General features: G+C 48.1%; 1 protein-coding gene across 2 annotated transcripts; it reads left to right on the top strand.

Annotated features, from left to right (window-relative positions):
* Positions 1-157,915: 157,915 nt before the first annotated feature.
* Positions 157,916-383,647, top strand: LOC146839286 (uncharacterized). 2 transcript variants are annotated; one of them, XM_085651316.1, is made up of 5 exons: positions 157,916-158,080; positions 216,011-217,854; positions 223,224-223,273; positions 230,275-230,326; positions 383,008-383,647. In XM_085651316.1, the coding sequence occupies exons 2-5, from the start codon at positions 216,042-216,044 to the stop codon at positions 383,052-383,054; spliced, it is 1,962 nt and encodes a 653-aa protein (XP_085507442.1). In that variant the 5' UTR covers positions 157,916-158,080; positions 216,011-216,041; the 3' UTR covers positions 383,055-383,647. The 2 variants fall into 2 exon arrangements, with proteins under 2 accessions (XP_085507442.1, XP_085507441.1); XM_085651315.1 differs by lacking the exon at positions 383,008-383,647 and adding an exon at positions 278,362-284,436 and having other exon boundaries at positions 157,918-158,080.
* The last annotated feature ends 193,069 nt before the right edge of the window (positions 383,648-576,716 follow it).

Raw genomic sequence — 576,716 nt, 5'->3', positions numbered from 1 at the left:
AGAAAGGCCGTGCTGTGGAACCGAACGACACTGAGGAGCTCTTCCCGGACCCAGCGATTCCTGGAGGAAGAATATATCATCTCAGACCAAGGAGGTGATTTCTTTCTGTATCAGGACACGTTGTCAGGACGGCCCTTAGGTTAGTGAAACGGAGAGCCAATGAGGCAAGGGGGGGGATCAGCCCTGCATTAGTGTAGTGACACCCGTCTTGGCCCGCTGGTGAAGAAATCAACGGCTGCCTAAGGGGAAGAGTTCTGACAACCTTTTAGTTTCAGGAAGATATTGACTTTTACTATAAAATGGAGAAGAAGAAGATTTTTTGTGCGACAAGCTTTATTATCATTGTAGCTATTGTTGGTATAACCACATGGTTTGTTGAGGATGTGACTCCTGCCCGTGAGTTGCTTGTTTTGACTACTCCAGTGCCTGAGGAGCACTACTTTTATACCCTTCCGTATCAAGAATTGAAGCATCGTCAGTCTTATTTGAATAACACTTTTATCCAGATGTTGCATCATACCCATGTTGCTACAAATGCTACGAACTGTTGGATATGTGGTATGATGCCAGCTCATCAGAAGAAAGGAGGAACGCCGTTCATACCTCTTCCTTTCTCTCATAATGGCTCTTATAGAGCATGGTACACTTTGCTTTTTGCCACACGGAAACCTACAGTGGGACGATTACTTTTTAGACTTAATAGGGAATGTCATCAAGAGAAAGAAGGCTATCCACAAGCGAATGGGACAATATGGGAGTGGGAAGAATATCGACCAGATAATGAATCGATCCCCTACATCTTCACGAACACCAGAGACACTGCTGGGAATGAACAATTTGTGATTCAAGTGGCACAAGCTCAAGCGGACCTGTGTGTTCAGAGTGTGGGTCATATTCCTGTTGGTGTTAGTGACTGTATTATTGTTTTGAATATAGATGGATTAAATAATAGCACTTTCTTAGCTTCCCATAATACGTATTTCGTATGTGGGAATAAGGGTTATTATCGCTTACCAGCCGGCTGGTCCGGAGTATGTTATGTAGCGTTCTTATTACCCCCTGTATTCTTAGCGCCTGCATCCTATCATAAAGATTTGAAATTATTGAACAATGTAACTGTAAATAGGTATAAACGTACTCTATCTATTGATGATGTTGACCAAACCAACACTAGCTTACAGCAGTATGTTGATTTTAACTTAGGATTGTTTTTCTTTGTTGGAGCTGCTCTAAATAGTAGGAAGGTTCGACGATTAACAAGAGTTGTAGAGACTGTAACGAATCAAGCTGCTGCTGCTCTTGGGAATCTTACGGAAGAATTACAAATCACTAGAATTGTTGCGTTACAGAATCGTATGGTATTAGATGTTATGTTAGCAGACAGAGGTGGAGCATGTAGGATTATCGGAAGTAGTTGTTGTGTATTCATTCCTGACCACACGCCATCAGTCTATAACGCTATTAATAAATTGCATAAAATCGCAGCTGAGATCCATACAGAAAATGGCACTTGGACCTTTTCTGGATGGTTTTGGGCATTGATTACTACATGGGGATGGAAAGTTTTAACTGGTCTCTGTATTATTGTAGCAGTTCTGTTTTCCTGTTGCATCTGTGTTCAGTGTGGTCCTTTACTCTGTTCTTTATGTGTGTCATTTTGTATTCCTGATAAGAAAGCTATTGCCAATGTCATCTATCAGAAAAATGTAAACAAAGTGGTGGAAGAGATGATGAAAATTGACATATATGATGATTATCTTCACAAGCCGAATGTCTTCAGTAAATGCTGAAAGGGTCGTCTGTTGAAAACTAAAACAGCGATATGATTAAGCATTCACTAAAGACATGAATTCTCTCTAGTTAAAACATGTTTCTTGTCTTATGTTGACTAATGTCCGGACTCCATTTTGTATTGTCTTGTCTCCACGTGCTTTGCACGAGAAGAGTCCTACCTTTTCGCTAGTTGCTCTTGTAATCTGCCTAGTAACAGTCTATAAATAGCTCCTTTGTCCGTCTGGCGCATGCCCAGACTTGACCACATCTGTTATCAGTTAGTCCTTGTTTGACCATGTTTTCGCGGGCTCAGGAAATTGTTAACTCCGCCCACATATTGATCCTGTATCGGAAATGTCCATAAATGGTAATGAATTTTGCTCTATGTTGTATCCACCCACTTATGAGCCCCTCTGTTGTGTATAAAAGGGGACCGTGTACGCAAGTTCTTTGTGCTACTCTATGCAATACTGAAGAGTGTTGTGTAGGTTGTAGGACCACCCTTAAGGGTTAATAAACTCTGTCTTTGTATTTGCAGTTTCCGTGCCAACTTCCTTTTAGCTTTTGTTACAGGAGAGCGAACCCTTGTATTCTGCGGGCCTAGCTGGGGCCTGAACTCATCACCATGCTCTTGTACTAAGGCCTGAAGTGCCTTAAACACTTTAGGTTTCCTACCGCTATAATTACGATCAGCTGCCAAATTAAAATTACTGGGTAAATTAATATTCAAATCCCCATAGATGAAAAGTGGATAGGGCCAGGTAGCTAATTCTACATTTAGATATTTAAGTACTTCAGGGTCGTCAATATTGGAACCATAGATTGTGCAGATAGTTAGCAACCTTTGGCCAACTAAGATCTCAGCTATAATCCATCTGCCCATTCTATCCTCTCGAACCTTTTTGCAGACCCCTGCTCCTCGCTTCAAAAGAATGGCCACTCCTCTGATCACAGAGGTCTGTTTGGAGCACACTATTAAATCATAGCCTGGCAACTTCAAGCAATCACGCCTCCACCATGGTATGTGTGTCTCCTGAATGCATAATACTTCAACATGCATAGTATGTACAATTTTGGAGAATAATGCTCGCTTTTTGGGATCGTTAAGACCACATATATTCCAAAAGCTAAAAATGAGTCTATCCTGCCACATGGGATCTAGAAAAACATTCCCGCCTAGGCTGCCCGTCTTCCAAACTTGCAAACAAGAAAACCAATATGCAACAACATAAATCAAGAACTGAAGCCATCACTGCAACATCTTTCCAGTACCAATATTCCCATAAACCCTCTTGAACCACCCCCACCCACTCCCATCCCACCCCCAAGACACCCCTCCCCCTTATCCCACCCAACCCTTACAACACCCTTATGTGGCAACAGGACCTAGATCCTTGTGATGGGGAGAGCTGGTTGGACATTCTCCCCTGGCTTCCCTCACCCCTCAATCATAAGAGGTCGGGACTGGAGACATTTACCCTCACATATATTCATAAGCCATGAGAAAAGAAAGATATTATTATTTCTTTCCCCCTTTTTAAAGAAAACCAAAAGTATATACCCAGACCAGTCACATTTGCCTACCACCGCTCCAGCCCCCAAGCCCTCATAGAACTATTAAATTAAGACACCTCTGAAAAAAGCACAGGTGAACCTTAGCTATATGGTGCCCAGATATTCCTTAGCCTGAATTTCAGACAAGAAAAATCTTGTCTGTCCCTGATGAATAATTTTCAATTTGGACGGGAAGAGCAAAAAAGCTTGTGCTCTAGTAGCAATATCGGTACAAGTTTTGGCAACTCTGCGAATAGAGTTCTGAACTCTACGGCAGGCCCCCTGAGTGCAGACATTTTCCTGCCTTGCCTCCTCCCGATGCACCATCATCGTCTGATAAATAAGCGCAGGTGTAATTTCTCCCAGTGGCAGATCAGACTGATTAAATGACATTGAAGAGCCGGCCACTATTCCGCCTGCTGGACCATGCTGAGCAGAAAAAGAGTTGTTGCAAAGTAAAAGTCCCGAAGCTTCAAGACCCTCTCTCACAGGATCCCGAAAGTTTGGCCCATTTATTTTGCGTACTGTACAGGGGCGACGGGAAGTTAGCTCCTCGCTGAGAAGCTCATTCAGCCGCCAATCTCCAACATCACTGCCATCATCAGTCCATTCAGGATCATGCTCATCCTCTTCATCCAGAGAAGAGCCGATATGTTCCGACAAAGAAAAAAATGTATCCCCATCAGGTTCCTTGGAGCATTCATTGTCGTCAACAACATCGCGAGTTGGAGGCTTAACCCCTTGCATGCCCCGCCCTTTCCCCGCCCTGTGCCGCGCTTTGTATTAGCGGGCGGAGTTCATGACGAGATGGTCTCGTCATGGGCACAGCGCAACCGCGGCCCATGACGAGACCATCTCGTCATGGGCACTGAAGGGGTTAATTGCCTTTGAGACCGAAATATTGACTGTAGGGAGAGAAAGGCCAGGACTTGCAAAATTCTCATTACCCTGAACTACATCACCCATAATTCCGTTCATTGGGATGCTCGAACCAGGTAGCGGATGCCCATTTCCTGATATATCTGTATATGCAACATTCACGTTAAGCCCCTGTTGCTCAGCCACAGGTTGCTCCACAGAGTCTTCCTGACCTAAAAGTGTATTATCAGCCGATAGGGAGCCAGATACAACTGAAGGTGAAAGCCCCACTGCTTGTAGTACTGCAACAGCAGAACAAGTCGATGCTTGTTCAGCTGCCCCAGCTGCCTCGACTGTCCCAGCTGCTCCACGTTTGGGAGAAGTCTTGATTTTTGCTGTCAGATTTTTGTATGTTTGCCCTTGCCAGCTCCTTTGGAATTAGGGCCATTACGAGTAACACCTCCTTCTGTAGCAGCATTTTCGCTGCCCCGTACTGCGTGTGGCGGGCCTTCCGCGCCGACCTGAACCTCAGGATTATTGACAGACGCTGCGACAGCAGCCACCGCCACAGACCGTGCCCTTGCAGCAGCCGCCGTGGCTGTCTTCGACATCACTTTCGGGGCCGTACTTCCACGCCAATGCCTCCTGAGAATGCACACACCGGGAACGGAGCACCGATACGCTGCCGCCAAATACAGAGCAGCAGAATGCCGACACCAGTAGATGCTGCGTGGTTCGGATTCCGGGATCGAGCGAAGGATCACCCTTAACATGCCACTGCTTTCCCCGATTGCTGGAGAGGTAAGTGGTGTCTTACTCATTCAAAACACATTTAGAGGGGTGATTGAGCCAGAGGAGAAACGCCAGCTCACATGGCCAAACCCTCAGCCGCCATCTTGCCAAACGCAGGGACATTAAACTAACCATGACCAGTTGAGTCTTCATGTTCTAAGTGGAAATACCTAGAGAGTTCATCTGCATTGGCATGGTTACTCCCAGGTCTATGTTCCACTGTAAAGTCCATCCCCTGCAGAGAAATGGACCACCTAAGCAGTTTGGGATTTTCACCCTTCATCTGTTTTAGCCATAAGAGGGGCTTATGGTCTGTCTGAACAAGGAAGTGAGTACCAAACAAGTATGGCCTCAACTTCTTCAGAGCCCAAACCACAGCAAAGGCCTCCCTCTCAATGGCTGACCAACGTTTCTCTCTAGGGTCAGCCTTCTGCTTATGAAAGCTACTGGCTGATCCTGACCTTCTTCATTCAATTGTGACAGTACAGCCCCTACCCACAATTCAGATGCATCAGTTTGAGAAATGAACTTTTTGAAGTAGTCAGGACTCTGCAGAATGGGAGCAGTACACATGGCCTGCTTCAGGTCATCAAATGCCTTTTGACAGCTAGCTGTCCACTGAACCTTTTGGGGCATGTTCTTAGAAGTTAAGTCATTCAAGGGTGCACTATTGATCCATACCCTTTGACAAATCTCCTATAGTACCCAGTCAGGCCTAAGAAGGCTCTCACCTGAGTCTGGGTAGTTGGAGCAATCCATTCCATTATGGTCTGGATTTTGCTCTGCAATGGTTGAACCTGGCCTCCACCTACAAGGTGGCCCAGGTACACAACCTGACTCTACCCTATCTGGCACTTAGTAGCCTTGACAGTTAGGCCTGCTTTTTGCAGGGCCTCCAAAACATTTCTTAGGTGGACCAGGTGATCCTCCCAGGTAGAGCTAAAGACAGCAATATCATCTAGATATGCTGAATTAAAGCCTTCCAGGCCCGTGAGAACTGTATTCACCAACCTTTGGAAAGTGGCAGGTGCATTCTTCAAACCAAAGGGCATTACCACAAATTGATAATGCCCACTAGGGGTAGAAAATGCTGTCTTTGGCTTTGCATCATCAGCTCGTCTGTTCTGCCAGTAGCAAGCTGTCAAGTCAAATGTGCTAAGGTACTTGGCTGAGGCCAAAGTATCTATACGCTCATCTGCCCTTGGTATTGGATGGGCATCAGTCCTAGTGACTGCATTGAGGCCTCTGTAGTCCACACAAAACCTCATCTCTCTTTTTCCATCACTGGTGTGAGGTTTTGGTAGAAGGACCACTGGACTAGCCCAAGGGATATCTGAGGGCTCAATCACACTCAGATCCAACATTTTCTGGACTTCTGTCCTGATACAGTCCCTGACATGGTCAGTGTTGGACTTGGCCCTTTTTCCCTGATTTTTTTCATTTTTGTAGTGTTAAGGTGCAGGTGCTTACTTCTCCCAAGATGGCTGCCACAGACCCCTGCTACTGCAGGGTGGTCGTTTTTCATAGTAGCACCCTAGCTGCCAGGAGCTGGCTGGGACCCACAACAATGTTGCGATACCAGCCCGCCTTTTTGTCCCATAGTTAGAGTGGGGAAGCTCCTGGAAGAAGCTGGAACCTTCTAGAAGGGAGGTGGGGTTTTACTTTTGCCGCCTTGGCTAGAGGTCACTGTAGGAGAGTAGGGTCTGCTTTCTATGTTCACCCCCACTTTTTGCTTTTGCTTTACTGGTTTTCGACTTAGATGTGGCTGTGGGCCTGCTAATCAGACCCACAGCCCTGCTGTTCTCTCTCTAAATTAATACTATGTACTTTAGGTGCATAACCCATTTGGATAGGATCACCTTATTGGCCCCTGTACAGTGTACCCTAGGTACCCAGGGCATAGGTGTACCCTAGGCCTACCAGGGGCTGCAGCATGTATTGTGCCACCCCTGGCCTGGCCTTCCATTTTGACACAACTGGCTGATCACTCAGCTGGGGCAAGGTCGTGTAATCACCCCTTGCTTAGGTGTAGTATTCCTATGCCTAACTTACATATAGACACATGTGTACCTATCAGTCACTCCTATGGCAGGCCTTGACAATCCTGGAGGCAGAGTGCTTGGTAACATGTGAGATGGTGCTCTAGCATGAGCTGAGCCTGTCTGCAGCTTTCGGAACCATGTCCTTATAGCTGTTCTATGATATAGCCTACCATATACTCTTAAAGTACCTTATAATCTTAGACGGTTATGGTAACTATGGTTTGGCTTTATCAAAACATGTCGTGTAAGGTGTCTAACACTCGGGAATAATACCCCCATGCCATTTCTGGACATGAGAATATTATTCCCCCCTTCTAGAGGGAAAGACATGTTAAAATCATACTTCAACTGTTAGCCTCTGACCAAAGCCTCAGCATCACAAAATGGATGCTGCTGCCACGACACAAGTCTGACCTCCTGCAGCTGGGAGTGATCCCAGCCAGGGAGGCCTGGACAATAGGTTTCCTGCTTGGGGAGGTGCTAGCACCTCCCCAGACAGCCTTTAGTGTATTGGGGCAGGGTGGGCTGAAAGGAATGAGACATGCCTGGGGCACACAAGGTGTTCCTTGCATAGTCCAGTTCAAACCGGCGCTGGGGCACTCCAGCCCCAGCTCTGGCGCGAAACTGGACAAAGGGAAGTGGGTGTAACCACCCCCTCCCAGGTCCCACCCATAAGGCGTGACCTAGCAGGTATCCCAGCCCCCCAGATTAGTATAAGAGTGGGAGTTGGGCCTCAAGACTTTAGATTATCCTGAACCTGCAAAACTGAACAGAAACTCTGGACCTTCGACATTCGACGAAAGAAGAAGACTGAAGAATCTCCCTTGTAGCCAAGGAGTGGCTACCCTGTGCAAACAGGCACCATCAAGTGACTACCCTTTGCTTTGTGAAACGTTCGACGAGGAACCGACTGCAGAGCCCGACCAGAGCCTTGATTTCCAGACTTCTCCGACCCTCATCCACATCTGCAGCAGAGCTGAGATCCGTGGAGGCGACGAGCGACGTGGGACCGGCTACCTGGGAAAAGTGGCTAGTAACTTACAGCGCAGCTTCTGAGGTACCCTCGAAGTTGTGCACCGGGGATTGAGAAGCCCCAACCCCAAGCACCATCTGCACCGAAGACCAGCCCCCCACACTCCACGAGTCCTGCGTGGGGCCCTTCAGCATTTTCCTGCTTGCCGCGTCTGTCCGGTTGCTTGCCCGCTGGCTAGTGGCCTCTGTGACGACGCTCCCTGAAATCTTCTGCGCTGGTTTGGCTCCTCCAGACTGGCTCCCGCTTCTCTGCAAAGGAGAAGCACCCCAGACCTTCCTGGTCTGCACCAGAAGCAAGTCCCTTGTTCTTCGTGGGTTCCGCTTGCCAAGGCTTGGTGAGTCCTAGTCCAACTTCGACGCCGCCGACAGCAAGAGCCTTCGTGGGACAGCTTGCCTCCTGGTCCTGGTCGTCCTCGACGCTTCCTGGTCCTCCTGGCTGCAGCGACAAGCTTCACCTTCACCTGCAACTCTTCACGACATCGCCTGGTTCCTTCCTGGTTCCACGTGGTCACTGGCTAGTGACCTTGACTCTGTCCCCTCTGCTTGCAGGTTTCTTCTCTTCTTGATCCCAGGCTTGGGATCCACCGGACACTCTCTCCTGACTGCCTGTCAGCATCTTTCTTCAGGCATCCATAGGAGTCGACGACGAAAACGACGCATCTTCACCCCTATGCACCCGCAGCCTGTGGGCTAGGTAACTTGGGTACTCCGGTGCTCATCAGGATAGTGACTATCCTAGTGTCTAGTTTTCAAGTCTCAACTTCCTAGCTACTCCGGAAGTGTCCTAAATCTATCTATTTCTAAACTGTAACATTGCTATTGACTTTTACGCATTACGCGTGAGTGTTTCCACTCTGCACACGAATCCCGTGGGCCTCCCACTTCCTAACTAACGCTAGTGTAGTGTAGCCCCAGCGATTCCCTAGGCCTAGGCCTATTCTATTTCCGTGACAGTGGTTCTTATACCACTTACTTAGTATATGGTTTGCGTGGCCCCTAGGGCCTAACTGTATTACTTACCTGTGTGACTTACTGTATGCATTAATAAGACTGTGTTGTACTTACCTCTAAACTCATAAAGAGTGCTGAGGGTTTGCTTAGAATAAATACACTTTATTTTATATATATATCTGTTGTGGTGTCCTTTCATTTGGTATTCAAGGGATTATATATGGTATCACAGCTGGCTTCACATGCCATTCAGAGTTTAGCCTAAGACTGCTCTTGTCCATGCTACCACTAGGATAGCTGGTCTATAAGGTTGACTTTACAACCAATCACCATAAGGGTATTTGGACTGATATAAGGTGTACACTATAACTAGTGACATCATACATCAGGCCAACTTCTCACAGTCACCTGACCTAGGGCTACTTAAGAGTGGGAGGGAAGCTTTTGTGGTGAGTTGGCCATTGGGGTGAAGCAGAGCTGGAAGAATCCACCAGGAGTGTAGGCGGTAGGGCCTAGCCAGGGACTTATGCCTCTGAGAGTGACAGGATTTAGGTACTGCCTCTTAAGTGAGTGAGGTGCCCTGTGAATCCCACTGATCTTGCCCAGTAGTAGGAGGACCCAGAGACTCTCTGCCAGCCTGACTAGGAAGGACCTAGTCGCCCTCTCCATCCCTACCCCTGTAACAGAACCCCTTAAGGGCGCCAGATACATCTGCGCCAAAAGACTTCATCTGTCAACTGAGAACTGAAACCTAACTTTAAGAACTGAGACTGCATGACAAGAGCGAGCTGTAAGCCTTGAATGCCAGAGCTGAGACTGCGTGTCCAAGCTACCCTAGTGAACAAAATACTAAGCCGATTGCCAAGCCACCGGGGATCGACCAGGTACTAGCGCTGTGACCCCCGCGCTCCCTGCCTTGGTCTGGGACCCCCGGCAGCGAGCTCCGCTGAGCACCATATCCCCATCCTTAATTTGAGCCCCCCCTGCGACGACGAAGCCAGTGCGCTCACCGCCGCGGCCTGGAGGCCTGGGAGAGTGCCCTGCTGTGTCGCGAGGCCCAGGCGAAGTCCGGGGCCCCGTCGCTGCCGTCGCAGCCGTGTGAGGAGAAGCGCAAGGTCGGGGCCGAGTTCCCCCAACGTCGTGAGGACGGACGCCTGCTGACGCCGAGACGGAGGTAAGCCCGGAGGCCGAGATCCCCCCTGGTGCGCCCCCTGCTGGTCTGGAAACCACACCGCACTTGGCCCGGCTTGTCCCCTCCGTGGGAATCCCCTCCCCTGCCTGCGCGACGGAGAGACCCCGCCGAGGGATCCTGTCCGTGTCCCCCCTCCTGTGTTACTGGGCGCGGTGCTCTGTGAACTGCACCGGAGCATAGGGACTCGCTCCTCAAGTCCAGTAATCTTCCCCGCGGGAAGCCGTTCAAAGTACTGACAGACATTACTCTCGTGTGGCGCTTCACGCCACCGACTCTGCTTCCTCAGCCGGAGGGACCGGGACGGCGAGTAACCCCATGTGGTATATGCACTGCTCGAAAGTAACTATATGCCAAGGAATGCGAGTAGCGCATTGTGTGATATGCTCTGCTCGAAAGTAATTACATGCCAAGGAATGCGAGTAGCGCACTGTGTTATATGCTCTGCTCGAAAGTAATTACATGCCAAGGAATGCGAGTAGCGCATTGTGTTATATGCTCTGCTCGAAAGTAATTACATGCTAAGGAATGCGAGTAGCGCACTGTGTTACATGTTCTGCTCGTAAGTAATTACATGCCAAGGAATGCGAGTAGCGCACTGTGTTATATGCTCTGCTCGAAAGTAGTTACCTGCCCAGGAATGCGAGTAGCGCACTGTGTTATATGCTCTGCTCAAAGGTAATGACATGCGACTGATTACGAGTCACGCGATGTATTAAATGTTCTACGCAAACGTATCCACATGCAACTGATTGCGCGTAGCGCTATGTTTATATGCCTTGCTTCACAGTACTAGGGGCCCTTGATCACGAGGAGCGCTCAGTTCTACAGGCGCCATGTTAAGTGAACCCAATGTGTCCCCTTTCAAGTATTACGCTTAGTTAGACGGCCGGTTCAGGGAAAGACTTTACGTAAGCGCGCACGGCGCTAGAGCAAGGTTAGGCACTGCATAGATATCACCCAGAGTGTCGAATGTAATGTCACAATGGTATTATGATTCATGTATTACCTTGTTATTTCCTGAACTGCATCTGACCAGCTATACTTGGATAAACTTGAAGTATTTGCATAATTTAAACGGTGTGGCGTCCCTTATTGTGTGTGACTCTAGTCCATGAGAAGCGTGTGGTGTATGGTTGCTTAACACATAGCCCTCTGGTTGCCCGACCGGCTCACGCCATGCTACCGCCTATAGGGCCTGGTGACCCCAGGTTCCTACATTGGTGGCAGCGGTGGGATCCTTGGGACTTGTGACCATACAGCACCCTTCCGTGAGGCGAAGGGCGCCACAATTAAATACCTATCCTACATTTTTTTTTGTTCCACAGCTCAGAAACCATTGTTGCTGGATCATTAGTTCCACTGTCCAGGTAGAGAGTGCAAGAAGCCTGGTTAGCTATTGACTGTTGCCTACACCCTAGGAATTTTCTCCTTAGTGTCTAGGTCCCCACCTGCCAGAATGGAATCCCGGTTAGCTGACCTCGAGGGGTACACAGCGAAGCAACTAAGGGAGTTCGCGCAGGAGTTGGGGGTGCCTGGGATGCGGAGGGCCAAAGGGCCGGAACTCCGTACCGCCATTAGGGCATGGGTAGAGGCCCACCCAGACGGGAGAGGGGATGAGGGACAGGAAGCGCCAGAGGCACCTCAGGGGGAGAGCGCCCAGGAAGTCCTAGACATCTTGAATGTAGACATGTCTGAGAATGTGCCCCCAGGAAGACGTTCTGGGGCCAGTAGTAGGACAGGGTCCAGGAGGAGCGCGTCTCCACAAGAGTACGAGGACAGGAGGGAAGAGAGGCAATTAAAATGGGAGCTGGCCAAATTAGAGCAGGAAAAAGAAAGGGAAAGGGCCAGATTGGAACAAGAAAGAGAGAATAAGAAATGGGCAATGGAGGAGAGGAGGATGGCGCACGAGCTTCGGATGAAGGAGTTGGAGCTGCGTGCCCTCCAGATGAGTGTGTCCAGTGAGGACACTGGTGGCAGCATACCGGAAGCTCCACAGGAGCTAGAAGTTTATTTACCCCAGGATGACATCACCAGGGTGTCTGAGGAGGCATTGGGGTGTGAACCTGAAGGGGGTGGTGCAGGGATCTCCCAATCCAGCAAGGTGGGAGAAGTGGCAGATAGCCCAGCTAGGTCCCAGGGAGAGAGGGTTGTAGGGCCTCACGACCTATCTGTAGGAAGGCGTGAGACGGGGAGGTGTCCCGAGGTGCCCCAACCGAAGTCTCAGGGCCTGGAGAATTCCGCAAGGGAGCCCCAGGTTGGGAGCCTAGGCTGTCCCGATGTGCCATCCAGTGCAGGGGAGCCCCTAGTGTCAGGAGGACCCAGGGCGACTGTAACCAGCGCGCCTGAGGTTCTGGGGTTGGCCCAGTTTCAGGGTTTAGATCCTGTGCTGGGATGCCAGGCTCAGGGGTTGCCTGACCTGGCGGGTGGGGCCTCTGCTAACAGGGTCCCCCCGAAATTGACTTCCAGGGGTACCTTTCCCGGTGGGAGGGTGTGGAACTCTGGGAGGGGGTGCAGAGGGAGGAAGGTCTCGCCTCGGGCACCGACTCAGCCTAAGGGTTTAGACCCTAGGTTAAGGAATCAGTTGAAGGGTCAAGGCCCTAGACTGAGGAGGAAGTGGTGGTCTGAGGGTGCCTCACAGGGTAGGGTGAGGAACCCCAGAAGGAGAGTTAGGGGGAGGAGAGCCTCGCCCCTGAAGGCTGGTCAGCCTAAGGGTGTGAACCCCAGGAGGAAGGACCAGAGGCAGTTTAGGACTGCAAGGAGGAGGACCGGAGTGGTCAACAGGCACTACAGGCCTGGGGCTACTGCCCCCCACTCCGCGAGATCACCCGGGCCAGAGACATCTGGACGGCCCAGGGGCCGGTCCTGGCCACAACTAGCTAGGGAGCCCCAGTGGGGTGGTTTCGTTGGTCCAGGGAGGTTTGTTAGGGAACCATCGGGTTCCAGAGCGGAGGAGAACCTGCGGGTGCTCCTACCGTTGCGGGCCTGCGTCCACCTTTTCTCGCCCCAAGCAGGGAAGACCATCAAGGCATTGATCGGTCTACCCTGGCTTTCGGCTGGAAGGGGGTTATGTTGGACTTGGCCCTTTTTCCCTGATTTTTTTCGTTTTTGTAGTGTTAAGGTGCAGGTGCTTACTTCTCCCAAGATGGCTGCCACAGACCCCTGCTACTGCAGGGTGGTCGTTTTTCATAGTAGCACCCTAGCTGCCAGGAGCTGGCTGGGACCCACAACAATGTTGCGATACCAGCCCGCCTTTTTGTCCCATAGTTAGAGTGGGGAAGCTCCTGGAAGAAGCTGGAACCTTCTAGAAGGGAGGTGGGGTTTTACTTTTGCCGCCTTGGATAGAGGTCACCTGACCTAGGGCTACTTAAGAGTGGGAGGGAAGCTTTTGTGGTGAGTTGGCCATTGGGGTGAAGCAGAGCTGGAAGAATCCACCAGGAGTGTAGGCGGTAGGGCCTAGCCAGGGACTTATGCCTCTGAGAGTGACAGGATTTAGGTACTGCCTCTTAAGTGAGTGAGGTGCCCTGTGAATCCCACTGCTCTTGCCCAGTAGTAGGAGGACCCAGAGACTCTCTGCCAGCCTGACTAGGAAGGACCTAGTCGCCCTCTCCATCCCTACCCCTGTAACAGAACCCCTTAAGGGCGCCAGATACATCTGCGCCAAAAGACTTCATCTGTCAACTGAGAACTGAAACCTAACTTTAAGAACTGAGACTGCATGACAAGAGCGAGCTGTAAGCCTTGAATGCCAGAGCTGAGACTGCGTGTCCAAGCTACCCTAGTGAACAAAATACTAAGCCGATTGCCAAGCCACCGGGGATCGACCAGGTACTAGCGCTGTGACCCCCGCGCTCCCTGCCCTGGTCTGGGACCCCCGGCAGCGAGCTCCGCTGAGCACCATATCCCCATCCTTAATTTGAGCCCCCCCCTGCGACGACGAAGCCAGTGCGCTCACCGCCGCGGCCTGGAGGCCTGGGAGAGTGCCCTGCTGTGTCGCGAGGCCCAGGCGAAGTCCGGGGCCCCGTCGCTGCCGTCGCAGCCGTGTGAGGAGAAGCGCAAGGTCGGGGCCGAGTTCCCCCAACGTCGTGAGGACGGACGCCTGCTGACGCCGAGACGGAGGTAAGCCCGGAGGCCGAGATCCCCCCTGGTGCGCCCCCTGCTGGTCTGGAAACCACACCGCACTTGGCCCGGCTTGTCCCCTCCGTGGGAATCCCCTCCCCTGCCTGCGCGACGGAGAGACTCCGCCGAGGGATCCGGTCCGTGTCCCCCCTCCTGTGTTACTGAGCGCGGTGCTCTGTGAACTGCACCGGAGCATAGGGACTCGCTCCTCAAGTCCAGTAATCTTCCCCGCGGGAAGCCGTTCAAAGTACTGACAGACATTACTCTCGTGTGGCGCTTCACGCCACCGACTCTACTTCCTCAGCCGGAGGGACCGGGACGGCGAGTAACCCCATGTGGTATATGCACTGCTCGAAAGTAACTATATGCCAAGGAATGCGAGTAGCGCATTGTGTGATATGCTCTGCTCGAAAGTAATTACATGCCAAGGAATGCGAGTAGCGCACTGTGTTATATGCTCTGCTCGAAAGTAATTACATGCCAAGGAATGCGAGTAGCGCATTGTGTTATATGCTCTGCTCGAAAGTAATTACATGCTAAGGAATGCGAGTAGCGCACTGTGTTACATGTTCTGCTCATAAGTAATTACATGCCAAGGAATGCGAGTAGCGCACTGTGTTATATGCTCTGCTCGAAAGTAGTTACCTGCCCAGGAATGCGAGTAGCGCACTGTGTTATATGCTCTGCTCAAAGGTAATAACATGCGACTGATTACGAGTCACGCGATGTATTAAATGTTCTACGCAAACGTACCCACATGCAACTGATTGCGCGTAGCGCTATGTTTATATGCCTTGCTTCACAGTACTAGGGGCCCTTGATCACGAGGAGCGCTCAGTTCTACAGGCGCCATGTTAAGTGAACCCAATGTGTCCCCTTTCAAGTATTACGCTTAGTTAGACGGCCGGTTCAGGGAAAGACTTTATGTAAGCGCGCACGGCGCTAGAGCAAGGTTAGGCACTGCATAGATATCACCCAGAGTGTCGAATGTAATGTCACAATGGTATTATGATTCATGTATTACCTTGTTATTTCCTGAACTGCATCTGACCAGCTATACTTGGATAAACTTGAAGTATTTGCATAATTTAAACGGTGTGGCGTCCCTTATTGTGTGTGACTCTAGTCCATGAGAAGCGTGTGGTGTATGGTTGCTTAACACATAGCCCTCTGGTTGCCCGACCGGCTCGCGCCACGCTACCGCCTATAGGGCCTGGTGACCCCAGGTTCCTACAGTCAGGTTGCCTATAAATCTTATTTTTAATAGGCAGACTGTCCCCAGTATCCACTTCATGAGTGCACCAGGTAGTCTGACTTGGAGTCAGTGAAAACATATGTCTGTACTGATTGAGAACATGTCTGCAATCAGTTTGCTGCTGGGCAGTGAGGTTGCCTGCCAAAGCTACACCATCTACTGACCCATCATCAGGGTTCTGTGAGAGGAGGTCAGGGAGTGGGTCACTCTCTTCCTCCTGTCCCTCATCAGTTGCCATGAGCAAGCCCATGTCAGCCCTTTCCACATATGGCTTCATCCTGTTGACATGGAGAACTCTATGGGGTCTCCTAGGGGTTGCAAGGTCTACCACGTAGGTAACCTCCCCTTTCTGTTCAACTATAGTGTGGGGTCCACTCCACTTATCCTGGAGAGCTGCTGGGGCCACAGGCTCCAACACCCACACTTTCTGTCCTTGTTGGTAAACAGTCAGTACAGCCTTTTGGTCATGCCAGGCTTTTTGCAGTTCCTGGCTAGTCTCAAGGTTTTTGTTTGCCTTTTTCATATACTCAGCCATCCGGGAGCGGAGACCAAGTACATAGTCCATTATGTCTTGCTTTGGGGCTTGAGAGGTAACTCCCATCCTTCCTTCACCAAACACAATGGACCCCTGACAGGGTGACCAAACAGAAGTTCAAAAGGGCTGTAGCCAACCCCCTTCTGAGGCACCCCACTGTATGCAAATAAAAGGCAGGGCAAGAGAAGGTCCCATTTTTGCCTAAGCTTCTCTGGGAGTCCTTTGATCATGCCCTTTAAGGTTTTGTTGAACCTTTCAACTTAACCATTGCATTGTGGGTGATAGGGTGTGGTAAATTTGTAATTCACTCCACACTCCTTCCACGTAGCAGTTAAGTAACTTGACGTAAAGTTTGCACCTCTGTCAGATACAACCTCCTTTGGAAAACCTACTCTTGAGAACACACTCAAGAGAGCTCTTGCCACTACAGGTGCTGTAGTGGTCCTTAGGGGTACAGTTTCTGGATACCTGGTGGCATGATCCACTACCACCAGTATAAATATGTGCTCAGATGCTGTTTGAGGATCCATGGGACCAACTATGTCAATCCCAACCCTCTCAAAGGGAAACCCCACCACAGGTAGTGGTATCAGGGGGGCCTTTGTAGTGCCACCTGCTTTGTCACTGGCTTGGCAGGTTACACAGGAGCGACAAAACTCCTTTATGTCTTCAGACATGTGTGGCCAGTGAAAGTGAGGAACAATTCTGTCCCAAGTCTTGTTCTGGACTAAGTGTCCTGCTAGGGGAATATCATGGGCTAGTGTCAATAGGAAACCCCTAAACTTCAGAGGTATAACCAACCTCCTGGATGCACCAGGCTTGGGGTCTCTACTGTCTGAGAAAAGGAGTCCATCATCCCAATAAACTTTATGGGTGCCACTAGCATTCCCAGCAGCCTCATCAGCAGCTTGCTGTCTGAGGGTTTCAAGAGAGGGGCAGGTTTTCTGTACCTGGCTCAGATTAGACCTGGAAGGGCCCCCTGTCCCCAAGAACTCAACCTGGTCAGGTTCAAGCTCCTCTGGGACAGTTCCTTCTGCAGGCTCAAGATCATCTCCCTGAGGAGACTGATCAGTATCCTGAGACAGTTGGGAAGGCTCTGCCTTAACCCTACTGCTCCTCCTCTTCTGAGGCACCTGGTCCATTATTCCAGAATCCAGGGCCTGTCCAGCTTTTGACATTTTAGCCTGTGACTTAGTCACAGCAAAGACATGTGCAGGGATCCCTAACATTTCTGCATGAGTCCTGAGTTCCACTTCAGCCCAAGCTGAAGTTTCCAGATCATTTCCAAGCAAGCATTGTACTGGTAGGTCTGCACTTACCACAACCTTCTTAAGGCCAGTTACCCCTCCCCAGGAGAAGTTACCAACTGCCAGAGAATGGTCTGTTCTGACATTGCTAGCATTGGTCACTTGGTACATTTCACTAAGTATAATCTGCCCAGGATCCACAAGATCTTTTGTCACCATGGTGACACTTGCACCTGTGTCCCTGAATGCCCAAGCTTCTACTCCATTAATTAAAGGCTGCTGTCTGCATTTGCCCAGGTTACTGGAGCTCACAAAGGGGGGCATATCCATGCCCCCATCACTGACAAGCACAGACTGAGTTGGTACTCTGACTAGGCCAGAGTCCATCTCAGAAACCAGAGTCAACCCTACTACACCCTTATTCTGTGTATTCCCACCACCAATTGTAACTGTACTAGGGGGAACAGGTGCCTTATGGGCATTGGTGGTGGCTGGAGTATTTTCTTTAGCCTTGGTGCAGTCACTAGTCCAGTGAGTTTTCTACTTACAGATTTTGCACCAGGGCTTCTTTTGACCTTTTCCCTTTCCTGACTGGGAATCACCCCCTGAAGGAGATTTTTGGGGCCCTTGTGAAGACTTCTGATCTGTACCCTTGTCCCCACCCTTATCAGAGTTTTTAGAATCTTGCTTCTTAGGGTCACCACCTTGGTTCTGTACTTTCTGCCTCACCCTGGTTCTGACCCATTTGTCGGCCTTCTTTCCCAATTCTTGGGGAGAGGTCAGATCAGAGTCTACCAGGTGCTGGTGCAACAGCTGATTTTGACAGTTATTAAGAATCTGCTCCCTCATTTTCAGATTGTACAATCCTATGAGGTCACACACTTTACTGCTCAATAACCAACCTTCCAGAGCCTTAGCAGCGCAGTCAAAAAAGTCAACCCAGTCCTGATTCTGTGCCTTTTGGATATCTCTGAAATTTAACCTGTATTGTTCAGTGGTTAGGCCAAACCCATCTACCAGAGCACTTTTCAAGGCTTTGTAATCACCAACATCCTCTTCTTTTACAGTGCGGAGCTTGTCTCTACCTTTGTCTGCAAAGGAGAGCCATAAGATTGCTGCCCACTGAACTTGAGGGACCTTCTGTACTTTACAAGCCCTCTCCAAGGCAGTTAGCCATTTGTGGATGTCATCCCCACTCTGGTAGGGAGGGACAATCTTACTTAGGTTTCTATGGTCGTAAGACCTCTCCCTATCTCTAGGGAAATTGCTGCCACCAAAGGACTCTAGTCCCTCCTTTTTACTAGCTCTGTAGAACTCCAGGGCTTCCATATCTAAGGCCATCTGCTGCTTTCTGAGGTTGAACTTGTCTTGCTCATACTTCAGCAGTCTCTCTTTCCTCTCCTGGGTGGTTTCCCTCCCTCTATGAGAAGAAATAGATGTTCCAATAGAGGAGTTAGACTGAATAGATCCCCTTGACAGAGATCTATCCCTTCTAGCCCTGTGTTCAGGCCTACCAGGAGGAATGAAGGAAGGAGCATTATTGTCATCATCCTCATCCTCATCCTGATGGTCTGTGTCCACCAGAGTCTGGTTATTGTCACCAGTCTGGTCAGCATCAGAGTTAGGGTCAGGGGAGTTTCCACCCCTGGACCCAGTCTCAAGTGCTGCCCCACCCACACTGTTTCCATCTACAGGCCCACTAGGACTTGTAATGTCATCCAGTTTAAGTATCTCTATAAGATGCTGTGTGGATGGACTTTTGCCTGTCTTCAGCTTCCTAATGGTGCATAAGGCCCTAAGTCTAGCAAAGGAGAGATCCTCATACTTGTAGGGAAGGAAGTCACTGGTAGGGGATCAGTGGTTCCTGGCTGGTTAGACATTACTAATGTGGTGTGGTGTATTGCACTACCTACACTAGTGTGGCCTACTAAACTCTCTTGAGTTGTAGAAAGGGTGTGCTATCCCTTGACACACAACTCTAAGTTCAGTAGAACTTACTTTAGCTAAACTTGATATTATATGTACCTCAGGTACCTTTAGTGATTTTCAGTTGATCAATTCAATTGAGATTATCTGGTAAAACAATAGCAAGCTGGAATCGCAAACGCTGCACACCAATGTGAGAAGGTGGCCTGATATATGCTGTCCACTAGTTCTAGTGGGCACCTTGTATCAGTCCAAACAACCCCTTATGGTGATAGGTTAAAGACAACCTTATGTGAAAGCTATCCTAGTGGAAGCTATGGAGAGCAGCCTTCAGGCTAAGTCTTGAAGGAATGTAAAGCAGCTTGTTTTACCAGTCTAATCTCTTGAATGATCAAATGAAAAGACAACCACACCAGGTACATATTCAAAATATATGTATTTAAGATAAATCACACCCCTCTAGTCTCTTTATGAGACTGGAGTTCGAAGTACTTCAGTTACAAATGTTTAAGCATCAGTAAAAGCACAAATACACGTTTGGGCCCTAGGGGCGTACCAAACCATATACTAAAATAGTGGTATAAGAACCACAACTGAGATAGGAAAGGTGCCTATCACCTCTAGAATCGCTGGGACCCCAAGGAACCACCCAAGGTAGGGTCGTCGGGGACCCACAGGAGCCGTGTGCAGTGTGGAAACACAACCGCGGGTTCCTATGACTTTCTATGGGGAATGTTGAGGTTGGAATTTTAAAGATTAGGGACACTTCAAATCGACCTAGGACCAAACCCTTTTGGACTTAGACAGTTCTAGGGCTAGCACACTCGAGAGTACCGTAGTACTGGAGTTACCTCACCCAGGGAAGCCGGGTGCATAGGTGCCTTTTGGTGTCGGGTCGCGTTGTCGATTCCAATGGAAGCCTGCAAAGAACTGCTGCTGCCGAGAAGAGGAGAAGTGTCCGGAGAGATCCAAGCCTGAAACCTGAAAGCAGTGGGGACAGAGTCTGGGTCACTTGCCAGTGACCTAGGGCAGGATGGACCAATGCCCACAGATGTCAGGTGCTTCAGGTGAGTTGTTGACTGTCTTGACTCTTCAGCCACGAGGTCCAGGAGCTGTTGACGAAGTCCAGAAGCCAGATTCGAGCTGTCCCACAAAGTCTGTCAAGTGCTGCGGTGTCGGCGACCAAGAAGGACCCAACAAGCCTTGGCAACAGCAAGTCTCAGGAAATCAGAGAAAGGACTGCGGTGCAGACCAGCAAGGTTTGATGGACTCACCCAGCAAGGGTAAGTAAGCACAAGTCTAGAGCAACCAGAAAAGCACAGTTAGAAGTGGAGTTGCCTTCGTGGGGACCTGCTAGCCAACGGGCTAGTGATCGCGAAGGAGCCTCAAGCAGTCACACTTGGAGCTGGCCCACGGGTCACTCGTGGAGTGGAGGCCAACAATCTTTGGTGCTGGAGGTGCTCAAGGCTGGGGCTACTCGGAGCCCGAAGCACAACTTCGAGGATGACCAGGAAGGTGTTGTTGCTGCGAAAGTTCACGGTGTCCAGGGGTCACGGTTTCACGTTACCCACGATAGCCACGGGCCTCAGCTTTGCTGTGGACTCAGGGTAGCCTCGGGGAAATCTGGAAATCCACCTCTGGTGATGCAAAGACTTCGGTGTCTGGCAGGAGCTTCAGCAATGCAGACTGGTCAGTTGCTTCTTTGGTGCCTTCCAAGCAGGGGAGTCACTCCTTGACCCCAAGGGAGATTTCTTCCGTCTTCTAGTCGAGATAGAAAGTCGAAGGTCCAGGATATATGGTTCGGAGGTTCTTCCAGGGTAATCTAAAGTCCTAGGGACTGAATTCATATACTTATACTAAGTGTAGGGGATGGACTAACTCTAAGGCCCCACCTATGGGTGGGCCTGGGGTGGGGGTGGTTACTCCCCTTCCCCTTTGTCCAGTTTCGCACCAGAGCAGGGGCTGAGTGCCCTTGCAACCAGTTTGAACCGGGTTATGCACAGGGACACCTTGTGTGCCCCAGGCAGTGTCTCAAAAGCATTCTGTGAATGCACCCACCCTGCCCCAATACACATCTGCCTGTCTGGGGAGGTGGTCACACCTCCCCATGACAGAAAACCTATTGTCCAGGCCTCCCCTGCGGGAGTTTCGGTCAGCAGCAGGAGGCCAGACCCGTGTCTGTGGCAGTGGCATCCATTTTGTGATGCCAGGGCTTTGAAAGGATTTAACCGGGTTAAGCCAGTGTGAACATGTCGCTCCCTCTAGAAGGGTGGAATGCAGCCCCCGCCGCCAGAACTGGCGGGGGGTAGTATTCCAAAGCGTTTGACACCAAACACAACATGTTTTGATGCAGCCATTCCAAAGTTGGCATTTACCGCGAGGTTATAATGCACTTATGAGTATATGGTATGGCTGTATCACAGAACAGGCATAAGGAAGTATTTCAGAATGCTGCAGAGGGGCTCAGCTCATGCTTGGGCACCCTCTCACATAAAACCAAGCACTCTGCCTTCAGGATTGTCAAGGCCTGCCATAGGAGTGGCTTATAGGTTTATATGTGTCTGTATAAGGTAGTGATATAGGTAGCCTATACCACAGTAAGGGGTGAAAGCACACCCTTACCCAGGTTGCAGTAGCAGACCTGTGGTGTCATTTTGAAGTGCTTCCCAGGGGTGGCATAATACATTCTGCAGCCCCTGTTAGGCCTCTGAGGTACCTATGCTCTAGGTACATAGTATACCATATACTAGGGGCTTATAAGGCACTCCAGAATCCAATTAGATATGTACCTAATGTACATGGAAACAATTTTAGAGAGGAATCAGCTAGGCTGTGGTCCTGATTAGCAGGGCCACAGCCAGACTAAAGTCGAAAAACAGTGAAACACCAGCAAAAAGTGGGGGTACCCATATGAAGCAGATCCTACTCTCCTACAAAATGTGCCACACAACAAACCAAATGTTGTCCCCCCAAAACACACAGGTAATGCAGCCTTACATGCCATGGGACACAGTGTGGCACATGCTGTAGTGTGGTTGGTGTGCACCTGAGTCCCTGGCAAGTAATTGTGTGTGGAAGCTGTCAAAACTTCACACCAATGTCAACCGACGCGGGTGACTTCTACAGGGACGCATTGCACAGTTCAGGACCGAGCCGTGCGTACGCTTAGCCATTGACTGCAATGAGAACCGACGCGGGTGACTATCATGCGTACGCATTGCACAGTTCAGGACCGAGCCGTGCGTACGCTTCGCCATTGACTGCAATGCGAACCGACGCGGGTGACTATTATGCGTACGCATCGCGCAGTTCAGGACCGAGCCGTGCGTACGCTTAGCTATTGCCTGCAATGAGAACCAATGCAGGTGACTATCATGCATACGCGTCGTGCAGGCATGGACTGAGCCCTGCACACGCCTTGGCCATTGAATCATATGGAGACGGGTGCGTATGTATTTTCCATCTACTCGATGTACAGTCAGTTGACCGAGCCGTGCGCACCCATTGGCTCTGGACTGTCATGGAGACGGATGCGGATTCAAAACTTGTACGAGTTGTGCGCTGGAAAGTCAGTTGGATGCCTGCAACAATGTTGCAATTACTAGGGTTTTATGAAGGTGAAGATTTGAACGATGCGGAAGACGTGTATGAGTCGTACAATTCCATGGATTGGCCAGATTCATAGAATGCAACCGTGTTGGACCTATCACTGGGGACACATGGCACAGAGTCTGCCTCTGCAGCACAGATATAAGGCTGGCTGGCCCCCAGGGAGCTCACTTGCCTGCACTGCATGCTACTGGACCACATCTCTGCTACCACTGCTGCTGTTTCTGCATCCTCTGGCTCCTGCAATGGCACGTAGTATGGTTGGGAAACCAGGGGAGCAGGTGAGTGTGCTGTCCACTGCCTTCCTAATTGTGCATGTTGTCTGACTAGCAGTACTAGCAGTGTGTATACCAGTGGCAAGTGTACTCACTGAGTACTTTCAACCCCAACGTGTGTAGGTACACGAAGTGAACAGATGTTCTGCAGCTAAAGTGCATTTGTGCAAGCCTAAACTTCCCAGGCAATGTTAACATGTCAGACATGCAGGTCATTTGTCCTTTTCCATGGGTGCACTACCTGTGTAACTCATTTTCCTTTGTGATGACGACATGTATATCCAACTGTGTGCAGCGCAAATATGGGGCATGTGTGTTAAAGGACTTTTAACTTTGTCATCTTCACAGGTTGATGCCCACCAGAAGCAGGAGATATGGCTGACCATCGCCCGGGCAGTTCGTTCGGTGGGGGTCTACAAGCGCTGGATCCGCAACTGCTAGAAGAGGTGGCAGGACCTTCAGGGCTGGACCCGGAGGATCGCAAGGGTCCAGCTGAAGCTGTCGCCTCCTCGCAGGAGGGGCGGACACCGGACCCTGACCTCCCACATGCTCAGGATTCTGGCGGTGGTCTTCCTGGACCTGGATGGGCAGCTGAAGGCCAGACAGCAGCAAGGAGGGGGTAAGTCCATGCCTAATCTGTGTACTATGTCTGACATGCTAATTGCAGTCTTTTGGCCTGGTCACACTTCCACATTACATAGGTCTTGTAGTCCAGGACTCATGTCCCTCAATTGTGTGATGCACCCTCCTCATCTGATCCTCATCTGATCCACAGGTGTGGACCCTACAGTCTGTGACTTGTGTCACTAGGGCACTGTGTCCCTGCAGTCAGCTATGCTTCAGGTTCCGGACAGCATCTGTTATCGTGACTCTGTAGTGTGTTTCATGGGTGGGTCAATTGTTTACACAATGCCTGAGATCTGACATGTGATCTGTGTGTGCCCTTGATATGTGTTCCAATTGGTAATCTGACTCGCCACATGTGCCTGGGGTATTTCAAACACACCCATGCAGCAGGGGAGTCCAAATTGTGGGCCTCAGGAGTGGTAAACACCCAAAATATCGTTTCCAAAATATCGACTGATCAGAATATCGAAGTTAAAATATAGAGTGGACAGAATATCGACTCTACAAAATATAGATAGGTCAGAATATCGAAATTGGGGTACAAAATATCGATTACCAAAATATAGACCTTAAAAATATAGATTACCAAAATATAGACCTTAAAAATATCGAATACCATAATATCGAATTTTAAAATATAGATTACCATAATATCGAAGTTTTTTTTGTGTTATGTATGGTAGTATATGTGTTAAAATGATGTATTATTGTTGTAATGTATGTTTATTTTATTTAAACAAATGAATGTAATGTAATTTAATTATTGCGTAATTTAATTCCGTAGCGGGTTGTGGGTTTATAGGGGAATAGGGTGGGAAGTAATTTAATTATGGTTAATTAAATGTTAATTATATTTATATGTTTTGATAATTAATTAATTGATAATTAATTATTAATTGGTAATTTATTTTTATTAATTGGTAATTAATTTATATTAATTGATTAATTGATAATTATGTTAATTGTATTTGTTATTAATAGGAGCGGGTTGTGGGTTTGTAGGGGAATTGGGTGGGAAGTAAATTAATAGTAATAAAGTAAATAATTAATTTTTTATTTATGTGTATTGATAATTGATAATTAATTTGTAATTGGTAATTAATTATTATTAATTGGTATTAAATGTTTATCAATTGATAATTAATATTTTTAAATGGTAATTAATTGTTATTAATTGGTAATTATTTTTAATTAACTTTTTATCAGTATTGATAATTAATGTCATCTTATATTTAATTTAAATCATTACTTTCCCTACTTTTGCACTCTCTGGAGTGGGAATAGTAATTTTTACCTCTACGCTATCCAACGCTTTCCTACTGTTGCACTCTCTGGAGTGGGAATAGTAATTTTTACCCCTACGCTATCCAACGTTTTCCCTACTGTTGCACTCACTGGAGTGGGAATAGTAATTTTTACCCCTACGCTATCCAACGCTTTCCCTACTGTTGCACTCACTGGAGTGGGAATAGTAATTTTTACGCTCTCAGTATCCAACAAAATCTCAACTTTTTTAAATTACTTATATTATGTTTACATTTTAAGCTATTTTATATTATATTATGTATGTTTTATTTAATTGTTTTTAATATTTAATTAATTTTATATTATTTTTAATACATTTAAAAAAAATTATATTTTGGCTAACTATATTTTGACAGTCTATATTTTGGAATCGATATTTTAGTACTTACCTGTTTGTAGATAGGGAGTCGATATTCTGTCCCTCGATATTTTAGTGTCGATTTTTTGTATAGTCGATATTTTGTCCCTCGATATTTAGTCACTGAACCCTCAGGAGTATGTATATCAAGTGTGTCACACTTGCTTAGCCACCTGACTACTGTCCAGAGCTATACACTGTTTCACGTAGACCTGGGCAGTCATGCCTACTCAAGGGCATTTAGAAACACTCTGTAATCCCACTCCTGTGTATCAACGTACAGGTTGTGCTTAGTGACATGTGCCTTCAGGTGTCTGCCTCTGTGTCATTGTGGTGTGGCTTCCTTTTCTGGACAACTGGGGTGTTCATGAGTTTGAGGGTCAGCAGGACATCTGAGATGTGACTATAAGAGACAAGACCTGTGTGACATGTAGGTGTGTGTTCACTTGACAGTGCACAATGGTGTATGCAACTGTGAACTTCAGGCAGCTGTGTTTCATGCACAACAAACAAGCTGATGGACAGAATGTTGCACATTGGCATAACATTCACCCCCAGTCACAGATCTGGGTTTAATCCATCATTATTTTGCTCACCACGCCACCCCAGTTCAGACATGGCCATATGCAAATCAGTCTTGACCCTGTGCCTCATGAGAACAGTCCAGCCCGAACTGCCAAGCCATGTCTTCCCTGGACCGGAATCAAGCATCCTAGGACCGGTTTCGGGGTTTCACTTCTCTTCAGCCAGGATAGCTTGACTCCAGTGGCATAGTGAGCACGAGACCCACGTCTGGGCATACCCTTCCCACATAGGGCGAACAGCAAAACAAACAAGATGATGGACGGAATGGTGCACATTGTCAAAACATTCACCCCCAGTCACAGATCTGGGTTTAATCCATCGTTATTTTGCTCACCACGCCACCCCAGTTCAGACATGGCCATATGCAAATCAGTCTTGACCCTGTGCCTCTATGTTTTTGCATTTGTACCCCCTAGTAGGACGGGTATGCTCAGACGTGAGTCCCGTACTCTCCATACCACTGGAATCAAGCTATCCTGGCTGAAGAGGGGTGAAACCACGAAACCGGTCCTAGGATGCTTGGTTCCAGTCCAGGGAGGACCTGGCTTGGCAGTTCGGGCTGGACTGTTCCCATGAGGCACAGGGTCAAGCCTGATTTGCATATGGCTGGGTTCAAACTGGAATGGCATAGTGAGCAAAAAAACGATGGATTTAGGTCCAGATCTCTGTACTGGGGTGAATGTATGACATTGTTCTGCATTTTGTCCATCAACTGTTGTTTTTGCATTTGTCACCCCGAGTGAGACGGGTTTGCTCAGACGTGAGTCCCGTGCTCTCCATGCCACTGGAATCTGGAATCAAGCTTTCCTGGCTGCAGAGGGGTGAAACCCCGAAACCGGTCCTAGAATGCTTGGTTCCAGTCCAGGGAGGACCTGGCTTGGCAGTTTGGGCTGGACTGTTCCCATGAGGCACAGGGTCAAGACTGATTTGCATATAGCTGGGTTCAAACTGGAATGGCATGGTGAGCAAAAAAACGATGGATTTAGGCCCAGATCTCTGTACTGGGGTGAATGTATGACATTGTTCTGCATTCTGTCCATCAACTGTTGTTTTTGCATTTGTCTCCCTGAGAGGGACGGGTATGCTCAGACGTGAGTCCCGTGCTCACCATGCCACTGGAATCAAGCTATCCTGGCTGAAGAGGGGTGAAACCCCGAAACCAGTCCTAGGATGCCTGGTTCCAGTCCAGGGCGGACCTGGCTTGGCAGTTCGGGCTGGACTGTTCCCATGAGGCACAGGGTCAAGACTGATTTGCATATGGCTGGGTTCAAACTGGAATGGCATGGTGAGCAAAAAAACAATGGATTTAGGCCCAGATCTCTGTACTGGGGTGAATGTATGACATTGTTCTGCATTCTGTCCATCAACTGTTGTTTTTGCATTTGTCACCCCGAGTGGGACGGGTATGCTCAGACGTGAGTCCCGTGCTCTCCATGCCACTGGAATCAAGCTATCCTGGCTGAAGAGGGGTGAAACCCCAAAACCGGGCCTAGGATGCTTGGTTCCAGTCCAGGGAGGACCTGGCTTGGCAGTTCAGGCTGGACTGTTCCCATGAGGCACAGGGTCAAGCCTGATTTGCATATGGCTGGGTTCAAACTGGAATGGTATAGTGAGCAAAAAAACGATGGATTTAGGTCCAGATCTCTGTACTGGGGTGAATGTATGACATTGTTCTGCATTTTGTCCATCAACTGTTGTTTTTGCATTTGTCACCCCGAGTGAGACGGGTATGCTCAGACGTGAGTCCCGTGCTCTCCATGCCACTGGAATCTGGAATCAAGCTTTCCTGGCTGCAGAGGGGTGAAACCCCGAAACCAGTCCTAGAATGCTCGGTTCCAGTCCAGGGAGGACCTGGCTTGGCAGTTTGGGCTGGTCTGTTCCCATGAGGCACAGGGTCAAGACTGATTTGCATATAGCTGGGTTCAAACTGGAATGGCATGGTGAGCAAAAAAACAATGGATTTAGGCCCAGATCTCTGTACTGGGGTGAATGTATGACATTGTTCTGCATTCTGTCCATCAACTGTTGATTTTGCATTTGTCTCCCGTAGAGGGACGGGTATGCTCAGACGTGAGTCCCATGCTCACCATGCCACTGGAATCAAGCTATCCTGGCTGAAGAGGGGTGAAACCCCGAAACCAGTCCTAGGATGCCTGGTTCCAGTCCAGGGCGGACCTGGCTTGGCAGTTCGGGCTGGACTGTTCCCATGAGGCACACGGTCAAGACTGATTTGCATATGGCTGGGTTCAAACTGGAATGGCATGGTGAGCAAAAAAACAATGGATTTAGGCCCAGATCTCTGTACTGGGGTGATTGTATGACATTGTTCTGCATTCTGTCCATCAACTGTTGTTTTTGCATTTGTCACCCCGAGTGGGACGGGTATGCTCAGACGTGAGTCCCGTGCTCTCCATGACACTGGAACCAAGCTATCCTGGCTGAAGAGGGGTGAAACCCCGAAACCGGTCCTAGGATGCTTGGTTCCAGTCCAGGGAGGACCTGGCTTGGCAGTTCGGGCTGAACTGTTCACATGAGGCACAGGGTCAAGACTGATTTGCAAATAGCTGGGTTCAAACTGGAATGGCATGGTGAGCAAAAAAACGATGGATTTAGGCCCAGATCTCTGTACTGGGATGAATGTATGACATTGTTCTGCATTCTGTCCATCAACCGTTGTTTTTGCATTTGTCTCCCCGAGTGGGACGGGTATGCTCAGACGTGAGTCCTGTGCTCTCCATGCCACTGGAATCAAGCTATCCTGGCTGAAGAGGGGTGAAACCCCGAAACCGGGCCTAGGATGCTTGGTTCCACTCCAGGGAGGACCTGGCTTGGCAGTTCGGGCTGTACTGTTCCCATGAGGCACAGGGTCAAGCCTGATTTGCATATGGCTGGGTTCAAACTGGAATGGCATAGTGAGCAAAAAAACGATGGATTTAGGTCCAGATCTCTGTTCTGGGGTGAATGTATGACATTGTTCTGCATTTTGTCCATCAACTGTTGTTTTTTTATTTGTCACCCCGAGTGAGACGGGTATGCTCAGACGTGAGTCCCGTGCTCTCGATGCCACTGGAATCTGGAATCAAGCTTTCCTGGCTGCATAGGGGTGAAACCCCGAAACCGGTCCTAGAATGCTTGGTTCCAGTCCAGGGAGGACCTGGCTTGGCAGTTCGGGCTGAACTGTTCCCATGAGGCACAGGGTCAAGACTGATTTGCATATGGCTGGGTTCAAACTGGAATGGCATGGTGAGCAAAAAAACAATGGATTTAGGCCCAGATCTCTGTACTGGGATGAATGTATGACATTGTTCTGCATTCTGTCCATCAACCGTTGTTTTTGCATTTGTCTCCCCGAGTGGGACGGGTATGCTCAGACGTGAGTCCCGTGCTCTCCATGCCACTGGAATCAAGCTATCCTGGCTGAAGAGGGGTGAAACCCCAAAACCGGGCCTAGAATGCTTGGTTCCAGTCCAGGGAGGACCTGGCTTGGCAGTTTGGGCTGGACTGTTCCATGAGGCACAGGGTCAAGGCTGATTTGCATATAGCTGGGTTCAAACTGGAATGGCATGGTGAGCAAAAAAACGATGGATTTAGGCCCAGATCTCTGTACTAGGGTGAATGTATGACATTGTTCTGCATTCTGTCCATCAACTGTTTTTTTTGCATTTGTCTCCCTGAGTGGGACGGGTATGCTCAGACGTGAGTCCCGTACTCTCCATACCACTGGAATCAAGCTATCCTGGCTGAAGAGGGGTGAAACCACGAAACCGGTCCTAGGATGCTTGGTTCCAGTCCAGGGAGGACCTGGCTTGGCAGTTCGGGCTGGACTGTTCCCATGAGGCACAGGGTCAAGCCTGATTTGCATATGGCTGGGTTCAAACTGGAATGGCATAGTGAGCAAAAAAACGATGGATTTAGGTCCAGATCTCTGTACTGGGGTGAATGTATGACATTGTTCTGCATTTTGTCCATCAACTGTTGTTTTTGCATTTGTCACCCCGAGTGAGACGGGTTTGCTCAGACGTGAGTCCCGTGCTCTCCATGCCACTGGAATCTGGAATCAAGCTTTCCTGGCTGCAGAGGGGTGAAACCCCGAAACCGGTCCTAGAATGCTTGGTTCCAGTCCAGGGAGGACCTGGCTTGGCAGTTTGGGCTGGACTGTTCCCATGAGGCACAGGGTCAAGACTGATTTGCATATAGCTGGGTTCAAACTGGAATGGCATGGTGAGCAAAAAAACGATGGATTTAGGCCCAGATCTCTGTACTGGGGTGAATGTATGACATTGTTCTGCATTCTGTCCATCAACTGTTGTTTTTGCATTTGTCTCCCTGAGAGGGACGGGTATGCTCAGACGTGAGTCCCGTGCTCACCATGCCACTGGAATCAAGCTATCCTGGCTGAAGAGGGGTGAAACCCCGAAACCAGTCCTAGGATGCCTGGTTCCAGTCCAGGGCGGACCTGGCTTGGCAGTTCGGGCTGGACTGTTCCCATGAGTCACAGGGTCAAGACTGATTTGCATATGGCTGGGTTCAAACTGGAATGGCATGGTGAGCAAAAAAACAATGGATTTAGGCCCAGATCTCTATACTGGGGTGAATGTATGACATTGTTCTGCATTCTGTCCATCAACTGTTGTTTTTGCATTTGTCACCCCGAGTGGGACGGGTATGCTCAGACGTGAGTCCCGTGCTCTCCATGCCACTGGAATCAAGCTATCCTGGCTGAAGAGGGGTGAAACCCCAAAACCGGGCCTAGGATGCTTGGTTCCAGTCCAGGGAGGACCTGGCTTGGCAGTTCAGGCTGGACTGTTCCCATGAGGCACAGGGTCAAGCCTGATTTGCATATGGCTGGGTTCAAACTGGAATGGTATAGTGAGCAAAAAAACGATGGATTTAGGTCCAGATCTCTGTACTGGGGTGAATGTATGACATTGTTCTGCATTTTGTCCATCAACTGTTGTTTTTGCATTTGTCACCCCGAGTGAGACGGGTATGCTCAGACGTGAGTCCCGTGCTCTCCATGCCACTGGAATCTGGAATCAAGCTTTCCTGGCTGCAGAGGGGTGAAACCCCGAAACCGGTCCTAGAATGCTCGGTTCCAGTCCAGGGAGGACCTGGCTTGGCAGTTTGGGCTGGTCTGTTCCCATGAGGCACAGGGTCAAGACTGATTTGCATATAGCTGGGTTCAAACTGGAATGGCATGGTGAGCAAAAAAACAATGGATTTAGGCCCAGATCTCTGTACTGGGGTGAATGTATGACATTGTTCTGCATTCTGTCCATCAACTGTTGATTTTGCATTTGTCTCCCGTAGAGGGACGGGTATGCTCAGACGTGAGTCCCGTGCTCACCATGCCACTGGAATCAAGCTATCCTGGCTGAAGAGGGGTGAAACCCCGAAACCAGTCCTAGGATGCCTGGTTCCAGTCCAGGGCGGACCTGGCTTGGCAGTTCGGGCTGGACTGTTCCCATGAGGCACAGGGTCAAGACTGATTTGCATATGGCTGGGTTCAAACTGGAATGGCATGGTGAGCAAAAAAACAATGGATTTAGGCCCAGATCTCTGTACTGGGGTGATTGTATGACATTGTTCTGCATTCTGTCCATCAACTGTTGTTTTTGCATTTGTCACCCCGAGTGGGACGGGTATGCTCAGACGTGAGTCCCGTGCTCTCCATGCCACTGGAACCAAGCTATCCTGGCTGAAGAGGGGTGAAACCCCGAAACCGGTCCTAGGATGCTTGGTTCCAGTCCAGGGAGGACCTGGCTTGGCAGTTCGGGCTGAACTGTTCCCATGAGGCACAGGGTCAAGACTGATTTGCAAATAGCTGGGTTCAAACTGGAATGGCATGGTGAGCAAAAAAACGATGGATTTAGGCCCAGATCTCTGTACTGGGATGAATGTATGACATTGTTCTGCATTCTGTCCATCAACCGTTGTTTTTGCATTTGTCTCCCCGAGTGGGACGGGTATGCTCAGACGTGAGTCCTGTGCTCTCCATGCCACTGGAATCAAGCTATCCTGGCTGCAGAGGGGTGAAACCCCGAAACCGGTCCTAGAATGCTCGGTTCCAGTCCAGGGAGGACCTGGCTTGGCAGTTTGGGCTGGTCTGTTCCCATGAGGCACAGGGTCAAGACTGATTTGCATATAGCTGGGTTCAAACTGGAATGGCATGGTGAGCAAAAAAACAATGGATTTAGGCCCAGATCTCTGTACTGGGGTGAATGTATGACATTGTTCTGCATTCTGTCCATCAACTGTTGATTTTGCATTTGTCTCCCGTAGAGGGACGGGTATGCTCAGACGTGAGTCCCGTGCTCACCATGCCACTGGAATCAAGCTATCCTGGCTGAAGAGGGGTGAAACCCCGAAACCAGTCCTAGGATGCCTGGTTCCAGTCCAGGGCGGACCTGGCTTGGCAGTTCGGGCTGGACTGTTCCCATGAGGCACAGGGTCAAGACTGATTTGCATATGGCTGGGTTCAAACTGGAATGGCATGGTGAGCAAAAAAACAATGGATTTAGGCCCAGATCTCTGTACTGGGGTGATTGTATGACATTGTTCTGCATTCTGTCCATCAACTGTTGTTTTTGCATTTGTCACCCCGAGTGGGACGGGTATGCTCAGACGTGAGTCCCGTGCTCTCCATGCCACTGGAACCAAGCTATCCTGGCTGAAGAGGGGTGAAACCCCGAAACCGGTCCTAGGATGCTTGGTTCCAGTCCAGGGAGGACCTGGCTTGGCAGTTCGGGCTGAACTGTTCCCATGAGGCACAGGGTCAAGACTGATTTGCAAATAGCTGGGTTCAAACTGGAATGGCATGGTGAGCAAAAAAACGATGGATTTAGGCCCAGATCTCTGTACTGGGATGAATGTATGACATTGTTCTGAATTCTGTCCATCAACCGTTGTTTTTGCATTTGTCTCCCCGAGTGGGACGGGTATGCTCAGACGTGAGTCCTGTGCTCTCCATGCCACTGGAATCAAGCTATCCTGGCTGAAGAGGGGTGAAACCCCGAAACCGGGCCTAGGATGCTTGGTTCCACTCCAGGGAGGACCTGGCTTGGCAGTTCGGGCTGGACTGTTCCCATGAGGCACAGGGTCAAGCCTGATTTGCATATGGCTGGGTTCAAACTGGAATGGCATAGTGAGCAAAAAAACGATGGATTTAGGTCCAGATCTCTGTTCTGGGGTGAATGTATGACATTGTTCTGCATTTTGTCCATCAACTGTTGTTTTTTTATTTGTCACCCCGAGTGAGACGGGTATGCTCAGACGTGAGTCCCGTGCTCTCCATGCCACTGGAATCTGGAATCAAGCTTTCCTGGCTGCATAGGGGTGAAACCCCGAAACCGGTCCTAGAATGCTTGGTTCCAGTCCAGGGAGGACCTGGCTTGGCAGTTCGGGCTGAACTGTTCCCATGAGGCACAGGGTCAAGACTGATTTGCATATGGCTGGGTTCAAACTGGAATGGCATGGTGAGCAAAAAAACAATGGATTTAGGCCCAGATCTCTGTACTGGGATGAATGTATGACATTGTTCTGCATTCTGTCCATCAACCGTTGTTTTTGCATTTGTCTCCCCGAGTGGGACGGGTATGCTCAGACGTGAGTCCCGTGCTCTCCATGCCACTGGAATCAAGCCATCCTGGCTCGAGAGGGGTGAAACCCCGAAACCACTCCTAGGATGCTTGGTTCCAGTCCAGGGAGGACCTGGCTTGGCAGTTCGGGCTGGACTGTTCCCATGAGGCACAGGGTCAAGACTGATTTGCATACGGCTGGGTTCAAACTGGAATGGCATGGTGAGCAAAAAAACGATGGATTTAGGCCCAGATCTCTGTACTGGGGTGAATGTATGACATTGTTCTGCATTCTGTCCATCAACTGTTGCTTTTGCATTTGTCACCCCGAGTGGGACAGGTATGCTCAGACGTGAGTCCCGTGCTCTCCATGCCACTGGAATCAAGCTATCCTGGCTGAAGAGGGGTGAAACCCCAAAACCGGGCCTAGGATGCTTGGTTCCAGTCCAGGGAGGACCTGGCTTGGCAGTTCGGGCTGGACTGTTCCCATGAGGCACAGGGTCAAGCCTGATTTGCATATGGCTGGGTTCAAACTGGAATGGTATAGTGAGCAAAAAAACGATGGATTTAGGTCCAGATCTCTGTACTGGGGTGAATGTATGACATTGTTCTGCATTTTGTCCATCAACTGTTGTTTTTGCATTTGTCACCCCGAGTGAGACGGGTATGCTCAGACGTGAGTCCCGTGCTCTCCATGCCACTGGAATCTGGAATCAAGCTTTCCTGGCTGCAGAGGGGTGAAACCCCGAAACCGGTCCTAGAATGCTTGGTTCCAGTCCAGGGAGGACCTGGCTTGGCAGTTTGGGCTGGACTGTTCCCATGAGGCACAGGGTCAAGACTGATTTGCATATAGCTGGGTTCAAACTGGAATGGCATGGTGAGCAAAAAAACTATGGATTTAGGCCCAGATCTCTGTACTGGGGTGAATGTATGACATTGTTCTGCATTCTGTCCATCAACTGTTGTTTTTGCATTTGTCTCCCTGAGAGGGACGGGTATGCTCAGACGTGAGTCCCGTGCTCACCATGCCACTGGAATCAAGCTATCCTGGCTGAAGAGGGGTGAAACCCCGAAACCAGTCCTAGGATGCCTGGTTCCAGTCCAGGGCGGACCTGGCTTGGCAGTTCGGGCTGGACTGTTCCCATGAGGCACAGGGTCAAGGCTGATTTGCATATGGCTGGGTTCAAACTGGAATGGCATGGTGAGCAAAAAAACAATGGATTTAGGCCCAGATCTCTGTACTGGGGTGAATGTATGACATTGTTCTGCATTCTGTCCATCAACTGTTGTTTTTGCATTTGTCACACCGAGTGGGACGGGTATGCTCAGACGTGAGTCCCGTGCTCTCCATGCCACTGGAATCAAGCTATCCTGGCTGAAGAGGGGTGAAACCCCGAAACCGGTCCTAGGATGCTTGGTTCCAGTCCAGGGAGGACCTGGCTTGGCAGTTCGGGCTGAACTGTTCCCATGAGGCACAGGGTCAAGACTGATTTGCAAATAGCTGGGTTCAAACTGGAATGGCATGGTGAGCAAAAAAACGATGGATTTAGGCCCAGATCTCTGTACTGGGATGAATGTATGACATTGTTCTGCATTCTGTCCATCAACCGTTGTTTTTGCATTTGTCTCCCCGAGTGGGACGGGTATGCTCAGACGTGAGTCCCGTGCTCTCCATGGCACTGGAATCAAGCTATCCTGGCTGAAGAGGGGTGAAACTCCGAAACCGGTCCTAGGATGCTTGGTTCCACTCCAGGGAGGAACTGGCTTGGCAGTTCGGGCTGGACTGTTCCCATGAGGCACAGGGTCTAGACTGATTTGCATATGGCTTGGTTCAAACTGGAATGGCATGGTGAGCAAAAAAACGATGGATTTCGGCCCAGATATCTGTACTGGGGTGAATGTATGACATTGTTTTGCATTCTGTCCATCAAGTGCTGTTTTTGCATTTGTTACCCCGAGTGGGACGGGTATGCTCAGACGTGAGTCCCGTGCTCTGCATGCCACTGGAATCAAGCTATCCTGGTTGAAGAGGGGTGAAACCCCGAATCCGGTCCTAGGATGCTTGGTTCCAGTCCAGGTAGGACCTGGCTTGGCAGTTCGGGCTGGACTGTTCCCATGAGGCACAGGGTCAAGACTGATTTGCATATGGCTTGGTTCAAACTGGAATGGCATGGTGAGCAAAAAAACGATGGATTTCGGCCCAGATCTCTGTACTGGGGTGAATGTATGAGATTGTTCTGCATTCTGTCCATCAACTGTTGTTTTTGCATTTGTCACCCGAGTGGGACGGGTATGCTCAGACGTGAGTCCCGTGCTCTCCATGCCACTGGAATCAAGCTATCCTGGCTGAAGAGGGGTGAAACCCCGAAACCGGTCCTAGGATGCTTGGTTACAGTCCAGGGAGGACCTGGCTTGGCAATTCGGGCTGGACTGTTCCCATGAGGCACAGGGCCAAGACTGATTTGCATATGGCTGGGTTCAAACTGGAATGGCATGGTGAGCAAAAAAACTATGGATCTAGGCCCAGATCTCTGTACTGGGGTGAATGTATGACATTGTTCTGCATTCTGTCCATCAATTGTTGATTTTGCATTTGTCACCCCGAGTGAGAAGGGTATGCCCAGACGTGGGTCCCTTGCTCTCCATGCCACTGGAATCAAGCTATCCTGGCTGTAGAGGGGTGAAACCCCGAAACCGGTCCTAGGATGCTTGTTTCCAGTCCAGGGAGGACCTGGTTTGGCAGTTCGGGCTGGACTGTTCCCATGAGGCACAGGGTCAAGACTGATTTGCATATGGCTGGGTTCAAACTGGAACAGCATGGTGAGCAAAATAACGATGGATTTAGGCCCAGATCTCTGTACTGGGGTGAATGTATGACATTGTTCTGCATTCTGTCCATCAATTGTTGATTTTGTCCCAGTGAGTCATATCACATCATTCTGCACATTCATCCTGGTTGTTAGGTCCCATTGCTGCCATGGAATGGGAGTTTGTGACCTGACACCTACAGTCTACACAGGTTGTTTTGATTAGTGTGTCTATTTTTGAGATGTGTGTATGCTTTGTGATGGTCACTTCAGCTTTTGTGTCATTGTACACTGTATGCAATGTCAGCCCCCATGGGTGGTGCTTGTCTGCAAATGGCCGAGAGTGTGTTAGATTTTCACAGCACTGTTAGCCTCACCACGTCTCTGTGAGTATGGGACACAACCACTATTTTGCCACGAAAGTGTTTCATGTGTTGGGACCAGGGATCATACATGCTGTTTGGCATTTGCAGCTTTGACCATGATGACACTTACCTTTTGGTCACTGTGATGAGGGGGGGTTTAAACCCCATCACCACAATGCTCAACATTTGCTGCAGTTTGGAACCGCACACTTAATTTTTGTTCTACACAGTGAGGGGGTGTTATTTTTACATTGCCACAGTGCTAGTGATGCTTGCCTTGTGTAGGCCACACTCAGTTTTTGGTCACACATGTGAGGGTAGTTACATTGTATGTTCGAAGTCATGATCACTGTTATGGGCATTTGTCACAGACTACACACTGTTGTCATGATGTTAGGGGGGATGTATTTTGCTGACATACCTAATGTTGGTGTATGATGGAAGTGTGGCGCATCACCCATCCTACGGGTGGGGGTGGCAGGAGTGCTGGGCAACATAGTCCCTATGGGTGGGGGTGGCAGGAGTGATGGGCAACATAAGCCCGATGGGTGGGGGTGGCAGGAGTAATGGGCAACATAGTCCCTATGGGTGGGGGTGGCAGTAGTGATGGGCACCATAAGCCCTATGAGTGAAGGTGGCAGGAGTGATGGGCAACAGGTCCCCTATGAGTGGGGGTGGCAGTGGTGATGGGGAACATAAGCCCTATGGGTGGGGGTGGCAGGAGTGATGGGCAACAGGTTCCCTATGAGTGGGGTGGCAGGAGTGATGGGCAACATAGTCCCTATGGGTGGGGGTGGCAGTAGTGATGGGCAACATAAGCCCTATGGGTGGGGGTGGCAGTAGTGATGAGCAACAGGTCCCCTATGGCTGGGGGTGGCAGTAGTGATCGGCAACATAAGCCCTATGAGTGGGGGTGGCAGGAGTGATGGGCAACAGGTCCCCTATGAGTGGGGGTGGCAGGAGTGCTGGGCAACATAGTCCCTATGGGTGGGGGTGGCAGGAGTGATGGGCAACATAAGCCCCATGGGTGGGGGTGGCAGAAGTGATGGGCAACCGGTCCCCTATGGGTGGGGGTGGCAGGAGTGATGGGCAACATAGTCCCTATGGGTGGGGGTGGCAGGAGTGCTGGGCAACATAGTCCCTATGGGTGGGGGTGGCAGGAGTGATGGGCAACATAAGCCCTATGAGTGGGGGTGGCAGTAGTGATGGACAACATACCCCCTATGAGTGGTGGTGGTAGTGGTGATGGCCATGCAACCCCTATGGTGGCCTGTTGCTAGTGGCCAGGATATGGGTCCCCTGGGTGTGTGTGACATTTTGTGGGTACGTATCGTTAGTTTGTGTGGTGGGTGTCTGACTTACCGTTTGCGCCGTCCGCGTCTGTTCCTGATCCGGTCATAGATGTATAGTACTGGTATGACCTGCACGATGGGATTCATGATGTGTTCGTCTCGTACACGCTGCTTGTTGCTCTGTCTCGTACCCGTTGCTAGCTGGTCCGTCTCGTAGCCGTGGATTGTGTTCTGGCGCGAATCGTACCTGATATGCTTCTTTTCCAGATGCTGTGACGTGCTGTACGTAGCAACCCATCCGGCACGTATGATTTGCGCATTGTACTTGTCTGGCCGGAAACTGCTGTGCGTACTGCTTCCGGGCAACTCGGTTCGGCGTTCGGAGGTACGGCTCAGATGGAAAATGAAGCTCGAATCACAGCCTACGTGTTGGTCGGATTTGTGTCAGTTATGCGCATCATACTTCATCGCCCGGACGGACCGGCTCCGGGTACGAGTCGGTCGCAAGGTAAGGCTACGGACAGCTCTCGGAGAACTGTCCGACCCGGATCGGAATCGACCCCTAAATTGAAATAGGTGCTAGACACTAAACTTAATTAATTTACTATTCCCACTCCAGTCAGGATAAAATTGGGGAATATGCTGGACACTAAACTTAATTAATTTACTATTCCCACTCCAGTCAGTATTAAATTGAAATAGGTGCTGGACTCAAAACTTAGTTAATTTACTATTCCCACTCCAGTCAGAATTAAATTGGGGTAGATGCTGGACACTAAACTTAATTAATTTATTATTTCCACTCCAGTCATAATTAATTAAGTAGGTGCTAAACACTAAACTTAATTATATAATATTTCTAAATTATAAATGTAAATTTAAAAAATAAATTTCTAAATTTTAAAATATTAATATATATTTGCACATATTTTTTTTTAAACTCCCCACCCTAATCCCTTATAAACTCAAAGTCCCACTCCTAAAAAATATTTCTAAATTCTAAATTTTTATTTTACAAAGACATTTCTAAATTTTAAATTACTAATATATATCAACTTATGTTTTTTTAAACACTCCCCACCCTGAACATCTATAAACCTAACATCCCGCTCCTAAAAAAATACTTGTAAATTTGAAATTTAAATTTACAAATTAAGTTTCTTATTTTTAATTTATTAATGTATATTAAGACATATTTTTAAAACATTCCCCACCATTATCCCCTATAAACCCAACATCCCGCTCCTAAAAAAATAAATCTAGATTCAAAATTTATATTTAAAAATTAAGGGGCCGATTAGGATGGCGGGCGGACTTTAGTCCGCCCGCCACCCTAGCTGTGCTGGGACCGGCCCCCAGTGGTGCGGCTGTCCCGCACCGGCAATTAGGATGCCACCGTGGCAGTGGCATCCTCAATTCCCAGCATTGTGGCGGGCGGTGCTCACAGCACCGCCCGCCACAATGCTGGGAATGCACGTTGTGCATTCTCATGCACAAGGTAACAGGCACCGCGCGGTGCCTGCCTCCTTGTCCATGACAATGTATATGGTACCCCCGCATGTGCACCCCCCACCCACCAAATACCCTGGGGGCCCGCAACGGGCCCCTGACAGCAAACTCGGCCTGGCTTTCCATGGCGGGGTCTCCGCCATGGAATGTGCTGCACCGCTGCCCATGCTAATATGGATGGCGGTGTCTAGCAGACACCGCCATCATATCCAGCCCCTTTTCTGCCTGGTCGACTGGTCAACCGGGGGAAAACCGGCGGACGGTCTTTCCATCCGCCGCGGTCCCCCCCCCCCGTCATACTAATATGGCTGGGGAAATGGGTGGCGGGCGGGGTATGATGTAGGGCGGTTCGCCACCGCCATGCGGGTGGTGGCGATCCTCCCTACATCATAATAGACCCCTAAATTTCTAAATTTGTATTTATCAATGTATATTAAAACATATTTTTAATACACTCCCCACCCGTATCCCCTTTAAATCCAACTTCCCACTCCTAAAAAAATATTTATTTCAAAATTTAAATGTAATAAATACATTTCTAATTTTAAAATTAATAATATATATTTTGCCATATTTTTAAAAGACTTCCCACCCTTATCCCCTATAAACCCACAATCCCGCTCCTAAAAAATATTCTACACATTATTATTTTTTAACATTATTTAAATATTATACTTTTACAAACACATAAAAAACATAACCATATTGATATTTTTTTTTTAGCAGAGTTATATATAGCGCGAACTTGACCCGAATCCAATCAGGTATCAGAGCGCTTTACATAGCACCAGTCACGTAACATGAGGACACACATTCATTTTTAGGTCTCGCCTGAGCTAGCGCTTGCGTTGCTCTGCTGCGAGACATTTTGTAAGTGGGAATTTCAAAGTGCTACCCACAGTCTTTTGGCTGGCCTAAAGCTTGAGTGCACAATCACATGCACGTGCACAGCTGGCATCTAATGGCTCCTCGGCTCCCACTCCCCCTCCCTTCTCCCTTCTCTATAGCTTTGGATCCTTTGTTTGTATTACACCCTCCCTTCTCTCCCCACTCTTTTCGCACTCCCCCCTCCCCTTCTATTCAGCTTCCTTGAGGCTCCTGCACAGCTGGCATCTAATGGCTCCTCGGCTCCCCCCTCCCTTCTCCCTTCTCTGTAGCTTTGGCTCCTTTGTTTGTATTACACCCTCCCTTCTCTCCCCGCTCTTTTCGCACCCCCCCTACCTTCTAGTCAGCTTCCTTGAGGCTCCTCGGATTGCACTTCCCCCTCCCTTCTCTCCCCGCCTCATCGCAGAGACGGGGGAAGCCGTGGAGTCTGTTTTGAAGAATGTTTTGTTGATAATTAGTTTGCCTTTGCAGCAGGGAAAGACAGATTCTATTTCTTATTACAAACCAAATCTGCATAGGCGCCTCTGCTAGCAGACGGACTGTTTTACAGCGCTTCTGTTTTATTTTTGTTTTGTTTTAGAAATGGGTTGTTTTAAATCTGTTTGCTATCGCTAAAGCGTCAGATATTGCATTAGATGTCCCTAAATCAGCAATAAAGTAATTTCAAACTTTCAATAAATTGTTATTATAGCTTACATATTCTGCGATTGTGACACTGTGTTAATTAACTGCATAAAAGTAACTTTGACAGCATAACTTAAAATTTACATTGACGGCTGACCTCCCTTGCTGCATTCATTAATTTATATGTAGTGCGTTATACCGCACTTCTGAATCTACTATACACAGAAAATATTTGAGAAATCCATCACCCACACTGCCATGTTTACATATATTTTCTTTTAAATACAAATGATGCAGCTTAGGCGCCGTGGAAGGTCACATCGCTTATAGCAGGAGCATACCGACAGTGGAGTTTCTTTTTTTTTTCTTTTTTTTACAGGTATGACTGTCTTCGAAGCTCACTTCCTTTTGAACTGTGTTGTCCTTACATTTTCAATTATTTGTTGATGGGGAAAGCCGGCCAGGCTGCTTACCAGACACAGCCTTTGATTAGTGATACCCCTCACAAGAATTCCGACTCCAGCCTGTAGCGCCCACTACTCATGCACAAAGAGGAGTGAGCGCTTTGCAATTAAGTGTGCTCAGGGTAGCCAGAAGGCTTTGTGTCACACAGGGCTCCACTTCTGCCTGCAACTCCACTCCTCCTCTCCCATTGCATCTACAAAATGCCAGTTTTCCAGGAAGTGTAATCAGCAGCTGCATTAAAACACACGTGTTGATTGTATTTTCAAAGGGGGCACTTTCACACTCCCGACAGACATACCAGTGGTTTCATCTCCCGCCCTCCAGCCATTTAAATACATGCAATTCAGTTTCACTGTCTGCAGATTTGTTCTAACTTCAATTTGGGTGCCGATTCTGATCCTGGAAAAACGGGGTACGAACCGTCGGTCGGAGCGTTTTCTCCGCCCTACTCGTACCCGGGAAAAAAAACTTTACAAACATGGAAGTACGATTCGCACGGAAACACCATTTCCGTACGAGTCGTACAAAACACCGACCGACAAAAATATACATACAAATGTGATCCGGGGAAAGCGCCGACGTGACGTCGGGACGCATTCAGGCAGCGTTTCACGAACCAGGAAGTACGAACCGCACCGACGTCACCCCGCACGGATAAAATTCTCCGCCTGCCAAAAACTGCCGGGAAATCAGGACGACGCGCGCAAGGAGCACCTGTACGCGACAGACAGCCATGGACCCGAACCTACGTGTCATCCCAGCCCTCATAGCAGTCCACCTGCTCTACAGGAACCGACGCAGACGCCGCAGAAGGTCAGAACAACACCCAGGGGCAAAGGGGGGGGGGACAGGGGCAGGGGCAGGACACAAAACCCCCACCCAAGTCACAAATCATAGATGCCCTGGACATACCTGACCTTCAGGGCCTGGTCACTTCGAGAGGGTGGGGGCATGTCCAGCAACGGAAGTGGATGTACACGCGAACCGGCAACACAACAAGTCCGGTACGTACCGTACCCACGCCTTAAGAGCGTGGGTACGAGTCGTACCACGCCCACCCCTACGTCACCCCAATAATGGCGGTACGGCCCGTACCCATGTTCCATAGGCCTGGGTACGGGCCGCACCCCCACCCGTGTATGTACGGCACGTACCAACACCCCAACAGTGCGTGTACGGACCGTACCCCCACCCGTGTATGCATGGAGCGTACACAGACCCGCATATGTTCGGAGCGTACCCCCACCCGTGTATGTACGGACCGTACCCACACCCGCGTACGTATGGAGCGTACCCCCACCCCAACAGCGTATGTATGGAGCGTACCCCCACCCTAATAGTGTATGTATGGAGCGTACCCCCACCCCAACAGTGTATGTATGGAGCATACCCCCACCCCAACAGTGTATGTACGGACCGTACCCCCACCCGTGTATGCATGGAGCATACCCAGACCCGCGTATGTTCGGAGCGTACCCCCACCCGTGTATGTACGGACCGTACCCACACCAGCGTACGTATGGAGCGTACCCCCACCCCAACAGCGTATGTATGGACCGTACCCCCACCCCAACAGTGTATGTATGCAGCGTACCCCCACCCCAACAGTGTATGTATGGAGCGTACCCCCATCCCAACAGTGTATGTACGGACCGTACCCCCACCCGTGTATGCATGGAGCGTACCCAGACCCGCGTATGTTCGGAGCGTACCCCCACCCGTGTATGTATGGACCGTACCCACACCCACGTACGTATGGAGCGTACCCCCACCCCAACAGCGTATGTATGGACCGTACCCCCACCCCAACAGTGTATGTATGGAGCGTACCCCCACCCCAACAGTGTATGTATGGAGCGTACCCCCACCCCAACAGTGTATGTACGGACCGTACCCCCACCCGTGTATGCAAGGAGCATACCCAGACCCGCGTATGTTCGGAGCGTACCCCCACCCGTGTATGTAGGGACCGTACCCACACCCGCGTATGTTCGGAGCGTACCCCCACCCGTGTATGTACGGACCGTACCCACACCCGCGTACGTATGGAGCGTACCCCCCACCCCAACAGTGTATGTATGGACCGTACCCCCACCCCAACAGTGTATGTATGGAGCGTACCCCCACCCCAACAGTGTATGTATGGAGCGTACCCCCACCCCAACAGTGTATGTACGGACCGTACCCCCACCGGTGTATGTATGGAGCGTACATGGCCAGTGTTGGACCCGGCCTCGTGGCGTGGTCCCGAACCCTCCTACCAGACCAAACGGTGGCAACCCCAACCCTTCGAAGCCCCCCGAGATTGTACCCCGCTACCCGCATCAGCCTTCGCGACGCAGCCCGCCCGGGCCTCAGTCCCCGCGAAGCCCCGACCTCGCGGCGCCAAGACCCGACCCAAGGGGGTCGAGTGGCCACTCCACAGATCCCGGAGGAGGGGAGTTTCGATGGGGCCCCCCGCCGGCCCCCGACGCCTGGGTCCGATCGCCCTCCGGCCTCCCTGGGCGATGGCCCCACCCCCCCGCTGGGTGTCTGGACTCTCTCATCCCGGCCCCTCCGGCCCCCCCGGCGCGAGGGTCCGGACATCAAAGGGCTCCAGCCATATATCTGGGGCAACCCACAACCCGGACAGTAGTTGTATCCTGGAGTCGAGAGCCCTGCTGATCGGATCGCGGCTGACCCTACGGAGAGAGACTCATTGCCTGGAACTTGGAACTCGAGCCCTGCTGACCTCGTCGCGGCTCGACCTCGAAGAAGTAACCATCGGTGCCCTGCTGACTCCGTCGCGGCTCGACCTCGAAGAAGTAACCATCGGAGCCCTGCTGACCACGTCGCGGCTCGACCTCGCAAAAGTAACCATCGGAGCCCTGCTGACCTCGTCGCGGCTCGACCTCATCGAGGCAACCCTCCGAGCCCTGCGGACGACGTCCCGGCTCCCGGAACCCCCCAGCTCGAGGATTGAGAGCTGAGCCCAGGGTGGTCCCGTACCAGGCTGGTACTGAGACTGTCCCGCTACCCCGTCCCTGAACGACCCCGAGACTCTTTGGGATCCCTCGATCCACCTGTAAATATTGCCACAGAAACCTGCCTTTTACAACCGATAAAGACTTGTGAGATTTGATACCCTTGTTGTGTCCCTTTGTGGTGGGGGGATTACTTGGCTGTACGATCCTAGGAGAAGGACCTCGCCCAGGAGGCTTCTCAGCGGCGCTCGGCTACTTCCTTACGGAACGGTGCCTCTCGGGGTGGTCAGTCCGACACAATCTGACTCCCCGGAGGTCGCCCTTCTAACATTGGTGGCCAGCGGTGGGATACGAGCCCGACGCAAATCATACAGCGAGTAATTCACCCACTACCTACCCAGACACAGAGTAACTATGAGCAACCAAGAGACAACCCCAACCGCGGAGTTCCAACAAGAACGGTTGGAGGAATATACCCACAAGGAACTAAAACAGTTTTGTAAAGACAAAGGCATCGCGACCACCGGATTAAACACAAAAGAAGACCTGCAAAAAGCCCTAAGGGCCAGGGTAGAGCCCTAAGCGGCTTCCCCCCAAACCGAAGAAAACCCGGTGCCAAGCGTGCACCAGCAACCAGCCACAGCCCCAGCAGATGGGAGAAGAACCAGCATGGAGACCGGCCTCTCCCCGGGAGAGATGCGAGAACGGGAAAGGGTCCGGACCCACGAGTTAGAGCTCGCCCGACTCCGCCTGGACGGCGAACTCCTACTAGCAGAAAAGAAATTGGCCCTAGAGCAACTGCGGTTGCAAGAAGAAATAGAGGAGAAAAAGCGGCACCGAGAACTGGAAGAGAGGAGGCTAACCCTCGAGCATGAGCGGGGCCTCAAAGAACTTGAAATTAAGTCCAAAAATAGAGAGACCGGCGCCCCCGGAAACAGGGATAACCCTCCGACGGCCGAGGCGAAAGTACATATCCCCAAGGATGTCGTCAAAGAGTACTACAAGAACGACGACATCCAACAATGGTTCAAGGCCTACGAGGTAGCCATGACCGCCCATCGGGTACCCCGGAAAGATTGGGGTGCCGGCCTATGGGGACGGTTCCTCAGCGAAGGCAGAGACACCCTGCTACAGCTACCAGATGCAGTGATGACCTCTTATGACCATATGAAGGAGGCCCTGCTCACCCGCTATGGTCTCACCTCAGAGATGTACCGCCAGCGCTTCCGGGACTGCAGGAAGCTCCCCGGTACCACCTGGGTGGAATACGTAGACTTTTTCAGCAGAGCCCTGGAAGGGTGGATCAAGGGCAGCAAAGTCACCTCCTACGAACAGCTGTTCGACCTCATTGTATGGGAGCACCTCTCCAACAACTGCTTTATCGAGCTGAGACAGCACCTCCTTGACAGCAAGCTGACCAAGCCGCGGAAGCTCGCCGCCGAGGCCGATCGATGGTTGAACACCCGGGTCCCTCGGAACTCGATGGGGGAGTACCAACGGAACAACCCGGGGCCCCCCCGCCAGCGCGGCGGAGGAGGGGGATCGAACCGGAACAGAGACTTTCCAGCAGGGCCGCCCCGGAGTCCTCCCCGGGGACCGCCCCCGAACCGCACGTCCCCGTCCCTCGCCCGAAGAGGGGCCCCCCTAGCCCGACCAGGGCCTCGACCGACGGTAACGTGCTACAACTGCCAACAGCCAGGGCACTATGCCAGTGACCCGACCTGCCCCGTGAACCGACGAGCCGGGACCACCGGGCCACCCCCCTGCCAGTTGGCGGCCGCGGCCCTGGGAGAAGGGGGAGAAGATGAAGAGAATGACGACGCAGAGCCATCCGAATGGGAACCTGCCGCCATGACCTTGGTATGCCTGGGCAGCCGGAAAATGGTGCCCCGGGCTCCCATCCCGAGCAACACCCAGAAGTATCAACAGTGGGTCACCATTAATGGACTCCGGGCCGAAGCCCTCCGCCACACCGGAGCCAGCGTGACAGCCGTCCGCTGCCACATGGTGACCCCCGAACAGATCATGCCTAATGTACTGTGCCCCGTCCGGTCGGCAGACAACACCGAGAGCTTGTGCCAGATGGCCCGGATTCCCTTCGAGTGGGGGGGAGTGTCTGGCATGCTGAAGGTGACCGTCCGCGATGACGCCCCCGTAGACTGCCTCCTGGGGAACGACCTGGAAAGTTCCCCCTGGGCCCACATCGAGCGCCGAGAGCATCTGGGAATGCTGGGACTGCCCGAGTGGGTTTGCGCAACCACCCGGTCCACGACCGCCCGGGCCATCCAGCCGAGCACACCTGCTCCCCCCGAAGAGCCGGAGTGGCCCGAACCGCCACCCCCCTCTGTCGAAGAAGAACTCGCCCAATGGCGCCAAGAAGGTGGCCCCACCAGGGAGCAGTTCCGCCAAGAACAGAAAACCTGCCCCTCCCTTGAAGGGACCCGGCAGCAAGCAGCCGCCCAGGCCACCGGAGAACAAACGGGGACCCACTGGGTCTATTGGGACAATGACCTCCTCTACAGCGAGCAGAAGACCGCAGAACTGGGGGCCAGCCGAGTGCTGGTGGTCCCCCTCCGATTCCGAGACTTCCTCCTCAATCTGGCGCATGATGTGCCCCTCGCCGGGCACCTAGGGCAAGACAAAACCTACAGCCGCCTGGTGACCCACTTCTACTGGCCCCGAATGCGGAAGGACGTGGACAACCATTGCCGCACCTGCCCAACCTGCCAAGCCAGCGGGAAGAGTGGGAGAAAAATCAAAGCCCCGCTCCAGCCCTTTCCAATAGTAAACACACCGTTCGAGCGGGTGGGGATCGACATCGTGGGGCCCCTGGACCCCCGAACCTCCCAAGGACATCGCTTCATCCTCGTAGATCATGCCACCCGATACCCTGAGGCCATCCCTCTCCGAACAGTGACGGCCCCCGTAGTGGGCCGGGCCTTAATGGGAATCTTCTCCAGAGTGGGTTTCCCCCGGGAGGTCGTGAGCGACCGAGGCACGAACTTCATCTCAAAGTATATGCGGTCCCAGTGGCAACAATGCGGGGTCACCTACAAGTTCACCATACCGTACCACCCCCAGGGGAACGGACTAGTTGAACGATTTAACCGGACATTGAAAGGAATGATCAAGGGCCTGGAGGAGCCCCTCAGACGCAAATGGGACGTCCTGCTGCCCTGCCTCCTGTTTGCCTATCGGGAGGTCCCGCAGAAGTCTCTGGGGTTCAGCCCCTTCGAACTCTTGTACGGACACCCTGTCCGGGGCCCCCTCAGCCTGGTCAAAGAAGGCTGGGAGACTACCGTCCAGGATGCTCCGCCCGACGTCTACCGGTACCTCCTGACCCTGCGAAATCAAACCCGGAAATTCAGGGAACTGGCCGAAGCCAACCTCGAGGCCAGCCAGGAGGAAATGAAACGCTGGTATGACCAGAACGCCTCCTCCATCGAGTTCGAGCCAGGCCAGCAGGTCTGGGTCATGTCACCCGTTGACCCTTGTGCTCTCCAGGACAAATGGACCGGGCCCTTCAAGGTGGTAGAGAAAAAGAGCCCCGTCACCTACCTGGTCGACATGGAGTCCCCGAGGAACCCCCTCCGGGTTCTCCACGCCAACAGGCTCAAACCCCACTTTGCCCGAACGGAACTTAGCCTGCTGATGGCTACGGACGATGGGGCCGAGGACGACTCCGAGCCCCTACCCGACCTCCTGAGAACCTCCGAAAAGGACGGCTCCGTAGAGGGAGTCATCCTCTCCGCCACCCTGACTGCAGAGCAGCGCCAGGAGTGTCAAGGACTGCTGCATCACTTCGCTGCTCTCTTCTCCCTCACTCCCGGAGTCACCCGATGGTGCGTCCACGACGTCGACACCGGGGACAGTCCCCCCGTGCGACACCGAGCCTACCGAGTCCCCGACCGGGTGCGGGCCTGCATCCACGCCGAGGTCTCCAAGATGTTGGCCCTGGGGGTCATCGAGCCCTCCGACAGTCCCTGGGCCAGCCCTGTGGTCCTGGTGCCGAAAGCTGCCGCCCCGGGCACCACCCCGGAGCTCCGGTTTTGCGTGGACTATCGGGGATTGTGAGACCGGCCTCACGGCGTTGCCCTCTCCATCATCCAGCCACCTGCAACCATCCTCAAGACACGACATCTCCGACTCCGGCTGCCCCAGCCACCCCCGATCCGCGGGCCGGCCAGAGGCCTGACAGACTCAACACCCTACCACGCATGTCCAACCGAGGGAGCGGGAACCCTCGAGCCAGACCTAGAGACGCCAGCCCAGTCACACCTCGGGTCGCCTTCCCCGGGAGGACTCAATCGGCCACCAGGCCCCTGGGGAGCAGGCGCCTCCCCTGCAGAGCGTCTGGGGTCCCTCCCAGACCCACCTGAAAAGACCAAAGAAGTGAGCGGCAGGAAATCCCACCGGACCCCCTCCGTCACCCCAGTCCCCCCTCTGCGAGCACTCCGGACTTCAAAGAACCAGCGGAGTATAACAAGGGGTGCCGGAGAAACGAGGGCAGAGAAGACCTGGAACCATCCGAGCCTGCAGACGCTGTCGCGGCTCCTGAATGCTGAAGTCACCTGGGCCTGCTGAGTGACTCGCGGCCTCCTGCTATTGAACCATCTGAGCCCTGCGGACGAGGTCGCGGCTCCCGAACACTGAACAACCTAGGCCTGCTGAGTGACTCGCGGCCCCCAGCTATTGAACCATCTGAGCCCTGCTGACGGAATCGCGGCTCCCGAACTCCGACCACCTGTGCCTTCTGAGAGACTCGCGGCGCTCCCCTTGAGGACGACTCGGTAAGAGGTCGCCCAGAGACACGACACCCTCCAGCTCGAGGATCGTGAGCTTTCCGCAGGGTATTTCGCAGAGACACTATCTTGAAAGACTGTCCCGCTACCCCCATTCCCAACGACTGATTTGTGGTACGTTGTATCACTGCTGTACTACTTGCATCTTGGATCATAAAGATCCCTTGAAATTATCGATAAAAGAACCTATCGTCCTACAAAGAATACGTGTGGAGTCACTCTGTTCGTAGTGTATCTCAGGGTGTGCGCGCCTGGTTCGGCCTACTTGGGAGAGGTGGGTCAAAGGGGTGGGCAAGACGTGTATCGAACCCCCCTCCGGCGAACGCCTTTCCAACATTTGGTGGCAGACGACGGGAACCGAGCCGACACCGAAAGAGAGCGTGCAGTAAACGACTGACGCACTACCAAACAGAGATGGAAGGAGAAACCTCCCTGGGTGCCGCAGGTACCGAAATAAGCTCACCGTTCCGAGAGGATCAATTGGACTATTACACGCATAGAGAATTGAAACAGTTTTGCAAAGACCTTGGCATCGCTACCACCGGACTAAGCACAAAGGAAGACTTCCAGAAAGTACTGAAAGCCTGGGTCGAGACGGGGGCGCCCCCGACCCAAACGGAAGGAGACTCTACCCATGAACCACCAAGCATCCCGGCGAGAAACAACGGGCCAGAGGGGAACCTGTCCCCCGAGGAACTAGCGGACCGAGAGAGAAGCCGCAACCACGAACTTGAACTGGCAAAACTAAAAATCGAGGGAGAAATAAAACTGGCAGAGAAGAAGTTGGCCGTCGAGCAGTTACGGCTACAAGGGGAACTCGAAGAGAAGAGACTCCAAAGGGAGCACAACGAAAAGAAACTCCAGCTAGAACATGAACGCGGCCTGAAAGAGATTGAGTGGCGGGCTAGAAACGAAAAGTCACAGCCACCCGGGAATCCACCGTCCGCTCCCCCCGGGGAAACCAAAGTTCACATCCCCAAGGATGTGGTAAAGGAATATTACAAGAACGATGATATCCAGCAGTGGTTTAAGGCCTACGAAGTCGTCATGACCTCTCACCGAGTCCCGCAGAAGGATTGGGGGGCTGGCCTATGGGGCCGGTTCTTAAGCGAAGGAAGAGACACTCTGCTAGATCTGCCCTCCACGGTCATGAACTCCTACAGCCACATGAAGGAAGCCCTCGTGGGCCGGTACGGACTCACCCCCGAAATGTACCGACAACGGTTCCGAGATTGCAAGAAGATACCGGGCACCACGTGGGTAGAATACGTGAACTTTTACAGCCGAGCCTTGGATGGGTGGATCAAGGGCAGCAAGGTCTCCACCTTCGAAGAACTGTTCGATCTGATTGCCTGGGAACAATTAGCAGCCAATTGCTTTATAGAACTGCGCCAGCATCTCCTGGACAGTAAACTCACCGACCCTCGGAAGCTGGCCGCGGAGGCTGATCGTTGGGTGAACACCCGGGCCACCCGGGTCCCCGTGGGGGACTACGGCCGCCACAGTCAAGGCCCCCCCCGCCAGAGGGGCGGAGGGAACCACGGCCGACCAAGAGACTTCCCCGGGGGGTCCTCAACCAGCCCCCCCAGCAGCCCACCAGTGGCGGGTTCGGGACAGTCCCCAGCAAGCACCGGAGCCCCAGGACGACCAGGTCCACGAGCAAGGATCACCTGCTTCCGCTGCCAACAACCCGGACACTACGCCAATGACCCACAGTGTCCCCAGTATCAGCGAACCACAACGACCAGCCCCACGGCCCGGCAGATGGCCTCCGTGGCTCTGGGGGAAGAGATGGAAGACCCCGAGGAATGGGAACCGGCGGCCATGGCCCTGGTCTCCCTTGGTGATCGAGAAATGGTCCCCGGGACACCCTTGCCCGCCAACACAGAAAAATACCGACAGCAGGTGACCATCAACGGCCACCGAGTCGAGGGCCTTCGCGACACCGGGGCGAGTGTAACCGCGGTCCACCGCAGCCTAATTTCAGTAGACCAGATCCTAACCGGGGCCCTCTGCCCGGTCGTATCCTCCGACAATTCGGAGAGCCTCTGCCAGATGGCGCTGGTGCCCTTCGAGTGGGGAGGGGTCTCCGGAGAATTGAAGGTAGCGGTCCGGACCTCGCAGCCCGTAGACTGCCTCCTGGGCAACGACCTGGAGAGTTCCCCGTGGGGGCAAGTAGAACGAAGAGCCCACCTGGAGATGATGGGCCTACCAGAATGGGTCTGCGCCACCACGCGCTCCATGACCGCACGATTGCCTCTCTCCAAGGGCAGTGAAGCCCTCTTACCGAACACTATCCCCGAGAGCCGGGACCCCCTACCCGAAGCAGACAACCCTCCTTCCGAGGGAGAAGAAGACACTAACCCGGGGGAAGGACCGGAACCTTCCGCCCCAGAGGCCCTGACGGAGCTCGAAGAACTGCCCGAGATGGCCCAGTGGCGCTGTGAAGGGGGGCCCTCCCGCGAAGAGTTCTGCCAGGAACAGGCCACCTGCCCCTCCCTCGAGGGACTTAGACAACAAGCCGAAGCCCAGGCCGCCGGTGGCCGAACCGGAACCCATTGGATCTATTGGGACAATGGCCTCCTATACAGCGAGCAAAAGTCCGCCGAGCTAGGCGCAGCACGGGTACTGGTGGTACCCCTGCGGTTCCGGAGCCTCCTCCTGGGCCTGGTCCACGACGTACCCTTGGCAGGACACTTAGGCCAAGACAAGACATATCAGCAATTGGTTACCCACTTCTATTGGCCCAAGATGCGAGCGAATGTAGAAGTACACTGCAAATCCTGCCTCACGTGCCAGGGCAGTGGGAAGAGTGGCGGAAAACGCAAAGCTCCCTTACAACCGTTCCCCGTTGTGAGTACCCCGTTCGAGCGGGTCGGCATCGACATCGTGGGACCCCTGGATCCGAAGACCGCCCAGGGCCACAGATTCATCCTTGTCCTGGTGGACCATGCCACCCGCTACCCCGAGGCCATCCCCCTCTGCACCGTGACGGCTCCCGTGGTGGGCCGGGCTCTCATGGGGATCTTCTCCCGTGTCGGATTTCCCCGCGAGGTTGTGAGTGATCGCGGCACTAACTTTATATCCCGCTACATGAAGTCCCTGTGGCAGCAGTGCGGAGTCACGTATAAGTTTACGACCCCCTACCACCCCCAGGGCAACGGCCTAGTGGAACGCTTCAACCGAACCCTGAAGGGAATGATCCTGGGCCTCGAAGAGCCCCTGCACCGGAAATGGGACGTCCTCCTCCCTTGCCTCCTGTTCGCATACCGAGAAGTCCCCCAAAAGTCTCTGGGGTTCAGCCCCTTCGAACTGCTGTACGGACATCCCGTCCGAGGGCCCCTGAGCCTGGTCAAAGAGGGCTGGGAGACAAACCCCCGGGGGACACCCCCTGATGTGTTCTGCTACATCCTGGCGCTCCGCAACCAGACGAGAAAGTTCAGAGAACTAGCAGAGGCTAACCTCGAGGCCAGCCAAGAAGAAATGAAGCGCTGGTATGACCAGAACACAACCCTGGTCGAGTTCCAGCCAGGCCAGCAGGTTTGGGTCATGGCTCCGGTGAAACCCTGCGCCCTACAAGACAAATGGACTGGTCCCTTCAAGGTGGTCGAGCGGAAGAGCCAGGTCACATATCTGGTCGACGTACAGTCCCCACGGAAACCCCTCCGGGTCCTCCACGTGAACCGTCTCAAGCCCCACTTTGTGAGGACAGAATTAAGTTTGCTGCTGGCCACCGATGATGGGGCGGAAGAAGACACCGAACCCCTGCCCGATCTCCTGTGCGCTAAGGAACTGGATGGTTCCGTGGAGGGAGTGAAACTGTCGACCACCCTCACTCCCCAGCAGGCCGACGACTGCCGCCAGCTGCTCAGACAATTCGCAGACCTCTTCTCCCTCATTCCAAGGGTTACCGACTGGTGTGTCCACGACGTGGACACCGGCGACAGCCCGCCTGTGAGACACCGAGCCTACCGGGTGCCTGACCGGGTCCGCACCTGCATCAAGACCGAGGTACAAAAGATGCTCACCCTGGGGGTCATCGAACCCTCCGACAGCCCCTGGGCCAGCCCGGTGGTTCTGGTCCCGAAGGCGGCTTCCCCAGGGGTCGCCCCCGAACTACGATTCTGTGTGGACTATCGGGGGCTCAATGCGGTCACCCGCGCGGACGCTCACCCTATCCCCCGAGCCGACGAGCTCATCGACCGCCTGGGGGCCGCCCGGTTCCTCAGTACTTTCGACCTGACCTGCGGATACTGGCAGATTGCTCTCACGGAGGGAGCGAAAGAGCGCTCTGCCTTCTCCACGCCCGATGCCAAACTACCGCTTCAGGGTCATGCCGTTCGGGATGAAGAACGCCCCAGCCACGTTCCAGCGGTTGGTGAACAAGGTCCTGGCCGGACTCGAGGAGTTCAGCGCAGCGTACCTTGACGACATCGCCGTATTCAGCTCTCAATGGCACGAGCATCTCCAGCACCTCCGACAAGTACTAATGGCCCTGCGCCAAGCAGGCCTAACAGTGAAAGCCAGCAAATGCCAGCTCGGGCAAGGCTCCGTGGTCTACCTGGGGCATCAGGTGGGCAGCGGCCAGGTCGCCCCTCTCCAACCGAAGATCGACGCCATCAAGTCCTGGGAGCCCCCCACCACGCAGACAGAGGTTCGGGCCTTCCTGGGCCTTACGGGGTACTACCGGAGGTTCATCAAAAATTATGGTAGTATCGCGGGGCCCCTCACAGAGTTGACCTCCAAAAAGCTCCCGAAGAAGGTGCAGTGGACCACCCCGTGCCAGCAGGCGTTCGACGCCTTGAAAACCGCCATGTGCACCGCCCCCGTACTCAAGGCCCCCGACTACTCCCAAGAGTTTGTGGTCCAGACCGACGCATCCGAACACGGCATCGGAGCTGTGCTCTCGCAGTTCGACGACATGGGCATCGATCAGCCCATCGCCTTCATCAGCCGAAGGCTGCTGCCGCGAGAGCAGCGTTGGAGTACGATAGAACGAGAGACCTTTGCCGTAGTCTGGGCCCTCAAGAAACTACGGCCCTACTTGTTCGGAACCCATTTTCGAGTACAGACGGACCACCGGCCCTTGCGGTGGCTAATGCAGATGAGGGGGGAGAACCCCAAGCTACTACGATGGTCCATCTCTCTCCAAGGGATGGATTTCACTGTCGAACATAGCCCCGGGACGGATCATGCCAACGCCGACGGCCTGTCCCGGTTCTTCCGCTTCGGCGAGGAGAACCCCCCAGTGGATGGGTAGTTCTCCACGCCTTTCAGCTGGGGGGGACGCGTGTGAGACCGGCCTCACGGCGTTGCCCTCTCCATCATCCAGCCACCTGCAACCATCCTCAAGACACGACATCTCCGACTCCGGCCGCCCCAGCCACCCCCGATCCGCGGGCCGGCCAGAGGCCTGACAGACTCAACACCCTACCACGCATGTCCAACCGAGGGAGCGGGAACCCTCGAGCCAGACCTAGAGGCGCCAGCCCAGTCACACCTCGGGTCGCCTTCCCCGGGAGGACTCAATCGGCCACCAGGCCCCTGGGGAGCAGGCGCCTCCCCTGCAGAGTGTCTGGGGTCCCTCCCAGACCCACCTGAAAAGACCAAAGAAGTGAGCGGCAGGAAATCCCACCGGACCCCCTCCGTCACCCCAGTCCCCCCTCTGCGAGCACTCCGGACTTCAAAGAACCAGCGGAGTATAACAAGGGGTGCCGGAGAAACGAGGGCAGAGAAGACCTGGAACCATCCGAGCCTGCAGACGCTGTCGCGGCTCCTGAATGCTGAAGTCACCTGGGCCTGCTGAGTGACTCGCGGCCTCCTGCTATTGAACCATCTGAGCCCTGCGGACGAGGTCGCGGCTCCCGAACACTGAACAACCTAGGCCTGCTGAGTGACTCGCGGCCCCCAGCTATTGAACCATCTGAGCCCTGCTGACGGAATCGCGGCTCCCGAACTCCGACCACCTGTGCCTTCTGAGAGACTCGTGGCGCTCCCCTTGAGGACGACTCGGTAAGAGGTCGCCCAGAGACACGACACCCTCCAGCTCGAGGATCGTGAGCTTTCCGCAGGGTATTTCGCAGAGACACTATCTTGAAAGACTGTCCCGCTACCCCCATTCCCAACGACTGATTTGTGGTACGTTGTATCACTGCTGTGCTACTTGCATCTTGGATCATAAAGATCCCTTGAAATTATCGATAAAAGAACCTATCATCCTACAAAGAATACGTGTGGAGTCACTCTGTTCGTAGTGTATCTCAGGGTGTGCGCGCCTGGTTCGGCCTACTTGGGAGAGGTGGGTCAAAGGGGTGGGCAAGACGTGTATCGAACCCCCCTCCGGCGAACGGCTTTCCAACAGGGATTAAATGCCGTCACCAAAACCGATGCCCATCCCATTCCTCGGGCAGATGAACTGATCGACCGCCTAGGAGCAGCCCGCTACCTTAGCACCTTTGACCTCACCGCCGGATACTGGCAGATCAGGCTCACCCCGAGCGCCCAAGAGCGTTCTGCTTTCTCCACCCCCGATGCCCACTACCACTTCCGAGTGATGCCCTTCGGCATGAAGAATGCCCCGGAGACCTTCCAAAGACTAGTGAACAAGGTACTGGCCGGCCTAGAAGCGTTCAGCGCCACCTACCTGGACGATATTGCGGTGTTCAGCAGCCACTGGGCCGAACACCTGAGGCACCTCTGGGCGGTTCTGACCGCCCTCCAAAGGGCCGGGCTCACAATAAAAGCCAGCAAATGTCAGATAGGCCAAGGATCCGTAACCTATCTGGGACATCAAGTGGGGAGCGGCCATGTGGCTCCCCTCCAGCCAAAGATCGACGCCATCGTGGCCTGGGAGCCCCCAGCCACCCAAACAGCTGTGAGGGCCTTCCTGGGACTCACGGGCTATTACCGGCGGTTCATTAAGAACTACGGAAGCATTGTGGGCCCCCTCACGGAGCTCACCTCAAAGAAACAACCAAAGAAGGTGCACTGGACGCCCCTCTGTCAGGCGGCCTTCGAGACCCTCAAGACAGCAATGTGTACCGCCCCCGTGCTACAAGCTCCCGACTACAGCAAAGAGTTCGTGGTACAGACTGATGCCTCGGAATACGGAGTCGGGGCTGTCTTGTCCCAAGTGAACTCTGAGGGGATTGACCAGCCGGTGGCCTTCATCAGCCGGCGCCTGCTGCCCCGGGAGCAAAGATGGAGCACCATTGAACGGGAGGCCTTCGCCGTGGTGTGGACCCTCAAGAAGCTCCGGCCCAACCTCTTCGGCACCCACTTCCGGGTCCAAACCGACCACTGGCCCTTGCTGTGGTTAATGCAGATGAGATGCGAGAACCCGAAGTTGTTGCGATGGTCCATCTCTCTGCAGGGGATGGACTTCACTGTAGACCATCGGCCCGGCAACGACCACGCCAACGCCGACGGCCTATCACGCTTCTTCCGCCACGGCGAGGAGAACACCCAAGAAGATGGGTGCCTCTCCCTGCCTTCTGCTGGGGGGGACGCCTGTTGGACCCAGCCTCGTGGCGTGGTCCCGAACCCTCCTACCAGACCAGACGGGGGCAACCCCAACCCTTCGAAGCCCCCGAGATTGTACCCCGCTACCCGCATCTGCCTTCGCGAAGCCCTGACCTCGCGGCGCCAAGACCCGACCCAAGGGGGTCGAGTGGCCACTCCACAGATCCCGGAGGAGGGGAGTTTCGATAGGGCCTCCCGCCGGCCCCCGACGCCTGGGTCCAATCGCCCTCCGGCCTCCAAGGGCGATGGCTCCACCCCCCCCCGCTGGGTGTCTGGACTCTCTCATCCCGGCCCCTCCAGTCCCCCCGGCGTGAGGGTCCGGACATCAAAGGGCTCCAGCCATATATCTGGGGCAACCCACAACCCGGACAGTAGTTGTATCCTGGAGTCGAGAGCCCTGCTGATCGGATCGCGGATGACCCTACGGAGAGAGACTCATTGCCTGGAACTTGGAACTCGAGCCCTGCTGACCTCGTCACGGCTCGACCTCGAAGAAGTAACCATCGGAGCCCTGCTGACTCCGTCGCGGCTCGACCTCGAAGAAGTAACCATCGGAGCCCTGCTGACCACGTCGCGGCTCGACCTCGCAGAAGTAACCATCGGAGCCCTGCTGACCTCGTCGCAGCTCGACCTCATCGAGGCAACCCTCCGAGCCCTGCGGACGACGTCCCGGCTCCCGGAACCCCCCAGCTCGAGGATTGAGAGCTGAGCGCAGGGTGTTCCCGTACCAGGCTGATACTGAGACTGTCCTGCTACCCCGTCCCTGAACGACCCCGAGACTCTTTGGGATCCCTCGATCCACCTGTAAATATTGCCACAGAAACCTGCCTTTTACAACCGATAAAGACTTGTGAGATTTGATACCCTTGTTGTGTCCCTTTGTAGTGGGGGGGATTACTTGGCTGTACGATCCTAGGAGAAGGACCTCGCCCAGGAGGCTTCTCAGCGGCGCTCGGCTACTTCCTTACGGAACGGTGCCTCTCGGGGTGGTCAGTCCGACACGATCTGACTCCCCGGAGGTCGCCCTTCTAACAGCCAGACACAGGAGGGGTGTGTGCAGAGTCCTCCCAGCAGTGCCCAGACACAGGAGGGGTGTGTGCAGAGTCCTCCCAGCAGTGCCCAGATGCAGGAGGGGTGGGTGCAGAGTCCCCCCAGCAGTGCCCAGACACAGGAGGGGTGTGTGCAGAGTCCTCCCAGCAGTGCCCAGACACAGGAGGGGTGTGTGCCTATCACTCCCAGCAGTGCCCAGACACAAGAGGGGTGTGTGCAGACTCCTCCCAGCAGTGCCCAGACACAGGAGGGGTGTGTGCCTATCATTCCCAGCAGTGCCCAGACGCAGGAGGGGTGGGTGCAGAGTCCTCCCAGCAGTGCCCAGACACAGGAGGGGTGTGTGCAGAGTCCTTCCAGCAGTGCCCAGATGCAGGAGGGGTGGGTGCAGAGTCCCCCCAGCAGTGCCCAGACACAGGAGGGGTGTGTGCAGAGTCCCCCCAGCAGTGCCCATGGAAAGAAAAAGGGTGGAGTACCCACAGATCCAATTGCCACAATTGTCAGTCAGGTGCACAAAGACCCTGCAGTACATGTAACACATGTGTGCGAGGCTGGGAGTACACATATGCATACTGCCTATAAGGGAACATGTCCACATGAAGTCATGTCAACAGACTACATACACAAGTACAGTGATCACCCAGGATGCCACGAATGATGCAGGTGGAGACATCGCTCTGCATGCATGGCCAAAGTTGAAGGGGTCCGTCACACACCCAGCTAATGTAGACACAGCTCAGCGCAACATATTGTAAACACCCTGCAGGGAAGATGTCAGGGTACACAGAGGAAGGAACACACCTTGGGACAATTTCACCATGCAGTAACTGCCTACATGAACAAAGAAACTTAGCTAACACCTTGTGATGGCACACAGATACCAGGGTCCCCCCTATGACCAGCACACTACTACATTTCCCACACACCCAACACATGATCACCACCCAAAATCATGGAGCAGCCCCACCAACAGCAATACCACAAAAGCAGTAGTGTTCTAAGAAAAAAAAAGGCTTTATTCAGCATTAGCAAAAAATGTTTGTGTGGATAAAGTTCAATATTTACAAAGCCCATAGGGCAGTCCATTAGTCACAGCTGGATGAGGGACACAGTGGGACGCGTGTCCCCTAGCTTGCCTGCACAGTTCAGACCACCCTGTCTTCCACAGGGGGGGGGCATCATGTGGGGGGGAAAGGACCAGGCACCGCAGGGACAGGAGGGGCAAGGGCAGGCATTGTGGGTGCAGGGACGGAGGACTCCACCACAGGGGTTGGGGCAGCGCCAAAGGAGGTGGTGAGGATGGCGCTGCACACGTCAGCAAGGTCCCCCAGCGTATCCCCTGCACCCGAAGAAACCACAGGCCCCAAGGAGGGGGGGGGGCGGAGGAATGGGTTGCAGCGCCACTGGGGGAGGGTGTGGACGGGGGGGGCACTCAACTACCCTGACCGGGGATTCCTTTGCCCGCTTGCTGGGTGGTGTCACTGTTGGGCTCAGGGACAGAGCGGCCATGAAGGAATCTTTGCTGGATTCGTGGCCAGGAGAGCTGAGGGGAGTGGATTTGGAGGGAGTGGATTTTGCGGAATGTGGACTCCCACTCTGGCTGCGTGACTTACGTTTGCCCCCCGACCCAGTGGGTGTGCCTACCTCACCCTGTGTGTGCGTGCCAGGAGGTGTGCGCTTGCCCTGGCCTGCTGGTGTGGTGCCTGTGTCTGGTGTAGTGCGTGCATGCTGACGTCTGGGTGTACGTGGGACAGGCATGGGAGTGGGAAGTGTGGATGGGGCAGGGGTAGGGGGGGACGTAGCGCTGCAGGAGACCCACTGCTGCAGTCAGTGTCGAGTCTATGGACCTCAGCAAGTTGCGTTGGTCAGAGTGCGCGGCTGAAATGCCCTCCAAGTATGCCTCCATCTGGTTGAGCACTTGGCTGTGGCCATGGAGGACATTAAGCGTCGCAGTCTGACCAACCCGCAACTGGCGCAGGATGTCCACAGACTCGGCATTGGTGGCAGCAGTGGAGACAGGGGCAGGGGGTGCGGTGCCTGGCAAGAAGGAGACACGTGGTGACCGAGCACGGCGGGAAGGGACACGAGCAAGTGGGAGGCCGGTGAGCGGAATGGAGGGGGCGGGTAGTGATGGAGTGCTGGTGTCAGCTGTGGGACCAGCCTCCGCCCCCTCGGAGTGCTCAGCCTCGGACCCGTCTGCGTCATAGTCGGTGGTGGTTTGACTGGACAGGTCCTCCGCTGCACTCCCGTCGGCCTCTGTGTCACTCGATGTGCCAGACAACTCTGCACTGCTGGCACTGGTGCTCGCTCCCTCCTCCCGGTCCGTGCCAGTGTCTCCCTCGGAGTCCCCCGACGATGCTGTGGGCAAGGTGAAGAGACAGGAAATAATCAGACACCTGGATACATATGTCACACGAGTCAAATCCACATAGGTCACAGTGCATAGCCTGAAAAGCAACATGAGTAACATGTACAATACAAGGTACATATGTAGGCCATGCAACACACAGTCGGTTGACCCACCATGCCACTGACCAACTATGGAGAGCATGACACAAAAGCAAATAACATGATATGGATTAGGACAGAGGTGCCAGGCACTGGGGGCAATCCAGCACAGCATCTGCAGCACACAGCGTTGGCGTAAAAAGGGATGAGCAGGAACCATGTCTATTAACTGTAGGCACATGCTGCAAAGGCAATACTTAAAAACATGCCCAACATTAATGGGTCACTGCACCTTGAGTGTATGTCCAGACAAACATCACACACTGGCCAGACCTAGCAAGGAGGCTTCAGGTCTAGACATGTAGGCCTTGCCCGCACCAACCACCCCCTACATGAGACAATTTATTGAAACACAGGAAGCACTTACATCTCTTAGTCTAGAATAAAAACACATGGCCTGCAAGAAATCCTGATTGGACACAAAAAAACCCTGGTGCGCCGGTACAAATACATCACCTACAAATGGCCATCATCAGATCATTTTACCAAGACACACAGGCACTGGCCCCCGTGAGTATGAACAAGGGACATTTGGTCAGCCTGTACAGTGGACACATGTGGCAGAGTTTACGTAGACACAAATGGTGCCAGGGTACAATGGCACAGAGCACAACCTATGCTGTAGACACAGAGATTGTCGACATTTTTGGATTACACACATGATACCTAGGAAAAGATGCCCCAGGGGACAGTAGTAGCCACACTACTCCATGGTCCTGAATGGTAATGACTGCAACACAAGCCACCATCCCTGCACTCTGCATATCTCACACTCATGCACATCATGTCACAGGCCACAAAATAGGACATGCATGCTGTAAAGCAATACACTTTAGAGACACACTCCTATGTCTGGACTCAGCATCAGTGACAGCTGACATGGACCCCACAAGTACTGAACTGGACAGGGCACAGGCAAGGTCCCAAAACCTGTTACACACCACCCCCACACATGAAGCTGCAAGCATTGGGCACATCGATAAACTGGCAGCCTAGATAACCTTGTGCAAGTGTGACTACACACAGACCAGGGTACACATGGCAGGGAGGGGAAGGGAGGAAGGACAGCACCGCTAATCTTTGGGGACCAGGAACTGCACTGCACATGTAAACCCTGGCAGTGTATCCATGCAACTGTGCACTTACAAATGCTGGTGACACACAACAAACACACATGTACCTACCCCCTTCCTGCTGCTGCTTTTCCCGTAAGTGCCTGTCCATGTCAGGGAAGACGACCGCCAGCACACGCTTGTGGATGTGGGTCAGACGGCGGCGCCCATGGTTCTTTTGGCTCACAGGTGAGTCCCCAAGCAGGACCCGTGCGATCCTCCGCGTCCAGCACCGGATATCCTGCCAGCGTTTCCTCACCTGGGCTAGGTGCCGCTTCCGACCATCCGTCTGTCTCACGGCACTGACGGCGTCCTTCCAGATCTGCTCCTTGGCACAGGCGCCTACCTGTGAGGATGAAAAAGTGAGACAACATCAATACACCTGCGACATGTCACAGAGACACACATTAGAACAATTTGGCTGGTTTTAACAGGGCATAGAATGCATCAAACTCATTACACCTGTGTCATAGGGACACTTTCCTCTGTGGAAGGCAAGAAGCACTAGGTGGCATTGTCGAGTACACAGGTGGCATGAGGGGTACGACACAATCAGTCATCCAGGCTCACACTGTGCATCACAAGCAACACCAGGATTATGTGCAGCACCTCAAAGCAGTCACATGCCACAGGCCACTGAGGCGCCCTCAGCAGAGTACACAGACACACACAGACACAGGACAATCACCTGCCATTGACAACTGCAGCTACACACCTCACTATCAACATGTGCCACTAGACTGGGGGTGTCACAGGTGTGGGGCTGGCCCATCACCGCAGACAAACAGCACTGCTCCCTGCTCACATCAGATGGGCAGGGTATATCCATCCCTCATGCAGCTGGGGTGCTACACTCCACATATGCACTCACCCACATGACAGGGGACTTACACACACACACCAATGTCCAGGGGACAAACACATCATTTGGACACTCTCAGCACATGTACACTAAACAAACACACATCTGTGGGTACTGCCACCTGTCACACTGGGGGGACCACAGATTCACATAAGGACTGTAGTAACAACATTCCCAGGAGGATTAGACAGGCAGAATGTGTAATGCCACATGCAGTGATTGTCACAGTACACACAATGCAAGTGAGGAGAGCAGACATGCACCACAGCATGCTCTGGCTGGGAGATATTAGGCATTCCCCCACCCGGGACCCACCCTACAGTACATTGCATGTGTGTTACACCTGGACACAATGGCTGTTGGACCCGGCCTCGTAACATGGCTCTACTGGTCCCCACACCACCTAACCTGGTGCCGGCAGCCCCAATCCCCCCGGCCTAACCGATCCTTTCCACCAGAACACACGCACCCGACCCGAACATCCTCGTCCATGGCCTCTCTCCCTTCGGCCACCCCGGGTCCGCGTGCCCACTTCATGCACCAAGATGGCCGCCCGGCCCCAGCGCGACCCGGGCCTAGAGGCGCCACTCCGGCTGGAGGACATCACGCTTCCAGGGGATGAGAGAGGGAGGAGCAGTTTCTATCGCACCTCTGAACTCCCCTGGAACGATGGGTTTCGATCGGCCCACCGGCCTCCCTGAGGGCTGGCTCCACGCCTGCTGGGTGTCTGGGCCTCCTCCCCGACCCGGCCCTGAAAAGATCACAAGACAATGGCAGGAAACCCCGACAAGCGACCCCCAGGTGACAAGACCCCTGCCTGCACAGACTCCGGACATCAAAGAGGGGTCGACCTATAACAAGGGTTGCTCTGGGGCTGTCCGGCAGATTCGACGCTGGAACAACGAGAGCCTGCTGACGCGGTCGCGGCTCCTGGAACTTAGACCACCTGAGCCCTGCTGAGTGACTCGCGGCTCCCTGAAGATCGTAAGACCTCCGAACTGTACCTGAGCCCTGCTGAGTGACTCGCGGCTCCCTGAAGATCGTAAGACCTCCGAACTGTACCTGAGCCCTGCTGAGTGACTCGCGACTCCCTGAAGATCGTAAGACCTCCGAACTTGTACCTGAGCCCTGCTGAGTGACTCGCGGCTCCCTGAAGATCGTAAGACCTCCGAACTGTACCTGAGCCGCTGAGTGACTCGCGGCTTCCACAGACTCCACCGGTCCCGCCGGACCCCACGACAACCAGCCTACCCCCCAGCTCGAGGATTGTGAGCTGTGCGCCGGGTACGTCCTTGCCTTGAACCTTTTGCCAGAGACTGTCCCGCTACCCCCTATCCTTTCCGAGACTCATTGAGCCCGTGCTCTCCTTGTACATATTTGCAGTGCTAACCTGTTTGATAAAGATTGGTTCCTAAGAACGCACGGTGTGGTGTTTCTGTGTCGTGTGGTGCCAGAAGTACGATCCTCGATACGAGACTTCTCCTCCTGAAGAGTCTCCCGCCAGTGCCCGGCTACGATACTTTGAGGGTGGGTCTCAGGGTAGTCAGGACCCCCTTTCCGGGCTCCTCTGAGGTCGCCGTCTAACATTGGTGGCAAGCGACGGGATTCGGGCCCATCACCGAGAGATCGTACCGTGAACGACGGACGCACTACCGACAAAGATGGCAGAAGGAAACGCCATGATCCCCGCAGAAACCAACGCCAACAGGGTGTTCCAGGTGGAACAACTAGAAGAATACACACACAAAGAACTAAAGCAATTCTGCAAAGAACTTAGAATCGCTACCACCGGTCTCAACACCAAGGAAGATTTGCAGAAAGCACTGAAAGCCTGGGTGGATACAGGGGCCTCCCGCCCGGAAGACACGGGGGAGCGCCCCGACGAGGCCGAACCCCCCCAAGGCGAAAGCAGCAGCAATCAGGTGCGAGGCATCGTACCAGACGGGGGCCTATCCCCGGAAGAACTCGCGGACAGAGAGAGAAGCCGCAATCACGAACTCGAGTTAGCTAAACTCAAAATCGAAGGCGAATTAAAGTTAGCGGAGAAAAAGCTAGCAGTAGAGCAAATGGGCGTGCAAGGCGAGCTAGAAGAGAAGAAGCTCCAACGGGAACACGAAGGAAGGAAGCTCCAACTAGAGCACGAACGCAGCTTGAAAGAAATCGAGCTCAAGGCCAGAAGTGAGGAAGGGAGGCCCCCGGGAAACCGAGAGGCGACCTCCCCAGCGGAGCAGAAGGTCCACATCCCCAAGGACGTGGTCAAGGAATATTATAAAAACAATGACATTCAACAATGGTTCAGGGCCTACGAGGTCGCCATGACCTCCCATCGGGTCCCGCAGAAGGACTGGGGGGCAGGGTTGTGGGGACGGTTTCTGAGTGAAGGAAGAGACACCCTGCTCGACCTACCCCTCTCTCTGCAGACCTCCTACAGCCACATGAAAGAGGCTCTACTCACAAGGTACGGTCTCACCCCCGAGATGTACCGTCAGCGATTCCGGGACTGCAGGAAAATCCCGGGCACCACCTGGGTGGAATATGTAAACTTTTTTAGTCGGGCCTTCGATGGGTGGGTCAAGGGCAGCAAGGTCACCACCCTTGAGGAACTCACCGACCTCCTGTTGTGGGAACACCTGGCTGCCAACTGCTTTGTGGAACTACGCCAGCATCTGCTTGACAGCAAACTCACCGATCCCAGGAAGCTGGCGGTGGAAGCAGACCGCTGGACCAACACCCGGGTCACCCGGGGCATGGTAGGAGAATACCCCCGAGCCAGTCAGGGACCACCCCGCCAGAGAGGAGGGGGGAACCAGGGAGGCCAGAGAGAGTCCCAGCCTAGTCCCCCAAAGACCCAACCTCCACCTTTCCCAGCGCCCCCCCCCACCAGTAACCGGACCCCCCGGGAGACGGGGACACAGGGCAACCGTCACTTGTTTCCGTTGCCAAAAGCCCGGGCACTACGCCAATGACCCAGAATGCCCCATGGCCACCCAAACCACCCCTGCAAGACAGATAGCCAACATAGCTCTGGGGGAGGAGGTTGAGGAAACCGGGGAGTGGGAACCTGTAGCCATGGCCCTAGTATCCCTGGGAGATAGGGAGATGGTCCCTGGTAGCCTCCTGCCCTCCAACACGAAGAAATACGGGCAGCTCGTCAAGATCAATGGCCACCAAATAGAGGCCCTGCGGGACACCGGGGCCAGCATCACCGGTGTCCTCAGGCACCTAGTCCCCGAGGAGCAGATCCTCCCCAACGTCTTTTGCCCAGTAATTTCCGCAGATAATAGAGAGAGTATGTGTCAGGTAGCTCTGGTGCCGTTTGAGTGGGGTGGAGTGATAGGTAAACTGAGGGTTGCCATAAGAACCTCCCAGCCGGTCGACTGCCTCTTAGGGAACGACCTAGAGAGTTCTCCCTGGAAGCACGTCGAGCGCAAGGCCCACCTAGAGATGATGGGGCTCCCCGAGTGGGTGTGCGCCACCACCCGATCCATGTCAGCTCGACTTCCCCCCCTGGGAGAAGTCGAAGACGCCCTGACCGAAGAAGTCAGAGCAGTAACCCCCGAGGGTCCTCCCGTCCCCCCATCGGAAGGGCCCGTCGCCAGCGACGAGCCCTCACTGTCCGACACCGCCACAGTCCCTGAGTTAGGCGATCTACCCGAGTTGGCCCAATGGCGCCACGAGGGCGGGCCCACCCGGGAGGAGTTTTGCCGGGAGCAAGCCACTTGTCCTTCCCTGGTCGGACTACGGCGCCAGGCCGAGGGCCAAGCCGCAGGCGACCAAACTGGAACGCACCGAATTTATTGGGAGAATAGCATTTTGTACAGTGAGCAGAAGTCGGTGGAGCTGGGATCCAGACGGGTGCTGGTGGTACCCCTCCGCTTCCGAGACTTCCTCCTGGGCTTAGCCCACGACATCCCCCTTGCCGGCCACCTGGGTCAAGACAAGACCTACAGCCGTCTCGTGACCCATTTTTACTGGCCTAGAATGAGAGCAGCTGTAGAAGCCCACTGCAAGTCCTGTCCCACGTGCCAAGCTAGCGGGAAGAGTGGGGGGAAGCGCAAGGCTCCCCTCCAACCCTTCCCGGTCGTCAGTACCCCCTTTGAACGAGTCGGGATCGACACCGTGGGGCCCCTGGACCCCCCCACCTCCCAAGGTCACCGTTTCATCCTGGTCCTGGTGGATCACGCCACCCGATACCCTGAGGCGATCCCCTTATGCACCGTCACGGCCCCCGTAGTGGGCCGGGCCCTGATGGGGATCTTTTCCCGGGTAGGTTTTCCCCGCGAGGTCGTGAGCGATCGCGGCACTAATTTTATCTCGAAGTACATGACGTCCCTGTGGCAACAATGTGGAGTGTCCTACAAATTCACCACCCCGTACCATCCCCAAGGGAACGGCCTAGTAGAGAGGTTTAACAGGACTCTGAAAGGGATGATCACCGGCCTAGAAGAGCCCCTCCGGCGTAAGTGGGACGTCCTGCTCCCCTGCCTCTTGTTCGCTTACCGAGAGGTCCCCCAGAAGTCCCTAGGGTTCAGCCCGTTTGAGTTGCTCTATGGACACCCCGTCCGAGGTCCCCTCAGCTTGGTTAAGGAAGGGTGGGAGGCGGCACCCCAGACCACCCCACGAGATGTGTTCCACTATGTTCTGACCCTCCGGAACCAGACCAGGAAGTTCCGAGCACTGGCCGAGGCCAACCTAGAGACAAGCCAAGAAGAGATGAAGCGCTGGTACGACCAGAATGCCACTCTGGTCGAGTTCCAGCCGGGCCAACAAGTATGGGTCATGGCCCCCGTGAAGCCAAGCGCCCTCCAGGACAGGTGGACCGGGCCCTACAAAGTGATTGAGCGGAAGAGTCAAGTCACATACTTGGTGGACGTCCAGTCGCCTCGGGATCCCCTCCGGGTCCTTCACGTGAACCGCCTCAAGCCTCACTTCGTGCGGACAGAACTGAGCCTCCTGCTAGCCACCGATGACGGGGCCGAAGATGAGTCCGATCCCCTCCCGGACCTCCTGTGTGTCAAGGAGCAGGATGGCTCCGTGGAGGGAGTGAACCTCTCCCCAGCTCTCACTGCCCAGCAACAAGAGGACTGCCGCCAGCTACTAGGACAATTTGCCGACCTCTTCTCCCTGATCCCCCGAGTCACCGACTGGTGTGTCCATGACGTGGACACCGGGGACAGCCCGCCGGTGAGACACCGAGCATACCGGGTCCCAGACCGGGTCCGGTTCTGCATTCAAGCTGAAGTCTCAAAGATGTTGACCATGGGGGTGATCGAGCCATCTGACAGTCCCTGGGCCAGCCCAGTGGTCCTGGTCCCGAAGGCAGCGGCCCCCGGTGTCGCCCCCGAGCTCCGGTTCTGTGTGGACTACCGGGGGCTCAATGACGTCACCCGAGCCGATGCCCACCCCATTCCACGAGCCGACGAGCTCATTGACCGACTCGGGGCAGCCCGGTTCCTCAGCACCTTCGACCTCACCTGCGGATACTGGCACATTGCGCTCACCGAGGGGGCCAAGGAGCGGTCCGCCTTTTCCACCCGTATGGGCATTACCGCTTCCGCGTAATGCCCTTCGGAATGAAAAATGCCCCGGCCACCTTCCAGCGCCTGGTGAATAGAGTCCTGGCCGGGCTGGAACAGTTCAGCGCGGCCTATCTAGACGACATCGCCGTTTTCAGTTCCGAATGGAGTGAGCACCTCCGGAGGGTGCTAACCGCCCTGCGCCAGGCAGGCCTCACAGTAAAAGCCAGCAAGTGCCAAATTGGGCAAGGATCAGTAGTCTACCTGGGGCACCAGGTCGGGAGTGGCCAGGTCGCCCCTCTACAGCCAAAGATCGACGCCATCGTGGCCTGGGAACCCCCCACCACCCAAACGGAGGTCCGAGCCTTCCTGGGCCTCACTGGCTACTACCGAAGATTCATCAAGGGGTATGGCAGCCTTGTCGGGCCCTCACAGAACTCACATCCAAAAAACAGCCAAAGAAGGTTCAGTGGACGACCGCCTGCCAGGAGGCGTTCGATGCCCTAAAGAAGGCCATGTGCACGGCCCCCGTCCTCCAGGCTCCCGACTACTCCAAGGAGTTTGTAGTCCAAACCGATGCCTCCGAGCATGGCATTGGGGCCGTCCTGTCCCAGATGAATGACCAAGGCCTAGACCAGCCCGTCGCCTTCCTAAGCCGGCGGCTGTTGCCCAGAGAACAGCGATGGAGCACCATTGAGCGCGAAGCCTTTGCCGTGGTCTGGGCACTCAAGAGACTACGCCCTTACCTGTTCGGCACCCATTTCAAAGTCCAAACCGACCATCGGCCCTTGCGATGGCTCATGCAGATGCGGGGAGAAAACCCCAAGCTACTGCGGTGGTCAATCTCCCTCCAGGGGATGGATTTCACCGTGGAACACCGCCCTGGGACTGACCACGCCAACGCCGATGGCCTCTCCCGGTTCTTCCGCCTCAGCAAAGAGAACCCCCCAAGATGATGGGCAGTTCTCTCCGGCTTTCAGCTGGGGGGGACGCGTGTTGGACCCTGCCTCGTAACATGGCTCTACTGGTCCCCACACCACCTAACCTGGTGCCGGCAGCCCCAATCCCCCCGGCCTAACCGATCCTTTCCACCAGAACACACGCACCCGACCCGAACATCCTCGTCCATGGCCTCTCTCCCTTCGGCCACCCCGGGTCCGCGTGCCCACTTCATGCACCAAGATGGCCGCCCGGCCCCAGCGCGACCCGGGCCTAGAGGCGCCACTCCGGCTGGAGGACATCACGCTTCCAGGGGATGAGAGAGGGAGGAGCAGTTTCTATCGCACCTCTGAACTCCCCTGGAACGATGGGTTTCGATCGGCCCTCCGGCCTCCCTGAGGGCTGGCTCCACGCCTGCTGGGTGTCTGGGCCTCCTCCCCGACCCGGCCCTGAAAAGATCACAAGACAATGGCAGGAAACCCCGACAAGCGACCCCCAGGTGACAAGACCCCTGCCTGCACAGACTCCGGACATCAAAGAGGGGTCGACCTATAACAAGGGGTGCTCTGGGGCTGTCCGGCAGATTCGACGCTGGAACAACGAGAGCCTGCTGACGCGGTCGCGGCTCCTGGAACTTAGACCACCTGAGCCCTGCTGAGTGACTCGCGGCTCCCTGAAGATCGTAAGACCTCCGAACTGTACCTGAGCCCTGCTGAGTGACTCGCGGCTCCCTGAAGATCGTAAGACCTCCGAACTGTACCTGAGCCCTGCTGAGTGACTCGCGGCTCCCTGAAGATCGTAAGACCTCCGAACTTGTACCTGAGCCCTGCTGAGTGACTCGCGGCTCCCTGAAGATCGTAAGACCTCCGAACTGTACCTGAGCCGCTGAGTGACTCGCGGCTTCCACAGACTCCACCGGTCCCGCCGGACCCCACGACAACCAGCCTACCCCCCAGCTCGAGGATTGTGAGCTGTGCGCCGGGTACGTCCTTGCCTTGAACCTTTTGCCAGAGACTGTCCCGCTACCCCCTATCCTTTCCGAGACTCATTGAGCCCGTGCTCTCCTTGTACATATTTGCAGTGCTAACCTGTTTGATAAAGATTGGTTCCTAAGAACGCACGGTGTGGTGTTTCTGTGTCGTGTGGTGCCAGAAGTACGATCCTCGATACGAGACTTCTCCTCCTGAGGAGTCTCCCGCCAGTGCCCGGCTACGATACTTTGAGGGTGGGTCTCAGGGTAGTCAGGACCCCCTTTCCGGGCTCCTCTGAGGTCGCCGTCTAACAATGGCAGAAGTCACAGTCACAAAAAAGGGGCACAGTCTTTGCCAGTGGACTCAGCACTCACCTGAACCCCTGGTCGACCATACAGCATGGGGTACTGTGGGAGGATCACATCCAGCAGGGCTTGGTTCTCCTCCTGGGTGAAAGGCTGGGCCCTCTCCACAGACCTGGACATGGTACCAGAGGATTCACGAGCAGCAGCACTGTGGTTGAATCAAAGGATGTGCAGGCAAGTGCTCTCTCATGGGACCTGGCTGCCTTATATCTACCTTGCTGCCCTGTTTCATTCACAGGAGTACAGAGTGATTGGTCACTCACATTTGCATCCTATGTTTCCTCCAATCCCTTTCACCTACCACAGTCAGTGGCTTTGCTCTTTTTTTTATTGAGCATGATGTCAACTCAACAACCACTTTGCAACAATGTAGATTCTTTCAAACCGACTTTAGTTGGGCACCTGATGAAAAAAATTCAAACTTTAAACTCAGTCTCCATGACAACCAGCATGCATGTAGGGCTTTATACTTGTCCCTCATGTGTCCCCTATGTAATTTGGACATTCACACACAGGTACAGTGAGTTCCAGTGCCCTAGGGCACCCCAAATGCATAGAAACGGCCTGTACACGCGCATGTACGGGGCGTATCACTATGGGTACGCATACGCGAGCAAAGCCATAGTGAAACGGCCCGTACACGCGCGTGTATGGGGCGTATCACTACGGGTACGCATACGCGAGCAAAGCCATAGTGAAACGGCCCGTACACGCGCGTGTACGGGGCGTATCACTATGGGTACGCATACGCGTGTGCTTCTGAGAGAAAAGGAGACAGATAGTCTCTCAAAGTAAAGGGACCAAAGGAAGAGCAGAAAGAAATCTAAAACTGTCTAGGGGTTGACCCTCACACTTTTATTCTTGTCAACCTCTGGCAGGGTAAAAATAAAGGAAATGGGGTATCCAGGGCAGGTAACGACCCTACAATCCCCCTGCTAAAACCAACATGTTTCTGCCAGCTATCTACGTGCCCAGCCTGGTCACTCTGGCATTCATCAGGGTGTTGGTCCCTTGAATATGGTCTACACCCCTTGTCGGGTACTTATTACCTTATCCACTCGGGGCAGTATCCCCGCTTCACTCTTTTGGAATTTCCAGGAGAAAGGACATATCTATAACAAAAGAAGAGGAAAGCAGTGGATGATCATTCCCACTCAACCTCTTCTTCCAATTATGCAAAATCATCATTGAGTATCCCACGCATCCTTCTAACGTGAACCATATTCTCCAATGCAGCCTATCTTCCAGCATACCCCGTGCCCCAACATTTGGGGGAACCACTAGCATCCGACACCCTTACAACAAGTGAACAAGTTTCTGAGTTTCCTCTGTGTGTATATACAGACAGTGATCCGAATAAAAGAACCAACCTATCGCTAAAAACGTGTCTTTTTCAGTGTGATTTATGTGTCACACCACGTGTTAATAGTCTCTATCACCTCTACATGTGCCCATCTTTACGCTAAACAAAATAATACTCACAAGAGTTTACGAGAAAATGCTCTAAACCCGGGACAGCGGGGGAGGGTGCTCTTGTCGTCACACTCTGTATGCGGAAGGGTCAATGATATAAAAAGACTCATTTGTATGATACCTAAACACTCGCGCTAGAATTTGTCCTCTAGCCAATTCACATTCATTGATTCGGTTTCTTGCCCACCACCCTACTGTGGCAATCAGCGCAATAACAAAATGCTCCAAGCGGATGGGCGGTGGTTGCAAAGCCACAAGTTTGCTCACATTCACACAGTCTCTGCACTCAAGGCATCGTTGCAAACAACTACGTGGCTACAAAGCATTCACGCTACGAGTGAATTTATTCACACTCTCGCGTATATCTCATGTGCTTCCTACTCCAAAGAGGCACTGTATCCTCTCTCCCCTCGTCTGTCCTCCGCCGATACGGATCACTCCCCTCGAGTCCCTTCTTAAAGAGGAGATGTTCTCGTGTACGCGGGGTCCTCCACACCCATTCTGTGTATTACCCAGCATTCCCACTGTTTCAATCGAAATAGAAAGAGGCCTTCTGGATGCTATCAGGCCAAATTGTATTCGTGGCGGCCATCTTAGCGTTCCTAACGGTTAACGATGGTTTCATTCTAGTAAACCAGAGGTATTCTTCTCTGTTGCGGATAAAAGGGCGGTCTAAATACACTCGTATTTTATCATTCTACCGAGTGTTGAATTAATGTCTAGTCTATCTTACATGTACAAGAGAGTCATGCGCTTTAATAGATCGAATCTTTATCTTATCCTCTCTTCAGATACATATAAGTCATGTGCCATTTCCTATTGTGTGATCCCATATAACTGGAACCATGGGATTCCATCATTTAATCCCATGGTATGGCTTTTCACACGCTCTACCCACCTCTGTTCTCTCAAAAGCAAGAAACTCGAGGTGTCATTCACATTCTGTGGAATAAAGGGTTTATCCCCCACTAGCCACCTCAAGTCTTTCTCATTATGTTCTTTCTCCAAAAAGTGAGCAGTAAGTTTCGTGTTGGATTTGCGTATTGTGCTCATGTGTTCTAAAATCCGGACTTTTACTTTTCGTGTAGTCATGCCCACATATAATAAATTACACGGGCACCTCAGAATGTAAATAACGTTTTCGGTATTACATGTGGTGTGTCGTCTAAGTTCCCACGGGCTCCTCAGACCAATGTCAATGTTTTTCCCATTAATTGACAGGATCCACAGGCATAATGTCCAACCACTGGGGGTAAAAAATGTGGGCCAGAACCCAAGTGACCCACATCTCTAGTTAGTCTCGGGCGAGTGTTCACAATGATGTTCTTAATACTTGCACTCTTCTTAAATGCAAATAAGGGGACAGGTTGATTCAGCCCATTTGAATTAAGAATCTGCCACTTCTTCTGAATGATTTTCCTAAGGTTGTTCGAGGCTGTATTATATGTGGTCACACAGATACTCCTGTCCGTTGTCTCTCTCTGATTGGTTTCAAGGAGGACATCCCTATTGCAATTCCTTGCTCTTTTCTGGGCACTTTTAATTACACCCTCAGGATAGTCTCTACTCCTTAATTTCTCACTTAGGATCATAGCTTCCTTTCTGTAGTCTTCCACATGTGAGCAGTTCCTGCGGAGACGCAGAAACTGTCCATAGGGAAGATTCTCCCTCAGAGTCCGTGGGTGGAAGCTCAGAAAAGATAGTAAATTGTTCCTATCCGTTTCTTTGTGGAACACACTGCTAGTCAGACCTCCTCCCTCGGCTTTGATATTCAGGTCGAGGAATGGGAGGGTATTGTTCGTGATTGATCCAGTGAAGAACAGGAAAGGATTTCTCAAGTTAAGCCAGGTTAGGAAGGTCTCAGCCGAGGCCCTATCCCCCCGCCAAATAATAAGCACATCGTCTATATACCGATGCCAGTCCCTTATGTTGTTCAAAAAGGGGTTAGACGATTGAAAGATTACCTCTTCCTCAAACTTTGAGACATACAGACATGCCAAACTGGGGGCACACGAACTCCCCATGGATGTTCCGTGGGTCTGTAAGTAGAACTTCTCTTCAAACTTAAAGAAGTTCTTAGTGAGCGCCATTTCCAACAGGCAGAGAATAAAAGCCCTTGGTGTCTGGAAAATCCAATTCTCAGAGAACAGTATGTTTTCAATCACCCTCAGAGTCTCTTGTTGGGGGATGTTGGTATATAGAGATTCTATATCCAACCCAATCAGAAGGTCTTTGTCTACATCAAACTCCAGATCTTTAATGAGGTTCAGTACTTCTCTGGTGTCTTTTAGATAAGCCGGCATCTTTTGTACAATTGGACGTAAGTAGAAATCACAAAACTTGGACAGGGGTTCCAGAATTGAATTCACGCCAGACACAATCGGCCGACCCGGTGGTGGTCGTGTAGGTTTATGTACCTTAGGCAAGGTGTAAAAATAAGGTACCGTTGGCTGATCATTACACAGAAAAGAAGCCTCATTCTGGCTGATCTAATCATTCGACAGGGCTTCCTCCAACAGAGAGGCAATTTGAGTCCTCAGATTTTCTGTGGGATCCCTATCAAGTATAGTGTAGTTCCTCCTGTCATTTAGGAGGAGGAGACATGTGCTAAGGGGGGTGCCAGTGTTGGTCCCACATCTTCATCCACATGACCTGTGTATGTGTAGACAGAGTTGCATTAGCATTCCAACACACATGACTAATAAAGGTGTCCCTCTGCCTCCAAGGTGCATCATCTCTGTCAATGGTGGTCTGTTGCCACTGTGCATGCGGCATGTCTGGCATTGTTCTCAGAGATGGTGCATATGAGTCTATGTGTAGAGTAGCAAGATGCAAGCTGTTTGTCAGGGATTAGATTCTGTATTGTGCATGCTGTCCATGGCTGTGTAGGTTTTGTGGCCTGTCAGTCTCCACGACGGCCACTGTGCCGCATGTGAATCCATTGTGTGTGTGTGTGCCATGTTGAACCAGACATTCCTTCCTTGACATGCACCTTTTGCATGGTTCCTTCCTGAGATCCTTGTCTTTGTGTGCTACTTGTGGCATTGTTTCGGTAAATAGACATAATATCGGAAAAAAAATATCGAGTGGACAGAATATCGAGTTTTAAATATAGAATGGACAGAATATCGAATTACCAAAATATAGTGGTGAAGAATATCGAAAAACAGGTAAGAAATATCGATTGCAATAATATAGATGTAAATAATATCGACAGTCATAATATAGTTGTTAAAAATATCGAATTTTTTATAGTGTTTTAAGTGTTAGTATATGTGTTAAAAGTATGTATTAATATTGTAATGTATGTTAGAATATTTTTAAAGTAATGAATTATATGTTATTTTATTTTTGTGTAATTTAATTCCGTAGCGGGTTGTGGGTTTATAGGGGAGTAGGGTGGGAAGTAATTTAATTATAATACATTAAATAATAATTTATTGGAATTATTAATAATTTTTAATTTAATTTTGCGTTTTACTTCTGTAGCGGGTTGTGGGTTTATAGGGGAATAGGGTGGGAAGTAATTTTATTGTTATTAGTTAATTATTAATTGGTATTGAAAATTAATTGGTTGTTGATTAATTATTAATTGGTAAATAATTAGTATTAATTGGTAATTAATTTGTATTAATTGTTTAATTGATAATTATGTTAATTGTATTTATTTAATATTTGTAGTGGGTAGTGTGTTTATAGGGGAATATGGTGGGAAGTAATATAATTGTAAATAATTAATTATTTAATTTATGTGTGTATATTGTTAATTAATATATCTTTAATTTAATTTAGCGTTTAACTTCTGTAGCGGGTTGTGGGTTTATAGGGGAATAGGGTGGGAAGTAATTTAATTGTTATTAGTTAATTATTAATTGGTATTGAAAATTAATTGGTGGTTGATTAATTATTAATTGGTAAATAATTTGTATTAATTGGTAGTTAATTTGTATTAATTGTTTAATTGATAATTATATTAATTGTATTTATTTAATATTTGTAGTGGGTAGTGTGTTTATAGGGGAATATGGTGGGAAGTAATATAATTGTAAAAAATTAATTATTTAAATAATTTGTGTATATCGTTAATCAATATATTATTAATTGATGATTAATTGGTATTATTAGCATTTATTAATGTTTGTTATTGAAAAACAATTGGTTGTTAATTAATTATTAATAGGTAATTAATTAAACAAAAATATATTGGTATTTATAAATAATCAATTATTAAATCTTGTGTGATTGGTAATTAATTGTAATACTTGTTTTGGTATTAATAATTAATTAATTGTTAACAAAATATTAATTTATTATTTTCCCTACTTTTGCACTTACTTGAGTGGTTATAGTAATTTTTACCCTACTGCTTTGCAACGCTTCCCCTACTGTTGCACTCTCTGGAGTGGGAATAGTAATTTGCATCCCTACGCTATCCAATGCTTTCCCTACTGTTGCACTCTCTGGAGTGGGAATAGTAATTTTTACCCCTACGCTATCCAACGCTTTCCCTACTGTTGCACTCGCTGGAGTGGGAATAGTAAATTTTACCCTCCCGCTACCCAACGCTTTCCCTACTGTTGCACTCTCTGGAGTGGGAATAGTAATTTTTATCCCTACGCTATCCAACGCTTTCCCTACTGTTGCACTCTCTGGAGTGGGAATAGTAATTTTTACCCCTACGCTATCCAATGCTTTCCCTACTGTTGCACTCACTGGAGTGGGAATAGTAATTTTTACCCCTATGCTATCCAACGCTTTCCCTACTGTTGCACTCACTGGAGTGGGAATAGTAAATGTTACCCTCCCGCTATCCAACGCTTTCCCTACTGTTGCACTCTCTGGAGTGGGAATAGTAATTTTTATCCCTACGCTATCCAATGCTTTCCCTACTGTTGCACTCTCTGGAGTGGGAATAGTAATTTTTACCCCTACGCTATCCAACGCTTTCCCTACTGTTGCACTCGCTGGAGTGGGAATAGTAAATTGTACCCTCCCGCTATCCAACGCTTTCCCTACTGTTGCACTCTCTGGAGTGGGAATAGTAATTTTTATCCCTACGCTATCCAACGCTTTCCCTACTGTTGCACTCTCTGGAGTGGGAATAGTAATTTTTACCCCTACGCTATCCAATGCTTTCCCTACTGTTGCACTCACTGGAGTGGGAATAGTAATTTTTACCCCTACGCTATCCAACGCTTTCCCTACTGTTGCACTCACTGGAGTGGGAATAGTAAATTTTACCCTCCCGCTATCCAACGCTTTCCCTACTGTTGCACTCTCTGGAGTGGGAATAGTAATTTTTATCCCTACGCAATTTAATGCTTTCCCTACTGTTGCACTCTCTGGAGTGGGAATAGTAATTTTTACCCTCCCGCTACCCAACGCTTTCCCTACTGTTGCACTCTCTGGAGTGGGAATAGTAATTTTTATCCCTACGCTATCCAACGCTTTCCCTACTGTTGCACTCTCTGGAGTGGGAATAGTAATTTTTACCCCTACGCTATCCAATGCTTTCCCTACTGTTGCACTCACTGGAGTGGGAATAGTAATTTTTACCCCTATGCTATCCAACGCTTTCCCTACTGTTGCACTCACTGGAGTGGGAATAGTAAATGTTACCCTCCCGCTATCCAACGCTTTCCCTACTGTTGCACTCTCTGGAGTGGGAATAGTAATTTTTATCCCTACGCTATCCAATGCTTTCCCTACTGTTGCACTCTCTGGAGTGGGAATAGTAATTTTTACCCCTACGCTATCCAACGCTTTCCCTACTGTTGCACTCGCTGGAGTGGGAATAGTAAATTGTACCCTCCCGCTATCCAACGCTTTCCCTACTGTTGCACTCTCTGGAGTGGGAATAGTAATTTTTATCCCTACGCTATCCAACGCTTTCCCTACTGTTGCACTCTCTGGAGTGGGAATAGTAATTTTTACCCCTACGCTATCCAATGCTTTCCCTACTGTTGCACTCACTGGAGTGGGAATAGTAATTTTTACCCCTACGCTATCCAACGCTTTCCCTACTGTTGCACTCACTGGAGTGGGAATAGTAAATTTTACCCTCCCGCTATCCAACGCTTTCCCTACTGTTGCACTCTCTGGAGTGGGAATAGTAATTTTTATCCCTACGCAATTTAATGCTTTCCCTACTGTTGCACTCTCTGGAGTGGGAATAGTAATTTTTACCCTCCCGCTATCCAACGCTTTCCCTACTGTTGCACTCTCTGGAGTGGGAATAGTAATTTTTATCCCTACGCTATCCAACGCTTTCCATACTGTTGCACTCTCTGGAGTGGGAATAGTAATTTTTACCCCTACGCTATCCAATGCTTTCCCTACTGTTGCACTCACTGGAGTGGGAATAGTAATTTTTACCCCTACGCTATCCAACGCATTCCCTACTATTGCACTCGCTGGAGTGGGAATAGTAAATTTTACCCTCCCGCTATCCAACGCTTTCCCTACTGTTGCACTCTCTGGAGTGGGAATAGTAATTTTTATCCCTACGCTATCCAATGCTTTCCCTACTGTTGCACTCTCTGGAGTGGGAATAGTAATTTTTACCCCTACGCTATCCAACGCTTTCCCTACTGTTGCACTCACTGGAGTGGGAATAGTAAATTTTACTCTCCCGCTATCCAACGCTTTCCCTACTGTTGTAGTCTCTGGAGTGGGAATAGTAATTTTTACCCTCCCGCTATCCAACGCTTTCCCTACTATTGCACTTACTGGAGTGGTAATAGTAAATTTTACCCGCCCGCTATCCTACGCAGAAAATATTGAATATTTTTAATAAATATTACGTTAATATATATGTAGAATTTAGTTTTTTTACTTACATTAATTATTTATTAATTTTAATGTTATTTAATTATTTTTAAGTATGTGTCAGTTAATTAGATGTATTATTTCATTATTTTACATTACTTTTAAAACATTTAAAAAATTCGATATTTTGACTAACTATATTATTTACAACGATATTTTGGATTCTATATTTTTGCAGTTTCCTGTTTGGAGATAGGGAGTCGATATTTTGGTATTCTATATTTTGGCATCGATATTTTTGTAAGACTATATTTTTGTAGTCGATATTATGTCAGTGATCCATTGTTTCCTTGACATGGCGCATACTGCTGCAGGCCCTGCTGCAAGGGCACCCAGTGTCCACGCAAACGAGCTGGTGTCCATCATGGATTGCTTGCTGACATGTGCTATGCTGATCAGCAGCATCTGTGCCTCATGCGGCAGCACACTCTGCATTATGCACAAGATCCCCAGTTCCATCTACCTCAAGGCAAGAGGGAGACCATCCCCCAGGTCAACTATGACATCCGTGTCTACTCCTACCCTGCACTCTACGGACATGTGCGTTAGAAATCCCATGATACTTGTCCACATCCAGGGTGCATCTGCACAGCTCTGCTACTACATCCGGCGACCAGGCCACATCAACGTCCAACAGAGATGGGGGGAGTGGATCACTGCCAGCTGCAGGATGACCTTCTCAATCCACGCACACCCTCAGGATGCAGCCCACACCCACAACACAACCTTGTGGCACTATGATCCAACACTCAATTGTGCCATCTCCATGCATCCAACCTTGGCTGGCCCACCATTCGCCACATCCACCTGACTCAAGCTTGCAGGACATGGTTCTGCCACGTGTCTACACATACCTGTGACTCCCACCCCAGGACACTCCACATGATCCCTGACCTCTGCGCATGACTGTTGCTCTTCTAAATAGGTCTGTGGGCACAGTTGTGCGGGCACCCTCTCAGCTGGTTGGGCCCATCACGGGTGAGTATGGTGCTCCATGTCCGTCTTGGATGGTACGTTGTGATCCATGTGTGTCCTGTGCCAGACTCAGACCCCAGGGTATGGTGGTTCGGAGTTAATTCAGAAATCAGGCATGGTTTGACTTTCCAACACACACATGTAGTGGAATAATGCAAAATGACGGCATCATTTTGTGATTGTGATGAATTTTATTAGTGCTGGGGTACGTGTTTGGGGGGGTGACAAGAGGTGCTTGGCGGGAGTGTAGAATCCAAAGTTCACAGGGGGAGTTGGTGTCCTTGCCATTGACAGTCATCAGAGTCTGTGCCACAGTCTTTGTCAACATTGGTCAGACAGTGACCAGCAAGGCCATGTGGAAGAGAATGTCCTTTGCTGCTGTGCTGCTGTTGGGCCATAGGGCCAGGTGCCAGGCCAGGTGACCTGGGAGATGGTGATGTTCCGCTGACTCTCACGGTCTTTTGCGTGGAAGACCCACCTTCCTGCGGGGACCCTCAGACACCTGGCTTGACGGTGCAAGGGACGCTCCGTCAGATGATTCCTCCTCCTCCTCCCTCCCTGGGGCTGGTGCTGCTCTACGCCTGGTGGCACAGGGAGGGTTTTCCAGGCTTTGGGCGATCTGACGGAGGGATTGGCTCATGTCCCTGTGCACCGCCAAGTGCTCTGCATGTCTTGCCTCCATCCTGGCATGATGCTCAACCTGCTGAGCCTTCATCTCATTGAGGGTCTCCACTACCTGGGCGATGCCTCTGGAGTCACGCCGGTATGCGTCCAGGATGGTTCTAACGTGTGCCATAGCCGCGTCCTGAGCCAACTGGGCAGGTTCGGGCCTCCGCCGTCCTCCACTCCCACCACCCCTGCCCACTTGCGCCTGGCCTGCCGTTGTGGGCACATCGAGTCTCCGGGACCCCTGAGGGATGGCAATTGCGGTGTCGCCTGCCTCCTCCTGGGTGCCCGAAGAACCTTGTCCCTCCTGGACAGACTGGCTGCGTTGTTGTGTGCGGGCAGGGCTCCTGGGTGTCTCCTGGGATGTGGCAGGAATGGGGGTGGTGGTTGGCACAGTTGTACCTGACTCAGGTGCTGCAGGTGGTTGGACACCAGAGGGGCCAGGTTGGTCTGGGTCATCCACTGTACGTGGCCAAATGGTGTTTTTTCCATGCTATTATAATGCAGGTAGGTAACTTAACAATTTGTGACAGGGTTCTGATGAACACAGTGGGTAGGTATACTGGGTGTAAGGTTCTGTTTGTGCCTGCAGCACGGATGTACTCGTGCACAGATTGACACATGGCCTAGTGTTTATCAAAGGTTGAAGGGGGGGTTAAGGCACTGCCAAACCTTGTCTACATGCACACAGTCCACCTGCTGACGAGCGGACATGGCCACACCACCCAAGGGTGATTTGGTCTCCCTCTGTCTCCCTTTCTCCCTCCCTCTGTCTCCCTTTCTCCCTCCCTCTGTCAGCCTCCTCCCTCTGTCCCTCTCCCTTTCTCCCTCCCTCTGTCAGCCTCCTCCCTCTGTCCGTCTCCCTTTCTCCCTCCCTCTATCAGCCTCCTCCCTTTGTCCGTCTCCCTTTACTCCCTCCCTCTGTCAGCCTCCTCCCTCTCTCTGTCTGTCTCCCTGTGTCCACCTCTGTCTCTGTTCCTCTCTCTGCCCCTCTCCCTCCCTCTGTGTGTCACCCTCTGTCACCTCAGCCCAGCTTCCTGGGCACACATAGTTTGCAGGTCTTGCAAAGGCCATTGGCTTGTTCATGTGGGTTTGTTTCTTCTCTGCGGGCACCCATTGGGCGGAGTGTGTGAGTCTGCGCTGCTGCTGTGGCGGTGTGTGCTGACACTCTTTCAGTGTGCTGCGTCTTCATTGGCTGCTGTTATGTGCAAATTGTGCCTTCATACCCATGTCGTCCTGCAACGCGGCCACCATTAGCAGGCAAAACAGTATTGTGTGGGGACACACTGTTGGTATGGCTGTGCCCTAAGCCATATGGGCTGAGGGCATTGTTGTGTGCTTCAGAGTTGCTCTATGTTAGTTTTGAGGCCCACCCTCCCGGCATCGGGGACATCCTGTCTTGTGTTTGTGTTTTGTGTGGCCTGTGACTTGGCCTGGCCTTGCTTGGGGCATGGGGCATGGAGGCGCTAGTGGCATGTGTGTGTTTTTGGAGTGTGGTTGTGTCCGGTGCTGGCTTTGTGGGGGTTGCGTGCATGATTGGTATTTGGGTTGTATATGGCGTTCCCCCCATGTGAGGTGAGTTGTTTGTGTACTCATCAGGCTTTCGGACTCCTTCTAGTCCGTCACATGCCAACGGCTCCAGCGTGGTCATCACCTTCTCCTCCCAGGGATGGTAGTGTACCGGTCTGCGGGATGGCCCTCCTCCAGTGATGTTGGCCTGGTTGTGCTCGTCCGTCATTTTGCGGCGGACCGTCCTCCGCAGATCGTACCACCTGGCTTGGCACTCATGCCTGGTCCTTCTGGTGGCCCCAACAGCATTCACAGAATCGACAATCCTCTGCCACATGGCAGATTTTTCTGATATGCTGGTCCGTCTGACCAATGTTCCAAAGAGCTGTGGCTCGACTCTGATGATTTCGTCGACAAGGGACTCTAGCTCGTCCTTTGTGAACTTTGGATTCTTGTTGGTGGGCATGGTGTGGGGTGTGGGTGTGGATGGTTGTGGGGGTGTGGGTGTGGATGGTTGTGGGGGTGGGGGTGTGGATGGGTGTGGGTGTGGATGGTTGTGGGAGTGCAGGTTTGTGTGTGTGAATGTGATGAGGGTGTGTTTGTGATGGTGGTTGTGTGAAGGAGTGCAAGTGTAAGGTGTATTGATGGTTGAAGTATGGTGCAGTGCGTTGTCTCTAGGGTCTGGCAGCAGTGGATCTGTTGCAAAGGATCATGGTTTGTGTGTGTTGGGCCTTTTTATTGGTCCATTTGTGGGTGTGGCTGTGTTTGAACTTTGGGTGGGTGTGTTATAAGGAGTGGTAGTGGTTTGGGCCTCTGTTTATCTGTTCGTCAGTTGCAGGTCAGTGTATAGGATGTATTTGGCCTTGTTGGATATGTTTTGTGGTGTTGTGGGCCTCGGATTGACTGTCCTTGTGTTTTTTTGGTAAGTCATGGTTCAATAGGAGTGTTTTTAGCGTCTGTACGGTGCGTACATGGGCCATGTTGTTGTACAGTGCTGTCCTTTGCTATGGCTTAGTATGACTCGTACATGCCCGATGTTGGGTGAGGGTGCTGGTGTGTGGGCCTGGGGTATGGTCCGTACATACACTGGTGGGGTGGGGGTACGGTCCGTACATACACGGGTGGGGTGTTGGTACGCTCCATTCTTTCACGGGTGGGGGTACGGTCTGTACATACACTGGTGGGGTGGGGGTACGGTCTGTACATACACGGGTGGGGTGGGGGTACGGTCCGTACATACACTGGTGGGGTGGGTGTACGGTCCATACATACATGGGTGGGGTGTTGGTAGGCTCCATTCATACACGGGTGGGGGTACGGTCCGTACATACACGGGTGGGGTGGGGGTACGGTCCGTACATACACGGGCGGGGTGTTGGTACGCTCCATTCATACACGGGTGGGGGTACGGTCCGTACATACATGGGTGGGGTGTTGGTACGCTCCATTCCTACACGGGTGGGGGTACGGTCCGTAGATACACGGGTGGGGTGGGGGTTCGGTCCGTACATACACGGGTGGGGTGTTGGTACGCTCCATTCATACACGGGTGGGGTGTTGGTACGCTCCATTCATACACGGGTGGGGGTACGGTCCGTACATACACTGGTGGGGTGGGGGTTCGGTCCGTACATACACGGGTGGGGTGGGGGTATGGTCCGTACATACACTGGTGGGGTGGGGGTACGGTCCGTACATACACGGGTGGGGTGGGGGTATGGTCCGTACATACACTGGTGGGGTGGGGGTACGGTCCGTACATACACTGGTAGGGTGGGGGTACGGTCCGTACATACACTGGTGGGGTGTTGGTACGCTCCATTCATACACGGGTGGGGGTACGGTCCGTATATACAGTGGTGGGGTGGGGGTACGGTCCGTACATACACGGGTGGGGTGGGGGTACGGTCCGTACATACACGGGTGGGGTGTTGGTACGCTCCATTCATACACGGGTGGGGTGTTGGTATGCTCCATTCATACACGGGTGGGGTGTTGGTAGGCTCCATTCATACACGAGTGGGGGTACGGTCCGTACATACACTGGTGGGGTGGGGGTTCGGTCTGTACATACACGGGTGGGGTGGGGGTACAGTCCGTACATACACTGGTGGGGTGGGGGTACGGTCCGTACATACACTGGTGGGGTGGGGGTACGGTCCGTACATACACTGGTGGGGTGTTGGTACGCTCCATTCATTCACGGGTGGGGGTACGGTCCGTACATACACGGGTGGGGTGTTGGTATGCTCCATTCATACACGGGTGGGGGTACTATCCGTACATACACAGTTGGGGTGTTGGTACGCTCCATTCATACACGGGTGGGGGTACGGTCCGTAGATACACGGGTGGGGTGGGGGTTCGGTCCGTACATACACTGCTGGGATGGGGGTACGGTCCGTACATACACGGGTGGGGTGTTGGTATGCTCCATTCATACACGGGTGGGGGTACGGTCCGTACATACACTGGTGGGGTGGGGGTACGGTCCGTACATACACGGGTGGGGTGGGGGTACGGTCCGTACATACACTGGTGGGGTGGGGGTACGGTCCGTACATACACTGGTGGGGTGGGGGTACGGTCCGTACATACACGGGTGGGGTGGGGGTTCGGCGTGTACATCCGCGGCCGGGGGTCATTTTGCGCATACATGCGGGGTCTGTGGTGGGATGTTCAGCGCGTATTCGGACACGTGTCTCCATGCTTGCTGTGGGAGTTCGGTCCGTACAGTGTTTTTTGCATACAGTTGTGAAATCGAGGGGACGGGAGTGATCGTACTAGCGCGGTCGGACTTCATTTTTCCGATTCGTACGGTAAATCGTCCGGGGATGTGTCGGACTCAATTTCCGACCCGAGGACGTGTGGGGAAATGTTCCGGATGTGATTCGTATGGAGTTTTTCCCATGCGAATCGTACTTGGCAGTTTGTACGCTACTTGTACGATTCGTACGGTAAAAATTCCAGATTCAATTCGGCCGGGGGAAATTTTTCCAGGATCCGAATCGCCACTTGGTGTTCATTCAAACAAGACGCATTTCATTGGATCCGAGACTGCTTTGTAGTTGGACTTCCGTTCCCGGTATATGCCTGGTCGATTTGTGCACAGCTTGTTGGCGATTTTGAATACGGATGTTAATAATGGCTCAACTGGTTCAGGTCTGAAAATGTAGAAGCTATTTGCCAGACACTTCATACTAAGCCACCCTGTGTGATCCTGGGAGCATCTCTGTTTTCCCCAGTGTCCCGTCCATTTTGCAACTGTTAAAAAACAGATACAATTTATGTAGGCTTCTCAGACTAACAACAACATATAATGCAATATACAGGTCCCATCACTCAGTCACCCATATTATACATAAAAATATCTTTCAGTAATCTGCAATTGGCATAGCCAATAGGTCCCGCTTTTGGGACCTTATAAGTGTTTAGTTATCCAGCACAATATCCTTGGTGCAACAACATCAACTGTTGCGTGGCTAAACACTTATAAGGTCCCAAAGGCGAGCCCTATTGGCTATGCCAATGCTTGTGATTCAATCCCTTTGCTGTCTTTGCATGTGATCCCTCACATATGGTTGTGGACTCATCTCTGCTGCTGCATAGGTTTTCCGGGGTCTGGTCTACAAGCGTTTCTCCCAGCGCGATTTTCCCGCTGCTGAATTCTTTCACATCGCACATTTTATTTTGGTGGCCTACAGGTGCCTGGAGTCACTCTTTACGCTCGGGCAGCCTGTCTCTAATGTTGTTTACTCGCGGCGCCCAATTAACAATGGGGCCTCCAAACATCTGTTGACTTTCAGGTGGTGGCAGGAGTTACTCTACGCTCCGGCTCTATTTCTACACGCTTTTTTCTCTGTAAGATGAGCGCAGAATGTATTATCTTTATTATCTAATGTATTACCTCCCGCTTCTCTCCCGACTCCTCTATGCATACAAGCGCCCCAGGTACCCTATCAACACTCACCCATCTCTGCCGGGGTCCTTTCCTTTCCCCGGTCGGTTCCCTACGTCCTGCGGACAATATGTCGGAAAGAGACTGCAACCCAGAGGAACCATACGAAGCCAATGTGCGAACTTCTCCGAAGTAAGCCGAACGTTTCCGATATATTTGGCATCTCATTCAGTTCGGGATATCCTTTAATCTATTTCCTTCACCCGCGACTCCCCGCTCTCTTTTCTTTTCTTCTCGTCCCCTCTTCCCCACCTTGACGCCCCCCTTAATCTGCCTTCCTTTCTATGGTTCTACATAAAGGTAACCATTTCCTTCTTCTAAGGCTATATTCCGATTTCACTCACTCTCCTTTTCCCTTTCGTGCTCCCGGTTTGTCACACTCCATCGCTTTTCTTCTCTTTTCTTTCTATCTTCTTTTCCTTACTTTCCCTCTACTCATTTATGCACCCATTCTGTGTTCTTATCTATCGCTCCATCTCTGTCCCTTCATCTGTCTTCTTTCGATGCGCTCTTTTTCTCTCCCCTCTCCTGCAATTCACCCTTTGCATCTCTCAGGTTTTTTTCACTCGTTCTATTTTCCATTTTCTCACACTCTTCTCTCGAACTTTCTCTATTTTCCTAGATATATCTTGTATCAATCTCTTGCTTTCTGTAGCCCCCTCTCAGCCTTCATGTCTCTATTTGTTCATTTTGGGATGTGAATTGGCGTGGCCCAAGTGTGCATCAAAGTGCTAAGCCATATCAGTAATAAACAGCTGTGAAAGAAAACTTAAAGAAACGTTGCTACTAAGAGGTATTTTAGGTTAATATAAGATAGAAAAGTTACGTTTTTCAGGATTCAGGATGAAATTACAACCGCTTTCAGCTTCCTTCCTCTGAGTGTGGCCCGGGCTGCAGTGGCAGCGGATACCGCCTCCCTGTTTATCTTCCCAATCTCTCTTTCTCCGGACGTCCAAGTGCTGTTCTAGGTAGCAGTGTGTGCTAGACTTATAACCTCATGCAGGGCGCAATTAACGACAAACAAGCATTGGCATAGCCAATAGGTCACGCCTTTGGGACCTTATACGTATTTAGCCATGCAACAGTTGTTATTGCACCAAGGATATTGTGCTGCATAACTAAATACTTAGAAGGTCCCAAAAGCTAGACCTATTGGCTATGCCAATGCTTGTTTTGTTAGGCACAGGGAGATTAAGTGATTTGCCCAGAATAACAGGATGTTCAACGTCGTTACCGAGACTCGAACCCAGTTCCCCAGGTCCGAGGTCGAGCGCCCTAGCCGTTAGGCCAACTCCTCTCCACTCTCTCCTCTCCCCTCTCCCCTCTCGATATTTTCACATGACGATATTTTGACAATCGATATTAAATACTTCGATAATTTTCATAACACTTAAAAAACGAAATTTTTAACATCGATAATCAAAACATTCATATTTTATACCATCGATATTTAAAACTCGATATTTTTGTTAGTCGATATATAAATATCGATATTTTGATTGCTCACCGTTTGGGAGAGCCATGAAAGCCAAATTTCCCAAATGGATCATTGAAAGAAAAGTTAATGACACTGAAATTCGCCAAGCTGATTTCTGCCACAAACATAAAATGAAAGCTTATATGGACAGACGCCCAAGTGCTTGGGACATTACTTTAAAAAAAGGAGATCGAGTAATTGTAAGGCAAAGACATAAACACAAGCCTGATACTCCATTTGAGGCTGACCCAATGCAAGTTATGACTACCAAAAGAAACATGGTGACCGCTCACCATCTTAGAAAATCTATTACGCAAAATTCCTCGCATTTCAAGCCATCGCTTCGGCGTTCACCATCTCCTAATGTCAGAAGTGAGACTACTCCACCTAGGAAGTATGGGGCATATCAGCAAGGCAAGGCGATAGAATTATCGCAACTTTTGCGGCCGTTTTCGGCCGAAAAGCGGCGATAATTTTATCGCCTAATTAGCAAGCTCATGCTAACGCGTGAAAACTTGCGTTAGCGTAGGAATTCCTAACGCCCAGCTTTGCATCTCTAATGAGATGCAAAGTGGGCGTTCCTGACCTGACATGACAGGAGAAATGTCGCTAAGCCCCACGCTATGAAGCATAGCGGCAAGAAGATTAGCGATAACCCCTGTTATCGCTACTTTCCTTACGCCTGCTTCAGGACTGACTTAGCCATGATATCCTATGGAAGGTATCATGGCTAAGTTTGTGAGTCCCTATCATCAAGCTAACGCCACATTGCGTGAGATTATCGCTGGGTTTCCAGCGATAATCTCACGTTAGGCAGTCAGTGTGAGGATTTTTATCGCTTTTGAGATAAGCGTTGCTAATAGCACGCTATCTCAGCGATAAAAACATCCACCCTAGCCGGCGATAATTATTCTAGCGCTAAGTGCGCTTAGCGATAATTATCGCCGGTTGTTGCTGATATGCCCCTATGAGAGTCCACAGGCTATATCTGTGCCTGTGTAACCAGTGCCAGCCAAGGACACTTCTCTAATGTCTCCACAGACTCATATGACAAAATATGGATATTTACTTTGAGCCCCACAACGACTTATTGAAGAGTTATGATATAAACATGTATGTATTTGTGTGTATATATATTTATATATATATATGAAACAATGAATCCTCAATTTAAGACGCACTCCAAACCACATCCTTTATAAGGCAAAGCAACATTTCTTCACTCAGAGTTAATTTTCCACCTTACGCTTTTCGGAACATCAAGCCACTTGGTCACAGGCATTGCATGTAACGGCACAGTATAATTTAAAAAGGCACTCTCCTCAGCATGTGACTAATTAAGCCCTCCAATGCTCAACTTATGTTGCATGCTGGGATATGAAGTCCGTAGTTGTTTTCCTTTAGTGGATTTACACAGTGCCTTTTCACAATTGTTCCCTTTAGTAGATTCTGTCCTCTTACATGTGATTTGTTTGATATATGTTACTCCGGACAGTTACTGCACTCAGCCGATTCGCTTCGTTACGATGCCGGTGCCTGCAACGGCGGCAGCAGCTGTCATAAATTTGAAATGCAAGGAATTCTGGGGAATCCAGAAAAGAAACAGCTGCACACCGGAGGACTGCACAATAGACTTTATTGTGCACACAAAAGTTTCTGAGCACAATAAAGTCTATTGTGCTCTCCTCCTGTGTGCCGCTGGTTCGTTTCTGGATTCCCCAGAATTCCTTTCATTTCAAATATATATATATATATTGCTGGAGGGTTCGTGCATATATTTAGAGCGTCAGCCAGAGACGCTTCAAGAGGCCCCGTCTGTCAAGTGGCTGTGGCATCATTGGCGTCTGCGTGAGCAGTTTGTTGTTGCACCTGAGGTATCGGATTACTCTAGCCCACCTCCTCAGTACGGGTCAAGAAGGGTTAGCTGCCAGCCGGCAGCTCATGACTTCACGAAGAGGTTTGGTTATTAAACCGGCCTACGACTCTGCGGACTTGTGCTGTGGCGGGTATGACGTATGCGGGGACCCAGGGAAGCCCGAGGACTTGATATGCACTAGCAACAGTGCGCCCCAGTCTGCAGTGCACCAGTGCCACAAGGATTCCATCCATCTATTCCCCTCGCAGCACCTACCCAGAGATGATGTATTCTGGGAGCTGTAGGACTGATTACAGTAGAGCAGGTGAGCGATCAAATGGTAGGGGAGGTGCTTCCTTTCAAATGTGGGAGGTCTGCAGATGGACTTAAAAGTGGAGGCATGGGACTGTTTTCTTGTGCAGCAGTGGCATCTCAGGAAGACTGAATTGTCGAAATGCATTATGCCTTACCTGCGTGTCCAATAAAGGCTTTTTCCTGAGTTCCTCGTGTGGCCTCTTCCTACAGTTTTGCTGGAGGGTTTGTGCATATTTAGAGCGTCAGCCAGAGACACTTCAAGAGGCCCCGTCTGTCAAGTGGCTGTGGCATCACTGGCGTCTGCATGAGCAGTTCCTTGTTGCACCCGAGGTATCGGATTGCTCTAGCCCACCTCCCAAGTACGGGTCAAGAAGGGTTAGCTGCCAGCTGGCAGCTCGTGCCTTCACGAAGATGCTTGGTTATTAAACCAGCCTACGACTCTGCGGACTTGTGCTGTGGTGGGTATGACGTATGCGGGGACCCAGGGAAGCTCGAGGACTTGATATGCACTAGCAACAGTGCGCCCCAGTCTGCAGTGCACCAGTGCCACAAGGATTCCATCCATCTATTCCCCTCGCAGCACCTACCCAGAGATGATGTATTCTGGGAGCTGTAGTACTGATTACACTACAGCAGGTGAGCAATCACATGGTAGGGGAGGTGCTTCCTTTTAAATGTGGGAGGTCTGCAGATGGACTTAAAAGTGGAGGCGTGGGGCTGTTTTTTAGTGCAGCAGTGGCATCTGAGGAAGACTCAAATGTCGAAATGCATTATGCCTTACCTGCGTGTCCAATAAAGGCTTTTTTCTGAGTTCCTCGTGTGGCCTCTTCCTACAATTTTGCTGGAGGGTTCGTGTATATTTAGAGTGTCAGCCAGATACGCTTCAAGAGGCCCCGTCTGTCAAGTGGCTGTGGCATCACTCGCGTCTGCGTGAGCAGTTTCTTGTTGCACCCGAGGTATCATATTGCTCCAGCCCACCTCACCGGTACGGGTCAAGAAGGGTTAGCTGCCAACTGGCAGCTCGTGACTTCATGAAGAGGTTTGGTTATTAAACCAGCCTACGACTCTGCGGACTTGTGCTGTGGCATTTATGACGTATGCGGGGACCCAGGGAAGCCCGAGGACTTGATATGCACAAGCAACAGTGCGCCCCACTCTGCAGTGCACCAGTGCCACAAGGATTCCATCCATCTATTCCCCTCGCAGCATCTACCCAGAGATGATGTATTCTGGGAGCTGTAGTACTGATTACACTACAGCAGGTGAGCGATCACATGGTAGGGGAGGTGCTTCCTTTTAAATGTGGGAGGTCTGCAGATGGACTTAAAAGTGGAGGCGTGGGGCTGTTTTCTAGTGCAGCAGTGGCATCTGAGGAAGACTGAAATGTCGAAATGCATTATGCCTTACCTGCGTGTCCAATAAAGGCTTTTTCCTGAGTTCCTCGTGTGGCCTCTGCCTAGAGTTTTGCTGGAGGGTTCGTGGATATTTAGAGCGTCAGCCAGAGACACTTCAAGAGGCCCCGTCTGTCAAGTGGCTGTGGCATCACTGGCGTCTGCATGAGCAGTTTCTTGTTGCACCCGAGGTATCGGATTGCTCCAGCCCACCTCCCCAGTACAGGTCAAGAAGGGTTAGCTGCCAGCCGGCAGCTCGTGACTTCATGAAGAGGTTTGGTTATTAAATCGGCCTAGGACTCTGCGGACTTGTGCTCTGGCGGTTATGATGTATGCGGGGACCCAGGGAAGCCCGAGGACTTGATATGCACAAGCAACAGTGCGCCCCACTCTGCAGTGCACCAGTGCCACAAGGATTCCATCCATCTATTCCTCTCGCAGCACCCACCCAGAGATGATGTATTCTAGGAGCTGTAGGACTGATTACACTACACCAGGTGAGCAATCACATGGTAGGGGAGGTGCTTCCTTTTAAATGTGGGAGGTCTGCAGATGGACTTAAAAGTGGAGGCGAGGGACTGTTTTCTAGTGCAGCAGTGGCATCTGAGGAAGACTGAAATGTCGAAATGCATTATGCCTTACCTGCGTGTCCAATAAAGGCTTTTTCTTGAGTTCCTCGTGTGGCCTCTGCCTAGAGTTTTGCTGGAGGGTTCGTGGATATTTAGAGCGTCAGCCAGAGACGCTTCAAGAGGCCCAGTCTGTCAAGTGGCTGTGGCATCATTGGCGTCTGCGTGAGCAGTTTCTTGTTGCACCCGAGGTATCGGATTGCTCCAGCCCACCTCCCCAGTACGGGTCAAGAAGGGTTAGCTGCCAGCCGGCAGCTCGTGACTTCATGAAGAGGTTTGGTTATTAAATCGGCCTACGACTCTGCGGACTTGTGCTCTGGCGGTTATGATGTATGCGGGGACCCAGGGAAGCCCGAGGACTTGATATGCACAAGCAACAGTGCGCCCCAGTCTGCAGTGCACCAGTGCCACAAGGATTCCATCCATCTATTCCCCTTGCAGCACCTACCCAGAGATGATGTATTCTGGGAGCTATAGGACTGATTACACTACAGCAGGTGAGCGATCACATGGTAGAGGAGGTGCTTCCTTTCAAATGTGGGAGGTCTGCAGATGGACTTAAAAGTGGAGGCATGGGGCTGGTTTCTAGTGCAGCAGTGGCATCTGAGGAAGACTGAAATGTCGAAATGCATTATGCCTTACCTGCGTGTCCAATAAAGGCTAATTCCTGAGTTCCTCGTGTGGCCTCTTCCTACAGTTTTGCCAGAGGGTTCGTGGATATTCAGAGCGTCAGCCAGAGACGCTTCAAGAGGCCCCGTCTGTCAAGTGGCTGTGCCATTATTGGCGTCTGCGTGAGCAGTTTGTTGTTGCACCTGAGGTATCGGATTACTCTAGCCCACCTCCTCAGTACGGGTCAAGAAGGGTTAGCTGCCAGCCGGCAGCTCATGACTTCACGAAGAGGTTTGGTTATTAAACCGGCCTACGACTCTGCGGACTTGTGCTCTGGCGGTTATGACGTATGCGGGGACCCAGGGAAGCCCGAGGACTTGATATGCACTAGCAACAGTGCGCCCCAGTCTGCAGTGCACCAGTGCCACAAGGATTCCATCCATCTATTCCCCTCGCAGCACCTACCCAGAGATGATGTATTCTGGGAGCTGTAGGACTGATTACAGTAGAGCAGGTGAGCGATCAAATGGTAGGGGAGGTGCTTCCTTTTAAATGTGGGAGGTCTGCAGATGGACTTAAAAGTGGAGGCATGGGACTGTTTTCTTGTGCAGCAGTGGCATCTCAGGAAGACTGAATTGTCGAAATGCATTATGCCTTACCTGCGTGTCCAATAAAGGCTTTTTCCTGAGTTCCTCGTGTGGCCTCTTCCTACAGTTTTGCTGGAGGGTTTGTGCATATTTAGAGCGTCAGCCAGAGACACTTCAAGAGGCCCCGTCTGTCAAGTGGCTGTGGCATCACTGGCGTCTGCATGAGCAGTTCCTTGTTGCACCCGAGGTATCGGATTGCTCTAGCCCACCTCCCAAGTACGGGTCAAGAAGGGTTAGCTGCCAGCTGGCAGCTCGTGCCTTCACGAAGATGCTTGGTTATTAAACCAGCCTACGACTCTGCGGACTTGTGCTGTGGTGGGTATGACGTATGCGGGGACCCAGGGAAGCTCGAGGACTTGATATGCACTAGCAACAGTGCGCCCCAGTCTGCAGTGCACCAGTGCCACAAGGATTCCATCCATCTATTCCCCTCGCAGCACCTACCCAGAGATGATGTATTCTGGGAGCTGTAGTACTGATTACACTACAGCAGGTGAGTGATCACATGGTAGGGGAGGCGCTTCCTTTCAAATGTGGTAGGTCTGCCGATGGACTTAAAAGTGGAGGCGTGGGGCATCTGAGGAAGACTGAAATGTCGAAATGCATTATGCCTTACCTGCGTGTCCAATAAATACTTTTTCCTGTGTTCCTCGTGTGGCCTCTTCCTACAGTTTTGCTAGAGGGTTCATGGATATATATATATATATATATATATGTATGTATATATATATATATATATATATATTACCTACTGGCAGTCGCCAGTAGGTAGTTATAGTTAGGACCTATTTTCCATAGGAAATCCGCAATATTCTATTTGGAATAACGTTGGCGCCGATTGACGAATCTTCGGGAAATTTTGCAAACTTGTGGCCAGCTCCGGTCCGCTCCTATCCTGAAAGTTTCACGGTGATTCGTCAAGCAGGGGCCGAGAAAAAAGGGGGGTCCCAAAACACGTTTTCCCCATGCATTTTCCCATAGGACCTGTTGACGCAGCTACAGCCCGAACTGCTGAACGGAATTACACCAAATTTGGCACAGAGGTAGTCCTCAGTTCAGACTCGTGCCATTCGCTTAAATGGTGTAAATCCGTTCAGTAGTTCCTGAGAAAATTAGAGTTAAAAAGATAGATATATCTGGGCGGAGCCTAACCACACATCTCATCGTGAGATCTGATTGGCTGTCAGCACTTCATCTAAGAAGTGTTGGCAGCCATCTTGGGAGCAATATACATGATAGCACCTCATTAAAAAGCATTGCAGTTAATAGAAGGTTTTAAGACTTTAGGTACATTATAAATCATTTGTTGATGGTACCATACTCATTTTAGGAACTGTGGTGTGTTCTAAGGTGATTTTCCCATGTGAAAAAGCCTTCTGCTATCATGAATCATGTTTGAGAGAAAACTATTTTCTCATGCTTTTCCCACAGAGGTTTGGAAGGTGATCTATAAGCTAAACTGAGAGCATATTTTCTGTAAATTCACATTATCTTTCTCAGTCATGTGAGAATGAAGTCTGACATTCTCAGTAAAACATGTACATCCAACAAGGGCAGAGACTGTCAGATGATTCCTTTTGTTCTACTGCAGCTTCCCAGAGTGTTCTAAAGAACAACTAGAGCGCTAACAGTCCTACTTATGACAAACGTATTGCACACCTGAAGCCATCTTGATTGGAATAAAGTGGTAACTCTGAAAACATTTAATTTAAAAAGGAGCAAAATGAGGGGGTTCATTTTGCCATAGAAAGTATGATTAGTGCTGCAGAAAGAAAAATTAGGGCACATTTTGAGTGACTTCTCAAATCCTCTTCTATTTCATAAAAAAATTCTGACATGCAGACTGAAACATGCACTTTGAATACCAGCAGCAGACTTCCCTGGTGAGCAGTAGCTTTACTACAGTGATCTAATGAGCAACTAGAGTGCTAACATTCAGAATTTATGGCAAATGTGTGACACATCTGAATGCCTTCTTGATGGAACCAAAGTAAAAAACTGAAAGTATTTCCTACTGAGGAGACTGCAGTAAATGAGGAAATTAGGAAACTTCATAACAAATAAATCTCCCAAGATGGCCACCAGAGACAAAAGAGCCCAAATGTAGCCCAAATATCACCCAGATGTAGCCCAAGTATAGCCCAATGACAGAATGTCCCAGAGTGTTCTAACGAACAACTAGAGCGCTAACAGTCTTACTTATGACAAAAGTATGGCACACCTGAAGCCATCTTGATTGGAATAAAGTGGTAACACTTAAAACATTTAATTAAGAAAGGAACAAAATGAGGGGGTCATTTTGCCATAGGAATTATGATTAGTGCTGCAGAAAGAAAAATTAGGGCACATTTTGACTTCTCAAATCCTCTTCTATTTCATAAAATAATTCTGACATGCAGACTGAAACATGCACTTTGAATACCAGCAGCAAGCTTCCCTGGTGAGCAGTAGCTTTACTACAGTGATCTAATGAGCAACTAGAGTGCTAACATTCAGAATTGATGGCAAATGTGTGACATATCTGAATACCTTCTTGATGGAATCAAAGTAAAAAACTGAAAGCATTTCCTACTGAGGAGACTGCAGTAAATGAGGGAATTAGGAAACTTTATAACAAATAAATCCCCCAAGATGGCCACCAGAGACAAAAGAGCCCAAATGTAGCCCAAATATCACCCAGATGTAGCCCACATGTAGCCCAATGACAGAAGTGTGCTTATTGCTCTGCTGCACGTTGATGCCAAGGCTTCCTGTGCTCATGCTTGAGGCCTGCTTTGATGCCTCATGATAATGTCTCATGCTAAGGTCATGTTTTCGTTCTATGCCCAATGCCCTTATGGCCACAGGGCGATGCATATGATGATATCTTATGTTCATGCCTACTGTTATGCCGGATTTATGCTAACAGAACTCAGGCTGACTGCCGAGGGTTGTACTCAATATTGATGCTGATCTTTTTCCCAGGGCCGGACGGCGTCTTTATGCCTAAGGTGAGGCCTCCTGGCCGGGAAGCTTGTTTTTCCTTTCAGGTCTGAAACCGATGTATCCTAATGCTCATGGGTCGAAACCTTTATTCTCACGTGCTACTATATACTGTGATGCCATGATGTTTTTATTGCAGGATTGAGGCTGATGGGCTTACCTTTATCCCTTGTGCTTCGCAATGGTTCCGGCAGGGGCCCGATTGGCCCTGCCATGTGTATAATTCCCCCCTGTAAATTTTGACCGGGCGCCAGTTGGCGCAGTATAGAGATTACTAAAAATACGTTGTGTTTCTATAATACAACAGTTATTCTTACACAAACCTGTGTAGCGTCTCTTTTTGTAGTGTGCCTGGTGTGTCGCCTGTGTGTACTGCGTGGATGCTTTACACATTTCCTCCAGAGTTTGGCCCACCCGCTCTGCACCACGCTACCCATTTCCAACAAACACCACATCCTCTCCCCTAAGTGCAACATTTAATCTAGTGGTCAACTGGATAAAAAAACATAAAGATTACAATTCTTTGCCGCTATTTGAAAACTCAGAAAATATGTCCTCATTTTAGTTTTTTAGACGACTAACCATAACGACTAACCATAATTTTGATGCAAATAAGACCCTCTCATATAGGAAATGCTCTAGGTATTACAGTTTTGATTACATCAAGATGGCGTATAGAATGTTAGCAATGTAGTTGTTCATTGGGATACTGTTGAGAGGCAGAGGCCAGGGGCACGGACTCTGAAAATTGAAGGCAGGTAGGAGAGTGCAGATGCAACAATTTGACCACACTGGGCAGGCAGGAAGGGCAGTGGCAGCACAACAGACTATGGAGGGCAGTGGAAAGGGGGGCAGGGGCAACAAAACAACAATACAGGACTGGCAAGAGAGGCTGTGGCAATATAATAGACCATTGTGGGCAGAAGGAAGAGGTAGTGATAGTACAACCACACATGCCAACAGACCCGTTTCAGCCAGGAAAAGTCCAATGTTTTTAAGCTCAAATGGGCTTTATTTGATCTGTCTCCTGTCTACAATATCCTCTTTTTCAATGTAACTCAAAGGGGAAAATCAATACCCCAGTTTTTTTTCAAAATCTCCCTCTTACCAAGTTCAAAATGTTCGCAAGTATTGTACATTGGATCATGGTAGGCAGGAGGAATTGGGGTAGGGACATGGACTCGGATAACAGAGGACAGGAGGGACATGGAGAGGTGCACCAAACTGACCCTACAGGGCAGGCATCAGGGTTTGCAGCAGCACAATACACCACACAGGGCATGCGGGACGGGAGTGCAGCACAACAATCCATAGAAAGCAATAGGGAGGGGACAGGACCATGCACATGGACAACAGAGAACAGAGGGGAAAGAGGCAATGGTAGCTAGCTGACCATAATGGCCAGACAGGAGAGAAAGCTTCAGCATAACAGACCATAAAGGGCAGGAGGGACGGATCAGGGGCATTACAATGGAAAAGACAAGCCAGGAGGGAGGGAATAGGGGTCTGCACATGGAAACAGAGGGCTGGGGGTAAGGGGGCAGGGCAGGAGCAGCAAGATGACCATGGAGGTCAGGCAGGATGGGCACTAGAAACAAGACACACCATGGAGAGCAACAGTGAGACTATGATGGCATACACACAGACCATGGAGGGAAGGTGGGAGGGGGTCAGGGTCAGCTAGCTGACCACACAGGGAAGGTGGGAGGGGCCATGGCAGCACAGAAGACCATGCATGGCAAGCGGGAGGGTTAGTGGCAGCACAATGGCTATGATGGGCAAGAAGGAGGGTGCAGGGGCATACACAAAGGACCATGGAGGATAGAAGGGAGGGTCAGGACCTGGGCACAGACAAGAGAGTTCAGAGAAAGGGGCCTCACAACAGACCGCGCGGGGCAGGCAGGAGGAGCAGTTGCAGTACAACAGACCAGGTAGGGCAGAAGGGTGTGGCAGTAAAATGGACCATGGAGGACAGGAGGAAGGGGATAGGGGCATGGCATGTGGACAAGCAGGGTGGAGGTGGCAGGGACAGGTTACAGTCATCTGACAATGCTAGGCAGGTGGGAGGGGAGTGGCAGCTCAACAGAACACTCAGAGTAGATAGGAGTGGCAGGTCCATGGAACATGGTGGGCAAAAAGGATGGAGCAGGGGCATGCACAAAGACATCGGAGAGAAGGGGGAAGGAGAATAGGGGCAGCAAGCTAAGCACAGAGGTTAAGCAGGAGGTCAATGATGGGCCATAGAATTGGGCAATGGAGGGCAGGAGGAGTGGACTGGTACATCATGCTAATCGAAGGGAGGGCAGTGGCAGCACATCAGACCATGCATAGCAGGAGGGAGGAGGCTAGTCCATGGATTCAGACAACAGAGGATAGGGAGGAGGTGGATGGGGCAGCAAGCTAACTGTTCAGAGAAGGTGGGTATTAGGAACTTTATTGTTTTTAAAATGTGTGTCTGTGCGAACTTCTTAAAATATGAACAAGTATGCAGCATAATCTCACTTTTATTCAGGAAGAAGAGGACGTTTGTGACTGTGACTCCGGGCTCACTTGGCAGAAACACCCCCTGACCCTCCACCCCCCATCGCAAAATGTAATGCCCGTGAAAAGGTTAGGTGGACGCAGTGTTATATAGAACATAGTCCTGAGAGCACGATAGATATAGTATATGGTATAAACTATGCACCAAAAATTGTGATATAAGATGAACCGGGCGTGAAATATAATATGCAATACATTGTGCGCAATGACAGATTCATTGGAGAGCGCGAGATTGCACAGGCACTAGCGCGTGCTATGCGATATGCGCCTTGGAGTGTAATATGCACAGGGCAGTGTTGTGTAACCTAACTAGTCTCTAAAGTTGTAATATAAAATATGTGCTGGGGAGTGTAACGTTGCATATGCATTGTGACAAAGATCTGGATCCCAGATTGTAATATGTATGGCATAGCTCTGTGTGTTATAGACATCGAGGAAGGCACGTTAGATGGGGCAATATAACCCGTGCGAAGGCAAGTGTGGCATGACATATTCACGGTGTGGTGTTACAGTGCACATGGGCTAGAGAGTGTCATAGCATACGCACTAGCTGGTGGAATACAACACAGAGGTGTGTGGCACTTGGCGGTCACTGGTGGGTGTAACACAGCATTGGGCTCAGCCAGGAGCACTCTGTGACTCTCAAGTGAGGTTTGTCTCCTTTCCAGAGAGTAAAATAAAAAGTATTACACATCCGGCGGTGGATGTGTGATTTATTAACCGTGAGGGGGGTTTCTTGCATAGTTTGGTCGAATTTTCATCGAATTCCCTTTGAATGGCTTGGTGTGCGTGTGTATTAAATGTGCCCGTCAATAGCTACCCATGTTTGTATAAATAAATGACAAGGGTGTCTACTTGGAGAGTACCCACCGGCGGCGGCGCCGGGATTAGGCACGGTAGGGCGTCAGACACGTCAGAGCTTCACTAGCGGTGTAAATACATTCCACGTGGATTCATTGTATGCATAGTTGCCTTTTAATGAATATCACGCAAATCGTCATGGTACCATACGGTTTGTCCAGCATGTCCTAGGTGTTTCTATAAATATATTTTTTTTTTAAATAATAAAAAACAAAGGCCGGCCCCGGGGGATGGGGTCCCCGGGGCCATAAGTGGCCTGAGGAGGGGGGCATCGCAGCCCCCCTCCTAAAGAATAAAAAAAAAAAGGCCATGACCCGGGGGTTGGGGTCTCCGGGGCCGATTAAGGCCTTGGGAGGGGGGCCACGCGGCCCCCTTCCAAATTAATTTTTTTCAACAAAAAAAATTAGGGTGCAGGCCCTGGGGGATGGGGTCCCCAGGCCCAATAAATTAGAAAAAGAAGGGGGGCAACACCCTCTTGCTTAAAAAAATAAAATAAATAAAAGATCGGCATCGCGCCAGAGGCCACGCCCCCTCCATGCAGCACTCTGCAAATGCGCCCCCTGGCCAGTTGTAAGTTGGGGAATTAATTCCCCTTCAATACTGAGGGTCCCTGAGGGCCAACTAGCCCAACAGGTATCTCCAGTATGCGCCAGGGAGCTGCGTTGCAGACAGGTGTTCTGAGGCCACGCCCCTTTTTACACCTCTTTGCAACGCAGCTCTGTGGCGCTTTCTGGAGGTACCTAGTGGGCTAGTTTGACCCTAGGGACCTTTAGGATTCAAGGGGACTTAATCTCTCAACTTATAACAGCCACAGGGTGCGTTTACACAGTGGTGAAGGGAGGGGACGGGGCCTGAGGTGACGTGTGCAAACACGCCCTGTGGCGCGTTTTAAGTTGGGAAATAATTCCCTTTCAATCCTGAGGGACCCTGAGGGCCAACTAGCCCACCAGGTGCTTCCAGTAAGTGCCACTGCGCTGCATTGCAGAGAGGTGGTGCAGGCCGTGCCCCTTTTTACACCTCTCTGCAATGGCGCTTACTGGACGTACCTAGTGAGCTTTTTTGCCCCTAGGGACCCTCAGGATTCAAGGGGACTTAATCTCCCAACTAAAAACGGCCACAGGGCGTGTTTACACAGTGGTGAAGGGAGGGGACGGGGCCTGAGTTAACGTGTGCAAACACGCCCTGTGGCGCGTTTTAAGTTGGGGAAATAATTCCCCTTCAATCCTGAGGGACCCTGGGGGCCAACTAGCCCACCAGGTGCTTCCAGTAAGCGCCACTGCGCTGCATTGCAGAGAGGTGGTCTAGGCCATGCCCCTTTTTACATCTCTCTGCAACATAGCTCTGTGGCGCTTACTGGTGGTACCTAGTGGTCTAGTTGGACCCTAGGGACCCTCAGGATTCAAGGGGACATAATCTCCCAACTTAAAACGGCCATAGGGCGTGTTTACACAGTGGGGAAGGGAGGGGACGGGGCCTGAGGTGACGTGAGCAAACATGCCCTGTGACGCGTTTTAAGAGGTAGTTTTAATCCCCTGCCCTATTATATACTAGGTGCTTACAAAGGAGGTCATGCTAATCACAGGGGGACCCCAACGCATAGTGTTCCCTAGTGTATGTAGGTGTTTTCACTGTATTGTGAGTGTCTTTTAACATAGCACTAGCTCTAGGACTGGTTAGTCAGACTCAGTTACCACCAGTATCCGTCTGAAAAAGTTGAGGGTACAGGATGATTTTGCAACAAGGCTTCTTTCTGCTCTTCTGTTTGTTCTTTCTGCACGTTATCCTTCTTCCTGCACTTTTCTTCGTCTTTGAGGACTTCTGTTGCTTCTTTCTGCATTTCTTTTTTTTCGTTCTGTGCGTTTTTTCTTCTTTCTTCACATGTCCTATCTCTGTAGGTATAGTTAGAAATTAGCATTTAAAAAAACCTTTGAAATTCACTGCAAAAAACATAGGTTTCAGGCACGTTATAGTTAGGAATTAGCATTTAAAAAACCTTAAAAATTCACTGAAAAAACTATAGGTTTCAGGGGCGTTATAGTTAGCTGGACTTTTCACTCGTACAAAACCATTGAAATTCCCCCGTTATAGTTAGTTCAGCTAACTATAACTCGCGCGCCCGCAATGCACTGCTGATGACGTCACATATTACATCACTCATGACATGGTCAGTGACATCACTCATGACATCACTCATGACATCACTGATGACATCTCAAATGACATCACTGATGACATCACTGATGACATCATCCTTGTGATAGAGTGGCAGACCTCCTCTCCCCCAATATAACCTTTGATACACACATTTAAAAATAGAAACTAAAATTTTCAAAACAATGGACATACCAATACCAGTTACAACAACCTGTTCAGTAATTCTAAGATCCACATACACATCCACTCATTCACCAAAAGTCCTATACAGTCACTCATACATGTACTCACTCATCATATGTACTCATACACCTATACATCCTGTTACCCAACGCCACTCATCCATAGAGTTACTCACACATATAGTCACTCATGCTAATCAAGATTCAAACATCCATTTACTTGCATATACAGTTATTCACACACCACCGCACGTACTTCTACAGAAACTTACACATACTGAGTCTTTTAAACAATCACTTATAGAAACACATACTTATTCATACAGGAACTCTTCCAATCTCTCACTCTCACCTATTCTCACTTATATACACCAATAGTCACATATACTAGTTTAAAACATATGTAGTTACTCATAAAGACACTATTAAGACAGTCATTCACTCACTAACACACCCATGCACACACTCATCCACCCATACAGTCCTGCACACATGCTGTCTTCAACACATACAGACAGTGAGTCACCCATTCATGCACCTATGCACTACGTAATACCCCCCACCGAACCATACAGACACTAAGACACTCATACTCATACTCAAAAAAACAACTAATAACCTATATAGACACACATGTAGCTACTCACCAACCCATGCAGCCACTTATACACAAAGTGAGAGACTGATACAGATATTTACATATTTAAACATTACTCACTAAGCCATGTATTCACTAAGATACATTTAATCAGTCAGTTATACAATCAATTTTTCAAAAACAAATTATCCATTTAGACACTTATATACCCATTTATTCTTCCATCGACCTAGAGATATACATATGTAATTTTCAGAAAAACACACATTCACTGGATGATGTCATCAGTGATGTCATCAGTGATGTCATTTGAGATGTCATCAGTGATGTCATGAGTGATGTCACTGACCATGTCATGAGTGATGTAATATGTGACGTCATCAGCAGTGCATTGCTTGCGCGCGAGTTATAGTTAGCTCAACTAACTATAACGGGGGAATTTCAATGGTTTTGTACGAGTGAAAAAACCCAGCTAACTATAACGCCCCTGAAACCTATGTTTTTTTCAGTGAATATATATATATATATATATATATATATATATTCACTGAAAAAAAACATAGGTGTTAGGGGTGTTATAGTTAGCTGGACATTTCACTTGTAAAAACCCTTGAAATTCCTCCATTATAGTTAGTTCTACTAACTATAACTCGCGCGCCCACAATCCACTGCTGATGACGTCACATATTACATCTACTAGATGATGTCATCAGTGATGTCATTTGAGATGTCATCATTGATGTCATCAGTGATGTCACTTACCATGTCATGAATGATTTAATATTTGACATCATCAGCAGTAGATTGTGGGCGCGCGAGTTATAGTTAGTAGAACTAACTATAATGGAGGAATTTCAATGGTTTTGTATGACTGAAATGTCCAGCTAACTATAACACCCCTGAAACCTATGGTTTTTTCAGCAAATTTTTAAGGTTTTTTAAATGCTAATTCCTAACTATATCATGTCTGAAACCTATGGTTTCTTCAGTGAATTTCTAAGGTTTTTTAAATGCTAATTCCTAAATAAAACATGTCTGAAACCTATGGTTTTTTCAGTGAATTTCAAAGGTTTTTTAAATGCTAATTCCTAACTATAACATGTCTGAAACCTATGTTTTTTTCAGTGAATTTCAAAGGTTTTTTAAATGCTAATTGCTAACTATAACATGTCTGAAACCTATGATTTTTTCAGTGAATTTCATAGATTTCTTAAATGACAATTTTTAAATGTAATAATAGTTATATTTATTTTTTTATACTGATTTTCTACATTTTTTTTAACTATTTCCTTTTACATATTTTATTTCTTAAATTACATTATATATTTTTAATATAAATGGGAAAAAAATTCAAATATTGAAACTCGAATATTTTTTATTTTTTTAATTTTTTTATAGTATATTTAGATTATTTTCTTTATTGTTTTTAAAAAAAAAATTGGGGGGGGAGTCGCGCACCCAAAGCGTACCTTTCTCGATCGCTGCGTGGAACCTAGCCGCCATTTTAGGATTGTTGTGTAGGATCCGCGTAGGATGTGCGATGGGTGTGTATTGTCCTGCGCAATTGCTATGCGACCGGTACGTGACTCCAGGCGCATACGCGACACATACGTATTACTTTATGCGACGCTAGCGTTTGCGCGTGACGTAATATACGTGTTTGACGCGTTAGGATTCGCGCACCCAGCGCGTGCACACCAGGGAGCGGCGCTGAGCGCCGCGCTGGGTGAGCAACTCCTAATTTGCCCGTTAAAAAAAAATTAGCACCTATCACTAATTTCTATTCTTGCCGGGGACCCCATCCCCCGGGGCCTATATACAACGTTGGGGACCATTTTGCACACTTCTGTCATTGGGCTACATGTGGGGTACATCTGGGTGATATTTGTTCTACATTTGGGCTCTTTTGTCTCTGGTGGCCATCTTGGGAGATTTATTTGTTATGAAGTTTCCTAATTTCCTCATTTACTGCAGTCTCCTCAGTAGGAAATGCTTTCAGTTTTTTACTTTGATTCCATCAAGAAGGTATTCAGATATGTCACACATTTGCCATAAATTCTGAATGTTAGCACTCTAGTTGCTCATTAGATCACTGTAGTAAAGCTACTGCTCACCATGGAAGTCTGCTGCTGGTATTAAAAGTGCATGTTTCAGTCTGCATGTCAGAATCTTTTAATGAAATCGAAGAGGATTTGAGAATTCAAAATGTGCCCTAATTTTTCTTTCTGCAGCACTAATCATACTTTCTATGGCAAAATGAACCCCCTCATTTTGTTCCTTTTTAAATTAAATGTTTTAAGAGTTACCACTTTATTCCAATCAAGATGGCTTCAGGTGTGCCATACGTTTGTCATAAGTAGGACTATTAGCGCTCTAGTTGTTCTTTAGAACACTCTGGGAAGCTGCAGTAGAACACAAAGGATTCAACTGACAGTCTCTGCCCTTGTTGGATGTACATGTTTTATTAAGAATGTCAGACTTCATTCTCACATGACTGAGAAAGATAATGTGAATTTACAGAAAATATGCTCTCAGTTTAGCTTATAGATCACCTTCCAAACCTCTGTGGGAAAAGCATGAGAAAATAGTTTTCTCTCAAACATGATTCATGATATCCCAGACGAAGGCCTTTTCACATGGTAAAATCACCTTAGAACACACCACAATTCCTAAAATGAGTCAGGTACCATCAACAAATGATTTATAATGTAACTAAAGTCTTAAAACCTTCTATTAACTGCAATGCTTTTTAATGAGGTGCTATCCTGTATATTGGTCCCAAGATGGCTGCCAACACTTCTTGGATGAAGTGCTGACAGCCAATCAGATCTCACAATGAAATGTGTGGTCAGGCTCCGCCCAGATATATATGTGATTTTACTTTTGATTTTCTCAGGAACTACTGAACGGATTTACACCATTTAACCAAAAGGCATGAGTGTGAACCAAGGGCTACCTCTTTGCCAAATTTGGTGTAATTCCGTTCAGCAGTTCGGGTTGTAGCTGCGACTAAAGGTTCCTATGGAAAATTGCAAGGGGAAAACATGTTTTGGGACCCCCCTGTTTTCTCGGCCCCCGCTTGACGAATCACCCTGAGACTTTCAAGATAGGAGCGGACTGGAGCGCCCCACCAGTTTTGAAAATTTTGCGAAGATTCATCAACCGGCGCCAAAGTTATTCCAAATAGAATGTTGCGGATTTCCTATGGATAATAGGTCCTAACTATAACTACCTACTGGCGACCGTCAGTAGGTAAAATATATATATATATATATATATATATATATATATATATATATATATATATATATATATATATATATATATATATATATATATATATATATAATGGCTCCAACTGCACCTTAGACCAGCGCACTCACGGACGGGTGCTTCGTAGCGCGGAGGTGCATCCGCGTTAAAATACTCGCTCACTCCTCTTCTCCCATCTGGTATAAGGAAAGCACTCACAGGGGTTATTTTTCTTTTTCTTTATTCTATCCGCTTTAAAACATGACGCGTTTCGATGACGCCTTAATCAAATGTTTTCAAGTTTCGCGCCAAGAAACAGACGACATTTTAACAATACGTCAATGGTCATGTGATACATTTTCGTGTGGAAAACAAAGAAAGGACCACCATTCCCCTATATACAAGCGCCATATTGGAGTGTATGAATCTCCTTTGGGACAATGTATAACAACTAACCTCGCTGAATTATTTGCAGCATGCAGTATATACGTTTTACGTAATCTGAACAATGTTATTTATAAATAAAAGTTATTGTAAACAGAAATTATTCCGTAATAATACCAACTGCAGGTTGTTATAGTCAATGCAATCTCGCCGTGCATCGGCTAAGGATCCTAGGTGGTATTCTTATTACGCCGTGTATCGGCTTTCACCAAAATATTTCCACACCACCATTCTAGACCATACAATATATAAAATTATCTCGAAGAGTACATAAATCTGACTTCACCATCATTACAGTAACTAAGGAACATTAGTATATTCTAAATCTGAAAAAGAGAAATTAATCACCTAGATGCACTACCAGTTCTTCCCCTACGTTCATCCCTTGGGGTATTTTCGTGCCTAGGTCTATGATATATCTCGATTCCAGTCTACGTAACTGTTTAATTCTGTCCCCTCCCCTGATGTTCATAGGGATCTGATCTAGCCCATAGAAACGCAACAGCTCCCTATTGCTTTCATGCCCCTCAGCAAAGTGTCTTGCCACAGAGTTTTTCACACGAAAATGTATCACATGACCATTGAAGTATTGTTAAAATGTCGTCTGTTTCTTGGCGCGAAACTTGAAAACATTTGATTAAGGCGTCAGCCGAAACGCGTCATGTTTTAAAGCGGATAGAATAAAGAAAAAGAAAAATAACCCCTGTGAGTGCTTTCCTTATACCAGATGGGAGAAGAGGAGTGAGCGAATATATATATATATATATATATATATATATATATATATATATATATTCACTGAAAAAACCATAGGTTTCAGGGGCGTTATAGTTAGCTGGACATTTCCCTCATACAAAACCCTAGAAATTCCCCTGTTATAGTTAGTTCAGCTAACTATAACTCGCGCCCCCGCAATGCACTGCTGATGACATCACATATTACATCACTCATGACATGGGTTTCCGTGCACTTACACATTTAAAAGCATTTATATTTCCTATAGGCAGAGAAATTGACACGAGATGCTGAAGGGAGTCACGGAGAGAAAACCGGATAGTTGGCTGGTCACTGTGTGCCCTCCCGAAGCTTTCAGGGCATTTGGTGATATATATATATATATATATATATATGTATATATAAAAAACATATATGAAAAAACCATAGGTTTCAGGGGCGTTATAGTTAGCTGGACTTTTTACTCGTACAAAACCATTGAAATTCCCCCGTTATAGTTAGTTCAGCTAACTATAACTCGCGCGCCCTCAATGCACTGCTGATGACGTCACATATTACATCACTCATGACATGGTCAGTGACATCACTCATGACATCACTGACGACATCTCAAATGACATCACTGATGACATCATCCAGTGAATGTGTGTTTTTCTGAAAATTACATGTTTTATATATGTATATCTCAAGGTCGATGGAAGAATAAATGGGTATATAAGTGTCTAAATGGATGATTTGTTTTTGAAAAATTGATTGTATAACTGACTGATTAAGTGTATCATAGTGAATAAATGGCTTAGTGAGTAATGTTTAAATATGTAAATATCTGTATCAGTCTCTCACTTTGTGTATAAGTGGCTGCATGGGTTGGTGAGTAGCTACATGTGTGTCTATATAGGTTATTAGTTGGTTTTTTGAGTATCAGTATGAGTGTCTGAGTGTCTGTATGGTTCTGTGGGGGGTATTACTTAGTGCATAGGTGCATGAAAGAGTGACTCACTGTTTGTATGTGTTGAAGACAGCATGTGTGCAGGACTGTATGGGTGGATGAGTGTGTGCATGGGTGTGTTAGTGAGTGAATGGCTGTCTCAATAGTGTCTTTATGAGTAACTACATATGTTTTAAACTAGTATATGTGACTATTGGTGTATATAAATGAGTGTATGTGAGAGTGAGAGATTGAAAGAGTTCCTGTATGAATAAGTATGTGTTTCTATAAGTGATTGTTTAAAAGACTAAGGATGTGTAAGTTTCTGTAGAAGTAAGTGTGGTGGTGTGTGTATAACTGTATATGCAAGTAAATGGATGTTTGATTCTTTATTAGCATGAGTGACTATGTGTGTGAGTAACTCTATGGATGAATGGCATTGTGTAACAGGATGTATAGGTGTATGAGTACATATGATGAGTGAGTACATGTATGAGTGACTGTATAGGACTGTTGGTGAATGAGTGGATGTGTATGTGGATCTTAGAATTACTGAATAGGTTGTTGTAACTGATATTGGTATGTCCATTGTTTTGAAAATGTTAGTTTCTATATTTGAATGTGTGTATCAAAGGTTATATTAGGGGGAGATGAGGTCTGCCACTCTATCACGAGGATGATGTCATCAGTGATGTCATTTGAGATGTCATCAGTGATGTCATGAGTGATGTCACTGACCATGTCATGAGTGATGTAATATGTGACGTCATCAGCAGTGGATTGCGGGCGCGCAAGTTATAGTTAGCTGAACTAACTATAACGGGGGAATTTCAATGGTTTTGTATGAGTGAAAAGTCCAGCTAACTATAACGCCCCTGAAACCTATGGTTTTTTCAGTGAATTTCTAAGGTTTTTTAAGTGCTAATTCCTAACTATAACGTGCCTGAAACCTATGGTTTTTTCAGTGTATTTCAAAGGTTTTTTAAATGCTAATTTCTAACTATGCCTACAGAGATAGGACATGTGAAGAAAGAAGAAAAAACGCACTGAAAGAAAAAAAAGAAGTGCAGAAAGAAGAAACAGAAGTCCTCAAAGACGAAGAAAAGTGCAGGATGAAGGATAACGTGCAGAAAGAACAAACAGAAGAGCAGAAAGAAGCCTTGTTGCACAATCATCCTGTACCCTCAACATTTTCAGACGGATACTGGTGGTAACTGAGTCTGACTAACCAGTCCTAGAGCCAGTGCTATGTTAAAAGACACTCAGAATACAGTGAAAACACCTACATACACTAGGGAACACTATGCGTTGGGGTCCCCCTGTGATCAGCATGACCTCCTTTGTAAGCCCCTAGTATATGATAGGGCAGGGGATTAAAACTACCTCTTAAAACGCACCACAGGGCTTGTTTGCACACATTAACTCAGGCCCCGTCCCCTCCCTTCACCACTGGGTAAACACACCCTGTGGCCGTTTGTAGTTGGGAGATTAAGTCCCCTTGAATCCTGAGGGTCCCTAGGGTCCAACTAGACCACTATCTACCTCCAGTAAGCGCCACAGAGCTGTGTTGCAGAGAGATGTAAAAAGGGGCACGGCCTAGACCACCTCTCTGCAACGCAGCGCAGTGGCGCTTACTGGAAGCACCTGGTGGGCTAGTTGGCCCCCAGGGTCCCTCAGGATTGAAGGGGAATTATTTCCCCAACTTAAAACGCGCCACAGGGCTTGTTTGCACACGTTAACTCAGGCCCGTCCCCTCCCTTCACCACTGGGTAAACACACCCTGTGGCCATTTTTAGTTGGGAGATTAAGTTCATTTGAATCCTGAGGGTCCCTAGGGTCCAACTAACCCACTAGGCACCTCCAGTAAGTGCCACAGAGCTGCGTTGCAGAGAGGTGTAAAAAGTGGCAAGGCCTGGACCACCTCTCTGCAACGCAGCTCAGTGGCGCTTACTGGAAGCACCTGGTGGGCTAGTTAGCCCCCAGGGGCCCTCAGGATTGAAGAGGAATTATTTCCCCAACTTAAAATGCGCCATAGGGCGTGTTTGCACACGTCACCTCAGGCCCCGTCCCCTCCCTTCCCCACTGTGTAAACACGCCCTGTGGCCGTTTTTTAAGTTGGGAGATTAAGTCCCCTTGAATCCTGAGGATCCCTAGGGGCAAAATAGCCCACTAGGTACGTCCAGTAAGCGCCATTGCAGAGAGGTGTAAAAAGGGGCACGGCCTGCACCACCTCTCTGCAACGCAGAGCAGTGGCGCTTACTGGAAGCACCTGGTGGGCTAGTTGGCCCCCAGGGTCCCTCAGGATTGAAAGGGAATTATTTCCCCATTTTAAAACGCGCCACAGGGCGTGTTTGCACACGTCACCTCAGGCCCCGTCACCTCCCTTCACCACTGTCTAAACGCACCCTGTGGCCGTTGAGAGATTAAGTCCCCTTGAATCCTAAGGGTCCCTGGGGTCAAACTAGCCCACTAGGTACCTCCAGTAAGCGCCACAGAGCTGCGTTGCATAGAGGTGTAAAAAGGGACGTGGCCTCAGAACACCTGCCTGCAACGCAGCTCCCTGGCGCATACTGGAGATACCTGTTGGGCTAGTTGGCCCTCAGGGACCCTCAGTATTGAATGGGAATTAATTCCCCAACTTACAACTGGCCAGGGGGCGCGTTTGCAGAGTGCTGCAAGGAGGGGGCGTGGCCTCCAGCGCGATGCCGGTCTTTTATTTATTTTATTTTTATAAGAAGGAGGGCTGTGTGGCCCCCCTTCTTTTTCTACTTTACTGGCCCTGGGGACCCCATCCCCCAGGGCCTGCACCCTAATTTGGTTTGTTGAAAAAAATAAATTTGGCCCTCCCAAGGCCTTAATCGGCCCCGGGGACCCCAACACCCGGGGCATGGCCTTTGTTTTTTTTTTATTTTTTAGGAGGGGGCTGCGTTGCCCCCCTTCTCAGGCCACTTATGGCCCCGGGGGCCCCATCCCCCGGGGTCGGCCTTTGTTTTTTATTTTTTTTAAAAATATATATTTATAGAAAAACCTAGGACATGCTGGACAAAGCGTATGTACCTATCACCATGACGATTTGCGTGACATTCATTAAAAGGCGACTATGCATAGAATAAATCCACATGGAATGTATTTACACCGCTAGTGAAGCTCCGACGTGTCTGACGCCCTACCGTGCCTAATCCCGGCGCCCCCGCCGGTGGGTACTCTCCAAGTAGACACCCTTGTCGTTTATTTATACAAACATGGGTAGCTATTGACGGGCACATTTAATATACACGCACACCAAGCCATTCAAAGGGGATTCGACAAAAATTCGACCAAACTATGCAAGAAACCCCCCTCACGCTTAATAAAACACACATCCACCGCCGGATGTGTAATACTTTTTATTTTACTCTCTGGAAAGGAGACGAACCTCACTTGAGAGTCAGAGCGCGCTCCTGGCTGAGCCCAATGCTGTGTTACACCCACCAGTGCCCGCCGAGTGCCTCACACCTCTGTGTTGTATTCCACCAGCTAGTGCGTATGCTATGACACTCTCTAGCCCATGTACACTGTAACACCACCCCGTGAATATGTCATGCCACACTTGCCTTCACACGGGTTATATTGCCCCATCTAACGTGCCTTCCTCGATGCCTAAGTTATAACGCACAGCGCTATGCCATACATATTACAATCTGGGATCCATATCTTTGTCACAGTGCATATGCAACGTTTCACTCCCCAGCACATATTTTATATTACAACTTTAGAGACTAGTTACACAACACTGCCCTGTGCATATAACACTCCAAGGCGCATATCGCATAGCACGCACTAGTGCCTGTGCTATTTCGCGCTCTCCAATGAATCTGTCATTGCACACAATGTATTGCATATTATATTTCACGCCCCGGTTCATCTTATATCACACTTTTTGGTGCATAGTTTATACCATATACTATATCTAGTTTTCATTTTCAATCGTGCTCTCAGGACTATGTTCTATATAACACTGCGTCCACCTACCTTTTTCACGGGCATTACATTTTGCGATGGGGGGTGGAGGGTCAGGGGGTGTTTCTGCCAAGTGAGCCTGGAGTCACAGTCACAAACGTCCTCTTCTTCCTGAATAAAAGTGAGATTATGCTGCATACTTGTTCATATTTTAAGTAGTTCGCACAGACACACATTTTAAAAACAATAAAGTTCCTAATACCCACCTTCTCTGAACAGTTAGCTTGCTGCCCCATCCACCTCCTCCCTATCCTCTGTTGTCTGAATCCATGGACTAGCCTCCTCCCTCCTGCTATGTATGGTCTGATGTGCTGCCACTGCCCTCCATTTAGCATGATGTACCAGTCCACTCCTCCTGCCCTCCATTGCCCAATTCTATGGCCCATCATTGACCTCCTGCTTAGCCTCTGTGCTTAGCTTGCTGCCCCTATTCTCCTTTTCCCTGCTCTCCGATGTCTTTGTGCATGCCACTGCTCCATCCTTTTTGCCCACCATGTTCCATGGACCTGCCACTCCTATCTACTTTGAGTGTTCTGTTGAGCTGCCACTCCCCTCCCACCTGCCTAGCATTGTCAGATGACTGTAACCTGTCCCTGCCACCTCCACACTGCCTGTCAACATGCCATGCCCCTATCCCCTTCCTCCTGTCCTCCATGGTCCATTTTACTGCCACACCCTTCTGCCCTCCCTGGTCTGTTGTACTGCAACTGCTCCTCCTGCCTGCCCCGCGCAGTCTGTTGTGAGGCCCCTTCCCCTGAACTCTCTTGTCTGTGCCCAGGTCCTGACCCTCCCTTCTATCCTCCATGGTCCTTTGTGCATGCCCCTGCACCCTCCTTCTTGCCCATCATAGCCATTGTGCTGCCACTAACCCTCCTGCTTGCCATGCATGGTCTTCTGTGCTGCCATGGCCCCTCCCACCTTCCCTGTGTGGTCAGCTAGCTGCCCCTGACCCCCTCCCTCCTTCCCTCCATGGTCTGGGTGTATGCCATCATAGTCTCATTGTTGCCCTCCATGGTGTGTCTTGTTTCTAGTGCCCATCCTGCCTGACCTCCATGGTCATCTTGCTGCTCCTGCCCTGCCCCCTTGCCCCCAGCCCTCTGTTTCCATGTGCAGACCCCTATTTCCTCACTCCTGGCTTGTCTGTTCCATTGTAATGCCCCTGATCCATCCCTCCTGCCCTTTATGGTCTATTATGCTGCAGCTTTCTCTCCTGTCTGTCCATTATGGTCAGCTAGTTACCATTGCCTCTTTCCCCTCTGTTCTCTGTTGTCCATGTGCATGGTCCTGTCCCCTCCCTATTGCTTTCTATGGATTGTTGTGCTGCACGCGCTGTGTGGAGTATTGTGCTGCTGCAAACCCTGATGCCTGCCCTGTGGGGTCAGTTTGGTGCACCTCTCCATGTCCCTTCTGTCCTCTGTTATCCGAGTCCATGTCCCTACCCCAATTCCTCCTGTGCCTACCATGATCCAATGTACCGTACTTGCGAACATTTTGAACTTGGTAAGAGGGAGATTTTGAAAAAACTGGGGTATTGATTTTCCCCTTTGAATTACATTGAAAAAGAGGAGATTGTAGATAGGAGACAGATCAAATAAAGCCCATTTGAGCTTAAAAACATTGGACGTTTCCTGGCTGAAACTGGTCTGTTGGCATGTATGGTTGTACTACCACTGCCTCTTCCTTCTGCCCACAATGGTCTATTATATTGCCACAGCCTCTCTTGCCAGTCCTGTATTGTTGGTTTGTTGCCCCTGCCCCCCTTTCCACTGCCCTCCATAGTCTGTTGTGCTGCCACTGCCCTTCCTGCCTGCCCAGTGTGGTCAAATTGTTGCATCTGCACTCTCCTACCTGCCTTCAATTTTCAGAGTCCGTGCCCCTGGCCTCTGCCTCTCAACAGTATCCCAATGAACAACTAGATTGCTAACATTCTATATTTATTACAAAAGTGTGGAACGCCTGACGTCATCTTGATGTAATCAAAACTGTAATACCTAGAGTATTTCCTTTAGCAATTACATATATGAGAGGGTCTTATTTGCATCAAAATTATGGTTAGTGCTCTAAAAAAATAAGATGAGGACATATTTTCTGGGTTTTCAAATAGCGACAAAGAACTTTTAAATTATTTGTAATCTTTATGTTATTTTATCCAGTTGACCACTTGATTAAATGTTGCACCTAGGGGAGAGGATGCGGTGTTACTTCCAGAGCTGCAGACTTTGCAACTGGGGAACCAGGTTGGAGTTTCTGCTTCAGCTCAACATTCTGTGATTCTGGTCAAATCACTTAATCTCCCCATGTCTACAACCAAAATGAATTTGATCTTGTGTGATGTAACCAATGCTCATGTAAAGCACTCCAATACCTGACAAGTCTGCACTATATAAAACTGCAAATACACAAAAAATAAGTGTTTTGCACACTTCTGTCATTGGGCTATACTTGGGCTACATCTGGGTGATATTTGGGCTACATTTGGGCTATTTTGTCTCTGGTGGCCATCTTGGGAGATTTATTTGTTATGAAGTTTCCTAATTTCCTCATTTACTGCAGTCTCCTCAGTGGGAAATACTTTCAGTTTTTTATTTTGGTTTCATCAAGAAGGCATTCAGATGTGTCACACATTTGCCATAAATTCTGAATGTTAGCACTCTAGTTGCTCATTAGATCACTGTAGTAAAACTACTGCTCACCAGGGAAGTCTGCTGCTGGTATTCAAAGTGCATGTTTCAGTCTGCATGTCAGAATTTTTTTATGAAATAGAAGAGGATTTGAGAAGTCAAAATGTGCCCTAATTTTTCTTTCTGCAGAACTAATCATAATTTCTATGGAAAAATGAACCCCCTCATTTTGTTCCTTTGTAAATTAAATTTTTTAAGTGTTACCACTTTATTCCAATCAAGATGGCTTCAGGTGTGCCATACGTTTGTCATAAGTAAGACTGTTAGCGCTCTAGTTGTTCGTTAGAACACTCTGGGACATTCTGTCATTGGGCTATACTTGGGCTACATCTGGGTCATATTTGGGCTACATTTGGGCTCTTTTGTCTCTGGTGGCCATTTTGGGAGACTTATTTGTTATGATGTTTCCTAATTTCCTCATTTACTGCAGTCTCCTCAGTAGGAAATACTTTCAGTTTTTTACTTTGATTCCATCAAGAAGGCATTCAGATGTGTCACACATTTGCCATAAATTCAGAATGTTAGCACTCTAGTTGCTTATTAGATCACTGTAGTAAAGCTACTGCTCACCAGGGAAGTCTGCTGCTGGTATTGAAAGTGCATGTTTCAGTCTGCATGTCAGAATTTTTTAATGAAATAGAAGAGGATTTGAGAAGTCACTCAAAATGTGCCCTAATTTTTCTTTCTGCAGCACTAAACATACTTTCTATGGCAAAATGAACCCCCTCATTTTGTTCCTTTTTAAATTAAATGTTTTAAGAGTTACCACTTTATTCCAACCAAGATGGCTTCAGGTGTGCCATACGTTTGTCATAAGTAGGACTGTTAGCGCTCTAGTTGTTCGTTAGAACACTCTGGGAAGCTGCAGTAGAACACAAAGGAATCAACTGACAGTCTCTGCCCTTGTTGGATGTACATGTTTTACTGAGAATGAAAAATTGTCTAGCAAGCGCGACAAAGAATTTTCAATTCTATTAAGGACACGGAGGCGAGGATTATGCTTCTCTATCTTTACTGAAATCAACAGCAGCCAATAAACAAACTTTAAACTGGCATGACCCAGGAAGGTAAACCCCTTCCTGTCTGTGTACCAATCACTGTACAGTCCGCCACATAAGTACATATGACGCCGTCATAACGTCCTCTTTCTTTGCAATCATCTCCAACAGTCCAACCAAACTGGTAACTCCACGTGACGTAGATCCTTGTCACAACCGAAACTGTCGTCAAAGTTCATAGAACCACGTCCTGCAGATGCCGAAACTCCAGGAACTCAGGTTTGCTTGTTCTGGTCACCTGCAATGGAAACTGACATCGTAACTTCCATTCCAAAATAATGGAACCACAATAAACATAACAGAAGTCCAGGGCGGGTAAAATGCCTTATAAAATTATACAATATTGTCACTGACATTGTAGCCTGGGTGGGATAATCCTCACCTCCGTGTCCTTAATAGAATTGAAAATTCTTTGTCGCGCTTGCTAGACAATTTTTCATTCTATGTCAGTCCACGGAGGCTCTGATTATGCTAGTTTAAAGTTGTTCCACCACCGCAGACGCCACATCCACAATAGGTTTATGATAAAACGTCTTAAATGTGGAATCAGCAGACCAGTCCGCCACGGTCATGATATCTTGCAACCGGGAACCTGCCCCAAATGACTTGGAGGCCATAGCTCCCCTAACCGAATGAGCTCCAAAAATGGAAGTATCCACCCCCGCCAGACCCAGTAACCAAGTGACCCACCTGGCCAGGGTTGCAGGAGTGACCGGGCGAAAAGGTCTCTGAAGTGAAATTAATAATTGGCCTAACACATCAGGTCTAAATTCCCTAGTACAGTCTTCATAAACCTTTAAACATTTGACCACACATAATTTGCTGTGATGAGGAAAAGCAGGATAAGAAATACAATGTGAATGCGTTTTTGTGCGCCTTGAAATCGTAAAGCAAACTCCCGAAGGAGTAAATACTCTACCTGCCAAATCCAAGGCCCGTACATCCGACACTCGTCTACACGAGATCAGACACAGCAAGAGTGTCAATTTTGCTGATAACTGCTTTCTAGACAAAGCTTCATTATTCGGCCAGCCTATCAAAAAGCGCAATACCACAGAAACATCTCAAAGTACATTGTACCTAGGCTGAGGAGGATTCACCAAACAAATACCTCGCACCACCTTGCAAACCAGAAGATGTTCCCCCACCGGTTTGCCCTCTACGTGTGGATGTCCCGCCGAAATCGCTGATCTGAAGTTATTCACCGCTAACCCAGATTTGGCTAGCTCCGACAAGAAATTTACAATCATATGAATGTCGGATCCCATGGGATCACCCTGTCGTTCACCACACCAACTAACCCATCGTTTCCAAGCGGATTCATATCGCTTGTGTGTGGAGGGTGCCCAAGCTTGCGATAAGAAAAAGAGAGTGTCCTGTTAAACTCCCGGCACCTGCCAACGACGCCTGAAAGTCTTCAAGCCATGAGGGCCAACTGGTCTTGTAAGACCAACGGGTGCCGAAGCCCCTGCAGATCCGTGAGGATGTCTGGAAACGACCGAAGTCGAACCGGTGGGTCACACGCCAGTGTCAAGGCGATCGGAAACCACGCTTGTGCTTTCCAACATGGTGAAATTAGAATAATTTCCGCCTTCTGTCTGCGGACCTGTGCCAACACCCTTGGGATCATGGCAAACGGTGGAAAGGCATAAAGAATGCCCGTCGTCCATGACTGAAGGAAGGCATCCGAGCCGACCGCTAACGGGTCTGGCCGCCAACTGTAGAACAGTGGAAGTTGTCTGTTGAGTCTGGACGCAAACAGGTCCAACACACAAGGACCCCGTTTGAGGTCCAAAGTCCTGAAAATCCTGGGATGCAGCTTCCAATCGCTGCCGTCCCGTAAGTGTCGTGAATTCCAATCCGCAATCACGTTGGATGACCTGGGAATAATTCCGCTGTCACCGCTATGCGATGGTCCAGGCAATAATGCCAGAAGTCCTTGGCGATTTCCGCCAGGAGACGAGATCTGGTTCCTCCGAGGCGATTTATGTAACGAACTGCGGACACATTGTCCATGCGGAGGAGAATGCAACAAGAAACCCGCTGAGGGGCCAGAGTGCGAATCGCAAATGAGCCCGCTAGAAGCTCCAAGCAATTGATGTGCATTTTCAATTCCTCCCGGGACCACCGACCCCCTGTTTCCAGAGTTCCACAACGGGCTCCCCAGCCCCAGCGACTGGCATCCGACTCTGTCACTACATCCGGACTGGATGAAAAAATTGCTCTGCCATTCCAGGCATCCATATGCTCTAACCACCAATTCATCTCCGTACGAGCCTCTGTGGAAAGGACAATCTGTTGCGCGTACGAAAGGCCCTTGCGCAGATGTAAGATTTTTAATCTCTGTAGGGCCCTGTAATGTAAGGGCCCCGGAAAAATCGCCTGAATGGAGGCTGCCAGAAGGCCTACCAGGCGAGCTAGCGTCCTCAATGATATTGTCAGAGAGGCAAGCGCTCTCCTCAACTCTTTCCTGATCGCCACTCTCTTCTTGAGAGGAAGAAGTAATTGTGTCGTGAGAGAATTGATTTGAAAACCCAAAAAATCCACTATTTGTGATGGGCTCAATACCGATTTCTCCAGATTCAGCAGAAATCCTAATTCCTGCAGAAGTTGAATTGTCCATGAAAGGTGTACTAACAACAGATCTTTCGACTGCGCCATGATCAAAATATCGTCTAGATAAATGATCAGACGCACCCCCCTTTCTCTCAACCACTGCACGACCGGTCTCATGAGTTTGGTGAAACACCAAGGGGCGGATGAAAGGCCAAAGGGCATGGCAGAAAATGTGAACCATTGGTCGTGCTACCGAAACTGAAGAAAATGCCTGTGTGGTGGGAATATGGGTACCGCCAGGTAGGCGTCCTTCAGGACCAAGCGAACCAGTCAATCGTTTTCTAGAAGGATGTCTCACAGAAGGTGTATGCCCTCCATTTTGAAGTGACGATACACCACCCATGCGTTGAACTCCCTGAGATTTAGCACCAAACGGAACCCCTGATCCTTCTTGGGAACCAAGAAAATCGTGCTTACAAAGCCCTGATTGTGTGGAGCCGACCCCACGATTGCTCCCTTGTGGATCAAAGCCTCCACTTCTTTGTCGATGAAACTCTGCTCTAGTAGGGTAAAATTTAGGGGTCCGGGCACGTGTGTCTGTTTCGGAGAGGCATAGAACTCTATGCGAAAACCCTGCACTGTTTGTAAAATCCAGGGATCGGACGTGAGCTCTTGCCACCTGTGAAGAAACAATGCAATACGACCTCCCACCATACATTCCGTGGTACTTAAGATCTTTACCTGAATAGGAGCCATCTCCTGCTGAATTCTGCTGCCCTCTGTAGACTCCTCTCTCTCCTCTACCTCTACCTCCCCGATTGCGGGAGGGATAGAACTGTGGCTTCTGGCCACCTCTGCCTCGTTGCTCTGCTCCGCGTGAGGTCTGAGTAAAACCTCGGCCGACTCCTCGACCTCGTGAGCGGCAGGCCCTGTCAAAAACACCTGTGTGGAATACTTTTTTAATGTTCGCCTGAGCCTTATCCAAGGCCGAAAACGTGGCCACGTATTTCCCCATTTCTTTTACTAATTTGTCCCCGAACAGCATGCCGTTGGCAAGGGAACCCGGTTCCGTTGTGGCCATCTCCGCCAACTGGGAATCAATGCGCATCAAAAAGGAGCACCTCCTCTCCGTCGATAGAGCCACATTGGCATTGCCAAGAAAACACAAGGCCCTTTGAGCCCATTCCATAACGTCCGACGTGTCCAACGGAACATTTTGATTCTTTGCGTTGACCGCCGCGTCCAGAATTTTCGTAAGGGGTCCAGAGACATCTAATAGTTTGTCCTGACACCCCCGCCAAGCCCTATCTAAACCCTTTTTAGGGTCCTTCGCAAATTTTCTCATAAAAGTCGCCATATTCGGGTCTAATTCTGGTGTGTCCGCCACCTTACCAGTCAAGGAGGGTCTCGGGCATTCTGATCATAAGGTGGCTCGCACCTCCTTCTCAAATCCCTGTCGCAAATTGTGAGCCACATAATGCGCCACCTCTGGACAAGGTACCCACTCAGTGGACCTAGGATGGATCAAGCTCTGGGGGTCAAACAATAGGTTCTTGGGCGCTTGACTGTCATCCGCTTTGTATGCTGTGTGCTTGGACTTTTTTGCCTTGGGTATCCAGGGCTTCAACAAGATTCTCCTCCAATTGTTCATCTTCTGGCTCCTCATATTCCTCATATTGGTTACATTCAACCCACTGACCTTCCTCTTCGGCGTAGTACGCCATTGCTTTAAGCTGAGAGGGTTGGAGGAGCTTCTCAAGGGGGGAAGCAACCCAGGGGTGTCTCAGAACGTTTACAAAAATCTTTAACACTGACAGAAACAAACCCTAATGTCCTGAAACGTTATTATCAAGGTGGAAGGAGAAACCCCTGTTTAAACTTTCCTAGAGGCAATCTCTAATCCGGAAAATGCTCCGGTCAGCGTTCAAATGAGGCCAGAGATGGGTGCAGACTTGCCGAGCACTACACGCGAAGAGCCGTTCACTCGTAATGCGAGAGAAACGGCTCTTCGCGGTCACGCGCAGCGTCTGGGGCAACAACGAGACTGCTCTCTGCGCACAATGGTCTCGCGTCTGCCTCCTCCTGCTCCACCGCACCCTAGCGCTACACGCGCACCGCCAGTGAAGTGTAACACGCACCGCAACTACGCGCGCTCCAGGGAAGGAACGAGTCACAAAAACATTATGAAAATCACCATAACAAGTGAAGGAACGAGTCACTTAAAATCACCATTACACAAACGCTAATTCGACCTCCCCAATAATCTTTACCACAACGATAAAAAATAAATGGAAAGGCACTTATCTGCTGCTGCAGCAGCAAAGAAAGAGAACGTTATGACGGCGTCATATGTACTTATGTGGGGACTGTACAGTGATTGGTGCACAGACAGGAAGGGGTTTACCTTCCGGGGTCATGCCAGTTTAAAGTTTGTTTATTGGCTGCTGTTGATTTCAGTAAAGATAGAGAAGCATAATCAGAGCCTCCGTGGACTGAAATAGAATGTCAGACTTCATTCTCACATGACTGAGAAAGATAATGTGAATTTACAGAAAATATGCTCTCATTTTAGCTTATAGATCACCTTCCAAACCTCTGTGGGAAAAGCATGAGAAAATAGTTTTCTCTCAAACATGATTCATGATATCACAGCAGAAGCCTTTTTCACATGGTAAAATCACCTTAGAACACACCACAGTTCCTCAAATGAGTATGGTACCATCAACAAATGATTTATAATGTAACTAAAGTCTTAAAACCTTCTATTAACTGCAATGCTTTGTAATGAGGTGCTATCATGTATATTGGTCCCAAGATTTTCTCAGGAATTACTGAACAGATTGACACCATATATGCAAAAGGCACATGCCTGACCTGAGGACTACCTCTCTGCCAAATTTCAAGTAATTCTGTTCAGCCGTTCGGGCTGTACCTTCGACTAAAGGTCCTATGGGAAAATGCATGGGGAAAAGGCGTTTTAGGACCCCCCTTTTTTCTCAGCCCCCGCTTGACGAATCACCCCGAGACTTTCAGGGTAGGAGCTGAGCGGAGCGCCCCATTGGTTTTGAAAATTTTACGAAGATAAGTCAACCGGCGCCAAAGTTATTCAAAATAGAATTTTCAGATTTCCTATGGGAACTCGGTCCTAACTATAACTATCTACTGGCGACCGCCAGTAGATAATATATATATATATATATATATCCACCACCACACCCGCCTCTTTGCCAAGAAACGGGTCCGACACATGCTTTTGGACGGATCGGGTAGGTTTAATTGCCACCAAACAGAGAAATTATATATATATATATATTATCTACTGGCGGTCGCCAGTAGATAGTTATAGTTAGGACCGTGTTTCCATAGCTATCCTAGTGGTAGCTGTGGAGAGCAGCCTTCAGGCTAAGTCTCTGAGGAATGTAAAGCTTGTTTTACCTTATAATCTCTTGAATTACCAAATGAAAAGACACCACACAGGTATATATTATCTACTGGCGGTCGCCAGTAGATAGTTATAGTTAGGACCGTGTTTCCATAGGAAATACGCAACATTCTATTTGGAATAACTTTGGCGCCGGTTGACGAATCCTCGCGAAATTTTCAAAATAGGCGGGGCGCTCCTCTCCACTCCTACCCTGAAAGTCTCGGGGGGATTCGTCAATCGGGGGCTGAGAAAAAAAGGGGGTCCCAAAACGCGTTTTCCCCATGCAATTTTCCATAGGGACCTTTAGTCCAAGGTACAGCCCGAACGGCTGAACAGAATTACTTGAAATTTGGCAGAGAGGTAGTCCTCAGGTCAGGGATGTGCCTTTTGCAGGTCTGGTGTCAATCTGTTCAGTAGTTCCTGAGAAAATCAAAAGTAAAATCATATATATGTGGGCGGAGCCTAACCACACATCTCATCCTGAGATCTGATTGGCTGTCAGCACTTCATCCAAGAAGTGTTGGCAGCCATCTTGGGACCAATATACATGATAGCACCTCATTAAAAAGCATTGCTGTTAATAGAAGGTTTTAAGACTTTAGGAAGATTATAAATCATTTGTTGATGGTACCATACTAATTTTAGGAATTGTGGTGTGTTCTAAGGTGATTTCACCACGTGAAAAAGCCTTCTGCTGGGATATCATGATTGAGAGAAAAATATTTTCTCATGCTTTTCCCACAGAGGTTTGGAAGGTGATCTATAAGCTAAACTGAGAGCTTATTTTCTGTAAATTCACATTATCTTTCTCAGTCATGTGAGAATGAAGTCTGACATTCTCAGTAAAACATGTACATCCAACAAGGGCAGAGACTGTCAGTTGATTCCTTTGTGTTCTACTGCAGCTTCCCAGAGTGTTCTAACGAACAACTAGAGCGCTAACAGTCCTACTTATGACAAACGTATGGCACACCTGAAGCCATCTTGGTTGGAATAAAGTGGTAACTCTTAAAACATTTAATTTAAAAAGGAACAAAATGAGGGGGTTCATTTTGCCATAGAAAGTATGTTTAGTGCTGCAGAAAGAAAAATTAGGGCACATTTTGAGTGACTTCTCAAATCCTCTTCTATTTCATTAAAAAATTCTGACATGCAGACTGAAACATGCACTTTTAATACCAGGAGCACACTTCCATGGTGAACAGTAGTTTTACTACAGTGATCTAATGAGCAACTAGAGTGCTAACATTCAGAATTTATGGCAAATGTGTGACATATTTGAATACCTTCATGATGGAATCAAAGTAAAAAACTGAAAGCATTTCCTACTGAGGAGACTGCAGTACATGAGGAAATTAGGAAACTTCATAACAAATAAATCTCCCAAGATGGCCACCAGAGACAAAAGAGCCCAAATGTAGCCCAAAATCACCCAGATGTAGCCCAAATATAGCCCAATGACAGAAGTGTGCAAAACACTTATTATTTTGTGGTTTTGCAGTGTTATATAGTGCAGACTTGTCAGGTATTGGAGTGCTTTACATGAGCATTGGTTACATCACACAAGAACAAATTAATTTTGGTTGTAGACATGGGGAGACTAAGTGATTTGACCAGAATCACAGAATGTCGAGCTGAAGCAGAAACTCCAACCTGGTTCCCCAGTTGCAAAGTCTGCAGTTCTGGAACTAACACCACATCCTCTCCCCTAAGTGCAACATTTAATCAAGTGGTCAACTGGTTAAAAAAACATAAAGGTAACAAATAACTTAAAAGTGCTTTCTCGCTATTTGAAAACTCAGACAATATGTCCTTATTTTAGTCTTTTAGAGCACTAACCATAATTTTGATGCCAATAAGACCCTCTCATATATGTAATTTCTAAAGGAAATGCTCTAGGTTTTACAGTTTTGATTACATCAAGATGACGTCAGGCGTTCCACACTTTTGTAATAAATATAGAATGTTAGCAATCTAGTTGTTCATTAGGATACTGTTGAGAGGCAGAGGCCAGGGGCACGGACTCTGAAAATTGAAGGCAGGTAGGAGGGTGCAAAGGCAACAATTTAACCACACTGAGCAGGCAGGAAGGGCCGTGGCAGCATAACAGACTATGGAGGGCAGTGGAAAGGGGGGCAGGGGCAACAAACCAACAATACAGGACTTGCAAGAGAGGCTGTGGCAATGTAATAGACCATTGTGGGCAGAAGGAAGAGGCAATGGTAGTACAACCATACATGCCAACAGACCCGATTCAGCCAGGAAACGTCCAATGTTTTTAAGCTCAAATGGGCTTTATTTTATCTGTCTCCTGTCTACAATCTCCTCTTTTTCAATGTAACTCAAAGGGGAAAATCAATACCCCAGTTTCTTTTCAAAATCTCCCTCTTACCAAGTTCAAAATGTTCGCAAGTATGGTACATTGGATCATGGAAGGAAATGGGGTAGGCCAATAAACGAAGGGGGACCCCCGGTGACTTAATGAAGAACCGGTAAAAAGGGGTTAAAGGTACAAAACTTCAAAGAAAAAACAAAACCGGTTCAATGATTCTGAGGCTATGGCCTAATAAATAGGTCCTTGATAGAGCACAAAAACACAACTGGGACAAGGGTGGACACAACAAGAATAGAAAGTATTCACAAGATAGTAGGTATTAAAATAAACCTGGCATATTTATTTTGCTTTTTTTTTATAGAAAATTTCATTTTTCAATTTATATACATAAATCTCTTCATAGGACAAATGCATAGACATATAATATCAAAAATTACAATACAATAAATATACAAAAAATCAAACACAACTACAGAGGGAGTGCCCCGCTAGAGAACTAAGCCATGCATACATTCAATCAGTACCACATTCATAACAACTAAACAAATAATTAGTGAACATAAGTTATCCTTGGGAATTCGAATGGATGAATCAGTTGTATCGCATCCAGAGGAAGCCAGATGGTACTTCAAAAAGAAGGGAGGTCATCGAATCAAGCGCCAACGCGCGTTTCGGTATAGGGCCCACGGGGGAGCCCCACCTTCATCAGGGCGAAGACCAAGGATAATGGGGGGCACACACTCGATCTAAAAATTCAAATGAATATGTATCATAAAGTGACAAACACTGGTACATTCATCTCTTAACCACTTTGGTGTTCAAACAAGATTTCTGGATTCTTTAATGTCCAAATCACTAGTCCAGTTGCGTCACTAGTGTTCCTAAATAAATCGCTTTATATATATAAGCCCAATGGGTCCGACAGTAGCATAGAAAACAGATCACCACTAAATAAGAAAATGAAAATCCGTTCACCAAGGTGATAAAGATAAAGCTTCAGTTAGATCAAAGCAAGGAAAAGGTAATAATAAGAAAAAGAAAGAGAAAGCTTGATACAGAAAGACGGAAGCCATCCACGAAGGTGATAAAAATATAAACAAACATGAGTGCTGTTACCAGACAAGCCCAACATAACGGGAAATACATACTAAAATGGATGTTCAAGGAGGAACATGGATAATTCGCCTCCAGGCCACAGCAGTAAAATCAAAGTCCTATGGAACCGTAAGATGAGGCTCACTATAGGTAAATATTTCGTTTCCAAATGCTCAACATAGGCGATAAAGGTGCCTAATTCTTGTACACCAATGATCTATGAAAGGAATAAATGAACAAAAATGAACCTCCAGCTGATTCAATATCTATAATGACAAGCCATTCTGAAGGGAGGACTTGTATAAAAGGGAAAGAAGGGAAGGATGGGGCTGGATGAAGTAACCACAATACTTACGCTGCAAGAAAATTCAATCGGAGCGCAAGCTCAAGAATTGAAGAGCAAGTAGTGCAAAAAGGGAACGGCAGGTGACTAGCGGTCCGTAATCATCGTAAAGTGGATATATATCGATACAGATTCTGTGGAGAAAAATGAAACATGGAGGGGTCTAACACTGGTTCCCATGAAGTAATATCAGATTTTTGTAGTCGCGTAAACGGACATGGGGGGGGGGGGGGAAAATAAGACTGATGTGGAAGCGACTCCATTCCCTCACCGCCAGCATATACGAGACCTCACGGATAGCACAGGTATCGTGCTAAGAGGAACTGAAAAAGACTAAGGTAAAAGGATGGGAATTCCCATCAAGTGGATAACGTTACAGGAGGGGGAGGGGGGTGAAGGGAGGGGAAACACGAACGGATCAGAGGGGAGCCGGGAGCCTGAATAGGGCGGCAGTATACGATAAGTGCAAAAGCCTACAGGTTCGAGACTTACTTCTTCAAGGATCGCGGAATTCCCCAGGGGTTCCGAATAGCAGGATCGGCGTCTATGTCTCCCTGCCGGTGAGCAAGGGGCAAGGTCCGCCCTACTCAAATACTTCTGTTCCGGGGTCCACCCGCCAATGGGGACAGAGGAGGGCGGGAACAGATTAAATATCGTCAGAGGACTATAGGTGGAAGGTAGTCGGGACGGCTGTGAAAACGAGGGCGCCATGTTAGAGATGTAGAAAGGTCCCGCGGTGTCGTGAGTCTAGGGAAAATAGTCCGCCAAGGTAATGAAGATGGTCAAAACTCTGGTTGGTAACATACGAACACTTGGAAATTCATTATTGGGCCGCTAGGTACGTTAAGACCCCAAGATGCTTATGTGTGTAAGAGAATACCAAAAAACCATCAAGTGGACACCCGTATGAACAGGAAATATATTCGCCTAGTCTACTGTGGTGTGACTCAAATCCCACAAGGATCCAGAGGGAAGGGAGGGGGAATGATAATATGAAGATATAAATAGGAAATAAAGAATAAAAAGGAGGTCAAAAAAAAAAAAAAAAAAAAAAAAAACAGGTAAAAACCAAGGCTGTATGGAAGGTGGAAAAAAGAGAAGGCTAATACAGAGTGGAAGGGTATGAAGCCAGGATGGGCATTCTGCTGAGTGGGGAACCGCGGCAAAACATCCAAGAGGAGAGTAGTACCCTTCCTAATGAACGTTATAATATGGCATTCTCCCATGAGATAATTTCGTTAAGGCCATGTCGCACCGAGTCCAGATAAAATTATTCTCTGCCCCTGTGATCTTCCCTATATCGGTGAAACGAGTCGGGAAATTAGATTGCGAATCTGTGAACACAGATCCAATATTCGCACCAAAAAAACATCTGCCCCTCTAGTTACTCACTGGTTAGATATGAATCACAAAGACTCGGATCTGAAATGGACGATTTTGGAAAAAATATACTCCCCCCCTGGAAAGAACCCTACTTCCATTCGGAAGAAAAGGGAAACATTCTGGATTTTTTATCTGGACTCGGTGCGACATGGCCTTAACGAAATTATCTCATGGGAGAATGCCATATTATAACGTTCATTAGGAAGGGTACTACTCTCCTCTTGGATGTTTTGCCGCGGTTCCCCACTCAGCAGAATGCCCATCCTGGCTTCATACCCTTCCACTCTGTATTAGCCTTCTCTTTTTTCCACCTTCCATACAGCCTTGGTTTTTACCTCTGTTTTTTTTTTTTTTTTTTTTTTTGACCTCCTTTTTATTCTTTATTTCCTATTTATATCTTCATATTATCATTCCCCCTCCCTTCCCTCTGGATCCTTGTGGGATTTGAGTCACACCACAGTAGACTAGGCGAATATATTTCCTGTTCATACGGGTGTCCACTTGATGGTTTTTTGGTATTCTCTTACACACATAAGCATCTTGGGGTCTTAACGTACCTAGCGGCCCAATAATGAATTTCCAAGTGTTCGTATGTTACCAACCAGAGTTTTGACCATCTTCATTACCTTGGCGGACTATTTTCCCTAGACTCACGACACCGCGGGACCTTTCTACATCTCTAACATGGCGCCCTCGTTTTCACAGCCGTCCCGACTACCTTCCACCTATAGTCCTCTGACGATATTTAATCTGTTCCCGCCCTCCTCTGTCCCCATTGGCGGGTGGACCCCGGAACAGAAGTATTTGAGTAGGGCGGACCTTGCCCCTTGCTCACCGGCAGGGAGACATAGACGCCGATCCTGCTATTCGGAACCCCTGGGGAATTCCGCGATCCTTGAAGAAGTAAGTCTCGAACCTGTAGGCTTTTGCACTTATCGTATACTGCCGCCCTATTCAGGCTCCCGGCTCCCCTCTGATCCGTTCGTGTTTCCCCTCCCTTCACCCCCCTCCCCCTCCTGTAACGTTATCCACTTGATGGGAATTCCCATCCTTTTACCTTAGTCTTTTTCAGTTCCTCTTAGCACGATACCTGTGCTATCCGTGAGGTCTCGTATATGCTGGCGGTGAGGGAATGGAGTCGCTTCCACATCAGTCTTATTTCCCCCCCCCCCCCCCATGTCCGTTTACGCGACTACAAAAATCTGATATTACTTCATGGGAACCAATGTTAGACCCCTCCATGTTTCATTTTTCTCCACAGAATCTGTATCGATATATATCCACTTTACGATGATTACGGACCGCTAGTCACCTGCCGTTCCCTTTTTGCACTACTTGCTCTTCAATTCTTGAGCTTGCGCTCCGATTGAATTTTCTTGCAGCGTAAGTATTGTGGTTACTTCATCCAGCCCCATCCTTCCCTTCTTTCCCTTTTATACAAGTCCTCCCTTCAGAATGGCTTGTCATTATAGATATTGAATCAGCTGGAGGTTCATTTTTGTTCATTTATTCCTTTCATAGATCATTGGTGTACAAGAATTAGGCACCTTTATCGCCTATGTTGAGCATTTGGAAACGAAATATTTACCTATAGTGAGCCTCATCTTACGGTTCCATAGGACTTTGATTTTACTGCTGTGGCCTGGAGGCGAATTATCCATGTTCCTCCTTGAACATCCATTTTAGTATGTATTTCCCGTTATGTTGGGCTTGTCTGGTAACAGCACTCATGTTTGTTTATATTTTTATCACCTTCGTGGATGGCTTCCGTCTTTCTGTATCAAGCTTTCTCTTTCTTTTTCTTATTATTACCTTTTCCTTGCTTTGATCTAACTGAAGCTTTATCTTTATCACCTTGGTGAACGGATTTTCATTTTCTTATTTAGTGGTGATCTGTTTTCTATGCTACTGTCGGACCCATTGGGCTTATATATATAAAGCGATTTATTTAGGAACACTAGTGACGCAACTGGACTAGTGATTTGGACATTAAAGAATCCAGAAATCTTGTTTGAACACCAAAGTGGTTAAGAGATGAATGTACCAGTGTTTGTCACTTTATGATACATATTCATTTGAATTTTTAGATCGAGTGTGTGCCCCCCATTATCCTTGGTCTTCGCCCTGATGAAGGTGGGGCTCCCCCGTGGGCCCTATACCGAAACGCGCGTTGGCGCTTGATTCGATGACCTCCCTTCTTTTTGAAGTACCATCTGGCTTCCTCTGGATGCGATACAACTGATTCATCCATTCGAATTCCCAAGGATAACTTATGTTCACTAATTATTTGTTTAGTTGTTATGAATGTGGTACTGATTGAATGTATGCATGGCTTAGTTCTCTAGCGGGGCACTCCCTCTGTAGTTGTGTTTGATTTTTTGTATATTTATTGTATTGTAATTTTTGATATTATATGTCTATGCATTTGTCCTATGAAGAGATTTATGTATATAAATTGAAAAATGAAATTTTCTATCAAAAAAAAGCAAAATAAATATGCCAGGTTTATTTTAATACCTACTATCTTGTGAATACTTTCTATTCTTGTTGTGTCCACCCTTGTCCCAGTTGTGTTTTTGTGCTCTATCAAGGACCTATTTATTAGGCCATAGCCTCAGAATCATTGAACCGGTTTTGTTTTTTCTTTGAGGAAATGGGGTAGGGACATGGACTTGGATAACAGAGGACAGGAGGGACATGGAGAGGTCCACCAAACTGACCCTGCAGGGCAGGCATCGGGGTTTGCAGCAGCACAATACACCACACAGGGCATGCGGGACGGGAGTGCAGCACAACAATCCATAGAAAGCAAGAGGGAGGGGACAGGACCATGCACATGGACAACAGAGAACAGAGGGGCAAGAGGCAGGACCATAATGGACAGACAGGAGAGAAAGCTGCAGCATAACAGACCATAAAGGGCAGGAGGGATGGATCAGGGGCATTACAATGGAACAGACAAGCCAGGAGGGAGGGAGTAGGGGTCTGCACATGTAAACAGAGGGCTGGGGGCAAGGGGGCAGGGCAGGAGCAGCAAGATAGCCATGGAGATCAGGCAGGATGGGCACTAGAAGCAAGACACACCATGAAGAGCAACAGTGAGACTTTGATGGCATACACACAGACCATGGAGGGAAGGTGGGAGGGCTTCAGGGGCAGCTAACTGACCACACAGGGAAGGTGGGAGGGGCCATGGCAGCACAGAAGACCATGCATGGAAAGTGGGAGGGTTAGTGGTAGCACAATGGCTATGATGGGCAAGAAGGAGGGTGCAGGGGCATGCACAAAGGACGCTGGAGATTAGAAGGGAGGGTCAGGACCTGTGCACAGACAAGAAAGTTCAGGGGAAGGGGCCTCACTACAGACCGCACGGGGCAGGCAGGAGGAGCAGTTGCAGCACAACAGACCAGGGAGGGCAGAAGGGTGTGGCAGTACAATGGACCACGTAGGACAGGAGGAAGAGGATAGGGGCATGGCATGTGGACAGGCACGGTGGAGGTGGCAGGGACAGGTTACAGTCATCTGACAATGCTAGGCAGGTGGGAGGGGAGTGGCAGCTCAACAGAACACTCAGAGTAGATAGGAGTGGCAGGTCCATGGAACATGGTGGGCAAAAAGGATGGAGCAGGGGCATACACAAAGACATCGGAGGGCAGGGGGAAGGAGAATAGGGGCAGCAAGCTAAGCACAGAGTTTAAGCAGGAGGTCAATGATGGGGCATAGAATTGGGCAATGGAGGGCAGGAGGAGTGGACTGGTACATCATACTAAATTGAGGGCAGTGGCAGCACATCAGACCATGCATGGCAGGAGGGAGGAGGCTAGTCCATGGATTCACACAACAGAGGATAGGGAGGAGGGGGATGGGGCAGCAAGCTAACTGTTCAGAGAAGGCGGGTATTAGGAACTTTATTGTTTTTAAAACGTGTGTCTGTGCGAACTACTTAAAATATGAACAAGTATGCAGCATAATCTCACTTTTATTCAGGAAGAAGAGGACGTTTGTGACTGTGACTCCGGGCTCACTTGGCAGAAACACCCCCTGACCCTCCACCCCCTATCGCAAAATGTAATGCCCGTGAAAAGGGTAGGTGTACACAGTGTTATATAGAACATAGTCCTGAGAGCACGATTGAAAATGAAAACTAGATATAGTGTATGTTTTAAACTATGCACCAAAAAGTGTGATATAAGATGAACCGGGCGTGAAATATAATATGCAATACATTGTGCGCAATGACAGATTCATTGGAGAGCGCGAGATAGGACAGGCACTAGCGCGTGCTATGCGATATGCGCCTTGGAGTGTAATATGCACAGGGCAGGTTTGTGTAACCTAACTAGTCTCTAAAGTTGTAATATAAAATATGTGCTGGGAAGTGTAACGTTGCATATGCACTGTGACAAAGATATGGATCCCAGATTGTAATATGTATGGCATAGCACTGTGCGTTATAACATAGGCATCGAGGAAGGCACGTTAGATGGGGCAATATAACCCGTGCGAAGACAAGTGTGGCATGACATATTCACGGGGTGGTGTTACAGTGCACATGGGCTAGAGAGTGTCATAGCATATGCACTAGCTAGTGGAATACAACACAGAGGTGTGTGGCACTCAGCAGGCAATGGTGGGTGTAACACAGCATTGGGCTCTGCCAGGAGTGCGCTGTGACTCTCAAGTGATGTTCGTCCCCTTCCCAGAGAGTAAAATAAAAAGTATTACACATCCGGCAGTGGATGTGTGTTTTATTAACCGTGAGGGGGGTTTCTTGCATAGTTTTGGCCGAATTTTTGTCGAATCCCCTTTGAATGGCTTGGTGTGCATGTGTATTAAATGTGCCCGTCAATAGCTACCCATGTTTGTATAAATAAACGACAAGGGTGTCTACCGGGATTAGGCACGGTAGGGCATCAGACATGTCAGAGCTTCACTAGTGGTGTAAATACATTCCACTTAGATTCATTGTATGCATAGTCGCTTTTTAATGAATATCAAGCAAATCGTCATGGTGATAGGTACGTACGGTTTGTCCAGCATGTCCTAGGTTTGTCTGTAAATATATATTTTTTAAAAATAATAAAAAACAGTGGCCGGCCCTAGGGATTGGGGTCAAAGAAATATAATTAGGAGACAGGCCCTGGGGGATGGGGTCATCAGGGCCAATAAATTAGAATAAGAAGGGGAACCACACATCCCCCCTTCTTAAAAGATTAAAATAAATAAAAGACTGGCATCGTGCCGGAGGCCACGCCCCCTCCTTGCAGCACTCTGCAAACACGCCCCCTGGCGAGTTGTAAGTTGGGGAATTAATTCCTCTTCAATACTGAGGGTCCTTGAGGGCTAACTAGCCCAACAGGCATCTCCAGTATGCACCAGGGAGGTGCGCTGCAGACAGGTGTTCTGAGGCCAAGCCCCTTTTTACACCTCTCTGCAACGCAGCTCTGTGGTGCTTACTGGAGGTACCTAATGGTCTAGTTTGACCCTAGGGACCCTTAGGATTCAAGGGGACTTAATCTCTCAACTTAGAACAGCCACAGGGCGCGTTTACACAGTGGTGAAGGGAGGGGACGGGGCCTGAGGTGACGTGTGCACTATGGCACGTTTTAAATTGGGGATATAATTTTCCTTCAATACTGAGGGCCCCTGGGGGCTAACTAGCCCACCAAGTGCTTCCAGTAAGCGCCACTGAGCTGCATTGCAGAGAGGTGGTCCAGGCCGTGCCACTTTTTACACCTCTCTGCAACGCAGCTCTGTGGCACTTACTGGAGGTACCTAGTGGGCTAGTTGGACCCTAGGGACCCTCAGGATTCAAATGAACTTAATCTCCCAACTAAAAACGGACACAGGGCGTGTTTACACAGTGGTGAAGGGAGGGGACGGGGCCTGAGTTAACGTGTGCAAAAACGCCCTGTGGCCTGTTTTAAGAGGTAGTTTTAATCCCCCTGCCCTATTATATACTAGGGGCTTACAGAGGAGGTCATGCTAATCACAGGGGGACCCCAACGCATAATGTTCCCTAGTGTATGTAGGTGTTTTCACTGTATTCTAAGTGTCTTTTAACATAGCACTGGCTCTAGGACTGGTTAGTCAGACTCAGTTACCACCAGTATCCGTCTGAAAAAGTTGAGGGTACAGGATGATTTTGCAACAAGGCTTCTTTCTGCTCTTCTTTTTGTTCTTTCTGCACGTTATCCTTCTTCCTGCACTTTTCTTCGTCTTTGAGGACTTCTGTTGCTTCTTTCTGCACTTCTTTTTTTTCTTTCTGTGCATTTTTTCTTCTTTCTTCACATGTCCTATCTCTGTAGGCATAGTTAGAAATTAGCATTTAAAAAACCTTTGAAATTCACAGAAAAAACCATAGGTTTCAGGCACGTTATAGTTAGGAATTAGCATTTAAAAAACCTCAGAAATTCACTGAAAAAACCAGAGGTTTCAGGGGTGTTATAGTGAGCTTGACTTTTCACTTGTACAAAACCATTGAAATTCCCCCGTTATAGTTAGTTCAGCTAACTATAACTCGCGCGCCCGCAATGCACTGCTGATGACGTCACATATTACATCACTCATGGCATGGTCAGTGACATCACTCATGACATCACTGATGACATCTCAAATGACATCACTGATGACATCATCCTTGTGATAGAGTGGCAGACCTCCTCTCACGCTAATATAACCTTTGATACACACATTCAAAAATAGAGACTAAACTTTTCAAAACAATGGACATACCAATACCAGTTACAACAACCTCTTCAGTAATTCTAAGTCCTATACAGTCACTCATACATGTATTCACTCATCATATGTACTCATACACCTATACATCCTGTTACACAATGCCACTCATCCATAGAGTTACTCACACACATAGTCACTCATGCTAATAAAGAATCAAACATACATTTATTTGCATATACAGTTATACACACACCACCACACTTACTTCTACGGAAACTTACACATACTTAGTCTTTTAAACAATCACTTATAGAAACACATACTTATTCATACAGGAACTCTTTCAATCTCTCACTCTCACATATACTCACTTATATACACCAATAGTCACATATACTAGTTTAAAACATATGTAGTTACTCATAAAGACACTATTGAGACAGTCATTCACTCACTAACACACCCACACACACTCATCCACCCATACAGTCCTGCACACATGCTGTCTTCAACACATACAAAGAGTGAGCCACTCATTCATGCACCTATGCACTACGTAATACCCCCACCGAACCATGCAGACACTCAGACTGATACTCAAAAAACCAACTCATAACCTATATAGACACCCATGTAGCTACTCACCAACCCATGCAGCCACTTATACACAAAGTGAGAGACTGATACAGATATTTACATATTTAAACATTACTCACTAAGCCATGTATTCACTAAGATACACTTAATCAGTCAGTTACACAATCGATTTTTCAAAAACAAATCATCCATTTAGACACTTATATACCCATTTATTCTTCCATCGACCTTGAGATATACATATATAAAACATATTTAATTTTCAGAAAAACACACATTCACTGGATGATGTCATCAGTGATGTCATTTGAGATGTCATCAGTGATGTCATGAGTGATGTCACTGACCATGTCATGAGTGATGTAATATGTGACGCGCGAGTTATAGTTAGCTGAACTAACTATAACGGGGGAATTTCAATGGTTTTGTACAAGTGAAAAGTCCAGCTAACTATAACACCCCTGAAACCTATGTTTTTTTCAGTGAATATATATATATATATATATATATATATATATATATATATATATATATATATATATATATAGTATTGTTTGTACTTTTTATTTAGAAAAGGGGGATATAGTGTCTTCTCAGCTAGCGATGATGGGACTCCTATGGTCTCTGACAGACTCCAGGAACAGTACAACAGTAACGTAAGTGATTGGGTGTGGTTACTAAAGATTCTTGACGTAGAACGTTCAGTTAAGAGTTTACACAGTGCAGAATAACTGAGTTCCGTGTGTAGCGTGATGGTTTATATGTACCCAGGCTGGGGAGGATGCTACAGCTCTCATCTAGTTTAAATACAGAAAGGCAGACCCTCTGATCCCCAGAAGGTAAGTGGAAGAAGCCATCAGCACCTACTCACTAGAACGTAAAACAGGCCAGAAAAGAAGAAACAACAATAACATTAAATTCAGAAGCTGTTTCTTTCAAGTCCAAATAAAAGCATTAGAAAATTAATGAATTCGGCAAACTCCTCCCTTTACTTCAAAACGTCCCAAAAGACCAACCTTATACTATTTCTGTTACTTACCAGTAATCACATTGCTCCTAGTCCTACTCTCACTTATCTCCATTATGTAACGAGGCCCCTGTACCTCGTAGATACACCCCCTACCACAATAAAAAAGGTACACCCCCTCCACAACACCTGTGCGTACCAAGCCGCCGTAGAAACAGTTGGCCGGGCCACCGGGAGGGAGGGCGGGCCGTAATGGAGATAAGCGAGAGTAGGACTAGGAGTAATGTGATTACCGGTAAGTAATAGAAACATTACCTCCCCATCCCTCTCGCTTATCTCCATTACGCAATGAGACATACCAAGCCAAAGAAAAAACAGGCCAACTGTACACTCATTAGCCCAGAACATCATAACAAGAAGCACCAAGAAAGGACAAAAAAACAGGAAAGACTGGCCAGGCCCAACACAGCGGACCGAATCCTAGAGGCAAGCTTGGCTCCAAACATGGGGAAAAAAAAAGACCCACAAGATAATGAGCCAAGGACCCCCCAGCTTGCAAGCCAACACAACTGTCAACCCGAAAACAAAGGAAGAAAACCAGCAGAGCCAGAAGGTGCAAACCCCACAATGAAATAAACAAGGGAGAACACCGGAGAGCCTGCAAAACCTGAGGGAAAGCCCCAAGAGGAACACATCCTCTGAGGGATTGACCACCCCATTAAGAACCGGGAGACCAGACCGACCACAGCAAGGGGACCGCAAAGCTCCTAAAGACCAGCCTGGAGTGCCAGAGGCAGAGAAAAAGGAAAAGGAACCATGCGCGCAAGAGCATACCGAGTCCCAACGAACAGTTAATGCAGAGCACAAGAAGACCAGGTAGACCCCCAAAGGGCGCTCTCACAGAAGCGGCAACCGAAGCTGAGAGACCAAGACACCGGCAGCCACCGTTTCTCATCTGCAAGACGCCAACCTGGGCAATGCCCGAGAGGGCACCAGGAGAAAATGAAACCACAGGGCCACAGTCACCAATGCACCCAGAGACTCCAGACCCACCATCAACTCCAACAGAGGACCCAAAGGAATAGGACAGGCCAGAGGCACCAGAACAACCAGACGCCCATCCCACTGACCCTGGAACAAGGCCATCAGAGGGGAGCCACCAAGAGGCCTACAAACAGCAGAAGATTTCATTACAAGACCGGAGGCTGCCATTATGCATTATCTTTTTAATGCAACTTCAAGTACAGCCATTTTAAAGTTACATCATAAGTAAAACTTCTAGAACAAACAAGTGTATCCAGGCAACGGCAGCACAGAGATCAGCCTCTTTTAAATGCGGCTTCAAGACAGATAAGTTATACTTTTCATTGCTCTTGTCTTTGTTTTACAATTTGACTCTTGTGTCTTTCACACTTTAATGTTGTATATTCTTCACCTTGCCTAATGATATTCAATGACTTCTACTGCCGTTTGGCACGTTAATTCTAACCTTTTAGTCCATTTCTTATTGTTTTTTCCCTTGTGTCATCCCGCACAACAAGGATGCCTCCTAAACTTTGATCAGTGTTTGCGGTCCTGATTGCGCCCCCAACCCAAACGATTTACGGGTCGCTTCCCCCCCTTCATACCTGGGAACACCTCGGCGCGCTCGGTGTCTAGCGCAACGCCGTGTCTTTGCCCCGACTCACCATCATCTACGCCTCGCTCTCCTGTGCACTCGGTCGCTTCAGGTTCGGCACTTCGCCCTCCTCGTATATCGTAGCTCCGGCGCTTCTCTCGCCGACGCCCATACGGTCACAATCATTTAGCCACATTATTTTTTGCCACAAGCGTGTTCTCACCCCTCGGTGCGGCCGATGCTGGCCGCGCAGTTGCCCTTCACCTTAGGTTACCACGGAATAGTTATATAAATTAATAAAAATTTAAAAAAGGGAGAAGAACCAGGAAGTAAAGGTTCAGGCTCTAATTAGAGGAGAGTCCCTTAAGAACCACACTATCAACGCTCTTTTAAACTCGTCTCTCCCTGTTCCTTAGCAACAACAGTCAACTGCTGTTGTACTTTGTGGATCGAACAAGGCCATCAGAGGGGAGCCACCAAGAGGCCACAAACAGCAGAAGATGCTGACAGTCTCCTCCCCGTGCAGACATTTCCAGTCTTCTCGCTCGCATACTACTGCTGGGATGCCTCCGGGTCGCCATGCGCTCTACAAATCCTGTAGCATACATGACAATACACCCGATTCGGGCAGAAGACTCCAGATTTTTTTAGCCAAAAGTGCCTTTTTATTTTAGCTGCTTCACACCTGAAATTGCCTCTGCTTCAATAGATGTCAATGGGGGAAATAAATTCTCCTGATTTCTTTTTAAAATCTGGCACGTAAATTCCTGTTCTGAAATGTTGGCATGTATGCTCCCCTCCTGGGGCCTGAAAGGGGGGAGGAGTATCTGAGGTCTGTGAGGGTCTGAAAATAAAGATAAGTGTCGCTGCTTGTGCTGTCGCTGTCGCCGCTGACACGGACACTATTACACTTACAGGAGGAGAAGGTAAATGAAAGATTTCCCAGTTAACATGAAGGAAAGTTTCAATTCTATTCAGGACGCGGAGGTAATGATTATGCATATCTTTCTTCACCTTTATTAACATAGCAGGTTCAACAGTAAAATAAAACAACACCTTCACAAACTACATCTCCAATGAACTCCAGGGAGTAACCATGGTAACCAATAGTCCAATCCATTTACAGTCCAACAGTCTATAAATCCCACAATAAAACGTAGTCCTTCCTCTTCCTCACTGACGGAATTGAAGCACGTTATTCTTCATTTCGTCTTTGAATCTGAGAGGAAATGAGGAGAAACGTTAGAAATTCTCGAACATAACTCCAAATTAGGTACAAGGAACATGTTATAATGCCGCCACACCTGCAAAATCCTATTTACACAATAGTCATTATAGTAACTAATCAACTTCTATTATTGAAGTACAACAGCCAAAGCAGTCCTATATAGTGGAAAACATTGCATTCAGAATCATGAGACGAATTAGTGCATTTGCAATTAATTAACATCCACAATACTTCTCTGACTGACAGGTCTCCAGTTTCTTAGAGTGCAGCATAGCGTACATTTAAGAAAACCCCTTATTTATATCCCATAGAGACGCATGCCAGGGGGGAATAATCCTCGCCTCCGTGTCCTTAATGGAATTGAAACTTTCCTTCATGTTAACTAGGACATTTTTCATTCTATGTCAGGACCGGATGCGAGGATTGTGCATGTTTAAAGCTTACTTACCACCTGTGTTGCTGCCTCCTGCATTGCTTTAAAATAAAATCTCTTAAAGGTCGAACCCGAGGACCAATCCGCTGCATTCATGATATCCTCCAGTCTGCCCCTACCTGAACAGCCTTGGAGGCCAAAGCTCCCCTGGTGGAATGAGCTCTGAGGTCGCTGATATCAGTACCAGCTGCTGCCATAACCTATCTCACCCATCTGGAAATGGTCAGAGATGACAAGGGTCTTGTAAGGCTTTTTGATGGCAATCACGAGATGCCGTTCTTCCGGAGGGCGAACCTCCAATGTCATGTCTTCATATGTCTTAAGGCATTCAACCACACAGAGTTTAGGGTTATCAGGAAAAGCTGGATAAGATACAGACCTGGTACTCATCTTGGTTCTCCTGGAGATATTGGAGGTGACCCCTTCCGGTGTAAAAATCCTAGCTGAGAGGTCCAGAGCTCTTACGTTCGAAGCTCTCTTGCAAGAGATGAGACAGAGCAACATAGCCAGCTGCGCTGAGATCTCATTCCTGGAAAGGTATTGATTGTCCTGCCAGGAGATCAGTAAACGTGGCACCAGATTAACGTCCCACAAACTGACGTTCCAGGGCTACAGGGGACAGGACATCCTGACGCCCTAGAGGAGCTTACTTACCCATGGGTGTTAACCCACTGGAAAATTATTCACTGGAGAATGGCCCGCTGAGATAGCCAACCTGGAGAAATTGATGGTACAATATCAGGACTCGAAAAATCCACTCTCCCACTCGCATTTGCGAGACAGACTTAATTAGGGAGAGCTATTTTGAGGTTCTACTCGCCCTTTCTGGCGAGTAGGAAGACAGACTGACTTTTGACCTCTGTCTCTGAAAGCAGAGCAAATGTGACAATATAGCAAGATTTCATTACAAGACCGGAGGCTACATTATGCATTAATTCTTTTAATGCGTCACAGACAGCCGCACTACATCACAAAGAAAGGAAACAGTTCTAGAATGTAGTGCCCAGGATACAAATGGCATGAGACACAAACAGACTGCCTCTTTTAAATGCGGCTCACAGGCAGATAAGTAGCATTTACTCTTCTCGCGTACTATTGCTTGTTATTTATTTAATATTTATAATGGGGGATTTACTGTTAACATTTTCATTGATTTACTGTTTCCTTGTGCTTAAACCTGCTTTGACTGGTGTCTTTTCAAAGAGATACATTAACTTATAACTATCGTCTTTCCTTCAGCGTTTCCCTCGCTCCTCTAACGATTCTGGGCTCACCCCCCCCCTTCCCCATTTACCCAGATCGACTTCCTATTAAGGTTGTCGATCCCCTTAATATTCACGTGTTTAATTATTTCCCATTTACCATACTTTTCTGGGTTCTAACGGGCCTTAACACCATTTACCATACTATTTTCTTTAACGCGCTTACCTATTTTATTCAAAACACGTTCTCTCAGTGTCTTTGGGCCCCCCTTCGCGCTCGCGCTGATCTAGTCTAATTTCCTCCTCGTATTTTGGGCTTACTGACGCGCTCGCATCAATCGAGCGAGCGCGTCATATTTTCGAGGAATGCACCTTGGCAACGGTGCACGTTTGCGGTCCCTTTCCCCTTGTCCTTTCCTTTAACCATGACACTTCCCTGGCAACAGCTGATCTCGCCTGAGAGCTTCGATCAGCTGTTGCTTCCACGGATCGTGTCTCAACGGATTTGTTGCCTTTTCAAACAAACGATAACCCTTCAAGCCCATCTTTCTAAGGATCTAGCAAAGATCTATGGAAATTATCTAATTTTTTGCCATAAATCGTTTTTCCCAGACAAAAAAAAAAAAAAAAAAAAAGGGTGAGAGAACTAATACTTACCTTTGCCACTCAAAAAAAAAAAAAAAAAGGGGGAATAAAAGGGAGAGTGCCTAACAATAAACTGCTCTATTTTAACATATAATTCAAGTATGTCAGATCTTGACTCGGATGATGCTACTGCTAGCTCACCCCTCCATGACAATGACTCATCCAAACATTTCTTACAAAAGGAAATGCGCTCCTGCATGTTATCAACCTTCAAAGAAGTTCTCTCTTCTAAAAGGCCTCTACCCTCTGGTCATGATGACCCTACCCTCGACCTTACAAGTCATGGGAAAAAGAATAAAAAACTCAAACACTGTGACATCCTTATGACTCTACTATAAGAGGTCGCAGTACCTCAGCTGACCCTCCTGGTCCTAACTCCTCTTGTCTGCTGGGAGGCCCAAGCGCCTCAAATGAGAACATCGCCGCTCACGGCTTAAATCTGATTGGTGCCCTTAGCGGTACAACATTGACTGGTACCCCTCGCGGTACATCCCGTTATGACGGGAAGGATGTTGCAAACTCTGATTCAGAGGAAGAAGACTTCAATAACCCCTACGACGAATTCGTCTTAGACCTTGACGTCCCTAACCAAGACCTAGATCTCAACCCTGGCGAAGGAGAATCACCTTCCTCTTCTGATAACATCATCTTAAATCCCTTAGGAGAGGAAATGTTGTCCCTCCTAACCATTTCTCACCCTAACAGCTCTAAGTGGTTTCCCCAAGAACATGTCTCTAAGTTCATTAGGAGATGGCTGAGGAACTCTCTGGAAAGGGAAACCAGGAATACCCTCAAATCTGAGTGCCCGAGACCCACCATCCATGATAAGGTGTCCCAAACCCCCAACCTCGACCCCGACCTAATCAAATTTTTTATTTAAATTAGGGAAAGACCCTAGAAAGGGTCTGGAGAGAGCTCTCAAGAGCTGCCAAGACCACCTCCTTGACGTGCTCGGGCCCCTTACCCGGATCTTGGATCTTGCTGAGGAATCTCATATTTCTAATACCCCTCTTGATACCAATCTTATTCGGGGTTGGATCCAGAGAGCTATCGTCCTCCTTGGCAACGCTAACTCGAGCCTGAACATCGAAAGGAGGAGAACCATTCTGTCCAAGATTAATCCTAAACTCAGCGATCTGGCAGAAAAAGAACCTTCAGAAAACCCTAAAGGTCTTCTCTTTGGGGAGGACATGATCAAGTCCATCGGCAAATACGTTGCCACCTTTACCGCCCTCGACAGGGCTCAATCTAATATGAAACGTGTATTCAACACAAGCCTTTTTGGTCAGGCCGGAAGAAGGGGCCGTTCTTTCGGCCGCAGTTCACAGCGGCCCTTTTCCTCATTCAGAGGTTCTGGTAGAGGCTTCTACCCTTCAAACCAACAATTCTACACCGAGCCAGGGGAGGACCTCGTAATAGAGGCTACAGATCCCGCGGAAATCAAAACATCTCAAATACTGCAAGTAAGTCTTCCTCCTCTTTTTCCTTCTTCCCAAGTAGGGGGCAGGCTAAAACTCTTTTATCACATTTGGGAGTCCCTAACTCAAGACCCTTGGGTTCTAGAGACCGTCCAGGGTTTCAAAATAGATTTCTTAGAAATTCCCTTTCAACGTCATTCCCCGAATCCTCTAATCCTTTCTGTCGATCACCAGAAGATCGTCGAAGAGGAAATCTCTTCAATGCTAAAAAAGGGAGCTATCATAGAGGTACCTTGGTCATTAAAAACTTTTATCAGTACCCTTTTCTTAGTTCAGAAAAAAGACAAGGATTGGAGACCAGTTATAAATCTTCGAGAGGTGAACAAATATTTAGTTTACAGACATTTCAAGATGGAGGGTATTCACCTTCTAAGGGACCTTCTCTTGAAAGGAGACTGGTTGGTCAAATTAGACCTCAAGGACGCCTACTTTACGATTCCGATGGCAGTAGAACACCAGCCCTTCCTTCAGTTTACTTGGAAGGAGCGTCTATACCAGTTCAAAGCTCTTCCTTTCGGTCTCTCTTCCGCACCCTGGTGCTTTACCAAAATAATGAGGACTATTGTCTCTATTCTAAGAGAGAGGGGTATCCGGCTCATTATTTACCTAGACGACATTCTTATTATGTCTCAAGTCTTCTCCCAAATTCAGAAAGATCTCGTTACCTCCATCCACCTTATCGAAAGCCTCGGCTTCATTATAAACAGAGAGAAATCCATCCTTACACCTTCAAAATCCCTCGAATTTCTTGGATTCACCGTAGATACCTCGAACTGTCTCCTCCTTCTCCCTCCCAAGAAGATCGCCAAGATCCGCAAAGAAATCAGGTATGTCCTAAAAAAAGATTCTTTAACTCTTCGAGAGTTAGCCCGTCTTCGTGGTCTCCTCTCTTCCAGCATCCAAGCTATCTTTCCAGGCCCTCTGAATTACCGCGCCCTTCAGAGAATAAAGAGGAAAGCTCTGAATTCTGGTCTCTGGTACGAGGATTCTGTGACTCTCGACCAAGAAGGGAGATTAGAACTCTCTTGGTGGCTAGAGAACCTGGACGCGTGGAATGGCAAAGCAATTTTCGGTTCTGTCCCAGAATTTGTCTTGGAATCGGATGCGAGCCTCCATGGTTGGGGCGCTCGTTTCCTCGATCAGAACACCGGTGGCGCATGGTCCTCTTCGGAATCCTCCCACCACATAAATTTCTTGGAACTGTCAGCTGGATTATATGCCCTAATGAGCTTCAAACACTCTCTTCAAGGCAGATCTGTCCTCCTCAAGATGGACAACGTCTCTGCAGTATCCTATATCAACCGCCTTGGCGGAACCAAATCTGCAGATTTATCCACCTTAGCGAAGAAACTTTGGATGTTCTGTCTAGAACACAAGATTTCACTGAAGGCGGAATATCTTCCAGGGAAGTCGAATCTTGCTGCAGATTGGAACTCAAGATTCCTCTCAGATCGTACAGATTGGAAGCTCAATGTGAACGTTTTCAACACCCTTTATCTCTTTTGGGGTCCACTAGATGTGGATTTATTTGCAAGCAGATTAACTTTCCAACTCCCGAAATATTTCAGTTGGATGCCAGACCCGGGAGCCCTAGCGGTGAATGCCTTTCTTCAATCCCGGTCAAGCCTCCGAGCTTACGCATACCCTCCCTTTGCAATGATTCAAAGAGTCCTACAGAAGGTCAGAATAGACCAATGTCGCTTGATCCTGATAACCCCATTCTGGCCCTCTCAGCCCTGGTTCCCCACCACACTCGAACTTTCTTGCGACATCCCCTTCCTCATTCCAGCGGAGAGGGGTCTGGTCACCAACGCAGACGGAGAAGATCACCACCTAATCTCTTCAGGGAATTTGAACCTTCTTGCTTGGAAAGTGTCAGGCAATCCAACGAACTGTCTGGCCTTTCGTCATCAGCTCTGTCCCTCCTCGGAGAATCTTGGGCACCCGGAACTCATTATAGATACAATAACATTTGGAAAAAATGGTTTTGTTGGTGCGTGGAGAGGGACTTGGATCCCTTGGAGGCTCCTATCGTCAATATAGTTAACTTCCTAGTAGAACAATTCGACAGGGGTTTATCCTATAGATCTATTAATTGTTATAGATCCGCAATTTCCGCAGGACACTCTCTGGTCAATGGTAAAACGGTAGGTAAGAACAATATTATTTGTAGGGTAATGAAAAGCATAATACTTAAAGGACCTCCCAGACCTAAATACAATTCCATGTGGGATGTTAAAGCTATCCTAGACCTTTTCTGTTCCTGGCCAGATAACGCATACCTTAACAGGAAATACCTTTCTTTTAAACTCGCTACTCTCTTATGTTTAATCTCTTGTCGTAGAGTTTCAGATGTTAAATCTCTGGATATTTCCCATAGATCTTACGATATGTTTGGTGTTAAATTTGACATATTTAGAAGAACTAAGACCATGTCAGATTCCATTTTCTATCCTCGTTTTGACCTTTGCAAGAAATTGTGCGTCTTAGACTGTATGAGAGAATATGACTTGAGAACGAAAGACCCTTCGTCCTCCAGATGCCAATCAACTCCTTATCTCTTTTGTTAAACCCTTTAAACCAGTTGCCTCCTCCTCCATCTCTAGATGGGTCAAATGTGTAATGAATCTAGCTGGAATTGATCTTTCTAAGTTCCAAGCTCATTCTCTCAGAGGTGCTATGGCAAGCAAATCCTTCTGGTCCGGAGGCAAGTTGGATGATATTCTTAAAGCAGCAGACTGGTCTAATGCTTCAACCTTCGCTCACCACTACTGTAAACCTATCGAACACATGTCGGATGTAGTGCTTCATGGCTACCAACATGCATAATGTAGCCTCCGGTCTTGTAATGAAATTGCAATTCTCCTATTAACATGACTAGAGAATCTGGATTTCATTAAAGACACGGAGGCTATCATTATCCCTCCCTTCTGCTCCACTCCCTTTGTTGGTATTTTGTTGAAATATGTATTTTAAGCTATGTTCTTTCATGATGTTCTGAAACCATGTTCTCTTGTTGATGTTTATCTTTGCTTATCAATTGTGTCTTTCGTACTATTTTACCCCTTCTACATCCGATCTCTCTTTTCTTTCAGATATTTCTTCATAATCATCTATCCTCCAGCCTCCATTCGGACTCGTTGTTACCTTCAATTTCAAGACCAAGTTGGACCACTCTTCTGAACTTATTTTCTGTTATTTGCATTTAAAAGAGGCAGTCTGTTTGTGTCTCATGCCATTTGTATCCTGGGCACTACATTCTAGAACTGTTTCCTTTCTTTGTGATGTAGTGCGGCTGTCTGTGACGCATTAAAAGAATTAATGCATAATGATAGCCTCCGTGTCTTTAATGAAATCCAGATTCTCTAGTCATGTTAATAGGAGAATCGCAATTTAAAGGCATCTTTATTGCTCACAAAGTGAAAGAGCAATAAAAATGCCTTTAAATCTTGTTAACTTGTCACATTTGCTCACAGAGGTCAAGTGCATTACAGTTAGGTCGAGTAGATTTCTGAAGTTACTAGACCTGCAGGTCTAGTAAGAATTTTAGGATTTTTCGAGCCCTGCAATATGCCAGGCCTTCCTGAAATAGTTCTGCCAGGAAGTTCCCAACATTTGTAACACTGGTGCCCATGGGATCCAGGTGTTTCTCCATGCACCAACTAACCCATCGTCTCCAAGCCGAGTTGTATCTCTTGGTAGTTCCTGGAGCCCACGCCTGTTGTATGAGAATTTCAGCTCCTTGCAAAAGTGTGAGGTCCTGCCAACGTCGCCTGAAATCCGCCATGTCATGAGGTGAAGATGGCCCTGGAGGGACCAGGGGATGGGTCTGGCCCAGGGGATCTGTCAAAATCTTGGTAAAGGTTGGGAGCTGAAACGGAGGGGTCCAAGCAAGTTCCTGAAGGGAAGAGAACCACGCTTGTGAGGGCCAGATCGGAGTGATCAGTACCAGGGAGGCCCGTTGACGCCTAGCTTGGGCCACCACCCACTGGATAAATAGGAACAGTAGGAATGCAGCCATAGGCTTGAGTTTTTGAACAGTCCTGCAAGAAGGCGTCCACCGCTTCCGCCCCAGTGACCGGTCTCCAGCTGACATAGCGTGAGAGCTGCGAGTTCCATTTGGATGCAAAGAGGTCCACCTGGCACGGACCCCACAGTGACATGAGAGCTTGAAATACTGCCAGGCAGAGCCTCCAGTCGCTGGTCTCCCTGGGGAATCTGGAGTTCCAGTCTGCCACCGACTGTTAATTGATCCCGGGAGGTATTCTGCTGTCACCGATATTTGTCACTAGAGGCAGTAGTGCCAGAAATCCTTGGCAAGCTCCGCCAGTGCTAGAGAGCGGGTACCGCCCAACCGATTGACATACTGCACCACTGTGGTGTTGTCCATCCTCAACAGAATGCAACAGGAGTGTCAGGATTCCGCCTCTGGATGTCCTCGGGGTTGCGCTGATGCTCAATGGGGTCCACCTCTTGACTGCCCCAAGTCCGGAATAAATATAAACACGGACTGGTGAAGTAGTCAAGCGAGGGAAGGAAAGGATGGGGACTGCAGGGAGGGAGACCTAAAAGAAGAAGAAGAAAACGGAGTGAAGACTGCCAGGAGAGAAAAGGGGGTGCGAGCACTGAGTGTCCCATAGAAACCGATGCATCAAGCCGTAGGGAACCGCAATGCTCTGTGAAACACCCTTCTGCACCTTACTCTCTCCTGCAATCAAATAAACAGTTAACGCACAGGTGCACGTGTTGAACAGCTCATGGCAAAGTAAATCGTCACAGATAAGATTGTGTCATGCGGACCCTTGCAACACCTGTTTTCGGGTTCATAGGACACGTAGAGTTTTGTGCGTGGCAATAGTTATTTCCACTTGACTTGCAACCTAGCCACTACACTCCGGTGTGGTAGGCTGTATACATTCCTCTGCAATGGGGCTCGGACATGGGTCCCGTCCAACAGAGGAATGGGCGAGTAACTGATAGACCAGCGTTGCCCCGGGAGGGGGACTAAACAAAGGGACTTGCCCCAAGAAGACAAGCGCAGCGTTCCTCTGGCCTATGGGAACCTGCGCTGGGGTTATGAACACAAGGACCCCCAAAGAGGAGCACCACCGTTTCTAGGTGTCAAGAGAAACGGGCTCTCTTCCCCTTGAGGCAAGAAACGGGGAGTAAGCAAGCAGGAAGGCGCTCCTCTGCATGAGACGCGGAGCGCGATCTCGCCAACTGAGGAGCGCGTGTACTTACAAACACACTTTCTGTAATGTACTCACGGTACCGAGCGACGAAGGCTCCAAAGATCAGGTCAGGATACAGCACGAAGAAACCAGGACTGCCACTCCGGAAGGAATATCCGACAATTCCTTGTTCTTCCTTCCGCCTCAAGTAGCGAAGCGTTGTACCGCTTCCTGGTCACGTGGGGCGTGACTCGCGCTATGGCTGGTGGGAAATGTAGTCTTGTACGCGGATTACGGGAAACGGACTCGGCAGCGTGAAGGCAGTGTTTACCGGACGCGCTGCCTGACAGTACATTCCCCTCACCGAGGACACTGCCGTACACCCGGTTTACCAGGATAACGAGCATGGAACAACTGCACCAGGCGATCAGCATGTACAGCCTCAGCCGGTTCCCAGGAGTTTTCCTCCGGGCCATACCCCTTCCACGCAATCAGGTACCAGAGCTTGCGCCGAACAACCTTGGAATCCAATATTCCCTGGACTTCGTATTCGGGTTCCTGCTGAACCCACACAGGTATGGGTCGTTTTTTCATTGGGCAATGAGAAGGTTTCAGCAGGGACACGTGGAATACCGGGTGCAAGCGAAGCTGCGGAGGCAGTGCCAGCTTGACAGCAACAGGGTTGACATGCTTGAGCGCTCGGTACGGGCCAATGAACTTAGGGTGAAACACACTATGCTTCTTGAACTTAATATGTTTCGTTGACAACCAGACCCTTTCCCCTGACTTATAGTAGGGGGCCGGTCGTCGATGTTTATCGGCTTGGGCCTTGTACCTGGACTTGGCTTGGAGTAGATTCTTCTGGGTGCTTAATAGGGTGGTACGGATGTGGTCAAGTCTAGCCTGTACATCAGGGAGTTTGGTATTTAGACTAGGAAGGATTAATGGCGTAAAGCGGGGGTGAAACCCATATGTGCTAAAGAAAGGTGTGTGTTGTGTGGAGGCATGTTTGGCGTTATTATATGCTATCTCTGGTACCCATAGCCAGTCTACCCAAGCTTCGGTGTTGTTGTTGACATAGCATCTGAGGTATTGTTTCAGGGTTTGATTGAGTCGTTCGGTCTGCCCGTCTGTTTGGGGGTGAAAACTGGTTGACAGAGAAGACTCTATTTTGAGTTCGGAACACCAGGTCTTCCAAAAATGGGCAGTGAACTGGGCCCCTCGATCAGAAACTATGACTTTCGGAAGGCCATGAAGACGTATCACATGGGTGAGCAATAGCTTGGCTACCAGTCCAGCGGTCGGGACCTGTTTACAGGCTATGAAATGCCCCATTTTAGACAAGTAGTCCACAACGACCATGATGGCTGTGCACCCTTGGTCTCTAGGTAGTCTAACGATAAAATCTACCGAGAATCTTTCCCATGGGGTGTCAGGTGTGGGTAACGGCTGTAGCAACCCTTGAGTGGGGCGATGATCGGTTTTCATTTGAGCGCAGGTGGAGCACCGTTTTACCCACAACAGTACATCAGGACGGACTGTGGGCCACCAGAATTGCCGTAGGACTCGCTCCAGAGTTTTCTGTCCTCCGGTATGTCCTGCGCAGGGAAGGTCATGACACCAGGCGAACACTGTCCTCCTCAGTTCTTGTGTTGGTACCAAGAGTTGGTCCCCTTTCATGGGGAGACCCTGCCGACTCCGCCATTCCGGGTGGTGCTTCAGCCAGTCTTTCCATGCGAAGGTTTGAATTCCTTTTTGAACTTTTTGTAGGAATATGTCGGTGTGCGTGGTACCGATCACTCGGCTAGGCTCAATTATGGCTCTTTTCTCCGACACTTGTGGTTGGATTGGATTCTCTTGCCTCGTGAGTGCATCGGCTTTCTTGTTGTCACGGCCTGGGCGAAACGTAACGATGAAGTGGAATTCGGCAAAAAACAACATCCATCTAAGTTGGCGAGGGGTGAGATGGCGTGCTGCTCTCATAAACTGAAGGTTTCTGTGATCAGTGTAGACCGTCACTGGGTGGATCGCCCCTAACAGCCAATGTCTCCACTCCAGAAACGCTTCCCGGATGGCTAAAAGCTCCTTCTCGGCGATGGTATAATTCTGTTCCGCTGCGTTGAGCTTTCGGGACATGAAAGCGATGGGATGGAGATGTCCAGTATCTTCCCGTCGCTGGGACAGGACGGCTCCCACCGCCACGTCAGAGGCATCGGCTTCTACCAGGAAAGGTGTTTCGGGACGAGCATGGGCCAGAACGGGAGCCGAAGTAAAGGCCTTTTTTAGAAGTTTGAATGCCTTTTGTGCCTCACCGGACCAGTGGAAAGGCGTTTTCTTACGCGTCAAATTGGTGAGGGGAGTTACCTTGTCCGAAAAGCCGTGGATGAACCGCTGATAGAAGTTGGCAAATCCGAGAAAACTCTGGACGTCCTTCGTGTTCTTTGGTTGGGGCCAGTCGAGAATCGCCTTTACTTTCCTCTCCGCCATAATTTGGCCTGATGGTGTGACCATGACCCCTAAGAATTCCACGGAAGTCACGTGGAACTCGCACTTGGTTATTTTGCAGAACAGGTTGCGATTCTGCAATGCCTCTAGCACACGTCGGACATGGACCACGTGTTCTTCCTCAGTAGCTGAATACACCAGGATATCATCTATATAGACGACTACGAAGCGATCCAAGAAATCAGTCAGGACGTCATTGAGGAAGAACTGGAACGCGGCAGGGGCGTTGCAAAGCCCGAAGGGCATAACCAAGTACTCGAACAGCCCATACCGCGCCTTGAAGGCCGTCTTCCATTCGTCGCCTTCGCGCATTCGGACCAGGTGATACGCCCCTCTAAGATCCAGCTTGGTGTATATTGTTGCTGTTCGTACCTGCTCCAAAAGAACGGGGATCAGAGGCAATGGATACTGGTTTCTGACGGTGATGGCATTCAACGCCCTGTAATCGATACAGCACCTCAATTCTCCATTGGCTTTTGGGACGAAAAAGAGGGGAGAAGCTGCCGGTGATCTGGAAGGGCGGATGAACCCCAAGGCCAGGTATTTGTCGAGGTATTCCCGGAGATGTAGAGTTTCAGGGGCTGTCAGCGCATAAATCCTACCGCAAGGTATAGCTGCTCCCGGGATCAATTCTATCCGGCAATCGTAGGTCCGATGTTGCGGCAATTCCTCAGCCTTGGTGTCGCTGAATAGCCCAGAAAAGGTTTCGTAGCACTTGGGTAAGGACACGTCCTTCTCTGCCGCTGTAGCTAGATGGAAACAGGTGGCCAGGGTCTCCGATGGCCGTGGGGGAGCTTGGTTACATACAGCCTGACAATAGGTGGACTGGAGGGATAAGGTGGCATTGGTCCAGTGTATGGTTGTTTCGTGCCTCCGTAGCCATGGAAGACCCAGGATCACTCCGTAGTGAGGGGCTTGGATGACTTGAAAGGAAATCCATTCATGGTGATACCCCTCTTAGACGAGTTCATGTTCTTCGGTAACAAACCCTATGGGGCCCGCCTTCAACTCCTTGCCATCCACCGCATAGACGCGCTCGGGAAAGGGCTTGGGAACGAGTTGTATTTTCAACCGGTGCGCTTCCTGACGGTCCATAAAACATCCGGTGGCTCCTGAATCCACCATGGCTCTGATGTTCTTGGGTTCTTGGTTAACCCAGATTTCTAACGAGATAAAGAAGTGGCTTGCATTTCGGACGGCAGGAGAGGTCAAGGAAGGGATTATAAACGAGCTTGATGGTTCCCCTTCGTATTCCTTCAAGCTTTGGAGTTTTCCGAGTCCTTATCAGTAGAGATCGAGGCCATTTGCCCCGACCGAGGACGTACGGCTTTTGGCCTAACGGGGCAGTCACGGAGGAAGTGTCCCTTCTTTCCACAATAAAGACATAGGCCTTGTTTCTGTCTGTGGTCCTTTTCGCTGAGTGTCAACGAAGCTCTCACTGCCCCTATGTCCATAGGTTCTGGTCTAGTTCCATTAGGATCCACGGAAGGAGTCCGATCAAGTTGTGGGGAGATCCGGTCTTTCTTTTTGTGGTCTCCCTTACGTTCTTTCAGACGGTGGTCTAGTCGTAGAGTTAATTCAATAAGGGCATTACATGTTTGTGGTTGTGGATCGATCTGAGCGAGGACGTCCTTCAGCTCATCTTTCAGCCCCTGATAGAATATGGCGGCTTGCTTGGACTCCGGCCACTCGGTTTCGGCCACCAGGCGACGGAAATTGTTTAAATAAGTAATCAGGTCCATGTTCCCTTGCCGGAGTTCGAGCAAGTCCCTGTCTGCAGCGAAGGACTCTGTTCGTCGGTCAAACGTCTTCTCGAACTCAATCCGGAACGCGTCCCAGTCATAGAGTAACGGGTCGTCTCGTCTTACTAAAGGGACTGCCCACTGCGCTGCTTCCCCTGCTAAATAAGAGATCACAAAGGCTACCCTAGCCTGGTTCGTTGAAAACAGTTTAGGTTTACAGTTAAAATGAAGCAGTGCTTGGGTCATAAAGACTTGTACCTTTCTGCTGTCCCCATGGAAACGTTCAGGAGGGGCTAACGGGATCTGTGAGGGCATTTCCACAACAACCGGTAAAGGGGCAGGGTGTGAGGGCATGCCGGCATCGAACGGGTTCCTTTGTAACCTCTCTACCCTGGCCTGTAAGGCGGCTGTTTCGCTCCTAGAGGCTGTGAGCTCAGCCTGAACAAGGGCCAATGCAGCCATAACATCCTCAAGAGTGGCCATTCTGACAACAGCGCAACCAGGAGGAATAGAATTCGTGGGTCGGATATTCTGTCAGGATTCCGCCTCTGGATGTCCTCGGGGTTGCGCTGATGCTCAATGGGGTCCACCTCTTGACTGCCCCAAGTCCGGAATAAATATAAACACGGACTGGTGAAGTAGTCAAGCGAGGGAAGGAAAGGATGGGGACTGCAGAGAGGGAGACCTAAAAGAAGAAGAAAACGGAGTGAAGACTGCCAGGAGAGAAAAGGGGGTGCGAGCACTGAGTGTCCCATAGAAACCAATGCATCAAGCCGTAGGGAACCGCAATGCTCTGTGAAACACCCTTCTGCACCTTACTCTCTCCTGCAATCAAATAAACAGTTAACGCACAGGTGCACGTGTTGAACAGCTCATGGCAAAGTAAATCGTCACAGATAAGATTGTGTCATGCGGACCCTTGCAACACCTGTTTTCGGGTTCATAGGACACGTAGAGTTTTGTGCGTGGCAATAGTTATTTCCACTTGACTTGCAACCTAGCCACTACACTCCGGTGTGGTAGGCTGTATACATTCCTCTGCAATGGGGCTCGGACATGGGTCCCGTCCAACAGAGGAATGGGCGAGTAACTGATAGACCAGCGTTGCCCCGGGAGGGGGACTAAACAAAGGGACTTGCCCCAAGAAGACAAGCGCAGCGTTCCTCTGGCCTATGGGAACCTGCGCTGGGGTTATGAACACAAGGACCCCCAAAGAGGAGCACCACCGTTTCTAGGTGTCAAGAGAAACGGGCTCTCTCCCCCTTGAGGCAAGAAATGGGGAGTAAGCAAGCAGGAAGGCGCTCCTCTGCATGAGACGCGGAGCGCGATCTCGCCAACTGAGGAGCGCGTGTGCTTACAAACACACTTTCTGTAATGTACTCACGGTACCGAGCGACGAAGGCTCCAAAGATCAGGTCAGGATACAGCACGAAGAAACCAGGACTGCCACTCCGGAAGGAATATCCGACAATTCCTTGTTCTTCCTTCCGCCTCAAGTAGCGAAGCGTTGTACCGCTTCCTGGTCACGTGGGGCGTGACTCGCGCTATGGCTGGTGGGAAATGTAGTCTTGTACGCGGATTACGGGAAACGGACTCGGCAGCGTGAAGGCAGTGTTTACCGGACGCGCTGCCTGACAAGGAGATCCTGTCCTTCGTAAGCGCTCGATCAGCAAATGAGCCTGCCAGTAGTTCGAGGCAGTTGATGTGTAGAGAGAGTTCCTATTCCATCCACCTGCCTCCCATGGAGATCCAGCCACACCTGGCTCCCCAGCCCAGACGGCTGGCTTCCGATTCTATCACCAGATCTGGACAGGATCCAAATATTGCTCTCCTGTTCCAGGCTTCCATGTGGTATATCCACCATTGCATCTCTGTCCTGACTTTCGGTGTCAGAGTGACTTACTCCGAATAGGTAAGACCTCTCCGAAGGTGGGCTGCCTTCAGCCTCTGGAGAGCACAGTAGTGCAAAGGGCCTGGGAAGATGGCTTGTATCGAGGACGATAATATGTTAACAATCCTGGCCAGCTGGCGCAGGGAGATTGTGTCCCTCCGAAGTACTTTTCTCAGTTCTTTCTTGATCTTGTTGATCTTCTGGCTCACTAAGCTCAAGGTCGCTGCCCTGGAGTCTATACTGAAGCCGGGAAAGGTCATAGTCTGTTGGGGCGTCAAATCCAACTTCTGTTGGTTTATGACAAAACCAAGCCTTGAAAGAGGTGTATGGTGGTGTTCAGATGGGACAAAAGTCGATTCCGAGACTGATCCATCAACAGGATATCGTCCAAGTAGATGATCAATCTGATGCCCAGGGTCTGAAGATATTTCGCTACAGGCTTGAGTAGTTTTGTGAAGCGCCACGGTGCTGAGGATAGCCGAACGGGAGAGTCCGGAACTCGAATATTTGTCCTCTCCACTTGAAATGGAGGTACCTGCAATGAGGTGGAAAGATGGGAACTGTCAGATAGGCGTCCTTGAGGTCCAGGCGCGCCAGCCAATCGTCCCGAAGTAGCATGTCCCTGAGGAGGTGGATACCCTCCATCTTGAAGTGGCGATACACTAGCCACTCTTTGAAAGACCTGAGGATTATCACTGGGCGGAAGCCCCCATCCCTTATCTCTACCAGAAACAAGTTGCTGAGGAAACTCTCAGAATGAAGATGGGAAAGGCATATCGCATTCTTGGAGAGAAGTCCCTGTACCTCTTGGTCTATTAGGGACATCTCTTGGGCAGAGAAGGTTAGAGGACGGGGCCTCATGTCTTGCAACAGGGTTCCGTAGAATTCGATGTGATACCCCTGGATGGTCTCCAGTACCCATTGGTGTGCCGTTATCTCTGCCCACTTGTGAGTGCAAACGCGTAATCTACCCCCTTCAAACGGAGAGGTGTTTCCAGAACCAGTGTTACCGTTGTATCCATTGTTGTTGGGTCGTCCTCGAGGTCGGTTATGTTTTCCTCGGCCACTGCCGCGGGAGGGATAGAAGGAGCCTTGACGACCATCGTGCCAGCCGTATTCCTTCTCGCCTGGGCTCTGTTGGGGCCTTGGTAGGACTGGCGGCCGGAAGAGCTACCACTACTGCTTCTGGCCCCTCCAAAAACCTTCCAGGGAAAGATCTTCTTCATCGAAGATTGGGCTTTGTAAAGGGCCGAGAACGTGGCGACAAACTTCCCAAGTTCTTTAATGAAAAGGTTTCCGAATAGGGAGCCTTGCGCTAGTGGGCCCACCTCCGAGGAGGAGAGTTACCCCAGTCTGGGATCAATTTTGATCAACGGGAAACAGCAACATTCCACCGAGAGTGCACAGTTGGCATTGCCAAGGAGGTAGATCACCCTCTGCGCCCAGCCTGCGAGGTCGTCCGTGGGGAGGGAGTTCCCTGACTGTCTGACCGGCTCGTCTAGCTCGATGATCTTAGTCAGGGCTCCTACCATGTCAAGGAGCTTGTCCAGACACGCTCGCCATGACCTGTCTATTCCTTTTTTGGATCTTTCATGTACTTTGAGAAGAAAGTGCATAATTTTGGGTCGATCTCTGAGGTCGCTGTCACCCTATTGCCAAGGGACGGTCTAGGATATTCCACCCATAGGCGCACACTAACGTCTTTACTGAGGGGTTGGTGGCTTTTTCTCACCACATAGTTTGCGACTTTCTTCTCTAGGATCTACTCTGCGGAGCGTGGATGGTAAATTCCCTCAAGGTCAAGCATGTCGCTATGGGTAGAGTCCCCCTCTAGTGAGTCTAAACTGGTGGAATGTGGGTGCCAGAATCTTCCCTAGTCTTGGGCCTCATCAGAGGAGGCTTCGTCATCCTCAATATCACCCTCCCCCAACTCGCGGGACCCCTCCTCGGGGTCAAGATCTGCTGCGACGTCATCGCTCATTATCCCAGTTGTTTCCTCCTTCTGGTAGGGTGTGTCCTTTAACGTGCGTGCACTCTTATGGAAGACTTGAGTCAAACGGCTAAAGCCTTCACGTTTGCCGGCCTTGCATGTGGGGACTTAGGTTACCCGACTGGGCCCAGCCCCCTGTCTCCCAGTGCCCTTGTGCACGTGGGCCGACAGCTTTGCAACACTTTCCTGCGAAGGGGCAAGTACCTGGGATATTGCCTGGGAAAGGAACTTGTCCACCTCTGCAAAAATGCGTCGCTGGGGGGCCAAACCTCCTCAGAAGTGCAAGAGGGTGCATAGTCATGTTCTCTTTGTGACTGCATATTTATTTAAAAGGGTGAGAGTACCACTTTAGGTAGTCGTTTACTGATGCTCAGCGGCACATGCGGTCTGCCACACGTCAGGGAATGTCAATGGGCTAAGCCCTATAAGCTTACCGCTTCCACAGTGTCAGGCGAGGGTTGGGGAGAGGAGGCCACAGTGGGGGATTGCTAACTCTCTCTTCAGCACAATGCGCGTACGCAAGCGAAGAGTGCGTTGGGAGGTGTGAAAGAGTGGCACCTAGCGCACCCACGCAGGATAAAAAAGACGCGCTCGGGCGGTTTGCCTGCCACGCGGTAAGCCTGAGGTAATTAGGCAAGGGAAAAAGCAATCGCTATAATAGAGCAATCAAGGCATTGAAGCAAGCCACAATATAAAAACAAAGCGTCAAAGTCCCACTCTCCTACTAACGGTGTCAGGAAGGAAAAGTAAGGCGGCTTAACTGACGGCGTAGCAGTGAAGAAAGAGGTAGGACTACCTTTCATTTAGGGTTTTATAGACTGTTGGACTGTGATTAGATTGGACTATTGGTTACTATGGTTACTCCCTAAGGTTCATGGGAGATGTAGTTTGTGAAGTTGTTGTTTTATTTTACCTTTGAACCTGCTATGTTAATAAAGATGAAGAAAGATATGCATAATCCTCGTCTCTGGTCCTGACATAGAATTGGGGTTGTTTTGATCCGGCAAAGACACACTGAGCGGGTGTTTTGCAAGGTATGGGAGACTTTGCGTGTTTGTGCTTGCTGTGGGCAATGTTTGTGGCCAGGCGAGCAGTCCCCATTAGGGTAATAGAACTTCAAACTCCCCATGGAGGCTGTTTTGGCCAGGGCTGCCGCAGCCAAAGTCAATGGCTCTGGCCCTAATGCCACATCCTCTCCCATCAGTTAAGAGAGTGACAACTCAACTTAATGTACTGACTGGCCTTCTTATCACTGAAGGATGGGCCTGCAGCTAAACAGCCCATGAGGAAATCCCCTGCCTAAGGCAACAACAGAACAATCTTGATTCCTCCCACGACTCCAATTCATCCATAACGGGTAACACTGGGTCTTGACAAACAGCAATGGGCAGGGGATGGAAACTAGCTCCTGTAAAAGCTTTGATGGACATGAGCTCCTGTAAAAGCTTTAATTGGGGGATTGGAGAGCAACCCATGACTGAGGGAGGTCCACTCGATCGCAATTCTGTCTTCAAATTGGAGGGGTGAACAATCATTAAGGTATGCAGGGGATGCTGAAACAATCCAATGGATACAGGTAATGTGTCGGGGATCAGACTTTTGGTTGCTATACAAATTACAGTCTATGTGATAATAAATATCATAAAAATCTACAGCAAAAAAAGTCCCACCAGTCCATGAAACAGCCCCAAAGACAGCCAACACATTGGCCCTCATACTGACCTGTGGGACCAGTCCTGGAACAGCCACACTGTCCTATAGGCTGGTCCATCCCTGGACTGGAGGTGTGAACAGGGTCAGAGACACTTTGATTACTGTTTCCGGACGTGTGCGCCAGAAACAATGCACAATATTGTAATAAGTTGGGCCCAGAAGACGTTTCCATGACAAGTCAGTCACCTCTCTTGGTGCAGCCAAGACTGCAATAAGAATAAACAAATACGCGCTGGCTGCACTCAAGCCTCAATGAAAGCAAAATGCCTCAAGAAAAACTAAGAAGGCGTGACAAATGTACTTTAGTGCAGGAATGTGGTGAGATGCACTGCAATGTGTTACACTAACGGCTGATACTTGAAAATGCCTCTTTCCTGGTGGAACGTCATGAAAACTCTTGCACCTAAATTCAAAACGAAAGTGAAAAACTGAATCAACAAAAAACATCTTTCACCTAGTTTAAATACAGAAAGGCAGACCCCCTGATCCCCATATGGTAAGTGGAAGAAGCCATCAGCACCTACTCCCTATAACGTACAACAGCTTAGGAAAAAAGAAATACCAGTAACATTAAATACAGAAGCTGTTTCCCTCAAGACCAAATAAAAGCACCTAAAAGTGATTGAATTTGGCAAATTCCTCCTTTTACTCAAGCATGCCCCAAATTCCAGATTTGTAAAGCGCGATTTATCACCCCTAAGGGTATCCAGGCGCTGGGGGATTAAGTGAGCTGTTGCCCAGAGTCACATGATACTGAGCTGAGCTGCCGGCAAAGCTGGGGATCGAGCAGTGAGCCATGTGCGCCGGAGTCAGTTGCTCTGGCCACTGCGCCACACCTGTCCCTAAAGAAGAAAACTATCAACCTAATACTGCAATACTAAGGCTGACTTGGGAAACTGACAGATTTATTAAATAACTTTCTAAAAACTTTGGCTCTCACTCCTAATATCTGGGTTTATATATGGAAATGTCACTTTTAAAGTTCTAATTTTTCCTGTTGTATACTCTCAATTCTATGAACATTTAAAACAAAAATCAATTTAAAACTCTTATGTTGTTGAGTCAGTCATGTGAAAGAGAAGCAAGCTATGGAGAGTGGGGTTAAAGACATGAGGTCAGAGGTCAACACTCATAGGTTCCCGGCAGAGATTTGCTCCAGGATTAATCGTCTTTTCTATAAATTCAGCAGTTGGGGATGACAGTCTCCTCCCTGAGCAGACATTTACAGACTCTTTCCTCCTCCTGGGGTCTGAATGGGGCAGAGGGGGAGGTCTGATGTCTGTGAGGGTCTTAAAATGAAGATAAGTGAGTAGCACGGACCCTCAGGGGCCCCTCTCCCCTGCAGGAGGCTGGACAGAGAGGAAGGGGCTGGGACTGGACAGGACCCGCTGTTGCTGCTGACTCTGCTTCCGCTGACCCGGACACTATTCGACCCACAGGCCTGAGGAGAGCTCATTGGAATCTATTGCTGGTGCTGACTCTGCCCCCGCTGACCCGGACACTATTCTACCCACAAGCCTGAGGAGAGCTCATTGGAATCCATTGCTGGTGCTGACTGCTCCCGCTGACCCGGACACTATTCTACCCACAAGTCTAAGGAGAGCTCGTTGGCATCCATTGTTGGTGCTGACTCTGCCACCCCCCCCCCCCCACCCCGGACACTATTCTACTTACAGGCCTGAGGAGAGCTCATTGGAATCCATTGCTGGTGCTGACTCTGCCCCCTCTGACCCAGACACTATTCTACCCACAGGTCTGAGGAGAGCCCATTGGCATCCATTGTTGGTGCTGACTGCCCCCGCTGACCCGGACACTATTCTACCCACAAGTCGAAGGAGAGCTCGTTGGCATCCATTGTTGGTGCTGACTCTGCCACCCCCCCACCCCGGACACTATTCTACTTACAGGCCTGAGGAGAGCTCATTGGCATCCGTTGCTGGTGCTGGCTCTGCCCCCGCTGACCCGGCCACTATTCTACTTACAGGCCTGAGGAGAGCTCATTGGCATCCGTTGCTGGTGCTGACTCAGCCGCCGCTGACCCGTATATTATTACTCTCACTGGCCAGGGAGGAACCCAGCTTCCGCTGTTGGTGCTGTCGCTGCTGACCCGGAAGGGAAAGTGTTCGTCAGCTTCCTGCTGTGTGTGAGACAGGAGCTTCGAGGGAGGACAGAGGGTGAGTCTCAGGATGTTATGCTTAGTAATGCAGAAGAAATCTGTCCTGAATAGGAGTCTTTGGTTCTCTTGGACCTGCACTGAGATTCAGTTTTACGCCCACTAGTGAACGACGAGAAAGGCCTCTTTCCCCTGGGTTATAGCCACATGTAGCGCCCGCCTCCAATATGTTGCTTGGTGAGAACGCAGCATCTTTTTTTTCCAATTTCTAACTTCTTTCAGTTGGTGCGCGGGCCATTCGTGGGAGACTGCACTGTTTATTGGAAATCTCACGGTTCTTCATTCTGTGTTTGAAGGGGAAACTCGCACAGCTTATAAACAAGCCTTGGCAGAGGCTGCTGGTTTGTTGAAGAATGGGTGCATGGTTCTTGTGCAACAAGCATAAAAAATATTTCAGAGCACCAGTCCCTTGGTTTAAAGAAGTACAGCCACACCTGGTGCAGGGCACAGAGTCACATGAAGATTGGGTGCAGACAGTTCAAAGCATGGTGTGGGTGCTCTTTTGATTTCCTTGTGTGCTTATCTTTCTGTTCCCCTGGGTGCTTCTCTTTCGGTTCCCCGGGTGCTTCTCTTTCGGTTCCCCGGGTGCTTCTCTTTCGGTTCTCCCGGGTGCTTCTCTTTCGGTTCCACCTGGTGCTTCTCTTTCGGTTCCCCCGGGTGCTTCTCTTTCGGTTCCCCCGGGTGCTTCTCTTTCAGTTCTCCCGGGGGCATCTCTTTCGGTTCCCCAGGGTGCTTCTCTTTCTGTTCCAAAGGGTGTTTCTCTTTCTGTTCCAAAGAGTGCTTCTTTTTCGGTTCCCCGTGGTGCTTCTCTTTCGATTCCCCTGGGTGCTTATCTTTCGGTTCACCTGGGTGCTTCTCTTTTGGTTACCCTGGGTGGAGAAGTGTGGCTCAATGATTAGAGCGGCAGACCCTGATGCAGAGGTCTAGCCCGGGACCAGGGTTCAATTCCCTGCCTTGGCGGGTCTTGGGCTCAAAATTCCATGGACCTGATAATTCTCGCCTCGGTGCCATTCCAATCATGGAGTCCCACTCTGCAACTCTGGGCAATAGCTTGTTTAATCTCCACAACGGCCCCCACAACGCTAAGGATGTCTGGCCTCCACCTTGGGGGTGCCCAGGAGTGTACGCCTCACAGGGAAAGCCAGGATGGGTTCCACAGCGGTATTCGTACAAGCGCCTTGAGACCCTTGCGGGTGAGTAGTGCGCTATACAAGTATCAATTTACATTTACATGTACATTTCTCTTTTGGTTACCCTGGGTGCTTCTTTTTCGGTTCCCCGTGGTGCTTCTCTTTCGGTTCCCCTGGGTGCTTCTCTTTCGGTTCACCTGGGTGCTTCTCTCTCGGTTCCCCTTGTCGTGTAGTTCCTTTAAAACCTATATAGGATCTGGGCGTTTAGACAACATACACTGCAGAATTGGCGTCAGACTGATTCTAAACACCCCCACCATGTATGTTAACCTGTGTATTAGCTAGCTCACAGTGCCACTAGAAACTCCTCTTACCAAGGAGAGAATAGTTCTTGGTAAACTAACGAACATGACAACCCTGATCCCTCAGAACCGTAGAAACAGTGTACTATCAAATCAAATCAAATACAAAATAACTTTATTCGGTTAAAAAAATGGACCATAAAAGTATTTTACAGACAAATAACTTTCAATTCTGTGTCCAATTTATACAATAATACAGATCATGCCTCGATAACTCTAAGTCTAAAAGATAAAAGAGACCGATTTAAAAGGAATTTGTTTTAAAACCAATAAAACACTGTTTACATTTACAATCCATACCGTTTCCTTATTGCCAATGCAGATCTAATAAAGTTTAATACAGCAGTGCAAATCGTGACAGTAGACAGAGAGCGTAGGGTGTTAAAACCCTCCTGATAGTTAACGGGCGCATTTCTCTTAAGATTGGGACGAGAAACCTTGCCCGTGGCTCTTTGTAGAGTGTGCAAAATAGCATAAAGTGCAAAGTGCTTTGCTGGGCCAAATTATTACAAGGGCAGCGGGTGAGATTCTCACACCAGCCAGCCGGGTTGGGGAAGACCACAAGAAAGTGCAACGTGCAAAGGCGAAACCTAGTCAAAAGAAATCGGTACTGTGTATTCATGGCACAAAACAGATAACATTGTTGGTGTAAAGGGTACTGACCAAGCAAACCCGATTGTTGGCAATATTTAGTTGACTCATCAAAATATGCATCTTTTGTAATCAATTTCGAGTTTCCATGAATACTCGCAGGGTTGTCATAATAAAACCCTAGCCCTATTTCTTTAACTTTAAATTTAACAAATTAGAGCCATGGAATGGCCAAGACGTTATCCATAGCCATACAGTCCCTGATAATATCTCTTGAGAACTGTAGATCTTCTGACAACTAAATCTTAGCCCAAAGGATCAATGGAGCAATGTTAATTCGGTCCTCAATAAAACCCAACCCTACTTCTGAGTGGCAAAAGGCCGTGGGAGCACTTTTTGGGGCCATCAGTAATCTTTTTATGAACTTATTTTCTAAGATTTTAAGCTGGGTACTTTTTTGATGCCCCCACACACCTGCACCGTAGGTTGCAACAAACAAGCATTTTGCCGTATATAGGGTAACTAGTTCCTCAACCAGCTTATGATCCAACTTACAGGCAAAGCGGAATAGGCCTTCAGCTGCCCAGCTAGTGTGCTGGACCCTGGTCGTGATGAGGTTGTTCCAGTTCAATTTATTATTAAAAATGATCCCCAAATATGTAAAATTGGACACTTTGTCAATGGTCTTGCCCTTGACTATGAATTTTCTAGTTTGACTCGGGCCACACACCATTACATAAGATTTGGTTAAATGTACTTTTAGGTCAAGTGCGTTTATAAAATCATTAAAAACATTTAAAGACTTCTGCAGGCTGTTGGCTGTTAAGGTCATTAAGACCGTATCGTCGGTATACAATAACAAGGGAACCGGCTTGCCTCCAATCCTGGGAAAATCTAGGGCCTGCTCTATCAGAGATGACTCTAACCTATTTGTGTATAAAAGAAAAAGAAAAGGGGCCAGTATGCATCCCTGGCGAACTCCTTCAGTAGAAGCAATAGCCTCGGTCCTCTCTCCCCCAGGGCCAAATCGTATAGCGACCGTAGTGGACGCGCAATAGGGTAATAAGGAACTCTTCAAAGCCCATTTCCCCCATCTGGGCCCATAATTTCTCCCTATTGACCATATAAAAAGCGCTGGACAATTCCATGAAGGCAAGGTGGAGTGACCCCTTCCTTGCCCTCATGCACTTGCCCATGATCAATGACAAATTTAAACACTGTTCATGGAGGGCGCTAGGTGGCGCACAGCGGAATGGCTGCCTTTGGGTGAAGCTCCCGCAGCCCGGCGACGAAATCCTCCATAATCCTGCCTGAAAGTCGTCTTTTGCTGCCTGCACGGACCTGCGTGGACGGCCCGACATCCCTGCTGCTGCCTGAGCGCTATTTCATCCTTTGTGGCCCGGTAATATCGGACTGGGGAGCCGCTGCGGGCCGCGCCGGCTGTGGCGGACGTCCCACTGGAGCCGAGACCGGGAGGCTGCCGCAGCGTGAGGCCGGTGCTTCCCACGTGGACGATAGGCCTCGCCTCTGGATCCGGGGCCGCGGGCGGCGGCCCTACGGCGCGACTGCGGGGGTCGTTGTGTGCCATACTGGATACCCCTGACCGGGGACGAGAGGACGGCCTAGGAGGTAGCAGGGTGCCCGGCGGGCACTGGCGCTGGTGAAGGGTGCGTCCGGCGGATGTCGCGGCCGCGGCGGCCGCCTTCCCTGCCCTCATCTGATCCTTGCTGCGGCGCAGTGCTGCCTCGCTCGCCTCGACTTGTGAGGATCTCTCGCCCCCCCCCGCTGGTGCCTGGCTGCCTGCCCACTGGGTGCGATTGACGGACCGACGGATCGGCGGATCGGCTGAGGTACGGGGCCCGGAGGGACTGCCTGCCTGGTGTGCTGATCGCTGGCCCTCCTGAGCCGGTGCCTGCATTGTGGAGCCCGCGCTGGGGAGTGGCGGGACTGCGAAGGGAGCCATTGGCCTGGAGGCGCTGGACAGCGGTGTATGCCTTCTCCCCCTGACTGGCGAGTCGCGGTTGCGGTGCCTACCTGTGGGGCTCGCCTTGGGTCCTTCCTTCCCCCACCTGCCTGGCTCTTGTTTACTGGCGATCCGCGCAGGGGTCGCCCCGGACGCACAAGTGAGGAGCTGCCTGCTGCGGAGGTGAGGAGTATGCTTGGGTGATCGCGATCGGTCTCCGGTGCGGAGGTTGGTCCCCAGCGGGGTCCCTCATAGCAGGTGGAGGGGGTCGACTTGTGTGATTGTGGATGATCCTGTGACCCGCTGCACGGTCTGGAGGTTTCCCCCCTCCCCTGCATTGCCGCACTCCCCCTTTGCTTCTTGCCCTCGTGGCCTGACCTGCGGCCCGGCTCACCCGGACGCGCCCTCGATCCGGCTGTGGGCAGCTTGGCAGCGCCGCCATGGGGAAGCCGGACAGTCGTCAGCCTCGCCTCACTTTCGAGCCCAAGAAGCCGACCAGGTCGCAGCCGGAGGCCGCTGCAGGGGGGTCGACGTCGGTGGAGGCCCCACCGGGGGAGGATGTCAAGTCCATACTGCTGGATATGCGGCAAAGTCTAGCGACCATAGTGGACAAAATGGACTCCATGCAATCCCGCATGGACTCGATTGTGCATAAGGTTGACAGCCATGGCGAACGCCTCACAGAGACAGAGAGGCGTATCTTAGACACCGAAGATCGCACATCGGAACTGTCTGCCACTGTGGCGCGCATGGACAAAGTCCTACACGTGATAGCAGCCAAAAATGAGGAATTGGAGGCGCGCAGTCGGAGGAACAATATTCGTTTAATTGGCATTCCAGAATCGACCCACACGGGCAAGATGGAGGACTATGTGGAGGGTCTCCTGCGAGAGGTGGTGGGCACGGACTCCCTATCTCCTCAGTTCATCGTCGAAAGGGCGCACAGATCTCTGGCCCTGAGACCGCCGCCGGGGGCTCCCCCCCGCCCTATTATCGCACGCTTGCTGAACTTCCGTGACCGGGATGTCGCGCTTCGGACGGCGAGGGAGAAGAAGACCCTATCCTACGGCGGCACAGCTTTCACTATATTCCCAGACTTTACCCCGGTGGTTCAGGAGGAGCGGAAGAAATTCGTCCAGGTCAAGCACAAACTGCGAGCTGCACAAATTGACTATGCGCTTCTTTACCCGGCCCGCCTGCGCATCACTCATCAAGGGAAACAAATCTTTTGCACTAAACCCCAACAGGCGGAGGAGTTCTTGAAGTGACTCAAGAAACGTGACCTGGACTGCCCCTCTTCGCCGGCATCAGGATGATGGTGCTGGATCGTGGTCCTGTCGACTCTGAGACTGTTGCTTGTCAGCTGGTAAGGTGTTGCACATGTCTGCCATTGTGGGACTTGGTATGGGGACCCATGGACCTAGCTGTGTTAACTGTGAGGGGATGTTATCGGAGTTCAGCACTTCCTTAGCTTGCACCAGACTCTCAGGACTCTTTCGTTTCGCTGGGCGCCCTTTGTCCATGGAGAGGGCTCGGCCCCTGGCTGGGCGCACTCTTCTGGGTCGAGGGGTTACTGTGTCTTCACCTAGACTGTCCTCCCAAGGGTATTACCCACTTGACTTTAAGTTTACATGTTGCTCCCATATGGCACTTGCTATAGAGGGGGTTTGCTTCGGGGTGGGGGGAGGGGGACTGTCCAGATAGCATGTTTGGGATGCTGCTGTGGGTGGGGGGTGGGGGGGGGGAGTTGGGGATTTGTTGTGTATGCTAGTTTTGAATGGTATGTGGCGATGTTGGCATTGTCTTCTTCACATTGTTCAGGGGGAGGTGATTGCATTGTGTTGCTGTATTTGAGTCTTCTTTTTTTCCATGAGTGATCCGCAGACACGTAGGGACTTTACTGGGCAGCTTAACTTTTTGACCTGGAATGTGAGGGGCTTGGGAGACCATAGAAAGCGTAGACACGTCCTGGCATATCTGGATAGGCATCACATAGGGGTAGCCTTCCTTCAGGAGACGCACCTGGACCCCTCCCGGCCTGTGTTGTTTGCGTCACGTTGGGCTGTGCACCGTACCTTCTCCTCTTACTCCACCTATTCGCGTGGGGTGGCCATCCTCATTAGGAGACATGCCCCCTTTGTGCACATGGGCGAACGGATAGATCGAGAGGGCAGGTATTGTGTTGTCTGGGGACGCATGGGCGTGGACACGCTCACTTTGGCGTGCTATTATGGTCCCAACACAGATGATCCGTCTTGCCTCCAGACGCTATGGGGGGAGATTTTACGCATCGGTTCCACTTACCTGGTGTGGGGAGGTGACTTTAACATAGCTGTTGACCCCGAGAGGGATAGGGCGAATCCTGGCCCACACCACTACTCCCGCTCGCAGGCATATGTGCATGACCTCCTTACTGAGCGTCATTTGCTGGATACGTGGCGCTCTCGGCACCCGGCGACAAGGGAGGGCACGCACTGGACTGCCGCGCACTCCACGTGGGCGAGACTGGACTATATCCTAGTTTCCCCGGGACTTGCTCCCACGATAGGCTGGGTAAAACACCTTGCTCGCACATACTCCGATCATGCCCCGGTCCTGCTGAGCGTCGAATTGACTGACCTCGCTGGCTCTCCGATGTCGTGGAGACTGCAGCCAACTGCCCTGCTAGACGACGTCTTCCGGTCCGAAATTGCACAGGAAATTGAGAGCTTCTTCCAGCGCAATGGTGGCACGGTGGATAGTGTTGCTGTAGTGTGGGAGGCTTTTAAAGTCACAATTAGAGGACTGTGCATCTCGAAAGGGGTGGGAGTCCTCAGGGTTCTGCGTAGCACCCTTCGTAAACTTGAGACTGACCTTAAGGACTTGGAGACCGCCCCCACGTTTCACACTGATGCTGGGGCGCAGGCCCGGTTCCGCGAACTATTGTCCGACTATAAAGAAACTGCGGACAGAGAGGTTCGGTTCAGGGGGAAATACTTTCAGGCTCGCAGGTACGGGGAGGGGGAGCGGCCGGGTAAATTCCTGGCTTGGGCAATCCGGCCGCCCCGTTTTAACAACCAAGTCCTCGAGATCCAGGGTAGCTCGGGGGAGCTCCACAGGGACACCCGGTCTATAATGCAAGCATTCGTTGCTCATTATACTGAACTATACTCCTCCGTTCACACTAAACCGCCGGAGCTGGGTCACTATTTGGGAGAGATCACACTGGGATGGCTCTCTGACGCACAAAGAAAGTTCCTCATGGCACCGCTTGGGATCGACGAAATTCGTGAGGCCATCATGCAAATGGCCTCGGGGAAGGCCCCGGGTCTCGATGGGCTCCCGATCGAGTTTTATAAATCATACATAGATATCCTTGCCCCGATTTTGAAGGTGGTGTTTGAGGAAGCCCACACGCTGGGAAAGCTTCCCCCTACCATGAGAGAGGCCTTAATTACCTCCCTCTTGAAGCCGGGCAAACCGGCGACCTCCCCTGACTCCTACCGGCCTCTGTCCCTCCTTAATTGTGACGCAAAGATCCTTTCTAAAACTCTGGCTAACCGGTTGACGCTCCTCATGGAGGGACTGGTACTCCCGGATCAGTCGGGCTTTATACCAGGTAGGGCAACGTCGCACAACTTGCGCACGCTATTTGCAACTTTACAGAATGTGGCCCCAGCCTCCAGATGGTGGCAGTCTTTTTGGACGCGACAAAAGCGTTCGACTCCCTAGAGTGGGATTACCTGGTAGCGGTGCTGACAAGTATGGGCTTTCCCCTGGTTTTCCTGGGCTGGATAGCTATCCTCTACGGCGGCCCTTGTGCCAGGGTCTTAATCAATGGTAGAACATCGGAGCCCTTCGGAATCGCCCGTGGGACCAGGCAGGGGTGCCCTTTATCCCCTCTCTTATTTGCACTGGCGCTGGAGCCCCTCGCCTCGCGGTTGCGACAACGTCATCAACACAGGGCACTGTTCTGCGAGCAGCGACAGCTACTGCTGTCGCTTTATGCAGATGACATTACTTTATATGTGCGTGATCCCCAAAATAACCTGAACCCGCTACTCCGGGAATTCATAACGTACGGAGAGATGTCGGGCGTACGAATCAATTGGTCAAAGTCTCAGATCCTCCATCTGACGGATGGATGTCGGACGTTCCCACTTGACTATCCCATAGAATGGTGTGAGTCTGACGTAAAATATCTCGGCATTAAGATTTCTCGTGACAGGGAGGAACTAATGCGATCAAATTACGGCACGGCGTTGACGCACGTCCCCTCCTGTGTGGACCGTTGGATTACGCTCCCCCTCTCGATGGCAGGACGTGCCGCCTTGATTAAGATGGTAGTGCTCCCCCGACTTTTATATTTGTTTATGAACATTCCCTTCCCCCTGGGCCGGCATTTTTTCACTCGTTTGCGTTCGGAATTGACTCGGCTGGTGTGGGGTGGGAAGAGACCTAGGCTGAAGTGGGCTGTGATGACCTGTCCATACTCGCGGAGTGGTTTGGATGTACCGGACCTGGAGTTATATTATTATTGCGCTCAAGCGCACTATGCGTTTTACTGGTTCCACCCCGTTGCATTTATGCCCCAACTCGCTGCGGAGGACTGGCTGGCGGCTCCTCTGCCCCTGCGTGGCCTACTGCATAGTACACTCCCTCATAATACTACAAATTATAACGCCTTGCAAGGTACAGTGAGGGCGTGGCTGGAGATATCTAAGCGAGTTGCGAGCTCGTTCCTGTACTCTCCCCTTCTCCCCATTGCCTACCACCCGCAGCTGCCCCTTCTACAAGACAGATTGTTCCAAGATTTGATTCGCAAATTGGGGATTCAGAGATGGGGAGATCTATTCTCTGCTGGACGCTTTCGCGACCGGTAACATTTCTTCGACGGGTACACGCCTACCCCTCTGGAGCTTTTCATCTACATTAGACTGAGGCATGGAATGCGGTCCATATTGCGGACATTTCCGGCTGAGCCCGAAATCACTGGTCCATTGCATAGAGTCCTACAGGCATCCTCGCCCTCCCATTTGGTCTCCATACTGTATCATACAGTTCGCTCTGACACTGCACTCGACACTTCACGGGCCCGTGGGGAGTGGGAGCGGGAGTTGGGGCTGGAGCTGGGGGATGACAGGTGGTCGTATTGTTGCATACAGACAGAGCAGATTTCTGCGAGCAGTAGACACCGTGTCATTCACTTTAAGTTCCTGAACCGCCTGTACTGCACACCGGTCACCAAGTACAAATTTCAGCTGCAGAATTCGGATAACTGCGAGCGGTGTCATGCCCCTCATGCAGACTTCCTACACTTATCCTGGGACTGCCCTGCTATTCAGACCTATTGGACCCAAGTGTACTCCGCCGTTTCGCGGATGGTAGACCTGCCCCTTGTGCCCGAGCCGGTGCAGGCGCTATTGGGATATACCAAACATATTCCGCGAGCGAGTCGCAAATTTGTCACAACGGCGTTGCTGTTGGCGAAACGGCGTATAGCATGCCGGTGGGGTCGGGGGAGGGCCCCGAAATTTAAGGAATGGCTTAAAGACCTTGTCTACTGCCAAGAGCAGATACTGACATACTCCGACCTGCTCCCTGTTCGATCCCGTCCTGCTGATGTTTGGGGACCATTACAATGTTACCTACTGCAATACCCGGGAGCCCTGACGGAGGATGCTCCCCCTCTGGCCAATGACGACTCTACTTCTAGTGCTCTTGACGCACATCCTGTGCAGGGTGACGGATGAACTGTTGCAGAACTATGGGGGTGGGGGTTGTGATCCCATGTCCCCTGGCTTCCCCTTCTCCCTGGGCAGCCACTCTGATCCCTCTTCCACGATCCCCACGCCATGTAGATTGGTTTGCATGCCTGTTACACGTGATATATGGGTAGCGGTCACGCCTTGGGTGAGGTATAATGCATGGGGGAATTCCACCTGCGGGCCCCCACGTTTACATTGAACGCTTACCTTGTGTATTGCCCTACTGCCAGCTGTTCCTGCCCCCTGTCCCTGCGCTAAGACTCATGCTATTTTATGTGTTGCTGTTCACATGCCCCCTGGAAATGCAATGGATGTGCTGCTGTGATGATTTATGACTTGACATGCCACTGAACATCGCTTACGGTTATTGTATGACTGTAATGTTTTGGTTCAAAATTCAATAAACAAAGTTTAAAAAAATAAATAAATAAATAAAAAATAAAAAAAATTTAAACACTGTTCATTCATCCCCCTGTCCCTCTGAAACCCATATTGTGTTTGGGACATAAGCCCATTGGAATCCACCCAAGCCTCAAGACACGCCAAGATAACCCTCCCCAAAACCTTAACAGTCGCATCGATTAGAGAAATAGGCCTGTAGCAGGCCGGTTCATACTTATTTCCCTTTTTAAACACCGGCACCACTACTGCTTCTTTCCAAGATTATGGAATGGGTCCAATTATTGCTGCTCTGAAAATATTTGTCAGGAAGGGTGCCCAGAGGGGAGGATTAGCCTCAAACAAATCAAGGGGAACACCATCCGGACCTGGGGCTTTCAAACGTGTCCCCTTCTCCAGAGCTTCCTCTTCCTCAGATACTGTCAGGGAATAACTCCATCGATGTGCCGTACTTAAATCAAATGGGATATCTAGACTTACCTCCTGGTGGGTAATTCCCTTTGGGTTAAATATATTTGAAAAGTGAGATACCCGTGCATCCCCAGGTATCACTGAATCCATACCCCTTACATCCTTCGAAAACAAGGGGCGGTTTATTACCTCCCAGAAACTCTTAGAATCTTTCAGATCACTAGCTCTCTCTAGATCTTCCCATGCTGTGGCTCACTGGTTAGAGGAAGCAGACCCAGAAGCAGAGGACGGTCTGGGACCAGGGTTCAATCCCCGACACGGCAGGGTCGTGGACCAGCGCCAGCGGACTCGATAATTCTCGCTTCGGTGCCTACTCTAACCAGGGATCACACTCGGCGACTCTGGGCATTAGCTTGCCTCATCTCCACAACGGCCCCCCACATTCGCCGGGGATGCCTGGTTTCACCCTGGAGGGACCATCTCACAGGGATAGCCAGGACGGGTTCCCCAGCGGTCTACAGCGCCAGGACGCCTCAGGGCAGCAGTGCGCTTTACAAGACACATACATTTACATTTACATTTACTCTTCTTAGATCTTCCTTCCTCTGATTGATAGTGTTTTTAAATGCCTGCCTCGCGTTTTTAATTAGGGTTTTGTCTCACGGTAGTATATGCAGCGCCTTCCTGAGATCTCTCTGGGCTCTAGTACATTCAACATCAAACCATTTGACCTCCCGGGGTTCCCTTTTTCCTATTGAGGTGGTCAATTTTTCAGACACATCCCTACAAATTAATTGGAAACCCTGTATAATCCTATCTGGGGGAGAATCTTGCTCCAAACATTTTAAAGTGGAACCCTTATTATCTTTTACAATTTTCTCCTCAAATTGGGAGGGAAATATTTTGCTCCATTTTAGTCTCACCCCTTAATTTGGATTGTATTGGAGGGGCCGACCATCACCGGCCCCCTTCTGAGCGATCACCTGTAGGGAGGCAGTGAGGGGGTTATGATCGCTAGCGTTATTGGGCTCTACTTTAAAGCTAATAATCAAAGGAGCGAAGGTTCTGGACAATAACATAAAATCAATAACACTTTCACTGCCTTTACCTAAATAAGTTGGGCACTGTATTAAGGGGTGACTAACCAAGGCCCACACACCCGATCTGAACTGTACCGGCATAAAGTACTGTTAAAATCCCCCACCCAATAAACACATAAGGGCTGCCACATCCCAGTGATCTTATCAATTTCCTCCCTGAGGGCGACAATGACATCACACATATAATGGTCAAAGATGTTATAGTACCAGTTAATCAATAGGATCTTGGCCTGAAACAACTTTGGGATGAGGATAAGTTGATACCAAGGCGAATCGATAATGGCCTCTGCCTCAATGGACCCATAGCTAACAGAGATCAATGTCCCCAGCCCCCCCTTTGCCCTCCCTGCTGGAGAGGCCATTGCATCTAACTCAATTTTTTCCCTATACCATGTTTCTTGCACACAGACGATGTCAAAGGTCTTGACATACATTAACCACCTCTCGTTCTTGAATTTCGGACGGATGCCTGCGATATTCCAGGATAGAATTCTAAGAGGGCGTGGTTTATGAATTCTTGTAACTGGAGCCTCCCGGTTACCATTGAAAGGGAGCTCACCAGGCGCAGAATTTAAATCATGCCGCTCTACTACTGAATTAAGTATAGGAGAAAGATGAAACCATATGGGGGGCTGGGGAAGGGGATGTCTATCAAAGGTCATGGGCGAGTATGTGGGCCCAAAAGGGGCCCTTGGTAATGCGGATAGAAAAAACACAGTCTTATTCTAGTGTAAAATAGGTGTGCTGAAACAACCACTAGACAGTAACAGATATAAATGATTAGAAGCACTAGGAAAGTAAAAGGATGGTAGATTTCTACCATTTTGCTATAACCATTAATACAGGCAAGTATATAAAATACATGACAATAAAATGCGTGCTCCTACGATCCTACCCTAACTAGTTGTACCTAAATGTACCTAGCACGTATGTAGGTGTTAAGCCAAGAATCCCTCTAGGATAAAGTCAACCCCATTACCTCAAGTGAGAGACTGTGGGACCCCGTCTTGATCTCGAGCTGCACACCCCACAAGGGATGTTAGACCACTGCGAGCTGGAGTATCTGTATGCAGGAACCTCAGCGTCTTATGTCAGTGTGTCGGCTGGGAAATCCTGATTTCCTCTCCTTGTCTTAGCAAGATGTGATGTTTATTTACCCAAAGCTCTCCCTGGGGTTTCTACCTTGATGTACCACTTGTCGGACTTAGCATGACATCAGGAATGAACTTTATACATAGTTATTATACAGGAGATGGTAGTCCTTCGGAGTTTCCGAGAATCCTCATACATACTGTATGAGGCTTTTACCAGGGAAATTCCCTTGTTCTGTGTGCAGTGTCGTGCCAAGGTAAAAGGTCAGTCCCTAAAAAACGTTATGTGTGTAATGTAGAGAAGGGTTAGGATGTTACCTGATCCTATATTGGGGTACCCATATGGAATATAACACCCACTTCTCATCCGACTGGTTGACATAATTAAATTCTAATGTACTACTAGGCTGTCTAGACACTGGTACGCAAACCACTACAGTAAGAGAATAGTTTTGCTAACATTTTTTTTAAAACAATTCTAAAATATGTTAAAAGGAAAAAATTGTCACTCAATCAATAGCTCTAATATATAGTTCGAACTACTACAAGCATCGGAAAGCCATGCAGGTCATAAAGTTGTCAATTTGTTTTGGAGTTCCAATTTGAGTTTGTTTTAAGAAAAGCCTAATTTTTCCCAGCACACGACGAGCCAAATGTTTGTGTCCTGGCTGGTAGACGCAACATTGCTGTTGCCTGCCTTTACGTATGACGATCCCTGTAACACCTCGCAAATTACGTCAATTGAGCACATGTGATCTTCCATGTTGCCAGCAGTCCATGCGGGGGCAGCTTGTGCACCATCCAAGGCCTGGGTGTCAGTGGAGGAGCCGGTATCCATTCCAACAGGAGCAGAGACTTCCTGTGGAGAATCTAAGAATGCCACCATCAAAATAGGAATACGCTGGGGACACTGCAGAACATGGGCCGTTATCGGGTCCAGTAAAGCATCAACGTCCGGTTGCGCTACTGATGGAAGTGTCAGACAGAGATCCAACATGCATTCTTCTCCGCAGAACAGGCATTGGAGAACAGGTAGGATGCAGTCCATCAAGACTGGTCTAAATGACAGGAACCAAGAGGCGCTTAGTTCCCCTAGGCGAGGTGTGCCCAGATGTTGTACCATGCGATCATGGTATTTACTCTCCAAGAGTACTGTTTCTATCTCCTTGGTGACTGGGACTTCCATTGCGTAGCAGAAAAATGACAATCAGGATACCTGCTATTAGAAACAGGATCAGGGGAAGTCCTCTAAAAAGGCTTTAGAATACAAAGTGTATAGAGTTTGGTATAACTCCGAGGACCGTCTGAAAGGTGCTTAATAGTCCCGAACCTATGGTCTTAAATAGGTGGTCTATACCCATCGTATCAGATATGTTAAAAGATACCATTTACCATTTCTGTGAAATGGAAGGGACAGTTTGTACATATGAGGGCCTGTATCTCAGCCGAGGACCTTGCGATCGGGAGATCAAACGTCTCCCGGGCGGAGGTAAAGGGCACGGGTCTTCTGTAGAAGCATGCCTTTCATTCTGCTCAGAGTATCAAACCGTATAAGGGAAACATTCAATGAAGGCCATAGCGGCGCCGCCCTGATTGTGTGTGTCAGTGGAAACAATACTTGCATACAGCACGTAACCCTGGAACTCACGGTGATGAGATATGCGATGCCCAGAAGCATCCCACAACAACCTTGATCCTTCAGCATCAAGTAACTCCCATTTGAAAGTTGCCTGAATACTGGAGTAATCATGGCTGCCGGGGCACCCCTCAAGTGACAGGACAGGTTCGCAACTGAACCATTGCAGGCCCTGTGCAGCATAATATCCTGGCATATGAGAGATCCACTTAAAGCGTTCTCACAGTGTGTACCGCTTAGAAGCACTTCCAGATCCCCACTCATGCATCAACATCTGTATGGTAAGTCCCAAGATTCCTTGATGAATTCCAGACCCATTTCTTCATATCTGCTTGTCTGTTGTTGTTCTAGGCAGCACTGAAATTGTAAAGTTGTGACCGGTAATGTTATATGGCCATGGATCAACCGCTCTGTGGACAGTGATTCTGCCACTGTAAAAGGTAATCTGTCCAGTTTTTCAATACGCAGCATTGTATATTTTTTCTCCCCTTTGTGCCATTTTCATCTGTTTTTCTGTTAGATTGTTTGCAGACAACAGGGACGTACTGTTGATAAATCGGCAAGGCACATAACCAGCGCGCAATGATTGCAGCGTCCAGCTTAATAACATAATAGAACGGAATTGTGATTGGCCGTGCTGTAGTATGGACAAGTCCTGTTCTAGTACATCAATAACAGAAGATGCAATGTTGCCCAGTGAATAAATCCTAGAAGTTAACGTAGTCATGCCATTGTCAACTACGGCTAACGCCTTTTCTATGTCAATCCTATCTATTTCTCTTAGTCTCTCCGCTGCTTCCTGTTGGGAGATTTTCCAAATTTCATTATTTACTGCATAATAGAAACATATTTGACGTGGCTTTTGGGACCTAATAAAACATCATCCTGCAGGTCCACATCTTCTGTGAATAAGGATAAGTGTTGTTTCACCTGTGTTAGTGTTGAGGTCTTTAGCCAGTCGAGGCATAACTTCCCACCTCTGTATGATGTCACCACCACTGGATGTTCTCTTTGTACATAGCGTGGGTCGGGCCTATGTATACTGACCCCTTCGATGGTACTCCTGAATCTTTCCTGATATCTATTACTGTCTGTGGGCCAAACCAACCATCCCTTCCAATTGGGGTCTGATCTAATGTATTGTAAAATGGCAGCTAATGTAGCCCCTTTTAGTGATATAAAATTACCCTCAGCCTGTGATGGTGTTGGAATCTGAGGTGTGTTCAAATCCTTATTCTTGGCTATTCCAAGACAGGAAGTCTGTTGCACAGTGTCGTTTAGAAATATCATCTGCTGAGGAATGAGGCATGATCTAAATAGTGCTTATGTTCCCTCGACTTGCCAGTCTCTGGAACCCCAGACTGATTTTAAGTCTATAGAGTCTTTCCTTAAGTCGAAACCCTGTTCAGACAGTTGGGTAATGAAAGAAGCATAGTAAATCTGTTTGGTGTTAGTCAGCATATTTTTCTGTGCGATGTCGGTGCAACCTTAAAGTAATATGAGGTCGGTCTGAAACATGAAACCCTGAAAAATATGAACATTTTTATGCAAAAGTTTTCAAACTACTTTTGTCACCAACCCGGTGACAGAGCAGCCAGCTTAACTTTTGCTCATGTCAACCCTTTTAAATTGCTTTTTTGCACAATCTTACGCTGCTTTACTGCCACTAATGCTTTTAGAATTTTTTTATTGAATGAACTCTTTGTTATTGCGTTACTAAATTGAATTTGAAATGTATGGGGGGCAGGATTCGATACCTGGTGGGGAGGAAATCGACAATCCACGACGGACACTCCATGGCCACCATTTTTGGCGCAGGGGGCGGTCTAGTTGTTAACCGGGGTATATAAAAAGGAACGCTGGCGTGAGCGCGCCCGACCCGGTGACAGAGCAGCCAGCTTCACTTTTGCTCATGTCAACCCTTTTAAAATTGCTTTTTTGCACAATCTTATGTTGCTATACTGCCACTAATGTTTTTGGAATTTTTTATTGAATGAACTCTTTGTTATTGCGTTCCTAAATTGAATTTGAACTGTGTGGGGGGCAGGATTTGATACCTGGTCGGGAGGAAATCGACAATCCAGTACGGACGCTCCGTGGCCGCCATTTTCGGCACGGGGGCGGTCTAGTTGTTAACCGGGGTAGATAAAAAGGAACGCTGACGCGAGCGCGCAGCAGGCATGCTGCTGGCGCGCCGCAGGCATGCCCGTCTGAGCTCTGCTGGTTGCATGCCAGGAAACTTGCATCATAAAGATGATCGTATAAGATATAGCAGGGAAAGTCTTTTAGCCATAGGAAAGTGCGTGAGCTGCCGCTCCCACTCTCCTCTTTCAGTAGACCTGAACGATCTCTCATGTAAATACTGTACCTGGGCGGCCAGCCCTTTCTTTGTCGCCGGGGATACAGTAAAAAGAGGGAACTTTGATGTGCAGATAAGCCTTGTTCCGATTCCTAGAACAAGCAATAATTTGAAGGCAGCCCTCCTTAAAACAAGATCCATGAGAAAACATGAATTGCAGCTCTTTGATCTCCTTGATGATTTGAAGCTCGATATTATGTTCATAACTGAAACCTGGCTTAATGCCAGTTCTAACCCTACTATCGCTAATGCGATCCCGCCCGGCTACTTGTTAGTAAGGGTTGATAGGCCAGTCGGCAGGGGGAGGGGGTTAGCTATCATTTTCAGGGATACTTTTCTATGTGTACCACTTCCCGTTGCTGAAGTATCGGAGGCCGAGTCTATCGGCTTCCTTATAACAGTGTCAGCTCATCAGTCCATTGCGAGCGTATTAATCTTCCGACCACCAGGGCCGGCAGGCTAATTTCTGGAGTCATTAGGACACGCCATCGCCCCGGTCGTGGCCAAATACAGTGACTGTATGGTACATGGCAATTTTAACACCCACATGGACCAACTTACGGATCCCGAACCCATGAGGCTGTATTCTAAATTTGAATCCCTATGTCTCACTCCCCACCCATGAAAAAGGTCACATTCTAGACCAGATCTTTACGGTCCCCATTATTTGTTCTGATCACTTTTTACATACTTTTAAAATCCACAAGGAATTAGGAAGGTCTCAATCATGTGGTAAGCCGCGGGTGAGCTGTTTCAGGTCTTTTGGTCAGCTCACCTCGGAGGCACTAGCTAATTCACTTAAACAACATCCTATCTATGTCAGTGGAAACCTAGAAAACGACGTACGCTCTCTTGAAAACTGACTCCTGGATCGCTCCATGAAACTAGCCCCACCTAAAACAAGAGCAGCTAAATCTAGTAGAGCCTCAGCCCCGTGGTTTACGGAGGCTCCTAGAAAAAGTAAAAGTGCATGCAAGCAGCTAGAAAGGGTATGGAGGAATAATTTTAACACAAAAACAACAGTTGATGGACAGAATGCAGAACAATGTCATACATTCACCCCAGTACAGAGATCTGGGCCTAAATCCATCGTTTTTTTGCTCACCATGCCATTCCAGTTTGAACCCAGCCATATGCAAATCAGTCTTGACCCTGTGCCTCATGGGAACAGTCCAGCCCGAACTGCCAAGCCAGGTCCTCCCTGGACTGGAAACAAGCATCCTAGGACCGGTTTCGGGGTTTCACCCCTCTTCAGACAGGATAGCTTGATTCCAGTGGCATGGAGAGCACGGGACTCACGTCTGAGCATACCCGTCCCACTCGGGGTGACAAATGCAAAAACAACAGTTGATGGACAGAATGCAGAACAATGTCATACATTCACCCCAGTACAAAGATCTGGGCCTAAATCCATCGTTTTTTTGCTCACCATGCCATTCCAGTTTGAACCCAGCCATATGCAAATCAGTCTTGACCCTGTGCCTCATGGGAACAGTCCAGCCCGAACTGCCAAGCCAGGTCCTCCCTGGACTGGAAACAAGCATCCTAGGACCGGTTTCGGGGTTTCACCCCTCTTCAGCCAGGATAGCTTGATTCCAGTGGCATGGAGAGCACGGGACTCATGTCTGAGCAAACCCGTCCCATTCGGGGTGACAAATGCAAAAACAACAGTTGATGGACAGAATGCAGAACAATGCCATACATTCACCACGGTACAGAGATCTGGGCCTAAATCCATCGTTTTTTTGCTCACCATGCCATTCCAGTTTGAACCCAGCCATATGCAAATCAGTCTTGACCCTGTGCCTCATGGCAACAGTCCAGCCTGAACTGCCAAGCCAGGTCCTCCCTGGACTGGAAACAAGCATCCTAGGACCAGTTTCGGGGTTTCACCCCTCTAAAGACAGGATAGCTTGATTCCAGTGGCATGGAGAGCACGGGACTCATGTCTGAGCAAACCCGTCCCATTCGGGGTGACAAATGCAAAAACAACAGTTGATGGACAGAATGCAGAACAATGCCATACATTCACCCCAGTACAGAGATCTGGGCCTAAATCCATCGTTTTTTTGCTCACCATGCCATTCCAGTTTGAACTCAGCCATATACAAATCCGTCTTGACCCTGTGCCTCATGGGAACAGTCCAGCCCGAACTGCCAAGCCAGGTCCTCCCTGGACTGGAAACAAGCATCCCAGGACCGGTTTCAGGGTTTCACCCCTCTTCATCCAGGATAGCTTGATTCCAGTGGCATGGAGAGCATGGGACTCACGTCTGAGCATACCCGTCCCACTCGGGGTGACAAATGCAAAAACAACAGTTGATGGACAGAATGCAGAACAATGTCATACATTCACCCCAGTACAGAGATCTGGGCCTAAATCCATCGTTTTTTTGCTCACCATGCCATTCAAGTTTGAACCCAGCCATATGCAAATCAGTCTTGACCCTGTGCCTCATGGCAACAGTCCAGCCCGAACTGCCAAGCCAGGTCCTCCCTGGACTTGAAACAAGCATCCTAGGACCGGTTCAGGGGTTCACCCCTCGTCAGCCAGGATAGCTTGATTCCAGTGGCATGGAGAGCATGGGACTCACGTCTGAGCATACCCGTCCCACTCGGGGTGACAAATGCAAAAACAACAGTTGATGGACAGAATGCTGAACAATGTCATACATTCACCCCAGTACAGAGATCTGGGCCTAAATCCATCGTTTTTTTGCTCACCATGCCATTCCAGTTTGAACCCAGCCATATGCAAATCAGTCTTGACCCTGTGCCTCATGGGAACAGTCCCGCCCGAACTGCCAAGCCAGGTCCTCCTTGGACTGGAAACAAGCATCCTAGGACCGGTTTCGGGGTTTCACCCCTCTTCAGCCAGGATAGCTTGATTCCAGTGGCATGGAGAGCACGGGACTCACGTCTGAGCATACTCGTCCCACTCGGGGTGACAAATGCAAAAACAACAGTTGATGGACAGAATGCAGAACAATGTCATACATTCACCCCAGTACAGAGATCTGGGCCTAAATCCATAGTTTTTTTGCTCACCATGCCATGACCAGACGTGGGTCCCTTGCTCACTTTGCCACTGGATTCAAGATAGCCTGGCTGATGAGGGTTATGAACCCGAAACCGGTCCCAGGATGCTTGTTTCCGGTCCAGGGAAGACATGGCTTGGCAGTTCGGGCTGGACTGTTCCCATGAGGCACAGGGTCAGACTGATTTGCATATGGCCATGTCTGAGCTGGGGTGGTGGAGTGAGCTTAAGAATGATGATGGATTAAACCCAGATCAGTTGACTGGGGGTGAGTGTTTGATTTGCTCAAACGCACCGTCCATCATCCCCTTTGATATCGGAAACATTTTAACCCCACGAATAAAATTACTTATAAATTAGCGTTAAAAGCACATTACGCCAAAGTCCTTGAGCAAAAAAAAATCTTCCTGTCTACAAAAATCGAACAGGCTGGAAACAGTAGCAAAGAAATCTTTCAAATTGTAAAAGATTTTTCCAGCCCGAACGCTATCAACAGCCATTTCACCCCCACTCAGTAATGGACCATATAGATTGCGAAATATTTTCACAATAAAATTACAACTATTCAAGAAACATTTGCCGGAGTTGGAAATCACGGCAAATGTTTGGTCTACAGTAAATAAATTAAATTTCAGCACGGTCAGAGGGGCTAATTGGCGAAGGATGCTATTCTTTAGTAAGTGGCTACTGTATAGAACTCCGAGCTTTATAGCTAAGGCCTATCCAAATCAATCGAGGCAGTGTTTTCGGTGCCACAATCACCCTTCTGCCAATTGGACGCATATAATATTACAGTGCCCCCTAATCCAGAAATTTTGGATCAACATTTTTGATTATTTAACATCAGAAGGTATATTAACAAGTGGGCCCAATGCTCTGTTGATAGTGCTTGGTTACGATCCAGACCTCAGCCTACCTGACAAAACGATTAAACTCCTCTATATCGGAATGGGTGTTGCTAGATCACTTCTTTTTTAAAGATGGCGATCGGATCTAATACCATCAAAATATGAATGGGTCCGGAAAATGGCAGAGGTTAAAAGAAGTGAACGAGCGTTTGCCTTTCGAACGGGTGGGGGGAAGAAGTTCAGTAAGATCTGGGCTGAGCTTTTTAATGGTGATGCTTAATCGGTAGAATTGGTATGGGAATCTTTCATCGGTGGTATCCTGACTTTTATGATCTTTAGGAAAAAGGTAGTAGCACTATATTCCGTTTAGAATAGTTTTTGCGATCTTAGTAAACTATATAGGATCAAGTTACACTTTTGATATATGTTTTTACTAGGTTCATATTTTAGGAATGTAAGATCCGAGTATATATTTAAAATTGATGGGAACATGAGGCAATGGACGTTGTATTAAAATAATATGTGCTTTATCTCGTTGGATTTAAAATGCAGTGTCTTGATTTGTCAGCTTGTTGAATTTTTGATTAAGTGTTCTATGTTACATTATAAGTCCTGCTAATCTGATGATATTGATGAATTTTGATGTATGAATATTAAGATGCTAATTTATGTAATATATGGATTTCAATAAAAAAGAATGGGGAAAAAAAAGATTATCCTGGGGCGCTACCTCATGCAACGAATGATAACTCAGGTCTGCCCCCCAGATGCTGCTATTTTAGAAGGGGTTCTCTTACAGTTTCCCCCCATCTTGTTGGCCAAATCACTTAAAATCATGAAAGCACTTAAATCCGGCTCCCCTGCAGACCCCTGCCCTGCAAATGTTTTGGCATCTATTGCCGAGGTGATCAACCCTGTGGTCAACTCGATTATGAACCTTTCGCTGTCCGAGGGTACTATGCCCATTAGTTGGAAAGATGGGAACATTCTACCACTTCTAAAGAAACCCTCGGCAGACCCTACTGTAGTAAGCAATTACAGGCCGATATTGCTGCTACCTTTTTTGTCAAAGGTTTTGGAGGAATATGTAGATACTGTTATCACCGATTTTATAGAGGCCAATCATGTTCTACACCCAAGTCAATCAGGGTTTAGAGCCAACTTCAGTACGGAGACAGAGCTACTTGAAATTTCGGAAACAATAAAAAGTACGCCAGATAGAGGAGGTAAAGCCGTACTGATACTATTAGACCTCTCCGCGGCTTTTGATACCGTGCCCCATGATCTACTTCTGCACAGACTTCGGGGCTGTGGCATTGGAGGCACGGTACTTTGGTGGCTTACTTCATATTTGGAAGACCGCAGGCAAACAGTATCGGCCATTTTCGGCCCTCATCCCCTCCATGAAAGTAGGAGTTCCACAGGGATCTATTCTGAACCCGTCCCTGTTTAATGTGTACATGGCACTTCTGGTAGAGGAATGCAGCGCCAAAATAATATCCTACACCAACGACACTCAGCTGCTGTCTACGTGTGAGAAAGACAGTATGCTGAGAGGAAGCAAGATAAATGCTTGCCTGTCAAAGGTGTTTGCCTGGTTCAGACAGAACCAGTTGATGTGCAATTCTGAAAAATCTGAAATCATTTTTTTCAGGCATAAACCAGACAAGGAATGGCGACAGTGGTGGCCTCAGCATAAGTCCCCTCCAGTCAGCGCAGTCACCACTGAATCTTGGAGTAAAACTAGACGCGGACATGTCCATAGAGTCTTGGGTCCAAACTGTGGCCGGAACATGCTTCAGACTACTCAAAATGTTGAGGAATTTTCTTCCTCTCCTATCAGTTCCTCACAGGAAATCTTTAGTCCAGGCCTTAATTACATCTAGACTGGATTATGTCAATGTTTTGTACCTAGGCCTCCCAGACTGTCTATTAGGCAGCCTACAGGTGGTACAAAACGCTGCGGCACGTGCTATCCTTATGGTAGGCCCCAGGATACATATGACCCCTTACCTGATATCCTTGCACTGTCTCCCGGTGCGAAAGAGGATAGATTTTAAAGCCCTAGTTCTGGCCTTTAAGGCTCTTCACAAAATAGAGGTCCCCTACATCAGGAACATAATTCAACATTATGCTCCCCTTAGAACCCTGAAATCTTCTACCCAGCGGCTGTCAACGGTGCCAAAATTTGCTCGCTCTCGCATAAGGGTCCGCTCCTGTCAGGTGGTGGCCTCACAGCTGTGGAACAGACTGGCGCCCTCCTTAAGACAGGTTCAGGATCTCCTCAGTTTTAGGAGAAATCTGAAAACCTGTTTTTTTTCTAACTTGAGTACCACGTTAGTCTGTGTTTACTGTTTCTGTCTCTCGGTCCTTCTTAACGCCGGGACACTCTTTAGAGTAGCCGTGCACTTTACAAGTGCCAAGTAACATAACATAACATTTCGATGGTGTAGGGCAATGTTCCCATTGGTGATATGTGAAAACATTCTTAGGGGAACTGGATTTGTGTAGAAAATGATGACCCTAATGTTGATAACAATACATTGTGTTAAAGTCTGATGTGTCTTCTAACACTTCATTGCTAGAAAATGCGGCAAATTGTTCTAAATCAGACAACATATTGTTTACAGTTTCAAAATCCCAATCATCGGAAAATGTGCTATAGGTAATGATATAATTTAAGGAAATTTTAAACAAATGTGGTATTTTTAAAAGTTCTGTCGGACCAAATATGTCATAATCAACCTTGTCCCATACTATACCATCATGTATAGAAACTGCTGTAATGTTCACTGATGACAAGTCTCTTTGTTCACGATGTGCTGAAACATGAGGTTTCTGGATCAAGTTCACCTTTGATGCTGCAGAGCTTTGGCAAAGGTAAGTTCCATTAATAGGTAAGCAAAAGACAGTTACTAAGCCTATCCAGAAAAGAAAGAAAAGTATCCTAGTGATTATCCAAAGTTCTAGCCAAGGTGACACCAGGTAAGTCTTTTTAAGAAAAATGAAGAAGTCTTTGATTTGTTGTTGACGAGATATTGGGGCTGGAGTTGTTTCAGGTTCACTTGGATCCAACGAAAAAGTATAGAAGTCGATGAAATAGCTAGATGCAGTTTGATCTATCTTAGGTAGTTCACAGGTTTTGTTGAACTTGTAGATGGCTCTTGTTGAGGCATGTTTATGTAGACATCAGTGTTAGGTCGAATTGAAATTTGTCTCTCATTTTGGTTTTGAATTGCTGTTTCGAGAGGAACGAGTACCATCGCATTGTTGCATAGTCCATCATTCTGTATAGGGGACTCTTCAAACGTGATGAGCCTTTCCGTCTGAACTTCCTGTATGGTAGCGAGAGGAGGGCGTCGGCTACCCAGGAGCCCACGAGGCCTACCATTCAGTATTGACCACATAGTGTGGTTTTATCAGATCAATGGAGACTAATCTCTTCTCCTTTTTTTCGGCAATAGGTGGCAGAAGTACAGTTCTTGGTCCTTCAATGGCCAGGACAGGTACAGGCTTTCTGTATGATGGCCCAAATTATCTTTTATCCACTATATTTTCTCTGACCAGATCCCCAATTTTAGGAATCCAGACAGGTCTTGCCTTGACTGAGTTGACTTCCCCAGTGGCGGTCCGCTTTACCTGCACATTGCTCTGTAGTGCTCTGGATTTATTCAGATCCTGTAAAACAGCCAAATGTTTACATTCCCGTCCCAAATAGGACCTCATAAGGAGTGATGCCCTCTAGAGAACTTCTTGGCATATTATTTAAGGCCCGCTGTACCCCATAGAAATGATTGACCCAACTGCCACTCGCGCCTAATACTCTAGCTGTTAATGATTGCTTTAAGTCTCAGTTTTTCCTCTACAACTGAATTTCCCTCTGTATGGTACAAAGAGGAGTACTGCAGTGCAACACCCAAACCTCCCATGGCTTCCTTGTAAGCCCTAGAGCTAAACGCGGGGCCACGGTCAGAATGTAATATGCCAACTGCGTATGTCCCTATAAAGACCAGCAAATCTTTGATAACATTCGCACGTCAGCTGAGCGCTGAGGCCATACCCATAGGAATCTCGAGCACAAATCCACTGCAACCATGATATATTTGCAAGCCCCATCAGATTGTAGGGGGTCCCAGTGGTCCAAATATACACAAGTGAGCGGTCTGTCTGATATAAGCAATGGTGGCTGCGCTGGACGTGTTATGTTGGAGCCCTTCACCTGTTGACAGATGTTGCACTTTAAGACATTATCTTTGGTCTGCTTTGTTAACCCTGGCCACCAATAGCATTGTTTTAGTAAAGAAACTGTCACAGACACTCCTACATGTGCAGAACAAAGTCCCTCATGTGCAGCTAAAATTAAGCCTACTCTGCGATCCATGTTTGGTATTACTCTATTCCCCACTCCGGGAAGCTGAGCAAATGGAACGGTATTTGCATCTAACTTGTAGGAGTCTTTTAGTGGAATACCTTTCGGCAATGCCTTATTGACTTTGCGTGATGCAATGACAGCTATTCTCGTTTTTGAATGAGTGAGTGCAGCTATGGACCCAGTTCGTACTGCCCCCTTCGCGGCCTCATCAGCCAATGAATTCCCTTCAACGTGAACGCCATCACGTTGATGACTCAGCGCGTGCATCATGTGAGCTCTTGGTAGTTAGTTTTTCCACTCAACCACCTGTTCCCATAGCATTTTATGCTTAATTGTGCCACCTTTTGAGACTTTAAACCCATTTTGTCCCCTATGGTGAAGATATTCATTGTGTGACTGGACACACTAAAAAGAATCGCACACAATTAGTGTAGGGAATTCTCGATCCGTATTTATCAGTGCCAGTAATAAAGCTTTTCATTCTGCCAGCTGAGCTGTGCAGTCTCCTAGAGACTGTTTTCGTACAGCTTGGATGGAACTTTCCATCCTGCATTCGACATTTTACAATCGCACATACGGCTCTGTATTGTCGTTTACTTCCAATGGCCGGTTGAGCAGATCTGTCAGTGTAAATTATGTATTCAGACTGATCTAGAGGCATAATTTCTTTTGGGAGAGGATATTCCTGTTCATATTGCAAAAATGCTTGTGTTTTTAGACTTGTGTTGTATCTGTATTCTACATCTGATGCAGTGAGAGAATTAGCCCATTGTATCCATCTCGGATGTAAGGCTTTAGCATTTGGAACGCTTGCCTTTGTAGCAGCCTCTAAGGCCGGTTCTGGAGTCACGACAATTATTAGTTTCCCCTGAGCCAGTGCTCTTTCTCTCACTACAGCTGTCTGTACAGCTGTCAGAATTTTTTCTGTAGATGCAAAGCGCATCTCAGCGTTTGTGTACAAGTGTGATTTGTATGCTATGGGTACTGTTTTGCCTTCATTGTATGTTAGGTAGGTGTACCCGGATGGACCCGCAACTATACGGATTACTCGATTGCAAACATTTACACGTGTCTGTAAGTGTTTGGACGCTATCATGTTAGCTTGTAGGGAACAAAGGATATCTGTATGTTCCTGTCTCCATTGCCTAAGTGAAGAATCAGGTCTTATGAGGTCATAGAAAGGTTTAACCCTTTCTGCGTAATTCAAAATGTATATTTTACCAAAATTCAGGACTCCCAGTATAGATTGTCATTTTTTTAATGATTTTGGAGGTTGGAGCAGCACAAACTTTTCTAAAGTTAGCTGCCAAGCTCCTGTCTGCAATGGAAAGTTAATTTCCTAAAAATAGGACATTGAGGTGGGCTATTTTTGATTTTTTTAAGTTGAACTTGTAGTTCTCTCAGGCAAATCCCAAAATTATGGTGCTCCCCCTGGTCAAGTGTTCCCCTAGGTCATCATCTGTTAGATAAATATCATCTACATAGGACAATGCCTCCTCCTCCAGACTCCGAAGTAACTCAGTTACGCTGGCGGAAAATAACCCCGGTTGTTCCTATACCCCTGGGGGAGTCAACAGAATTGCCGCTGTGACCCCCTGCGCTGAGAGTGCTTTCAAATATCTGCTCTCAGGCGCTATATTTTGGCAGAAAAATCAATACGGGAAATCTAGTGTTGTTTTATATTTTTTCCGCACAATGTTATTCATTAATGGGGCACTGTGTGCGTTTTGTACTGTAAAAGGTTTTGTGCATGAGTTTAGGTGTCTGTAGTCTAAAACTAGACAATATGAATTATCGTGTTTCATTACGGGAAACAAAGTATTATTCATTGACCAGGTGCAAGTTTCAATCACACCCTGATATTCAAGTTGATCTAAGATCTCCCTGACCTGTTTTTTCGCTTCCTGTTTTATTGGGTACTGTCTCTGTGGAGTTGGAGTAGATTTCAATGGTATCATTTGGTGGCTTGAATCTTCATCCCACCCAACATGGTGATATAGTGCAGGGGCAAGGGCTACCGCCCACTCCTGGGCGTATGTGTGTTTTAAGTGTGTGGGAACTAAGTTGGAAAAGGCTGGAAAAATGACCATTTCTCCCTTTGGGCAAACCATAACAATAGCAGGCGGCCAATCTCTTTCTGCTAAAAGAATGTCATAGCCAAAAGTCAAGTTCTCCCTAAACAGACCTTTAATTTATCTGGGCTTGTCCCCTTCCATTTGTAGTGTTATTACCTGATGTAACCTATGTGGGACACTTACCATAGTATCAGGCGTTTTCAACGTGAATGTTCACTCCACTCTGCTGTTACCAGAAATTCCTTCTGGTTCTGGCGAGCTATTGTTACTTCTGCTGCACTGTCTAGCATCGTCAGAGCCCATTCCCCGTTCAGTAGTTGAGTCCTCAGAATTTTGGGCATGTCTAACTTTGAGATCAGCTACTTCTTTTTGAATTGAGGTTTTGCTTTAGGCTTTTCTTCTTTTTTGGAAGCGTAGTCTGAAGTGCGTCTCTGGACTTTGTACGCTATTCTTGTCAGTGTTCTGCCCGTCCTTCCCTCTCTGAGTTTTTCGATAAACCCTGAAAGGAACGAGAGGAACTTGTATCAGTGTCCTGATACCTGTCAGGTTTTCTAATGTTGACCCTATTCCTAAGGTTATACCTCCTTTCGGAGGGCTCCTGTTGAGGAGACCTACCTCTGGATTGATATCTGTTCTCTTTATTCTATTGTTGTTTGTTATTATCCCATTTCTTCTTTGAAAAAGCAGGTGTTTGCTTAAAGGTATCCTTTTCTTCCCTATCCATCAGTTGAGGTTTTATTGCTTTACCACCCAAACTGTCTCTGCATAAGCAGTTTCAATTATTTTAGGTAATTCATGTTCCTGTTGATGAGCAGTGAACTCCCTTAGACGTTGGCGTATTGCCACCAATGCTGCCTCCCCTTTAATATTTGCTAATATATTATGGCTGATACCTGGGCAAAATTACCTAGTAACTTCATCCCTAAGTTCAGAGCAGGTTCTGCTCCATACTCGTTTAAAATTTTTCTTACTACATCTGGTGTAGCTGCTAATGACGGGATACCATGAGTTCTGGTATATATGGCAGTGAAAACAGTACCCCAAGAGGTACAATCCTCTATTTGGGGTGTTATCCCCATGGGCAAACAAATTGTTAACATTCTGTGTTTTTCTTTTGGGCTGGTGTTTGGCAATACCGCCTCTAGTTGTGTTATTTTTTTAGCCACCCATAATGGCATCTGTTCACATTTAGTGGGCTTTTTACCCATCACTGCGTGTAACGTTTGTGGTGTAATTTTAGTTGTTGATGTTTGAATCGGACCTGTTGGTGTATCCGTTGCTGGCTGAACTGTGACTGTTCTCATCACGAACTGTGTCATGTTTCTGTAAAGTCTTATTAGTTCTTTATGAAGTATAAGTAAGTCTCCCGCTGGCATTGTTTCAATGTCAGGATGTGTTGTGCAGGCTGCTAATACTGGCCATGTTGCTTCGTCTCTTCCGAGCGGACCGAGTCTTACTTTATTTCTTGTATGGGGTAGGGCGCCTTTAAAGCAGTATAAATGCTTCTGGTAAGTGAGCGGAACTTCAATGTCCTCGTACGGATAATATTTGTTAGGTGTTTCATCTGCGTAGTAATGAAATGACTTTGTTCGTGCATTTGCCTCTGGGAATGTAACGCATGAATAGAATACCTCTTTTCTAAATGATTTGTGTGCCTCAATCATGAAGGTTACTGGCCCACCCCAAGCTGTTAACCCATATGAAGCTAGTTTTAGGGTGATGGCATTTCTAACAATTTCTGTAATTTGTATTGCATCTGCATCTTCTTCTTCGGCTGAGAGATTTAGGTTGTGCACAGCGTTATCCTGTTGCTCAGTCATTGTGTTTAGTAAGAAGAGTTCTTTTCAAGGGATCTAAGATAAGGTGTTCTACACAATATGAACAATGTGTCCTTCAAGCTTGATTAACCAACAGCCAATACATAGAATTTTGCCTACTCAGCCGTGGAGTATTTTGTACCCTCTCACTCCAGACGTCTCTGGGGAAATGTGAGCAGGGGTCTCTGAGAATAGCACAACTGAACTACTCAGATTTGACCGTAAAATAAGTACCCAACCAACGTTGGCGGCGCCTTGTCGTGTAATTCCTATAAACGTATGTAGGATCTGCACGTTTAGACAACATTCACGGTAGGATTGGTGTCCTACTGATTCTAAACACCCCCACCGGGTATGTTGGCCTGTGTACCGGCTAGCTCAAAGTGCCACTAAAAATTCCTCTTAATAAGGACAGAATAGTTCTTTGCAACTATCGAACATGACAACCCTGATCCCTCAGGACCGTAGAAACAGTGTACTACTTTTCGCTCAGTCACTCGTGCTCACTTAGGGGCCTATTAGGATGGCGGGCGGACGAACGTCCGTCTGTCACCCTAGCGGTGCTGGGACCGGCCGCCAGTGGTGCGGCGGTCCCGCACCAGCAATTAGGATGCCACGGTGGCATCCCCCATCCATAACATTGTGGCGGGCGGTGCTCACAGCACCGCCCGCCACAATGCTGTGGATGCACCTTGTGCCTTGCACCGTTGTGCCTGCAAATGCAGGGGGTACCATAGGTACCCCCATGTGCACCCCCCAACACCCTGGGGGTCCGCAACAGGCCCCCAGTCAGGAACCGCATGCCTTTCCATGGCGGCGTTGCCACCATGGAAAGGTACTTTCCCGCCTGCATTGTAATATGGATGGCGGTGTCTTGCAGACACCGCCACCATATACAGCCCCTTTTCCGCCCGGTCGTCTCGTCGACCGGCGGAAAACCAGTAGGTGGTCTTTCCGTCCGCCGGGGTCCCCCTGCCATCGTGATATGGCGTGGGTAAATAGGATGCGGGCAACATGCGGTCGGTGGCGATCCGCCCAACATAACTAATAGACCCCTTAGTCTCAGAGAGATACACAGTATAAACGGTATGGACGTTTTCCGATAAGCATTTGTTGAACAGTTGTTCTGGTGTAAAAAAGGTGTGCTGAAACAACCACTAGATAGTAACTGATATAAATGATTAGAAGCACTAGAAAAGTAAAAGGATGGTAGATTTCTACCATTTTGCTATAACCCTTAATACAGGCATGTAGTAAAATACAAAACAATAAAATGCGTACTCCTACGATGCCTCCCTAACTAGATGTACCTAAATGTACCTAGCATGTATGTAGGTGTTAAGCCAAGAATCCCCCTAGGATAAAGTCAACCGCCATTACCTGAAGTGAGAGACTGTGGGACCCCGTCTTGGTCTCGAGCTGCACACCCCGCACAGGCTGTTGGACCACTGCGAGCTGGAGTATCTCCATGCAGGAACCTCAGCGTCTCGTGTCAGTGTGTCAGCAGGGAAATCCTGATCTCCTCTGTTTGTCTCAGCAAGATGTGATGTTTATATACCCAATGGTCTCCCTAGGGGTTCTACCTTGCTGTGCCACTTGTCGGACTTAGGATGATGTCGGAAATGAACTTTATACATAGTTATTATACAGGAGATGGTAGTCCTGCTGAGTTTCCGAAAACCCTCATGCATACTGTATGAAGCTTTTACCAGGGAAAATCCTGCGTTCTGTGTGCAGTGTCGTATCTAGATTCCCTAAGAAACGTTATGTGTGTAATGTAGGGAAGAATATAGGTTAAGGGTTAGGATGTTGCCTGAGCCTATATTGGGGTACCTATATGGAATATAACACCCTGGGTGCTTCTATTTCGGTTCCCCAGGGGGCTTCTCTTTCTATTCCCAGGGGTGCTTCTCTTTCGGTTCCCCGGGTGCTTCTCTTTCGGTTCCCCGGGTGCTTCTTTTTTTGGGGCCCCTGGGTGTTTCTCTTTCTATTCCCCAGGGTGCTTCTCTTTTAGTTCCCCTGGGTGCTTCTCTTTCGGTTCTCCCGGTGCTTCTCTTTTGGCTCCCCTGGGTGCTTCTCTTTCGGGTCCCCTGGGTGTTTCTCTTTCTATTCCCCAGGGTGCTTCTCTTTTGTTTCCCCTGGGTGCTTCTCTTTCGGTTCCCCCGGTGATTCTCTTTTGGCTCCCCTGGGTGCTTCTCTTTCGGGTCCCCTGGGTGTTTCTCTTTCTATTCCCCAGGGTGCTTCTCTCTCGGTTCCCCCAGGGTGCTTCTCTTTCGGTTCCCCCCGGTGCTTCTCTTTTGGCTCCCCTGGGGGCTTCTCTTTCGGTTTCCTGGGTGCTTCTCTTTCAGTTCCCCAGGGTGATTCTCTTTCTATTCCCATGGGTGCTTCTCTATTGGTTCCCCTGGGTGCTTCTCTTTCGGGTTCCCCGGTGCTTCTCTTTTGGTTCCCCCGGGTGCTTCTCTTTCGGTTCCTCCCGGTGCTTCTCTTTCAGTTTCCCCGGGTGCTTCTCTTTCGGTTTCCCTGGGTGCTTCTTTCGGTTCCCTGGGGTGCTTCTCTTTCTGTTCCCCTGGGTGCTTCTCTTTCGGTTCCCTGGGGTGCTTCTCTTTCTGTTCCCCTGGGTGCTTCTCTTTGGGTTCCCCTGGGTGCTTCTTTTTGGGTTCCCCCGGGTGCTTCTCTTCCGGTTCACCCGGGTGCTCCAGTCCACACACAGCAGTTAGTCTTTTAAAACGTCTCTGTTGCCGCTGTGCTAGGGGTCAGCAAGAGGCAGGATCATAGATGACTGCTGGGGGCGAGACTGAGCCATGCCACTGTCTGCAGATGTCTAATACCATGGGTCAACTATCCTGCAGTCTTAGTGGGACAGACCCCCAGCCCCACACCATGCTTTAGATCCCTGGGCTTTGTTCAGTACCGTAGACGTGGCCCCAAGGATGTGGGCCCTAGGCTGCCCACCACTGCTTAGTGTTTGGGGGTTCTGGGGTGCTTACACCTTCTCCCTCGTTAATGTTGGTCCAGATTTTACTAGATTTCGCTGCACTTTCTGGTTTTGCTAATTCAAATATTCTCAGTAAATCATCACCGTTTCATCTGCTCTCTCATGCAGGATCGTTCACTCTTTAACCGTGTGCCGACGCACCTTTTGCATCTGCTTTGTTTGGGGCGAAAATGAAATGGGCAATTTGCACCATTTTGGTCTTGATTAAATTAATTGCTGTCCTTACTCAGAGTCCAAGGGAGCGGCAGTCAGAGCCCAATTGTGAGTGGAAGACTCTTGTCGTTTTGTGCCCAACTCACTTGGATGTGTGATGCTTAATAATTGTGAGTCTACATGGCCCAATGTTATATATGACCCCCTTCAGTTAGCCATAGCTCATTAACAGCACATTGCATTATGATATTTTTGCACCCATACTAACAGTGCTTCAACCCAAACTACATGTCCAGAATGCTATGTATCCTTGCTGAAATGTAGGACTTTACGGTGTTCTGTGCAATGGGGTCACTTTGTGACCTTATTATAGTTCATCAAAGATTCAATCTGGTCTCAGTGTGTGGTTTTAAACTCCTTTATATTGGGAAAGGGTCCAGAATGGGTCAATTTGGGGTTCTTACACATTTTCACAAATACATGCTCAGACCTTGTACTTCGATTTGTTTTTTTATTTTTTATATGGGGGAGATTATCACTCTAATGGATTAACAGTTGTGCTGGAAGGAAACATAAGCGTATTTTTACAGAAAAATATTAGTTTTATCTTTTTGAATACATTCCTAAGCACTTTTGCCCACAGTTCTATACATTGAACTCTTTGATATCCAAACTTTGTTCCCTAAAGTATTTTGAGTGTTTTATTACAGCAGATTTAGAAAGCCCAGCTAATTACCCACTAGGGTATCCAGGCCCTGGTAGCCATGCTGCTCGGGTGAATCAGTTGAACAACCAGGTCTTGAGTCCCTTCCTGAAAGGAGGTTGAGGCCGGAGGTGGAGGCTGTTCCAGGACTTCGCTGCGAGGTAGGAGAAGGAGCGTCCTCTACTGTTACTTCGGAGGATGCGGAGCGGTGTGAGACAGGGAAGTGGAGCAAAGATGTCAGAAGGGTTGGTGGAACCTAAGGTGGTGGTTGACGTACCCACAATACCCCACACCTCAAGAAACTCCACTGGCTTGGACGATGAGCCAGTGGAGTTTCTTGAGGTGTAAATGTAAATGTAAAAAATGTAAATTGATACTTGTATAGCGCACTACTCACCTGCAAGGGTCTAAAGGCGCTTGTACGAATACCGCTGTGGAACCCATCCTGGCTTTCCCTGTGAGGCGTCCACTCCTGGGCACCCCCAAGGTGGAGGCCAGGCATCCTTAGCGTTGTGGGGGCCGTTGTGGAGATTAAGCAAGCTATTGCCCAGAGTTGCAGAGTGGGACTCCATGATTGGAATAGGCACCGAGGCGAGAATTATCAGGTCCGTGGAATTTTTGAGCCCAAGACCCGCCGAGGCGGGGAATTGAACCCTGGTCCCGGGCTAGACCTCTGCATCAGGGTCTGCCGCTCTAATCATTGAGCCACACTTCTCCATATAGGGGAGGTCGAGGATGAGCTGGGCCGCTGAGTTCTGTATGGTCTACAGTCTCTTCAGGGTGTGTGTGGTAGTTCCTGCATAGGGTGTTGCCGTAGTCCAGGCGGCTAGTAACAAGGGCTTGAGTGATAGTGCGTCTGGTGCTGATTAGGAGACATTTGAAGATCTTTCAGAGCATTCAAAGAGTGAAGTAGCCGGCGGAGGAGACTGCGTTGATGTGGTTTTTTTGGTGAGTTTTCTTTCCAGGATGATGTAGAGGTTCCGGGCATGGTCTGTAGGAGTGGGTGAGGGTCCTAGTTCAGCAAACCACCAAGAGTCGTTCCACGAGTAGGTGCTGTTCCCAAAGATCAGTTCTTCTGTTTTTTCTGTGTTGAGTTTTAGGCAGTTGTTGTGCATTTAGTTGGGGACGCTTGTTCAAACTATGTCTATGCCTATGTACCGTTTCTTATTGAGCGCATATATCACCCAAGGGTCTCATAGCGCTTTGCCAAGACTCAGGAACAGACAGAAGAAGATGTTTTGGAGTTAGACAGATTAAAATAGACAGGTTTTAAGGGACTTACAAAACTTTTTATGGTCTGTCTCGGTTCGTAGGGGCAATGGCAGGGAATTCCAGAGTGTAGAGACTAATCTCGAAAAAGATTTGCTGCTGTACTTGACTGTTCGAACCTTCGGGATTATTAGTAGGTATTTATTTGCAGAATGAAGTGTTCTTGATGGCTGATATTTCTTCAATTTATTTGCCAAGTACTTGGGGCCCTGTCCATTTAGGGTTTTATGTACAAGACAGCAAATTTTAAAATCTATTCGCTTCTTGATTGGCAGCCAATGGAGATTCCTCAAGCTAGGAGCAGAAGGAGAGTGGGTAGGGAGGTTGAGGACCAGTCTGGGTGCTGTATTCTGCAAAACCTGGAGCTTATCAAGCAGTTCTACATTTATGGAAGCCAATAGAGAATTCCCATGGTCCAGGCGACTGACGATCAGACCCTGGATCAATGGCAGACGAGAAGGCAGTGGGACCCATTTGAAAATTGTATGAAGGGTGTGTGTTATAATCTAGTAAGTGATTAATGCATCCTCTCTGTTGCTGCCCTTTACCTTGCTGCTCAGTCTATGTGAGGTCATCAGAATGCTGAGCGCGTTTGAGTGGAAGAAGGAATCCGTTGGTGTGGAAGGGCTGAGCGGCAGGGAGGCTGCTCCTGGTGGGGCATTGTATGAGGCCCAGCATGAGACTCAACCTGGATCCTATCTGAAGAGTAAAGCTGCGATCCTGATACACACCACCGGACTACGGATCTTTCTTTAATTGTAACACTGGCGACGATTTTAAAGAACCTGCGTGCTACTTCAATGGAGATTGGACTTTTAAAACTGAAGAAACATCTAACCGGTAGATTTGAACAAACCTGGCACCCCTAATGCCCCACCAGGGACCATTTCATTGGTCACTTGAAGCCTGCCTGTCTTTGCTGAACTGTTCCTGTCCTGTAACATGTTGACAGAGAACATCATCTTTGGCCTGGACATTATTTGCCTGTACTAGAGTGTACTGTGCATTTGGATTAGTGTTTGTTCCTACGGCCGTTTTACCACTGAACAAAGGTGCCATTTCCTACCTGCCTGTCTTTGGAGAGCTGTTCCTTATCTACCTGTCTGCACTGCTCCCTGTTGGACTTTATCTCTTCCAGCTCTGTTGTTTAGGGAGAGTCTGTTACCCTTGGCTGAGGAGGAGTTTCCCTGGTGTGAACTCTGTACCACTCTGCTGTGTTACTGACTACCACTCTCTTGCCTGGTGAGAGTTTTGCGACATTTTGTACTTTTCTATGCTGCAGCTGGAAAGAGAACACCCTGGCTTTGAGTGACCAGTGCCTGACTTTGAGAGCAGTGTTTGCGTTGAGCTACTTCATTCTACACCTTTTGCGACAATTTGGTCAAAACGGATGGATTTCCTTTAGTCCCTGGATGAAGGAGTGGTTAAGGCGGCGCTTTGGGTGAGCCTAGGACTGCACCGCACGGCACTTTTTAGGTCTCGCTGAGCCAGCGCATGCGCTGCTCTGCGAGACATTTAGTGTACGGGTTTCCAAAGTGCTGCCACAGGCTTTTGGTGGCCTAGCGCTTGTGTGCACGCGAGCAGCCACCATCTGCCTCCCTTCCAGCGCGATCACTTTCACGTGCTGCTGCGCGCATCACCAGCGTGTTTTTTTTTTTAACATTACTACAAGCGTCGCGCGACCAATGCTTGTTGAGTAAGGTTCCTCTTTGCTCGGATTCATACCTGTGCACATTCCCCATGGCTTCATGTTGAGCCTTTTCTCTGCTTCCATGCGGTGCTTTCACCCCTGACCCTCGTGTACAGGGATATTACGTTCAGTACATGTATTCCGTTCGTGTCAGTTGTGGAACGAGTGTGTAACCAGGAGACTGAACCGTAGACAACATCCGGCCTCTTGTGGGATGCGATTGCATTGGACACTTTCGTTTTCGCTAAATACCTGTTCTGCGTGTAACTTCTTCACGAACAGTTGGTGCCTGGAGTGTCACCCAAATGTGCTTGTTTTCAGCATGGGCAGAGAATCCTGCTGTGGTGCCGTACTTACTAGACCTTTCTAACTTCTGATTCATTTGTGGTAGGCGTTATTTTAAGAATATGTTCTGTGCACATTTGTGTGTGTGTCTCCGACAGTCAACACAAATTGTGGTAACTGAAAAATGCCGATTTCAGTTCAGTAAACTTCTCGAAGTAGTGCATTGTACTACTCAGTGTACAGTGTGCGACGGCATCAGGAAAGATGACTTTTAGGCCGCTGTCAAGGTAACTATCGCCGTGTTTGAGTGGTGCATGCTCGAAAGCAAGAGTTTTTATTCTTATCGCTCACTGTTATAGATTGTATTCTGTTTTACCGTCTCCCTCAGTACAATAATCTGTTGTTGTACACGTCACATCGCAAACAGTTAATGGTTCTCGTGTCGGCTCCTCTTGCTGCATGTTTTCATTCGTGAGTATATTTGTAATTAGTTCGAAAGTATTTTGAATGAATGCCATCATTATCTTCAACACCTCTAGCTGTGATTTGGTGCATGTGGTCACCAATTTCTCAGTAATAGTAAATACCTCATATGTAGTGCACAGCACAAACATAATTGCTTTTAAGCGCTTAAATAAGAGATATTCTAATTTCCAACTCGTGTAGACATTTACAAGAGTGACAGAGTGAGAAGATCCTGTTGAATTCATGTGATCAGTTGGTCTGGGCTGGCGGTCAGCTCTCTGAGGCTCGGTTGAAATGTTTTTATCTAAGCGTCTCCGAACCCCCATCCTACCTGTGTTAGGCTTTGGGAAAGGCAGCGGTGAGAACCGCGTGTTGTTTACTTCATAAGTCTGAGGAATTGCGCGACGCTGACCTTTGCCCAACGCGTGCCTGGGTTACTTGCATCAAGGCGCTGGCCTCCTATGGAAAATTGGAGTAACTTGGAATTTGAAGTTATCTTGTTTTATAAAATGTGCTCGTGGTGTCAGTAAAGTGAGGACGAGGGTCTATTTTTTCACAGTCTGCTTTGTATTTCTCTCAAGGAAGTGATATTTCTTGGCGAAACCACGCTGCGTCCAGGCCGCCATTCCCCATTTAGCTTCAGTCAAAGAATGTAGCTTTACATTTTTTGATTGTTGTTTTTCATTTAATTGCGGGATAATTAAACTCAAGTAAAATATTCATTCCAGAATGCATGGCATTTGAGTTTGAGTATCCTTATCAGCCAGAATACTCAACCGGGGGCACAGGAACGTGAACTTGACTGTTCTGGTGCATACTGTAATGCTTCCTGTTTTTGGTTAAATAATGCAGAGAGGAGTGTGGCGTTATAGCCAGAGATGCCAACTAGGGAACTAGGTTATAGTCGCAGCATTAGCTCAACCTCCTGTGATTCTGGGCACATTACATGACCTTGCCTAAACAATGAACATGAACTTGTGTAGTGTAAACAGTGCAAATGTAAAGCGCTACAATACAATTGGGTTGCCTTTGCGCAGTATAAAACTGGAAAAAAGCGCTGTACCTCGGGCGCTTTTGTCCACTTGCGCAAAATAGTGCATTTGCATGTCAAAGTAATATTCCCCTCAAGCTCGTTTATTCTGTTGTTCCTTCCAAATAACATCAGATATGTCATTTGTAAAGTTCTTCGTATAAGCTGTATTTTGGAACTTTGCTTGCCAAAACAAGACCCTGGTTCGGTTTACCCACTTGTGGGGACAATAGGGCACCGTACTGCGGAGTTGGGGTGCATTTCTCATAGCGATTCTGTGATTGCCTGCACGTGGAGACAGACTGGTGTGCATTTATGAAAGGGACGCTATGATTGCTGACATGCGGAGACGCTCTAAAGAGGTTTGATTTATTCCTGAGCGCTTCAGTGGCAGCGTTTCACAGCACTTGCAGATTGTCGCAGACTGTGTAACACATGGCACAGGCGGATCAAGGGCTCCTTTCCCTCCCATAAAGGAAGAAAGCTTCCAAATAATTCATGGAGAGTGATGCGCACCGGAGGCCAAATCATTGCAAACTGAAGGCCTGGGTGATGATAACAATCTTATCCGTCTTCTATAGACAGAAGAATGTGTCCCATGGGCAGCCATGCATCACCACCGCCAGAGATGTCCCCTCTCCAATCCCACAGACTATCTGAGACTGGTGTCCAACAATGGTTCAGAGAGACTGGATCCATGACACCTTTTGAGGATAATGGCGATTTATGTTGAAACAGTTCGGTTTATCGTATATGAATGGATCTTATGTGAATATTCTCAATCGCTGGCCCTCTTGGGCTTACGTTGGACACTCCTCGTCTAATGCTAACCACTACCCCACTCAGTGAAAACAAGCATTAGCCAAGCCTACCGGCCTTGTCTAAGCAAGAGCTGTTGGCTTTTGTCACTGTGTTGCTTATCCATGTTGTACAGCAGCAGAGCTGCTGTGCAGCATTGCTGAAAGTAAAAAAAAAAGAAAACAAGCATTGGCATAGCCAATAGGTCTCGCCTTTGGGACCTTATAAGTATTTAGTTATGCAGCACAATATCCTTGGTGCAATAACATCAACTGTTGCATGGCTAAACAGTTATAAGGTCCCAAAGGCGAGACCTATTGGCTATGCCAATGCTTGTTATTCTTGTTGGGTTGCCGAAGGCTCTCGACTTCACATGTGTACCGAAGTCGTGATATTACGGACATATGGAAGTAAGCCCAATTTTGGGATTTAATTTTGGGCCCCAGCCGTCCTCTCTACATATGCACGAAGTAAGAGACAAGGAAACCCTAGGAGTTGGACGGGACCAAGGGTAGACACATATTTATAAGGCACAACGGTCCCATTCACAAAAAATAATAAATATAATACCGCAATTAATACAATGAGAAATCGGGTTTATGTATAAAGTCAATGCAAGGAATATTGGTCGATGTGAAATAATTATTAAACAGCAAAAATAACAAAACAGTGAGTGAGTTTAACTGTGGCAGAGTAAAAGGGAAATCAGCCGATTTCCAAAACCCAGGCAAGTGACTTTAAAAGGTGACTTTTTTAGTGCAGATAAATAGGCAGTAACAAAAAGTCAAGTAAGCATCTCATACTCCAACAGTTGGATAACAGTTATAAAAGAGTTTAGAGATGGTTGTCGACGACGTTTCGATCCCCTTGGCAATAGTGGGATCTCTTCAGGACAGGTAGATGACAGAAATGCCTGGGAAGTTAGCCTGGGTTGGTGAGGGAAAGAAGGTGAGAGGGGATGGGGGGAGAGATAGGCGAGAGGGGGGAGAAGGGAAAAAAATTGAATAAATTGGCATGAGGATAAAAACGATAGGAGGACAAAAGGGGGTCAAGACGATTGAAGTAACGTGCTAAGAGAAATATGCGAGAGGGGGGAGAGGTCTGCGGAGAGTCGACTGTTGAGATAGGCTGGGCCGGTCATGTGGAGTGCCTTGTGTGCGTGGATCAGGAGCTTGAAGGAGATTCTTTTGTCGACAGGGAGCCAGTGCAGGTTCCTCAGGTGGGGGGCGATGTGGTCGCGGCACGGGACGTCGAGGATCAAGCATGCAGAGGCATTCTGGATTCTTTGCAGTCTGTTGATGAGCTTGGTCAGGGCTCCGGCGTAGAGGGCGTTTCCGTAGTCGAGCCTGCTGCTGACTAGGGTGGAGGAGACAGCGTTGACTTGTATGGTCATGGTGAGTTTCGAGTCGAGGATGACTCCCAGGTTGAGTGTGTGGTTGGTAGGTGCGGCGGGTGTCCCCAGCGACGCGGGCCACCAGGAGTCGTCCCATGCGGAGGGGTTGGGCCCGAGGATGATGATCTCCGTCTTGTCTGTGTTCAGCTTAAGGCGGCTATCCTCCATCCAGTCGGCGACGGCCTTCATTCCCTGGTGGAGGTTGGATTTGGCGGTGAGGGGGTCCTTGGTGAGAGAGAGGGTCAGTTGCGTGTCGTCGGTGTATGAAATTATGTTGAGGTCGGGCGATGCGTGCGAGAGGCGCCATGTAGACGTTGAACAGCGTCGGGCTGAGGAAGGATCCCTGCCGAGAGGAAGGAGGAGGTCCAGTCCAGGGCCTTGTCTCGGATCCCTGCGTCGCGGAGTCGTGTGCATAGTGTGCGGTGGCAGACGGTGTCGAAGGCGGCGTAGAGGTTCAGAAGGATGTGGGCCGCTGTCTCGCCGTTGTCCAGTAGTATCCTGATGTCGTCTGTGGCGGCGATGAGGGCAGTGTCCGTGCTGTGGTTGCTGCGGAATCCTGACTGGGAGTGGTCCAGGATGCTGTTGTCTTCGAGGTAGCGGGTGAGCTGGATGTTGAATATCTTCTTGATGACCTTAGCACAAGAGAATATGAGGATGGAGGCTGGGCAGACCACGCATGCACAAGAGAATGTGAGGGTTAAGGAAGCCAGACCAAGCATGCACAAGAGAATGTGAGGTTTGAGGCTGGGCGGACCACGAATGCACAAGAGAATGTGAGGGTTGAGGCTGGGCAGACCAAGGATGCACATGAGAATGTGAGGGTTAAGGCTGGATAGACCAAGCATGCACAAGAGAATGTGAGGGTTAAAGCTGGGCAGACCAAGCATGCACAAGATAATGTGAGGGTTGAGGATAGGCAGACCAAGCATGCATGAGAGAATGTGAGGGTTAAGGCTGGGTAGACCAAGCATGCACAAGAGAAAGTGAGGGTTGCCGCTGTGCAGACTACACATGCACAACAGAATGTGAGGATTGAGGATGGGCAGACCAAGGATGCACAGGAGAATGTGAGGGTGAAGTCTGGGCAGACCACGCATGCACAAGAGAATGTGAGGGTTAAAGCTGGGCAGACCAAGCATGCACAAGATAATGTGAGGGTTGAAGATAGGCAGACCAAGCATGCACAAGAGAATGTGAGGGTTAAGGCTGGGCAGTCCAAACATGCACAAGAGAATGTGAGGGTTGAGGAGGGGCAGACCACGCATGCACAAGAGAATGTGAGGGTTAAGGCTGGGCAGACCAAGCATGCCCAAGAGAACGTGAGGGTTGAGGATAGGCAGACCAATCATGCACTAGAGAATGTGAGGGTTGAGGCTGGGCGGATCAAGCATGCACAAGAGAATGTGAGGGTTGAGGATGGGCAGAACACACATGCACAAGAGAATTAGAGGGTTGAGGATGGGCACACCAAGCATGCACAAAAGAATGTGAGGGTTGAGGCTGGGCAGACAAAGCATGCACAAAAGAATGTGAGGGTTAAGGCTGGGCAGACCAGCCATCCACAAGAGAACGTGAGGGTTGAGGATAGGCAGACCAAGCATGCACAAGAGAATGTGAGGGTTGAGGCTGGGCGGACCAAGCATGCACAAGAGAATGTGAGGGTTGAGGATGGGCAGAACATGCATGCACAAGAGAATTAGAGGGTTGAGGATGGGCACACCAAGCATGCACAAGAGAATGTGAGGGTTGAGGCTGGGCAGACCAAGCATGCACAAGGGAATGTGAGGGTTAAGTCTTGGCAGACCAAGCATTCACAAGGGAATGTGAGGTTTGAGGATAGGCAGACCAAGCATGCACAAGAGAATGTGAGGGTTAAGGCTGGGCAGTCCAAACATGCACAAGAGAATGAGAGTGTTGAGGATAGGCAGACCAAGCATGCACAAGAGAATGTGAGGGTTAAGGCTGGGCATTCCAAACATGCACAAGAGAATTTGAGGGTTGAGGAGGGACAGACCACACATGCACAAGAGAATGTGAGGGTTAAGTCTGGGCAGACCAAGCATGCACAAGAGAACATGAAGGTTGAGGCTAGGCAGACCAAGCATGCACAAGAGAATGTGAGGGTTGAGGCTGGGCGGACCAAGCATGCACAAGAGAATGTGAGGGTTGAGGATAGGTAGAACACGCATGCACAAGAGAATTAGAGGGTTGAGGATGGGCACACCAAGCATGCACAAAAGAATGTGAGGGTTGAGGCTGGGCAGACCAACCATCCACAAGAGAACGTGAGGGTTGAGCATAGGCAGACTAAGCATGCACAAGAGAATGTGAGGGTTGAGGCTGGGTAGACCAAGCATGCACAAGAGAAAGTGAGGGTTGCGGCTGTGCAGACTACACATGCACAACAGAATGTGAGGATTGAGGATGGGCAGACCAAGGATGCACAGGAGAATGTGAGGGTGAAGTCTGGGCAGACCACGCATGCACAAGAGAATGTGAGGGTTAAAGCTGGGCAGACCAAGCATGCACAAGATAATGTGAGGGTTGAAGATAGGCAGACCAAGCATGCACAAGAGAATGTGAGGGTTAAGGCTGGGCAGTCCAAACATGCACAAGAGAATGTGAGGGTTGAGGAGGGGCAGACCACGCATGCACAAGAGAATGTGAGGGTTAAGGCTGGGCAGACCAAGCATGCCCAAGAGAACGTGAGGGTTGAGGATGGACGGAACATGCATGCACAAGAGAATTAGAGGGTTGAGGATGGGCAGACCAAGCATGCACAAAAGAATGTGAGGGTTGAGGCTGGGCAGACCAAGCATGCACAATAGAATGTGAGGGTTAAGGCTGGGCAGACCAACCATCCACAAGAGAATGTGAGGGTTGAGGATGGGCGGACCACACATGCACAAGAGAATGTGAGGTTTGAGGATGGTCAGACCAAGCATGCACAAGAGAATGTGAGGTTTGAGGCCAGGCAGATAAAGCATGCACAAGAGAATGAGAGGGTTAAGGCTGGGCAGACCACGCATGCACAAGAGAATGTGAGGGTTACGGCTGGGCAGACCAAGCATGCACAAGAGAATATGAGGTTTAAGGCTGGGCAGACCAAGCATGCACAGGAGAATGTGAGGGTTAAGGCTGGACATACAAAGTACCAAGCATGCACAATAGAATGTGATGGTTAAGTCTGGGCAGACCAAGCATGCACAAGAGAATGTGAGGGTTGAGGATGGGCAGACCAAGGATGCACAGGAGAATGTGAGGGTTCAGTCTGGGCAGACCACGCATGCACAAGAGAATGTGAGGGTTAAGGCTGGGCAGACCAAGCATGCACAAGAGAATGTGAGGGTTGAGGATGGGCGGAACATGCATGCACAAGAGAAATAGAGGGTTGAGGATGGGCACACCAAGCATGCACAAAATAATGTGAGGGTTGAGGCTGGGCAGACCAAGCATGCACAAGAGAATGTGAGGTTTGAGGCCAGGCAGATCAAGCATGCACAAGAGAATGTGAGGTTTAAGGCTGGGCAGACCAAGCATGCACAGGAGAATGTGAGGGTTAAGGCTGGACATACAAAGTACCAAGCATGCACAATAGAATGTGATGGTTAAGTCTGGGCAGACCAAGCATGCACAAGAGAATGTGAGGGTTGAGGATGGGCAGACCAAGGATGCACAGGAGAATGTGAGGGTTCAGTCTGGGCAGACCACGCATGCACAAGAGAATGTGAGGGTTAAGGCTGGGCAGACCAAGCATGCACAAGAGAATGTGAGGGTTGCGGATGGGCGGAACATGCATGCACAAGAGAATTAGAGGGTTGAGGATGGGCACACCAAGCATGCACAAAATAATGTGAGGGTTGAGGCTGGGCAGACCAAGCATGCACAAGAGAATGTGAGGGTTAAGGCTGGGCAGACCAACCATCCACAAGAGAATGTGAGGGTTGAGGATGGGCGGACCACACATGCACAAGAGAATGTGAGGGTTAAGTCTGGGCAGACCAAGCATGCACAAGGGAATGTGAGGTTTGAGGATAGGCAGACCAAGCATGCACAAGAGAATGTGAGGTTTGAGGCTAGGCAGACCAGGCATGCACAAGAGAATGAGAGTGTTGAGGATAGGCAGACCAAGCATGCACAAGAGAATGTGAGGGTTAAGGCTGGGCAGTCCAAACATGCACAAGAGAATGAGAGTGTTGAGGATAGGCAGACCAAGCATGCACAAGAGAATGTGAGGGTTAAGGCTGGGCAGTCCAAACATGCACAAGAGAATGTGAGGGTTGAGGAGGGGCAGACCACGCATGCACAAGAGAATGTGAAGGTTAAGGCTGGGCAGACCAACCATCCACAAGAGAACATGAGGGTTGAGCATAGGCAGACCAAGCATGCACAAGAGAATGTGAGGGTTGAGGCTGGGCGGACCAAGCATGCACAAGAGAATGTGAGGGTTGAGGATGGGCGGAACATGCATGCACAAGAGAATTAGAGGATTCAGGATGGGCACACTAAGCATGCACAAAAGAATGTGAGGGTTGATGCTGGGCAGACCAAGCATGCACAAGGGAATGTGAGGTTTGAGGATAGGCAGACCAAGCATGCACAAGAGAATGTGAGGGTTGAGGCTGGGTGGACCAAGCATGCACAAGAGAATTTGAGGCTTGAGGATGGGCGGACCACACATGCACAAGAGAATGTGAGGGTTAAGTCTGGGCAGACCAAGCATGCACAATAGAATATGAGGTTTAAGGATAGGCAGACCAAGCATTCACAAGAGAATCTGAGGGTTGAGGCTGGGCGGACCAAGCACGCACAAGAGAATGTGAGGGTTGAGGTTGGGCAGATCACGCATGCACAAGAGAATGTGAGGGTTGAGGATGGGCAGACCAAGCATGCACAAGAGAATGTGAGGGTTGAGGCTGGGTAGACCAAGCATGCACAAGAGAATGTGAGGGTTAAGGCTGGGCAGACCAAGCATGCACAAGAGAATGTGAGGGTTGCGGCTGGACACACCAAGCATGCACAAGAGAATGTGAGGGTTGAGGCTGGGTGGACCACGCATGCACAAGAGAATGTGAGGGTTGAGGATGGGCACACTGTAGGAGAGTAGGGTCTGCTTCATATGGGTACCCCCACTTTTTGCTGGTGTTTCACTGTTTTTCGACCTTTGTCTGGCTGTGGCCCTGCTAATCAGGACCACAGCCTAGCTGCTTCCTTTCTAAAATGGTTTCCATGTACATTAGGTACATATCTAATTGGATTCTGGAGTGCCTTATAATCCACTAGTATGTGGTATACTATGTACCTAGGGCATAGGTACCTCAGAGGCATACCAGGGGCTGCAGCATGTATTATGCCATCCCTGGGAAGCACTCCAAAATGACACCACAGGTCTGCTACTGCAACCTGGGTAAGGGTGTGCTTGCACCCCTTACTGTGATATAGGCTACCTATCTATCTACCTTATACAGACAAATATAAACCTATAAGCCACTCCTATGGCAGGCATTGACAATCCTGAAGGCAGAGTGCTTGGTTTTATGTGAGAGGGTGCGCAAGCATGAGCTGAGCCCCTCTGCAGCATTCAGAAATACTTCCTTATGGCTGCTCTGTGATACAGCCATACCATATACTCTTAAGTGCATTATAACCTTGCGGTAAATGCTAACTTTGGGATGGCTGCATCAAAACATGTCGTGTTTGGTGTCAAACGCTTTGGAATACTACCCCCCCCCCCCTTCTAGAGGGAGAGACGTGTTCACACTGGCTTAACCCGGTTAAATCTTTTCAAAGCCCTGGCATCACAAAATGGATGCCACTGCCACAGACACGGGTCTGGCCTCCTGCTGCTGGGGGAAACTCCGGCAGGGGAGGCCTGGACAATAGGTTTCCTGTCACAGGGAGGTGTAACCACCTCCCCAGACAGGTGGATGTGTTTTGGGGCAGGGTGGATGCATTCAGAGAATGCTTCTGAGACACTGCCTGGGGCACACAAAGTGTCCCTGTGCATAGCCCAGTTCAAACCGGTTGCAGGGGCACTCAGCCCCTGCTCTGGTCCGAAACTGGACAAAGGGGAAGGGGTGTAACCACCCCCACCCCAGGCCCACCCATAGGTAGGGCCTTAGAGTTAGTCCATCCCCTAAACTTAGTATAGGTATAGGAATCCAGTCACTAGGACTTTAGATTACCCTGGACGAACCTCTGAAACATGTATCCTTGACCTTCGACTTTCTATCACGACTAGAAGACGGAAGACATCTCCCTTGGGGTCAAGGAGTGACTCCCCTGCTTGGCAGGCACCAAAGACGCAACTGACCGGTCTGCATTACTGAAGCTCCCGCCGGACACCGAAGTCTCTGCATCACCAGAGGTGGATTTCCAGACTTCCCCGAGGCTACCCTGAGTCCACAGCAAAGCTGAGGCCCGTGGCTATCGTGTGTAACGTGGAACCGTGACCCCTGGACACCGTGAACGTTTGCAGCAACAACACCCTCCTGGTCATCCTCGAAGTTGTGCTTTGGGCTCCGAGTAGCCCCAGCCTTGAACACCTCCTGCACCGAAGATTGTTGGCCTCCACTCCACGAGTGACCTGTGGGCAGCTCCAAGTGCGACCGCTCAAGGCTCCTTCGCGATCACTAGCCCGTTGGCTAGCAGGTCCCCATGAAGGCAACTCCACTTCTGTTTGGGCTTTTCTGGTTGCTTCAGTCTTGCTCTTACTTACCTTCGCTGGGTGAGTCCATCAGACCTTGCTGGTCTGCACCGCAGTCCTTTCCCTGATTTCCTGAGACTTGCCGTTTGTGAGAAGTTGGCCTGGTATATGATGTTCACTAATTAAAGTGACCACCTTGTACCATGCCAAGCAACCCTTATGGTGTGGTTGTAAGTCAACCTTTTCGGACCAGCTGCCCTAGTGGTAGCGTAGGCTAAGCAGTCTTTGAGGCTAAACTCGTTTAGGCATGTTAAGCAGGCTGTTTTACCATATGTAACCCCCCTTTATACCAATGAAAGGACACCACACAGATATATATTCAAAATATATATGTATTTATTACTCAAAGTATCCCCTAGACTCTTTATGAACACAGGAGCACAAATCGTTAAACAAGAAAGTATTACAATATACAGAAGTTGCACTTTATATAGATAGGCCCTGGTGGCCGCTCAAACCATATACTAAAATAGTGGTATAAGTACCACGAACAGGAAAGGGAAAAGGCCTAGGGCCTCTAGAATCGCTGGGCCTACAAGGAGCTAACTTCAGTTAGTGACCAGGAGGTCCACGGGTCGCGTGTGCAGTGAGGAAAGTTACACGCGGGCTCCCATAGGTTTTCAATGGGTGCTTAAAAGTTCAAAAGTTACTGCTAGAAGGGTCTTCTGGTTGGACTACGAATTCAAGACTTCAAACCTAGACACTAGAGATGTTACTCTACACTTGTGCACCGGAGTGCCAGCTTTACCTCACCCACAGGAAGCGGGTGCATAGGTCTCGAAGTGCGTCGGGTTTCGTCTATCTGTTCAATGGAGCCTGGTGACAAAGATGCTGCAGGCGGTCGGTCCAGAAGAGATGTGGTGGATCCAAGGATGGATCGGAGTTGTAGAAGACCTGTAAGCAGAGGGGACAGTGTTCACAGTCACTAGCCAGTGACCGGCGTGGCACCAGGTAGGTACCAGGCGATGTCGGGTGCAAACAGGTGAAGAGGTGTAGCTTGTCTCTGCAGCCACGTGGTCCCTGAAGGTCGACGACGTCCAGGAGTCGGTTCACGAGCTGTCCCACGCAGGCTCTCGCTGTCGGCGGTGTCGGCGACTCAAAAGGAGCAAACAAGCCTTGGCAAAAGCAGGAGTCATAGGAATTGAAGAAAGCTGTTTACTCTGACCAGCAAGGTCAGAGGGGCTGCTCCTTTGGAGGGAAGCAGGGGCCAGTCTGGAGCAACCAGACCAGCATCGTAGTTTTCAAAGATGGTCGCCAAGATGGCCACTAGCCAATGGGCCAGGGTCCGGTTAGGCGCGTCGAGTTGCAAAGTGCAGAGGGGCCCCACGCAGATCGTGGAGATGCTGGAGGGCTCACCTTTGGTGCAGATGCTGCTCGGATGTTGGGCTTCTCAGGACCCAAAGCACAACTTGGAGGGAGCCTCTGTTGTCGCGCTTGCAGCTTGTTGAGTGTCTTCCAAGATGGCTGGCTCCACGTGTCTCGGTGCCTCCACGGGTTCATTTTTTGCAGGGACTGTGGATCGGGCTGTGAGAGGTCTGGAGGTCTAGATCTTGTCGGTCTCTGGGCTCGGGCTCCGGTGGGAGGCGGCGGCAAAGCAGACGTTGATTCGCTGGTTGGTGCTTGCGTTAGCAAGATGGTCACTCCCTGACCATAGGGGAGAATTACTTCAGTCTTCTGTGCAGCAGAACGTCGAAGTTCCCGTCTTCTTCTTAGTGTTAAGTTGATTCCAGGATGTCTGTAGTCTTAGGACACAGCTCCTACCTTTAAGCGGATTCTAGGGACCGGACTACCAGCTAGGTCCCTCCCTAAGGGTGGGACCGGGAAGGGGGGTGGTTACACCCCCAAACCTTTGTCCAGCTCGCCCCAGGTCCGGGGCTGGTGTGCCCCAGGACCGGTTTGAACTGGCATATGCACCGAGGCTCCTTGTGAGCCTCAGGCATGTCTGATTCTATTCAAGCCCTACCTGACCAATACACAAAATCCTGTCTGGGGTGGTGCTCGCACCGCCCCTGGCAGGAAACCCTTTGTCCACGTCTCCCAAGCTGGAAGGACTCCCAGCAGCAGGAGGGCAGACTTGTGTCGGTGGTGGCAGCGTCCATTTTGTGGAGCTGAGGCTATGTCTGATTTTATCCGGGTTCCAGGTTCTGTACATGTCGTGTCCCTCTAGAAGGGTGGAATGCTAACCCCGTCGCCAGAATTGGCGAGGGGTTAGTATTCCAATTCGTATGACACCTTACTCGACATGTTTTGATAAAGCCAAACCAAAGATAGCATTTAACCGCGAGGTTCATAATGCACTTAAGAGTATATGGTATGGCGATATCTGGAAACGGTAGAAGGAAGTTGTTCCGACCACTGCAGACAGGCTCAGCTCATGCCAGAGCACCATCTCACATGGAACCAAGCACTCTGCCTTCAGGATTGTTAAGGCCTGCCATAGGAGTGACTTATAGGTTAACATGTGTCCCACTTAAGGTTAGGTATAGGTATACTACACCTAAGTAAGAGGTGGATACACCAACTTACCCCAGCTGAGTGATCAGCCAGTTGTGTCAAATTGTTAGGCCAGGCCAGGGGTGGCACAATACATGCTTCAGCCCCTGGTAGGCCTTAGATACACCAATGCCCTGGGTACCTAGTGTACACTGGTGCAGGGGCTCACAGGGTGATCCAATTCCAATTGGTTATGCACCTAAAGTGCATAGTGTCAATTTAGTAGAGAGAACAGCAGGCTGGGGGTCTGATTAGCAGGCCCACAGCCTCAATATGTCAAAAACCAGTGAAGCAAAAATGTGGGGTGACCATAGGATAGCAGACCCTACTCTCCTACACAACCCCCCCCCCAAACGCAGGGACATTAAACTAGCCTTGACCAGTCTCGTCTTCATGTCCTAAGTGGAAGTACCTGGAGAGACCATCTGCATTCCCATGGTCTGTACCTGGCCGGTGCTCCACTGTAAAGTCCATCCCCTGTAGGGAAATGGACCACCTAAGCAGTTTGGGGTTTTCACCCTTCATCTGATTTAGCCACAAGAGGGGCTTATGGTCGGTCTGAATCTTGAAGTGAGTGCCAAACAAGTATGGCCTCAGCTTCTTCAGGGCCCACACCACAGCAAAGGCCTCCCTCTCAATAGCTGACCAATTCTTCTCTCTGGGGGTCAACCTTCTGCTAATAAAAGCAATGGGTTCGTCTTGACCATCTACATTAAGTTGTGACAGCTTACTGTCCACTGAATCTTTTTGGAAATCTTTTTGGATGTCAGATCATTAAGAGGAGTCACAATGGACCCATAGTTCTTAACAAACTTCCTGTAGTACCCAGTCAAGCCCAAGAAAGCTCGGACTTGAGTCTGGGTGGTTGGAGGAGACCAGTCCTTGATGGATTGTATCTTGCTCTCCAGTGGTTGAACTTGGCCTCCACCTACAAGGTGGCCCAAATACACAACCTTACTCTGCCCTATCTGGCACTTATTAGCCTTGATAGTGAGGCCTGCCTTTTGCAGAGCCTCAAGTACCTTCTTCAGTTGGATCAGGTGATCCTCCCAGGTGGAGCTAAAGACAGTAATGTCATCAGGATATGCTGCACAAAAGTCATCCAACCCAGTAAGGACTTGATTCACCAACCTTTGGAAGGTGGCAGGTGCATTCTTCAGACCAAAGGGCATCACCAAAAATTGGTAGTGTCCTCCTGGGGTTGAAAATGCTGTTTTGGCCTTAGACTCCTCAGCTAACCTGATTTGCCAATAGCCAGCTGTCAAATCAAATGTGCTCAAAAACCTAGCAGAAGCCAGTTTATCTATGAGCTCATCTGCCCTTGGAATAGGATGTGCATCTGTCCTAGTGACAGCATTGAGTCCTCTGTAATCCACACAGAACCTCATCTCTCTCTTGCCATCTTTGGTGTGAGGTTTGGGGACCAGAACCACTGTGCTAGCCCAGGGGCTCTCTGAGGGTTCAATGACACTCAGTTCCAGCATTTTGTGTACCTCAGCCTTTATACAGTCCCTGACATGGTCAGGTTGCCTGTAAAGTTTGTTCTTCACAGGAAGACTGTCACCAGTGTCCACCAAATGGGTACACCAGTCAGTTTGACTAGGTATCAGTGAGAACATATGCTGAAATGATTGTAGAACCTGTCTACATTCAGTCTGCTGATGCTCAGTGAGGTTGCCTCCAAGGGTCACTCCTTCATGAACCATCTTCAGGGTTCTGAGACAACAGGTCTGGGAGAGGGTCACTCTCTTCCTCCTGTCGCTCATCTGTAGCCATGAGCAAGCCCATGTCTGCCCTGTCAACATATGCTTTTAACCTGTTAACATGGAGTACCCTGTGGGGACTCCTGGGAGTGCCTAGGTCCACCAAGTAGGTAACCTCTCCCTTCTTTTCCAGGATTGTATGGGGTCCAGACCATTTGTCTTGGAGTGCTGCTGGGGCCACTGGCTCCAACACCCATACCTTCTGTCCTTGCTGAAACTCAACCAAGACAGCCTTTTGGTCATGCCAAGCTTTCTGTAAGGCCTGGCTTGCCTCAAGGATTTTGGATGCCTTCTCCATATACTCAGCCATCCTGGAGCGGAGACCAAGTACATAGTCCACTATGTCTTGTTTAGGCTTTTTGAGAGGTAACTCCCATCCTTCCCTCACCAGACATAGGGGGCCTCTTACAGGGTGCCCAAACAACAATTCAAAGGGGCTGTAGCCAACTCCTTTTTGTGGGACCTCTCTGGAAGCAAACAGAAGGCAGGGTAGAAGGATGTCCCATCTTCGCCTGAGCTTTTCAGGTAATCCTTTGATCATACCCTTTAGGGTCTTGTTGAATCTCTCAACAAGCCCATTGCATTGTGGGTGATAAGGAGTGGTGAACTTGTAGTTGACACCACATTCCTTCCACATAGCTGTCAAGTATCCTGACATGAAGTTGGTACCTCTGTCAAAAACCACCTCCTTAGGAAACCCCACTCTGGAGAATACTCCCAGTAAGGCCCTGGCCACAACAGGAGCTGTTGTGGTCCTAAGGGGAATTGCCTCTGGATACCTGGTGGCATGATCCACTACCACCAGTATAAATCTGTGCCCAGATGCAGTGGGGGGATCCATGGGACCCACTATATCTATTCCCACTCTTTCAAAGGGGACCCCCACCACAGGTAGTGGTATTAGGGGGGCCTTTGTTGTGCCACCTGATTTGCCACTGGCTTGGCAGGTCACACAGGAGCGACAAAACTCCTTGGTATCTTCATTCATGTGAGGCCAGTGAAAGTGAGGGACAAGCCTGTCCCAAGTCTTGTTCTGGCCTAAGTGTCCTGCTAGAGGAATATCATGGGCCAAGGTAAGAAGGAAGCCCCTAAATTGCAGAGGTATAACCAACCGGGGTTCAACAGATGGACAGGATAACTGAGCCTGCCCCAAGTCAGCCCTGGAAGGTCCCCCTGTCCCCAGAAATTCAACCTGGTCAGGTTCAAGCTCTTCAGGGACAGTTCCTTCAGGGTTCTCTAGATCATCCTCCTGGGAAGACTGATCATCACTTGGAGGCAGGGGGGAAGGCACAGCCTTAACCCTTCTGTTCTTCTTCTTGGTAGGTGCTTGGTCCATTGTTCCAGGATCCAAGACCTGAGGTTCAGTAAGGCACTTTTTGGCCTGTGACCTGGTCACAGCAAGGACATGTGGTGATATACCTAACATCTCTCCATGTGTCCTGTACTCCACTTCTGACCATAGAGAACTCTCTAGGTCATTGCCCAACAAACATTCTACTGGGAGGTCTGCACTAACCACAACCCTTTTGAGGCCAGTTACCCCTCCCCATGAGAAGTTAACAATAGCCACACTATGGGAAGTAGTGGCATTGCTGGCATTGGTCACCAGGTAGTTCTCACCTGGTATGTACTGTCCAGGGTCCACAAAGCCTGGTGTCACCATAGTGACACTGGCACATGTGTCCCTGTAGGCTTGAGCCACTTTTTCGTTTATTAAAGGAGTCTGTCTGTACTTGCCCAGGTTACTGGGGTTTACAGTCAGGGACAAATCAATGTCCCCATCACAGATCAAGACTGCCTGTGTCAGGGTTCTGTCTAAGTCAGAATCTCCTTCAGTTCCCATAGTGATTCCCACTACACCCTTTGTCTGGGGACCAACACTGCTAACAGTACTACTGGGAGCAGGTGCCTTAGGGGCAACAGTGTTAGGGGGCTCCACCCTTCTTACAATCACTAGTCCAGTGAGTTGTATTCTTGCAAGATTTGCACCAGGGTTTCTTTGGACCTTCTTTCTTCTTTCCTTTAGATTGTTGGGACCCACCCTCATTAGTACTAGTTTGGGGCCCTGTTGAAGACTTCTGGTCTTTGGATTTCTCATCACCCTGTTGGTCTGTTTTCTTCTGATCACCCCCTTGACCCTGGTTCTGGTTCTTTTGCTTAACCCTGGTTCTGACCCATTTGTCTGCCTTCTTTCCCAATTCTTGGGGAGAGGTCAGATCTGAGTCAACCAAGTGTTGATGCAGTTGCTGGTTTTGACAGTTATTTAATATCTGTTCTCTCATCATCAAATTGTACAATCCTGTATAATCAGACACCTTACTTCCCAGCAACCAACCCTCCAAAGCCTTAGTGGCACATTCAATGTATTCAGACCAGTCCTGAGTCTGTGTCTTCTGGGTATCTCTGAACATTAACCTGTACTGTTCAGTGGTTAAGCCTAACCCATCAACCAGGACACTCTTCAGGGCTCTGTAGTTTCTGACATCCTCCTCTCTAACAGTGAGGAGTCTATCTCTGCCTCTACCTTCAAAGGAGAGCCATAAGATTGCTGCCCACTGGTCTTCAGGAACCTGCTGCACTTTGCAGGCTCTCTCAAGAGCAGTCATCCACTTGTGGATATCATCCCCACTTTTGTAGGGGGGCACAACCTTGGACAGGTTCCTATTATCAAAGACCCTATCTTTGTCCCTAGGGACAATGATGCCACCAGTGGGTATAGACCCACCCTCTCTAGGTTGCCTAGCCTTGTTCAGTTTCTCTTCCATCAGGGCTACTTCTAGCTCCTGTTTCCTGATCCTCAGCTGAGCTTCCTGCATTCTGGCCTCATGTTCCCTCCTCTGAGGGCTGGTCATCCTTCTTCTGGAGTGATCTTGAGAGCCTCTAGAGGCATGAGAAGCATTAGAGTCACCTGAGTGATTCCTCTGTCTCCCAAACCCCTGGTTAAGTCCACTGGGGAGATCCAATGGGGTGAACCCATTGTCAGTCCCAAGTTGTCTTACGTTAGCTGAGCCAGGTATAGCACCTGGCACTGGGCTATTTCTCCCATCAGAACTACTACTACCATCAGACTCACCCCCTTTGTCATCCCTGTCCCTATGCTGATCCTCATCATCTGTAGTCTGATTCTCAACTAAGGGGCGACTGTTGGAAAGGGGTGCTTCAGTGGCATCTTCAGAAGCGGGGCCTCCTGTTCCAGTCCCTAAGGGGTCTAACTGGGAGGCTTTCTTGAGAGCTCTCTGATCTTCATTAGCCTGTAAGAGTTCTCTGAGTTCAGCAGAGGTAGGGTTCCTGGGCTGTTTAAGGCCCCTGATATTTGCCAACTGCCTGAGCTCATTCTGGTTTAGGGTAGCAAAGATGGTTGGTGCCCTCTGGGGGTCACTCTCGACAGAGATGGGTACGTTGGACCCCTCTGCCCCAGCCATTGCTCTTAAGTGTGGGTGGATGTGTTGCAACTACCTACACTTGGGTTTTCCTACTAAACCTATCTAGTAGTTGTAGTCAGGGTGTGCTACTCCCTTTGCTCTACAACAACTAAGTTCAGTAGAACTTAAGTATATAACTATCTTATTTTATATGTACCTAAAGGTACCTGTATGATCTTTCAATTGGTAACAAAGAGATTACAGAGGTAAAACACAGCAAGCTCAAATCCAACCGCTGCTCACCAATGTGAGAAGTTGGCCTGGTATATGATGTTCACTAATTAAAGTGACCACCTTGTACCATGCCAAGCAACCCTTATGGTGTGGTTGTAAGTCAACCTTTTCGGACCAGCTGCCCTAGTGGTAGCGTAGGCTAAGCAGTCTTTGAGGCTAAACTCGTTTAAGCGTATTAAGCAAGCTGTTTTACCATATGTAACCCCCCTTTATACCAATGAAAGGACACCACACAGATATATATTCAAAATATATATGTATTTATTACTCAAAGTATCCCCTAGACTCTTTATGAGTACAGGAGCATAAATCGTTAAACAAGAAAGTATTACAATATACAGAAGTTGCACTTTATATGGATAGGCCCTGGTGGCCGCTCAAACCATATACTAAAATAGTGGTATAAGTACCACGAACAGGAAAGGGAAAAGGCCTAGGGCCTCTAGAATCGCTGGGCCTACAAGGAGCTAACTTCAGTCAGTGACCAGGAGGTCCACGGGTCGCGTGTGCAGTGAGGAAAGTTACACGCGGGCTCCCATAGGTTTTCAATGGGTGCGTAAAAGTTCAAAAGTTACTGCTAGAAGGGTCTTCTGGTTGGACTACGAATTCAAGACTTCAAACCTAGACACTAGAGATGTTACTCTACACTTGTGCACCGGAGTGCCAGCTTTACCTCACCCACAGGAAGCGGGTGCATAGGTCTCGAAGTGCGTCGGGTTTCATCTATCTGTTCAATGGAGCCTGGTGACAAAGATGCTGCAGGCGGTCGGTCCAGAAGAGATGTGGTGGATCCAAGGATGGATCGGAGTTGTAGAAGACCTGTAAGCAGAGGGGACAGTGTTCACAGTCACTAGCCAGTGACCGGCGTGGCACCAGGTAGGTACCAGGCGATGTCGGGTGCAAACAGGTGAAGAGGTGTAGCTTGTCTCTGCAGCCACGTGGTCCCTGAAGGTCGAGGACCTCCAGGAGTCGGTTCACGAGCTGTCCCACGCAGGCTCTCGCTGTCGGCGGTGTCGGCAACTCAAAAGGAGCAAACAAGCCTTGGCAAAAGCAGGAGTCGTAGGAATTGAAGAAAGCTGTTTACTCTGACCAGCAAGGTCAGAGGGGCTGCTCCTTTGGAGGGAAGCAGGGGCCAGTCTGGAGCAACCAGACCAGCATCGTAGTTTTCAAAGATGGTTGCCAAGATGGCCACTAGCCAACGGGCCAGGGTCCGGTTAGGCGCGTCGAGTTGCAAAGTGCAGAGGGGTCCCACGCAGATCGTGGAGATGCTGGAGGGCTCACCTTTGGTGCAGATGCTGCTCGGATGTTGGGCTTCTCAGGACCCAAAGCACAACTTGGAGGGAGCCTCTGTTGTCGCGCTTGCAGCTTGTCGAGTGTCTTCCAAGATGGCTGGCTCCACGTGTCTCGGTGTCTCCACGGGTTCCTTCTTTGCAGGGACTGTGGATCGGGCTGTGAGAGGTCTGGAGGTCCAGTTCTTGTCGGTCTCTGGGCTCGGGCTCCGGCAGGAGGCGGCGGCAAAGCAGACGTCGATTCGCTGGTTGGTGCTTGCGTTAGCAAGATGGTCACTCCCTGACCATAGGGGAGAATTACTTCAGTCTTCTGTGCAGCAGAACGTCGAAGTTCCCGTCTTCTTCTTAGTGTTAAGTTGATTCCAGGATGTCTGAAGTCTTAGGACACAGCTCCTACCTTTAAGCGGATTCTAGGGGCCGGACTACCTGCTAGGTCCCTCCCTAAGGGTGGGACCAGGAAGGGGGGTGGTTACACCCCCAATCCTTTGTCCAGCTCGCCCCAGGTCCGGGGCTGGTGTGCCCCAGGACCGGTTTGAACTGGCATATGCACCGAGGCTCCTTGTGAGCCTCAGGCATGACTGATTCTATTCAAGCCCTACCTGACCAATACACAAAATCCTGTCTGGGGTGGTGCTCGCACCTCCCCTGGCAGGAAACCCTTTGTCCACGTCTCCCAAGCTGGAAGGACTCCCAGCAGCAGGAGGGCAGACTTGTGTCTGTGGTGGCAGCATCCATTTTGTGGAGCTGAGGCTATGTCTGATTTTACCCGGGTTTCAGGTACTGTACATGTCGTGTCCCTCTAGAAGGGTGGAATGCTAACCCCGTCGCCAGAATTGGCGAGGGGTTAGTATTCCAATTCGTATGACACCTTACTCGACATGTTTTGATAAAGCCAAACCAAAGATAGCATTTAACCGCGAGGTTCATAATGCACTTAAGAGTATATGGTATGGCGATATCTGGAAACGGTAGAAGGAAGTTGTTCCGACCACTGCAGACAGGCTCAGCTCATGCCAGAGCACCATCTCACATGGAACCAAGCACTCTGCCTTCAGGATTGTTATGGCCTACCTTAGGAGTGACTTATAGGTTAACATATGTCCCACTTAAGGTTAGGTATAGGTATACTACACCTAAGTAAGAGGTGGATACACCAACTTACCCCAGCTGAGTGATCAGCCAGTTGTGTCAAATTGTTAGGCCAGGCCAGGGGTGGCACAATACATGCTTCAGCCCCTGGTAGGCCTTAGATACACCAATGCCCTGGGTACCTAGTGTACACTGGTACAGGGGCTCACAGGGTGATCCAATTCCAATTGGTTATGCACCTAAAGTGCATAGTGTCAATTTAGTAGAGAGAACAGCAGGCTGGGGGTCCGATTAGCAGGCCCACATCCTCAATATGTCAAAAAACCAGTGAAGCAAAAAAAGCAAAAATTTGGGGTGACCATAGGATAGCAGACCCTACTCTCCTACACCGTTGCCAAGGCTTGTTGGGTCCTTTCTGGTCGCCGACACCGCAGCACTCGACAGACTTCATGGGACAGCTCGAATCCGGCTCGTGGACTTCGTCGACGCCTTCTGTACCTCGTGGCTGAAGAGTCAAGACACCCGTCAACTCACCTGAAGCACCCGACATCCGTGGGCATTGATCCATCCTGCTCTAGGTCACTGGCAAGTGACCCAGACTCTGTCCCCTCTGCTTTCAGGTTCCTTACATCCTAAATCCAGACTTGGATCTCTCCGGACACTTCTCCTCTTCACAGCAGCAGCCGTTCTTTGCAGACTTCCATTGGAATCGATGACGCGACCCGACACCAAAAGACATCTAGGCACCCGGCTTCCCTGGGTGAGGTAACTCGAGTACTCTGGTGCTCTTGTGGGTGCTAACCCTAGAACTGTCTAAGTCCAAAAAGGTTTGGTCCTAGTTAAATTAGAAGTGTCCCTAATCTTTAAACTTCCAACCGCGACATTCCCCATAAAAATTAATAGGAACCCGCGGTTGTGTTTCCACACTGCATACGGCTCCCGTGGGTCCCCGACGTCCCTACCTTGGGTGGTTCCTTGGGGTCCCAGCGATTCTAGAGGCAATAGGCATACTGCCTATTTCATTCGTGGTTCTTATACCACTAATATGTGAACTATGTTGCGGATATTGTGACATTTCAATTATTCCATTTTTTTCTGGTTTTAGAAATGAGCGATGTTCTCTGATCACTCTGGGCTTGGTGAGACAGAAAGGAGTATTTTGACCCAGCTGTTCTGTGATAACGTGTTGTCTTTTCTCTTTTCCTCCCCTCTGCAGACACTTGAGACTTGAAAATCAAAGTACCAGAATGGGGAGAAGACGGGCTCCAGGAAAGAAAGTGACAGCGCAGTGTTCACGTGAATCCGTAAGAGCCACAGTCCCATCTTTACCTCTCCATGACGTCTCAGCTTCAAGATCCCGAAATGATGCTCTGAGGGACCAGGACCTGGAACCGCTTTCGGAGAACCTGCCGCACATTATCCTTTTATCCATGCTGGAGGAGTTGGAAGCCAAACTGGATAACTTGCTGAACACCGTGGAGGACGTCCCTTCTAGAGTCGCTGGGCTGATTAAGAAAATCTGGATAGAAAAGGATCGAGGTTACCTAGATAATGGTGCAGTGTCTTTGGAGGTGGTCTGTCCAGCGAGCATTAGAGATTGTGCTGTTAGCCGGTCTCCGGCGACACTTCAACATGATAGGCCAGGTGGACCGAGCTTGTGTCTTCAGCCTGTATTTTCTGATGGGCATGCACCAAAGCAGGACTGTACACTCTCTTCTCCTACCTATGTTTATGTTTGCCCTGATGAGCAAAGCCTTTGTCCACAGCCAGTGTTGCCAGATCGACATGAACCACAGCAGGCCCAGTGGATGCAACCTGGGTTTCCAGATGTACATGAGTCACAGCAAGACCAGTGCGTGCAGCCTGGGTTTCTCGATGTACATGAGTCGCAGCAGGACCAGTGCATGCAACCTGTACACGAGTCGCAGCAGGACCAGTTCATGCAACCTGGGTTTCCAGATGTACACGAGTTGCAGCAGGAACAGTGCATGCAGCCTGGGTTTCCAGATGTACACGAGTCGCAGCGAGACCAGTGCATGCAGCCTGGGTTTCCAGATGGAAATGGACTACAGCAGGATTGTACTTTATCCAAGTTCACTCAGACAGATCCTCCAGGCAGATCACTGGAGGCAAACCTGTGTCTTCCCTCAGAATTTGTTGACGGGCAGGCATCAGAGCAAGACCAGAGCGTACAGTCAACCTTCCCAGAAAAGAGGGAACCAGATGAGCTCCTAAAGCAAGAACCATCCCCATTGTCTACTTATAGCTGGGACCAACCACAGAACCTCTGCCCACACCTGCTATTTCCTGATGGACGCGAACCACGGCAAAACCAATGTGTAGAACCCGTGTTATCAAATGGGAAGGGACCTGATGATCCCTTGGAGGAAGAATTGATGTGTTTTGATTGCCAAGATCCCCAGGAGAACCAGTGCTTCCAACCAGTGTCACCTGATGAGATGTCATCAGACGAACACTTAGAGTCTGGGCTGTTGTCTTTTGGTGGCTTGGGGTCACAACAAACCCAGTGCCTCCAGCAACACCTATGCTTGAAGCAGGGACTTTCTTATGCACAGGATCAAAACGTGAACTACGAGCTAGAATCAATGTGCCCTGAAGCACAGGAACCAGATCAGAAACAGACCTGTGCTGATGCACCGGGTTCAGATCAGAACAACACGGTGGAACCACTGCACACTGCGGCACAGGATCGAGGGAGAGAATTGGTGCTTTCTGAAGCACAGGAACCAGATCAGAACAACACGGTGGAACCACTACACCCAGAGGAGCAGGATTCAAATCAGAACTACAAGCTAGAACCAGCTTGTACTGATGCACAGGGTTCAGATCAGAGCTGCATACTCGAGCTACTGCACCCTGAATCACAGCATCAACATCAGAACTGCAAGGCAGAACTGCGCTGTCCTGAAGAGCGGGGTCCGCCTGTGCCCCCATCATGCGTAGAACTGGAGACCATTACTGCAGATGAAGAGGCCCCCGCAGACTCAATGGAGACAGGAACAACACTGTCACATTTATTGCCGTCCAAAGCCACCCCAGGTATGTGTTTCGCTATACATAGACACTCCGAGTGCATACTATCACATGTAACCTCTCCAAAATGCATATGTGTAGATTTTAGTAAGTCTTCGAGGGGATTAATATGGTTTGGGGGGAACCCCCTGAGCGATACTGACCCCCAGAGTACGCTGGGTGCAGATGTGTCCCTGCACTCTTTTCTGGTTCCACACAGGACTGCATCCTTCCTGTGCAGAAACAGGCCTGGTTATGGGACTCTGCATGAGACAAGCAGGCCAGTAGCTCTCGTCCTTCCTTGTCCGTCCCCATTCCAGCCTGAGGAACTGGAAATAGCGCTATTCATAGGAGGAATTACTGGCTGGAATCACACGTACTAGTCGGATGCAGGTGAGGTGGTGTTCATTGAGAATAGCAGACATGCGCAGTCTAGAGAGGGAACTGTTTCCTGTTGCAGAGTTACATCGGGTAAGACGCACTCGTCTCCTCTCCAGTTCCTGATGTAAAAATCCTAGTCTGTATTCGGCCTCAACAGCAGGGACGACCAGGGATGTTCTTGCCACTGCAGGGTTCTCCAAGAGTGCACACGGCCTCATGATAGACAGAGACACTAAGTGATTGGTTTTGTCTCATTTGTGAGTTCACCCTCCCGACTTCTAGCTCAGTCCCAAGTGTGCTATGAATGGTTTTAAGGGAAGATAAAAGTAGCCATGATCTCCCTACAGCAGCATCCTGCCTTTAGCAAACTCTGTAACTATGAAAATGTCATCGCATCATCTCATGTAACATGCTGAGTTAGGGTTTGCACACCCGTAGTGCGAGTTATGGATTGTGGTTCTAACCATTAAGGTGTTATAACAAAGCAACTATAACTTCACATTAACTCTCTTCAGTGAAAATATACTAGGGTTAATGTACCCCTGCCATAAATTGTAAGGATATTGCAAGTCGAGTTATAGAGGAACGAGGCCAAAGACAGAGTTCCTTTTAAAGGTTATAGTACTCCGAGGTGACTGGCAATAATCTTATATTGTGCACCATGGGGTACTTTATCCCAAATAATACATATAATACATGTTTACACCATCACTTTTCCCACAAACCACTTAAAACCTTGGTGTGTAGCTCTTTCATATGAAAGAGCAAACATGTTTGCAAACATGGAGATTATTATTAAAACCTCCAGTGAAAAATTCAACACATCATAAACTGTTAAATATTTGTTGCGCACAAATATTAGAAACAGTTCAAAACAAGTCTTTAAGAAAAGCTGCAGTAGCTCAGAATGTGTAGAAAAATGCAGTAAGATTCTAGCTTTTCTCTAAAGAGTTAAATTAATAAACATATATTCTCTGCTTGTCACAGTAAGCTAGTAAAATAGAGCAGAAGAAAGAAAAGCAACGTTCCGTTTGCTGCTTTAAACAGCTGCTTCAATTATGCTCCGTGACCTGACCTGCCAATCACATTAGCTGCTGGCTCTGGCAGAGGGTATTGTGACCTCAGAACTCGACTTTAATAACTCAAAATAGTCGAGTTCTGTCGTCTTTTCTTTATAATCGGTGACTTGGTGCATCACAAGTCTCCGATTATAAAGAAATTAGAGACTGGCCTTTATGCAGGGATTACAGACTCCCATGTATTATAGATATTTATATAGACATATAATAACTTTGGCACAGTTCATTGAATCTGTAAAAAGCTATCTGGGTGTGGCTTGGCTGGTTTCATGCATGTCTTTCAAGTGAGTGGACAAAAAAGTGCAGTTCTCTATTTAATTCCTATTGAAAGCTATTAACAGAGCTACAGAAAAAAGGTTGAAAGAAATTACAACTGTTACTCATGGAAGGGCCTTTGATTCATTTACTATAAATCCATTCAGTTGTTTTTGTGAAATTTTGCATTTGAAGAGTGTTTTTTGTGGTCCTCAAATTAAGCCACTAGTCATTTACGATGGAGCTAGCTGGACGTTGAGCCCATGAATGGTCCGTGCACCTGGACTCAGGATCCAAATGTAGAAATATATTGGATCCGACTAGACTTTTTCTTTTGTCGTCCATTTCGGATACGTAAACCCAAAGTTGGGTCTGCGGACCTGAAGCTCCCTGATTGGCTGGCTACATCTCAAACCATTAGATGATGAAGGGACTTGTTCCCTGCATCCTGAAAAACAAAATAAGCCTCAAGGAGCTTAGGTACCTCCCTGGCACTAGGGCAGCCCGATGGTAAATTGCTGATTTTGAGACGGTGCTGGGTTCCACATCGCGGCCCCTGAGGTCTGCAAACCTCGGGCTAGTGACTGAAAACTACAGCAATTGGTCTTGTCCTCTGGTGGACATTTCTGATGTTCGGAGTCATGTTCCTCGGTGTGAAACCCTATCAATGTCCAATAAGGATGCACATGCTTGAAAGGGTCCACGAACCCCAAGAGAGTGTCCACAAACCCTTAAATTTTTTTTAAAAAGTCAAAATAAGCCAGACCCTGTAGTGAATAACATGCTGTGCCCAAGCCCAGTTGAACACATGTTCTTGGTTGGAGTTAGCTGAGGGGATTGTATATGGTGGGGGAAAAATCACTAAAAACAAGCATTGGCTAAGCCAATTGGTCTCTCCAATCACAGCACTATTTGCTTGGGCAATGAATGTTAGCCATTATGTACAACAGTGTCTGCTACTTGGCATGGCTAAAAGTTAGTTGAGTTGGGTAGGCTAGATTGGGGAAGAGTGGAGTGGAATTGAGGTACATTGGAGTGGAGTGGGGTAGACTGAAGTGGAGTAGATTGGAGTGGGGTATATTGGGGTAAGGTATTTTGGAATAGATTGGAGTGGAGTGGGGTAGACTGGGGTATATTAGAGTAGAGTTGGGTAGATTAAAGTGGAGTGCGGTAGACTGGGGTGGAATGGGCTAGATTTAGTGGGGTGGGATTGATTGGGTTAGATTGAGTGGAGTGGGGTAGAGTGGAGTAGATTGGAGTGAGGTGGGTTGTAGAGCAGTGGGGTAGATTGGAGTGGGGTGGGGTAGATTGGGGCAACGTAGAGTAGAGGGGATAGAGTGGAGTGGGGTAAGTGATGTGGAGTGTAAGGGCGTGGAGTGTTGTGTCGTTGAGTGAGTCTCATAGATTGGAGTGGTGTGGAGTCGAGTGGCATGTCGTAGAGTGTCTTAAAGGGGATGGTGTAGGGTGGAGTGGCGTAGTGTTGAGTATACATGGTGTGTTAGCGCACCGCCACTATAGCCAACACATTTTCAATTGAAATGACCATTACATTTGCACTGAAATACAGTTTTACTACACATGAACGATAATGTGTGTAAATGTCATCACCTAGTGTATTGATGTGTTTTTATGCTGTTCAAATATTTTTCTCCATACTTCGAAATTACAAAACAATCTGCTTCATTTGTAGTTACTCTGATATATTCTAAAACATCACCACAGTTCATTTTTAAGGTCTCGTCGAGACAGCGCTATCTCTTCGTGACATGTTGTATATACTTTGTGGGAGCACAGCCCACCCATTGCTTTTCATTTGTTTCTTCGACTGTCCTTTAAAAAGCCTTGCTTCCTATTCGTCCCTCCTTTTCGTGGGTTGTTCCCTTCCACAGAGTGCCGCCCCATTATGTGTACTCTTAAACTTGTCCCATATTAGCAACTGTTTTAGGAACTTCTTTTACTTTGTCTAGGAGCAATTCACACGAGCGCTTGTGTTTTTACTCGCTCCAAGCTTGTCTGTAAACAGTGTATTTCTTGTTTTTGTCTCATCACATTTGCTGTTCATTCAAAGACCGAGATCAAATGTAAGACACGGTTTTCCTGAAGGCTCCTGTTCTTTCTCTGATTTCAAAGTGAGAGAACCTGTTCCCCTACCCCCTCCCTCATTGCTGCTTGCCATTTATAGAAGCAAATAGCTTCATTTTCTTGCCTTTCACCATGTCCCCATTGCATAATGGTAGCAGCCATTTAAACTAAAGTGCTCGTGTGTGCGGCTGCCGACCAGAAGCTTCACTGTTGGATACAAAGTGAGGCATTTGCACTTCAGGACTTGGAAGGATATCTTGGGGTGGAGGGGACATTGGCATGTACAGAGGGCCGTATCATTGAAGCCTTTTCCAGCAATGCTCACTAGCAGCATCATGATCCGACCCTGCTGCCTTAGTACAACTTTACCAGTTCTTCCCAGCGCTAAGGCCCGGGAGCAATGTAAGATAATAACGTGCCTGAGTGAGAGTGCTGGGAGAGCCCCCGCACCTGGTGCCTGCTGTGAAGGAGTCGTTTGAGGACTTTAAAGGTACCTTCACTCCCTACAAGACCAACGCACTCCATGCTGCCTGCGCGGCAGCCATATTGAAGCTCAAAACTATGAGGACATCACAGGCATTGATACCCAATAACAGGGAAGGTGGCAAGTCTAGAGGCTGATTTGAAAATCATTTCTAATAGGATGCAGGATATTTTCTTTTCAACTGATGCTGTGGAGCTCTGCTAAAAATCATTGGCAAAACCAGTAGGATCCTAAGTTGAGACCTATTGGCTTTGCCAATGCTTGTTTTTTTTGTTATATGATTGGGGGAAAGAATCTTACACCCTGTCCTCTTACATGGTTCCTCATCAGGATTGTCACATAAATCCTCGCACTTTGAAATCATAGAAAGAAAAATAAACACCAAGAGCTTGTCATTTGACCTCTGTCTTTGAATGCACAGCATATGGGACAAGATAAGAACAAGATTTAAAGGCCTGTTTACAGAAAACGAGTTTGTGGAAGAATACAGTGAATAAGGTTTGGGTAGTGGGAGGGACGAATGTGAGTTACAAACCACAAAGCCAATTGTAAGCAATGGGTGGACTGCATTCCCAGGGAAGTGTTCTGAACATCCCCAAGATGTCTTTAGCGCTGTCTGGTAGTCTTCGATCTAAAAAACAAAGGTTACAGTAAAGTTATGATTAGGATTGCTTTTAACATCTTAATTTATGTTAAAAAAAAAATTGAAACTCACTTAATAAACCAAAGTGTCTCTCTCCCTCCCACTCCCACTCTCTCTCTCTCCCCCCCTCTCCTCTTTCTGTCTCTCTCTCCCGCTTTTCCTCCTTCCTTCCCATGCAGTTTTGGTGATGGTTGGGTCAGTTTCTATTGAAAAGCAAATATTTATTTTCCTAATAACTTTGGAATCTTTGACTAATCTGCACAAACTTTTCAAAAAGATGTTTGTCTGGTTTCTCTTTAGTATATCTGTAGGAGGGATGGGCAGCTCTATGGACGCGGAGGCTGGTTTGATTTACTAATTGTGAGAGTTAGGGTTATCCGCATGAAAGTAATATATGACTGCTGTGTCACGTTGTTCTTCCTGTGTGGTCAATGGGTATCGTCCTTCCTGATGCACTTTTTCTCCTTTTTAGGTTCTTCCAGGAGGTGGTTGCCTCCAGTACCCTCGAAGAAAGAAAGTGTGGTAAGTATCCACTCAGCTGTACTAAGTTTGTTCACTCTTCACCAACACCCATGAGAAAGAATCTTACGAGGCGAAGTACTTTCCTTAGTAATTAAGGTACACATGGGCTCTCCTCATTTGTAGCCAAATGACTCCCCTTCTTGGGGTATATGGCCCAAGGGTGGTCTTTCCTTTGTGGAAAACATTCTCTATATATGGGCTTTTGCTTTGGAAGATAGGAGAATCACTACCAGGAAACGCAGGGAAAGGTGGCACTGCCATTGTCCACCCATGTGTCATGTAGTTCCTATAAACCAATATAGGATCTGTGCATTTAGACAACATAGACTGTGGGATTGGTGTCCAGACTGATCCCAGACACCCCCACCGGGTATGTTCGCCTGAATACCAGCTAGCTCACAGAACCACTGCATACTCCTCTTACCAAGGAGAATATTGTTCTTGGCAACTATCGAACATGACAACTCTGTCCCATCAGGGATCGTGGAAACAGTGCATTACTTTTCGCTCAGTCACTCGTGCTCACTTTGTCTCGGAGAGATACACAGAATAAATGGTGGGGACGTTTTTCAATAAGCCTTTATTGAACTAGCGTCATTCTAGTGTAAAATAGGTGTGCTGAAACAACCATAATACAGAAACAGATCTAAATGATTGTAAGCACCAACAGAGTAAAAGGATTGTAGATTCCTACCATCGTGCTAAAACAATAAATACTGGCAGGTATATAAACACATGTCAGTTATAATGCATACTCCTACGATGCAACCCTAACTAGCGGTACCTAAGTGTACCTGGCATGTATGTAGATGCAGAGCCACTGTCCACCTATGTGACTTAAACAAAAAAGAAAGGTGCACACACCAGGTCATTAAATGCAAACGCAGTGATGCTGGACGAAAGCAAATGTATTTCAGGCGCAAACACAGTCACCCTCACTGCCTGTTAATAATAATAAAATAAACAAGAATATAGTGCTGTAAACATTAAAAGGCCTCCTCGTTAAATGCCTGCATTGTCCATCCTCCCATCTTTGCCCAGTCTCACCTTCCCCCCCCTCCTGAATCACTCACTGCAATGCCAAAACCCTCCCGAGTTGTGGCCGTCAAATCTGGTGTCTCCAGCGGCGTCCACCACTCCTTGCTTCACATCTCTGGAGTCTCTGCAGGGCTGTCGGCATGGCTCGTCCTGGCTCCCAAGTCGCCCTCTTTGGTCTGTTGTGATTCATGTCTGCTCCACTCTCCTCTGGTCCTCCTGGTTCTCCTCTCCTCGCGCTGTCCTTGCTTCACATCTCTGGAGTCTCTGCAGGGCTGTCGGCATGGCTCGTCCTGGCTCCCAAGTCGCCCTCTCTGGTCTGTTGTGATTCATGTCTGCTCCACTCTCCTCTGGTCCTCCTGGCTCTCCTCTCCTCGCGCTGTCCTTGCTTTACATCTCTGGAGTCTCTGCAGGGCTGTCGGCATGGCTCCTCCTGGCTCCCAATTCGCCCTCTCTGGTCTCTTGTGATTCCTGTCTGCTCCACTCTCCTCTGGTCCTCCTGGCTCTCCTCTCCTCGCGCTGTCCTTGCTTCACATCTCTGGAGTCTCTGCAGGGCTGTCGGCATGGCTCGTCCTGGCTCCCAGGTCGCCCTCTCTGGTCTGTTGTGATTCATGTCTGCTCCACTCTCTTCTGGTCCTCCTGGCTCTCCTCTCCTTGCGCTGTCCTTGCTTCACATCTCTGGAGTCTCTTCAGGGCTGTCGGCATGGCTCGTCCTGGCTCGTCCTGGCTCCCAATTCGCCCTCTTTGGTCTATTGTGATTCATGTCTGCTCCACTCTCCTCTGGTCCTCCTGGCTCTCCTCTCCTCGCGCTGTCCTTGCTTCACATCTCTGGAGTCTCTGCAGGGCTGTCGGCATGGCTCGTCCTGGCTCCCAGGTCGCCCTCTCTGGTCTGTTGTGATTCATGTCTGCTCCACTCTCCTCTGGTCCTCCTGGCTCTCCTCTCCTCGCGCTATCCTTGCTTCACATCTCTGGAGTCTCTGCAGGGCTGTCGGCATGGCTCGTCCTGGCTCCCAAGTCGCCCTCTCTGGTCTGTTGTGATTCATGTCTGCTCCACTCTCCTCTGGTCCTCCTGGCTCTCCTCTCCTCGCGCTGTCCTTGCTTCACATCTCTGGAGTCTCTGCAGGGCTGTCGGCATGGCTCGTCCTGGCTCCCAAGTCGCCCTCTCTGGTCTATTGTGATTCATGTCTGCTCCACTCTCCTCTGGTCCTCCTGGCTCTCCTCTCCTCGCGCTGTCCTTGCTTCACATCTCTGGAGTCTCTGCAGGGCTGTCGGCATGGCTCGTCCTGGCTCCCAAGTCGCCCTCTCTGGTCTATTGTGATTCATGTAAATGTAAATGTAAAGTCCACTTCTATAGCGCTACTATCACTCCAGGGAGTATCTTGGCGCTCACCCAACTCAGATGTACGGGATGGGGGGGGAGTAGACACAGTTCGCGCAAGACACTACATCTTTAAACCATTGCTGTGCAGGCTGAATCGGTCATAGAAAATACCCAAGTTTTTAATGCTTTCCTGTATTGGGTTTCATCCGACAAGGAACGTAAAGAGAGGGGGAGCTTATTCCAGGCCTTGGCACCCAGCACGAAAAGGGATTTACCACCTTTAGTTGTCAGCCTGAATTTAGGGACAACCAACAGATTCTGACCCACAGACCTTAGACAGCGTACCGGATTGTATCGTCTAAAGCCCTGACTTAGATATTTAGGGCCTTGATGGTGAAAAGCCCTAAAGGTGATCAAAAGGACCTTAAAAAGAATCCTCTTTGCAATTGGGAGCCAGTGTAGTACATCCATTGCTGCAGAGGCTGATGATCTACGGGGCCAGCCTAATACTAGGCGGGCCGCTGCATGTTGGACCATTTGTAGTCTGTGGAGTACCGATCTGCTGGCTCTAGCATATAAACTATTACAGTAGTCCAGCCTGGAGGTGATCAAGGCCACTGCAACAGTTTTCCTGGCTGACAACGGCAGGAAATCAAAGAACTTTCTCAAGGCTTTAATTATGTGAAACCATGTGCCAGCTATGGCGACAGCTTGCTGTTTGAAAGACAGCTGATTATCAAACTTAATGCCTAAGTTCCGGACTGATGTAATGGTATTGGGAGGAGTTACTTCATCATCAGGCCAACAACCTTTCGGGGAAAACAAATTTTCTTTTCCAAATGGCAGAATTTCCGTCTTACCAGCATTACATTTAAGGTGATTGTCAGTCATCCATTTAAATGTTGCGGCTAGACACTCTTTAAGATTTTCTTCGGCGCCAGCCCGATCCCTGTCTAATACTAGAATAAGCTGGGTATCATCAGCATACGAAATGGTACTGATCTGAAAGGAAGCAATCAATTTTATCAGGGGAGCCAAGTACAGATTAAAGAGTATAGGACTTAAACTCGAACCCTGGGGAACTCCAGAGCTGAGGGCCTTGGCTTCAGATTGATACTGGCCCAGTACTGTAATTTGGTGTCTGTCCCTAAGAAAATTTCTCAGCCAGGTCAGAGCTATCCCATCTACCCCCGCGGCAGCTAGACGGTCCACTAAGATGTTATGTGAGACCGTATCAAAAGCTGCCGACAGGTCAAGTAGAATTAGGACAGCCTTCTTTCCCTGGTCAATGGCCATACGGAGGGTCTCAGTTGTAAACAGTAGGGCAGACTCGGTAGAGTGTTTTGACCGAAACCCTGACTGATTAGGATGTAAAATATCATTGGCTTCCAAAAAGCTCGTGAGTTGGTTATTCACAAATTTTTCAGTCAGCTTGGACATCACCGGAAGCAGGGAGATCGGGCGTAGATTGGAAAGGGTGGTTGGGTCGGCAAGAGTCTATTTCTGGAGCGGCTTGACAGCAGCAAGCTTCCAGTCACTAGGGACATCTGCCGTCGCTAGAGATGAGTTAATGATGCTGTTTATGATGGGATTAATAGCTTCTGCTAAAGATTGTAGAGCCAAAGGAGGGCAAGGATCAAAGGGGGATCCAGATTTGCTCGCAAGAATGGCTTTAAAGGAGTCTTCAAGGGAGACAGGGGCGAATATATCCAAACAAGTTGGAGGTTTCACCCTCTCCACTCTTTCAACGTCTTCTAGAATAGAAGAAGCTGGGGGAAAGGTTCTCACAATTTTAAGAATTTTATTCTCAAAATAGTCTGAGATATCATTGCAGAGACTTTGAGATGGCGTAATCTCCTGCAACAAGACAGAAGGATTCATAAAGTCCTTGACTATTTTGAAGATTTCTCTTTGCTCTTGAGCTGCCATGTCAATGGCCTGAAGATAGTAAGCTTTTTTAGCTGATTTTATATCTGCATGATACTGTCTTCTGGCCTGTTTATAAGTGTCACGGGCAGTGGTCTCATAATGCCTGCGCCACCGTCGTTCCAGTATTCTTAGTTTTCCCATTTCTACTCTCAAGGCTAATGTAAACCAGGGAGCCTTCCTTTTCGTTTTAGTAGGATTTTTAGTGCTGGTAGGACCTAATTGATGGCCTATCATGGTTATCCAATCCTGCAACTTTTGGTTATCTACGGAGGTATTGCCTGTTGGCACCGGGGTACAAATTCCAAGAACATCCAACACATCAAGACTGCTGGATAATTGTTTCCAGTTAGGTTTGCAGGTCAAATTAGAGGTAGTGATATTATTTGTAGTTATACCCGACATTTTATGAGTTAATGAAATGTGGAACGGAATAAAGAAATGGTCAGACCAGATCTGAGGACAGGGAGGTTTAACTGTCAGCCTGGTGGAATTAGAGCAAATACAATCTAATAAGTGGCCTCCCAGATGTGTATGTTGATGGGTCAAAAGAGTGAGTCCTAGAATGTTAATAGTATCCATAAAGCAGTCGAAACCAGGAGCTTTTGGAGAGTCAAGATGCAAATTTAGGTCACCCAGTATGGTAAAGTTCGAGAATCTGAGTACCAAGTTGCTGAGTGCTTCTCCCACAGTTTCCAAGAATTCCTTAGGGGGGCCTGGAGGGCGATAAATAAGTGCACCTGAGAATGTAAATGAATCATGTATTCCCAAAGAGAATGCTAACGCTTCTGCTCCCTTAATATCAACAAGTTCATGGGAGGAGCATTTTAATGAGCTACGATACATGATAGCGAGGCCTCCTCCCCGTTGTTCCTTTCTGTCCAAACGCTGGATAGAGAAATTTTCCGGGAGAGCTATAGCCAGATCAGGATTGCACCAAGGCTTAAGCCATGTCTCAGTGATCAGAAGCCAGTCGAGCTCATTGTCAGAGATAAGCTCATGTATATTCTGAGCATTTTTACATAGCGAACGGGCATTGATAAGACCGCCTCGCAATACCGAAGAAATAGGCGATGTCTCAGTGGTAAACTCGGATAATGGCACGACATTATCTTGTTTACACAAGGCAGAGACAGAGTGTACAGCCTTATGACAGTCTAGAAGGGAAACAGTACATTGTGGCACAATAGTGGATGCCATACCTGCAGTAGACTGAAATAGATAAGACCCAATGGAGAGTCTCCCGCCTCCACGCCTCCGTAGCGCTGACGGGCGCAGACGGGCAAGACTCTGGCCCGACTCAGGCACGAGTCAGGCACTACCGCTGCGCGTCACCGCTGCGCGGTCCAATGTGAGCTTTAAGTAGTGACTCCCCTCACCTCCGCCTGAGCACTAGAGCGCTCAGCGCGATGGCGCCATGAGGGTACTCCAAGATGGCGTCGAGCACAAAATAAATCTACCGATTCTGCCCGCTAAAGAAGCGGTGAGTTTACAATTTAAATGCGGGTGTGTGGGCAATAGGTACGAGTTGTCTGCTCCACTCTCCTCTGGTCCTCCCGGCTCTCCTCTCCTCGCGCTGTCCTTGCTTCACATCTCTGGAGTCTCTGCAGGGCTGTCGGCATGGCTCGTCCTGGCTCCCAAGTCGCCCTCTCTGGTCTGTTGTGATTCATGTCTGCTCCACTCTCCTCTGGTCCTCCTGGCTCTCCTCGCGCTGTCCTTGCTTCACATCTCTGGAGTCTCTGCAGGGCTGTCGGCATGGCTCGTCCTGGCTCCCAAGTCGCCCTCTCTGGTCTGTTGTGATTCATGTCTGCTCCACTCTCTTCTGGTCCTCCTGGCTCTCCTCTCCCTGCGCTGTCTTTGCTTCACATCTCTGGAGTCTCTGCAGGGCTGTCGGCATGGCTCGTCCTGGCTCCCAATTCGCCCTCTCTGTTCTATTGTGATTCATGTCTGCTCCACTCTCCTCTGGTCCTCCTGGCTCTCCTCTCCTCGCGCTGTCCTTGCTTCACATCTCTGGAGTCTCTGCAGGGCTGTCGGCATGGCTCGTCCTGGCTCCCAAGTCGCCCTCTCAGATCTGTTGTGATTCATGTCTGCTCCACTCTCCTCTGGTCCTCCTGGCTCTCCTCTCCTCGCGCTATCCTTGCTTCACATCTCTGGAGTCTCTTCAGGGCTGTCGGCATGGCTCGTCCTGGCTCCCAAGTCGCCCTCTCTGGTCTGTTGTGATTCATGTCTGCTCCACTCTCCTCTGGTCCTCCTGGCTCTCCTCTCCTCGCGCTGTCCTTGCTTCACATCTCTGGAGTCTCTGCAGGGCTGTCGGCATGGCTCGTCCTGGCTCCCAAGTCGCCCTCTCTGGTCTGTTGTGATTCATGTCTGCTCCACTCTCCTCTGGTCCTCCTGGCTCTCCTCTCCTCGCGCTGTCCTTGCTTCACATCTCTGGAGTCTCTGCAGGGCTGTCGGCATGGCTCGTCCTGGCTCCCAACTCGCCCTCTCAGGTCTATTATGAGTCATGTCTGCTCCACCCTCCTCTGGTCCTCCTGGCTCTCCTCTGCTCGCGCTGTCCTTGCTTCAATGTTCTCCTGCAGCTCCTTAGTCTCGTCCTTTCCTCTGCCTTTTACCTTGGTGACCCCACCCTCCTGAGAAGGAGAGAAGTCCTTCTTCAATTTCAGTGGTTTGTGGTGGCGCCTCCACCTTTCCTGATAGTCTGTCTTGTTTTTCCTTACAGGTCTGTCGGCTGCATGGGAAACTGAAGGATCGGCCTCCAAGACGCTCCAACGGTAGGTCGAGGGGGCAGGGGGAGGGTGGTGGGAGGAAGGTGATTCTCCACATCTACCAAATGTGTTCATTTATTTTGGTGGATTTATATAGTACAGTCTTGGCCCAAGAGCATTGAAGCACTTTTCAAAAGAGGAAAGATAAAAATGCTGATTATAGGTATTATAAAATAACAGAAAAGCAACAAAGAAAATACACTAATTCTATGAATCACATCAGGGGAGAAAGTTCAAACAGTTCATATCTGGATAAATTGGAAAAGTGGATGCAGAAAAGTGATCATAGCTTTATCCATAGTGTCCCTCAAATTGGAGGATTGGGAGTTCCTTCTTAATTGTGGCACGACTTGTGGTTTGTGGGAGCGAGTTCCAGATCCTTGTAGCGCTGGCAGAGAAGGCGAGTTTCATAAAGCGTTCTTGCCTGAATGTCGCTTGTTCCAGCAGGAGGACTTTAGGATTTCTCAATCCTTGTTCAGATACAAAGATTTTTCGTTTTTGAACCAAGTAGGAGGGTGTGGAGTTGTGGAGGGCTTTGTGGGTGATGCATTCAGTGTCACATTGGTCTGTTGCTTCATTGGGAAGCCATTGTAGGATGCGAAGTATAGAAGAAATGTGATTTAAAATGTTGTGACCTGTCACAGCGTGGACAACTGTATGAAGCATTTCTCTCAGTGATGCTAATTTGCTCCGGGAGACCAGACAGGAGAGAGTTCCTATAGTACAGCCTGGAAAGTACCAGCACATGGACTACTAAGTTGACGGCAGGCGCTCTTGTGTGTTGATGAGACTTTCTTTTGAAGATAAATGTGGATAAAACCCAGTGATTTAGCATTCTCTACAATGGCCAATTTGCAGTTCAGGCAAGATACGGAATCAAGCCACCCCTGGGCATGGAGGTTGGATTTTGTTTTGGTGAGATTAGAAAAAATACCAGTTTTCTGGATTCGTTCATGTGGTACTTGGAGATTTGCTCTCGAATCCTCTCAGAGCTGTTGGAGAGTAGGGGGATGTCACTCGGGCAAGTTATGTGCTAGTAGAGCTGGGTATCATCTGGATAGTTATGATAAAGAGTTCCAGAGTTACTCAGAATCTCTCCACATGGTTTGAGGTGTATATTGAATTTGATTGAGGGTAGGATTGAAGCCTGTGGACACCTTTGTTTTAGGTCTGTTTTTTGCTAGAATCCGCGCTCCCCATTTGAACTATTTGCTGTTGGTTAGACAAATATAAATCGAATCAGTTTATGACTGTTCCAGCGTTTCCCATCCCTTCTTTCAGGATGTTCTTCAGAGCACGGTGGTTGACTGTCTCGAAGGCTGCCGGCTGGTCCAGAAGCACAAGTAGGCTGCAAATACTCGAGTCTAAGAAGCCGAGAGTGTCATCCTCAATCCTCAGCATGGCTGTGTCTGTGCTGTAGCCTTGTCTGAAGCCAGATTTAAACGAATCAAGAAGGCTGTTCGGCTGCATATGGTGAAATGGTTGTAAAGCTACACTTCATACTAATATCTTCCCTAAGAAGAAGTGTTGAGATTGGGTGGCAGATGTTGGAATCATTGGTCATCAGTGAGCTTCCTTAGGACGGGGAAGACCTTGCTAATTTTCAAAAAGTTGGGAAAAATAACTTGCTCCAGTGAGTGATTCTCCAGGGAGGTCCAGTGCAGTAGCAGCCGCTTGGGCATTTCTTTGTCCAAGGTCTCAGCAGATGCATGAGAGGTGGTTGGAAGAATTGATCTTAGTTAGGCTTTCAAGTAGCTCCGCCTCGGAGACTGTGGCCAAAGGCAGATAGCTCCATTGGGGTTTGTGGTTCACTACTCTGTAATCAGGGTTGTCAACCCTTGGAGGAAGGGAAAGGTCAATAGACTCCACTTTCTCCCCGTAGAAGTGTGGACAATCTTCTCATGGGCGTGTTATGGCTGTGCTATTGAGGATTGTTTGATGATTGAAAAGATGTTTAGTACCATTTTTGAAGCGTTGGGCAGAGATCTGGTGTAGTTAGATTTTGCTTTGAAGATGTTCGATTTGTAGTTTCTAGAAGTCCTGAGACTAACTAGATGTGAAAGAGAGTGTGCTTCTAGTTTGTCTCAAGATGTCTCATGCGCTTTCTTTAGGCACATAGATCCTTTTGTTCCTCAGTGGAGCATATACATTAATCAGACTTTCCACGCACTTCTTGTGTTTGTTGGTTGTGGCATTATTGTCGCCAGGGAGTGAGGCGCTATAAGGTTACTATTAGCTTTGTTTTAGCAGGGGAGCTGTAAGAAATTGGGTTACTGGTTGAGGGGAGTGGACCCCTAGTCAAGCGGAAACTACAGTCCTTGTCAGGGTTGAGTCACAAGCAAACCCCAAATTAAACTGTGCTCACCCTCTGGTAGGTTTGCACAAGCAGTCAGGCTGAAATGAGAGGCACTGTGTAAAGTATTTATGCAGCACTTCCAACGGTAATAAAGTGAAACACAGCACAAGACAAATCCCACACCAACTTAGAAAAATACAATACAATTACATAAATAATGTAAGACCAAAGTCAGAAAAATCTAATCAGTAGAACTGGAGATATTAAATGTTAAAGATTTATGTGAAAATAGTGCCACAAAGTGCCAACTGTAGTTCTGGATACGCTGGTCCGGGACAAAGTTACAAATGCAGGCTAACCGTGATGGAGCGCGGGTCAAATACAGGGACCTGTCTGCTAAGCATTGCGAGAGCCCTCATTGAAGATGCTTCAAGCAGCCGAGGTGATGCGAGGTCCTGGTGGGGAGATGTGTCTCGCTCTCGTGGTTCTGGGAGGCTGTGAGACTGCAATGGAGGTCCAGTGTCGTGACAGGATGCCGTCAACGTGGCGCCTGCAATGCAAAGTCCTGCTTCGAGGGTGCATCACATACTGCCTGGGCCTGAAGAAGTTGCGGTCTGATGTCAAATATTTATACGTGCTGCCCACTTTGTAGGAGAGGTTTCTAGAGGCTTCCAACCACCCTGAGGTGTCAGGCATCCCTGTCCTAAACCCAGCTTATCTGGGTTCACAAAGGACCCGTGATAACTCCTTTTTGACAGTTCTCAGGCAGAGATTTTGTGATGTGCAACTATGGTAAGTGACAGCTCCTCCCCCTCAATAAGTCAGAGTGGCCCTCCCTGCCAGCACCTAGCTTCCCTTTGTCTCAGTGTCTGGGAGCAATACACAAAGACCAACTGACAGCTACACTTAGTCATGGGACCCAGGATCAGACTGCAAACAAATGATTAGGACAAGAAAATTACCACTTTCTAAAAGTGATATTTTCAGAATTGTGACTAAAACTCAAACTTTACCATTAAAGAGGGCTTTTAATTACAATTCTTTAGAGAACAAAGTCGACCTGTTCACCCACTCCCAACTGAAAATGATCACTTATTAAATGTACTAGGGCAGTTTCAATGTCTGACTGCTACCATGTCTGGGGTATGTCTCTACTTGAACATGTAGCCTGACACGTGTGCTGCAGCTGATGACCCTAGTGGCATGATGGGAGTCAGCCTTTTATTTTGGCTAAGTCCTGGCATTGCAAGCTCTGCCTCTCTAATAAAACTGGTAGAGAAAAGTGAGGTTTATAACATGTAGCCAAATGTATTAACCTCTATCCGATTCCAAACAAGTCTCTGCAAAGGTACACTGAAAGAAGGCCGTAGATAGTGAGGGGTGTGCTTTAAACTGAAAGTGTGCTATTACGTTTGAATGTCTGACTGCTACTATATCTCGGGTATTTTTTAGCTTGTATATGTCGCCTGAAACATGTGCTGCAGCTGATGACCCTAACTCGAAAACAATGCATTCCATCATACCCCTACGCAAATCTTGTCAGAGCTACTTCAGCCTTCACTCCCTGAATCACAGATCTCTTGGAAGCACTTAAACACACCGCTTCATACCCGGCTGCCCTGTATATTGAGCAGAAAGTGACCCATGCAGTTTCTTCTACACACATTTACAGAGCAAGTGGTGTGAATCAAAGGTAGTCTAGTACCTGTACCCTACTTTACATGTCATCTTACCTGCGAGAAGTTGGCCTGGCATATGCTGGTCACTAGTTAAAGTGGCCACCTTGCACCAGTCCAATTCAACTCTTATGGCAGATAGGTTTAAGACAACCTTTTAAAGAAAGCTATCCTAGTGGTAGCTGTGGAGAGCAGCCTTCAGGCTAAGTCTCTGGAGGAATGTAAAGCAGCTTGTTTTACCTTATTATCTCTTGAATTACCAAATGAAATGACACCACACAGGTATATATATATATAAAATATATATGTATTTATTTCTAACACACTCTACTAATCTCTTTATAAGATTAGAAGTTAAGAACATATGCAAAAAATCAACAGTTCACAACAAGTTAAGCACTTATATGGCTGGTGCCCTAGGGGCGTACCAGACCATATACTAAAAAAGAGGTATATGAAGATCGACTTGAGAAGGGACACGGCCTAGGGCCTGTAGAAGCGCTGGGGCCTCACTAATCCACCCAAGGCAGGTAAGTAAAGGACCCACGGGAGACGCATGCAGTGTGAGAACACAGCCGCGGATCCCAATAGACTTCAATGGAGCAAGTCGCGGTTGGAATTTTAAAGTTTTAGGATACTTCGGGAGAGTCTACAAGCAAGTCACTTACAGGGTAAGTAGTTCTAGAGCCAACACACACAGGAGCACCGTAATGTTGGAGTTACCTCACCCAGGGAAGCTGTTTCGGTCAGCAGCAGGAGGCCAGACCTGTGTCTGTGGTTGCAGCATCCATTTTGTGATGCCAAGGCTCTGTTAAGTTTCTACCAGGAATACCAGTACTGCCATGTCTCTCCCTCTAGAAGGGTGGGACCCACAAGCCAGCTGGCATAGGATCGCGAAGACGCCTCGGGAGGATTCACTTCACAGGAGCCCACGGTCACTCGGGACGAGGTAGGCCTCTGATCTTCTGCTGGAGACTTGGACCACACGTGGTCCAGTGCACAAGTTCGTAGAACGTTGTGAAGGGATTGCACTCGAAAATAGTGCACGGTACCCGGGTATTGCTGTTCCTCGTCACTCGTGGGGTCCACTTGCCTCAGCTTCGCTGGGGACTCACGATGGCCTTGGAGAAGTCAGGAAATCCACTTCCAGGGCTGCAGGGACTTCGGACTCCGGCGGGAGCGGGAAAGTTTGCGACCGTTGATGCAAAGTTTTGGTGCCTGCCAAGCAGGGGAGTCACTCCTTGACTCCAAGGGAGATTCTTCAGTCTTCCAGAGGTAGTGGAACGTCGAAGGTCCAGGATTCTTCTTCAGAGCGTCGTCCAGGGATATCTAGTTTGCAATGGCAAGAGTTCCCTAACTTATACCAAAAGGAAGGGAGGGACTAGCTCTGTGACACCTCCTATGGGAGGGTCAGGGGAGTGGGTGGCTACAACCCACTTCCCTTTGTCCAGTTTCACGCTAGAGCTGGGGCAGGTAGCCCCTGAACCGGTTTGAGCTGGCATATGCACAGAGAAGCCTACTGCATCCCCAGTGCAGGACTTCAAAGCACTCTAGGAGTGCACCCACCCAGCCCCAATACACTACATCCTGTCTGGAAGGTGGTGATACCTCCCTGTGACAGGATGCCTATTGTTGGGCCTCCTCCACTGCAAATTTCGGTCAGCAGCAGGAGGGCAGCCTAGTGTCTGTGCTGGTGGCATCCATTTTGTGATGTCAGGGCTCTTCAGGTTTCTACCGTGTTTCCACAGTAGGTACATGTCTATCCCTCTAGAAGGGTGGGATCATACTTCCACACCAGTTACTGGTGTGGGGGTATGGTTCCAAAGCGTTTGACACCAAACACGACATGTTTTGATGCAGCCATCCCAGAGTTAGCATTTACCGCGAGGTTATAATGCACTTAAGAGTATATGGTTTAAACGCATCCACAAACAGCCACAGAGAATGGACTATGAGAGCTGCAGAGGGGCCCTGCTCAGGCAGAGGCACCCCCTCACATGGAAACCAAGCACCCTGCCCTCAGGTTTGATAGGCCTGCCTTAGGGGTGACTGATAGGTTTATATGTGTGTGTAAGGTGAGATATAAGGAACCTATATCTCAGTGAGGAGTGCTAACACTACCTCACCCAGGCTGCAGTAGCAGGCCTGTGGTGTCAGATTTAGTCTGCTTCCCAGGGGTGGCATAATAGATGCTGCAGCCCCTGGCTAGGCCTTTGAAGTACCTATGCCCTTGGTACCTAAGGTACCATATACTAGGGGCTCATAAGGTACCACAGTATCCAATCACTAGTGCATCTAATATGCACTCCAAGTTGTTTTGAGAGAACAGAGAGGCTGGGGCCCTGATTAGCAGGGTCCCAGCCAGACTATAGCCAGAAACCAGTGTTAACATCAGAAAAAAAAGTCGGGGCAACATAAGTGCAGATCCTACTCTCCTACATTACCAATCAAACAAACACGAGGAGATGATGATCGGAGCTCCAAAACTTTTCAGACACTCACCCCCAGTCACAGATCTGGGTTGAATCCACCATCGCTCTTTAGCTCACTTCGCCACTCCAGTTCAGACACAGTCATATGCAAATCATTCTTGACCCTGTGCCTCATGGGAACAGTCCAGCCCAAACTACCAAGCCAGGTCTTCACTGGATCGGAAACAAGCATCCTGGGACAGGTTTCGGGGTAACACCACTTATCAGCCAGGCTAGCTTGAATCCAGTGGCAAAGTGAGCAAGGGACCCCCGTCTGGGCATACCCTGCCAACTTAGGGCAAATAAAGCGATACCAAAGGGGATGATGGACGGAGCGTTAGAGCAAATCAAACACTCACCCCCAGTCAACTGATCTGGGTTTAATCCATCATCATTCTTTAGCTCACTCCACCACCCCAGTTCAGACATGGCCATATGCAAATCAGTCTGACCCTGTGCCTCATGGGAACAGTCCAGCCCGAACTGCCAAGCTCTGTCTTCCCTGGACTGGAACCAAGCATCCTAGGACCGGTTCCCAGGGAAGAATACCATCCTGCACATGAACAATCCCTGATGGCAATTTGCTGTTTCTTTGTAGCTTGCAAAGCGCAGCACACATAGAAACCACAAAACCAAGAAGAAACGAATAATTTCTCCTTATTGAACCTATTTAACACTAAAGGTCTCATTCATGAGATTGTGACATAGGGCAGCGCTGCAAGGAATCTTGCTGGCCTGCCCTGCGTCAAAACAAAAGAGCAAGAATACACTATATCTATGAGATACGGTGCATTCCTGGTTGACATAGGGCTGCGCTGTGAGAAGGTGGCCTGATATATGCTGTCCACTAGTTCTAGTGGGCACCTTGTATCAGTCCAAACAACCCCTTATTGATGATAGGTTAAAGACAACCTTTATTGGAAGCTAGCCTAGTGGTAGCTCTGGAGAGCAGCCTTCAGGCTAAGTCTTGAAGGAATGTAAAGCAGCTTGTTTTACCAGTCTATAATCTCCTGAATGGTCAAATGAAAAGACAACCACACCAGGTATATATTCAAAATATATGTATTTATTTCTAAACATACCCTCCTAGTCTCTTTATGAGGCTGGAGGTCAAAATACATAAGTTACACTTCAAATAGTACAGTAAAAATAGCACAAATACACGTCAGGCCCTAGGAGCGAGCCACACCATGTACTAAAATAGTGGTATAAGAACCACGACTTAACTAGACACGAGGCCTAGAGCCTGTAGAATCGCTGGGACCCCAAGGAACCACCCAAGGTAGTGACACAGGGGACCCACGGGGGCCGTGTGCAGTGTGTGAACACAGCCGCGAGCTCCCGTTAGCTTCTATGGGGAAAGTCGCAGTTAGATTTTTAAAGATTAGGAACACTTAGAAATGAGTCAGGACCAAACCCTTTTGGACTTAGGAAGTTCTAGGGTCAACACCCACGGGAGCACCGTACCACTCGTGTTACCTCACCCAGGGAAGCCGGTGCATAGGTGTCAAATGGTGTTGGGTCGCGTCATCGATTTCAGTGGAAGCTGGCAAAGAAGTGCTGCTGCCGGGAAGATGCAAAGTGTCCGAAGAGATCCAAGCCTGGATCGAAGATGAGAAGAACCTGAAAGCAGAGGGGACAGAGTCTGGGTCACTTGCCAATGCCCAGGAGGACGATAGGTGGATGCCCACCGATGTCGGGTGTTTCAGGTGAGGAAGGTGAAGCTTGACTCTTCAGCCACAAGGACCAGGAGGCTTCGAGGACGAGCAGGAGCTGGATTCGAGCTGTCCCACGAAGGATGTCGGTGCCCGGATTGGACACAACAAGTCTCGGCAACAGCAACCCACGCAGAAAGGAGAAAGATGATTCGGTGCAGACCAGTAAGGTCTGAGGGACTCACCACTTGGTAGGGAATCAGGGCACATCTGGAGCAACCAGGGAAGCCCAAGGAAAATCAAATTTGCCTTCTAAGGGACCCACCAGTCGACGGACCAGGGATCGCGAAGGAGCCTCAAGAGGAAACACAAAATGGCGGCTCACGGGTCACTCGGGGTGACTAGGTCGACAATCTTCAGTGGATTCTCTGCTCGAGGTGGGAGCTACAAGTAACCCCAAGCACAACTTCAAGAGACATCGAGAAGTCAATGCACTTGCAAAAATGCACGGTGACCAGGAGTTCCTGTGAGATGTCTGGAAATCCTCTTCCTGGGCTGCAATTACTTCAGAGTCTGGCAGGAGCTTCGGAGATGCAGACCGGCAAAATGCTTCATTGGTGCCTGCCAAGTAGGGGAGTCACTCCTTGACCCCAAGAGAGATTGCTTCAGTCCTCTAGTCTTGAGTAGAGCATCGAAGTTCCAGGATTCAGCTTCAGAGTTTCGTCCAGGGATATCTAAAGTCCTGTTGCCAGGGGTTCCTTACTTATACCTAAGGAAGGGGTTGGACTAGCTCTAGGGACCCACCTATGGGAGGCTTTGGAAAGATGGGTGGCTACACCCATTTCCTTTGTCCAGTTTCGCGCCAGAGCAGGGGCTGGAAGCCCCTGAACCTGTTTGAGCTGGACTATGCACAGGACACCAAATGTGCCCCCAGTGGTGGACTTCAAAGCACTCTGAGAGTGCTCCCACCCAGCCCCTGAATAGCAGGGTCCCAGCCAGACTAAAGTCGAAAAACAGTGAAACACCAGCAAAAAGTGGGGGTAACCATAAGAGGCAGATCCTACTCTCCTACATGCACCGCTAGGAATCGTGCTGCGCTGCCCTGCATCAAAACAAAAGAGCAGAAATACACTTTATCTATGAGATACGGTGCATTCATGGTTGACATAGGGCTGCGCCGCAGGGAATCTTGAGGGCTGCCCTGAGTCAAAACAATTGAGCAGGAATTCACTATATCTGTGAGATACGGTGCATTCCTGGTGGATATAGGGCTGCACCGCCTGGAATCTTGCTGGGCTGCGTCGAAACAAGAGAGCAGGAATACACTATATATATATATATGAGATATGGTGCGTTCCTGCTTGACATAGGGCTGTGCCCCAGGTAATCTTGCTGGGCTGCGTCAAGACAAAAGAGCTGGAATATATCTATTAAATACAGTGCATTCTTGGTCGACATAGGGCTGGGCAGCAGGGAATCTTGCTGGGCTGCCCTGCGTCGTCGACATAGGGCTGCACCGCAGAGAATCTTGCTGGGCTGCCCTACGTCAAAACAAAAGGGCAGGAATACAGTTTATCTATTAGATACAGTGCATTCCTGGTCGACATAGAGCTGCACCGCAGGGAATCTTGCTGGGCTGCCCTGCGTCAAAATATAAGAGCAGGAATACACTATATCTATGGGATACGGTGCATTCCTAGTTGACATAGGGCAGCGCTACAAGGAATCTTGAGGGCTGGCCTGGAACAAAACAAGAGAGCAGGAATACACTATATATATATATATATGAGATATGGTGCATTCCTGCTTGACATAGGGCTGCACCCCAGGGAATCATGCTGGGCTGCGTCAAGACAAAAGAGCAGGAATTCACTATATCCATGAGATATGGTGCATTCTTGGTCGACATAGGGCTGCGCCGCAGGGAATCTTGCTGGGCTGCCCTGCGTCGTCAACATAGGGCTGCACCACAGGGAATCTTTCTGGGCTGACCTGCGTCCAAACAAAAGAGCAGGAATACACTATATCTATGAGATACGGTGCATTCCTGGTCGGCAAAGGGCTGCACTGCAAGGCATCTTGCTGTACCGCCCTGTGTCAAAACAAAAGAGCAGGAATACACTATATCTTTGAGATACGGTGCACCACCGAAACCAGTCCTCCCCTCTCCTCTCGTTAGCTTTCTTTTGGTTGCCCCTTCAACTCCACCTTCACAGGACTTTTATCTTTCCACAGCCCTTTCGCCACTCACTGCTTCCTATCAGCCATCTTCTCACATCACTCCCTCTCCCTGTTGTTGCATGTATGCCACCCAGTCCGCTCACCTGAGTCTTCCACGGGTTTTCAGTTTTCCACCTCCTTCTTCCTGCTATATCCTGACTCTTTTCTCACCATTCTGTCTTCTGAGCTGTCCCTGCCACCCTCAGACCCCGGCCTTTCTTATTTCATTTGCCACTTCCCTACCATACATCTGGCTTTAAATTCTCACTCCTGTTTTTTAAGTATATGTCCAGCTGTTGTTGAGTTGTAAACACAATGATATTTTTTGAGAGGGCATTGCTTAAGTAGTGTCTTTTCAGAGATCCCAGATATTTTAGCAAGAGAATAAACGCTGGGGCATTAAATGGGGCATTGGAGAAGGTTATCACTGCTGGAGCTTCTTGCAGCATATTTAATGTGAGACACGATTTGCAGATGCACATTTTTGTGCAAAACCTCCAAAGAAGTTTACCTGTACTTAGTGCATTCTCTTGAAACACTGCAGCAAAATGTTAATGTAGAAGACCCTATTAAATATTTTGAAAGCAGTCAGATTGTATTATTGTTTTTCATTTGGTTTAGCCACCCCATCATTGTGTACTTTTGTACACCTATCCATTGAGCCATCCACTCAGTCACACATTTCTGCATCCATCTGTATTTACGCCTGTGTGCATATTGTCTGTGTGTTTGTATGTGTGAGATCTATTTCTGGGCTTAGCATATATCTTTGCCAGAAATCTATAATAATGGGCGACACCCTGCCTTGACCTTCCGGACTCTACCTTTTTATTGATAGATAATTTGTTTCTAAACATAGATGTTAAATTGAAGATAGTGAGGGGACAGACATATGGGTGAGGTGATATATTTGTTTCTGTAAGAACAGTAAAGGCTGGAGTCCAATAATGGGTCTTTTTAGAGAAAAAAGGGCGCAGGAAAGATAGTGTACTGAGTACAAGTTAATATTGCAAACATGCAAGTTAGCTGTAAGGATCATTTTGGGATGAAAGTTGATTGCCAGCAGGACTTATTTTGTGAAACACCATCAATGATTTAGCACAGGGTCTAATGCAGTGTGTCTTCAGTGTGGCATTCAGTTCTCTGGTGGATACTGAATGAGCAGCTACCTACTTCATTATCATATGAAATCACTTTATTGATGTCATAACTACAATTGCTTTATTAACCTTGCTTTCTTGAAAATGCACTATTTGCTCATTCTTTTCAAACTTTTTCCGGGCAGAGAATCCCCTCTCTCCCCCCTCCCTCCCATAGGATGGTTGGACTTCCTTGCTACGCTTGCTTGCCACAGGGCACTCATCCTCAACTTTTATGCCCACCACTTTCAAATGCCACCAGTCACCAGTGCCTATTGCCTCTTTCTGCACCTCTGTTCCTTTTTTCTGCTCTTTTTTTGTTTCTTTCTGCACCTCTCTTGCTTATTTCTGCACCCCTCTTGCCACTTTCTCCACCCCTGTTACCCCTTTTTGCATCTCTGTTTCTTCCTTCTGCACTTCTCTTGCTTCTTTCTGTATCCCTCTTGCCTCTTTCTCTACCCCACTTCCCCCTTTCTGCATCTCTGTTGCTTCTTTCTGCACCCGTCTTGCCTCTTTCTCCACCCCTCTTCCCCCTTTTTTCACCTCTGTTTCTTCTTTCTGCACTGCGCTTGCCTCTTTCTCCGCCCCTCTACTGTCTTTCTGCACCCCTTGTGCCTCTTTCTGAACCCCTCTTCCAGCACCCCTCTTGCCTCTTTCTGCACCTCTGTTCCTTCTTTCTGCCCTGCTTTTTTCTTTTTATAGCTCTCTTGTCTCTTTCTGTAGCCCCTTGCCTCTTTTTCCACCCCTCTTCCCTCTTTCTGCACCACTGTTGCCTCTTTCTACACCTCTGTTCCTTCTTTATGCACTTCTTTTGTTTCTTATTACACATTTCTTGCTTCTTTCTGTACTTCTCTCGCCTCTTTTTGTACTCAAATGGGAAGTCCAAGCTGTCAATTTTAAAGGTCTACGTGCTCTTGCGACTGAGGTGTATGTTTACTCGTATATGTATTCTCACATGTGTTATGCATCTGAAGATGGTAGCTCAAAAAGTGGGTAGCTTCTTCTATAGGTGGTTAAATGTTCTCAGTTCTGGTCTGTCATTCAGTTGCACAGGCAGAAATGTCTTATGTATATAGGTGTTATAGAGCCCCTCAAATATACTATTGAATAGCCATGTGCCCTGTATTATGAGGCAGAAAGAAATAGATACACCTTTTAGTACACATATTTACAGAGTATGCTTGTGAGAAGTTGGCGTGATATATGCTGTCCACTAGTTATAGTGGGCACATTGTATCAGTCCAAATAACCCCTTATGGTGATAGGTTAAAGACAACCTTTATTGAAAGCTATCCTAGTGGTAGCTATGGAGCGCAGCCTTCAGGCTAAGTCTTGAAGGAATGTAAAGCAGCTTGTTTTACCAGTCTATATTCTCTTGAATGACCAAACGAAAGGACAACCACACCAGATATATATTTAAAATATATGTATTTAAGATCAAACACACCCCTCTAGTCTCTTTATGAGGCTAGAGTTCGAAGTACTTAAGTTACAAGTCAGTATTTAACAGTAAAAGCACAAATACACGTTTGGACCATAGGGGCGTACCAAACCATATACCAATAAAGTGGTATAAGAACCACGACTGAACTAGATACAAGGCCTAGAGCCTGTAGAAGTGCTTGGACCACAAGGAATCACCCAAGGTAGTGACTCAGGGGACCCACGGGGGACGCGTGCAGTGTGAGAACACAGCAGCGAATCCCCGTTAACTTCTATGGGGAAAGTCGCGGTTGGAAAGTCAACATTCGAATCGGTCAAATCAGGAAGTGTCGGCCGCCATTTTGTCTCTCGCACTGAAAAGGAAAGGGGGAAAAAAGGTGGAAAACGTGAAAAGGGGGCAGGGAAGAGAGTTCCTGACCCCCTAGCCTTTGTCAGGGGGTCACAGAAGGACCCCCCAGGGGGAAAAAAACATTTAATTTTTTGAATCGCGGGGTGCGCGCACGGTAAAAAAAAATTTACAAAATATATATATTAAGAAATACATAACTTAGCATTTAAAAAACCGTACAAATTCACTTAAAAAAACCATAGGTTTCACACACGTTATAGTTAGGACTTAGCATTTAAAAAACCTTGCAAATTCACTTAAAAAAACATAGGTTTCACACAGGTTATAGTTAGGTGGATATTTCTCTCGTAAAAAACCAATGAAATTCCCCCGTTATAGTTAGTTCAGATAACTATAACTCGCGCGACCGCCACTCTATCACAAGGATGATGTCATCAGTGATGTCATGAGTGATGCCACTGACCATGTCTTGAGTGATGTAATATGTGACGTCATCTGCAGTGGATTGCGGGCGCGCGAGTTATAGTTATCTGAACTAACTATAACGGGGGAATTTCATTGGTTTTTTACGACCTAACTATAACCTGTGTGAAACCTATGGTTTTTTAAGTGAATATATATATATATATTCACTGAAAAAACCATAGGTTTCACACATGTTATAGTTAGCGGAAATTTTAATGATAAAAAACCAGTGAAATTGCCCCGTTATAGTTAGTGCTGGCAACTATAACTCACGCGACCGCAATCCTCTGCTGATGCTAATACTGTATTTAGACACTTATTTGCCCATGTCTTCTTCCATACATTTTTAGCTATACATATATTACAAATATTTTTTTTTCATAAAGACACATATGTCATCAGCAAAAGATTGCGGTCGCGTGAGTTATAGTTGCCAGCACTAACTATAACGGGGCAATTTCACTGGTTTTTTATCATTAAAATTTCCGCTAACTATAACATGTGTGAAACCTATGGTTTTTTCAGTGAATTTGCAAGGTTTTTTAAATGCTAATTCCTAACTATAACGTGTGTGAAACCTATGGTTTTTTCAGTGAATTTGTACGGTTTTTTAAATGCTAAGTTACTTTACGCCATTCGAGGCGTGCGCGCCCACTTAACGCAGTTCGTTCCGTGCATGGTTTTTATCAACTTTAATAAGCCCTGTACATTTGGTGGCCTTCGGCCACCAAAAGCACAGGGGGTGGGGTCAATGTGGATAGTGTTTTTTTTATTTCGATTTTATAATTTCATGTTGCCAAAATTTTTTTTTTTTTACCTATTAATAAGCCCTGTACATTTGGTGGCCTCCGGCCACCAAAAGCACAGGGGGTGGGGTAAGTGTGGATAGTGTTTTTTTTTTTTTTTTTTTTTTTACCGTACGCTTACGGTAAGCGTACGGTAAGCGTACTCGGCGAAATTGCCGAAAAAAAAATAAAACCGTTTTTGCTCTTGGGGGATGTTTGGGGACTCCCTCAACATGACTGTGTGGGAGGGAGTTGTCAAAAATGCCCCGTAACATGTTTTTGGGCATCAAGTTTGAGAAATAACTCTCAATGCGAGAGACAAAATGGCGGACGCCGCTTCCTGGTTTCGGCCGATTCGAATGTTTACTAAGATCTAAGAGCCAATCAGAATCGCGCTCGCGCACGCCACCGTACGCTTACGGTAAGCGTACGGTAAGCGTACCGTAAGCGGGCTCAGATATATATATTGATTTAAAGGCTATTTTCTCAGAATCTACTGAACAGATTTACACCAAACCTACAAAAGGCACTTCCTTGACCTAGGGACTACCTCTCTGTCAAATTTCTAGTAATTCTGTTCAGCCGTTCGGGCTGTAGCTCGTTCTAAAGGTCCTATGGAAAAATGCATGGGAAAAACGCGTTTTGGGACCCCCCTTTTATCTCAGCCCCCGCTTGACGAATCCCCCCGAGACTTTCAGGGTAGGAGCGGAGCGGAGCGCCCCACCTATTTTGAGAAATTCGCGAGGATTCATCGACCGGCGCCAAAGTTATTCAAAATAGAATGTTGAGGTTTTCCTATGGAAAAGGGGTCCTAACTATAACTACCTACTGGCGACCGCCAGTAGGTAATATATATATATATATATATATATATATATATATATATATATATATATATATATATATATATTCCATCATCTTCCTGGTTTTCCTCGAAGTTGTGCTTTGGGCTCCAAGTAGCCCCAGCCTTGAGCACCTCCTGCACCGAAGATTGCTGGCCTCCACTCCACGAGTGACCCATGGGCCAGCTTCAAGTGTGACCGCTCGAGGCTCCTTCGTGATCACTATCCCGTTGGCTAGCAGGTCCCCACGAAGGCAACTCCTTTTCTAATTGGGCTTTCCTGGTTGCTCCAGACGTGCCCTGACTTACCCTCGCTGGGTAAGTCCCTCAGACCTTGCTGGTCTGCACCGCAGTCCTTTCTCTGAATTCCAGTGACTAGCCGTTGCCAAGGCTTGTTGGGTCCATTCTGGTCGCTGACACCGCAGCACTCGACAGACTTTGTGGGACAGCTTGAATCCGGCTCGTGGACTTCGTCGACGCCTCCTGGACCTCGTGGCTGAAGAGTCAAGACACCCGTCAACTCACCTGAAGCACCCGACATCTGTGGGCATTGGTCCATCCTGCCCTCGGCCACTGGCTAGTGACCCAGACTCTGTCCCCTCTGCTTTCAGGATCCTTCCATCCTAGATCCAGGCTTGGATCTCTTCGGACACTTCTCCTCTTCACGGCAGCAGCAGTTTTTTGCAGGCTTCCATTGAAATCGACGACTCGACCCGACACCAAAAGACAGCTATGCACCCACCTTCCCTGGGTGAGGTAACTCGAGTACTCCGGTGCTCCCGTGGGTGCAAGCCCTAGATCTTCTTAAGTCCAAAAGGGTTTGGTCCTGACTCGATTCTAAGTGTCACTAATCTTTAAATTTCCAACCGCGACATTGCCCATAGAAGATAACGGGAACCCGCGGTTGTGTTTACACACTGCATACAGTCCCCGTGGGTCCCCTGTATCACTACCTTGGGTGGTTCCTCGGGGTCCCAGTGATTCTACAGGCTCTAGGCCTTGTGTTTAGTTCAGTCGTGGTTCTTATACCAATTTTTTGGTATATGGTTTGGTACTCCCCTAGGGCCCAAACGTGTATTTGTGCTATTACTGATGATTGCTCACTTGTAACTTAAGTACTTCGAACTCCAGTCTCATAAAGAGACTAGAGAGGTGTGTGTTAACCTAAATACATATATTTTAAATATATACCTGGTGTGGTTGTCTTTTCATTTGATCATTCAAGAGATTATAGACTGGTAAAACAAGCTGCTTTACATTCCTTCAAGACTTAGCCTGAAGGCTGCTCTCCATAGCTACCAGTAGGATAGCTTTCAATAAAGGTTGTCTTTAACCTATCACCATAAGGGGTTGTTTGGACTGATACAAGGTGCCCACTAGAACTAGTGGACAGAATATATCAGGCCACCTTCTCACATTGGTGTGCAGCGTGTGGGATTCCAGCTTGCTATTGTTTTGCCAGATAACCTCAATTGAATTGATCAACTGAAAACCACTAAAGGTACCTGAGGTACATATAATATCAAGTTTAGCTACAGTAAGTTTTACTGAACTTAGAGTTGTGTGTTAAGGGATAGCACACCCTTTCTACAACTCAAGAGAGTTTAGTAGGCCACACTAGTGTAGGTAGTGCAATACACAACACCACATTAGTAATGTCTAACCAGCCAAGAACCAGTGGGTCCCTACCAGGAACCAGTGAGCTCCTTCCCTATAAATATGAGGATCTCTCCTTTGCTCAGCTAAGGGCCTTGTGTTCCATTAGGAAGCTGAAGGCAGGCAAAAGTCCATCCACCCAGCATCTCATAAAGATACTTAAGCTGGATGATATCACAGGGCCTGGTGGGCCTGATGATATAGACCGTGTGGGCGGGGCAGTAGGTGGGGGTGGGCCTAGGGGTAACAATTTCCCTGACCCTACCTCTAATGCTGACCAGACTGGTGACAATGACCATAGTCTGGTGAACACAGATCTCCTGGATGAGGATGAGGAGGATCACAATAATGCTCCTTCCTTTATCCCTCCAGATAGGCCTGACAACAGGGCTAGAAGGGATAGATCTCTGTCAAGGGGATCTTTTCAGTCTAACTCCTCTATTGGAACCTCTGTTTCTTCTCACAGAGGGAGGGAAACCTCCCAGGAGAGGAGAGAGAGACTGCTGAAGTATGAGCCAGACAAGTTCAACCTCAGAAAGCAGCAGATGGCCTTAGATAGGGAAGCCCTGGAGCTCTACAGAGCTAGTTAAAAGGAGGGACTAGAGTCCCTTGGTGGCAGGAATTTCCCTAGAGATAGGGAGAGGTCTTATGACCATAGAAACCTAAGTAAGATTGTCCCTCCCAACCAGAGTGGGGATGACATCCACAAATGGATAACTGCCTTGGAGAGGGCCTGTAAAGTACAGAAGGTCCTTCAAGGTCACTGGGCAGCAATCTTATGGCACTCTTTTGCAGGGAAAGGTAGAGACAAGCTCCTCACTGTAAGAGAAAAGGATGTTGGTGATTACAAGGTCTTTAAGAGTACTCTGATTGATGGGTTTGGCCTAACCACTGAACAGTATAGGTTGAAGTTCAGAGACACCCAAAGAGCTCAGACTCAAGACTAGGTAGACTTTGTTGATTGTGCTACTAAGGCTCTGGAAGGTTGGATACATGACAGCAAAGTGCATGACTTTTCAGGATTGTACAATTTTGATTATGAGGGAGCAGATCCGTAGTAATTGTCAAAACCAGCTTTTACACCGGTACCTGGTGGACTCTGATCTGACCTCTCCCCAAGAATTGGGAAAGAAGGCAGACAAATGGGTCAGAACCAGGGTAAGGCCTAAGAATCAGGGGGTGACCAGAAGAAAGATTCTACCAAGCCCCAAGAGAAAGGTGGGGACAAATCTAAAGATAGGTCCACTACAGTGCCCCAAAAATCCTCTTCTGGGGGTGGGTCCCAAACTCCTTCCTCTCCCGAAAAGAAACCATATTGCCATGTCTGTAAAAAGCCTGGGCACAAGAAAACTGATCCCAGTTGCCCCAGGATTGGCAATAAAGAAAATGTACCACCAACTAACACTACCAACCCTCCTGGTACTACCAGTAGTAATCCCCCAGTTGGGATTAGTGCACCCAAAAAGTTAGGTGCTTTTGCAAGTGGGACAGAGGTAGGCCCCAATTTAGGAAGGGCCTCCTCACCTGACTCCTCTGACTCTGATGGTGGCATGGGATTTGCCACTTTTACCATAGGCCCCAATGCATTGGGCAGGTACAGATTGGAGCCACTGATTAATGGTCAGAAAGCTGTGGCCTTCAGGGACACAGGGGCTAGTGTCACCATGGTGACAGGGAAACTAGTCCCCCCTCAGCAGCTTTTACCTGAGTCTAAATACCAGGTGACCAACATTGATGGTGTCAGAACAGATCACCCATGGCCATAGTCAATCTCAGCTGGGGAGGGGTCACAGGCCCAAAAAGAGTGGCAGTGTCCCCAAACTTGCCTGTAGATTGCCTGATGGGCAATGATCTGGAAATTTCAGCCTGGGCTGAAGTTGAACACCAAACTCATCTAAGAATGATGGGCATCCCTGAAAGAGTTAGTGGGGCTGTGATGGCCACAGCCCAAACTCAGAAAAGGCTTGGAGTGATTGAGCCTGACATAATGGCCCACTCTCCTCCACAAGATCGCAAAAAGGGTGAAGATACGTCTTCTTCCCCCCAGACAATAGGTAAGGGTCAGCCTCCTCAGGGAACTGAGCCTACCCCTTGTGAAGAAACTGCCCCAGAGGTAGTCAGGCCTGGCCTGGCAACCCCCCTGAGGGCAGTGGAACCTTCCAAGGTGGTACCCAGTCTGGAGCAGGTAACCTGCCCCTCTCTACCCTGCCTCAGTCAGCCCAGGGCTGTAGAGGTTAGGGAGGCCAGTGGACCCCCAAAGGGCCCCTGTCCAGAGGAACACCCCATCAGCAGATTAGGGGCTCCCAGGCTAGTAGCCCTAGCCAGGTGAAAATTCCTCAACCCACTGAGGGATCCCCATTACCATTGTGTAGGGACCTCCCCAGCAGGACTCTTTTGGGCAAGGGCGAACCTGGGACCCAAAGGTTCCAAACCTGCCCAGCCCCTCCAGTGTTCCAACCAAAGGGACCCAACCCCAAGCTGTAGGCAGCCAGAGGTTGACCCTCAGAGCAAAGTACAACTCAGTCATGGAAAGTAAGGCATCCATGGTGACAAGTGATCTGAGGAAGCTGAGGCCAACTTTACTAGGGCCTCACTTCTCTACTCAGACACCCCACCAGCCTTCTACTTTGCCAAAACACACCACAGGTAGTAATTCCCCATGGTGGAGATCCTCTAATGCCCTTAGGGTGAGGAATAGCTCAGTGGACCATAAAACAGGGGGCAACCATGCCAGTGCAGGTGCTTCCTTATATGGCCACTTAGTCAATAAAGGCTCAACTGGCCAAGGTTAGCCTCATCTCCTTTCGTTTGAGAGGGGTTATGTAGGAAGGTGGAATCTGACTGTATGGTTGCCCCCACTTTTTGCCTGGTGTTTTGCTGGTTTATGACTTAGTTGGACTGGGATCCTGCTATCCAGTACCCCAGTCTATCTGCTTTCTCTGTAAAATGGTTTCCATGTACATTAGGTACATATCTAATTGGATTCTGGAGTGCCTTATAAGCCCCTAGTATATGGTATACTATGTACCTAGGAGATAGGTACCTCAGAGGCCTACCAGGGGCTGAAGCATGTATAATGCCACCCCTGGGAAGCACCCCAAAATGGCACCACAGGTCTGCTACTGCAGCCTGGGTAAGGGTGTGCTTGCACCCCTTACAGTGGTGTAGGCTACCTATATCCACATATATATACAGACACATATAAACCTATACGCCACTCCTATGGCAGGCCTTGACAATCCTGAAGGCAGAGTGCTTGGTTTTATGTGAGAGGGTGGCCAAGCATGAGCTGAGCCGCTCTGCAGCTTTCGGAAATCCTTCCTTATGGTTGTTGTGTGATACAGCCATACCATATAGTCTTAAGTGCATTATAACCTCGCAGTAAATGCTAACTTTGGAATGGCCCAAGCAGCAGCATGCACGCAGTTCAGAGCAGGGCCATGCACTCATTCCTGAGCAGCAGTGCGCACGCTGTCCGAAGCAGCTGTGGGCACGTAGTCCCACGCATGGGCATGCACTCAGACCCGAGCAGCAGCACGCACGCAGTCTCGAGCAGCTGTGCGCACAGAGTTCTGAGCAGGGGCATGCACTCATTCCTGAGCAGCAGTGCGCATGCTGTCAAAGCAGCTGTGGGCACGTAGTCCTGAGCAGCTGTGCGCACAGAATCCCAAGCAGGGGCACGCACACAGTCCTGAGCAGCAGCACACACTCAGGCCCGAGTAGCTGTGGGCATGCAGTCCAGAGCAGGGGCATGCACTCAGGCCCAAGCAGCAGCACACACTCAGGCCCGAGCAGCTGGGGGCACGTAGTCCTGAGCAGGGGCATGCACTCAGGCCCGAGCAGCAGCACACACTCAGGCCTGAGTAGCTGTGGGCACTTAGTCCCGAGCAGGGCATGCACTTAGGCCCAAGCAGCAGCACGCACTCAGGCCCAAGCAGCTGTGGGCACGTAGTCCCGAGCAGGGGCATGCACTCATTCCTGAGCAGCAGCACGCACGCTGTCCGAAGCAGCTGTGGGCACGTAGTCCCGAGCAGGGGGCATGCACTCAGGCCTGAGCAGCAGCACGCACGCAGTCCCAAGCAGCTGTGCTCACAGAGTCCCGGGCGGGGGCATGCACTCATTCCTGAGCAGCACTGCGCACGGTGTTGAAGCAGCTGTGGGCACGTAGTCCAGAGCAGGGGCATGCACTCAGGCCCGAGCAGCAGCACGCACTCATGCCCAAGCAGCAGTGGGCACGTAGTCCCGAGTGGGGGCATGCACTCAGGCCCGAGCAGCAGCACGCACGCAGTCCCGAGCAGCTGTGTGCACAGAGTCCCGCGCAGTGGCATGCGCTCATTCCTGAGCAGCAGCGTGCTCGCTGTCTGGAGCAGCTGTGAGTACGTAGTCCCAAGCAGGGGCATGCACTCTGGCCCGAGCAGCAGCTCGCACGCAGTCCAGAGTAGCTGTGCGCACAGAGTCCCGAGCAGGGGCACGCACACTGTCCCGAGCAGGGGCATGCACACTGTCCCGAGCAGGGGCACGCACACAGTCCTGAGCAGCAGCGAGCACATAGTGTCGAGCAGGGGCACGCACACAGTCCCGAGCATGGGCACGCACACAGTCCTGGGCAGGGGCACGCACAGAGTCCTGAGCAGCAGCGCTCATGCAGCCCCGAGTAGCTGTGCGCACAGAGTCCCGAGCAGGGGCACGCACACTGTCCCGAGCAGGGGCACGCACACTGTCCCGAGCAGGGGCACGCACACAGTCCTGAGCAGCAGCGAGCACGTAGTGTCGAGCAGGGGCACGCACACAGTCCCGAGCATGGGCGCGCACACAGTCCTGAGCAGCGGCGCGCACACAGTCCTGAGCAGCGGCGCGCACACAGGCCCTACCTGGATTGCAGCTGATGAGGGCTTGTTAGGCTTTGTTTTGGCTGCCTCTTGCTAGAAATTGCTGGGAAATCCACCAGAAAAGATATTCCATGGCTTGAGAAGAGAACAGCCGCAATGCTGAACCCGAAGAGACTTCGAGCTGGACCAGCAGCACAAGAGCCGGCTGCCTGCACTGAAAGTACGGCTGTCTGTGATAAAAACTGGTGCGCGGTCAAAAAACACACGGGTCCGCTGGGGCTCCGGCGCGAGCAGCGCAGCAGGATAGGCACTGCCTGGTTTAATTTGTTCTTTTACAAAGCAGAGCAGAAATATTTTATTGGGGGGTCAGTGGAGGGGCAAATCGAGCTCGTGTCTCAATGTTTCTTTATTTAAAGAAACCGTAACAGGTAAAGTAATCATTCTATTTGCAAAACGGATAGTAAAAACTGTTATAGTATATTTTCAGAAATGTAATGTTGAAAATATACATAGAACAATTACATTTGACCGTGATTGGAGTAACTTGCACTTTAGAGAGAGGGGGAGTAAATTGATGGGAGGAATCAGAGCACGTTTAGAGTGCAGCAGCGGCCAGAGCTGCCCTCTTTGGAGTTGGGGAGCCCGGTTTGAGTCTCGGCGTTGGCTCAGCTTCCTGTGATTTGGGGCAAATCATTTACTCTCCCAGTGCCTAAAACAATTAAAAATGAATGTATAATGGAGCTGGTGCCTGCGCATTCTAGGAGAGTTCACGCTATATAAATCTCCAAAAATTCAACAACAAAAAAAGCAGGGCTAGTTCCCCGCGCCCATCCTGTCTGACCATGCTCATAGCCAGGTCTCCGACGGAGGCCTGTACCCTACTCATTCCCTCTCAAGCTTCGTAGACAGAATAGCACAGTGGGTCACGCCTGCCTCTCGTACGGGCACCATGGTGAACTCTCAAATACATTTTACAGTCAGAGCGTGCTGTCTGCATCTGGTTGCCTTAAAATAATTGAAACAGCTGGTGTATTATGGGCAACACACACCATAAAACTGCCCATTCACACGCAGTCTTCTCTGAGATGTCCCACGCGTGTTGATTGACAAAGGCGGAATTCCGTCAGTTCTCTTCCTGTCACATGCGTGTTGATTTGTGTACATGTGAAGGCCTAGGACACAGTTGATGGTGAGAAAGAAAGACACATTATAAACCGCTACTTTCATACAATGTATCCCATTCCTGAGAACTGAAGCTTTCTGTCCAGCCTTGTTAGCTGTATAAACAGAGAGGAGGCAGTGACATCTGTTCCCTATGGCATGACCTTTAACCTTCCACGAAGCACCATTTCTCAGACAGGACTGAATTGTACATGAGATGGCACAGGAACCCGAAAACAACAGCTTAGTACGTTTTCAGATGACAAAAGACTCCCAACTCTCAACTTTAATAATCATTCAACTGGCAGAAAGCGAGCGCGCACCCTGCATGTGGGCGCGCGCACATCAGCCCTCAGCAGTGACAGGCCTCCATTGACCCAGCAGTGACAGGCAGCAGCCAGCAGCCATCCAAGCACGGGAGAGGGACAATAAGAGTTTTATTTCCCAACACACAGTCATCCACTTTTCCTTCATTCACTCTCTGGAATCTCCACAATGGTGATTTAGACATAAGTGGGAAAGTCTTCCTGTGCATTGTGTGAATGGAATGGACCAGTAGTTGATTGGTGGTATTACAGCAAAAGCAATATTGCGTTTAGAGAAAGGAAATGAAACGCCATTTGGGACAGAAGACTGTGGCACAGTGATGTCATATGAAACACTTTAAAAATATTTTTTTATTTAAAAAGGATACTCCTGACAGCACAAGTTAAAGAAAAGATTTCCACTTTACATCAGTCTAGAACCTGTATGTATTGTGGAGCTGCACTTTTAAGAATAAGTTATAATTGACTTATAGTTTGCAGTCAATTATAACTCATTCTTTTAAACCATGTGAAGAGGGATGAGAGGAAAGTCATTTTTAGGTCTCACCTGCGATCGCGAATGTGCTGTTGCTTGCAAGACATTTGTTTAGCTTACAGTAGGCTTAGAGCCCGCCCATTGCTTACCATTGGTTGGCTCTATTGCCACTGTTTGCTTCTGATTTGTTAAGAGTTCGTGCTCCTCTTGTATTTGACCCTGAACCTGGAGCATGGCCAAACTACTTGAATCTTTCAACTGCTAGCATTGTGGGAGGTCCTATTTAGGTCTCGCACCTAGCGTTGCAGTGCGCAGCACTGCTCGCGGTGCGAGAGACCTCACGCAGAGGGTTCTGAAAGCTGACCAGACGCTCGTGAGTGTGCTTTTGTTTTCGTCAGCTGCTATTGGCTTATGCGTGCGTCTTTGAAAAAAAGGCAGCACGCCATTGGTGAAAGGCGTGTGCATGTCCCAGCTTCTTTACAAATGTAATCCTCCATTTCCCAGTGGTGTCTGTTACGTGCAGCATCGGCATCTGAGACCTAATACTAAACATGTGTTTCTAATTAGCGCTCGTTCGCTTTGCTGCCGCGCTCCCTCCCCCCCCGCTCCTCTGTGGTGCGTGCGCACTACTGGTTTTAACCAGTGCCCGTGTACTCGTCCTCAACCAGCAGTACTCCTGCCTCCGAGCCTGTCACTCACGCTCACGCTCCCCTCCCGGCAGGTCCCTCCAGAGGCCCAGCCTCTCTTACCCCGCCCACGCTCCGCCTTCTCCATGTCTTCTCTCCGGCCGGCCCTGCAGCGCTGGTCTCCTTAAATTGATGCCTGAGATGCGTGTGCTGTGGCTCCTCTGAGCCCTATGGGAAGCCGGCTGAGCCGGCATGTACACGCGGAAAGACCCGCTGGTCATCTTGGGCTCCGACTCGGCCCGCTCTCACCAGCTCAACACCAGCAGCGCCTGGTTCGCCGAGTTCTACGCGTCCTGGTGCGGACACTACCAGAAATTCACCCCATCTCGAAGAAGCTTGCCTTGGATGTGCAGGGTAAGAGAACCCCCAAGATAGAACGCGAGACACACAGCCACCCCCTGAATGCTACCCTGTGTGACCACTCACCTCTCCTAACAGAACTCCCCAAACCTTTCAACCCAGAAGAGACAGACCAATTCTCACTAAACCGCCCCAGGCGAGAGACCCCCTGCAAGAGACTTATCACACTGACAGCGAGACCAAAGGCTGTGCACAGCAAGCCACCCACCCCCAGACAAACGGGATCGCCTCTAAACAACTCACCAGTCATGTTTCGGCCCATTGTCAGACCACTTTCCACAAAACTATCAAAGGCGACAGAGACCCTTAGAGAGAGACTGCGCGAGTCAGAACCCTGCAGAAAAGCCCACCCGACACTCTGTCTAAACCGACACACCAATCATGTTTCAGACCAGCACTGAACACCACTTTCCAATATGTCATTCACACCAAGAGGCAGTCAGAGGCCCCACTCTTTGAGGGTAAGGCTCATAAGGCCCACACGAACCTGAACATTTTTTAAACAGATTCCCCAACTTGCTTCAACTCAGACACCCCTACTCGGTGACCATCCATAGCGAGACACCCCTCCTCCCAATCTCTTCCAAAGGAGAACCAGCCTCTTCTCCCCCAGAAAGAACACTACAAAGTTAGATTTTAAAAACTGACATCAAAACAAATGTGTATCTTCTTGGGAAAGTATTTAATGTAATATTGGTTCTAGTTCCATTTTATAGCAATAATCTTCCTTCTGGACCCTGACAGTCCAGCCACTTGTTCCTCTGCTCCGGTAGACCTTTCAAGTTTCCCATGTCTGTGCGTGAATAGATCAACTAGTCCAGGTTTCTGCCTTTCATTCTGGGACTTCTAGATCCTATTTTATAATGGGAAACAGATCTACAAGTTCCACAATGCAATTGGGGGGGGGGGGGTCTGTGTGGGTGAGTTACCCGTGCATGGCCTGGGAAACTTTGGAGCTTGTTAGACCTGGCACCTTGGCGTGAGTTTCCCTTCCACTTTTTGCTGATGTGCCTCATGTGTTTTGTTGGTGTTAGCTGCTCAGGGCACTGTGCCACTGCCAATCAGTGCCACAGTGCAAGTGCTCCCTATGAAAAGTGTATACATTGATTGGTTTCCATGTTTGGCTTATTTGGTTTACTATCAGCCCCTAGTAAAGTGCACCAGGAGTGCCAGGGCTTGTAAATACAAATGCTGCTGGTGGGCTTGCAGCACTGGTTGTGCCACCCACAGAAGCGTCCTGGTAAAATGTGTCTAGGGTCTGCCATTGCAGAACCTGCGTGAAGTCTGGTACTGTCATGCTGACTGCGCAAGTGCACCTACTTGCCAGTCCCTAAACCTTCCCTTAACTGCATATTAGTCACCCCTATGGTAGGCCCCAGGGCAGGGTGCATTGTAGGCATAAGGTAGGACATGCCCTGATGTGTGTGGCATGTCCTAATAGTGAATTACAGCCATTTTCGTTTTTCACTATTGAAAGGTTACCTGCTCTCCATAGGCCAGAATGGGCTGCTGGAATTATTACACTCTATAATCCCAGTGGACTCAGAGAGCATGGTAGAAAGTCAAGTTTAGTATGCCTGAACTCAGAATAATAAAATACTTCTTTTAGTAAAGTTTATTTTAATATCCTGTGTTTGTAAATACTACTTTTGGAAAGTTAGTATTTACTTGCTTAGCCATTTCAGTCCGCCTCTGCTGTGTGTGTGAGTTCTGCCTAGTTTCAGTGAGGGGCAGGGCTGGGGAATTCCAGGAGACAGGCTGGCTGCCAGGTGGTGGGTAGAGAGATTACACCAGGATGGGTGGGAGGAGTACACCTTGACTCTGAATAGACCTGTGCTCTGCCACCACAATGCTGGCTCCGCCCCCTGTGGAGCGGCTGATGTCTCTGCCCTGCTGCTGAAAGGAAAGAGCAGAGTCACCACAACAAAGTGCCCCAAAACCGGACTGAGCCAGGCCCAGGCCCCCTGGCGACAAAGAACAAAAGAAACTGTGTATAAAAGAAGGAGCCCTGCGCCTAAGAAATCAGATCCTGTTTATGCCAAGAAGAACCTCTGCCCGCAGAGAAGGACCTGGGAAAGCTGCATGGAGGACTACTGTCACTAAGCCTGAGAGACTGGTCTGTGGTGGGTGCCTTGCTGCAAGATGGAGAGGAAAAGACTGAGAAAGACTTTGCAACCAACTTGTGCTTTGTGAACAATTTCCAAGGGCTTGCTGGTGAACTTGCCCCCTGAACTGCGCCCCAGGAACAGTGGGCGCTACCCCTTCCAAGAGGAAAAGGAAGCTTCTGCGGGTGAATTGCCTCCTGACTCCAAAGAACTTGTGCGCCCCATCCTGCCGAGCACCGCGACCCCTGCTTGACTGTGCTGCTGTGAGCACCGTGACGGCCTGCCCTGACTGGCCTGATCAAAGTAAACTGCTGCCCCCTCGAGCCGGAGCTCGCATCGTAAGACAGGCTTGTCTCCCTCTGAGCACCGAGGCTCTGCGACCCCTGAGCCGTAGAGCCCATCGCAAGGACTGACACCGCTAAGGTTCGCCATCGCTGGACGAAGTTGCAGCGCCTTGCGCTGAATTCACCCCCGAGCCGCCCCGCCTTCCTCGACCCTCGAAGTGAGCTGTGGAAGTCCTGAGGCGCCCCACCGAGCATCGCCGTCCACTGACCAAGCGGAACTGCAACGCGATTCGGGACGCCCCTCTGATGTCTGCCGAGGCCGCCTCGAACTCCCGATAAAGAATCAAGGTACTGTGCGCCCCTGTATGACGCGTACTCCCGACTGTACAGCCCGTACTGCTGAAGTCCCCGTAAGCCTGCACACGCAGTAAGCGTGAGGCGAAGTAGGACTCGTACTAAGTTCGTACGGAGCGTACCTGCGACTGTACGGCCCGTACCGTTGAAATCTCCGTACGCCTGCTCACGCGGGAAGCGTGGGGCATAGGAGGGATCGCACCAACACCGTACGACGCGTACCGAAGCCGGTACAATGCGTACCAACGCCGGTACGGCACGCACAGAAGGCGCTACGGTGCGTACTGGCCCCCAAGAAGTGAACTTTGCATCTAAACTCGGCCTTCTAAGAACTGTGGCCTCCTGGAACTTTACAGCCAAGTAACTGGAACCCCATTTTGAGAGTGAAAGACTGTATTTGAAGCCTGCTTAAAGAGTCTTATATAAAGAGCTTTATTTTCACAATCACAGTCTGGAGTCTCTGTAAGGTGGGTTGGTGGTTGTTGTGGGATACCATAAATGCCTAACCTCATGCCCTCTGGAATCTAGCCTGACTGCTCGCGCCGCGTTACCTAGAGGGTGAGCAGGGGTTATTTTTCACGAGTAATCCTTTGCCCTGACTTAGAGGAAAGTGTCCCTGCTTGTCGCAAGTGCATACCTGCGCCAACCAGAGACCCCGGATTCTAACAGAGCTCTTACTTTGGCCGCAGGAATTGGGCACTGCTCCCTCTGACCCCACCTCCCTCAGTCTCTGGGAATGACGCCTGCGAGTGAGGAGGGCAGTGGAACAGGGGCTCAACATTTCCCCCAGATAAAGTCCTTTTTCAAATCGGCATTCCACCCATCTTTGCCTGCTGAAAGTTGTACTGCCGCTACTCGGTTACCCTCAGAAAGTCACAATAATTCTAGCTGTGGCTATGTGAAGTGTGGATTTATACCCAGGTCTCCACTGTATATCTCTGTCACAGCTAGAGAGACTGTAAAACCATGCAGCTCGCATTTTGTTTGGTCTGAAATGATACAGTAGCATCACACCAGACCTGAAATTCCTATGCTGGTTCACAGTTAAAGCACAAGCATTTGCAATGCAACAGGTCTCACATTTGCAAGAGTTTAACCTATTGGCATTGTAAATGACAATGCCTTTTATTTATGTTTTAAAAACCAACACATAAATAAAAGGCATTGCCATTTACAATGCCAATAGCCCAAACTCTAACAACTGCGAGACCTATTGCATTGCAAATGCTTGTTTCATTTTGTCCGTGTTGCCCCTCCAAACGCTCTTCCTCCATCTTGCCCCGTCGCTGCCCTCCCTTCCTGCCTGCAATATAAAATAAAAAGAAAGTATGATGCGGCTTGTCCAAGCCACGTCACAGCACTTTTTGAAAAACATTTTGTCCCTGTTGCCCCCTCTCCCCAACAGGCCCTCACTCCACCTTACCTCAGGACCTGCACTCACTCCCAGCCAGCAAATAAAGAAAAGCATTATGTCACGCCCAACACTGTCCGAGTCATAGTACTTTTATTTGTTTTTCCCTTCAGGCATTCTGCACTGCAGCTGTGTTCCTGTACAACTTGACTAAACAAGTGTAGGAAGGTGGAATCTGACTGCATGGTTGCCCCCACTTTGTTCCTAGTGTTTTGATGGTTTTTGACTAGTCTGGCTGGGATCCTGCTATCCAGGACCCCAGCCTATCTGCTTTCTCCCTTAAATGACATGGAGTGCATATTAGATGCACTAGTGATTGGATACTGTGGTACCTTATGAGCCCCTAGTATATGGTACCTTAGGTACCAAGGGCATAGGTACTTCACAGGCCTACCAGGGGCTGAATCATGTATTATGCCACCCCTGGGAAGCAGACTAAATCTGACACCACAGGCCTGCTACTGCAGCCTGGGTGAGGTAGTGTTAGCACTCCTCACTGAGATATAGGTTCCCTATATCTCACCTTACACACACATATAAACCTATCAGTCACCCCTAAGGCAGGTCCTATCAATCCTGAGGGCAGGGTGCTTGGTTTCCATGTGAGGGGGTTCCCCTGCCTGAGCAGGGCCCCTCTGCAGCTGGCAGAGTCTATTCTCTGTGGCTGTTTGTGGATGTGGTTAAACCATATACTCTTAAGTGCATTATAACCTAGCGGTAAATGCTAACTTTGGGACAGCTGCATCAAAACATGTTGTGTTTGGTGTCAAACGCCTTGGAATCATACCCCCACACCAGTAACTGGTGTGGGAGTATGATCGCACCCTTCTAGAGGGATAGACATGTACCTACTGTGGACACACAGTAGAATCCTGAAAGAGCCCTGGCATCACAAAATGGTTGCTACCAGCACAGACACTGGGCTGCCCTCCTGCTGCTGACCGAAACTTGCATTGGAGGAGGCCCAACAATAGGCATCCTGTCACAGGGAGGTGTAACCACCTTCCAGACAGGATTTAGTGTATTGGGGCTGGGTGGGTGCACTCCTAGAGTGCTTTGAAGTCCTGCACCGGGGGAGCAGTAGGCTCCTCTGTGCATATGCCAGCTCAAACCGGTTCTGGGGCTACCTGTCCCTGCTCTGGCGCGAAACAGGACAAAAGGAAGTGGGTGTAACCACCCACTCCCCTGACCCTCCCTTTCTTTTAGTATAAGATAGGGAACCCTTGCCATTGCAAACTAGATAATCCTGGACGACGCTCTACAAGAAGAATCTTGGACCTTCGACGTTCCACTACCTTTGGAAGACTGAAGAATCTCCCTTGGAGTCAAGGAGTGACTCCCCTGCTTGGCAGGCACCAAAACTTTGAATCAACGGTCGCAAACAGTCCCGCTCCCTCCGGAGTCCGAAGTCCCTGCAACCCCGGAAGTGGATTTCCTGACCTCTCGACAGCCATTGTGCGTCCCCAGCAAAGCTGAGGCGAGTGGACCCCACGAGTGACGAGGAACAGCAATACCCGGTGTAAGTTGTTTGGCCACCCTGACCTATGATCGACCCTCTTAGGACAAGAGCTAACGACACGGAAGTTATTAGGCTGGTTGTTTATTGCAGGTAAAGAGTATAGTTGTTCAGGGGTAAAGTCTCTCAAAAGAAAGGGGAAACAGAAGTTCGTAAACATATAAAGACAAAGCAACAGGTCCGGTAGCCGATTCTGCAGGTCCCTCTGGTGTGAGTAACTTCAGGTCAGTTTCCTTGAGAGGTCCTCAGGTTTGTTTTGGCGTCCCCGGGAGATAAAGGAAACACAGAAAGAACCACCCGTCAGTAACAAAGTCTTGACTCTCGTGACTGTGTGATTCACCCACCACCTATGCGTCTATTCACCAGGGTTTGTGAGGAGGGGAAATGTGAGGAACAGGGCAGACTTGACTAGTGCCCGCTTTTACTTGCTCTCCCCGCTTTCGCCCTCCCAGTCCAGCGTTTTAAAGAATTCAAGAAAGACACTGACCTGGAGCTACAGTCCTCCAGGACCGTAGCATTGGGTGTCTCGGCGTCCTGACTCTCCGAGGGACGACTGGACACGGTAGCGGTACCAGCTGGGGCCTCGCCGCCCGTCGCGTCTTCTTCTCTGCTACTCCGACTCTGCTGTTCGGTCCTTTGTTCTCTCCCTCGTACCAGTTCTGGCTCCGTCACTCCTTCACTCTCCGCCGTCTTCTCCAACTTCCTCTTCGCTTCCTCTTCCTCCCTTTTTGTCTCCGCCTCCCTCGCGTCTCTCGTCTTCGTGCGGGACGTCACATCCGCCCCTTCCTGGAAGACTAGACCGCCACCGTCCTCCGCTTGACATTGGGACGTCGCCATCTTGAAGGGCACGGGAAAGGTGTTTCTGGCGTTTCCGGCACTGTCCGTATCACACTGCCTTTCTCCACGGGATGGCCGATCGGACCATTCAGTCACAGGAAATCGGGAGAGGTAGTCCGCATTGCCTTGCAAACGCCCGGGAATATGTATAGTCTGAAACGAAAAAGGTTGTAATGCTAAGAACCATCTCAGTATTTTGGCATTGGTGTCCTTATTGGTGGCTAGCCAGGTCAGGGGTGCATGGTCCGTTAGGAGAAAGAAATGTCTTCCCGACAGGTAATATTGTAGTGATTCTATGGCCCACTTAATGGCCAAGCATTCTTTCTCCATGGTGGCATATCGGGTTTCCCTGGGGAATAATTTCCGACTCAAAAATAATATGGGTTGTAAGAACCCTTGAGTATTTGGTTGAGAAAGTACAGCCCCTACCCCTCTATCCGAGGCGTCGGTTTGTAGTACAAAGGACTTATTGAAGTCCGGACAGGACAAAACAGGGGCACTACACAGGGCAGTCTTTAGTGCGCTGAAACTGTCTTCCTGCCTCCTCCCCCATTCTATTTTGGTTTTGCTGTTTTTGTTCTGCAGGAGGTCCGTGAGGGGGCTCGCCAGCTCGGAGAATTGTGGGACGAACCTGCGATAGTAACCCGCCAGTCCCAAAAAAGCTCTAACTTCTTTTTTTGTAGAAGGGCGGGGAATCTTCTGTATAGCTTCTAATTTGTTGTGTTGTGGTAGGATCGAGCCGTCTCTGATAGTGTAGCCCAAGTATTCGATTTGGTGTGTTCCTAGAGTGGTCTTCTTTGGATTTAGGGTAAGACCTGCTTGCCTCAAGGTTTTAAAAACGTTATTGAGATGAGCTAAATGTGTGTCCCAGTCGGGGCTATACACCACTATGTCGTCTAAATAGGCGACAGCGTAGTCCCGGTGTGTTTTCAATAGAACGTCCATAAGCCTCTGAAACGTTGCAGGTGCTCCGTGGAGACCAAACGGCATCACCTTAAATTGATAGAGTCCGGACGGGGTTGAAAATGCAGTCTTTTCCTTGGCTGATTCTGTTAACAGAATCTGCCAGTAACCTTTTGTCAGGTCAATGGTGGACATGACTCGTGCCCCACCCAACCTCTCGATTAATTCATCCACCCGGGGCATTGGGTAATTGTCGAATTTGGAGTGAGCGTTCACCTGGCGGAAGTCTATGCAAAAGCGAAGACTTCCGTCCGGTTTGGGCACTAATACAATGGATGACCGCCATGGACTGTGAGACGGTTCGATTATGTCCGCCTGAAGCATGGACTCTACTTCTACTTCTACGGCTTCTCTCCTAGCCTGTGGTATCCTGTATGGTTTGAGGTTCACCACTATTCCTTCCTGTGTGACAATGTCATGTGATACTATTGAGGTACGTCCTGGGCTTCCCGAACTTAACCCTGGGTGTTGACTCAACAGATCACATACTTGTGCTTTTTGTTTGGGAGTTATTTTAGATCCCATCTGTGGCATGTCTTCTCTGGACATCCCCTCCCTTTCCATGCATATTCCCAATGGTTTATTGAGGGTCACTTGGCAGACCGGTTGTATCCCTTTATCCTCTCCGGTACAGGCCTGTTTCTCCTCCCACTTCTTTAAAAGGTTTATATGGTATGTTTGCCCTTGGTTGTTAGTGTGGGGTATCGCTATTCTGTAAGAAACCGGAGTGACCCTCTGGGTCACGCTATAGGGGCCTTGCCATGTTGCCAACAGTTTCTTATCTGAAGAGGGCAACAGAATCAACACCTTATCTCCCACTTTCAACTCCCTCATTCGGCTGGCACGATCATACTGTTCTTTTTGGTTAGCCTGTGCTTTCTCCATATTTTGATGGACAGTGTCCCATAGAGTCGCTAAGGTTTCCTTCAGGGTGTGTACATAACTTAACACTGGTTTCCCTTCGTCCTCCTCTTCCGTCCACTGTTCCGCGGCCATGTCTAATAGAGTGCGAGGTGTACGTCCAAACAGGAGTTCGAAAGGACTGAATCCTGTGGATTTTTGTACGTGTGTTCTGATGGCAAATAGTACCAAAGGTAACTTCCGGTCCCAGTCCCTTCCGGTGTCCCCAATTAGTTTCTTTAGGATAGTCTTGATGGTTCGGTTGTACCGTTCGACCAGACCATCCGTTTGTGGGTGGTACACTGAGGTTCGGATTTGGCGTACCCCTAGTATTTTACAGATGTCTTTCATCAATCTGGCCATAAAAGGGGTTCCCTGGTCTGTTAATAGTTCTAACGGGAAGCCTACTCGAGAAAAGAATGATACCATGGCCTGGGCTACGGCTGTGGTGGTCATGCTGGTGAGGGGTATAGCCTCGGGATAGCGAGTTGCATAGTCCACCAAGACTAATATATACTGGTGTCCCCTTGCTGATCTAACAAGGGGACCCACTAAATCCATGCCTACCCGCTGGAAGGGAATGTCAATGATTGGTAACGGACACAGAGGTACCCTTTTGTCTTTGGAAGGGTTGATCATTTGGCATTTGGGACAAGCTGCACAAAATCGAGCGGTTTCTTGATATACCCCTGGCCAATAAAACCGTTCTAACAGGTATTTCAGGGTGTGTTCTTGGCCATAATGACCCCCTCCCGTCTGGCTGTGTGCTAACTGTAGGGCCTGTTCTCTAAATGCTATCGGTATCAACAATTGATCACACCTCCGTCCAGGACCACCAACGGCTCTATAAAGCAGACCTTTTTTTATAAAAAAATATGGGCCTACCTTGTTGGGGTCAACTTCCTGAACGTGCTTCCAGGCTTGTACCAAGGTGCTGTCATCTTTCTGTGCCGCTCGAAAGCTGCGGGCAGGAGTATTGATGTCATCTGGGAAAGAAAGCATACATGAAAACATACCAGGATTGGTCAGAGCGTAGTGTTCTCTGTCCCTTCTTTTCTCACTACGGGACTTTTTCTCTCTGTCTTGGGGCTGGGATATAGGTTCGGTACGGAACGGGGCTTCGTGTAGCCAGTCCGGTTCGTCTCCCGATTGCATGAGCCCGGCTAAATATTCATGGAAAAGGGGAAGGTCGGTACCTAACAATACTTTTTCGGGTAACCCAGGTACTATTCCCACTTTTCTCACTTGGGGGTATCCGTCTATTTCTAGTAAGACTTCAGCTAAGGGATAGGACCGTACATCGCCATGAACACAGGATACTAGTACCGTTTCTCCCTCACACTCTTTTGCACCCGGAAGGATTTCTTTGGCCACGACTGTATGGTGACAACCCGTATCTAGTAAAGCGTCTATAGGTCTCCCATTTATCCTAACACCTTTCTTGTATCTCTGTCTAATGCCTCCTGTTAGTAACACCCTTCCTCGGGACCACCCGACCTCCATGGGCTCTGGGTGATCGGTGTTCAAGGGACATTTCCGAGCTATGTGCCCCCACTCAGCACACCGAAAACACTGAGGGCCTAGATGTGCTGATGTTGGTTTTGGGGTGGATTTGGGAACTGGTTTTGTAATGGACAAGGGTCGTCTGTCTCCTTCACTGGTGGATTTGGTAGGGGTTTTGAGGGAGGTCATCGGGACTCTGGGGCTTTGAGCTTTAAAGTCCGGTGACCTGTGGTATGCACAAGCAAGTTCAATGGCTGTTTGTTGAGTTAAGGCCGGATGCTGTTTCAGCCAGGCTCTCGTATTATAGGGTAGAGCTTCCAAGTATTGTTCTAAGAACACTTTCTCTACCACCTCCTCTACTGAGGCCGTGCTGGGTTGAAGCCATCGTGTCCCTAAATCTTTAATGCGGTAGAATAAGGCTCGGGGATTGTCACCAGTCACCCATTTTTCTTTGCGAAACCGGGCTCTATAATATTCGTGATCACATCCCAGTCGTTCCAAAATGGCCCTTTTTATGTCTTGGTAGGGTGTCACACCAGCGGGGTTGGCCGCTTGGTAGACTGCCTGCAATTCGCCTGACAACAGTGGGGCAATGTACTGACCCCACCGCTTTGGGGGCCAAGCAGCAGTAGTAGCTACTCTTTCAAAGTTCGTAAAAAAATAGTCAGGGTCCTCCCCTTCCTGGAATTTCTGTAGTACGCTCCCAGGGACGTGCGGATGCACCCTGGTGTTGGCTATCACATCCGTAAGTCTTAGTATGGCTGTGTCTTGCACCTGTTGGTTGTTTGTTAATAGCGATGCCTGGTCGATCATGGCCTTCTGAAATGACTCCCTTTCCTTCTGGGCATTTAGATTTTGTTGTTCCAGGACTAATTGCAAGTGTCGTTGACCCTCAGCTAGCTGTGTGATGATGTCCTGTAGGGTCACGGGTTGTGTCATCTTCAAGCCTCAGATGAGATCCCACTTCTGACACCACTGTAAGTTGTTTGGCCACCCTGACCTATGATCGACCCTCTTAGGACAAGAGCTAACGACACGGAAGTTATTAGGCTGGTTGTTTATTGCAGGTAAAGAGTATAGTTGTTCAGGGGTAAAGTCTCTCAAAAGAAAGGGGAAACAGAAGTTCGTAAACATATAAAGACAAAGCAACAGGTCCGGTAGCCGATTCTGCAGGTCCCTCTGGTGTGAGTAACTTCAGGTCAGTTTCCTTGAGAGGTCCTCAGGTTTGTTTTGGCGTCCCCGGGAGATAAAGGAAACACAGAAAGAACCACCCGTCAGTAACAAAGTCTTGACTCTCGTGACTGTGTGATTCACCCACCACCTATGCGTCTATTCACCAGGGTTTGTGAGGAGGGGAAATGTGAGGAACAGGGCAGACTTGACTAGTGCCCGCTTTTACTTGCTCTCCCCGCTTTCGCCCTCCCAGTCCAGCGTTTTAAAGAATTCAAGAAAGACACTGACCTGGAGCTACAGTCCTCCAGGACCGTAGCATTGGGTGTCTCGGCGTCCTGACTCTCCGAGGGACGACTGGACACGGTAGCGGTACCAGCTGGGGCCTCGCCGCCCGTCGCGTCTTCTTCTCTGCTACTCCGACTCTGCTGTTCGGTCCTTTGTTCTCTCCCTCGTACCAGTTCTGGCTCCGTCACTCCTTCACTCTCCGCCGTCTTCTCCAACTTCCTCTTCGCTTCCTCTTCCTCCCTTTTTGTCTCCGCCTCCCTCGCGTCTCTCGTCTTCGTGCGGGACGTCACATCCGCCCCTTCCTGGAAGACTAGACCGCTACCGTCCTCCGCTTGACATTGGGACGTCGCCATCTTGAAGGGCACGGGAAAGGTGTTTCTGGCGTTTCCGGCACTGTCCGTATCACACCCGGGTACCGTGCACTATTGTCGAGTGCAACCCCTTCACGATGTTCTACGAACTTGTGCATTGGACCACGTGTGGTCCAAGCCTCCAGCAGGATTTCCACCGAAAATCAGAGGCCTACCTCGTCCCGAGTGACCGTGGGCTCCTGTGAAGTGAAACCTCCCGAGGCGTCTTCGCGGTCCCTTGCCGGTTGGCTTGTGGGTCCCCTGAACACTTTTTCATCGAACCAAAGGGCTCCCCTGGTTGCTCCAGGCCTGCCCTGACTTACCCTCGCTGGGTGAGTCCCTCAGATCTTGCTGGTCTGCACCGCTGACTTTCTTCACATTCCACTAGACTTGCTGTTGCCAAGGCTTGTTGGCTCCAATCCGGTTGCCGACACCTCAGTAAGCTGCAGACATCGTGGGACACTCCGAATCCAGCTCCTGGTTGTCGTCAACGTCTCCTGGACCTCGTGGATGAAGAGTCAAGACACCCGTGATCACCTGAAATCACCCAACGACTGTGGGCATCCATCTTCCTGAGCCCGGGTCACTGGCAAGTGACTTTGAACACTGTCTCCTCTGCTTTCAGGTCTTCTTTCTTCAGAATCCAGCCTTGGATTCCACCGGACAGTTCTCCTGTCTTCACAAGCAGCAAGTCTTCTTTGGCTCCCGTTGAAAACGACGCTGCGACCCGACACCAAAAGACACCTATGCACCCGGCTTCCCTGGATGAGGTAACTCCAGCACTACGGTGCTCCTGTGGGTGTTTGCTCTCGAACTACTTACCCTGTAAGTGACTTGCTTGTAGACTCTCCCAAAGTACCCTAAAACTTTAAAATTCCATCCGCGACTTGCTCCATTGAAGTCTATTGGGATCCGTGGCTGTGTTCTCACACTGTCTGCGTCTCCCGTGCGTCTTTTACTTACCTGCCTTGAGTGGATTAGTGAGGCTCCAGTGCTTCTGATGACCTTAGGCCTTCTCCCTTCTGAAGTCGTTCTTCCTATACCTCTTTTTTAGTATATGGTCTGGTACGCCCCTAGTGCCTCAGCCATATAAGTGCCTAATTTGTTGTGAAACATTGATTTGTGCATATGTTCCTGACTTCTAATTTCATAAAGAGATTAGTAGAGTGTGTCTAGAAATAAATACATATATATTTTATATTCACTGAAAAAACCATAGGTTTGAGGGGTGTTATAGTTAGCTGGACTTTTCACTTGTACAAAACCATTGAAATTCCCCCGTTATAGTTAGTTCAGCTAACTATAACTCGCGCGCCCGCAATGCACTGCTGATGACGTCACATATTACATCACTCATGACATGGTCAGTGACATCACTCATGACATCACTGATGACATCTCAAATGACATCACTGATGACATCACTGATGACATCATCCAGTGAATGTATGTTTTTCTGAAAATTAAATATGTTTTATATATGTATATCTCAAGGTCGATGGAAGAATAAATGGGTATATAAGTGTCTAAATGGATGATTTGTTTTTGAAAAATTGATTGTGTAACTGACTGATTAAGTAAATGTATGTTTGATTCTTTATTAGCATGAGTGACTATGTGTGTGAGTAACTATAAAGATGAGTGGCATTGTGTAACAGGATGTATAGGTGTATGAGTACATATGATGAGTGAGTACATGTATGAGTGACTGTATAGGACTGTTGGTGAATGAGTGGATGTGTATGTGGATCTTAGAATTACTGAAGAGGTTGTTGTTACTGGTATTGGTATGTCCATTGTTTTGAAAATGTTTGTCTCTATTTTTGAATGTGTGTATCAAAGGTTATATTAGGGTGAGAGGAGGTCTGTCACTCTATCACAAGGATGATGTCATCAGTGATGTCATCAGTGATGTCATTTGAGATGTCATCAGTGATGTCATGAGTGATGTCACTGACCATGTCATGAGTGATGTAATATGTGACGTCATCAGCAGTGCATTGCGGGCGCGCGAGTTATAGTTAGCTGAACTAACTATAACGGGGGAATTTCAATGGTTTTGTACAAGTGAAAAGTCCAGCTAACTATAACACCCCTGAAACCTATGGTTTTTTCTGTGAATTTCAAAGGTTTTTTAAATGCTAATTTCTAACTATGCCTACAGAGATAGGACATGTGAAGAAAGAAGAAACAATGCACAGAAAGAAAAAAAAGAAGTGCAGAAAGAAGCAACAGAAGTCCTCAAAGACGAAGAAAAGTGCAGGAAGAAGGATAACGTGCAGAAAGAACAAAAAGAAGAGCAGAAAGAAGCCTTGTTGCAAAATCATCCTGTACCCTCAACTTTTTCAGACGGATACTGGTGGTAACTGAGTCTGACTAACCAGTCCTAGAGCCAGTGCTATGTTAAAAGACACTTAGAATAAAGTGAAAACACCTACATACACTAGGGAACATTATGCGTTGGGGTCCCCCTGTGATTAGCATGACCTCCTCTGTAAGCCCCTAGTATATGATAGGGCAGGGGGATTAAAACTACCTCTTAAAACAGGCCACAGGGCGTTTTTGCACACGTTAACTCAGGCCCCGTCCCCTCCCTTCACCACTGTGTAGACACGGCCTGTGTCCGTTTTTAGTTGGGAGATTAAGTTCATTTGAATCCTGAGGGTCCCTAGGGTCCAACTAGCCCACTAGGTACCTCCAGTAAGTGCCACAGAGCTGCGTTGCAGAGAGGTGTAAAAAGTGGCACGGCCTGGACCACCTCTCTGCAATGCAGCTCAGTGGCGCTTACTGGAAGCACTTGGTGGGCTAGTTAGCCCCCAGGTGCCCTCAGAATTGAAGGGAAATTATATCCCCAATTTAAAACGTGCCATAGTGCGTGTTTGCACACGTCACCTCAGGCCCCGTCCCCTCCCTTCACCACTGTGTAAACGCGCCCTGTGGCTGTTCTAAGTTGAGAGATTAAGTCCCCTTGAATCCTAAGGGTCCCTAGGGTCAAACTAGACCACTAGGTACCTCCAGTAAGCGCCACAGAGCTGCATTGCAGAGAGGTGTAAAAAGGGGCTTGGCCTCAGAACACCTGTCTGCAGCGCAGCTCCCTGGCACATACTGGAGATGCCTGTTGGGCTAGTTGGCCCTCAGGGACCCTCAGTATTGAAGAGGAATTAATTTCCCAACTTACAACTCGCCAGGGGGCGCGTTTGCAGAGTGCTGCAAGAAGGGGGCGTGGCCTCCGGCACGATGCCAGTCTTTTATTTATTTTAATTTTTTAAGAAGGAGGGCTGTGTGGATCCCCTTCTTATTCTAATTTATTGGCCCTGATGACCCCATCCCCCAGGGCCTGTCTCCTAATTATATTTTTTTGACCCCAATCCCCAGGGCCGGCCACTGTTTTTTCTTATTTTTAAAAAATATATAACTATAGACACACCTACGACATGCTGGACAAACCGTACGTACCTATCACCATGACGATTTGCGTGATATTCATTAAAAGACGACTATGCATACAATGAATCCACGTGGAATGTATTTACACCACTAGTGAAGCTCTGACATGTCTGATGCCCTACCGTGCCTAATCCCGGTAGACACCCTTGTTGTTTATTTATACAAACATGGGTAGCTATTGACGGGCACATTTAATACACATGCACACCAAGCCATTCAAAGGGGATTCGACAAAAATTCGACCAAAACTATGCAAGAAACCCCCCTCACGGTTAATAAAACACACATCCACTGCCAGATGTGTAATACTTTTTATTTTACTCTCTGGAAAGGGGACGAACATCACTTGAGAGTCACAGCGTGCTCCTGGCAGAGCCCAATGCTGTGTTACACCCACCATTGCCTGCTGAGTGCCACTCACCTCTGTGTTGTATTCCACTAGCTAGTGCATATGCTATGACACTCTCTAGCCCATGTGCACTGTAACACCACCACGTGAATATGTCATGCCACACTTGTCTTCGCACGGGTTATATTGCCCCATCTAACGTGCCTTCCTCGATGCCTATGTTATAACGCATAGTGCTATGCCATACATATTACAATCTGGGATCCATATCTTTGTCACAGTGCATATGCAACGTTACACTCCCCAGCACATATTTTATATTACAACTTTAGAGACTAGTTAGGTTACACAACACTGCCCTGTGCATATTACACTCCAAGGCGCATATCGCATAGCACGCGCTAGAACCTGTGCTATCTCGCGCTCTCTAATGAATCTGTCATTGCGCACAATGTATTGCATATTATATTTCACGCCCGGTTCATCTTATATCACACTTTTTGGTGCATAGTTTATACCATACACTATATCTAGTTTTCATTTTCAATCGTGCTCTCAGGACTATGTTCTATATAACACTGTGTTCACCTACCCTTTTCACGGGCATTACATTTTGCGATAGGGGGTGGAGGGTCAGGGGGTGTTTCTGCCAAGTGAGCCCGGAGTCACAGTCACAAACGTCCTCTTCTTCCTGAATAAAAGTGAGATTATGCTGCATACTTGTTCATATTTTAAGTAGTTTGCACAGACACACGTTTTAAAAACAATAAAGTTCCTAATACCCGCCTTCTCTGAACAGTTAGCTTGCTGCCCCATCCCCCTCCTCCCTATCCTCTGTTGTGTGAATCCATGGACTAGCCTCCTCCCTCCTGCCATGCATGGTCTGATGTGCTGCCACTGCCCTCAATTTAGTATGATGTACCAGTCCACTCCTCCTGCCCTCCATTGCCCAATTCTATGCCCCATCATTGACCTCCTGCTTAAACTCTGTGCTTAGCTTGCAGCCCCTATTCTCCTTCCCCCTGCCCTCCGATGACTTTGTGCATGCCCCTGTTCCATCCTTTTTGCCCACCATGTTCCATGGACCTGCCACTCCTATCTACTCTGAGTGTTCTGTTGAGCTGCCACTCCCCTCCCACCTGCCTAGCATTGTCAGATGACTGTAACCTGTCCCTGCCACCTCCACCCTGCCTGTCCACATGCCATGCCCCTATCCTCTTCCTCCTGTCCTACATGGTCCATTGTACTGCCACACCCTTCTGCCCTCCCTGGTCTGTTGTGCTGCAACTGCTCCTCCTGCCTGCCCCGTGCGGTCCGTTGTGAGGCCGCTTCCCCTGAACTTTCTTGTCTGTGCACAGGTCCTGACCCTCCCTTCTATCCTCCTTCGTCCTTTGTGCATGCCCCTGCCCCCTCCTTCTTGCCCATCATAGCCATTGTGCTGCCACTAACCCTCCCACTTGCCATGCATGGTCTTCTGTGCTGCCATGGCCCCTCCCACCTTCCCTGTGTGGTCAGTTAGCTGCCCCTGACCCCCTCCCACCTTCCCTCTGGTCTTGTGTGTATGCCATCACAGTCTCACTGTTGCTCTTCATGGTGTGTCTTGCTTCTAGTGCCCATCCTGCCTGACCTCCATGGCTATCTTGCTGCTCCTGCCCTGCCCCCTTGCCCCCAGCCCTCTGTTTACATGTGCAGACCCCTACTCCCTTCCTCCTGGCTTGTCTGTTCCATTGTAATGCCCCTGATCCGTCCCTCCTGCCCTTTATGGTCTGTTATGCTGCAGCTTTCTCTCCTGGCTGTCCATTATGGTCAGCTAGCTACCATTGCCTTTTGCCCCTCTGTTCTCTGTTGTCCATGTGCATGGTCCTGTCCCCTCCCTCTTGCTTTCTATGGATTGTTGTGCTGCACTCCTGTCCCGCATGCCCTGTGTGGTGTATTGTGCTGCTGCAAACCCTGATGCCTGCCCTGCAGGGTCAGTTTGGTGCACCTCTCCATGTCCCTCCTGTCCTCTGTTATCCAAGTCCATGACCCTACCCCATTTCCTTTCATGATCCAATGTACCATACTTGCGAACATTTTGAACTTGGTAAGAGGGAGATTTTGAAAAAAAACTGGGGTATTGATTTTCCCCTTTGAGTTACATTGAAAAAGAGGAGATTGTAGACAGGAGACAGATCAAATAAAGCCCATTTGAGCTTAAAAACATTGGACGTTTCCTGGCTGAATCGGGTCTGTTGGCATGTATGGTTGTACTACCATTGCCTCTTCCTTCTGCCCACAATGGTCTATTACATTGCCACAGCCTCTCTTGCAAGTCCTGTATTGTTGGTTTGTTGCCCCTGCCCCCCTTTCCACTGCCCTCCATAGTCTGTTGTGCTGCCACTGCCCTTCCTGTCTGCCCAGTGTGGTAAAATTGTTGCCTTTGCACCCTCCTACCTGCCTTCAATTTTCAGAGTCCGTGCCCCTGGCCTCTGCCTCTCAACAGTATCCTAATGAACAACTAGATTGCTAACATTCTATATTTATTACAAAAGTATGGAATGCCTGACGTCATCTTGATGTAATGAAAACTGTAATACCTAGAGCATTTCCTTTAGAAATTACATACATGAGAGGGTCTTATTGGCATCAAAATTATGGTTAGTGCTCTAAAAGACTAAAATAAGGACATATTTTCTGAGTTTTCAAATAGCGACAAAGCACTTTTAAATTATTTGTTATCTTTATGTTTTTTTATCCAGTTGACCACTTGATTAAATGTTGCACTTAGGGGAGAGGATGTGGTGTTACTTCCAGAACTGCAGACTTTGCAACTGGGGAACCAGGTTGGAGTTTCTGCTTCAGCTCGCCATTCTGTGATTCTGGTCAAATCACTTAATCTCCCCATGTCTACAACCAAAATGAATTTGTTCTTGTGTGATGTAACCAATGCTCATGTAAAGCACTCCAATACCTGACAAGTCTGCACCCTATAACACTGCAAAAACACAAAATAATAAGTGTTTTGCACACTTCTGTCATTGGGCTATATTTGGGCTACATCTGGGGGATTTTGGGCTACATTTGGGCTCTTTTGTCTCCGGTGGCCATCTTGGGAGATTTATTTGTTATGAAGTTTCCTAATTTCCTCATTTACTGCAGTCTCCTCAGTAGGAAATGCTTTCAGTTTTTTACTTTGATTCCATCATGAAGGTATTCAGATATGTCACACATTTGCCATAAATTCTGAATGTTAGCCCTCTAGTTGCTCATTAGATCACTGTAGTAAAACTACTGTTCACCATGGAAGTCTGCTCCTGGTATTGAAAGTGCATGTTTCAGTCTGCATGTCAGAATTTTTTTATGAAATAGAAGAGGATTTGAGAAGTCACTCAAAATGTGCCCTAATTTTTCTTTCTGCAGCACTAATCATACTTTTTATGGAAAAATGAACCCCCTCATTTTGTTCCTTTTTAAATTAAATGTTTTAAGAGTTACCACTTTAATCCAAGCAAGATGGCTTCAGGTGTGCCATACGTTTATCATAAGTAGGACTGTAAGCGTTCTAGTTGTTCTTTGGAACACTCTGGGAAGCTGCAGTAGAACACAAAGGAATCAACTGACAGTCTCTGCCCTTGTTGGATGTACATGTTTGACTGAGAATGTCAGACTTCATTCTCACATGACTGAGAAAGAAAATGTGAATTTACTGAAAATAAGCTCTCAGTTTAGCTTATAGATCACCTTCCAAACCTCTGTGGGAAAAGCATGAGAAAATATTTTTCTCTCAATCATGATATCCCAGCAGAAGGCTTTTTCAGATGGTGAAATCACCTTAGAACATACCACAATTCCTAAAATGAGTATGGTACCATCAACAAATGATTTATAATGTAACTAAAGTCTTAAAACCTTCTATTAACTGCAATGCTTTTTAATGAGGTGCTATCATGTATATTGGTCCCAAGATGGCTGCCAACACTTTTTGGATGAAGTGCTGACAGCCAATCAGATCTCAGGATGAGATGTGTGGTTAGGCTCCGCCCACATATATATATGATTTTACTTTTGATTTTCTCAGGAACTACTGAACAGATTGACACCAGACCTGCAAAAGGCACTTCCCTGAGCTGAGGACTACCTCTCTGCCAAATTTCAAGTAATTCTGTTCAGCCGTTCGGGCTGTACCTTGGACTAAAGGTCCCTATGGAAAATTGCATGGGGAAAACGCGTTTTGGGACCCCCCTTGTTTCTCAGCCCCCGCTTGACGAATCCCCCTGAGACTTTCAGGGTAGGAGCGGAGCGGAGCGCCCCACCTATTTTGAAAATTTCGCGAGGATTCGTCAACCGGCGCCAAAGTTATTCCAAATAGAATGTTGCGGATTTCCTATGGAAACACGGTCCTAACTATAACTATCTACTGGCGACCGCCAGCAGATAATATATACCTGTGTGGTGTCTTTTCATTTGGTAATTCAAGAGATTATAAGGTAAAACAAGCTTTACATTCCTCAGAGACTTAGCCTGAAGGCTGCTCTCCACAGCTACCACTAGGATAGCTTTCTTTAAAAGGTTGTCTTAAACCTATCTACCATAAAAGGTCTAATTGTAGTGGTGCAAGGTGGCCACTTTAACTAGTGACCAGCATATACCAGGCCAACTTCTCACAACAAGCATTTGCAATGCAATAGGTCTCACATTTACGTGAGTTTGAGCTATTGACATTGCAAATGACAATGCCTTTTATTTTTGTTTTTCGTTTTTTTTTTTTTTTGCGAAAACCTTTATTGTGCATAAAACTCAATACAAACATGGGCCTACAACCACCAGGGCCGGCCGCTAATATATACATGGTCATCAACATCAAGGCAGCAACAGGCCCCCTGGGGCTCAGCCGAATTAACAAATTACTGAGTGCATCTCAGAGGCTATCAGGATACATCATTTTTAAAAGTACAAACAAAGGAAGAAAAAATAAAATAACACCAAAAAAGCAAGGCGGAAACCATCGAAAAAGGGCGTCTAACCACAGCCGGGGGACCACACAATAATTGTTTTTCGTTTTTGAATAAATATAAGGCATTGTTATTTACAATGCCTGTAGCTTAAACTCGCGTAAATGCGAGACCTATTGCATTGCAAATGCTTGTCTTCTTTCCCTTCTTACCCAGAGACTGTGGGGGGATCCTCAAGCCCCCACGGTCCCAGCCGACTCCAGACTCCCGACTCCTCTGGGAGCCGGCATTGCTACCGCAAGCAGGGAGCTGCTTGAATTAGCAGCTCTCTGTATGGGGGAGCGATATTTTCATCTGTTTCTCTGCACGCTTTCTGCAAGCCAGACCTGTTTGACAAAAATGGAGAAGGGGGCTGGATAGGCATTATTAGGAACTATTAGTTGGAGGATGAAGTCCCCTTGAATGCTGAGGGTCCTTGGAGGCCAACAAGCCCTCCTGTTACCTCCATTAAGTCCCACTGAGCGAGATGGAGGCTGTGCCCCCTTTTCCACCATTCTGCAAATGCACCTTCTTGCATACTGCTAGTTGGGAGATTAAGTCCCCTTGAATGCTGGGGGTTCTTGGGGGCCAACAAGCCCTCCTGTTACTTCCTGTAAGTCCCAATCAGCTGGATTGCTGAGAGGATTTTCGAGGCCATACCCCCTTTCTCTAAACCCACGTCCTGGTGCCTTGCTGGATGGAGGATGAAGTACTTTGGCTGCTGAGGGTCCTTGGGGGCCACCTACCCCTCCTGTTACCTCCAGAGAGTCCCATAGAGCGGGATTGCTGAGAGGTTGTCAGAGGCCACACCCCCTTTCTCCATAACTCTGCAAACGCGCCTCCTGGTGCACTGCTGGTTGGGATATGAATTCCTCTTGGATGCTGAGGGTCCTTCGAAGCCAGGAGCCCTATCTGTTACCTCCATTAAGTCCCAGACAGCGGGATTAATGAGAACTGGTTGAAGGTCCCGCCCCCTTTCCCCAACATTACTGCTAGTTAAAAAACATAGAAATTCACTGAAAAAAACAAACGTTACAGGCACCTTATAGTTGGGAATTAGCATTTAAAATACCTAAAATATTCACTGAAAAAATACAAAGGTTACAGGGACGTTATAGTTAGGAAATTGAATTTTAAAAAACGTAAAAATTCACTGAGAAAAACAAAAGTTACAGGAAAGTTATAGTAAGGCTCAGGTTTCACTCGTACAAAACCAGTGAAATTAAGCAGATATAGTCATAGCTGAGATAACTATAACTTCTCAAATTACATCACTGATGACATCACTGAATATCATCCACAGAGCCACTGACACACCCACTCGCACCCCTATCTAACCTTTCATACACTCACTCCCACACAGCCATTCAAAGACCTATACCACTACTTACACACATAGACACACACACACACACACACACACACACACACACACACACACACACACACACACATCTACAGACACATCCACTCACTGACCCATACAGCCACTCATACACCCACCCTCTCACTCACGAATACAGCCATTAACAGCCACTCATACACCCTTACAACCACTCTCACACTGAGTCAGTCATCCATAGATCTACTCACACACCTAGTCACTCACGCATGTGGTCAGTCACACAGTCGCCTACTCACCCATACAGATACACACACTTACTCATACAGATACTAACACGCACTCATTCACTTGTAAGCTCCTTGATATTAATTGTTATAACATAGGGGGGTAATTAAAAGGTCTTTACATAAGGCCAAGAGAATAACATGGTTTCTCTCTGCAGATATTAAGTGTGACAGTGCATCTTGGTGAGCTTAAGATGCAAACACAGTTTATATGAACCTCTGTCCAGCCCGCAATGTACAACTTTGTTTAGAGGATCAATTTTTCAAGAGTGACATCCAAGTTATATCATCGATAAGGGCATGGATGACCGTGTGAAGCTTGTTCTCGCAGCAGTAGCAGTGCTTCTTTATGAGTGACATCCAAGGTGTATCATCGGTAAGGCCATGAATGTCAGTGTGAGCTTGAAAACCCAATGTTGTTCTCGCAGTAGTATGTAGTGTATTGTGGATCCATCCTGTAATTTCTATAAACACTCCACTTAATGTCATCTGTAGTATGCTGTTTAGAAATGTGATGACTGGTAAGTTTTGTTGCTACTCGTTGGTATCTAATTGTGCTGTGATGTTCATTAATCCTTATCTTTACCGATCTTGTGGTCACATTTACATAGAACCTTTTACACATACATTGAATAAAGTATACGCACTTGTTTGTATTAAATTTCATATGACCTCGTAATTTCCAGAGTCATTCTGGAAAAATCTGGTCATTTCTGTCAGGTGGCAAACGTTACTATCATCACAGGGGTAATGTCCCCTTATTTTGGGAAAGCTCAATAATAGTGTACATGACTGAGTCGGAGTAGTCGGAGTAGACTTCCGCCTGTTTTTAGAATGTTCCATTTCTTACTGATGATGTTTTTATGTCATTGGATCTTAGGTTGAAGTTAACCAATAAGTACAATCTCTAAGGTGAGTGGTTCTTGTAAATCACTTGATTTTACAGACCCTCCTGCAGGACTAAATCACCGTACTCTGTGAGGGAGGATTAGGCACCATTTGTGTCTCAAAGGAAAATGTGACACTTCTTCTTAGAATGTAAAAAACTGCCCACCTTTCTATATTTTAACAATGCGGTTTTTTCAAGAAATATTTTCCATGTGTAATTTTCTGTTTTCTTTCTATTCTGCAGCAAAACAATCACATCTAGAAAGTCTGATTGGGAAAGAGAGCCATAGAGGGGCCGGGGGCAAGATTAATTTTACTGAAAAGATCTACTTAGGAAAATGCTGCAGAATGCAAATGAGGAAAAGACACTTTGCTTGCAATGTGTGTGAAAAAGAATTTATCAATAAAGCACTTCTTGTGAGTCACAAAAAAGTACATGAATTACATGCCAGCCCCAGGCCATATCCCTGCAAAAAGTGTAAAACGTATTTTACTCAAAAGGCACATTTTGTACAGCATCTAAGAACACACATTAGAGAGAGGCCTTATCAGTGCACTGTGTGTGAAAAGAGCTTCAATCAAAAGAGATTTCTTCATCAGCATCAACGCATACACACAGGAGAAAAGCCTTATAGCTGCAGTGTGTGTTCCAAGCGCTTTACTCATAAGGGAACCCTTGTACGGCATCAAATCGTACACACAGGTGAGAGGCCTTATCACTGCACTGTGTGTGAGAAGAGCTTCAATCAAAAGTCAAGTCTTCTACAGCACCAAAAAATACACACCGGAGAGAAGCCTTATAGCTGCGCTGTGTGTTCCAAGTGCTTTTCACATAAGGGATCCCTTGCACGGCATCAGAGCGTACACACAAGAGAGAGACCTCATCACTGCACTGTGTGTGAGAAGCGCTTTTCTGAAAAGGGAAGCCTTGTACGACATCAAAGTGTACACTCAGGAGAGAGGCCTTATTGCTGCACTGAGTGTGAAAAGAGCTTTTCTCGAAAGTCAGCTCTTCTACAGCATCAAAGAACACACACATAAGAGCGGCTTTACCATTGGGCGAACTGTAAGTAGAGATTTACTCAAAGGCTCTTTTTTTATCACCAAAGATTACACACAGGAGAGAGGCCGTATCACTGCACTGGCTGTGAGAAGAGCTTTACTCGAAAGGCACATCTTCAATGGTAGCAAAAAATACACACTAAAGAATGCCTTTTCACCGCACAGTCTATGCCAAGAACTTCACTCAAAAGGAAATTTTCTACAACATCAAGTAATACAAACAAGATAGATCCCTTTTCACTATAACATTCTTTTTTCCTGTTCAACTCAATCACTGCAACTCTGTATTTTTTCCTGTTGACCTGATAATTCACTGTATTCTATATTTTGACCTGATCACCCCCATAAACCAAAATAACTCTACATTTTATACTGTAGATCCTGTAATGCACAGTTTTGCTGGAATGTTGTAACTTACTGGGGGCTCATAGTGAAAAATGCATAATGGCTTGTTCAGTTGTTGGATAAATATTTAAAGTCACACATTTTTTTCTGTGTACCACAGCAGGTTAGCGGGCTCCAATCGTCCTCCTCCTTTCCACAAGCAGGCAGTAGGAAGCTTACATTTATTAGAAGCAGTTCCTGAAATATCAGAACTGGCTGTACAGTCCGGAAAAATCTTTCACAATCTCAGGAGATTCCTTTCTTTTCCTGCAGAACTCCCTCCCTGCTGTTCCTTTCCTAAACCCCTCTCCTGGCCCTGCCGCTACTCTACCGCTGCAGTCGGAGGTGCCTGGAGGTGGGCTCTGTTGAGCATCTCCCACTCCTGAGGACAGCGACTACTCCTTATAAATAACAAGCCTGCGCATTGAGCCCTCTTGAGTGGTGCAAACTCTTGAGAGGATGTGGTGAAGGTCTTAGCATATTTTAACAAGACTTCGCTGTGGCTTGGTTAGAGGCAGCAGGTTTTGCTAAGAGGGTCACTCCAATGCAACACAGGAACCCAGTCCAATCACAAATCTCTCACTTCCCAGGTACAGAGATGCAGGTTACTCCAAGTCCCCCTGTACAGCCGCCCGTCTTGGCTCCTGGTATATCTGTTTTAGTGCCTCATGTAGTCCAGCTGTCTGCTCTGAAGAGATTTATTGGAGACACAAAAGCCCAAACCTACTTAACCCAGGTGCAGTTGAAATGTGGGAGTTTCCCAGTCCAGGGCAGCAGGTTTAATCTCTTGTTTGGGAGGAGACACTGCTTTATGGACAGTGCTGTTAGTGAGAGAGGATAATCTCCTCTTGTGAACTGGAATAACTCTAGATCTGAATTTGAGGACATTTTGGATCGGTGATCAACCATGTTGTTAGCTTACAGAGTACTGCTGGACCTACAACAAGGTAATCAAGACCTTGCAGCATATCTCACCATATTCAGTTGGCTGAAGGCAGAGACCGTGTGACTGGAAGAATAGAGGGCAGCTGTTTTATTTTATCAGGGTCTTGAGGAAGAACTGAAAGATGTCTTCCAGAGTGTGCCCTAGCTAACCAAATTCACAAATCTTACAAATCTCACTTTATGGTTAGGCCATAGGCCTCATAAGGGAAAAGGAGACTGAAGAAAGTTTTAGAGGAATTCAGGGTATAGAGAAAGAAATCTCGCTTGTAAGAGAGAGTAGCTCTGAACCCATCGAAATCTGAAGCTCTCAAGTTACTTTTTCTAAAGAAGAAAAAGATGCAAATAGTTGAAACTGCTGTTGATGGTATGGAATAACCTTCAGGATCTGTGGCTGGGCATACTGTCAGAGACCCTTTAGTGCATGGCTGAATATGAAAAACACAATCCGTGCACCCGCTTCAGTGTCACTGCTTCCCCTCAGTATGGATTTATTTTAGGAATTCTCCTGGTAATCCCCCACAACCCTAGTATAGATTGACAGTCCAGAAAAACAACCCCTAGCATAGATTGGCAGTCTAGAGCAACAACCCTAGTATAGATTGACAGTCCAGAACACCAACCCATTGTAGAGTGGCAGTCCAGAACACCAACCCATTGTAAATTGGCAATCTAGAGCAACCATCCTAGCATAGATTGGCAGTCTAGAACAGCAACCCTAGTATAGATTGGCAGTATAGAACAACAAGCCTAGTATAGATTGGCATTCTAGAACAGCTTCTTTTCATCTAGACTTTTCTGTAAACCCTTGTTTTCATAAAGAGAGTCCGCCTCTGTTGCATGCTTTGGTGCAGTCATGCTGTGCCCAATGATAGACACTTACCTTGTATCTATGCACAGCTTTCAGATATATTTGATGAAGAAATGGAGGAGCTGTTTCCGGTCCACCAACAGCCTGACCGTCCGGTAGACTCCGTTGTTAGAAGTGGTTTAGTTGATGGGTGTTACCAGGGTTCACACACAATAGGTCATGACCAGATTATGGGTTGCGGCAAAAACCAAAACGGTGGTTTCACCCAGCTACCACCTGGATCCAAGTAATGTGTTGTGTGATTGGTTTTATGCTCTTCCAAAAATAGAACTCAGAGGTAATAAAATCCCCTGAATTCTATATTTGGAAGAGCATAAAACCAATCACACAACACATTATCCGTTCTTGGAAGTGATATTCCAAACGATCGGGTCTATGCATTGACTGACACTGGCCACGAACACCTCCAGCCTACTTAAATCAATACTTGGTCAGTGGGTTTATTAGACCCACTGGATCTCCTGTACCTTTCCCTCTTTTCTTTGTGCTCTGGACTTTGTTTACAAGTAGTTTCCAGGACTCAAGTGTCCTGCAAGGGACAACAGCTGCCCGTGTTGATTAAGAGAGAGCCCCTGAACAAGACAGGAAGGCCCCGAATATCTGAGAAGCGAACCTTCCTCTCTGTGTGTTTTCCTTCCCGTCTTTCTTTTAACACTCGCATACATTTCAAGTCACTACAGGGCGAGGATATTGTGTTCTAAGCAGAACTGATCCGTGGTCCTTGCGACCCCTTTTCTGTCCAATGTTTTTCCTTGACCAGCCTGCTGTGCTACCAATTACGCATGTAAGCAGCGGACCTTCTTTGGTATGAGGGTCTCTTGGTTCCTCGTAACAAGAGCTCCTCCTGGGATCATATGTGTTGTAATTAAAACTCTTCCCTACTTGGAGATTCTAATTGTGAGACAGGGCTTTCCATCCATTCATAGAATAATGTGCATTCAACTCCTGTCTTTGATTCCTTGAATGCAAGATCAGGTTAACAACACTAGTATTTGTACTAAACTTGATATAAGTGGGGCATATTCACTGGATAGGAGAAATGGGAGAGAAATGTACTGCAGAGTTGAAATGTGTTACGTTTGTTTGAATTCCGCGTAATGCTGTTTACATTATGTAATGCCATGGAGGTTTTCGATTATTGTTTTATTATGTTATTACTTGACTTCTGTGGCCACATTAACATTGTCTAAATTGATTATATTATAATTTATTCATCTGATGCACGTAATTGCATTAACACCTATCAGCAGTTTTGTCTCCCTTACAAAAAACATGTGTTTTACAAGCCCATAAAGTGTGGTTTCCATGTGACCGAAGTAGAGTTCCTTGAGGGAATTCTGACACCATCTGGCATTAAAATGATGCTGGAAATGTGCACATTGGCCAAACCTAATAGCTTTTTTTTGGGATTCGCTGACATCTAAAGATGATTTATTGACCATGTCTCATGTCCACCGATTACAAGCATTCTCAGAGAAAAGCACCTTTATTTTGGTCTGCAGAAAGGGCATTTCAGCATTTCAAGCCTACCTTGACTTGATTTTGTTTTCACCCATCCCAACCCAGCTCACACTTTCATAGCTGAAGCAGACACTTCAGATATAGCTGTAGAAGTGATAATAAGACACATGGTCAGTTGCACCCTTTTGCTTATATATCTCGAAAACTAAATTCTGTTGAAATAAGTTACACCATGGCTGACAAAGGATCATTGGCCATCAGACAGGCTTTTTGTGGAAGGCGACATTATCTTCTTAGCACAAACACACATGACCGTCTTCACTGGTCATAGTTTGCAGTTCACTCACTCTGCCCGAATTGTGACAGTAATTATTGCCAATTTCCATTGTATTGTCATGACACAAAGAACAGGATGTGGGACTCCTTGATAGACTAGGAACATACATCTCTCTTGCCTTTCCTGAGCCCGCCACCTCTTCAGCACCATCAGCCATGAAAGATAGGGTTCTGTACAATCAACACAGATGCAAGAAAACATGTACCGAACTCCAAAGAAAAATACAAGTTACAAGCAGACAAGAAACAACAAGTTGGGCTGTTGTACAAATCCAGGTTTCATCGTCGATGTAAAGGAGCGTATTTAGTGGAGAAACGTGTGGACCCCGTAACTTACAAATGAGGCTCCCACTTCAAAGAGCATATGTCCGGTGTTTGACACGTCACTCCTAAAAAACACTCAGTTTAGTCATCGGAATCGACGAGTGCCCAGAATAATTCAAGGACAACCAGAGTGTGGGGTAAAAAAAGATTTTGGACTGTCAGAAAGGATAGGAACCAAAGAATGATGAAGGGGAAACAGCATCAGCTTTGTTTGCTTCAAGTCTGGGAAAAAAGTTTCAAATTCAACACCCGAGCAATCCTAGTACAAGAAAGATGAAGAGGCGGGAGTAGCGTCATGATGTCCTATCAGAGGACTCCTGACTTATGCACCAAAGGACAAACTCACACAGTAACTCATCAACTGTCTGGGATCTCCACCGTCAGCTGCAATCTACTGGAAAATATCAGGAAAGCAGTTTCACATTGCAATGTGCTATTAGGACTTCAAGTCCCAGAATCCTTAGTAGATTGACCATTGTGGGCAGCTCTCTGAGTAAAAGACACACCCGGTTTTTCATGCTTGTTATTGTGAATCTGCAAAGAGAAGGCAGGGTCTTCAGTGCGACCTCTGCTCCCAACAAGAAATGAAGAGACTGAGTACTGATGACTTTCAGTGCGGCAGGCGGGTTTGAGGGTTTGAGTACACTTTGGGTTTTGATCCTGCTGTTGGTGGCCGCATCACCAGAGAGTCAATTGTTGCCAAGTTGTTTTCTATGTTTCTATGTTAACATTAAGTTGCAGCTGGGCTGCGGTCTGAAAATTGTTTTGGGAAAAATATATGAAAAGACAAGAAATGTTCATTAATGTTGTGCGTATTGACGAATTAGATGTTGATCCATATGTGATATGACCTGCCTCAGGAAAGTCTTTATTAATTCATCTGACTTTCAGCGAGAAGCTGTGAAACTTTCACCAAATAAAAACTGAGGCAGAATGTTTCATGGTATTGAGATGTGTTACAGTCTCTGCAGGATGATGTCAACATCTGCCTAATTTTGTGCCTTTCCCGGAGTTTGTGGAACCCAGTTCAACACAGTTTTCCTGGTACGTTGTGAGTCAGTGGGGTCACTCGGTGAACCCTACTTAATAACTTGTCCAATTGTTACAATTGTTGTGCAATATTTCTGTTCCGTAACACAAGCGTTCCTGCAAAGGAGTTGTGCACATGTCCATCATGCATCAAACTGATTATGATCAGTTTATCATAAACAGCACTCTACATCAGCGTGGCAGTGACATATACGTCTCCTGTCAATGAGCCGCATCTTTCATCTGAGTCCACCTCGAGCTGTCTGGCCTCGGGTTCCAGAACACATGTTCCTTTGCTGAAACGCCACCTCCCTGAGCGCATCTTCCAGGTCTGCTGACCAGGCCCCTCTGCGCCCTCTTTTCCCAGCACCATTGGTCCAGGGTCTTTCAGAATCCCTGTCCTGGGGCTGGTCACAGCTCCCACGTCACTCTTCATGCCTCAGCTAGGTTCCTGCGTGTGCACAGGCTGCTCTCCCGCCTCACTGCAAACCGTATCATTCATCCCTGCAGATTGCGCTATCATGTCCAGCATTTGTGTAGCAAAATTTCCTAAGAGAAAGAATACAAAAGCAATGGAGAATTGAAAACCATTATAAATTTTACTTGCACAACTCTATTAATGATGACACGTGTTTATCCCTTAGCAGATTGAACCCATAAACGACTGTCACTCTGTCGGTTGTCCTGTTAATCTCATAAATCAGTGTAACTCGGATCTTTAGGTCTTTTGACTCCATGTGTCACTGTAACAATCTGTTTAAGGCATGCAGGATGTAGATACGCATACTTTGCATACTCCTGCCATCTAGTGTTGGGTCCGTATGTTTGCAATTTGTTTTTCTTCAAAGAAGTCTTTTCCAGTCATGAGGTAAGGTGACTCCTCCTTTCGGTGATAGCTCTTGGGCATCAACTCCATTGTTAGTTTGTTTCCTTTCCGCCATCGGGTTTGGGCGCGGTTTTCAGGGTTCCGGTTCGAAACTGTTCTGCGGGATCTCCACGTTGCGCAACACTATGTATCCTCGTCGGTATTGTTTAGTACGCGTTTCACCATTCTCCGTGTGTCAAAAAAATAGGAAACTCTGTCTTCGGTTGGTAACAATTTCAAAGGCAGAGGTAAAGGCACCTTCACGTACCGCTCCATTTCCCAATGAACAGTGACTTGCCTACAATTCGCCCAGATCATTTTACACCTGTCGGGGGAAGAACAACAACAATTCTTTCCCATTTGGCAATCAATTACATCAGACAATGGGCATTCAACATTATCCAACATGATTATTGCCTGGAGCTTACCAGCAATCCTCCCAGCAATCCTCCCAATATTCCACCTCACACTCACAAACGTTCGTTACAATACCAACAACTTCTCAATCAAGAAGTGCAAGCTCTTATACCAAAAGGAGCTATAGAACCAATTCCATTACAACACCACGGGTCAGGAGTTAACTCACTGTACTTCCTAATACTCAAAAAAGATGGGTCCCTACGACCAATATTAGATTTCAGAACGTTAAACCTTTACATACTATCGGAAAACTTCCATATGGTTACGCTTCAGCAAGTGCTTCCACTTCTACAACAAGGCGACTTTATGTCCACACTAGACTTAAAGGACGCATACTTCCACATTCCTGTTCCCCCAGCACATCACAAATATCTCAGATTTGTGATAACAGGAAATCACTATCAGTTCAAAGTTCTCCCATTGCAGTTTACAGCACAGAGTGTTCACAAACTGTCTAGCAGTAGTAGCAGATCATCTAAGAAGACAACACATTAATGTCTTCCCATATCTAGATGATTAGCCCATCAAAGCCACCGCACAGCACACGAGCTCACAACACACCCGGACGACAATAGATCTTCTCCATCCATTGGGATTCACAGGCGATGTGCAAAGGTCCCATCTTCTACCCTCACAACTGCAGTCCTTTCCTGGAGCGACACTAAACACTCACACAGCTCTTGCCTCTCCCAATGCAGCCGGGATTTAAAAAATTCAAACTCTGTTACTACAATTTCGAAACAACTAATACCTAACTGTCAGGACTTTCATGCAACTGCTAGGAATGATAGAATCATGCATCGCAATAGTGCCTCACGCAAGATTACACATGTTTCCTCTACAGGAATGTTTAGTATGTTAGTGGAATCAAGCACAGGATCAATTGACACATCGAGTGTTGGTGGCCAAAAGGGTGGCCTTTCATCGACCCTATCCCACAAATCATGCTAACAGCGGATGCATCTCTCACAGACTGGGGTGCATATCTACAAAATCTAAATATTCAGGGTCTATGGAACAACAAACGCAGACGTCTCCTCATCAATTATCTGGAACTTCTAGCTGTATATCTAGCACTAAAAGCTTTTCAACCTCACCTCATAGGGTAAGTTGTCCTAGTCTGCACGGACAATATGACAGCTATGTATTATGTGCAAAAACTGGGGAGGGGGCACTCTCTACAACTGTCATGCCTCTCTCAGACCATTTGGTGTTGGGCAGTACATCACAACATACATCTTCTGCCAGAACATCTTTCAGGCATGAACAACCAAATTGCCGACCTCCTCAGCAGGATAGGCCAACAAGTACACAAATGGGAGCTTCATCCCCAAGTTCTACTTCCATACTTCCAAAAATGGGGATTCCCGCAGAGAGAACTCAAAATGCCAAAATTTCCCCGCCAGGTTCTCACACCCTCTATCCAAAGGCAATGTCCTATGGATAAACTGGTCAGGAATATTTGATGACGCTTTTCGCCTCTCCCTCTCCTTCCATTTCTGGTTCGTAGACTCAGACAGACATAAATCACAATGATTCTAGTGGCTCCCACATGGGCTCGTCAACCATGGTTCACCACACTGTTGGAACGATCAGTGGTTCCATACCAGAAGCTGCACCTCACTTCCAGCCTTCTCACACAGAACCATGGAGAAATCAGACATCCAAACCCCAAGGAGCTCAACCCAGCGACCTGGCTTCTGAAGTCCTAGAGTTTGGATACCCAAACGTACCACCAGATTGGATGACGATTCTTAAAGAAGCAAGAAAACCTACCACTAGAGCATGTTATGCAGCAACGTGGAAAAGATGTGTTATATATTATAACAACAACACAATTGATCTACTAGATGCATCTATACAAAAACAATATTATTTGTTACCTTTTGCATCTTTTTTCGTCCATTCGGCTACACCTAGCGACAGTAGCTGCATACCTTCAAAATAGACAACACTTATCCTTGTTGAAAGTCCCAGCAATTAAAGCTTTTATAGATGACCTAAAAGGGTAATACCACCTAGGGTACCACCTGCACCAGTTTGGAACCTTAACATTGTTCTCACAAGACTCATGGGTCCACCTTTTGAGCCACTACACAATTGTTCATGACAATTTCTTCATGGAAGGTTGCCTTTCAAATTGCTATCACTTCATTAAGGCGTGTTGGTGAGCTACAGGCATTAACTTTAGCAGAACCCTTCTTTCAACTTCATAAAGATAGAGTGGTTCTTCGCAAAACCCCAAAATTCCTTCCAAAAGGGGTTTCTGCTTTTTATATGAATCAATCAGTTGAGTTACCTGTGTTCTTCCCTTAACCTGATTCAGTAGCAGAAAGGGCTCTTCACTCACTTGATGTCAGAAGAGCACCATTATACTATATTGAAAGGACAAAAATGTTCGCAAAACAAGACAACTGTTTGTTGCTTTTACTCCATTTCATAAAAGAAATCCTATCTCTAAATCTGGGATTTCTAGATGGATTCAAACTTGTTATATTAAAGCCAAAAGAACTTTACTATACCTCCTAGAGCACATTCTACTCGCAATATTGGTGCTTCCATGGCCTTTTTAAGTAACATTCCCATAGCTGACATATGTAAGGCAGCTACATGGTCTACACCTCACACATTTACTAAACATTATTGTGTAGATGTCTTAGCACGTCAACAAGCTAATGTAGACCAAGCAGTACTAAAAACACTTTTTCAAACAACTGCAACACCCACTGGTTAGCCACCACTTTGGGAGTATACTGCCGTACAATCTATGCAAGACATATGTATCTACAGCACACATGCCTACAACGGATTAGGTTACTTACCCTTACCCTGTAAGCCTCTGTTCTTGGCATGTAGAGCTCTAGATTCACATGCACCCTCCCTCCTCCCCGGACACCTGTGGTTGTTGCAGTTCTCACTATTTGCATTACATACGCATGGACATCTCTATACTTCACTTACTTACTCTATTCTCACCCTCTTGCGGGAGAACAATCTAACAATGGAGTCCATGCCCATGCACACTATCACAGAAAGAAGGAGTCACCTTACCTTGTGACTGGAAAATACTTCTTTGAAGAAAAACAACTTGCAACATCTGGACCCAACACTAGATGGCAGGAGTATGCAAAGCATGTTAATCTACAGCTCTACATGCCAAGAACAGATGCTTACAGGGTAAGTAACATAATCTTTTGGCTTGTTGGCCCGACTCCAGTTTTCACTCCTTTTCCAAACTTTCTTTTGTTCTTCCAAAATGCCCATTACTTCACTGTAAACCTCACTCTGCTTCCTAACATTCCAGGTGATTTATCCATCATTTGACTCCTATATTTATGCACTGAAAGTGACGCAGCTCGATACATTCGACCCTGTTGACCCTGTATACTAATGATGTTTCAACTAATTATCCCCTTTTATTTTTTTTGAATCCTTGGTTCTGAACACTTTGCACCCATGTTTATGTTTACCTTTTCTAAATAGCGCATCAATACCAATACATGCTTCTGGGAACTGACATAACCTCAGCTAGTGGAATAGGAGCTTCTTTGAAAGCCTACGATGCAGCTCCCAAGATACCCATGATTGAGTATCTTTCACCTTTCTCAAAGATTTTAAAGATAAAACTGCATAAGTTAAGTACTAGATGTTGTGGCTGCCGTTAAGTGAGCACTTGAACAAATGGGGTGCAATATTTACCAAGTCCTCCGTGGTTGCTAAGGGCTTGTGGTGTAGTTCCTGGGAACTCCCAGGACCTGCGCGTTTTGGATGACCTAAACTGAGGGCTTGGTGTCCCAACCGCTTCCGGACACCCCCACAGGATATGTCATCTGTTAGTCCAGCTAGCTCTACAGTGCCACTCCCACCCCGCCTGCATTCAACAGTGGTGTAGGTAGACTCTGGCAACTACTGAACATGACAACCCTGATTTCTCAGGGATCGTGGAAAACAGTACAGCACGTTTCGCTTGCTTACTCTCAGAAAATACACGGGATGGCAATTAGGAAGTTTCAATAAGTATTTATTGGTCCAGCGACAGCCTTTTGTAAAACATATGTGCTGCGATAATTAAGAGACAGAAGCATACAAAAGAGATTGCTAGTACCAATATAGTAAATAGTAGATACATTTCTACCGTAGTGCTAATAAGATGAACATAAGCAGCTCTGATAAAAACAGCAGCACTTGCATATTCCTAGAATGCACGCCCTAAGTAATTTGCCTAAATGTACCTGGTCAGGAAATGTAGCATGTATATGTATAAATGTGTATCTGTAGCCAAGAACCCCCCAGGGAAGAAGCAGCCCCCTCACCTCATGGTTTAGAACGAAGGACCTCTTCTCTGCATCATGGATGACCCCCCGCAAGAGATGTCAGACCGCTGCGTGTCGAAGATTCAGTATGCAGGACCCCGTGTCAGCTTGGAAGGAATTCTCCTCTGATTTGTAGGGGGAGTGAGGGTCTTTTATACTAAGGTGGTCATCCAGGGTTTTTTCTAGAATCAATATGTTTTTAAAACACTCATGGGTGTTTTGAAAACAACCATAAATGTTTTGAAAACAATCCCCAATGCTTTTCCAAACAAGTGTCATCATGCACAGCTGGCTGTTGGCCAAGGATGAAAAAATGTGGTGACGCTTATATAGAATAATTCTGCAGTGCCTGGGGATATGTTTATGTACGTCAGGTGCAGGGATTATGATAGAGTATTTTTGGGTGAGATTGTCGAGCAGACTAATTTGTATGTTGAACAGTTTTTGAGGGACAACAGTGCCAGCCTTAGGCCCTACTCTAGAGCTACCCGCTGGACTCCCATAAATCTGGAAGAGATGAAGAAGTTTTTATGTTTGACTTTATTGATGGGCTTGATAAGGAAGCCGTCCATGGCTTCATATTGGTCTAGCAGTCCCTTGATGGCAATGGCCATATTTCCTGCAATTATGACTCGTGATCGGTATTTACTTTTGCTACGGATGCTGCATTTTGTTGCTAATGGTTTGGCGTTGCCATGAGATCACCCTGACTGTGACCGTCTTTTTACGATTCGACCTGTTCTTGATCACTTTGTAGATCGATTTTCAGAGCTCTGTACTCCAGGTACAGAAATATCTATTGATGAGTCTTTGGTCCTGTTCAAGGGCCGTTTGGTTTTTAGGCAGTACATTCCTAGCAAGAGGGCACGTTATGGAATTAAGATATATATGTTGTCTGAGAGTAGGACAGGATATGTTTTTAATTTCCGTGTGTACACTGGTAGGGATTCCACGATTGACCCCCCTGGTTGTCCGGCCACTTTTGGAGTCTCAGAGAAAATTGTGTGGGATCTTGCTAGAGGACTGTTTAACAGAGGCCTTGATAACTTGTTACACCGTTGTGCAATTGTTTAAGGAATTGTTAAAAGTGGACATTTTTGCTTGTGGCACAATCCGCTCTAACCGTTAAGGTTATCCAAAAGAGCTTGTATGCAAAAAACTTCAGAGGGGACTGTGCAGTTCCTTGCGTAGTGATGAACTACTAGCTGTGAAATTTGTGGACAGGAGGGATGTGTACATGCTGACTACCATCCATGATGAGAGTACTTCACCTGTGGCTGTTTGGGGTCAGATTTCTGAAGTGCGCAAACATGTGTGCATTTTAGACTACAATAAGCACATGGGTGGTGTTGATAGAGTAGATCAGAGGTTGGAACCTTACACTGCTATTCGTAAGGCTTACATTTGGTATGAGAAGTTGGCCATCCATCTCTTCAATTTTGCAACCTTCAATGCTTTTGTTGTGTTCAATGAGTGTTCTCCTGCGTCAAAGTTGACTTTTGTTCAGTTTCAGGAGTCTGTGATAGGCAGCCTTGTTGTTGTGGAACAGGCAAGTGTTCCTAGAGGTGGAGTGGTGGAGAATGTGGTTCGATTGAAAGATCTCCACTTTCCTGATTTAATTCCTCCCACGCCCCAAAAAAACAATCCCTGTAAGAGATGTAGAGTCTGCTTGTGAAGAGGTGTACGGAAGGAGAGTCGTATGCACTGTGCTGATTGTCCTTCTATCCTGGGCTGTGTGTGCCCACGTTTCAGATTGTATCACACTCGAAAGAGTTTTTGGGAGCAACCATGAGCCTGATAGTGTACTGCCTGGTCTGTATGGTTTTATATAGTTGTTCAGTTTAACGTTTGGCAATAGAATGATGTCTTTAATTACTGCTGTTGTTTTTGTAGTTATAGTTTTGTATTTAGTTGCAATTGGTTTGTGTTTTCTTTCTTGTTTAAATTTTTTTTATGGCGGTGTGCGTGGACTGGCGCTTGGCTGGCGGTTTGCGTGGACTAGCGCTTGGCTGGCGGTGTGCGTGGATTGGCACTTGGCTGGTGGTGTGCGTGGATTGGCGCTTGGCTGGCATTGTGCATGGACTGGTGCTTGGCTGGCGGTGAGTGGACTGGCGCTTGGCTGGCGGTGTGCGTGGACTGGTGCTTGGCTGGCAGTGAGTGGACTGGCGCTTGGCTGGCGGTGTGCGTGGACTGGCGCTTGGCTGGCGGTGTGTGTGGATTGGCACTTAGCTGGCGGTGTGCACGGATTGGTGCTTGGCTGGCGGTGAGTGGACTGGCGCTTGGCTGGCAGTTTGTGTGGATTGTTGCTTGGCTGGCGGTGTACGTGGATTGGTGCTTGGCTGGCGGTGTGTGAGTAGTGACTTGCTGCTGGTCACTACACACACTGCTAGCTAAACGCCACTCCGCGCAATCCGTGAGCTGGTGTGGTTGCTGTGTCAGGAATGTGGGCGTGTGAAAGTGATGGGCCCTTGAATGGCGCGGTCTGCTGGTTTGACTGTTGTAATGTGTTGGGCCCGCGGCTGGCGGTGTGAATGGTTTTGTACGTGTCACATGTATGAAAGGTGTATGAATGGCCTGTAAAGCGGTTGGTGCCTTGTCGTGGCTTTACAGCTCACAAGCTCCGAGTCAATGGTTCAGTTTCTCGTCCTTTCAATTATTAACAGTGCATTTCATTTTTGTGAAATCTCTGGTTAATACAACTGTATATACTGAACCATCACTCACCCTTGTGCCAAATCCAACCAGTATGTCTGTATGCTTGAAAAATAGGTGGTTGTGCAGAAATATTTGTCTTTTCTGTCTTTCTCAAGCAGGGTGTACCTTGTCCCCTTTGTGAATGTTGTAATGTATTGGTTTCATGCCTGGTGGTGTGAATGGTCTTGTGTGTATCACGTATGAAAGGTGTGTGAATGGCCTGTAAAGCGGTTGGGGCCTTGACGCGGCTTTATTTATTTATTTGGGAGCTTATAAAGCGCACTACTACCCGAGGGTGTCCTGGCGCTGAGATGCTGATTACCCTGAAGACCGAGAAGCTATTCCATAAATAGCCAGGTCTTCAGCCCCTTCCTAAAAGGCAAAAGTTCATCCTCCCTCCTAAGATGTTGTGGGAGACAATTCCAAATGGTGGCGGCGCCAAAGGAGAACATCTTTCCACCCCAGCTAGCCTTTTTTATTCTGGGAACCACAACCAGGTTGTTTTCAGCGGAGCGAAGTGCCCTCCCTGGTACATACCGCTTAAAGCGATCTCTCATAAACTCTCGGCCAGAACCTTTCAGAGCCTTAAAAACCGTACATACGGCCTTAAATTGAGAGCGTCTGTGAATCGGGAGCCAATGTAATTTCCTCATTCCTTCCCTAATTGAGACGAACTTAGGGGCACCGGTCAACAGTCTCGCAGCCGCGTTTTGAACCAACTGTAGTCTATACAGATGTTTTTTTCCTCAGATTAAGGTATAAACTATTACAGTAGTCAAGGCGAGACAAGACTAAAGCAGAGACAGCTACCCGGAAACCATCCTTGGGAAGGAAGGATTTTATCTTTCTAAGAATTCTGATAATATGAAAGCAAGAGGAGACCACTGCACTGACCTGACCACCAAAGTCCAATTTCTGATCCATCAAGACGCCTAGGTTCCTAGCTTTTGAGGTAGGTACTGGTGGCTTCCCTAGGGCCTCAGGCCACATAGCTGGCGACCAGGTATTAGGATTGTTTCCGAATACCATGACCTCTGTTTTGCCGGCGTTCAGTTTTAGGCAATTCGCGGCCATCCAACCAGCGATATCATTAAGACAGTCATGACACCTTGTTGTCATCTCCACTTTAGATTCTCTATGGATTGATAACACGATTTGCGTGTCATCAGCGTATGAAGTAAGTTGGAGGCCTTAGGATCTAATCAAATCTCCCAGGGGGCTAACGTAAACGTTAAAGAGCGTAGGGCTGAGGGAAGACCCTTGCGGGACCCCACACGGGAGGACAAACGGCTTAGATACCTCCTCCCCCAGCTCCACGGTTTGGGTCCTATCGGTCAAAAAAGACTTCAGGAGACTCAAGGCCGTACCAACCACTCCTGTCTTAGCCAACCGGTCCATCATAACACCATGATGGACCGTGTCAAATGCAGCGGACAGGTCGAGCAGAATCAGGACTGCCTCACCCCCCTGATCCACCGCCTCTCTCACTTCCTCTGTCGCCTTAATCAAGGCCAGTTATGTGCTGTGTCCAGCACGAAACCCGAACTGAGTAGAATCCAGGGCCTTCGTTCTCTCCAAGAAAAGGCTAAGTTGCTTATTTATGGCCTTCTCAAATAGTTTTGCAGGCAGAGGGAGCCGCGAGATAGGTCTATAGCTGGTAGGGTCGCTTTTGTCTAGAGTTGGTTTTTTAATTAGGGGTAGGATGGAGGCCACTTTCCATCTCCTAGGGTAAGTGCCTGCCTTAATAATAGCGTTGAATAACGGAGTTAACGTGGAGGCAATCACCACTGAACACTTTTTAAGGACTGCTACCGGACACGGATCACTAGGGGCCCCTGAGCGTGCAGTCAACAAGAGACCAGTGACCTCTTCAGATAACAGTGGGGTAAATTCCCTTAATTTATCCTGTGGCCATCCTAACCCAGCATCACCCCTTTGTGCTGTCATACCACCCTCTTCATAGATTTCTGCAAAGGATGAAAAAATCCCTGCCACTTTAGTCTGAAAGAAGGTGGCTAAGGTCTCACACATGTCAGCACTGGTAGCTGAAATAGGCACTGCTGGAGTTGTAAGTTTGGTTATAGTCCTAAACAACTCTTTAGAGGAAGAACTGGCCCTCTCAATTTGCTCCGTGAAGTGTGTTTTTTTAGCCTCGTTTATTAGATTTTTATAAATCGAGAGGCTCCTTTTATAGCTTTCTTTGTTAGCTGGACTATAGCCATTCCGCCATTTCCTCTCCAGTTTCTTGCAAGCTGTTTTGGCCAACTGCAAAGATTCTGAGAACCATGGCGCTGAAGGCGTCGCCCTTTTAGGCGTAAAAGTTTTTTCAGGTGCAAAAATATCGCAAGCCCTCTCAATCCACTTGGAGTATACATTAACAGCATTATTCACATCCACTGGGATACTAGGGGCATTGCGACTAAGGTGATTCCCCATTTCAACCCTGTCAATATTTTTCCACGCCCGGCACAGAATCTTTGCCCTTGACTTAGAACTGGACAGAATCTGAGAGTCAGGGGCAAGTGTGAAGATTATGGCAGCATGATCTGACCAGGGAAGAGGTAGGATATCGGTGATGGCAAGATCCGGTCTGTTTGAAAAAATGCCGTCTAGGGTGTGCCCTCCTGTATGCGAAGGTCCAACCACCCTTTGTTCCAGCCCACCTGCACCCATAAGTTCCGTAAATTGCAAATTATCTGGGTCTAAAGGATCCTCCAGATAGAAATTAAAATCCCCCATAACGGTAAACGAACGGGCACTAAGACCATCCTCTACCAGAGTACCAAGGGCTTCCAAGAACGCACTTCTGGGTCCCGGGGGACGGTAAATCAGAAGTGCTTTAAACGTATTCTGGGGAGACAGGCGCACATTGATAGATAAGGCTTCACAAGCGTTGTTGGAGGCTATGGAGAATACAGGCTCAAGGCTATTGTGATAGATCACCGCTAGCCCACCACCCCTTCCTGCCGGTCGGTCTAGCGAAAAACAGAGGAAATTTGCTGGGAGAGCATTAACAATATCGGGGCCTGACGACTTGTTAGTCCAAGCCTCCGTAATAAAGGCAAGTTTGATCTGGTGTTGTTCCATAAACAGCCTGCATTCCAGGCTGTGCTTAACCAAAGACCTAGCATTCACTAACATGCATTTCCATGTTGGGTCTTTCATCTCTCTAACCTGCGGGCCCTTGCTCTGTCTAATCTGCACACTGACATTGCCAATGGTAGTGAAGATCTTTTGTAAAGGACATTGACAGCACCTATATTTTCCCCATGACTTATTTAAAATTATCTCCGGACAAAGCCTAAGGCAGACAGCCTTCCCACCATCAGGATTTAGAGATTTAAGGTGATCTGATGAATATCTCCGCACCTCAGCTCCTCCTGATCCAGAGTAACGCGCCCTGAGCCCTGGCCGAGCACGGACGGGCGCAGACGGGCTTGCCTTCGGCGCGCCGGCGGCGCGCCCGCTGCGCGCGTCCGCTGCGCGTTCGCGTCATGCAGTCAATTTCACTCTCCCGCCCGCTCCAGCGCCCAATCCGAGCCCCGTCCCCACCTCCCTGAGTAGCCAATGAGCAGCCTCTCCTCTACGTTTCCGGAGGGAGCAGGAGGAGGAGCCCCAGCAACCGAGGGGATTACGTGCAAACCCGAGGCAAGTACAATCACTGCTTAAAAAACGATAAAACAGATAGGTTTTAGCAGCACGTTTAAAACATAATTACAAGCACAGTAAAAAATGTTTAAAAGCTAAATTCACATTAATCACGAGCTGCGAGTCACTGGTTCAGTTTTTTGTCCTTTTAATTATTGACAGTGCATTTCATTTTTGTGAAGTCTCTTGTTAATAAGATGTTATATACTGAACCATCACTCGCCCTCGCGCCAAATCCAACCAGTATGTGTGTGTGCTTGAGGAATAGATGGCTGTGCAGTAATCTTTGTCTTTTTAGTCTCTCTGCCAAGGTGTTTATTCCATCTAAGAATAACCCTACAACTGTAGATATTGTCGTAAACTAAACACCCATGGGAGTTCATGGTGATGTCTCTCTTGTGGATACCAACACGTTATCTTACCCACAATGTCCTGCAAACCTCAAAATGTCTGTTACATTTGTCTTGCATTATTGTGCATAAATTATTATTATTATTATAGAGGCTTTTGTAACGCGCTCTGCTACTAAATAGTATATTATCCTGGCGCGGAGAGAAAAGGAAGGGGGCAGATCACAGTAAATGCAAAAGAGGGACAGCCATTAGGCGTTGGTGTTAAAGAGGTAGGTTTTTTAGGCCTTTCCTAAATGCCATGATGGAAGGGGCTGTTCTCAGTTGCAGGGGGAGGGCATTCCAAGCTCTCGCTGCTCTAACAGAAATGGATTGTCCACCAAGCCTACTATATTTGAACTTTGGTACAGTCATTTGATGAAGATTGCTTGAGAAACAACAAAATTCCTACCGCGGCCTTTCTCCAAGTATCCCAATAGAAATGGTACCTCACTGGCGTGGGAGGCCCAAGTACCCGCGACAGGCAAGGGCCCAAAACGTAGTGAGACGACCTCAAAATTGCCTATAACAAAACAACCTGGTTTTGCAAGGGGAGTCACCTGGGTTTTTGGCCCCGTGCTTGGCGGCCAGCTAGAGAAACCTACCAAACCCACACATTTCTGAAAACTAGACACCCGGGGGATTCCAGGGAGATTTGTCTCCATTGATCTGATCAAACCCCACTATGTGGCCGATTCTCAACAGCAGGCCACGAGGAATCCTGAGTAGCCACAGATCTCCTCTCGCTACTATACAGGAAGTTCGGATGGAAAGACTAATAACGTTTCAAGACTCCTCGGCGCAAGATGCCAGAGTAGCCAATAACGGAGTGCAAATCACACCTGTTGAATCAGAACAACATCCAAAGAAAACTGAGAAGCAAATTGCATTTCGGCCCAACAATGAACTTTACATCAATGTGCCTTCACAAGAAGCAACTGCCAGTTCTACAAACACTGCTGAGCTTCCAAAGATAGATCGAACTGCGTCTGGCTACTTCATCAACCTTGATGACTTTTCTTCAGATCCAAGTGAAGCTAAGCAAACGCCACCCATCTCTAGAAAAGAAGAACTTCGACAATTCTATCTCTGGCTGAAAAAGACTTGCTTAGTATCACCTTGGCTGCATCTTTGGTTTGCATTAGGTATCCTGTTCTTGTTAATTTGGATTGGTATAGGAACTGTCTTTTTCCTATTACTGAATGGACATTACCTCCCACAACGCTCTGCAGTACAACCTGTGAACTTGGTCCCGAAGCCACATACGTCATCACACCATGAACAGGGAGACTTGTCCCTTGGGAACATTTCAGCAGTTCCAGTACCAGATGGTATAGTATGGGATAGAGTTTCATACGATGTATTTGGTACTTCTGCACATTTGAAAATTCCACACGTGTCTAAAATTTCAATTAATGATTTCATTACCCCAAGTACACTCTCTGATGATTGGGACATTGAGACTGTAAATACTTTGCTCTCAGATTTAGAACAATCTCCTGCATTTTCTTACAGGGAATTATATGAAGATACACCTGACTAAACTGATAGCATGTATTGTTACGAGCATAATGGTCGTCACTTTTTGCATAGAGCAAGTGTTCCACACACTGTAAACACCATCAATGGGAACATTGCCCAACACCACTGAAAGGTAGTTCTGCCACATTCGCACAGAAATTTGCATATTTCTCAGGGTTCAACACATCAGACCCAATGTCATACTACTATAGGTTAGTACAAACTAATGCAACTGTGAAGAACATGATGCTGACAAATACCAATCTTATATATTCAGCACCTTTTATCAGCTGTCTATACAAGGTTTCAACTATTGGAGGGACACGATAGACACAAAATCCATTTGGGGACGAAAGATTGGCAGGTTCAGGCAACAGAGGCTTTATTTAGAGCTTGCCTCATACCATTACAGATAATATACCTATTAGACCTGGCATCATTGGCATGAGTCTCTCCTCCATTTTGTTTCTGTTGGCCTCCTCTGTTTACGATGTTTTGCTGGAATATTGCTTTGGGCACTGTGCCACTGCTGATCAGTGCCACAGTGCAAGTGCTCCCTATGTTAAATTGATACATTGATTGGTGTTACCATGATTGGCTTGGTTGACTTACTGTTCAGACCCTAGTCGAGTGCACTGCGTGTGCCAAGGGCATGTAAGTTAACTGCTGCTGGTGGGCTTGCAGCACTGGTTGTGCCACCCACAGAAGCGGCTTGTAAAATGTGTCCCAGGCCTGCCATCGCAGAGCCTGTGTGCAGTCCCTGACTGCCATGTCGACTTGGCAAGGAAACCTACTTGCCAGTCTCTAAAACCTTCCCTTTGCCACATTTCAGACACCTCTATGGTAGGCCCTAGGGCTGGGTGCATTGTTGGTAAAAGGTAGGTCATGCCCTGATGTGTGGGGCATGACCTAATAGTGAATTACAGCCATTTTCGTTTTTCACCATTGAAGGGCTACCTGCCTTCCATAGGCCAGAACGGGCAGACTGATTATTAACTCCATTATAATCTTATCTGACTCAGGGAGCATGGTAGCGGTTCGAGTTTAGTATCCCTGAACGCAGAATTTAATAACACATCCTTTAGCATGGATGGTTTTTAAATACTGTGTTTGAAAATAGCCCTTTTAGAAAGTGGCTATTTTCTTGTCCAACTATCCACCGGTCTCTGCTGGTTTGGTGTGTGTGTCAGGGGCTGGGTGGCTCCAGATGTCTGAATGAGTCAGTGTGGGGTGAATGAGGCATTTACATTTAGAGTGGGGGAAGAGTAGTCCCTGGTAGCCGGCCCTGCTTGACACAATGCTGGCTCCACCTCCTGCCGGGCGACTGATGGCCCTGCCCCTGCCAGTGACAATACTGGCTCCGCCTCCTGCTGGGCGGCTGATGACCCTGCCCTGCTCAGTGAATAGGCCAGGTGCCTCGGCCTGGCAACACCCACAACAAACCTGGGATGGGGGGAATCTCCCTGCTTGGACAAAGGGAACAAAGCAGAAAAGGGGTATAAAAGAAGGACCCCTGAACCAAAGAACTTAGATCACTTCTGACAAGGAAACCTCTACCAAGGACAAGAAGCCTGCTGATCCAAGGACTTGCCTCCCCCTTCTGCCAGTGTGCTGTTTGCTGGGGGGAACCTGAAGCTGCTTCTTTATTTTTGCCAAGGGACAAGGAGAGAGGAACTTCGTGTGTACTCTCAAGCTTGCAAGAAAATCTCCAAGGGCTGGAAGAGTGCCAGCCTCCTGTTGAAGTCACAGGGCTAAAGGACTTCACCCTCTGCTGAATTGCTTGTTGCTGGAAGGTGGTGTTTCCAGTGCACAGGGAAAATCTGCAATATCGGCGTTGGCGGACGCCGCAGAATCCAGCTCGACATCGTGAGTACGGCTCCAGTGTTCCGAGCCTTCGACGCCAGCCGCCGGGTCCGATCGACGCCACTTGCGACGCCAGTGAGTAGTGAGTTCGGCTCCAGCTCTAAGTGACCCCGTCTCGACGCCGCTGCTGATCGCATCGACGCTGCGCCCTTCTCGACGCCGTGAGCGCTGCTCCGGCCCGACACCTCTCGACACCGCTGCGGATCGCCCCGACTCCGAGGCACGATCGACGCCGACCTCTCGACGCCGACCTCTCGACGCCGTGGATCATCGTGTTGCTTCATTCTAAAGGTACTGTGTTTGTGGGGTCTGTTGCGACTCCAGGCTCGACGTAGCGCTCCTCGCGGTCGACGCCGAACCTTGGGAATATCGTAACCTCGACGTCGTGTGACTCCTGTGGGGGTCACATTGTTGCCAAGAACTGTGTTTTTAGAAGAATACTTACTTCTGTTGCTAAAGAACTATTTCCTAAGAAGAAACTTTACCTGAACTATTGTTTTCCTTCCAAAGAGTATTTATTAAGATTGTGGTATATTTTCATCGTTATTTGGTCTTGTGCTAAGCCTTATATAAAAATACTTATTTTTATAATAACTCCTGTGTTGTGTCCGTTTGTAGTGTATTCACTTTATTACTGTATGTGGTCATAAATGCTTAACACACTGCCTCTGAGATAAGCCTGTCTGCTCTGCCAAGCTACCAAGGGGGTGAGCAGGGGTTACCTGAGTGTGTAATCCCCTTGACCTGACTAGAGGAGGTGGGTCCCTATTTGTCAGAAGTGTATACCTCTGCCAACTAGAGACCGCCGGTTCTAACATTGGTGGGCAGCGATGAGGATTTGAACTTTGCATTTATGACTCATGTGCAGTGATTAGTGTACGCTACGTAGTGAAAGCAGACCATAGCGCAGCCACAATCTGTTTTGGTAGAATCTTCTATTTTTGTTCTCCGCTTTCCTGGAGCTTATTTTTTAAACACTGCCAATTTTTACCATGAGTGATGCCGGAGCTGCTACCCCTGCTGTTATTGTTGTGGAGGAATTTGATAAAGAATTGATAAATACCTACAAGAAAAAGGAGCTAGAGCAATTTTGCAAGCAGTTTAAAGTTCCTACCACAGGTCTTAGAGTGAAAGAGGACTTCCTTAAAGCGCTGAAGGCCTGGTTAGAGGCCAGAAATCCCTCTGATCCGGTGGTGGTACCGGAAGAGGAAGAGGAAGAGCCCATGAATGGGCCAGTGGCATCTCCCGGCAGCAGTGTTTCCTCTAAGGGCCTTTCTCCTGAAGAGTTGGAAGACAGGGAGAAGGAGAGGGGGTACAAATTAGAGATGGCAAAACTTAAATTAGGAGGGCAGTTGGAGTTAGAGAATGCAAGAAGTAGGAGAGAAGCTGAAATGGAGAGCAAAAGAATAGATTTTGAAAGAGAAATTAGCGTTTGAACGTGAGAAGATGTTGAGGGAGATGGAGCTTAAAACTAAGAGTTTAGAGTTGAATCCCTCTGGCGGCAGCACTCCATCTGTGCCTGCAGAAAGTAGGTTTTATTTTCCAAAAGATGTGATAAAAGTTTACAGTAGAAATGAGGATATTGGTCAATGGTTCAAAGCATATGAGTTAGCATTGTTGGCCCACCGGGTCCCTGAGAAAGATTGGGGAGCGGGGTTGTGGGGTCGCTTTGTCAATGAAGGGAGAGATACCTTGTTGGACATGCCTGCTGAGGAAAGGATGTCTTATACTCATATGAAAGATGCTTTAATGTTGAGGTATGGCTTAACTTCAGAAAAGTACCGACAAGCCTTTAGAGAATGTAAGAAGTTGCCTGGTACTACGTGGGTTGAATGTGTCTTTTTTTGCAGAGCCAGGGATGGTTGGGTAAAGGGTAGCAAGGTGGATAGTTATGATGCTCGTTATGATTTGTTTGCATCGGAGCACTTGTCTAATAACTGTTTTCCAGAGCTACGCCAGCACCTTATTGATTGCAAGATATCTAATCCTAGAAAACTTGCTGAGGAGGCGGACCGCTGGGTCAGTACCAGGGTCCACAAGGGTCCAGTGGGAGACTCAGCCAAAGGTGGGCAGGGTCCCCAGCAGAAGAGTGGGGGGGACAGGGGTAAACAGAGGGAGTTTCAGAAAGGGCCCCAAAGTAATCCCCAAGGGAAGGGTTCCCAGCCTCCCCCCGTAAAGAAGCCAGAAGTCCCGACAGGTAAACCTGTTCCCAGGGGCCCCATGACCTGCTACATTTGTAAGCAGGTGGGACACCGTTATTATGATCCCCAGTGTCCCATGAGGGATTCGAATGCACCACCACGTGCACCCCCCCGTCAGGTGACGAATGTAGCCCTGGGAGGGAACGAGATGGGTGCCCCCGGTGGGTGGGGTCCCGCAGAAATGTCCCTGGTCTCTTTAGGAGACGTGGAAATGGTCCCTTCAACCCCTCTGCCTAATAACACTAAGAAATATAGGCAGTGGGTGACCATTAATGGCCATAGGGTGGAAGCTCTCAGAGACACCGGAGCAAGTGTGACAGCTGTCAAGTGTCACTTGGTGTCCAGAGAGCAGGTGGTCCCTCATGCATTCTACCCCGTTGTAGCTGCTGACAACTCACAGAGTAAGTGTGAGGTAGCTCAAGTTCCTTTTGAGTGGGGGGGGTCTCCGGTACTCTTCAGGTTGCTGTGAGACCCGCCATGCCTGTTGATTGTCTCCTGGGCAATGATTTGAAGGACTCCCCTTGGACTAAGGTGGAGCGAGAAGCGCATCTGGGTCTGCCGGAGTGGGCGTGTGCGACCAATCGGTCCATGTCAGCTAGTAAGGGTGTTGATGGGGTCCTGGAGCCTGAAAGTATGGCCCAGGGCCCAACCGTGAAGAGGAGAGGCAGGGGGCATGGGAAACCGTCCCCCATCGTTCCCACGGTCCAGGAGGAAGCAGACCTTGAGGGGGATGCCCTGGAACCTACAGGGGAACAAGTTGCTGAACTGGGAGACCTGCCCGAGCTGACCCATTGGCAGCAGGATGGTGGTCCCTCCAGGGAGGAATTTTGTGCTGAACAGAAAGTGTGCCCTTCTTTTGTGGGTATGAGGCAGCAGGCCTCAGCCCAAACAACAGGTGATCAGTCAGGATCACATTGGATTTACTGGGAGAACGACCTCCTGTATAGCGAGCCTAAGGCTGCTGAGCCTGGGTCAGCCCGTGTGCTGGTGGTACCCCAGCGCTTCAGAGCCTTCCTACTGAGGTTGGCTCATGACGTTTCATTAGCTGGACATCTGGGGCAGGACAAGACCTATGACAGGCTTGTCACCCATTTTTATTGGCCCCAGATGAGAAGGGATTCAGACATCCATTGTAGGACCTGCCAAACTTGCCAGGCAAGTGGGAAAAGTGGGCGGAAACAGAAGGCTCCCCTCGAACCTTTTCCCGTCGTCAGTACCCCCTTTGAGCGAGTGGGGATTGACATTGTGGGGCCACTGGACCCCAAGACAGCCATGGGCAACAGGTTTATCCTGGTCTTGGTGGACCATGCCACCCGGTACCCGGAAGCCATCCCTCTCCGCATAGTGACGTCCCCCGTGGTGGGACGGGCACTGATGGGTGTTTTCTCCCGCCTGGGGTTCCCCAGAGAGGTGGTGTCAGACCGGGGCACCAACTTCATTTCTAATTATATGAAGTCTTTGTGGAAGGAGTGTGGGGTAACCTACAAGTTTACCACTCCTTACCACCCTCAAGGTAATGGGCTGGTTGAAAGATTCAACCGGACCCTAAAAGGCATGATTATGGGTCTTGAAGAACCAATGAGGCGTAAATGGGACGTCCTCTTACCATGCCTGCTGTTTGCTTACCGTGAGGTGCCACAAAAGTCTCTAGGGTTCAGCCCCTTTGAGCTTTTGTATGGACACCCGGTAAGAGAGCCTTTGAGTCTGGTCAAAGAAGGCTGGGAGCAATCTCCCAGGAAACCTCCCCAGGATGTATACAGTTACATGCTGGCCTTTAGGAACCAGACTCGGCGCTTCAGAGATCTTGCTCAGGCAAATCTGGAGGCCAGCCAGGAAGAGATGAAGCGGTGGTACGACCAGAATGCCACTCTGGTTGAGCTTCAACCTGGTCAGAAAGTTTGGGTCATGGCCCCTGTAGAACCTTGTGCGCTCAAGGACAGGTGGACTGGACCATTTGAGGTTGTGGAGAAAAAGAGCGATGTCACCTACTTGGTGGACTTGAAGTCTCCCAGGAACCCCTTGAGGGTCCTGCATGTCAACCGGTTAAACCCCACTTAGAAAGGTCCGAAGTGGGCATGCTCCTAGCCACAGATGCTGGAATGGAGGAGGAGAGTGAGCCTGTTCCTGACCTCCTGTGTGCAAAAGAGCAAGATGGGTCAGTGGATGGTGTTGTCCTCTCTGACACACTGACCCCTGAGCAGCAGCAAGATTGTCGCCATCTGTTGGGACAATTCCCTGATCTGTTCTCCTTAATCCCTGGTGTCACTCAGTGGTGTGTCCACGATGTGGACACCGAGGACAGCACTCCTGTGAGGCACAAGGCCTACAGGGTGACTGACAAGGTCAGAGCATACATCAAGGAGGAGGTCTCCAAGATGTTTGGCTTAGGGGTGGTTGAGTCCTCTAGCAGTCCTTGGGCCAGCCCAGTGGTCTTGGTCCCAAAGGCTGCAGCGCCTGGTGTCTCACCAGAACTTCGGTTCTGTGTGGATTACCGAGGACTTAATTCGGTCACCAAGACTGACGCGCACCCCATCCCCAGAGCTGATGAGCTTATAGATCGGTTGGGGGCTGCCCGGTACCTTAGTACGTTTGATCTAACGTCTGGGTACTGGCAGATCGCCTTGACTGATGGGGCAAAAGAGAGGTCTGCATTCTCCACACCAGATGGGCACTACCAGTTCCGGGTTATGCCCTGTGGGATGAAGAATGCCCCTGCCACATTCCAAAGGTTGGTCAACCAGGTATTGGCTGGACTGGAGGATTTCGGCGCCGCCTACCTGGACGACATAGCAGTGTTCAGCGCCAGCTGGGAGGAACACTTGCGCCACCTCCAGGAAGTGTTGTTGGCCCTGCGCAGAGCAGGCCTCACAATCAAGGCCAGTAAGTGCCAGATTGGGCAGGGTTCAGTGGTGTACTTGGGGCACCAAGTAGGGAGCGGCAAGGTGGCCCCCCTGCAACCCAAGATAGATACCATCCTGGCTTGGGAATCGCCCAAAACCCAGACTCAGGTGAGAGCCTTCTTGGGTCTCACAGGTTACTACAGGAGGTTTGTCAAGGGGTATGGCCTCGCTGACTTCCAGGAAGCAGCCAAGACTTGTGATCTGGACTGACGCCTGTCAGAAGGCCTTTGACACCCTGAAAACTGCAATGTGTACAGCACCGGTCCTCCAGGCACCCAACTTTTCCAAGGAGTTCATTGTCCAGACGGATGCTTCAGAGCATGGTGTGGGGGCTGTTCTAGCACAGATGAATGAGGAGGGCCGAGACTTACCTGTAGCCTTCATCAGCCGGAGGTTACTTCCCATGGAACAGAGGTGGAGTGCAATAGAGCGTGAGGCATTTGCTGTGGTCTGGGCGCTCTAGAAGCTAAGACCCTACCTGTTTGGGACTCACTTCCGGGTTCAGACAGACCACAGGCCCCTCAGATGGTTAATGCAGATGAGGGGTGAAAACCCAAAGCTGTTGAGGTGGTCCATATCCCTACAGGGGATGGACTTTACGGTGGAACAACGCCCTGGTACAGATCACGCCAATGCTGATGGTCGGTCCAGATTTTTCCGCCTTAGTGATGAGGACTCCCTAGGTGAAGGGTAGTTCTCCCCACATTTCAGCTGGAGGGGACACGTGTTAGACCTGGCATCATTGGCATGAGTCTCTCCCCCATTTTGTTTCTGTTGGCCTCCTCTGTTTACGATGTTTTGCTGGAATATTGCTTTGGGCACTGTGCCACTGCTGATCAGTGCCACAGTGCAAGTGCTCCCTATATTAAATTGATACATTGATTGGTGTTACCATGATTGACTTGGTTGACTTACTGTTCAGACCCTAGTCTAGTGCACTGCGTGTGCCAAGGGCATGTAAGTTAACTGCTGCTGGTGGGCTTGCAGCACTGGTTGTGCCACCCACAGAAGCAGCTTGTAAAATGTGTCCCAGGCCTGCAATCGCAGAGCCTGTGTGCAGTCCCTGACTGCCATGTCGACTTGGCAAGGAAACCTACTTGCCAGTCTCTAAAACCTTCCTTTTGCCACATTTCAGACACCTCTATGGTAGGCCCTCGGGCTGGGTGCATTGTTGGTAAAAGGTAGGTCATGCCCTGATGTGTGGGGCATGACCTAATAGTGAATTACAGCCATTTTCGTTTTTCACTATTGAAGGGCTACCTGCCTTCCATAGGCCAGAATGGGCAGACTGATTATTAACTCCATTATAATCTTATCTGACTCAGGGAGCATGGTAGCGGTTCGAGTTTAGTATCCCTGAACGCAGAATTTAATAACACATCCTTTAGCATGGATGGTTTTTAAATTCTGTGTTTGAAAATAGCCCTTATAGAAAGTGGCTATTTTCTTGTCCAACTATCCACCGGTCTCTGCTGGTTTGGTGTGTGTGTGTCAGGGGCTGGGTGGCTCCAGAGGTCTGAATGAGTCAGTGTGGGGTGAATGAGGCATTTACATTTAGAGTGGGGGAAGAGTAGTCCCTGGTAGCCGGCCCTGCCTGACACAATGCTGGCTCCACCTCCTGCCGGGCGACTGATGACCCTGCCCTGCTCAGTGAATAGGCCAGGTGCCTCGGCCTGGCAACACCCACAACAAACCTGGGATGGGGGGAATTTCCCTGCTTGGACAAAGGGAACAAAGCAGAAAAGGGGTATAAAAGAAGGACCCCTGAACCAAAGAACTTAGATCACTTCTGACAAGGAAACCTCTACCAAGGACAAGAAGCCTGCTGATCCAAGGACTTGCCTCCCTCTTCTGCCAGTGTGCTGTTTGCTGGGGGGAACCTGAAGCTGCTTTTTTATTTTTGCCAAGGGACAAGGAGAGAGGAACTTAGTGTGTACTCTCAAGCTTGCAAGAAAATCTCCAAGGGCTGGAAGAGTGCCAGCCTCCTGTTAAAGTCACAGGGCTAAAGGACTTCACCCTCTGCTGAATTGCTTGTTGCTGGAACGTGGGGTTTCCAGTGCACAGGGGAAATCTGCAATCTCGACGTCGCCGGACGCCGCCGAATCCAGCTCGACATTGTGAGTACGGCTCCAGTGTTCCGAGCCTTCGACGCCGGTCGCCGGGCCCGATCGACGCCAGTAGCGACGCCAGTGAGTAGTGTGTTCGGCTCCACCTCTAAGTGACCCCGTCTCGACGCCGCTGCTGATCACATCGACGCTGCGCCCTTCTCGACTTCGTGAGCGCTGCTCCGGCCCGACACCTCTCGACACCGCTGCAGATCGCCCCGACTCCGAGGCACGATCGACGCCGACCTCTCGACGCCGACCTCTTGACGCCGTGGATCATCGTGTTGCTTCATTCTAAAGGTACTGTTTTTGTGGGGTCTGTTGCGACTCCAGGCTCGACGTAGCGCTCCTCGCGGTCGACGCCGAACCTTTGGAATATCGTAACCTCGACGTCGTGTGACTCCTGTGGGGGTCACATTGTTGCCAAGAACTGTGTTTTTAGAAGAATACTTACTTCTGTTGCTAAATAACTATATCCTAAGAAGAAACTTTACCTGAACTATTATTTTTCCTTCCAAAGAGTATTTATTAAGATTGTGGTATATTTTTATCGTTATTTGGTCTTGTGCTAAGCCTTATATAAAAATACTTATTTTTATAATAACTCCTGTGTTTTGTCCGTTTGTAGTGTATTCACTTTATTACTGTATGTGGCCATAAATGCTTAACACACTGCCTCTGAGATAAGCCTGCCTGCTCTGCCAAGCTACCAAGGGGGTGAGCAGGGGTTATCTGAGTGTGTAATCCCCTTAACCTGACTAGAGGAGGTGGGTCCCTATTTGTCAGAAGTGTATACCTCTGCCAACTAGAGACCGCCGGTTCTAACAATTCCTGAACAGAACAATGCAACAGACTATCTGCTATAGGTTTGCAAAAGTAAAAGACCTGAAAACACCACGCATCCCCTCGCCACACCTATTGAATGTATATCGAATGGTACACTGATTAGTGAGGAGATGAAGAGTGCAATAATACAGAATGGTACATACAATTCCTCAACTCCCAGTTGGAAGGGATGGTTGGTTTGGCCAATCAGCACAAATAGGTGTCAGTCAAGATTCAAGGGTACCACCGGAGGGTTTAGTATCTATAGGCCCGACCGAAGCTTTGCACACATAGACGACCCAGGGGTAGTAACAACATGGATCTTAGGGATTTCTTGCTAGGTCCCAAGAAGCCGCGTAAAAAACGCTTCTTATAAGCCATCTACAATGAATGTGGAAAGTCTCCCAACAGGATGCTGCTGAGAGATTACATGAAATTGATAAGTTTAACTTAGAAAATGCGCTGGCTGTGGTAGACAATGGTATGACTACACTGTCTTCACGTATTTATTCACTGGGCAACATCGTGTCCTCTGCAATTGACATAATGGAACAAGATCTGTTTATTCTACGACATGGGCACTCTCAATTGCGCTCCATTGTACTTTTAAGCTGGATGCTACAGTCATTGCATTCTAGCCACGTGCCATGGCGGTACAATAACGGCACAAGTTTGTTCTCGGTTTACAATCTGACTGACAGAGAGTTGACTATGTCACACAGAGATGCAAAATACACAATGCTGCTCATTGAAAAATTAGAGAAATTACCTTTCACTGTAGCAGAGTCACCGTCTACAGAATGGTTAATTCATGGCTATATCACACTGCCAATCACGACATTTCAGTTCCAATACTGCCTTAGATACATCCAAGCTGGCAGGTATGAAGCGTTGGGTGAAGGGTACATACAGGAAACCTCGAAGTTACAGTATAGATATAGGTGCAGGAATAAGGAAACTGAAGTTTTCTTAAGTGGTACAGACTGTGAGAAGGCTTTAATTAGGTCGTTGGTGTGCATAGAGGTGTTGCTTCCTGGAGCGTGTAATGCGTCAAAAGTGAACTTATCTTGCTACTTGAAAGGCTCCCCAGCTGCTGTGATTCATCTGTTTTTTTAGTTACTTTCGAATGGAAGTTTTAGGTGTGTGGAATTTAATAAAATACTTACTTGTCCATGGGGCAGGTTGCTTCATAAATCTACTTGTCCTGTAACAAAATCCACTTGTCCCTCTTGTGCCATATAATAAAGCGACAAATTACGGCAGCAATCTTATTACAAAAGAGTTCTGATAAAGCTAGGGCTTGTACCATAGTAGGGTTTAAATACTAGCAGTTCCCTTATGTTGCTACGTTTCTGCAGATGTACATACTGGGGCTGAAGGTAGTGGTATGCAATAGGTGAAGGGTTAGAATGCCCTTTTGAGTCTGTGCAAACCTACTAACTTGCATGTGTTAGACCTGGCACCTTGGCGTGAGTTTCCCTTCCACTTTTTGCTGATGTGCCTCATTGTGTTTTGTTGGTGTTAGCTGCTCAGGGCACTGTGCCACTGCTAATCAGTGCCACAGTGCAAGTGCTCCCTTTTGAAAAGTGTATACATTGATTGGTGTCCATGTTTGGCTTATTTGGTTTACTATCAGCCCCTAGTAAAGTGCACCAGGAGTGCCAGGGCTTGTAAATACAAATGCTGCTGGTGGGCTTGCAGCACTGGTTGTGCCACTCACAGAAGCGGCCTAGTAAAATGTGTCTAGGGTCTGCCACTGCAGAACCTGCGCGTGGTCTGGTACTGTTGCGCTGATTGCGCAAGTGCACCTACTTGCCAGTCCCCAAACCTTCACTTAACTACATATTAGTCACCCCTCTGGTAGGCCCAAGGGCAGGGTGCATTGTAGGTATAAGGTAGGACATGCCCTGATGTGTGTGGCATGTCCTAATAGTGAATTACAACCATTTTCGTTTTTCACTATTGAAGGCTACCTGCTCTCCATAGGCCAGAATGGGCTGATGGAATTATTACACACTATAATCCCAGCGGACTCCGAGAGCATTGTAGAAAGTCAAGTTTAGTATGCCTGAACTCAGAATAATAAAATACTTCTTTTAGTAAAGTTTATTTTAATATCCTGTGTTTGTAAATACTACTTTTAGAAAGTTAGTATTTACTGACCTGGCCATTTCAGTCCGCCTCTGCTGTGTGTGTGTGTTCTGCCTAGTTACAGTGGGGAGCAGGGCTGGGGAATTCCAGGAGGCAGGCTGGCTGCCAGGTGGTGGGTAGAGAGATTACACCAGGATGGGTGGGAGGAGTACACCTTGACTCTGAATAGACCTGTGCTCTGCCACCACAATGCCGGCTCCGCCCCCTGTGGAGCGGCTGATGTCTCTGCCCTGCTGCTGAAAGGAAAGAGCAGAGTCACCATAACAAAGTGCTCCAAAACCGGACTGAGCCAGGCCCAGGCCCCCTGGCGACAAAGAACAAAAGAAACTGTGTATAAAAGAAGGAGCCCTGCTCCTAAGAAATCAGATCCTGTTTGCGTCAAGAAGAAACTCTGCCTGAAGAGAAGGACCTGGGAAAGCTGCATGGAGGAATACTGTCTCTAAGCCTGAGAGACTGGCCTGTGGTGGGTGCCTTGCTGCTGAAGGAGAGGAGGAACAGACTGAAAGACTTTGAATTCACTTTGTGCTTATCAAACAATCTCCAAGGGCTTGCTTGTGAACTTGCCCCCTGAACTGCGCCCCAGGAACAGTGGGCGCTACCTTTCCCCAAGAAGAAGAGAAGCTGCTGGAGGTGATTCTGCAAGCCGCTGACCTCAGCGAACCTGTGTGCCCCTCATCTGAGCACTGCAACTTCTGCCACCGGGACTATTGTGAGCACAGTGAAGGCCTGCCTGGCCCGAGCACCGTAAGCAACTGCCCCCCGAGCCGTAGCTCGCACAGCAAAGAAGAAACCGATCAGGCTCCAAGCGCCGAGCCTCTGCGACCCCCCCTGGCCGTGGAAGCCCCTGTAAGGACCTGCGACGCACCGTTCATCCCCTGAGCGAAGCCGACAGCGCTGCAACGCGCTAGAAATCACCCCCGGCCGGCCCCTCCTTCTGCCGACCTCGTTGTGCGCCTGGGAGCGTTCCGAAGTGCCCCACAAAGCATCGCCGCCCACTGACCAGGAGGGACGACAACGCGACGTGGGACACCCCCTTGAGGCTGTGACAACGATTTCCCCCAAAGAACAAAGGTACTGTGAGCTGCGTGCGCTAGTACGACCCGTCCGTTGCCTTGTTCGGGCCGTACTGGCGCTGCCGTACCGCTACGCTGTTCACGCGTGAAGCGTGAGTTTCGGCACCCTTCGTATCAGCTGTGCGAGGCCCCCGTGAAGGTACGGTCCGTACTCCATTGAATATATAGGACGTTGCTCACGCGGGAAGCGTGAGAAACGGCAAGACATGTTCAAAACTTCGTACCAAGCGTACCAAAGGCGCTACGAAGCGCACAGACACCAAAGAAGTCTATTTTAAGTTAAAAAGCGCCATTTTAAGAACTGTGGACTGCCTAAAAGCATTGAAAGTAACTGGAACCTTATTTACGTGAAGACCTGTATTTTTGAAAGCCTGCTTAAAGAAATCCTTTATATAAAGAACTTTATTTTTACATAAATACAGCCTTGTGTCTCTGTGTGGTGGGTTGGTGGTTATTGTGTGGTACATCTTGAATGCTTAACCTAATACCCTCTGGAATCTAGCCTGACTGCTCGCGCCACGTTACCTAGAGGGTGAGCAGGGGTTATTTTATAAGAGTAATCCTTCGCCCATGACTTAGAGGAAAGGGTCCCTGCTTGTCGCAAGTGCATACCTGCGCCAACCAGAGACCCCGGATTCTAACATTGGTGGCAGCGGTGAGGATTTACGGATTTGCATTCTTGATGTCTGCGCAGTGATTACTAGCCATTGCACAGTGAGGACAGTCCAGTAGCTTGAGCCACAGAACTTTTAATTTTAATTTTGCTTGCCAAGAAAGAAGATCCCTTGTGTTTGGAGTCATGCCTGGCCCAAACAGCATTGAGAAGTCCATCTCTGAAACCTCTGAGATAGCAGGATTGGAATGGGATGAAGCAAAACTGGACGACTACACAAGAGATGAACTCAAGTGCTTCTGCAGGAAGCTAAAGGTTCCACACAAAGGATGCAAGAACAAACCAGACCTCTACAAGGCGCTGAAAGCCTGGATGGAATCAAGGGGTGCAGCTGAGGATGTTGCACCTGAGGGGGTTGACCTAGTGGAACCAGCAGAGAGTGTTCACAGTTTTGGCAGAGGCCTGTCGCCAGAGGAGCTGGCAGACAGACAGGCCGCAAGAGAGCAAGAGGTCACTTTGGCAAGGCTGAAATTAAATGGTCAATTGGAGCTAGAAAGCAAAAAGCTGGCTCTAGAAGAAAAGAGAATGGCTCTTGAAGAAAGAAAGATTCAGATGGAGCACGACGCGAGAATGAGGGAGTTGGCGATAAAAGAAAGAAGTTTGGAAAACCCTCCCTCTGGTGGCAGCACAACGCCGGTGCAGGTAGAGTCAAGGGTGTACATGCCAAAAGATGTAGTTAAGGAATACTTTAAGAATGACGACATAGGGCAATGGTTCAAGGCCTAGGAGGTAGCCATGTCTTCCCACCGGGTCCCTGAGAGAGATTGGGGAGCGGGGTTGTGGGGGCGGTTCCTCAGTGAGGGGCGGGACACACTTTTAGATTTGCCCTCTGATGTCTACAATTCTTACCCCCACATGAAGGAAGCTTTAATGAATAGATATGGGCTCACTCCTGAATTATATAGACAGAGGTTCAGGGGGTGTACCAAGATTGCGGGGAGTACGTATGTGGAGTATGTGACCTTTTTCTGCAGAGCACTGGATGGCTGGGTGAAGGGTAGCAAAGTTGTTGATTACCAAGGCCTCTTTGATTTAATTGCATGGGAGCACTTGTCGCTTAATTGTTTTCCTGAGCTACACCAACACCTGATAGATAGCAAGCTGACTAACCCTAGGAAGCTTGCTGAAGAGGCGGACCGCTGGGTCAGCACCAGGGTCCACAAGGGTCAAGTGGGAGACTCCGCCAAGGGTGGGCAGGGTCCCCAGCAGAAGAGTGGGGGGGACAGGGGAAAACAGAAAGGGTTTCCAAAAGGCCCCAAAATTAATCCCCAAGGGAACCAGCAGAAAGGTTCTCAGCCTCCCCCACCCCCGAAGCCAACAGGGGCCCAGACAGGTAAACATGTTCCCAAGGGGCCCCCTCAATGTTATAAAAGTGGTGAACTAGGTCACTTTGCCAGTGATACCAAGTGTCGCAAGTATGTGTAACCAGCACCCACTGGTGCTCTACCGAAGCAAGTGGCTACAGTAGCCTTTGGGGAGGAGGTAGAAGTCCCAGGTGGGTGGGACCCCGTCCAGCTGACCTTAGTCTCACTAGGAGACAGTGAGATGGTCCCTAACGCCGACTTGCCCTCTAACACTAAGAAATATGGGCAAGTGGTGACCGTCAATGGGAAGAAGGTAGAGGCTCTTCGAGACACAAGCGCCAGCGTGACTGCAGTGCGGCAGCACCTGGTATCTCAAGAGCAGGTTGTACCCCATGCCTATTGTCGGGTTGTCAATGCTGACAACACAGAGAGTCATTGTCCAATGGCTCAAGTTTCCTTTGAGTGGGGGGAAACTCTGGTACTCTGCAAGTCGCTGTGAGAACTGCCATGCCTGTAGACTGTCTCCTAGGGAATGATTTGGAGAGCTCCCCTTGGGAAAAGGTGGAGAAGACAGCTCACCTGCGGATGGTGGGCTTACCTGATTGGGCGTGCGTGACCACCCGGTCGATGGCAGCCAGTAGGGGTGTTGAAGGGACCCTGGAGCCTGAGAGAGAGGCCCAGGAACCGGCTTTAGGGAGAGGGCGCAGGAGGCACGGGAAACCGGCTCCTAAAGTTCAACGGCCCAGGAGGAAGCAGACATTGAGGGGGATGCCCTGGAGCCTACCGGGGAACAGATAGCTGAACTGGGGGACCTGCCTGAGCTGACCCATTGGGAGCAAGAAGGAGGCCCCACCAGGGAGGAATTCTGCAGGGAGCAGAACGAGTGCCCCTCTCTAGTGGGCATGCGGCAGCAGGCTGCAGCCCAGGCCAATGGTGATCAGTCCGGTACTCACTTAATCTACTGGGAGAACGACCTCCTGTACTCAGAGCCTAAGGTTGCTGAACTTGGGTCAGCCCGTGCGCTGGTGGTACCCCAGAAGTTCAGAGCCTTCCTACTGGGTCTGGCTCACGACGTTCCGTTAGCAGGGCATTTGGGGCAGGACAAGACCTTCGAAAGGCTTGTCACCCACTTTTATTGGCCTCAAATGCGCAGGAGTTCTGACACTTACTGCAGGACATGCCAGACTTGCCAGGCAAGTGGCAAGAGTGGAAGGAAGCTGAAGGCTCCACTCCAACCTTTCCCTGTGGTCAGTACCCCATTCCAGCGAGTGGGGATTGACATTGTGGGGCCACTGGACCCCAAGACAGCCATGGGCAACAGGTTTATCCTGGTCTTGGTGGACCATGCCACCCGGTACCCTGAAGCCATCCCTCTGAGGACAGTGACGGCCCCCGTGGTGGGACGGGCACTGATGGGAATTTTCTCACGAGTAGGATTCCCTCTAGAGGTGGTGTCTGACAGGGGGACCAATTTCATATCGAAATATATAAAATCCCTTTGGCAAGAGTGTGATGTGACATACAATTTCACCACCACTTACCATCCCCAAGGAAACGGGTTGGTTGAGAGATTCAACCGAACCCTAAAAGGCATGATTATGGGTCTTGAGGAACCCATGAGGCGTAAATGGGACGTCCTCTTACCATGCCTTCTCTTTGCGTACCGTGAGGTGCCACAGAAGTCTCTGGGGTTCAGTCCCTTTGAGCTTCTGTATGGCCACCCAGTACGAGGACCTCTTAGTCTGGTCAAGGATGGCTGGGAGCAATCTCCCAGGAAACCTCCCCAGAATGTATATAGTTACATGCTGGCCTTTCGGAACCAGACTAGGCGTTTCAGGCAACTTGCTGAGGCAAACCTGGAAGCCAGCCAGGAGGAAATGAAGCGGTGGTACCACCAGAATGCTACTCTGGTTGAGCTTCAACCTGGACAAAATGTGTGGGTCCTGGCCCCTGTGGAGCCTTGTGCACTCCAAGACAAGTGGACCGGACCCTTTGAGATTGTGGAGAGCAAGAGTCCTGTCACCTATTTAGTGGACTTGCAGTCTCCCAGGAACCCCTTAAGGGTCCTACATGTCAATCGACTAAAGCCCCACTTGGAGAGGTCCGAAGTGGGCATGCTCTTGGCCACAGATGATAGGATGGAGGAGGAGTCTGAGCCTCTTCCTGCCCTCCTGGTAGCCTCAGAGCGAGACGGGTCAGTGGATGGAGTTAACCTCTCACTCACTCTGACCCCTGAGCAACAGGATGACTGCCGCCAGCTGCTGGGGCAGTTTCCTGACCTGTTCTCCCTGGTTTCTGGTATCACAGATTGGTGCGTCCATGATGTGGATACAGGAGACAGCTTACCTGTGAAGCACAAGGCTTACAGGGTAACTGACAGGGTCAGAGCCTGCATCAAAGAGGAGGTCTCAAAGATGCTTGCTCTTGGGGTGGTTGAGTCCTCCAGCAGTCCTTGGGCCAGCCCAGTGGTCTTGGTCCCAAAGACTGCAGCGCCGGGTGCCACACCCGAACTCCGGTTCTGTGTGGACTACAGTTGAGCTAATGAGCTCATCGATCGGTTAGGGGCTGCACGGTACCTCACCACGTTTGATTTAACGTCTGGGTACTGGCAGATCGCCTTGACTGATGGGGCCAAAGAGAGGTCCGCATTCTCCACACCAGATGGGCATTTCCAGTTCCGGGTTATGCCATTTGGAATGAAGAATGCCCCTGCCACCTTCCAGAGGTTGGTCAACCAGGTGTTGGCTGGGCTGACCGAGTTCAGCGCCGCCTACCTGGATGACATCGCAGTGTTCAGTGGCACAGGGAAAGAACACCTGCAACATCTCTGGGAAGTGTTGATGGCACTGCGCAAGGCAGGCCTCACGATCAAGGCAAGCAGATGTCAGATCGGGCAGGGATCAGTGGTGTACTTGGGACACCAAGTAGGGAACGGCCAGGCGGTGCCCCTACAACCCAAGATCGAAACCATCCTGGCTTGGGAGCCCCCAAAGACCCAGACGGAGGTGAGGGCCTTCTTAGGACTCACAGGGTACTACAGGAGGTTTGTCAAGGGGTATGGCAGCATCGTTGCCCCCTTGACAGAGCTGACTTCGAAGAAGCAGCCCAGAAAAGTGATATGGATTGACACCTGTCCGAAGGCCTTTGACACCCTGAAGACTGCCATGTGCACGGCGCCCGTGCTCTTGGCTCCTGACTTCTCCAAAGAATTCCTAGTGCAGACAGACGCATCAGAGCATTGTGTAGGGGCTGTTCTCTCACAGATGACCGAGGAGGGCTGGAACCAACCTGTAGCCTTCATAAGTAGGAGGTTACTTCCACGGGAACAAAGGTGGAGTGCAATCGAGCGAGAAGAATTTGCTGTGGTCTGGGCGCTGAAGAAGCTAAGACCCTACTTGTTTGGGTCTCACTTCCGGGTTCAGACCGACCACAGGCCCCTCAGATGGTTGATGCAAATGAGGGGTGAGAACCCAAAACTGTTGAGGTGGTCCATCTCCCTACAGGGTATGGACTTTACGGTGGAGCATCGCCCTGGCACAGATCACGCCAATGCTGATGGTCTGTCCAGGTTTTTCCGCCTTAGGGAAGAGGAACTCCCTGGGGTAGGGTAGTTCCCCCCACATTTCAGCTGGAGGGGACACATGTTAGACCTGGCACCTTGGCGTGAGTTTCCCTTCCACTTTTTGCTGATGTGCCTCATTTTGTTTTGTTGGTGTTAGCTGCTCAGGGCACTGTGCCACTGCTAATCAGTGCCACAGTGCAAGTGCTCCCTTTTGAAAAGTGTATACATTGATTGGTGTCCATGTTTGGCTTATTTGGTTTACTATCCGTCCCTAGTAAAGTGCACCAGGAGTGCCAGGGATTGTAAATACAAATGCTGCTGGTGGGCTTGGAGCACTGGTTGTGCCACCCACAGAAGCGGCCTAGTAAAATGTGTCTAGGGTCTGCCACTGCAGAACCTGCGCGCGGTCTGGTACAGTTGCGCTGATTGCGCAAGTGCACCTACTTGCCAGTCCCCAAACCTTCACTTAACTACATATTAGTCACCCCTCTGGTAGGCCCAAGGGCAGGGTGCATTGTAGGTATAAGGTAGGACATGCCCTGATGTGTGTGGCATGTCCTAATAGTGGATTACAGCCATTTTCGTTTTTCACTATTGAAGGCTACCTGCTCTCCATAGGCCAGAATGGGCTGCTGGAATTACTACACGCTGTAATCCCAGCGGACTCATAGAGCATGGTAGAAAGTCAAGTTTAGTATGCCTGAACTCAGAATAATAAAATACTTCTTTTAGTAAAGTTTATTTTAATATCCTGTGTTTGTAAATACTACTTTTAGAAAGTTAGTATTTACTGACCTGGCCATTTCAGTCCGCTTCTGCTGTGTGTGTGTGTTCTGCCTAGTTACAGTGAGGGGCAGGGCTGGGGAATTCCAGGAGACAGGCTGGCTGCCAGGTGGTGGGTAGAGAGATTACACCAGGATGGGTGGGAGGAGTACACCTTGACTCTGAATAGACCTGTGCTCTGCCACCACAATGCCGGCTCCGCCCCCTGTGGAGCGGCTGATGTCTCTGCCCTGCTGCTGAAAGGAAAGAGCAGAGTCACCATAACAAAGTGCTCCAGAACTGGACTGAGCCAGGCCCAGGCCCCCTGGCGACAAAGAACAAAAGAAACTGTGTATAAAAGAAGGAGCCCTGCTCCTAAGAAATCAGATCCTGTTTGCGTCAAGAAGAAACTCTGCCTGAAGAGAAGGACCTGGGAAAGCTGCATGGAGGAGTACTGTCTCTAAGCCTGAGAGACTGGCCTGTGGTGGGTGCCTTGCTGCTGGAAGGAGAGGAAAAGACTGAAGAAAAGACTTTTATTTCAACTTGTGCTTTAAAAACAATCTCCAAGGGCTTGCTTGTGAACTTGCCCCCTGAACTGCGCCCCAGGAACAGTGGGCGCTACCTTTCCCCAAGAAGAAGAGAAGCTGCTGGAGGTGATTCTGCAAGCCGCTGACCTCAGTGAACCTGTGTGCCCCTCATCTGAGCACCGCAACTTCTGCCAGCGGGACTATTGTGAGCAGAGTGAAGGCCTGCCTGGCCCGAGCACCGTAAGCAACTGCCCCCCGAGCCGTAGCTCGCACCGCAAAGAAGAAACCGATCAGGCTCCAAGCGCTGAGCCTCTGCGACCCCCCTGGCCGTGGAAGCCCCTGTAAGGACCTGCGACGCATCCCCTGAGCGAAGCCGACAGCGCTGCAACGCGCTACAAATCACCCCCGGCCGGTCCCTCCTTCTGCCGACCTCGTTGTGTGCCTGGGAGCGTTCCGAAGTGCCCCACGAAGCATCGCCGCCCACTGACCAGGAGGGACGACAACGTGACGTGGGACACCCCTCTGTGGACCCCTCTGTGGACCCCTGAGACTGTGACGACGATTTCCCCCAAAGGACAAAGGTACTGTGAGCTGCGCGCGCTAGTACGATCCGTCCGTTGCCTTGTTCGGGCCGTACTTGCGCTGCCGTACCGCTACGCTGTTCACACGTGAAGCGTGAGCTTCGGCACCCTTCGTATCAGCTGTGCGAGGCCCCCGTGAAGGTACGGTCCGTACTCCATTGAATATATAGGACGTTGCTCACGCGGGAAGCGTGAGAAACGGCAAGACGCGTTCAAAACTTCGTACGAAGCGTACCAAAGGCGCTACGAAGCGCACAGACACCAAAGAAGTCTATTTTAAGTTAAAAAGCGCCATTTTAAGAACTGTGGACTGCCTAAAAGCATTGAAAGTAACTGGAACCTTATTTAAGTGAAGACCTGTATTTTTGAAAGCCTGCTTAAAGAAATCTTTTATATAAAGAACTTTATTTTTGCATAAATACAGCCTTGTGTCTCTGTGTGGTGGGTTGGTGGTTATTGTGTGGTACATCTTGAATGCTTAACCTAATGCCCTCTGGAATCTAGCCTGACTGCTCGCGCCACGTTACCTAGAGGGTGAGCAGGGGTTATTTTCTAAGAGTAATCCTTCGCCCTGACTTAGAGGAAAGGGTCCCTGCTTGTCGCAAGTGCATACCTGTGCCAACCAGAGACCCCGGATTCTAACAGCATGTTTTAAGGGTTTTCACCAACTCTTTTCTAATCTTTTTCCATACTGAAAAAGGTTGGACATTTACTCGCAACAGTGGCAGACATAAAAAGTTTTCCAGGGTTGGGCAAAAAGTGGTTGGAGGAAAAGTGAACTTGAAACATTCAGATTTTCACATGAGCAAATCTACGTATGCACATTTGCTCATGCTAAAATGCAGTTCACAAATATTTTCTAGGAGTACTATTTCTAGGTCTACTTCTGTAAATTCTTGTGAATTCACGGAAACTGTATATATGTACTTAATGCAAGGATATATACCATGGATGCACTTTGGAGACTTTCTTTAATAATTGGGCCTCTAATTAGCCCTGTCGTTACCATGACCTTTTGTGTTTAATAAAATTCTCTCTCTCTCTCTTTCTCTCATTCTATCAGCTGGCTTCACTGTGAGTGACAGTATTCTGCTCTTTTACAAGGAGCATATTGGCACACAAAGTAGTTTTGTTCAGTGCCTGGAATTGCTGTGGCAATGTGTGCTTTTTGAGACCAAAAACTATTTTTACTTTTGCCAATGCTTGTTATAATGGTGAGAGCCCAGTAGCTCCCACACCGATAAGGTTTTACAAAAACCATGCCTAAAAACATTCACGCATTGACCAAACCAAAAGGCTGACCACCAATTTCAGACCTTCTGGCTTTGCCAATGCTTTTTTATTTTTATTTCCTATAATCGTATTTAAACTGGTTACACAGATTTTCCATTATGAATATTTTGAGGAAATACAAGCATACATCAACATGTTACTAAATGATGCTGCAAAGATATGGTACCTAAAATCTTACAGTAGTTTAGCAAAATTATTTTTTTCCTACTTGCATGTTTTTTGTGAACATTTTATTTTGAAAGCAAAGAATTATCACTCTTGCTTTCAAGCTTCTGCAAATATTTGCATATAAACAGAGACCATTCTGGGAGCATTATACATAGCCTCATATTACTAAACATTGAAAACGTGTGCACACATTTATACTGGAAACACTGTCAGTAGTGCAGGCCGAGCTTACAACATTTACTTTTAGTGCACACCATAATATTAAAGGCTTTGCATTAATGAACCATAAATACAAGTTTGAACAGCATGAACACATGGACACACATATTACCTTAATTGTAGACAATGCCTCTCCCTGATCCATACTGTAAACCGGCAGCCAACGGGTTTGTGCTGCAGGGGGTTGGGCCTACTTGTCCCAAGGACAAAATACACATGTAAACTTGTTGCCCTTGACTTCAAACAGTATGTCCCGGGCGTCGGGCTATAGGAATTCCACATCCCTGGAAGTTATTTAGTGCTGAATGATCAAGGCTGTTGTGGAATGGCGCCAAACATTGCCTATCTAGTCACAGTAAACTTCAGGGTTGTTTGCTGTGAACAAGTATTGTTTACCCTGCCTCGCACAGTTAGGGAGGCACCACTGAGGTCTTCGTTAATGTTTCCAGTTTCCAGTTTGATTCGCTGAGCAGACTGAAAGCCAGCGCAAGAGACTTTTGATCTCCAGGTTGCAAGGTCCTCAGCAGAGATACAGCCTCCGGTCCGTACAAACTTCCCACTCCATTACGGAGAAATGGTTCATCGTCTCTTCAACATGTCCAATACGATTGCGATCGTACACTTATTTAAGCGACTTGGATCAGGTCTCTTAACCACCTTCGAGACCATCTTTTGAGTAATTCCAGCTTGCGTACACTCTGTACTTGGAAGTGTTTTTGGAGGACTTCCTTTGGTCCTGCTATCGGTAGCGGGCATCCTGATTTTAAAACTCTTGCTTCACAATGGACGTAACAATCCCTCAAGAAATTGAAACACACAGAGCTTTGGCAAAGTGCCAGGCTGTAGTTTTTGAACCCTAGCTCTGCAGGCACCTACAGAAACCTAGCAAACCTATACATTTTTGAAAACGAGACACCCAGGGGAATCTAGGATGGGGTGACTTGACTGCCTCCCACCAGGTTCTGTTACCCAGAATCCCTTGCAAACCTCAAAAAATTGTCAAACAAAATACATTTTCCTCACATTTCTGTGGTGGAAAGTTCTGGAATCTGCGTGGATCCACAAATTTCCATCCACCCCTCGTTCCCCAAAGTCTTCTGAGAAAAATGGTACCTCACCTGTGTGGGTAGGCCTACTGCCCGCAACAGGAAACGGCGCAAAACGCAACGTGGATACACCTCAATTTCACAGTGAAAAATGACTCTTTTTTGGCAAAGTGCCTAGCTGTAGTTTTTGAACCCTAACTCTGCAGGCAACTAGAGAATCCTAGCAAACCTATACATTTCTGAAAACTAGACATCCAGGGGAATCCAGGATGGGGTGACTTGACTGCCTCTCACCAGGTCCTGTTACCCAGAATCCCTTGCAAACCTAAACAATTGTCCAAAAAAACATATTTTCCTCACATTTCTGTGGTGGAAAGTTCTGGAATCTGTGTGGATCCACAAATTTTCACCCACCCCACGTTCCCCAAAGTCTCCCGATAAAAATGGTACTTCACATGTGTGGGTAGGCCTAGTGCCTGCGACAGGAAACAGTGCAAAACGCAACGTGGACACAACACAATTTCACTGTGGAAAATGACCCTTTTTTGGCAAAGTGCCTAGCTGTAGTTTTTTAACCCTAGCTCTGCCGGAACCTAAGGAAACGTAGCAAACCTATACATTTTTGAACACTAGACACCCAGGTGAATCCGGGATGGGGTGACTTGACTGCCTCTCACCAGGTTCTGTTACCCAGAATCCCTTGCAAACCTAAACAATTGTCCAAAAAAACATATTTTCCTCACATTTCTGTGGTGGAAAGTTCTGGAATCTGTGTGGATCCACAAATTTCCACCCACACCACGTTCCCCAAAGTCTCCCGATAAAAATGGTGCCTCACTCGTGTGGGAGGCCCAAGACCCCGCGACAGGCAAGGGCCCAAAGCCCAAAAAGTAGTGAGACAACATCAAAATTCCCTATCTCAAAACGACCTGGCTTTGCAAGGGGGGTCAGCTGGGTTTTTGGCCCCGTGCTCGGCGGCCATCTAGGGAAACCTACCAAACCCATGAATTTTTGAAAACTAGACACCCGGGGATTCCAGGGAGGTATGGTTTGTGTGGATCCCCCAATGTTTCCTTACCCAGAATCCCCTGCAAATCTCAAATTTAGCTGAAAAAATCACTTTTTTGACACATTTTTGTGTGGGAAAGTTGTGGCATCACCGGGCTGACACATATTTCCTGCCACCCAGCGTTCCCCTGGTCTTCCGATAAAAATGGTGCCTCACTCGTGTGGGAGGCCCAAGTACCCGCGACAGGCAAGGGCCCAAAATGTTTTGAGGCAACATCAAAATTGCCTATCTCAAAACGACCTGGTTTTGTAAGAGGAGTCACCTGGGTTTTTGCACGCAGTGATGCGTCACTTCTCATAAATGAGGCCTTTAATTTGTAGTCCAAATTGGCGAATCCAACAATTATGTTATTTACCCTGCACAAGTTTTCAAGTAATTCATTGTCTGTCAGATAGATGTCATCTACATAGGAAACAGCCTCCTCATTGCATGTTTGTATTATTTTTGACACTCTTGCAGAGAATAGCCCCGGGCTGTTCTAATACCCTTGGGATAAAGAACAAAAAGTTCACTGAGTGCTGGGCACAGAAAATGCCGTCAAAGATCTGCTTCCTGGGGCTATATTCTGGCAGAAGAATCCACTTGAGATGTCTGTTGTTGTTTTGTATTTCTTCCGCACCATGTTATTCATTAATGCGGCACTGTGTGCATTTTGAATTGGAAATGTTTGTGTGCATGTGTTTAAATGTTGGTAATCTAAAACTAGACAATATGAGTTGTCGGATTTCATCACTGGAAACAGAGGATTATTCATCAGGGAGGTGCAAGTTTCAATTACACCTTGGTATTCAAGTTGGTCTAGGATTTCGTTGCCCTGTTTCTGTGCTTCATTTTTAATAGGGTATTGTCTTTGTGGATTTGGAGTAGATTTTAATGGGTCTTGGTGGTGGGTATACTTCACGTCCCACCTTACATGGTTGCGGTATAATACCGGAGATAGTGCTAGCATCCACTCCTGTGCGTATGAGTGTTTTAAAGATTCTGAAACGAGGTCGGAGAAAGCAGGCAAAATTAGGCTTTCCCCCTTTGGGCAATCCATCACAAACTTAAACGGCCAATCTTTTTCTGCTATCAGTATGTCATATCCAAATGTTAAATTCTCCCAAAAGAGACCTTTAATTTTCCTTGAGATGTCCCTCTCTAGCTGTAGTGTAATTTCATATAGTCTATGCGGGACACTCACTCTGGTATCAGGTGCTTCCACGTTGATATGTTTATTCAATACTGCCGTCACAAGAAAATCCTTCAGGTTCTGGCGTGTTATTGTTACTTCTGCTGCGCTGTCTAGCATCGCCAGAGCCCATTCCATGTTCAGAAGCTGAGTCCTCAGTAACATCGGCATTTCTAATTTTTAACCCAGCTACTTTCTTATTTTTGAATTGAGGTTTTGTTTTAAGTTGCTCTCCCTGCGTGGTGATATAATCTGAAGTGCGATGTGTTTCCCTTTTTGTCTTTGGTCGATCTTCAGTCTTTTGTTCTGATCGCCCATCACTCTCCGAGTTTTTGGATGAACCCTGGAAGGAATGAAAGGAACGTGTTTCAGTGTCCTGATACCTATCAGGTTTCTTAATGTTATCATTATTCCCAAGGTTGTACCTCTTTTCCTTTTAGAAGAAGTGGGTTCTTGCTTCAAGTTGTCCTTGTCATGACTATCCGCCATTTGTGGCTTCCCAGCTTTGGTTTCCAAATTATCTCTACCTAATGCTGCATAGATTTCTTAGATAATGTTTAGTAATTCTCACTCCCTATTGATAGGAGCTGTTTCCCTTAGGCGGCTGTGTATAGCCACTACTGCTGCTTCCCCCTTTATTTTGCTGAGCATTATTACAGAGACTTGGGCAAAATTACCCATTAGTTTCATCCCCAAGTCCAGGGCAGGTCCTGCCTCGTACTCGTTCTGTATTTGTTTCAATTCTTCTGAACAACTACTAAGGAAGGGGTACCATGTACTCTGACGTAAGCGGCTGAAAAAATTGTTCCCCAAGTGGTACAATCTGCAATCGAGGGAACCATCCCCATTGGCAAGCAAATGGTTGGCATTCTGTGTTTTTCCTGCGGACCTGTATGATGAAACACTGCTTCCAGATGGGTAATTTTGTGTGCCATCCACAATGGAATTTGCTCCAGTTTGGAAGGTATTTTCCCTATCACTGATTTTAGTGTCTGTGGGTTAATTGTAGATATTGCGTGATGTGGACTGGCTGGAGCATGTCGCAGGTTGGACTGTTAATGTTCGCATGTCGAACTGGACAATTTGTCTGTATAGACTGACTATGCCTTTGTATGTTGTACGGACTTCATCCACTGGTAGTCTTTCTATCTCGGGTGTTGAGTGTATGCCGCTAAGACCGGCCAGGTCGCTCCTTCTATGCTGAGCGGACTGACTCTCACGACAGATGTTGTATGTGGGAGGGCGACTTTAAACCAGTTTTTATGCTGCTGGTGAGTTAACGAGACTTCAATGTCTTCACATGGAATGTATTCTTCGGGTGGTTCAACTATAATGTATGTGTGAAACAATTTGGTCACTGAATCTGCATGTGGGAACTCAACCCAAGAATAGAATACCTCTGATCCGAACACCTCGTGTGCCTCAATCACGAAGGTAACACAGCCACCTGTTGCTGGTATGCCGTGTTCTAACATCTTTATAGTTACTTCATGTCTGCAAATTCATCTTCCCCATTCCCTGAACCGCTGCTCGAGGACTCAGTCAATCATGGAAGAGAAGATTTCCAAAAGTAGTTAGGGTTTTGCACAATGTGGGGAACCTTTTATCCTTACAAGCTTGCTAAACCTTCAGTCAATACACAGAGTATATCTGCTCAGCTGAGGCGGATTCCCCTTCTCACTTCAGACATCTCTGCACAGTGCGAGCTGTAGTTTTCTGCCGCTCGAGTAGATTTTTACTCGAGCGACAGCTTTCTCAACGCGGACTGGTTGTTTCTCATCGCGACCACTCGCAATGAGAAACCTGACCTCCTCGCGTTGAGAATCTCGCCGGAAGGTTTATTTTCCACGCTCGCGATCGCCAACTTGATGTTGCTGATCGCGAACGAGGAAAAAGTCTCGCCGGGATGTCATTTTGCTTGCTCGCGGTCGCCAACTTGACGTTGAGGACCACGAGCAAGCTGCACTACGCAACACTACGCTACGCGTGTTTGCACTGTGCTACGTGCAATTCGCGTAGTGCGAAGTAGCGCAAACTACGCGAGCGTAGCGTAGTGCTTTGCCTAGGCTTATTAGTAATGCGCTGCAGCGGAGCCCAGTCTGACCAGCCTCGTGAGTTAGCTGACGAGGGACTGGCTTTCACAAGCTTAAAGGTAATAATTATAGGTTTCAGCATGAGTTCAAGACACACCCATCCAGTAACTTTCCACAAACAGCAACAAGGAACAAAGGGCCAGAGTAAGATGAGCTAACAGTCTGAGACCGGGCACTCACTATCTCTCTGGCAAGGTCATTCATCTGTGCCTGCAGCTGGAGTTGTGGGAGTGAACCTCTATCTAAAGGGAAAGGTATGCGTTAACGAGCGACTTTCTCATACTTCAGTGAGGCCTAACCTTGGAGATGCAAATGCATCCCAGCAGCTTTCTGCTGAAGCAAGCAACATGAGACAGAAGCTTAGTTTCAATCAGAGAGCGAAATGGCGGCTACTAATACAATGACATCATGAATTCTAACTTAACACAGTATAGAGCATGAGAAAGGGGGCAATAACATTTTCAATTCCAACAGACTCTCTTTTTAGCATTCAGTGCTAATTTTTATTAGGTAAGGGCCTTACAATTTTAGGGGGAAAGGAAAGGAAAACAATGCTCAAGCTTGGGCAGCATTTGCAAACTCATTTGGTTGTCAGCGAAGGCTGGAACTCTGTGTAGAGTGTGATACATACATTACAAGACTATGCATACCTCATTAACATTCGAAAAAGCCCTCACCAATGCACAGCATATCCAGGTGTCCTGCATCACCATGGCTTTGTGCTTAGAGTCATGTTCCGAGTGGTTTGGGCGGGGTGTCAACATGTGTACAGAGCAGGTACAACGGGCAGGAGGGCAGTGTATGCACAGACAACATGTCAAAATGAGACCGGCCATTGTAACCAGGAAATGATAATATTCCTACCCCAAGATGCGAACAGACCTCAAAACAACGCTGATAATGTCCATGCAACGGTCTCTTGGCGCATTTCAGCTGATAAAAAAAGCATTTTATTATAGGATAGTCTATGAGTGTCCTTATGCAGGGCCAAAGTCACAAAAACATGTTCAGGCAGTGAGAGTGTCATAGCAACCAAATAATGAACAGGATATTTCTCATTCAGAAAACATTTCATCCCCAGTACTGCTTGTTAGGAAAATCAGTACTATTGACTATTTTCTCTTTGTGGACGAGCCCCGCTCTAAACGTGGTGCTGCAAAAGGCTGTTCTTCCTCAACCATTAGGCAGCCAAAAGGATACATGGTGATTGGGGTAAAAATGCAATACCAAGGAACAAGAGGATGGGCTCCCTAGCAGACTCCTACTGTTCATCTATGGGGTGCTACAGAGCACAACGGCGGGGCTGCGCGTCTAGCTCGGATCCAAAGCCCACATTGCAGGGCAATGTACTTTCTTACTTTAAAATCGCAGTCCTCTTGCCCTGTTCACTCACTGTCTGAACAATGCACCAATCTACCTTTCCCTAAACGTATCGTTGGCACCACAGGCAGGGTACATACCCCCTACTCTTCATCCATGCAGTCATTGGCGGCTCCCCCACTAGGGCGAGAAGCAGAAACGGAAACGGTAAAAACTACCATTTATGTTTCTGTTTCTCGCACTGTGAGAAAGCAGAAGGGCCTCTGTGCCTGGTTGGGGGCGGGCGGTCTTGCTCGAGGGCAGGGGGAGTGGCTTACCCACTGTTGTGGGCCCTGGCTCCCCCTTTCCCTCTATGTACGCTGCATGGCCCGGCTGGGGCGCTCTCTGCTGCGCCTCACCAATCACAACGCTGCCATTGCAGCGTTGTGATTGGCTTGGGTAGGGGAGGGAAGCTGCCTGCAGCAGGAACGCGCGGACCCATCTGCCGCTGCACCATTACAGCGCGACCGGCCAGGAGCGGAGGTGGTGTGGTGCCCGGCACTCCCGTCAGTAAGGTACGTTTAATAAAGCACTCATGGGCCCTGTTGCACCTTTTAAACTTTTTATAGAAAAGCAGTAATACCACTTTACGATACCACACGGACACCCCGTCCCGTCTTGCTGCAAACTAAATCGACTGCAGGTGGGCGGTCTTTCTTCGAGCTAGCGCTTGGCAGATTAAAACAAACCCTCAAGCGCTCGTTTGATCAGATCTACTTACTCGGCAGAGTGATAAATATATATCAAGCTGCATGGTGTAAGCCAAGCCTTCGACTGAGTATGCATTACACGCTTATAACCGCATTCCTCAAGAGGCCCTGCTGGATCAAGTACTGGAAACATAAGAACATGGACGTCATTTAGTGGCCGCACCTGCGACCCCTGGAGTGCCCCTGGCGACCCATGGCACTGCCTTTGCGATACCTGGCCTCGCAGGTAGGAAAGGCTGTGCAAGGAACAGCAGTTAAACAGGCCTGGCGGAGCTTTGGTGACTTTCTGCCGAATGCAGGGAACGTACTTATGTAAAGCCCACTCAGCGAGACAAATGCAGCCATATCAAGCCGTTTGCGACCTGTGGCTCCTTTGTGAGCAGCCCCTAAGATTACATTTCATCGCGCATGAAGGCAGGAAAAGAACATTGGAAAAACAGTAAGACATTTGGAAAAGACATCCCTGTTTTTTCTTGCTGCCCCTGGTGGGAAAGGGAAATATAGAAGAGGCGCGAGAAAGAGGGCACCGGGAAAAGCTGAAAGAACGGAAGAGAAAAAGAGTTCAACACAAAGAAATGTGAGAAGGCGCGTGTGCGCATGCGTGTGAGAGAAAGGGAATACCCAGCTGGGAGACATAGAAGACAGCTGCGACAGAGATATGCATACCAGAGGTGAGAGGGGCAGCAAAAGAGACATGCAGGAAGGAGACAGGAAAAAACAAGTAAGATGGTGAGAACTAAAGGCGGCCAGTGAGATAGGCTGGTGAGAGACAGCTCAAAGTGAGCGAGGGCGACAGGAGAGAGAAAGAGACCTATAGACTAGAAAGAGGCAACTGAGAGACTTTGGAAGGATAGACACATGGACAATATAGACTGGTGAGAGAGAGGTAGACACATTTTAGAGAGGCAATAAAGAGGTAGAGAGGCATGAGACAGTTGAAAGAGACAAAGAGAGATAGGTGAGAGACATAGGGTATAAAGAGAAGCAGACTGATTATAAACAGACAGCTGAGAAAGGGAAGTGGGGAGGAAGGACCGATAAAAGAAAGAGATAAAGAAAGAGGAGAGAGTAAAAAGAAAGATATAGGTGAGAACCTTCGTAGAGAGCAGAGAATACATGTCATAGATGATAAAGAAGGAGGATTACTAACCAACGAGGTAGTATGCGCTGCGCGCTGGATTTCTAGAAAACCCTTTGATAATTTAACATTTCGATCAAACAAAGAGTACGATAAAACCAATATTTGAAGCAAACATTTGCAGGTGAATTTATAACTTCTTATATTTGATTATACATCATCATCATGTCAGAAAATTCTAGTAATTTTCACATTAGACATTGCATGACTTTGAAAATCATAATGTGTGATCATTACATCATGAAAAAGAAGCCCGGTGCATTCCGGGACAGGGGCGTCCCTTCGTCAGGGGAAACCTAGCTGAGCGCGCAGTTTAAGACTAAGGGAGCAGGCTCTCCCTGCCAAGCAGCACCGACGGATAGGGCGGCGCTCCCTTCCTGAGCGGATGCCAGGTAGAGGTGAGGGTTTGTACCCAGCAATAGCGGCACTGCCGTGGAATTCCCCTTAGTCTACTGCATGTGGATTAACCCTTCAAGTATCGTGAATACTTAGAGGGCATTGAGCATTAAGTTGAGGGGATGCATGTCAGTGGAAGAGTCTGGTAATTACGTTGGTTTCAGTGTTCACAACATCTGGTACATAAATACAACCGTCACTTAATATGTTACTTGGTCAAGGAAAGCTAAAATCGTCAGAGGTACTCAGCAATGCATTGTATCTCAAAGTCTGTTATGAAGCTCTGTGGTTATACTGAATAAGCAGCTACCTATGTTATATGACATCTCTTAATATAATAACTGCACTTTCACAATTGCTTTATTGTTATGTTATGTTATGTTAATTGGCTTGTATAGCGCATGAATCACCCCCGGGGGGGTCTCTCGGAGCTTGCGGAGTTGCAAAGGAGGTGCAGTAACACGTTATTCCAAAAAGAGAGCAGTTTTCAGTGTCTTTCTGAATTTCAGGTAATCCGGGCATTGTCTTAAGGGCAGGGGGAGATGCTCCATATTAGGGGCCCCTGATAGGAGAAGGCTTTACCTCCTGTACGTGTTCTTTTTACCCTGGGGAATTGAAACAGAGATTTAGATCGAGATCTCAGGTCTCTTATAGGGATATATTGGTGGAGCCCCTCTGCCAGGTAAGGGGGACTATTGCCCCACAGTGCCTTGTGCGTCAGGCAGCAAAGCTTGAACTTCACTCGTTTCCGCACAGGTAGCCAGTGGAGTTGTTGTAACAGTGGGAGCGAGGCTGACCTTTAATGTGCGGTAGCAACTAAGCGAGCTGCGGTATTTTGTACCACTTGCAAGCGGTTTAGGGCGGCCTCATTGGCAGCAACCAGAAGGACGTTGCAATAGTCCAGTTTGCTCAATACCAGGGCCTGTACGAGAGTCTTGCAGAAGGAGTCCGGGAGATAGGGGAGGGCTCTTCTCAGGAGGCCCAGCGCCTGGAAACATGCACTGACTGTGTGGGAAACATGATCTTTCATTGTCAGAGCCTGGTCGAGACGTACCCCTAAGTTTTTTGCTGTGGTTTTTTGCTGTGGTTTTTGGGGCGGGAGCAGTACCCAATTCATTGGGCCACCAAGTGGGCGTCCACAGAAGGGGAGCTTCTCCGAAGAGGATAATTTCCGTTTTGCTCGCATTCAGCTGCAGAAAGTTACTGCTCATCCACTGAGAGATGGCCAGCATGCCAGAGGAAAAGGAGGCTTGGGCTGTCTGAGATGACTTATCGAAGGAAAAGATGAGTTGGGTGTGATCTGCGTAAGATATTGGGACGAACCCGTGGTGTCTCAGTAGTGGCTAAGGGGGCCACGTAGATGTTGAACAACGTAGGGCTCAAACATGAGCCCTGTGGCACACCCTTGGTCAGTTTTTCAATGGTGGACCGAAATGGACCCAGATTAATGGTTTGCGTGCGATTAGAGAGGAAGCTGGTTATCCATTTCAGTGCCGTTCCCCTCAACCCTGCTTCCCTCATTCTGCCGAGCGAGGTCTGGTGATCGACCGTATCGAATGCGTCGGAAAGCTCTAAAAGCACCAGGAGGGTGGGTTGGCCTCGATCTAGCGCGAGCCTGATGTAATCTGTGATGGCCACCAGAGCAGTTTCCGTACTATAATTAGCGCGGAAGCCAGATTGAGACGGATCCAGGTAGCCAGCCGATTCGATATGGTCAGAGAGGTGTTTTATTAACATGTTTTTCAATGACCTTGCTCAGGTACGGTAGGAGGGAGATGGGGCGTAGATTGGGGAGATCTTCCATGGGGGGCTTTGGTGTTTTTCCGCAGCGGGATGACCTGGGCCGCTTTCCAGGTAGGAGGTACGAGGCCTTCCTTCAAGGATGAGTTTAGTAGGAAGCCGACAGAGTCCGATAACAAGGTGGCAAGGGAGGCCGAGATTTTAGCAGGTGGGACATCTAGGGGTGAGCCTGATTCAACCTTGTGCATGAGTGCTATAGTCTCCTCTCGCAAAAAGGGAGGAAAGGCCAGCAGTGTTTTAGGCCCAGCACTGAGGGTTTCAGAAGTATCGTCTGGCGTCAAGGTGCAGCCTGTCTTGGTGAATTTATTGTAGATGGCATTGATTTTTGTGTATGAAGAAGGTGCTGATTTTATCGCAGAGGGACTGGGAAAGATTTTCTTCTAGTTCACATGCTTTGGGGCAGGTGAAGTTTTTCAGAATCTGATATAGGATTTTGGGAGTGTTGCCAGCCTGGCTTAGCTGCTAGCTATATGGGATCTGCGGGCCTGCTTGATTCTTTTATGATCGAGGGATAGGGCAGTTCTATAGTTCTCTTTGTCTACTTCAAGGTGGGTTCATCGCCACCTCCTTTCCAGGTTTTTACAATGGCTTTTATTCTTGCGGAGTTCGGGAGTGAACCATATGGCCTGAGAGCGTCTAGGGGTTTTCGTGCAGGTTTTTAGGGGGGCGATCGCGTCAATGGCAGCTAGGGCCGTTTTACTGAAGAGGGTAAGATTTTCTTCAAGGTTGCTAGACGGGGAGTACCTGGGGGGTACAAAGGCTAATGGAAAGGACTCGGGGTTAATTTTGTACCACAGTCTGAATGAGAATTGGGTGCGGGGGGCCAATATATGGGGTTCATGGAGTCCCTGCACTTGAAAGTTAATGAGTGCATGGTCCGACGAGCGCACAGGACGTGGGGCTTCGCAAGTGAGCCGGGGTGAATTAGTGAAGACGATATCAATGGTATGGCCTGCTGAGCGGGTGGGGCCATCATTGATTTTGGTGAGATTCAGTGTGGCTAGATCAGTGAGAAAGGATGATGTTTCTGATAAGTCAGGGCATTCACTATGTATGTTGAAGTCTCCTAACAGTAAGAAGTTACTGGAGGAGATCACGTGGGGGTTATCAGTTCCATGAGCTGCATGGAGAAGTCCGCAATGGGGCCCGGTGGGCGATATACCAGTGCCCTTCTCCATGAGTTATGAGATGTCATTTCCATCTTAAAGATCATAATTTCGATCTGCGCATTGCTGCGTTGTTCTAGGTTAGTGATTTGTACTCGCTCGTTGTGGATTATAGCGACTCCTCCCCCAGTTTTTGTCTGCCTATCGAGTCTCTGAATCCTGTACCCTTCTGGGATAGCGATAGGGATTGCGGGGCCACTAGATGGTTTCAGCCATGTTTCTGTCAGAAAACCCACGTCGGGTGAGTCGGTGTTTATGTATGTCTCATATCTCTGTGGCATGTTTAGGGAGTGACATCACGTTTCCCAGAAAGCCTTTCCAGGTTTGCCTGTGAGGGGAGGGAGCAACCTTAGGGATCAGGTTATGACCAATTATATTGGGTGCAGAGGGAGCATTGGTGTCTGTGTCGTGCCGCCTTGGCATTAGGGGGGCATTTGGCCGAACTTCTGCTGGGCCGAGGGTTCCACTGTGATGCCTGCAGTATATGCAGGAGAAGGGCCCTTCCAGATGTTGTAACCCCACATTATGACATGCCAAGCCAGGAAAGTGGCTATTATCCCGGTTTCGCAGGAGTTCTGCCCCTCTGTATCTCACATTGTTCTTGCCGTGATTTAAGGCTGAGCTCGCATATTCCCTGGCTCCTGGCGGTGTCCTGGTGCAGACGGGCTTGCCTTTGGTGCGCCACCGGCGCGCCCGCTGCGCTCGTCCGCTGTGCGCTCCGAGGACCATCTGCTTTTAAGCAATGCGGCAAAGACTAGAGCGCTAACCTCCTCCCGGCCGGAAGTACCTCCCTCCACTCAATTGGGACAACCTGTGTGTTATAATGTTGCTTACTAAACTGTCTCATGTATTCCTATGGTATCTCTCACTATTCATGCTCATGTATTTTTATGACATCTATGGATTCTAGACAGCTCTGACTTCATGTAGAATTGTGGTGAGGTTGAGAGGAGCCAGAGACAGTTGGGTGGATGAGCTGTATTGAAACTGTACTGAAAATAAATATTAAGAAGAACCAACTCCTTTTTCAACATCATTTGTTATGAAATTGTACTATTTAACACCGTGGTGGACCGGGGAGAACGGCTCGGTGGAGGAAACGTGTGACGAAGTATGCCCAGGTAAGATTAAGCATGCAGTGGCAATTTCAGTTTAGCGATTTCAACATTCCTACTTTCTCAAATTGCTTGAAAATGCACCATTTGTCCTCTCTTTTTTCAAACTTTTCTCGGGGGAGAACCCCGCCAAGCCCCCAGTAGTTTGTTCACACTCGCTCGCTACCCTCGCTCAGCGTGGTGCAGTACAACAATAGTTTTACGCCTTACCACATTCAAATGTCACCAGACGCCACTGCATGCAGTCCATCCCTACTAACCTGACTTTCCCTTTGGTGCACTCCTCCTGTGTCCGGGACGTAAATTGTACTTTGTCACTCCAAGCACAGAGTGATCGATGCGCCGTTACTCCTGGATAGCTCCTCTCTCTTTTGCTTTTCGGTAGTGCGGCCGCGTCCCACACATCCTTAGTTTTCAAATCCTTCTTAGTCTCATTTACTTTGAATTGCCCATGAGAAGTAGCCAGGCTGGGCATCACTCCCAGGCCCCCCTGATGTCACTGCAGGGTATCCCGGACCTATGAGTGTATAGAGTACAAACTTTCAGTTAACTGGCAAAGATAAAACTTTGTTTACCGACAATGAGCAGGGGTGTAAGCCTCGATCCATTTACTAAGCTCTTAAAGGACAATCAGGACATATTTCGAATCATTGCATCTGTCTATTCCTATATTATTCATCTGAAGAACCTCAAAAGGAAAAGTGTGTGGTGTGAAATTATCGGGGGCCATGCGGGTACCCTTTCCAGGATTGTGCATCATGCGCACCATACAGTGCACGGGCTGGGCAATGGGTCATCATAACCACGGGAGATACATCTGCATCTGGCAACATTCTTCTTTCTTCCCTGGCCTATCGATTCACCATCCCTCGTCCTTTCAATTGTGCTGTACTTTCTACTCAAACATCGTGACTTCTGGTACACACTCAGCAGGACCTGCTACAAACATTCTTTTAATTTCTGTTGATAATTTTTCTTAGCTGTCTGATCTGCAAACACATTATCCCTTCCCACATCATCAATTACTGTCTGGTGGGCAGTACACTTACAATTCATAAGCTCTAATAAAAGCAGCTGGTTCAGTTACTCAAAGTAACTGATAAGGGACTTGTGATGTCTCTGTGACTTTATGTAGTGTTGCTGTAACATAAGCAATAGTGGTGGTGCCACCTGGGAATTTAAACAAGAGCCATCGACATGTAGTTCTCCTTCAGGGTCAGATAAAGGAACATCAGTCTAGTCTACCTGTCCTTTCATCTCCTTTTCCTTTTCTATTCCATCATTTGGCAGAGGGGAGGGGCAGCAACATGGCTGAGTTCAAAGTGGCACATCTTTTAATCACAATATATATATATTTTTTTAACATTGCTGATTTGTAGCCAGTTAGACGTGCAATGGTAAGGTGCTGTGTCTCTTTTTATTCAAGGGCGTGGTCACAGCATGGAGTACCATATCTGTGAAATCAGTGGCTAAAACTAGTCCAATCGATTGTCTTATGGAGACGGCCACCGTCATGATCACCCCTAGACAGCTTGGGAGGGCTCTTGCGATAGTGTCAAAGACAGAAAGTGTACAACAAGCCGTCTCGTGTACTTACAACACAAACCAGCACGCAACAATTAGTGTACCAAGCACAGGAGCCGCAGAAAGCGCAGTTTGTTAGTTGCCCAAAAGACTGCTTCAGGCATTCAGGATAAAGGCTCATGCACCTCAAGCAGTTCTTTAATATGTTGATTCGCCAAGGAGCTAATCTCCTACCCTCTTTCGACAGTAGGTGACCTAAGTTAGTGACCTCCCGTCGACAGTACTTACCTCTTGAAAAGCATTCTTCATGGCCAGCTGAAGCTAAATGCAATAACTATTTAACTGTACTGTCCCTACAGCTTTGCCCTGTGTCTGAAACAATGAGCAAGTAACTAATCCTTCAATTTTTGTTTTTTTGTTTTTTTGTTTTTTATTTTATCTGTAGATGCTCTGTCTTTCTGCATAGTGCTAAGAAGCGCAACACAGCCTATGACTCCTACCAGTCAATGTGAATCCGGACAAAGACCTATTATTGAAATAAATAGTACCGCCAAAGAATGTATTTTAGATCAGTGATAGAAAAATATTGAGCAGCAAGGAGAACCATGAGCAGAAGCATAGCAATGGCTAGAACAGCAGGAAGTTGGAGAACCACATTTTCGTTAACTTCACACCAATCGGTCACAAAATTGTAAACACAATCAAAATAATGGGGTTATTACCATGTAACAGTCGTCTCCTCACCCACTCCTTTCTCAACCAAATCCTGCATCATGCACAACTAGGGTTGCCGCCCCGCCCAATGTATCCGACAGTAAGGGAGGCGAGGCAAGATAGCATTGTCTATAGCTTAGATGAAAACTGGCGATATCTGTAACAATCCCACCTCTGCCTCGCCTGTTACCCATAAAGTGAATGGCGCATCTGCAAAACTCAAAGGAGGGGACAAACACTACTCACTGCTTACATTAAGACCCATTATCATACAATCACCTGCCGGAGAGCAGTAGTAGTATGATACCAAACCCATCACATTCCCACCATAATTAGACATTAACACAAACTGAGAATTCACGGTAAAAGGACCAATAGTCAAAGCAAGAGGGCGCAAAATGTGTGTTACAGCTAATATGTCCGAAAAACCCTCATAATATTGTGCTATGTTAAATATGTAACAGAAAGAGGTAATGTAGACCAAATACTCTCAAATGTCTACAACCAAGCTGCTATTCCAGAAAACACATTTCGAAACGAATCTGTGAACAAACAATCAAATCCCCTTTCAAGACACAAATCCTGCCCACTATAATCTAGAAACACCTTCATTCTCTCATCTTTCCCCCGGCGACAAGCCGTTAACTTACATTACCCAAATACATGATAATGTGGCCCAGCAAAATAAGTATCCCTGTTAATATCACACTAAATCTGCGGCGCTGCATCGTTGAAAACACTGCTCCTAGAAACCGAGCAATATAGCAGTCATATTCCTAAGGACAACCTGTTGAACAAAAGGCTCATTATGTCTATCACTATACACACACCTACCACACAAACCCTCTGAGCACCTTTATTAGCAATTACCCTCTTTCCTTCATTTGCCACTTCAGAGCACACGTACGGACCCACACGTTCCTCCAATTTTGTCCAGTCTCTATCCTCAAATCCCCATACCCGTGTCCCAGTACTCACTAATATCGTGGGATGAAAAACTACAGTGGGAGTAGCAACAGAAATAACAGACAATATCATCACTGTTGGCTGTGCCGCAAGTATAAGCGTTAGCGAAAAAAGACGCTGAGGTAATATATGTGTCAGGGGTACTAACATAACACTTAGACTTTCAGCATCCCAATCTGCCCTCATACCGCACTTTTTATCTCGGTCAGCCTCACTGTGTCTTCTCACAGAAGCTGCCCAATCCCCCCTCCTTTTCCTTCTGCAGCACTCAAGGAAAAAGGCTGTGTATTTCTGCATGCATCCTGTCCATGAAGAGACAGAGCAGAGGCTGCAAAAGAAATTCCATTCTTATCCCAAGGCTGAACAGTGAGCCTTCCAAAACAAACTTAATCACGAGCTGTGTATTTCATCTCCCCTGCTAGGCTTTAAGAATTCCTTTTTTTTTTAATTCAGCACAAATACACACTGCCTTGAATGTTCAAGACACATTTTCCAAATTAAATGCACATTCTATAGTAAGGTCAGATCTAAAATTAAACACACTCAAATCAATCATGTATTAATTAATTGAGCATTCCTTACACTACTCATCAGCTTGAAAGCATCCGCATCTGAGCAGGCCTCATTCATCATCATTTTTTTTTCTTTTCATGCACCGAACTTCTGCATGCCACTTTTAAAATGCAGTTTATGTCTGAAGCTCAAAACAGCTTTTGTCATTTAGCAATGCCTAAAGCTAGAGGGGAAATCTGGGTACCATTAACCCACCCCCTTTTATTCTTACATCAGATGCTATAACTTTCTTATTTTACATTCTTCCCCCTTTTTTACATTCCTTTCTATCCTTGATCGCCTCTATTAGCCTCCTTCCGCCATGTTCAAAGGGAATCAAACACAGACTGCCTCCTCTTCCTATGTGAAAACAGCCATATATATTATTACTATTATTTCTGTTCAAAAGTGCCCATCAACGGCCATTTCAACTCTGCATTGTCCCTCATAAATTTGTGCCATAGTGTACTAAACATAATAGGGCCAAGACCATTCTTCACGCGCATCAATATTAAGAATGCCTTCTGGAGGCGCCTGCTGACCTTCTTCCAATCAAGCTTCTGCAGAGCAACAATGACAACAAGAAACTCATTCATGGCATTTTCAACAAGCATTGGCAATACAATAGGACTCGCATTTACGCGAGACCTACTGCATTGCAAATAGCAATGTGTGCGGGCAACGAGGTACGAGGGGTGCGGTGGCGAGAATGCATCAGACTACGGGAGGGGGGCACAGGACGAAAGTAGTCTGTGCTGTGAAGGGGCCAGTGGCCATGGAAGGACACAAATGACTGACATGGCTGTTATGGGGAGGGACTAACAAGCTTAAAACCAATCGGAAGGCAGCATCTAGAACCTAAGCCAATGAAGAAGATGGGCCGGAGAGTGGGCGGAGCTTCCACACTATAGTGTATACTGCATGCCTCACAAAGCGATGGCAGCGCATTCGCACTGCAACGCTAGGTGACACCTAAGACGAAGAAAGTAGTCTGTGCTGTGAAGGGGCCAGTAGCCTTGGAAGGACACAAATGACTGACATGGCTGTTATGGGGAGGGACTAACAAGCTTAAACCCAATTGGAAGGCAGCATTTAGAACCTAAGCCAATGGCCGGAGAGTGGGCGTAGCTTCTGCAAAGCTTCCACACTATAGTGTATACTGCATGCCTCGCAAAGCGATGTCAGTGCATTCGTTCTGCAACACTAGGCAAGACCTAAAAAGGAGCCAAATTCACTATTTTTCCTGGCAAAGCAGCTGCAAGTGCTTTTTTTTCAAGATGTCCTCAGACTAAACCAAATGAGACCCAAAGTGGTACCATGCTCACAATGAGCCCAAACAAATTCAAGTGCTTGTTCCAAAACCAGTCCTCACTGCACCAAAACCAAGAGTCAGTCCTCAGACTGCACCAAATAGGCAGGTTCAGGCCCCAGGCATTTTCAAGAGTAAGCCAAATTCAGTATATTGCCTGGCAGAGCATCCGCAGACACCATGTATCTAAACGGTCCACAGACCTACCACGTTCAAGCAAGCCAAGAAATGGTCTTCAGACCATACCCAAGATTATTCAAGAATGGCGCCTTATTTACCAAGACAAACTCACCTTGTGCACACAGCTCCACTGCTAACTCTTCGGACCAAACGGTCAGATCCAAGGGTTTCGCCTTTCAGGACCCCAGCCGGGATGACTGCTGGGCGAGGTATTGCCCGATCAGACAGGCAGAGCAGCAGCGAGAACTAAGCTCTATCGTGCGCGGATCTCCGATCCGCCCATCCGACCTGACGCGGCCCGTCCTCCACACCCGGTTGCTGGCGAGATGGGTCAGCCCGATGGAGTCCCTGTTTGGGCACCAACTGGAGGAAGTGACCCGAATTGGGCCACCTGGGTCACTCGCGACCACCTCTCTGCCTTCCAAGAAATGAAGAGTCGGGAAGGCAGTAGAGAATACAAACCAAATAATTGTATTAGTAATGCGCTGTAGTGGAGCCCAGTCTGACCAGCCTCGTGAGTTAGCTGACCAAGGACTGGCTTTCACAAGCATAAAGGTAACAATTATAGGTTTCAGCATGAGTTCAAGACACACCCATCCAGTAACTTTCCACAAACAGCAACAAGGAACAAAGGGGCAAAGTAAGATGAGCTAAGAGTCTGAGACCGGGCACGCACTATCTCTCTGGCAAGGTCATTCAGTCTGTGCCTGCAGCTGGAGTTGTGGGAGTGAACCTCTATCTAAAGGGAAAGGTATGCGTTAACAAGCAAATTTCTCATACTTCATTGAGGCCTAACCTTAGAGATGCAAATGCATCCCAGCAGCTTTCTGCTGAAGCAAGCAACATGAGACAGAAGCTTAGTTTCAATCATAGAGCAAAATGGTGGCTACTAATACAATGACATCATGAATGCTAACGTAACACAGTATAGAGCATGAGCAAGGGGGCAATAACATTTTCAATTCCAACAAGGTAGATTCTGGCAACCACTGAACATGACAACCCTGATTCCTCAGGGATCGTGGAAAACCGTACAGTACGTTTCGCTCAGACACTTGTGCTTGCTTACTCTAAAAAAAATACACGGAATGGCGTTTAGGACGTTTCAATAGGTATTTATTGGTCCAGCAACAGCGTTGAGTAAAACGTATGTGTTGTGACAATTAGGAGACAGAAGCATACGAAAGAGATTGCTAGTACTGATACAGTAAATAGTAGATACATTTCTGCCATAGTGCTAATAAAATGAACATAAGCAGCTCAGATAAAAACACTAGCACTTGCATATTCCTAAAATGCGCGCCCTAAGTAATTTGCCTAAAATGTACATAGCCTAACCTGGATGTGTAGGTGTATGTGTGTATAGCTATGTGTATCTGTAGCCAAGAAACCCCTAGGGATGAACCAGCCCCTCACCTGATGGTTTGGAATGAAGGACCCCATCTCTGCGTTCAGGATGACACCCCACAAGGGATGTCAGACCGCTGCTTGTCAAAGATTAAGCATGCAGGACCCCGTCTCAGCTTGGAAGTAATTGTCCTCTTATTTGTTGGGGGAGTGAGGGCCTATTATACTAAAATGGTCACTCCACGGTGTTTTCTAGAATCAATATGTTTTTAAAACAATTATGGGTGTTTTGAAAACAATCACCAATGCTTTTCCAAACAAGTGTGATCTTGCACAGCTGGCTGTTGGCCAATGATGAAAAAATGTGGTGACCCTTATACAGAATAAGTCTGCCGTGCTTGGGGACATATTTAGTCGGGTGCAGGGATTATGATGGAGTATCGAGAGCCTGGTGTCAAAGAGACAGGACCAAGCTACTAGGTAAATGGTCCCCTGTTAGGAATCTTATTGTCGTGAGGATGGGACAAATGTATATAATAGGGGTATACATGACAGGACTAGCCTAAAAGACATGCCAGACTGAGGTTTAATTGGTGGTAGGAAGGCAGAGATGTTATATGGCCAATTAACTGGCACCAATTTACTTCTTAGACATCGTTTGGTTCAGCAGAGCTCATGGAGTCTGTTGTTGCTGCTACCAATGTTTTGAACCAAGTAATGTACATCCTTATAAAAGTACAATTTATTAGTCTTTAACCAAGCAGCAACATTTGATATCTTTGCAAACGTTTTCGATTTCAACACAATACTTGCTATAAGCTTAACTTTATCTGTACACAACTGGGGTGACCGTACCAAGCAGTGCTGAACAAGCATCCTTTAGTTTGACTGTTTGGTTAAAGACATGGAGCGAGATGATCTCTCGTGATATGACCTCTCAATCAATCAATCTGTAATCTTATAAAGTGCGACTACTCACCCGTGAGGGACCTCATAGCGACTGCCTGAGGTACAGAGGCAGGGAGTTCCAGGTTTTCACAGCGAAGTAGGAGAAGGATCTTCCTCCTGCTGTGGTCATCCGGATCTGTGGGATTATGGCCATGGTCAGTTGGGCAGAGTGCAGATGTCTGGTGGAAGTGTAGAAGGAGAGACGGTGATTGAGGTATGCAGGTCCGGCGCTGTGTACAGCTTTGTAGGTGTGCGTGAGAAGCTTGACGATGATTCTTTGGCTGACAGGTAGCCAGTGCAGGTCTCTCAGGTGGCCGGTGATGTGGTTGCGTCATGGATGATCAGGATGAATCTGACGGAGGCGTTCTGGGCGGTCTGCAGTTTTATTTGGAGGTTCTGGGTAGTGCTGGTGTAGAGTGCATTGCCATTGTCAAATCTGCTGCTGACGAGCGCATGGGTGACAGTTTTCCTAGACTCGGTGGGGATCCACTTGAACTTCTTAAGAAGCAGGCGGAGCATGTGGAAGCAGGAGGACGAGACGGCGTCGATTTGGCAGTTCATTGAGAGTGAATAGTCCAGGATGATGCCGAGGTTTTGTGCTTGGTCATTTGGTGTGGGGGATTCCGAGTGCTGTGGGCCACCAAGAGTCAGCCCAGGGGGAGGAGCCCAGGATGACCACCATAAATCAGCAGTGCTTCTGCTCTGCCGAGCTCACAGGTAACCCCGCTCTGTTAGAAACAGGGGGAGCACTGGCTTTCCGACAGTAAAAGCATTTCAGGCCATCATGCAATTAGTCTTGTTCTGTTTACGGAGGGGAAACAACCAATAGATCACCGTGCCTGGCACTGCCATGCAATGCCTGTCAGTCTCAGATAGGGAAGCACGCCCCCACATGCAGTGCGAAAGCTCCCTGCATGTCTGGCTTTCTGTGATTGCTCCATCCTGTGTGTCAGGCAAGAAGGTGTCAGTGGGGTTTGAAGCCAACAAAGCCTGAAAGGGTGAGTTTGATATTTTCCTATAGAAAGACTGAGTGTTAGATCTGTCAGCCTTTGGTGTGGTCTTCCCGTAAACAGTTTGCCTTTCCCCCTCCTGTTTGCTGACACTTGTTTTGTTGGCCTTAGGACTCTGCACAGTTTACCATTGCTGACCATTGCTAAAGTTCTTGTGCTCGCGCCCCTAAAAAAATGACAAATTAGCATACATCCAATAGGCACATTTAATTCATCTATAAGTCCCTCGAAGAGTGGTATTATATGTACCCCGGGCCTGTTAATTAAATACAACCAGTGGGCCTGCAGAACCTATTGTGCCACCCCCTTAAGTATCCCTTCAAAACATGTCTCAGGCCTGCCATTCAAGCCTGTGTGCAGTTTTAAACTGCCAATTCGACCTGGCAAAATAAACCTTTTGCCAGGCCTAAACCTTCCTTTTTATGGTTTAAATCTTTTTATTATTTTGAAAAGGTCAAGCAGTACAATAGCCGCCACCTACATCCACCGGCGGGTGGGGATCGTTCATTTAACTGAAGAGAAGAGTATAGAAAGAAGAAAGTGGGAAAGAAAAGGGGGTACGAAGGTCTATTCCCATATATGTGTGAGAAGGTGGCCTGCTATATGCTGTCCACTAGTTCTAGTGGGCACCTTGTATCAGTCCAAACAACCCCTTATGGTGAATGGTTAAAGACAACCTTATGTGAAAGCTATCCTAGTGGTAGCTGTGGAGAGCAGCCTTCAGGCTAAGTCTTGAAGGAATGTAAAGCAGCTTGTTTTACCAGTCTATAATCTCTTGAATGATCAAATGAAAGGACAACCACACCAGGTATATATTTTAAATATATGTATTTAGGTTAAAACACACCCCTCTAGTCTCTTTGTGAGACTGGAGTTCGAAGTACTTAAGTTACAAGTGAGCAATCATCAGTAATAGCACAAATACACGTTTGGGCCCTAGGGGCGTACCAAACCATATACCAAAAAAGTGGTATAAGAACCACGACTGAACTAGACACAAGGCCTAGAGCCTGTAGAATCGCTGGGACCCCAAAGAACCACCCAAGGTAGTGACACAGGGGACCCACGGGGACTTTATGCAGTGTGTGAACACAACCACGGGTTCCTGTTATCTTCTATGGGCAATGTCGCGGTTGGAAATTTAAAGATTAGGGACACTTAGAATCGAGTCAGGACCAAACCCTTTTGGACTTAAGAAGGTCTAGGGCTAGAACCCACAGGAGCACCGGAGTACTCGAGTTACCTCACCCAGGGAAGCCTGGTGCATAGGTGTCTTTTGGTGTCGGGTCGCGTCGTCGATTTCAATGGAAGCCTGTAAAGAACTGCTGCTGCCGTGAAGAGAAGAAGTGTCCGAAGAGATCCAAGCCTGGATCTAGGATGGAAGGAACCTGAAAGCAGAGTGGACAGAGTCTGGGTCACTAGCCAGTGACCGAGGGCAGGATGGACCAATGACCACAGATGTCGGGTGCTTCAGGTGAGTTGATGGGTGTCTGGACTCTTCAGCCACGAGGTCCAGGAGGCATCGACAAAGTCCACGAGCCGGATTCAAGCTGTCCCATGAAGTCTGTCGAGTGCTGCAGTGTCGGCGACCAGATTGAAACCAACAAGCCTTGGCAACGGCAAGTCACTGGAATTCAGAGAAAGGACTGCGGTGCAGACCAGCAAGGTCTGAGGGACTCACCCAGCGAGGGTAAGTCAGGGCACGTTTGGAGCAACCAGGAAAGCCCAAGCAGAAGAGGAGTTGCCTTCGTGGGGACCCACTAGCCAACAGGCTAGCGATCGCGAAGGAGCCTCGAGCGGTCGCACTTGAAACCGGCCCACGGGTCACTCGTGGAGTGGAGGCCAGCAATCTTCGGTGCAGGAGGTGCTCAAGGCTGGGACTACTCGGAGCCCAAAGCACAACTTCGAGGAAGCCCAGGAAGATGGTGTTGCTGCAAAAGATCACGGTGTCCAGGGGTCCCGTTTCCACGTCACCCACGATAGCCACGGGCCTCAGCTTTGCTGTGGACTCAGGGTAGCCTCGGGGAAGTCTGGAAATCCACGTCTGGTGATGCAAAGACTTCGGCGTCCGGCGGGAGATTCAGTGATGCAGACTGGTCAGTTTCTTCTTTGGTGCCTGCCAAGCGGGGGAGTCACTCCTTGACCCCAAGGGAGATTTCTTCCGTCTTCTAGTCGAAATAGAAAGTCGAAGGTCCAGGATTTATGTTGCAGAGTTTCGTCCAGGGTAATCTAAAGTCCTAGGGTCTGGATTACTATACTTATACTAAGTTTAGGGGATGGACTAACTCTAAGGCCCCACCTATGGGTGGGTTTGGAAAGAGGGGTGGTTATACCCATTTCCTTTGTCCAGTTTCGCACCAGAGCAGGGGCAGGTAGCCCCTGCAACCGGTTTGAACTGGACTATGCACAGGGACACCAAATGTGCCCCCAGTGCAGGACTTCAAAGAACCAGAGAGTGCTCCCGCCCAGCCCCAATACACATCTGCCTGTCTGGGGAGGTGGTTACACCTCCCTTCGACAGGAAACCTATTGTCCAGGCCTCCCTTGCCGGAGTTTCGGTCAGCAGCAGGAGGCCAGACACGTGTCTGTGGCAGAGGCATCCATTTTGTGATGCCAGGGCTCAGGAAAGTCCTACTGGGTTTGACTAGTGTGAACATGTCTCTCCCTCTAGAAGGGTGGAATGCTACCCCCGCCACCAGAACTGGCGGGGGGTAGTATTTCAAGATATTTGACACCAAACACGACATGTTTTGATGCAGCCATTCCAAAGTTAGCATTTACCGCGAGGTTATATGGTATGGATGTATCACAGAACAGCCATAAGGAAGTATTTCCGAAAGCTGCAGAGGGGCTCAGCTCATGCTTGGGCACCCTCTCACACAAAACCAAGCACTCTGCCTTCAGGATTGTCAAGGTTTATATGTGTCTGTATATATATGTGGATATAGGTAGCCTATACCACGGTACGGGGTGCAAGCACACCCTTACCCAGGCTGCAGTAGCAGACCTGTGGTGCCATTTTGGAGTGCCTCCCAGGGGTGGCATAATACATGCTTCAGCCCCTGGTAGGCCTCTGAGGTACCTATGCCTTAGGTACATGTAATTAGTATACCATATACCAGGGGCTTATAAGGCACTCCAGAATCCAATTAGATATGTAACTAATGTACATGTACATGGAAACCATTTTAGAGAGGAAGCAGCTAGGCTGTGGTCCTGATTAGCAGGGCCACAGCCAGACTAAGGTCGAAAAACAGTGAAACACCAGCAAAAAGTGGGGGTACCCATGTGAAGCAGATCCTACTCTCCTACACAACCCACCAAACGCAGGGACATTAAACTAACCTTGACCAGTTGAGTCTTCATGTTCTAGGTGGAAATACCTAGAGAGTCCATCTGCATTGGCATGGTTACTTCCAGGTCTATGTCCCACTGTAAAGTCCATCCCCTGTAGGGAAATGGCCAACCTAAGCAGTTTGGAGTTTTCACCCTTCATTTGTCTTAGCCATAAGAGGGGTTTATGGTCTGTCTGAACAAGGAAGTGAGTACCAAACAAGTATGGCCTCAACTTCTTCAGAGCCCAAACCACAGCAAAGGCCTCCCTCTCAATGGCTGACCAACGTTTCTCTCTAGGGGTCAGCCTTCTGCTTATTAAGCTACTGGCTGATCCTGACCTTCTTCATTCATTTGTGAGAGTACAGCCCCTACCCCCAATTCAGATGCATATGTTTGAACAATGAGCTTCTTGGAGTAGTCAGGACTCTGCAGAATGGGAGCAGTGCACATGGCCTGCTTCAGGTCATCAAATGCCTTTTGACAGCTAGCTGTCCACTGAACCTTTTTGGGCATCCTTTTAGAAGTTAAGTCATTCAAGGGTGTCACTATTGATCCATAGCCTTTGACAAATCTCCTATAGTACCCAGGCAGGCCTAAGAAGGCTCTCACCTGAGTCTGGGTAGTTGGAGCAACCCAGTCCATTATGGTCTGGATTTTGCTCTGCAATGGTTGAACCTGGCCTCCACCTACAAGGTGGCCCAGGTAAACAACCTGAATCTGCCTTATCTGGCACTTAGTAGCCTTGATAGTTAGGCCTGCTTTTTGCAGGGCCTCCAAAACATTCCTCAGGTGGACCAGGTGATCCTCCCAGGTGGAGCTAAAGACAGCAATATCATCAAGATATGCTGCACTAAAGTCTTCCAGGCCTGTAAGGACTTGATTCACCAACCTTTGGAAAGTGGCAGATGCATTCTTTTTTTTTTTTTTTTTTTTGGAAACCGTTTATTGCAATCTCAAGTATATACAAGTATGGGCCTACAACCTTCCGGCCGGCCGCTAGAGTGACAGGAGCACCTGACAAACTTACAAAAGGGCACTTGGCGTTACAGAGAAGCAAATCAGGAGACATCAACGACGTGGGCCACATGACTCTAAGCCCACAATACGGTTTCATTTTATACACACGCAACAACATAGAAAAACACACCCGCAAGGCAACCCGCAATCGAAGGTAACCACACGTGCTCCTCGAATGAGGGACCCCGACCATCCACAGGAATCTGAAGAGGGGGAAGGGAAACAAGTCCAGGACTGGGGGAACTCTGTGCCCGGGGCTGGGGGAGGGGGTCAACTAGGGGGACGGAGCCGGTGAGGCAGCAGGCAGCAGTGGTGGCTCGCAAATACCCCCGCGGTAGGCGTTCCAGGGGCCCCATATTTTCACCCACGCCCCAGGCTTGCCCCTCGCCACATACACCACCTTTTCTCGGAACATGCACCAATCCATATGTTCTTTCCAGGCTGACACCGCCGGGGGCCGCTGGGATCCCCACAGTTGAGCGATGTCACGCTTAGCTATCATATATCCCAGAGTCACCCATCGCGTCTGCGGAACCGAGTAATCAGTTGGTTCCCACACATTCAGCAAGCATCTCCTCGCTTCAGGCAACAGTGCAACATGCGTAACCAGACGCAGGACCTCATGCACACCACGCCAGAATCGCTCCACCTTCGGGCATTCCCACAAAATATGCAAAAAAGTCGCCAAAGCACCACACCCACGCTTACACAACCCATCCTCAGCATAACCCATACGCAGAAGCCTTGGCCCCGTCATGTAAACCCGGTGGAGTATCTTAAGCTGGACGAAGCGAAGGCGAGCCGGTATGGCCACCTCCTTCGGAGAGGCCACCGCGGAAATCCAGTCTTCGTCGTCCAACTCCAGCCCGTCGGCAACCCAAGCCTCACGGAGGCCGGTCAGCAGGCCCGAGCGGTCATTAATCAATTTTTTGTAAATGAGGGAGATCGTGCTATCCGGAACGTGGCCATCCAGCACTCTATCCTCCAGGGGGGAAGACTCCGGGATGGAGGCGGCGTCTGGGAAGACGGAGCCCAGCGCATGACGGACCTGCAAGTACCGAAAGTATTCACTGCCCTGCAGCTGAAACTCCGTCTGCAGCGTCTCGAATGTTTTAAATCCCCCTCTCGTCCAGAGGTCCCCCACTTTACTGATGCCAATCGTGTCCCACTTCTCGAAGCCCTTCGAGGTCCACAGGGAGCCCAACCGCTGAGGCGCATACAACGGCGACGCCCGGGTCAAACGGTCCTTCCACCCCATAGCTGCATTGGCCGCGTGCCACACCCGCACCATGACACGCGTGGGCCCCGTCAAGCGGGGATCCGGCGCGCCAGAGTAGAGTGCTCGATTGTAGTCGCCACCGGGCAGGAGCATCTTGTCCATTTCAAATGCCGGGTTCAAGGCGGGCCCATAGAGGCCGTGATTAATTGCAGCTAGCTGGGAGGCCCAGTAATACCGCTTAATGTCCGGGAGGGCAATCCCCCCGTCATACCACGGGAGCGTCAACTTCGCCAGGGCTATACGCGGCCTCCCGTCCCAGAACAGGCGGCGCTGTAGACTCTCCACCTCACGGAAGTAGCGCGCCGGGACTAGGTCCATAGTGTTCTGGAGAGCGTACAGGAAGCGCGGCAACGACATCATCTTAAACAATGCCGCCCGGCCGAGCGGCGAAAGCGGCAGGTGCCGCCAGCGCGCAACGTCCTCCTTCAAGCGCTGGAGGGGGGGAAGCAAGTTTCGCTCGTAGCGGGCCGCCGGGTCCAGCGTGATATAGACACCCAGGTACCGAAACCCCTGCGAGGCAATCTGGATCGGACATCCCCGCGGGAGGACGGGAGCCCCCCGGAAAGCACATAGACACATGATTTAGCCCAGTTGATGACAAGGCCTGAGTTACGGCCAAAGGAGCGCAGGACATCAACCAGGACAATCAGTGATTTGCGCGGGGAGGCTAGGTACAAAAGGATATCGTCAGCGTAGAGGGACACGCGGTCCTCATACTCGGGGGTCCAACGGAGACCACGGATGGAAGGGTGCCACCGCAGCCACTCCGCCAGGGGTTCCAAGGCCAATGCAAACAGGAGCGGCGACAAGGGGCAACCCTGTCGCGTGCCCCGTCCCAGCGCGAACGGGGCCGAGACTCGCCCATTCACTACCACCTGCGCTAACGGGCCCGAGTACAACAATTTGACCCAGCTGATGAATCCCGGTCCAAATCCAAATTTCGCCAGCATCGCCCAAATGTATGGCCATTCGAGCGTGTCAAACGCCATGGTGGCGTCTAAGGACGCCAAGATGGCCGGCTCCCGCACAAACGGAACACGCGCGAGCACCCCGTGCAAGCGCTGCAGATTGAGGGCCGTGTTGCGATGGGGGATAAAGCCAGACTGGTCTTGGTGGACCAAATCGCCCACCACGCCGACCAGCCGGTTGGCAAGCACCTTGGCAAGGATTTTGGGCTCCGCATTCAAGAGCGAGATCGGCCGATAGGAGGTAACCCGGTCTCGGGGTTTCCCCTCCTTGTGGATCACCACGATTGTAGCCAGACGTTGTTCCGGCGGGAGGGAGCCCCGCGAGTGGGCCGCAAGGAACATCGCGCGGAGGTGGGGTGCCAGTACGTCCGGTCGCAGCTTATACAACTCGATAGGGATGCCGTTCGGGCCCATGGCCTTGCCAGATGCAACCGAGCGTATAGCGAGGGCAATTTCGTCCGAGGTAGGAGCAGCATCCAACGACTCCCTGTCCTCCACCGAAAGGGAGGGCAGCGCGATATCTCGAAGCAGGGCATGAGAATCCGCCTCCGAGCAGGGAGAGACCGGGGAATACACCTCGCGGAAATAATCCGCGAAGCAAGAGACAATGTCTTCTGGCTCGGTGACACGTACACCATCCATCCTCTCAATCAGCGGAACCACACGACTCGCTCTCTCCTTTTTATCCAACCACGCAATCAATTTACCAGCCTTATCACCCACATCATACAGTCGCCCCTGTTGCTCTCTACTGAGGCCCCCGGCTGCCTCCGTGACGAGGGCCCTATAGGCCGCGTGCTTAAGGTGTAGAACATGCAGTGCAGCATCCGTCACCCCACTCCCCAAATCACCCTCTAGTTCAGTAATTTCGGCCTCCACTCGGGTCACCTCCTCCTGCTCGCGCCTCCGGGCATGGGATATGAAGGAGAGGGCCTCCCCCCTAATAACTGTCTTGAAGGCCTCCCAAAGGGAGATAGCCAAAGGGACAGACCCCACATTCTCCTCGAAATACCGCTGCAAGGATTTAATCAGGTCAGCGCGAATAGTGGGGTCGCGCAGATACCAGGCATTGATTGGAGCTACCCTGCCCTCCCCCCTCGGGAGGACACCAAAGTGCAACAGGAGCGGGGAGTGATCTGAAATACCCCGCGCCAGAGGGCGCACCTCTCCCACCCTCCCAGCATAGGCCGCAGGGACAAGGATATGATCAAGCCGCGAGAGGCTACCATGGGCACCCGAATGGAAGGTGTATTGCAGCTGCGTGGGATGTTTTAAGCGCCAGCAGTCCACCAATCCCAATGTATCTAAAAGGCCGGACAGCCACGCCTGCGCCCGGAGGAGGTCCCTAGGGGGGTGACGATCCATAGTCCCAGAAACCACCGCATTGAAATCCCCCCCAACCACCAGAAGCCCCCCCGGAAGGTCAAGGAGGAGGCGCCCCAGGTCCGCAAAAGTGGTAGACTGTAGCCCCGGTGGGACATACACTGAAACAAAGACAACCACTTTGCCCTCCATTCTCCCCACCAAGGCAGTGTAGCGTCCCCTCTCATCATGGCGCACCTCATCTATTTCCAGCGGGAGCGAGTTCTTAACCATGATGCCCACCCCCCGCGAGCCAGACGTGAAGCCCGAGTGGGCCACCAAACGATAGCCACGCCGATTCATGGCAAAGAAGGAATTACCAATAAGGTGTGTCTCCTGCAGAAAGACCACATCTGGCGAAATTCGTTTCAGATACTGCAGGACCACACCTCGCTTAATCCTATCCCCCAGTCCATTAACGTTCCAAGACAACAAAGTCAAGTCCCTACCCCCCATCACATACAGAAGCCATCACTCGTCCCCCCGAGAGCACCTCAAAAACACTAATACAGTAAAGGGTTTGCCTTGCGGTAAAAACGAACAACACCCCACCCCAACCCACCCGTCCCAACAGAACTCCCCCCTCCCTGCACCCCTGCATGAGCCCGAACAGCCCCCCCAAAGTGCAGTGTGCCTGTCGCCCCATAGATGAAAACACTAACTAGTCCCCCAGAGGAGGAGGGAAAGCCCCCAAGAGACCCCGTACGACCTCCACGGGAGGGGAACTTACACAATCAGTCAATGATGACAATAATGTTGTCCAGAGCAAGGCCTACTATTAGTCCCTCAGTCCTGATCCGGCAAGCCCTCCCCACCAACCGCGCCCCCCCCACCCCCCCGGCCCCGATCCCCGGGCAAAGTGTCCAACCAGTCCCCGGCCGCCTCGGGACGATCAAAAAAGTGCGTGCGGCCATCCACCTCTACCCTCAACTTCGCTGGAAAAAGCATCGCATACTTGAGGTTCAGGTCCCGTAGGCGACGTTTGACTCCGAGAAAACTCAGTCTCTGCTTCTGGACCGCCGGAGTAAAATCAGGATAGAAGTTTACGTCCATATTGTCGAGTCTGACCGGTCCTTGTTGCCTAGAAGTCTGCAGGATAGCGTCTCTGTCCCGAAAGTTGAAGATCCGGGCAATGAGAGGCCTCGGAGGGGCTCCGATCTTAGGTCTCCCTCCGGGGACCCTGTGGGCACGTTCCACTGCGAAGAGTTTACTCAGCCCCCGGGGCTGGAGACGGGTGAGGATCAGGTCCTCCACAAACAGATCCGCCGCCTCCTCCTCACGTCCCTCCGGCACCCCGACAATGCGAACATTGTTCCTCCGGGCCCGACCCTCGGAATCTTCCAGTCGACGATCCATCAGGGCGCTCGCCTGGCCCAGTCGGCGCACCTCCTTTTGGAGGGCCGCCACGTCCGTTGTGAGGCCCGAGGTGGTGTGGGCCAAAGAGTCGACCCGGTCATTCGTCTTGGACAGATCGGCCCTCACCAGGCCCACATCCACGAGGACCGAGTCAATCTTTTGCGCCAGAGTGTCAAAGCGCTGGTCCACTGAGGCCTTCATCTCGGCGATGGCGCCCATGACGTCCCGGAGGGTCAGATCCGCGGGCAAAGCAGGGGCATCAGTCGGGCCAACAGGGGACCTACGCGGCGCCTCTGGAGATCCCTTCTGGAGGGTGTAGCGGTCCATGCTGTTAGACTGAGGGGCTGCGCCACGGCGGGTCGATTTCACCTTTGCCCGGTCGCCATCTTGTTTCGTGGACATGGCTCCAGTCCCCAAATCGTGCCAATCTCCTTGAAAGGGGCTGACAGACCGGTTCACGGGCTCCGGGGGAGGGCGACCACAGCTCCGAAGGGCGGATCACAACTGGCGGGCCGGCAGGGCACCCCGATGAAGTCACACCACCGCACGCCGCCTCGCGACCCTACCTCGCTTGGCAGCAAGGAGGGCGCGAAAGCGAAAGTGAAAGTGCGGGGTACGCGAATCGCCCAGCCTCGGCCGCCGCTGTTGTTCACTTTGTCTCCGGATCGCCCCACAACTCCAATCCGGGGGGCCGGCGTGGAGAAGGCCGCAAACCTCAATCGATGCTCCCGCCGGTGTCCGAGGTCCGATTTGGAAACGGAAAACGGGTGGCACCTCAGCTCGGTCTCACGAACACAGTCCCCTCGTCTAGGACAGGATATAGTCAGGATTTATGCAGGAGGTCGCGGAGGTCCTCGGGAGCCTCGCACCTACGCGGCCATCTTGGTTGCGCGCTAGGCTCCTCCCCGGCAGATGCATTCTTGAAACCAAAGGGCATTACCACAAATTGATAGTGCCCACTAGGGGTAGAAAATGCTGTCTTTGACTTTGCATCATCAGCTAGTCTGATCTGCCAGTAGCCAGCTGTCAGGTCAAATGTGCTTAGAAACTTGGCCGAGGCCAAAGTATCTATTAGCTCGTCTGCCCTGGGGATGGTGTGGAAATATGGATTTTTCTGGTCAGTTATGTCCCCTATCTTGGACCCCAACGGTTCTATGTGCATGTTACAAGTACATGTATGTTCCCTCCAGTTCCAGTTATGAAGACGCAAACACATGTGCGTCCACCGTCAACATGTCCTCTTTCAGATCCGCCATGAATGGGCCGGATATTCTATTTCTAAGTATGAAGGCCACCGGCTTTATATGGTTCACTTATGCCATTTTACAGTTCAGGCAAGTAGGCCCTGATTCTGTCATCGAACTCTTCTTGCTTTCTGTCTCTGAAAGCTCCAGTCTGAGCCTGCATCTGCGACCATGAACTTTGTCTCATTCTCTGCGCGGCTCACGAAGCCTGACATCAGCCCGCTGCCTGCCAAAAACTGTATTTCACCTTCGAAGTTATCTGCTCCGTCCCCTGCCCGATGCATTCCTGTCTAGTAGTTTAAGTAAACATTCTTCCAGCTACCGAGCAAAGGCCCGGTTTCTCTGTCTTTATGCAAGTAATTCATAGCCCTGTTACCATGGAATATTCCTACCCCCTCGCTTCTAGTGTAGACACTTAGACGCTTGTACACGCACTAACAGTCAGTATAGTCAGTATAGAATAAGATTCTACTCGAAGAAACCTCTCTGTTGGATAACTTAGTTCTTTAAACATAGGATGTTAGATATGATTTGGGATTAGGTTGACTTGACCCTCCAGACTTCTGTCGCCACATGTAGAGCTAAATGTCAAGTCCCCTTCACCCCCTAGTTGCACGTCAATCACACGTCATGCTGCTGCGTGCGCATCTATGCCAAGTATAATCTTATAGATCCACCTATATATGACGTCATAACCAATTATGTTCCTTTTTACTCCTCATTACGCCCATTTTCGGTTACGCATGTGAATTATTATCTTCCTTATCAATTGTTACGCCTCCTGCATTTGTTTCATTATAATGTATGTTCTATAAAAACGATTTCTTGTCAATAATGTATGTACTTCACTTCCTGAACCTTCGTGGTGATGGAACTTGGAGCAACCGATTATAATCGACCATTGGAATAAAGCCCATTCCGAACCTCTAATACCACGGATTCTGCCTCTTATTTACTGAGCTATTTTACTATGTTTCTGTATCAAATTAAGTCCCGGTAATTAAATTATTTACCACATGAATGGCGCCCGAATAGAGACACTTTCTCATCTCACGCGCCGGCGGTGAGTTGCAGGCCCGGTTTCCTGCCACAGCTGGACGGACAACAACGCGTACCAGCAGGATTTCCTGTATCTCCCTCCGGTCAAGCGGGGGCGACTGAGGCTGCGATCAACACCCAGACGAGGCGGTGAGAAGTGCGAAGTATCCCGACCAGAGCCTAGCTGAGAGAGCAAGATCCGAGGTATACAGAGGCCCACCAGTTTCCGAAGTCCCAAGTCGAGTCCAGTCTCCGCAGTGTTCGAGTCGAGTCCAGTCCGGTTCAAGTTCAGTTCAGTTTCCGAGGCCTTCCGTTTCCGAGCTACCCGGTGAGTACCATTACTGGGGAGGCATTTCTGACGTGCACATAGGTTGTGCCGGTCAAGACGGGTTTGGGTACACAAATCCGGTCTGCACTGTTTTAGCAGTGTATCTGTACTGTTTAGCAGTATATCTAGTATATCAAGTATATAATTCAGAATGATTCAGTTAATGTCGAGTATTATGTTTAGTGATTAAGTTTTCCTTAGACCGTCATCATTATTGATTGTTCAGGTAAATGTTAAATGTTAAATGTTTTAAGTACGTTCTGTATATTGTGGTGTGAATGACTGTTCATTATCGTGTTTACTGTATTAAGTTTGTTTAAAATCAAGTATCAGATCAGTTTTCAATATGCCGCTCTTTTCAAAATTGAGACAGATCACAACAAGAAAAGGGGTACTCGAAGAAGCCGTTCCTATTCCTCCTAGGGACACTCCAGGGTACTTCATGTATCATAAACATGGCTTAGACGCTATATTATTTCTTGATTTATGGGTAGACTATACCAAGGAATTACCAGAAAGTCAGAGGTGGCCCACAGCGGGGACCTGGGATGCAGAGTGCATCATGAAAGTAGAGGAAGAGTTATGGAAAAGGAAAGTCAGACAGTCACAGAAAGACGCCGTTGAGTTATGGCGTAAAGAATCTCATAGACGTACAGAAAAAGCACTCCGACAGGAAGAGAGAAATAGAGAGAATTCAAATAAAGTTCGAGAAAATCTATTAATTGAAGAAGGTATCCGAGTGAAATCAGAACAAGTAGACAGACAAAGAAATGCCCTTATGAATGGTATGTATCCCCTTCTGGCCGAAGGATTACCTAAGGCTACTCCAGAGATACCAAAAGACTTGCCAACCCCATTGTTTCCAATAAAGGTACATCCTAAGGGGCATCCTAGAACCGCAGAAGATGTTTTTCTTTCCTCATATTTAGATGACGCAGCTCCCGAGTATGCTAATTCCGCCCCACATAGACCGCCTGCCAGGGAGGTTCAACGCCAAGATCCAGTACCCGTATCTCTACAACAACAAATTCCGGCAAGCACATCTGTTTCTGCATCTGTTCCTACAGCTACTTCTATAGCTGTGTCCACACCTATAGTTGCTGTGTCGCGTTCAACGAATCCTTTCACGTCCGATACCCCAGACGGGGCTACGGGAGGTGCTGCCAACATTTTTTCTACGCCACCCAGAATAAATAAACTTACCTTTCAAGAGTCAGCACATTCACGTACCCCCAAACTCATAAATGCCCGTACGCTTAAGGAACTTCTTGTAGATTGTAGATATGACCCTGTGCCCGGCAAAGAGGACGAAATGATCATGGCATCATTACGTATCAGACGAGCCGCAGTGTATTTAGGGAAGTTACCAGGAATGACTGCGCATCTAGATAATATATACCATTTTGTCCAAACAGGGCGAGATTCTGAATGTATTAACAGAGCTATGGAATACCAGAAAGTGGAGATACAGGGGGAACTGTTACGTTTCCTCATAAATTGTGTGATCAGAAATCAAGACCGACCGGGGGTAGACCCGGAAGCAATGCAAATTCTTACTAGATGGAGCCAGAATATATCAGAAGGTAGACATGATAAGCAAAATTGTATAGTAGCCATGTGCCGAAAGATCCGTAAAGAAATAGAACGCCTACACGAAGAAAGATTAGCGGTAGACCAGTTCGAACAAAGCGAGGAGGAAGGATCAGGACTGCCCGCAGGACAGTCAGACACCATAGCCTATGTAGGTAGAGGAAGATCTTGTAATAGTAATAGATGTCTTATTGACCCGATACGTCCGATGTGTCCAGATAATAACAGGAATTTCCAAACACCTATAATTAATATAAGGTCTAACGAGCATTCATTCCAAGCAGCTGACAAATTACTCCGAGAACGAAGGGGTTATCATTTTCTCGATTCTATGGATGAACAAGAATTAGCCAGGTCAGCTGTCCATTGGGTTGACAGTCCCGGAAAGTATAGTGATGATACAGTAGCACGCACATTTTTGAATCTCACCCCAGATGAACAGCGTTTAGCTGGGATTTATATGATTCAACAACTCCTTATACTATATCAGAGTCAGCATTCGGACCCTGGTCCCTTACCTGACATATTGACTGAATTGCTCATGAATAGATGGAGAGGTTCAGGTACTAAATTAATTAAAGAAATTCTAGAATTAAGGAAGCAGTATATTCTTTTTGTATGTTCAGAACATGTCTCATTGCCCATCAAGGAAAGAACCACGTATTACATGGACAGACAGAATCCCTTACGAGAAGTGCACCCAATAAAAGGCGAGGACAATGAGTTTAAACGCGTATTTGTATATACGCCCATATCGAAAATAGAATTGTTAGAAATGAAGAAAGTGGTACCCAGTCATGACAAAGATCCAGCAGGTTTTCACCGAGAAATTAAAGACATGTTACTCATGGGAGAGTATACCTATCCCGACATTATGACAATATTAAAGGTATTAATGCCTGCTGGCATTTATGAGAAACTCAGGGAAAAAGAGTGGGAGGTAGGAGACCAAAAGATAGAATGGTCAGTATTAGAAGCAGAAGAAAAGGCCCGAACTGCAGGAGCAGGACTTGGGGATAAAACTAAAGCACTACCAGGTTTATTAGTACAGGTACTGCCACGTTTATTAACTACAAAAAAGGAAGACTGGGGTACAATTTCAGCCTGTAAACAGAAGCAAGATGAAGACACTAGCGATTACTATGCCCGATTTGAAAAATGTTTTGGTATAAATAGTGGCATAAAAGCAAGTAGCGAATTATACCCACATCTGTTTGTAACCAAATTAGTAGAAAATGCCCTGCCTCAAGTGAAGAACAGAGTATTAAAATTCGAGAGTACCTGGCAAGGTAACACTCCATCACAAATGTTACAAATGTTACAGTACCATCACAATAGAATTAGAGAGGAACAAGAACATGAACATAGACGTATGAAAGACACGAAAATGAAAATGCTAGTTTCCCAGACAGTTCCAGCTGAAGGACATAAAAAGGGTACGACACATTCCAGTGATTCAACAGGACCTGTAAAAGGGACATGCAACTATTGTAAAAAGCCAGGTCATTACGTACACGATTGTCCAGTTTTAAAACATAATATCGCCATAGGTAATACAAAAGAAAGACCACGGCCACCTAGACAGGATCAGAATGAACAAGGAGCCCCGCAGCATGCACAGTCCATGCCAGCTCCACCACAGTCTATACAGTTTGTGCCAGCTGCACCAACGCTGCCCGTTGCTGCCACACAAACCACGACACGACAACTGTACCAGACCGCACAGTACGACTATCCTGATTATCAACGATACGCATGAACCAGCCTAGAGAGGGAAGTTGACTTACCCCTTATCGAGATCCCTGTAGACCAAGAAGGACCTTATGTACATAGTGAATTATTAGGCCAAGACAGAAAATTTTTACTCGATACAGGGGCAAGTCGAACAACCATAAAACGTAGTGAAGTTCCAGGGGCACCCCTCTCAGGCTCTCAGAATATTTCCCTTGGTTTTTCAGGAAAACCTATTGTTAATGAAGTGTCACAACCTCTTCCACTTACGATAGGACCTTTGACCCGAACTACAGATTTATTGCTTACTAAATCATGTCCAGAAAATTTGTTAGGAATAAAAACACTGAAAGCTCTAGGAGCTATTATATGTTGTTCTCCGGAAGGAGTAAGATTGTTTTTACGTGATTTTAAAGGTCATTATGTGTCTAGAGACATGGATCCCCGATTGCAGACTTTACCTGCACATCTATGGGCACAAGGCCCTACTGATGTTGGTTGCATGAATATTACACCATATCGAGTCACACTAAAGGCAGGAGTGGTACTACCACGAATGCGACAATACAAGTTACCACCAGATGCTGTAGTGGCTTTACTACAAATCATTGACGAGCTCATTGCCCAAGGAGTGGTTGTGGAAACAGACTCCAATGTATGTAATTCACCGATAATTCCGATTCTTAAACGAACAGATCCAAAGGCCCCGCCAGTATATCGACTGGTTATTGATCTGCGCGAATAAACAAATGCATAGTGCCACAATTCCCTGTGGTCCCAGATATCTCATCATTACTGACAGCTATTGATTCCAAAGCAACATTCTTTACTGTAATTGATCTCAAGAATGCCTTTTTCAGCGTCCCAATAGATCCGGAAAGCCAATATTTGTTCGGATTTAGTTTAAATGGACGTAGCTTTAAATTCTCACGCGCACCTCAAGGATTTACAGAAAGCCCCAGCATCTATAGCCAAGCACTGAAAAGAGAACTCGACAGTATCAACATGCCAGTTAACACTGCTTTGCTTCAATATGTCGATGATCTGCTGATCACCGCGAGAAGCGAACCCGAATGTGAGAAAGCATCACTGACAGTTTTACAATTTCTAGCCGAAAAGGGGCACAAGGTGTCCCCTTCTAAGCTGCAATTCTGTGTCCAGCGAGTTGTTTATCTTGGACACTCGCTGTCCAAGGAGGGAAGGCAGCTTACACCCGACCGCATTCAGTTAATAGTTAACATGCCAATACCCAAGACACAAAAGGAGGTACGGGCTTTCATAGGCCTCACTTCATATTGTAGGCAGTGGATCCCTCAGTATGCATTTCTAGCAAAACCACTCATTCAGTTGACAACACAGGAGGCAGCCACATCGACTGTTCTCCCTTGGACTCAGGAACATACACAAGTTTTTGAAAGCCTAAAGAAAGCCTTATGCCAAGCACCGGTTTTAGCAACACCATGTTACAATAAACAGTTTACGCTCTTTGTTACAGAGCGCGAAGGTACTGCCTTGTCAGTACTCAAACAGGAACAAGCAGGAGCACACAAACCATGTGCTTATTTTTCTAGTACATTAGATCCCGTAGCTCAGGCTTTGCCTGCATGCCTGAAATCAGTGGCAGCAACAGCTTTAGCAATCAGACAAAGCGATGCCATAGTGTTAGGACATCCATTGACAGCTCAAGTACCACATGCAGTAGAGGTTCTTGTGAATAGAACACAAACACAACACTTGACTATAGCGCGACTTACAGGGTACGAACTGACATTGTTTCAGCCACATATAGAAATCAGACGTTGTAACACATTGAATCCTGCCACACTTTTGCCTGTGATTGGAACAGACCCACTAGCACATGACTGTATTGAAGTTATTACAATAACGACGAAACCTAGACAAGACTTAACCGATGTCCCATTGTCAGACCCAGACCTGACGTTGTATGTGGATGGTTCATGTATGAGAACTAGTACAGGAGAGTTAGTGGCCGCTTACGCAGTCACAACAGATACTGAAGTCATTGAAACTAATCGCATAAATACCTTGTCAGCTCAAGCCGCAGAGCTCATCGCTCTGACACAAGCCTGTATTCGAGCCACAAATAAAAAAGTCAACATATACACTGATTCAGGTTATGCATTCGGAGTGGTACATGACTTCGGCGTGCTGTGGCGAGAGAGAGGTTATTTAACTTCCCACGGTGCCCACATTCAGCACGGACCCCTTATCCATGCCTTATTGGATGCAATACATCTACCCACTGCAATATCAATTATGAAATGTAAGGCTCATACGAAAGTTACTGATGTCATTTCTCAAGGCAATGATCTAGCCGACAGAACAGCTAAACAGACCGCTCAAACTCAAACATCCGACATGACAAAGACAATAGTTCCGACGCTGACACATTGTATGACAGTTAAAGATCCTACTCTTGACGTAATTGACATACAGACACATGCTACACCAGACGAAATAAAGAAATGGACCGAATTAGGAGGGATCCAAACGGATCAAGGATGGATGATGAAGGAAAAATCTGTGTGGTTCCTTCCTGATTCAATGGTCCAAGTTATAATTAACACTATACATAGTCCAGCACATCTAGGAGAAAAAGCTATGCTAGACAGCATTCAACACATTTGGTTCAATAAACATTTGCGAGCAGCAGCCAAACAAAAAGTTCGTACCTGTATGATCTGTTGCCAGTTCAACCCAGGAAAAAGCGTTCCCGTAGAACAGGGTGGATTTCATCCTCCTGATCACCCTTTTGAAGTCCTCCAGATGGATTATATTCAGATGGAACGATGTCGAGGATTCAAATATGTTCTCGTAGTTGTTTGTGCTCTTTCCCGTTGGACGGAGGCATACCCGGTTTCAGATTACACGGCCCCGACTACTGCCAAACAGTTGGTTCGAGAATTCTTCCCACGATACGGTTTACCACGTGTTGTTCACTCAGATAACGGCCAGCCGTTCTCATCCGAATTAATGAAACATGTTTCACTTTTGTTAGGCTATCAGTGGAAGTTCCACTGTGTCCGACACCCCGAGGCAGCAGGTCTCGTAGAGAGACATAATCAGATACTGAAAATCAGATTGTCCAAAATATGCAGAGAGAAAGGTGTCGACTGGGTAGTAGCGTTACCCGTTGCACTCTTTTACATGAGAATGGTAGCACACTCTCGAACAGGGCTATCCCCGTATGAAGTGATCTTCGGCAGACCACCAAATATGTGGGGGACGCCTATACCACGCAAAATAACTGATGTTGACTGTAATATGCTGACAGATTACCTGGCTTCCTTGATGTCTGCACTACAATCTTGTCGTTCACAGGTAGCTGCGGCTTTTCCTGACAACACTGAGGTGAAACCCCATGACGTAGTTCCGGGAGACTTGGTCCTCGTGAGGAACTTTGATCGAAAGACTCAGCTGGAACCTAGGTGGAAATCGCCCCAGTTGGTGTTGCTCACCACAAGAACAGCCGTGAAGATCGAGGGCAGAAAAGGATGGATTCATTCAAGTCATATCAAGAAATTTCATGGACTACCAGCAGATGTGAATACCCCACCTCGTGTGACTTCACCTATTGACTCAAAACTTCCTTTTGTTGAACAAAGTAATTCCGAACACTATAAACTAAAGCTTAGGCCCAATCAGTCGAGCAATTTGATTGTTTAAGTCCTCTCCAAGGTGAAGCGGTTGAATTGTCTCTGACATGTATCCCTTGAACCTGAATAGAGAAAGCACCCGAAAAATGTTGAAACGACAGGCGTACTGTAAATCACTGCGTAGTCACTGCATAGTGACATTATTAATCTTGTTTTTCTTAAGTCTTTTAATAATCACTGCAAGTATATTGTTGCACATATATTACCCTATTTCTAGACATGTTTACAATGTTACTGCTGAACATTCTTTTAGTGAATTACCTCCGCTTGAGTTGTCTTATAGATTTGCGCTGCGCAATAACACGTTTATCAGTATGTTACATCATTCCAATCAGGTTAGCAATGCTACAAATTGTTGGATATGTGGCCGACTCCCTCCCTATCAGAATTATAAAGGAATTCTACCTCTCTTTCCATACCCGTTCACACACAACGGCTCCTGTGGAGCATGGTTTAGTTTAATTAATTCTCTAGATTTGAATTCTGCAGTTTATCAAGATAACTGGGTATGGGGAAATTTGAATTTAGTTTTGCTTAAGGTCTGCTACCCTAACAAGGAGGGACTTCCCCAGAGAACAGGAACGGATCTAGAAAATGAAGTGTATGGATTAGGTAATTTTACACTTAATCTTATGATCCTAAATGTCGAGTCCGAAGCTACTCCAATCTTGCCCGCCATGTCCGTATTCCCAGCAAAAGGGGAATTATGTATAAGAAAGAATGGTTCCATACATATGGGCCATAGTAAATGCACCACTATAGTAGAATTTAGTGATCAAGGCCAGTCTACATTTAGAGCTTCCCGCCATTCTTATTTCATATGTGGTCAGACGGCATATGTACGTTTACCTCTAGATTGGGATGGTACTTGCTATATTGGATTCCTTTTGCCACCTGTTTTTCTAGCTCCTCCTGATTATCACAGAAATATTCATTTAGTATATAATAGAGTAAGGAGAGATCTCCCAATAGTCGATTACACTGAAACAGCATGGGAAAAATACACGGATTTCAATAAAGGTCTCTTTCCCTATATAGGTACCGTTACTAATAGTAAACTGATACGTAGATTAACTAGAACCCTTGAAGCAGTAGTGAACGAAACTATTTCCGCCTTAGGCAATTTAACAGAAGAGCAGTCTGCTATGCGGATTGTTGTGCTTCAAAATCGTCTTGTCCTTGACGTCATCCTAGCCGATAGGGGCGGAGCTTGTAGGGTCATCGGATCAAGCTGTTGCATTTTCATACCAGAAAATTCGCCATCTGTATATAAAGCCATAACTCGCCTTCATAAGATTGTAAGCCAGATACACCAGAACCCAGACACCTGGACTTGGTCCGGTTGGTTTTGGAGTGTATTATCTACCTTTGGATGGAAGGTCCTATCTTTCCTAGGTATTGGCCTTCTCATACTATTCAGTTGCTGTCTATGTCTACAATGTGGACCAGCGATCTGTGGTCTATGTGCCACATCGTGTATTCCACCACCAAGATTTCATTCGTCACGGAAGAAGAAAGAAGAACAAATGATGTTATATGAACAGATCAATGGATTGATGAAGATCGATATCTCTTAACGGGCAAGTAGGGGACAAGGAGGGAATGTGGAAATATGGATTTTTCTGGTCAGTTATGTCCCCTATCTTGGACCCCAACGGTTCTATGTGCATGTTACAAGTACATGTATGTTCCCTCCAGTTCCAGTTATGAAGACGCAAACACATGTGCGTCCACCGTCAACATGTCCTCTTTCAGATCCGCCATGAATGGGCCGGATATTCTATTTCTAAGTATGAAAGGCCACCGGCTTTATATGGTTCACTTATGCCATTTTACAGTTCAGGCAAGTAGGCCCTGATTCTGTCATCGAACTCTTCTTGCTTTCTGTCTCTGAAAGCTCCAGTCTGAGCCTGCATCTGCGACCATGAACTTTGTCTCATTCTCTGCGCGGCTCACGAAGCCTGACATCAGCCCGCTGCCTGCCAAAAACTGTATTTCACCTTCGAAGTTATCTGCTCCGTCCCCTGCCCGATGCATTCCTGTCTAGTAGTTTAAGTAAACATTCTTCCAGCTACCGAGCAAAGGCCCGGTTTCTCTGTCTTTATGCAAGTAATTCATAGCCCTGTTACCATGGAATATTCCTACCCCCTCGCTTCTAGTGTAGACACTTAGACGCTTGTACACGCACTAACAGTCAGTATAGTCAGTATAGAATAAGATTCTACTCGAAGAAACCTCTCTGTTGGATAACTTAGTTCTTTAAACATAGGATGTTAGATATGATTTGGGATTAGGTTGACTTGACCCTCCAGACTTCTGTCGCCACATGTAGAGCTAAATGTCAAGTCCCCTTCACCCCCTAGTTGCACGTCAATCACACGTCATGCTGCTGCGTGCGCATCTATGCCAAGTATAATCTTATAGATCCACCTATATATGACGTCATAACCAATTATGTTCCTTTTTACTCCTCATTACGCCCATTTTCGGTTACGCATGTGAATTATTATCTTCCTTATCAATTGTTACGCCTCCCGCATTTGTTTCATTATAATGTATGTTCTATAAAAACGATTTCTTGTCAATAATGTATGTACTTCACTTCCTGAACCTTCGTGGTGATGGAACTTGGAGCAACCGATTATAATCGACCATTGGAATAAAGCCCATTCCGAACCTCTAATACCACGGATTCTGCCTCTTATTTACTGAGCTATTTTACTATGTTTCTGTATCAAATTAAGTCCCGGTAATTAAATTATTTACCACAATGGGATGGGCATCAGTCCTAGTGACTGCATTGAGACCCCTGTAGTCTACACAAAACCTCACCTCTCTTTTCCCACCACTGGTGTGAGGTTTAGGTACTAGGACTACTGGGCTAGCCCAAGGGCTAACTGAGGGTTCAGTTCAATCAGACCCAGATCCAACATCTTTTGGACTTCTGTCCTTATACAGTCCCTGACATGGTCAAGTTGCCTGTATATCTTATTCTTCACAGGTGGACTGTCCCCAGTGTCCACTTCATGAGTGCACCAGGTGGTCTGACTTGGAGTCAGAGAAAACATATGTCTAAACTGGCTGAGAAGGTTTCTGCAGTCAGTTTGTTGCTGGGCAGTGAGGCTGCCTGCCAAGGCGACACCATCAACTGACCCATCATCAGGGTTCTGAGAAAGCAGGTCAGGGAGTGGGTCACTCTCTTCCTCCTGTCCTTCATCAGTAGCCATGAGTAAGCCCATGTCTGCCCTGTCAACATATGGTTTTAGTCTGTTGACATGAAGTACCCTATGGGGACTCCTAGGGATTCCAAGGTCTACCAAGTAGGTAACCTCCCCTTTTTGTTCAACAATTGTATGGGGGCCACTCCATTTGTCCTGGAGGGCTGCTGGGGCCACAGGCTCCAATACCCACACTTTCTGTCCTGGCTGGTAAACAGTCAGTACAGCCTTCTGGTCATGCCAGGCTTTTTGCAGTTCCTGGCTAGCCTCAAGGTTTTTGTTTGCGTTTTTCGTTTACTCAGCAATCCTGGAGCGGAGACCAAGTACATAGTCCACTATGTCTTGCTTTGGGGGCTTGAGAGGTAACTCCCATCCTTCCTTCACCAAACACAATGGACCCCTGACAGGGTGTCCAAACAAAAGTTCAAATGGGCTGTTACCAACCCCATTTTGAGGCACCTCCCTGTATGCAAATAAAAGGCAGGGCAAGAGCAGGTCCCATTTTCGCCTAAGCTCTCAGGGAGTCCTTTGATCATGCCCTTTAAGGTTTTGTTGAATCTCTCAACTAAACCATTGCATTGTGGGTGATAGGGTGTGGTGAACTTGTAGTTCACTCCACACTCCTTCCACATAGCAGTCAAGAAACTAGACATGAAGTTTAAACCCCTGTCAGATACTACCTCCTTAGGAAAGCCTACTCTTGAGAACACACTCAAGAGAGCTCTTGCCACCACAGGTGCTGTAGTGGTGCTTAGGGGAATTGCCTCTGGGTACCTGGTGGCATGCTCCACCCTTTCAAAGGGCCCCCACCACAGGTAGTGGTATCAGGGGGGCCTTTGTAGTGCCACCTGCTTTGCCACTGGCTTGGCAGGTTACACAGGAGCGACAAAACTCCTTTGTGTCTTCAGACATGTGGGGCCAGTGAAAGTGAGGAACAATCCTGTCGCAAGTCTTGTTCTGGCCCAGGTGACCTGCTAGGGGAATATCATGGGCTAGTGTCAATAGGAAACCCTTAAACCTCAGAGGTATAACCAACCTCCTGGATGCACCAGGCTTGGGGTCTCTACTCTCTTAGTATAGAAGTCCATCATCCCAATAAACTTTATGAGTGCCACTAGCATTCCCAGCAGCCTCACAAGCAGCTTGCTGTCTGAGGGGTTCAAGAGAGGGGCAGGTGTTCTGCTTCTGGCTCAGAGCTGACCTGGAAGGGCCCCCTGACCCCAAGAACTCAACCTGGTCAGGTTCAAGCTCCTCTGGGACAGTTCCTTCTTCAGGCTCCAGAACATCTCCCTGAGGAGACTGATCAGCATTCTGTGTCAGGTGGGGAGACTCTGCCTTAACCCTACTGCTCCTCCTCTTGTGAGGCACCTGGTCCATTATTCCAGAATCCAGGGCCTGTCCAGTTCTAGACATTTTTGCCTGTGACCTGGTCACAGAAAAGACATGTGCAGGGATCCCTAACATTTCTGCATGTGTCCTGAGCTTCACTTCAGCCCAAGCTGAAGTCTCTAGATCATTGCCAAGCAAGCATTGTACTGGTAGGTCTGCACTTACCATAACCTTCTTGAGCCCAGTTACCCCTCCCCAGGAGAAGTTAACAACTGCCAGAGAATGGTCTGTTCTGACATTGCTAGCATTGTTCACTTGGTACATCTCACCAAGTATAATCTGCCCAGGATCCACAAGATCTTTTGTCACCATTGTGACACTTACTCCTGTGTCCCTGAATGCCCAAGCTTCTACTCCATTTATCAAAGGCGGCTGTCTGTACTTGCCCAGGTTACTGGGACTCACAAAGGGGGACATATCCATGCCCCCATCACTGACAAGCACAGCCTGAGTTGGAACTCTGACTCGGCCAGAGTCCATCTCAGAACCCAGGGTCAACCCTACTATACCCTTATTCAATGTATTCCCACCACCAATTGTAACTGCACTAGGGGGAGCAGGTGCCTTAGGGGCATTGGTGGTGGCTGGAGTATTCTTTTTGGACTTGGTGCAGTCACTGGTCCAGTGGATTTACTGCTTACAGATTTTGCACCAAGGTTTCTTTTGGCCTTTACCCTTACTTGACTGTGACTCCCCATTAGAAGAAGATTTTTGGGACCCTTGAGAAGACTTCTGGTCTTTGCCCTTGTCCCCACCCTTGTCAGAGATCTTGGAATCTTGCTTCTTAGGGTCACCACGTTGGTTCTGTACCTTCTGCCTCATCCTGGTTCTGACCCATTTGTCTGCCTTCTTTCCCAATTCTTGGGGAGAGGTCAGATCAGAGTCTACCAGGTACTGGTGCAACAGCTGATTTTGACAGTTATTAAGAATCTGCTCCCTCATTATCAAGGTCAGTTATCCATGTGTGGATGCCATCCCCACCCTGGTAGGGAGGGACAATCTTACTTAGGTTTCTATGGTCATAAGACCTCTCCCTATCTCTAGGGAAATTGCTGCCACCAAGGGACTCTAGTCGCTCCTTTTAACTAGCTCTGTAGAGCTCTACGGCTTCCCTATCTAAGGCCATCTGCTGCTTTCTGAGGTTGAACTTGTCTTGCTCATACTTCAGCAGTCTCTCCCTCCTCTCCTGGGAGGTTTCCCTCCCTCTGTGAAAAGAGACAGAGGTCCCTATAGAGGAGTTAGACTGGACAGATCCCCTTGACAGAGATCTATCCCTTCTAGCCCTGTTGTCAGGCCTATCTGGAGGGATAAAGGAAGGAGCATTGTTGTCATCCTCCTCATCCTCCTCCAGGAGAGCTGTGTTCTCCAGAGTCTGGTCATTGTCACCAGTCTGGTCAGCATTAGAGGTAGGGTCAGGGGAATTGGTACCCCTAGGCCCACCCTCACCTGCTGTCCCACCCACACTGTCTATCCCATCAGGCCCACTAGGCCCTGTGATATAATCCAGCTTAAGTATCTTTATGAGATGCTGGGTGGATGGGCTTTTGCCTGTCTTCAGCTTCCTAATGGAACATAAGGCCCTAAGCTGAGCAAAGGAGAGATCCTCATAGTTATAGGGAAGGAGCTCACTGGTTCCTGGTAGGGACCCACTGGTTTCTGGCTGGTTAGACATTACTAATGTGGTGTGGTGTATTGCACTACCTACACTAGTGTGGCCATCTAAACTCTCTTGAGTTGTAGAAAGGGTGTGCTATCCCTTAACACACAACTCTAAGTTCAGTAGAACTTACTTTAGCTAAACTTGATATTATATGTACTTCAGGTACCTTTAATGGTTTTCAGTTGATCAATTCAATTGAGATTATCTGGTAAAACAATAGCAAGCTGGAATCCTTTATTGAAAGCTATCCTAGTGGTAGCTATGGAGAGCAGCCTTCAGGCTAAGTCTTGAAGGAATGTAAAGCAGCTTGTTTTACCAGTCTATAATCTCTTGAATGATCAAATGAAAGGACAACCACACCAGGTGTATATTTAAAATATATGTATTTAGGTTAAAACACACCCCTCTAGTCTCTTTGTGAGACTGGAGTTCGAAGTACTTAAGTTACAAGTGAGCAATCATCAGTAATAGCACAAACACACGTTTGGGCCCTAAGGGCGTACCAAACCGTATACCAAAAAAGTGGTATAAGAACCACGACTGAACTAGACACAAGGCCAAGAGCCTGTAGAATCACTGGGACCCCAAGGAACCACCCAAGCTAGTGACACAGGGAACCCACGGGGACTGTATACAGTGTGTGAACACATCCGCGGGTTCCCATTATCTTCTATGGGCAATGTCGCGGTTGGAAATTTAAAGATTAGGGACAATTAGAATCGAGTCAGGACCAAACCCTTTTGGACTTCAGAAGTTCTAGGGCTAGCACCCACGGGGGCACCGGAGTACTCAAGTTACCTCACCCAGGGAAGCCTGGTGCATAGGTGTCTTTTGGTGTCGGGTCGCGTCGTCGATTTCAATGGAAGCCTGCAAAGAACTGCTGCTGCCATGAAGAGGAGACGTGTCCGAAGAGATCCAAGCCTGGATCTAGGATGGAAGGAACCTGAAAGCAGTGGGGACAGAGTCTGGGTCACTAGCCAGTGACCGAGGGCAGGATGGACCAATGCCCACAGATGTCGGGTGCTTCAGGTGAGTTGACGGGTGTCTTGACTCTTCAGCCACGAGGTCCAGGAGGCGTCGATGAAGTCCACGAGTCGGATTCGAGCTGTCCCACGAAGTCTGTCGAGTGCTGCAGTGTCGCGACCAGATTGGACCCAACAAGCTTCGGCAACGGCAAGTCACTGGAATTCAGAGAAAGGACTGCGGTGCAGACCAACAAGGTCTGAGGAACTCACCCCGCGAGGGTAAGTCAGGGCACGTCTGGCGCAACCAGGAAAGCCCAAGCAGAAGAGGAGTTGCCTTCGTGGGGACCCACTAGCCAACAGGCTAACGATCGTAAAGGAGCCTCGAGTGGTCGCACTTGAAACCGGCCCACGGGTCACTCGTGGAGTGGAGGCCAGCAATCTTCGGCGCAGGAGGTGCTCACGGCTGGGGCTACTCAGAGCCCAAAGCACAACTTTGAGGAAGCCCATGAAGATGCTGTTGCTGCAAAAGATCACGGTTTCCAGGTGTCATGGTTCCACATCAATCACGATAGCCACGGGCCTCAGCTTTGCTGTGGACTGAGGGTAGGCTCGGGGAATTCTGGAAATCCACCTCTGGTGATGCAAAGACTTTGGTGTCCGACGGGAGCTTCAGTGATGCAGACCTGTCAGTTGCTTCTTTGGTGCCTGCCAAGCAGGGGAGTCACTCTTTGACCCCAAGGGAGATTTCTTCCGTCTTCTAGTCAAAATAGAAAGTCAAAGATCCAGGATTTATGTTGCAGAGTTTCGTCCAGGGTAATCTAAAGTCCTAGGAACTGGATTCCTATACTTATACTAAGTTTAGGGGATGGACTAACTCTAAGACCCCACCTATGGATGGGTTTGGAGAGAGGGGTGGTTACACCCATTTCCTTTGTCCAGTTTCGCTCCAGAGCAGGGGCAGGTAGCCCCTGCAACCGGTTTGAACTGGACTATGCACAGGGACACCAAATGTGCCCCCAGTGCAGGACTTCAAAGCAAAAGAGAGGGCTCCCGCCCAGCCTCAATACACATCTGCCTGTCTGGGGAGGTGGTTACAACTCCCTTCGACAGGAAACCTATTGTTCAGGCCTCCCCTGCCGGAGTTTCGGTCAGCAGCAGGAGGCCAGACCCGTGTCTGTGGCAGAGGCATCCATTTTGTGATGCCAGGACTCAGGAAAGTCCTACCAGGTTTGACCAGTGTGAACATGTCTCTCCCTCTATAATAATAATAATAATACTGATATTTGTAGAGCGCGAACAGCTACCTCACGAGGAGGTGTCCCGGCGCTATAGACCGCTGGGGAACCCGTCCTGGCTATCCCTGTGAGATGGTCCCTTTCTGGGTATCTCCAAGGTGAAACCAGGCATCCCCAGCGTCTGTGGGGGGCCGTTGTAGAGATAAGGCAAGCTTAATGCCCAGAGTTGCCGAGTGTGTTCCTGGTTAGAGTAGGTACCGAGGCGAGAATTATTGAGTCCGTTTTGACCCTGGTCCATGACCCTGCCGCGTCGGCAATTGAACCCTGGTCCCTGGTCAATTCTCTGCTTACGGGTCTGCCGCCTCTAACCAGTGAGCCACACCTCTCCACGAGAAGGGTGGAATGCTACCCCCACCGCCGCCAGAACTGGCGGGGTGGGGGTAGTATTCCAAGATGTTTGACAACAAACACAACATGTTTTGATGCAGCCATTCCAAAGTTAGCATTTACCGCAAGGTTATAATGCACTTAAGAGTATATGGTATGGCTGTATCACAGAACAGCCATAAGGAAGTATTTCCGAAAGCTGCAGAGGGGCTCAGCTCATGCTTGGGCACCCTCTCACAAACCAAGCACTCTGCCTTCAGGATTGTCAAGGCCTGCAATAGGAGTGGCTTATAGGTTTATATGTGTCTGTATATATAAGTGGATATAGGTAGCCTATACCACGGTAAGGGATGCAAGCACACCCTTACCCAGGCTGCAGTAGCAGACCCGTGGTGCCATTTTGGAGTGCTTCCCAGGGGTGGCATAATACATTCTTCAGCCCCTGGTAGGTATCTGAGGTTCCTATGCCCTAGGTACATAGTATATCATATACTAGGGGCTTATAAGGCACTCCAGAATTTAATTAGATATGTACCTAATGTACATGGAAACCATTTTAGAGAGGAAGCAGCTAGGCTGTGGTCCTGATTAGCAGGGCCACAGCCAGACTACGGTCGAAAAACAGTGAAACACCAGCAAAAAGTGGGGGTACCCATGTGAAGCAGATCCTGCTCTCCTACAATGTGTGTGAGGCGGGCCAGGTGTGAGTCCTATATGGACATTGGTCGGTGGGTTGGGTGATGTCTTATTCATGTGGGTGAGAGGGACTAGTGAGGCGGAGCACTTTGTGACACTTTGGGCAGGTGAGTTCCTTGAATTCGTTTGACAAAAGTTCTATGGTGGACCCCCAGGTTTTGTCAAACTTGGGGAGGGAGTGTGTAAGGCCTGCTGTAATCTTTTCCATACCCAGTAGTTCCCATAGCTTTTATAGCCAGTCTAAGTGGGATGGTATCTCCTCCATGCCCCATCTAGCCAGTAAGACCTGCTTGGCCGCACCTAGCGCTAGAGCTATCGCTCTGCCTCACCCGGATCTGAGGGGGTACATCAAAGCATTAGGCAACCCTAGAATTATGAATGTGGGGAGTTTTGGTAGATCCATGTGGTAGATTGCATCTATGTCTCGAAGGGTTACCTCCCAAAATTCCTGAATTTTTAGACATGACCAGAGAATATGGGTGAGCGTGCCGAGCTGACCACACTTACGCCAACATTGTCCCGTCCCACCCGGTTTCCATCTAAGTAGCCTTGCCGGCGTACAGTACCAATAATGTGCAATCTTCAAAAACATCTTCTTGCCCGCTGTACTGCAAGCCGATGCTTTAGCCCTCTGCACAATATCCCTCCATTCCTTGGGGGAGGACTCATATTCCAATCCCGATTCCCACCAAAGCTACGCTGGGGATTTACCGGATTGTCTGGGAGTGTTTAAAAAGGTGTAGATGTCCGACAACAGCCGTTTGTCTGTTGATCTAGAGATGTACCATTTCTTAAATTTTGTTAGTGGGTGGATAGCATGGGGCACACATGTGGCAGGGTAACCCAATGACGAAGAGCCAGATACTGCCAGTATTCCTTCCGAGGGACTCCATAGCCCTAAGTGAGGCTAGTGAACTCCAAAACCCCATGCTCATCAAATAGATCCCCAAATCGTTCACAGTTGGCCTCTTGCCAGAGGAGAAAGCTATTACCCTTGTGAGCCGGCGGAAATTCAGGATTGCCTATAAAAGGGATGACGGGAAACATCGGGGTCGACAGACTGTATGGCACCTGCACTCTGTCCCACACCGCCATGGTAGCCCACAAAACCGGCGACACATATACTCCTCAGGGACGGTGCTTCCGGGGGAGCCATGGGACCTTCCAGATGTGCTTGCCTGCAATCGAGCGGTCTATGAAGCACCAATGCTTCTCTGACTCCAGTTTATACCATTCGAGCATGTATCTAAGTTGTGCTGCCTGGAAGTACTGTTCTAAACATGGAACCCCCAACCCCCCCGTCCTCCTGTTTAAGGTACGTCAGGTGACGGGCCATTCTCGGCTTCTTACCCCCCAGACAAAGGTACAGATGAGATGTTGCATTTGTGCTAGCATATTGGGAGGGGGACTAAGCAGTATTGTCTGCATCATGTACAGTATCCGTGGGAGTGTGGTCATTTTGCCGGCAGCTAATCTACCTAGCCAGGACAGGGTATGCCTTTTACAGCTCGTGAGTTTACGCCTAATCCCGGCCAGTAGACTGGAGTAATTCACTTGTGCTGTTTTGTTCATAGTGGGGAACATCTGAAGTCCCAAGTACTGGACACCTTCTGCGGCCCATTTGAATGGGAACTGTGACGATAAAGCCTGTTGTTCCGCCTGGGAAAGGGTCAGGCTCAGGGCCTGCGTTTTATGGAGATTAACTTTAAAGCCAGTGCGAGGCTGAATAACTCAATTTCCTCCAACAGGGAGGCCAGCGAGCTCCCTGGCTGTGTTAAAAAAAGGACCACATCGTCTGCATATAATGAGATCTTATGCACTCTATCTCCAATTTTAATCCTCGATATCTCCGGATGCTGGTGGACCCTCTCCGCAAAGGGCTCCATATATAAAGCGAAGAGCAGGGGCGATAATGGGCATCCCTGTCGCGTGCCCCTCCGTATCTGGAATGGCCGAGATGTGACCCCATTCACCCTAATCCGCACCTGTGGATCCGCATAGATGCAGTCCACCCACTTCAAAAAGCGTTCTCCCGCCCCAAATTTGCGTAGTGTCTGTTGCAAGTATGGCCAGTGCACCAGATCGAAAGCCTTCTTTTCGGCATCGACCTAGAGAAGGACCGTGGGCGTCTCAATACGTTGGGTCTTGTCCAATAGGTGGCACATTCGACAGGTCCCATCACTGCAGTTGCGCTCCGGGATAAATCCTGATTGATCGGGATCAATCAACCCCTGCATGTGGGCCGCCAGTCTGGCCACCAGGATGCTCGTAAAAATCTTAAGGCCCACATTTAGCAACAAAATGGGACGATACGAGGCACAGTCCATGGAGTCTTTACCCGGTTTCTGTATCACGACAACTTCAGCCATGGTTATAGGCTGAGTTACTCTGCCTGTGTTGCTAAAGGAGTTAAATAACCGGGCCAGTACCAGGGCCAGTTCCTGAGCTACGGATGTATAGAAATCAGATGGAAAACCATCTTCTCCCGCTGCCTTCCCTGAAGTGAGGCCTGTTATAGCTGTCAGAACTTCATCTACTTGAATGTCCGCATCCAGATTGGTCGCCTCCAAACGTGGTAGGGGTGCCACCAGGACGTCCGCCACATATCGTCTGGCTGCCTCGGGGTCTAAGGCGTCTGCACTGTAGAGTTCAGTGTAAAAGTACTCAAATCTTCCCGCTATCTCCTCATCAGAGTCTAGGACCTCCCCCTGGGTGCCTCTAATTTGCCCAATCCTACGTGCGGCCAACTGTGCCCGCAGCAGGGTCGCCAGGAGTTTCCCGGCTTTATTACCACCCACGTAGTACCGCTGTTTGGTCTGTTGGAGCGAATACTCCACCCCATCCTAGTCGAGAGCTTTCAGCTGCTTTCTAGTGGCATTACGCTGCCTCCTGACGTGAACAGCCCCGCTCCTACGATGCACCCCTTCCAATTCCTTGACTTGCGACTCCAGGAGTTCCCTTTCTCTTTTCTGTGTCTGTTGACTCCTGCTGCAATCGCTATGCATCGCCCCCCTTTTAGCACGTTCCAGAGAGTAGCAAGTGAGGATACCCCTTCCTTGTTTAGCTCAAGCTACGTTCTTACGTATCTCGGAAGTCCTTGATGTTGGCCTCATAACTGAGGAATTTATGATTAAGTCTCCACCGTTTACTACCCCCATGTTCCCCCCGGACGCAGAACTCTAACCTGAAGGGGGAATAGTCCGACAGGGCTGCAGTCCCTTTCGAAGCATCAGTGGTGGCCCTCGTTACCCTAGGGAATGACCAAAACCAGTCGCTTTGGACATATGTTTGATGTGCCGCTGAAAAGCAAGTGTATTCCCTAGCTGTCGGGTTTAGCTTCCTCCACACATCCGTCAAACCCAGGTCCTTCAATCTCTGCCGCATGGAATCAGTGAACTCCCCAGTATGGCCCTGTCGTAGTAAGGATCGGTCCCCCTGCACGTTGTTTGTTATATTAAAATCTCCCCCTAAGACTAGGTCTTCATCAGGAGAGTCCAGGATAGCATTCAAAGTGTCACTGAAGAACCTCTCCTATTCGCTCATTAGGGCTATATATGGATGCGATGGTGAATGTGTGGGGGCCTATGGTTACTCTAACCGCTAGTGCCCTGCCTGGCACCTCTACCAGTGTGCCCACTAGCTTGCCCTTAAACTCTGTAAGCAGTAAGATCGCTACCTCTGCCTTTTTTTCCCCAGAAGATGAGAAGCTTTGCCTGTCGAACTACCTGGAGCAGAGACAATCTGCCCGCAATAGGTGGGTCTCCTGAAGTAGGCAGATATCAAAACCCGTTTCCCTCAGAAGTGTCAGCAGTGCCCGTCTCTTTACCGGGGAGTTGAGGCCTCTGACGTTAAGGCTCAAGATGCTCACCTTAATAGTCGACATACGGTCGGTAGAAGAGACTCAAACCATCGCTGGGACCAAGAGGTACCTGTGACTGCTCCCACAGTCTACCCTCCGTCCACCCCAACCGCCACATGGGACCCACCGCCGTCCAGACCCACCCTCCCCCACACACCCTGCCTCGATGTCGAGCTTGCACCCCTTGACTGGTGAGATAATAAAAGGATAGATAGAAAAGAAGGAAAGGCAGAAAGGGTCAACAGGAACCAAAAGAACGCCGAATAGTCGCCGTGTTCGCACGCTCGTGCTTGGGTCCATGTGTCTGATGGTCAAACATCTCACCATCTGGGTCGAGCCCGGCTCGCCGGGTCCAGTTTTTTTCGTTGTTGGGTCAGTCTCATGCGTTCTGTGCTAGGAGAAAAGTGTGGCTGCATTATCTACTCTTCGGCAACTGGAGCATCCCCTTACCCCTCTCTGCTCTGGAGCTGCTGTATCAACGCCTCACGTTCTTTCTGGTTTTCAGTGGCAGTGGGATTAGAAGGTTTTCCCCATCGTTTTTTTTTCTGCCCTCCTGATTTCAGTGAGCCATGCATAACAGAGTCCCCCTCCGTAGCTTCCGGGTTGTCTACTTTCGCCATCTCCAGGCCCAACACCTCCTGAGCCTCTTAGAGGGAGCGCACAGTGCGTGTCTCTTTGTCCCAAACAAAGGATAATCGGAAGGGATGTTACCACCGATATCGAATTCCTTTGTCACAGAGGAAGGTCATGTCTGGTTTCAGGGCTTTACGTCGCTGAAGAGTTGGTGGAGACAGGTCTTGATATATTCTGATCTGGAGGCCCTCATAGGATATGGTTGCTTTATCCTTGGTGGCTGCCATAATGATTTCTTTCTGTTGGAACGAGTGGAGGCAGGTGAGGATATCCTGTTGTTGTTCCGGATCTCTGGCTGGGCATCCAGCACAGTGCGTACAATCCAACACAATTTCTTTATCCCCCAGTTGTGGCGCCACGTGTTTAAAGAACCGGGTCACCCAATCCTCAAGTTTATCACCATCTGCGTTGAGAGGAACACCCTTAATATGAATATTGGACCTCCGAGAGTGGTTTTCCAGGTCTTCGAGCCAAAGAAACAGCTCCTCGTTACGGTCTTTATGCTCCAACAGCTCCCGGGTTTGCTCAGTGATCTCTTCCTCCCGCCGGTCTCCATTTGGTTCCAAGGTGTCCACTCAGTCTCCAATTTCCTGCATCTCGGCTCTAACTTGCTTGATGTCTGAGGCAACCTCCTGTCTCAAACCCGCAAAGTCTTCTCTGAGGCTCCTGAATAGCTGCTCAAGGAAGTCTTGGGTGATGGGCTCATCCGCTTGAGCCCCCGTGGGATCCTGGTCCTTCTCCTGTCCTTGGAGCCCCTGCTGCTCCCCTTTCTTGGTACCTGGCTTCTGTAGGAGGTCCTTGATTGTTGGGTCTTTTCTTTCGGTGTGCCATCATCTTCGGGAGACCTGCCTCTCCACAAAGTGCAATAGCTGCCTCTGATGCACCTCCTTTGACTTTCCCGTACTCTGGAGGGTCTGCGGGCTGGGCCCGGCCGATGCGGTCTTTTCACTCCTCCCCTCTCCTCCTGTGGCGCTGGGTAACCTGGAGCCGCTGGGGGTACAAACTCCAACAATTGGGACAATCCCAGTCCACCAGGGATCTCCCCTGGAGGGCCAGCGTCAAGGGAGGCCTGTTGTACAAAGTCATAGGCTGTCCCCGAACTCTCCGGCATAGGTCTGCTCTAGTGACACTCCGCTAGTTCAGGACCAGGTTCCTTTTCGTTTCCTTAAAGTGCTCTATTGCATGAGGGCCCAGATCAGCCACTACGGGGCCCAGTTGTCCGGCTCAGGGCCGGTGACGGGTTCTCAGTGCTCTCAGGGCCTGGGATACCTCCAGCCACCTCAATGCAAACCCGGGTCCGCCATGCGTTCTCTTTCCTCCTCCGCTACAGAGGTGCTCCTCGTCCCATCTTCAGCAATGTCTCAGCTGAGTACAGGGCCTGGCCCACACTATGGCTGTTTATTTATTTTTTATTTAATTTTATAGTTTTATAGAGCGCGAACCAGACCCGTGAGGGTATCAGAGCGCTTTACAGGATTGAAGGGGGGGAAATAAAACATAAGGATGGGAGGTGTCACATTGGGAGAGAAAGGGATACAGGAGGAGCACGCAGTTTAAAGTCCAAGCTACATGAGGAAGAAAAATTGAAGCATGCAGAGTAAAAATAAAAAGGTTTCCAATCCACGAGGTGCACCATAGCTGAGGTCGACACTACATTTGGGATACAAAATTAGAGCAGGTAGTTATAAGGTACAAGAGGCAAGTCTATGAGGTGATTGTAAACAGATCGTTAGATGAGGTATTTTCCCATTAAGAAAGTTTTGGTCTCCTTCTTAAAGTGTGCCAAGGACGGGAGTCTTCTGATGAAGGGTGGGAGAGAGTTCCAGATTCTTGGAGCGGCTCCAGAGAAGGCTTGATTGTAAGTTTTTTTCTTCCGGAAGTGTGCTGGCTCTGTGTTTGTATGCTCCCCGGCTGAGTCACGGGTGCTGCTGCGCTATTGTTCGGCCGCTGGTGGAGCTCCTGCCCCTCAGTCTCTTTCTCTGGGGCCCACCTGCACAGCACATATCTACTTAAGGCAGGTCTCGACCTCGTTACCCTCAGTGCAGCTCTGCTTCGTTCCGCGCTCCTTCCACTGCCGGACGCCCCTTGGGGTCTGGAGTTACCGCACTCCTCACCTCCGATTGCGTGGGATGTAGGTTATCCCCGAGTTGTACTCCGAAGGCTCCGGTTCCGCTTTGGGGATCGTCCCGGGGCCAGCCCCCGCTTTCCAACCGGCACCTGCGGCTCGATGTATCTGTGGCACCCGGGGCGCCTCGGTCTGGGGCTCCGCGTCCCCCTGTCAGCCCTGCTTCGCTGCTGCGCACCATGTGCTGGTCACCATCTGCTCTCGCTCGCTCGAGGGGGTCCAGAGCACGACTCTGGCTGGCGCTACCCACCCGCCTGCCTCACCTCGGCTCTTGCAGCGTGCAGGGTCTCCGGTGCTGGCCGGCTATGGTACGTGCCTACCCCACTGCTTCTAGGTGCCCCGGTCTGCTCCCAAGGGGACCTCCTCTGCGGTCTTGAAGCGGGTGGCCCAGAGCCTCCGCTTGGCGCCCGACCAGGCCGCGCCACGCACTCCGACCGCGTCCTGTGGCTCAGAGGTCCAGGGCCTCTCCGGAACGCTTCTGCCGGCTCACAAGGGGCGCAGAGAGCACCCCGATATACAGGTACTATTCCGCCTGAGATAAGGTCTTTGTGGTGGTAATTGCAGACCAGAATTGCGAATGGATGCTGTTTTGCCAGCCACGGTAAGCGGAGCTCCAAAGGAACGCTGCTACTCTGCTGCCATCTTGGCCACGCCCCCTAAACCTTCCTTTTTAATACATATCTATATGGTAGGCCCTGAACATCCCTTAGGGTGGGGTGCAGGGTATTTAAAAAGATGGGAATATACTTTTAACTTATACATATCCTGGTATGGAAAAGCTTCTAACTTAGTTTTTCACTACTTCAAGGCCTACCTCTCCCATAGGGTAACATTGGGTTACCGTATTACATTTAATAAGTGTTAACTTTTGAATCATAACAGGTAGAAAAGTCATGTTTAATCTCTCATGAATTGTTATTTAAATCCTCTTTAATAACAAAGTCAGATTTTAAGTCTAAATTCTGAAAATCCCACTTTTACAAAGTTGGCATTTTCTTGTCCTAACCATTTGGTACCTGTCTCCTGGGTCACAAGATTAGGTATAGTTGACAGTTAGCCTTTGTGTATTCCTCCCAGACAGTGAGACAAAGAGAAACACCATGTTGGGAGGATCGGAGGGACAGAGCTGCTCACTGCCCCACTTACATTTCAAAGGTGCTGCCTCCAGCACAGTCACAAAAACTTGACACCAGTCTTTTATCACCCTGGACCTTGTGGAGCCTTGGCAGAGGAAGGGGGGAAATTTCCAGAACCAGATGTATAAAAGGCCTAGAGGTTTTTCCTACTTCAAAGGCTGGCACCAAGTATAACAATTTTGGAACCTCAGACCAACCCTTCAGTTCACTCCTGGACTTGTAAAGGACACTGACAAGGACTGCCTTGTATTTCAGAGGACTGCCCTGCTGCTACCAGAGGAATGCCCTGCTGCTTGGAGCCAGCCGTGTACCCTAAGAGGACTGCCCTGCTGCTACCAGAGGAATGCCCTGCTGCTTGGAGCCAGCCGTGTACCCTAAGAGGACTGCCCTGCTGCTACCAGAGGAATGCCCTGCTGCTTGGAGCCAGCCGTGTACCCTAAGAGGACTGCCCTGCTGCTACCAGAGGAATGCCCTGCTGCTTGGAGCCAGCCGTGTACCCTAAGAGGACTGCCCTGCTGCTACCAGAGGAATGCCCTACTGGTTGAAGCCAGCCGTGTACCCTAAGAGGACTGCCCTGCTGCTACCAGAGGAATGCCCTGCTGCTTGGAGCCAGCCGTGTACCCTAAGAGGACTGCCCTGCTGCTACCAGAGGAATGCCCTGCTGCTTGGAGCCAGCCGTGTACCCTAAGAGGACTGCCCTGCTGCTACCAGAGGAATGCCCTGCTGCTTGAAGCCAGCCGTGTACCCTAAGAGGACTGCCCTGCTGCTACCAGAGGAATGCCCTGCTGCTTGAAGCGAGCCGTGTACCCTAAGAGGACTGCCCTGCTGCTACCAGAGTAATGCCCTGCTGCTTGAAGCCAGCCGTGTACCCTAAGAGGACTGCCCTGCTGCTACCAGAGGAATGCCCTGCTGCTTGAAGCCAGCCGTGTACCCTAAGAGGACTGCCCTGCTGCTACCAGAGGAATGCTCTGCTGCTTGAAGCCAGCCGTGTACCCTAAGAGGACTGCCCTGCTGCTACCAGAGGAATGCTCTGCTGCTTGAAGCCAGCCGTGTACCCTAAGAGGACTGCCCTGCTGCTACCAGAGGAATGCCCTGCTGCTTGGAGCCAGCCGTGTACCCTAAGAGGACTGCCCTGCTGCTACCAGAGGAATGCCCTGCTGCTTGGAGCCAGCCGTGTACCCTAAGAGGACTGCCCTGCTGCTACCAGAGGAATGCCCTGCTGCTTGAAGCCAGCCGTGTACCCTAAGAGGACTGCCCTGCTGCTACCAGAGGAATGCTCTGCTGCTTGAAGCCAGCCGTGTACCCTAAGAGGGCTGCCCTGCTGCTACCAGAGGAATGCCCTGCTGCTTGAAGCCAGCAGTGTACCCTAAGAGGACTGCCCTGCTGCTACCAGAGGAATGCCCTGCTGCTTGGAGCCAGCCGTGTACCCTAAGAGGACTGCCCTGCTGCTACCAGAGGAATGCCCTGCTGCTTGAAGCCAGCCGTGTACCCTAAGAGGACTGCCCTGCTGCTACCAGAGGAATGCTCTGCTGCTTGAAGCCAGCCGTGTACCCTAAGAGGACTGCCCTGCTGCTACCAGAGGAATGCCCTGCTGCTTGAAGCCAGCCGTGTACCCTAAGAGGACTGCCCTGCTGCTACCAGAGGAATGCTCTGCTGCTTGAAGCCAGCCGTGTACCCTAAGAGGACTGCCCTGCTGCTACCAGAGGAATGCCCTGCTGCTTGAAGCCAGCCGTGTACCCTAAGAGGACTGCCCTGCTGCTACGAGAGGAATGCCCTGCTGCTTGGAGCCAGCCGTGTACCCTAAGAGGACTGCCCTGCTGCTACGAGAGGAATGCCCTGCTGCTTGGAGCCAGCCGTGTACCCTAAGAGGACTGCCCTGCTGCTACCAGAGGAATGCCCTGCTGCTTGAAACCAGCCGTGTACCCTAAGAGGACTGCCCTGCTGCTACCAGAGGAATGCCCTGCTGCTTGGAGCCAGCCGTGTACCCTAAGAGGACTGCCCTGCTGCTACCAGAGGAATGCCCTGCTGCTTGAAGCCAGCCGTGTACCCTAAGAGGACTGCCCTGCTGCTACCAGAGGAATGCCCTGCTGCTTGAAGCCAGCCGTGTACCCTAAGAGGACTGCCCTGCTGCTACCAGAGGAATGCTCTGCTGCTTGAAGCCAGCCGTGTACCCTAAGAGGACTGCCCTGCTGCTACCAGAGGAATGCCCTGCTCCTTGAAGCCAGCCGTGTACCCTAAGAGGACTGCCCTGCTGCTACCAGAGGAATGCCCTGCTGCTTGGAGCCAGCCGTGTACCCTAAGAGGACTGCCCTGCTGCTACCAGAGGAATGCCCTGCTGCTTGAAACCAGCCGTGTACCCTAAGAGGACTGCCCTGCTGCTACCAGAGGAATGCCCTGCTGCTTGGAGCCAGCCATGTACCCTAAGAGGACTGCCCTGCTGCTACCAGAGGAATGCCCTGCTGCTTGAAGCCAGCCGTGTACCCTAAGAGGACTGCCCTGCTGCTACCAGAGGAATGCCCTGCTGCTTGAAGCCAGCCGTGTACCCTAAGAGGGCTGCCCTGCTGCTACCAGAGGAATGCTCTGCTGCTTGGAGCCAGCCGTGTACCCTAAGAGGACTGCCCTGCTGCTACCAGAGGAATGCCCTGCTGCTTGGAGCCAGCCGTGTACCCTAAGAGGACTGCCCTGCTGCTACCAGAGGAATGCCCTGCTGCTTGAAGCCAGCCGTGTACCCTAAGAGGACTGCCCTGCTGCTACCAGAGGAATGCCCTGCTGCTTGAAGCCAGCCGTGTACCCTAAGAGGACTGCCCTGCTGCTACCAGAGGAATGCCCTGCTGCTTGAAGCCAGCCGTGTACCCTAAGAGGACTGCCCTGCTGCTACCAGAGGAATGCTCTGCTGCTTGAAGCGAGCCGTGTACCCTAAGAGGACTGCCCTGCTGCTACCAGAGGAATGCCCTGCTGCTTGAAGCCAGCCGTGTACCCTAAGAGGACTGCCCTGCTGCTACCAGAGGAATGCCCTGCTGCTTGGAGCCAGCCGTGTACCCTAAGAGGACTGCCCTGCTGCTACCAGAGGAATGCCCTGCTGCTTGAAGCCAGCCGTGTACCCTAAGAGGACTGCCCTGCTGCTACCAGAGGAATGCTCTGCTGCTTGGAGCCAGCCGTGTACCCTAAGAGGACTGCCCTGCTGCTACCAGAGGAATGCCCTGCTGCTTGGAGCCAGCCGTGTACCCTAAGAGGACTGCCCTGCTGCTACCAGAGGAATGCCCAGCTGCTTGAAGCCAGCCTTGCTGCTTAAACCTAGCACTACCAGAGTGACTTCAAGGGCTAGTTGGCTGATCTCCTTTTATGAACTTCAGAGAAACAAAAAGCTTCAACAACTTGAACCCTTTGAAGTGGTGCTAAATGCCACAAAACAGCCCAACACCAAAATTGGGACTCAAAAATGTTTCCACTAAAAAGTGATTTGAGAACCAACAGGAAACCGAGACCTATCGTCTTGCCAGGCTGCCTAAGAGGCATCGCTGGTCAGCCGGACTCTGCAGTAGCTCCTGCTATGCTCTCCGCAGCAGCAAATCTTGTTCAGTTCCTCCTCTATGGAAGAGTATCCCGCCTCATGTAGCCCACATCGGCTACAGACTGCTGCTTCATCCCGCTGGACATTTTCGAATTCCAAAAAAGTGACAAAGTCTGAACATAGAAATCCTCACTGCGACTTCATCCAGCAGCTCTGGCGACGACACTGCCTCCCCAGACCTAAACGGACCTGTCTTGTGCTTGTAAGTGTCAGAATGGGATGAGCTTCTCAGTTACTGAGATGGACTTAAATGCTGAAAGACTTTGAAGTTCTTCACACATAACATGGGCAACCTGAGAACATTCACCAGAACTTATCCATCTGCCCACTCAAGAAATCTGTTTATCAGAATGGATTTCTAATTTTGTCAAAGAAATACTGCATAAAACAATCTTTGTATAAATACTCACTTTATCCAAAACGTTAGTGCCCCACACCTTATGCTGCCTGTCACCACCTTTCTTTTGATATTACCAGTCACGTTACACACCCCCACCCCTAATGTTCACCATCACCTGATGCCACCCAGCACCTGACTCCACCCAGCCCCTATACTACCTGTCTCCTTACTCCATCCTATACGTGATGATGACTGTCACCTGATACTGCCTATGCTGGAGCGAGGATTTCCCTAAGAATTGTATACCTCCTCCATTTTATCATTTAGAATTAAAATGAATAACTGAGTAATATTAATAGTATTAATGGTTTGCTGTGTGTTTAATTAATCAACATTACTAATTAGAAAATACACGTGTGGATCGCATTTGCATGGCCTGATTGATACATAAACTAATTTCGTACGCATACTAATGTCAGATATTTAGAATTTGCTTGTTATATGTTGCTTTTGTGATGTGATTTGTGAATCGTGCTTTAAATTGTGAGTATAAACTGCAATGCGTGTTGCTTTTGCTAGATAAATACACACACATAGAGGGGTTAGTGAGGGAATAACATTTTAATAGTCATTTCCATGTATTAATTATGTTTTATGTTTCTTTGCTTAAGTTGACCTTTCTGGAGTGGCCACAAAATGGCTGCCATCCCTATTCTAACGCCCCGACATGACACGGAAGTCACTGGGTGAAGTGCGCCTGCGCTAAAAGATGAGCAACAATAACCTCGTCCTGACCCCAGGCAGACTGTACCCGTGAAGGACATCCTGGGAGGAGCGCCAAGCATCAAACAAAGGACTTTGTTGAACTATGAACTGTTATAATTGATGACACTAAGGACACAACCCCGCATGGGAATCAACATGCCCTGAATGGACTGGAAACTGTTGCTAATTTATTTACAAATTGAGAAGCTGCATCTAATGCAACATCTAATGCATGGGAATCAGGAAGAATGATCCGTGTTTAACCAATCAAATTTGTTCTAAAACATGTATTGAAACATTGTTGTTAAAATTTACTATAAAAGTAGACTAGAGAGGGTAGGACACTACTTCCTTTGCACACCTTCACTTTACCAGATTTCCTGACGTTATGCTGACGGAGAGGACGGTGACACTGCTGGACAGCTGCTTACCAGAGACTCTGATGGACTGATCAGATGCCCATTTAACTTACGAACTAATTCTTTGATTTATGGGCGAAAGATCTGAATTTGACATAGAGGACGCCATTTAGCCAGATTAGGTAAATATGCGAGCCAAACATATTGAATGCTATATGATTTCCTTATGCTTTAATTAGATAAACATATTATTTCTTTTAAAGAACTGTGTCGGGTTATTATTTGAAGAATTTCAATGTATATTGTTTAGAAGAATTAAGTGTCGCTATTCCCAGCAACTGGCTGATCCATGGCCCATAGTAGGGGAGGAACTGCTAGGTTATAATGTATTGAGACCCTGGTGAGGTAGGAAGGTATAGGGAAACTTGTTGTTACTCATCAGGTGATTGGTGCAATATTCCTCCCATTTCCAGCGCATGGAAGAGAGAAAGGACTCCCCTCTCTCGAGGAAAATTGATCTGAAAGTAGAATGAATGAATGGTGTTATGGGCCCCACCAGTGAACGGGTGAATGAAATGTGGTTGTAGAAGAAGATCTGTGGTCTGGTCTGTAGCGAGGGGATTTGTGGTATTCAGCGCTGGAGCAGTTTTCTTGGTAGCAGAATGATGGTTAGCTATTGTTTTGGGTTTAGCGACGATTGCTTGTAAATAGCTTATTGATTATTGATTGGTATTGATTTATGTACTAACACTCTATGTTGAGATGCGTTGAGTTATATGTTGTTTGCACGGCTTCTGGGATGTAGGAAGTCGGAAGTTTTAACAGTTCCGTAGTAGAGCAGAGGCAGATGCTGCTCTCAGGAAAGACGGGATTGTTGTAGCCCTGTAGGTACACAGGGGAAACGTGTGACAAGTGAAGTTGCACGGCGCATTGTCTGGGTTCGATTCGGTGACATCGTCGTGTGTTGCCAATAGAGACACTTTCTGTGTGAGAGAAGTGTGTATGATAGCGAAGGTTACCTGTGAAATTTTAGTCTTTAAGTACCAGGAAACCAATTGGCATACCGATAACGCTTATTACTGAAAAGGTAGCAGGTGTTCTCTGAGCTTGTTAGAAGGACAAAGTAGAGGGAAGCGCTGCTTTGTTAATGAGTGTCATAATTCTGTAGTAGGACAGACTGTTCGCTGTTCTTGGGAAAGACAGGATTCAGTGCGTATGTACTACATTTTCATGTATGAACGAGTGTGAATGAAAAGGCATTTGGGTTGATTGCGAAACTCTAGGTTATTTCTAAAATACCAGAGAAACAATTAGCTAATGTTTGCTAGAAGGGTGAAGTAGAGGGATGTGCTACTTTATCAACGGAAGTAATGATTCCGTAGTAGGGCAGAGGTAAGCGCTGCTCTCGGGACAGACGGAATTCTTGTGAGAAAATCTTTTGCTGTTCTTTGGTTAGCGAAGCAGACAATGGAGATGTTTTAGTGTTGTTACTAATCGAATTGTAAAAGTTACAGTAAGAGTTCATGGAGCGGTCTTGTAAAGGAGGGGTAGACGGGAGCAGAGCAGAGCGAGCTGCCGCAGCAGCTGCTGACGTCAGAACGATCGCGCTGGGATTGGACAGTAGATTGAAGGCGTAAAACGCTCCGGATTGGTGCGTTAGTGTAAAGACGCGCTAGGAGTGGAAGAATACAGAGTGACTTAAACGCTCCCTGATTGGTGCGTTAGTGTGAGTTGCGCTGAGACTGGAGGATTGTGATAGTGGCGTAGACACTCCTGATTGGTGTGTTAGTGGGAGTCGCGCTGTGAGTGGACAGAATAGCGGTACCATTGTAAGAAGACTAAACGGCACACGGAAAACAAGAAAATGTATTACCAACCACCAGAAAAGAAGAAATCGTGGTTTGGGAAAATTAAAAGGTGGTTCAAGAAAGATAAAGTAGTTGAGACTAGGGAAGGACAGTTACTTCCTCCACCGAAAACACCCACATCTACAATGATTGCAAAATATGGGTATCATACTTGTATTTGGTTAGATAATTGGGTAAAATACACCAAGGACGATGGAGTCCTGGCGTTTCCAGAACATGGTTCCTTTAATTTGGCTGCCTTGAGAAACCTCCGAGACAAAAGGATGAACTTAGAACCAAGACCTAGACCGACGCAGTTTGAGGCATTGACGGAATGGAAAGACGAAATGCATGAACGAGAAAAACAGAGAAGTGGTAGGGGTTATCGATACATGTTTGGTAGATCATACGGACATGAGACACATGAAGACAGGATGAAAAGGTGGCGGAATGCAAGTATAACTGATGGTATGTATCCCGTGAGAATGATAGGAGAGAATGAAGGGAGAAAATGCACCGAGAAAAGGCGGAATACGGATTCGAGTGGGTATGAAGTGAATGAATCAGAAGATGATGTTCTTGATGAAGTGTTTTACAAAAACCCACCACCGTATCGACCAGAACCAGAGGCATTGACACCAAGTGCCCCAATGAGAGAAACGTTACGAATAATTAAAACAGAGACCATGTCACCAGAACTAGGGAAAAGTAACTCTGCAAGAGAGATAGAAAAACAGACAGGAAGTAGGGTAAATGATGAGAATTCAGTAGAACTGGCCAAAACTACCCTAGAATCTACTGAGAAAATAAGAGAATTGACTAAGAATCTAGAAGCTGTAACAGTTCCAGTAACGATAGGTCCAGTAATGCCCATATTTGAGAAACAAAAAGATACTGAACATTGTTTGACAGTGCCGTACAGAGGCCAAAATACAATTGAGGATACTGAACGGAGTCAAATTGACAATCCGTGGGGACCGACAATGAATATGTTTGAACCGAATGTTTCAAATAATCCATTTGTAAATCAGATTTACGCTGAAAAGAGCAGAATGACAATGGAAACATCATTAGAACCACAAAAGGCCCCAGAACAAAATAATGTAGACAATCCAGTGGGACCTTCCGTAGAAGAATTAAGCGAATGGCTCAGAGGGTTATAGAAAAAGGATCAAGGATCCCAGTCAATAGATGTGGCCAAATTACGAATGGTATTGGAAGAATAAATAGTAGGAACCATCCCTACTGAAAAATTGAAAAATTACCAGGATGAGGAATTGTTGTTTCTTTGTAAGAGCGCAACCTGGAGAGCGAAAAACCTGCATGAAAGATTAGAGGAAATTGCAAATGAAATGGGAATAGATTTTGACAAAGTAGAAGCACTGCAAAAGTCCTATCGAGCTGATTTCACTGAGAAGGATATAGAGAACATGAATACCACAGGAAGGATAGGTCAAATTAAGGACATAATTGGTTTGTTGAGAAAATGGGGAGATGTTGACAGATTGAGAAGCAAGTGGTGTAGAAGACGTGATAATATCACAGAAAAGACAGTTTCAGCATTTCCTGTTAGAGAGAAAGAAAAGGTAACGACAGAATACCCCATGAGAGAGATTCCAGGGGGAGGGTATGTTCATGTTCCATGGACAAGACAGGACATTTTGTCTTTCACAAATGATTTCCCTCGACTACGTGAAAAGCCCGTCGAGTGGTACCGGCAGGTAGACAGATTTGTAAAATTGGCAAAGGTATTATGGATAGATTTGAATAGTCTATTCGATATAATAGTACCAGCAGATTTATGGACAGAGTGCAAGCTGATGATAAATTGGCCCACTCAAGAGTATCCCAGGGACCCTAAGACGGGAGCTCCCGATCCAGAGGTAATGAAGAAATACGAGCAGGTTATGGCATTTCTGAAAAATAAGGTACCCCCTAAAGAAATTGATTGGGTAAAAATTGACAGAACCCAACAAGAAAGCAAGGAGTCAGTACATGCATATTATGAGAGACTAATTCAGGCTTTTAAACAGTTTAGTGGAGATGAGAACCTGAGTGATAAAGATTTGAGTCATTTCGTATACAGGTTTGTATATGGTTTACGCCCAGAAATTGGTGATATGATAAAGCAACATACAGTTGATTGGCAAAATAAGAAAATAGATGAAGTTTTGAGACATGCAAAATATTTCAGTGATGAGATTGAGGCAAGCCAGCGAAAGCTGAAAGAAAAGGCAATGTGGGCACAGGTAAAGGTAGCCGAACGACAGGAAGCTCAATTGGTAGAACAAGCGAACAATCCAGGAGTAAGACCCCGATTTGGTACAAGGAAAGGGAAAGGTAATATAGAAGAAGCTAAAAAGAAATTCCCATGTCACAATTGCGGTGAGTTAGGGCATTGGAAATCCGAGTGTAAGAACCCTCCAAATACTAATATTGAAAATCGATCATTGAATCCACAGGTGCGGAAAGAGGTGGGTGGTCAACTGCAGCAACAGCAGCAGGTGGTTACTTCCCAGAATCAGATGCCAAAACCACCTTTTCCACAGAACAGAAACTCACAGAAGTATAGTAAAGAATCGGGATTCTACAATGAAGAACAGGTAAATAAACCATCACGCGCTCGCACTGTTTCGCAGCATTGGCTGCAACATGATGAGAGTGATTCGGAAATGGATTATTGACGGTGCCGAAGGGAGGAAGAAGAGTGCGTACTTGGCGCAACTCTAGAAGTAGACCAGACAGGACCATTTGTAGATGGGAAGATTAATGATGATAACATTATTTTCCTAGTGGACACTGGCGCTACTCGATCTACTGTCAGATCAACTGATGTTAAGAATCTCCCTCTTTCGGATGAAACAATCCAAGTAGTTGGTGTATCTAACCAACAGTTAAAAACGTACCTTACAGAACCCGTAAAAGTTAGTATAGAGAAATTTTCTGAAATGCACCGATTTGTCGTGTGCGACACCAGTCCTGTGAACTTGCTAGGTAGGGACCTGCTGTGCAAGATGAACTGCACTATATTTTGTACTCCAGATGGAATAGCTTTTGAAACACCAGATGAGGATGTATTGTACAAAATGACCATAGCTAACAGAGAATGTGAAACTATTGGAACATATGCAATATTTAATCCAGATGAACTGCCCAGAGAATTGAAACTGTGTAAAAGCAGAGGTTTGGGATTTTACCTGAGAATATGTAGGGCTAATGAGAAATGTAGACCCAGTAAAAATGACTGTCAAAGATGGAGTTAGTTATCCAAACATTCCCCAGTATAGATTGACACCTGAAATAATTGAAGGAGTAACTCCAATAATTGAGAAAATGATCAAGCAAGGAATTCTGAGAGAAATATTGAGCAGTCCATGTAATTCACCCATAATGGGCCTGAAAAAGCCAAATGGGAAATTCAGAATAGTGCAAGACCTGAGAAAGGTCAACAAAATCGTTGTACCATGCTGTCCCATTGTGCCAAATCCATCACTGATTTTGTATCAGATTCCCCATGATGCAGAATGGTACACAGTAATTGATTTGTGCCATGCGTTCTTTTCCATTCCATTGCATCACGACAGTCAGCACATTTTTGCATTTCGGTTTGCAGACCGTATTTTGGCATGGTGCCGAATCCCACAGGGGTATACAGAAAGCCCCTCAATATTTAATCAATTGTTGAAAAAGTCATTGGAAAGTCTGCAAATGCCCGAGAGTTCAGTACTAGTGCAGTATATCGACGACCTCCTTGTGGCGTCGAAAACTCGTGAAGCTTGTGAAGTAGACACTATAGTTTACTAAATCACCTGGCAGATGGAGGATTAAAAGTGTCCCCAGCCAAACTGCAGTATTGTAAAAAGGAAGTACAGTATTTGGGACATAACATTGAAAAAGGATTGAGGAAAATAACAATAGACAGAATCAGAATCAGAAAAGGAATGAGAGCCCCCATGACGCAAAGAGAAGTGAGAATGTTTCTGGGAATGGTAGGGCACTGCCGCCAGTGGATCAGAAACTTTTCGCTGATTGCAAAACCTCTGGTACGGCTAACAAGGAGTGATGTAAAAGATCCCCTTGAATTGAACAAGGAAGAATTGGCAGCATTCAAACGATTGAAAGATGGATTGTGTGAAGCCCCAGCATTGGGTATGCCTGATTATGAAAAGGAATTTGAGTTATATTGCAGTGAGAGGAATGGATGTGCACTTTCTGTGTTAATCCAGAAGCATGGAAGATTGAGGAGACCGATTGCATATTACTCATCGATGCTTGACCCAGTAGCTGTAGGCTTACCTGGTTGTCTGAAAGCAGTGGCTGCAACATGTCGAAGTTTGGAGCAGAGTGAAGGGATCGTGATGGGATATCCTTTGAAAGTGTTTGTACCTCATGATGTGGCAATTCTTTTAACAAGGAGTCGTACTCAGTATATGACACATAGTCGGCTGACTAAGTATGAGAAAGTCATATTAGGTGCAACGAATGTGAGCCTTGCGAGATGTGTGAATGTGAATCCAGCAACGTTGTTACCTGATGGTGAGAATGTGGAAGTAAGAGATGAAGCAGATCATGATTGTTTGGATGTGCTTGAGTATTGTACGAAACCACGACCAGACATAAAAGATGTACCTTTGGCAGAAAATGATTATGTAATGTTTGTTGATGGGTCATGTTTGAGAACAGAAGAAGGAGTGTTGAGTGCAGCATATGCAGTGTGTACGGTTTCCACAGTGATGGAAGCATCCTATTTGAAAGGAGTGAAATCTGCCCAAGTAGCAGAATTAGTGGCTCTGACTCGAGCATGCAAAATTGGGAAAGGTGTGAGAGTGACTGTGATAACTGACAGCCAGTATGGCTTCGGAGTTGTCCACGATTTTGGCCAGTTGTGGCTGCAAAGAGGTTTCCTGACCTCAAGTGGAACTCCTATAAAGAATGCTGAAGTGGTTGGAAAGTTGATTGAGGCGATACAGCTGCCTAAACAATTGGCTGTGGTGAAATGTGCTGCCCATAACCAAGGGGAGGATTATGTTACTCTTGGCAATCGTTATGCCAATGACATGGCACAGTACTGTGCCAGAAATCATTATTCAGTCAATCGGGCAAAGGAGAAAGAAATGACTTCCTATTCCTTAATGTTTACTAACGTTGTAGGGACATGGGAAGAAGTGAGGCAATTGCAGGAGGAAGCAGGAGATGAGGAAACAAGGCAGTGGGTAAAGGCAGGATGTGCACCAAGGGAAAAGGATCATGTGTGGGTCTATCGAGATGGAAGACCAGTCATGCCTGATAGCATGTTGTCTACCATGGCACGGATGTATCATGGCCAGGGACACATAGGGAGAGATGCTATGATCAGGTCGTTTAAGCATACCTGGTACAACCCAAAATTCAGAATCATATCAGAAAGCCTATGTCAGAGATGTTTAATTTGTCAGCAGTACAATCCTGGGAGAAAGACAGTGGTGAGTCTAGGAACTATAGGCCGAGAAGGAGGGCCTTTTACCAGAATGCAAATAGATTTCATTGAGATGCCAACATGTAACAGATTGAGGTACGTTCTGGTCATAGTTTGCCTATTCTCCAGGTGGGTAGAAGCATACCCGACAAGGAGAAATGATGGATTGACAGTAGCAAAGCTGCTTTTGAGAGAATTCATCCCCAGGTTCGGGTTCCCAGTGACCCTTGAATCAGACTGAGGAGGGCATTTCTATAATGAGATTGTGAAATTGGTCAGTGAAGCATTAAATGTACAACAGAAACTGCACTGTGCCTACCGACCAGAGGCTTCTGGTGTGGTTGAGCAAATGAATGGTACAATCAAGAACAGAATTGGGGAAATGTGTTTAGCCACAGGAATGAAATGGCCTGATGTCTTGCCTCTAGTTTTGATGACCATACGTGCAACCACAGATAGAACTACAGGGTTATGTCCTCATGAAATAATCATGGGACGTGCGATGAGGCATGCTTACATACCAGTCAACAAACTGATGACGATTTCTGATGACATGGTGTTGGAGTACTGTAAAGGCCTGGCTGACGCAGTTCATTCTGTGTTTCATCAGGTTGGAGCGGATGCCACCACTTGAAAAGAAGCAAGCCCATGATCTAAGCCCAGGAGATTGGGTAAGGATAAAGGTCCACAGAAGAAGAAACTGTTTGGTTCCCAGGTGGGGAAAACCAAGACAAGTCATTCTGACCACGACAACAGCTGTGAAGTGTGCCGGACTGAAAAACTGGATCCATGCCAGCCATACCTTGAGAATACCAAATCCAGTGGATTGCAAGGAGAAAGAGTACTATGACGAATCAGTGTCAAGTACTGAATCAGATCACGAAGAACCAAAAACACGTGAAAATCCTGAAAGGGGGGAAAACGAACCAAAACAGATTCTGGTCCCCAGAAGTGTCTCTCTGAGAAGAAGATTGCAGATTTCTGACAGCTCAGATTCTGAAGACGAGCAGAGAAAGAAAGGTCCTAGTAAAGAACCTAAAAAGAAGGAAGGAAAAGACAAAGAAGAAGCAGTAAAAGAAAGTCAAAAAGAACAAATCCCAGATGAAAATTTGAGAGAAATTCCACCTGAACTAATAGATTTGAATGAAGAAGGGACAGTTACAGAGAGAGAGGGACAGATTGCGGAAGACCCCCGAGGAGGTGTAGGGAACTGCAACATCCAGTTAGGTGAAGGGACAAGTAGTCAGCAGGAAGATTGCGTGCCGGAGATCCGAGGAGGGAAAGAAGTAGGGAAACCAGAACAAGTGGTGGATAAAGAAACTGGTGAAAAGGAAAAGCAAGTTGGGACAGAATCAGAAGAGAGTGGGAACAAAATACCTGAAGGTCGAGTTCTGAGAACGAGAGCTTGGAGAGAAGAAAAGAATGAAAAGAATGTCAAAGAAAGTAAATTGAGAAGAACTGTAAAACCAGAAGTTTGGCCGAACAAAATAAAAAGACTGTCTCAAATGAAATCACCAAGAGCTAAACAGGTGAATGAAGTCACGAGTTAGGAAAAATCAAAGGAAAAAGAAACAGTTGTAACAAAAGAATCCGGAAGAACAAGAAAACCTAACCAAAAAGTATAAGTCGCCGGAATGGACGTAAGTGGCCCTGCCTGAAGAATCCCAAGAGGCAGATAGTCAAGGAAATCCAGAGGAGGCTTTACTGAAAGTGGTTAAAGAAGAAGAAGAATCAGAAATCCTGAGAGCTCTCTTGTCCGACATTGGAGAAGAAGAAGCGGAGATTCAGGAAATTCTGTATCCTGATTGGGTGAAGGAGGCAAAGGACGATGAGATGCCAAACTGAATAATCAAAGAAGCTGTTGATGTGGAGAACGATAATAAAAGAAAAGAAGTAGAAAACTAATAGAACCAAGTAGAAGCTTAGAAGCTTTGGGGTAGAAACTGGTCACAAAGTAGAAGAGGCTAAGTCAAAAGACACGGTCTATTTAGTAAAATGGCTAACACGGATGGTAGTAAAAGTAGATGTACATTCATGAAAAGATGGTGTAAAACATGTTGCTGTTGTACAGGATTATTAATGCTTTTATGGAGCATCCTAGCTCTTGTAATATCATTTAAAGTCACAATAGATACAATAGAAGGAAATGGTCAAAACAAAACTAAAATAGGCAAAATTTCAAAGGTAATACCGACTGTAGAAACAAACATTAATTTGCATAAAGATAGGTCTATTCATGATTTCTCTAATAATGTATTCTCAAAATTATTGTATGAATATGTCAAAACTATGGATGTAAGGGACTGCTACGTCTGCATGCAGTTACCTGCTTCTGTGGCAGAGGGAGTGACTTATCATCACCTTCCAGCTACTTACGGAATAACCTGTAGTGTAATAGCTAGCTTATTTTATGAGATAGGGAAATTAGAGTATTATTTTTCAGATGTAGATAACATTTTTGCATTAGTGCCTGCTAATAATAAGTTAAATAAGGTAAGACCTGCAAAGGTTTTAGGTGAATTTTTCTTAGAGACTAGTGAACTAACATTAGAAGCTGTGTTTAAATATAATTTGACATGCAGTTTGCAGAAAGAAGAAAAGACATTTTTGAATATGGTTGAGGAAAGAAGACATAAGATGCATAAAAAGGCATCAGAAGGAAAGGTTGAGAAAACAGCTTGGGACATAGAAATGGAGAAACACCTGACAAAAGTGGAGTCAACACCAACAATAGCTTTAGATAGGCCTCAGAAAGGAAAACTTTGTATAAGAAGGAATCAAACTGCATATGATAACCTGTTTGTAGGTAATAGTGAGTGCCATGATACATACCGAATCATAGGTGGATGGGGATTCAAAGGTGGAAGAGATCCAGTATTTCCTGGAATATATTTTATCTGTGGGAACAGGGCATATTATCGTTTGCCAGACCATTGGTATGGCACAGGTTATGTAGGCCTGGTATTTCCAAAAATCTTTCACATGGACAGAGAAGAAGGTGTAAATAGTTTAAATAGTCATTTAGTGCGAAGAAAGAGAGAATCTTGGGCAGAAATTGTGGGTGACATCTTTTGAGCATTGATACCGGCCGTGGGAATAACTCTGAATGCAAATAAAATTAGAAGATTATCTACAGTAGTGGATCGCTTGTCAACAAGCACGGCTCATGGACTCTTATTGGTTAATACTGAAATGGTTGCCATGAGTGCTATGGTGATGCAAAATCGATTTGCCCTTGACATTCTTTTGGCAAAAGAGGGTGGAGTCTGTGGAATGCTGAAAGTTCAACATTGTTGCACTTACATTCCAGATAAAAGTAAAGATCTAAAAGTTTACATTAAAAATATTACTGAATTGCACGATGAACTTGTACCACTGGAGGTTGAAGATGTATGGACAAGAATGGGAAAGAAAATAGCTGCTATTAAAATTTCTTAGCTAAAATAGGTAGTACTGTTATAGGTAAAATTCTGTTTCCATTAACATGTGTGATAGTTGCAGTATTAGTGATAAGATTAGGGTGTATGTGTTGCAGGAAAAAGAAAACAAATATTAAAATAAAAAGAGATAAACTTAAGAGAAAAAGAAAAGATCCAGAAAAAGATTTTGAAGAGATATCCTTAGATGAGTGGAAAGACAATATGTATAAGAAAGCAAAAAGAGATGAATATGAAGAAACTGAATTCTGAGCTATGAGTAAGAAGTCATTTCAAATTTCCATAAAAGGGTACTAAATTTGGGTGTTTTGTGGTGATAAAATCACCAAAGGGGGGATTGCTGGAGCGAGGATTTCCCTAAGAATTGTATACCTCCTCCATTTTATCATTTAGAATTAAAATGAATAACTGAGTAATATTAATAGTATTAATGGTTTGCTGTGTGTTTAATTAATCAACATTACTAATTAGAAAATACACGTGTGGATCGCATTTGCATGGCCTGATTGATACATAAACTAATTTCGTACGCATACTAATGTCAGATATTTAGAATTTGCATGTTATATGTTGCTTTTGTGATGTGATTTGTGAATCGTGCTTTAAATTGTGAGTATAAACTGCAATGCGTGTTGCTTTTGCTAGATAAATACACACACATAGAGGGGTTAGTGAGGGAATAACATTTTGATAGTCATTTCCATGTATTAATTACATTTTATGTTTCTTTGCTTAAGTTGACCTTTCTGGAGTGGCCACAAAATGGCTGCCATCCCTATTCTGACGCCCCAACATGACACAGAAGTCACTGAGTGAAGTGCGCCTGCGCTAAAAGATGAGCAACAATAACCTCGTCCTGACCCCAGGCAGACTGTACCCGTGAAGGACATCCTGGGAGGAGCGCCAAGCATCAAACAAAGGACTTTGTTGAACTATGAACTGTTATAATTGATGACACTAAGGACACAACCCCGCATGGGAATCAACATGCCCTGAATGGACTGGAAACTGTTGCTCATTTATTTACAAATTGAGAAGCTGCATCTAATGCAACATCTAATGCATGGGAATCAGGAAGAATGATCCGTGTTTAACCAATCAAATTTGTTCTAAAACATGTATTGAAACATTGTTGTTAAAATTTACTATAAAAGTAGACTAGAGAGGGTAGGACACTACTTCCTTTGCACACCTTCACTTTACCAGATTTCCTGACGTTATGCTGACGGAGAGGACGGTGACACTGCTGGACAGCTGCTTACCAGAGACTCTGATGGACTGATCAGATGCCCAATTAACTTACGAACTAATTCTTTGATTTATGGGCGAAAGATCTGAATTTGACATAGAGGACGCCATTTAGCCAGATTAGGTAAATATGCGAGCCAAACATATTGAATGCTATATGATTTCCTTATGCTTTAATTAGATAAACATATTATTTCTTTTAAAGAACTGTGTCGGGTTATTATTTGAAGTATTTCAATGTATATTGTTTAGAAGAGTTAAGTGTCGCTATTCCCAGCAACTGGCTGATCCATGGCCAATAGTATGGGAGGAACTGCTAGGTTATAATGTATTGAGACCCTGGTGAGGTAGGGAGGTATAGGTAAACTTGTTGTTACTCATCAGGTGATTGGTGCAATCTTCCTCCCATTTCCAGCGCATGGAAGAGAGAAAGGACTCCCCTCTCTCGAGGACCATTGATCTGAAAGTAGAATGAATGAATGGTGTTATGGGCCCTACCAGTGAACGAGTGAATGAAATGTGGTTGTTGAAGAAGATCTGTGGTCTGGTCTGTAGCGAGGGGATTTGTGGTATTCAGCGCTGGAGCACCTACACCTGACGCTGTCTGTCACCTGACTCTGCCTACACCTGATGCCACCTATCACCTCCCATTGATGTCACCTGACACCGCCTGTCACATGATGCTTTCACCTGACATCATCTGTCACATGATGCTGTCTGTCACCACCCTCCTTCTGTCACCTGACGCTGCCCTAAACTTGATGCCACTTGTCACCAGATGTACCCATTCCTAAACGCCAGCTGACCCTGCCCCCGTGCCAGTGCTCCGCGATGTCACGTGGTCGGGCACTGCACATAAGGCTGTCTGCCAACTAATGATGCCTTTCGTCTGAGTCTGCCTCTCATCTGAGCAGGAGGGGGGCTGGCACGTACATAAACCCACGTCTCCCTGCCTCATTGATCCTTTCCACAGCGCATTTCCTTATGAAGCGCTACACTTTTCATAAACATGCGGCCACTGAATCCATTCTTAGGGATCTTAGTCTACAGACCACCCGGGCTCTGGTCTGCTTCCATCCCCAAGATTGCTCACTTACTCGAACCCTACCTGGGTAAAAGCAATTTTATACTTCTGGGGTACTTCAATTTCCACCTGGAAAATGATGTGTGTAAGGATTCTCGGGCCGTCAAAGGAATCATGTCATGTTGTAATGGCAGCTACTCATGAAGCAGGCCACACTCTGGATGGGATTATCTCTAGTGACGTCCATCTTAAAGTCTCCAATCCTCTCCGCCTCGCCTGGTCTGACCACTATGCTGTTCCCCTTTTTCTCTCCTGGTCTACCACATAGGAGACAGCTATGAGTGGAAACAGGCGTTCCAAAAGAAACTGGAAAGGGCTCAGCAAAGAAACCTTACCCCAGGCCTCGAACTTTCCTTGTGGCTTACATATTCCATTAATATGGTGGCCCTCCTGAAGAAAACCTGCACACGAAGAAAGACTTAGGGGCATATCAGCAACAACCGGCGATAATTATCGCTCTGCGCACTTAGCGCTAGGTTAATTATCGCCGGCTAGTGTGGATTTTTATCGCTGAGATAGCGTGCTATTAGCAACGCTTATCTCAAAAGCGATAAAAATCCTAGCGCTAACTGCCTAACGTGAGATAGGGCCTCACAAACTTAGCCATGATATCCACCTTCCATAGGATATCATGGCTAAGTCAGTCCTGAAGCAGGCGTAAGGAAAGTAGCGATAACAGGGGTTATCGCTACTTTTCCTGCCGCTATGCTTCATAGCGTGGGGCTTGATGATAGGAGAAATGTCGCTTAGATACATTTCTCCTGTCATGTCAGATCAGGAACGCCCACTTTGCATCTCATTAGAGAGATGCAAAGCTGGCCGTTAGGAATCCTGACGCTAATGCAAGGTTTCACGCTAATAAAATTATCGCCGCTTTTCAGCCGAAAATGGCCGCAAAAGCGGCGATAATTTTTTATCGCCAGCTTGATGATATGCCCCTTAGACTGCTAAGACAGGCTTGTCGCTGCCGAGAACGGGCCTGGCGTAAATGCTAACACTTTCAGGAAAGAGCCGCCTCTAAGGCCTTTCTGGCAGAATAAATGGCCATCAAGGAAGAAAAATCTCTTTATTGCACCTATGAGCTTGCCGCAGCTAAATCATCTAGAGATCTCTTTAGAATCTTCCCTCCGCTCCTTCAGCCCCCTCCAATACAGAGGGTTCCCAGGATTTTTGTAATCGACTGGCCAAAATGTGTTCACACCAAAATTCGCAACATCTATAAAGAACTTGACTGCCTCAATTCTGAGTCTCCTATCCCCTCTCTATAGGATTTTCAGGTGGGTCCAGGTCTACCGAAGACTATGACCTCTAGAGGAAGCCCAGCTGCTCTCCTATCCTGCTTTGCTCCCCTTACACAAGAACTGACGGAGCTCTATCTACGCAGTGTTAAATAAGGGTCTCCGCTGGAGCCCTGCTCATCCAGCGTGCTGCCACTGGCAGCTAATATCAGTATTCCCCATCTCACTGGAACTTTGAATAAAGCCTCCACGTCTGGGCTTTCCCTCAACTTTGAAAAAGGTTGTTCTCAAGCCTCTCCTCAGAAAGCCTCATTCAGACCTTGCCTATTCCCATGCTGCCTGTTCCCACTAAACTTCTGAAGAAACACATGAATGCCCAGCAGCAACATCAACTGCTGGATGTCTCTCAGTTTGGACTCAGGAGCAACCATGGGACGGAGACTGCATTAGTATCCGCAGTCAACAACATTCATTCCATGGTGGATACAGGGCAGGCTGCGGCTTTGATCCTTTTGGGTTTATCCTCAGCCTTTGACACCATCTCCCTGACCCTTCTTGTTGAGCGGCTGCAAGAACTTGGGGTCACGGCCCTAGCACTGAAGCTCCTGGCATCTTTTTTGAGTGATAAGTCTCAGTTAGTTAGGGTGGACCAGTTTTGTTCGGAGTCCATAACTTTACCATTTGATGTTCCTCAGGGCTCTTCTCTGAGCCCTACATTATTCAGCTTGTCCCCCCGCTGTCAAAACGTATAAGATGCTTTGGGCTCCAAGCGCGCTCCTATGCCGATGACACACAAATTATTGTGTCTATCTCTAAGGACACAGAGGCAATCGCTAGCCAATTTTAAAAATTGCATACAGGCTGTTGCCACATGGATGGAAAAAAATGACCTATGGCCAGAGGTCTTGATCTTTGGCAGTCCACCATCCATATGGACCCAACTGTGGTGGCAAGACAGGATGGGGGTTCTACCCACCCCAACTGACTCCTCTAAGAACCTCAGAGTTTTGGTTGCTAAATATTTATTGTTCGACCTGCAGGTCAACTGAACAGTTTCGACCTGTTCTTTTTTTTTTTTTAATTTCTTTTTATTAACGATAGGAATCAACAACACAAGGCATAGTACATTATTATTATCGTGTCTTATCTTTACATGGTTCTCAGGCAGTTATAAATGTACAATTCAAAGGTAGCTGGTGATTCGTGTCATGTCTGCAATATTTCTTCTTGAGCTGGGGACAACGGCGGGGTACAGATGTTTCCCCTATAAGCATTCCAGTCTTTCCAGATGTGGGACCACTTTCTGGGACATCCCCTGGCTACATAGACATACTTCTCCCGAAACATGCACCAGTCCATGTCTTTCTCCCATGCGCTCACATTCAGTGCGTGCGATGCCCCGCACTTCTGGGCGATGTTGCGTTTGGCTATCATTAGTCCTAGTTTTACCCAGGTCATGCGTGTGCTGTTTAGGTCCGTTGGTTCTCACACATTCAGGAGACATCTCTTAGCCTCCAGTGGGAGTGTATGATTTAATACTTCACTCATGTATTTTCTTCCAGTACCTCTGGATATGTGGGCACTCCCATAATATATGGAGGAAGGTACCTTCATTCCCACAACCCCGCCTACAGTTACCATCAGGTGATTTACCCATTAGTACCATCCCTGGCCCTGTGATGTAGATTCGGTGCAAAATTTTGAGTTGTACTAATCTCAACTTTGCTGCGATGGCTACCTCTCGCGGCGAGGATACCGCCGCCACCCAATCTTCCTCGTCCAGTATAATGCCATCCCTTTCTCACTTCTTCCCTCAATCTCACCAGGGGGTCTCCTATGTTGTTCATTAATTTTTTATATGTGAGTGAGATGGCCTTCGTTGGTAAGTATCCATCGAGGAGTCGGTCCTCAAGGGGTGCAGCGTCAGGAGGGGTCTCTCCCTTTCGAAAACAGGAGCATAAGGCATGGCGGATTTGCATGTATCTAAAGTACTCTGTAGGAGCAAGTTCATATTCTTGTTGCAGGGTGGAGAACGACTTAACCTCACCTTTTACACATAGGCCGCCTTCTTTTGATATGCCAATGAGGTCCCATTTGTCAAGCCCTTTCGTAGACCAGAGGTTACCAAGCCTGTCGGAGTCCCATAACGGCGTGGCTCGGGTGATTTTATGCTCCCACCGCATGCTCCTGGAGGCTGCCCTCCAGACCTGCACCGATTGTTTAGTTGGTCCCGTGAGTTGGCGACTCCCAGCGTTCAAACAGAGCACTCGGTTATAGTTCCCCCCGGGCAGCATCCACCAGTCCATTGCATAGCCTGGATCGTCAGCCTGCCTATATGTGCCTTGGTTGATTGCTGCCAGATGCGCTGCCCAATAGTATTTTTTAAAGTCAGGGAGGGCGATCCCGCCGTCATACCAGGAGAGGTTGAGTTTGGATAGTGCTATGCGTGACTTCCCATTCCATAGCAGGCGGCATTGTAAGGTCTCGATCTCCTTAAAATAACTGGCAGGTACCAAATCCAGCGAGTTTTGCAGGACGTATAAGAATCGGGGCAAGGACATCATTTTGAACAAGGAAGCTCTACTTAGCAGCGAAAGCGGGAGTGTCATCCAGCGTTCGGAGTCTCTTTTGAGTCTCTGCAAGGGAGTGTCACGATTGCGCACCTTCATAAAGCTAGCCAGGTACACACACTCCCCTACAAATCCCTCTGTATGAGTAAACACTGGTGCAAGTGGAAAAGGAGCCCGCGGCACTACTAATCCCAGAAGGCAGTGGGGCTGAACACTGCCAATCAAACAACCGGCTAAGGGAAACGCCTCCATATAAGCGCCTTCCACACAGTGGGAAGGTGCTTGACAATTTTGAATCTTCAAACCTTTGTGAGCGGACGTTTCCTACCCGCAGGAGGACGTGGGGAAGGCGACGCTTCTTTGAAAATCGAAGAACCCGCCGAGAAACATCCCTCGGAATTCAAGCTTGGATTGCGGATCCCAGTTCCCGTGTCACAGGTACTTTCAGTCCTCACGCTCATAAGAGAGTGCAAGGGTTTCTCTGTGCAGAGACACTCTCTCTAGTAATCCGCAGTTCCCCGTGTAGCCGTTAACGCTCGGTTACGGCGAAGCCCGCATTTTTTACATTTCCGGCGAAGCACCTCCCGCCACCGGCCTATTCTTTCAGCCCGTGAGTCAGGAACCAATAGCGCACAGTTACCGGCTGCCCCTCTGGTAGCCCCGTACCGTGAGGACGCTGCCTGCGTAGACATTGGCGCTTCTCCTAAGGGCCCCCTTCTCCTTTGCTACTGACAATCGCTAAGATAACAGCGAAGATACTCTTGTTCAAGATTGATTTGCATGGTGTTTGTGTACCGCCTATTGCTACTCTAATTCCTGGGAGCATTTGGACGCCAACATTTCAACGTATACTCACCTGGGAATTAAAGAGAGCTGTTCTGGTATTGAGGGACAGCGGCTGCCGGGCTCCTTGTAAGTGTATGGCGTGCATGACTAGTCAAAAGTAACTTACGTGAGATTGGTAAATCTGCAAGTCACACTTGTGTTTCCTTCTTGTCTCCCCCACTATAGTGCACACACGCTAAGAGGGAGCAGAGCCCAGACCAGACTCAGGACTGATGGATACCCGGAAGCTTCCTTTATTATTTTGTCCCCTTCCCTTTTCCCCGGGGTGCTGTGTTCTATAGTTGCGTCCGGTGCACTGTGGGGAGTAGCATTCCGGGGAGTAGGGAGGCTCCTCTGCGCGCCGTCGTTCCTGCTGGCTGCTGAGAAGAGGTTAGTGGCTTTCAGTTCTACCTTGTGCCACTGACACCCTGACAGGGAGGGAGCAGGTCCTGTGTAAATCTATCTTCAGGGTTGGTCGTTATGTAAATGCCAATGTATTTGAAGCCCTGTGAGGTGACCTGTATCGGGCAATCTCTGGGGAGTCCCGTAAGAGGTCCCCTGAGGACGTACAGCACGGATTTACACCAGTTTATGGTATATCTGAGTATCTACCAAAGATGGCGAAGATGTCGAGCACTGCTGTTAGCGAGACCTTTGGGGAAGTGAGGAATAGTAGTATGTCATCTGCATACAGTGAGATGCGATCCTCCCAGGATTCCGCCCACCGAAATCCACGGATAATCGGATCCCTCCGTATCCACGACGCCAGAGGCTACAGGGCCAGGGTGAACAGGAGGGGGGAGAGTGGGCACCCCTGCCTTGTGCCTCTGCCCAGCTCAAACACCTCGGATTTTTTATTGTTGACCACTATCTGGGCTAGTGGCTTTGAGTAAAGGAGTTGCAACCACCTGATGAATTGGGGCCCAAAGCCCATTTTCTCAAGTACCGCAAACAAATATTTCCATTCGACCATATCGAACGCCATTGAGCCGCCCAAGGATACCAGGACTGCCTGCTCCTGTATTGTGGACGTCCTCCCCATCACTCCGTGCACCCTGCGTAGATTCAGCGCATGTTGCGCTGAGGCATAAAGCCAGATTGGTCCGGATGTACGAGATTATTAATGACTTTAATTAGTCGGTTAGCAAGGAGTTTGGTTAAAATCTTTGGTTCGGCGTTCAATAACGAGATCGGCCTATAGGATGAACAATCTGTCCGGCTTTTGCCTTCCTTGTGGATCATTACTAGGGTGGCCAGTCTTTGGTCCTGGGGAAGCTCCCCGACCTCCCTGCTCTCCCTGAACATGTTGCATAAGCGGGGGGCGGTGACATCTGCCCCAAGTTTATAGAGTTCTATCGGCAGCCCGTTGGGCCCCGATGCCTTCCCCGAGTTAAGTCCCCTGATTGCCAGCGCCACTTCCTCTGGTGTGAGTGCCCCCTCAAGATATTCAAGCTCGGACTCTGCGAGTTTAGGGAGCGTTATGTCTCTCAGGAGGTCGAGAGAGTCCTGCGTTGCGTAAGAGTTCTAGGAGGTATAGACCTGTTGGAAGTGAAGGGCAGATGCGTTAGCTATAGCTTGGGGGTCTGTGATTGTGTGTGCATCTTTGTCGATTAGTTCCGGAACCAGTCTACTTGCCAGTTCTTTTTTGTCTAGACATGCGATTAACTTCCACGCTTTATCTCCCTGGTCATAGATCCTGCCCAATGTGTCCCTTCCCAGTTCTTTGGCTCTATTTGTCACTAGGGCCTTATAGTTATCTTGTTTTAAGTGTAGAGTGTGTTGGGTGTCTGGATTAGGCCGCTCTGCCAGTTCTTCTTCTAGACTGGAGATTTCCTTCTCCAACGATTCCTCCTCCCTGACCTTTTCTTTCTTGATCCCCGCTATTTGGCCCCTAACCACTGTCTTGAACGCTTCCCACAGTGTCTGGTGTGAGCTCACCGATCCTTCATTTTCTTGGAAGTAATGCTCCATTGTGGCATGGACTGCTTTGTGTACTACTGGGTTGCGGACTTTCCATGGGTGGATTGGGGCCACTCTTCCCACTCTATTATGGCCTGCCATTAGCTGCATCCACAGTGGGGAATGATCAGATATGCCTCTCGCCATGTGCCTGACCTCCCGTACGTGTTGTAGCTGGTCAGGGGGGACCAATAAGTAGTCTATTCTGGATTGCGTGTTATGGGCACCGGAGTGGAAAGTATACTGGGTGGTGTTTGGGTGAAGCGAGCGCCATGCATCCTGTAACCCCAGGGGCCCCAGGAAATTCAACAACCAGCTGTTGGAGGGACGGAGTTGTCTTGGTGGGCTTCTGTCGTTTGTGCCATCTGCCACCGCAGTTAGGTCCCCACCCAATATTAGGAGTCCCTCTGGGACCGTCATCAGGATGGCTCCTAGATCCTTGAAGGCCGGCTCCTGGAGGGCCGGCGGCACATAGACCGACAGGAGTGTCAGCACCCTGCCCTCCCATTGGCCAATGATTCCCGCGTATCTCCCCCCGGTGTCCACCCATGTAGATTTGATCGTGAGGGGAAAGGAGTTCCTCAGCAGTATGCCTGTTCCCCTTGATCCCGAAGTGAAGCCCGAATGTGCTGCCAGATTGTACCCTCACCTATTAAGGGCTTTACAGGAGTTACCCACCAGGTGCATCTCCTGTAAAAGTATCACATCGGGGGCATGCCTCTTAATATATTGTAGCACCACCGTCCTCTTGACTTTGTCCCCTAGGCCATTTACATTCCAGCTCATCAATCTGAACCCTTTATCCCATTGCATGTTAATTGACATTCACGCCTCACCTAAGTGTTTAAGCCGCTGAGTTGTGATGCCTGAATGATTCCTTAAAAACAAACAACCAAACATAAACCCCACCCAACAGCCCCCCTCCCTGCTCCCCTGCACTCTGGGCCTGAAACTGCCCATAATTACAACTATGCAGAGTGCCTGTCGCCCGTTAACCTAGTCTAACAGAAGAAAATTTGGGGGACACCCTCCTCGATCTCTCCCCTCCCTCCCATGACCCTTATATAGTGTCAACCTGTGCCGTTCTATTATATCAACATGCCATTTGTTCCATACCCCGGGTACCCCAATACTGGGAGACGATCAATACCAGAGACTCGGCCAGCACCTCGATACCCCCAGAATCTATTGGCAGAGCCCCTGTACCTCTTATTCTCGTTGAGGGCCATGACCCACCGGATTTCTCCATTCGTCCAACCAGGTAGCAGCGTCCTCTGGTGTCTCGAAAAACCTGGTCTTAACTCCGGCCTCCACTCTGAGCCGTGCCGGAAACAGCATAGCGTACTTGAGGCCTTTGTCTCTCAGACGTTTTTTGACTCCCAGGAAAGATCTACGCTGTTGTTGAACCACTTGGGTAAAATCTGGAAAGAAGCTGATTTCTGAATTTTCAAGTCTTATTGGAGGTGCTACTCTGGCCGTTTGTAATATGAGGTCCCTGTCTCTATAGTTTAGGAGTCTGGCTAATATGGGGCGAGGGGTGGCCCAAGGCCTCGGTCTCCCGCCGGCACCCGATGGGCCCTCTCGACGACGAAGATGTTGGACAAGCCTTTGGGTTGGAGGTGATTGGTGATCAGACTCTCGACCAACAGGTCTGGCCTCCAGGCAGGGAGGTAGTCCAAGTGGCGGTCCTCTGGTCCAGCAGCAGCAGCAGCCCCCCTCAGGTAAGATCCTGGCAGAGAACAGTTTCTGTGGGGACACAGCCCCATTTTTATACAGTCAAACCCTTTGTTCTGGGTTCAGGGTGAGGGGGAAAACCAGTCGCAGCTGGTTGGGGAGCACCCTTGATGTGCTCAGCCCCTCACTCTATTCACTGGCAGGGCTAGGGTCGTCAGTCGCACCACAGGGGGCGGGGCCAGCATTGTGTGTGGAAAACCCTGTCCTATTCAGGACCCAGGTGTACTCCTCCCACCCATCTAGCTGCTGATCTCCCCATTCACCACTGGGTGACTCATCCTGACTCTGGGGAATCCCTAGCCCGTCACATGACATGACCAGCCAATCACGCGACAGACACACTGCACACAGAAGTGCCCACTTCTAGAAGTGGCACTTCCACACTAGGTACATGCACGCCGCACACATCATCGCGCAGCATTCACTCCCACGAGTCCGCACATACCAAACTCGGGCCTGCACACCCCACGCATCAGGAACTACTAGGGACACATACATTCCCCATGCATTCCTATGGGAGGGCAGGCCTATCTCACCACATGCACTCAGAGCACGCACGCACTTTACCCGGGGACACAGGGAAAGTGCGCAGAAACCAAAAAATTACCACACCAAGTCACCAATAAAAAGCAAAAAAGTTCAGGGGTGAACCTGCCAGAAGGGCCAAGTCCAACACCAAGGATATGCATGTTATTGCGTCTCGTGCGGCCCTCATAGTCGTCCAGCTTTCCCTTGGCATACTTCCTAAATGCTTGTAATTCACGTATTTCCGTCTGGTGCTGGTTGGTGTCATCTACAAGACTCGCTGTGGTGATCTCCAATTGCGTGACTTTCTCCCTGTTCGTGGCCAAGTCTGCCCTGATAAGCATGACTTTTGAGGAGAGTTCGTCCATTCTTTGCTCCAGTGATGTTCGGATCCCTCCTATGGCATCCACCACGTCCTTCAAGGTGTGTTCCATGGCTCCTGTCTCCGGGACCTCTCCGGCTTTACGTGGAGGCTGCGCTGCCATGGCTGGCTTGGGGCACGTGTATTTGTCCAATTTATTGGTCTGAGTAGTCTTTGTTCCCCGTGAGCTGGACATTGCCTTCGATGAGTCGCCACTCCAGAGTATAGGGGAGGTGCGTTTCGAGCCCCCGGCATCTACAGGCCTGCTCGCCCGACTCTGTGTAAGTCTCTAAAGCCCCCTTCAGCTGCTTGCCGATGTCTCATGTTCAGTGTTCACCCCTCGGGTGCCGGGGGGCGCCTGGGCGCAGCGCAGTGATTTGCGCGGCTGTCTGGTTATGGCCGATCGGTGAGTTTCGGCCTATGACTTGGCCACCCCAGCGACGGGCCTCCGCCTCCGTCTGTAATGCAGGTCAAAGAAATTCGTCTGCACCCGTGGGGTGGGGGGGAAGGTCGCCCCTCTTGCCTCCCGAAGGGGTCAAGTTTCTGACTGGATCTTCCTTTCCGTCCCCCACGGTGTTCGACGCTGCTGCCGCCCCTAGGGGGTCCGCCACCAACACCGGAGGCCTATGTTGTTGTCCCGACGGGACGATCTTTGAGGGCTCCCCCGGGGCGCACTCTGCCAAAATGCGCCCTTCTGCACCCCTCTGCTGTCCATATGCTGTGCCGGTTGGACCCTCCACGAAGTGAATTATGCGCCTGCCACCTGTTCCTCCCGATCGGTGTTCACCCCCTGGGTCTGGGGGGTGCCTGGGAGCAGCGCCGTAGTTTGTGCGATAGTCTGACTGTGGCCTGGCGCGTCCTCCTGCCTCCCTCCGCTGTCCGTGCACGGCGCTGGTCGGGCTCACCACGATGCGTGTTCTTCGCCTGCCGCTTGCCGCTCCCCGGTACTCCGCCACTCCGGGTGGGCCTCGATTCTATAGCCACCGCTCCCCGCAGCAAATGCGGCTCACCTCTTCTGCGCAGCGTGGTCCAGGCGAGGCCCGTCCTGCCGCGCCACGTTATTTTCCCCGGGGGGGATTCGACCTGTTCTTGGATAATGAGTTCCTTAGGAAAGTGTTTCCTTATATCCCCTTTCCGGCATGTAACCAAGTGCCTTTGGCACTGATTACTTCCAGGTTAGACTACTGCAATGTTCTGTACCGGGATATTAATCGGACTGTTCTGGCCACACTGCAGTCGGTCCAGAATGCGGCAGCCAAACTGATCCGTGAGGTTCCCAAATTCCAGTCAGTATCTGCAGGGAATCGGAAGCTTTACTGGCTGCCTGTTAACAAACAAATAATTTTTAAGGCTCTGTGCATCGTTCACAAGGCTCTACATAATTTTGGGCCTGCAGGGCTTAAAAACATGTTCCAACAAAACACTCCCCTCGGACAGCTACGATCCTCAGGCAGAAATCTTTCAATTGTTCCTAAATACAGAAAATCGAGATGGGGAGGCAGAGCCTTGCTTCTAAGCTCTGGAATTCGCTTCCTTATTCCATCTCTTGTCTTCAAGCTCACAATAATTTTCGTAAGGCCTTTTTTCTCTTTAATGGAGTGCTTGGAGTTTATACCTTTCCTTCCCTCTTTTCTTACCTCAGACTAACTGCTACCAGTGCCTTGACGCCCATGGGCAAATGTTTGTGCTTTATAAGTGAATTTCATTTCATTTCACATTGCCATACACCACCTGACACCTTATGCCGCCTGTCACCTGACACTGTTGCTGCCTGTCCACTGTATGTTTTTTCACCAGATTTTTGGTTAAACAAAATAATTTATTCTCAGTGACCCTGGTAGAGTACCAGAGAAATGTCCATAAAGAGACATCAAAGAGCTCCGTGGAGGCCTGGAATTTGCATGTTAGGAACCTGGTACTGCAATCGATAAGGGAATTGCCAAGGGAGGAAGTCACAGATTGAAGCACTTTTATAAAAAGAAGCCTGGGACCAACCAGCAGTACAAGATCTACTTAATAGGAAGTAGACTGACATTAGGAGCCCTCACCTATCCGAAGTGATCCCCCCTCAGGATACACAGAATGCAGCTCCTTGATCACATTCAATACAGGACAAGGCTCCGTCACAGCAAAGGTATCGACTTCACTACAAAACTCCCTCCTGCAGCTGTACCTGCACCGACATTTGTTGTCATCGAAGCTCCTCATCATCATAGTCCATGGACATGGACACCTAGTCATCGAAGGTCCTCTTTGTCATAGTCCAATGAACGGGGATATCTGCACCGACATTTGTTGTCATCAAAGCTCCTCATCATCATAGTCCATGAACGGGGATAGCTGCCCCAACATTTGTTGTGATCAAAGATCCTCATCATCATAGTCCATGGACATGAATACCTGGTCATCAAAGCTCCCCGTCATCATAGTCAATGGACATGGATACCTGCACCGACATTTGTTGTCATCAAAGGTCCTCTTTATCATAGTCCATGAATGGGATATCTGCACCGACCTTTGTTGTCATCGAAGCTCCTCATCATCATAGTCCCTGAACGGGATATCTGCACCGACATTTGTTGTCATCAAAGCTCCTCATCATCATAGTCCATGAACGGGGATATCTGCACTGCCAATTGTTGTCATCGAAGCTCCTCTTCATTATAGTCCATGGACAGAGATACCTGCACCAACATTTACTGTCATCGAAGCTCCTCTTCATCATAGTCCATGGACAGGGATATATGCACCGACATTTGTTGTCATCAAAGCTTCTCATCATAATAGTCCATGAACGGGGATATCTGCACCACCATTTGTTGTCATCGAAGCTCTTCATCATCATAGTCCATGAACGGGGATATCTACACCGACATTTGTTGTCATCGAACCTCCTCTTCATCATAGTCCATGGACAGGGATACCTGCACCCGCATTTGTTGTCATCAAAGCTCCCCTTCATTATAGTCCATGGACAGAGATACCTGCACCAACATTTACTGTCATCAAAGCTCCTTATCATCATAGTCCATGGACAGGGATATCTGCACTGACATTTGTTGTCATCAAAGCTCCTCATCATCATAGTCCATGAACGGGGATATCTGCACCGCCATTTGTTGTCATCGAAGCTCCTCATCATCATAGTCCATGAACGGGGATATCTACGCCGACATTTGTTGTCATCGAAGCTCCTCTTCATCATAGTCCATGGACAGGGATACCTGCACTGGCATTTGTTGTCATCGTAGCTCCTCTTCATCACAATCCATGGACAGGGATACCTGCACCGACATTTACTGTCATCGAAGCTCCTCTTCATCTTAGTCCATGGACAGGGATACCTGCGCCAACATTTACTGTCATCGAAGCTCCTCATCATCGTAGTCCATAGACATGGATACCTGCACTGAGATGTGTTGTCATCGAAGCTCCTTCTCATCATATTCCATGGACTGGGATACCTGCACCGACATGTGTTGTCATCAAAGCTCGTTGTCATTATAGACCATGGACATGGATACCTGGTCATCAAAGGTCCTCTTTATCATAGTCCATGAACGGGATATCTGCAATGACATTTGTTGTCATTGAAGCTCCTCATCGTCAAAGTCCATGAGCGGGATTTCTGCAACAACATTTGTTGTCATTGAAGCTCCTCATCATCATAGTCCATGAATGGGATATCTGCACCGACATTTGTTGTCATCAAAGCTCCTCATCATCATAGTCCATGAATGGGGATATCTGCACCGACATTTGTTGTCATCGAAGCTCCTCATCATCATAGTCCATGAACGGGGATATCTGCGCCGACATTTGTTGTCATCGAAGCTCCTCTTCATCATAGTCCATGGACAGGGATACCTGCACCGGCATTTGTTGTCATCGAAGCTCCTCTTCATTATAGTCCATGGACAGAGATACCTGCACCAACATTTACTGTCATCGAAGCTCCTCTTCATCATAGCCATGGACAGGGATATCTGCACCGACATTTACTGTCATCGAAGCTCCTCATCCTCATAGTCCATGGACATGGACACCTGCACTGACATGTGTTGTCATCGAAGCTCCTTATCATCATAGTCCATGGACTGGGATACCTGCAGCGACATGTGTTGTCATCGAAGCTCCTCGTCATCATAGTCCATGGACATGGATACCTGGTCATCGAAGCTCCTCATCATTATACTGCATGAAAAGGGATACCTGCACCAACATTTGTTGTCATCAAAGCTCCTCATCATCATAGTCCATGAACGTGGATATCTGCACCAACATTTGTTGTCATCGAAGCACCTCATCATCAAAATACATGGTCATGGATGCCTGCACTGACATGTGTTGTCATCAAAGCTCCTCATCATCATAGTCCATGGACAAGAATACCTGGTCATCGAAGCTCCTCATCATCATAATCCATGGACATGGGTACCTGGTCATCGAAGCTCCTCTTCATCATAGTGCATGAACAGGGATACCTGCACCGACATTTGTTGTCATCGAAGCTCCTCATCATCATAGTCCATGAACAGGGATACCTGCACCGACATGTGTTTTCATCAAAGCTCGTTGTCATTATAGACCATGGACATGGATACCTGGTCATCAAAGGTCCTCTTTATCATAGTCCATGAACGGGATATCTGCAATGACATTTGTTGTCATTGAAGCTCCTCATCAGCAAAGTCCATGAGCGGGATTTCTGCAACAACATTTGTTGTCATTGAAGCTCCTCATCATCATAGTCCATGAACGGGGATATCTGCACCGCCATTTGTTGTCATCGAAGCTCCTCATCATCATAGTCCATGAACAGGGATATCTGCGCCAACATTTGTTGTCATCGAAGCTCCTCTTCATCATAGTCCATGGACAGGGATACCTGCACCGGCATTTGTTGTCATCGAAGCTCCTCTTCATTATAGTCCATGGACAGAGATCCCTGCACCAACATTTACTGTCATTGAAGCTCCTCTTCATCATAGCCATGGACAGGGATATCTGCACCGACATTTACTGTCATCGAAGCTCCTCATCCTCATAGTCCATGGACATGGACACCTGCACTGACATGTGTTGTCATCGAAGCTCCTTATCATCATAGTCCATGGACTGCGATACGTGCAGCGACATGTGTTGTCATCGAAGCTCCTTGTCATCATGGACCATGGACAAGGATACCTGCAGCGACATGTGTTGTCATCGAAGCTCCTCGTCATCATAGTCCATGGACATAGATACCTGGTCATCGAAGCTCCTCATCATTATACTGCATGAAAAGGGATACCTGCACCAACATTTGTTGTCATTGAAGCTCCTCATCATCATAGTCCATGAACGTGGATATCTGCACCAACATTTGTTGTCATCGAAGCACCTCATCATCAAAATACATGGGCATGGATACCTGCACTGACATGTGTTGTCATCGAAGCTCCTCATCATCACAGTCCATGGACAAGGATACCTGGTCATCGAAGCTCCTCTTCATCATAGTGCATGAACAGGGATACCTGCACCGACATTTGTTGTCATCGAAGCGCCTCATCATCATAGTCCATGAACAGGGATATCTGCACCGACATTTGTTGTCATCGAAGCACCTCGTCATCATAATCCATGGGTATGGATACCTGCACTGACATGTGTTGTCATCGAAGCTCCTCTTCATCTTAGTCCATGGACATGGATACCTGCACCGACATTTGTTGTCATTGAAGCTCCTCTTCATTATAATCCAGAGACAGAAATACCTGCACCGACATTTGCCTTCATCGAAGCTCATCATCGTCATAGTCTATGGACATGGATACCTGCACTGACACGTGTTGTCATCGAAGCTCCTTGACATCATAGTGTATGAACAGGGATACCTGCACCAACATTTGTTGTCATCAAAGCTCCTCATCATCATAGTCAATCAACGGGGACATCTGCACTGACATTTGGTGTCATCGAAGCACCACATCATCATAATCCATGGGCATGGATACCTGCACTGGCATGTGTTGTCTTCAAAGCACCTCATCATCAAAGTCCATGAACGGGGATATCTGCACCGACATTTGTTGTCATCGAAGCACCTCACCATCATAATCCATGGGCATGGATACCTGCACTGACGTTTCATCAAAGCTCCTCATCATCATAGTCCATGGACATGGATATAACCGGTGGATGGCAAAGGAGTCAAAAAGTTAGAGTCGGTGGAAGCTGAGACATTATAGAGAAAGGAAAGAAGGGATTAGGGAAGTTTGTGACCAAGGAATTGCCAGAAAGATATTTTTTTTTTTCCTTAAAAGTAAAACCCAAGAATTTAGTGGAGAAAGAAGCATCAAAGGAGCCAATCATGGTAGATGAGGTGGGAGTATGAATGATACCAATGGGTGAAGAAGGGTCACTATAAAAGTGAGGCCAACATTATTGACTATAAGTGACTTGGGAAGACTCGGCTTTCCCCAAGACCACAGGTCTGCTACAACAAAGATACTCTGGGCCTGACTCTGTAAAAGTTTGGACTAAGAACGTAGCTACTTTGTTAGGAGTGCCTTAACTGGCTGAATAAATTCCTCTAGTATACCTCTTATCAATTAGTTCCATTTTCTGTTTGAGGAACCCCTTTTTACAGTGGCTCACTATAGTGACCACTTGTGTACACGACTCAAGCGCAACCATTTAGGAACTAGATGACTAACCCTCCTATGGAATATGAGATGTTATATTTAGTCAAATCAGCTTGGCCTGGTAAGGTTGCTTGTCACACTGGTCTTTTCGCAGTCTTATTCTGTGCAAACCCTAACTTGTGGGCTTCCCTTATAACCCTCTTCTTCAAAGACCTTATTGAAAATAAATTGTTTTTGTCATTCAGATTTCCCAGAGCAGTCTGATGTCCAAGATGTAGCAGGAAGTTTCCATGATGTTTTCAGCCTTTTTTACCTCCATGGTAAAGTTTGCGCCAAATGGATTCTACTCAGGGTTTAGTTCCTGATGACACAGAAGAATATTAATCCTCAGTGACCGGCATTCCTTTGGCCACTATTTGGTGTAAAAATTCTTGTTGAAAAGACAGTCTGGATTAAGGGACGTGACTTGAATGTGGCCTTTTTTTACTTTGTCCAGCCCTTAGAATTAGGTAATGGGCAGTTCTCTGGTACATCCCATAATAAGTCGGATATTCATTTTTCTCTCTGTAGCAGTCTATTCCAATACAATCTTTTTTTCATAACCAGGTTTATTGAGTTTGAACATACACCGTGACAACACATCATTACATTTATCCTATCTGGTTTGCCCCAACCACCATGTTACATGCACACCCCCCTTTCATCTTGATGTATTGTTTAGTAATCCCCTATAATGCCACCATTGTCCCTATATCTTGTTATGTTTCCTCTGACAACCTCCAATCTGTATATCGGGTCCTCAAGTTTAGCACGTCCCAGAATAATTCTGATATTAATTTCTCTGACTATAGCAGTCTACTTCAATACAACTGTCATTATCTGTGAGATGGGGAGCTCAGAACAATGAAATCTTTTTTTCATAACGAGGTTTGAGTTCAAACATACACCATCAAACTCGTCATTACATGAATCCATTCTATCTGGTTTGCCCACCCACCAATCCACATGCCACCCGCAACAGTTCCTCCCTTTCCCTTCAGTGATTGTTTAGCATACCCCAATAATGCAACCATTGTCCCCATATCTTGTTGTGTTTCCTCGGACAACCTCTAGCTATATATATATCGGTTTCTCAAGCTTAGCACATCAACCCATGGCGGGAGTTAATTTTGCATTGCTTGGAACCACTGTGGTGGTCCAGTACCGAGCTATGCCCCTTTTCGCTAGGAGCGTGGCAATACTCACTAGTGTGTAATCACTAATTGGTAACTGTTCCTAAACAAAGAGCCATAACCAACTTGGTTACATAGAAAAGGAAGAGGGGTATAGTGGTCTCTATATGTGGTTCCCAACTGGTGAAAGTGGGGAATTTCTCCTTTAGAAATTAGTGCCCTCACACACTCATGCGAGTGTCGTGCTTCATCATCTGGCGTTGCTCCTCGTGGGGGTGGTGCTGCTGTCCTCTACGGGCCCCGTGAGAGGGCTCTTTTTCAGAGATCTTTTTAGGAGATGCCGCAGTTCTGCATGTGGTTGTGTGGGCCCAAAAGGGGTTTGTGCAAGTGTGTTAAAATTACCCCGCCGGTACCCTGAGGTCAATTTGTTTTTGTAGGTCCGGGAAGTAAGAGTAAAAGAATTGTACAGGGGAGATGGAGCACCTCTAATAACAAATATCGTAGAGGTCAGGATATTTCTCTGCTGCTCTCAGTGCCCATGTGTGTTTGTAAATGTGAAAGTTGGTCAACATGTTTCGCGCTCGGAAATAGGTCCCTAATGGATCCTGGTGCGCTTCATCAGGTCCGTTCAGTGTAAAATCGTGAATAAAAATAGGAGCAGGGAAAAGACACCATATCTTCCTATGATACCTCTATTAAGGTGCAAGTGCGTCAATATGCTCATGGGAACATCTCAATCGTGTTCCTGATATTACCCCTTCACAAAGAATGGAGTGCCTCCTCAGCAATTGCCCACGGTCTCGAGGGGGGATATTAGTAAGCCCCTTCGTTATGGCCCAATACCTGCCCTGCTGCTGGATGGATGCCGGAGACAAACTAGTGTCCTTGCATACCTGGAGAGACCCAGGTTCTCCAAAATGCACGATACAGCTATTCTTGGGTAGATTTCCACTGGCTCCTCCAGGACCTCCATCATAGTCAGTCTTATGTTGCCTCAGTATTTGGCTATTAGGTCCGGACCAAACCATATGGTAAGTCTGCTTCAGTTGAAAGGCACTGGGGACAAAAAGGATAAGGTACTCTTGCCAGAGTTCATAAAACAGGCGATGCAGCACACCACAATAGTCACATACACCCCACAAGCCAATCTTATTTCCGGGTGTAGTCCGTTAGTTGTAAATGTTGTTCAAAGCACAAAATCAATATCCGTTTTTGATATCACTAGATATATAGTATTTATTCTGTGGAAATCAAATCGGTATCCATATTTTCACAGCGCAGCCGACGCGCGTTTCGCCCAACGGGCTTTCTCAAGGCTGCATATGTACAAAAGAAAAGAAAAACATAGTATCTAATCACCTGTACAAACAGATATATCACCAATATTGTCGACTGAACTATGTATATACATCAACGTAATTTAGTTGAGAATGCAAACCTAATCAACAGTCTATCATATAATTTAATAAAATCAAACCAGGGCTCCAGGGGAAAGTACCCTCAAAAACAGAGTGCTCCCCTAGAGTGGGTGATTTGTAGAGAGATACGTCCCGAAAGGTTCCCCAGATGGCAAGAACGTGCATGTGAAGAACACCAATGGGTAACTGGAGCTTGTCTCTTTAAGTTACCCAATAAAACATGTGTATATCACCATTGTGAATGTGAGTGGTAATGGGGGTGCCCATGTGGGATGTTCCATCAGCTCAAAAAGAAATAGAAAATGGGGCACATGCTAGTAGAGTGCTCAAAGTAAATAACTCAAAGGTGATATGGTCTCACCTTATAAAATTCAACGTCTCGTTCACAAAATAGTAAGTGAGGTTTGTAAAGTCTGTAAAACAAATTACCGAACCAGATCAACGCACTGATACTAGACTATCACGATATCTGACACACCATTTGTCCATACGTTAGGTATTGCTTACTTAATCTTGACAGAATCGTCCCGTGTAATGTTAAGAAATTGTCTTAGATAGGACACTGTCCGCGTTTAGTGCAATTGTGATATTGTTCAAGCAATCAGAAGGACCAGGATCCGTCCCCTCTGAAACAGATATATAACACAAATAAGTGATCACTGCCTAATTCCGTATGTGTCTTTACCGCAACAAAGCCATTCGCGCGTGTGAATCTAGGATTTAATATTCCAAACCCGAAATTAGCGTTATAACAACACGTTACTGTAACGTCTGTAATGTAAATTCGTTCAACATAAATCATATCCATTCACATCCTTTAATCAGCATTATGTACAACTAACCCGGCCTGTTTGTCAAGACATTAAACGGTATCGTTCCTATAACTCCAGTCTATGTTATCGCAAGTTCGTTCCCAACAATAACAACTTCCCCGGATGGATGTAAAAACAATCCATCCGACGCACTTGCCGAGGCCAAAGTCGCGCTATAGTAACTCGCTTATACACAAAAAAACTCATTCCCACAACAACCCCATGTAACACTTACCATTACTGCAGTCACTCGTACTCTCACTGTAAATCGGCGTTTCGAATCCGTATGCCTCCCGCCATTGCCGAAAATAAGCACAGCGCGTGAGGTCATGGAAATGAAAAGTGGACTGCAAAATTAGGTAGTCAGAGTTCACTATCCAAGACTAGCGGCCATATTGGAGAGATCCAATATGTATGTTAAAGGCAAGTATGTCATGTATCTAGGCAAGTAATGCCTCTTCAAATAAAAAAATGATTATAAATAGTCATAAATCAACTGTTTTTCACCGAAACACAACTAAATTGTATATCCCTAGTGATGTTAGGTGGACCAGAAGTCCTGATGTAAAGTGATGTAAATTAGTAAAATAGCCATAGATAGGACAGATAGCAGCAGGTCATATAGAATGAGAATCCTGGAGCCACAACATATGTCAAAATGCTTCTGTAACGCAATCAGTCCAAGTAAACTTATGTCACATCCTTAGTACATGTAAATTCAAAGACATTGATCATTGGGCACAGCAGCAGTCAAATTATTTCCCAGAACAGACAATCATAGTTATTCCACATTGTACATTGAACATTGACTTATAAAAATTCAAACAGCTCCTTATCAATGTTAATCCCGTGTTCCACTGCTCTCAGAGAGATGATCCATTTACATTCATTCTGTCTTAAGACACTCACTCTATTGCCACCTCTCTGATGTGGCAATATTACCTCAAGACCATGAAACGTTATCCTAATCAATTCTGTGTGATTATGCAAAGTGTTGAAATGTGAGGCCAACGGATACTGGGTATTATTGTTTCTGATGGCCCTTATATGCTCTTGTATCCGTTCCTTAAGTGGTCTGATTGTACTACCCACATAAATCTTCCCACATATACAGATAATGCAGTAAATTACAAATTTAGTGTTGCAATTGATAAACCCATTGACTGAATGGATTTTTTCAGAATTGTATTTAAACGTAGTGGTCCTATTCAGCGCAAAGGGGCAGACATTACAAGTCCCACATTTAAAAAACCCCTTTGGTTTAACTGGTAGCCAAGTGGTTTGGTCCATTTTTCGTACAAAACTGGGGCATAAGGTTTGTCTCAGAGTATTGCCCCTGGCAAATGTGATATTTGGTCTAGACCCCACCGCCTCTAAAATCTTTACATCACCTGTTAATAAATGCCAATGTCTTTTCAGAATTTTAAATATTTCGGGACTGGCATTTGAGTACGGTGTGATGAACCTGATGGTTCTTGTGTCACATGGCCTTTTGTTAGTTTTGATGCGGCCCTTCAGCAAATCAGTTCTTGTCATGCTATTTACACTATTGCGTGCCTTGCGAATGTCAAATACTTTATACCCTCTTGCCAAAAATCGTTGTTCAACTGTATTTAGTTCCTGCTCCAATGTTTGTGTATCGCTGCAATTTCTTTTTGTGCGGATCATCTCTCCCAAAGGGATTGCTTTGATTTGTGATGGTGGGTGTGCACTAGTGGCATGCAGGACTGCATTGCATGCCGTATCCTTTCTGTATGGACGTGATATTAGTTTATTCTTGTCCACCATGATTGTGATGTCTAGAAAATTAATGTGTGTGGTACTTTCTGTTTTGGTAAACGTTAAGTTAAACGGATTATTGTTTAAATAATCAAAAAATTCATCTAACATCGTTTTTGTGCCTGACCAAAACATAAGTATGTCGTCTATATAACGGCCTAAGAAAAGGACATTATCCGTTAATAGACTGGGGCCCTTCTTCCAAATATGATTGAGCTCAAAGTAGCCCATATAGAGATTGGCAAATGAGGGCGAAAATTTGGCCCCCATTGCCACACCTCTAATTTGTCGGTACCAAACATCATTATGAATAAAAATGTTGTTTTTTAACACTAATTCTGTTAATTCCAGTAGCATCAGTGTATGTTCCAAGTATTGTATGGACCTAGATTCCAGAAAATATTGTACTGCCAGGATTCCCATGTCCATAGGTATACTTGTGTAGAGGGAACACACATCCAAAGTCACAAGATAGTGTCCCTCTACCCAGTCTACATCCGAAATCTTGCTTAACACCTCTGTGGTGTCCTTTATGAACGATGGCAAATTAATTACCAATGGTTGTAAATATGAATCAATGTATTCTGAAATACGTTCCGTTGGAGATCCGATTCCCGAGATGATTGGCCTGCCCGGGGGAAAGGGAACATTTTTATGTATTTTGGGTAAGACGTACATGCACGGTATGGTTGGTGTATCATTGAAAAGATATTTAAATTCGATATCTGTAATCAAACATTTGTCTTTCCAAAACCGTAACGTGTTGCATATGAGTTCTTTGGTGGTATGAAGTGGATTATGATCCAAACGTTGGTATGTCATATCATCGTTTAATTGTCTGGCTATTTCAGCCATGTAGTCAGATTTGTTCATGAGTACCACATTGCCTCCCTTGTCAGCCTCCCGGATGACAAGGGAGGAATCGTTCCTCAGATTGAACAAGGCCTGTTTTTCCTCCCATGATATGTTGGTTGGGTAATGTATTTTCTTTGAAAGATATTTGTCTTCTAATTTGTATAGATCCCTGAAGACATTCTGCTGGAATCTATCTATCAAATTATGACTTGGCATTTGTGGTGTAAATCTGGATTTATGTCTTAGCCCACTGTCTGAGCTAGCAAATGTATCCAAGTCTAGATCCATTGCTACGTCTTGTAATGATGGAGTCCTGTCACTATCATCAATTGAAAGTAATAATTGAACATCCCTGATGTCCCTGATTGAAGGTAAATTCTCTGAGTCAGTGGCGATGTCAATGGTGCTGCCCAGTTGTTGTTTATCTTGAAAGTATTTCAACAGTTTAATCTTTCTGACAAATTTAAAACAACTTACATGCAGCGACGTAAAGTCTGGAACAGTACTGGGACAGAAACTCAGTCCTTTGCTCAAAATTTTAATTTCATGTTCATTCAGCACATGATCCGAAAGATTTACAACATTCACAATATCCGTGCATGTAGTATTAGCAACATTTGTCAATTCTTTTGGTTGCGTGCACTTGATCTCGTGGTCACCCCTGTTTTTTCTTGTCCGCCTGTGACTAGTTTTTCCCCTTCTTGTCTTTTTTGGCCCATATCTTTCCGGTAAGATTGTTTGTTCCCTTTCCTGAAGCGTTGTAGTTCTAAAAAAAAGGGGTCAGATGTGGCCCCTTCCCCCCGTGTTTGTATGTTCAATGATTCACTGCTCGTAGCACTACTAATACTAGACGTGTCTGGGGTACTGGCCGTGTCCGTTGGTTGCGGGCGATGTCCAGAACCAACCGAATTCACGTCCATTCCCACATTATCAAATTTTTTTGCGAAGGTATAGACCCTTCCCTGTTTGTAGTCTCTTTCGTCCCTCCTGATTTTCTGAGATTTTTTATCTTTTAAGTATAATTGATGTTTATATAGTACTTCTTTCAGAATTGCCATGTTTTTATCCCTTACTTCCGGTAAGTTTAATTCTTGTATTTCCTCTTCCAATTTAGTAATCTCTAGGATGATTTTACTGCGTTTAAGTTCCGCATCTTTGATCAAAATCTCCATCATTCCAACCGATGAGTTGGAGAGTAATTTTTCCCATTCTTTAAGATGACCCCTGTCCAGATCTTCGAATGAGGGAAAAATAAGAATTCGGAGACCCCTGGGTACCTGTCCCTTCTCTATGTATTTGCGTAAAATTGTTGCGTCCCACCATCTGGAGAGTTCCTGACGTTTCAACCTCTCTAATCTAATGAATTTTAGTCTCATGCCTTCTTTGCCGGTTGTATTGGTGTTAGCTTGACCTGCCATTGTTTCATTACTAAAAAGATCTTCTAGCAAGGCATCTCTATTATCCTCAAAATTAGCCATAGTCAATTGTCAGAGTACGGCATACAGTGGGTAAACGATCAATACCCTAGACACAATACAGTACAAAAAACAGTAATATCACATGTAATAGTAGGTTATATGCAAAACGAGTGCTCGATCAGCAAAATTTGTTGTATGGCAATGCCAGAGTTGCATGGGAGTAACTTAGGTTATATGTAAATAGTTGAGCTGAATCATTCAGAGACAGGCAGAAATGGCTATGGTGCGAGGGGGCCATACAAGCATCCCTCAATCTGCCTTGTCATGAGGGCCCACCCAGGACACTCATTTCAATTTAAGGGAGTTAAAGGCTGTGGGGGAGTTAAGTATGAGCATTCTGTAGATTTGAGAGAGATCCCTCGTTTCCCCACTGGGCTCTTGATGAAATTGGTTTCAAAGGGATTCAATTCTGGGAGGACCTCTGTTGTGTTACCCCGATAGCTAGAGAGCATGTGCCAAAGCTGTAAGGGGCAGATTTACAAGCCCCTTGCGCTGCCAGTACGTCACTTTTTGTGTCGCACTGGCAGCGCATTTCCCTGCCTCATATTTACAAGGACTGGAAAAGCCACCCTGTGTGGCTTTTCCTGTCCTTGTAAATATGGCCCCTTTGCACGCAGCACTTTGAGTGAAAGGGGCGTTCCATGGGTGTTGCTGTGGGTGTTCCCACGCAACACCCATGGAACCAGACACATTTCCAGATTTACGAGAATGAGTCTGAATGCTACACCACCCTAGAGGTGGCGTAGCGAGGCGCTACGAGGAGAAATGTTTTCATTTCTCCTCGTTTTTGTTTCCTGTTTCTATGCGGGCTGCATTCTGCAGCACACAAAGAAAGAGGAAATCACCTCTAATGATTGTTTTTGTTCAGGAAGGGTTCCCTTCCTGAACAAAAACAATCTCCCCACGACGCAGGCTTCCTTGCACCATGAGGGTGCCTGCGTCGGCGCATGGAAGCATTTTGTGCGCCAGCGCAGGTGGAAGCACAGAGATGCGACATATTGTTGTAAATATGTCGCATCACTGTGCTTTCCAAACTAACGCAGCACGGCGCAGCAAAATGACTTGCTGCACCGTGCTGCGTGATTTATTCTAAATCCGCCCCTAAATATTTATGGAATTGAGTAGATGAAAGGGAAAACAGGCATTTTCAATGTGTGTGTGTGTATGTATATATATATTCACTGAAAAAACCATGGGTTTCACACACGTTATAGTTAGGAATTAGCATTTAAAAAACCTTAGAAATTCAGTGAAAAAACCATAGGTTTCACACACGTTATAGTTAGGAATTAGCATTTAAAAAACCTTAGAAATTCAGTGAAAAAACCATAGGTTTCACACATGTTATAGTTAGCTGGACATTTTACTCGTAAAAAACCAATGAAATTGCCCCGTTATAGTTAGTTCAGCTAACTATAACTCGCGCGCCCGCAATGCACTGCTGATGACGTCACATATTACATCACTCATGACATGGTCAGTGACATCACTCATGACATCACTGATGACATCTCAAATGACATCACTGATGACATCACTGATGACATCATCCAGTGAATGTGTGTTTTTCTGAAAATTAAATATGTTTTATATATGTATATCTCAAGGTCGATGGAAGAATAAATGGGTATGTAAGTGTCTAAATGGATGATTTGTTTTTGAAAAATTGATTGTGTAACTGACTGATTAAGTGTATTATAGTGAATACATGGCTTAGTGAGTAATGTTTACATATGTAAATATCTGTATCAGTCTCTCACTTTGTGTATAAGTGGCTGCATGGGTTGGTGAGTAGCTACATGGGTGTCTATATAGGTTATTAGTTGGTTTTTTGAGTATCAGTCTGAGTGTCTGCATGGTTCGGTGGGGGGTATTACGTAGTGCATAGGTGCATGTATGTGTTGAACAGAGCATGTGTGCAGGACTGCATGGGTGGATGAGTGTGTGTATGGGTGTGTTAGTGAGTGAATGACTGTCTCAATAGTGTCTTTATGAGTAACTACATATGTTTTAAACTAGTATATGTGACTATTGGTGTATATATGTGAGTAAATGTGAGAGATTGAAAGAGTTCCTGTATGAATAAGTATGTGTTTCTATAAGTGATTGTTTAAAAGACTAAGTATGTGTAAGTTTCCATAGAAGTAAGTGTGGTGGTGTGTGTATAACTGTATATGCAAGTAAATGTATGTTTGATTCTTTATTAGCATGAGTGACTATGTGTGTGAGTTGCTCTATGGATGAGTGGCATTGTGTAACAGGATGTATAGGTGTATGAGTACATATGATGAGTGAGTACATGTATGAGTGACTGTATTGGACTGTTGGTGAATGAGTGGATGTGTATGTGGATCTTAGAATTACTGAAGAGGTTGTTGTAACTGTTATTGGTATGTCCATTGTTTTGTAAATTTTAGTCTCTATTTTTGAATGTGTGTGTCAAAGGTTATATTAGGGGAAGAGGAGGTCTGCCACTCTATCACAAGGATGATGTCATCAGTGATGTCATCAGTGATGTCATTTGAGATGTCATCAGTGATGTCATGAGTGATGTCACTGACCATGTCATGAGTGATGTAATATGTGACGTCATCAGCAGTGCATTGCGGGCGCGCGAGTTATAGTTAGCTGAACTAACTATAACGGGGCAATTTCATTGGTTTTTTACGAGTAAAATGTCCAGCTAACTATAACATGTGTGAAACCTATGGTTTTTTCACTGAATTTCTAAGGTTTTTTAAATGCTAATTCCTAACTATAACGTGTGTGAAACCTATGGTTTTTTCACAGAATTTCTAAGGTTTTTTAAATGCTAATTCCTAACTATAACGTGTGTGAAACCCATGGTTTTTTCAGTGAATTTGCAAGGTTTTTTAAATGCTAATTCCTAACTATAACGTGTGTGAAACCTATGGTTTTTTCAGTTTATTTTTTTCGTTTTTTTAAATGCTACGTTACTTTACGCCATTCGTGCGCGCCCACTTAACGCCACCAAAAGCACAGGGGGTGGGGTCAATGTGGATAGTGGTTTTTTATTTCGATTTTATATTTGTATTATAATTTAATGCAATTTTTTTTTATTTCATTTTTTGTAAGCCTTTTTTTAATAATTTATGTACTATATCCTGCATTATCGAAAGGTTTTTTTTAATGCATTTTTTTCCGTGCGCGTACGGTAAGCTGACGCTACGCGCTTGTAAAATACGCGTACGGTAAGCTGACGCTACGCGCTCTGGACGTAATTAGTGCAGCGCGCCTACGTGATACGTGCGTGCCGTACACGTATACCCGGAAGCAACGTCGCGGTTACGCAGGGGCGTGTAATGCGCATGCGCGATACGTGATACGTGCGTGCCGTACGCGTACACCCGGAAGCAACGTCGCGGTTACGCAGGGGCGTGTAATGCGCATGCGCGAAAGTGACGTAAGCGCTGCGTAAGCGCACCGTAAGCGTCACGTGCGCGCACGGTAGGCCATGTGACTTACAAAGAACACTTTTTATTGGTTGAAATTACTTTCACTTCCAGAAACTTCCCACACCACACCCATTCCCCTCTTTACTGCTTGAAAGAACACTTTTCATTGGTTGATACTACTTTCAGTTCCAGATTCTTCCCACACCACACAAATTCCCCTCATTTCTGCTTGTGATTCTCTAGGAGCAGGAGCTGGATTGACATTGGGATACAATGGCAGAACAGCAGAGCTCTTCTGAGAGTGAGGCCAGCAGCACCACCATGATCCAGAGAAGGAGGAAACAAAAGACTTCTTTTGTATGGGAGTATTTCACTTTTCCAGAGGGGGAGAAAAAGGTCAATGCTCCAAAGGTCACTTGCATACTTTGTGATCGTGTTTTATCAAGAGGAAATCCAAGTAGGAAATATTCCTTTGGAAATCACTCTATGATGAGACACCTTCAGGACAGACACCCAAGGACCTTTGCTCGACATACTGGAGAAAACTCTTCAGTAAGTCACCAGAGCCCAGCCTCAGATGCTCAGCCGAGTACATCATCGGCAGCTCAGCTGAGCCCTTCCTCTGTTGTTGGAGCATCACCTTCTTCTTTTCCTTTGGATATCAACCCTCGATTTGCGAGTGTTGAAATGAGGTGTACAAAATGTGGTGGTCTTATTGCTTTTGGGGAGGTCAGTCTTCCCCTTATTAACAATAAGATAGACCAGCATGTTTGTAGACGCTCATAATACTCCCATTCTTTCTTTCCTCCATCCCTGTATGAACCCAACGGCTCTTATAAGAGCCAACCTTACCTCACAATTTTTTTTATTTTTTTTTAAGCTTCCCTTTTCGCAAAAAAAATTTTTCCGTGCGCGCACGGTACGCGTAATTCCGCAGGTCGCCGTGCGCGTACGCTACGCGCATACGGCGATTTTTCGAAAAATAATTTTTTTTAATTTTTGCCCTTGAGGGTCCTTCTGGGACCCCCTGACCAAGGCTAGGGGGTCAGGAACTGTCGAGCCTGCCCCCTTTTCACATTATCCACCTTTTTTATTCACCCCCCTGACAGTTCGAGAGAGAAAATGGCGGCCGCCGCTTCCTGGTTTCGACCGATTCGAATGTTTACTAAGATCTAACAGCCAATCAGAATCGCGCTCGCGCACGCCACCGTACGCTTACCGTAAGCGCACGGTAAGCGCACCGTAAGCTTCCACAGATATATATATTGATTTAAAGGCTATTTTCTCAGGATCTACTGAACAGATCTACACCAAACCTACAAAAGGCACTTCCTTGACCTGAGGACTACCTCTCTGCCAAATTTCTAGTAATTCTGTTCAGCAGTTCGGGCTGTAGCTCGTTCTAAAGGTCCTATGGAAAAATGCATGGGAAAAACGCGTTTTGGGACCCCCCTTTTATCTCAGCCCCCGCTTGACGAACCCCCCCGAGACTTTCAGGGTAGGAGCGGAGCGTAGCGCCCCACCTATTTTGAGAAATTCGCGAGGATTCGTCGACCGGCGCCAAAGTTATTCAAAATAGAATGTTGAGGTTTTCCTATGGAAACGTGGTCCTAACTATAACTACCTACTGGCGACCGCCAGTAGGTAATATATATATATATATTCACTGAAAAAACCATAGGTTTCACACATGTTATAGTTACCTGGAAATTTTACTGATAAAAAACCAATGAATTTCCCCCGTTATATTTAGTGCAGATAACTATAACTCACGCGACCGCAATCCTCTGCTGATGCTAATACTGTATTTAGACACTTATTTGCCCATGTCTTCTTCCATTAAATTTTAGCTATACATATATTACAATTATTTTTTTTTCATAAAGACACATATGTCATCAGCAGAGGATTGCGGTCGCGTGAGTTATAGTTACCTGCACTAAAAGGTTTTTTAAATGCTAATTCCTAACTATAACGTGTGTGAAACCCATGGTTTTTTCAGTGAATTTGCAAGGTTTTTTAAATGCTAATTCCTAACTATAACGTGTGTGAAACCTATGGTTTTTTCAGTTTATTTTTTTCGTTTTTTTAAATGCTAAGTTACTTTACGCCATTCGTGCGCGCCCACTTAACGCCACCAAAAGCACAGGGGGTGGGGTCAATGTGGATAGTGGTTTTTTATTTCGATTTTATATTTGTATTATAATTTAATGCAATTTTTTTTTATTTCATTTTTTGTAAGCCTTTTTTTAATAATTTATGTACTATATCCTGCATTATCGAAAGGTTTTTTTTAATGCATTTTTTTCCGTGCGCGTACGGTAAGCTGACGCTACGCGCTTGTAAAATACGCGTACGGTAAGCTGACGCTACGCGCTCTGGACGTAATTAGTGCAGCGCGCCTACGTGATACGTGCGTGCCGTACGCGTATACCCGGAAGCAACGTCGCGGTTACGCAGGGGCGTGTAATGCGCATGCGCGATACGTGATACGTGCGTGCCGTACGCGTACACCCGGAAGCAACGTCGCGGTTACGCAGGGGCGTGTAATGCGCATGCGCGAAAGTGACGTAAGCGCTGCGTAAGCGCACCGTAAGCGTCACGTGCGCGCACGGTAGGCCATGTGACTTACAAAGAACACTTTTTATTGGTTGAAATTACTTTCACTTCCAGAAACTTCCCACACCACACCCATTCCCCTCTTTACTGCTTGAAAGAACACTTTTCATTGGTTGATACTACTTTCAGTTCCAGATTCTTCCCACACCACACAAATTCCCCTCATTTCTGCTTGTGATTCTCTAGGAGCAGGAGCTGGATTGACATTGGGATACAATGGCAGAACAGCAGAGCTCTTCTGAGAGTGAGGCCAGCAGCACCACCATGATCCAGAGAAGGAGGAAACAAAAGACTTCTTTTGTATGGGAGTATTTCACTTTTCCAGAGGGGGAGAAAAAGGTCAATGCTCCAAAGGTCACTTGCATACTTTGTGATCGTGTTTTATCAAGAGGAAATCCAAGTAGGAAATATTCCTTTGGAAATCACTCTATGATGAGACACCTTCAGGACAGACACCCAAGGACCTTTGCTCGACATACTGGAGAAAACTCTTCAGTAAGTCACCAGAGCCCAGCCTCAGATGCTCAGCCGAGTACATCATCGGCAGCTCAGCTGAGCCCTTCCTCTGTTGTTGGAGCATCACCTTCTTCTTTTCCTTTGGACATCAACCCTCGATTTGCGAGTGTTGAAATGAGGTGTACAAAATGTGGTGGTCTTATTGCTTTTGGGGAGGTCAGTCTTCCCCTTATTAACAATAAGATAGACCAGCATGTTTGTAGACGCTCATAATACTCCCATTCTTTCTTTCCTCCATCCCTGTATGAACCCAACGGCTCTTATAAGAGCCAACCTTACCTCACAATTTGTTTTATTTTTTTTTAAGCTTCCCTTTTCGCAAAAAAAATTTTTCCGTGCGCGCACGGTACGCGTAATTCCGCAGGTCGCCGTGCGCGTACGCTACGCGCATACGGCGATTTTTCGAAAAATAATTTTTTTTTATTTTTGCCCTTGAGGGTCCTTCTGGGACCCCCTGACCAAGGCTAGGGGGTCAGGAACTGTCGAGCCTGCCCCCTTTTCACATTATCCACCTTTTTTATTCACCCCCCTGACAGTTCGAGAGAGAAAATGGCGGCCGCCGCTTCCTGGTTTCGACCGATTCGAATGTTTACTAAGATCTAACAGCCAATCAGAATCGCGCTCGCGCACGCCACCGTACGCTTACCGTAAGCGCACGGTAAGCGCACCGTAAGCTTCCACAGATATATATATTGATTTAAAGGCTATTTTCTCAGGATCTACTGAACAGATCTACACCAAACCTACAAAAGGCACTTCCTTGACCTGAGGACTACCTCTCTGCCAAATTTCTAGTAATTCTGTTCAGCAGTTCGGGCTGTAGCTCGTTCTAAAGGTCCTATGGAAAAATGCATGGGAAAAACGCGTTTTGGGACCCCCCTTTTATCTCAGCCCCCGCTTGACGAACCCCCCCGAGACTTTCAGGGTAGGAGCGGAGCGTAGCGCCCCACCTATTTTGAGAAATTCGCGAGGATTCGTCGACCGGCGCCAAAGTTATTCAAAATAGAATGTTGAGGTTTTCCTATGGAAACGTGGTCCTAACTATAACTACCTACTGGCGACCGCCAGTAGGTAATATATATATATATATTCACTGAAAAAACCATAGGTTTCACACATGTTATAGTTAGCTGGAAATTTTACTGATAAAAAACCAATGAATTTCCCCCGTTATATTTAGTGCAGATAACTATAACTCACGCGACCGCAATCCTCTGCTGATGCTAATACTGTATTTAGACACTTATTTGCCCATGTCTTCTTCCATTAAATTTTAGCTATACATATATTACAATTATTTTTTTTTCATAAAGACACATATGTCATCAGCAGAGGATTGCGGTCGCGTGAGTTATAGTTACCTGCACTAACTATAACGGGGGAATTTCATTGTTTTTTTATCAGTAAAATTTCCAGCTAACTATAACATGTGTGAAACCTATGTTTTTTTCAGTGAATTTGCAAGGTTTTTTAAATGCTAATTCCTAACTATAACGTGTGTGAAACCTATGGTTTTTTCAGTGAATTTGTACGGTTTTTTCAATGCTAAGTTACTTTACGCCATTCGTGGGGTGCGCGCCCACTTAACGCAGTTTGTTCCGTGCGCGCACGGTGCGCTTCGCGCACCGTGCGCGCACAGTGAGCACGCGGTGCGCTTCGCGCACCGCGCGCCCACTTTACGCAGTTAGTGCCGTGCACGCACGGTGGGCACGCGGTGCGCTATGTGCACCGCGTGCCCACGTTACGCTGGATGGGCCATGTACGCACGATGCGCTTCGCGCACCGTGCGCACATAGAGGACACATTATGCGCTTCGTTGTGAAAGGTAACCTTTTAATTTTCATATGTTACATATGCCATGCACAAATGGTGCACTTCGGGCACCATTTGCACACGGGGTGGGGAGGGTGTGGATTTTTTTTTTATTATTATTAATTTTTACCGTACGCGTACGGTAAGCGTAATCGGCGAATTTTTCAAAAAAATTTAAAATTGACTTTTTGGGCTTGGGGGTTCTTTGGGGACATGTTCATAAAGGCTAGGTGGTTAGGAGCTGTCTAAACAGCCCCTTTATATGTTTTTAGCCTTTGTTTTTCCTCCCCCCCCTCAGAGTGCGAGAGAGAAAATGGTGGCCGCCGCTTCCTGGTTTCGACCGATTCGAATGTTTACTAAGATCTAACAGCCAATCAGAATCGCGCTCGCGCACGGCACCGTACGCGTACGGTAAGCTTACCGTAAGCGCACGGTAAGCGCACCGTAAGCTGCCACAGATATATATATTGATTTAAATGCTATTGTCTCAGGAACTACTGAACAGATTTACACCAATTTCAAGTAACTCTGTTCAGCCGTTCGGGCTGTAGCTGTGTCTAAAGGTCCTATGGAAAAATGCATGGGAAAAACGCGTTTTGGGACCCCCCTTTTTTCTCAGCCCCCGCTTGACGAATCCCCCCGAGACTTTCAGGGTAGGAGCGGAGCGTAGCGCCCCACCTATTTTGAAAATTTTGCGAGGATTCGTCGACCGGCGCCAAAGTTATTCCAAATAGAATGTTGAGGTTTTCCTATGGAAACAGGGTCCTAACTATAACTATCTACTGGCGACCGCCAGTAGATAATATATATATATATATATATATATATATATATATTACCTACTGGCGGTCGCCAGTAGGTAGTTATAGTTAGGACCCTGTTTCCATAGGAAAACCGCAACATTCTATTTTGAATAACTTTGGCGCCGGTCGACGAATCCTCGCAAAATTTTCAAAATAGGTGGGGCGCTGCGCTCCGCTCCTACCCTGAAAGTCTCGGGGTGATTCGTCAAGCGGGGGCTGAGATAAAAGGGGGGTCCCAAAAAGCGTTTTTCCCATGCATTTTTCCATAGGACCTTTAGACACAGCTACAGCCCGAACGGCTGAACAGAATTCCTTGAAATTTGGCAGAGAGGTAGCCATAAGGTCAAGGAAGTGCCTTTTGCAGGTCTGGTGTAAATCTGTTCAGTATTTCCTGAGAAAATAGCATTTAAAAGCATATATATATGTGGGCGGAGCCTAACCACACATCTCGTCCTGAGATCTGATTGGCTGTCAGCACTTCATCCAAGAAGTGTTGGCAGCCATCTTGGGACCAATATACATGATAGCACCTCATTAAAAAGCATTGCAGTTAATAGAAGGTTTTAAGACTTTAGTTACATTATAAATCATTTGTTGATGGTACCATACTCATTTTAGGAATTGTGGTATGTTCTAAGGTGATTTCACCATGTGAAAAAGCCTTCTGCTGGGATATCATGATTGAGAGAAAAATATTTTCTCATGCTTTTCCCACAGAGGTTTGGAAGGTGATCTATAAGCTAAACTGAGAGCTTATTTTCTGTAAATTCACATTATCTTTCTCAGTCATGTGAGAATGAAGTCTGACATTCTCAGTAAAACATGTACATCCAACAAGGGCAGAGACTGTCAGTTGATTCCTTTGTGTTCTACTGCAGCTTCCCAGAGTGTTCCAAAGAACTACTAGAGCGCTAACAGCCCTACTTATGATAAACGTATGGCACACCTGAAGCCATCTTGCTTGGATTAAAGTGGTAACTCTTAAAACATTTAATTTAAAAAGGAACAAAATGAGGGGGTTCATTTTTCCATAAAAAGTATGATTAGTGCTGCAGAAAGAAAAATTAGGGCACATTTTGAGTGACTTCTCAAATCCTCTTCTATTTCATTAAAAAATTCTGACATGCAGACTGAAACATGCATTTTCAATACCAGCAGCAGTTTTCCCTGGTGAGCAGTAGCTTTACTACAGTGATCTAATGAGCAAAAAGAGTGCTAACATTCTGAATTTATGGCAAATGTGTGACACATCTGAATGCCTTCTTGATGGAATCAAAGTAAAAAACTGAAAGTATTTCCTACTGAGGAGACTGCAGTAAATGAGGAAATTAGGAAACTTCATAACAAAGAAGTCTCCCAAGATGGCCACCAGAGACAAAAGAGCCCAAATGTAGCCCAAATATCACCCAGATGTAGCCCAAGTATAGCCCAATGACAGAATGTCCCAGAATGTTCTTAAAAACAACTAGAGCGCTTATTGTCTTCATTATGACAAAAGTATGGCACACCTGAAGCCATCTTGATTGGAATAAACTGGTAACACTTAAAACATTTAATTTAAAAAGGAACACAATGAGGGGGTTCATTTTGCCATAGAAATTATGATTAATGCTGAAGAAAGAAAATGAGGGCACATTTTGAGTGACTTCTCAAATCCTCTTCTATTTCATTAAAAAATTCTGACATGCAGACTGAAACATGCACATTTAATACCAGGAGCAGTCTTCCATGGTGAACAGTAGTTTTACTACAGTGATCTAATGAGCAACTAGAGTGCTAACATTCAGAATGTATGGCAAATGTGTGACATATCTGAATACCTTCATGATGGAATCAAAGTAAAAAACTGAAAGCATTTCCTACTGAGGAGACTGCAGTACATGAGGAAATTAGGAAACTTCATAACAAATAAATCTCCCAAGATGGCCGCCGGAGACAAAAGAGCCCAAATGTAGCCCAAAATCACCCAGATGTAGCCCAAATATAGCCCAATGACAGAAGTGTGCAAAACACTTATTATTTTGTGTTTTTGCAGTGTTATATAGTGCAGACTTGTCAGGTATTGGAGTGCTTTACATGAGCATTGGTTAAATCACACAAGAACAAATTCATTTTGGTTGTAGACATGGGGAAACTAAGTGATTTGACCAGAATCACAGAATGTCGAGCTGAAGCAGAAACATCAACCTGGTTCCCCAGTTGCAAAGTCTGCAGTTCTGGAAGTAACACCACATCCTCTCCCCTAAGTGCAACATTTAATCAAGTGGTCAACTGGATAAAAAAACATAAAGATAACAAATAATTTAAAAGTGCTTTGTCGCTATTTGAAAACTCAGAAAATATGTCCTTATTTTAGTCTTTTAGAGCACTAACCATAATTTTGATGCCAATAAGACCTTCTCATATATGTAATTTCTAAAGGAAATGCTCTAGGTATTACAGTTTTGATTACATCAAGATGATGTCAGGCGTTCCACACTTTTGTAATAAATATAGTATGTTAGCAATCCAGTTGTTCATTAGGATACTGTTGAGAGGCAGAGGCCAGGGGCACGGACTCTGAAAATTGAAGGCAGGTAGGAGGGTGCAAAGGCAACAATTTAACCACACTGAGCAGGCAGGAAGGGCCGTGGAAGCACAACAGACTATGGAGGGCAGTGGAAAGGGGGGCAGGGGCAACAAACCAACAATACAGGACTTGCAAGAGAGGCTGTTGGAGGGAAGATCTATTACGGGTCAAGGAAGCTAGGGGCGGTCCCCAGAGCCCCGGGAGCCACCACAGAGCTGAGCAGGAGAGTGAGTCAGGGACAAAAGGGGCACCTTAATTTGAGCCGGGGTGCCTAGGAACGCTTGCTCCAAAAATGAAGAAAACAGACATATGAGACATGGAATTGGAGGCAGAATACAATGGCAGTTTAATGAGAAGATGCAACTTCAAAGAAACCGCAGAATAGAGACATAAAGTACAAAATACAGAATCCAGATAATCATACAGCTGTCATGATATTCTCTGTATCTCAATTAATGTACTGACAGAGAGAGAGAGAAAACACATCTATAAATGCATCATGAGAAACAAGTTACACCAAGGAAAATGTTACCTAGGAACACTCACGTTTACTCTTAGAGCAAGCATTCCTGCAATTACAATACAAAATCTTTTAAATGCAAAAGTAAAGAGAACAATGGTTAAACATAACATGACATTTCATATAGGTAAAATAGAATAAGATACTTCAAGCAAAGCAGAGCAAGACATTTTAAGCAGAGGAAGACAAGAGCTCCCAGCTCTTGGGGAAAACCTGCACAGCCTGTTAACCTACATACAGACGGCGAGGTAGTCCCTCGATATCTGTGGGTGCTCCCTTTTTATATCATTTTGTGGGCTCCTTTGCACGCTACATCTACCTACGTATGCTACCCAAAAGCTTCGTCTGCAGATTTTACCAGACATTTCGTCATTTACCCACTTAATGCTGACAATGGACTGGGTGAAAAGGTCAGTCTCTCAGGCCAATCGCTTATCGTACGTTCCATAGAGCAAGCAGAAAATAATGGGTATTGTACGGGAATTCAATATATTCATGTATAAAATCTCCTCAGTTCTCCTAACTTGACGCTCTGCGGTTGCCACTTCCTTAAAAGCGGGAAACCTGCCCAGGAAGCAAGTACCAGTCCAGGATGCAGCCTACTGTATATCGACAGCTTCAGGGGGATGTTGAACTTTGATACCGAGCACGGAGCACTCGGGTAGGGTGGGGGCTACTAGTTTGGAGCAGAAGGCCTCGCTGACCTGCCTTCAGACTGCTATACACTAAAATTGCAGAGCTATGGTCAATTTAACAAAGAGGCCTACATATTGAACAGAAGGGCCTACACAGGGGTTTTATGCTGGCTGAGTGGTAAGGATGTCTCAGGATAATTATATAGCAACACAGGACCCGCTGGTCAATTTAATACGGCCTACAAATGCGGCTGGCAGGGCAAGGACAAGGGTCTCATACTTCAGGTGTGGACAGAACGGGCCAGGGGCCCCCTGTGATACAAAATCTACCCTCCTTCAAGGCTGTGGCAATGTAATAGACCATTGTGGGCAGAAGGAAGAGGCAATGGTAGTACAACCATACATGCCAACAGACCCGATTCAGCCAGGAAACGTCCAATGTTTTTAAGCTCAAATGGGCTTTATTTGACTGTCTCCTGTCTACAATATCCTCTTTTTCAATGTAACTCAAAGGGGAAAATCAATACCCCAGATTTTTTTCAAAATCTCCCTCTTACCAAGTTCAAAATGTTTGCAAGTATGGTACATTGGATCATGGAAGGAAATGGGATAGGGACATGGACTTGGATAACAGAGGACAGGAGGGACATGGAGAGGTGCACCAAACTGATCCTGCAGGGCAGGCATCAGGGTTTGCAGCAGCACAATACACCACACAGGGCATGCAGGACGGGAGTGCAGCACAACAATCCATAGAAAGCAAGAGGGAGGGGACAGGACCATGCACATGGACAACAGAGAACAGAGGGGCAAGAGGCAATGGTAGCTAGCTGACCATAATGGACAGACAGGAGAGAAAGCTGCAGCATAACAGAACATAAAGGGCAGGAGGGACGGATCAGGGGCATTACAATGGAACAGACAAGCCAGGAGGGAGGGAGTAGGGTCTGCACATGTAAACAGAGGGCTGGGGGCAAGGGGGCAGGGCAGGAGCAGCAAGATAGCCATGGAGGTCAGGCAGGATGGGCACTAGAAGCAAGACACACCATGAAGAGCAACAGTGAGACTGTGATGGCATTCACACAGACCATGGAGGGAAGGTGGGAGGGGGTCAGGGGCAGCTAACTGACCACCCAGGGAAGGTGGGAGGGGCCATGGCAGCACAGAAGACCATGCATGGCAAGTGGGAGGGTTAGTGGCAGCACAATGGCTATGATGGGCAAGAAGGAGGGTGCAGGGGCATGCACAAAGGACGATGGAGGATAGAAGGGAGGGTCAGGACCTGTGCACAGACAAGAAAGTTCAGGGGAAGGGACCTCACAACAGACCACACGGGGCAGGCAGGAGGAGCAGTTGCAGCACAACAGACCAGGGAGGGCAGAAGGGTGTGGCAGTGCAATGGACCATGTAGGACAGGAGGAAGAGGATAGGGGCATGGCATGTGGACAGGCAGGGTGGAGGTGGCAGGGACAGGTTACAGTCATCTGACAATGCTAGGCAGGTGGGAGGGGAGTGGCAGCTCAACAGAACACTCAGAGTAGATAGGAGTGGCAGGTCCATGGAACATGGTGGGCAAAAAGGATGGAGCAGGGGCATGCACAAAGACATCGGAGGGCAGGGGGAAGGAGAATAGGGGCAGCAAGCTAAGCACAGAGTTTAAGCAGGAGGTCAATGATGGGGCATAGAATTGGGCAATGGAGGGCAGGAGGAGTGGACTGGTACATCATACTAAATTGAGGGCAGTGGCAGCACATCAGACCATGCATGGCAGGAGGGAGGAGGCTAGTTCATGGATTCACACAACAGAGGATAGGGAGGAGGGGGATGGGGCAGCAAGCTAACTGTTCAGAGAAGGCGGGTATTAGGAACTTTATTGGTTATAAAACATTGTGTCTGTGCGAACTACTTAAAATATGAACAAGTATGCAGCATAATCTCACTTTTATTCAGGAAGAAGAGGACGTTTGTGACTGTGACTCCGGGCTCACTTGGCAGAAACACCCCCTGACCCTCCACCCCCTATCGCAAAATGTAATGCCCGTGAAAAGGGTAGGTGAACACAGTGTTATATAGAACATAGTCCTGAGAGCACGATTGAAAATGAAAACTAGATATAGTGTATGGTATAAACTATGCACCAAAAAGTGTGATATAAGATGAACCGGGCGTGAAATATAATATGCAATACATTGTGCGCAATGACAGATTCATTGGAGAGCGCGAGATAGCACAGGCACTAGCGCGTGCTATGCGATATGCGCCTTGGAGCGTAATATGCACAGGGCAGTGTTGTGTAACCTAACTAGTCTCTAAAGTTGTAATATAAAATATGTGCTGGGGAGTGTAACGTTGCATATGCACTGTGACAAAGATATGGATCCCAGATTATAATATGTATGACATAGCACTGTGCGTTATAACATAGGCATCGAGGAAGGCACGTTAGATGGGGCAATATAACCCGTGCGAAGACAAGTGTGGCATGACATATTCACGGGGTGGTGGTACAGTGCACATGGGCTAGAGAGTGTCATAGCATATGCACTAGCTAGTGGAATACAACACAGAGGTGTGTGGCACTCGGCAGGCAATGGTGGGTGTAACACAGCATTGGGCTCTGTCAGGAGTGCGCTGTGACTCTCAAGTGATGTTCATCCCCTTTCCAGAGAGTAAAATAAAAAGTATTACACATCCGGCAGTGGATGTGTGTTTTATTAACCGTGAGGGGGGTTTCTTACATAGTTTTGGTCGAATTTTTGTCGAATCCTCTTTGAATGGCTTGGTGTGCATGTGTATTAAATGTGCCCGTCAATAGCTACCCATGTTTGTATAAATAAACGACAAGGGTGTCTACCGGCATTAGGCACGGTAGGGCATCAGACATGTCAGAGCTTTACTAGTGGTGTAAATACATTCCACGGGGATTCATTGCATGCATAGTCGCCTTTTAATGAATATCACGCAAATCGTCATGGTGATAGGTACGTACGGTTTGTCCAGCATGTCCTAGGTGTGTCTATAAATATATATTTTTTAAAAATAATAAAAAACAGTGGCCGGCCCTGGGGATTGGGGTCAAAAGAATATAATTAGGAGACAGGCCCTGGGGGATGGGGTCATCAGGGCCTATAAATTAGAATAAGAAGGGGAACCACACAGCCCCCTTCTTAAAAAATTAAAATAAATAAAAGACTGGCGTTGTGCCGGAGGCCATACCCCCTCCGTGCAGCACTCTGCAAACGCGCCCCCAATAGGCATCTCCAGTATGCGCCAGGGAGCTGCGCTGCAGACAGGTGTTCTGAGGCCAAGCCCCTATTTACACCTCTCTGCAACGCAGCTCTGTGGCGCTTACTGGAGGTACCAGGTGGTCTAGTTTGACCCTAGGGACCCTTAGGATTCAAGGGGACTTAATCTCTCAACTTAGAACAGCCACAGGGCGCGTTTACACAGTGGTGAAGGGAGGGGACGGGGCCTGAGGTGACGTGTGCAAACACGCACTATGGCACGTTTTAAATTGGGGATATAATTTCCCTTCAATACTGAGGGCCCCTGGGGGCTAACTAGCCCACCAAGTGCTTCCAGTAAGCGCCACTGAGCTGCATTGCAAAGAGGTGGTCCAGGCCGTGCCACTTTTTACACCTCTCTGCAACGCAGCTCTGTGGCACTTACTGGAGGTACCTAGTGGGCTAGTTGGACCCTAGGGACCCTCAGGATTCAAATGAACTTAATCTCCCAACTAAAATTGGACACAGGGCGTGTTTACACAGTGGTGAAGGGAGGGGACGGGGCCTGAGTTAACGTGTACAAAAACGCCCGGTGGCCTGTTTTAAGAGGTAGTTTTAATCCCCATGCCCTATTATATACTAGGGGCTTACAGAGGAGGTCATGCTAATCACAGGGGGACCCCAACGCATAATGTTCCCTAGTGTATGTAGGTGTTTTCACTGTATTCTAAGTGTCTTTTAACATAGCCCTGGCTCTAGGACTGGTTAGTCAGACTCAGTTACCACCAGTATCCGTCTGAAAAAGTTGAGGGTACAGGATGATTTTGCAACAAGGCTTCTTTCTGCTCTTCTTTTTGTTCTTTCTGCACGTTATCCTTCTTCCTGCACTTATCTTCGTATTTGAGGACTTCTGTTGCTTCTTTCTGCACTTCTTTTGTTTCTTTCTGTGCATTTTTTCTTCTTTCTTCACATGTCCTATCTCTGTAGGCATAGTTAGAAATTAGCATTTAAAAAACCTTTGAAATTCACAGAAAAAACCATAGGTTTCAGGCACGTCATAGTTAGGAATTAGCATTTAAAAAACCTCAGAAATTCACTGAAAAAACCATAGGTTTCAGGGGTGTTATAGTTAGCTGGACTTTTCACTTGTACAAAACCATTGAAATTCCCCCGTTATAGTTAGTTCAGCTAACTATAACTCGCGCGCCCGCAATGCACTGCTGATGACGTCACATATTACATCACTCATGACATGGTCAGTGACATCACTCATGACATCACTGATGACATCTCAAATGACATCACTGATGAAATCACTGATGACATCATCCTTGTGATAGAGTGGCAGACCTCCTCTCACCCTAATATAACCTTTGATACACACATTCAGAAATAGAGACTAACATTTTCAAAACAATGGACATACCAATACCAGTTACAACAACCTCTTCAGTAATTCTAAGATCCACATACACATCCACTCATTCACCAACAGTCCTATACAGTCACTCATACATGTACTCACTCATCATATGTACTCATACACCTATACATCCTGTTACACAATGCCACTCATCCATAGAGTTACTCACACACATAGTCACTCATGCTAATAAAGAATCAAACATACATTTACTTGCATATACAGTTATACACACACCACCACACTTACTTCTACGGAAACTTACACATACTTAGTCTTTTAAACAATCACTTATAGAAACACATACTTATTCATACAGGAACTCTTTCAATCTCTCACTCTCACATATACTCACATATATACACCAATAGTCACATATACTAGTTTAAAACATATGTAGTTACTCATAAAGACACTATTGAGACAGTCATTCACTCACTAACACACCCATACACACACTCATCCACCCATACAGTCCTGCACACATGCTGTGTTCAACACATACAAACAGTGAGTCACTCATTCATGCACCTATGCACTACGTAATACCCCCCACCGAACCATGCAGACACTCAGACTGATACTCAAAAAACCAACTAATAACCTATATAGACACCCATGTAGCTACTCACCAACCCATGCAGCCACTTATACACAAAGTGAGAGACTGATACAGATATTTACATATTTAAACATTACTCACTAAGCCATGTATTCACTATGATACACTTAATCAGTCAGTTACACAATCCATTTTTCAAAAACAAATCATCCATTTAGACACTTATATACCCATTTATTCTTCCATCGACCTTGAGATATACATATATAAAACATATTTAATTTTCAGAAAAACACACATTCACTGGATGATGTCATCAGTGATGTCATCAGTGATGTCATTTGAGATGTCATCAGTGATGTCATGAGTGATGTCACTGACCATGTCATGAGTGATGTAATATGTGACGTCATCAGCAGTGCATTGCGGGCGCGCGAGTTATAGTTAGCTGAACTAACTATAACGGGGGAATTTCAATGGTTTTGTACAAGTGAAAAGTCCAGCTAACTATAACACCCCTGAAACCTATGGTTTTTTCAGTGAATATATATATATATATATATATATATATATATATATCTACTGGCGGTCGCCAGTAGATAGTTATAGTTAGGACCCTGTTTCCATAGGAAAACCTCAACATTCTATATATATATATATATATATATATATATATCTACTGGCGGTCGCCAGTAGATAGTTATAGTTAGGACCGTGTTTCCATAGGAAATCTGAAAATTCTATTTTGAATAACTTTGGCGCCGGTTGACGAATCCTCGCGAAATTTTTCAAAACTAATGGGGCGCTCCGCTCAGCTCCTACCCTGAAAGTCTCGGGGTGATTCGTCAAGTGCGGGCCGAGAAAAAAGGGGGGTCCCAAAACGCGTTTTCCCCTATGCATTTTCCCATAGGACCTTTAGTCGAAGGTACAGCCCGAACGGCTGAACCGAATTACTTGAAATTTGGCAGAGAGGTAGTCCTCAGGTCAGGGAAGTGCCTTTTGCAGGTCTGGTGTCAATCTGTTCAGTAGTTCCTGAGAAAATAGCATTTAAAACCATATAAATATCTATAAGCGCGTACCGTGCGTGCACCATTCGTGCACCGTGCGAGCACCGTGCGAGCCCCCTAACGTGTGTTAGCGTTATTCTGATTGGTGTTTACATGTTAGTCAACGTTCAAATCGGTCGAAATCAGGAAGTGTCGGCCGCCATTTTGTTTGTTTTCAGTGCGAGAGTGAAAAAGGAAGGTGGCGAACATGAAAAGGGGGCAGGGTAGAGAGTTCCTGACCCCCTAGCCTTTGTCAGGGGGTCCCTGAAGGACCCCGAAGGCAGAAAAAAATGTAATTTTATTTTTTTTTAAATCGCGGGGGTGCGCGCACCGTGCGCGCACGGTGCAAAACCCCCCCAAAAAGAAATTGTTAATACGTAGTTTATTGTAAAATAAATATATAAAAAAAATAATAATACATACATAACTTAGCATTTAAAAAACCGTACAAATTCACTGAAAAAAACATAGGTTTCATACACGTTATAGTTAGGAATTAGCATTTAAAAAACCTTGCAAATTCACTTAAAAAACCATAGGTTTCACACATGTTATAGTTAGGTGGATATTTCACTCGTAAAAAACCAATGAAATTCCCCCGTTATAGTTAGTTCAGATAACTATAACTCGTGCGACAAGGATGATGTCATGAGTGATGTCACTGACCATGTCATGAGTGATGTAATATGTGACTTCATCAGCAGTGCATTGCGGGCGCGCGAGTTATAGTGATCTGAACTAACTATAACGGGGGAATTTCATTGGTTTTTTACGAGTGAAATATCCACCTAACTATAACATGTGTGAAACCTATGGTTTTTTAAGTGAATATATATATATATGTATATTCACTGAAAAAACCATAGGTTTCAGGGGTGTTATAATTAGTTGGACATTTCACTTGTACAAAACCATTGAAATTCCTCCGTTATAGTTAGTTCTGCTAACTATAACTCACGTGCCCGCAATCCACTGCTGATGATGTCACATATTACATCATTCATGAAATGGTCAGTGACATCACTGATGACATCACTGATGACATCTCAAATGACATCACTGATGACATCACTGATGACACCATCCAGTGAATGTGGTTTGGTTCGTTATTTAAATATGTATTATATATATAGCAATCTGCATTGAAGAAAGAGTGGATATATAAATATCTGGATGGAGGATTTAGTAGCAGTGTGATTGACTATTTACTTGACTAATTTATAGTGTCTCACTAAATATATTGGATAGTGACTAAACTGTGTGAATATCTGTATCACTTTGTCAGTTGTTGTGTAAACTGCTGCATCAGCTGGTTACTAGATATGTGAAAGTCTATATTAGTTATTGATTAGTTAACTGAGTATTTGTATGGGAGAGTGAATGTGTGTGTGGTTCGGTGGGGGGTGTGTGACTGCCCAAAGATGTGTGAATAGTTGATTCAGGAGGTATATGAGGTTAAGAATGCATGTTATAACAGCTGTTTGTGTGAGTGAATATCTTTATGGGTGTGCTGATGCTTAGATGTGTGTGTAGATCTAGGAATCACTGAGTGGGTTTTTAGAAACTTGTACTGGTGTGTCAATGGATTCAAATATGGTACTCTGTATTTTACAGTGAGTGATGAAAGGTTATACTAGTGTATGATGAGCTGTATCTGATTGTCACGTGGATGATGCCATCAGTGATGTCATTTGAGATGTCATCAGTGACATCACTGACCATGTCATGAATGATGTAATATGTGGCATCATCAGTGGTAGATTGCAGGAGCGAGAGTTATAGTTAGCAGAACTAACTATAACGGAGGAATTTCAATGGTTTTGTATGAGTGAAATGTCCAGCTAACTATAACAGCCCTGAAACCTATGGTTTTTTCAGTGAATTTCTAAGGTATTTTAAATGCTAATTCCTAACTATAACATGTCTGAAACCTATGGTTTTTTCAGTGAATTTCAAAGGTTTTTTAAATGATAATTTTTAAATGTAATAATAGTTATATGTATTCTTTTGATACTGATTTTCTACAGTTTTTTAACTGTTTATTTTTACATATTTTATTTTTTAAATTACATTATATATTTTTAATATAAATGGAAATAAAAAAAATTTAAATATTGAAACTGAAATATTGTTTTTTTTTCGTTTTATATTTTTATTTTAATATATTTATATTATTTTCTTTATTGCCTTTTTTTCCAAATTTTTTTTTGGGAGTCGCGCACCAAAAGCGTACCTTTCTCGATCACTACGCGGAACCTATCCGCCATTTTAGAAATGTTGTGAAGGATCCGCGTAGGGTGTGCAACGGGTGCGTATTTTCTGAGATGTGCGTGATCGCTATGCTACCGTTACGCGACTCCATTATCCGCACATTCGTGACACATGCGCATTACTGTATGCGACGCTCGCGTGCTTCCGAGTGACGTCATATACTTGTTGGACGTGGTGGGTGTGCGACTCCCGCTAGTTTTTTTTATGTCTAAAATTATAAATATATGTCTTTAATATACATATTAGGGCAAGACATTATCTAAGCTATTCATAAAAATAATATTTTTTTACTTGTAATAAACTTATATTACTTTTAAATGCAATTTCACGAAGTCGCGTTGGGTGCGTGCTGCCTGTGCACAGGGTGCGCGGACCCCATGTGACCTGAAAAAAAAAGATTTGATTGGTTCATAACATTTCCCATTCTAACTATTGAAGGACCCCACCCATTTCCATCATTCTTCTTTGATCTTCTTTGGAGAGTGATCTCTGAGCTTGGAAGAACCTATTCCCATTACGTTTTTTTGGTGTTTTTGAGAATAAAAACAACATCATGGCTTCAGGACAACAGCCACAGGACCAGGAGGAACATTCTTCAGAGGAAGAATTTTTACCGGAAGCTCCACGCCCACAAAGGCCAGTATGAGTGGTTCTTCACCTTTCCGGAGGGGCAGAAGAAAGTGAATGCCACCAAAGTTACCTGCAAGATCTGTGAGCGTGTCTTGTCCCAAAGTAGTGCTGAGAAAAAATACTCTTGCGGTACTCCCTCGATGTATAAGCACCTGAAGACTCTGCATCCAGTGAATCTGGATCGGGAGGAGTGCAGGAGAGCACAACAGAACCCTCCACCTGCAGTGCCTGGTACCTCTGGCAGTTCTACATCACCATCACCACTGGACATACGTCCTGAATTTGCTCTACTGAAGCAGCACTGCGTAAACAAAACAAACTAATATACTATGGAGAGCAGTCTGTTGAAGAAGTGTGTGCGGCGCAACGAAATCATCGTTGTTTGACTTTTGTTTGCTTTTTTGTTGGGAATGGCTGTTAATTCCTGAAGTTTCCTGTTTTTTTCATTCTTTTTTCTTTTTTCTGAAAAAACACCAAAAAAATAACAAAATTGTTCATAAAAATACAAAAAAGAAATAAAAGAAAAAAAAGAAGAAAAAAAAGTTCTCAGAACTAACTTCTCTGGTTAAAGAAAGAACTATATTTATATGTTAATGTGTGAAAGTTTGTTTGAATGTATGTGTATAGCTTAATTGACTGACAGAATGCATTAGTAGTGTATGGTGAATGTATAAGTGCAGAACTATAAGTGTGTTGGTTAGTTAGGGGACTGCATGCATAGTGGATAGGGGTTTGAAGCAGTCCATGTGCTAAGGCCTGCCTCACAGAATGAGTACTTGGCTACTGTCTGAATGATTAGAGTACTGCAAGGAGAGTGACTGGGTGAATTTAGAAGTGGTTGGGTTTTGGCACAGTGAATGGATTAGTACATGGTGCTGAATGGGTTACTAGAGGAGTGCAAGGGGAGTGACAGGGTGATTGCTGGAAGTGTATGGATACTGACTGGGGAATTGAAGGTGTGAAAGACAAGTGTGTAGGTGGTTAGAGGACTGCATGCATAGTGGATAGGCGTTTGAAACAGTCCATGTGCTAAGGCCTGGCTCAGTGCCTGGGTGAATTTATAAGTGGTTGGGTTTTGGTCCATTGAATGGATTAGTACATGGTGCTGAATGGATCAGTAGAGGAGTGCAAGGGGAATTGAAGGTGTGAAAGACAAGTGTGTAGGTGGTTAGAGGACTGCATGCAGGTGAGAGCCTTCATAGGCCTGACTGGGTACTATAGGAGATGTGTCAAAGGCACCTGAAAGCAGAGGGGACAGAGTCTGGGTTACTTGCCAGTGACCGAGGGCAGGATGGACCAATGCCCACAGATGTCGGGTGCTTCAGGTGAGTTGACGGGTGTCTTGACTCTTCAGCCACGAGGTCCAGGAGGTGTCGACGACCAGATTGGACCCAACAAGCCTTGGCAACGGCAAGTCACTGGAATTCAGAGAAAGGACTGCGGTGCAGACCAGCAAGGTCTGAGGGACTCACCCAGCGAGGGTAAGTCAGGGCACGTCTGGAGCAACCAGGAAAGCCCAAGTAGAAAAGGAGTTGCCTTCATGGGGACCTGCTAGCCAACGGGCTAGTGATCGCGAAGGAGCCTCGAGCGGTCGCACTTGAAACTGGCCCACGGGTCATTCGTGGAGTGGAGGCCAGCAATCTTCGGTGCAGGAGGTGCTCAACGCTGGGGCTACTCGGAGCCCAAAGCACAACTTCGAGGAAGCCCAGGAAGATGCTGTTGCTGCAAAAGATCACAGTGTCCAGGGGTCACGGTTCCACGTCACCCACGATAGCCACGGGCCTCAGCTTTGCTGTGGACTCAGGGTAGCCTCGGGGAAGTCTAGAAATCCACCTCTGGTGATGCAAAGACTTCGGCGTTCGGTGGGAGCTTCAGCGATGCAAACCGGTCAGTTGCTTCTTTGGTGCCTGCCAAGCAGAGGAGTCCCTCCTTGACCCCAAGGGAGATTTCTTCAGTCTTCTAGTCAGGATAGAATGTCGAAGGTCCAGGATGTACATTGCAGAGTTTCGTCCAGGGTAATCTAAAGTCCTAGGGACTGGATCCCTATACTTATAGTACATTTAGGGGATGAACTAACTCTAAGGCCCCACCTATGGGTGGTCTTGGAAAGAGGGGTGGTTACACCCATTTCCTTTGCCCAGTTTTGTGCCAGAGCAGGGGCAGGTAGCCCCTGCAACCGGTTTGAACTGGGCAATGCACAGGGACAGCAAACGTGCCCCCAGTGCAGGACTTCAAAGCACCAGAGAGTGCTCCTGCCCAGCCCCAATACATATCTGCCTGTCTGGGGAGGTGGTCACACCTCCTTTCGACTGTAAACCTATTGTCCAGGCCTCCCCTGCCAGAGTTTCGGTCAGCAGCAGGAGGCCAGACCCGTGTCTGTGGCAGAGGCATCCATTTTGTGATGCCAGGTCTCAGGAAAGTCCTACCGGGATTAGCCAGTGTGAACATGTCTCTCCCTCTAGAAAGGTGGAATGCTACCCCCGCCGCCAGAACTGGCGGGGGGTAGTATTCCAAAGCGTTTGACATCAAACACAACATGTTTGGATGCAGCCATTCCAAAGTTAGCATTTACCGCAAGATTATAATGCACTTAAGAGTATATGGTATTGCTGTATCACAGAACAGCCATAAGGAAGTATTTCCGAAAGCTGCAGAGGGGCTAAGCTCATGCTTGGGCATCCTCTCACATAAAACCAAGCACTCTGCCTTCAGGATTGTCAAGGCCTGCCATAGGAGTGGCTTATAGGTGTATATGTGTCTGTATATATGTGTGGCTATAGGTATCCTATACCACTGTAAGGGGGGCAAGCACACCCTTACCCAGGCTGCAGTAGCAGACCTGCATTACCATTTTGGAGTGCTTCCCAGGGGTGGCATAATATATGCTGCAGCCCCTGGTATGCCTCTGAGGTACCTATGCCCTAGGTACATAGTATACCATATACTAGGGGCTTATAAGGCACTCCAGAATCCAATTAGATATATACCTAATGTACATGGAAACCATTTTAGAGAGGAAGCAGCTAGGCTGTGGTCCTGATTAGTAGGGCCACAGCCAGACTAATGTCGAAAAACAGTGAAACACCAGCTAAAAGTGGGGGTACCCATGTGAAGCAGATCCTACTCTCCTATACAACCCCCCACCCCCCAAACGCAGGGACATTAAACTAACCTTGACCACTTGAGTCTTCATGTTCTAAGTGGAAATACCTAGAGAGTCCATCTGCATTGGCATGGTTACTCCCAGGTCTATGTTCCACTGGAAAGTCCATCCCCTGTAGGGAAATGGACCACCTAAGCAGTTTGGGGTTTTCACCCTTCATTTGTTTTAGCCATAAGAGGGGCTAAATGTCTGTCTGAACAATGAAGTGAGTACTAAACAAGTATGGCCTCAACTTCTTCAGAGACCAAACCACAGCAAAGGCCTCCCTCTAAATGGCTGACCAACGTTTCTCTCTAGTGGTCAGCCTTCTGCTTATGAAAGCTACTGGCTGATCCTGACCTTCTTCATTCAATTGTGACAGTACAGCCCCTACCCCCAATTCAGATGCATCTGTTTGAACAATGAACTTCTTGGAGTAGTCAGGACTCTGTAGAATGGGAGCAGTGCACATGGCCTGCTTCAGGTCATCAAATGCCTATTGACAGCTAGCTGTCCACTGAACCTTTGTGGGCATCTTTTTTGAAGTAAAGTCATTCAAGGGTTTCACTATTGATCCATACCCTTTGACAAATCTCCTATAGTACCCAGTCAGGCCTAAGAAGGCTGTCACCTGAGTCTGGGTAGTTAGAGCAACCATTCCATTATGGTCTGGATTTTGCTCTGCAATGGTTGAACCTGGCCTCCACCTACAAGGTGGCCCAGGTATACAACCTGACTCTGCCCTATCTGGCACTTAGTAGCCTTGATAGTGAGGCCTGCCCTTTGCAGGGCCGCCAAAACATTCCTCAGGTGGACCAGGTGATCCTCCCAGGTGGAGCTAAAGACAGCAATATAATCTAGATATGATGCACTAAAGTCTTCCAGGCCTGGAAGGACTTGATTCACCAACCTTTGGAAAGTGGCAGGTGCATTCTTCAAACCAAAGGGCATTACCACAAATTGATAGTGCCCACTAGGGGTAGAAAATGCTGTCTTTGGATTTGCATCATCGGCTAGTCTGATCTGCCAGTAGCCAGCTGTCAGGTCAAATGTGCTTAGAAACTTGGCTGAGGCCAAAGTATCTATCAGCTCATCTGCCCTGGGGATGGGATGGGCATTAGTCCTAGTGACTGCATTGAGACCCCTGTAGTCTACACAAATCCTCATCTTTCTTTTTCCACCACTGGTGTGAGGTTTAGGTGCCAGGACTACTGGGCTAGCCCAAGAGCTAACTTAGGGTTCAATCACATCCAGATCCAACATCTGTTGGACTTCTGTCCTTATACAGTCCCTGGCATGGTCAGGTTGCCTGTAGATCTTATTCTTCACAGGCAGACTGTCCCCAGTGTCCACTTCATGAGTGCACCAGGTGACCTGACTTGGAGTCAGAGAAAACATATATCTGAACTGGCTGAGGAGATTCCTGCAGTCAGTTTGCTGCTGGGCAGTGAGTCTGCCTGCCAAGGCTACACCATCAACTGACCCATCATCAGGGTTCTGATAAAGCAGGTCAGGAAGTGTGTCACTCTCTTCCTCCTGTCCTTCATCAGTAGCCATGAGCAAGCCCATGTCTGCCCTGTCAACATGTGGTTTAAGTCTGTTGACATGACGTACCCTATGGGGACTCCTAGGGGTTCCAAGGTCTACCAAGTAGGTAACCTCCCCTTTCTGTTCAACAATTGTATGGGGGCCACTCCATTTGTCCTGGAGGGCTGCTGGGGCCACGGGCTCCAACACCCACACTTTCTGTTCTGGCTGGTAAACAGTCAGTACAGCCTTTTGGCCATGCCAGGCTTTTTGCAGTTCCTGGCTAGCCTCAAGGTTTTTGTTTGCCTTTTTCATGTACTCAGCCATTCTGGAGCGGAGACCAAGTACATAGTCCACTATGTCTTGCTTTGGGGACTTGAGAGGTAACTTCAATCCTTCCTTCACCAAACACAATGGACCCCTGACAGGGTGTTCAAACAAAAGTTCAAATGGGCTGTAGCCAATCCCCTTTTGAGGCACCTCCCTGTATGCAAATAAAAGGCAGGGCAAGAGCAGGTCCCATTTTCACCTAAGCTTCTCTGGGAGTCTTTTGATCATGCCCTTTAAGGTTTTGTTGAATCTCTCAACCAAACCATTGCATTGTGGGTGATAGGGTGTGGTGAACTTGTAGTTCACTCCACACTCCTTCCACATAGCAGTCAAGTAACTAGACATGAAGTTTGCAGCCCTGTCAGATACTACCTCCTTAGGAAAGCCTACTCTTGAGAACACACTCAAGAGAGCTCTTGCCACTACAGGTGCTGTAGTGGTCCTTAGGGGAATTGCTTCTGGATACCTGGTGATATGATCCACTACCACCAGTATAAACCTGTGCCTAGATGCTGTTTGGGGATCCATGGGACCAACAATGTCAATCCCCACCCTTTCAAAGGATACCTCCACAACAGGTAGTGGTATCAGGGGGGCCTTTGGAGTGCCACCTCCTTTTCCACTGGCTTGGCAGGTTACACAGGAGCGACAGACCTCCTTTGTGTCTTCAGACATGTGAGGCCAGTGAAAGTGAGGAACAATTCTGTCTCAAGTCTTGTTCTGGCCCAGGTGTCCTGCTAGGGGAGTATCATGGGCTAGTGTCAATAGGAAACCCCTAAACGTCAGAGGTATAACCAATCTCCTGGATGCACTAGGCTTGGGGTCTCTACAATCTGAGTATAGGAGATCATCCCAATAAACTTTATGGGTGCCACTAGCATTCCCAGCAGCCTCATCAGCAGCTTGTTGTCTGAGGGTTTCAAGAGATGGGCAGGGTTTCTGCTCCTGGCTCAGATCAGACCTGGAAGGGCCCCCTGTCCCCAAGAACTCAACCTGGTCAGGTTCAAGCTCCTCTGGGACAGTTCCTTCTTCAGGTTCAAGATCATCTCCCTGAGAAGACTGATCATTATCCTAAGACAGGTGGGAAGGCCCTGCCTTAACCCTACTGCTCCTCCTCTTGTGAGGCACCTGGTCCATTATTCCAGAATCCAGGGCCTGTCCAGTTTTAGACGTTTTAGCCTGTGACCTAGTCACAGCAAAGACATGTGCAGGGATCCCTAACATTTCTGCATGTGTCCTGAGCACCACTTCAGCCCAAGCTGAAGTCTCTAGATCATTGCCAAGCACGCACTGTACTGGTAGGTCTGCACTTACCACAACCTTCTTAAGGCCAGTTACCCCTCCCCAGGAGAAGTTAACAACTACCAGAGAATGGTCTGTTCTGACATTGCTGGCATTGGTCACTTGGTACATTTCACCAAGTATAATCTGCCCAGGATCCACAAGATCTTTTGTCACTATTGTGACACTTGCTCCTGTGTCCCTGAATGCCCAAGCTTCTACTCCATTAATTAAAGGCTGCTGTCTGTATTTGCCCAGGTTACTGGGGCTCACAAAGGGGGACATATCCATGCCCCCATCACTGACAAGCACAGCCTGAGTTGGTTCTCTGACTAGGCCAGAGTCCGTCTCAGAACCCAGGGTCAACCCTACTGCACCCTTATTCTGTGTATTCCCACCACCAATTGTAACTGCACTAGGGAGAGCAGGTGACTTAGGGGCATTGGTGGTGGTTGGAGTATTTTCTTTGGCCTTGGTGCAGTCACTAGTCCAGTGAGTTTTCTGATAACAGATTTTGCACCAAGGTTTCTTTTAGCCTTTCCCTTTGTTAGCCTGTGAATCCCCACCTGAAGAAGATTTTTGGGGCCCTTGAGAAGACTTCTGGTCTTCACCCTTATCCCCACCCTTGTCAGAGTTTTTGGAATCTTGCTTCTTTGGGTCACCACCTTGGTTCTGTACCTTCTGCCTCACCCTGGTTCTGACCCATGTGTCTGCCTTCTTTCCCAATTCTTGGGGAGAAGTCAGACCCGAGTCTACCAGGTACTGGTGCAACAGCTGATTTTGACAGTTATGAAGAATCTGCCCCCTCATGATCAGATTGTACAATCCTTTGAAGTCACACACTTTACTGCCCAATAACCAACCTTCCAGAGCCTTAGCAGCACAGTCAACAAAGTCAACACAGTCCTGATTTTGTGCCTTTTGGGTGTCTGTGAACGTTAACCTGTATTGTTCAGTGGTTAGGCCAAACCCATCTATCAGTGCACTTTTCAAGACCTGGTAATCATCAGCATCCCCTTCTCCTAGAGTGAGGTGCTTGTCTCTACCTTTGTCTGCAAAGGAGAGCCATAAGATTGCTGCCCACTGACCTTGAGGGACCTTCTGTACTTTACAGGCCCTCTCCAAGGCAGTTATCCATTTGTGGATGTCATCCCCACTCTGGTAGGGAGGGACAATCTTACTTAGGTTTCTATGGTCATAAGACCTCTCCCTATCTCTAGGGAAATTGCTGCCACCAAGGGACTCTAGTCCCTCCTTTTTACTAGCTCTGTAGAGCTCCAGGGCTTCCCTATCTAAGGCCATCTGCTGCTTTCTGAGTTTGAACTTGTCTTGCTCATACTTCAGCAGTCTCTCTCTCCTCTCCTGGGAGGTTTCCCTCCCTCTGTGAGAAGAAACAGAGGTTCCTATAGAGGAGTTAGACCGGATAGATCCCCTTGACAGTGATCTATCCCTTCTAGCCCTGTTGTCAGGCCTACCTGGAGGAAAAAAGGAAGTGGCATTATTGTCATCCTCCTCATCCTCATCCAGGAGATCTGTGTTCACCAGAGTCTGGTCATTGTCACCAGTCTGGTCAGCATTACAGGTAGGGTCAGGGGAATTATTACCCCTAGACCGACCCTCAGGTGCTGCCCCACCCACACTGTCAACATCATCAGGCCCACTAGGCCCTGTGATATCATCCAGCTTAAGGATCTTTATGAGATGCTGGGTGGATGGACTTTTGCCTGTCTTCAGCTTCCTAATGGAACATAAGGCCCTTAGCTGAGCAAAGGAGAGATCCTCATATTTATAGGGAAGGAGCTCACTGGTTCCTGGTAGGGACCCACTGGTTCCTGGCTGGTTAGACATTACTAATGTGGTGTGGTGTATTGCACTACCTACACTAGTGTGGCCTACTAAACTCTCTTGAATTGTAGAAAGGGTGTGCTATCCCTTAACACACAACTCTAAGTTCAGTAGAACTTACTGTAGCTAAACTTGATATTATATGTACCTTAGGTACCTTTAGTTGTTTTCAGTTGATCAATTCAATTGAGATTATCTGGTAAAACAATAGCAAGCTGGAATCCCACATGCTGCACACCAATGTGAGAAGGTGGCCTGATTTAGGCTGTCCACTAGTTCTAGTGGGCACCCTGTATCAGTCCAAACAACCCCTTATGGTGATAGGTTAAAGATAACCTTTATTGAAAGCTATCCTAGTGGTAGCTATGGAGAGCCGCCTTCAGGCTAAGTCTTGAAGGAATGTAAAGCAGCTTGTTTTACCAGTCTATAATCTCTTGAATGGCTAAATGAAAGACAACCGCACCCGGAATATACATAAAATATATGTATTTATTTCTAAACACACCCCTGTAGTCTCTTTATGAGGCTAGAGGTCAAAACACATAAGTTACACTTCAAATATTACAGGAAAATAGCACAAATACACGTCAGGCCCTAGCGGCGAGCCAAACTATGTACTAAAATAGTGGTATAAGAACCACGACCTAACTAGACGCAAGGCCCAGAGCCTGTAGAATCGCTGGGACCCCAAGGAACCACCCAAGGTAGTGACACAGGGGACCCACAGGGGACCCACAGGGGCCGTGTGCAGTGTGGGAACACAGCTGCGAGCTCCCGTTAGCTTCTATGGGGAAAGTTGCGGTTAGATTTTTAAAGATTAGGGACACTTAGAATTGAGTCAGGACCAAACCCTTTTGGACTTAGGAAGTTCTAGGTCTAGCACTCACGGGAACACCGGAGTACTCTTTAGGTGAAGGATCGCGTCATCGATTTCAATGGGAGCTGGTGAAGAAGTGCTGCTGCCGGGAAGATGCGAAGTGTCCGAAGAGATCCAAGCCTGGATCGAAGATGAGAAGAACCTGAAAGCATAGGGGACAGAGTCTGGGTCACTAGCCAGTGACCAGGAAGGCGATAGGCAGATGCCCACCGATGTCGGGTGATTTCAGGTGAAGGAGGTGAAGCTTGGCTCTTCAGCCACGAGGACCAGGAGGTGTCGAGGATGAGCAGGAGCTGGTTTCGAACTGTCCCACAAAGGATGTCGAGTGCTGCAGCGTTGGTGCCCGGATTGGACACAACAAGCCTTGGCAACAGCAACCCACGCAGAAACAAGAAAGATGCTTCAGTGCAGACCAGCCAGGTCTGTGGGACTCACCACTTGGTAGGGAGTCGGGGCACATCTGGAGCAACCAGGGAAGCCCAAGGAAATTCAAAGTTACCCCCTCAGGGCCCCGCCAGTTGACTGACCAGGGATCGCGAAGGGACCTCAAGACGAAACACAAAATGGCGCCCCACGTGATACTCGGGGTGACTAGGCCAACAATCTTCAGTGGATTCTGTGCTCGAGGTGAGGGCTACAAGTCAGCCCAAGCACGACTTCAGGAGATGTTGAGAAGTCAATGCACTTGCAAAAGTGCACAGTGACCAGGAGTCCTGGTTCCACGCAAATTCACGAGGGCTGTGGGTCTCAGCTTTGCTGGGGACTCGGGTCGGCCTGTGAGATGTCTGGAAATCCTCTTCTTGGGTTGCAAATACTTCGGAATCCGGCAGGAGCTTCAGAAATGCAGACCAGCAAATTGCTTCATTGGTGCCTGCCAAGCAGGGGAGTCACTCCTTGATCCCAAGGGAGATTTCTTCAGTCCTCTTGTCTTGAGTAGAGCGTAGAAGTTCCAGGATTCAGCTTCAGAGTTTCGTCCAGGGATATCTAAAGTTCTGGTACAGAGGTTCCTTACTTATACTTAAGGAAGGGGTTGGACTAGCTCTGGGGACCCACCTATGGGAGGGTTTGGAAAGAGGGGTGGCTACACCCATTTCCTTTGTCCAGTTTCACGCCAGAGCAGGTGCTGGTAGCCCCTGAACCAGTTTGAGCTGGACTATGCACAGGGACACCAAATTTGCCCCCAGTGCAGGACTTCAAAGCACTGAGAGTGCTCCCACCCAGCCCCAATACACATTTGCCTGTCTGGGGAGGTGGTTACACCTCCCTGTGACAGGAAACCTATTGTCAGGCCTCCCCTGCCGGAGTTTCGGTCAGCAGCAGGAGGCCAGACCCGTGTCTGTGGCTGCAGCATCCATTTTGTGATACCAGGGCTCTATTAAGTTCCTACCGGGTATACCAGTGGGTACATGTCTCTCCTTCTAGAAAGGGGGAATTCTACCCCCGCTGCCAGAACTGGTGGGGGGGGTAGGATTCCAAAGTGCTTGACACCAAACATAACATGGTTCCGTGCAGCCATCCCAAAGTTAGCACTTACCGCGAGGTTATAATGCACTTAAGAGTATATGGTCAGGCTGCACTACAAACGGCATCAGAGAAGGGTCTCCGAATGCTGCAGAGGGGCTCTGCTCATTCAGGGGCACCTTCTCACATAAGAACCAAGCACTCTGCCTTCAGGATTGATAAGGCCTGCCATAGGAGTGACTTATAGGTTTATATGTGTGTATATATATAGTGATACAGGTAACCTATATCTCAGTAAGGGGTGCATGCACCACCTTGCCCAGGCTGCAGTAGCAGACCTGTGGTGTCATTTGGGTGGCTTCCCAGGGGTGGCATAATACATGCTTCAGCCCCTGGTAGGCCTCTGGGGTACCTATGCCCTAGGTACATAGTATACCATATGCTAAGGACTTATAAGGGCACTCCAGATCCAATCAGAAATGTACCTAAAGTACATGCAATCAATTTAGAGAGGAAGCAGCTAGGCTGGGGCCCTGAATAGCAGGGTCCCAGCCAGACTAAAGGCGAAAAACAGTGAAACACCAGCAAAAAGTGGGGGTAAACATGTGAAGCAGATCCTACTCTCCTACAGCTGGCTTCCAGAACATTCTACTATGCTGCAATCTTTGCAGTCTGATCTTATTGCATCAAAATTCTTGTTGACTCGTGATAACCATACAAACCTGGTGATACGAATCGTGCCAGGTGCAGTGGGTTTCACTTACTTGACGTTTCTGAAGGAGACACAGTACCTATTGCTTACAAGTCACATTTGTACACTTCGGCAGAATTGCGGTTTTCCTCTATTGAAAAAGTTTTGACTGTGGTCCAGATGGCGATCCTAAATGAACGCGCACTGGCACAAGGAAAACATATTTTGGTTGTAACACCATGTCCAGCTCTGGAAGCAGTGACAAAGGTGAGTGTACCGAACTCTAAGGCTTTACATCCTCGATGGATACAATGGGCCACATCGTTGACCTCTCCTGATGTCACGTTTATTTTTGACTCATCATTGCGTACACAGGAGTTTTTACAGTATGAATTTGTTCATCCTCCTCCACTGTCAATGCGCCCCCTTGAGCAGTACAAATGTATCATCTATACTGATGGTTCGGCGCAACCAGCAACTGGGTCTAAGCATTCTTACACAGCGGGTACTGTGGTGAACGGAGAGTTCAAGTCGAACGTTGTGCATACTCAGGCACTAGGTGACTGTACAGCCCAATTAGCCGAGCTGCGCGCTTTGGTACTAACTCTGGAGTTTGAAGATCCAAATGTGACTACATTAATTGTAAGCGATTCATACTACTGTGTTCAGTCTTTTAATGACAACTTATTCTTTTGGTCACAAAATGACTATCATGATTCTAAAGGCAGCACAATTAAACATAAAATGCTTTGAGTTCGAGTTGCAGATCTTAAAGACCGTCTGCCTCTCACACAGGTAATTCATACTCTTGGTCATCAGCGCGTAGGAGTACCCGCAGTTGACAATGGTTTGGCGGATGAACCTGCCAAATCAGCAGTAGCCACGTGTTCAGTTGCAGCAGTTACAAGATCCATGAACAAGATTGATAATGACATTTTGGCAGCAATAGCTGCTACTGAAAGGGGTGATAATTACTCGCAGGGTTTCCCTTCCAAATACTCTTATCATTTAAGTCCCGATAATGTTCCTTATGTGAGAATTAACGTCGTTGGTGACAGGTTGATACTCAATGCGGACCGCAGACCTTCACTGATAACAGCCGCACACAAAGGCATGGCTTCGGCGCATGCTGGAGTGTCTGTTACTGCTTCTATCTTGCAGCAGCATTACTGGTGGCGTGACTTATATAAACAAACCCGTAATTACGTACTTTCGTGTGACATTTGTCAGCTGATTAAACCGTCTACAGCAATACACCCACCACAAACACAGCTATGCATTTCTATTAAACCTTTTGGTTGTGTTTATTTAGATCACTGCGGTCCTTTTTCTTCAGATACTGCCTATAAGTTCATCTTAGTTGCAGTTGATTCGTGCACATGCTTTCTATGGGTTTGGCCACAACGCAGTGCTGACGCCCAAACTGTCATCAGGGATTTGCGTGTCTTTGTGGGAATTTTTGCATGTGGCACCTTCCATTCGGACAAGGGTCCAGCGTTCACCTCTAAGGCGTACAAGGATACCATGAGGTCTATGGGGGTGCAGGTCAAATTTTCGTCTCCATACAGGCCTGAGGGCAATTCGGTTGTGGAGCGAATGAACCGTGACTTAAAGCAATCCTTGACAGCTAGGGTCATAGGGACTGGCAGGAACTGGTTCGCCCATTTGTATAGCGTACAACGTGCACTTAATAATTTCCCTAGAAGATCTATGGGTGGGCGGACCCCATATGAAATGCTCTTCGGCATGAAAATGTTTGTGCCAGACCTTGATGGTCTAGACATGGCGGCATTGGCCGCATCCTTTGACGTAGATAATCATTCTGCTATATTACAGAAACTACAAGAGACCAGTGACAGTCTTGCAAAGGGACATTTACCCTCACCCACTGATGCTGCGCTGCAGATTCGGGTAGTCAGCTGGCTACCCAAAATTGGTGACCTGGACCGAGAGAAGGTGGAGAACAAGAAAGAGTTTGGCCCCTCTTATCGTGCACCTGACCCAGTGCTTGGAGTGAAGGGTACTCGTACAGTCATTTTACCACCACTTCCTGGTCGAAAAGAGAACAGAAACATCTTAGTAGACAATGTCAAGCTACAACATCTGGCCGATCCTGAATAGCATCACACCAGCGGTCTCTACAACAACTGTATCGAGAGATCCTGGCTTTCCCACTTCTAACAACACGCTGGACTCTGTTAAAAATCCTTTGCTGCTGCAGCCTGCTTCCACTCAAATGAAGAAACCGAATATGCTTATCCAATTACAGTGCCATTACCTGGTTTGCGACCTGAGGCCATTAATGAATCACGTTTTTCCTTTGACCCACACTCCACATCAACAAAGGCCCCTTCCAAATTTTCTATTTTTGTCACCTGGTTTAAACAAACTTATTTGGTTCCACCTTGGACATACATCTGGTTGGTGCTCATCGCAATGTTTTTGTTTATGTCCATTGTCTTTGTGACATTCTTTTTCCTTCTCATCAATGGCCACTACCTTCCTGAACGCTTTGCTATTTAGCTGGTCGATGGAAGTTTGGCTCCGCACTCTTCTTCTCACATCATGAAAAGAGACCTGACTTTTGTGAACATCACTGCTTGGCCAGTTATAGACGGCATAGTTTGGGATGCTGTAGACTTTCAAATCCATGGCCCTACGGAAATAATTAATGTGCCAAATGTGCTTCGTGTTTCAATGGATGATGTAGAGAAACATAACATACGGTCTGATAATTGGGACGTGCAAGCCATGCAATCCTTGTTTTCAGACTTGAAATACTATGCCGCTTTTGATGCTTAAGATTTGTATTTGAATACTGCGAATTATGCGGATTTGTTTTGCTATCAGCACTATGGTCATCATTATCTGCATAAAGCTAACACGTTTAGAAATGTTTTTAACTATACACAATGAGAACATTGCCCGGCTCCTTTGGAAGGCAGCTCTAAAACGTTTTTGAAAAAAATTCACATATTTTACCAGTTTTGAAAAATCAAACCCCGGGTCGTTCTATTTTAAATTAAATGCTTCTTTAAATTCTAAAATAATGCTCACCCACAGTAAATTATTATATTCTGAATCCTTTATTGATAAATTGTCAGTGGGTTGGGTATGATCTGTGTAAGTCCACAATTGATCTTAAATCAGTTTGGGGTTATAAATCCTGGCAAGTACGAGGCACAGAAGTGTTACACCGCGCGTGCCTGATCCCATCACAGATTCTATTTTTAAATGAATTTATTTATCAAATACTTGTTTTGGATTGGCAACTGCTAAGCAAAGGAATGCCCCAGCTATTCCTGCACTTGCTGCATATCAGAACTGGAGCAACTGGGCAAATTATTCCATGGCTGAATTACAATCACCTTTTAACAATGACACCTTTAATTTTCTAGTCTGGACCCACTAGGTTGGTTGGTTTGGCAAACTAGTTCAGATGCCTGCCAACTTCATTTCCATGACGAGACTCCTGGTTACACACAGGATAGGCCTGATCCTCGTTTTGTTAACTCCCATTCAGTTACTACATATTCCGTTGGGAAGTTATGTCAAAATTTGTTGCAACACTCAACTCTAGGTTCAGTGAAACAACATTTGTCGTTATTATCAGGTGACATTGATTTGACAGATTTTATAAAAGGTCCTGCTGGTCCAAGATCAAAAAGATGTATTTATGCAACTTACATTGAAATCTGGAAGCTATCCCAAATTGAAGCAGCTTCACGTTTAAGGGCAATAGACCAGGCTAGTCTTGAAAAAGTGCTTGCTGTTGTTGATAATAGTATTAACACACTTTCTTCATGGATTTACACATTGGAAAATATAGTTTCATCTGTTGTGGACATTGTGCATGAGGATGTTTCTGTTTTGTGTCATGGTCAAAATCAATTGCGTTCAGTTATGCAATGTGATGTGTTCCAGTTAGGTTAAAAAGAGGAGAGAGCATAGTGTGAAAGGCAAAGTCGATGAGGCAAAATGGAAACATAGAGGGGAAGAGAAACTGCGAAAAATGAAACAAGAGTTTGACATTTGAAAGAAAGTGAAAGTGACATGTATTAAGGTTGGAGACTGGGTAAGGATTATAGTTCTAGGGTCTGGTGCTGGAATAAAAAAAATTGGCAAGTCAATTAAGGTAATAAAATTCTTTACTAATGCATTCTAGAGTAATGACCATAAGATATCAAATTTAAACAGAATTGCGAAATTCAATATGATCGAGTTGGAAGGAGATAAGAAAGTGATCTCGGAATGCAGCAAGGGTGGAAGAAACCAACAGGGTCTGAGAAGAAGCGCAAGAACCATCATCAAACCACCACATTTAAAGTAGTTTGTGAACTTATATATATATGTGAATTTGAACATTGTTTTGCCAGGAGAGATTAATGTTATGTTTTGTTAAGAGGGGAAGGTGTGTAGTATCTAGTGACATAGATGAGAACCGCATCGTGTGCCTGGCCTGTTGCTAGGTAGCCGGGTTCTAAGACTGTAGAGAATTCAAACTGTGGGAATGAAGGGCTGGCTCAGGGAAGGTAAGTCGTGCCGAGCTTTTTGAGGTGATTGTAAGGATCTTAAAATAAACCTACTACCTAATCATTTTCTCAATGTATGGTGTCATCATTTTCACATAGAGCTAAGCATCATATGTGCTTCGTTCTTGATTCTGTCTTTTTGGGTGCTTCTGCCTCATGCGACCCTCAACAATGCTCTACCATCTGCAAGGAACAGTTCAAAAGTACAGAGTGCGGGGCGTGGCTAAGATGGTGGGGTGATCAGATGCTCTTTGTTCGAGCTCACTCTCCGTAGGGCATATTAGCATCCCCATAGCACCCCTAACCCCCTTTTTACTGGTACCGGAGGCACTACTTAGCTGTGGGACACAGAACGCAGGAACGAGGTACCTCCTGCCACGATCGGACGCCTTCCCTTGCGATGGGGAGGAAAGCTCGCGCCCCTCGAGGGCCGCCATCTTGAGCAGGTGCAGGTGCCGGTGACTCACGACGGGGAGGAGAGTTTCCACCCCTCAAGGGCCGCCATCTTGAGCAGGTGCAGGTGCCGGTGACTCACGACGGGGAGGAGAGCTCCCGCCCCTTGAGGGCCGCCATCTTGAGCAGGTGGAGGTGCCGGTAAATCACGACGGGGAGGAGAGCTCCTGCCACTCGAGGGCCGCCATCTTGAGCAGGTGCAGGTGCCGGTGACTCACGACGGGGAGGAGAGCTCCCGCCCCTTGAGGGCCGCCATCTTGAGCAGGTGCCGGTAAATCACGACGGGGAGGAGAGCTCGCGCCCCTCGAGGGCCGCCATCTTGAGCAGGTGCAGGTGCCGGTGACTCACGACGGAGAGGAGAGCTCGCGCCACTCGAGTGCCGCCATCTTGAGCAGTTGCAGGTGCCGGTGACTCACGGATTCACCCTGGTGATCCCAATGATGACCGCCTCTGCCTCGCCCGCTCAGCTACGGAGACACAGAAACAGTGGCGTGGGCTGGCAGGACCACCCCGAGGGAGTGCAGAGGGGCGCTGTCCTGTTCCGGCTGTCCTGGTAATTTTTCCTGCAAGAAGCCTCTACGTAACAGGCCGGTCTCGGCTGGAGGATTTTGTGGCCCGATCTGGCGGCATTGGAGGGCTATATTGCTCCCGGCTCTATTCCAGAAGCACCAGAAGTCGATAGCGCCGCAAGGCCAGCTGAGCCCGGGGACACTGCGGATCGCCTGAGGTGCGGCCCAAATGGACGGCAGTGCACAGAAGGATTCTCCCTCTCTGATTTGGCCGGTAAGGACATATCGCACGAGGAACCGCTGTGGTTTGTGCCTGGGGCACGAGGAGGGAGGAGTTCAAGGCACGACCGACGCTATACCCCTCAAGGGTCCTGAAGCAGGGAAGTGGTTCTTTGTGGACCCATACCTACTAGTGAGGTGCTTCATTGGGGAACACTTGGAGGACACTGAGGAGCCCCTGAGTAACACAGTGAGCCCGGTCCTGCTTAGGTGTACCATCAGATGCATGAGTGAAGGCATCACGGGATATACTGGGAGAGTTCCCAGTGCGCCCCCCCCATTGAGTGGTATTAAGAGGGAACGACTGTCGCAGGCACCTCCCCCGGAGACATTGCCTGGGGCTCAATACATGTGGTGACGGACTATAGCCTAGCCGTATTGAGCTTGGTGTGTTTACGGGTCCATCTACTCGCCAAGAATAGGCACATAGGCCAGTGGTCTGGGCTTAGTCGGTGATTCCCCGGAACATAGCATCCCTGCCCTGTCTGATATAGCACTGCCTTGCTGTGGTATAGATTTATGATATCATAGTTTGAACCTCTGCTTTGTAGTTTCTTTGCCCGGGGACATCGACCACCAGTGTCCGCTTGCCTTGTGACTAGGGATCCTGAGACTGTTCCTATGGTGTGAGAAGGTGGCCCGATATATGCTGTCCACTAGTTCTAGTGGGCACCTTGTTTCAGTCCAAACAACACCTTATGGTGATAGGTTAAAGACAACCTTTTTTGAAAGCTATCCTACTGGTAGCTATGGAGAGCAGCCTTCAGGCTAAGTCTTGAAGGAATGTAAAGCAGCTAGTTTTACTAGTCTATAATCTCTTGAATGATCAAATGAAAGGACAACCACACCAGGTATATATTTAAAATATATGTATTTAGGATAAAACACACCCCTCTAGTCTCTTTAAGCGACTGGAGTTCGAAGTACTTAATTTACAAGTTAGCAATCAACAGTAATAGCACAAATACACTTTTGGGCCCTAGGGGCGTACCAAACCATATACCAAAAAAGTGGTATAAGAACCACGACTGAACTAGACACAAGGCCTAGAGCTTGTAGAATCGCTGGGACCCCAAGGAACCACCCAAGGTAGTGACACAGGTGACCCACGGAGACTGTATGCAGTGTGTGAACACAACCGCGGGTTCTCGTTAGCTTCTATGGGCAATGTCGCGGTTGGAAATTTAAAGATTAGGGACACTTAGAATTGAGTCAGGACCAAACCCTTTTGGACTTAAGAAGTTCTAGGGCTAGCACCCATGGGAACACCGGAGTACTCGTGTTACCTCACCCAGGGAAGCCAGGTGCATAGGTGTCTTTTGGTGTCGGGTCGCGTCGTCGATTACAATGGAAGCTGGCGAAGAACTGCTGCTGCCGTGAAGAGGAGAAGTGTCCGAAGAGATCCAAGCCTGGATCTAGGATGGAAGGAACCTTAAAACAGAGGGGACAGAGTCTGGGTCACTAGCCAGTGACCGAGGGCAGGATGGACCAATGCCCACAGATGTCGGGTGCTTCAGGTGAGTTGATGGGTGTCTTGACTCTTCAGCCACGAGGTCCGGGAGGCATCGACGAAGTCCACGAGCCGGATTCGAGCTGTCCCACAAAGTCTGTCAAGTGCTGCGGTGTCGGCGACCAGAATGGACCCAACAAGCCTTGACAACGGCAAGTCACTGGAAAGCAGAGAAACGACTGCGGTGCAGACCAGCAAGGTCTGAGGGACTCACCCAGCGAGGGTAAGTCAGAGCACGTCTGGAGCAACCAGGAAAGCCCATTTAAAAGAGGAGTTGCCTTCGTGGGGACCTACTAGCCAATGGGCTAGCGATCGCGAAGGAACCTCAAGCGGTCGCACTTGAATCTGGCCCGCGGGTCACTCGTGGAGTGGAGGCCAGCAATCGTAGGTGCAGGAGGTGCTCAAGGCTGGGGCTACTCAGAGCCCAAAGCACAACTTCGAGGAAAACCAAGAAGATAGTGTTGCTGCAAAAGTTCACGGTGTCCAGGGGTCACGGTTCCACGTCACCCATGATAGCCACGGGCCTCAGCTTTGCTATGGCCTCAGGGTAGCCTCGGGGAAGTCTGGAAATCCACCTCTGGTGATGCAAAGACTTCGGCGTCTGGCGGGAGCTTCAGCGATGCAGACCAGTCAGTTGCTTCTTTGGTGCCTGCCAAGCAAGGGAGTCACTCCTTGACCCAAGGGAGATTTCTTCCGTCTTCTAGTCGAGATAGAAAGTCGAAGGTCCAGGATATATGTTGCAGAGTTTTGTCCAGGGTAATCTAAAGTCACGAGGACTGGGTTCCCATACTTATACTAAGTTTGGGGGTTGGACATACTCTAGGGACCCACCTATGGGAGGGGTTGGAAAGAGGGGTGGTTACACCCATTTCCTTTGTCCAGTTTCGCGCCAGAGCAGGGACAGGTAGCCCCTGCAACCGGTTTGAACTGGACTATGCACAGGGACACCAAGTGTGCCCCCAGTGCGGGACTTCAAAGCACCAGAGTGTGCTCCCGCCCTGCCCCAATACACATCTGCCTGTCTGGGGAGGTGGTTACACCTCCCTTTGACAGGAAACCTATTGTCCAGGCCTCCCCTGCCGGTGTTTCGGTCAGCAGCAAGAGGCCGGACCTGTGTCTGTGGCAGAGGCATCCATTTTGTGATGCCAGGGGTCAGAAAAGTCCTACCGGGTTAGACCAGTGTGAACATGTCTCTCCCTCTAGAAGGGTGGAATGCTACCCCCACCGCCAGAACTGGCGGGGGGGTAGTATTCCAAAGTACTTGACACCAAACACGACATGTTTCCATGTAGCCATCCCAAAGTTAGCATTTACCGCAAGGTTATAATGCACTTAAGGGTATATGGTCAGGCTGCACTACAAACAGCATCAGAGGAGATACTCCGAACGCTGCAGAGGGGTTCTGCTCATGCAGGGGCACCCTTTCACATAAAAACCAAGCACTCTGCCTTCAGGATTGTTAATGGGAGTGACTTATAGGTTTTATATGTGTGTGCAATGATAGTGATATGGGTAGTCTATACCACAGTAAGGGGTGCAAGCACACCCTTACCCAGGCTGCAGTAGCAGACCTGTGGTGCTATTTTGGAGTGCTTCCTATGGGTGGCATAATACATGCTTCAGCCCCTGGTAGGCCTCTGAGGTACCTATGCCCTAGGTACATAGTATACCATATACTAGGGGCTTATAAGGCACTCCAGAATCCAATTAGATATGTACCTAATGTACATGCAAACCATTTTAGAGAGGAAGCAGCTAGGCTGTGGTCCTGATTAGCAGGGCCACAGCCAGAGTAAGGTCGAAAAACAGTGAAACACCAGCAAAAAGTGGGGGTACCCATGTGAAGCAGATCCTACTCTCCTACATATGGCTTAACACTTTGTAGTGCCCTGACCTATATTGTGTACAGAGGGTCACAGAGTGCACCCATTGATGGCGGTCCCGGCGCATACAACCCTGGAGCTGCTCGTTGCCTCTCCTACTCTCCTACGGGGCTAATCCTATGATTGGCTTCCTTAGCCCTGATTCACTCACCCTACTGGAACCGGCGCAGTGGGGATCATGATGACCGCCAAGGTGAAAAAAGAACGGTCCGTGCGTGACCTACTCCTGAAGAATACTGGGGATCAGCAAGGCACAGGGCAGACCAGGGTAGACGAGGGCCCTGAAATAGCAGTGACCCGAAACGTTTTGGAATCTCTGTTTGCCTCTCTTCGGGAGGATATCTTGAAGGTGAAGACAGACTTGCTGTTTGACCTGAGAGAAGTCCGTCGTGATGTGGACGCGGTCGGGGCAAGGGTGGCCGCACTGGAAGAAAGCTCGATGTCCAAAGAGGAGGAATTTCCGCTGCTTCAACAGCAGGTTATCCAGTTGCAAGACCAACAACTTGACCCCCAACCGCATACAGAAGATTTAGAGAACAGATCGCGACGGAACAATATTATTATCTGGGTGGTCCCTACCGGCACGGAATGAGCTGACCTAGAAGGCTAGGTACATGCCTTATTTAGCACTGTGTTGGGCACCACTGGGGAAGAAGTGATCAAAGTGGACCATTGCCATCGAGTGGGCCCCCGCGTCAACCTAATCGCCCACCTGCAGATATTGTAGTTTGCGTCCAGGACTTTAAAGTAAAGGAAACCATCTTGAAAGCAGCTTGATCCACCCAATCGCAACAATTTAGAGACCACAACCCATAATTTTTTCAGGACCTAGTGGTGATTGCATTGCAGAAGAGGACAGATTTTCGACCTGTGACAAGTCACCTGCGATCTGCAGAAATTGCGTACTCTTGGGGGCACCCATTCCGCCTCATTTTTCAATGTGAGGGCAAGCTTCACCAGCTCTGCTCTCTAGCGGAGACATGCAGACTACCTAACCTCAACATTAATGGCCAAGCGTCGCAGGTCTCCCCTCCTGGAGCCGGGGGCCTGCCTGACCGTGAACGCGGCTTCAAGGCTGAGCCCAGATTGGACCTAGTGCACCTGGATCCGGCTACTATCACCAAAGAAAGGTCAGCCGTGATTCGTTCACTCTCTGGTGCCGAGGGTGACGCTACTAATCCTCCCCAGCTAATGACTCTTGGGGCACTGGAGATCTTGCGGCGCAGGCCTGGTGGGGACGGGGATAGCTAAACCATGATATTGGTAAGTGTTTCTTGCCTTCATGGTTGCATCCTTGTATTTGGACTTTGTGTCGTTAATGGACTTTGAACACTCTTTGTTACGTCCTTTATTCATTTATTTTTTCCGATGTTGGGGTTCTTATGTTTTGGTTGGGGTTCCCCTCCAGGGAGCCAATTCCTCAACACTCTTTCACTCCGCCTATTACTAGTGGGTTGTTCCATATTTCACAAAGTTCCTTCTGTCTCCTGTGGGTTTTGCATAGCACGACTATGGCTTGTTTAGATCTGTTCTCCCTTGCATGACTGCGGAGACTAAAATAGTTAGCTTAAATGTGCGAGGTCTTAATACACCTACCAAGAGGAAAGCGGTTTTTTCTCTGTTAGAGCACTCCTTAAGGGGAATTTGTTTGCTTCAAGAGACTCACCTACAAAAGACACACAGAATGCATGCTAGAGGGTTCCCACGGCAGTTCTGGTCCTCGGGTAAGTGCAAGAGGGGGGGGAGCAATCGTGTTTCCCAAGCATTTTCCTGGACAGTCCTGGGGCTTGTGGCTAAAATCAAGGGCTGATTACTGGCCCTTAGGGTACAAATTGATACATTCCATTTTACGGTGGCTTCAATATACTCCCCCAATGAGCACCAAGAGGCCTTCTTATTGGATACCCTAGCTAAGGTACTACACTCCCCTGGTGCGGCTGTTGTGGTGGGATGCGATTTAAATGTGGTGATGGGTGGTGAACTAGACCGCTCTGGCCAGAGGGTTGGTGGTACAGGTGCCCTGTCGGTGGGATGCCAGGAATGGTTGGATGATTGTGGCCTGTGTGATGTGTGGCGAGCCCTACACCCTTGGGAACAGGACTACACCTACTTTTCTGTGGCTCATAACACCTGTGCCCGGTTGGATCATTTTCTAGCTTCCCCTTCCGCCTAGGAACGTTTCCAATCATCTTTTATCGAGGCTCGATCGCTCTAAGATCATGCGCTCATAACATTATCGATATCTGTTTCTCCTTCCTACGATAGGGCTCCTCAGTGGCGCCTCTGGGAGGCTATGCTGCTGCCCCCGGCGATAGTGACCACTCTGAGGAATACCATTCAAAGTATCTTTCGCTGAATGAGGATGGCACCACAGATTGTCTCCGGTGTGGGAGGCGTTGAAGTTGGTAGCCCGGGCTGCTCTTATAGCCAAGGCTGTATTTGATAATAACATGAGGAGAGATAAGAGGGCAGAGCTTGAGTTAAAGGGGAGGTAATTGGAGGGTATCCATAAACGTTCTGGTGCTCCGCGGATATGGAGACTGCTTGAGAAAAAGCGGCTATACCTCAAAACGCTTAGATTTAGATAGGGCTGAACATGTGCTACTACGTCTGAAGCATAACTACTATGTGGGGACCAATAGCGGGGGCCGAAGGTTAGCACATTGCTTACACAGAAAACACCAGGCGCAAGCGGTTAAAAGGATCCTCAGTGTGGCGTGGGTGGAGGCCACCGAAGCTACTGGTATTGCAGATAGCTTCAGGGCTTATAATGCGGATCTGTATGCACATGATGCTTCAATTTCCTCCGATCCGCTCGCCTACTTAGCCGCGGCCTCTGTTACCCCCCCTAACAGCAAGTGACGCAGCCGACTTGGACAAGCCTATCTGCCTTGAGGAATTAGTCTCGGCGATAGCGCATTTGAAACCCCTTAAGCTGCCTGGTCCAGACGGGTTCAGTGCCACCATTTACAAGACCTTTTGTCCGGAGCTAGCCCCCATACTTACCTGACTGAGAGGGGCACACTTACTGAAACGATGCTCCAAGACGTGATTACGGTCATACCAAAACCGGGTGAGGACCTCGAACTCTGTAGTTCGTACCGCCCGATTTCTCTACTGAATATTTATACTAAGCTATTTGCTAGTGTTTTAGCCCAGCGCCTCAATTCCCTGATGCCTGGCCTCATAGATCCAGACCAAGTGGGATTCATTCCGGGTCCACAGTGTGGCGATAACACCAAGCACCTCTGCCATCTCATAGATAAAGTCCAACGCTCCCGCGAGGAGGCCTTGCTCTTCACGGTGGATGCAGAGAAGGCTTTTGACAGGGTGCACTGGCCCTATTTGTTTGCTACCCTGAAATGCTTTGGCATGGGTACACACTTTCAAAGCTGGATCGCGAGCATATATAGCTCGCCACGTGCTTCATTTATAGTGAACAGGGTCAGATCTGCTGATTTCCACGTTGCCGGGGCACGAGACAGGGGTGCCCTCTCTCACCCCTCTTGTTCACCTTTTGCTCAACGCCTGTGTGATAGCCCTATGGCTATGGATATCCCCTTCGCTTTATCCCCAGCTTGTACGCGTATGATGTCAGTTTTTCTGTTACCCACCTGATTACCTCCCTTCCAGTTATTGTAACAGATCTCCACACGTTCAGGCACCTTTCAGGCTTCCGGGTTAACTTACACAAATCTCAAATCCTGAACTTGACCTCCGGAGAGGGCTTTGTGCTCCCAGTTTGACTTCAACCGGGTTGAGATAGACCTGCCATACCTAGGCCTTGTGCTTAGTAGTAATTTGATGAAGACAGCTGAATCCAACTACTCCAAATTGCTTGATTTTATTTGCACGGATTTGCTCCACTGCCAGCGGCTTCGGCTGTCATGGTTTGGCAGGCTTGCCTCAGTAAAGATGAACATCCTCCATAGACCCCCATACATTTTTCAGACGCTTCTGCTAAAACCACCCCTTGACCTGCTTCCCAAGCTTCAGAGTGAAATTGAGCGTTTTATTTGGGGGGCATAAAACCCAGATTGCATAAACACCTCCTGCAACGATCAAAACGGGACGGAGGCCTCGCGCTATCCAATGTGGCTCGATACTATCAAGGCCTCGCGCTATCCAATGTGGCTCGATACTATGAAGGCCTCGCGCTATCCAATGTGACTCGATACTATGAAGGCCTCGCGCTATCCAATGTGACTCGATACTATGAAGGCCTCGCGCTATCCAATGTGACTCGATACTATCAAGACCTCGCACTATCCAATGTGACTCGATACTATCAAGACCTCGCGCTATCCAATGTGACTCGATACTATGAAGGCCTCGCGCTATCCAATGTGACTCGATACTATGAAGACCTCACACTATCCAATGTGACTCGATACTATCAAGACCTCGCGCTATCCAATGTGACTCGATACTATGAAGGCCTCGCGCTATCCAATGTGACTCGATACTATGAAGACCTCACACTATCCAATGTGACTCGATACTATCAAGACCTCGCACTATCCAATGTGACTCGATACTATCAGGCCGCTCAGTTGCGCTTCTTGGTGGATTAGAATCGACCACTCACGGAAAAGCATTGGGTCTTTATGGACCAGACGGTGGCGGGTAGACACATTTGGAGAGAGGGGTGGTTGCCTAGGTCTTATAGAGTTTGGGGGCTGTATTCCTCCCCTGTCACCATCCCGGTATTTCAGGTCTGGTATTGGGTAGCAATTGCCGCTGGCCTCACCACGTTCCCTTCTCCCCTAGTCTGCATATTCTCGAATCCGGACTTTCCTCCAGGCATGGCTAAGGGGGCCGATAGGCGATGGGCGGAAGGTAGGTGTAAGCGGCTTGGATGTCTTTTCGACCACGATGGCCGTATTCCCTTTACCCAACATGAAGAGGATTATGGCTTGCTAGATCGGGACCAATACCTCCACACGCAAATACTGCTTTGGGTGCTTGATGCTGCGACTAGACCTCAGGCAAGCAGACCTATGTCCCCCTTCGAAAAATTGCTGTTTCTTAAGAAAGATGAAAAAAGAATCATCTCAGAGATTTACTCTCATCTCTCATTGCAGCTGCACAAAGGTAAATCTCCAGGCCAGATACGATGGGAGGGAGAACTGGGCCGAACATTGTCCGAATAGGAATGGAACAACATCTTTTATAATCAATCAATCAATCAAGGAATTTATATCGCGCACTACTCACCCGGAAGGGTCTCAAGGCACTTGGGGGAGGGGGTCTGCTACTGCTCGAACAGCCAGGTCTTGAGCTGTTTCCTGAAGGCGAGGTGGTCCTGGGTCAGCCGCAGGTGGACGGGCAGGGAGTTCCATGTCTTAGCCGCCAGGTAGGAGAAGGATCTTCCTCCAGCGGTGGCTCTCTGGATGCGAGGGACGACGGCGAGGGCGAGGTACGCGGATCGTAGCTGTCGGGTGGGCGTGTAGAAGGTCAGGCGGTCGTTGAGGTACCTTGGGCCCAGGTCGTGGAGGGATTTGTGTGCGTGGGTAAGGAGTCTGAACGTGATCCTCTTGTTGACAGGGAGCCAGTGCAGGTCTCTTAGGTGGCTCGAGATGTGGCTGCGTCGGGGGGCGTCCAGGATGAGACGGGCGGAGGCGTTCTGGATACGCTGAAGTCTTTTCTGAAGCTTGGCTGTTGTACCGGCGTAGAGGGTGTTTCCGTAGTCTAGTCTGCTGGTGACGAGGGCCTGGGTGACAGTCTTCCTGGTCTCAGTCGGGATCCATCTGAAGATCTTGCGGAGCATGCGGAGGTTGTGGAAGCAAGATGAGGAGACGGCGTTGACTTGTCTGGTCATCGATAGGGAGGAGTCCAGGATGACGCCCAAGTTGCGTGCGTGGTCCGTTGGCTTGGGTGCGGTGCCCAGGGCCGGGGGCCACCAGGAGTCGTCCCATGCAGAGGGCGATGGTCCCAGGATGAGGACTTCTGTCTTGTCCGTGTTCAACTTCAGGCGGCTGATGTTCATCCATTCGGCGACATCTTTCATCCCTTCGTGTAGGTCGGCTTTGGCGGTGTCGGGGTCTCTGGTCAGGGAGAGAATCAGCTGGGTGTCATCGGCGTAGGAGATGATGTTGAGGTTGTGTTGGCGTGCGATGGCAGCGAGGGGTTTCATGTAGATGTTGAAGAGAGTGGGGCTGAGCGATGATCCTTGCGGGACGCCGCAGATGACTTCGGTGGCCTCAGAGCGGAACGGAGGGAGGCGTACTCTCTGTGTTCTGCCGGAGAGGTATGAGATGATCCATTCCAGAGCAATCCCCTGGATGCCGGTGTCGTTGAGGCGTTGGACTAGGGTGCGGTGGCAGACAGTGTCAAATGCTGCGGAGAGGTCAAGGAGGATGAGTGCCGCTGTTTCACCTTTGTCGAGCAGGGCTCGGATGTCGTCGGTGGCTGCGATGAGGGCGGTCTCTGTGCTGTGGTTGGCTCTGAATCCGGATTGCGATGGGTCGAGGGATCCGTTCGTCTCGAGGAAGGCGGCCAGCTGCTTGTTGACGACCTTCTCGATGACTTTGGCAGGGAAAGGAAGGAGCGAGATAGGGCGGAAGTTCTTGAGGTCGGTCGGGTCCGCAGTTGGTTTCTTCAGTAGTGCGCTGAGCTCGGCGTGCTTCCAGCTCTCTGGGAAGGTGGCTGTGTCGAAGGAGGCGTTGATGATGTCTCGGAGGTGGGGTGCGATGGTAGAGGCGGCCTTGTTGAAGACATGGTGGGGGCATGGGTCGGTCGGAGATCCGGAGTGGATGGTGTTCATCATGCGTGTCGTGTCTTCGAGGGTCACATTGGTCCATGTCTGGAGGATAGCGGCGGGGTGCGTAGGTTTGGTCGATGGGTGCGGGGGTGGAGCGCCAAAACTGTTGTGGATGTCGGCGATCTTGCGGTGGAAGTACGAGGCGAGGGAGTCGCAGAGGTCCTGCGAGGGAGTGATGTCGTTGTTGCTGGTGCTGGGGTTGGAGAACTCCTTGATGATGTTAAAGAGCTCCTTGCTGTCATGGGCGTTCTTGTCCAGTCGTTCCTTCAAAGATTTCTTCTTGGTGGTGCGGATGAGCTGGTGATGTCTGCGGGTGGCGAGTTTGAGGGCGGTCATGTTGTCGGTGGTCTTGTCGAGGAGCCAGGCCTTCTCGAGGGTGCAGCAGGCCTTCTTGGAGTCCTTGAGTTCGTCGGTGAACCAGGGGGCCTTCTTGCTTCTGGGCCTGGTGAGTGGGTTCTTCAGTGGGGCGAGCTCGTTGGCACAGGAGGTCAGCCATTGCGTGAGGTCGAGGGCTGCTGTGTTAGGGTCCGTTGTCCTGACCGGTGGGTTCTGGCTGAGGGAGGTGGTGAGCTGGTCGACGGTGATCTTGCTCCAGTTTCTGTGGGGAACCTGCTTCGGGTGGTGGTGGACCGTGTTCTTCTTGAAGCTGAAGTGGACGCAGCTGTGGTCAGTCCAGTGGAGTCCGGTGCAGTGGCTGAAGGTGATGTGCTTGCTGGATGAGAAGAGGGGGTCGAGCGTGTGGCCGGCGTAGTGGGTGGGGGTGTTGACCAGTTGCTGGAGTCCGAGGTTGGCGAGGTTGTCCAGCAGGGTGGTCGTGTTGCGGTCGTTGTTGTTCTCCAGGTGGAAGTTGAGGTCTCCGAGGAGGATGTAGTCGGTGGAGGGGAGGGCGTGAGGGCTGATGAAGTCCGTGATGTCTTCGCAGAACTGTGCGCGTGGTCCCGGGGGTCTGTAGATGAGGGTGCCTCTGAGGGTAGTCTTGGGGTCGGTGTGGATCTGGAAGTGCAGGTATTCGGCGGTGTTGAATGCGTCGGTGGAGTCAGTCGAGATGCGAATGGTGCTTTTGTGAACGATGGCGATGCCCCCTCCGGTCTGGTTGTTGCGATCCCTCCTGATGATCTTGTAGCCGTCCGGGATGGCTATGGCGATGTCGGGGGCTGAGGAGTCGTTCATCCAGGTTTCCGTGAGGAAGGCGACGTCTGGAGATGCGGTGTCGAGGAGGTTCCAGAGTTCCACGGCGTGTCTGTGGATGGAGCGGGTGTTGATCAGGATGCACTTGAGGTGGTTGCTGTTGTCCGTCTTGGTGGGCGTGGTGCTTGTTCGGAGGCAGGAGAAGTTGCAGGATCGGCAGTCGAAGGGTCCATGGGTGCGTCGCGGGGACACTCGGTGGCATCCGGGGGCTCGGGCGGGTTTGAGTGCGATGAGCGTAGCGAAGTCGTAGGTCCTGCGGGGGGGCTGGCGGGCGCGGGGGCCAGGGGGTCTGGCGCTGGGCGCGGTCCAGGCGCGGACGGGCGCAGACGGGCTTACCTTTGGCGCACCTTCGGCGCTCATTCGGTGCTCCCGCTGCGCGCGTCCGCTGCGCGGTCGCTGGGGGGGCGTCATAAGTAAGGAGCCGGGAGGGAGGGTCCGCTGGGAGGCGGGAGGCTGGGTGGCCAATGGGCAGGGAGGAGAGGCGGGACTGCGGGGGTCAGCGGCGGGAAACCAGGAAGGCGAGTGACCGGGGCAGCGGCGGCGGCGAGGAGGCGAGGAGAGTGGCCAGCAGCAGCAGGAGGAGAGCGGCGTGAAGCGGAGGTCAGCGCAGGTGAGGAGGGAGCGGCGTGAGCGGGGTCGGTACCAGCAGGTAGGCGACAGGCAACAGGCAGCAGCAGGCGACAGGCAGCAGCAGGCGACAGGCAGCAGCAGTGAGAGGTGAGCGACCGTCTGTGTGGGGCACAGGGGTCACACTGACCAGCCCGCCGCGGTCACCTTAAGTAAGGAGCCGGGAGGGAGGGTCCGCTGGGAGGCGGGAGGCTGGGTGGCCAATGGGCAGGGAGGAGAGGCGGGACTGCGGGGTCAGCGGCGGGAAACCAGGAAGGCGAGTGACCGGGGCAGCGGCGGCGGCGAGGAGGCGAGGAGAGTGGCCAGCAGCAGCAGGAGGAGAGCGGCGTGAAGCGGAGGTCAGCGCAGGTGAGGAGGGAGCGGCGTGAGCGGGGTCGGTACCAGCAGGTAGGCGACAGGCAACAGGCAGCAGCAGGCGACAGGCAGCAGCAGGCGACAGGCAGCAGCAGTGAGAGGTGAGCGACCGTCTGTGTGGGGCACAGGGGTCATAATACATAATACAGCATAAAATATAGGGCACATAGAGACTTCTTATAAAATCGCTTCCTATTGGTATTACACTCTCGCCCGAATGCAGAAATGGAACACTCAGAGTGGTGGCCTATGTTGGCGGGGTTGTGGTAGCCCAGGCACACTACTTCACCTGCTATGGCACTGCCCGAAACTCACTAGATATTGGGAGCGGGTTTTGGACGAGGTTGATCAGGCCTTTGACACTAACATCCCCAGATTCCACACATATACACTCTTGGGTCTACCAAATGCTCTAACATTTCCGCTTCGATCTATAAAAGGTAGAAAAATGGCCCTGGCACTCAACTTCGCCCATCGGGTATTATTGTCTGGCTGGAACACGGATAGGGTTCCAGACCATCAACAGTGCTTTCATCAACTGTGGAGCTTGCTGGGAACTGAGCGCTTTCTTTGTCATTTCTTTGTGAGTTTGGATCAAGATTTTTTAATTGCAACATCAACATCAACATTTTATGTGTAGTTGAGCATCTAAGCAGCTTGTTAATCCTGTTGTTGAGAACCATGCTTAGGGTGACTTGGTAGATGTTTAGTAGACGAGTGCCTAATATTAATATATGACATTTGCACAAAGTAATTAAAATTATAGCTTTAGTTGTCAGACCATTGTAAACACAGATATAACCCCCTACTTCAAAGTGCTTTCTGAAGATCTTTACCACTCCTTGATTCAAATTTGATAGTTGTGTCATATTTTCTCTTTCCCGGCCTTGCCACTCTTCTCTTCTTTATCTGTGTGCACTTCTCTGGACGGACAGTTACCTGTGACCCTGCTGAGTAAGAGACATTGGACGGGACAGGATACCAGAGAAGGAATGAGGTATAAAGAGAGGAGTATAGTAGGAGACATGAAGTAGAAGGAGAACGGGATAGAGATATGCATGATATGGAAAGATATGTGAGGAAGGGAGAGACATAAAGTATATAGTGAGAGGTGAAGCAGCCTGAAGGAAAGATAAAGAGAGCTAGAGGTAGATGTAGGTACAGAAAGAGACCTAGAGAAGTAGGTAAGGCTTAGGAGTGAGGCAGAGAGACGGACATAGGGTGAAGGACATGTACCAAGAGGCAGAGGAGTAGAGTACTCCAATGGGATGAGATGAGAGTGGTAATGTAGAAAAAGAGAAACAGTCCAGCCCAAACTTCAAGGCCAGTTCTTCCCTGAACCAGAACACAAGCAACCTCGGACAATGTAGTTTTGCCCTAGTTAGGATTCATCAGCCAGGTATAGCTGTCGGTTTTAGGGTCTTTCTTACTAGTCTTGAGGCGTTGGGACAGTTTCCGGCTTCGGTTCTTGTCCGTCCTTCTTTGGCCGTGATAGGGGTGACCCCTTCCGGTAGCCACGGTGCTGCCGACAATGAAAGTCTAAGCAGCCAGTGTGCTCCACAAGGAGTCCCAAGAGGAAAACCCCAGGGGTAAAAAACCTCTGATGTTGATGATGAGACTCCAGGAACGAAGAAGACAAGGAGCCAGAAAAACACTGGAAGACCAGGAGCCCAAAAGACTGGAATATAGCTGGAGCAGACGGCGCAAGGGGAAAAGGAGCGCCAACGGAAGGAGGAATCACCAAAATAGGAGGCAAGGAAATAACATGATCGAGGACTCATCAGCAGGAAGAAGGAGTGTTGTAACGCAAGGAAGAAAAGGTTCTGATCCCTCGTATACAGAAAAACAGGAAGTGACATACAGGAACAGGAAGTAACAAAACAGGAAGGAGAAGCGTCGCCATCTTGGATAGGGAAAGGAGTGAAGTGCAGTATAGGAAGCTGCCATGTTAGGAAGGTAAGTAACACTCCCCCATTGCCTTCTGAGAGCAAGGTTGTGAAGAGGAGAGCAACAATCTGGCCCCCAAGGATTGGGGGTCATCAGATGCAAACACCAGGTAAGTGTAGTGCCCCAAGGTGCCTCATGAAAAGGAGGGGCCGCCACACAAGTATGCGGCGTGCTCGACAGAGCAAACCAACAAGCATCGCTGGTGCTTTCTGTGATGCCACCATAACGGCAACAGCGGGCTGTCGTGCTGCACCGCGACACCCCCGAAGAGGAGGAAAGGGCGCCGCGGGCTACACCACGGCCGATGAGGAGGAAACGAGCAGCACCGCGGGTCATGATTCGGTTCACGGCGTAACAATATCTGGCTGTTTTCAAAACACTGCATGATGTATGTCCTTAGGGAGCCAGCTGGTTTACTATGTGCATTTGGTTTCTCATTATCAGAGCAGGTGGCAAATTTGTATTCAATCTCTTGGAATAAAATAGTTCTCATCTATCTTAAAGCAAAGTTTCACCTCAGTTAAGGAAAAGGACACAAGGATTATTCTTAACTTTCTCTTTATTTTTCTTCAGAGCCAATAAAAAAACTACAACTCCCATAAAGGCTTTTCTTGAAAGGATGTTTGATCGGACAATCTTTGTCTCCGTGTCCTTCATAGAAATTTTCTTCGCAATAGCTAAGACATTTTTCATTCTAAGAAGGGACCGGAAGCTCTGAATGTGCTCTTTTAAATCTTACTTATCACCAGCGAGGCCAACTCCGTCAATAGTTTAAAGTAGAACTTCTTGAAAGTGGAATCTGATGACCAGTCAGCTGTTCTTAAGATATCCTCCAATCTGGCCCCTAAAGATAAGGCCTTTGAGGATTTGACACCATTGGATAAATGTGTGCAAAAGACAGAAATGTAAGTAACCGTTTCTTGCATCACCCATATAAACCATTTACCCATATTGGATGAAGAAAGCGAGGCAAATAACCCACCTGACAAGTCTAATTCTCACATGTCCGAAACTCTTACATGAGATGAGCCAAAGCAAAGCGTTGTTTTCTAGAAAGTTCAGTATTATTAGGTCAATTGATAAATAGGGATAGAACTCGGTTCACATCCCACGTTGTTGTGGGGATTCTACACATACACAGAACTATGTGCAGGAAAACAAGATCTCGGTGTATAGGGGTTGTACCTTCCTACCACCTTAGTACCCAAAATCCCAAAACTGACTAGCTATGGTGTCTCATTCGTTCTCCTCCAAAAGTCACGAAGCTACAAATGGTTAGACAACCCAGAACACAACACTCCCGACTCTCTCAGGAATCGCCGTAGCGAGACATACCCTTTCGCTCACTCACGCATACTTGTCCACAATAAGGATTGTCAGAGTCCCTGTTATAGTTCAAAATGTTTATTTCAACTATCGTGCTCTATAATGCAGTATCCGAGCCACTACAAGCAGCAAAATGCATAAACCTAAAACAGTTAGCATTGTTACAATTCCATAGAATATAAAGGGGGATGTCATTATAAACAGACATGGAAAAGGGACTAGAAGACCTAACCACTCGCCCCTTGATAAGTTGTAGTTTATTATATAAAGGAAGATCTCTGGGCTTTGTCAGCAGGCCCCATACCTTAGAGCCTAGATGGTACGTTTACATCATAGGAACAGCATAGCTCTTCTCCAAGTAAAGGTCTCTCTCCAAGTGTGTGTGAACAACATGCATCCCCACAATATCAAAGCACGGGTTCCAGCAGTGCAACTGTGTTTAGCATGTTTTGTCTAGGTGCTAGGGACTGACCAGAACAGAATAACAAGGGGCATGTTTATCGACCTTGCACATCGTATTCAGATCAAATTCCAGGAACAAACAGAGAACGCAGAAAGCAGACAGTTCTCAAGTGAAAGGCACAAACAGAGTCTTGCAAAATAAAGTCATGTAGTAAAGTGTGCAAAAGCGGCATCATGGTAGCAGAGCTCAGGCTAACTTAGCAATGTCGACAATGACAGCCATATAACACCCTTCCCTTGGTAAGGTCGTAGTTTATGGACAAAATACCAAAACAGAGTTCAAAAGCTAGGCAGAGTTCAGAAGCGCTTGAAAAAACAGATTGGAGAAAATTCAACAACAAAAAACACATTTCTGTTGTTTCAAGGAAAACGGTTTTAAGAAGGAAGTGTAAAACCATCAAAGTACGTGAAGTTAAGAATGCAATTTGTTCAAAAAGGTCATCCCTATCATTAGTAGAAAAAAGGGATGCCATCCAATTAAGTATGTCGAAGGAACAGACATGCTCCTCTTAACGTTATGCGTCATATCCGGACAACTTGCGTGATATTCAATGAAACTTCGTTGCAGGATGTTCTGCGCAGCGGCGCAGATATCCCATTCAGCCAAGACCCCAAGTGCAGCCACACACGCCATATGGCCATTCTCAGAACATGCCTGCTCATGGGCCACTAAGGGACCCATTAACTGGTTGAAATACGGGTCTGAACATGACGTGTTGGAGAGGCATAAATCCAAAGCCCAATAGAAGGGGCACCACTGACAGTAAAACACAGGTTGCACGCAAGTGAAGTAGGCATAACCCATTACTCACGCTAAGCGTTGCCAATGGCAAGCATCCAAAAATGTTGTTGCATTCGATCACGGTACAGTTGCAATTGGCCTGGTCTGTGCATTACCACAAGATGAGCAGCCATTGGGTAGCAGGAGCAGAAGGATCAGAAATCCACCAGCAAGTGCCAGTAACAAAGGGAACCCTCCGAAAATGCTAGACAAGGCCCCATCCCACATGTTTAAAAAAATGAGCAAGGCCTTTGGTATCAGACGCATTAAATATTTGATGTATAAGCTCCACAAACTGAAGTGGGAGGTTAGTGATCAGTAGTGACTGAATCTCGCTAGATGTTCTAGCCACCTGCAACTCGAAGGTCTCTCGAGCTGAAGTGAGAGCCACTTCCTGTTGAAACAATGGCACTTTGAGCCTGCTTAATTTGTTGAAATCTGATTTCAAAGTCGGAATGGAATGCCAAATGGAACTATCTACTTTCCCATGCGGGGGCAGAAAAAGTACATTGCTACAACAAGTAATGCGTTGTGAAACTGTTACTATATACGGGATTCCTGCCCGTAAACCACAGCTGTTTTGGTTGTTCAAAATAAGATAACTGCCATTTGTAAGCAATGTAAAAGCAGGAATTATTGATGGCACTGGTGATCCTTTTAAAAAACAAGCCAGATTAGGCGTTGAAACGTTATAAGCGCAGTTTTTGCAAACCAGGGAATGTCCTATAGTGGAATCGCACTCCTCCCTTGTAAGAAATACTTCCTTACCCTCCCTCTGACATCTGTAAGTGAAAGTTACAGATGTCAGAGGGAGGGTAAAAATGCACTGGCCAGTGGTTCAAAACGGCCAATCGGAAAATGTTGAATGCATGATTTAAACTGAAATAACGAAAAAGGGAGAGAGATAACCCCATGAATTAACCAAACAGCAGAGTCCATTTCCACTACAGAGAACAGCAAGGGCTCGAATTGTTCAATATACAATAGTGTATATATAGCATCTTTCATGGACATAAATCTCTGTTGAAATAATAGTGGTTTGTGTCTGCTTAAGCAGCCAGAGAACTCCACACCTTGATCTCCAAATGCGAGGACGAGAGCGCCCCGCTACGCAACCTCGACAAATAGTGCCCCAAGAAAGCCGCCTGGTTTACCACCGATCTCCAAGAAGCCAGATGCACCTGCAGACGCATGGAGAAGAACTGGAGAAACACCAAGACACCCGAAAACCACACCTATAAAGATTCCATGCTAAACTACCACAACCAAATCAGAACCACCAAGAGGACTTTCATCCACACCAAAATCCTCGCCAACTGCACCAACTCCAAGGAACTAGTTCCCTGTCATCCAGGAATTCACCAACCCCCGCAGCAAAGCCACAGACATCACCTTGTCCCAAGACCTTTGCGACAAGCTTGGAACTTACTTCCACTTCAAGATCAAAAACCAATACAACAACTTCATCGACCTTCCACCTGACACCACAGCCTGTCCACCCCCCAGACGCACAAGCCAGCCCACCATCTCCACCTGGGTGCTGATCACAGCTGAAGACACCACCCCACCATGAAAGGCATCCACTCAGGGGCCCCCACCGACCCCTGCCCCTTCACATCTACCATTGAGCCGCCATCGCACCTGAACTACAACGCACCATCAACACCACCCTCGAAACAGGCATCTTCCCAGACGACTGGAAATGCTCAGAAGTCAGGCCCTTGCTCAAGACGCCGACAGCGTACCCCACCGACCTCAAGAACTACCGGCCCATCTCGCCCCTCTCCTTCGCGGCCAAAGTCGCAGAGAAAACAGTAAACAGAGAATTGACACGATTCATCAAAAACAATGCCATCCTCGACCCATCCCAATCCAGATTCTGAAGCAACCACAGCACAGAGGCCACCCTACTCGAGGCCACTGATGACATCTGCACCCTCCTGGACCAAGGAAACTCTGCAGCCCTCATCCTACTCGACCTATCAGCAGCCTTCGACACCCTCACTCACCGCACACTAATTGCCAGACTACACCATGCCGGCATACAAGGAGCAGCCCTAGACTGGATCTGATCATTCCTCACCGGAAGGAGCCATAGAATCAGACTGCCGCCCTTCCATTCCGATCCCACTGAAATCACCTGCTGAGCCCCACCCTCTGCAACGTCCACATGGCCCCCCTCGCCGCCATCGTCCGACAACACGGCCTCAACATCGTCTCCTATGCCGACGACACCCAGCTCAGTCTCTCCCTCACCAAAAACCCCACCACTGCCAAACTCAACTTCCAGAAAGGAATGCAAGACGTGGCAGTCTGGATGACCAATAGCTGCCTGAAGCTCAACGCCGAGAAGACATACGTCCTTGTCCTTGGAGCCACCCCGTAAGCATAGGACAACACGTGGTGGCCGACTGCCTTCGGAAGCCCACCGACCCCCTCGGACCAGGCCAAAAACCTCAGCATCGTACTCGACTCATCCCTCACCATGAACCAATAGATAAACGCAGTCACCTCCAGCTGCTTCAACACCCTCCGCAAGACCTTCGAATGGATCCCCCCAGAATCAAGGAAGAAAGTCACCCACGCACTCATTACCAGCAGATTGGACTATGGAAACGCTCTCTATGCCGGCGTAAACAAGTCCCTACTCTGAAAACTCCAGACAATACAGAACACCGCCGCTAGACCCGTCCTCTGCATCCCGCGTGCACGAACACATCAGCCAACACCTACGAAGACTCCACTGGCTCCCCATGGAGAAAAGGGTCACCTTCAAAATCCTGACTCACGCCTCCAAATACCTCAATGTCAGATTCAACTTCCACGTACCCAAAAGAAACCTCCGATCTTCTAACCTCGCACTGGCCGAAACCCCACGCATCCGCAGAGCAGGAGAAAGATCCTTCTCTCACACTGCGGCCAAAACCTGAAACGAGCTCCCAGTAGACATCAGACTCACAACCTCCCTGAACACCTTCAGGAAGGCTCTCAAGACATGGCTCTTCAGCTAACGGACTGGCGAAAACCCCCCACCCCCTCAGATCCTTGAGACCCTCACAGGTGAGTAAGGGGCTTATCAACCCTTGATTGAGGTTGGGACAGAACCAGGATGTCACTACGAAATCCCTGAGCTGGGAGCAGACGGTCCTGGTCAGAACATCGATGGCCACAATGGTGCAGAAGGCAGCGGCACCAATGATGGTACCACTGCAGAGGTTCAGAAAGGATAAAGCACATAGTAGCAGGATTCTAGGAAGTAGTACGGAGAACTCCCAAAGCCGGGATCGGGTTGCAATCCACCCTCCGTTCCCAGAACCAAAGAAGCTACGGGGCCAACATGGGTCAGTCCTGTTCCCAGGGGATGACACACACACACAATCACACACACTCTTGCGTGCCCCATGGTGTCAGTGACCCAACGGTCTGCAGAAGAACCCATTGTAACATTGTTAGTAAATAGCACGCCCTACTGCTTCCTAATTGACAAAGGGGCAACTAAGTCATGTCTAAAGAAAGGGATCGCCCCCCTGTCTAAATACTCCATGGACACGCAAGCGGTTGTCAGTCACGGTTATGATGGTCTCCTTCCCAAAACCCCTGGAGATAGACGTGGGAGGCAGCTGCTATATCATCCCTCATCCCCAACTAATCTCCTAGGAAGGGACTTAATGGGCAAACTAAACATGGCCATTCATTTCTCATACGATGGGACAATGACCTGCTCAACCCTTGGGGTTACCCTATCAAGGCTCATGCCTTTAACCGGCCCACATCTCACAGACAGGCCGATAAAAGTGAAACCCAATGACCAAACGGCCTTCACTATGTGGCCCTCACAATCACATCTAATGCACCGGGGCTGCTGGGTCAGAAGCTACAGCTGCACTGCAAATTTGTGTTCCGTTGGGAGGGTCACCATCATATGGAACCCCAAGATGAGGCGCTTTTTTTTTAAAGGCCATTGAGGTGCAGTCCGAATACGGGGTTCTGCTGGCCACCTACCAAGCGATCGCAATGTTGTCATGTATCATCTTCTTAGCTACCTGTCTCAGTATATGGGAGGTAGCTGATGACCAGCTCTACAGTGAGTGTCCAGGGACCTCAGAAATCGTCTTCACTGACTAGAATGGAGTTAGGTTGGAACTACAGAAACGGGTTCCATTGCTCATTGCGGTATTAACAACTTGGCAGGAGCAAGACTTGTCAGCAATACCGCCACACCTAAGGGCAAAGGGACCCTATGACGTGGGGATCATCAATATCACCGAACCGGTAAGGATAACACTGCAAGAAAGGGCCATCCTACCTCGGGTGCGCCAGCACCCACTCTACAAAGAAGCTGAAGAGGATATAGCACCCACAATCCAAGCATTAGTTGATCAGGAGGTCCTTCATGTGGGGGTGTCCCCCTGCAATCCACAGCTCTTCCTAGTCAAAAAGAATAAGGGACGGACCTGGTGCCTGGTGCAGGGTCTGTGCACACTCAATGAAATCGTGGCCCCGAAATTTCCTGTAGTGCCAGACCACTCCATCATACTAACAAACATATCCGCAGGCCCCCACTATTTTTTCCATAACTGACATCAAGAACACGTTCTTTTGCATTTTTGCTGCCCCCGGCGGTCGGCAGATCATGCCGAAATGTGTATATTGTATCAGGTCTATGCCACCACCGAAAACTAAAAAGGGTAAACAAAGGTTTTTAGGACTATGCAACTATGTCCCGGATTGGGTCTTTGACTAAAGCACTCTTGTTGCCTCCTTATTCGAGGCCATGAAAAAGGCAAGAGCTGGCCACACAGAGCTAGCGTGGACACCTAAGATGCACAGTCCCGTTGACAAACTCAAATCAGAGATAACACACTGCCTTGTGCTAGGAACATCCGATTATAGGAAGGAATTCTTCTTATTCAGCCAAAGCGACAGGCGAGGCATCAATCAATCAGGGTTAGTAAAGTTCAACTACTCACCCCTGATGGTCTCAAGGCGCTTGTGGGGATGGGGTTCAGCAGTTCTGATACAGAAGTATCCCCTAGGACAAAAATCCCTTGCATACTACAGTGGGCTTTAAGACTCAATCATACGGGGTCATTTCTCATGTGAGCGGGCAATAGCAGGAGCAGCCTTTGCCGTCAACAAAAGCGCCTACATTGCGATGGGGCACGCTGACACATTATGCAGAACACTCTGTGTTTGCGGTTATACAAAAGAGCAAGAGCACGCTGACGACACCAAGGGTTTCAGGTTATAAACTAATGCTCACTAGGTCATCATTAAAAATAATACGGTGCCATCTACTAAATCCTGCCACCATCCTAGATCACAAGGTTTGGTGGAGGAGATCCATGACTGTGCCACATACACCCGAGGGGATCAGCCAGAGAGAGAAGGATCCCATCCTGGACAGTGAAGCTGTGTTCATTGACTCATCTTCCATGATAGACTGAGACTGGGGCAAGACACCTCGGGCGGCAGTAGTGACGGCCCATATCCATGCGCCCTCTGAAATACAGCAAGTTACTGCGCAACTTACTTTACTCCCTCACCTTTCAACACAGGCGGTAGAGCTGGCAGCACTAATCGAAGCCCTTACCCAAAAGCACGGGGAAAACGATAACGATCTACTCAGATTCAGTCTATGTCACCACCACTGTGCACTCTAGCATGGGAAAGTGGAAAAGGGGAGGGTTCCTGAAATCAGACAGCACACCATTTGTGCACAAGAACCTCCTAGAATTTCTAATAAATGCACTAACCCTACCTAAACGCGTGGCTGTGGTGAAGTGCACTGTCCACACTGGACTCAAGGGGCCCGATTCACAGAACTAACTTAAGACAAAATCCTAAACTTACTACCATTTTGGTATTCACAGAATGCACTTACTGCATTTGGTATTCACAGAATGCACTTACTACTTTTGGTATTCACAGAATGGATTTACGACTACTAACTTTACGTCCGCACTCGGGCCGGAAATTCCGGCCCGGAGGCGGAGCTTCCGGCCCGGAGGTGGATCTTCCGGGCCGGAGGCGGAGCTTCCGGCCCAGAGGTGGAGATTTTGGCCATGGCTAAATCTCCGGCACTGGCCGGAATCCCCACCTCCGAGTGCGGACGTAAAGTTAGTAGTCGTAAATCCATTCTGTGAATACCGAAAGTAGTAAGTGCAGTCTGTGAATACCAATAGTAGTAAGTTTCGGATTTTGTCTTAAGTTAATTCTGTGAATCGGGCCCAAGGGCTTCATATCCCGCCAGAATGTGTTAGCCGACCAATTCGCGAAAAAGGAAGCTTATGGAACGATTAAAGAGATACATGTGCTTCCCTTACAACAGGCATTAGAGATGGGATCCCCGCAGGACAAGCCTTATACAGAAACAGCAGGGTTGGAGTTGAGGGAGTTGCAGGAAACAGCATTATCTGACGAGAAGGAACGATGAGTAGCCAGGTGTTGCACTCAGACCGCACACAACCTCATATACTGACACACACCCACAGGGAAACCTGTCATGCCTCAGAGCCTAGTCCACATAGTGTTGCCCCAATTACACTTACCAGCACATACAGCAAAGACAACATGATAGCGGAACTCCAGAATGACAGGGTTATCCCCAACCTAGCAGAAACAGTGACAATATATTTAAACGAGGGCACCATCTGACAATTATACTCGCCCAAAACTACACTCAAGGTCCTATCATCAGCTATCTCAAGACAACGGGGTCCTTTCAGGCCGTTACACTTCTACTTTATCGACATGCTCAATCGATATGCTAACTACCAATACCTGATTATAGTATTTTGCCGCTACTCTAAGTGGATCAAAGCTGGTCCTTGCATGCACTGCGATGCCAAGGCAACGATGACGTTCCTTATCAGGGAAGTAATACCCAGATGGGGAATACTAGCCATCATCAGGTCAGACAATGGAAAGCACTTTGTCAACTCCATGTTCAATCACATCTGCACTCTTTTGGGAATAACACATACACTGGGCTCTGTGTATCACCACCTAAGCAACTGTATCATTGAGAGACTCAATGGCTTGTTGAAAAATAAAATAAACATAATTTGCATCAGCCTTAAAAAATGGCTCCAAAGTCCACCCCAAGCCTTGTTTGCACTGAGAAACACACCCAGCAGCGACCTCCAGATCGTGACTGATAGGGACTCCCATCCAAAAAACCTGGACCAAATTGAGCTCTGAGATTAGATCTCAAGCATTAGGGGATGAATTGCATGCATATCTCTCTGAATTAACCAAAGCCATCTAATTCCTATCTAGGCAGGTCCACCAACGGAATTCCAAGTGCACCACCGCCAAGCTACCATACCAAGCACCTCAACCTGGATAAAAAGTCTACAGTTGCAATTTTGTATGGAAGCGGTACCAAGCCAAGTTTGAAGGGACCTACCGAGTAGTCTTCACAACACCAGCCACTCTCAAGGTGGAAGGGAAAAATGCGTGGGTCCACCTCTCCAACGTATGCCCAAAACCTTCCAAGGCAAACCTCCCATGAACTACACCGTGAACTTTTTATCTTGAACTATCATAACCAAGAAACCCCCAACCAGTGTGACAATTAAGAACGACGAATTGTACTGTGAACTCTTTTCCTCAAACTTTGTTAACTAAAGATACTTCCAATTACCAGAGGTTTACAAACATCTCCCCTGGGTTCAATAGTCAATATGTTATGCATTATGGCATTTCTATGTACCTTCTGTTTACTATGGGTGCTGTTCATCACCAAAGAACTGCCTAGTCAAATAGAGTACATCCCTGAACTATCACCGTGCTTGCGGAGGGACCTCTCCCACATCGCATATACTTACACTGAACCCAACACTAGCATTCCACATGCACTGCACAGCCCACTATTACACATCACACAGCATCAGCACATGACCGCCGTGGGCTCAAAGACATCAGCCAGGTAATGTTACTGATACCACCTACAGTAGGCGCAGACAGGCTTTACTTGTCCCTACAGACAGGCCTCGCAACAGCTAAATGCCTTCTCCACCTATACCTGCTTAGGATTAGGGCCAAAATACAATCCAACAAAGTAAAACCCCATAGAGTAGTAGTGAATCTGAACCCGATACGAGACCAATCCCACAGCATTGGACCTTTTCTCAGAGCCTAGTAACATTCAAACTGATCTAGATAGGATGCACAGGAGGGGGACAGTAGGGGAGGATACTGTTTGGTCCCAAGACTTTTCAGAGAAGAGATTCTTGGAGGTAGCGAAACCACCACACCAATGCATGAACACTTCTGCTTCCGTTTCCATCTGTGGTCCCAGTGTGGTAAATAAAATAAATATTACCGGACTGAATTTCATGCGGAATCTTAAATTAAAGTAAATAGCTCAAAATAACAAGAGGCAGAATCCGTGGTATAAGAGGTTTTCTAATGGGCTTTATTCCATTCAAAATGGCCGACTCGAGTCGCGGTCCTCAGGTTCCGTCACCACGAGGGTTCAGGAAGTGAAGTACAATAATTCATTAACAGACATGTATTTTTATAATAAGTGCATTATAATGAAACGAATGTAGAAGGCGTAACATTTGATAAGAAAAGTGACAAAACAGTGACATAATCGAAACTAGGCGTAATAAGGAATAAAAGAAACATGATTGGTTAGAATTATCAGACATAGGTGGATCTATAAGATAATACTTGGCATAGATGCGCGCGCGGCAGCATGACGTGTAATTGACGTGCAACTAGGGGGTGAAGGGGACTTGACATTTAGCTCTACATGTGGAGACGAGAAGTCTGGGGTCAAGTCAACCTAATCCCAAATCATATCTAACATCCTATGTTTAAAGAACTATGTTATCCACAAGGAAGAACTCTCGGACAGAATCTATTCTATACTGACTGTGTGCGTGTACAAGCGTCTAAGTGTCTATATGAGATGCGAGGGATAGAAAACTTTCCATGGCAACAGGGCTATGAATCACTTGCAGGAGGACGGAAAGGCTGAGTCCTTTGCTTGTGAGCTAAAGGAAATGTTTACCTAAATCACTGGACAGGAATGCATCGGCTGAAGAGTAAAATAGATAATTCGAAGGTGAAATACAACTTCTTGGCAGACAGGCGAAAACTGGCCGAGGCAGTCACCGTTAGCTGCACAGGGAGTAGGACAAAGTTCATGGATACAGATGCGAGCTCAAGCTGAAGCTGTCAAAGACAGAGAGCAGGGAAAGGCTTTGAGGACAGAATCGGGCCTACTTGCCTGAACTGTAAAAATGGAGTAACTTAGCCATATAAAGTCGGTGGCTTTTCATACTTAGGAATCGAATATCCAGCCCATTGATGGCGGATCTGACAGAGAACATGTCGACGGTAGACACACATATGTTTGCGTCTTAGAAACTGGAACTGGAGGGAACATACATGTACTTGTAACATGCATATAGAACCGTTGGGGTCCAAGATAGGGGACATAACTGATCAGGAAAATCCACATTTCCACATTCCCTCCTTGTCCCCTTCTTGCCCTTCACGAGACATCAATCTTCATCATTCCATTGATTTGCTCATGGAGCATCATTTCTTCTTCCTTCCGGTATTCTGAACGAAAACCTTGATGTGGAATACACGATGTGGCACACAGACCACAAATCGCTGGTCCACATTGTAGGCATAAACAACAACTGAAGAGCATAAGAAGGCCAATACCTAGGAAGGATAGAACTCTCCATCCCCAGGCTGATATCACACTCCAAAACCACCCGGACCACGTCCAAGTGCCTGGATTCTCGTGTATCTGGCTTACAATCTTATGAAGGCGTGTTATAGCTTTATATACAGATGGCGAATTTTCTGGTATGAATATGCAGCAGCTGGATCCGATGACCCTGCAAGCTCCGCCCCTATCGGCCAGGATGACGTCAAGGACAAGACGATTCTGGAGAACAACAATTCTCATCACTGATTGTTCCTCTGTCAGATTGCCTAGGGCGGCTATAGTCTCGTTTACTACAGCTTCAAGAGTCTTGGTGAGTCTGCGTATCAGCTTACTATTTGATATTGTACCTATATAGGGAAAGATACCTTTATTGAAATCTACATACTTGTCCCATGCTGTTTCAGTATAATCGACAACTGGGAGATCTCTTTGCTCTCTATTGTGTACTAAATGAACATTTCGATAATAATCAGGGGGAGCTAGGAAAACAGGTGGCAAAAGGAATGCTATGTAACAAGTACCATCCCAATCTAGAGGCAGACGCATATATGCCGTCTGACCACATATAAAGTAAGAATGGCGAGAAGCTCTAAATGAAGATTTCCCTTGATCACTATATTCTACTGTAGTAACGCATTGGCTATGGCCCATGTGTATGGAACCAACTTTTCTTACACATAATTCACCCTTAACTGGAAATACTGACATAGTGGGCAGAATTAGTTCAACTTCGGATTTAACATTCAAAATCATAAGATTAGGCGTAAAATTACCTAATTTATACACTTCATTTTCTAAATCAGTTCCTGTTCTACTGGGGTAACCCTCCTTATTAGGGTGACAGACTTTAAATAAAACTAGATTCAGATTTCCCCATATCCAGTGTTGTTGATAAACTGCTGTGTCTGGGTCTATGGAATTTAATAAACTAAACCATGCTCCACAGGAGCCATTGTGTGTGAACGGATGTGGAAAGAAAGGCAGAACTCCTTTGTTATTCTGATAGGGAGGGAGTCGGCCACACACCCAACAATTGGTGGCATTACTAGTCTGATGGGAATGATGTAACATACTAATGAATGTGTTATTACGCAGCGCAAGTCTATAGGACAACTCATGTGGCGGTAGGTCACTAAAAGAGTGTTCATCAGTTATATTGAAAACACGTTTAGAATCAGGATAATACATATGCAACAATATACTTGCAGTAACTATTAAAAAACTCAAGAAAAACAAAATTAATAAAGTCACAATACAGTGGCTACGCAGTGATTTACAATACGCCTGTCGTTTCAACATTTCTCTGGTATTTTCTCTACTCAGGTCCAAGGGATATATGTCGGAGACAATTCAACCGCTTCACCTTGGAGAGGACTTAAACAATCAAATTGCTCGACTGTTTGGGCCTAAGCTTTAATTTATAGCACTGAGAGTCATTCTTTTCAACAAAAGGAAGTTTTGAATCAGTCTGTGAGGGAGTGCAGGGCACAGTGTCTATATCTGAAGGTAGTCCATGGAATTTTTTGACGTGACTTGAATGAATCCACCCTTTACGTCCCTCGATCTTCACGGCTGTTCTTGTGGTCAACAGGACCAACTTCGGTGCTTTCCACCTGGGCTCCAATTGACTTTTCCTGTCGAAATTTCTCACAAAGACAAGATTACCCGGAACAATGTCATGGGGTTTCGCCTCAGTGTTGTCGGGAAAGGCTGCAGCTACCTGTGAACGAGAAGATTGTAGTGCAGACATCAAGGAAGCCAAGTAATCTGTCAGCATGTTACAGTCAATGTCAGTTATTTTACGTGGTATAGGCGTCCCCCACATATTCGGTGGTCTACCAAAGATCACCTCATACGGGGATAGCCCTGTTCTAGAGTGTGCTACCATTCTCATATAAAAGAGTGCAACTGGTAATGCTACTATCCAGTCGACACCTTTCTCTCTACATATTTTGGACAGTCTGATTTTCAGTGTCTGGTTATGTCTTTCTACGAGACCTGCTGCCTCGGGGTGTCGGACACAGTGGAATTTCCACTGATATCCCAACAAGAGTGAGACATGTTTCATTAATTCGGATGAGAAAGGCTGACCGTTATCTGAATATACAACACGTGGTAAACCGTACCGTGGGAAGAATTCTCGAACTAGCTGCTTGGCAGTAGTCGGGGCAGTGTAATCTGATACGGGATACGCCTCTGTCCAACGGGAGAGAGCGCAGACAACTACGAGGACATATTTGAATCCTCGACAACGTTCCATCTGAATATAATCCATCTGGAGGACTTCAAAAGGATGGTCAGGAGGCTGAAATCCACCCTGCTCTACGGGAACACTCTTTCCTGGATTAAACTGACAACATATCATACAGGTACGAACTTTTTGTTTAGCTGCTGCTCGTAAATGTTTGTTGAACCAAATGTGCTGAATGCTGTCTAGCATAGCCTTCTCTCCTAAATGTGCTGGACTGTGAACTGTAGCTATAATGGCTTGAACCATGGAATCAGGGAGAAACCATACAGATTTCTCCTTTGTCATCCACCCTTGATCTGTCTGGATCCCTCCTAGTTCAGTCCACTTCTTTATTTCTTCTGCTGTGGCATGTGTCTGTATGTCAATTACATCAAGTGCGGGATCCTTAATTGTCATACACTGTGTTGGTGTCTGAACTATTGGCTTTGTCATGTCTAATGTGCGATTCTGAGCAGTCTGTTTAGCTGTTCTGTCAGCTAAATCATTGCCTTGAGAAATGGTATCAGTAACCTTCGTGTGTGCTTTACATTTCATAATCGATATAGCAGTGGGTAGATGTATTGCGTCTAACAAAGCATGAATGAGGGGTCCGTGCTGAATGTGGGCACCATGGGACGTTAAATAACCTCTCTCTCGCCACAGCACGCCGAAGTCGTGTACAACTCCGAATGCATAACGTGAGTCAGTGTATACATTAACTTTCTTATTTGTGGCTTGAATACAGGCTTGCGTTAGAGCAATGAGTTCTGCTGCTTGGGCTGACAAAGTGTCTATACAATTTGTTTCAATAACTTCAGTGTCTGTTGTGACTGCATACGCGGCCACTAAATCTCCTGTACTTGCTCTCATGCATGATCCGTCTACATACAACGTCAGGTCTGGATCTAACAATGGAACGTCTGTCAAGTCTTGTCTAGGTTTCGTCTTTATTTCAATGATTTCAACACAATCATGAGCTAGTGGGTCTGTTCCAATTACAGGTAATAGTGTAGCAGGATTCAATGTATTACACCGTCGGATCTCTATGTGTGGTTGAAACAATGTCAGTTCATAACCGGTAAGTCTTGCTATGGTCAAGTGTTGTGTTTGTGTTCGGTTCACAAGAACCTCTACTGCATGTGGTACTTGAACTGTCAATGGGTGTCCTAATACTATGGCATCGCTTTGTCTGATTGCTAAAGCTGTCGCTGCCACTGATTTCAGGCATGCAGGCAAAGCCTGAGCTACGGGATCTAATGTACTGGAAAAATAAGCACATGGCTTGCATGATCCTGCTTGATCCTGAGTGAGTACTGACAAGGCAGTACCTTCGCGTTCTGTAACAAAGAGTGTAAAATGTTTGCTATAACATGGCGTTGCTAAAACAGGTGCTTGACATAAAGCTTCCTTTAGGCTTTCAAAAGCTTGTGTATGTTCCTGAGTCCAAGGGAGAACAGTCGATGTGGCTGCCTCCTGTGTGGTTAACTGAATAAGTGGTTTTGCTAGAAATGCGTACTGAGGGATCCACTGCCTACAATATGAAGTGAGGCCTATGAAAGCTCGCACCTCCTTTTGTGTCTGGGGTATTGACATGTTAGCAATTAACTGAATGCGATCTGGTGTAAGCTGCCTTCCCTCCTTGGACAGCGAGTGACCAAGATAAATAACTCGCTGAACACAGAATTGCAGCTTAGAAGGGGACACCTTGTGCCCCTTGTCGGCTAGGAAATGTAAAACTGTCAGAGAAGCTTTTTCACATTCTGACTCGCTTCTTGCGGTGATCAGCAGATCATCGACATATTGAAGCAGTGCAGTATTGACTGGCATGTGGATACTGTCAAGTTCTCTTTTCAGTGCTTGGCTGTAGATGCTGGGGCTTTCTGTAAATCCTTGGGGAGCGCGTGAGAATTTAAAACTGCGCCCATTTAAACTGAATCCGAACAAGTATTGGCTTTCCGGATCTATTGGGACGCTGAAAAAGGCATTCTTGAGATCGATTACAGTAAAGAATGTTGCTTCGGAATCAATTGCTGTCAACAATGATGATATATCAGGGACCACAGGGAATTGTGGTACAATACACTTGTTTAGTTCACGCAAATCAATAACCAATCGGTATACTGGCGGAGCAGTAGGATCAGTTCGTTTAAGAATCGGAATTATCGGTGAATTACATACATTGGAGTCTGTTTCTACAACTACTCCCTGGGCAATTAGCTCATCAATGATTTTCAACAAAGCCACTACAGCATCATGCGGTAACTTGTATTGTCGCATTCGTGGTAGTACCACTCCTGCTTTCAATGTAACTCGATAGGGTGTAATGTTCATGCAGCCAACATCCGTAGGGCCTTGTGCCCATAGATGTACTGGTAAAGTCTGTAGTCGGGGATCCATGTCTCTAGACACATAGTGACCTTTAAAATCACGTAAAAACAACCTTACTCCTTCCGGAGAACAACATATTATGGCTCCTAGTGCTTTCAGAGTCTTAATTCCTAACAGATTTTCTGGGCATGATTTAGTAAGCAATAAATCTGTAGTTCGTGTCAAAGGTCCTAACGTAAGTGGTAGAGGCTGTGATACTTCATTAACAATAGGTTTTCCTGAAAAACCAAGGGAAACATTTTGAGAGCCTGAGAGGGGTGCCCCTGGAACTTCACTACGTTTTATGGTTGTTCGACTTGCCCCTGTATCGAGTAAGAATTTTCTATCTTGACCTAATAATTCACTATGTACATAAGGTCCTTCTTGATCTACAGGAATCTCGATAAGCGGTAAGTCGACTTCCCTCTCTAGGCTGGTTCATGCGTAGCGCTGATACTCAGGGTATTCATACTGTGCAGTCTGATACATTTGTCGTGTTGTGGTTTGTGTGGCAGTAGCAGGCAACGGTGGTGCAGCTGGCACAAACTGTATGGGTTGCTGTGAGGCTGGCATAGACTGTTGCTGAACTGGCATGGACTGTCCATGCTGCATAGCTCCTTGTTCATTCTGATCTTGTCTAACTAATCGTGGTCTCTCTTTTGCAATACCTGTAGCTATATTACGTTTCAGGACTTGACAATCATGTACATAATGGCCTAGTTGTTTACAGTAATTGCAGGTTCCTTTTACAGGAACTGCAGAATCACCAGAATGTGTCACACCCTTTTTGTGACCATCTGCTGGTACTGTCTGAGAAACTAGCATTTTCATTTTTGTATCCTTCATGCGTCTATGCTCGTGTTCTTGTTCATCCCTAATTCTATTGTGATGATACTGTAACATTTGTAGCATTTGCGACGGAGTGTTACTTTGCCAGGTACTCTCGAATTTCAATATTCTATTCTTCACTGGAGGCAATGCATTTTCCACCAATTTTGTCACAAATAAATGTGGATATGAGTCACTACTTGCTTTTATACCACTATTTATACCAAAACATTTTTCAAATCGGGCATAATAATCGCTTGTGTCTTCATCTTGCTTTTGTTTGCAGGCTGTGATTGCACCCCAATCTTCCTTTTTTGTAGTTAATAAACGTGGCAGTACCTGTACTAGTAAACCTGGTAACAATTTAACTTTATCCCCGAGCCCTGAACCTGCAGCTCGGCTCCTTTCTTCCTCTGCTAATGCTGTCCAGTCTATCTTTTGGTCTCCCACTTCCCACTCTTTTTCTTTCAGTTTTTCATAAATGCCAGCAGGCAAAAGCACCTTTAATATCGTCATAATATCAGGAAAGGTGTACTCTCCCATCAGTAACATGTCTTTAATTTCTCGGTGGAAACCCGCTGGGTCTTTGTCATGACTAGGTACTACTTTCTTCATTTCTAATAATTCCATTTTTGATATGGGTGTGTAAACAAATACACGGTGAAACTCATTGTCTTCGCCTTTTATTGGGTGCACTTCTCGTAAAGGATTTTGTCTATCCATATAGTACGGCGTTCTTTCTCTGTGGGGCAGCGAGAGAGAATCCGGACTTACAAAAAGGACGTACCGCTTACGTGACACTAATATCTCTTTAATTAGCTTATTACTAGAACCTCTCCATCTGTTTGTGAGTAGTTCCGTTAATATATCAGGTAAAGGACCAGGGTCAGCATGTTGGCTCTTATATAATATGAGAAGTTGCTGAATCATATAGATTCCAGCTAAGCGTTGTTCATCTGTACTGAGGTTGAGAAACGTGTGTGCTACGGTCTCATCACCGTATTTTTCAGGACTGTCAATCCAGTGAACGGCTGATCTGGCTAATTCTTGCTCATCCATTGAATCGAGGAGGTGGTAACCTCTTCGTTCTCGTAGTATCTTATCTGCGGCTTGAAACGAATGTTCAGGAGACTTCAGATTTATTACAGGCGTCGGATACGTTCTGCTATTATTTGGACATACGGAGTGTATGGGATCAGAAAAACATCTAGTATTTTCACAAGATCTTCCTCTGCCTACATAAGCTATGGTCTCTGACTGTCTTGCGGAATTCCCTGATTCGGACACTTCATCTTGCTCAAACTCGTCTGTTCCCAATCTCTCTTCATGAATACGCTCTATTTCTTTACGTATTTTTCGGCACATGGCTATTATACAATTTTGCTTATCGTGTCTCCCTTCTGATATATTCTGACTCCATCTTGTAAGAATAAGCATTGCATTCGGGTCTACCCCCGGACGATCTTGATTTCTGATTACACAGTTTATGAGGAAACGTAACAGTTCCCCCTGTATCTCTACTTTCTGGAATTCCATAGCTCTGTTAATACATCCTGGATCTCGTCCTGTTTGAACAAAATGATATATGTTATCTAGATGCGTAGTCATCCCTGGTAACCTTGCTAAATATTCTGCGGCTCGCCTGATACGTAATGATGCCAGGACCATTTCGTCCTCTTTACCAACCACTGGGTCATATCTACAATTTACAAGGAGTTCCTTAAGCGTACGTTCACTTACAAATTTAGGTGTACGTGAATGCGCTGACTCTTGAAAGACAAGTTTATTTATTCTAGGTGGTGTAAAAGTACTGCTAGCACCTCCCGTGGCCCTATCTGGGGCGTCGGGTGTGAATGGGTTCGTTGAACGTGACACAGCAACTATGGGTGTCGATACCTCTGTAGAGTCGACTGCGGAGACAGATGCGGAAACAGATGTGCTTGCCGAAGCTTGTATCGGGACTTGCTGTTGCACGGGGACAGATACCTGATCCTGACGTTGGACCCCTCCGCCAGACGGTCTATGTGGTGTGGCGTTAGCATACTCGGGAGCTGCATCGTCTAGATATGAGGAAAGAAAAACATCTTCTGCGGTTCTGGGATGCCCCTTTGGATGTACCTTAATTGGAAATAATGGGGGTGGCAAGTCTTTTGGTATCTCTGGAGCAGCCTTAGGTAGTCCTTCGGCTAGAAGGGGATACATACCATTCATAAGAGCATTTCTTTGTCTATTCACTTGTTCTGATTTCACTCGGATACCTTCCTCAATTAATAGATTTTCTTGAACTTTATTTGAACTTTCTTTACTCCTCTCTTCTTGTCTACGTGCTTTTTCTGTTCGTCTATGAGATTCTTTACGCCATAACTCAACAGCGTCTTTCTGTGACTGTCTGACCTTTCTTTTCCATAACTCTTCCTCCACTTTCATGATGCACTCTGCATCCCAGGTTCCCGCTATGGGCCACCTTTGACTTTCCGGTAATCCTTTGGTATAATCTACCCATAGATCAAGAAACAATATGGCATCTAAGCCATGTTTATGGTACATGAAATGCCCTGGAGTATCCCTAGGAGGAATAGGAACTGCTTCTTCAAGCACCCCTTTTCTGGTAGTAATCTGTCTTAACTTCGAGAAGAGCGGCATATTCACAACTGATCTGATACTTACTCTTGAACTTGCTTAATACGAGAAACACAATAATGAACAGTGAACAATGAACAGTCATTCATACCACAATATGCAAGACATTTCTGAATACTTTAAACTTTAAACATTAAACATTATAACAATGGTCGACAATGATGACAGTCTGCCTAACTAATCACCACGCTGAATTCTTGACAATAACTGAATACTTCGGAATACTTGATATACTGCTAAACAGTACATATACACTGCTAAACAGTGCAGACCGGATTTGTGTACCCAAATCCGTCTTGACCGGCACAACCTATGTGCGCGTCAACACGCCTCCCCGGCGATGGTACTCACCGAGTAGCTCCTTGAAACGGAAGGCCTCAGAGAATGGACAGGACTCGATAACTGCGGACATCGGACCCTCTGGACGTCGGGATTTCGGAAAACCTGGTGGGCCTCTGTATACCTCGGATCTTGCTCTCTCAGCTAGGCTCTGGTCGGGATACTTCGCACTTCTCACCGCCTCGTCTGGGTTGATCGCAGCCTCAGTCGCCCCCGCTTGACCGGAGGGAGCTTACAGGAAATCCTGCTGGTACGCGTTTATGGTCCGTCCAGCTGTGGCAGGAGACCGGGCCTGCAACGCACCGCCGGCGCGTGAGATGAGAAAGTGTCCCTATTCGGGCGCCATTATGTGGTAAATAAAATAAATATTACCGGACTGAATTTCATGCGGAATCTTAAATTAAAGTAAATAGCTCAAAATAACAAGAGGCAGAATCCGTGGTATAAGAGGTTTTCTAATGGGCTTTATTCCATTCAAAATGGCCGACTCGAGTCGCGGTCCTCAGGTTCCGTCACCACGAGGGTTCAGGAAGTGAAGTACAATAATTCATTAACAGACATGTATTTTTATAATAAGTGCATTATAATGAAACGAATGTAGAAGGCGTAACATTTGATAAGAAAAGTGACAAAACAGTGACATAATCGAAACTAGGCGTAATAAGGAATAAAAGAAACATGATTGGTTAGAATTATCAGACATAGGTGGATCTATAAGATAATACTTGGCATAGATGCGCGCGCGGCAGCATGACGTGTAATTGACGTGCAACTAGGGGGTGAAGGGGACTTGACATTTAGCTCTACATGTGGAGACGAGAAGTCTGGGGTCAAGTCAACCTAATCCCAAATCATATCTAACATCCTATGTTTAAAGAACTATGTTATCCACAAGGAAGAACTCTCGGACAGAATCTATTCTATACTGACTGTGTGCGTGTACAAGCGTCTAAGTGTCTATATGAGATGCGAGGGATAGAAAACTTTCCATGGCAACAGGGCTATGAATCACTTGCAGGAGGACGGAAAGGCTGAGTCCTTTGCTTGTGAGCTAAAGGAAATGTTTACCTAAATCACTGGACAGGAATGCATCGGCTGAAGAGTAAAATAGATAATTCGAAGGTGAAATACAACTTCTTGGCAGACAGGCGAAAACTGGCCGAGGCAGTCACCGTTAGCTGCACAGGGAGTAGGACAAAGTTCATGGATACAGATGCGAGCTCAAGCTGAAGCTGTCAAAGACAGAGAGCAGGGAAAGGCTTTGAGGACAGAATCGGGCCTACTTGCCTGAACTGTAAAAATGGAGTAACTTAGCCATATAAAGTCGGTGGCTTTTCATACTTAGGAATCGAATATCCAGCCCATTGATGGCGGATCTGACAGAGAACATGTCGACGGTAGACACACATATGTTTGCGTCTTAGAAACTGGAACTGGAGGGAACATACATGTACTTGTAACATGCATATAGAACCGTTGGGGTCCAAGATAGGGGACATAACTGATCAGGAAAATCCACATTTCCACACCAGGGTGGCCCTTAGTATATCTGGGGCTGTCTCCTTTAATAACAAATGGCCCCCACCATGGGGTTTCAGCGTAGGGCCATCCACCTCGATGGTACAAAGGGAAATGAGTCTCGTAGGGGAGGGTTGAACAACAGCTTAGACACTCCTTGTCAGAAAATCTGGGATACTGAGGTGAATAGGTAAATGTGGTTAGAAGGGAAGTGGCAACCCCTAATTGTACAGAAACTTACACTGTATTCCCTGTGTTTCAGAGGTAAAGGAACCAATCCACTGGGAACAAATGAAAACTGTTGCACACGACTGCACATTCTGGATATGCAATGGGCACCTCCACGCTGATGGATATGTACTGGCAATACGGTGAGTTTCCCTGCACTCAGCTCATCCCCGGGCGGCGTGGCCTCTGCTCCCTTGTCACCATGCACATCCGACCCTGTTCATTCCCAGACAAAGTCTGAGTTGCACCAACGCCCATTAAAGAAGAATAGAACTTTGTTGCATCAGGCTCAAGAATAAAGAGCCAATAATTATTTGTCTGGGCTCAGTACAAAGATATTCTGGAAGAATTCAGCCTGTTTTCTGGAACACACGTAAACGGAGGAGGGTCCGTACACTTCTTTACCGTGCAGACAAAAGTGAACACCCGCTGGTTACAAATAACTAGGTGGGAGATGCTCAAGTTGATGAACAGCACTGAGCTCAGCCACAATGTGATCAAGGAAGAACTGAGAGCTATCAGACTCATGGTGATGCAACATCGATATGTGTTGGACTTAATGACGGCTGTAGTAGGCTGGCTCGCTATATAGTGTACTAAAACGAACTACACTGTGCTGAGTGTCCAGTGGATCCCTTACTGGTATACAGAGGCAAAGTAGATAATACTAATGCTCTTTTAGTGGTAGTGTGGGGAAACAGTTAGAATTGCAAGAGGGTAGTGCTCAGCACTCACAGAGGCACTAAATGAGACACACATTCAAGAATAAAACCCGAGACCAATTTGTAACATTGATTTTTATATAATTTTTCAGACCAAGAACTTCATTCTAAGGTAAGTACTTTTTAAATTATGATTTTTCAAAGTTCGCAAAATAAGCCACTGTTGTGCACAATTATGCACCATTGAAGTCAATGGTAGAAAAGTGGAAAAAGCATATAAAATCACACAGAGGGTTCTCGGGGTTCACCTTCTGGATTTAGGTAAGTAGCAGGGCCAGCTCCAATGTTCCAGCAGCTAAAGATCGGAAGCGTCCTGGATTTGGCAGGGAGCAAAATACTGAGGTTGTTGGTAGCCAATGCTCTACGAAGAAAGGGGCCACCTGAAGACACACTGCACAGAGAGACTTAAAGGTAAGTCTGGGGGTTCCTACTCAAGGGAGCAGGTCGCAAGTGCCTCAGGACCACGGGAGGACAGCTGGTGCATTGTTACCCAGGCTGGGCAGGCTGATTGCAGAGCAGATAGAGCAGCCAAGCATCAAGATGGTCCTTGTAGTCAGGGACAAGCAGTTTGCAGGGACACATTCCTTTACAGCTGTGCCACTCACGGAGCGGGTCTCAGGGGTCTCGATGTCCCTCAACGGGTGTCTGCGCCCGGGGTAGATGGAGTCCGGATTGGACTCTTTCTTCTCGGCCTTAGTGTAGGGGGTCTACTACCCTGGAAATTGGCAAGGCACGAATCCGGTAGGGCCAAGTGTCCTCTCATTTGGTGGGGATGGGGGCAAAGCTGACCCTGCGGAGCTGATGAAACCCTTTTGGATTTGGTGCTGCGTTAGAGTCACTGGGGAGCAGCAGATTGGTAAACCGGAGTTTGTGGTTTGGTACCTGCAGGCTGCAGGGGAGTAGCTCCTTTACTCCAACGGAGGTTCCCTGCAATTTTTCGAAGGATGGAGGGGCTCTGGGGTTCTTCAAAGCCTCATAGTTTGCGGACAAGACAGCACAACACAATTGTTGAGGCCTGGTAGCAGCCAGCAGGGTTTGGTGCCAATTTTTTGCAGCAGGTCTTTGGTTCTCGGGTCAGCAGCTCTTCTTTGTCTGTTGCTCTTCTTAGGTCCATCAAATCTAAGTTCCGGGTCCAGGGTTGCCACCTAAATACTAAATTTAGGGGTGTTGAATGGGGTGACAGGTAGTAGCCAATGGGCTACCTACCTTTTGGGTATCTGTCATGATCCGTGATCGCCGGCGCCAGCGCGAAGAACTACAAGCCCCAGAGGCGCGGCGGGCGCGCGATCACGTCACCTCCCCTCCGCGCATAAAAGCCCACAGCCACCACGGGGGCGTTGCCTATGATTCCCATAATCATTGCTACGGCCCCCAGAGCGACAGCTTAGCGGTTTCCAGCCCGCCAGCATCTGCGAATCATCGGACCTTCCAGCGGCCCTCGGAGCTTCTTCTATCCAGTGCCGGTGACGTTGCCGAAGCCCGCAACGCTCGGTGAGTATCTCTGTTTCCACCGGAGACCTCGCAAACGCCAACAGACCAGACCCCCGGCTCGCCTGAACCCTCACAGCCATCCCCTCGTCGGAACCCCGGAGTTCCCCCTCGGCCCACGGATTTCCGGGCACTCACCTCAGACCCAGCTTCACCCTCGGATTCCCAGGCGTTTGACTCTCCAAGTCAGCCCTCGGAAGTTCCGAGCGTTTTCTCGTCCCTCGGAGTGCGCTCCTCTGCTCCCGGCGGATCGGGGAGCATTGAGTAGAAGCGCGGACATCTCCGACGGGATCTCCCGTTCTCTCTCCTCTGGTGATTGGTCGTGTCTCCCCAGACTGTCGGGAAAGACACAAGCGGAACCCGCCAGGCCCTCGCTTCGTGAAGGGAGGGAAGAGACCATGCCCAGATTGGCGCTCCTCCGCTCACGGAGTTCCGAGCGTTGAAGTGGAAGCGCCACCTCAAAACCTTGGTCAAGACTCATCGTGGAAAACCACGCGCCACGACCCTCGGTCTCGGAGAGACAGGAGAGCCAGGTACTAGGGCCTTAACACTCCCCGGGGGTACTTGGGAGGGGTGTAGGGGTCCTCGCTCCTCTTCTCACCCACTGCTCCTTTCTTCCAGGTCTCCCTCTCTCGGCTGTTCCTATCCCGTTTTCCCTCGCTCACCCGTCTCCCTAGTCCGAGGGTATTTCGCATTCTCCGGGCTGGGGACGGATGGGAGGGGGACCCATACCTAGCATCAGTGCCATCCCGAGGAGAAGATCACGAAAACCACGACAGAATCATAGGCCCACGAGAATTCTCTCCTCTTGATCGCACTGACATCTCACCATGGCCACGCTAGACAACATCTTAGAGGCTCTGGCCCAAGTCCAACGGGAGTTGGCAACATCAAGAGCGGAAACAGCAGCTCTGCATACACGCCTGGACCGCATCCAACGCAACCCGTTCGATGCAGGGCCCGTGCTCCCGTCTCAGACCCCACAAGTTGTGGTGGAAATGCCTTCTCACGTTCCATTGGCCCCACCAGAGAGATTCCATGGAGATATCCAGAAGGTACAAATCTTCATGACCCAGATACTTTTGCATTTCCAATGCAAACCGAAGCTTTTCCTCACAAATCAAGCCAGGGTGGCGTTTCTGATTTCCTATTTGACGGGAGAAGCGGCGCAATGGGCGGTCCCCATCGTTCGCAGAGACGACGCCCTCCTGTACGACTGGGACACCTTCCGACAAGAATTAGAGAAGACCTTCGATCGTCGGGCGGATACCTTTTCGGCGGATCGAGACCTCCTTGACCTGCGCCAAAACAGTGCGGACTTCATCGGATACCTCAATAGCTTCCGGCGTCTAGTGGCAGAAACGGACTGGCCCGAGATGAAGCAAACCGCTATCTTCTACCGAGGGCTTACCGAGGAGTTGAAGGACGTGATAGCGCAGATTGACCCTCAACCCAACACCTGCTCGGCCATGATAGAGCTGGCCTCCCGGTTGGAATATAGACTCAGAGAAAGAAAGGGGGAACACAAGCGCAGAGACAAGACACCTCTGTCCTACGATTCCCCTCGCCCAAAGGAACCAGCTTCTCCCAGAGCAGAGGCCATGGAAATCGGAACGGTGAGAGCTTCTCTCACCCTCAGCGAAAGAGACCACCGGCGTAAACAGGGCCTCTGTTTATATTGTGGCAAGAAAGGCCATTTCCTTCGGGAATGCCCAGTCCGCCCAAAGAACAGCCGGCCCAGGATGGGGCAAGCAGCCATCGTCGCCCGCGAAGGACCGGTGGGAAACCCGAACGCTTGAAGGAGCCAGAAGGGACGCCTTCAAGCTGTCATTACATCCCTTCCTTAGAAGCAGATATCTCTAACGAACCCGACCACTTCTTTCTAACGGTGCAGCTTGCGGTAGGCCCCAAACTCCACCATGTAAGGGCCATGATCGACTCGGGAGCTACGGGCTGCTTCATGGACACCAGAGAAGCCCACCGGTTGGGGATTCCGCTACTGTCCAAAGTCACCCCTGAACTCGTTTATGCCGTGGACGGCAAAGAGCTGGAATCCGGGCCCATCCGGTACACCACACCGACCCTAAAGGTATCCATAGGAGAGGAACATAGCGAGGGGCTCGCATTCAACATCATCCAAGCACCCCGATGTCATCTTATCCTGGGATTACCATGGCTGAGACTCCACGAACCTCGGATACACTGGGCTTCCGCCTCGGTGGCCTTCTGCTCCTCATACTGTCGCACCCACTGCCTGCGGCGGGAGATCGCTACGGACCCAGAGGAACCAACCGCACACCACGTAGCCACCGCCGCTGAGAAGGACGTGACGCTCCCGGACTGTTACGCCTATTACAAGGGAGTGTTCGATCAACAGAAGGCCGAGGTTCTCCCTCCGCATCGCGACTACGACTGTCGGATCGACCTAATACCGGGAGCCACTGTCCCGTGTAGCAGGGTGTACGCCCTCACCGGTCCAGAAACCCGTCACCTCCGTGAATACCTAGACACCTACCTACGACTAGGGTTTATTCGCCCTTCCAGATCTCCAGCGGCGTCTCCCCTCTTCTTCATACCGAAGGCCAACGGGGAGCTACGCTGCTGCATAGACTATCGTGCCCTCAACGCCATGACTATCAAAAACCAATACCCGCTGCCGCTCATCCCCGTGTTGTTGGAACAGGTGCGAGGAGCACGGTTATACACCAAATTGGACCTCCGGGGGGCGTACCACTTGGTGCGGATGCGAGAGGGGGATGAGTGGAAAACAGCGTTCAAGACCAGATTCGGCCTGTTCGAATATTTGGTGATGCCCTTCGGGCTCTGCAACGCCCCGGCCGCCTTTCAATTCTTTCTGAACGAGGTATTGAGGGACTTTCTGGACATCTATGTAGTGGTGTACATAGATGACATCTTAATATACTCATCCTCGGAAGAAGAACATGTGGGCCATGTAACATCGGTGTTGCAGGCCTTAGAAAGTCACCAACTGTTTTGCAAGCTCACGAAATGCGAATTCCACGTCACCACTGTGGAGTTCCTTGGTGTCCTGCTAACCTCAGAGGGACAAGTCATGACTGACCGCAAAGTCCAGGCTGTGACGCGCTGGCCCCCGCCGAAAACCGTGAAGGAAGTCCAAAGCTTTTTGGGCTTCTCCAACTTTTATCGGAGATTCATCCACCACTTCTCCCAGATGGTGACACCTCTCACCAAACTGACACGGAAAGGAATACCCTTCCTCTGGTCACCAGAGGCCCAAACTGCGTTCGAGTTGCTCAAAAAGGCCTTCACCACCGCGCCCATCCTGCGTCATGCCCAACCCGATCTTCCTTTTATAGTGGAAGCCGACGCATCAGACGAGGCAGTAGGAGCTATTCTTTCCCAACGTCACCTGGATACAGGTCAACTCCACCCGGTGGCCTTTATGTCCAGAAAATTGAATCCAGCGGAGCGTAACTATACTGTCTCCGAGAAAGAGCTGCTCGCCATCAAAGACGCATTTCTGGAATGGCGTCACTGGTTAATGGGGGCCCAACATCAGGTGACGGTGTTCACGGATCACCGCAACCTTCAGTTCCTGCGGTCAGCACGACATCTCTCTCCCCGACAGAAGCAATGGGTGCTCTTTTTTGCGGAGTATCACTTCTTTGTCACCTACCGGCCAGGAACGCAAAACAAAAAAGCCGATGCCCTATCGAGACAGACCCTCCCGAACCTCCCATTGGAGGCACCTGACCAGCCCATCCTATCACCGGAGCAAGTCATCGGTAGCATGCACACCGAACCATTCCTGCAAGGGGTGAAGCGAGGAATACGAACCTTTGCCTGGTCCTCGTGGTTGAAAAGACACAGAGAATGGCGTATACAACAGGGCCTCCCGTTAAACGGATCCCGACTGCTGGTCCCTACTCTCCGACTCCAAAAACTCGTTTTCTCATGGTGTCATGACCTACCCTGTGCGGGACATACTGGAGGTACCAAGACCCTGGAGAAGGTGTTGCGACAATTCTGGTGGCCCTCCGTTCGACCAGACGTATTACAGTGGGTGAAGGAATGCGCCATCTGCGCTCAAATGAAAAGCGACCATCAAAAGACCCAAGGCCTGCTAATGCCTCTACCCATGCCTATGAACCCCTGGGAACGCATTTCAATCGACTTTGTGGTAGGGTTACCGAAAGATCAAGGTTGCACAGCAATAGTAGTGGTCATCGACTATCTCACCAAGATGGGCCACTTTATTGCCTGCAAACAGGTGCCCACAGCGGGCACGTTGGCAAAACTCCTCTTGCAACACGTGGTAAGGCTTCACGGACTACCGATGGGGATTGTATCCGACAGAGGGTCCCAGTTCACAGCACGGTTTTGGAAGGTGTGGTGCGAAGCACTGGGTATTCGCTCCTCCCTCTCCACGAGCTTCCACCCTCAGACAGACGGACAAACGGAGAGACTCAACCAGACACTCAAACAGTACCTGCGCTGCTACGCAGACCAAGCTGCGGACACTTGGGTGGACATGCTATGGGTGGCGGAGGTGGCATACAACAACTCCCAGCACTCCTCCACGATGCAGTCTCCGTTCTTTCTCGCCGCGGGGTTCCACCCCCGCTTCGTTCCCTTCCTCCTCCCTAGGGAAAACATCAGCCTTCCCGATCTCAAGAGTCGACTCCACATCATTCACACGGCCCTGAGACGTGCCCGTGAACATCTTCGACTAGCCAAGGCCAGATACAAAGCTCAGGCGGACAAACATCGCAGACCCCCTCCGGTGTACCGCAAGGGAGATAAGGTCTGGCTGTCTACACGGAACCTCCATTTTCGGAAACCCAGCGTTTTCAATCCCAAATACATAGGGCCCTATCCTGTCATCAAACACATAAACCCCGTGGCAGTACAGTTGCGCCTTCCGCCTCACATGCGCATTCACCCTGTGTTTCACGTCTCTCTCCTCAAACCCTCGTATTGTCCGGTACGGCGGGCTCCTGCCCCGGTGTGGATCAACCAAGATCAGGAATATGTGGTTCGCCGAGTGCTTGATTCCAAACTGGTGGGAAGGAAGTTGTAGTACCTTCTGGCTTGGAAGGGGTACGGCCCTGAGGAAGACTCTTGGGAACCCGCATCTGCCGTGCACGCCAAGCGTCTCGTAGCGGACTTTCACCGTCGCTGTCCTGCCAAGCCCGGGGGCGCAGGAAGCGGCGGAGGCGGAGTAAAGGGGGGTGTGCTGTCATGATCCGTGATCGCCGGCGCCAGCGCGAAGAACTACAAGCCCCAGAGGCGCGGCGGGCGCGCGATCACGTCACCTCCCCTCCGCGCATAAAAGCCCACAGCCACCACGGGGGCGTTGCCTATGATTCCCATAATCATTGCTACGGCCCCCAGAGCGACAGCTTAGCGGTTTCCAGCCCGCCAGCATCTGCGAATCATCGGACATTCCAGCGGCCCTCGGAGCTTCTTCTATCCAGTGCCGGTGACGTTGCCGAAGCCCGCAACGCTCGGTGAGTATCTCTGTTTCCACCGGAGACCTCGCCAACGCCAACAGACCAGACCCCCGGCTCGCCTGAACCCTCACAGCCATCCCCTCGTCGGAACCCCGGAGTTCCCCCTCGGCCCACGGATTTCCGGGCACTCACCTCAGACCCAGCTTCACCCTCGGATTCCCAGGCGTTTGACTCTCCAAGTCAGCCCTCGGAAGTTCCGAGCGTTTTCTCGTCCCTCGGAGTGCGCTCCTCTGCTCCCGGCGGATCGGGGAGCATTGAGTAGAAGCGCGGACATCTCCGACGGGATTTCCCGTTCTCTCTCCTCTGGTGATTGGTCGTGTCTCCCCAGACTGTCGGGAAAGACACAAGCGGAACCCGCCAGGCCCTCGCTTCGTGAAGGGAGGGAAGAGACCATGCCCAGATTGGCGCTCCTCCGCTCACGGAGTTCCGAGCGTTGAAGTGGAAGCGCCACCTCAAAACCTTGGTCAAGACTCATCGTGGAAAACCACGCGCCACGACCCTCGGTCTCGGAGAGACAGGAGAGCCAGGTACTAGGGCCTTAACACTCCCCGGGGGTACTTGGGAGGGGTGTAGGGGTCCTCGCTCCTCTTCTCACCCACTGCTCCTTTCTTCCAGGTCTCCCTCTCTCGGCTGTTCCTATCCCGTTTTCCCTCGCTCACCCGTCTCCCTAGTCCGAGGGTATTTCGCATTCTCCGGGCTGGGGACGGATGGGAGGGGGACCCATACCTAGCATCAGTGCCATCCCGAGGAGAAGATCACGAAAACCACGACAGTATCTACACCCTGTAACAACCACTTCCTATGGGAAGGGGCACTACTCTAGCCTTGATAGGTTGATTTCCTACCATCCCAGGATGGAGGAAGTGGAAAAGTAGAGTCCAGATCGCCTGCCCCACTTTAAGGGTGCTGCTGACCGACTGTGGCTCACCTCCTAATCTAACTAATTTTCTTGCCTGTCCTCCCACCAAAAGGAAAGTAGGAAAGGGTGGTTGGCCTCCTCTACTATCTGGAGAGGCCTGGGTTACATTTAAAAGGTGGCACCGTCTTTGAAGCTTCCCACCCTGGTAAGTCATCCCGACCCGGAGGAGGTGTGAAGCTCCTCCGCCCAGAGCAGACTTTTTTCCTGGCCTCTGAGAGCGATAGCTTTCATCCCATGAGGTTAAAAACATGTCTGGTAGTGGCAGGCTGGCCAAGACTAGTCAGAGACCATACCAGTCCTTGGTAGGTTTTCTCTGTGACTGTCAGGACCCACAAGAGGTTTCATCCTGGTAACGCCTTTCTGGCTTCTATCTCCCTTTCACAAGATTATCAAAAGCCTTTCAATCCACTAAGCTGGGGGGCTTGTTGGCACCGATGGAATTCTAAGATGGCTGCCAACATGTCCATACTGCTGCAGCACTCTGCTGTTAGCGGTCTAGTCTCTTAGAGTTCTGACACCTGGTGAAGTGTGTGTCAACATTCTACTGTGCACTTCACTGAAGCAGTTGAGAGAAGAACACCTGAATTCCCCACGTCGTGAAAGTCAGTCAGGGTAGTTTGCGAATGTGCGTGGTTAGTTTCGCCGGGTATTACCCTTCCCTTCAGAGAAAAAGGTTAGTGTTTCTTATTAGGCTTCTAATGTAAAATTCCTGAGCAAAAGTATATTATCAGTTATGGCGTTTTAAAAATCTAAGTTTCAAAACCACAGGAGAAATGTTAAGGGTCAGAAATAAATAACCAAGCAGTCTTCACAGGAACAAGCTTTTAAAGAAGTTCTTTGAAATAATATTGAGGAGGAATTCTTCGACGCGCAAGCTTTTGAACCCGAGCTTGGCGTCTGAAGAGATTGTATCTCCTTTTCTGAGTGAAAGCAAGTGTTGAGTTACCTCAGACGCGAGCGCGCCATTCAAACGCTGCGTCTGAGTTATTCAAGAGGCAAAAGGGAATTCCTTGGGACCGACGCTGACGTGAGTTCTGAACGTCACGTCGGCCGTTCGGGAATTGAATTGGCTCTCTGCATAGCGGAGTTGGAAGCTGAGGCAGGCGTCCAATACTTCCGGCTATGCAGGAGGTCTAGAGTAAAAGAAATAACTCTTGAGAGTTAAAGTAGAGCTAATCAAATAAACCCCAAAAAACGAAATTGGAAGAGTCTCTTCTGGGGCTTAAGGTGCCAGTTACAAATACCAGGAATCTCTTCCTATACTCTTTAATTACACTCAGCCCAAATGGGCTCTAAGATTAGGACAAAACAATACAGGCTTCCCCTAACAAATACTTACCTCGTGGTATAGCGCTAAAACAGAGTGAGTCATTATAGCGTTTCATGGGAAAATACTTGAGGGGTTAAAGCCCACAAATTCAATATTAGTTCTGTTACCCATCCTCTAAAAGTATTCCTTCATCCAGATCAATCTGGCACCACAGACTCCAGAATACCGACTCACTCATTCTCTATTAAGTAAGTAACAGAGAGAGAGAGAGAAAAGGAAGGTACATGCCTTTAACTATAAACGGCACGATTAACCTACCTTGTTCCTATTCTTTTCTGTGAAAGGCGAAGAGGCGATCTTGAGCAGCATGACCTCCTAAAAAGAAGAGAATAGAGTGAAGACTTCTCCTCCAAGCTAGATGGAATAGAGAAGTGAGAAGAGTAGCAAGCATCCAAAGGCACCCTGGTAAGATAAGGGACTTGGGAAGTGGGAAGCTGTAGGAAGAAAACAAGTTAGAAGTAAGTTACATTGTTGTTAATGTTGGCAGACCTGTAAGAAGACCAAGAAGAAATCTCGAAGCAGCAGGCAGGCCTTGGAGCAGTCTCTTCTTGTCCCATTCCCCTTTCCCCCCTTAGGAACTTACCTGTGATGAGATTGAGATTCATACAGGAAGTGTTCTGAGAAGGGCATTGGGACCATTCGTCGTTCTGCTCCTGTGCAAGTTGAAAGGTGCAAGTAGTAGGTCCTGACAGTGACCCTCTAAAAGGGTCTCCAGGATGCATTTATTAATATATTCAACACTGACATCAGTGAGGATTTATTAAGATGAGATGTGTGGGAAATAGTGCACCCTGCTTAGGGCTATAAGGCGTGCAGTAGGGGTGACTTGCCTATATGTCATGCAGTGTCTGTGAGCATGGAACCCAGAACTGTGTGCCATGTTGGCTCTTCAGTTTTCTGTGCACCAAGACACGCAGCCTGCAATGGCATTTGCATGGTCTTGGTGAGGTGTCCCTTGGGTGGCACAATGTGTGCTGCAGCTCTAGTGGACCCTCTTCAGTCCCAATTCCCAAGGTTCCAGGGGTCCCATTTACTAGGGGCTTAGAGGGGTTGCTGAAGTTGTGCCAATCATGGTGCAGTTTTAGGAAAGAGATCTGGCACTTGGGAGCCTCGTTAGCCGGGACGCAGTGCACTCACATTCAAAATCACACCATGAATCAAGCAAAAAGTGGGGGCTAACTATGTCGAAAGAGGCACTTTCCTACAAGTGCAATGGAGTAAGGGGCGTGTGCTAAAATCGGTGCAATCTGCTGCATGTTTATCTCAGGCAATGAACTGGATAACATGACAGTGACTCTTGCTATCCAAGCATTGCGACGTTTACAAAGAGACGTGCGTGAGGAGGGAGATGCCACTGAGCAGGAGTGGTAGATGGCTCTCCTTGCTCTCCTGGTGGCTGACTGGTCTGTGCATGTCATTGTTGCCAGTTATCATATTTTTATTGTTTTTGTGTGGTTTCCTGCAATTTGGGGTTTCCTGCTGTAAAAATGTAGGGCCCGATTCACAGAACCAGTCTGAGACAAAAACCCTAAACTTACTACTCATGGTATTCACAGAATGCACTTACAACTGTCTTAAGTTTACATCCGCACTCGGGCTGGAATTTCAGCACCCGGAGCCGAAGCTCCGCACCCGGAGTGGAAGCGAGGGAGGGAGGGCCTGGGGCGGAGGGAGCAAGGAGAGAGTGCCCGGGGCAGAGAGTGCGAGGAGGGAGGGCCCGGGGCAGAGGGGGCAAGAAGGGCCCGAGGTTGAGGGTGCTTGGAGAAGTCCGCCGCCATGTGGATCTTGTGATCATCGAAGTCCTAGGGCCAATGGGCACCTGCTCATGTCGGAGAAAGCAGGCTACGACAGGTCTTGGGCCGAAAGATGTGGAGGTAAGTTGCGACAAGATTCTATGCACTCTCTGCATCATGAGTGTAGACGAGATAGTGATTCTGAGGACAGTCATTAGTAAGTCGTGAAGGAAGCCGCTGACATCCGTGCTCTCCAACTTCCTAGGGATCCCGAAGAAGCATTTGCTGTCTGTGTGGCTCCGGTCATCAAGGTCCACGATTTTGTCGCGCAAGGCACGGAGTTCAAGGTCTGTCTGGCAGGAGTTTGATGCTCGATCCTAGATTCGAGAGAAGATTGGCGGTAGTCCAGCGCACCAACTTTGTCATGGAATTCAGAGATTTTGGCATGGATTTTGGCACAAATCGACTTCTTTTCGGTAGTGAGGTCTGTCATTTTCACATCCATTGTCTCCAGCCTGTGACACACTGATGTTATTTCTTTGAGGATTAGGTCCATCGTGGTCTCGAAGGGTCCCTGCAAAAGGGACGAAGATTTAGACTGGGAGACCACCTCAGTGAAGAGCCTCGTCTGTTTCCTGAACACCATTCCCGGCCGATGCATGGATAGCCCCTGGCCACAGACAACGTCCTGTGGGGCAGATTCGATGAGAGTGGAAAGGCAGTCACCAAGCATAGCAAGAGTAGGTGCGGCACTCCGTCTCCTACTGGGGGTGGTCCTGTAAGCTGTCCATTGGCGTTGTAGAAGCGTTGCATGCCTACACGTGGGCTCACGGCAGCAGTGAGGCCCTTGGGCGTGGGAGACAAGGAAACAGCAGGCCACCTGCGATCTCATGTGTGGCAAGGCCTGCTGGTGGGTGACCCCGATCTCCTCTGCCTCAGGGAGGGGCAATGCTAGGGGTGGTGCAGGGTCTAGGCCTAGTTGGTGGCAATTACGCGAATGGGGGGTCGGTCTTTTTCTTGCCTGGGCCCCTCTATGTGGAACTCCCTCCCTCTGCCACTTAGAAATGAAACAGTTTATGGGAATTTCCTAAAGGGCTTAAAAACCTGGCTGTTTAATCAATAGATCTTCCATCCTTCTGCTGTCAGGTTCTTACCGGATAGGATTCTGCAGGAGCGCCACCGAGTCCCCACGCTGCTGTTGCGAGGAGTAGAAGCTAATTCCCAACCGTCCCTTCTCACACCGTGTGGCTATCAAACACTAGAACACACGGGTAAGGAGGGAAAGAGGGGAGACAAAACAAGGAAAGGAGGGTAGCATCCAGAGAACTGCCTTCTTGGTTGTCACTGTGGTTTTGAGAGAGCGGACGTCTGAAAAAGGCACAAAGAACATATGTTAATGAGAAGTGAGGTGAATGTCCCTAAAAACCCCCTCCACCTGTCCTGACTACCAATAGGAGGCTCGCCTACCTAGTGGACTGGTTGTGAAGGGAATCCTAAGAAGTTTACTGGAACTGCCCCTGGTGTTATGGGAGACACATCTTAGGATCTATGAAATCATAAAAGGAACAGGATAAGGATGAAAGGCTCGTAATATGGGAACTAACACCCCCACCCTCAATGCTCCCCCAGCACAGTACCTTGAGTTGTGACGAAAGGAGCCTTGTATGTAGTCCCAACTGCCAACTGTAGTGAATATGGCCAGCTCTCCAAGTAGGGAAACACAGGAAAGTGGGTCTCTGGAGGATGGGGCAGATAATGAGCGAAACGGGAAAGGAAGCGTGGAAGGACAGGGGTGCAGGAGCAGTTAAACCCGGCCGGCCCACGGGACAAGATCCGGTAAGGTGGGCGGAGTACACTACTGCCTGCTGAGGTATGCTCGACAGAGCAAAGGCACAAGGCGCCAAACTTGCGCGAGACAAAAATGAGCCCCCGAGCTGGAGGAACCAGGCTCGGGTGTCAGAGCTCTGACAAAGAGGGTTGCTGAAAAATAGAGCAACTGTGGGATCCTCAGAAGAGGATGGGCGAAGGACACGGGAACAGAACGACTACCGAGGTAGTCCAGGAAACTCAGAACGCTGGAGAACAAGTATCGCAACAGCCTGAGGAGCCCCACTGGAACGCGAAGCTCCGAGTAAACCGGAAGTCAGGCTTTTCAACTCGCCTGACCATGTTGCGCCTGCGCACTCAAGAGCGGCCATCTTGGACAGGGAACGGAGTCATCCGGGGGCTGGAATCGGCAGGCGTGACAGTATACTCCCCCTAGAACCCCTCCCACAGGTTTAGGCTTGTGAGGATGACGTCTATGGAAAAGACGGAGTAATCGAGGGGCGTGAACCTGACTAGCGGGTTCCCATGTACGTTCCTCTATACCGTAGCCTTTCCAGTGTATCAGATACTGCAATCGCCGTCTGTTTCTTCGTGAATCGATAATGGCTTCCACTTCATATTCGTCCTCTCCCTCTATGGATACTGGAGCAGGTTTTGGGGGAAGCCGGGTCTCAGGTTCCATGGGCTTTAGCAACGAAACATGGAAGACAGGGTGTACCTTGAATGACACTGGCAACTGCAGTTCCATAGCTACGGGGTTGATTACTCTTTTGATCTTATAAGGCCCAAGGTACTTAGGTTTGAATTTACAAGGACCCCTTAGAGGTATATATTTTGATGATAGCCATACCTCGTCCCCGGGTTGATACAAAGGTTCTGTCTGTCTGTGAGCATCTGCCCCTTTTTTATACTGTGCCTTAGCCTGGTCTAGATTGTCCCGTGTGACCTTGTGTATATCTTGAATGTTATGAATGAAGTCACTGACCGCTGGGACCACACAGTCCGCGATGGTCACTGAAGGAAGGGTCTTTGGGTGGAAACCGTAAGAACAGTAGAAGGGTGTGTTTTTTGTGGATGCATGTTGACTGTTGTTGTATGCATACTCTGCTGTCCATACCATCTTGTCCCATTCTGTTCTGAAGTGTAGTGACTGGCTTCTTATGTATTGTTCGAAGCACTCGTTTACCCTCTCAGTCTGGCCATCGGTTTGGGGATGATGACTTGAGGACAATCTGACTTCTATTTGTAGCAGGGAGCACATTTTCCGCCAAAACCGAGAAACAAACTGAGAGCCTCTGTCTGAAATGACCACGGAGGGAAACCCGTGTAACCTGACTACATGATGGAGGAAGATTGTAGCTAGTTCAGCCGCCGTAGGGAGGCCTGGTAATGGAACAAAATGGGCCATTTTAGTGAATAGATCTACAACCACCAATAAGGTAGTGTGGCCACTGGTCGTAAGAGGTAATTCCACTACGAAGTCCATGGACACTGTATGCCACGGCATCGGGGGGGTAGGGAGAGGTTGGAGTAACCCCATGGGCCTCTGTCTGGATGTTTTACTTTGGGCACACACGTGACATGTTTTCACAAATAGTTCTACATCCTTTCCTAGATTTGGCCACCAAAACCACCTTCTGACTGAGGCAAGAGTTTTCTTTATTCCAGGGTGTCCGGCCAGAGGATGAGCATGACACCATTCTAGAGCCTGTCTTTGCAAATCCACAGTAGGAAGAACCAGGCCTTCCTGTACATACAGGAACCCCTTCCGGGTAACGTGTTCCACTGACTCTACCATCTCTTGTCCGCTCCCTGTCTGTTGTTCTGTCCTTACTTTAGTGTAGAAATCCTCCTCTGACAGTCCTCCCACTATTCTATGTTGTGGTATGATGTGGGGTGGATTTACCGATTCTTCAGGCATCTCAAATCCTAACCGAGACAACGCATCAGCCTTACCATTCTGTCTGCCTGCTCTGTATTGAATAGTAAAATCGAATTCACTAAAGAATTGGGCCCACCGTAATTGCCTCATGGATAGGGCCTTGGCTGATTTTAAAAATTGCAAATTGCGGTGATCTGTGAAGACCATAACGGTATGTCTAGCTCCTAACAGGTACTGACGCCACTCCTCAAAGGCCTTCTTAATGGCTAACAGTTCCTTGTCTCCAACTGCATAGTTTAGTTCCGCGGGTGTGAATTTATGGGAAAAAAATGCCACTGGATGTAATTCGCCTGTAATGTGGTCTGCCTGGGATAGCACCCCCCCCACCGCGGCCTGCGATGCATCCGCCTCCACTATGAATGGATACCTGGGATCCGGATGTTGGAGTACAGGTGCTTGGGTGAAAGCTGTCTTTAGTGTTTGAAATGCTGTCTCGGCTTCTGTTGTCCAAACAAAAGGAACCCCTTTTTTCAATAGTTTGGTAATAGGCGCTATCGTCTTGGAAAAACCCAAGATAAAACGCCTATAAAAATTGGCGAAGCCGAGGAAACTTTGTATCTCTTTCACCTTTTGAGGAGTGGACCAACGATGGATAGCTTCAACCTTTTGGGGATCCATACGTAACCCTGTTGGAGTTATAATGAAACCCAAAAAGGGGACCTCCTGGACATGAAACATACATTTCTCAAGTTTACAGTAGAGATGGTTGTCCCTTAGTCGCTGCAACACATTTCTGACGTGGTGTACATGTTCTTGCGGGGAAGAGGAGTAGATAAGCAGGTCATCAATATAGGCAATGACGTAGACCTCCAGCATTTCCTTAAGAACCTCATTTATAAAGAATTGGAATGCTGAGGGGGCATTACACAGCCCAAAGGGCATTACAAGATACTCATAGAGGCCATATTTCGTACAAAAGGCCGTCTTCCACTCATCTCCCTCAGCTACCCTGACCAAGTGATAAGCACCCCGTAAATCTAGTTTAGTAAATATTTGGGCATTTCTCACCTGATCAAGGAGAGAGGAGATGAGCGGAAGAGGATACCTATTTTTGATCGTAATCTTGTTCAGAGACCTATAGTCAATGCAACATCGTAAGCCCCCTTCCCGCTTTGGTATGAAAAACAGCGAAGATGAGGCTGGGGAGCGGGAAGGACGTATAAATCCCATGGCCAGCATGGAATCCAAATATTCCCTTAAATACAGGTTTTCTTTCTCCGTGAGGGAGTAAACCCGGCTACAGGGTATTTTGGCTCCGTTCTGTAGCTCAATCCGACAATCATACGGTCGGTGAGGGGGAAGACTAGTGGCCTCTTCCTCGTTAAAAATGGCTTTCAAGTCTTGATACTCCTGTGGTAAAGAGTTCTCCTCCTCCACCCTTGGTACCTTACTGATCTGACTAGACATTACCGTATGAGCCAAACAGTCTTCGGAATTGAACTGGATTGTTGCCTTTCTCCAATCTATCAACGGGTTATGCAACCTCAACCAAGGGAGGCCCAACAAGACCGGGAACTGAGGGGATTGGATCAAGTCAAATACTATCACTTCTGTATGATTAGGCTCTAAGAGGACTTGTATGGCCTCCGTCTGATGTGTGATGGGACCTGATTTTAAGATGCTTCCATCAATCGTGGTGACATTTTCTATGTAACCCTTGTTATAAGCTTGTACGCCATGATCCTCAGCCCAGTTCTTGTCTACAAAATTCCCTGAAGCGCCCGAATCTATCATGATTTGAATCTCTGTTTTTCCTTGGTTCCAGATTAATTTGGCGGCGACAAAAAAATGACTGGGGTGAGCCATACTAGGGTTAGCTGAAGAGACACTTAAACCAGAATAACCCGGAGTCCTGGTCTCACTAGGCCCCGGGTTTTCTAGTTTTCCGACTTCTTGGTTACTACTGGTTTGGTAGGACAATTTCTGAGAAAATGACCCGCCTTCCCACAATAAAGACACAGCTGATTGTCTCGTCTTCTGCGTCTTTCTTCAGAGGTTAAAGGCCCACGTAAAGTCCCTATCTGCATAGGTTCCACTTCGTCGGCTGCAGAAGCGGCTTCTGTTCTTTTCTCCCGAAGAATCACTGTTCTACTCTCGATCTTTCCTTTTTCTCGCTTTCGTTCTTGAAGACGATGGTCTATTTTGACCGCTAGGTCAATAAGTTCTTTACAATCCCTGGGGAGATCCACAATCTGTGATAAAGAATCTTTGATGTCGTCTCTAAGGCCCCGATAAAATAAAGTACTACGTTTTTCTTCTGGCCACTCAGCCTCAACCACCAACCTCTGAAATGAGGTGATATAGCTAATCAAGTCTGTCGTCCCTTGTTTGAGAGCTAGTAACTCTGTATCTGCAGACTGGGTATAAGTGTGTTTGTCAAAAAGTTTTTTGAATTCTCTTTGGAATGCCCTATAGTCCTGTAATAAAGGGTCGTCCCGTTCTATCAACGGAATTGCCCATTTTGCTGCTGAACCCCCTAAATAAGAAATCATAAAAGCCACCTTTGCCTGGTCTGTAGGGAAACATTGTGCTTTACATGTGAATTGTAGTTGACACTGGCTAATAAAAGTGGCACATTTTGAAGAGTCTCCTGAAAATCTTTCGGGTGGTGCAAGAGGAATGGACGGAGGAGTAGTTACTTGTATAACCTGTGCTGAGCCCCTAGCACCGCCCTCCCCAGGTCTCTCTCTCTGTAGGGTATTTACTCGAGCGGTCAAGGCCTGCGTTTCTAACTGCAAATTCCCTATCATATTAGCTAAGTCCGTCATTGTAACCTGAGGTAAGTCCATGGCGCCCGGGCAGAACAAACCACTAGGGCTTCGCGTTCTGTCAGGTTCTTACCGGATAGGATTCTGCAGGAGCGCCACCGAGTCCCCATGCTGCTGTTGCGAGGAGTAGAAGCTAATTCCCAACCGTCCCTTCTCACACCGTGTGGCTATCAAACACTAGAACACACGGGTAAGGAGGGAAAGAGGGGAGACAAAACAAGGAAAGGAGGGTAGCATCCAGAGAACTGCCTTCTTGGTTGTCACTGTGGTTTTGAGAGAGCGGACGTCTGAAAAAGGCACAAAGAACATATGTTAATGAGAAGTGAGGTGAATGTCCCTAAAAACCCCCTCCACCTGTCCTGACTACCAATAGGAGGCTCGCCTACCTAGTGGACTGGTTGTGAAGGGAATCCTAAGAAGTTTACTGGAACTGCCCCTGGTGTTATGGGAGACACATCTTAGGATCTATGAAATCATAAAAGGAACAGGATAAGGATGAAAGGCTCGTAATATGGGAACTAACACCCCCACCCTCAATGCTCCCCCAGCACAGTACCTTGAGTTGTGACGAAAGGAGCCTTGTATGTAGTCCCAACTGCCAACTGTAGTGAATATGGCCAGCTCTCCAAGTAGGGAAACACAGGAAAGTGGGTCTCTGGAGGATGGGGCAGATAATGAGCGAAACGGGAGAGGAAGCGTGGAAGGACAGGGGTGCAGGAGCAGTTAAACCCGGCCGGCCCACGGGACAAGATCCGGTAAGGTGGGCGGAGTACACTACTGCCTGCTGAGGTATGCTCGACAGAGCAAAGGCACAAGGCGCCAAACGGCGCGAGACAAAAATGAGCCCCCGAGCTGGAGGAACCAGGCTCGGGTGTCAGAGCTCTGACAAAGAGGGTTGCTGAAAAATAGAGCAACTGTGGGATCCTCAGAAGAGGATGGGCGAAGGACACGGGAACAGAACGACTACCGAGGTAGTCCAGGAAACTCAGAACGCTGGAGAACAAGTATCGCAACAGCCTGAGGAGCCCCACTGGAACGCGAAGCTCCGAGTAAACCGGAAGTCAGGCTTTTCAACTCGCCTGACCATGTTGCGCCTGCGCACTCAAGAGCGGCCATCTTGGACAGGGAACGGAGTCATCCGGGGGCTGGAATCGGCAGGCGTGACATCTGCTCCTGTCAGGCGGCGCCGGGAAACCTTCGGGTAGCTGTTGCACCTTACAAGAATGAATAACATGACATAACAATTACCCAAGTCCAAAAAAAAGTCAGTTTAGCCAAGCCCCCCCCGCCCCCTCCCAATCATTGGTGGCCCAGGACACCAGGACGGACCTTCATCCCGTGGGTTTTCTGGGGTGAAGCAGGGTGAGCGTTGATGGGTGCTTCTGGCCAGTGGCCTCCTGGAGGGAGCGCAGGATCTGAAACTCCCTCAGATGGGAAGCATCCGATGCGGTAGGCAGAGGGGGGAGGCTGCTTCCTGTTGTAGTTGCTCCTAGTTATGCTGTTCTCGCCGCTTTGGTGTCTCAGGGGGCATATACTCACTGGGGATTATGGCCATAGGTGATGCGCAAGGGCGGATCATGGCTGCCATCGGGTGTTCCTAGCTCCCCTTGGCCCACCGCATATGCCTCTGTTACAGTGATCGTGGGGGGGGGTTTGCAGGGAGCCTTGTGTGTCAGGGCCATCTGGGTCCACTGTGAGGCCCGATGACCCGCTGCTATGGTTGCCCATCCAACCAAAAGGAGAGTAGGAAAGGGTGGTTGGCATCCTCTACTATCTGGAGAGGCCTGGGTTACATTTAAAAGGTGGCACCGCCTTTGAAGCTTCCCACCCTGGTAGGTCATCCCGGCCCGGAGGAGGTGTGAAGCTCCTCCGCCCAGAGCAGACTTTTTTCCTGGCCTCTGAGAGCGATAGCTTTCATCCCATGAGGTTAAAAACATGTCTGGTAGTGTCAGGCTGGCCAAGACTAGTCAGAGACCATACCAGTCCTTGGAAGGTTTTCTCTGTGACCCTCTAAAAGGGTCTCCAGGATGCATTTATTAATATATTCAACACTGACATCAGTGAGGATTTATTAAGATGAGATGTGTGGGAAATAGTGCACCCCGCTTAGGGCTATAAGGCGTGCAGTAGGGGTGACTTGCCTATATGTCATGCAGTGTCTGTGAGCATGGAACCCAGGACTATGTGCCATGTTGGCTCTTCAGTTTTCTGTGCACCAAGACACGCAGCCTGCAATGGCAGTTTGCATGGTCTTGGTGAGGTGTCCCTAGGGTGGCACAGTGTGTGCTGCAGCTCTAGTGGACCCTCTTCAGTCCCAATTCCCAAGGTTCCAGGGGTGCCATTTACTAGGGGCTTAGAGGGGTTGCTGAAGTTGTGCCAATCGTGGTGCAGTTTTAGGAAAGAGATCTGGCACTGGGAGCCTCGTTAGCCGGGACGCAGTGCACTCACATTCAAAATCACACCATGAATCAGGCAAAAAGTGGGGGCTAACTATGTCGAAAGAGGCACTTTCCTACAAGTGCAATGGAGTGAGGGGCGTGTGCTAAAATCGGTGCAATCTGCTGCATGTTTATCTCAGGCAATGAACTGGATAACATGACAGTGACTCTTGCTATCCAAGCATTGCGACGTTTACAAAGAGACGTGCGTGAGGAGGGAGATGCCACTGAGCAGGAGTGGTAGATGGCTCTCCTTGCTCTCCTGGTGGCTGACTGGTCTGTGCATGTCATTGTTGCCAATTTTCATATTTTTATTGTTTTTGTGTGGTTTCCTGCAATTTGGGGTTTCCTGCTGTAAAAATGTAGGGCCCGATTCACAGAACCAGTCTGAGACAAAGTCCTAAACTTACTACTCATGGTATTCACAGAATGCACTTACGACTGTCTTAAGTTTACATCCGCACTCGGGTCGGAATTTCAGCACCCGGAGCAAAAGCTCCGCACCCGGAGTGGAAGCTCCAAACCCGGAGCGAAATTTCCACCATCAGGCCGGGCCGGAATACCCACAATGCATCAGATATAGTCAATTAACACCAGATTGTGGGTATTCCGGATTCCGTCCTGATGGTGGAAATTCCGCTCCAGGTGTGGAGCTTCCACTCCGGGTGCGGAGCTTCCGCTCCGGGTACGGAAATTCCGGCCCGAGAGCAGGCATAAACTTAGGACAGTCGCAAGTGTATTCTGTGAATACCATGAGTAGTAAGTTTAGGATTTTGTCTCAGATTTGTTAACTGGGGCCTTAATTAAGACTCCACAGACCAGGCCCGCATTCTTTTATCAAAAAAAATATCTATAGAAGTACTTTATGATACCCAAAGAATTGTGTAAAATCCTGTTCATATTGATTGTACTTTGAGACAGTCTTCAGACACGCTTCTGTAACTGTACTTCAAGCCGAAGTGTTTCATAAAACCAACTATTTTGCCAAATGCCTCTGGTCTTTTGTTTTTTTGCAGGGTAAATTCATATTCGAGCCACAGCACAAACTTGCTGCAGGCCTATTAATACCATTTACTTTACAGTCTATGGGTACACGTAGTCTCACTTTACTAGGGACTTATAAGTAAATTAAATATGCCCGTTGGGTGTAGGCCAATATTCACAGGTTCAAAGGAGAGAGTACAAGCACTTTAGCACTGGTTAGCAGTGATAAAGTGCGCAGAGTCCTAATGCCAACTAAACCGAATTCAGAAAACAGGAGGGGGGAAGGCAAAAAGTGTGGGGGTGACTGTTGGACCTGGCCCTTTTGGCAGGTTCACCCCTAAACTTTTTGCCTGTCTCTTAGCCTTTTCCCTGTGTAGTGTTGGTGGTTTTTAGCCTCTGCGTACTTTAGCACTGTGGCCCAGTGTAAAGTGCGTGCGCGCTCTGAGTGCGTGTGGTGAGATTGGCCTGCCCTCCCATAGGAATGCATGGGGGATATATGTGTCCATGGTAATGCCTGGTGTGAGAGCAGTGTAGGGTCGAGTTTAGTGTGTGCGAACTCGTAAGAATAAATGCCGCGCAATGGTGTGCGCAGATTTATTGTGACTGGTGGTGAAGTGCCACTTTTAGAAGTTGGCATTTCTGTGTGCTGTGTGTCTGCCAGCCTGATGTGGAGTGCATGTCTGGCTTGTGATTGACAGGTGCTGGATGGTGCGGGGAATTCCAGGAGCCAGGGTGAGTCAGCCCAGTGGTGAATAGAGAGATCTGCATCTAGATGGGAGGAAGGAGTTGCACCTGGGACCTGAATAGGGCTGTGTCTTCCCTCCACAATGCTGGCTCCACCTCCTGTGGTACGTCTGATATCTCTGCCCTGTGAAAGGGGAAGAGGAGCTGGGTAAACAGAGTGCTCCAAATCCCCCCTAAACCAGTTGCATCTGGTTTCCCCCCAGCCCTGTGCATACAGACAAAGAAAAGGGTGTATAAAAGAAGGGGCTGTGACCCCATGAAAGTGTGTTCTGTTGTGCTTGTGTTCTTGAGGGGACACTCTGCCAGGAGGAACCACTGCGGGGCCCAGATGCTGTTTCCTGTGGGTCCCTGCGTGCTGGCCTGCCTGGCTGTGCTTTGCTGGGGTCTCCCCAGCACCAAAGATCCTCTGGTTCTGCCTGTCTGGGGACTTTGTGGACACCTAGCGCCTGGGAGCGCTTTTATGCAGACTTTGACTATTTTTAACTGCAGCACGGAGCTGCAAGCATTTTAAAAGGAGATTTCCCCGCATTTATGCCTCAATATCGGGAGCCCACCGTGCATCTCTGCCTTGTTGGGTTTTTATTTATATACTGATCGGATGCCCACCCCGCGGTTCTAGAGAGAGAGAGAGCGGGTGCCCACCCCGCTCCCTGCATACTTAAGGAAAGCGGGTGCCCACCCCGCATTTCTGCTGTGGAATCACCGCCGCAGCCCGGGGAGACAAAGCGCTGCGACGCGGAAGCCAGGCGGCCTTGCCTGGTTGTGGGCGGGGCCTAAAGAGGAAGTCCGGAACCCTTGCGCGCTCCCATTGCAAAGTCCTGGGTCGCAGGAGGGGACCTGGGTGAAGGGAGGTGAGGCCGGACGAAGGCTCGTTGGCGGGGCTCCCATGCTTAGAGAGAGCCCCGCATCTTGAAGGGGAGCCGCCGCGCTGCCTGAAGTGACCGGGAGACGTCCAGGAGACCGAAGGAGTCCTGAAGAGTTGGTGAGTGACGGACGCTGACCGGGAGATGTCCAGGAGTAGTTGAGTCCCCAAAGCGAAGCCCCGGTGAGTGGAGCCTGCTGGGGAGCACTAGCGAGTGGAGCCCTGGGACGGAGGGCCTCCCTAAAGGCTTTAGGTGGCGCCCAAGGGTTGTGTGCCTGATTGCTGCCCAGTGGGACGTCCCGGTGAGAGGGACCTGAACGGCATTGTGGATGCCGGCACTTGTTCTTCCCAGCTGCAACATGGGGCATTCATTTTGGATTGCATGAAAACGGAGTGAGATACACTCCCCCGCTCCCCCTGCGCTTGGGGCACATTGCTTTCCGCTGCATTAGCAGCCCCAGGGGCCAGTAGAAGGCCCACCGCTTACGCCCTGACATTTTGGGACTTGGGGGGGCAGATTGGGTTGAGAAGCCCCAGTGGGGGCCCAAGAGGCACCAGGAGTGCCAGACTTCATTGGCGCATTTTTCCAGCTGCCCTGCGAGAGTGCAGGCAGCTGCAACGTTTGGGGCACAGTTGTTTTGTTAGAGTCCCCGTGGGGGACAGAGAATGCCGTGCCCAGCTTTTGATTTCCCAGCTGCCCAGAAATTAGTGGGCAGCTGCCACGTTTAGGTGGTGCAATTGCGCACCTTGGCTTTACTGCTTATTGGGGCCCTAGGGCTCATTGAGTAGCCCAACCTACGCCCTGACATTCTGGACATTGGGCCTTGGGAGCCTCTGTGAGAGGCCAGTGGCCTGGGGCCAGTTTCAGTGCGTGGTGCCCCCGATTGGGGCACACTGTTTTTATGCCAATTATTTCCTCAGGTGTTTATGCTTGTGATGCCTCCTGCGATGCCTATTGCGTAATGTGTGATGCTACTGAGGTCTAATGTCGTTTTATGCCTAAGGTGATTCATGCGCAAGGTGATTTATGCCTCCTCTGTTTTACATTGCAGGATCTCATGCTAAGTTCCTAACTTTACCAGTAGTTACTGGTTGTGCGCTACATTTACTATCTGTGCTACATTTACAAGTGGTGATTTGTGATGGTTTTGACAGTGGCCCCATTGGCCCTGTCGTGTGTAAATAGTCCCCTGGAAATATTGCCTAGTGACAGTTGGCACCGTGTATATTATGTGATATGTTTCTAATGTATTTATGACAATACAAAGGCTATTTTTATATATAACCTTGTGTGGAGTTTCCTTTGTGGTGGGCCTTAGGTGTTGTTGCTGGGTGCACGCGCAAACGCTTTACACATCGCCTCCGGGATAGGCCTGACTGCTCGTGCCAAGCTACCAAGGGGGTGAGCAGGGGTTATCTTTGGCGTGTAACTCCCCAGCCCTGACTTAGAGTGGTGGTCTCTGCCTGGCTTTGGCGCAAGCCCTAGCCAGCCAGGAATCCCATTTCTAACAGTGACCCTGCAGAGAGAGCCAAGTTCAACAAACGATACAGTATTTAATTGCTATTTCACATTGTTTTGTATGGAAATTACTGAGGTTTCACCAAACCCCTTAGTTCCAAATCTGAAGGAAAGCCTCTCAGGATAGAAGGGCCCAGCTCAGGATTATTCAGTCTACCTCATAGCAGGTGAGTCTGACAGTCTCCTGCCAAAGCAGAAACCTGTGCAGAGATTTCCAGGCTCTGTTCTTCTCTTGAGGATGGAATAGGGTGGGTGCAGATTTGAGACCTTAGGTACTGTTCCTGGGGTCTGAGAATGAAGATTTATTCACAGGCAGGATCTCCCTCCTCCTCTGGGGAGACAGGGGCTCCTTTGTCTTCTGCACTGCCAGACTAGAGGTGGGCGATGTAGGAAGGTGGATATCTGACTATGGTTACCCCCAACTTTTTGCCTAGTGTCTAGCTGGTTTTTCGACTTAGTTGGCCTGAGATCCTGCCATTCAGGGTCTCAGGCTGTCTGCTCTCTCTTTAAAATGGACTCCATGTACCCTAGGTACATACACAATTGGTAAGGATCACCTTATTGGACCCTGTACAGTGTACCCTAGGTACCCAGGGCATAGGTGTACCCTAGGCCTCCCAGGGGCTGCAGCATGTATTATGCCACCCCTGGTCTGGCCTTCCAATCAGACACAACTGGCTGATCACTCAGCTGGGGCAAGGTCGTGTAATCACCCCTTGCTTAGATATAGTATACCTATATCTACCCTTAAAATAGACACATGTGTACCTGTGAGCCACTCCTATGGCAGGCCTTAACAATCCTGGAGGAAGAGTGCTTGGTAACATGTGAGATGGTGCTCTAGCATGAGCTGAGCCTGTCTGCAGCTTTCTGAACCATGTCCTTATAGCTGTTCTATGATATAGCCTACCATATACTCTTAGAGTACCTTATAATCTTAAACGGTTATGGTAACTATGGTTTGGCTTTATCAAAACATGTCGTGTAAGGTGCCTAACACTTTGGAATAATACCCCCATACCATTTCCGGTGATGAGGATATTATTCCTCCCTTCTAGAGGGAGAGACATGTTAAAATCCTACTTTGCTGTTTAACTCTCAACAAAGCCTCAGCATCACAAAAAGGATGCTGCTGCCACAGACACAAGTCTGACCTCCTGCAGCTGGGAGCCCTCCCAGCCAGGGAGGCCTGGACAATAGGTTTCCTGCTTGGGGAGGTGCTAGCACCTCCCCAGACAGACTTTAGTGTATTGGGGCAGGGAGGGCTGAAAGGAATGAGACATGCCTGGGGCACACAAGGTGCTCCATGCATAGTCCAGTTCAAACCGGTGCTGGGGCACTCCAGCCCCAGCTCTGGCGCGAAACTGGACAAAGGAAAGGGGGTGTAGCCACTCCCCTTCCTGGTCCCACCCATAGGAGGGACCTTGCAGGTAGCCCAGCCCACTAGCCCAGTATATCAGTAGGTAGCTGAGCCCTGCTAGATTAGATTAACCTGAATCTGCAACTTGAACAGAAACTCTGGACCTTCGACATTCGACCTCAGGAAGAAGACTGAAGAAATCTCCCTTGTGGCCAAGGAGTGACCACCCTGGGCAACCAGGCACCATCCAGCGACCGCTGCTTGCTTTGCGACTGATCCTACGAGGGACGACTGCAGAGACTGACCAGCGCTGAGACTTCCAGACACCTCTGACCCAGATCCACATCTCCAGCGAAGCTGAGACCCGTGGAGGCGACGAGGGACGTGGGACCGGCGACTTGGGAAAAGTGGCTAGTAACTGACTAGCGCGACTTCTGAGGCTTCCTCGAGGCTGTGCTTGGGGAATTGAGAAGCCCCAATCCCGAGCACCATCTGCAAAGAAGATCAGCTCCCCACACTTCACGTGTTCTGCGTGGGGCCCTTCTGCACCTGAGTTGCTCGACATGTTGTCCGGTTGCTGGCCCGTTGGCTAGTAGCCTCTGCGACAACGAACCTTTTGTTTCATCTTGCTGGTCTGGCTCCTCCAGACTGGCACCCGCTCCTCTGTGAAAGAGAAGCACCCCAGACCTTCCTGGTCTGCACCAGAAGCAAGTCCTCCAATCTGCGTGGGTTCCGCTTGCCAAGGCTTGTTGGGTCCTGACTCGACATAGATGCCGCCGACAGCAAGAGCCTTCGTGGGACAGCTCACCTCCTGGTCCTGGTCGTCCTCGACGTCTCCTGGTACCCGTGGCTGCTGCGACAAGCTTCACCTCTTCACCTGCATCTGCACGACATCGCCTGGTTCCTTCCCGGCTCCTGGCTGGTGACCTAGACTCTGTCCCTTCTGCTTGCAGGTATCCTTCCTTTTTGATCCCATCCTTGGGATCCACCGGACACTCTTCACTGACTGCCTGTCAGCAACTTTCCTTCAGGCATCCATAGAAGTCAACGACGAAACCCGACGCAAGTTCACACCTATGCACCCGCAGCCCGTGGGCTAGGTAACTTGAGTACTCCGGTGCTCACAAGGGTATTGACTATCCTAGGGTCTAGTTTCCGAGTCTCGACTTTCTAGCTATTCCAGAAGTGTCCTAAAACTGTTAAATTCTAATACTTACTATTTCTATCGACTTTTACGCATTACGCGTGCGTGTTTCCACTATGCACCTGAATCCCGTGGGCCTCCCACTTCCTAACCTTGGGTAGTATAGTGTAACCCCAGCGATTCCCTAGGCCTAGGCCTATCCTGTGTTCGTGACAGTGGTTCTTATACCACTTACTTAGTATATGGTTTGCGTGGCCCCTAGGGCCTAACTGTATTACTTACCTGTGTGACTTAATGTATGCTTGAATAAGACTGTGTTGTACTTACCTTGAATCTCATAAAGAGTGCTGAGGGTTTGACTAGAATACATACATTCTATTTTTATATATATCTGTTGTGGTGTCCTTTCATTTGGTATTCAAGGGATTACATATGGTATAACAGCTGGCTTCACATGCCATTCAGAGTTTAGCCTAAGACTGCTCTTGTCCATGCTACCACTAGGATAGCTGGTCTATAAGGTTGACTTTACAACCAATCATCATAAGGGTTGTTTGGACTGATACAAGGTGTACACTAGAATTAGTGACATCATATATCAGGCCAACTTCTCACATTGGTGAGCAGCGGTTGGGATCTGAGCTTGCTGTTGTAATACCATTGTAATCTTGAGATACTAAATTGAAAGATCACTCAGATATTGTTTAGGTACATATAACATAGATTATAAATACTTAAGTCCTACTGAACTTAGTTGTTGTAGGTTGAAGGGCCTAGCACAACCTGACTACAACTACTAGGGAGGTTTAGTAGATACAACTAGTGTAGGTCGGTGCACACACCACACCCTCACTAGAATCATGTCCCTGAATGGAGATCACACTGATACTCCCTCAGGAGAGGAGAATCCTAGACAGATTCCCTCTAGATATGATGCATTCACTTTCCAGGAGATGAGACAACTGTGTACCTCCAGGAGATTAAAACAGGGTTCCAACCCTACCCTTAGACAGCTAGTGGAGCTTCTGGAGGCATATGATGCTGAAAGAGCTGCCAAGTATGGTGCCCTGGCTGTAGATAAGGGCCTCCCCTCCACGGAAGAGACCCCTGACTTAACTGATACAGATGAGTCAGAAGAGACCTCAGAGGACGAGGGAGGTAGCAAGACCCCAGTCAGAAGACTTAGTCAGGCTAACTTAAGCTTACATGGGAGCTTGCATGGGAGCTTCCCTTACAGGCCCCCAAGTAATCTTAAAAAGAGAGATAGAAGGGGTAGATCTCCCTCAGGGGACTCTCTCCACTCCTATCACTCAAGAAGCTCCAATGCTTCATCCCACAGGGGGATGACTTCCCCCCAGAGGAGAGAGCATGAGGCCAGAATGAAGGAAGCCAAACTGAGGATTGAAAGGGAAGAACTTGCCCTTGCCAAAGAGAAGCTTGCTCTGGCCAGAGAGCAAAAATTGTGTGGGTCAGAACCCACTGGTGGCAGCAACATTCCTAGAGATAGGGATAGGTCTTATGACCATAGAAACCTAAGCAAGATAGTCCCCCCATATCAGAATGGGGATGACATCCACAAGTGGATGACTGCTTTGGAGAGGGCCTGCAAAGTACAGCAGGTACCCCAGAGTCAGTGGGCAGCTATCTTGTGGCTCTCCTTTTCTGACAAAGGTAGAGACAAGCTCCTCACAGTTAGTGTTGAGGATGCTAACAATTACAAAGTCCTGAAGAGTGCTCTGATAGATGGGTTTGCTTAACCACTGAGCAATATAGGTTGTTGTTCAGAGACACCCAGAAGACACAGACACAGGACTGGTCTGATTTTGTGGATTGTGCCACTAAGGCTTTGGAAGGTTGGTTAACTGGCAGCAAGGTGCAGGACTATACAGGATTGTACAACTTGATTATGAGGGAGCAGATCCTTAGTAATTGTCAGAACCAGCTTCTCCATCAACACCTGGTAGACTCAGATTTGACCTCTCCCCAAGAATTGGGAAAGAGGGCAGATAAATGGGTCAGGACCAGGATTAGGCCTAAAAATCAGGGTGGTGACCAAAAGAAAGATACCACCAAGCCTCAAGAGAAGGGTGGGGATAAAACAAAAGAGAAATCTTCCTCAGGGCCCCAAAACTCCACACAGGGTGGTGGGTCCCAAGCTCCCTCCTCTACCACAGTTAGAAAGCCTTACTGCCATGAATGTAAAATTCCTGGGCATTGGAAGACTGACAGCAGTTGCCCAAAGGCTAAAAGCAAAATTGTTCCTCCAATTACTCCTGTCACACCACCTATTACTGTCAGCAGTAATCCCCCAGGTGGTGGGAGTGCCCCCAAACATTTGGTTGGGTTTTCTTGGGGAACACAGGGGGACCCTGGCTTAGCCAATTCCCCTACAGCAGCTACTCTTGTCTGTGATGGTGGCATGGGGTTTGCCAACTTCACTGCCTGTCCCAACACTTTGGGTAGGTACAGACAGGAGCCCTACATCAATGGTAGAAAAGCTGAGGCCTACAGAGACACTGGAGCTAGCATCACTATGGTGGTCCATAGGCTAGTTCCCTCTGAGCAGCTTTTGCCTGGTTTCTCATACCAGGTAACTAACATTGATGGCAAACAGAACAGTCATCCCATGGCAGAGGTATGTCTCAGCTGGGGAGGTGTCATTGGCCCTAAAAGGGTGGCAGTGTCCCCAAACTTGCCTGTAGACTGCTTACTGGGGAATGACTTAGAACTCTCAGCTTGGGCTGGAGTTGAACAAGACACCCATTCAAAAATGGTAAGCCTTTCAAAAAAGGGTAGTGGGGTTGTGCCAGCCACAACCCCTGTCCAAGTAGATTTCCTCCCTGAAAAGGTTGGAAGGGCAGTGGTAGCCACAGCCCAGGAAAAGACAGACTTCCCTGTAGAGACTGGCAGAGCTGTGACAGACACAGCTCAAACCCAAACTGAGTGCCCCCCTGAAAAGGTTGGCAGGACTGTAATGGTCTCAGTCCATACTCAGACTGACATAGGTGTAGTGAAGCCTGAAACTATGGATCACTCCACACAAACAGAGAGTAGTGGGGAGGAAGAAAAGTCTCCCTCTCCCCAGACATTAGGAAACGGTCAGCCTCCTCAGGGATCTGACCTCACCCCTTGTGAAGGAACTGCCCCAGAGGTAGCCAGGCCTAGCCTGGCAGAGCCTCTGATGTCAGTGGACCCTTCCAAGGTGGGACCCAGTCTGGTGCAGGTAGCCTGCCTCTCTCTACCCTGCTTCAGTCAGCCCAGGGCTGCAGAGGTCAGGGAGGCCAGTGGACCCCAAGAGGGCCCCTGTCCACAAGAACCCCCCCATCAAAAAAGGATTGCCTGGCTAGTAGCCCTAGCCAGGTGATGGTTAAAAACATTCCTGAGGGATCTCCTTTACAGGTAGTTAGGGACCTCCCCCAGAGGGATTCTGTTGGGCACAGGCAAACATGAGACCTTAGGGCCCCAAACCTGACCTGTCCCTCCAGTAAGCCCACAAAAGGGACCCAGCCTCCAGCTTTAGGTAGCCAGGGGCTGACCCTGAGAGCACAGTGCAACTCAGTTAAAGAAAGAAAGGCATCCATGGTGGAGGATGATTGGAGGAAGCTGAGGCCTCACTTTGAGGACACTCACTTCAGTACTCCATCTCAACACCAGCCTTTTACTTTGCAAAGACACACCAAAGGTAGAGATTCCCTATGGTGGAGACCCTATGATACCTTTAGGGTGAGGGATTGCTTAGTGGACCATGAGACAGGGGGTCACAATGCCAGTGCTGGTTCTTCCTTATATGGCCACTTAGGCAATATAGGCTTACCTGGTCAAGGACAGCCTTATCTTCTTTCGTTTGGGGAGGGGTTGTGTAGGAAGGTGGATATCTGACTATGGTTACCCCCAACTTTTTGCCTAGTGTCTAGCTGGTTTTTCGACTTAGTTGGCCTGAGATCCTGCCATTCAGGGTCTCAGGCTGTCTGCTCTCTCTTTAAAATGGACTCCATGTACCCTAGGTACATACACAATTGGTAAGGATTACCTTATTGGCTCCTGTACAGTGTACCCTAGGTACCCAGGGCATAGGTGTACCCTAGGCCTCCCAGGGGCTGCAGCATGTATTAAATGCGAAGTGGGTCGCACACCGCTCGTCATACTAGCAAATAGCCCCATAGGATTCTGGAGGATGTAGTGACAGTGGCGGGTACACCTATGCCACGAGTAAAAAGTTTAAAATGCCAAACCTGGACACGTGTTTCGAGGTAATTGCCTCTCGTCAGCAGGGAGCAGGTACGTATGCGGGGTGCTGTAGACTGCCAAAAATTATCAGGTATAGTACCTCTCACGGCGCGCGGGTGCGGGATCCGGGCTCGTCAACCCATAGCTCAGGGAGCTTTAAATACAAAATGCGAAGTGGGTCGCACACCGCTCGTCATACTAGCAAATAGCCCCATAGGATTCTGGAGGATGTAGTGACAGCGGCGGGTACACCTATGCCACGAGTAAAAAGTTTAAAATGCCATCCCTGGACACGTGTTTCGAGGTAATTGCCTCTCGTCAGCAGGGAGCAGGTACGTATGCGGGGTGCTGTAGACTGCCAAAAATTATCAGGTATAGTACCTCTCACGGCGCGCGGGTGCGGGATCCGGGCTCGTCAACCCATAGCTCAGGGAGCTTTAAATACAAAATGCGAAGTGGGTCGCACACCGCTCTTCATACTAGCAAATAGCCCCATAGGATTCTGGAGGATGTAGTGACAGCGGCGGGTACACCTATGCCACGAGTAAAAAGTTTAAAATGCCATCCCTGGACACGTGTTTCGAGGTAATTGCCTCTCGTCAGCAGGGAGCAGGTACGTATGCGGGGTGCTGTAGACTGCCAAAAATTATCAGGTATAGTACCTCTCACGGCGCGCGGGTGCGGGATCCGGGCTCGTCAACCCATAGCTCAGGGAGCTTTAAATACAAAATGCGAAGTGGGTCGCACACCGCTCGTCATACTAGCAAATAGCCCCATAGGATTCTGGAGGATGTAGTGACAGCGGCGGGTACACCTATGCCACGAGTAAAAAGTTTAAAATGCCATCCCTGGACACGTGTTTCGAGGTAATTGCCTCTCGTCAGCAGGGAGCAGGTACGTATGCGGGGTGCTGTAGACTGCCAAAAATTATCAGGTATAGTACCTCTCACGGCGCGCGGGTGCGGGATCCGGGCTCGTCAACCCATAGCTCAGGGAGCTTTAAATACAAAATGCGAAGTGGGTCGCACACCGCTCTTCATACTAGCAAATAGCCCCATAGGATTCTGGAGGATGTAGTGACAGCGGCGGGTACACCTATGCCACGAGTAAAAAGTTTAAAATGCCATCCCTGGACACGTGTTTCGAGGTAATTGCCTCTCGTCAGCAGGGAGCAGGTACGTATGCGGGGTGCTGTAGACTGCCAAAAATTATCAGGTATAGTACCTCTCACGGCGCGCGGGTGCGGGATCCGGGCTCGTCAACCCATAGCTCAGGGAGCTTTAAATACAAAATGCGAAGTGGGTCGCACACCGCTCGTCATACTAGCAAATAGCCCCATAGGATTCTGGAGGATGTAGTGACAGCGGCGGGTACACCTATGCCACGAGTAAAAAGTTTAAAATGCCATCCCTGGACACGTGTTTCGAGGTAATTGCCTCTCGTCAGCAGGGAGCAGGTACGTATGCGGGGTGCTGTAGACTGCCAAAAATTATCAGGTATAGTACCTCTCACGGCGCGCGGGTGCGGGATCCGGGCTCGTCAACCCATAGCTCAGGGAGCTTTAAATACAAAATGCGAAGTGGGTCGCACACCGCTCGTCATACTAGCAAATAGCCCCATAGGATTCTGGAGGATGTAGTGACAGCGGCGGGTACACCTATGCCACGAGTAAAAAGTTTAAAATGCCATCCCTGGACACGTGTTTCGAGGTAATTGCCTCTCGTCAGCAGGGAGCAGGTACGTATGCGGGGTGCTGTAGACTGCCAAAAATTATCAGGTATAGTACCTCTCACGGCGCGCGGGCTGCAGCATGTATTATGCCACCCCTGGTCTGGCCTTCCAATCAGACACAACTGGCTGATCACTCAGCTGGGGTAAGGTCGTGTAATCACCCCTTGCTTAGATATAGTATACCTATATCTACCCTTAAAATAGACACATGTGTACCTGTGAGCCACTCCTATGGCAGGCCTTAACAATCCTGGAGGAAGAGTGCTTGGTAACATGTGAGATGGTGCTCTAGCATGAGCTGAGCCTGTCTGCAGCTTTCGGAACCATGTCCTTATAGCTGTTCTATGATATAGCCTACCATATACTCTTAGAGTACCTTATAATCTTAAACGGTTATGGTAACTATGGTTTGGCTTTATCAAAACATGTCGTGTAAGGTGTCTAACACTTTGGAATAATACCCCCATACCATTTCCGGTGATGAGGATATTATTCCTCCCTTCTAGAGGGAGAGACATGTTAAAATCCTACTTTGCTGTTTAACTCTCACCAAAGCCTCAGCATCACAAAAAGGATGCTGCTGCCACAGACACGAGTCTGACCTCCTGCAGCTGGGAGCCCTCCCAGCCAGGGAGGCCTGGACAATAGGTTTCCTGCTTGGGGAGGTGCTAGCACCTCCCCAGACAGACTTTAGTGTATTGGGGCAGGGAGAGCTGAAAGGAATGAGACATGCCTGGGGTACACAAGGTGCTCCATGCATAGTCCAGTTCAAACCGGTGCTGGGGCACTCCAGCCCCAGCTCTGGCGCGAAACTGGACAAAGGAAAGGGGGTGTAGCCACCCCCCTTCCTGGTCCCACCCATAGGAGGGACCTTGCAGGTAGCCCAACCCACTAGCCCAGTATATCAGTAGGTAGCTGAGCCCTGCTAGATTAGATTAACCTGAATCTGCAACTTGAACAGAAACTCTGGACCTTCGACATTCGACCTCAGGAAGAAGACTGAAGAAATCTCCCTTGTGGCCAAGGAGTGACCATCCTGGGCAACAAGGCACCATCCAGCGACCGCTGCTTGCTTTGCGACTGATCCTACGAGGGACGACTGCAGAGACTGACCAGCACCGAGACTTCCAGACACCTCTGACCCAGATCCACATCTCCAGCGAAGCTGAGACCAGTGGAGGCGACGAGGGATGTGGGACCGGCGACTTGGGAAAAGTGGCTAGTAACTGACTAGCGCGACTTCTGAGGCTTCCTCGAGGCTGTGCTTGGGGAATTGAGAAGCCCCAATCCCGAGCACCATCTGCAAAGAAGATCAGCTCCCCACACTTCACGTGTTCTGCGTGGGGCCCTTCTGCACCTGAGTTGCACGACGTGTTGTCCGGTTGCTGGCCCGTTGGCTAGTAGCCTCTGCGACGGCGAACCTTTTGTTTCATCTTGCTGGTCCGGCTCCTCCAGACTGGCACCCGCTCCTCTGTGAAAGAGAAGCACCCCAGACCTTCCTGGTCTGCACCAGAAGCAAGTCCTCCATTCTGCGTGGGTTCCGCTTGCCAAGGCTTGGTGAGTCCTAACTCGACTTCGACGACTTCGACAGCAAGAGCCTTCGTGGGACAGCTCACCTCCTGGTCCTGGTCGTCCTCGACGTCTCCTGGTACCCGTGGCTGCTGCGACAAGCTTCACCTCTTCACCTGCATCTGCACGACATCGCCTGGTTCCTTCCTGGTTCCTTCCCGGCTCCTGGCTGGTGACCTTGACTCTGTCCCTTCTGCTTGCAGGTTCCTTCATTCTTGATCCCCACCTTGGAATCCACCGGACACTCTTCACTGACTGCCTGTCAGCAACTTTCCTTCAGGCATCCATAGAAGTCAACGACGAAACCCGACGCAAGTTCACACCTATGCACCCGCAGCCCGTGGGCTAGGTAACTTGAGTACTCCGGTGCTCACAAGGGTATTGACTATCCTAGGGTCTAGTTTCCGAGTCTCGACTTTCTGTCTATTCCAGAAGTGTCTTAAAACTGTTAAATTCTAATACTTACTATTTCTATCGACTTTTACGCATTACGCGTGAGTGTTTCCACTCTGCACCTGAATCCCGTGGGCCTTCCCCTTCCTAACCTTTGGTAGTATAGTGTAGCCCCAGCGATTCCCTAGGCCTAGGCCTATCCTGTGTTCGTGACAGTGGTTCTTATACCACTTACTTAGTATATGGTTTGCGTGGCCCCTAGGGCCTAACTGTATTACTTACCTGTGTGACTTAATGTATGCTTAAATAAGACTGTGTTGTACTTACCTCGAATCTCATAAAGAGTGCTGAGGGTTTGACTAGAATAAATACATTCTATTTTTATATATATCTGTTGTGGTGTCCTTTCATTTGGTATTCAAGGTATTACATATGGTATAACAGCTGGCTTCACATGCCATTCAGAGATTAGCCTAAGACTGCTCTTGTCCATGCTACCACTAGGATAGCTGGTCTATAAGGTTGACTTTACAACCAATCACCATAAGGGTTGTTTGGACTGATACAAGGTGTACACTAGAATTAGTGACATCATATATCAGGCCAACTTCTCACAGGCGAGTCAACGAATTAACAGGGAGAGCGGAGTCAGACCCGAGCGAAGGGTCTGACTGGGCTCTAAGAGCCTGTGCATAGTTGACATCTAAATCATGCAACAACCATTGTGTGAAAATGCAATATTCTCTGTAGTGTTTACCCGTCCCCTTTCGCCACCCTCCCCCACCCTCCTCCCTGTCATCAGCTGAGCATTCTGGAATGTTGCCAGACGACAGCTGATGATGACCGCAACCGGACGCTCCTCTAGGGTCTCCTCACTGACCCACTTTACACTGTGTTGGAAGTTATCGATAAACTACAGTTTTACTCCTTCTTCGAGTTGTCATCTTTACAGTCTCTTTAAAATTAAACAGTTATTTCTTTAACATGCAATGGCATTTAACCTTAATACATCAGATTAATTATTCTTGTACAACACACTGAACTCATGTAATAGAAGTTGCTCTTATATCTGATAACTAATAAAAAGAATGCTCTCTAAAATTAAATATTTGCCAAGAATTACACAAATTATTGAAGCACGGAAGCCAGGATGAGTCCCATGTTTTCTGGGTTCACATTATGAAATTCTCCCACTACACGGCTACTTTCTCTTCGCTTTAATACCAAAGTGTAACATTCCATAAAATAAAGATGAATCCTTAGTTGCTGTGTCCAAGGGGTAGATTTATTGATTAAATGAAGTTACAAGGTGGACAGGTACAGCATATACTATAGATGGTAGGTTCCAGTAAAAGGTAAGGTCAAAGGCCCCACCGGGAGCAGCTGCCCGGCTGCTCAGCCTCCAAGGTAACTGACGGTACACTCAAAACCACAGGTAGAACTAAGGATGACATTATAGAGACTGGCTGAGCAGCAGAGTACAAGAGACTACGAAAGGACAAGGAAAGAGGAAAAGCAGGATGCAACACACCTTCCCTCTTTAACCGAAAAGAAGAAGATAAAATAGGGAGCAGAAGAGCAGAAGGAAGAAAGAACATCAAATGCACAAAAATAAACACCAAAGGGCGAAGGTGCAAAGGATTGTACCAACACCATGCGCTAAAATAAGAATTCAAGCATGACTAAACATGGTACAGTCCACGAGGTGACAAATTCACAAAATGAGCTGAACACCACAAAGCAAATAGAGGAATAATGGTACAGTACCTCCAACAATAAATTTGAACACCGGATGGAAATGGAAAACCCATTTTTCATGGGACGAATGGAACTGAGCACATCAATAGATATTGAGCAATAAAGGTTCAGTACCGTCAATCATAAATAAAATTGTAACACCGCTAACAATATAGAGCACCAAAGTGGTTCAGCATAAATAAGAACCAACAAAATTGAGCCCTAGGCTCATCACCAGTAAATATAAGTATCTCAATAAGAATAGAACACCTCTAGCGAAGTAGAGCACCTAAGTGGTTCACAACATGTGAGCATAAATAAAACTGAGCACCTTAAAGGCTCCTCACAAATAAAACTGAGAACCTCTACGGCTCCTCACAAATAAAACTGAGAACCTCTACGGCTCCTCACAAATAAACTGAGAACCTCTACGGCTCCTCACAAATACAACTGAGAACCTCTACGGCTCCTCACAAATAAACTGAGAACCTCTGCGGCTCCTCACAATTAAACTGAGCACCTCCACAGCTCATCACCAGTAAGCAAAACATGAATTGAGCACCTCAACAAAAGTCAAGCAAATAATGGCTCAAAAGCAATAAGAAATAAACTGAGCACACCTATGGCTCATCACCAACACTGAGCCCTCTGTGGCCCATCATCAGTAAGCATAACCCAAACTGAGCACCTTAACATAAGTTGAGCAAATAAATGGCTCTAGTAAGCATAACAGAAATGGAACACTTCCACACATCATGGTAAAAATAAATATAATTGCGTACCTCAATAAAATTGAGCATGAAAGTGACTCCACACAAGTACGTATTAACAGCATCAAATACCTCAAAAATACATCACCAGAAAATACAAATGGAAATGAACTCCTCAAATACATTGAGCATCAAATGGTTCATTTAAGTGCAAGTAAATATAGAAAGGAGTACCTCAATATGTATCGAGCAAATAAATGGCTCCCCACAAAAAGTTTCGGATGCCCAGCTCTGACAGGAATGAAAAGATTTGCATAAAATCACATAACAGGTAATTAATCACAATAAACTGTAAATCATAAAATCAGCAACACAGTTCGTAAATGAATTAAAATGCAAGGTGCAGTTGACAATATTTTAAACATAACAAATTAAAATAATAAATGTAGTCACCGTTGTCTGATTATTGGAGACAGCTCCCACCCTGCCTTGTAGAAGGAAGCATGAACACCGGTAATCTATTAGTTACAGCTAGTCATCTACTCTAACACGGTGCTGTAGAAAATTCCAATTTCCAGATGACTCGAATCCAATGACGTTCCAATGGAAGATCGGTCATGAAATATGACTGAAGACTGAATAAACGTGCCTCAACTTGAAATAACTGCAATATCATTCTAAACGAGATTAACAGGAAACGTGGTTGGCAGAGTGCATAGCGTGCCTATTGTGCCTCAAACGAGAACGAACGTGCCTATAAATCCATTTCACACCGATACAGACCTCCTTGCTGGACTTGATATTGAATCCCTATATACCAACATCCCACAGACAGAGGGCCTGGCAGTAATGGAATATTTGTTGAATACCCGACCAAGACCTATGCTTAGTCCAAATGAGTTCATAATTCAAATTCTTGACATTGCATTAACCAATAATTACTTCTTGTATAAACACACATATTACCTCCAGATTAAAGGAGTCTCCATGGGCACCTGTTTTGCTCCAAATGTTGCTGTCCTGTATGTCCATCACTTGGAAACGACACTTATCTTATCGATCCGAAACCCATTCTTGAATAACATTACACTATGACGTCGCTACATAGATGACATCCTGCTCCTGTGTCAAGGACAACAAGAAGACCTTTCATCCTTCGTCACCTGGCTTAATAACAATCAACCCCACCTTACTTTTACCTCTGACACTTGAAAAAACGACCTTCCCTTCCTCGACCTCACACTACACGCAGAGAATGGAACCACTGGCACGACCGTGTACCGTAAACCCGCAGAGCGTAATACCTAGCTGCTATATTCTAGTTATCACCCACGCAGCCTACGTGATGGTCTACCACATGGGCAATTCCCCCGCATTCTGCAGAATTGTAAATGGCGCAAGGATTATAGCCGTGAGGCAGCCATCCTCTCTGAAAAATTGACTCGCAGAGGCTACCCCAAACACCTAGTTAAAAGGGCGCTGAAGCGCGCATCGTACAGTCATAGAGAGACAATCCTGGCACCATCTATCAAACGCCAAATCACACATATTCCTTTTGTTTCAACCTTCAGCCCCTCGAGCAGCAAGGTTGGCAAAATAATGAAAAGAAATTGGACATTGCTCCGCACTTTTGCACATTTTTCTGAACCCCCTTTACTCTCCTACAAAAGAGGAGATAATCTCTCGGACAAATTGGTCCGTGCCATTACATGGCCATCCAGAGAAAAGAATGACCAATCAGTGACATCTTCGTGGGGTCTCCCACCCATCATAGGCCATTGTAAATGTCAGAATGGTAATGTCTGTGACCTTACCAGTAACACCAGGGTATTTGTCATCACGGAATGTACCTACCAACTCAAACAATTTTCTAACTGTCGCACTAATAATGTCATCTATGCGATCCGTTGCCCTTGCAATTTACTTTAGATTGGTCAGACAACACAGATGGTGAAACAACGCATTTCCCAGCACAAGAGTCGCATCAGATGCAATGTCACTACTTCACCACTGGTAACACACTATAAAGAAAACTCTGAAACAGATATGACATGGCAGGTCATAGACCGTCCACTACTACCCATCCATGGCGGCAACCTCCAACTCCTACTGAATAAATGTGAGTGTAGATGGATCACACGCTGCAACTCTGTGGCTCAAGGCCTGTATTCACTCCATGAGTGGAACACAGTGATCACTACAACATAGAAACCCCTTTTTTCTGTCCTGTTTCACATAACCCGTGTGACAGCGACCTCTTGATTTAAATCCCTGGAATACCTTTCTACAGTTTAGTGAATTATTGTGTCTAGATGTACTTGATTCATATTATATGTTTCAATTCTACAGCAGGAGCGGAGGCGAGGATTATGCATTACTTTCCTCACTTTATTCCAACAGCAAGTTAAAAGACACAGTGTAAAAACAAAACACAAGACCACAACTCCCATGAAGCTCGGGAGAAACCGTGGCAACCAGTAGTCCAATCATAACACGAAGGGTCCCATAAACAGTAGCAGACTCCGTAGTCCTTCCTCTTTCTTCACTGCTGGCCCGTCAGTTAAGTCCCTTCTCTCCTTACTGTGGGTTTGGGTCTTGGCTGCATGGGTTTTGTGTCATATTTTAATGTAATTGATTGCTGATTTTAATCGTTTCTGTACGACATTGTTTACGATCAGTTTCTCTGACTGGGAGTAGCGCGGGAGGCTTCGGCCCGAGCGCATGCATTTTTAATACGGAGCGGGTCCGCTAGGTGGCACTGTTTCGCGCTTCGCGCGCAACGCTCCGTTTCAGGCGCCTGTGAAGCGCCGTGTGTGAGGCTTTTGCCTCGGTGTTTAGAGCGCTCGCTCTTGGTATTTACCCCTCGCCTGACACCGCTTTCGCGGTAGGATTGACGGGCATAGCCCTGCTGTATAATTTTATGAGCTGACTCCTCCACGTGTAGGGAAGGTTATCAGAGGAGAATCAGCTACGGGGCACCGGCGAGGGGAGAGCCCCCCTTAATTTAGTTGGGGCGTTGCTAACACTGGTGCCCACACCTCCTTTTATCATGCAGGAGCACGATTATACCCCACCATTATCCTCTCAAGACGACCGGCTACCCCAGGTGCGCAGACCTGCAGAGGTGGACAGGCTCCTCTCTTCGGCCATCGCCCAGGCGCTTGCCCCTCTGCAGGAGAGCGTTAACCGTCTGTCCGCCCATGTATTTAGAGGCACAGGCATCTTGGGGGACGGGGGGGCCGGGCCTAGCGGGGCGCCTGTTTCTATCCCGCGCAAGGCCCACAAGCGTGACGCGGGGCACCTTGAGGGCTTCAGCCGTCTGGCGGAAGCCTTTCACAAAAGTGCGCGCACGCTGCGTGATGCACCCTACCGGGAGGAGGTTGTACCCGGAGAAAACGGCGACGAAGGCGCCACAGATTTCGACCCTGAAGAGGGGTTTCCCGAATTGGGGGAGGTGGAATTGGAGGAGGATGGGGAGTCCTCAGATGAGGACCAGGAGCAGGACAGATCTTGGCGTCCTAAGTCTTCTGCATCTTCAGTAGGAGAGGGGGAAGGTCCCTCAGAGGATATGTTTAATCCTATGTGCATTTATAGACCCCGGTCCTCGGAATGGGTTCCCGACAAAAAGGTGGCTGACTATGTGGCCGACAAAATTAGGCGTCCGCTCAATAAGGAAGTTAGGGCCCGTCTGCGGTCGGAATGTCCCAGACCTTCCCTGCCTAATGGCGTCACTTTGACCCCCGATATTGATCCCAGATTGTGCACTTTCTTTGCTAAGTATATGAAGGATCCCAAGAAAGGGATAGATAGATCATGGCGGGCTTGCCAGGACAAGCTCTTAGATGTAGTGGGCCCTTTGACTAAGGTGATAGAATTAGCGGAGAGGTCCCGTATTTCTGGGGAGCCCTTGTCGGCGGACGAGGTTACGGGTTGGGCGCAGAGGGCGATGTGCCTGCTAGGCAATGCGAATTGCGCCCTCTCGGCCGAACGCCGCCGTTCCTTACTGCTAAAGATAGACCCCAAACTTGGGGAACTCTCTTCCTCGGAGGCAGGCCCGATAGCTCAGGGTTCCCTGTTTGGTGACCCTTTTGTCAAAGAGTTAGGTAGGTTTGTGGCCACATTTTCAGCCCTTGACAAGGCGCAAGCCTCGATGAAGAAGATTTTCCCGGGGAAGGTTTTCAGTGGGGCCGGACGAGGCAGGGGTCGCTCCTCCGGCCGACAAGCGCATCAAGGCCCCAATAGAGCCCAGGCCAAGCGGAATAATGGATGGCAGGACGGCCGCCAAGGGACCTTCTACCCCTCCCGGGGCGGCAGAGGAAAGAACAACCGAGGCCGGGGAGGCGCCCACCACAACACCGGAGGATACAGCGGTAAGCGTACCTTTGTTAACCCCGGTTCGGTTGGGAGGGAGAATTGCCCTGTTCTATCACAGGTGGGCGGAGATTACTCACGATCCCTGGGTACTGGAGACTGTCAGGGGGTTTCACATAGAGTTCTACGGAACCCCGGTTCAAGAGGCCAGACCCAGGCCCTTGGTGTTTTCTTCGCAGGACGAGTCTCTCATAGACCAAGAGGTTCAGGAACTTTTAGCCAAAGGGGCCATCGGCCCTTCAGATCTTCATCCCACGGGCTTTCTGAGCAACATTTTCCTGGTGGAAAAGAAGGACAAGGGTTACCGTCCCGTTATCAATCTCAGGGACTTCAACGAGTGGCTAGTCTACCGCCACTTCAAGATGGAGGGGATCCATCTTCTCAGAGACCTCTTGTTGCAGGGCGATTGGATGGTGCGTCTGGACCTCAAGGACGCCTACCTCTCGGTCCCCATTTTTCCACCGCACCGCAGGTTCCTCCAGTTTCGGTGGCGGACGTAGGTTTTCGAGTTTCTGACCCTTCCCTTCGGCCTGTCTTCGGCTCCGTGGTGCTTTACGAAGCTCCTCAAGCCGGTGATGGAACACCTCCGGACTTTGGGCATTCGCTTGATCATTTATTTGGACGATATCCTGATAATGGATCAGTCCAGAACACATCTTCTCTCCCACCTACAGAAGGTAGTCTCCCTCCTCCAGAGTTTGGGGTTTACCATCAATCAGGCAAAGTCGGACCTAATCCCGCAGCAATGCATGACCTTTTTGGGGTTCAGGATAGACTCCAGTACGGCAACCCTACATCTCCCGGAACAGAAGATTGGGAAGATCAAGAAAGAATTGAGGAAGATCCTGCGGAGGGACAGGATCTCCTTGCGACAGCTGGCCAGGATTGTCGGCCTGTTATCTTCATCGATTCAGGCCATTTTCCCGGGCCCCCTGTACTACCGTGCCCTCCAGAGACTGAAGGCGTCCCACCTAAGGAGGGGACTTACCTATTCCCAGCTGATCTCTCTGAATCAGGAATCCAGAAGGGAACTCCAGTGGTGGATCGACCACATGGAGGCGTGGAATGGCCGAGCGATCTTCGGGTCGCAGCCGGACCTGGTGATAGAATCGGACGCCAGTCGCCTCGGTTGGGGAGCCCGTTGTGGCTCAACCTCAGTGGGGGGCAGGTGGACGGAGGGGGAGCTTTCCCTGCATATCAACTGTTTGGAGCTTCTGGCGGGGTCCTTTGCTATTCGATCCTTCACGACGGACAGAGTGTCTTGTTGTGTGCTCCTCCGGATGGACAACACGACAGCGGTGCAGTACATCAACCGCCTGGGCGGTACGCGGTCGAGAGTCCTGGTGGAACTAGCCAAGGACTTCTGGCATTATTGCCTTCAGCGTCAGATTTCGGTGACGGCCGAATACCTCCCGGGAGCTCAGAATTCGGTAGCGGACTGGAACTCCAGACATTTCCGGGACGCCAGCGACTGGAGACTAGATGCGACAGTCTTCAGCTCTCTGATGCACTCCTGGGGTCCTTGCCAAGTGGATCTTTTCGCTTCCAGGTGGAACGCCCAGCTTCCCAGGTACTTCAGCTGGAAACCGGATCCCGGAGCAGCAGCGGTGGACGCCTTTCTCCAGAACTGGTCTTCGATACCGGCTTATGCCTTTCCGCCGTTCTTGTTCATCCAGAGAGTGGCGGCCCAGGTTCGGCGACAGACAGCCTCTCTGATCCTGGTGACTCCGATTTGGCGCTCTCAAGCGTGGTTCCCTTCTCTGCTAGAGCTGAGCTGGGACCTTCCAATTCGTCTGCCTGTATTCAACGAGGTCTTAGTGGACCCCCTGGGCAACCCTCATCCCCTGGTTCTTCAGGGCCATCTTCAGCTTATGGCGTGGAGGATTTCAGGCGACGTTGGTCGGACGGAACTCTTTCGCGAGAGGCTGAATTCCTCATCCAGCAGGCATGGGCCCCGGCGACCATCAAAAGGTACAGATCAGCTTGGAGGCGATGGGTACGTTGGTGTATGGCGAAACACCTGGATCCCGTGGGCTCCAGAGTTTCGGATGTCATCAATTTCTTAACAGAGCTCTTTCAGGAAGGGCTGGCTTATTGTACCATCAACTCTTTTAGATCGGCTATTTAGGCGGGCCATGTGCCCATTGACAGCATTCCGGTGGGAGAACATCCCTGGGTGTGTAAACTATTGAAGGGCATTAGAATTTCTCGACCCCCTGAGCCCCGTTATTCAGGCCTCTGGGATGTCAACCTGGTTTTACGTTTACTGATGTCCTGGCAAGACAATCAGTACCTGTCTAGAAAGGAGATATCAGCGAAACTAGCTATGTTGTTATGCCTTATTTCATGCAAGAGGGCGTCAGATGTTAGAGCTTTGGATCTCACAGCTCGGATCTTTACCCCGGAAGGGGTCACTTTTACCATATCCAGGAGAACCAAGACGAGTACAAGGTCAGTATCTTATCCTGCTTTTCCAGACTCCCCGAAATTGTGTGTAGTGAGATGTCTCAAGGCCTATGAGGATATGACATTGGAGGTACGGCCTCCGGGAGAACGGCAACTTCTGATTGCCATTAAGAAACCGTTTAAGGCGGTATCTTCCCCGACCATTGCCAGATGGGTCAGGTGGATTATGACTGAGGCCGGTATTGACACTGCTGAGTTTGGCGCACACTCTACCAGGGGAGCAATGGCTTCTAAGGCCATTCAGGTAGGGGGTAGATTGGAGGACATTATGAATGCGGCGGATTGGTCTTCAGATTCAACTTTTAAAAAGTTCTACTTTAAACCAATCCATGAAGCGGCCGCTTTGGTGGTAAGGAGGCTTTGAACATGCATAATCCTCGCCTCCGCTCCTGCTGTAGAATGAGAAATTTCCTAGTTAGCACGAAGGAAAGTTTCAATTCTAATAAGGAGACGGAGGCGAGGATTATCCCACCCGGGCATGTTTCTCTTATGCCTCCCCACCCTTTGGGAATTCCGATCAGCGATTCATGAGTGGAGTGATGCAGAGTTTCGTATCAAGGAAGTATCTTTTGAGATTTTTATTGTCATTATTTATTGCTGATGTTCAATAGTTTGTTTTGCATCTGTTGGATATTATTTCATACTGTGGCATACTCGTATTATATACCTGTTTATGATTGTTTTCGCAAAGTTGCAAGTGCTTTGATAACTTATGTAGCATATGAACCTTGATGAATGTCAGGGTTTGGTAGCAGACTTCACTATTTTGTATTTGTCATCCTAGGTTCCGACTCCAAAACGGAATAGATCCCACGGGGCTTAACTTCCTGCAGCAGAGAAAGAGGAAGGACTACGGAGTCTGCTACTGTTTATGGGACCCTTCGTGTTATGATTGGACTACTGGTTGCCACGGTTTCTCCCGAGCTTCATGGGAGTTGTGGTCTTGTGTTTTGTTTTTACACTGTGTCTTTTAACTTGCTGTTGGAATAAAGTGAGGAAAGTAATGCATAATCCTCGCCTCCGTCTCCTTATTAGAATTGAAACTTTCCTTCGTGCTAACTAGGAAATTTCTCATTCTTACATTAGTATTGTAAATATTTGTCACCACATTTGGCCGCAATACAGAAGCCCATGGTTCGCACAATACATTACTCTTACCAGGGTTTATGTGTATATTTGTCGAACTGCAAATCCCACCAGATTTAACATGTTAAATTAATGCCTTCCTTCGTGGCCCATAATTTGCCTGCCAGACTATCTACAGAGACTCAGTAGCCTAATTGTATTTCCATCTGTATGTATTGTGCTGCAGTCCGCTGCCAAATCTGTAAAATTAACTTATACCCATGTACTGTATTACAACGAAGTGTAAGGTGCTGCAATCTACTGTATTTAATTTTAATTGTAAACCAATACCTATGAGTTGTGTCTGATTCTGTAATCTACTTCACTCTATCTCAGTGATTTTCACTGACGGCCCATTTCCTGTGCCGCCTTTATTCTTCCCTGCCCCCGGGGCACCTGATAGCGGCCGCCACGCTCTAGTTCTTAATTCCCGGAACTGCCCATGCGTGATGTCATCGCGGCGTCCTCGCGTGACTCTGCCGCTTCTCATATCCTGGGTATGCCGCGCAGGCGCAGCACGCATGAGGCGCTCGGGCTTATCCCGGCTTCCGGGTCCGCAACTGTCCAGATCGCACTTTATCTCCGGATTGCAAACCCTCGCAGGCAGTTGAAATAATTCCTCAGGGAAGACCAAGACTATTCCGGTCTTCAGATACTCCCATTAGACCATTGGCCTATCCCCGGGTTAATGGCGTCCGTTTCTTCTCCCTTCCTTCCAGAGCGCTGCCCAGCAACCCGCACGCCCTCCACTTGACATTGGACCTTCATTCCTGGTAAGTCCATGGCACTGCCTAACTACCGTTTTTACTGTTTTAACAACAGGCTTCCTGTTAGTTACTGCCATTGCTTGCAATCCTCCCGCTCCATAGATCGCATCACAGCCATTACGCTGCCTCAAGTCACGCCTTACCGCAGCTCTAAGCGAGCAGGATTCACTTTCTGAAGTTCTCCTTCGCCCTCCTCCCACCCCACCTATCGCCACCAGGTATTGCCCTGATCACTCTTCTAGCGCCTCCTTTTCCCGTGTTTTATTCCTCTCTTTCTGGGTTTCATTCCTTTTTTGATCATTCCTTAATTCTCTCCTGATCCTATAGAGCACTTATTTGAATCATGTAACCATCGTCCTGATGATGACCTCGAGTTAGAGAGGTCGAAACGCCGTTGACTCTACAACGCCATTTGCGGCAACTAAAGGGTCATTCACAAATAATGGAATTATATTTGTGATTGTAAATACTTTTGTTTGACCTCCACTGATTATATATTTTTTCGCCGCTTCACGTTGTTTTTTTAATCACGTGTCACTGCGCCGTTACTCACTACAACACTCCCAGTGCACATCTGGTTGTTATGGTTACTGCAGTTTAGTTGTATTTTGTGCTTCTATATGCAAATAACAACCTGTGCACTCTTACTTGGTCTCCATTGTCCCTTTCTGTGCTATGTGATTGATACACGTTTTTGAACAGTCCCCTTGCTTGATTTACCAGTTGAGACATTGTTTTACTGTTGTATTAAAAATGGCGGCACGTTTCCAGACGCTGAGTCGGGTGGCTCACAGCGCGTCGCAGCAGCAGAGAGTCCAGAAGCAGCAATGAGGAACAAACTCCTAGCGACGTCATGGGATCCATGGGGATCTCCCAGCAAAAAGCGCCACAGAAGGAAAGACATGAATACTGAGGAAGGTAAGGGCACGCGGCTCTGTGTGTGCTCGAGACACGCTTGAATATGTGGCAGATGGCGGTTGAACTGCCATGGAAAAGAGCGCATGGGGAGGCAAAGTAGAAATTTAAATCAATAAAGTACTCACAGCACATGTTCCAAAACATGGATAACAGTCCCACTATGCCAACAAAAGTACTGGATGACAACACAGTTCGATGAGTTTGTTGGTGAAACTCCTTCCGTTTGAAAGCTGTAGGGCAGAGTAGAGCCACAATCAAGGTTATTGAATTTGCAATACCTTCGTTTTTTAATCTGTTGCTCCGGGGGGCTTCCTCGCTTCCTGTTTTCCGGTAAGCCAGTGAGAGACGCCATTTTTGTTTTTATAGGGCGCTCTCTAGTTGTTCTGGCTACCGGATGCATAAAACAGAACGCTGCGCGTTCGCAGGTGCTTATTGGCTGATGTAATCTACTCTTACACGTTCTATGACACTTGGCTGCTAAAACTGTGCTGCTATATTTCTTTGCTTATTGACTGTGTGTTACCCTTTTTAAAACAATAATTGACTGTTTTACTCGATTTAAAAACATTAATGCCTGCACTTTAATTGCATTTGCAATACCTTCGTTTTTTAATCTGTTGCTCCGGGGGGGGGCTTCCTCACTTCCTGTTTTCCGGTAAGCCAGTGAGAGACGCCATTTTTGTTTTGATTGGGCGCTCTCTAGTTGTTCTGTGGAAATGTGGATTTTCCTGATCAGTTATGTCCCCTATCTTGGACCCCAACGATTCTATGTGCATGTCACAAGTACATGTATGTTCCCTCCAGTTCCAGTTTCCAAAACGCAAACATATGTGTGTCTACCGTCGACATGTTCTCTGTCAGATCCGCCATCAATGGGCTGGATATTCAATTCCTAAGTATGAAAAGCCACCGACTTTATATGGCTAAGGTACTCCATTTTTACAGTTCAGGCAAGTAGGCCCGATTCTTTCCTCAAAGCCTTTCCCTGCTCTCTGTCTCTGACAGTTTCAGCTTGAGCTCGCATCTGTATCCATGAACTTTGTCCTACTCCCTGTGCAGCTAACGGTGCCTGCCTCGGCCAGTTTTCGCCTGCCTGCCAAGAAGCTGTATTTCACCTTCGAATTATCTATTTTGCTCTTCAGCCGATGCATTCCTGTCTAGTGATTTAGGTAAACATTTCCTTTAGCTCACAGGCAAAGGACTCAGCCTTTCCGTCCTCCTGCAAGTGATTCATAGCCCTGTTGCCATGGAAAGTTTTCTGCCCCTCGCTTCTCATATAGACACTTAGACGCTTGTACACGCACATACAGTTAGTATAGAATAGATTCTGTCCGAGAGTCCTTCCTTGTGGATAACATAGTTCTCTAAACATAGGATGTTAGATATGATTTGGGATTAGGTTGACATGACCCCCTAGACTTCTCGTCTCCACATGTAGAGCTAAATGTCAAGTCCCCTTCACCCCCTAGTTGCACGTCAATCACACGTCATGCTGCTGCGCACGCATCCATGTTAAGTATTATCGTATAGATCCACCTATGTAAGATAATGAGAGCCAATCATGTTTCTTTTTGCTCCTTATTACGCCTAGTTTCAATTACGTATCACTATGTTAATTTATCTTATCAATTGTTACGCCTTTCTGCACTTGTTTCATTGTAAATGTATGACCTATAAAAGTTACTTCTTGTCAATAAAGTATTGTACTTCACTTCCTGAACCCTCGTGGTGACGGAACCTGAAGGCCGCGACTCGAGTCGGTCATTTTGAATGGAATAAAGCCCATTTAGAAAACCTCTTATACCACGGATTCTGCCTCTTGTTATTCTGAGCTATTTTACTTTATTTTAAGGATTCCGTATGAAATTCAGTTTCGGTAAAAAGAATATTTACCACATAATGGCGCCCGAACAGGGACACTTTCTCATCTCACGCGCCGGCGGTGCGTTGCAGGCCCGGTCTCCTGCCACAGCTGGACGGACCATAAACGCGTACCAGCAGGATTTCCTGTAAGCTCCCTCCGGTCAAGCGGGGGCGACTGAGGCTGCGATCAACCCAGACGAGGCGGTGAGAAGTGCGAAGTATCCCGACCAGAGCCTAGCTGAGAGAGCAAGATCCGAGGTATACAGAAGCCCACCAGGTTTTTCGAAATCCCGATGTCCAGAGGGTCCGCTGTCCGCAGTCATCGAGTCCTGTCCATTCTCTGAGGCCTTCCGTTTCAAGGAGCTACTCGGTGAGTACCATCGCCGAGGAGGCGTGTTGACGCGCACATAGGTTGTGCCGGTCAAGACGGATTTGGGTACACAAATCCGGTCTGCACTGTTTAGCAGTGTATATGTACTGTTTAGCAGTATATCAAGTATTCCGAAGTATTCAGTTATTGTCAAGAATTCAGCGTGGTGATTAGTTAGGCAGACTGTCATCATTGTCGGTTATTGTTAAAATGATTAATGTTCAATGTTTAAAGTGTTCAAATGTCTTGCATATTGTGGTATGAATGATTGTTCTTTGTTCGCTGTTCATTATTGTGTTTTTCGTATTAAGTGAATTCAAGAGTAAGTATCAGATCAGTTGTCAATATGCCGCTCTTCTCGAAGTTAAGACAGATTACTACCAGAAAAGGGGTGCTTGAAGAAGCAGTTCCTATTCCTCCTAGGGACACTCCAGGGCATTTTATGTACCACAAGCATGGCTTAGATGCCATATTGTTTCTTGATCTATGGGTAGATTATACCAAGGGATTGCCGGAAAGTCAAAGGTGGCCCGCAGCGGGAACCTGGGATGCAGAGTGCATCATGAAAGTGGAGGAAGAGTTATGGAAAAGAAAGGTCAGACAGTCACAGAAAGACGCTGTTGAGTTATGGCGTAAAGAATCTCATAGACGTACAGAAAACGCACGTAGACAAGAAGAGAGGAGTAAAGAAAGTTCAAATAAAGTTCAAGAAAATCTATTAATTGAGGAAGGTATCCGAGTGAAGTCAGAACAAGTAAATAGACAAAGAAATGCTCTTATGAATGGTATGTATCCCCTTCTAGCCGAAGGACTACCAAAGGCTGTTCCAGGGATGCCAAAAGACTTGCCACCCCCGTTATTTCCAATTAAGGTACATCAAAAAGGGCATCCCAGAACCGCAGAAGATGTTTTTCTTTACTCATATCTAGACGACACAGCTCCCGAGTATGCTAACGCCACACTACATAGACCGTCTGGCGGAGGGGTTCAACGTCAGGATCAGGTATCCGACCCCGTGCAACAGCAAGTCCCGATACAAGCTTCGGCAAGCACATCTGTCCCCGCAGTCGATTCTACAGTGGTATCGACACCCATAGTTGCTGTGTCACGTTCAACGAACCCATTCACACCCGATGCCCCAGATGGGGCCACGGGAGGTGCTAGCAATACCTTTACACCACCCAGAATAAATAAACTTGTCTTTCAAGAATCAGCGCATTCACGTACACCTAAATTCGTAAGTGAACGTACGCTTAAGGAACTCCTTGTAAATTGTAGATATGACCCGGTGGTTGGTAAAGAGGACGAAATGGTCCTGGCATCATTACGCATCAGGCGAGCCGCAGAGTATTTAGCAAGGTTACCAGGAATGACTACGCATCTAGATAACATATACCATTTTGTTCAAACAGGACGAGATCCAGGATGTATTAACAGAGCTATGGAATTCCAGAAAGTAGAGATACAGGGGGAACTGTTACGTTTCCTCATAAACTGTGTGATCAGAAATCAAGACCGTCCGGGGGTAGACCCGAATGCAAGGCTTATTCTTACAAGATGGAGCCAGAATATATCAGAAGGGAGACACGATAAGCAAAATTGTATAATAGCCATGTGCCGAAAAATCCGTAGAGAAATAGAGCGTATTCATGAAGAAAGATTGGGAACAGACGAGTTCGAGCAAGATGAAGTGTCCGAATCAGGGAATTCCGCAAGACAGTCAGAGACCATAGCCTATGTAGGCAGAGGAAGATCCTGTGAAAATGCTAGATGTTTTTCTGATCCCATACACTCTGTATGCCCAAATAATAGCAGAACGTATCCGACGCCTGTAATAAATCTGAAGTCTCCTGAACATTTGTTTCAAGCCGCAGATAAAATACTACGAGAACGAAGGGGTTACCACCTCCTCGATTCCATGGATGAGCAAGAATTAGCCAGATCAGCTGTTCACTGGATTGACAGTCCTGAAAAATACGGTGATGAGACCGTAGCACACACGTTTTTTAATCTCAGTGCAGATGAACAACGTTTAGCTGGAATCTATATGATTCAGCAACTCCTTATATTATATAAGAGCCAACATGCTGACCCTGGTCCTTTACCAGATATATTAACGGAACTACTCACGAACAGATGGAGAGGTTCTAGTAACAAGCTAATTAAAGAGATATTAGTGTCACGTAAACAGTATGTCCTTTTTGTAAATCCGGATTCTCTCTCGCTGCCCCACAGAGAAAGAACGCCGTACTATATGGATAGACAAAATCCTTTACGAGAAGTGCACCCAATAAAAGGCGAAGACAATGAGTTTCACCGTGTATTTGTTTACACACCCATATCAAAAATGGAATTATTAGAAATGAAGAAAGTAGTACCTAGTCATGACAAAGACCCAGCGGGTTTCCACCGAGAAATTAAAGACATGTTACTAATGGGAGAGTACACCTTTCCTGATATTATGACGATATTAAAGGTGCTTTTGCCTGCTGGCATCTATGAAAAACTGAAAGAAAAAGAGTGGGAAGTGGGAGACCAAAAGATAGACTGGACAGCATTAGCAGAGGAAGAAAGGGCCCGAACTGCAGGTTCAGGGCTCGGGGATAAAGTTAAACTGTTACCAGGTTTACTAGTACAGGTACTGCCACGTCTATTAACTACAAAAAAGGAAGATTGGGGTGCAATCACAGCCTGCAAACAAAAGCAAGATGAAGACACAAGCGATTATTATGCTCGATTTGAAAAATGTTTTGGTATAAACAGTGGTATAAAAGCAAGTAGTGACTCATATCCACATTTATTTGTGACAAAATTAGTGGAAAATGCATTGCCTCCAGTGAAGAATAGAATATTGAAATTCGAGAGTACCTGGCAAAGTAACACTCCGTCACAAATGCTACAAATGTTACAGTATCATCACAATAGAATTAGGGATGAACAAGAACACGAGCATAGACGCATGAAGGATACAAAAATGAAAATGCTAGTTTCTCAGACAGTACCAGCAGAGGGTCACAAAAAGGGTGTGACACATTCTGGTGATTCTGCAGCTCCTGTAAAAGGAACCTGCAATTACTGTAAGCAACTAGGCCATTATGTACACGATTGTCCAGTCCTGAAACGTAATATAGCTACAGGTATTGCAAAAGAGAGACCACGATTAGTTAGACAAGATCAGAATGAACAAGGAGCTATGCAGCATGGACAGTCCATGCCAGTTCAGCAACAGTCCATGCCAGTTCAGCAACAGTCCATGCCAGTTCAGCAACAGTCCATGCCAGCCTCACAGCAGCCCATACAGTTTGTGCCAGCTGCACCACCGTTGCCTGCTACTGCCACACAAACCACAACACGACAAATGTATCAGACTGCACAATATGAATATCCTGAGTATCAGCGTTACGCATGAACAAGCCTAGAGAGGGAAGTTGACTTACCGCTCATCGAGATTCCTGTAGATCAAGAAGGACCGTATGTATATAGTGAATTGTTAGGTCAAGATAGAAAATTCTTACTCGATACAGGGGCAAGTCGAACAACTATAAAACGTAGTGAAGTTCCAGGGGCACCCCTCTCAGGCTCTCAAAATGTTTCCCTTGGTTTTTCAGGAAAACCTATTGTTAATGAAGTATCACAGCCTCTCCCACTTACGATAGGACCTTTGACACGAACTACAGATTTATTGCTTACTAAATCATGCCCAGAAAATCTGTTAGGAATTAAAACTCTGAAAGCACTAGGAGCCATAATATGTTGTTCTCCGGAAGGAGTAAGGTTGTTTCTACGTGATTTTAAAGGTCACTATGTGTCTAGGGACATGGATCCCCGACTACAGACTTTACCAGTACATCTATGGGCACAAGGCCCTACGGATGTTGGCTGCATGAACATTACACCATACCGAGTCACATTGAAAGCAGGAGTGGTACTACCACGAATGCGACAATACAAGTTACCGCATGATGCTGTAGTGGCTTTGCTGAAAATCATTGATGAGCTAATTGCCCAGGGAGTAGTTGTAGAAACAGACTCCAATGTATGTAATTCACCGATAATTCCGATTCTTAAACGAACTGATCCTACTGCCCCACCAGTATACCGATTGGTTATTGATTTGCGTGAACTAAACAAGTGCATTGTACCACAATTTCCTGTGGTCCCTGATATATCATCATTATTGACAGCAATTGATTCCGAAGCAACATTCTTTACTGTAATTGATCTCAAGAATGCCTTTTTCAGCGTCCCAATAGATCGGGAAAGCCAATATTTGTTCGGATTCAGTTTAAATGGGCGCAGCTTTAAATTCTCACGCGCTCCCCAAGGATTCACAGAAAGCCCCAGCATCTACAGCCAAGCACTGAAACGAGAACTTGACAGTATCCACATGCCAGTCAATACTGCACTGCTTCAATATGTCGATGATCTGCTGATCACCGCGAGAAGCGAACCTGAATGTGAAAAGGCTTCTCTGACAGTTTTACATTTTCTAGCCGACAAGGGGCACAAGGTGTCTCCTTCTAAGCTGCAATTCTGTGTCCAGCGAGTTATTTATCTTGGTCACTCGCTGTCCAAGGAGGGAAGGCAGCTTACACCCGACCGCATTCAGTTAATTGCTAACATGTCAATACCCCAGACACAAAAGGAAGTGCGGGCTTTTATAGGCCTCACTTCATATTGTAGGCAGTGGATCCCTCAGTACGCATTTCTAGCAAAACCACTCATTCAGTTAACCACACAGGAGGCAGCCACATCGACTGTTCTCCCTTGGACTCAGGAACATACACAAGCTTTTGAAAGCCTAAAGGAAGCTTTATGTCAAGCACCTGTTTTAGCAACACCATGTTATAGCAAACATTTTACACTTTTTGTTACAGAACGTGAAGGTACTGCCTTGTCAGTACTCACTCAGGATCAAGCAGGATCACGCAAGCCATGGGCTTATTTTTCCAGTACATTAGATCCCGTAGCTCAGGCTTTGCCTGCATGCCTGAAATCAGTGGCGGCGACAGCTTTAGCAATCAGACAAAGCGATGCCATAGTATTAGGACATCCATTGACAGTACAAGTACCACATGCAGTAGAGGTTCTTGTGAACCGAACACAAACACAACACTTGACCATAGCAAGACTTACCGGTTATGAACTGACATTGTTTCAACCACACATAGAGATCCGACGGTGTAATACATTGAATCCTGCTACACTATTACCTGTAATTGGAACAGACCCACTAGCTCATGATTGTGTTGACATCATTGAAATAAAGACGAAACCTAGACAAGACTTGACAGACGTTCCATTGTTAGATCCAGACCTGACGTTGTATGTAGACGGATCGTGCATGAGAACAAGTACAGGAGATTTAGTGGCCGCGTATGCAGTCACAACAGACACTGAAGTTATTGAGACAAATTGTATAGATACTTTGTCAGCCCAAGCAGCAGAACTTATTGCTCTAACACAAGCCTGTATTCAAGCCACAAATAAGAAAGTTAATGTATACACTGACTCACGTTATGCATTCGGAGTTGTACACGACTTCGGCGTGCTGTGGCGAGAGAGAGGTTATTTAACCTCCCATGGTGCCCACATTCAGCACGGACCCCTCATTCATGCCTTGTTAGACGCAATACATCTACCCACTGCTATATCGATTATGAAATGTAAAGCACACACGAAGGTTACTGATATCATTTCTCAAGGCAATGATTTAGCTGACAGAACAGCTAAACAGACTGCTCAGAATCGCACATTAGACATGACAAAGCCAATAGTTCAGACACCAACACAGTGTATGACAATTAAGGATCCCGCACTTGACGTAATTGACATACAGACACATGCTACTGCAGAAGAATTAAAGAAATGGACTGAACTAGGAGGGATCCAGACAGATCAGGGATGGATGACGAAGGAGAAATCTGTATGGTTTCTTCCTGACTCTATGGTCCAAGCCATTATAGCTACAATTCACAGCCCGGCGCATTTAGGAGAAAAAGCTATGCTAGATAGCATTCAACACATTTGGTTCAATAAACATTTACGAGCAGCAGCTAAACAAAAGGTCCGTACCTGTATGATATGTTGTCAGTTCAACCCGGGAAAAAGTGTTCCCGTAGAACAGGGTGGATTCCAGACTCCTGATCATCCTTTTGAAGCGCTCCAAATGGATTATATCCAGATGGAACGATGTCGAGGATTCAAATATGTTCTTGTAGTTGTCTGCGCTCTCTCCCGATGGACTGAGGCGTACCCAGTATCAGATTACACGGCCCCGACTACTGCCAAACAGTTAGTTCGAGAATTCTTCCCACGGTACGGGCTACCACGTGTTGTATATTCAGATAACGGCCAGCCTTTCTCATCCGAATTAATGAAACATGTCTCACTTTTGTTGGGATATCAGTGGAAGTTCCACTGTGTCCGACACCCCGAGGCAGCAGGTCTCGTGGAACGACATAATCAAATTTTGAAAATCAGATTGTCTAAAATATGTAAGGAGAAAGGTGTTGACTGGATAGTAGCCTTACCAGTTGCACTATTTTACATAAGAATGGTAGCACACTCTCGAACAGGGCTATCCCCGTATGAGGTGATCTTCGGAAGGCCACCAAATATGTGGGGGACGCCTGTACCACGTAAAATAACTGATGTTAATTGTAATATGCTGACAGATTACCTGGCTTCCTTGATGTCTGCACTACAATCTTGTCGTTCACAGGTAGCTGCAGCTTTTCCTGACAACACTGAGGTGAAACCCCATGACGTTGCTCCGGGGGATCTGGTGTTTGTGAGGAATTTCGATCGGAAAACCCAATTGGAGCCCAGGTGGAAAACACCGAAGCTAGTCCTGCTGACCACAAGAACAGCCGTGAAAGTGGAGGGCCGCAAAGGATGGATACATTCCAGCCACGTTAAGAAATTTCATGGACTATCCTCGGATATAGACACTGTGCCCTGCACTCCCTCACAGACTGATTCAAAACTTCCCTTTGTTGAAAGGAATGACTCTCAGAACTATAAATTAAAACTTAGGCCCAAACAGTCGAGCAATTTGATTGTTTAAGTCCTCTCCAAGGTGAAGCGGTTGAATTGTCTCTGACATGTATCCCTTGGACCTGAGTAGAGAAAATACCAGAGAAATGTTGAAACGACAGGCGTATTGTAAATCACTGCGTAGCTACTGTGTGAGGACATTATTAATTCTGTTTTTATTGAGTGTTTTAATAATCATTACGAGTGTGATTTTGCACATATATCATCCTATTTCTAGACATGTTTATAATATTACTGCTGAACATTCTTTTAGTGACCTACCGCCACATGAATTATCTTATAGACTTGCGCTGCGCAATAACACCTTCATTAGTATGTTACATCATTCCCATCAGACTAGTAATGCCACCAATTGTTGGGTGTGTGGCCGACTCCCTCCCTATCAGAATAACAAAGGAGTTCTGCCTTTCTTTCCACATCCGTTCACACACAATGGCTCCTGTGGAGCATGGTTTAGTTTACTAAATTCCATAGACCCAGACACAGCAGTTTATCAACAACATTGGATATGGGGAAATCTGAATCTAGTTTTATTCAAAGTCTGTCACCCTAATAAGGAGGGTCACCCCAGTAGAACAGGAACTGATTTAGAAAATGAAGTGTATAAATTAGGTAATTTTACGCCTAATCTCATGATTTTGAACGTCAAATCCGAAGTTGAATTAATTCTGCCCACTATGTCAGTATTTCCAGTTAAGGGTGAATTATGTGTGAGAAAAGTTGGTTCCATACACATGGGCCATAGCAAATGCGTTACTACAGTAGAATATAGTGATCAAGGGAAATCTTCATTTAGAGCTTCTCGCCATTCTTACTTTATATGTGGTCAGACGGCATATATGCGTCTGCCTCTAGATTGGGATGGTACCTGTTACATAGCATTCCTTTTGCCACCTGTTTTCCTAGCTCCCCCTGATTATTATCGAAATGTTCATTTAGTACACAAAAGAGAGCGTAGAGATCTCCCAGTTGTCGATTATACTGAGACGGCATGGGACAAGTATGTAGATTTCAATAAAGGTATCTTTCCCTATATAGGTACAATATCAAATAGTAAGCTGATACGCAGACTCACCAAGACTCTTGAAGCTGTAGTAAACGAGACTATAGCCGCCCTAGGCAATCTGACAGAGGAACAATCAGTGATGAGAATTGTTGTTCTCCAGAATCGTCTTGTCCTTGACGTCATCCTGGCCGATAGGGGCGGAGCTTGCAGGGTCATCGGATCCAGCTGCTGCATATTCATACCAGAAAATTCGCCATCTGTATATAAAGCTATAACACGCCTTCATAAGATTGTAAGCCAGATACACGAGAATCCAGGCACTTGGACGTGGTCCGGGTGGTTTTGGAGTGTGATATCAGCCTGGGGATGGAGAGTTCTATCCTTCCTAGGTATTGGCCTTCTTATGCTCTTCAGTTGTTGTTTATGCCTGCAATGTGGACCAGCGATTTGTGGTCTGTGTGCCACATCATGCATTCCATATCAAAGTTCTCGTTCAAAATGCCGGAAAAAGAAGGAAGAAGAAATGATGCTCCATGAGCAAATCGATGGAATAATGAAGATTGATATCTCTTGAAGGGCAAGTAGGGGACAAGGAGGGAATGTGGAAATGTGGATTTTCCTGATCAGTTATGTCCCCTATCTTGGACCCCAACGATTCTATGTGCATGTCACAAGTACATGTATGTTCCCTCCAGTTCCAGTTTCCAAAACGCAAACATATGTGTGTCTACCGTCGACATGTTCTCTGTCAGATCCGCCATCAATGGGCTGGATATTCAATTCCTAAGTATGAAAAGCCACCGACTTTATATGGCTAAGGTACTCCATTTTTACAGTTCAGGCAAGTAGGCCCGATTCTTTCCTCAAAGCCTTTCCCTGCTCTCTGTCTCTGACAGTTTCAGCTTGAGCTCGCATCTGTATCCATGAACTTTGTCCTACTCCCTGTGCAGCTAACGGTGCCTGCCTCGGCCAGTTTTCGCCTGCCTGCCAAGAAGCTGTATTTCACCTTCGAATTATCTATTTTGCTCTTCAGCCGATGCATTCCTGTCTAGTGATTTAGGTAAACATTTCCTTTAGCTCACAGGCAAAGGACTCAGCCTTTCCGTCCTCCTGCAAGTGATTCATAGCCCTGTTGCCATGGAAAGTTTTCTGCCCCTCGCTTCTCATATAGACACTTAGACGCTTGTACACGCACATACAGTTAGTATAGAATAGATTCTGTCCGAGAGTCCTTCCTTGTGGATAACATAGTTCTCTAAACATAGGATGTTAGATATGATTTGGGATTAGGTTGACATGACCCCCTAGACTTCTCGTCTCCACATGTAGAGCTAAATGTCAAGTCCCCTTCACCCCCTAGTTGCACGTCAATCACACGTCATGCTGCTGCGCACGCATCCATGTTAAGTATTATCGTATAGATCCACCTATGTAAGATAATGAGAGCCAATCATGTTTCTTTTTGCTCCTTATTACGCCTAGTTTCAATTACGTATCACTATGTTAATTTATCTTATCAATTGTTACGCCTTTCTGCACTTGTTTCATTGTAAATGTATGACCTATAAAAGTTACTTCTTGTCAATAAAGTATTGTACTTCACTTCCTGAACCCTCGTGGTGACGGAACCTGAAGGCCGCGACTCGAGTCGGTCATTTTGAATGGAATAAAGCCCATTTAGAAAACCTCTTATACCACGGATTCTGCCTCTTGTTATTCTGAGCTATTTTACTTTATTTTAAGGATTCCGTATGAAATTCAGTTTCGGTAAAAAGAATATTTACCACAGTTCTGGCTACCGGATGCATAAAACAGCACGGTGCGTGTTCGCACAGTGGATGCGTGCAGCGGGCGCGCCGCTGGCGTGCCGAAGGCTCGCCTAGGCAAGCCCGTCCGCGTCCCGGTAGCAGCCAGGGTCAGTGATGCTACCCGGCGGCTTACTGCCACTGCGGACCGTCGCTGCTTTACCAGTGAGTCCCTGCAGCTTTTAAGGTCTGCTATTTATAGTCACTATGTGTATCCTGATCTATCTCTAGAAAAGGACTTTCTCTGTACTGCATGTGGGTTTAGACTTTGTTTGGATTCGGTCTCCATCAGTAGGCCCACTGGGGTGCCTACCGTTTTGGCGGCACTGATGAATGCTCGCTCTTTGAAAAAACACTATCTTGATGTGTTTGATCTGCTGTCCGACAATTCTTTGGATTTATTGTTTATTACAGAGACCTGGATGGACAGTTCCTCCGATCCTATTATTTCATGAGCCACTCCGGGGGGCTATAATATATGTAGATTGGACCATACCGAGGGAAGGGGGGGTGGGGTAGCTATTATGTTCAAAGAAAAGTGGGATCTCCTCAGGTGTGATTCTAGCGCCTGGGGGGAGTGGAAAGCTCTTGATTTTACTATTCGCTTTTCGGCCCATTTTACACTGGGGGCTTCTCTGATTTACCGACCCCCTGGCCCTGCAAAGGCCTTTCTTCAATCTTGTGGCGAGGCAGTGACCGCACGGGCTCTGCGTTTTTCCCACGGTATGATATTGGGCCATCTTAATATGCATCTTGATCAGTGGAACTCTACGGATTCCTCAGAGTTCTTTGAAACTCTTCAGCTCTCACATCTTTCTCAATGGGTCTCTCGACCGACCCGTCAAGGGGGCCACATTCTGGACCCTATCTGTTCTAATTTTTCCATCACTGCTGACGACCGACCCCCTCCCAGTTTCTTGGTCTGATCATTATTTGACCTTTCTTTCCTAGGCGGTGGCTTCAGCTAGTCTGCCTGGCCCTGCATCCCACAAATCAGTGTTTAAAAGAATCGAGCCTTCTAATTTTGCATCAGCTTTTACTGTTTGTAGGCCGGTACTTCCACAGGATTTGGAAGGGAGTCTCCTGGCGTTTACCAATTGGGTTCAGTCTAGTGTGTCGTTCATTGCTATTCCTGCCTCAGCAAGGTGCACCGGGGAAACTCCTTCTAAACCGTGATACACAGCTGAGTTGACCCTATTGAAACAAGATTGTAAAAAATTGGAACGCTCATGGCGTCTCAGCGAGTATTGCCCGGTGGCAAAGGGTTTGCTTAGACAGAGACAGAAAATGTATTATTCTGCCATCTCTCAAGCTAAAAAGGACTATTATGCTGTTCGCATTGATCAAGCTCAAAACAATTCAAAGGAAATCTTTGCAATTGTTCAGAGCTGTATGTCAACTATAGCACAATCATGCCCTCTGCCAGCCACAGATGCTTGGTGTGATAAGCTGGCTAATTTTTTTATGGACACAATCCGAGGGATTCAAGCAAGCTTTATATCATGTCCATCTAATTCTTTGTCATCCTCCTCTGCTCCCATCTCCCCTAGGCACTCTGGGTAATTTTTCCCCGGTTGATCTGCCTAGTACATTGAACATTTTGAAGGGACAAAAATCTGGCTCACCAGCAGACCCCTGTCCCGCCACTATAAACCACTCTCTGCAAGAAGCCCGAGTCCCGGAAGATTGGAAGAAGGCTAAAATTCTTCCCTTATTAAAAAAGCCGGCCCTCAATCCCTTGATTCCTGGGAATTATAGGCCCATTTCTCTTCTTCCCAGTCTCGCCAAAGTCTGTGAGAAGGTAGTGAATAGACAGTTGACTGAGTTTGTGGAGAGAGCCGACATCCTGCATCCAGCTCAGTCAGCCTTTCGGTCGTCTCACAGTACTAAATTGGCGTTGGTGGAAGTGTCTGAGGCCATTCGAGCGTGCCTTGATGTCGGCGGGAGAGCCGCCTTAGGGCTGCTCGACCTGTCGGCTGCTTTTGATACGGTTCCTCATTCTTTGCTGCTTAACCGACTCGCGGAGATCGGTGTTTCAGGGTTGGTTTGGGGCTGGATTAGGTCCTTTTTGGAGGGCCGGGTACAACAAGTCTGGCTGCCGCCGGCTGAGTATGCCTCTCTGCCAACTACTACTGGGGTCCCACAGGGGTCGTCCCTTGGCCCCCTCTTGTTTAACATCTATCTTACTCCTCTAGTCATATTGGCTGAGGATCTGGGGGCTAAGGTGATCGCCTGTGCTGACGATACCCAGTTACTTTTCACCTGGAAAAAGGATGAGGACTCCGTGGCTTCGGTTCAATTCTGCTTGTCCTCTGTATTTAAGTGGCTTGCGGGTGCCTAATTAAAATGCAATGAGGATAAGTCGGAGATACTCTTGTACAGCAACTTTCCCTCTGGCTTTAGAGATCTGATCTGGCCGTCTGAGTATCTGCCACCATCTTCCAGCAGCAGTATTGCTAAGAACTTGAGAGTTTGATTTGAGGATTACTTATCTTTTGCCACCCAGGTAAAGAGACTCTCTGGGTGCTGTTTTAGCCTTCTCAAAATCTTGAGAAGATTTCTTCCACTTCTCCCACAGGCAGCGAAAGAGACAGTAGTCCGCGCGCTCATTCTCTCCCGCCTTGATTATGCCAACGCGCTTTATGTGGGGATTCCAGCATACTCTCTTAACAAACTTCAAGTGGTGCAAAATGCAGCGGCATGGCTTTTGGGAGAGATTTCTCTAAGAAGTAGCGTGCAAGGCTATCTCCGCTCCCTTCACTGGCTCCATATGGAGGCCTGGGTGAAATTTAAATCTATTACTATTGCCCATCGTGCCCTGCATGGCCTTGGGCCAACCTACTTGCAGAAACGGTTTTCCTTTTATGTTCCGGGGAGACTGTTATGCTCCTCCGTTCTCTGCTTGGCAAAGGTTCCCCGCTTTCGTCGGCAGAGGCTGGAAGTGGATCAGCAACTGCGCGGACGAACTCACCCCGCTGAGGACCCCGCCTAGCAGACCCGGCAGCAAGAAGGCCCCATGGTTCACCGACGAACTCATGAGCTCCAAGAAGAACTGCCGAGCCCTCGAGAAAGTCTGGAAAAGGGAACCGACACCGGACAACAGGACCTCCTACAAACTTGCCACCCGGAAACACCACCAGCTGATCCGCGCCGCCAAGAAAACAGCATTCAAGGACCGGTTGGACAACAACGCACACAACTGCAAGGAACTCTTCAACATCGTGAAAGAGCTTTCCAACCCCAGCGCAGGAAACAACGACATCACCCCATCGCAAGACCTCTGCAACTCCCTCGCCTCATACTTCCACAACAAGATCACGGACATACAGAGTAGCTTCCACAACCAACCAACGCACACCATGACCGACCAACCACCCCCCCCCCACCACCACCCTCCACGCCTGGACCCCGATCAGCACCGAAGACACCATCCGCACGATGAACTCCATCCACTCCGGATCACCGACCGACCCCTGCCCTCACCACGTCTTCAACAAGGCCGACGCTGTCATCGCACCCCACCTGCGAGACATCATCAACACATCCTACGACACCACCATCTTCCCTGAGAGCTGGAAACACGCCGAACTCAGCGCTCTACTCAAGAAACCAACAGCGGACCCCACCGACCTCAAGAATTACCGCCCCATCTCGCTTCTCCCGTTTCCAGCCAAAGTCATCGAGAAGACCGTCAACAAGCAGATGGCCGCCTTCCTCGAGACGAACGGATCCCTCGACCCCTCACAGTCCGGCTTCCGAGCCAAACACAGCACCGAGACCGCCCTCATCGCCGCCACCGATGATATCCGAGCCCTGATGGACAATGGAGAAACAGCGGCCCTCATCCTCCTAGACCTCTCCGCGGCATTCGACACGGTCTGCCACCGCACCCTAGTACGGCGCCTCAGCAACATCGGAATCCAGGACAAGGCGCTGGAATGGATCATCTCCTTCCTCGACGGAAGAACACAGAGAGTCCGCCTACCACCGTACAAGTCAGAGGCCTCCGAAGTCATCTGCGGCGTCCCCCAAGGATCATCTCTGAGCCCCACCCTCTTCAACGTCTACATGAGCCCCCTCGCGGCCATCGTACGCAAACACAACCTCAGCATAATCTCCTACGCCGACGACACCCAGCTGATCCTCTCCCTGACCAACGACCCCGCCGCCGCCAGAGCCAACCTGCACGAAGGGATGAAAGAGGTAGCCGAGTGGATGACGTCCAGCCGCCTGAAACTGAACTCGGACAAGACGGAGGTCCTCATCCTGGGCTCCTCACCCTCCGCCTGGGACGACACCTGGTGGCCTCCCGCCCTGGGCACCGCACCCAAACCGACGGACCATGCACGAAACCTGGGCTTCATCCTGGACTCCTCCCTCTCCATGACCAGGCAGGTCAACAACGTCTCCTCGGCGTGCTTCAACATCCTACGCATGCTACAGAAGATCTTCTGGTGGATCCCCACAGAGACCAGGAAGACCGTCACCCAGGCCCTCGTCACCAGCCGACTGGACTACGGTAACGCCCTCTACGCCGGTACCACCGCCAAGCTCCAGAAGAGACTCCAGAGGATCCAGAACGCCTCAGCCAGACTCATCCTCGACATCCCACGATCCAGCCACATCTCCGGACATCTGAGAGACCTTCACTGGCTCCCCGTCAACAAGAGAATCACCTTCCGCCTCCTCACCCACGCACACAAAGCCCTACACGACCAAGGCCCGAGCTACCTCAACAGCCGAGTCAACTTCTACGCTCCCAAACGCCACCTCCGATCAGCCAACCACGCCCTCGCCGCCGTCCCCCGCATCCGAAGAGCGACTACAGGAGGAAGGTCCTTCTCCTACCTGGCCGCCAAGACCTGGAACTCCCTCCCGACCGACCTGCGCCTGACCCAAGACCACCTCTCCTTCAGGAAGAAGCTGAAGACCTGGCTGTTCGAGCAGTAGCGGCACCCCCCCCCCCCCAGCGCCTTGAGACCCTACGGGTATGTAGCGCGCTTTATAAGTGATTGATTGATTGATTGATGGTGACTGTTCTCTTGCTGTTTTGGAGGCCAGGCCTGGAACGCTTTGCCGCTTGCGCTTTGTAATACTGAAGATCCTGTGGCTTTTAAAAAATTGCTAAATACTCATCTCTTTGCTTAGTTTGGTCATGCTCTCTGTCCTCCCTGGTTGAATATTGTAACTCTTTCGGCATCATGAAACTCTTGCACCAAAATTTTAAATGAAAGTGACATAAAGAATTAACAAAGGTCATATCTCACCTACTTTCGATACAGGAAGGCAGGACCCCTGATACCCAGAAGGTAAGTGGAAGAAGCCATCAGCACCTTCCTTAGAATGTAAAGAACCCAAGAAAAGAAACAACTTGAACATTAAATACAGAAGCTGCTTCTTTCAAGACCAATAAAAGCATTTAAAATGAATGAATTCGGCAAATTCCATTAGCCAGGCACTTCCATAAAGAAGAAAACTATCAACCTGATGCTGACAAACCCTAAAGCAGACCCTGGAAAAGGACAGATTCATGAAGTTGGATGCAAAGTCGGATAATCTTCTGGAACCTGTGGTTCTCACGCCTCATATTTACATTTTTATATATGGAACTGACACTCTTTAGTTTCTCTTGTTCTTTTTCTTGTATATGCTGAAATGTTTAAACATTTAATAAAACGATACATTTAAAACTCTTATGTTGTTGAGGCAGTGAAGTGAAAGAGAGGCAAGCTATGGAAAGTGGGGTCAAAGACATGAGGTCAGGGGTCAACACTGTAGTGTAGCGCTCTAGTGTTCCTGCCGCGTCACGGCAGGGAACGCTCGGAGCGCAAGCGGCCATGTTGGCCACTGTGAGGATAGCCTGAGGGCGAGCGCACGCTGTTCCCGGCGCTCCAGTGTATATTCCAATAAACATCTATAAGTAACGTGGTGTCTGTCTCTCTGTACCCCAAGCGCCTCTCTACAAATTGGTGATGAGGCTGGGGGAGGCGGACACACCTACATGTAATCCTGCTATGCCGTCCGCCTGGATACGCGGACCGCGAGAACGAGCACAGCAGGAGCGCGGCAGAGGAGCGGCTGCGGAGTCCCGCCCTTTGAGATCAGCAAGACGACAGCACAGTGCACCAGTGAGGATTGGGGCCAGGAAGAGGCAGTGCACCTGCTGGAGCAGGGTTTTGTTTAAAAATTTTGTATACCCCCTCCATATTGCATGTTTGGATTAATAAGATTAATTAACTAATAGTAATCGTATTAATTGGTTTGATGTGGAATTAATCAATCTTACTAATATAAAGAATACACGTGGGAATTGCATTTGCATGGCCTAACTAACATGTAAACTAAAACGTGTACGCATATTAAACATAGATAAGTAGAATACTTCATATTATATATTGCTTCTGTTATGTATTTGTGATTCGTGCTTTAATAGCGTGAGTATAAAACCGCATTGAGTGTTGCTTTGCTAGATAAATACATACTCATATGGGAATTAGTAAGGGGATAACATTTTATTAGTCATTTCCATGTATTAATTATGTTTTTGTGTTTCTTTGCTTAAGTTGTCCATTTGGTGGCCACAAAATGGCCGACATCCCTATTGAAAAGATGCCTTCACCAAGAAAGTCTCTGAGTGAAGTGCGCATGTGTCGCCATCAGCAGCAGTGGCCTCTGAACGACCCTAAATTCGACTGTGCCCCTCAAGGACGCTCTGGGATACCAGCCAGCTGCTCTGAAAGGACAATAAAAAGATACATCTGTATGAACTACATCTAAAAGAGACGTTTACCGTATGAGAACGAAGTGGAATGGATTTCATCAGCCAATCAAAAGCATTCAAAATATTATTTGCAACATTTTGGAATGTAAATTTACTATAAAATGCCATAGATAGAGAGGTTAAATGCGAGACCCTTCAGCAGCGCGCTTTTTGATTTCCTGATGTTATGCTGACAGAGAGGACGGTGACACTGCAGGACAGCTGTTTCCAAAGACTCTGACAGATTGAACTGATGACCAAGATTTTGACTTGTAGGACGACTTTTTAGCCAGAATAGGTAAATATGATGGTCAGTTGCTTGATTTACAAGATAATTTCATTGTTCAATTATTAGATAAAGATTTAAAGATTATTACAAGAACTGTGTTGGGTCGTTATTATGAAAAGTATATATATTATGTAAATACATTATAGATTGAGTGTCACTTTAACCAGCGGCTAAGCTGATCCATGGCCTATTCATGGGAGGAGTATTAAAAGTGAAGCCTTAATGAATATAGAAAGGTAGGGAAGTCTATGGTTCATTGGGAATAAGTGGGTACTTCCTCCCATCACAGCGAACGGAACAATCGCCTCCTTAGAAAACAGATTAATAGAGGATGAATGTTGGTGTTGGATTTTGCATTCCGCGCTGCAGCAGTTTTTCCTGGTAGCAGAGATATGGTTAACAACTGTTTTGGTTTGATGATTATTGCTTGTGAATAGCTTATTGATTATTGATTTTGATTATCGATTGATATTGGTTTGTGTACTAACACTCTTTGTTGAGTCGCGTCAAGTTATATGTTGTTTGCACGGCTTCTGGGATGTAGGAAGTTGGAAGTTTGTAACAGTTCCGTAGTAGAGCAGAGGTAAGCGCTGCTCTCGGGAAAGACGGAATTGTTGTTGCCCTGTAGGTACACAGGGCAAACGTGTAATGATTGAAGTTGTACGTCGCATTGTTTGGGTTCGTTTCGGTAGCATCGTCGTGTGCTGCCACTAGAGAATTTTCTGTGTAAAAGAAGTGTGTATGATAGCGAAGGTTACCTGTGAAATTTTGGTCTTTAAGTACCAGGCAACCAAATGGCATACCGATAACGCTTATCACTGAAAAGGTAGCAGGTATTCTCTGAGCTTGTTAGAAGGACAAAGTAGAGGTAAGCGCTGCTTTGTTAACGTATGTTATAATTCTGTAGTAGGACAGACTGTTCGCTGTTCTCGGGAAAGACAGGATTCTGTGCGAATGTACTACATTTTCTTGTGTGATAGTGCGTGAATGAAATAGCATTCGGGTTAAATGTGAAACTCTGGTTTATTTTCTTAAATGCTAGAGAAACGGTTAGCTGATGCTTGTTAGAAGGGTAAGGTAGAGGGATGTGCTACTTTATCAACGGAAGTAACGATTCCGTAGTAGGGCAGAGGTAATCGCTGCTCTCGGGAAAGACTGGATTCTCGTGAGAAAGGTCTATTGCTGTTCTTTGGTTGGCGAAGCGGACAATGGAGATGTTTTAGTGTTGTTACTAATAGAATTGTAAAAGTTGCAGTAAGAGGTCACGGAGCGGTTTTGTACAGGAGGGGTAGACAGGAGCAGAGCTGCCGCAGCGGCTGCTGACGTCAGAACGACCTCGCTGGGATTGGACAGCTGGTCAGAACTGTGAAACACCCCGGATTGGTGCGTTAGTGTACGCCGTGCTAGGATTGGAGAAGAAACCGGGTGACCTAAACGCTCCCTATTGGTGCGTTAGTGTGAGTCGCGCTGGGATTTGAGGACTGTCACTGACACAGAGAAAGTACAGGGTGAAGTAGACGCTCCTGATTGGTGCGTTAGTGTGAGTCGCGCTCTGAGTGAACAGAATAGCGGTACAGTTGTAGAGAGACTAGCGATATACAGAAATCAAGAAAATGTATTACCAACCGCCCGAAAAGAAGAAGTCGTGGTTTGGTAAAATAAAAAAGTGGTTTAAGAAAGACAAACAGGTCAAGACTAGGGAAGTGTAATCACAAAAGGGACTCCACAGTGTGTGGAGGAGGGAACAGGAGGCGTGGGGTTCTAGGAGCTAGCGGCCTCCATTGCTAAATGTTTACCACAGAAAGTTGCTCCTAGTGTATAAAACCATTGTGAGTTGGGACATCTCACAAAAAGTGAGGAACCCAGGATGCCCAAATTCTACATACTCCCGAAGATTCATAAAAACCGAATGCCCCCACCAGGCAGACCAATCGTGTCGGGTATAGGGTCAGCATTAGAGCCACTGTCACAATTCTGTGACCGGTTCCTCCGACCCATTGTCAAAGAATCACTGTCTTACCTCAGGGATACGAAGGATGTCCTTTGCCTCCTCAGAGACCTCACGGTGGATACAACCAATGACTGGTTTATATCCATGGACATAGAAGCTCTTTACACGAGCATACCACAAAGGCGCACCTTGGAAGTTGTGGAAAATATCATCCTCAACAGAGAGTGGGACTTTCTAACCCCACAACATTTCGTGATGGAATGTGCGGAACTAGCGCTTACTGAGAATTTCTTCGAATTCGAGAAAGTCATCTATCACCAGATCACTGGTACTTCAATGGGGAGCACCTTTGCCCCCAGTATGGCCTGCCTGTACGTTCAGCAATTCGAGGACGACTTCATCCACAATCCATTCCTACAACATCTCAGGATTTGGAAACGCTATATAGACGACGTGCTAATAGTGTGGAATGGAACTGAAGAAGAAGCAACAAGATTTGTCCAGTGGATCAACACCAAAGATATACACCTTAGATTCACGCATACAATCAACAAAAATAATGCTATCTTCCTTGATTTAGACATCACTATGACCAACGAAGGGATCACTACCAAGGTGCACAACAAGCCCACCGATAGGAACAGCCTTCTATTATATGAGAGCTATCATCCTAAGGCCCTGAGACAAAACCTCCCGGTTGGACAATTTCTTCGCGTTAGGAGAAACTGCTCTGATATTGATACCTTCGAAGAACAGGCATCCCACCTAGAAAAGAAACTTGTTGATCGCCACTACCCGAAAAAGATGGTACGCAAGGCTAAGAAGCGAGCAAGAAACAACCCAAGGGAAGCACTTCTAGAGGATGTGGAAAAAGAGAACACCGAAAGAACAGTGTGTGTCACCACATTCACTCCTCTCTCCAACACAGTGCAAAAGATCATTAGAAAAAGATGGAATATCTTGAACAGCGCTGGAAAACAGTGGGAACCCCCATTGTTTGCATTTAAACGCAATAAAAACCTGCGAGATCAACTAGTAGGCACCAGTATGCCAACTGCAGATGGCACTGGACAACAGAGGCTTTGGGACCAACCACGTGTGATGGGACATTTTTAATGTGGTGGATGTACATCTTGCAATCTTACTGCCAACACGAAAGAAGTCAACATAGGCACAGGAAAACCGTGGCAACTACGTAAATTCAGCAATTGCAATACTGAGAATGTTGTTTACCTTTTAACATGTCCATGTGGTCTCCAGTATGTTGGCATGACAACCAGAAAAATCAGGATACGCATTAACGAACACTGTAGCACCATCAGATGAAAGAGAACAAATACCAAACTAACACGTCATTTTTTGGAAAAACATCACAAGGACACTGACCTTCGATGGACTATCCTTGAAGTAATGAACAAAAGTAAATTTGACCTCTCAAAAGCGTTACACGTAAGGGAACAACGGTGGGTCTACCGTCTGTGGTCCCATGAGAAGGGCCTCAACGACGACATTCCTCGGCTCCAATTGGGTAGATAAATCCTCTTCCTGTGTATGTTTGCCCCCCTCTTGTGACGCCAACGCGCCACCCCAGCTCTATGGCATGAACTCGTTCAACCCTGCGCCCTGTGACACCTTTCCCTCCCCCCGTATCACTAATCACTGTCTTTACACTCCTTTACACTCCCACGCTGGCCACTCGAGCCAGGACCCCCTCTGCAACTTGGCGACATCCGCGCCCTCATGGCACTGAAAGACTGCCCACATTACTCATCCTGTTCTTTACACTCTTGTTACACCCCCGCGCCGGCTACTTGAGCCAGGACCCTCTCTGCAATCTGGCGATATCTGCGCCCCCTTGGCACTTTAAGACTGCCCGCTCGCTTCACTATGCCCATTTCAAACTAAGGTGATCGCTACTTGGGCCAGCACCCCCTCCGCAATTGGGACATCACCCTCGTACCTTGATTCTGACGCACGCACCGCCGCGCATGGTTTACTGCGCCCTACCAACATTAGGCGATCACTCCATACTGGTTCCCTGGAAGCTAATCATTACTATTTCACCGCGGCATCCCCGCGTAACCAGGGCGACCCCAGACGCGCTCTCTCCCTGAATCTCTATTTTCGAAGCATGCTTCTCCTCGCATGGTTTTCCACGCCCATAACAACATTAGGCGATCACTTCACACTGGTTCTCTGTGAACGAATCAGAACCCTCTCACCGCGGCACCCCCGCGTTACCTAGGCGACCCCGGACGCGCTCTTTCACCTCACTCACACGTGACATCAACCTCACGGGAGTGTCCAGCGTTTCGTTCCCCTTATTTGGGCATGCACCGCCTTTGAGGAAAACCATTGTCCCTGCGCTGCAGCCATGACTAAACCAGGCACCCCGCCGCACGCATCCTTCTCACGTCCGCTCGGGACACCGGAAACCACACACCACGAGCCACTTTTCAGCCTCAACTACCCAGCACTGTTTCTTATTAAGTCACGAGCACACTACAAAAACACCGACCCCGCGGCCTCATTCCTACATTCGGGAGGACCGGGAGCAACACCATAGGATGAATGTGGGATTCTTTTCCTGAGACAGTAAGAGTATAAATGCAGTGAATGCTGTAACTGGACCCTTCCGGTTCGTTACTGTGTGAATGAGCGTGTGCTATACACGCATGTGGAAACTCATCTCCCACACATCGTTTGATGGAAACTTTGGTTTACCTTCTCTCCCTCCAGAATGAACAGGAGTTTCCCCTCCCCACCCCCCATGTGGCAAGTAGTTGTTTCAACTAGGGTAAGACCCATGAGAGCTTCAATACTCTCGATCTGTTTGTGTACACACGTAGAGTGGCACAAGTCACGTGAATAGTCACTCACCTTAAGGAACTTACGCATGCGCTGTTTCTTTTCATTATGTCATGTAATTTAATGTTTCTTTTGACCCAGTTCTACAGGTTTTTATATATATTTGTTTGTTCACTCTTTCCTATATCTCCCTATAGGCTTGACGTTCGGAAGCCATTTAGGAAGCGGAGTGCGGCCTTCGCCACACCCGCACAGTGGTACTTTCTTGCTACTTGTTGGTAAGAACGGAGCCCCCAGTTCAAACCTAGGTCCTGATGAATGCCCTGGACCCGCTCGGGCCTACATGGCAGAAACATGTTGACCTTTCACGAGACGGTTAGGGGACACTAAACACCCCACTCACCGTCCTTTGTTTTTAGTATCATATAGTTATTGGTCACATTAAAATTTACTTTCTGGTAACTATAATGATTTTTAACTTCACTTTCCATTTCACGGGCCCCCACTCTTTAGTTTAGAAGTGCATCCCTGTCTCCAGGTGTATGCCCGCCCTCCATCAAACAAAGGTTTTGGAGGGCGAGGACTGGCCGATGATGAAGCATGACACCAGGTGGTGTGTGAGACCAGTCCGTTACTTTTTGTGAGATGTCCCAACTCACAATGGTTTTATAACTGTAGTAGGGTCACACTTCACTAGGAGCAGCTTTCTGTGGTAAACAAGACTAGGGAAGGACAGTTACTTCCTTCACCGAAAACCCCCGCATCTTTGATGATTGTGAAATATGGGTACCATACTTGTATTTGGTTAGACAATTGGGTAAAATACACCCAGGATGATGGAGTCCTGGCATTTCCAGAGCATGGTTCCTTTATTTTGGCAGTTTTAAGGAATTTACGTGAGAAGATGACATATTTAGAACTGAGACCTAGACCGACGCAGTTTGAGGCATTGACGGAATGGGAAGACGAGATGCATGAACGAGAAAAACAAATAAATGGTAGAAGTTATAGATATCTGTTTGGCAGATCATACTGACAAGGACTTTGAGAATCTGAACACTACAGGACAGATAGGTCAGATTAAGGACATAATCATTTTATTGAGAAAATGAGGAGACGTGGATAAATGGAGAAATAAGTGGTATAGGAAGCGTAGCGATGCTTCAGATAAAACAGTCTCGGCATTCCCTGTTAGGGAAAAAGAAAAGGTAGTAGCTGAATACCCCATGAGAGAAATTCCAGGAGGAGGATATGTACATATCCCCTGGACAAGACAGGACATTTTGTCATTTACGAATGACTTCCCTCGACTACGCGAAAAGCCCGTCGAGTGGTACCGGCAGGTAGACAGATTTGTAAAATTGTCTAAAGTACTATGGATAGATCTGAATAGTCTATTTGACATAATAGTACCAGCAGATTTGTAGTCAGAGTGTAAGTTAATGATAGATTGCCCAACCAAGGAGTATCCAAGGGATCCTAAAACAGGAGCACCAGACCCCGAGCTAATGAAGAAGTATGAGCAGGTTATGGTGTTTTTGAAAAACAAAGTGCCCCCTAAAGAGACAGATTGGGTAAAAATTGATCGAACACACCAGGAAAGTAAAGAGTCAGTACATGCATACTATGAGAGGATAATACAAGCTTTCAAGCAGTTTAGCGGAGATGAGAATCTAAGTGAGAAGGATTTGAGTCATTTCGTATACAGATTTGTATATGGTTTACGTCCAGAAATTGGTGACATGATAAAACAACATACGGTTGATTGGCAAAATAAGAAAATAGATGAAGTATTGAGACATGCCAAATATTTCAGTGATGAGATAGAGGCTAAACAGCAAAAATTAAAAGAAAAGGCAATGTGGGCACAGGTGAAAGTGGCTGAAAGACAGGAAGCTCAGTTAGTCGAACAAGCAAATAACCCAGGAACTAGACCGAAATTTGGCCCAGGAAAAGGGAAAGGTAATATAGAAGAAGCTAAAAAGAAGTTTCCATGCCACAATTGCAATAGGTTAAGGCATTGGAAATCCGAGTGTAAATGTCCTCCAAGTACTAATAATGAAAATCCATCATTGAACCCACAGGTGCAGCATGAGGTAAGTGGTCAACTGCAGCAACAGCAGCAGGTGGTTACCTCACAGAATCAGGTGCCAAAACCACCATTCCCGCTGAGCAGAAACACACAGAAGTATAGTAATGAATCGGGATTCTACAATGAAGGACAGGTAAATAAACCTCAACGCGCTCGCGCTGTTTCGCAGTATTGGCTGCAACGCGATGAGAGTGATTCAGAAGGAAGCTATTGACGGTGCCGAAGGGAGGAAGAAGAGTGCGTATTTAGCGCAACTCTAGAAGTAGACCAGACAGGCCCATTTGTAGATGGGAAGGTTAATGATGAACATATTACTTTCCTAGTGGACACTGGCGCTACTCGATCAACTGTTAGATCAGCTGATGTTAAGAATCTTCCTCTTTCGGATGAAACAATCCAAGTAGTTGGTGTGTCCAACAGACAGATAAAGACATTTTTGACAGAACCAGTAAAAGTTAGTATAGGGAAATTTACAGAGATGCACCGTTTTGTTGTGTGCGGCACCAGTCCAGTGAATTTATTAGGTAGGGACCTGTTGTGCAAAATGAATTGCAGTATATTCTGTACTCCAGATGGAATAGCATTTGAAACACCAGCTGAGGATGTACTGTATAAAATGACCATAGCTAACAGAGAAGATGAGGTTACTGAGACTTATGCAATATTCAACCCTGATGAATTACCTAAAGAATTGAAGCAGTCAGTAAAAGCGGAAGTATGGGATTTTACCGGAGAATATGTAGGTTTAATGAGAAATGTAGATCCAGTCAAAATAACTGTAAAGGAAGGAATAAGCTACCCAAATGTTCCTCAATATAGATTGACCCCCTGAGATAATTGAAGGGGTAACTCCGATAATTGAGAAAATGATCAAGCAAGGAATTCTAAGAGAGATAATGAGTAGTCCATGTAATTCACCTATAATGGGACTGAAAAAGCCTAATGGAAAATTCTGGATGGTGCAGGATTTAAGAAAAGTAAACCACATTGTTGTGTCATGCTGTCCCATTGTGCCAAATCCATCAGTGATTTTGTACCAGATTCCCCATGATGCGGAATGGTATACAATTGATTTGTGCCATGCGTTCTTTTCTATCCCATTACATCATGACAGTCAGCAAATTTTTGCATTTCGGTTTGGAGAGAGGATTTTGGCATGGTGCCGAATCCCACAGGGGTATACAGAAAGCCCCTCAATATTCAACCAATTGTTGAAGAAATCTTTGGAAAGTATGCAAATGCCCAAAAGCTCAGATCTAGTGCAGTATATCGATGACCTATTGGTGGCGTCGAAAACACGTGAAGCTTGTGAGGTAGACACTATAGCACTACTAAATCACTTGGCAGACGGAGGATTGAAAGTGTCACCAGCAAAATTACAGTATTGTAAGAAGGAAGTACAGTATTTGGGACATAAAATTGAAAAAGGACTGAGGAAAATAACAATAGACAGAATCAGAATTATAAAAGGAATGAGAGCCCCCATGACTCAGAGAGAGGTGAGAATGCTTCTGGGAATGGTAGGGTACTGCCGTCAGTGGATTAGTAACTTTTCCCTGATCGCAAAGCCCTTGGTGCGTTTGACCAGGAGTGATGTAAAAGATCCCCTGAAATTGAACAAAGAAGAATTGGCAGCATTCAAACGATTGAAAGAGGGTTTGTGTGAAGCACCAGCACTAGGCATGCCTGATTACGTGAAAGAGTTTGAGTTGTATTGCAGTGAGAGAAATGGATGTGCACTCTCTGTGTTGATCCCGAAGCATGGACGGTTGAGGAGACCAATTGCATATTTTTCCTCAATGCTTGACCCAGTGGCTGCAGCTTTACCTGGGTGTTTGAAGGCAGTGGCTGCAACATGTCGAAGTTTGGAGCAGAGTGAAGGAATCGTGATGGGATATCTATTAAGAGTGTTTGTACCTCATGATGTGGCGATTCTTTTAACAAGGTGTCGTACTCAGTATATGACACATAGTCGGCTGACTAAGTATGAAAAGGTCATATTAGGTGCAACAAATGTGAGCCTTGCGAGGTGTTTGAATGTAAATCCTGCAACTTTGTTACCTGATGCTGAGAATGTGGAAGTGAGAGATGAAGCAGATCATGATTGTTTGGACGTGCTTGAGTATTGCACGAAGCCACGACCAGACATAAAAGATGTACCTTTGCCTGAAAGTGATTTTGTGTTGTTTGTTGATGGGTCATGTTTGAGAACAGATGAAGGGGCGCTAAGCGCAGCATATGCAGTGTGCACGGTTGCAGCAGTGATGGAAGCATCTTACCTGAAAGGAGTGAGATCAGCTCAGGTAGCTGAACTTGTTGCTTTGACTCGTGCATGTAAAATTGGGAAAAGTGTGAGAGTAACTGTGATAACTGACAGCCAGTATGGCTTCGGGGTTGTCCATGATTTTGGCCAACTTTTGCTACAAAGAGGTTTCCTGACCTCAAGTGGAACCCCTATTAAGAATGCTGAAGTGGTTGGAAAATTGATTGAGGCGATACAGCTGCCTAAACAATTGGCTGTGGTGAAATGCGCTGCCCATGGTCAAGGTAGTGATTACATCACTACCGGTAACAGGTATGCTAATGATATGGCACAGTATTGTGCACGGAATCAGAATTCAGTCAATCGGGCAAAGTAAAAGGAAATGTGTTCTTGCTCCATAATGTTTACTAACGTGGGAACTTGGGAAGAAGTGAGGCAATTGCAGGAAGAGTCAGGAGATGAGGAAATGAAACAGTGGATAAAAGCAGGGTGTGCACCAAGAGAAAAGGACCGTGTGTGGGTCTATCGAGATGGAAGACCAGTTATGCCTGATAGCATGATGTCTACCATGGCACGGATGTATCATGGCCAGGGACATATAGGAAGAGATGCTATGATCAGGTCTTTTAAGCAGACCTGGTACAACCCCAAGTTTAGACTGGTAGCAGAAAGTCTATGCCAAAGATGCCTGATATGTCAGCAATACAATCCTGGAAGGAAAACAGTGGTGAGTCTAGAAACCATAGGCCGAGAAGGAGGGCCTTTCACTAGAATGCAGGTGGACTTCATTGAAATGCCTCCTTGTAACAGATTGAGGTATGTTCTGGTTATAGTCTGCCTATTCTCCAGGTGGGTGGAAGCATTCCCAACTAGAAGAAATGATGGGATGACAGTGGCAAAGCTTCTTTTGAGAGAATTCATCCCCAGGTTCGGGTTTCCAGTGACCTTTGAATCAGACAGAGGAGGACATTTCCAAAATGAGATTGTAGGATTAATTTGTGAAGCATTGAATGTACAACACAAATTACATTGTGCCTACCGACCAGAGGCTTCTGGTGTGGTTGAACAGTGAAGTACTGGGTTTTTCAGAACCAACCCAGCGGTGCCAGGGGACACACCCGCAGACTTCGAGTTCTTCCTGTCTTGGACCACAGAAACACAGAGTCTTCTAGGTGAAGTCAAAGATCGTTTTTATTGGCTGCAGACCAATCACAGGTATCCGAGAAGTACAACACGATGTATGTTCTCAGGAGACTGCCCCAAACCAAAAAAACAGTCTTTTCTTATATACAGAATATTATGCTCTGGGCAACACCGCCCCTATTTTACAAGTGGTCGTTCACATATTTTCGCTTCAAAGAAAGAGCACAGTCATGATGATAATCCCACATTTCAGCTCGGTCGGCACATAATTATTTACCCAGCGAGGCTCAGAACCCTCATCAGATAGCAGCAGACCCCAATAAAACGGACACCTCCTACTCGTAAAACAAGCCATAAAGTAGGAAACTGAGTCAGGTGTGAAAGGGATTAGTCAGGAGTCGTGTGGGATACACGACTTTATGATGTGTTGGGCCCTGATGCTAATCCCATAAGGCCGCAGTAAAAGGAACCGGCCGGGCAGGACTGACCCCGGGCAGCGGAGTAGTTTGCATAGGTCACACAGAAGTCAAGGAAAGATTGCGTGTCCTTTAGGCCTAGGCATGGCCTCAATGCGCAGCCTATGTGAGGGCAACCACAAAATGGTTACCCTTTTAAAATGGAACCCGAGGGTTCAACATGTAGTATCGTGTACGCGGTGAATTCATCGGTGAAACATGACGAAAACACTCATACATACCGCATTAGTCATTTGCGGTTCGCTGATACCAAAATCGGCAGGGTAGGACCATGCTACCAACATGGTTCCGTAATTTACAGTACCACAGACCCTCCTTTTGCCCTTACATAGGCAATAACTATACTCATACTAATCTAGTCCAGGTCTATATTCATAAAGTCATGTAGATGCTGCTGTAGCATCATCCTATTGCTTAGTTCGTCCCTCGATACAGGTTTCCTTACACATGATGTAACACAGAGGCTACACATTACAGAAGCACACTGTATACATAGACAGAACAGGAAAAGAATGGCTAAGATCGTCCCAGTGACTATTAGAATCTTCCATCCCCAAGCTGATATCAGTCCCCAGAACCACCCCGTCATCGACCAGTCTCCTTTATCCACATGAATGGATTCGGAAATCTTATGCAGTTTGGAGATGGCTTGATAGACTGTCGGAGCGCTATCTGGTATGAAAATACAACAGCTTGATTGGATAACCTTGCATTCCCCACCACGGTCTGCAAGTATGGCATCTAGAACCATACGGTTCTGCAACGTCATGAGGCGATCCACTTGGAGCTCAGCTGTCAAGTTACCAAGGGCACCAGCCGTTACATTAACAGTGGTTTCAACTACACAAGTCAGTTGTCTCAGGTTCCTACTATTGACCATTGGTCCCCAAAACGGCAGGAAACCCAGGAAAAAGTCTCCCGCTTCCTGACCGGCAGTATCCTCCTTACTAATAACGCCTCTCACAACTCTGGTCTTGTGATAATCAGAGGCGGCAGTAAATGTCGGCGGTAGCAAATTTGCAACATAACACGTGCCCGAGAAATCAGGGGGCAACCATGTATATGCTCGATCATTACAAAGTATGTACCCTTGGCAGCCAAAAACGCAGGGGAAAACTGTGATGGGAAAGTGTACGTTTCAGCACAGTCACTCTTCCCTAATTGAGCTCTTGGATTCTGACCTTTACCTTGTAAACAGAACCGACCTATGTGGGGTACGACCCAAATCGGGGATGAACTTTTACGCTGTTTCTCGCCCAGACTAATGCTATACCCCGTCGCGTTCCAACCCACATAAGCTCGCAACTCATCCTTGGGAATAGATGAATATGCATCGATATCTCTGCTCATATCAGCAACTCCTTTCTTCAAGGCCTTATTGTTCGTGCTAGGTCTAGTGGAACGCGGTGGTCGCGGGGAGTAGGTTTCAAGCGCAAAAAGGAACATAGTCTGGAATGCCCATGATGACCCATTATAGCTAAACGGCAGCACTAGATATGGGATACCCTTATTAATGGTATGTGGCATCAAACCACACACCCAGCAATTTGTCGTATTCATAACTAGTTGGTGCTGGTGCTGGTGCAGGAGTTGAATAAACGAGTTGTTTACGAACTCAGCACGTCTAGCTTGTTCGTGTTCAGGCAGAGGGTGGAAAGAATGTGAGGAAACAGTAGTAGGAGGTATGGGCTGCGTAGTGGGTGTAAACGGTACTTGAAAAGACAATAATACATAACCTATAGAAAACATCATCATGCTAAATAGGACAAACAGACATAATATTACAAAACGTTTGCTGTTCATTACTTTACATATTCTGTTCTTAAAATGTATTTCCTCAGCGGGTCTCTTCATCTGGAAAAACTCCATCCTCTAATCGTGCTGTCCGCGGCGGATGAGTGTCTTCTGCTAAGGAGTACACCTGTCAGTCCAGGGAACGCCCTAGACCAACCAGACCGTTGACCTAACGTCTCTGGCTTGTACCCCAAAGTCTTGGCACCGCGACCCTACAGCTGAACCCGGATGGCGGTTCGAAAAAGCAAAAATAAGAAAGTTTCTCAGATGGAAGAGAGAGTTGCACTACTCAAAAATATCAAAGAAAAATAATTTTTATTTGTCCATAGTTCTCGTCCTCAAATTGTACCGACTTCTTGTAGATACTGTTTGGTCTTGAAACAAGAGTTCAGGCTCTGTAGTGTCCAATTGAATTGACGGTGGCACAGTTTCTTGCAAGATGTCATCGCTTTCCTTCTCAGAAAGCGTTCCTTTTACTCGTGCATCACTAAACGGCAGAAAACGGGGCACATTCTCAGTCTCTGAGTCAGCGATCCCTTCCTGGACCCACTGGTCGTAAGGCAAAGGCAAAGGGACCCTCTTGCAGTGAATGCCGTGTATCCAGTTCTTTTTCCCCTTCACTCGAACAGCTGATCTTGTCGAGAGAAGGACGAGATGGGGGCCGGTCCAGCGGGGCTCATCATTTGTCGTCCGCTGAAAATTTTTGACCAGCACCCATGATCCAGGATTGATGGGGTGTCCCGGAGCTTCAGAGACCTGAGGCAGGGTATCATGCACCTGTTGGTGTAAAACACGGAATTTAGCCGTCAATTCATACAAATAATCTAGCAGTACTGGATGTTCGATCTCACTGAATTTTGTCGGTTTTGGCACTCCCCATATATTGGCCGGGCGGCCAAACACGATTTCGTAGGGGCTAAGTCCCACTCGTGAATGCACAGTCATTCTTGTCGATAGGAGTGCTAAGGGCAGAGCGTCAGGCCATTTAAGACCAGAACTCGCTTGGATCTTGGCTAATTTGAGCTTCAATGTGCCATTATAGCATTCTACTAGTCCAGCTGATTGGGGGTGATTTGCAGCGTGGAATTTCTGCCTTATACCTAGTCCCTCACATACATTCTTCATCACTCGTCCCACAAATTCACTCCCATTATCCCTCCATACCATTCTTGGCAATCCAAACATAGGGAAAAATTCCTTGACAAGGGCTTTAGCTGTCGATAAGGCAGTCTTGTCTTTTAGGGGATATGCTTCTATCCACCTTGAAAAAGCGCAAACAACAACAAGTACATATTTCAAATTATTGCACCTTTCCATGTGGATGAAATCTAGCTGCAAAACCTCAAACGGATACGTTGGAGGTGCAAAATGACCAGCTGGAGTTGGGGTTCCCCTACCAGGATTGTATTTCAAACATACCATGCAATTTTTGACCACATTCTTTGCACACTTGGGAATTCCAGCATTTTGCCATACTGGAGCCAACAACTTACAAATCCCTTTCACACTGATATGCGCCATTCCATCTGCCATCGTGACCACTGGAAGCACATATGCATCAGGTAACAACCATCGCCGGTGCTCTGACAAATCAATCCAACAACCATTTTCATCCAATTTTCCCTTACTTTCTCTCCACATGCTCAATTCTTTCTCTGTGGCTTCAGCTTGAAGGGACTTCACGCTCTCTATCGTGTCTTTTCATGTCAAGACTGGATTACTGCAATACCCTGTTTCTGGGCACCGACAAATTTCAGGTCAGAAAGCTCCAATCCTTGCAGAACGCCGCAGTCCGGGTTATCCTTAACTTACCCAGGGACTGCTCCACCTCTGCGGAAAGGAACTCCCTCCACTGGCTCCCGGTTCAACAAAGAATCGAGTTCAAGGCACTTTGTTTGGTGCATCGGGCTTGTTTTGGCGGGGGCGCGAACGATGGGACTGACAGGTTTATACCCTACACTCCGCTCCGTGCGCTGCGATCGGCCAATCTTGGCCTTATGTGTATCGCCAGATTTAATCTTGCCAGATGGGGTGGGCATTCCTTCGCCATCTGTGCAGCGAGATTATGGAACCAACTGCCTGTCGAGTTGCGACTCCAACCTTGCTATGTTCTCTTCAGAAAATTGCTCAAGCATCATCTATTCCAGGTCCAGCTGTAATTTTATTCTCCTGCAAGTCACACACACCACAGCGCCAAG

Source organism: Triturus cristatus, chromosome 4_1, assembly GCF_964204655.1.
Source record: "Triturus cristatus chromosome 4_1, aTriCri1.1, whole genome shotgun sequence".
Taxonomy (NCBI): Eukaryota; Metazoa; Chordata; class Amphibia; order Caudata; family Salamandridae; genus Triturus; species Triturus cristatus.
The sequence above is the reverse complement of the archived record's forward strand: the minus strand, read 5'-3'. Positions and strand labels throughout refer to the sequence as shown.

What these genes read in the sequence shown, in the direction of transcription:
- LOC146839286 (XM_085651315.1), top strand. Translation starts at nt 216,042, where the DNA reads ATGGGGAGAAGACGGGCTCCAGGAAAGAAAGTGACAGCGCAGTGTTCA. An exon ending in CCTCGAAGAAAGAAAGTGTG is followed by an intron (nt 223,274 to 230,274) that starts GTAAGTATCCAC and finishes TTTTCCTTACAG; the next exon opens with GTCTGTCGGCTGCATGGGAA. An exon ending in GCCTCCAAGACGCTCCAACG is followed by an intron (nt 230,327 to 278,361) that starts GTAGGTCGAGGG and finishes TCTATTCTGCAG; the next exon opens with CAAAACAATCACATCTAGAA.